The 576716-nt window shown below is 44.9% G+C and overlaps 1 protein-coding gene across 2 annotated transcripts; it reads left to right on the forward strand.

Annotated features, from left to right (window-relative positions):
* Window positions 1–4775: 4775 nt before the first annotated feature.
* On the forward strand, window positions 4776–416209 carry GPM6A (glycoprotein M6A). Of its 2 annotated transcripts, none has more exons than XM_073643811.1 (7): window positions 4776–5023; window positions 346195–346387; window positions 365916–366072; window positions 378155–378308; window positions 384164–384240; window positions 388135–388200; window positions 412515–416209. In XM_073643811.1, the coding sequence occupies exons 1-7, from the start codon at window positions 5020–5022 to the stop codon at window positions 412665–412667; spliced, it is 804 nt and encodes a 267-aa protein (XP_073499912.1). In that variant the 5' UTR covers window positions 4776–5019; the 3' UTR covers window positions 412668–416209. The 2 variants fall into 2 exon arrangements, with proteins under 2 accessions (XP_073499912.1, XP_073499902.1); XM_073643801.1 differs by lacking the exon at window positions 4776–5023 and adding an exon at window positions 192554–193133.
* The last annotated feature ends 160507 nt before the right edge of the window (window positions 416210–576716 follow it).

A 576716-nucleotide genomic window follows, 5' to 3' on the forward strand; every position in this document is an offset into this window, starting at 1 on the left:
TAAAAAAATATACACTTGGAGAGTAATATCATCATCTGCATGTAAATATTCCTTGACTCTAAGGGCTCGCTCACACTGTCGTATAACACGGCCGAATGCTATGTGATGTTTTATCGGATAGGACTCGGCCCTATGTTATACTATGGGACAGTGCAGATCTGCGATTATTGGCATGAGAAAATAATCTCATTCGATATTCGGACCATGTGCACCCATACAAGTCTATGGGTGCACGTAAAACATTAGACTGCACTCTGATGTCATCCAAGTGCAGTCCGATGAACACTCACAGAGACTATGGAGAAGATGGAGAAAGTAAGTTCTCCATCTTCTCCATATCTGTGCTGCGAGAGAATCGGATCACACTCAGTTGAAGCTCTGACAGAGTTTGAGCCGAGTGTCATTAGCATAATTGGCCCTATTCTCTTGCATGAGAGAATATATGGCTTAGTGAGTGGACCCTAAAACTGAATAGTAGTGACGGACAGGCACCTCACAAGCGGGATCCATGTAGCTCTCAGATGTCATGTAGGTAGGGCTTCATTCCATGGGGTAGGGCTTAATTTCAAGGTATATAAAAAAAATGGACTTCAAATAAAAATTAAATGAACACAAAAAGCACTAAATGAATTATTTTTTTCGTATTTATGTTTGCAGCCCCTTTAAAAACCCTTTGAGGACCAAGGCACATATATGTCCCATAGTTTTAAACTGGAAAAAAATTTGATTGAATAAAATTTAAGGTCCTCAAAGGTTTAAGTAGGTCATAAATTCATATGAATACTTGCTCATACAATTGCACATGTCAAAAGATGAAGAAGAACAGAATCAAAAATATGACATTAAGTGGAGCACTTACAGGTATTCAAGGTGAAAGAGACCAGCAAAGGCATCGTCTCGAATGACAGTAAATGAGCTAGAATTCAGCAAGCTGAAAATGAAGACAGCAGGTTAGAAGCGAACCAGACTTTATGGTGCTCAGAATTAGTCAAGCAGAATTTATTGACTGCTCTTGCAAAGCACTGAGACTCCCGCTGTGTATAGATGGCGCCGTGCGGCCTCCCGCTGTGTATAGATGGCTACGTGCGGCCTCCCGCTGTGTATAGATGGCACCGTATAGATGGCTACGTGCGGCCTCCTGCTGAGTATACGTGTATAGATGGCTACGTGCGGCCTCCTGCTGAGTATAGATGCCGCACAGCGCCCCCCCCCAGAGACAGCAGGAGGCCGCATAGTGCCATCTATACTCAGCGGGAGGCCGCACGTAGCCATCTATACACAGCGGGAGGCCGAACGGCGCCCCCCCAGAGATAGCAGGAGGCCGCACAGCGCCATCTATACTCAGCGGGAGGCCGCACGTAGCCATCTATATACAGCGGGAGGCCACACGGCGCCCCCCCCAGAGTCAGCAGGAGGCCGCACAGCACCATCTATACTCAGCGGGAGGCCGCACGTAGCCATCTATACACAGCGGGAGGCCGCACGGCGCCCCCTCCCAGAGACAGCAGGAGGCCGCACAGCGCCATCTATACTCAGCGGGAGGCCGCACATAGCCATCTATACACAGCGGGAGGCCGCACGGCGCCCCCCCCAGAGACAGCAGGAGGCCGCACAGCGCCATCTATACTCAGCGGGAGGCCGCACGTAGCCATCTATACACAGCGGGGAGCCGCACGGCGCCACCTCTACACAGCAGGGGGCCGCACGGCGCCATCAATACACGGCGGGGGGCTGCACGGCGCCATCTATACATAGCGGGGGGCCGCATGTAGCCATCTATACACAGCGGGGGGCCGCACGTAGCCATCTATACACAGCGGGGGGCCGCACGTAGCCATCTATACACAGCGGGGGACGCACGGCGCCCCCCCCAGATACAGCAGGAGGCTGCACGGCGCCAACTATACTCAGCAGGAGGCCGCACACAGTCACGCACACACACAAACATATACAGACATATACATACACGCATAAACACATTTGAAACACAAAAATACATATAAACAGACATGACACAATGATATCTGCCCACACACACATACAAACAGACATCACACAATGACATCTGCCCAGAGACACACAAACAGACATCACACAATGACATCTGCCTACACACACACACATACACACACACATACACACACAAACAGACATCACACAATGACATCTGCCTACACACACACACAAACAGACATCACACAATGACATCTGCCTACACACACACACACAGACTTCACACAATGACATCTGCCCACACACACACACACAAATAGACATCACACAATGACATCTGCCCACACACACACACACAAACAGACATCACACAATGACATCTGCCCACACACACACACACACAGACATACAAACAGACATCACACAATGACATCTGCCCACACACACACAAACAGACATCACACAATGACATCTGCCCACACACACACACACGCATACAAACAGACATCACACAATGACATCTGCCCACACACACACACACACACACACACACACACACACACAAACAGACATCACACAATGACATCTGCCCACACACACAGACATCACGCAATGACATCTGCCCACACACACACACACACACACACACAAACAGACATCACACAATGACATCTGCCCACATACACACACAAACAGACGTCACACAATGACATCTGCCCACACACACACACAAACAGACATCACACAATGACATCTGCCTACACACACACGCACAAACAGACTTCACACAATGACATCTGCCCACACACACACACACAAACAGACATCACACAATGACATCTGCCCACACACACACACACACAAACAGACATCACACAATGACATCTGCCCACACACACACACACACAAACAGACATCACACAATGACATCTGCCCACACACACACACACACACACACACAAACAGACATCACACAATGACATCTGCCTACACACACACACACAAACAGACATCACACAATGACATCTGCCCACACACACACACAGACATACACACACACAAACAGACATCACACAATGACATCTGCCCACACACACACACACACAAACAGACATCACACAATGACATCTACCCCCCCCACACACATACAAACAGACATCACACAATGACATCTGCCCACACACACACAAACAGACATCACACAATGACATCTGCCCACACACACACACACACACACACACACACATCACACAATGACATCTGCCCACACACACACACATACACACACACAAACATCACACAATGACATCTACCCCCCCACACACACAAACAGACATCACACAATGACATCTGCCTACACACACACACACAAACAGACATCACACAATGACATCTGCTTACACACACACACACACAGACATACACACACAAACAGACATCACACAATGACATCTGCCCACACACACACACACACACACACACATACATACACACACACATACATACACACATACATACACACACTCACCATCCCCCGGCTCGGCTCCTGTCCTCAGGCTCTTCGGTGCAACACTGCAGGCCGCATGCGCACTGCGTGACGTCACAGCTAGGAGACACGGCCGCGCACAGGGCCGTGTCTCCTAGCAGTGACGCGGCTGGGCCAGCACAGGGAAGTTAACTGCTGCAGTGCTGGCCCGGCCGATGAAGAAGTAGCGGCGGCCGCTGCTGGGGGAGCGGTACGGGGCCCCCCTCCCGGGCCCCCCCTCCTGCCACTGCTACCGGTATGTGCCGCGGCGGCCCGCACATATAATGAGGGCAATCCGGCAATAGACACCCCGCCCGGAGCCGCGGGCCCTCTGCAGGCTCGGGGCCCCGGGCGGTCGCCCGGATTGCCCTCATTATAATCCGCCTATGGATGCATGGACAGCCCTAGATGCACCAACTTTATTAGGAAGCATGTACCTAGTTTTGTGAATCTTACTCCATTAGGTTTCTGTTTAAGAAATGCTGGTATTCTTGGCCTAATTATACCAGCCGACAAATACTGATGGGAACAGAACAATCAACCTACATCTCCGGTGTACATGGAGTGATGTGCTGCAGATAACGATGATTTTTGTGCCAGAATAAACAATACAATCACCCGACGAATGAGCAGTTTGTTCGTTCATCAGGCGTATTTAGGCTGGACAATTATTGGCTTGTCTAAATGGATCATTAGTAATTTCTCCTTAGTTTCTCTTCTTAGTTCTTTCTGTAACTCCCATATACTGAATAAACAAAAATGGATTAATAGAAATCATCAATTAAGGATCACCAGACCACATGTCCCCATATATACAAGGGTCTTACATGGTTGATACAACAATTAGATGTTCTTTTCAATGCGAATGACACCTGTGTCTAGGAGTTAAGTTGTCAAGTTAGTGTACACTTTTCAGCTACATGCAAATGTGACATTATCCTCAATCACAAATGTATATAACAGTGAACTGGGTAGATTGTTACATGAATAAGATGCCGACTTTCTCTGTACATAGTGATTCCAGTATATTGTGCCAAGTACTGCTCATATAAAAGGGTGGTGGACCACTCCTGCACAGGGGCCCACCGGAGGATTCTCCAGTTCTCCTGTGGGCCAGTCTGAACACAAGTATATACAATTATAGAAACTGATTTCCATAAGCCTCGTTTCAGGATACCCCCCATTTTGACACCTACCATTTGGACCTTTTCTAGGGAACTAGTGTTGACTAGTTAAACTATCTGATCTAAAAACATTATGAAGACCCCCTCCCTCTGGATGTTTCAGGCTGACAAGCACTTCCTGGGAGGCTTCTCCTGGAAAAGAAACTGCATTTGACTCTTCTGTTCTTGTGAGCTCTGTTAGGGTAAGAAATCCACATCTCTTCTTACAAAAGGACACAGACTTCTCAAAGAAGGCTTGTAATTTGGAATAAATAGAGGACGTGCAGAATATTGAGGCAAATGAAAAACTGAATCGGAAATATTTCTACATCCCCAGACACTCCAGCTGTATCGCAGAACTGAGTGAGAAGCATCATAATGGGTGAGTAACTACAAAACATCATTGCAACTATATTTCCATCATTGCAACTGAATTCCCCTGCATAAGGGTAGTAATCTTATTGTTTTCTATTGTATGAAGATTCCTTACTAGTTTATTGCTTGAAAACTTACAGGATAACTACTATATATTGGTATTTCATCAGGGGAATATATTCTACCTGAACAGTTGCGAATGTAACATTATTTGAAGATGTGTTCTATACTTAAATCTATTATCCTACTGGGCATTGGTACAAAATTTCATAGCTGGCACTGGTAAGACAAGATATGATGATGATATGACATAATAAGACGTGATGAGAAGTAAATGGAGTGGTTGGCCATTGTCTTCTTATTTCAATATGCTCACTCCCTTTATGTGAAGTATATAAGTAATTTCAGTACAGTTACTTAAAGAAGTTTTGGCATTGGCTAACGAGTAATGGTAAGAGTACATATAGTGCTGTAGTAATTGAAACTCATAATTTGATCTCTGACACGTGATCTATGGAGCTACAAGGGGTTGGTGTTGTTTTGATGGTTTCAAAGGTTTTTCTCTGTTTCTGCTGCGATATGTGTTCAAGGATGGGGTACTAATGTGTTATATCCTTAATACTATTAAGAGTGAGGTTTGAAGTTTAAGCTCCATTTCCCCTTTTTCATGAAGGTGCATAATATTTAGGTAGTTGTCTGTAGGGATGTGGACTGTCTTAACCAGTTCCTGCCCCTGAAGACATATGTATAGTGTCATGCGGTTTTATATGTAATAGTGATATGCGTCTGAAGTAATGTATTTTGGGAATGTAGAGTGTATAAGTCATGTAATGTGTTAATGTATAATGTGAAGTAGTGTATAGTACAGGATAAGTATAGGATTAGCTTAAGATAGCATACGTACGGTGTATATAGTAAGTGGTTTAGCAACAGCATTGGAACAATCGGTTTAGTCTATAGGATAGGAAATAGTTAATGATAGAACTAACTCAGTGGGTGGGAACTGGTGTTAATAAAAATGGGGGAACTTCTGGCTGGTGTGTGGTTAGAGAAGTGCATTGTTAGTGTCAAGTTCAGGTGCAGTGGGCTGCTAGGGGCAACATGGGCCAATCATTCAAGGCAGTAGGAGGCCATTTTACGTTCCCTGATGGACATTCCTGTAACATCTGGAGCCTAGGGCTCGGGCCAGGTACCAAGGAGTGGGCCTGGTCTTCTGGCATCACAAGGTCGGTGGACGTGGAATTACATGGGGGGGCAGGTGGCCAGTTCTGGGTGTACTGCTACAGTGGACATGAGATCCCTCAGACTGATGGAGTCAGGTGGCTTAGGGATAGTCCAGAACGAACAAGTGGCAGGGCTGAAGAGGAGTTGTACTGAGGAGGAAGGAAACATGAATTGCTGTGCCCTATCAAACGTCACCACCTGATGAACTTGAACTTACTAGTAAATGTTTGCCTGTTAAGAACTTGGTGTCCCCTGAATTGTGTGCGGTGGCTCCTGAGGACAGAAGCCTGGAGGCAGCGGAAGCCGGCAGCCTACAAGTAATGCGCCCCACACCCGACAGCATACTGAGACTGGGACACCCCCTGTCTATAAAGTGCCAGAGCGTAACCGGACAGCAGCTCAGTCATGACTGCAGCTCTGTGCCACTTTACAAATACAAGGAATTTCAGTAAGAAAACAATAAGTTGCAATTGAAAAGATGATATGAACTTTCGCATTCAATCTTTTTTTCCTTGAAACTCTTAAAGACAGTTAGTTTTCGCCTCGAGAACCCAAAGAATTTTCAGTTTTTCTTCTTTGCATTCTGTGGATTATACAGTATTTTATTTTGGAAAAGGCCTTTTTTCCTCTTTTTTTGAAATTTATTATTAAATCCATATTTGCATATCAAGGAGGAGTAGGTAAGCCAGGACCCCTATTGTAATGATTGTAGCCGTAAACAAACAAAGTTATTGACAGTCCCATAGATTGGTTATAAATATATTAATTACAATTCTTAGTAATCATATTTATGTACTTTTTTCAAGTAGAATTCACAGCTGGTATCCCCTTTTTTAAAAATATTGTTATATTTACAGACTTAGCACCAGGTTCATCAAGACCAGAAACTTGTCGGTATTGATGAAGGGGCGTGATGGAATCAGACGCTCTCATGAATTAGATGAGCTATGGCGTCACACTCGATTGTGCCCCAGCTTCACCCATTTTGGCGGAACTTAGCAAAACTGGCATGAAAATGCCAAAAGTTGCAAATTACAAATATGGTACAGTGGTGGCTTTACATTATATTCAGTGGTGGCTTCATATTAATTTATAAAGTGGGCACAACGGCATAATTAGTTTAAAAGTGAGGATACACACAGTAGTGGCTGCATTTATATTCAGGGGGAACAATAGTGGCTTAATTTGTGGTTGAATGCGGGCACAGTGAGTAATATTGTATACATGGGGGCCACTCACATAACTTGAAGCAAATGCAAATTCTCTAACAGGGCCCCCTTTTATCGCAGATTTTTAATAGTGATGGTCTTTTCAACAGCTCCCTTATACACAGTATAATTCCCCCACAGCTCCCCTATACACAGTATGATGTCCTCACTTCTCCCTCAAAACACAGTATAATGACCCCCATAGTAGTCCTTACAATGTATAATGGCCCCCTCAGTAGTCCCCAAAATGTATAATGGCCCTCACATTATCTCCCACACTATGTAATGGCATCCACAGTAGCCTCCACAATGTAGGATGGACCCCTCAGTAGTCCCCACACAGTATGATGGCCCTAACATTATCTCACACACTGTATAATAGCCCCCACACTGTATGATGGCCCCCACACTAGTTTGCAAACTGTATAATGGTCTCCATATTCACTCCCACACTGTAAAATAGTCCTTACCCTGTATGATAGACCCTTCAGTAGTCCCCACACTTTGATGGCCCCCTCACAATAGCCTCCACACTGTATAATGGCCCTCAACAGTAGTTCCCACACTTTATGAAGGTCCCCACACTGTATGAGGGCCCACCACACCAGCCCGCAAACTATATAATGACTCCCACATTAGCTGTCACGCTGTATAATTGTGCCCACAGTAGACCTCAAACTGTATAATGGCCCCCACATTAGCTACCACACTATATAATGGCCCCTCACAGTAGTACCCGAACAGTATAATGGCCCCACATTTTGAGAGCCCCCACAATAGCCCCTACAATATATGAAGGGCCACCTCCCCCACTGTATGATGATCCAGTCACACCACAAGTTTTACTTAAAATAAAAAACATCATATACTCACCTAATTGAGGATCCTGACGAGTCTACCAGCAAAGCTCGGGCGCACGCACAAGATGTTAGAGGCCCAACGAGGCGTGATGACGTCACCACGCCTGTACTCTGATGTCCTGTGTGTGGGCGCCCGTGCTTCATCATAAAGAGATTCTGCATCATAAAGAGACGATTAATTAAAATAGCCTTAATAAAGGCTTTGCTGGAGTCACACACCACTTAATGAATTTTGCGCATCTTCACTGTGGTGTGCGGGAGAAGAATTTCTAGCGTAAGAAACATTAACAGTTTTAATTAATTTGACAGGCGGGTGAAGCTATGCCCCATCCTGCCTCCTCCCCTGCTCTGCCCATTTTGAGGGAGGTTGTTGAATTTAACATGAAAATACCAACATTTTCAAAATTTTTGTACAACTCTGCGTTGCAAAATAATTTTGTGATTTTTGAAAGTGTTTTATGCCAGAAAAATGACAAACTATGTGACTGCCTGAGTGTGACTGCAAAGTTTGCACTTCATAATGAGAGTTGTACCATCTCAATAAATAAAAAAATATTTTGTTCATTCATAAACTGTTGTGTCTGCAGCTCTGGGACTATTTTAGAAGGAGTGCTGCACACCTTTCATTCACAAAGTTCCCTTCAACTTAGATGTTCACATGTGTGTGTGTTACTGTATATTTGAAGCAATGACGATTAAAAGGGTGCACTTTGGAGATGTGTTCATCTTACAGAGTTTATGAAGAATTTATCAACTCCTATCTGAGCACTTGACTTCTCATACTTGCTAATGGCCTTTTCGTTTAGTGATAAATACTTAGTGATTTGTGCTAAGAGGAATTTTAGATTCTTTACAGGAGACGATGTATAGTTTTTATATTATTTAGTTCAGTTAATTTTCTTTTAATTGTACATTAGATTATTGATTTAAGTGCTTTGTATAGTTTTAGATAAGATGAATCATGAGTCATGACTATTGCCAAAATCAAATTGCAAAGTATTTATTTCATAATGGTATGGAATATTTTGTTGTTCTTTAATAATAAAACTTATGTTATGACATAATATGACAAACTCCTAATAACCAGTGAGGTGGCATGTGGAAATTGGTATGCCTGTGTCTTACGTGCTTCCATTTGAGAAATATTCAAAGACCATGATGGTAGAAGAGATGACTATATTATAGGGCTCATTCACACATCCAATTTTTCCATGTAGTAGAAAAACGGACTGATTGTTCTGATTAGACTTTGATCCAAGTGTGGTACGAGTGTCATCCATTTTTCTCGAACGTGGAGAAATAAAAAAAATAGTTACTCCACCTTCTCCATTCTGACAGTCCATGAAAATCAGACCACACTTGGATGTTATCTGAGCGTGGTCCGATTTTTTTCACGGATCCATTGACTTGCATTGCCAATGATCCAACCCTCGAATCAAAATCGGACATTTCTATGCGACTTCTCAGGTCGCCAAAAATCACGGACATGTGAATGACCCCATAGATAAACTATCACAGGTATGAGTGCTAACTGTGGAAAATACAGATAGCACTCATACGTGAAAATTGGACGTGTTGATGAACTCTTACTCTTTCATGATGCGCAGTATGCCTGATGATTGCAGTCCACTTGGTGGTTATAATACTTTTGTAGTTGCATGATACTCCGGGTAGTTGTTGATAGTAAAAAAAAAATTGAACATTGCAGAACTTGAATAGTCATCATAATTTTAAAAAACTTTACATAAATCAATATTACAAGGAAAAATAAGAAACTTTGTGCTATATCTTATCAGAGAAATCTTTTTCTTTTCCCACCTATGAGTCCATTCTTCCCCTCCATCTCCTAAACTAAAAATTTACTCTGAAAAAGAGCTAAAAAACATCTTCTTCAAAGCAAGATGTACTTCAAGCACAGTGAGATGTCAGGTTACACAGCTTATTATATTCTATGTAGAGGGATAGACACATTCAGCATAGTGAAAGACCAGACAAACCAGGCAAATCATGCTGCAGCTTTCAGCATATGTATTTTGCTTCAGTGCTGGATTCACAGCCATACTACTCAGTACTGTCTTATAAAGTTTTCCATGTTGTTATTTCTGTCTATATGCTTCAGAGAAAGCAGAGCAGGAATCTCTCTCTCTTTGTGTGCATGGAAGACATTATAGCAGCTAGTCTCCACCCACTAGGTCAGAGACAACTGAAAATCAAGGATAAAGCCTGCAAAGGGCAAAATGGGTGAAACATTTAGTATACAAAATATTTAATGGACAAAATAGTGTTATATTTTATGTACACACAGATGGCTTATTCTGATAATAACAGTTACCTGAAATAACAGTTACACTTTTATTGATGCCCAGGTACTGTCTGATATTTCACATTTCCATTGAGTGTTGGGCTGTGCACAAAGTTTCTGCCATCTCTCGCTCATTCTATCATCTTAGTGCGCCACTACGGATCAGTGCCCTAGCATTCTCTATCTGGACGTAGCTGGCAGGGTTGTATCTGTGATTTTGTATAACTCTGACCTTCTGGCTTGCCAATTTCTCACTATATTTCCCTTAAGATTGAGGCCTCACACATTCTACACTCACCCACAGTTAAATTCTTCCAAGGCTGATCAGATCATACAAATTTTGCTTCCCATAAGGCTAAAGTCTCATATGTCCCATGCCATCTTTGCTATGACTTTTCTGAAGATTGAAGTCTCTCATAGGTCACACATGCTCTACTTAGGGACTGAAGTTTCACACTATCTGCATCTCTGGACCAGTGGGTCTATGACACAACTTCAAGAACCACCTATACACTTTTTACTAAGGTACACTGTCACTTTTCTTGGCCTCTATGATGGACACGACTAATTATGTTGGCACTAAAACATTTATAAAGATATCCCTTTTCCTCTCCATTTGGCTCAGCACATTAGTACTAGAATCCTCACACATCAGCATCAAAATCTTCTAGAGCCGGCACTGATGCTACAGCTGAAAGCCAAGGAGCTAATATTTATATTGCCCAGCTACTCAACGTGCTGGACTTGGTGGCTTCAATGCATGTCATGTATAACTGAACCACTACAAATCTGAACGAAAGATACTCAGACAATATGGAGCAAAGCACAACACTGCATAACACAGTACAACACAACATGCACAACACACATACTGTACACAGCACATATACAAACAATGACAACACTACACAAATTTAGTTGTAAAACTCACTTGGTGAGGTGGATACACAAGGCTGTAATTCATGGTGAACAATGTGGCCTGAAGACTATGATACAGGAGCTGGATGGCACATGGAACTGCAAGGACTAATACAACTGGATAATCAGGATGGCTGATAGATAATCAAAATAGGAAGCACTAAATTCAGCAGAGTCTAATGTGTGGACTGCACTGGAACAGCAGAGTAAAAGATGTGGTAGCACCAGAAGAGCAGCAAAGTTGAAAGTGTGAACAACACGTGACAAAGCAGAGACTAGTTTCTAATCAGGTACCTTGTTGCAGCAAAGTTGAAAGTGTGACCAATACCTGAAGAAGCAGAGACTAGTTAGTTATAAGGTACATTGCAGCAACGTTGATAGTGCTAACAACCCCTGAAGAAGATAAGATTAGATAATCAGGTACCGTGTTGCAGAAAAATGGAAGGTGTGAACACTAGAAGTAATAGACATGAGTTTGTTATCAGGTATTTTGTTGCAGCAGATTTGTGAACAAAACCAGAAGTTCCATAACTAAGCTGGATGATAATAACTGGTTGTAGGCTTGGAAAGTTTGGCTTAACTCCAGACATTGTAGCAGAGTGCATACTACCTCAACACTCAGGCAGTGCATATACAACCTTAAAAGGTGTTGGATGATGACATCAGACGTGCTTGCTGAGGTAACATAGTCGACCTGCACAAACTGGCACAGAGGGAGCTGGCCATTGGAAAGGTGAGCAAAGCCCATTACTGGGGCTAGAACAGGTGAGTAACATGAGTCCCAAGATAATGTACACACATTTATTTCTGCCTCAATTAAAAAGTCCATCTGAAGAATTTCCCTTTGAAAGGCTCCTTGTTAAAATGGGTTATCACCTTGTAGAAATGTTTTTCCTATCAGTTCTCTTAGTCAACAAAAAATAAATTGCTCTTTACTTACCCTACCCAGGTCCAGCATCTAGTCTTGGTGACTGCTCCCTGTGACTGTTGTCATCATGTCAACAGCAATGCAGACAACTGAGCTCAAGATGGTATGAACAGCTCAGTGTTATGATAGTGTAGCAACTCACTTGGGAAAATAAGTAACACACTAAAAACTGCAACTGACCCTGCCGGTTCTTGTACAGACTAGAGATCCTGACCCTGCAGTCCCTTCTGGCTCCTGCGTGAGCTGAGATAGCCCTAACACCAGACTAGATGATGGCAACTCGGACCTATGCTGCCTGAAAGGCCATCAAGCACTTCATGTACCTCTTAAAGAACCAGAGGGCAGAGCAGAGTGCAAATTACCTACAGAAGGGAAAGTGTGCTGAAACAGAAGGAGATCCCAGAGTGAGAAAAACAAACAAGAAATACAAAATAAAGAATTAAGTACATACTGTTAGAGAATATGCTGCCAACTTCCTAAAAAGAAACAGAAGATAGGTGCAGCGTAAACATCATAAACAACAGAGAGATAAACCCTAGCTGGTCTTTCACTGACTGGCTTAAACTACAGCAGTATCGCTGGACATTAAAATGAGACTATCACCAGCAGGAAATACCAGCAGAGGGAAGATAAAAAGCCGCACCCAAAAAGTGATAGGGCAAACAAATGAGTAAATGAAAACACCTGTTATCCTTGCTTCAGTCTTTTTAGGGTAACAGAAACTAAACACCCAAAGAAAAGGTGCATCTGCTGTGGCTCGGCGGACAGAGAAGCTAACCACAAATCACAGGCTTAAGGTTGGAAGCCAGATACATGACAATACCACTGAGCTCATTAATTGGTTTCTATGACCGTGCAGAAGATGTTTCTGGAAACCTCCCTGGCATTTTGTAAACCTGAAGCATCTTTATTTACTGTTTTTGGTCGTTTCCTGAACACTTTTTCAACATATTTGACCACCAGCTCTTTTAAACATTTGTCCAGCACTTTTGGGCTAGCATTTTCCATACTTTTTAACTCTATTCAACGATAAAGAAACTGATAGCGTTTTTTTAAGCATAAACTGAGAAAATGCTCAAAAAAACAGCCAGATGTCTTTTCAGCCTTTCACTTCACTTGTATTTTAACGTATAGAGCGTCATCAGAATGCAAGACTCTAGAAGAATGGTCAGGTCACTTCATTTAACAACTTGGCAAAGTAGAGATTATCACAGTGTGAACTGCGGTCACGGTAAAGATGAGATCCGGAAAGTATAAGCAAGGCTTTTTATTCACATCAACTTGTGTTTTTTTTACCTTGACAAAGGGGCTGTTCTGTCTTCAAAATGTTTTGATGTGAATAAAAAAACTTGCTTATACTTTCTGGATCTCATCCTTTATGTGAGCTCAGCCAGCGCATCATTATAATCTCCACTTTACCAAACTGCTATCTGGACAATACTCCCATTTAGCCACAGGGCTGCAACTACGGCACATCAGGCTTCTACAGGTGTTGTGTCCTTACACAACCCTTTCATGTAAGCGCTACCATCACCCTCACCCACATTTTGTTCGTTGCGATACTACACTATCTGTGCGCATTTGTCCCATCCAGATCTTCCCTTCATTTAACAGTTTGGCATCTTTGGAAACCTGAAGCAATTAAAAGATGTTCAAAAGCCTGAACATGTTAATGTGTATGTTAAAAAGACATATCATTCATACATTTATTCTTTTGAGCATTTTGTTAGCATTCTTCATGTGGGTTTTTGTAGTGGACTCCAAACGCGCCTGAAAAAATGTTATGTGAACATACTCTAAAAGATCTGCAGCCTTGGCTACTACTGCAACTGATAAAAGTGATTTAATGGTATTTTCCAAGAATGTAATAAAATGACCCCATCATGTAATTTAAACAGCAGCCCATCCTAGTCACTTGATGGACGGATTGCAGTCTGAAGAAACACAGCATCTGAGACCTGTGTCTCAACTGACAGAGGAGCTATATCGTAAGTACAAATACAGGTGAGCGTCCAGAAAAGGCTATGATAGGAGAAGAAATAAATATTGAGCCGATGACAGATTCCCTTTAATATATGTAAAATGACAGCACCTTGTACATAATTGTCGCTGAGACAAAAACAATTACAGCTATGAATTTTATTCAAATAAATGCTGTCTTCTTAAAGTTATTATTAGGGAAATTGTTACAGTAAATGATAAAAGTTGCAAGATATCTCTGTCTGCATAGAAGCCTAGTCTGGTCATTGCACATGTAAAAGCTCTGTAACTTATTGCCACAAAATATGTTTGTGTGACAGATTAGAGGAAATCAGCACATCTAGCTGCCCTTAGTGCTTAAATATGTATCATGCCTGGTGAGTGGATATGCTTGTTTTAAATATTAAGAAGTACAAGGCAAAATGGATTGTATCTCATGCTAGTGGTCTCAGGAGTCTTCTGTCTCTGGTCCATTACTTTGGTAACCATCTTGTTACTGCAAAGACTTAGATTTGAAATCAACATTGTTAGATGAATATTATAACCTTTGCAGATACATGTTATCCTTTATGTGTGGAGAATTGACCAACATTACAGTATACACAAATGCCAGTGACCAAATAATTTATAAGTAGCCAAGAAAAGTTACATTCTTACCACATATTGCTTCCATTTCATACAGTAATTTTATATTAATCAACTTGTTTTTTATAAAAATATTTTATATTATATTGTTGGATATGCCAATTACCACCAGCCAGGGGTAGATTAAGGGTACTCTATGCCATGGAATGTCCAAAAATTATGGGCACTGGTCTTTTGATTAGGTCATGTGATTTTGTCACATGAATGGAGTGTCTGTTATGTGAAAGGTTACGTGATAAACACACAGGTGCTATGGTGCACATCTAAAAGACATTGTAACATAGGGAAAAATGCGTAATGCGAAATTATTTGTTTGCATTGTCCAATCTATAACATTTCATTCAGAAATAGTATATATATAATCCTATTCATCAGACTCCAAAATTAATACATGGCAGACCTTAAACAAATTCAAGCTATACAGGGGCATTAATTACTGTATATAATAAGGGAGGACAATGTGTATTTGTGGAGACATGGGGGTTAGTGGGTGCTCTCGTCCGCTGGCCAGAGGCCGCATGGACCAGGGCTCATCCCACTGAATGTCCGCTCTCCTTTCCCGTGGGCATAATACTACTCAGAAAACACAGGGTGAGGGGAAAACAGCAATACATTATGGAACCATCAACAGACAAAAAACATATAGAACAGTCCCAGCAAATACCCAAGATGGTGCAAATAACAGTGTCTCACTCTTCTGCTGGCTCCCCAGGATTAGAGCAGCTGCAACTTCGGGGCTTCCAGGGCTGACTACCCCCACCAGTGGCACCCCACTTTTGGCGAGCACTCACAGAGAGGAGGTAACGACAAGCTTAGCAAGCTGACAGTCCATTGAGGTATGTGACCAGGTGACTGGAGGGTCCAAACTTGGCTTCTCTGAATGTCTCCATGGGGCCAGGTGACTGGAGGGTCCTAATCTGGCTTTGCAAAATATCTCCAAAGGGCCAGGTGACCAGAGGGTCCAAACCTGGCTTCCCCAAATGTCTCCATTGGTTCAGTGATGGTCAATAAAAAAACCTACAAGAAGCAAAATGAACAAAAACCCTGCTATAAATAAATAAAAGCAAGTGCATTTAAATAAAATAGGGTTCTTAGTAACACTGTTTTTGATCCAAAATAGTATATAAGCCATCCCACCATCGACAAGGTTTGAACGGGTTCACCTTGTCGATGGTGGGATGGCTTATATACTATTTTGATCAAAAACAGTGTTACTAAGAACCCTATTTTATTTTACTTGCACTTGCTTTTTATTTATTTACAGCAGGGTTTTTGTTCATTTTGCTTCTTGTAGGTTTTTCTGATTCATGGCCATTGTGAAACATGCATTTATGTGCTGCATGTATTCCAACTTAAAACAAGCTCAAATTTTGTGTTTTTTCTTTGTATTTTTTGCATTCTGTGCAAACCTGGGTATGGCCTCCCTTCCTAGAGCTGGATAATACATTTAAAGCTTCCCTAGCCTGGTGTTCACAGTTTGGGACTTGGTCCTTTGTCTGCCCTTATTCACACATTGAGGTCAACTTTGACACATGGTAAGGTTTTTAATATTAGACAGTGTAGGACCGTCCCGAACGGGTTCACCTTGTCGATGGTGGGATGGCTTATATACTATTTTTGATCAAAAACAGTTTATTTTATTTAAATGCACTTGCTTTTTATTTATTTACAGCAAGGCTTTTGTTCATTTTGCTTCTTGTAGGTTTTTCTGATTCATGGCCATTTTGAAACGTGCATTTATGTGCTGCATGTATACCAACTTAAACCAAGCTCAAATTTGTGTTCTTTCAGTGATGGTCAATGTAGCACCTCTGTATTCTTCCAAGTAGGGTCGTGGTCCCTTAGGCTGGCATCCTGAAGAATGTCAAGTCTGTGTCCTTCTTGACGGAGCCATAGTATCCTGGCTGTTGTTTTGTAGAGTCTCACTGGAAACAGAGCCAGATCTCCATTTTATAGTTCACAGCTCCTATTCAGGCATTTTCCACAGGATTGGAGGAAGGTGACAAGGACTCATCTCTTATTGTTTGAGTATTTAATCAATCAACATAGTTTGTCCTTCACTATTTTGCAGGTCAACAAGCTACAAGGACTTATAAAATGGGTAATCAACATTTTACAAGACAGTTATTTCCCATCATCACTCTGCAGGTCTTACAGTGTATAAACATAATAATAATAATAATAATAATAACACATCATTAAAGGGGTTGTCTGCTCGTTTACTAAAAGTCTGCACTCACACTGTCACAATTGTCCGGTGTCGGCAGCGAGAGTGGGCGGTCAAGTGACTGCCTGGATGTGATTTGCATATTTTCAGCCAAATTTCTGACAAGATGTATGCAGCCCCTCACATAACAAATAAATTGAGCAAAGTATGCAAATCGTACACGGGACAGTTTTCTCTCGCCGCCAACACTGGAGAATCCTGGCAAGATGGAGTGTGCATACTGTGAGGATTCTGATGTCTGCAGTCACATAGAGTGACTGCAGACCTTATAAAAAGACTGAACCACTCTTTAACCCCTTTACCCCTGAGGGTGGTTTGCACGTTAATGACCAGGCCAATTTTAACAATTCTGACCACTGTCACTTTGTGAGGTAACTCTGGAAAGCTTCAAGGGATCCCCCTGATTCTGAGATTGTTTTTTCGTGACATATTGTACCTCATGATTGTGGTAAAATTTCTTCGATATCACTTGCTTTTATTTGTGAAAAAAACAGAAATTTGGTGAAAATTTTGAAAATTTTTCAGTTTTCAAAATTTGAATTTTTATGCCCTTAAATCAGAGAGATATGTCATGCAAAATAGTTAATAAATAACATTTCCCACATGTTTACTTTACATCAGCACAATTTTGGAACCAAATTTTTTTTTTGTTAGGGAGCTATAAGGGTTAAAAGTTGACCAGCGATTTCTCATTTTTCCAACAAAATTTACAAAACCATTTTTTTAGGGACCACATCACATTTGAAGTCACTTTCAGAGGTCTTTATGACAGAAAATACCAAAAAGTGACACCATTCTAAAAACTGCACCCCTCAAGGTGCTCAAAACCACATTCAAGAACTTTATTAACCCTTCAGGTGCTTCACAGGAATTTTTGGAATGTGGAAGAAAAAAATGAACATTTAACTTTTTTCACAAAAATGTTAATTAGACCCAATTTTTTTTATTTTCGCAGGGATAACAAGAAAAAATGGACCCCAAAATTTGTTGTGCAATTTCCCCTGGGCACGCAGATACCCCATATGTGGGGAAGAAACACTGTTTGGGCGCACGGCAGAGCTTGGAAGGGAAGGAGCGCCATTTGACTTTTTGATTGTAAAATTTGCTTGAATAATTAGCGGGCGCCATGTTGCGTTTGGAGAGCCCCTGTGTGCCTAAACATTGGAGCTCCCCCACAAGTGACCCCATTTTGGAAACTTGACCCCCCAAGGCGCCTATCTAGATGTGTAGTGAGCACTTGGAACCCCCAGGTGCTTCACAAATTGATTCGTAAAAATGAAAAAGTGGAAAAAAAAACAGTTTTTTATTTTTACGGATTCATTTGTAAAGCACCTGGGGATTCCAAGTGCTCACTATGCATCTAGATAGGTGCCTTGGGGGGTCTAGTTTCCAAAATGGGGTCACTTGTGGGGGAGCTCCAATGTTTAGGCACACAGGGGCTCTCCAAACGCGACATGGTGTCCCCTAAAAAATTGAATGGAAAATCGGCTCAAATTGTTAGCGGACACCATGTTGCGTTTTGAGAGCCCCTGTGTGCCTAAACATTGGAGCTCCCCCACAGGTGACCCCATTTTTGAAACTAGACCCCCCAAGGCACCTATCTAGATGCATAGTGAGCACTTGGAACCCTGAGGTGCTTCACAAATTACTCCGTAAAAATAAAAGTGTTTTTTTTTCTACTTTTTCATTTTTACGAATCAATTTGTGAAATATCTGGGGGTTCCAAGTGCTCACTATGCATCTAGATAGGTGCCTTGGGGGGTCTAGTTTCCAAAATGGGGTCACTTGTGGGGAAACTCCAATGTTTAGGCACACAGGGGCTCTCCAAACGCGACATGGTGTCCGCTAACAAATTGAATGGAAAATCGGCTCAAATTGTTAGCGGACACCATGTTGCGTTTTGAGAGCCCCTGTGTGCCTAAACATTGGAGCTCCCCCTCAAGTGACCCCATTTTGGAAACTAGACCCCCCAAGGCACCTATCTAGATGCATAGTGAGCACTTGGAACCCTGAGGTGCTTCACAAATTACTCCGTAAAAATAAAAGTGTTTTTTTTTCTACTTTTTCATTTTTACGAATCAATTTGTGAAATATCTGGGGGTTCCAAGTGCTCACTATGCATCTAGATAGGTGCCTTGGGGGGTCTAGTTTCCAAAATGGGGTCACTTGTGGGGAACCTCCAATGTTAAGGCACACAGGGGCTCTCCAAACGCGACATGGTGTCCGCTAACAAATTGAATGGAAAATCAGCTCAAATTGTTAGCGGACACCATGTTGCATTTGGAGAACCCCTGTGTGCCTAAACATTGGAGCTCCTCCACAAGTGACCCCATTTTGGAAACTAGACCCCCCAAGGCACCTATCTAGATGCATAGTGAGCACTTGGAACCCCCAGGTGCTTCACAAATTAATCCGTAAAAATAAAAAAGTGTTTTTTTTTCTACTTTTTCATTTTTACGAATCAATTTGTGAAGCACAAGGTGGTTTCAAGTGCTCACTACGCATCTAGATAGGTGCCTTGGGGGGGGTCTAGTTTCTAAAATGGGGTCACTTGTGGGGGAGCTCCAATGTTTAGGCACTCAGGGGCTCTCCAAATGCGACATGGTGTCCGCTAACAAATTGAATGGAAAATCGGCTCAAATTGTTAGCGGACACCATGTTGCGTTTGGAGATCCCCTGTGTGCCTAAACATTGGAGCTCCCCCACAAGTCACTCCATTTTGGAAACTAGACCCCCCCAAGACACCTATCTAGATGCATAGTGAGCCCTTGGAACCCCCAGGTGCTTCACAAATTGATTCGTAAAAATGAAAAAGTGGAAAAAAAACCCACTTTTTTATTTTTACGGATTAATTTGTGAAGCACCTGGGGGTTCCAAGTGCTCACTATGCATCTAGGTAGGTGCCTTGGGGGGTCTAGTTTCCAAAATGGGGTCACTTGTGGGGGAGCTCCAATGTTTAGGCACACAGGGGCTCTCCAAACGCGACATGGTACCAATTTGTTAGCGGACACCATGTCGCGTTTGGAGAGCCCCTGTGTGCTTAAACATTGGAGCTCCCCCACAAGTGACCCCATTTTGGAAACTAGACCCCTCAGGGAACTTATCTAGATGTGTGGTGAGCACTTTGAACCCCAAAGTGTTTTGCAAAGGTTTATGACGTAGAGCCTTGAAAAAAAAAATCATTTTTTTTCCACAAAAACGCTCTTTTAGCCACAATATTTTTATTTTCACGAGGGTACTAGTAGAAATTGGACCCCAAAAGTTGTTGTGCAATTTCTCCTGAGTACGCTGATTCCCCATGTGTTGGATTAAACTACTGTTTGGGTGCATGTCAGGGCTCGGAAGGGAAGGAGTGACGCTTTGGAATGCAGACTTTGATGGAATGGTCTGCGGGCGTCATGTCACGTTCTCAGAGTCCCTGATGTGCCTAAACAGTAGAAATGCCCAACAAGTGCCCCTTTTTGGAACGGATACCTGATTTGTCAATTTTATAATGTAGTGTTATACGCCAGTTGTGTAGGACAACCTGACAAACACTACACAACTGAAGTATGACAACCTGACGAACACTACGTCAGCTGTGTAGTGTTCGTCAGGTTGTCATACATCAGAAATTAATTCAATAGTCCATGGAAGTATGGTACCTTTTGAAGCAGTCTTTCATGCAGAGGCCAGGTTTGTCGGGGCAGGTGTCACATTGGTAAATGGTGTCCTTGCGTATTCCCCTTTGGTAACACACTCGGCACTTCTTTTGTGACTTACCTTTTTTTCCTCTGTGAGGGATCTGCCCTGGGAAATGCTGGCCCGGTACAATTCGAGGTCCTTCAGTTCCAGAAGTAGTGGGGCCCGCTCCGCCACCACTGCCAAATATCAGAGCCTTGATAACTGTCTCCTGAAAGTGAAGATGCGACACAGAAGTCTGGCCTGCACATTTTGACAGAAGGAAAGCGTTGTGCATTGCCATCTGAACAATGTGCACGGCCAGCTTCTTATACCATACCTTGGCCTTTCTCCAAGCACTGTACGGCTGGAGGACTTGATCGGAGAGATCAACTGCCCCCATGTACTTGTTGTACCCCACTACACAGTCTGGTTTGGCGACCTGTGTAATGGAACCTCTTACAGTGCTGAGGGTGCTGCCATCACCATGTATGGTGGTCAAGAGAAGGACATCCCTCTTGTCCTTGTACTTGACCACCAACAGGTGGTCGCTACATTGGGCTCTGCTCTCAACCCTTCTGAGCAGCTGCCCAATTAGCGTCTTTGGGAGGCCTTTCTGATTTTTGCAGACAGTACCGCAAGCTGCGGTATGTCGCGCAGAGAGGGACTTGAAGAGCGGGATACTTGTATAAAAGTTATCCACGTACAGGTGATAACCTTTATCCAGCAGTGGGTGCACCAAGTCCCACACAATTTTCCCACTCACTCCCAGAACAGGGGGGCATTCAGTGGGTTCAATCCGGGAGTCCTTCCCTTCATAAACTCTAAACTCTAAAAAGATATGTTAATAAGCCACTGTACACCCATTTATCAACCCCTTAGTGACCACCAATATGTCTTTTTAATGACCTGCGATAAAAGAGACTAGTATCCCCCGACAGGTGACAATCCTGTAACTTTCACCTGTACACTATAGCTTACAACTTGCTGCATCAGCCACGATCAGTGTTTGCTCCAATCTTGGCTGTTTAACACCTTAGATGCTGCTGTAAATAGTGACTACAGAATATAAATAGTTAATAGAGTGTGGGGGCTTCCTCTTTAACCCCAGTGGCACCCTGAGATCTTGATTGTGTGGTCTTGACGGTTGCAATGGCAATTCATGGCCAAATCCTTAGAGTCAGCCGGCTATAGAGGCCTGTTCAGAAGTTATCAAAATTTAGGTGGTAAAAATAAAGTTTTTCATTCCTGTCATGCCACTTTGCATTAATTCCTGAACTAAACTACTTCCTCCACCCACACCCACTACATGGTTCCACCCTCCAGCTAGGGACCAGGGACTGTGCTCTCCCTTAGGAGCAATCTCGCCCTGACCTCTGAAGTGGAGTGTATTGGATGCAAGTGTGTGGGTCTCGGGCAGTACTCCATCCTTACCTGAGAGTGGGATATCACACCTCTGGGTGAGATGCAGTACCTCTGTGGCGACTGAACCCGCAGGGGTGCCACACTATAGACTCATACCTACATCTATACCACTACAGACTGATACCTACATTACTGTATACTACTATAGGCTCATACCTACATCTATACCACTGTAGGCTCATACATACAGTACCTCTATCCCACTACAGACAGATACCTACATCTATACCACTTTAGGCTCATAATACCTTCATCTATACCACTATAGGTACATACCTACATCTATACCACAACAGATTGATACCTACATTTATATCACAAATTCAAAGAAGCTTTATTGGCAGGACCAAATAAACATTAGTTTTGTCAAAGCATGTGTACAGTAGGGAATAGGGGCATGGACTGTGGGGATGATGGGCAGGGACTGTAGGAATGGGGGCTAAGGAAGTCCATGGCATATCATAGTTGTCTTTCTCACAGCCTATGGCATGCGCTCACATATTGTGCTGCTTTCTCCACTGCGTTCTCTTCTTCCCCCAGCAGAATATATATGTTTTCTCTTCCTCCTTCATGGAGCTGAAATTCAGGAAGAAATCAGAGAGTGTCCTGAAGGGAGTGTCCCTCACTGAGGAGTATTTGGTGCAGTGTAGCAGAATCTGGGTCTCATCCTCCAGAGCCTCCAGGTCACAGTCTGTCCTCCCTGGGCTTGTAGCTTTGTCTATGCCAGCCAAACGTGATGGCCAGATTGTGGGCACTGAGTCTATACTGGCTCAGGATCTGGTGGTCTCCAGGGCCCGGGAGTTTCTCCAGTTATGGAGCCAGTCTGTAATCTCTCTGTAGACTCCTGTACATGGTTAGTTTCTATGAGATGTTGATATCATTCCTCCAGTCACTGACGTATCTCTCTTAGCCCTCATCTACCATATTCCTGATTCTGGCTTTTGTCAGGCAGCTGTGGTTGATGTTTCGGTCAGATTGGGTTTATTATATATTTTATTTATTATGCATTGCTTATATAGCGCTATCATGTTCCGCAGCGCTTTATATACATTATTATTATTGATGTCCCCAATGGGGCTCACAATCTAAATTCCCTATCAGTATGTCTTTGGAAAGTGGGAGGAAACCGGAGAACCCAGACGAAACCCACACAAACTTCTTACAGATGTTGTTCTTGGTGGGATTTGAACCCAGAACTCCAGCGCTGCGAGGCTGCAGTGCTAACCACTATATTTACCTACGTTTGGGCGAGTTGCTCCAGGAGTCCTGGTTTGTTTGGCCTCCTTACATGTAGCAGGGCTTTATGATGATGGAAGCTTGTACTGCTACTTATGTAGGTGAGCCTGGAAGGACAGCATCCTCTTCAGGACTGCTAGGTGCAGTGGGAATCTGCCCAGCTCAGCCTGACAGGCACTGTTAGTTGTGCTCTGATGGACCTGGAGAAGGTGCTTACAGAATTCCAGATGGAATATTTCTGTTGGGCTGGAATCCCACGTTGGCCAGTATGGGTATGTGTGAGTACCCCAGACTTTGCTGTCATATAGGAGAATTAGAGCGATGATGGCATTGAATATTTTTAGCCAGACCCTCACCTGTGCCTTCAGATGGCAGTTTCCTACGGATGGCATAGAAGGTTTTGCAGGGCTTTCCTTCAGGGTCTCTATGGCTTGTTTGAGGCTCCCTGGCTGGAGAATTTCCAGGCCCAGGTAGGTGTATTTGTCCGTTCCTGTAAGAGCGCAGTTGTTTAGCACAAATGAAGGGTGCTGGTCCAATCTTGTCTTTCTCTTCTGGAACACCGTGATGTTGCTTTTGTTTGGGTTGATGGGTAGTGCCCATGTGGAGTTGAATTTCTCTAAGATTTTCAGGTTGTTTTGGAGACCTTTCTCAGTTGGTGACAGCAGCAGTAGGTCATCTGCATACATCAAGAATTTCACCTGGGCGTCATGGATTGTGACACCTGGTACTGCCGAGGATTCCAGAGCAGTGGCCAGCTCATTTATGTAGATGTTGAAGAGCATTGCAGGCTGCAGCCCTGTCTGTACCACTACCCCCTGATACCTACAGTGACGAGCAAAAGGGTAACAATGTTTTGATCTTTTGACTTTCAGGCTCCATATCTCACCATCCACTACTGCTTTGAATGTTCATCTCATACATAAATTTGACTTGCAACTATTTAGCATATGATTAGTTATGCAGATTCTTGTCATGTTACTGCATTGTTACTGTTTTGCTCCTAAAAATCTCAATTTAAATTTTTTATTATTATGTTAGTATTTGATAAATCCAATTTTGGCTTTCAACATTGCCTGAATCCTTCTGGGTATGCTCTCGATTAGATTCAAACATGTCTCGACCGATATCTGATCCCAGGTCTCTTTTACATGTTCCCAAAGTTGGTGCAACTGGTCGACACACTTGGGTATGTATACAGTTTTTTCTTCAACTCTACCCACAAGTGTTCAATTGGGTTGAGGTCTGGGGACTGTGGGGGCCAATCCAGCACCTCTACTTCATTGTCATTGAACCATTTGTTCACCAATCTTGACTTATGCTTTGGGTCGTTGTCCTGCTGGAACACTATGTCGTCCTTTTCATACCCATAGTACTCGCGTGTACAGTGTAATTTGTCTTGTAGGATACTCACTTATAGCTCAGCATTGAGACCACCATCGATCCTGGTCAAGTATCCAACGCCTTTGGCTGTGAAACAACCCCATATCATCAGGCTTCCTTCACCAAACTTGACAGTTCCTTCAATTTCTCCATCCGTTAGCCCCTTTTTCCCTTGTTTCTTCCAGAACCATTTGCACCCATCAGAGCCTAGTCTATTGACTTTTGTCTCATCGCTCCATATCACCCGTTTCCAATCTTCTACTGTTCACTTTTCGTACTTTTTTGCAAATTCGAGCAGACACTTCTTATGGCGATATTGAAATCAAACTTTCTTCACCTTTGTTCAGGCCACCATTCCAGACTTATGTAACATGCATTACACTGTGTTTGCATAGATGTCTGTGATCTCACTATTACTAGTGATGAGCGAGCATGCTCGCCACTGCTCGGTACTCGCCTGAGCATCTCAGTATTCGAGATGCTCGGAGCTCGCCGAGTACTTGCTCGATGCTCGGGCGGGAGCTCGGGTCCCCGTCCTGCATGTTTGGCGCTCTTTAGAGCGCCAATCATGCAGGGGTTGTCTGCCACTCACTGTAATGCTACAGCCATGGTGGTTGTGGCATTACAGTGATTGCCCAAATCGATGGGAACAGTGCATTCAGTGAAACATGAAAAGCCGGCAATTCAGCAGCGGCAGACACCAGTACCCGACAATTTAGAACAGAAAGAATAGAGCATCACACATAGATTAGATAGATAGAAACATGTCAGTCACATATATAATAAGTACAGTGACAGTGTTGGTTACTGTACTTGTCATTTAGTGTTAAAATAAAGGATTTATTAAAAAGAAATTGTTTGAAGCCTGGGAAGGGGGTAATACCCACGGAGCTTCCCAGGCTACTAATATCAGTCCCCAGCTGAATACCTAGCCTTTACTGGCTATTAAAATGGGGGACCCCCCAAAAAAATGACGTGGGGTCCCCCTATTTTAATAGCTAGCAAAGGCTAGGCACACAGCTGGGGGCTGATATCAATACCCCAGGAAGGGTGCCATGAATATTGGCCCCCTCCCAGGCTAGAAACATCAGCCCTCAGCCGTCCTAGAAATGGCGCATCCATAGGATATGCCAATTCTGGCACTTAGCCTCGCTCTTCCCACTGCCCTATAGCGGTGGCAGTGGGGTAATAGGGCTGGGGTTGATGTCAGCTTATAATGCTAGCTGACATCAAGCCCAGGTTAGTAATGGGGAGGCGTCTATAAGACGCCCCCATTACTAACCCCATAGTGAAAGTTAAAAAAAACACCAACACCCAGAATAAAGTCCTTTAATTGAAATAAACACACATTCCTTTAATGTTCTAAATTAAACTCTACTTACTGTATCGCCCAATCCAGCTAAAGCCAATGTCTTCTGCAATAAAATTAAAATAATAAACCAACCTCATCCTTACCTTTCCATGGTTCCCAGGACGGCTTCAGCTCTGCTACATTGACATGACAGGCTGGATCGCAGCAGAACGCTGCCATCCAGCTTGCCATGCCGCAGACACTGAGAAGCTCCTCAGTGTCTCGCTGTGACGGCATCCAGATGAGCCGAGTTCATGTCCAATGAACTCAGCTCACCTCATGCCCGTCACTGACAGCGTGGGAGAATTCTCCTGCTCATGTGGTGCCGGCAAATGACGTCACCGCTTGAGCAGGAGAATTCTCCCACGCTGGGATGGCATTGAGATGGCAGGCTGGATGGTAGCAGAACACTGCGATCCAGCTTGCCATCCTTCAGAGACACTATCTAATCTGTGTGATGCTCTATTCTTTCTGTTCTAAATTGTCGGGTACCGGTGTATGCCGCTGATGAATTGCCGGCCGGCTTTTTTAGAGAGACGGGTGCATGAAAATCGGAGGGCACTAGTGTGTTCCAAGTGCCCTGCTATGTTTTTCATGCACCCTCCTATATACCCTGCCTGCCTGTCTGCCTATATATTCTGCCTGCCTGACGTTTAATTGAGCACTGTTCCCATCAATTTGGGCAATTTTTGACCTTCTGCAGACCACCGGGGGGACTGGCAGAAACACGCTCGAGTTTCCCATAGATTTACATTGGGCTTGTTGCTCGGGTCGAGCACCCGAGTATTCCAATGTGCTCGACCCGAGCTTCGAGCACCCGAGCATTTTAGTGCTCGCTCATCACTAACTATTACGAAACATACGAGTCACCTCTTCTGCCGTGTTTGTCGCACCAGAACTAATAGAACTTATGATGAGCCCACTTGTTGACTCCAATATTTTACCTGGACGTCCACCTCTTGGCTTTTGAATGGATGGACAGACTTCATTTGGTATTCTCCCAACTGTCATGGCACTCACATGATGCAGTTTGGCAATTTTCTTGACCGAGAGACCGCTATTGATGAGCTGGATGATGCTATTTCTCTTTTCTTGGGAAATCTTCTTCATGGCTGCTCCTCGATTCAAGCCAGTGACCTTTCCCTAGCGAATCAACCTAACAACACACTGAGCTATAAGGGAATGTGAGAACAGGTTGTATTTTGTAGTATTTTTGTAGCAAAACAGTAACGATGCAGTGACATGACAAGAATATGCCTAACTAATAAGTTAAATAGTTGTAAGTCAAATTTATGTATGAGATAACCAAGATGATTGTCTATAAAGTGATGGTAGTCTCACGTTAAAAGCAGTAGTGGATGGTGATATACGGAGCCTGAAAGTCAAAAGTTTAAAACATTGTTACCCTTTTGCTCTTCACTGTATATTTATTATAAGGATAAACTACATATAGTACAGCAGATGATGCAATTCAAAAAGATATTCACTCCTATTTCAACAAAGCATCTAGGTGGCTGTAAGGACAACACTGCAGAGGAAAAACTAGCTTGCAGCCATGCTCCTGCCATTTCTAGGTCATGCCCCTTCCTCTGTACAATCTCCACCTTTCCCTATCCTCAAATTTTTTTTGGTGCTCTCCAAGAGCACGATTACATGTAGCTTTCTCCCACCTTTCATTACCTCATTTCTGCCTTTAAGACTCAATAGCACATCTTTATGCCATGACCTTAGTGCCTAAGCAGGACCCATGACACCTCTTTCAAACTTGTAGAAACCAACATGATATATGGCATGTGATGGTTTTGGGGGTCCTAGCAGATTCGCATTCTCTGAAATTATTTGCTTCAGATCAACAAATTAAAGTGCTCAGACAAGGAGTGGATCAGAATGGGGCTTGTGACCCTCTCTCAGTGCTTAATGTGGCTCTCCAAATAAAAAAAAGTTGGGAATCAGTGCTGTAATACATGGACAGGATGAATTATTCTGAGTGGGAGTAGGTATTATTGAGTGTTCTCTTACACGGAGAGGGCATCCTGAGTGGGGGGCCCTCTCCGATGCCCATAATGCTCTACTAGGGCATATTAACAGAGGTTGTCCTAAAGAATTAATCCCTTTTCATTTTCCCAGGTCAATTCGTCACCTTTAGCCTCTGGTCTCATGGCTCTGTTCCATCATGTGTTAGCTGCTCCTGACGGACGGCCATATATTGTGCTATTCTGACCGCTAAAGAAAAATGTATGCAAAGCGTATTTTTGTTTCTTGATTAAGAAACCTTAACAATGAAGTCATAAAATAATGCCGCAGGATGGAGAGACCCAGACTATTGTGTGTGTGATGTTTTATTTTCCATGGAAGAAAGGAAAAGGTGGAGGCAGAACACAGGTTAATAAGAGGAGTAGTTCTTGCTTATCCTGGCTGTCTTCCTTTACACCCTTTCTATTATGCTTGGTTTCCATAGTTACTGGTTTATTCATGATGCTCTGAACCTCTTCTAATTATACACTGGCATAAAATTAATACTTCAATTCTTGATTCAAAAACAACTTGCTGCACGGTGTTTGTCATCGCATTGTGACACATCTTGGAGACGAATACTGTCACATACTGTATCTCGGCTTCACATGTGCCATTGTATAAATTATTATCTTACAGATTTAGGAGGCAGCATGTTACACTACATGTTTTTCAAGTGTTCATCTGCATGATACCGGCTGATTCCATTGTACTGTTCATAACAAAGTACAATAAACCTTCAAATTCATTCAGGAGCTTAGAGAAAATCCCTATTGTAAAAGCTATGATCCGACGTATTTAGAGATGTTCAGCATCTTAATATCTATGCGATGCTTGGTAGATAATTAGCCCATGTACAACACAATCATGTGCTTTCTTAGCTTGTCTGTAGATGGTTTTGGTATATTTACTGTACATAGATCCTAGAATTTTGGTAAAAAACTACTATAGATAGTAATACTTATTCCCTGCTGCTGCACTCAGATATTAATTGTATGGAGATTATGATCACTCACATCGGTCCCTATCTTCAATGGGGCTAACAATCCAGTTACCTTTCTTGAATAGTATAGACCTCATTTTAAAAGACATCTGTCACCACAAAATTACTGTTCAAACCAAGCACAGGCACTAGGTGCACCCTTGACATGACCAATCAATTCTGCGCAACGTTCCACCAAATTCTTTTGCATCTATCTCCACCCTCCTCTTTCTTGATTGACAAATCTGGCTTTACCATCTGATGTCTCATGGCACAAGGCTTTAGCCTCTTATGCCCAGGCAAGTTATATGAAGGTGGGGGTCCTGGCTGGGTCTGGATTTGTGTTGTATGGGTGCTACGCCTTTGCGGGCCGCATGTAACCGATGACTTGGGTTGGCCAGGACCAGGTGTTTGACAGTTCAGTAAGAGAGACGACCAGTCAAACATAAACGTTTTACTCGGGAGGGATTATATATAGAAGATATCTGGCACATACAGCACAGACCAAAAGTTTGGAACACCTTCTCATTTAAAGATTTTTCTGTATTTTCATGACTTTGAAAATGGTACATTCACACTGAAGGCATCAAAACTATGAGTTAACACATGTGGAATTATATACTTAACAAAAATGTGTGAAACAACTGAAAATATGTCTTATATTCTAGGTTCTTCAAAGTAGCCACCTTTTGCTTTGATGACTGCTTTGCACACTCTTGGCATTCTCTTGATGAGCTTCAAGAGGTTGTCACCAGAAATGATCTTCCAACAATCTTGAAGGAGTTCCCAGAGATGCTTAGCACTTGTTGGCCCTTTTGCCTTCACTCTGCGGTCCAGCTCACCCCAAACCATCTCGATTGGGTTCATGTCTGGTGACTGTGGAGGCCAGGTCATCTGGCGTAACAGCCCATCACTCTCCTTCTTGGTCAAATAGCCCTTACACAGCCTGGAGGTGTGTTTGGGGTCATTGTCCTGTGTTTGGGGCCATGGTCCAACTAAACGCAAACCGGATGGAATAGCATGCCGCTGCAAGATGCTGTGGTAGCCATGCTGGTTCAGTATGCCTTCAATTTTGAATAAATCCCCAACAGTGTCACCAGCAATGCACCCCCACACCATCACACCTCCTCCTCCATGCTTCACGGTGGGAACCAGGCATGTAGAGTTCATCCGTTCACCTTTTCTGCGTCGCACAAAGACACGGTGGTTGGAAACAAAGATCTCAAATTTGGACTCATCAGACCAAAGCACAGATTTCCACTGGTCTAATGTCCATTCCTTGTGTTCTTTAGCCCAAACAAGTCTCTTCTGCTTGTTGGCTGTCCTTAGCAGTGGTTTCCTAGCAGCTATTTTACCATGAAGGCCTTCTGCACAAAGTCTCCTCTTAACAGTTGTTGTAGAGATGTGTCTGCTGTTAGAACTCTGTGTTGCATTGACCTGGTCTCTAATCTGAGCTGCTGTTAACCTGCAATTTCTGAGGCTGGTGACTTGGATAAAGTTATCCACAGAAGCAGAGGTGACTCTTGGTCTTCCTTTCCTGGGGCGGTCCTCATGTGAGCCAGTTTCTTTGTAGCGCTTGATGGTTTTTGCAACTGCACTTGGGGACACATTCAAAGTTTGCCCAATTTTTCAGACTGACTGACCTTCATTTTTTAAAGTAATGATGGCCACTCGTTTTTCTTTACTTAGCTGCTTTTTTCTTGCCATAATACAAATTCTAACAGTCTATTCAGTAGGACTATCAGCTGTGTATCCACCTGACTTCTGCACAACACAACTGATGGTCCCAACCCCATTTATAAGGCAAGAAATCCCACTTATTAAACCTGACAGGGCACACCCGTGACGTGAAAACCATTTCCGGTGACTACCTCTTGAAGCTCATCAAGAGAATGCCAAGAGTGTGCAAAGCAGTCATCAAAGCAAAAGGTGGCTACTTTGAAGAACCTAGAATATAAGACATATTTTCAGTTGTTTCACACTTTTTTGTTAAGTATATAATTCCACATGTGTTAGTTCATTTGTTTTGATGCCTTCAGTGTGAATGTACAATTTTCAAAGTCATGAAAATACAGAAAAATCTTTAAATGAGAAGGTGTGTCCAAACTTTTGGTCTGTACTGTATCTTGATGAACGTTTCCTTTACATCACGGAGCATTTTTCCACGTACAATATCAATTCTTTCCCCTTTTCTCTCTTATCTTCTATCTTCAGCGTTCCAATACACTTCACCACAACTCAGCTCATTACTACAGTCCAGTTGGTAAAAGTTGTATTCTGAACTTCATGTCTTCTCTCCCCTCTAGGGAACTATATTGCCAGTACTTATCTTCTCTGTCTCTGACACTCTGGAACTCCCGCCCGGGACACTCTCTTCATCTTATGTACTCTGTCCTGTGTAGGCTCGTTACCTCTGCCATTCTGACCCAGGACCCGCCTCCAATCGATCACGCTCTTGTTTTGGTCACTTCTCTCTCATTCTCTCCACTAGGATCTTGCTATCTTCAGGCTCTGTCTCCCCCCTCTTTAGGGACACCCACGTCATGTGATACTGCTCACATTAGACCTTGGGTCTTTTCTCTATGCGTACTGGGTCCTTTTCTAACATTCTGACAGGAACTGTGTCTATCGCTTCTGTCTACCCCCTGCCACTCTTGGCTAGTCTCAAACATGAACTCTCGCTTTCCCTACTGGCATGCAGCACACAAATTAACATTTACATTGCACAACTTCACAATATACTTGTTCTTCAAGGGGGAACATTGCACAATATGTCCATCTACTTATACAGAGATAGATGGAAAACAAGTAGTTGAGAAGGTGTACTGAATTGCTCAGGCATGCAAAGGGTGAACCGATCACCTGTGCTTAGTTTGAACCGCCATTTTGTACTTGACAGACTTTCTTTATACTCAATCAACGCAGAATGACTGTTCAAAGCAAGTACAGGCGCTAGATGAATTATTCCGTGGCTAAACAATTAACTACACCTTCCCACCTGCTTGTTTTCCTCCTATCTCCACCTCCTCCCCCTTTTCTTTGATTGACAGCTCTTGCTTCATAGAACCAGAAAAGGGCAGAGATACAAGCAGGTTGGAAGGTGTAGTCAAATGTTTTTCCATGTCATGATACACTGAAAGCCTGAACAGTCATTTGCTTTGAACAGTCATTCTGTGCTGACAGGGTCCCTTTAGAAAGCCACTTGACATATCAATATGTTTTAGGAATATAGAAATAAAATAGAAAATCCACAGAAAACCCATGAAAACACTTTGGAGTATACCCAAACTCTATGCAGCTGTTGCTATTGGTTGGACTCAAACCCAAAACTACAGTGCTTCAAGGCAACAATGCTATCCTAGCATATCCCTGTGGTTTCCAGCGATGTTCTTATCTTCTTCTGAACCACTATTCAGACCGGCCAGTTCACACAATGGCTCTGATTAATCAAGACCAGTGTTCTTCACACCAGTCTTGAAGAGGAGATGTGGTGGAGTCAGAGGCGCCTGATTCATTAAGAGGTGTTTGCCTATTAATGATCCTGACGTGTCTTAAAAATGGCATGCACCACAGTGCATCATGCAACATAGCTTACTCCAGTCAGTGGCTGGAGTAAGATTTGTGGTATAACATAAGCCACAACTCAAAATTAATTTGACCAATGGGGGTTAACAAGACTCATGCAGCTCCGCGCATTTTGGCAGAACTGGATGAAGCTGAGAAAACACCAAAAATCACAACATTTTTTCACAAACTCGCATTGCGCAAAAATTGTACAACTTTTCAAAATGTTTTAGTCTACATTTCTGGTGCGAACAGTTTGATTAATCAGGGACAATGTTTTCTGTGTTGACCTTAATCACTTTCTTAATGTAATCTTTTCAGAGTCTCTATATGAATGTCAAAGACTTACTGTCACAGGGATGCCGCGACAGAGAGGGGCCAGAAGATTATGGAGTCTAGTTACACAAACCCCTGCACTCATTCAATCTGCTTCACCTTCCTTTTAGCAGTGCAGGTCTTCCTTGCTCTATTATGGCAAGTGTTAATCAGTTCTGTCTATCTCCTGGAGCTCTTCGTCCTGAAATGTTTTGTGTTGACCACACCTCTCAGGTATATATGCTCACCTCTTGCACTAGGGAATTGCTGGTGATAGTTTACAACTTCCTGGTTTAGTGTTGAAGGAGTAGTCTGAATTAGTAGCAGTTGGTTGGTGTTGTTTCAGGAGATATCTGCGTGGATTTGGTATTGTGTGTTATCCTAATCCGCTACCCATTTGGTTTGTCGCTCCTACTGTTCCCTTGATTTCCACTCAGTTGTTTTGTGAGTGTATTTGTATTATTGTATTTTTTTTTTATCCCCGTCTATTTCCCCTGTCTGTCAGGTTTGTGTTATCCAATATACTTCTGTACCATACCTCTCTGTGTGGCGGAGGAAATAGATCAGCAGGCATATAGGAGCATGGCAAGGTACGAGACCCCAGGATCTCCACCATCAGGGGTAATCTGGGGTGCAGGGATAGCCTAGGGTCCTCTAAGCTTGAGGGCTAGGAAAGGAGCCTATTGCCCCGGGAAATTCTGCTACAGTATCGTGACAAAAAACGACTACTGGTCCACACTGTAGACACTGTGCGAGATGGCTAAGGTGAATAGCTGCCATGTGGTATAAAAGGCGACCAGATCGGAGCCAAGAACCAGAAAAGATGGAGATCGATAATTGTTTAAACCCATGCACAAAACATTACCTACTGTACATATTGTTAAAGGAGTAGTGAATACCATTTTTACTTTAAAGAGGTTGTCCACTACTATTTAAAATGCCCCCAATGTATTTAAACTGTGGAGAGCTGCAGCCGGCTCTAGCATCCGCTGATGTCACGTCAAGTCGGGCGTGACCCAGTGACACGCTCCCCGCTGATTGAAGGGTTGTGGGCGGGGTTTCCCAGTGCGTTACAGCCCAGCATCCACCGTGTGATTTCTCTCTCCTGCATTCATTGGGAAAGCGCGTGGTGGATGCTGGTCTGTGATGAGCGGGGAAACCCACCCACAGCCCATCAATCAGCGGGGAGCGTGTCACTGAGTCACGCCTGGCTGCAGCCGGAACTTGACGAAACATCAGCAGATGTCAGAGCCAGCTGCAATCGGGGGGGTCACGTGATGCCTGTGAGCGGTCAGTGAGCGATAGCGGCGCTCACAGTCAATAAAGACCCCACAAGGTATTTACAAAAAAACTTCTCTCCACAGTTTAAACACATTGGAGACATTTTAAATAGTAGTGGACAACCTCTTTAAGTGCACCTCTAAAAGTCAGTGTTTTATATTCAGCTCTACTAGCAATATTTTGCAGTATTGAACAGTGGTGATCCTAGTACAACATTACTGACCCATGACATATATTTTGTCTTTGTCAGGGGCGTAACTACAATAGGTGCAGGGATTGCAATCTCAACCTGAACCTTGGAGCCTTGGGTGCCCCAAAAGTCCCTTTGCCTATATAAAATGACCAATGCTATTAAAGACTTGCAATAATTTGGGGCCCCGTTGGAGCTTTTGCATTGGGGCCCATGAGCTTCAAGTTACGCCACTGGTCCTCGTTAATAATTTAAAGGAAATGTGTCATTAGAAAATGGCTAGGTAAGGCCATACCACCACAGGACACAGTTCATAGAAGTTATTTACTTTTATTTTTTAGTCTGTTTTGGACATAAAATGTTTAACCACTAAAGAAAAGTTATTGAAAGTTTAGAGCTAGAGTATTATCCAGCTCTCTCAAAAAATAGAAGAAATCAATATCTTAAGTTCAAGATCTGCTTAACATTTCTCACATGTGTGATCTGAACAGCAGAACCTTTCCCTATAAAGGGTAGGACCTTATTTGGCACTTTTAAATGTGAAAACAATGTAATGCTATTATTCCGATATATTTCCCACGGTGTACGAAGACATTGTATGTTGCTGCTAGCATTGCCCATAGTACAAATTGTTCACAAACACAACCAGTTAATCATGGCCATTTAAAAAAAGAAGGCCCTGATTAATCAAGACCAGCGTTGTTTAAGCTGGTCTTGAGTAGGTGTGCTGGAGTCAGACGCTCCTGATTCATGAAAAAGCGTATGCATCAGACCAGTGATGTGCACCTCTGTGTGCACCTTGCCACGAATCCTACTCCAGTCCCTGCTGGAGTAATAATTGTGGCATATCGAAAGCCACCACTCGTCATGAATTTGATGAGCAGCAGTCACGACGCCCCTGTTCCACCTAAGCTCCACCCACTTTGTCAAAGTTGGGCGAAAATGGTATGAGAATGACAAAATTATGAGGCTTTTCAAAGCTTTTTATGATTCTGGCATAAAGACTTTGATTAATTGGACAAATTGTGAAGCGGTTATTCAGGGTTATAAAAATGCTTTAGTCTGATATTGTATATATGTATACTGAAGTGAATGGAGCTGTACTGCAATACTAGACACAGGCTATAACAGGGATGCCAATAAATTACTGCCCAAAAGTTGAAATGTTAACCCCAGATGCCTGGGCCTGGCAAATAGAGAAACAACAACCAACCACAAATGATCATTTGAAAATGAATAAAGGCATCATGTTACAAAGCCTCAATTACTAGAACCATAATTCACTTAAACTGATAAAGAGACCAATTACAGTGGCAATCAAAATTATTTAAACCCCCTCTTGAATTAAGTTTATTAGCAAAATTTACAAACCTTCTGCTGTTTGTTCTTTTTTTGAATTGAATGATTTATTACAATCTACATAATTGAAGACAACTAATATAACATGTAGTTTCTCCAAATTCAACACACAATGCAACTTTTAATGACTACTGCAGTCTCAGAGAATTATTTAAAGAAGACCTGTCACTTGCCCAAAATATTGAGTCAAATACCTCCTAAAAAAACTGAGCTCCTCTGATTCTGGCGCTTTTTCACGTTTTGTGTTGCCTCAGTACATTGCAGAGATATTCATCTTTGTTTCTGCTGCAGCACAGTATGTGAAATCTCTGTTTTGTAGTGCACCTGGTCTTTTTTTATAGTTTTTTCTGTGTGTGCGCACTCTCAGATCTCTTTCCCAGAGGCCATTAATCACAAAGCATAAATTTCAAAAACAGAGCTCCATGAGAAACAATTGTGAATATCACAAAACAGAAAAAGTGGTAGTAACAGGGGGATCGCAAAGATTTCTATAAGGTATTTAAATCAATTTTTTGGAGCAAGTGACAGGTCCTCTTTAACTTCGTCATGACAAGAGTCCTTAGTACTTAGTAGTTGGCTCTTCTATTTTACTAAAAACATGAAGCAAAGCCAGACACCAACTATGTGGGGCTCATCCTGTATATAAGAGACAACGTGGGGGCCCATGCTATATTTAAAAGGCTATGTGGGGCTCATGCTGTTTATGGGAGGCTATGTGGGAGTTTAGCTGTATATGGGATGCTATGTAGGGCTAATACTGTACATAAAAGACTATGTGGGGGCTCATGCTGTATATAAGAGACTATGTGGGGCTCATGTTGTATATGGGAGACTATTTGGGGGCTCATACTGTATATAGAAGACTTTGTGGGCTTATACTGTATATAGAAGGCTATGAGAGGCTCATACTGTATATATGAGGCTATGTGGGACTCATACTATAAATAGGAATTTCTGTGGGGCTCACACTGTATATGGGAAGCTATGTGGAGCTCATGTTGCATATAGGAGGCTATGTGAGGGTTCAAACTGTATATGGGAGGCTATGCGGGGGCTCACTCTGTATATAGGGTGGCTTGGTGGGACTCATGTTGCATATATGAGGCTATGTGGGGCTCATGCTGTATATGGGAGGCTGTGTGGGGCTTCATGCTGTATGTCAGAGGCTATGTTGGGCTCATACTGTATATAGGGGACAGTGTGTGGGCTCAGAAGGTATATAAGAGGACTGTGCAGTATATTGGGAGCTGAGGTGGCCATCATACAGTATATAGGGAGTTGTGGAGACATCATACTGTATGTAGTGCGCTGTAGGGGCATTATACTGTTTATAGGTAGCTGTTGGGGCTAACATACTGAAGGGGGTACCGGTCCGGTTTCAACATGATGCGTATGCTGTGACTCTGAGCCCTTACTGAGTTTTCTTGGCCCTGAAACCCTTCTTCCGAAAAGGAATGAGTGGAGTGTACTGTGTGGTGGAGTTTGTTCTTTACTCACTGTTGTTTCAGGAGTCTTTGTTACCTCCCCGTCCTTTGGACCAGTACTGGCTGCAAACAAGACAGGAGACCTGGGGTCCAGGTTAACAGGTTTGTCTTTACTGTGCAATTCTTTTACACATGGCTGCAGCATACAGATTAAAACATAGTCTCTTGTTAGTGATGTTTCCTTGGTTATGTGCCTTTTCAGTGTTTGTCCCCGTTGTGTCCTGAGACCCATCATCCTCCACTTTCTCTGCAACCTGGCCAGCTTCTGTCTCATCAGGGAGACAGACGTATGCTTCTCAGTAAGTCTTCCAGACCTTAGGCCCAAGACTGTCCCGGTATCCAGATGGAGCATTAAATGTATCCTCATTCTATTAGAAACTTGCGCTGATAGAACACTTTCCTCTCTGCTGCATCTGCTTTCTGAAACCTGTTTCCCTGCCTGTTCAGCTTTCCTTCTCCTACTCCACACTCTTTTACAGGACTTCCACCTGCCCTGTGTATTGGAAGTCATGGACTCCACACCCTGACTCTCTCTGCCTGCAACCCAGAAAATAGTTTTCTATAAACTCCTCTAACCCCTCCCAAACTGTGGGCTAATCCTAGTGTTAACTCTCTAGTGTCCTATGTAGTGTAAGGAAAACTATGTCCCTATCTGCTGTATGGTTCCCCTAGTGGACAGACCCCTCGCATTCCCAGGGACGACCTTAGGCAAAACCTATAGGAGAACCGGCATACAACAGCGGCCATAGGGATTAAATTATGGAACACAACTTGCAACACATTTAACCCCTATGTTACCACGGCGTCTTCTTCAGCCCACCGTCCTCCTTCAATACTGTATATAGGGGATTGTGGGACCCCTATGCTGTTTGCCAGTTTGATCAGTCATCACATGATTGCTCATATACCAGTTGCATATTTCTGGTCATATACTGACCAACTTCAATTCCTGCTTTCTTAATGCCTTAAGATAAACATTCAGAGAAGCAGGAAGATTATATTGTCGGCATGTGACTACAAGTATGCAAATCACATATGAGCAATCACATAATAACTGTTTGAACCGGAAGCAGAGCCTAATTCTAACACTGTGTATCTTATGGCAATACTGTAAAATACAGTGCCTGACAAAAATTAGCCCTGGTCCAAAGCACCCCTTTAATGATAATGCATTGGTTTTGTATACATGACAGATGGGCCCTCAGAATAAAGGCCTCTGGTGGGCCCAATGTTCCCCAGCTTGACACTGTTTTGCAGAGTAAATGATGGCAGTGCCGGCACCAAGACCATGACAGTCATCATCAGTACACGACAGCCCCATTGAATATAATGGGTTCCTTTGGGTTTCCGTCATTTTCAATAGAATCTGTGACAGAGCCTCCAATGACGATGTTAAGAAGCCTTACCAAAGGGCATTGTCATCAGTAAAAAAAAAAAGAGACAATATATCTGAAGGCACGCCATCTGGTCTGAGAATCATGGGTAAATGTAAGGGGTATGATATGATTTCTATACTTATGAATACAGACAATTATACTAATGCAGTCTATGGACTGTGTTCACAAATCCGCACCTGCCATATATTTACTGAATCCATTGAAATCTCAACAGTATTATGGCATAAATATAAACTGATCCCTTGCTGAAAACCACCATGTACAACAGAAGCTATTTTCTGTGTGTTCTCATCATCTTGGCTCTGTGATGTTTTTCGGAGCCTGCCCACTCACAGAATAAATTGCTAGGCTGAGGAAATGCAGGAAAGATACTGCGGCTTTCATGTACTGTACAGCCAGACAAGTCAGGGAAGATGCTTTCCTTCCAAATAAATATTATAACTGGCAACGGTCTCCGTTCTGTCACACATCGCTTATAACGTTAAATTATTCTAAAATAATCGGAGAAAAAAATATATCTTCCTTTCAACATATATAATGTAGTGGAATTAGTATTGGGCTATAGAAATAGTCAAGGGCGAAGAAAACAATATGTATTCAAAAGGCAGTAATGCGGTCTCATTCTCATGTGTAGATGACAGTGTCAGAAACCACATGGCAGATTTATCTATCTACATATCTATTATCCCTTTAGCTAATTATCCATTATTTATATATCTTTCTTCAAATAATTCTTCCTTTCTTCCTGGTTCTATTACGTTGAGTGACTTCTTATCTTTACATAACATAATATGTACAGTATATGTAACCTACAGATATCACATTTTTGGTCGTTTAAGCAGGGGTTGTCCTTTAAATGGAACCTGTCACGTGAAAAAACACTATTAACCTGCAGATATGAATGGGACTAATCTGCAGGTTAGTAGCGTTCTGAACCTGCCCGGCGCCTGTACTTAGAGCCCCCTGCAGTGTTCAGTTTCCAGTCATATGGGGCGGCGTCGGTGCGGTGTCAATCACCGCTGTGTGCATTACTGGTTTTCTCCCGGCTCTAAGTGGCGGCGCCGGGCAGGTTCAGAAAGCAATTAACCTGCAGATTAACCCCATATCTGCAGGTTAATAGTGTTTTTTCATATGACAGGTTCCCTTTAAGAGAGCCTGACAGCTGGCACATACTGCCCGATCTGTGGGCAGCATGTATCAGACATTGGCTGTATAAACTCAGGTATATTTGTGTAAGCAGATACGCAGATGCAACAGCGCAGAAGATGAAGATGCAGTGGCAACTTGAACCAAGTGATTATTTATTTGCAACAAACAATTTAGATGAACAGAAATGAAATGTCTAAAGGTTTAGTGATTTACCAGAAATGTTGAACTAGTTCACAATACTGGGGGTTATTATTCTAGGTATATAAACAGTATCTTTGTTTCACAACACAGTTTTCAATCACAAAGTTAACTAATATAGCAAACAATATTTCTACTGGTGGCTTAGTCCGTGGTATGTCAAAGTCCATGTGGTAGTCATCACCGTTGTTGCCTAAACAATAAGTCTATCATGGTAGTCACTGTAACAGGCCTCAACAGGAGTCAGCTACGGACAAATCAATTCACCGCATGGTTCCGGCAGCCTCTATCTCCTAGAGCGCAGCCCAGGCCCTCTCCGTATTGTTGCCTAGGTCTCCAGGTTTCAGTCCACCGGGTTGTCGGAATCTTCAGCCTCTCACGCAATTGTCTGTATCACTTTAACTGCACACTGGATTATGTGTTTCCCTTTAAGAAGGCTTCCTGCACTTCCCGTTCACATGACCGTCCGTACCTTTAAGAAGACCTTCTGCCTTTATCCAGTCACAAGATCATCCGTTCCTTTAAGTAGACTTCCTTCCTGTAACCAGTCTTCTTTTAATGTGGACCAGAGAACTCGTCCTGCTGTTCTCAACTCTCTTGGATATGGCTGTAAGCCAGTTCAGCTAGCATTATATAAGGAGATGGACATACCGCCCACGTTCCCCCTTGAAGAGCATGTGTATTATTGTATTGTGTAATGTGAACTGTGACATGCGTTAATAGTGTGGTTATTGTGTTCTGCCTGACAGTAGGTAGAGATAGAGTTACCGAGATGGTAGTTAGCGTGAACCGGAGTAAAAAAAAAAAGGGAAACAAACAGGAGGATAGAGTGATCAAACGGAGACGGGTCCTCGGAGAGGACGCCAAGCAGTACGGCCCAGAGTTTATAACTCCGAGAGTAACTGGCCTAGACGGAACAGAGTACGTGAGACTAAGAGAGTGTCCCGGGTGGGAGTTCCATAGCATCAGTGACAGAAAAGTTAAGTACCGGCCATACTGGTAACATTGTTCCCTTGAGGGGAAAGAAGACATGGAACTGCGGGTTGAGAATAGGACTATGGACTGTAGTACTGAGCTCGCAGCTTTAACGAATCTATGCTGCTTCCTGCATATGACACAAGTCACATCATCGCCGGGAACAGAAGAGCCAACATGGGTGGAACGGCACTGATGTTGGAGGTGTTTATTCACTGTTTTTATTTTAATTGGAGTCTGGATTTAATAAAGCTGGGGTTGTCCAGTAGTGCAAAACACCTTTAATACTGCCTTCATTTAAGAAACACAGTTATCTGACATGGGGTAGACATGCCATTAGTGCAAACTGTGCAGCCACATGGGGGAACAAGTGGTAAGGGGCCACTTCTACCTCCGAAACTACAAGTAGTTTTTGTCAGACACATTATTGTTACTGCAAAGGGCCCATACACAGTTCTTGCTCAAGGGCCCTTTTCTGTCTCCGACAGCTCTTGTATCTGACAACCATATGGTTTGGAAAAGTATCATTTATATTGAAATTGTCTTCTTTGGACAATTCCTGCTTGAGAACAGGTCTGACCTCTGGGATTCCCATTGAACTTGAAGATACTGTTTCAGCACTGTGTCCCATTCTCAGTTTTTACTTTGCACAGGGTTATTTTCGGCCACCAGCTACAGTAAGGCCACAACTATTACTAAATACTATTGCCAGATGTAGTTTCCAGCACAGCTAATGACCAGGAGTTCGGCTTTGCATGAAAAAGAGTTACATGGGCACAGCGCAGAAGCAGCCTCATTGCTTCTTTATTTTTAAGGTTAGTGGAGGTCCCAAAAGCTAGGTCATTAAGTGATGGCTATCACTTACTGAAATACCTATTTAACTCAGAATTCCAAAATTGGCAATTGGAAATGGCTTTTCTATGCCAGCCAGCCCACATGATAACTGGTTGTTACAGCAATAGCTGCACTGAAACACTTCCTATTATGTGGTATATAATCCACATTGATGAAAAATCTATACCTCATAATATATGAAATGTTACCAGGAAACTGTATTAGGTACCCGTAAGTTTCTATTAAATTGCTAATGTTACTTTTCTGCTTCTATTTGAGGAAATGTCTATATTTTCATAAGAAATACAGTAGTGCTCAAAATAATAGCAGTGTGTTCATAAACATGAGTTAAGTACAAAATCTTTATACTAGTCTTTATTTCCATGCATTGGGAACATTTCACACTGCTTTCTAATTCAAAACATGAAGAGAAATGTATATAATTATAACCCCTTTCCGACGAGGTCAGTAATAGTACGTAGCCGTGCCCTGGGAGTTATGGACCAGCTACGTACTATTACGCAAGTGGAAATCGCGCCCGCACAAAAGTGGTGCGGCGGGGCGATCGCTGCCGGGTTTCAGCTGATTGTCACAGCTGACACCCGGTGCTATGTGCAGAGAGCGATCCTACACCGCCGGTGTTCAGGCAGCTTAGAATAGGCATGCACACCGGAGTTCACTTCAGTACCTTTACTGGTGGTGTTTCAGGCACGATCCAGGGCACTGTAGGGTGAAGGGTGCATATCAGGACTCTGCCCAGTGAGCGGGTGTGGAGCCTCCTGTTTCTTGCCTTTTCCTGATAAGTTTATGACCTGCCTGGAGTTAGGCCTAACATGGTCTCTGTCTTGCACCTGCTGACCTGGTGGTAGGGCCTTTTGTTGGAGATCACACTCCCCGGTCTCTTGGGCCTTCGTGACTCCTGACCCTGGTATAACAGTCAGCTTTTGGTGTTCCTGGGACATATAGTTCGCCAGGGGTTCCGGTTGCTTCTGCTGGGCCTAATGAATCCCTGCAAACGCGGACCCGGTGTCCGGTAAATGGTCTTGGGGTGAGCTGGCTAAGCTCCTCTGCCCCCTATGTAGCTCGCTTACTCCACTCGCCTTCGGCCACGCTCGGGGCCCTCACTAACTAGGCTTCACACGGGCAGTAGGCCTCGCTACTCTTCACCGCTCTTTTGGCGTCGGCACGCCTTAGGCTCACTAACTGAGCTCACTGAGTCTGAACTGACCTGACAACCTCTCTGGCTTCAGCAGACTGACCGACTGCCTAGCTCCACCTTCCCTATTTATATCCCTAGCAGGCTCCCTCTGGTGGTCTGAGGTGGAAGGTGGAAGTGTGTGAATGCTATGAGGGCCTCTTGTGGAGGAATCCGTCCATGCACCCCTCTGGGATCTGTGGCACCAATGCGCAGCAGGGCGCCACATTCCCCCCTAGCAAAGCTCAGTACTCCCGGACTGAAGTAATTTTTATAACAATAACAATAACTCTTCCCTTTATGGGAGGCACTTTGCTTGAATGTTACATATAAAACATTATAAATAATAAATAGATATGTGCAATATAATAAGCAACCTCAGAGTTCAAGTCTCTTCCGGTGAGGTCCCCTAACAGGGTGTCCATCTCACAGGTTAAAGTACTTGGTAGCTTGAGGGACCTGTCCAAAGCAAACCCTCCACGTAGGCCCTGGGGTGGCTGCAGGGCATGGCGATCCTGAGTTGGACCTTCGCTTGTGCCACACCAGACAGGTTTTTGTTCTGAGGTCACCTAAAGGGGCACTCCAAGGAGTGCAATTATTTACAGCAACAGTTTTTAGGCTGCACATAGTCCTCAGCCACAAAGTTCTTTATGTACCCTGATGGGTAACTAGAGGCAACCAGAAAAGTGTCCATTTCACTTAGATTGTCCACTATAAGGCAAAACACAAATTAATAAATACATATACATGAAAATACACAAAATAATACCCCAGGGGCAACTACTTACACCTTCAGAGTCTCCTTCTCTATTCTCTGTATCTGACAGGGGTCTGACCTCGTGTGCTGCGTAGTACGGGAGTGTGGATGGTATCTGTGTCTGCACTGTCTGCTACCCTGTCAGTTCTACGTGTGGGTAGATTGTAAAACTGCCTTAACCGCTCTATGGGACTGGCAAGTGTACCATTGGCTGGGCCTTCTTGCTCTGCTCCAACCGGGGATCCTTCTTCCGGGGATTCTTCTTGAGCAGGCTCTTCTGAAGCACTTACAGGTTCTACTTGCTGTGGATTGTCTTCTGGCTGTTGAAAGAAGTGGATCACAGGTATTATTACTGCTCCTCCTAGTTGAGGCCAATCTGCCAGGAAATCTCCTAAGTCAGTATGGAGTACTGCTTCTTAAGGCTCCTCCGGTATGGTGAGAGGCACTTCTTCTTGGGGCTTTAGCAGGTCTGGACACAACTTCAGATGGTCTCTAGATACCGTTGCAGACGTTCTTCCTCTGTCTCTACTAATTAGGCAGGTCTTCCTATTATCGAATCTTGAATTTAACACAGTGTAGGGTTCTCTCTCTCACAAGTTTGTGGTTTCTCCTTTTCCTCTTTAACACCACTTCTCCTGGTGTGAAGGGTTTTGCGGGCGCACTTTTATTGTAGTGGGCTTCCTGCTTGTCCCTTACCCAAGTGAGACTGTCTTCGACACAGGCCTGTACTCTTCTGTACTGCTCCTGTCTGGTCGTGTCCCAGTCCTCAGTGGACATATCTGCTTCTGGTTCTACTACACCAAGCTCCAGGTCCATGGGCAACTTCCCGGGTCTGGCTCACATGAGATATGCTGGAGAACAATTGGTGGAACTCACAGGTATGTGGTTGTACAGATCTACCAGGTCAGGGAGTAGGTCTGGCCACTGATTTCTCTCCTCTAGTGGTAAGGTCTTCAGCAGGTCGATGACGATGTTATTCATCTTTTCACAGAGACCGTTGGTTCGGGGGTGGTACGGTGTAGTCTGGATCTTTTTACACCCGTACAGATGGCAGAACTCCTTGAACAGTTCAGCTTCAAAGGCTGGGCCTTGATCCGTCAGCACCTGCTCCGGGTACCCATGGGGCCTGCAGAAGTATGCCTGAAACGTCTTTGCCGCAGTTTCTGTCGTCAGGTCCTTGACGGGGGCGACCACCAGGAATCGGGAGTAGTGATCCACCATGGTCAGGGCATAGGAATATCCTGACCTGCTGGGTGACAGCTTGACATGATCCAGGGCCACGATCTCCAAATGTCGAGTTGTCTTAATGGGTTGCAGGAGTGCCTTCTTGCTGCTGTAGTCTTTTCTTCGGAGGCTACAGGGTCCACAATTCCGGCACCACCTCTCAATGGAACTGCACATTCCTACCCAATAAAACCGACACTTCAGCAGGGTTTCTAGATTCTTCCAGCCAAAGTGCCCCGCCTGATTGTGGTAGGCTTCCAACACCATCTGGATGTCTGTCTTGGGCACCACTATCTGCCATACCATCTCATGGGTTTTGGGGTTGACGTACCTCCGGCACAGCTTCTCTCTATAGATGAACAGCCGGCTCTTCTCATTCCACAGCTGCTTGGCTTGTAGAGACGCGTCCTTCTCCAGGGAGGAACCTTCTTGGGTTATCAGCTCTTTGATACGGCTGACAACCGGGTCGCTGACCTGGGACCTCCTTCCAGCTGTGGTGAGGCAGGGGGTTTAACGTCTTACCGCGATGCCTACTGGAGGCTCGTTGCTCGTGGATCATTCCATTCCGATGAAAGGCAGGTAGTTCAATCTCCTCCAGGTCATCCACTTCTTCTTCAGTGTCCGACTGGTGAGGCATCCTGGACAGGGCATCGGCGTTGGCGTTCTTGCGGCCCGCCCGGTACTTAATAGTGAATTGGTAGTTTGACAGCCGAGCCATCCATCATTGCTCCATGGCTCCTAACTTGGCTGTTTCTAGATGAGTCAAGGGGTTGTTATCAGTGAAGGCAGTGAATTTACTGGAGGCTAGGTAGTGCTTGAACCGCTTGGTGATGGCCCAGACCAGGCCCAGGAACTCCAACTTGAAGCTGCTATAGTTCTCTGGGTTCCTCTCGGTCGGGTGGAGCTTCCTGCTTGCATAGGCGATCACCTTTTCTCGGCCATTCTGCTTCTTACTTAGTACAGCTCCTTTTCCTTCGTTGCTGGCATCAGTGTACAGCAGGAACGGTTGGCTGTAGTCAGGGTAGGCTAGGATCTCTTCGCCGGTCAGGATCCCCTTCATCACCTCAAAGGATTCAGCTTGCTCCTTACCCCACTGGAACGGGGGGTTTCTGCCTCTCCCGGACTGTCCTACCAGGAGATCTTGCAAAGGCGCCACTTTCTTGGTATAGTCCTTCACAAACCTCCGGTAATACCCGACAAGTCCCAGGAACTGACGTACCTCCTTGAGGCTCTTCAGCTCCGGCCATTTTTGGATGGCAGTGACCTTCTCCGGTGTAACGGGTCTGGGAGGCGGAACCTCTGAGCTACTATTCAAGGGGGCGGTCCTTGTAAGGGAGCGGGTGGCGACCAGGGAAGACGGGCAGGCAGTCACAGCAGGTGACCGGGACAGTCTCTGAGTGAACGGGCTGGAGGTCACGGCAAGTGACCGGGGCAGTCTCTGGATGAACGGGCAGGAGGTCACGGCAAGTGACCGGGGCAGTCTCTGGATGAACGGGCAGGAGATCACGGCAAGTGACCGGGGCAGTCTCTGGATGAACGGGCAGGAGGTCACGGCAAGTGACCGGGGCAGTGTCTGGGTAAAGGGTAGCTACGACCTGTGATGGCAGAGCCTCCAGGTAGGCTAGCAGGCAGATGGTAGATGTGAGCTCCCAGGTGAGCAAGCGAGAGTCTCTGGAATGGCAGGTGGTCACAGCACGTGACGGCGGAGCCTCCAGGTAGGCTAGCAGGCAGGTAACAGGTGTGCGCTCCCAGGTGAGCGGGCAGGAGTCTCTGGAATGGCAGGTGGTCACAGCACGTGACGGCGGAGCCTCCAGGTAGGCTAGCAGGCAGGTAACAGGTGTGCGCTCCCAGGTGAGCGGGCAGGAGTCTCTGGAATGGCAGGTGGTCACAGCACGTGACGGCGGAGCCTCCAGGTAGGCTAGCAGGCAGGTAGCAGATGTGCGCTCCCAGGTGAGCGGGCAAGCTGGTCCATAGACAGACTGACAGGAGTTGGAGGGCAGACCGTCGGACCTCAGGCTAGCAGGCAGGTAGCAGAGGAGCGCTCCCAGGTGAGCGGGCAAGCTGGTCCTTAGACAGACTGACAGGAATCGGTAGGCAGACCGTCGGACCTCAGGCTAGCAGGCAGGTAAGCAGAATATCAGGCAGGAATCAGACAGCAAACTGGCAGGAATCTGGCAGGTAACTGGCAACGGGACCTGAGGGCTGAAGCAGAGTAGTGAACAGTGCAACAACATTGCTCGGGCACCTCCATTTGGGAGGAGGTGCCTTATATATGGTGAAGTCCTCCGGCCATTGGCCGGGGACTCCTTAGGACGGCGCGCGCAGCCCCTTTAAGAGGGAGGGAGCGCGTGCGCGCGCGCCCTAAGCACAGTGGCCGGGAAGGAGCGCGCGCTGCCAGCAGAGCGGGAGGAGGACGCCGGGCTCGGAGCAGAGGGGTGAGGGGAACAGCGTCCCTGCCTAGTAGAGGGCAGGGACGCCGGCGCTACAGTACCCCCCCCTTTAGGCCCCCCCTTTTTAAGGCCAGAGAGAAATTTAGCTAGGATGAGAGGGGCATGGATGTTCTCCCGGGGTTTCCACGTTCTCTCTTCAGGACCAAACCCCTTCCAATCTACTAGAAAAAAGGTCTTCCCTCTTACCCTTTTGGTGGCCAGAATGTTCTCTACCTCAAATTCATTTTCAGCGGAAACCGGAGCAGGAGGCGTACCTGTAGACTTGGAAAAAGAGTTAAGTACCACAGGTTTGAGGAGAGATACATGGAAGGAGTTAGGGATCCGCAAGTTGGCCGGGAGTTTCAATTTATAGGCCACCGGGTTGATCTGACTGATGACCTCCAGAGGACCGATGAACCGAGGCCCTAACTTATAGGAAGGAATCTTGAGCCGGACATACTTGGACGAGAGCCAGACCTTATCCCCTGGACGGAATTGAGGAGGATCCAGACGTTTTTTGTCAGCATGTCTTTTCATACGCTCGGATGACAGAAGGAGTGCGGATCGGGTACTCTCCCATATGGAGGAAAATTTGTTAACAAGAGATTCCGCAGCCGGATTGTCCACCGAGGTGGAGACGGGAAATGGGATCCGAGGATGCTGACCGAAGACAACAAAAAACGGGGATTTGGAGGAAGATTCGCTCTCGTGATTGTTGTAAGAAAATTCGGCCCATGGCAGGAGATCCACCCAGTCTGAATGGTGGGCATTAACGAAGTGCCGGAGGTAACTGGTCAGGTTCTGATTGATCCTCTCCACTTGACCATTAGACTGTGGGTGGTAAGCGGAGGAGAAGTCCAGGGTGACGTCTAGCAGTTTACAAGTGGCTCTCCAGAAGCGTGAGGTGAACTGTACCCCACGATCCGACACGATGTGGAGGGGCAGGCCATGAAGACGGAAGATGTGGCGGATAAAGTCTTTAGCCAGCTCGGGTGCAGACGGGAGGCCTGGCAGGGGAACGAAATAAGCCATCTTGGAAAAGCGGTCAGCGACCACCCAAATGACCGTACAACCGGCAGAGACGGGGAGATCAGTTATAAAGTCCATTGCTATATGCTGCCAGGGGGCAGCAGGTACTGGGAGCGGAAGGAGGCGACCGGCTGGCAGATGTCTCGGAACCTTGTTGTGGGCGCAGGACACACAGGCAGAAACAAAGTCTATTATGTCCTTGTGCAGGGTAGGCCACCAGTAGTGCCGGGTAATAAGCTGGAGGGTCTTTTTCTGACCGGCGTGGCCAGCTAGTTTAGACGAGTGACCCCAGTGTAGGATCTTCTCCCGATCAGGTACTGATACGAACGTCTTACCAGGAGGGAGACGATTTAGACTCACGGGAGCCACCTGCATTACTCTGGCGGGATCGATGATGTGTTTCGGTTCCTCCTCGAGATCAGACACCAGAAAGGATCGGGACAAGGCGTCCGCCTTGATGTTTTTGTCAGCCGGGCGGAAATGAAGAATAAAATCAAAGCGAGCAAAAAACAAGGACCACCGAGCTTGGCGCGGGTTAAGTCTCTGGGCATGCTGGAGGTAAGCCAAGTTCTTGTGGTCAGTGTAAATTATTACCGGGTGAAGAGCCCCTTCGAGCAGGTAACGCCACTCCTCCAATGCCAGCTTGATGGCCAATAACTCTCGATCTCCTATGGAATAGTTGCGCTCAGAAGAGGAGAAGAGTTTGGAGAAGAAGCCACAAGTTACCATTCTCCCGGAAGATGATTTTTGGGTAAGTACCGCTCCGGCTCCAGAGGAGGAGGCGTCAACCTCCAGGAAGAACTGCTTGTTGCCATCTGGGCGATGCAGCACCGGGGCGGAAGAGAAGGCCTGTTTTAAGGAAAGAAAGGCCTCCTCTGCTTCGGGTGGCCACTCTCTGGGATTAGTGCCCTTACGGGTGAGTGCGGAAATTGGGGCAGTCCGGGAAGAGAAGTGCGGTATGAAGAGGCGGTAGTAGTTGGCGAAGCCCAGGAACTGCTGAATGGCCTTCAACCCCTCCGGTCGGGGCCATTTCTCGATGGCAGACAGTTTCTCTGGATCCATTCGAAGGCCGGTCTGAGAAATAATGTAGCCCAAAAACGGAAGCGAGGTCTGCTCAAAGAGGCACTTCTCATATTTAGCGAAGAGGTGATTCTGCCTGCGCCTGAGCAGGACCTGACGAACGTCTCTCCGGTGAGTCTGGAGATCCAGAGAGAAGACCAAGATGTCGTCCAGGTACACAACTACGCAGGAGTAGAGAAGATCCCGGAAGATGTCATTGACCAACTCTTGAAAGACGGCAGGAGCGTTACAGAGACCAAAGGGCATTACCAGATATTCATAGTGGCCGTTCCGGGTGTTGAATGCAGTCTTCCATTCATCCCCTTGACGGATACGGACCAGGTTGTACGCCCCACGGAGGTCCAGTTTGGTGAAGATTCTAGCCCCCCTCAGACGTTCAAATAATTCTGGAATGAGCGGAAGGGGGTACTTATTCTTCACCGTGATCTGGTTAAGGCCTCTATAGTCTATACAGAGACAGAGAGAGCCGTCCTTCTTTTTTACGAAAAAGAAGCCTGCTCCCGCCGGGGAGGTAGATTTCCGGATGAATCCCCTGGCCAAATTTTCCTCAATATATTCGGACATCGACCGGGTCTCAGCAGCGGACAATGGGTAAATACGCCCACGGGGAGGCGTAGTACCGGGTAACAGGTCGATAGGACAGTCGTATGGTCTATGAGGGGGTAATGTCTCTGCCTCCTTTTTATTAAAGACATCAGCAAATGACCAATAGGGAATCGGAAGTCCAGGTAGATTAGTTGGGGTAGGAGAAGGACGGGCGGGATGAACAGGAACCAAACAAGTCTTATGACAGTCCTGTCCCCAGCGAAGGACTTCTCCGGTCTGCCAGTCAAGCACGGGTGCATGTCTCTGGAGCCAAGGTAGACCTAGTAAGAGGGCGTGAGAGAGTCCAGGCAGAACATGAAAAGAGATGCTCTCAGAATGCAGCATTCCCACCTGCAGAGTTACGGATTCGGTGATGAGTTGGATGGGACGTGGTAAGAGGCCCCCATCCACAGCAGCGACAGATAATGGTATAGCCAGAGGTTTGGTGGGAATGCGGTATTTTTCTACCAGGGCCTGTGAAATAAGATTCCCGGCCGCTCCAGAGTCAAGTTGGGCTAGTTCGAAATAACGATTCTCCCCGCAGATAATTGAGACTGACAGCAGCAGAGATGGAGAGGATTTATTCTTGTCTAGGTCGACCTCTCTGAGCGAACCTAGACACAGGCGTTTCCCGACCTCTCCGGGCAGGTACGGATCCGGTGCTCCTTACTGCCACAGTAGAAGCAGCTCCCCTCAGCACGGCGTAAGTCCTGACGGGTTTTGACCATCTTGGTCTGGTCGACCTGCATAGGCTCAGGAGAGTGTACCTGGGGAGAAACGGAGGGAGTGACGGATTTCTGAAAAGTAGGAGCTAGACGTGGAAACCTCCTCTCACGGGTGACTTCTTTGGCACGCTCCTGGAACCGTAGGTCAATCCGGGTGGCAAGAGTTATTAGGTCATCGAGAGTGGTAGGAATGTCTCGACCGGCAAGTTCATCTTTGATACGGCCGGACAGACCCTCCCAGAAGACAGATACCAGAGCGTCGTTATCCCAGGCCAGCTCCGAGGCAAGGGTACGGAACCGTATGGCATATTGGCCCACGGTGAGACTTCCCTGACGGAGGCGTAGCAGAGATGATGCGGATGAGGTCTTCCGTCCAGGTTCGTCGAAGACTTTCCGGAAAGCCGTGAGAAAGGCAGGCAAGTCGGACACCAGGGGGTCTCCTCTCTCCCATAGAGGATTTAGCCAGGCCAGGGCCTCCCCGGTGAGATGGGACATGATGAAGGCAATTTTGGCCCGGTCGGAGTTAAACTGGTGGGACAGGAGTTCAAAGTGCAGGGTGCACTGATTTATAAAGCCCCGAGCCTGAGCGGAGTCGCCTCCGAAGCGAGGAGGTGCAGAAAGCCGGGGTCCGGGGTAGGATACCATAGTATTGGTGGGCAGCGGAGCTGCCGGATTGCGAGTCATGGCTCTGGCGGTGGTTGCTGGTGGAGCAGTCAGAGTGTCCAGGCGAGTATTGACATTCCGCAGGTGACCCAGGATGGACTCCTGTTGGGACCTCTGACGGGACAGTTCATGACACAGGTCCGAGAGTGAGGGAGCTTGGGTGCCACCGGGTTCCATGGCCCGAGCAAACTGTAACGGGTCTGGGAGGCGGAACCTCTGAGCTACTATACAAGGGGGCGGTCCTTGTAAGGGAGCGGGTGGCGACCAGGGAATACGGGCAGGCAGTCACAGCAGGTGACCGGGACAGTCTCTGAGTGAACGGGCTGGAGGTCACGGCAAGTGACCGGGGCAGTCTCTGGATGAATGGGCAGGAGGTCACGGCAAGTGACCGGGGCAGTCTCTGGATGAACGGGCAGGAGATCACGGCAAGTGACCGGGGCAGTCTCTGGATGAACGGGCAGGAGGTCACGGCAAGTGACCGGGGCAGTCTCTGGGTAAAGGGTAGGTACGACCTGTGATGGCAGAGCCTCCAGGTAGGCTAGCAGGCAGATGGTAGATGTGAGCTCCCAGGTGAGCAAGCGAGAGTCTCTGGAATGGCAGGTGGTCACAGCACGGGACGGCGGAGCCTCCAGGTAGGCTAGCAGGCAGGTAACAGGTGTGCGCTCCCAGGTGAGCGGGCAGGAGTCTCTGGAATGGCAGGTGGTCACAGCACGTGACGGCGGAGCCTCCAGGTAGGCTAGCAGGCAGGTAACAGGTGTGCGCTCCCAGGTGAGCGGGCAGGAGTCTCTGGAATGGCAGGTGGTCACAGCACGTGACGGCGGAGCCTCCAGGTAGGCTAGCAGGCAGGTAGCAGATGTGCGCTCCCAGGTGAGCGGGCAAGCTGGTCCATAGACAGACTGACAGGAGTTGGAGGGCAGACCGTCGGACCTCAGGCTAGCAGGCAGGTAGCAGAGGAGCGCTCCCAGGTGAGCGGGCAAGCTGGTCCTTAGACAGACTGACAGGAATCGGTAGGCAGACCGTCGGACCTCAGGCTAGCAGGCAGGTAAGCAGAATATCAGGCAGGAATCAGACAGCAAACTGGCAGGAATCTGGCAGGTAACTGGCAACGGGACCTGAGGGCTGAAGCAGAGTAGTGAACAGTGCAACAACATTGCTCGGGCACCTCCATTTGGGAGGAGGTGCCTTATATATGGTGAAGTCCTCCGGCCATTGGCCGGGGACTCCTTAGGACGGCGCGCGCGGCCCCTTTAAGAGGGAGGGAGCGCACGCACGCGCGCCCTAAGCACAGTGGCCGGGAAGGAGCGCGCGCTGCCAGCAGAGCGGGAGGAGGACGCCGGGCTCGGAGCAGAGGGGTGAGGGGAACAGCGTCCCTGCCTAGTAGAGGGCAGGGACGCCGGCGCTACATCCGGGTCTAGTGCTACTCCCTCTGGACTAACGATGTGCCCCAGGTACTGTACCTTTCGCTTGAGCAGGTGGCACTTTGAGGGCTTCAGCTTCATCCCATACTGGGACAGCGAGTCAAATACCTCTGCCAGGTGCTTAAAGTGGTCCTCATACGTTTTGGAGTACACTATCACGTTGTCCAGGTATAGTAGTACAGTCTCGAAGTTGCGGTGTCCCAGGCAGCACTCCATCAATCTCTGGAACGTTCCGGGGGCGTTGCAGATTCCAAACGGCATACTATTGAACTCGCAGAGTCCCATCGGGGTGGTGAAGGCCGTCTTCTCCCGATCCTCCTCAGCAACAGCTACTTGCCAGTACCCACTAGTGAGGTCAAGGGTGGAGAAGTAATTTGCAGACTTTAAGGCAGCCAGGGATTCCTCTATACGTGTTAAGGGTATGCATTTTTATGTGTAATGCGATTTACTTGTCTGTAATCTACACACATTCTCATGCTTCTGTCCTTTTTCCTGACTAGAACTAGGGGAGCTGCCCAGGGACTACAACTATCCCTTACTACCCCTGCCTTCTTCATGTTGTGCAACATCTCCTTCGCCTTCTGGTAGTGTGTTGGTGGTATAGGCCTGTAATGTTCTTTGATGGGTGGATGGTCACCTGTGGGGAAATGGTGTTGAACCCCCTTAATCCTCCCAAAGTCAAGTGGGTGCTTACTGAATACCTGTGCGTATTCCTGAACCACCCGGTGTACACCCTGCTTCTGATGGGCAGGAGTGGCGTCTGTCCCAACATGGAGCTGTTAACACCAATCCTCCACCTGGGTTGCCGGGTCATTATCTTCTACTTCGTCTGGTGAGGTTAAGGACTCCGCCGTGTGTATGGAGTTGTTATTTACTATGTACAGTTTGGCAACAGTGGCGTAGCGTGGTAATCTAACCTCGTCCTCCCCATAGTTTAGGAGGCGTACGGGCACCCTCCCATTGCGTACATCCACTACCTCTCTGGCAGTCAAGAGTGTAGGTCTATGCTCCGAGCTAAGGGGCTCTACTACCGCCTGATAGCTCCGTCCTTTGAGACCTATTGCTGCTCTACACCAAATCAGCATTTCACTCATCGGCGGAATCACAATGGGTACCGAGTCTGTCACCCGTACATTACCAATTTCACCGCCTGTTAGCTTTACCTGTTGCTGGTACATAAGGGCTCGGATCTCTTTCTGGTGCGCCCTTCTCTGCCCTGGTCTGCCAGTGTCAGCTATCTGTTGGAGCAAGACCAACACTTCTCCCAAACAGTTACTAACAATATTTGTGCCAAGTACCATATACAAGTCTGTATCATCAGGATTAGTCTCTACTACAATTAGTCCCTGGTCCTTCAGTTCCACTCTTCCCACCTTTACTGCCACATCCTTAACCCTGACTAGGTTAAGGGGGAGGCCGTTGGAGGCATACACAGAAATATTTGGATCTGGTGGGTGAAGTTCGTCTATGGACCAGAACCTTTTGTAGAGGACATCAGGCATGATGGTTACCTGAGATCCTGTGTCCAGCAGGGCAGGTGTCGCGATGCCGTCCAGCACGATGGATAGGAAAGGTCTTCCTCCCACGAACCTGCGGTACCAGTTTGATGGGCCTGAGGGGTCTACTCCTGGGTGTCGGCCCTCGGCCCCAGGGTTTGCTCGTTTAAAGGACAGCTCCGGACGGCGTGACCTGTCTTGTGGCAGCGGTGGCAGACAGGGTCTTTCGGTGGGCGGCGTTAGTCAATGGTCCTCCCAGGGGGTGGCGTTGTCCTCCTCCTCCTTCTCATCCAGGGCTGTCGGCTAGCAGGATCCTTCCTTCCTCCTCGGGCTCCGTCCGCACCTGCAGAGCACTCAGTACAGTGGTTAGGGTTTTGCTCAACTGATGCACTTCAGAGCGCAGGCTGTTCAGCTCACTAGGGGACGTTACTGGAACCTTGGCTTCAGCAGCCACCGAGGAAAAGGTGGACGCTGCAGGCACTGGGGTGGCCCCACCCTGGTAACATTGGATAGCAGTTGTTTCCAGGGACTGCAGTCTTTTTATAGCCATGTCCTTAAGGGTGTCAAAGGTGGCATCTGGATGATCCAGGGACCACCAATGCACAGTCCTGCTCTCCTCTTGAGACCTAAGCCCCCGGATAAACTGTTCCTTCAGCATTTTATTTTCATTATCGATGCTGGTTGGACTAACCTGTTTCAGAGCTCGCAGGGCCCCTTGTAAACACCAGGCATAGTCCCGAACACTGTCCTCCGGTTGCTGAGAGTAGTTGTAGAACCTCATCCGGAGGTCTGCCTCAGTACGATTCTCAAAGACAGTCTGTAACTTTTTAAAGATTGCAGACACTGACTCCGGGTCTGCGGCTGACCAGGTTTCTACTTCTCGCTCCGCAGCACCAGTCAATTGTTCCAATACAACAGCGGCTCTTTGCTTGCCTGTCATAGAGTACATGTCCAGTATACCGCATATTTTCCTTTTGAATCCAGACAGGGTATCTGGTTTGCCGCTGTACTGGGGGAGCCAACTTCGCTCCAGGGATGTACGGTAGGGCCATGGGTATGACAGAGGTTACAAGCCAGGCTGGTGGAGCGGCTGCTTCGGCCTGCTCGGCGCCGAGCGCGGGTTGATTATCAGGGCGGTTAACTGGTACTCCGGCGTTGTGCTGTTTGTTGGACATTCTGGCGCCCCCCTAGCAAACCATGGCCTACCTTCTTTTCTTTTCTTCCGGTAGGCCGCAGCTCCGCAGGTGACGGTCTTCCTTCAGGACCTTGCGTTGCTTGCGTCCTACGTCAGAGCGTTCACCAGGGCTCCTTCCAGGACCTGGCGCTTCCTGGTTTGACATCGAGGAGTGGGGCGTGTCCAGGGCTTCAGCAGGTATGCCTCTCAGTTTCCCGTGGTTACGCCCTTCTTCCCGCTCGGCAGCACAACAATGGCGGCGATCTTCGCCACAGTTAAATACACAGTTTTTGATTAAAGGCGCATAGTACCCGGTGCCAACAGGCACAACACTCCGTCGTTGCAGCAGGCACGGAATCCTGTTCGTGATGCCAGAAAAGATGCCAGGGGATGGGGATGACTCGGCGCCCGGGCCTTGCTGTTAGTTTTGGGGGATTTCGCGGTGGCTGGCTCCCGGGCCCGTACCCTGGAGTCACTCTTAAAGGAAGGAATGGGGGGAAAAGTTGTATGGGATAGGGGAATGTTCGTGACTCCACCCGTGGAGTCTGGTGAGGATCACCAGCGCTGCGACAGTCCTCTGAGGCCGGTGTTCAGGCAGCTTAGTTGGTGCGGCTCCCCACAGGTGGAGCGGGGCCTCAGGGCAGCGTAGGAGAAGGGATGCAGGACAGAGGGGACCCAGCCGGGTCAGAGGAAGGATAGAAGAATAGGAACGCACACCGGACTTCACTTCAGTACCTTTACTGGTGGTGTTTCAGGCACGATCCAGGGCACTGTAGGGTGAAGGGTGCATATCAGGACTCTCCCCAGTGAGCGGGTGTGGGGCCTCCTGTTTCTTGCCTTTTCCTGATAAGTTTATGACCTGCCTAGAGCTAGGCCTAACTTGGTCTCTGTCTTTCACCTGCTGACCTGGTGGTAGGGCCTTCTGTTGGAGATCACACTCCCCGATCTCTTGGGCCTCCGTGACTCCTGACCCTGGTATAACAGTCAGCTTTTGGTGTTCCTGGGACATAATAGTTCGCCAGGGGTTCCGGTTGTTTCTGCTGGGCCTAAGGAATCCCTGCAGACGCGGACCCGGTGTCCGGTAAATGGTCTTGGGGTGAGCTGGCTAAGCTCCTCTGCCCCCTATGTAGCTCGCTTACTCCACTCGCCTTCGGCCACGCTCAGGGCCCTCACTAGGCTTCACAAGGACAGTAGGCCTCGCTACTCTTCACCGCTCTTTTGGCGTCGGCACGCCTTAGGCTCACTAACTGAGCTCACTGAGTCTGAACTGACCTGACAACCTCTCTGGCTGCAGCAGACTGACCGACTGCCTAGCTCCACCTTCCCTATTTATATCCCTACCGGGCTCCCTCTGGTGGTCTGAGGTGGAAGGTGGAGGTGTGTGAATGCTATGAGGGCCTCTTGTGGAGGAATCCATCCATGCACCCCTCTGGGATCTGTGGCACCAATGCGCAGCAGGGCGCCACATCACAAAAAAACAATCTCAGAATCAGTGGGATCCGTTGAAGCGTTCCAGAGGTATTACCTCATAAAATGACAGTGGTCAGATATGTAAAAATTGGCCCCGTCATTAACATGCAAACCACCCTCGGGGATAAAGGGGTTAAACTACCTTACAGAAAATAACAAAAAAATGAACATTGGGCAGTTCTAAAAAATAGCAGTGTCTGCAATTGTCTTTACAAAGTCACAATATGTACTCTTTTTTGAGGATTTAGCATTCCTTTGAATAACTAACCTAGTATTTAGTTGTATACCCACAGTTTTTTAGAACTGCTTAAGGATGCTTTGACTACATCCCACAATTTTTTGGTATTTTTGGCTTTGATTCAGAAACGGCATTTTTGATGTCATCCCACAAGTGTTCTATCGGATTAAGGCCCGGGGATTTGGCTGGCCACTCCATAACCTCAATTTTATTAGACTGGAACCAAAATTGTGCTTGTTTACTGGTGTGTTTAGGGTTGTTGTTTTGTTGAAACACCCATTTCAAGGGCACATCTTCTTCAGCATATCCTTTTCAAGTATTTTAATATATGGAAACTGATCCATGATCCCTGGTATGCGGTAAGTAGGTCCGGCACCACAGTAAGAGAAACATGCCCATATCATGATGCTTGCACCACCATGCTTCACTGTCTTGAGAGTGTACTGTGGCTTGAATGCAGAATTTGGGGGTCATCTGACAAACTTTCTGCTGCCCATGGACCCAAAAGAACAATTTTACTTTCATCAGTCCACAACATATTTCTCCATTTCTCTTTAGGCCTGTTGATGTGTTCTTTGGCAAATTGTATCCGCTTCAGTCCATGTCTTTTTTTTTTTTTTTTTTTAAAAGTGGGACTTTGCGGGGACTTCTTGCTAAGAGATTAACTTCACACAGACGTCTTCTAACTGTCACAGACTCACAGGTAACTTGAGACTGTCTTTGATCATCGGCTGAGCATTTGCCATTCTGGCTATTCTTCAATCCATTAGAATGGTAATCTTCCATTTTCTTCCACGTCTCTCTGGGTTTGCTTTCCATTTTAAAGCATTGGAGATCATTTCAGCTGAACAGACTATCATTGTCTGCACTTCTTTATAACTTTTACCCTCTCCAATCAACTTTTTAGCCAAAGTATGCTGTTCTTCTGAACGATGTTTCAAATGACCCATATTTCTCAGGCTTTCAAGGAGAAATGCATGTACAACATGTGCTGCCTTCACCCTTAAATAAGGGCCACCTGATTCACACCTGTTTCTTCACAGAATGATTGACCTCACTAATTGATCTCCACACTGCTATTATTTTGAACACATCCCCTTTCAATTAATTACTCAAATACACAGACTCAAAAACATGCAGATCATGAATGCTGAGTCTGTTGGTTTTCTTAGAATCTATGGCACCAACTGGTAAATTGTTTGACATGTGCTAATATAATTTATACCAAAAACAGTGATTAATCTGGTTAGTCATATTGGACTGCTATTATTTTGAACACTGCTGTAATTCAGTTGTACAGGATATTTTGAGGGGCGATTTTTTTATATGCTTGTCTTCTCTCAGCATATACAGTACACAACAGAGACTTTTATAATGCGAAATACAGTTTTTACAATATGATGTATCACTTAATTTTGGATGCAGCAGTTGTGATTGAGTCATAGTTTACTCTGCTGCAGATTTAGCAGAGCTCAGTCGTTAAGCCCTGTATAACCACACCCTCACCACTGATTAGCAGGTTTTTGTGTATACTGTATAGTGACAGAAAGTTGCTAATCAGTGCCGTGGACGTGGTTGGACTAGAATGCACGAGGCCAGTTGTCCTGTAGTGATAATTTCCTGCTGATAAAACACTGATTGTATTGAATCAGCAAAACACAGCTGGGTCTCTGCTCCTACATTATGGTGCTATAAGATTACAGAGCAAAAACCTGGTGACCGATTCCCTTTAGTTGTAATGTTCTTTGATATGTCTCCAATGTATATGATATTTTTGCAAGAGATCGATTTACTTGTTTTACTACTAAATGGGAAATATTTACTCATTATGTATTAATAGAATTAATTAGAATAGGGACAATCTTTTCAAAGTAACAGTAAGCATTAAAACCCTGATTTATCAAGCTGTCTTCACCAGTTTTCTGATTTAAAACTACTTGAAATGATCAGGTGAGAAGTAGTCCAGCATCCAAAGGACTCCATAAAATCATTTCTTTATTAGTCCAAGTTAAAACAATTCATGTTAGATGTCACAACATCATAGGGGGATAGACTAATAAAGAAATGATTTTATGGAGTCCTTTGGATGCTGGATTAATTCTCACCTGATTACTAATTACCTGCGGCACTGTTGGCTTTCCGAGCACCGGATTTCACAGTGGTTGAGCTGACTTTTTTCTCTTTTTTACTTTAAGGCTGAGTGCACACGATGCGGTTTTAATGCATTTCCGTGGCGACTTTTCCGCCATGGAAACGCATTAAAACCGCTTGGTAATAGGTCTGCCATGTATAACAATGATAATCCGCATGTGCTGTGCACAGGATGCGGAAATTTCCGCTCCGGATTATCATTGCGGCAAAAAGCGCAGCATAACCAATTCAGGAGCAATTCCACAGAAAATTTGAGCCCATTGACTTGCACTGAATCGCAGCAAACCCGCATGTATAATATTTATACATGCGGATTTGCTGCATTTCAATGAAAATCAATAGGCGCAAAATCGCGCTTGAATCATGCTGCGGTTGGCACCCAGGTCGGGAGAGGAGACTGCTACTCCTCTCAGCCGACTGCTGCTCTCACTGATAACAGCGAGAGCAGCATGGATGGGAGGAGCAGCAGTCTCCTCTTCCCAGCCCCCTGTAGTTAAAAAAAGAATAAAAAAGTTAAAAGAAAAGAAAAAACCTTTATACTCACCTGTCCGGCGGCCCCCGATGTCCTCCTGGTCCCCGGCAGCAATCCTCTCTCGCCGGCGGCCAGCGGTACACTGCAGGGTGCAGGCTCCTGCCCCGCAGTGTACTGCCAGGACCTTCGGTGACATCACTGATTACCTGATGGTCACATGACCATCAGCTGATCGGTGACATCAGCGATCACCTGATGGTCACGCGACCATCAGGTGATCAGTGACGTCATCGGTCAGCTGATGGTTGCGTGACCATCAGCTGATCAGTGCCAGCAGCAATCAGCTGATGGCCACGAGACCATCAGCTGATTGCTGACGCCGGTAATCAGCTGAGCTGTCTCATGACCGATCAGCTGATGCTCACCGTGGGGACATTCACAAGAATGTTCCCACGGTCTCTAGCTCACCTTCAGCTGATGAACCCCAGTGACCTCCTGCAGCATGTATACTGACAGGGGGTGATTTTACACCCCTGTCTGTATACAGTGCTGTATTCTATAGCATTGACATCAGTGATGGCTGTAGAAGTGACCCAGATCATCGTGGGACACTAGTTGGCAGTACGTGGACTGCGTCGTTGACGGCGAACAGGTGAGAAATATTGTTGTTTGTTTCTTTACGTTTTTTTCAGGAGATCGAGGGCTTCACAGAGGCGTGTAATAAAAAAAATTGTAGAACCGTGTGTGTTTTATGTCATTAAAATATTTTATTCTGGCCGTGTCTTTTATTGAAGAAGCGGCGACCATTTTACCACGCGGCTATTAATAGGAGCGTCTTATAGACGCCCCCATTACTAACCTGGGCTTCACGTCAGCCAGCAATACAAGGCTGACGTGAACCCCAACCCCATTACCCCACTCGCCACCGCTACAGGGCAGTGGGAAGAGCGAAGCTAAGTGCCAGATTTGGCGCATCTTATGGATGCGCCATTTCTGGGACTGCTGAGGGGTGATATTAATAGCCGTGGAGGGGGCTAGTATTCCTGGCCCCTTCCATGGCTATTAATATCAGCCCGCAGCTGTCTAGTTTAGCTTTTGCTGGTTAGATTTTTTAGGATTTTTCTGGGGTCCCCCTGTAATCTAGCCAGTAAAGGCTAAACAAACAGCTGTGGGCTGATATTAATAGCTATGGAACATTGTTGGCTAATGGCCCCTTCCACGGTTACTAATATCAGCCCCCAGCTGGTTATAAAAATGATGCGGGAGCCCACTCCATTTTTTTTTTTATTTTAGTCTCCGTGCCCATAATTCAGACATAGCAGCACTTTGTACGCAAATTTTTGCTGTGTCCAAAATGTTGCATTCTATTGAACGCACGTATATCCACATGTGTTCACTGAACCATGTGGATTTACCGCATTCTATACATTCTAGTTGTCAAATTTCTGTTGCAGAGACTAGCGACTCCGCAAGAGAAATTGACATGCTGCGATCCTGAAAGACGTGCCGCATGTCAGTGTCCATGGGTGGTTCGCAGCCTCTGATGCACGCATAGCGGACATGGGATTTCTAGAGATCCCATCCACTATGCTTTAACATCTGGATGCTGCGGGTTTGACGCTGTATATACACGCAGCGTCAAACCTGCAGCGGCTCCTGATCGTGGCCACGTACCCAAACTCACCCGCAGTGTATCAATTTCTGTAGCGGACATGCTAGTCTCCGCTGCAGATTTTGACCGATTGAAGTGTCATTATATGCGGTGGATTCACATGTACTGACAACAAAAGTGCGGCATTAGAACACCGCGTTTTGGATGCAACAGAAATACGTTGTGCAGCATCTGAAACAACGGATACTGGAAGCCTGTGCTAGTGTGGCACCCCAGGGGTCTGGTTACCACAGAAATAGAAATATTACGTCTGAGAGCAAGTGGGAGGTTTCCTGGTTAGGAGCCCTTAAGCATGCAACACCTCCTGCCCAGACCTGGGAGGGGAGGAATCTGCCCTTATAAACTGGTTCTGGGGTGGGGTTAGACAGAACAAGCAGACACAGGGTAAGAAACAGCAGGAGCTCTGTAGGAGCAGGAGCTGAGAGCCAGGGGCTGGAGCTAAGCAGAGCTCGCCCTGGCAGAAGAATCTAAGTACCGGACACCGGAGTCCGAGGCTGTAAGGATCTCTAAGTCCAACAGCAGAAACCAGCCGGCAGGGGATTTCAGGTCCTCTGGCCATAGAAGCCCGGAGGCTCAGTCACAAGCAAGGGACCAGCACCGCCATCGAGGAGCGGAGGCTAACAGAAGGCCCCAAGTCACCAGCTATACGGGTGAGCACTACATGGTACACTCAGAGACGTGGGCTACTATCACCCGCTTATAGCAAGGTACCCAGGAAGAGTGCAGACAGACGGGGAGGCCTACAACTCCACCTGGCCACGGGAGCTCCCGCTTGCTCACAGACTGACCAGTCCTCTTATGCTAGCCAGTACTCCCGGGAGGGTCTGCCTTATTATCATCAGTAAAGACCCTGAACTGCACTGCAAAGACTCTGAGTCGTTCCTGTTGCGCTCGAGCACCATCACTCCCATCATCCACACTCATTGCCCTGAGGCTATACTCCTCCCGGGAGTGGGGAGTCATCCCATTCTCTGCTGCGCATACAACACCAGCCTCAGCGGTCTGCCTCGCAGCGTCGGTACACCCTGACCGCAATCCACGGGTGGCGTAGTCGGACAATTAACCTAAAACCTATAAAGGACTGCCACTGGTTTGACCACCCTGAGCCACGGGACCGGGCCGCCGCCACGGAGACTACAACCCCCAGAGACCCGGCTCCGGGTAACCCACACGAGTGTAAACTGGGCACGGGGGCGCGTCACTAGCATTTCTTCTGTGGTGTTGCCATCAGTGTGTCAAGAGTGGGAGAAGAGGGTTGCATTGACAATCCAACACAATGGGCAGCACTTTGAACACATTTTATAAGTGGTCATAAACTTGTAAAAAACTCATGAATGAATAAAGTTACGTTAAAACCAAGCACATCATTGTTTTTCTTATGAAATTCTCAATAAGTTTGATGTGTGACATGACCCTCTTCCCATTGAAAAAAATAAAGTTGGATCCAAAATGGCTGACTTCAAAATGGCCACCATGGTCACCACCCATCTGGAAAAGTTTTCCTCCTCCCATATACTAATGTGCCACAAGCAGGAAGTTGATATCACCAACCATTCCCATTTAATTTAGGTGTATCCATATAAATGGCCCACCGTGTATGTCAGAAGCTCACTCATCATTTGATGAGGTCGGTGCAGGGTACAATTTCTGCACTAACCCATCCTGAGGCAAGTGAGCTGCCCGTCATGGTCTGTATTTATCTTTATGGATAATGTGTATAACGATTATCCATAAATATTTTAAATATTCAGAGACCACTATAAACATTGGGATGGTCCACAAATGACTAGTGATGAGCGAGCATGCTCGCTACTGCTCGGTGCTCACCCGAGCATCTCACTGTTTGAGATGCTCAGAGCTCACCGAGTATTTCCGGGTTGCTCGAGCGGGAACTCAGGTCCCCTCCCTGCATGTTTGGCGCTCTTTAGAGAGCCAATGAACATGCAGGGATTGCCTGCCATGCACTGTAATTGCGCAGCCATGTTGGTTGTGGGCATTACAGTGATTGGCTGGCCGCACAGCGTCATCAGGTCTATATCAGACCTGGCGCCGCCATGCTCGTCACAGTCACTCTGGATCAGACAGTGTAGGGAGAGCTGCTGCTGAGCTAGGGGGAGATTTGATTGTGTATTAGGTAGTGTAGGGAGAAAAACCGTACATTACACATATCCATCTTAACAAACAGTCCTTCTGAGGACTAATCAATCTGCAGAGATATCAGGCAGGGAGGGTGTATAGGCAGGCAGTGTATATAGCAGACTGCAGTACATATAGCACAAGAGGCTCCATTCCAATTCTGCATTCTGCTGCTGTTAGATATTTCTATACAAAGGCCCAGGTCTCAGGGGCCAGGAATACTTTTCTTTGGATCTTAATCCTCATTATTTGCTTAAAAAGCAATCCAGAGAACACCGTTTTTTCAGCGCCATTTGCTTGTTGGCACTGCAGAATACAGCCAGGTCCTTTCCATATTAGAGTGCTAGAAATCCAGCTATTTAAAACTCTGTTTTCTCCATCACACGGATCACATATATGTTGTCAGAAAATACTGCCATTTCTGGCCTCCATTAAAAATTTCCTTTAGTGTGTCAGTGAAGCAATTCACCGCAGTTTTCTGTTCAAACTACTTACCTACAGGCCAGGTATTTAAAACTCTGTTTTCTCCGTCACACGGATCACATATACGTTGTCAGAAAATACTGCCATTTCTGGCGTCCATTAAAAATTTCCTTTAGTGTGTCAGTGAAGCAATTCACCGCAGTTTGCTGTTCAAACTAGTTACCTACAGGTCAGGTATTTAAAACTCTGTTTTCTCCATCACATGGATCACATATAAGTTCGCTCCAAACGCAGTCATTTGTAGTGAGCGTGGAAGATACTGTCCTCCATTTAAAATGGGCAAGGCACGTGGCAAGGGACGGGGAACTGGACAAGGCCGTGGGCAAGCCGAAATTGTGCAGCAACAAACACCCACATCTTCTCGCCTGACCTTCCTGTCCCAATTTCTAGGGGACCGCAGCACACCACTATTGAACCCAGAGCAGTGTCAAAAGGTTGTTGGTTGGATAGCGGATAATGCTTCCAGTCACTTAGCCACCACCACCACCACCCTGTCTTCCACCTGGTCAAGTCTCAGTAGCCGTGAGCCTGCACCGCATATTCCTCACCCTGATCCTCCTGCCTCCCACCATGCCGAGTACCCAGAGACAACTGATCCCACACTTGGACACTCTGAAGAGCTGTTCACTTTTCCATTTATAGATTCGGGCCTCTGGCCCGGTCCATTTGAAGCGGGGCAAGAGGAGATCGCGTGTAGCGATGCCCAAATATTTGAGCAGCCACGGTCACACGAAGGCGACGGTGGGAAAGTGTCACAAGAGGTGGACGATGATGACACACAGTTGAAAGAAAGTCAGGAGGAGGACCAGGGTGCGGAAGTGGAAGACAAGGTGGTGGATGATATAGTAACTGACCCAACCTGGCAGGAGGACATGCAGAGCGAGGACAGCAGCACACAGGGGGAGGGAGGCAGAGTACCCCAACAGGCAGGAAGAAGCAGTGTGGTGGCCGCAGACAGAAGGCAGGCAACCGTTCCCCGTAACACCAACATGAAGGAAGTTGCCAGTACAACTGTTAGGTCTTCCCGAGTGTGGTTGTTTTTTAAAGACTCTGCCGATAACCCCAAAAAGGCCATTTGTACCACCTGCCAGGACAGCATCAGCAGGGGTGGCAAAACGACCAGCCTGACCACCACCAGCATGATCAGGCACATGGCAGCAAAGCACCCGACTTTGTGGGCCGAACCACAGGGTCCAGGAACAGTGTCTGCGGGTGGCACCATTGCTTCTTCCGCTGTTGTGCATGCAAGCCAATCCCCTGTCCATGGTGCATGCGAAGATGCCTCCTGCCCTGCATCTGTCATTGCATACTCTCAAGTAACAGCATCAGGAAACACGTCCATGTCCTTGTCCCAGCGCAGCGTTCAGTTGTTCATACCCCTGTCCTTGGAACGCAAGCACAAATATGCAGCCAACGCCCCACAGGGCACACTACTAAATTCTCACATTTCACGACTGCTTGTGCTCGAAATGTTGCCTTTTAGGCTCGTGGAGACAGAAGCATTCCGCAACCTGATGGCGGCAGCCATCCCTCAGTGCTCGGTCCCCAGCCGTCACTATTTCTGTGTTCCGTCCCTGCATTACACAAACACGTGTCCGAAAACATTAGCCGGGCTCTCAACAATGCAGGTACCGGTAAAGTCCACCTAACCACGGACACGTGGACAAGTGCTTGTGGGCAGGGACGGTACATCTCGCTGACGGCAAACTGGGTTAACATAGTGGAAGCCGGGACCCAGTCGGACCTTGGGACGGAGCACGTCCTCCCAACGCCAAGAATTGCAGGCCCTAGGTCAATCAGGGTTGCCCCCACGGTCTACATCTCCTGCACCTCAGCCTCCTCCTCCTCTTCAGCCTCCATCTCCGAAATGACCACATCAGTCACAAGCTGGAAGCACTGCAGCACTGCCTCGGCCAAGCGGCAACAGGCTGTGCTGAAGCTAATATGCTTAGGTGAAAAAACGCACAATGCTGAAGAGTTGTGGACAGCTCTGAAAGAGCAGGCAGATCTGTGGCTCACACCTCTGAACCTACAGCCAGGCATGGTCGTGTGTGACAATGGCCGGAACCTGGTGGCAGCTCTGAGGCGAGGCGAGCTCACACACGTACCATGCCTGGCCCATGTGCTTTACCTCGTGGTTCAGCGGTTTCTCAAATCCTACTCGGAGCTGCCGGATCTGCTTGTTAAAGTACGCCGCATGTGTGCCCATTTTAGAAAGTCAGCTACAGCGTTCACTGCCCTTGCAGTGTTTCAGCAGCGTTTGCAGCTTCCGGCTCACAGACTGGTGTGTGATGTCCCCATGTGTTGGAACTCTACACTGCAGATGTTGGTAAGGATTTGTGAGCAGAAGAGGGCAGTTGTTGAGTACCAGCATCAACAAGGCCGTCAGTATTCAGTTCAGACTCCACACATAAGACCTCAGGAGTGGACATGGATGTCAGACATATGTACCATCCTCCAAAACTTTGAGGACTCCACCAAGATGGTGAGCGGCGATGACGCCATAATTAGCGTCACCATCCAGCTTCTCTGTCTTCTGAAACGCTCTCTGCTCACAATCAAAGAGGATGCTTTGCAGGCGGAGCACGATGAGATGGAGCAAGAAACCATACAGGGTGATTGTTATGTTCTGCTACCAGAGCTAAGGAAAGAGAGGAGATCTGTCCCTACGATAGAACTCAGCTTTATCCCTACGATGTAACAGGGGACCTGATCCTGCGATCAGACCTGCTAAAGTCCTAAGCTAGTCTGTACGGAGACCTATAGATGTGGGGAAGGAATCCCTACAAGTACTAAGGACTGGGAGGAAAATGGGACACCTCCTAACAGAAATAGTAGCAGACAGACAAACAAACAAAATATATAGAACACTGAGGTCCGTAGACCAAGCAAACTAACAGAGTTAGATACAGAGCACAGGCTAGCTAGAAAGTAGTTATACAATGAAGTCCAGCAAAGCCAGAAGGGCGGAGCAGGATTAAATAGGCCAACAAGGTCATGTGACCAGCAAAGGAAAAAACCTAAGAGCAAGGTTCTAACAGTACCCCCCCTTCTAAGAGGATCCTCCGGATCCCCTAGGAGCAGGCTTATCAGGAAATCTCCTGTGAAACGCTCTGATAAGTCTGGACGCGGAAACATCATCTGACCTCACCCAAGAGTTATCCTCGGGTCCGAAACCTTTCCAGGCCACAAGATACTGCAAACTACCTCTATACCGTCTAGAGTTAAGGATGCGAGAAATTTCATATTCCCCGTCCTCCACCACCGGAGGAACAGAGGCAGAGGCGTCACCATCCGACACAACAGTTTTTTTTAACAGAGAGACATGAAATACCGGATTAATTCTCCAGGAGGTAGGAACCTCCAACCTAACAGCAGATTGGTTGACAACCTGAAGCACCTTAAAGGGCCCTACAAACTTGGGACCCAATTTCTTAGAAGGAATCCTCAACCGCAGATTCCTAGAGGACAACCAAACCATGTCACCAACAGCGAACAAAACCTCCAAAGGACAAAGCAACCCCGCAGCAGGAGTATGTGAGGACTTAGATCTAGCACATATAGTACATTGACGCACCCACTTAATGACTTCCTTCTGCCATCCAGGCCACCAAAAACTGCGACCCACCAGTCTCTTGGTCTCAGAGATTCCGGGATGACCTGCCAACCGAGATTCGTGACACTCAACAAACAAATCTCTCCTAAAGGTCCCAGGCACAAACAACCTCCCATGAGGAGTGTTAGATGGGGCATTCTCCTGTGCTTTAAGAATCTCATCTTCCAAAACAGAGTCCAAAGCAGCTATCACAACACCTTCTTGTAAAATGTTCTCCTCTTTCTCAGCACCGACTATGGGAGAAAAACTGCGAGACAAGGCATCCGCCTTAACATTCTTAGTACCAGGGATGTAAGTAACGGAGAAATTAAACCGCGAGAAAAACAGTGCCCACCTAGCCTGACGGGCATTCAGGCGCTTGGCAGCATCAAGATATATCAGATTTTTATGATCCGTAAGAACCTGAACGGGAAATTCCGCACCTTCCAAGAAGTGGCGCCAGTGTTCAAATGCGAGTTTAATAGCCAATAATTCCCGATTACCAATATCGTAATTCAGTTCAGTCTCCGAAATTTTTTTTTGAAAAAAAGGCACAGGGATGTAATCCATCCCCGTTATCCTGAGACAATATTGCGCCAACCCCCACAGAGGAAGCATCAACCTCAACCAAAAACGGCTTAGTCACATCAGGCTGCATAAGGATGGGAGCAGAGGTGAACCTCTCCTTGAGATACACAAAAGCTTCAATGGCCTCAGAAGACCACTGAACCGCATCAGCACCTTTCCTGGTGAGATCGGTCAGAGGTTTGACAATACTAGAAAAATTTTTTAGGAATTTTCTGTAATAATTGGCGAAACCTAAAAACCTCTGTATCGATTTCAAACCAATAGGCCTAGGCCATTCCTGCACAGCTTGAACTTTAACCGGGTCCATCTCAAAACCTTCGCTGGAGATAATGTAACCTAAAAAACTAATTCTCTGTACAGCGAACTCACATTTCTCCAGCTTAGCAAAAAGCGAATTGTCCATTAACAACTGTAATACCTCACGTACGCTCCGCCAATGAGACTCCAGATCCGGCGAATAAATCAAAATGTCATCCAAATACACAACCACATTTTTGCCGATCAAAGGTCTAAGGATGTCATTAATAAGATTCTGAAAAAATGCAGGAGCATTAGTAAGACCAAAAGGCATAACCAGATTCTCAAAATGACCCACAGGAGTGTTAAAAGCAGTCTTCCATTCGTCACCCTCCTTCATGCCCAACAGATTGTAAGCCCCCTTAAGGTCAATTTTAGAGAACCACTTGGCTCCCATTAACTGGTTAAACAGATCAGGAATCAATGGCAGTGGGTAAGGATTGCGTACAGTAATTTTGTTAATCTCACGAAAATCCAGACAAGGACGTAAACCGCCGTCCTTTTTTTTTACAAAAAAAAATCCAACCGCCACAGGAGACTTAGAGGGCCTAATGTGACCGGCGGCCAAACTTGTCTGTATGTATTCCTCCAAAGCCTTTTTCTCAGGAATAGTAAGGTTAAATAAACGACTTTTAGGAAGAGTCGCTCCAGGGACAAATTCAATAGAACAATCATAGTCTCTATGGGGAGGCAAAACCTGCGATTCCTTCTCAGAAAAAACTCTCCAAAAATTCTGAATAGGAACAGGCAATTCTCCCCTATCCAAAGCTGCAATACGCCCGTTACAACACTTGTCATAACATTTATGGCTCCAGGATTTAATTTCACTGGTAGACCAATCCAGTACAGGATTGTGAAATTTTAACCAGGGCAATCCCAATATTACTGGAGAAGGCAAGTTATTCAAAACTACCAAATCCAATTTCTCATGGTGAACACCATTAATAGTGAGAGGAAATTCACAGACCTTGAGAGTAATATTCTTCAAAGGGGAACCATCCACAGAAACCACAGCAATGGGGGATGATAAAGGTTCGGGTTTTAAATTGAGTCTTTCCAAGAATCCCCCATCAATTACATTCAGAGTAGACCCACAATCAACAAACACCCGAAATTCCATTAATTTTTCCTGAGCAATCGTGGAAGCAGCTAAAAATACACCCTTGGAATTTAAACAGGCAATACGGGCATGACTGACCATTTTTTTTTCTTTCTTCATACGAAGCTCACAGCCTTTAATCAAATGACCAGATTTTCCGCAATAGAAACACAAGCCTTCAGAAAATCTACGGTCTTTTTCTTGAGAGCGAGGTGCCACCGATCCAATCTCCATCGGTTCACCACTGTTAGTACACACATTCTCATAACCAGAAACTGACATAGCAGAGGATTTGCTCTCATTAACCCTTGCACGCAGTCTCCTATCCACCCGTATAGCTAATTGCATAGCCTGTTGCAAATCTTCAGGTGTAGGATAAGCAATTAGCAGGTCTTTAACCCTTTCATTGAGCCCAGCAAGAAATAGACTTTTCAGAGCAGAATCGTTCCACCCTGTTTGAGTAGACCAACGACGGAAATGAGTACAATATTTTTCCACATTACCTGATCCCTGTTTCAAACGTCTCAACTCAGTCTCAGTTGATGCGACACGGTCAGGATCATCATATAATAGTCCCAAAGCAGAAAAAAAAACTATCCACTGATCTGAAGCATGTATCACTAGGTTGCAAAGAAAAGGCCCACTCCTGAGGCTCTTTGCGCAAAAGTGACATTATGAACCCTATGCGCTGGGATTCATCCCCAGAGGACTTGGGTCTCAAACGAAAATACAATAAGCAAGCATTTTTAAATGAAAAAAATTCTCGGTGTTCACCAAAAAATAAATCCGGCAAACATACCTTAGGCTCCAAGAAATGTGCTCCAGGACAGTTACTCACGTGCTGACGGAGCTCGGCCACCTCCAGAGAGAGTCCCTGCAGGCGTTTAGCCAAATCCAGAACCGACACCATGATGGAACAGAAAAATCTTTCCTTAGAGAATTTGCAGGCTGGACTTACTGTTATGTTCTGCTACCAGAGCTAAGGAAAGAGAGGAGATCTGTCCCTACGATAGAACTCAGCTTTATCCCTACGATGTAACAGGGGACCTGATCCTGCGATCAGACCTGCTAAAGTCCTAAGCTAGTCTGTACGGAGACCTATAGATGTGGGGAAGGAATCCCTACAAGTACTAAGGACTGGGAGGAAAATGGGACACCTCCTAACAGAAATAGTAGCAGACAGACAAACAAACAAAATATATAGAACACTGAGGTCCGTAGACCAAGCAAACTAACAGAGTTAGATACAGAGCACAGGCTAGCTAGAAAGTAGTTATACAATGAAGTCCAGCAAAGCCAGAAGGGCGGAGCAGGATTAAATAGGCCAACAAGGTCATGTGACCAGCAAAGGAAAAAACCTAAGAGCAAGGTTCTAACAGTGATTACACACAGCCAAGCCTCATCTCATACCAATGTGGATTGGGTGACAATGAGGAAGAGGAGGAGGAAGGACAGGAGCTAGTTTCATGCACTATAGACGGTACTACCAGCACAGCTGTCATACCGTCTGTTCAGCGTGGATGGCCAGAAGACAGAGAGGAGGAGGAGGAGGAGGAGAGCATGGTCAGTCATCCTCTTGGTGAGGACATGGAAGTCTTGCCTGTTAGTAGTCTGGCACGCATGGCTGAGTTTATGTTACGCTGCCTTTCCCATGACCCTCACGTTCTCAAAATTTTGGGTGACAGTCATTACTAGTTGGTGACACTTCTAGGCCCACGCTACAAGGAGAACTTTATATCTCTTATTCCTGAGGCGGACAGGTGTACAAAAATGAGGCAGTACCAGAAGGCCCTTGTTGCGGAACTATTAAAAAAATTCCCATCTGAAAACGCTGGCGGCAGAGGGGACACTTCGTTGGACAACCAAGGAGTACAGGCGAGAGAGACACAACTTCAATCCAGCAGAGACAGGGGAATACTGTCAAAGTTCTGGGAGAGTTTTCTCAGACCCTCCCATCGCACAGGCCCTGAGGCGCGGGGTACTCTCACAAGGAGTACAAAGTTTGGGAAGATGCTGAGGGAGTACTTTGCCGACCGTACCAACGTCCTCCGTGATTCCTCTGTGCCTTTTAATTATTGGGTATCCAAGCTGAATACGTGGAATGAACTGGCTCTCTATGCCTTGGAGGTCCTGGCCTGCCCTGCCGCCAGCGTTTTATCAGAGCAGGTTTTTAGTGTCGCTGGTGGAATTATAACTGATAAGCACATCCGCCTGTCAACTGAAAATGCTGACAGGCTGACTCTTATAAAAATGAACAAGGGCTGGATTGGGCCAGACTTCTCAATACCACCGAATGATAGCGGCGTAACATAAACTCAAATCCCGTGTCTTTTCTTGGGAGGTGTATTCCCATGCACCTTTTCACACCCACACATGGGTATACGCTTCCTGATTTTGGCTATTTGCTCTTGTTCTCCTCCTTCTCCTCATCCTCCACCACCATATCACCAGGGTGAACTTGGTCTGTGATGCAACACCCACATAATTTTTTTAAAGGGTGTTTATGATGCCAGTAAAAAATGTTTTTTATACAGTATGTTCATGTATACCCCTCAGGGGTAAATGTTTGTCAGCCCATACACTTAGTGCATGGGCATAACAAGTATAGGAGGCCCGCTCCTTTCTAATGGGAATATTTTTTTATGAGGCCCTCCTCCACGTCTCTTCCAAGGGTCATTGAAGTGCCTCCAAATTTTTGGCAGCCCTTGCATTCACTGCATAGGCCAACACTATGGAAGACTCTCTCCTTTCTAATGGAATTTGTCGTTACTGTGGCCCTGCTCTATGTGTCTTTAAATTCTTAGTGGGGTTTTTCCTAAAATTAGTCAGCCGTTGGACTCACTGCATACCCTATAACTGTATAGCAGACCCTCTCCTTTCTAATGGGAACATGTCGTACCTTGTTACTGTGGCCCTGCTCTATGTGTCTTTAAATTCTTAGTGGGGTTTTTCCTAAAATTGGTCAGCCGTTGGACTCACTGCATACCCTATAACTGTATAGCAGTCTCTCTCCTTTCTAATGGGAACATGTCGTACCTTGTTACTGTGGCCCTGCTCTGTGTGTCTTTAAATTCTTAGTGGGGTTTTTCCTAAAATTGGTCAGCCGTTGGACTCACTGCATACCCTATAACTGTATAGCATACTCTCTCCTTTCTAATGGGAACATGTCGCACCTTGTTACTGTGGCCCTGCTCTGTGTGTCTTTAAATTCTTAGTGGGGTTTTTCCTAAAATTGGTCAGCCGTTGGAATCACTGCATACCCTATAACTGTATAGCAGACCCTCTCCTTTCTAATGGGAACATGTCGTAGCTTGTTACTGTGGTCCTGCTCTGTGTGTCTTTAAATTCTTAGTGGGGTTTTTCCTAAAACTGGTCAGCCGTTGGACTCATTGCATACCCTATAACTGTATAGCAGATTCTCTCTATTCTAATGGGAACATGTCATAACTTGTTACTGTGGCCCTGCTCTGTGTGTCTTTAATTTCTTTGTGGGGTTTTTCCTAAAATTGGTCAGCCGTTGGACTCACTGCATACCCTATAACTGTATAGCAGACCCTCTCCTTTCTAATGAGAACATGTCGTACCTTGTTACTGTGGCCCTGCTCTATGTGTCTTTAAATTCTTAGTGGGGTTTTTCCCAAATTTTGGCAGCCCTTGCAGTCACAGCATGGGCATTACTACTATAGGAGACCAGTTCCTTTATAATGGGAACATTTTTTTTTTTACTGAGACCCTCCTCTATGTCTCTTCAAAGGGGTATTGGGTTGCGTCCAAATTTTTGGCAGCCCTTGTAGTCACTGGATACGCAATAACAGTATAGGAGACCCACTTGTTAATAATGGGAACAACAAAGCATAGCTGGCTGATGGCTCTCTAACAATAGCTAGGGCCAACTGCTGGCCTTTTAAGAATAGTAAGGGTCGTCTGATGTCCCTATAAAAATAGGCTTTATGACTTTCAGAGTCCCTCCATCATTATATAAATCAGGATGTGTCTGATGATGTGTCACACACCACATTGCCAAATAAGGTTGTAAAATGTTAAAATTACATTTCCCGGTGAATGCATTTGTCTTAAAAAATAACGTAAAAAACCCAAAAACAATAGGATCTTTCTTTAGTATAAAAAACAGCGTCACCAATTTAATCTCAATGCAATCACACTGTTCAGCTCATGCACCTCCTCCTTCATCTCCGAAATGACCACATCAGTCACAAGCTGACAGCACTGCAGCACTGCCTTGGCCAAGCGGCAACAGGCTGTGCTGAAGATAACATGCTTAATTGACAAACCGCCCAGCGCTGCAGAGTTGTTGAAAGCTGTAACAGCAGCCTGATCTGTGACTCTCACCTCTGAACATACAGCCAGGCATGGTCGTGTGTGACAATGGGCGGAACCTGGTGACGGAGAAATGACTGCAGGGGTAGATACGGTTTCCGTCTAGGCCAGTCCTTTCACCGAGCTAAAGAATATGGCTGTGGTGAAATACAACTCCCACTGAGAAGCTGTTTCAGATTGAAAAACATTGTGCCCACCAGAGGATTTGATTCTGAGGGCTAACCTTTCTCCCCCGCTCAAGAGCCCCATAGCAGCTGCAAAGTTAGCGCTATCATGAACTCTCCTGAGGTAGAAGCCAAGGCACACCAGAGGATTCTCTGGTGGGACCGTCCAACCCTGCCGAGAAGCAGTCCTGGCTAAGAAAAGTCTGTGGGAAGGTTTCCGGACACTCTATGGCTGCTTTTTTACTGAGGAGGAAACACGCAAACACGGGGAGAACATACAAAGTCCTTGCAGATGTTGTCCTTGCTGGGATTTGAACCCAGGATACCAGCGCTGCAAGGCTTCAGAGCTAACCACTGATCCAATGTGCTGCCGTTCACCCTCTAATATCTAACAGGCTGGAGAAACTTGCACCTACTGCCACTCTATCTTCAGCTCCTTCGTGAGAAAATGTATTTGGGCAGCCACTCAGTCTACCAAATAAAATTCCTGAGAAGGAAATTGGGGATGGCTTCGCTACTGGTACTGGGGCAGTGCTAATAACATGGCGTTGTACCATAGTTTGCTGGAAATATTCCAGGCTGGTAGGAGGCAAGCAAATTCCCACAGAAAAGTACCAGCAGTAATGTTCAGGCCACATTTCAAGTGCAAGCAGTTTTAGCGGACTTCCTGGGAGAAATGACACGCAGGGTAGATACGGTTTCTCTCTATGCCAGTCCTTTCACTGAGCTAAATACAACTCTCAGCAAAAAAATTGTGGACTGGCTCCGTACCGTCCCTGGCCACATTCACCTGTCCACATGTTTGTGGTTAGGCGGTCCTTCCAGGTAAGTGCACTGGGGAGGGCACGGGTAATGTTGTGGTTCCCATGCTTGTGGAAGGCAGAGACGATACCGGAAAAATAATGGCGGCTGGGGACCGAGTATGGATACCCGGTCGCCGCCGCCATAAGATTGTGGACAGCTTCCGCTTCCACGAGCCTAAAAGGCCATATTTCAAGTGCAAAGAGCTGCCCAGAAATCTGGCAGTTTAGTGTTGCGGCCTGTGGGTGGGTGGGTGACTGTCTGCATACTTGCACTTGCATTCCAAGTAACAGAAAACTAAGCAGATGGTGGCCTCTATCATTGACATGGCCTCACCTCGTCACTATGAACTCTCCTGAAGGAGAAGCCAGGGCCCGTCGGAGAAGTCTCCGGTTCTCTGGTGGGCCCATCCAACCCTGCCGAAATGCAGCCCTGGCTAAGAAAAGTGTGGGGGAAGGTTCCCGGACACTCTATGGCTGCTTTTTTAATGTAGATCGGCCATGCTTATGCATGGTATTTCTCAAAACGCATTACAGATCAGGCCATTGTCCAACTCTGTATTCAAGAAATTAAATGCGCAAAGAAAGATGTGTGTGTGTCAAAGCACCACCGACAAGTGCGAGTTGATGTTGGACGAGCTGCCATTGCTTCTGCAACAAGCTCAATTACATGACTTCCTGGGAGAAATGACACGCAGGGTAGATACGGTTTCCCTCTATGCCAGTCCTTTCACCAAGCTAAATACAACTCTCAGCAAAAAAAGTTGTGGACTGGCTCCGTACCGTCCCTGGCCACATTCACCTGTCCACGTGTTTGTGGTTAGGCGGTCCTTCCCAGTCAGTGCACTCAGGAGGGCATGGGTAATTTTGTGGACCCGTGCTTGTGGAAGGCGGAGACGATACCGGGAAAAATAATGGCGGCTGGGGACCGAGTATGGATACCCGGTCGCTGCCGGCATCAGGTTGTGAAAAGCTTCCCCCTCCACGAGCTTAAAAGGCCATATTTCAAGTGCAAAGAGCTGCCCCGAAATCTGGCAGTTTAGTGTTGCGGCCCGTGGGTGGGTGACTGGCTGCATACTTGCACTTGCATTCCAAGGAATGGGGTAGGGACAACTGAACGCTGCAGTGGGACAAGGACACGGACGGTGATTGTTGCAAGTCTGCAACGAAGGGTGCATGACGGGAGGCATCTTCACATGCGCCAAGGATCACTTATGATGGGAACACTTTTAGGCAGTGACCTGGGAGTCAGAGATGCTTCCAGAGGTCTTTTTCATGCTGTTCCCATGTCTTTTCAGCACTGTATGCATGTATATAGGAGACCCACTTGTTAATAATGGGAACAACAAAGCATAGCCGGCTGATGGCTCTCTAACAATAGCTAGGGCCAACTGCTGGCCTTTTAAGAATAGTAAGGGCCGTCTGATGTCACTATAAAAATAGGAATTGATGACTTTCAGAGACCCTCCATCATAAAGAAAACAGGATGTGTCTGATGATGTGTAACACACCACATGGCCGGATAAGGTTGTAAAATGTTAAAATAACATTTCCTGGTGAATGCATTTGTCTTGGTTGAAAGCAATGCAAAAGTGCAAAAACGCATCAAAAACGCTACGTGTGAACATAGCCCAAGGTGTGGAGGAGTATTTTGTTTTTGGTTATTTATTTTGCCTTATATACAAGTCATTACCCTGGAAAGGATGTTCCTTAACATATTTCCCAGGAAAATCCATTTTGGTTTCGTTTTTGTATGTTTTATTGTGAGTCCGTAAAAGGGGCGTAATACTCTGACCACGTTGTTGACAGCAGTGACCTGGGAGTAAGAAATGCTTCCAGGGGTCTTCCCCATGCTGTTCCCATGTCATTTAGCACTGTTTTCATTGATTTGGGCAATTTTTAGGCCCTCTGCAGACCGCCGGGGGGAGCCGCCTGAAAAATGCTCGAGTTTCCCATAGATTTACATGGGGCTTGTTGCTCGGGTCGAGCACCTGAGTATTCCAATTTGCTCGACCCGAGCAACGAGTACCCGAGCATTTTAGTGCTTGCTCATCACTACAAATGACCCTTCAGTGCTATTTGTAAATGTCTGCAGCTGCTTATAACCTGTACTGCTGTTGAAGGGAGGAGGACTGCTGTCTTCCCATAAAGATGACAAGGACTTTTTTTGATCGTTGCTGCATTTCTGGTCCCTATATATGGTACATAGCACTTACTGACTACCATGTGTACAAAAATGTTAAGAACTAGAGGTACTGGGTCTTAGCACAACGAGAACAGCTATATAGCATGGGTCGTGATGCTACATTTTGCTTATGTGGCTATAAATTAAATGCACTAAAATATTCATGTAAAAATAAACATGTGAGAAATAAAAAGAAAACAAAGAAAAAACACTTCCAGCACAAAACAGAGTTAGCCGTGATGACCCAAAACTATATATTTCCCATATAAAAAATAATGTCACGGAAAAGGATATCTGCGCGGGCTTTAATAACGCCAAATGTAATGTTAAGAAAACGAGAAGGACTTCATAATAGAGATGCAAATTGCCTCTTCAGAAAGCAAGTGGACTTCAACTCTAGTGCCACCTATAGGAAGTAGCAATCCTAAAAGTCAATATAACAGAGAAAGATGATTAAAAGAGTTGCAGATCCATATAACATTACATTCAGCAGATAAATTTGGGTAGTCCTAGATTGCTTTGTCATTTGGCATAAGATTTGTCACCACTCAACCGCATAGAGTCTTGTTGCCTGATGCCTTTTACAAAACTCAGGCAAGGATTATTCTAACCATCGTGACATAATACATTCTGACATTTTATGAACTGCCAAATAAAAGATGCACTACAATACTGACCAATGGGATTACTATATTCTCTAGTTGCAGGACTTGGATTTTTCTTGGAGTTTTATGTTGGCCATACTAAGAAATTGAGCAAACAATCACTACAATAACCACCATAGAAAACTTACCTTTCATAACAGGAACTAAATGTTGTTATGGTCAGTAAAAAGATAATAAGCAGCTGAATACCTAAAGAACAAGGCTTAGTAAACTACAGATCATAAGAGTGTAAGAGATTACCAAAAAGGCTAAAAAAGACCAAAAGGAAATTTTGTTACTAGCAATTTATTGGTGCCTAAGACATATTAAAGTTTATAGCCATTTTAGTTTCCATAAAGAAAAACGCCAAAGAATTTGTATTATTCCCTAGAACTGTATAAATGTGTATGTAATGTAATGTAAGTGCAAGAAAATACTTACCAATTACCATCTCCCCCCGTTTCCAGCGCCGATCTGTTCTACTTCTGACTCAGGTGACTTAATTTCCGAGTCGCCATATCACACTGGAGTTTGTGTGTCAACTGGACATTGCTTTTACAATATAAGACTATGAGTCCTCGTTCTGACGCTTCATAGACTTGCAATGGAAAAGGGAGTTCCAACTTTTTGGATCACACTGAAGTTTATTTGTGAACTGGAATTGAAGTCACGTGAGTCAAAGGACTAGAGGGGTGCTGGAAACTTGGGAAGACAGCGATCAGCGAGTATTTTATTGCCCTTACACATTTAGGTTTAGGGAATAATAAAAATTCTTGGAAGTGCTTCCTTCAAGGGAACCTGTCACTAGGTTCTACCCTTTCTAAACTAAAAGCACCACCTTTAAGTCCTCTTACTCATCCAGCAAATTGTGTATAAGCCCTCGCTCCCTCACAGTTCTGTTAAAATACCTGTTCTGTTGAGTGCCACAGGTCTCCTCTCGTTCCACAATCACCGGCCCTCCTGTCATGATGGGCAGAGATGACGTCTCCTACATCATCCACCTAGCGAGTATTCAGCTCCTTCAGGAAGGCAGAGTGAAGTGCACTTGCACTTGATATGAGAAGGGAAAACACTCTACACTGTCAGTGTCTCACATAAGCCACAATGGAGAAAGCAAAATCCCCGGTCTTTTAATTTCTAGACTCCAAACGGGAGAGAAGAGGACCTCTATTCTTCCGATAGGTGGGAGTCCTAAAATATTTATGTTGTGATGTTTATTATGTTCATTGCGGTCCATGGGATTGGGTCAATCTGACAATGTGGCTCTCAGTCCAAAAAAGGTTATGCGCCTCTGTTTTAGAAGTATATAAATATTACTGAAAGGGTTGGGTTCCCCCACTTGGCACCTTACCTCCTCTATTAGCCAGAGAAGATACTGTATACAGCTATGGCAATGATCACCAATATTATTATGTCTTGTTTCAATATTTTCAAAATTTACTTAGTATTTATGTGGAACCACAGTCCCCAAGAGCTCATCCATTTACTGCCTAGTTACCATCCACAAAAACAGGCTACAACAGTGTATGGATGAGGCGGGAGCGGACATAGCTAGAAGGCCCCTATGCAAGAACAATATGTGGGTGGGCACTTTGTAGTCCTATAACTTGTCATAATGTACAATTCCACCTGCTTTAGAGGAAGACCTAGGCCCCCTTACCTCTTGGGCTCGCGCTTGGTTGCATAAATGGTATCTCTGCCCCTGGGATGAACCATGAACCCACGTGAATATCTGTAACTAAGTCTACAAGCCAGTCTGTGTCTGAGGTCAAATTTTGGGGATTAACTAAATATTTACATACAATTATCAGAATGTAGTACACATTTGGTGCTTTTCTCACTAAAATATTGAAGTGTAATATATACATGTAGTCATGTTAGATTTTCCATGGCCAGGACATGAATGTCCATCATGAACATCGATAGCGAGGCATCTGAAGCATTGAAGATGTCCCTCTTCGGCATTGATCTCCTTTCTATACATTTCTGTACGGTTGTTGTTGTGGTCTAGTCTTTAAGAGCAGCATTGTCAGCAAGCGCTATTGAAATCTACAGGCTCTCGAAACATAGCATCTGTTGTCATGGAAATGTAGATTTGCTGCTTTTCCTTTGCTTTTTATAGGTTCTCTATCTTTTAAGCTAGATTTGAACAGTCATCCTTCTGTTTTAAGACCATCAATCCTTTCTTTCAAAGCCTTTTGTTCTATTGCTATGCCCAAAAGGATTTCCTAATAACATGAAAGGAGAGAGAGCAAAGGTGTTTTATACGGGCAGAGCTTTTTCTCCTTATTTTTGTTATGTCAGTCGTTGCCTAAGGCTAAAGAAAAACGAGACTATGCCCAGAAGGATTCTCTATTAACTTACAGTACGTAGGAGCATGCATATTTTTGCATGGGCAGTAGAAATTGTCTGTGATGTGAAATTTTGCCTGAGGCTTTGGGAAAAATCGACAGTGTAAAGGACAAAATGAAAGAAATATTAAAATACTTAAAAAAAATTCACCTTGCCATTTTGTACATTATAAAAAAAAAATAATATGTAATTTTATCAGACGCAAGATAATTAGACTCAAACGAGATTGTGGCATGAGAATAGCAGAGGCAGACTGATCTGTGAAGGAAGATATCAGAAAAAGTGTAATATGTGGTTAGACATGTAGATCAGAGGCTGAGACATACAACTGAGGGCCCTGTGTATGAAGAGTATGATGGCCCCTTATTCTTCAGTGTCTGACGAGGGGTTATGCACACATGCTGTAGAGAGTTGGATGATGATGGAAGATGATGGGTTGCCACTCTATTCTTAACGTTTATGGACAGCTACTCAAACAATCACAGACAACTTGTTTATGGACGCATTAGATGACCATAACAGATCATTAAGATTATTAGTGAAACAGGTCTGCAGACAATAAATCCTATATGAAGACATCAGCTGCCTTCACTGTGAACTATAAAAAGCTGGTAAATACAGTCATAAAAATCTGGACAAGTCTCTCCAGCTTCCAAAAAAATCCCGGACACAAATTGTTTTACGGACAAGGAAAAAAGTGCCCTATTTTTATAGACTGTCCAGGAATTTCTGGACGGTTGGCAACCCTGGACAGTAATCAGCCCTCAAAGGCTTACAATCTACAAGGTGTGAGGCAGTGACGGGAATCATATGCGAGACCCGGTATGTTTCTCCTAGAATGTGCACAGAGGCATATTAAACCCGCTGGAGTGCATTGCAGTCACAGAGATACAGTGTATTGTGAAAGTATTTGGCCCCCTTGAACTTTTCTACCTTTTGCCACATTTCTGGCTTCAAACATAAAGATATAAAATTCTAATTTTTGGGGGAAGAATCAACAACAAGTGGGACACAATCGTGAAGTGGAACGAAATTTATTGGATATTTTAAACTTTTTTAACAAATTAAAAACTGAAAAGTGGGGGTGCAATATTATTCGGCCCCTTTAGTTTCAGTGCAGCAAACTCACTCCAGAAGATTAGTGAGGATCTCTGAATGATCTAATGTTGTCCTAAATGACTGGTAATGATAAATAGAATCCACCTGTGTGTAATCAAGTCTCCGTATAAATGCATCTGCTCTGTGATAGTCTCAGGGTTCTGTTTCAAGTGCAGAGAGCATCATGAAGACCAAGGAACACACCAGGCAGGTCCGACATACTGTTGTGGCAAAGTTTAAAGCCGGATTTGGATACAAAAAGATTTCCCAAGTTTTAAACATCTCAAGGCGCACTGTGCAAGCAATCATATTGAAATGGAAGGAGTATCAGACCCGGCCGTCCCTCTAAACTTTCATCTCGAACAAGGAGAAGACTAATCAGAGATACAGCCAAAGGGCCCATGATCACTCTGGATGAACTTCAGAAATCTACAGCTGAGGTGGGAGAGTCTGTCCATAGGACAACAATCAGTCATACACTGCACAAATCTGGCATTTATGGAAGAGTGGCAAGAACAAAGCCATTTCTCAAAGATATCCATAAAAAGTCTCGTTTGAAGCTTGCCACAAGCCACCTTGGAGACACACCAAACATGTGGAATAAGGTGCTCTGGTCAGATAAAACCAAAATCGAACTTTTTGACCACAATGCAAAACGATATGTTTGGCGTAAAAGCAACACAGATCATCACCCTCAAAACACCATCCCCACTGTCAAACATGGTGGTGGCAGCATCATGGTTTGGGCCTGCTTTTCTCCAGCAGGGACAGGGAAGATGGTTAAAATTGATGGGAAGATGGACGGAGCCAAATACAGGACCATTCTGGAAGAAAACCTGTTGGAGTCTGCAAAAGACCTGATACTGGGACGGAGATTTATCTTCCAACAAGACAATGATCCCAAACAAAGTAAAATCTACAATGGAATGGTTCAAAAATAAACGTATCCAGGTGTTAGAATGGCCAAGTCAAAGTCCAGACCTGAATCCAATCGAGAATCTGTGGAAAGAGCTGAAAACTGCTGTTCAAACACCCTCCATCCAACCTCAGTGAGCTGGAGATGTTTTGCAAGGAAGAATGGGCAAGAATTTCAGCCTCTCGATGTGCAAAACTGATAGAGACATACCCCAAGCGCCTTGCAGCTGTAATCGCAGCAAAAGGTGGCGCTACGAAGTATTAACTCAAGGGGGCCGAATAATAATGCATGCCCCATTTTTCAGTTTTTAATTTGTTAAAAAAGTTTAAAATATCCAATAAATTTCGTTCCGCTTCACGATTGTGTCCCACTTGTTGTTGATTCTTCCCAAAAAAATTAGAATTTTATATCTTTATGTTTGAAGCCAGAAATGTGGCAAAAGGTAGAAAAGTTCAAGGGGGCCAAATACCTTCATATTGCACTGTAGCTGTGATTGCAGTGCAGAATAAAAGTAAGTTTGAACTTGGTCAAACTAGTCGTCCAAGGCAGATTTGGTAAAACCCGGCATGGGCTTTTATTCTTGGAGTGGACTACAGGAATGGCAGAGGGGCGGTCCACTCCCTCCAGCCCAGGTCTTACAGGTGGCTCATGGCCACAGATTCCTGCTTAAAACCTGCAGCAAACGTTTGGGTGTGTCAGTGTTTTATTTACAAGCTGCATAGCAGGTGGCTCTGCAACACTGGCCTGTGTAAAGCTGAACACAGAGCCAAGGGAAGCAAAACTCCTGGCGCACCTCAGCACGACACGGTGGTGCTGTCGCCCTTGGTAATGGGTTGGAAAAGGATTGTGTTATTACCCGGCTGCAATCCGGAGGATATCGTTTACCTTTACTTTGTGAGTTTTTGCTGAATAAAGCCGTTTAAGTTGGACTTTCCTTGGGTCACTGCCTCATAACTGCACAGTGTGAACACCGCAGCACTACAGTATGGTGGAGAATGTGGGCAGTATGAACTGAGGCATACCCAAAAGCCAGCTGCATGTCTGTTATTAGGCCTGCCACCTTGCAGCCTAGGCCCACAGACAAAATGGAGGAGTTACTAAAGCAGTTGGTACTCACCCAGCAGCAGCAGCTGCAATTTCAGCGGCAACAGAAGGAGCAGCACCAGAATATCCAGCGGCAACAGCAGGAGCAGCAACAGCAGCACCAGAATCTCCAGTGGCAACAGCAGCACAATCAGCAGCAGCAGCTACTGTACCAGCAACAGCAAAAGACTAATGAACTGATTCTGCAACAGATTGCAGCCCTGCGAGAAACGGCCCCAACGCCTATCCCGATCCGACGTGAGGCTCGGGACAAAGTAGGAGCAGCGTTGAAGAAGATGGGTCCTGAGGACGACATGGAAGCCTTCCTCACAGTTTTCAAACGCACAGCGGAGCGGGAGTGCCTCCTGACCGATCAGTGGGCTGAAGTGGTGGCTCCGTTTCTGATGGGCCACGCTCAGAAGGCCTACTTTGACCTCAGTTGGGAGGATGCCCAGGACTACGATAAGCTGAAAGGTGAGATCCTTGCCTGACTGGGGGTTAATACTTATATACGAGCCTAACGCGTGTACCAGTGGTCCTTTGTGGAGTCCTGACCCGCTAGGTCTCAGGCATATGACTTGTTACAGTTGGTCAAAAAGTGGCTCCAGCCTGAGACCTTGAGCCCAGCCCAAATGGTAGAGAGGGTGGTGGTGGACTGGCTGGTGTGAACTCTGCCAGCACCCATACAGCGTTGGGTGGGGCAAGGGGACCCCGGTAATCTCGACCAGGTGGTTAGCCTGATTGAGTGGTATACAGCCACCCAGGACTTTGTACGGGACTCTGCCCCAATGTGAATGACACGCTGGCCCCTGCAAGCCCCGGAGCCTGGGAAAGGGTCACGTCCCTCTGTCGGGGACAGTAAGAACCAAGCCCACACTGAGGGGGTACCCCGGAGTGAGGGTGGCAGGAGACCAGTTTCCCCTAAATCGGTCTCAAGGACTGGTGGTGCCACCGTTCTTAGGTGCTGGCAATGCCAAGGGCCAGGCCATCTGGCTGCCAACTGCCCCCTGACTGCTGAACCCATGGACCGCAGGTCGTCTATGTATGCTCGGACCAACTACGCCGTGGACCACGTCGGTACAATGGGTGAACCCCATCTGTGCCAGGTGCGTGTCAATGGACATCGAGCTGAGGCTCTCTTGGACTCAGGGAGCCTAGTGACCCTCGTCCATGGGTCATTGATCTCTGGGTTGGAACCTACTGGAGGGAAGGTGGGGGTCATATGAATTCATGGCGAACTCCGCGAGTATCCGACGGCAGAGGTTACCTTTTCCACTCTGTGCGGAGAGGTTAAACATGAGGTCAGAGTGGTAAAGACTCTTCCTTACGGGACTGTGATGGGAAGAGATTTGCCTCTGTTTTGGTCCTTGTGGGAGAGTAAAATTAACCCTCCTAGAATAAAAGTGTGCCCGGGTGCGGAACCCAAAGATCCCGAGTCAGGGATATCTGCTGTAGGAGTCGCCAACCTAAGGACAGAGTGAAACCCTGATAGGTACCCCCTAGAGGTATTAGCAGGAGAGGTCGAGGAGACCCCATCGATCCCAGAGCTGGAAGTGTCCTGGGGAGCGTTTGGGACAGCTCAGCTACAGGATCCTACCCTTACCCGGGCATGGAATAGGGTAATAGAGGTAAATGGGGTGGCTCAGCAACCAGGTGCAGAAACAGTTTTTCCACGCATGGCGGTTAACCAAGATTTACTCTATAGGGTTGACGAGGACGAGGTCGTGGAACAACTAGTAGTGCCTCAGTCATATCGTCAGGTGGTACTTGAGATGGCCCACACACACCTGCTGGGGAGGAATCTAGGGGTTAAAAAGACACAAGAGCGCATCTTGCAGCAGTTCTTTTGGCCTGGGATTTACACGGACGTACAGAGGTATTGTGAGTTGTGCCCAGAATGTCAGCTGACCACACCCACCGCAAGCTTCCGTACCTCTGCCAGTTATAGAGGTGCCTTTTGAACGGATTGCGATGGATTTGGTGGGACCCATTGTAAAATCCGCCCGTGGCCACCAACACATACTGGTAGTCATTGATTATGCCACCCGTTACCCAGAGGCCATTCCACTACACCACACCTCGGCTAAACTTATTTCACGGGAGCTGTTTGCCATGTTCTGTTGCCTTGGGCTGCCTAAGGAGATCCTTACAAATCAGGGGACTCCTTTTATGTCCAAGGTGACGAAGGAACTGTGTAACCTGCTGAAAATAAAACAGTTGCGCACGTCGGTGTACCATCCACAGACCGACTGGCTAGTCCAGCGATTTAATAAAACCCTCAAGTCCATGCTAAAAAAAGTGTTTTCCAAGGATGGGAGGGATTGGGACATGTTACTGCCCTATTTAAGGTTTGCCATTCATGAGATACCACAAACATCCACGGGGTTCTCACCCTTTGAGCTACTGTACGGCAGGCATCCTAGGGGGTTGCTGGACGTAGCCAAAGAGACGTAGGAACAGGAGCCAACTCCACATAACAGTGTAATTGAGCATGTCGCAAATATGCAGGATCGGATCGCGGCGGTTCATTCCTATAGTAAAAGAGCATCTAATGAATGCCCAGGCAGCGCAGAGTCGCATGTATAATAAAAGGGCCACAGTCAGGTCCTTTAAAGAAGGGGATCGGGGGTTAGTATTAGTGCCCACTGCAGAGAGTAAGCTGTTGGCCAAATGGCAAGGGCCATATGAAGTCCGGGAATAGGTGGGGGAGGCAAATTATAGAATATACCAGCTCGGAAGAGAAAACCCGAACAGTTATACCACATCTATTTGCTTAAAGCCTGGAAAGACCGGGAATGTATGGTTACGGAGGCAACTCCGGTCGTATCATCTGTGGACCCTCTGACACCGGCCCAGGAGGAGGCCGGAGGAGAAGTAAAAATAAGGGACGCTCTCACTAAACATCAGCGGCGGGAGGCTCGGAAATGAATGCAGCAGAATGGGGACGTATTCTCCGAACTGCCAGGCCGTACTTCTGTCATCCAACATGACATTGTCACCGAGCCTCGGGTGAGGGTGCGAATTAAACTGTACCATGTTCCCGAAGCCCGGAGGCAAGCCATTCCAACAGAAGTAAAACAAATGCTCAAACTAGGGGTAATCGAGGAATCCAGGAGTGAGTGGGCTAGCCCCATTGTGCTGATTCCGAAGCCGGACTGATCATTACGGTTTTGTAACGACTTCCGAAAATTGAATGAGGTGTCAAAATTTGACCTTTATCCAATGCCACGGGTGGACGAGTTGATTGAGAGACTGGGGCAGGCCCAGTATTTCACCACGCCCGATCTGACCAAGGGTTACTGGGGTACGTGATTGGCCGTGGGGTTATCAAACCCCAAATAAACAAGATCGAGGCCATTCAAACCTGGCCCAAGCCGGTGAGTACTAAACAAGTGAGAGCATTCCTCGGCATCGTTGGGTACTACCGACGATTTATACCCAACTTTGCTGGGAGAGCGGTGGCCCTGACTGATCTGATAAAAGGTAATTAGTCGGTAATGGTTCGGTGGAATCCGCAAGCACAGGAAGCGTTCCAGTGCATGAAGCTGGTGTTGTGTGGACAGCCGGTCCTCATTAGCCCCTACTTCAAGAAAATCTTCATCGTGCAAACTGATGCCTCAGAGGTAGGCCTAGGTGCGGTACTGTCGCAAGAGGTGAACGGAGAAGAACATCCGGTCACCTACTTTGAGCAGGAAACTTACCCAGGCAGAGAAAAATTATAGCGTAGTGGAGAAGGAGTGCTTGGCAATTAAGTGGGCCTTGGAGTCCCTACGCTATTATTTGCTCGGGCGACAGTTTCGCTTAGTTACGGACCATTCGCCCCTCGTTTGGATGAGAAACGCAAAGGAGAGGAATGCTCGGGTCACCAGATGGTTCCTGTCCCTACAAAATTTTAGTTTTTCGGTGGAACATCGGGCTGGGAAGTTGCAGAGAAATGCAGATGCCCTGTCACGGGTAACCCTGTATGGTGACAAGTGTTCAACCCCACAAGTTTGAACAGAGGGGGGGATATGTGATGGGAATCATATGCGAGGGACTGTATGTTTCTCCTAGAATGTGCATAGAGGCATATTAAACCCGCTGGAGTGCATTGCAGTCACAGAGATAGCTGTGATTGAAGTACAGAATAAAAGTAAGTTTGAACTTGGTCAAACTAGTTGTCCAAGGCAGATTTGGTAAAACTCGGCATGGGCTTTTATTCTTGGAGTGGACTACAGGAAAGGCAGTGGGGCGGTCCACTCCCTCCAGCTCGGCTCTTACAGGTGGGTCATGGCCACAGGTTCATGTTTAAAACCTGCAGCAAACGTTTGGATGTGTCAGTGTTTTTTCTACAAGCTGCAGAGCAGCTCTGCAACACTGGCCTGTGTGAAGCGGAACACAGAGCCAAGGGAAGCAAAACTCCTGACACACCTCAGCGCGACACGGCAGTGCCATCGCCCTCGGTAACGGGTTGGAAAAGGACTGTGTTATGACCCGGCTGCAATCCGGAGGATTTCGTTTACCTTTACTTTGTGAGTTTTTGCTGAATAAAGCCGTTTAAGTTGGACTTTCCTTGGGTCACTGCCTCATAACTGCACAGTGTGAACACCGCCGCACTACAAAGGGTAAGGGGGAAGAAAACAGTAGGTAGAAGCTGCTAGCATGGCCATGTAATGGCAGCAGGGCTGCTGGATGTTGCAAAGTACTAATCTAATTAGTAAATGGCTTATAGGGGATGTGTGAAATCTGAGAGATGGCGAGAGTAGCAGAAAAGGGGAGAACAAAAGAAAGGTATTAGGAGAACCAGAGATTATGCATGGTGAGGCATTAGGAACCGGTTGTGGATAGCCGTATAGGTCTTAGGTAATGTTTTGAATTTAATTCTCTGGGGAGTCAGTGAAGCTATTGGCAGGGGGAAGCAGAAGAGGAGTGAAGGAGGGGAAAGGGAATTTATGCCTGAAGCGGTAAGGTAAGGGAGGATTGGCGGGAAGTAATAGTTTTATATAGGAGGCCATGAAGAAGAATATTACTAGGTGGGAAATGACAAGGGCACGTGATAGGATTTTTGTTGTCTCAAAGTTGAGGTAAGAATGTTTCAATTAATATCGTTCAGCTGGAGGTGGCAGGACATGGTAAGGGGTTTGGATTTAAACAAACGGTGGCAGTGTGCGTAGAACATACATGTGCGTAAGTTTGCTGCTGTTACTCATCTCGCACAGTTTCAGCTCAATATCCCAGTGAGCCTTGATGGTGTTGGGTTGCTAAGACAACCTGGCAGACTTCTATGTCTTGCCTGCTTTATGCAGTTCATACCCTGTCCTGGATTGATCCTATTGTTCCTGGTTTTGCCATGTGATTGAGCAGTGTCCTTGGCTTCTTCCTTCTTGTGCTTGGGATTGTTTTGGTGACTGGCAATCTGTCATCAGAAAATGAACCATTGCTAAAATCAGGTTTTTGTATTACATCTATTTACGAAATATAAAAAATGGCAATGGTTTTATTTTTCAGAACATGAGTTTCATTAAAAAAAACTAAATTAGTAATCTTGCAATGCAATGCTCACACTGGCCACTGGGGCATTTTGAGAATACTTCGTGTCCTTACAGAAATAGTTTACAGCGGTTTTCTTATCAGAAACAGGATTAAAATTACAGGTAACACCTCTATACACAACTGATAACACAAGATTCACCATTCTCAGTAGATGCTGCTCCCCTTCCATTCACAATAACTTTCCACATGCTCATTACATGGGTCCGAGTCTGTTCATCGCAGCTACTGTACGTGTGGATTTCCTGTAACAACAGGGAGTTAGAGTCTATAAAAGCCCCAGTGGCCAGAGTGAGAATAGAAAAAATTCACATTTTTATTTTTAATAATGATTGCGATATAAGAAAGCATTGCCAAAAACTTGAAAAAATGCATTTAACAAAAAAAATGAAGTTTTAATCATGGTGTAATCTCTATTTAATGGCTCTTTCGGAATCACCAGGGCCGAACTTCTTTATCTGCACACATTTTTGGTGATGACAGATTCCCTTGGAATACTGCACTGTACTTTCATGAAACTCTGAAATATGAATGTGTACTGTTTGTGCAACAGCATAAATTTATGCACGAAGATATTGCAGTTGGAGGAGACTCAGTTGCTAATTTAGTGTTCAGATACACAGTGCCTAAACTGTAAATACAGCCCTGTCTCAGTATACACATGTATACAAATATAAGAGGCATATTATTATTATGTAATGTTTTTTTCTCTGGGATTCATGTGGTAATTTCGACACTGGAGTCGAAGAGTCCCTAGAAATATTGTGGTACATAGTGTGGCTAGTTTCACATCACTCACTGGTATATATTATGGAGAGTCACTTACTAGACTTAAAGGGGTTGTCCACTACTAGGACAACCCCTTCCTAAACTAAAGGTTCAGCCCCGATAAAATAAAAAAACCTATACTCACCTCCTGTGCCGACTCTGTTCCAGTGGTGTCAGTGTGGTGCCCCTGCGGGTTCAGTCACCACGGAGGTACTGAATCTCACCCAGAGGTGTGGTATCCCACTCTCAGGTAAGGATGGAGTACTGCCCGGGAGCCACACACTTGCATCCATTACACTCCACTTCAAAGGGAAGGGCGAGATTGCTCCTAAGGGAGAGCACAGTCCCTGGTCCCTAGCTGGAGGGTGGAACCATGTAGTGGGTGTCGGTGGAGGAAGGAGTTTATGGGAGCGCTTCAGAAGTGGTATAAAAAGGGATGGAACCATCTAGAAGGGGTCCAGTCAGAGAAGCCAGTGAGAGGAGAAGTAGTGGGAGCAGGAGCTCCGCAGGAGCTCTGCTCAGGAGGAGCGGGCATGAGCGAGATAGGCCCAGGAGGTGAGACTGACTGAAGAGAGGAGAGGAGCAGGAAGGAAGGCTCCAAGAAGGAAAAAGGGGATCCTAGGGGTATGGGAAGTGCTGGAGGCCACCCGTACGCCCGAATCTACCAGGACGTGGAGGGATCAAGCCGCAGAGGGGACTGGTCCCTAACTAGTGGGAAATGCAATATTCAGCTAGAAACTGGAGGCTTCTACATTTCCAAGGTGTAGTTGCCACAGCGGCAATTATTCGCCAAAAAGGTAGCCACACAGGATCCAGGGAACTCCAGGTTGCCCGCCAAGATCGGAGGTTACCGGCTTGGGACACTGTTTGCGAGGCGAAGGGCAGGAGGGTGAGAGCCAGTGCAGGAAGATGACTAAGAAAGGCACACAGAAAGGGGTCCAGTTAAGTGTTCTTGAATTACCTGAGGGATTGCTGAACCCCTCCCGTGGTGAATGCAGGACGACGTGGGTGATTATAATCTGCAGTTGTAACCAGGAGCAACGTGATAATCGTGAGTAAACCCTGAAGACTGCACCCCACTGTCTCTGTGAATTATTGCTGCGCCATCATCCCCTGCACCACACTGCACAACAACATCTACCTCATCTATAATCACCACAGCAATGCCCTGGAGCTTAGCTCTACCTGTGGAGAGCTGAACCAACTCTGCTGCATTACCAACAGCTCCAGAGGACCTGCTCCGCAGCGGCGGCTCCATATAGCCGCATAACACAGGTGGCGTCACGAACATTAAACCTAAAAACTATAATCTTTTTCTTTAAAACCCCTTTTATTTACCGCCCTCGGTCACGGACCGGGTCACTGCCACTGTGACATCTCCTCTAGCAACAACCGGCCCGACACCGAGTACCCCACGGCCCAGGGAGCGCGTCATCAGCACTCACGGTCCCAGGGCTATGATGTGGTGGAATGATATGTGATGCCCAGCGCCCAATCAGCGCTGGCGTCACTGTCCTCGTCTTCGCACGAACTGAACATTAAGAGGAAGTCAGGGCTGCAGCTGATCCCGGACTTCCTCTTCATGTTCAGTTTTTCCGAAGGCGGGGAAAGTGATGCCAGCGCCGATTGGGCGCCAGGCTCTTGTGTCATTCCACCGCATCACAGCCCCGGGAACGCGAGTACTGACACCGATGGAAAGGAGACGGCATGGGAGGTGAGTATAGGTTTTTTTATTTTATCGGGGCCGAATCTTTAGTTTAAGAAGGGGTTGTCCTTTAATAAATGATTAAGTCCATTGCCAGGTGGCTTGAAAGTGGATACAGTTTTCCATTCATGGTGATTTAGCGCCATGCACGCACACAGAAACACACACACATACACACACACATATTGTATAGACAGTACATCAGTACATCCATGGTACTGGAGGCAGTTCTGGTGGAGGGATTAACAAATCTTACATCCAGTTCTCAGTGGCCTAGAGTTGTATAACTATAATTCACTAGATGGTTGCCCGATTCTGACGCATCGGGTATTCTAGAATATGTATGCGGCGGACCAGGCGCAATCAGCAGAGCGGTGTTTAAATTTGGCGCCAAAATCGCTAATTGGTCGCGGCCGGCAGTCGCGACCAATCAGCAGAGCGGTGTTTAAATTTGGTGCCAATATCGCTGATTGGTCGTGGCCGACAGAAGGACAGACAGACGGGATAAGACGATTATATATATTAGATATTGACTTGCTTTTATTGTTTAATTGTTTTATTGACTAGTTAGTAACTAGTGCACTATTTTTTCTGAACAGTAACCACTAAGTTTCATTCTGGAATCTTCACTACTTCATTCATTTTGAGATGCCTTGGCATGCTATGCAGTTTGAAGTGTGATCCTTTCTTTAGATTTTTCTCTTGTGAATGTGTCCCAACAGTTCATGCTGGATGTGAGCTCTGTGTGCCCAGGGTGCCATTATCTTTACCACCTTTAATGTATTGGCACAGTATTGTAACATACCTGGCGGCGTCCTTGCATAGTGGTCCATCTCCCACTGTGCAAGAGCGCGCATTTGATCTCCAGTCCAGTCTGCTAGCCTGGCTTCCCTCCATGCTGTCTGCTTGCCTCTGTGTCTGCTGCTTAAGGGCAGCGCCCGATCACTTCCTGCTTTTTGTACCTGCTGCAGGCACACCCCTTGTGCGTCCTCAGCCTATTGCTGTCTGTCATCTGGTATTTAACCCAGCTGCTCCAATGAATCCCTGCCTGAGCATTGTGTTCTGTCAGTTGGCCTCTGGTCACTGATATGCCAGGTCCCGTTTATGTTTCCTGCCTTCGGTATCAGTTCCCGTGTCTGAACTGTGTCCTGTCTGTATTATCTTCTAGCCTGTTGTCTTCTGCCTATCCTGGAGGCTGTATTTCCAGGCCTGTGTGAACTCGCTCCTGCCTGTTCGTTCCGCCTTCTAGGGGCAGCATACCTAGACCCGCTCCTGTATCTTGCTGCTGTGTCTGTTCTTGTCTGAATACTCTCCTAGACTGTTTTGTTTTTCTCTATGTCCGTACCATCCCTTTTTCTGCAGAGTCTGAACTCGTACCTAACTCCTGCTCGTTGTCACTGTACTTCCGTTTGTGAGTTTGTGGTCCACTCGCTACTTCTCTGCAAGTACCCTGTGGGTATCTGGTTCTGCCTTTCCCTTCCTGTCTGTTCCGTGTGAACTGAGCCCTGTCCCCTCCGCTCTGCCTTGCTTGCCGCTTCGGCAGTTCTTGCTTGCTCAGCCCTGTCCACCGCGTCTGCGGTTTCGCTTTGCTCAGCCCTGTCCACCGCGTCTGCGGTTTCGCTTTGCTCGGCCCTGTCCACCACGTCTGCGGTTTCGCTTTGCTCGGCCCTGTCCACCGTGTCTGCGGTTTCGCTTTGCTCGGCCCTGTCCACCGCGTCTGCGGTTTCGCTTTGCTCAGCCCTGCCCACCGCATCTGCGGTTTCGCTTTGCTCAACCCTGTCCACCGCGTCTGCGGTTTCGCTTTGCTCGGCCCTGTCCACCACGTCTGCGGTTTCGCTTTGCTCGGCCCTGTCCACCGTGTCTGCGGTTTCGCTTTGCTCGGCCCTGTCCACCGCGTCTGCGGTTTCGCTTTGCTCGGCCCTGTCCACGGCGTCTGCGGTTTCGCTTTGCTCGGCCCTGTCCACCGCGTCTGCGGTTTCGCTTTGCTCGGCCCTGTCCACCGCGTCTGCGGTTTCGCTTTGCTCGGCCCTGTCCACCGCGTTTGCGGTTTCGCTTTGCTCGGCCCTGTCTACCGCGTCTGCGGTTTCGCTTTGCTCATCCCTGTCCACCGCGTCTGCGGTTTCGCTTTGCTCGGCCCTGTCTACCGCGTCTGCGGTTTCGCTTTGCTCATCCCTGTCCACCGCATCTGCGGTTTCGCTTTGCTCGGCCCTGTCCACCGCGTCTGCGGTTTCGCTTTGCTCGGCCCTGTCCACCGCGTCTGCGGTTTCGCTTTGCTCGGCCCTGTCCACCGCGTCTGCGGTTTCGCTTTGCTCGGCCCTGTCCACCGCGTCTGCGGTTTCGCTTTGCTCGGCCCTGTCCACCGCGTCTGTGGTTTCGCTTTGCTCGGCCCTGTCCACCGCGTCTGCGGTTTCGCTTTGCTTGGCCCTGTCTACCGCGTCTGCGGTTTCGCTTTGCTCATCCCTGTCCACCGCATCTGCGGTTTCGCTTTGCTCGGCCCTGTCCACCGCGTCTGCGGTTTCGCTTTGCTCATCCCTGTCCACCGCATCTGCGGTTTCGCTTTGCTCGGCCCTGTCCACCGCGTCTGCGGTTTCGCTTTGCTCGGCCCTGTCCACCGCGTCTGCGGTTTCGCTTTGCTCGGCCCTGTCCACCGCGTCTGCGGTTTCGCTTTGCTCTGCCCTGTCCACCGCGTCTGCGGTTTCGCTTTGCTCGGCCCTGTCGACCGCGTCTGCGGTTTCGCTTTGCTCGGCCCTGTCCACCGCGTCTGCGGTTTCGCTTTGCTCGGCCCTGTCCACCGCGTCTGCGGTTTCGCTTTGCTCGGCCCTGTCTACCGCGTCTGCGGTTTCGCTTTGCTCATCCCTGTCCACCGCGTCTGCGGTTTCGCTTTGCTCGGCCCTGTCCACCGCGTCTGCGGTTTCGCTTTGCTCGGCCCTGTCCACCGCGTCTGCGGTTTCGCTTTGCTCGGCCCTGTCCACCGCGTCTGCGGTTTCGCTTTGCTCGGCCCTGTCCACCGCGTCTGCGGTTTCGCTTTGCTCGGCCCTGTCCACCGCGTCTGCGGTTTCGCTTTGCTCGGCCCTGTCCACCGCGTCTGCGGTTTTGCTTTGCTCGGCCCTGTCCACCGCGTCTGCGGTTTCGCTTTGCTCTGCCCTGTCCACCGCGTCTGCGGTTTCGCTTTGCTCGGCCCTGTCCACCGCGTCTGCGGTTTCGCTTTGCTCGGCCCTGTCCACCGCGTCTGCGGTTTCGCTTTGCTCGGCCCTGTCCACCGCGTCTGCGGTTTCGCTTTGCTCGGCCCTGTCCACCGCGTCTGCGGTTTCGCTTTGCTCGGCCCTGTCCACCGCGTCTGCGGTTTCGCTTTGCTCGGCCCTGTCCACCGCGTCTGCGGTTTCGCTTTGCTCTGCCCTGTCCACCGCGTCTGCGGTTTCGCTTTGCTCGGCCCTGTCCACCGCGTCTGCGGTTTCGCTTTGCTCGGCCCTGTCCACCGCGTCTGCGGTTTCGCTTTGCTCGGCCCTGTCCACCGCGTCTGCGGTTTCGCTTTGCTCGGCCCTGTCCACCGCGTCTGCGGTTTCGCTTTGCTCGGCCCTGTCCACCGCGTCTGCGGTTTCGCTTTGCTCGGCCCTGTCCACCGCGTCTGCGGTTTCGCTTTGCTCGGCCCTGTCCACCGCGTCTGCGGTTTCGCTTTGCTCGGCCCTGTCCACCGCGTCTGCGGTTTCGCTTTGCTCTGCCCTGTCCACCGCGTCTGCGGTTTCGCTTTGCTCGGCCCTGTCGACCGCGTCTGCGGTTTCGCTTTGCTCGGCCCTGTCCACCGCGTCTGCGGTTTCGCTTTGCTCGGCCCTGTCCACCGCGTCTGCGGTTTCGCTTTGCTCGGCCCTGTCTACCGCGTCTGCGGTTTCGCTTTGCTCATCCCTGTCCACCGCATCTGCGGTTTCGCTTTGCTCGGCCCTGTCCACCGCGTCTGCGGTTTCGCTTTGCTCGGCCCTGTCCACCGCGTCTGCGGTTTCGCTTTGCTCGGCCCTGTCCACCGCGTCTGCGGTTTCGCTTTGCTCGGCCCTGTCCACCGCGTCTGCGGTTTCGCTTTGCTCGGCCCTGTCCACCGCGTCTGCGGTTTCGCTTTGCTCGGCCCTGTCCACCGCGTCTGCGGTTTCGCTTTGCTCGGCCCTGTCCACCGCGTCTGCGGTTTCGCTTTGCTCGGCCCTGTCCACCGCGTCTGCGGTTTCGCTTTGCTCTGCCCTGTCCACCGCGTCTGCGGTTTCGCTTTGCTCGGCCCTGTCCACCGCGTCTGCGGTTTCGCTTTGCTCGGCCCTGTCCACCGCATCTGCGGTTTCGCTTTGCTCGGCCCTGTCCACCGCGTCTGCGGTTTCGCTTTGCTCGGCCCTGTCCACCGCGTCTGCGGTTTCGCTTTGCTCGGCCCTGTCCACCGCGTCTGCGGTTTCGCTTTGCTCGGCCCTGTCCACCGCGTCTGCGGTTTCGCTTTGCTCGGCCCTGTCCACCGCGTCTGCGGTTTCGCTTTGCTCGGCCCTGTCCACCGCGTCTGCGGTTTCGCTTTGCTCTGCCCTGTCCACCGCGTCTGCGGTTTCGCTTTGCTCTGCCCTGTCCACCGCGTCTGCGGTTTCGCTTTGCTCTGCCCTGTCCACCGCGTCTGCGGTTTCGCTTTGCTCTGGCCTGTTCACCGCGTCTGCGGTTTCGCTTTGCTCAGCCCTGTCCACCGCGTCTGCGGTTTCGCTTTGCTCAGCCCTGTCCACCGCGTCTGCGGTTTCGCTTTGCTCGGCCCTGTCCACCGCGTCTGCGGTTTCGCTTTGCTCAGCCCTGTCCACCGCGTCTGCGGTTTCGCTTTGCTCAGCCCTGTCCACCGCGTCTGCGGTTTCGCTTTGCTCAGCCCTGTCCACCACGTCTGCTTTTTCGCTTTGCTCAGCCCTGTCCACCGCGTCTGCGGTTTCGCTTTGCTCAGCCCTGTCCACCGCGTCTGCGGTTTCGCTTTGCTCAGCTTTGTCTAACGCGTCTGTGGTTTCGCTCTGCTCAGCCTTGTCTACCGCGTCTGCGGTTCTTTTCTGCTCAGCCTTGTCTACCGCGTCTGCGGTTCTGCTCTGCTCTGCCTTGTCTACCGCGTCTGCGGTTCTGCTCTGCTCGGCCTTGACTACCGCACCTGCGGTTTCGCTTTACTCTGTTTGTTTACCGCATCTGCGGCTCCGAATTTGTCTCCCAGTCTGTACTGGACCCTACCCAGCCTGCGCTCTAGTCTGCCTGTTCCTGTATTCCCCGGTGTGGGTCAACAGCCGTGTCCGGAGTCTGACCTGGAGTAGACCCTGGTCCCTCTGCTCGATTCCTCCCTGGTGCACTGGCGTCGTATGCCGTCGTGCGACCTTGGTCGGATCGGGCAGATACTTAGTTACGCCCCTCCAGGCACTCTCCGGTTCATGGCACAGTGGAATCACTACATAAACACGCACACGCCAGTCAGTCCGGGCGTGTGCATTACAAGTATTAATTCTGACATGATTCCCTCTTCGTGTACTTTCCTACTTATTTGCACCCTCCCTTAGAACATAGATGATTTCTCCACTCTCCTACACTCTGATCTTCCACGTTCTCCACCTCCCTCCCTGCTGCTATCTTTAAGGCTACTGTTACATGAGCATATAAAAAATTGTTCAGAGTTTCATCCAGAAAAGTTGGATGATTTTTTTGTCACTTGTCCGTGTGCAATTTGTATACAATCTGTTTTTTCTCAGCAGCTATTAATCATTTACTAGGCCATTTAAAGTTTCCTGTGTTACAGAATTACAATGCACCTCCAAAAATTGGATGCTATAGTGTGGCTCCGTATGGCATCCGATTAATTTATTTACACACCCATAGACCTGAATGGATGAGTCTCATCAGATTTACGGAAGAAACTAGTGCATGCTGCAATTATTTTCACACGCAGATTCAGTCAGTGAAAAAAATCGGTCATCTGCACATTGAATAACATTGATACGCTTTTTTTAACGGACAGCACTCGGACCAAAAATATGGTGGTGTGAACACTAAGCGATGGGAAGGGCAGAGCAGTTGTAGCCTGGAGCAGAGATTATACAGGTTTGTTTTAGAATTTGCAGAGCAGCTACCTAGGTAAATGACTCTGCAGCAGAGCAATTGCAGGATTTTTCTTTAATAATGAGTATTTAATTGTTAAATTTTGCGTGTATTAATCAAATTAACAATTTTAAAAAAAATCGACACAACGGTGTGCACAAGTTTTAAGGGCTGATGTTTGTCCATGATATTAAGGTGGTCTAATATTAATTTCCTAGCGGACCAGTGATTATTATATACCTGTATCAGGACTGTTATAAACATCTCCTCTGTCCACAGGAAATGAAAATGATCAGCAAAAATGTATTTTCTTTGTTGGCACTGATCTATTCTGCAGAGAGAGGTGCCAAACCAAAAGTGCGGCAGCTGTCAGATGGTAGTAACTCTACTCTCTGCATATAAAAGTCAGCACTGTTGTCGAAACAGAATCACTTACGAGATGTAAAGACTGTATTAGCAACACTTACACAATGGTTTATGACCTAGGACCCCACCTATCCATGGATTGGGCTAATTATTCAGAGAGCCAGCCTTATGTGCATACTGTATACCCATTGAAATGGATGAGAATGCCAACGTGTCATTACTAGGACCTGTTTAATGTCAGTGGGGGACCAACAATCAGATCCTCATCAATCTGACTTTCTGGGCAAGTCTAATTAACATGCCTTGTTATAAGTGTTATTTAAAAAAAATGTCTTTGGATGAAATAAAGCCTAATTTATGTAATGCTGTTCAGGCTGAAGATATTAAATCATACAGTGCAATGTGAATTATCTATGATGAGTAAAGAATATTACATTACAAAAAAGGCAAGGAATGGGTTATGCTTCTGAGCATCGATTTGCCAAGGAAAAACACATTTGCCTGGCTTGAAAGCAGTATTGAAAAACAATTATGAGAAAGTTAATGAAACTGTAAGCTTTATTTTACATTATTATATGACCATTTAGTTAAGAGACAGGAACAATAGCCCATCAAAACAGAACAAAAGACAGACAGGGAAGTCAAGGGAAGAGAACAGAACAAAACTGCTGTTTGACACAAGGTTTATGAAGTTAATTTGCACACTGATTACTAAATGACTTTCTGCATGTCTTCATTTCTGTGCTTTAATAACTTCTCTATAGATAATGGTAAAAAAACTAATGGTATCCTGGAAGCAGCTGGATGATAAAGGATCTAGACCATTACAGTTCATTGACTTTAATAAAACTATTTCTCTGATTTTGTTTCATTGCAAGTCACATCAGAAAATTACATTTAGGGGATCTAAATGTTCTTAGAGATAGGGTGTAAGGCTGCCATCGTTGGATACAATGGTCCTTGGACCATCACTGGGGGATTACAGTAGCTTTATGTAACTCAGACCATGACGACCTTAGCAAGTTGGGGCATCACATATTAACATGCGCACGGCATCCACTGCTATATTGATGTCATACTGTAGTATACATGCTTATACTATATTCTGTATGGATGTATTAAATTTACTGCAGGAAAAATTCAATCATCCGTCACATGGAAAAGGAAACAATTCTGATGCATTTCGAGCACGGTATGTGCAACGATTAAGAACACATACCATGCTTGAAACGCATCAAAATTGTTTCCTTTTCCATGTGCTGGATGGTTTTAATTTTTCTTAAAAATAAAAGGTGTTTTTATATATTTTTCTATCCACATGAGCATGGCGGATTTCATCCATTTTTTCCTGCTGTGAGCGATGCCGTCGAATCCATGCACCCGCCTCCTAGGTGAGCTGACTGCTCCACTTGCTTTATTAAATTTACTACCATGAAACTTCTTCAAGTAAATATTGCATATAACAACAGATTGCAAAAAGCAAGAACTTTAGTTATTCTTGAATATTTTATGATCAATCTTTAGATTTTGGCTTTACTTAACCTAATATATTAGAGCAAATCATCATGACTAATTGCCTTTAAAGAGGACCTATCACCTGTCTTGGGTGGCCCTTTTTTATTCAGGAAAACATTGTTAAGCTGCAGGTGACTCATTTTGCCAAATAACATTAACTAGAATAAATGTTCAGATGTGCCCAAAATGCCACCCTAAAGTGTGGCAAAAGTTGGGTCCAATCTTCCCGGATGTCAGTTTCTTGGATGCAGAATGGAATCCCAAAACCCTCGGTGGCCCCTCACTTGCAAAGCAAGAGATCTCGCAATAACATGTGATTGCACACATGAATGGATAAAAGGGTCTTGGGCAGTTTGATTTAGGCATATATCCTTAAAGAAGCACTACTCCCATTAAAATTTTTATTCTCTCAATATATTGCAGTCATCATATTATAATGCACTGTGTACTTACAATTGCTCACTTTGCCTTTCTACCCAGCTAATGCTTCTCTTTTTTTCTTCTCTATGTAGAAAAAGAAATTACCTTGTCCCTGCAGAAATCATTCCCATCTTCAACTCCTGACCCAACTGCTCCATCCCTCCCATTGACTTTTGCAGTAACCTATGGGTCATACAGGCAAAATTGTCCTTCTGTTTCTACATAGAGCTTAGAAGGATTCAGCTAGTCAGTTTTTAATCACGTGATGTCATAGACCTAATGGAAAAGAGGAGAATTAGCTGGGCAGAAAGGCAAAATGAGCAATTGTAAGTACACAATGCTATATAATATGATGATTACAATATATTAAGAGGATACAAATTTTGATGAGAACGCTTCTTTAAAGGTGTTATCCAGAATTATACAAAATTGGCCCATAAGAAGGTAAGAAATATAGATTGATTAAGAACTTAACAAATGTTTACCACCTGAATCATACAATTTCTTAAAGCCATTGCTCCAGTGCAGTGCTTCGAGCCGGTTGTGCAGGTTTATATCGCATCTATCAGTTACAAAGAACAAACTATTTCCATCAGGTTCAAAACAGCTCCATTAAAATGTGTTTCGATCATACTTTGGAGGAAAGGAGGTTCCAGTGATCAGTGGGGGTCCCATCTACTAGACCCCCAGTAAACCAGTTAAAAAGGAGTCTGTCAGCTCCAAAATAATTGGGTAGCAAAGTAAGCACAGATTCTTGCACTAAGAGAAGACACAAACACACACACGAAAAAAAATTATAGGAAAACAAAGCATAGAATAGAAGCACTTCCAAAAACTATTACAAATATATAGTGGAGATGGGAAAAGATCCAAAAATGTTGCTCCCGTATAAAATGTGGTCTTCCCCATATGCTATGCCACTGATGATTTCATATTTTTCAGTATTCACCCCTTAAGGTGACAAGAAGGGTGCAGTACTGATGTCAGTGCCATTTGGTCAGGTCATGAGAGATCATTTCCAGATGTATATTTTGAGCAAGATGAATCATTTCAGAATTACTTCTTGTAATATACAAGATATTCCTATATGAAACCCCATATTCGCCCAAATAAAGTAGAACTCCTTAATGCATAATACTGTACATTGTACTTTCTATCATATATATTTTAGTAATAGACGACATTTACAAAAATTCAATTATACCCTTGAAAATTTTTCAATAGTTTCTATAACCTGAGCCAGCAAAATCACATCGTACACAACGTACATGGTTGTTGTACACAGTCTGTTCCCATTAGCAGTTATAATAATTTTGTTTTTCCTTCACATTCTTAGAATTTCAATGTCCAAAAAATAAGACAATATAAGATCATATCGCTATCTTTTGGCTGTTATAGCATTACTAGATGGAGGTCCGATACTATCGCATCGGGAGGGCGGTAATGTCATGATGGCGGCAGGCTTTGCAGCATTGAGAATCTCTCCCCCCCATGTGCTCACCCACCTTTCCACTCTCTCTTTCCCCCATCTGCTGACTTCTCCTGTCTGTGCTCTCTTCTTTGACCTGTCTACCCCAATGTGCTATCCCCCTTGTCTGCTATCTCTCTCCTTCCTGTGCTGTCCCGTTTGAGCTGTCTCCCCCATGTGCTCTGTCTCTCTCCCCACTGTGCGCTTTCTCTCTACCCCATCTGCTGTCTTCTCCTCTCATGTGATCTCTTCTTTGACCTTTGTACCCCATGTGCTCTCCCCCTTGTCTGCTCTCTCTCTCCACCCCTGTACTGTCTTCTTCCCTCATGTGTTCTCTCGTTTGAGCTGTCTCCCCGCACAGTAAATCAGATCGCCGTCATCTTTGTGCAGGCAGATAGCGGCGGTCACATTAAAACTGCGCATGCGCTTCTCCTGTACAAAGATGGCGGCGGTCAGTGAATCATTCGCGTGTGCGACGTGTTCGCGACGGTGTTCCGCTGATGGAACCACGCAAGAGGCAGGTACCACCAGTGGTTTCCATATTGAGAAACCCATCACTTGGGTGTCCCAATATGGTGGTCGACGAACTTCCGCCACTTGGAATTCTGGGATCCGGACACATCTGGACGGAACAGGATATGAAGACATTACAAGGTAAGTATATTATAGATGAGGACTAATCATGTTTTGTACATATACTCTACTATATATACTTTAGGTCCCAATTCCTCAAAGCATTTAAGCCAGAATTCTGGGTAAAAAGCTTTGAAAAGTCACAAAATTTTGCTAGGCTGTGCTAAAAATTTGCATCTTAAAGGGCTCTCACGCCATTTTTGCCCTCCTTTGACAAAGTGGGCTGAGCTGAGTCGGGATGGGGTCGAAGCATCCTCCACTTGTTAAAGGAGTTTTCCCATGAACAAAGTACACTTTAATAAACAAATCTTGGAATAATAATAAGTTCCACAATTGGATGTGTTAAATAAAATGTTCCTGTGCTGAGATAATCTTATAAATGTGCCCCTGCTGTGTACTATGTAATGTCTGTGTCTGACCGTACAGGAACATGGTCTGATCATACCACAGCTCTTGGACGGGAGATAAAGAAAAAGAGTATACAGACAGCACAACATGGGGTCGCAGCTGATTCTTTCTGTGAGGTCAAACATTTCCCTGCCTGTTTAAAAATTTGTTTTACCTCACAGAAAGAATCAGCTGCCATCCCATGTTGTAATGTCTGTATACACTTTTGCTTCCTCCCTTGTCCAGGAGCTGTATACCTACATGGTCAGACTCAGCCATTACACAGCACACAGCAGGGGCACATTTATAAGATTATCTCAGCACAGCAACATTTTTTTTAACACATCCAATTGTGGAACTTATTTTTATTCAAATATCTATTGATTAAAATGTACTTTGTTCGTGGGAAAACCTCTTTAAATTCATGATGAGTGGCAGCGTTCCTTACACCACAAATCTTATTCTAGTCCCACGTAGGTACACGCCACTTGTCAGACTCGCCTCTTAATGAGGTGCGCCTCTTAATAAATCAGGAGTATCCGACTCCAGCACTCCTCCTCATCAAGACTGGCGTAGAAATTGTTATGATGAGTCAGGGCCAAAGTCTTTTTTACAAGTGCCAAGTGCATCCTAGTTTGTGATCCAAAGCTCTGAAGATCTGATTCTACACATTAAGATATCTAGTCACCTGATAGAGCTGTGTAACTCTGATTCAGAACCGACTATGCCCTCATTTCTTCATTGGCTTGTTAGAAGTTTTCCCTAATTAGACAGAACTGTTATATAACTATCACTTCAAGGTCTGCTTCTCTGCTGGCATGACAGCTTGCATTCCTTCCTTTCATCAGCAAGTTTCTCCAAACTGCTTGTCTATCTCTTATTTATATTGATACTAGGCATCTGAATGTGTATCCCTTTTTTATTCTTCTTATGCTTTACGAATATACACTACATTTTGAAGAACATATTTCTGCTAATCTACTGATTTAGGCAGCATGGTAGTGGATTTTAATTATACTTTATTATACCTTTATCATTGTGGAGCAACAGCCACTAACAACATTTCAGGAATAGAACACTTCATATGTAAGTCTTCTTATAGTAGGCTTTTTACATGTCACTCCGACATAAGCGGTAGACATCAGAAGAACGTACATTAGTTATCTGAGTTAATGTGTCTGCATATTATCAATAGTGCAACTTTGTAAACCATAAAACTAACTTTCTATACATGTGTTAGAAAGGCTATGTGCCCACGATGCAGAAATGCTCAGGATTTTTTCCTGAGCGTTTCTGCATCTCCCTGGCAGAAAAAAAACGCATGCGGATTGTACATGCGTTTTCCAGCCAGGGACAAGCGGATGTGAAGCGTTCTTCCCTTGCATTTCCGCATGCGGGTTGACAAGCGCTTTCCAAGCGATTTTAGCATCACTTGGAAAGTGCTTGACAACTTGGTCACACTATATAAATCCATGCAAACAGCATGGATTTATATAGTGTGACCGAAAGAATGGTAAAAAATAAAAAAATAAATCTATACTTACCTTCCAATGGCCCGCGCTGTCTTGCTTCACCGTCCCGGCTGCCGGCAGCGGTGGATTGAAGGACCTGCCGACGTCAGCGTCGCGTGACCCGTCACATGACTCTGACGTCAGCGCAGGTCCTTCATTCCATCGCGAAGTGCCGTGAAGCAAGGAGGAGCGCACTGCGGGCCGCCAGAAGGTAAGTATATATTTATTTTTTATTTTATTCTTTTTTTACAGCTTTTTTAATGGTATCTGGGTGTGGATGAGACTCTCCTCTCCTCTACACCCGGGTACCATCCACACATTAGAACCCGCCAATTACGCAAGTACAGATGCAGTCTTGTGGAATTGGAGCGTTCTAATGCAAGTCAATGGCGGCGAAAACGCAGCACTTCCGCAAAATAATTGGTAGTGCTGAGTTTTTTTCCGCAATGATAATCCGTAGCAGAAATTTTCGCAGCATGTGCACAGCACATGCGGATTATCATTGGGGACCATGGCAGGCCTTCTACCATGCGTTTTTTAAGCGTTTCTGCAGTGTTTTGCTGCTGCGGAAATGCTTAAAAAACGCATTGTGTGCACACAGCCTAAGACAAGTTATTAGTTTGCATAACTTTAAGCTTAGGCTAAAATGCAAAGTCTATAACAGTGACCTTCTATATCTCATTTACATAACTGGAGTCTTCTTATGCATCAGAGCTACCCTTGGGTTCCCTCATGCTCCAAGTCCTAGGTGCGAATGTTATTTCTACACAATCTAATGTTTACGCCATGATATTCCCAACTAAAGTGATAAATAGATTGTCATGTTCCTCAATCCCCTTTTAATTTAGGTTTGATGAAACAGCAATGTCCTTGTAAAATAGCGGTCCATGGTCGCCCAGACAGTCTAAATAGGGCTGTCACAAACAGGCTTTGAGCTTTACTCAGACTATCAGGCACCAGGGGAATCCTTGCCTTCACAATGTAACACCTGTACAGAGATGTGGATTTACAATAGACCAGAAGTATGGACCAGATTAAAAAGTACTTATAACTGGCAGAGGAACACAGAAATTTAGCTTAAATATTCAGCAGCCCTGCCCAGAGCTCACAGCAGGGAACCAACATTAAACAAGCTGAGAATTAAAGGGGTGGTCTACTACAGTCTTTATGGTGCACATCGATTTAAACCATGGATATAAGTACTTTTTTAAATACACTCTTTTTTCATATTTGCCTGTGAGCTATGGAACACCGCCCACAGCCCAGTCACAATATGGGGAGAGGCCGCAGTCTGCATGAGTCTGGGTCATGCCTTTGTGATGCAACCTCAGCTTCCAGAGTCCGGAAGTTGAAGCGACACCATTGGCTATTAGCGGCGGCTGCAGTCGGGGGTCACCTGATCGGCACTGAGCGAGCAGAGATAGCGCCACTCAAAGGCAAATATGAAAAAAGAATGTATTTTTAAAAATACTTATTTCAAGGGTTTAAATCAATGTGTACAATAAAGATTGTAGTGGACCACCTTTAACACACAAGCCCCCTGTCTGGAAGACCCAACAAGTCCCAGAAAATTACACAGGCTTGCCAATTTTTGTTTTGCGTCACCCAATATTAAGACATGGCGCCACTTGGCTACAGAAGTAAAAACAGAGAAGGCACTTGAACTCACATTTATTTTACAGTACTTCTTACAAATGGCCTCTGGACCCTTAGGACGAAGCATATCAGTGGAAGACCAATATAATCTCCTGATAAGATTGTCACCATTGTGATTATTAGCCAACACCCAAGATCTTTGGTCTGATCCATAGCTTTTCCAATGTCTAAGGTAATAGATGGACCCCCCCTACAATCGAGGAATGAAGATTTTTTATTAACCTCTATACTGCCTCTAACCAACTTGGGAGAATGATGATTAACAACATGCACAAGTGAATAGGATTTGTGAAAAACATTGAAAGTCCAGAATGAGGGAGGAAGTTTTAAACAAAAGACTACTGGATTGACAGCCTCAGTTATCTCATATGGACCAATGATACTAGATTAATGGAGCGGACCTTGAGTTTGATATTTCAGGTAGGGAGCTAAACCTTGTTCCCAATAGCAAAGCTTGATCCATTTGTACCTCTTATTAGCAAATGAAGTCTGTCTACCCTTTGCCCTTGTAAGTAGAGTTGAGAGGATCATTTAAAATTCAAATTTACCAGCCTCGCTAAATATAAAAAAAAATGTAGTGATTAATTCATTTGCCACGAATCACAAAACTGAAAAGCTACTAATTGACCATAAAATCCTTGTATAATATTTTGAGTTCTCCTAGGAGTGAATTTTGAGTTCTTTAATGCAAACACGGCCTTATTAACATCCATGAAACCTCAACCTGTCTGCTGTATGCCTGCTGTCGCTAATATATCCTCTCTCTATCTGAAACTAAATCTCTCCAAAACTGAACTTCTCATATTTCTTCCCTCTACTAACTTACCTATACCCGATATCATAATTTCCTTCGGTGGTTTGACCATAAGTCCTAAGCAGAACGCTCACTGTCTTGCTGTCATATTTGACACGGAACTTTCCTTTATTTGGTATATTCACTCACTCAATTCACCTGCACCTTAGAAAAATCTTCGAGATCCAACTTTTTCTCATTGAAACGGCAAAAACTCTTACTGTTATGCTCATTCATTCTCGTCTGAACTACTGTAACTCTTTACTGTCACGTCTCCCTTTTACTAAAATCTCTCCTCTACAATTCATCCTGAATGTAGCAGTAAGGTATGTATTTCTGTCCAGCTGTTACACCGATGCCTTTGCCCTGTGCCAGTCATTGCACTGGTTACTCATCTGCTACAGAGTACAATATAAACTTATCACTCCCACCTACAGAGCGCTCCACAGTTCTGTACCACCAAACAACCCCTTCCTCATCTCTGTCTATCACACTACCTGTGCTTTAAAAACACATCTCTTTAAACAGGCCTATTACATCACTTCACTAATCTAACTCTTGTCTGTTCCCGCTTACTACATTTTCCTCAGAATCTGGTCTCTCCTATTTATCTGTCTCCACAATCTCCATGCACCCAAAAGCACTTATTGACTGTACTTAGACAAAAACTGGCTGAAAATTGTTTCATGCAGCTTTATTTTACCCTATTTATTATAATGATGGCTGGACAATACATGGCAAGTACTTTTTACCTAATGTGTTCCCCTTATTTCCTTATAGATTGTAAACTTGCGAGTAGGCCCCTCACTCTTCCTGTAGGTGTTGAATGTCTTACTCTGTAATGTCTTTATTGTTGTCATGACACAGTTGTCAGGTGACCAGGGGCTCCTACCCTGTCCCTAACACTAGGGGGCACCCTAGCTTGCCCTATTCCCTGGGATACCTCTGAGGGTGAGGATGCCGGGGCCTCCACCCTCGCCCTAACTCCTGCGTAAGCCCTCCATCTGTTCACTCTCCCCACCCAGAGAAGGGGGCACTACTGTTCACCGTAGTACTCCACCCGACAAACAGGGTTACACAGACAGGGGTAAACAGAAAACTCCAGACACACAAAATATTCATTCACATATAACAGAGGAAAGCACCGGGGTGTGAAGGTAGGGGAATGAACCAAAAATGGAGAAGGATAAGGAATTTCCATGAGTACAAACCAGACAAAAGTGACAAATAATTCCTTCAACTCTCCTTCTCATAAGAATTACTCTCCCTCCGTTAGCCATCCAGCAAAAGCTAGCTCTGACAAGGATTAGTATCAGAACCCAGATTATAAAGGGAAAAGGAGTGGCTAACCGAGCTCAGCTGTGAGCACAGGGAATTCCAACATGACCGCTTAACCCCTGTTCTGCCATAGGAAATAAAAACACATTTAAAATGACGGAGAAGTGCTTCTTCTCGGAGCTGGAGAAGGAGCCAACTGATGCTGAGGTCTTCTGGCTCCAAACTGTCACAGTAACCCATGACAATTGTCTGTACATGTCTCTGCTTAACGGAACTGCGGAATATGTTGGCACTATATAAATAAAATTACAATTATTAACCTATCTGGCTAAAGTAAAATAGAGAGCAACAAACCAGTGGTTAACAGAAGCAGTATTTGGGTGGCAGGTACACACCTAATTTTGGACTGTTACTACAAAGAAGTGTTTCTTTCTGAATTATGAAGATTTTTCTTTTAGCTTAAAAGAAAAAAATAACAAAAATATTACAGCTTGCCCATCTCACAATGCAGAAAGCACATTTTCTGTGAAACACAAGCCTTGGTTTCAGGATTTAGGTTTAGTTGAAAAATTAGCACTGAGGAGTTTAATATTAATCTCCTTCATTGCAGTGTGTGAAGAATAAGAAAAGCTATTAACCCCTTTACAGCCCATGACGTATTAATACGCGTCAGAGCCCTGGGCTTTAAGAGCCTGACCCGTATTAGTACGTCATCGCGATCGCGCGCGCACACAGGCTGTGTGGGCGCGATCGCCGACGGGTGTCAGCTGATTATCACAGCTGACACCCGGTACTATGTGCAGGGAGTGGTCCCGCACCACTCCCGGCACATTAACCCCCGCAATGCTGTGATCTAAGTCGATCGCAGCATTGCGGTGGCAAGGGGAGGTGATCGGTATACTCACCTCCTCTTCTGGCCTCCAGCGCTGTCTGCCGCGGCTTCCCGGGTGTTGCCATGACGACCCGATGTCGTCATGACAACATCCGGGTCACCAGGCAGCAGGAACATTGTTTGGTCATGCGCAGTGCACGACCAAACAATGCTCTCACTGTGCAGCGCTGACTGCCTGCATAGCACAGGGATGGTGCTCCATCCCTATGTTGTGCAGGCGATCAGAATAAAAAAAGTTAAAGTCCCAGAGTGGGACAAAGTAAAAAAGTGTAAAAACTCTCAGAAAGTTAAAAAAAAAAAAAAAAAAAATTGTAAAAATATAAAAAAAAAACTAAAAAAAATAATCCACCAAAAATAAAAATATAATGTACCCATCAATAAATATTATGAAAAAAAAAGCAAACATACAATAAAAGTACACATATTTGGTATCGCCGCGTCCGGAACAACCTGACCTATAAAACTGTCCCACTAGTTAACCCCTTCACTGAACACGGTAAAAAAAAATAATAAAAAACGAAGCAAAAAACAATGCTTTATCACCATACCACCAAACAAAAAATGGAATAACACGCGATCAAAAAGACGAATATAAATAAAAATGGTACATCTGAAAATGTCATCTTGTCCCGCAAAAAACAAGCTGCCATACAGTTCCATCATCCGAAAAATAAAAAAGTTATAGCTCTCAGAATAAAGCGATGCAAAAAAATAATTTTTTCTATAAAATAGCTTTTATTGTATCAAAGCGCCAAAACATAGAAAAACAATATAAATGTGGTACCGCTGTAAACATACTGACCCGAAGAATAAAGCTCCCTTATCAATTTTACCACACGTGGAACAGAATAAAAAAAAAAAAATTCCTGAATTGGTTTTTGTTTATTCTGAATCCCAAAAATCGGAATAGAAACCGATCAAAAAATGTCACGTGACTGAAAAAGGCACCAATAAAAACGTCAACTCATCCCGCAAAAAACAAGCCATCACATGACTCTGTCTGCCAAAATATGGAAAAATTATAGCTCTCAAAATATGGCGATGCAAAAACTAGATTTTACAAAAAATGCGTCTTTTAGTGTGTGACAGCTGTCAATCATAAAAACCCCATATGATTCTGGTATCGCTGTAATCGCACTGACCCGAAGAATAAAGTCATCTAATCACTTATACCGCACGAGGAACGGCGTAAAAAATAAACTCTCGGGTTAGGGTTGTACTAGGGTTAGGGTTGTGCTAGGGTTAGGGTTGGGCTAGGGTTAGGGCTGGGGTTGGGGTTAGGGTTGTGATGGGGTTGGGATTTTTTTCAAAAGTAATAAAAAAAAGATGACGATATGGCGACTAGTGTTGAGCGCAAGTGCTCACTACTTGAGCTTGCATCGGGTGCTCTGGTATGCATTGAGTATCGTGGGTATTTGAGTAACATGCTCGAGTCTCCGCCCCATATGCTTCGCGGCCAAAAAACTTTGCGGGGATTGTCTGCCATGCACGAGCGATCCCCGCATGTATTTTTTTGGGTGTCTAATAACCATGAAACATGTGGGGCAGGGACTTGAGCATGTCACTCGAGCACATGCAGTACATGGTGTATACCTGAGTACCCGATGCAAACTCAAGTAGCGAGCACTTGCGCTCAAGACTAATGACAACTTATTCAATATGATGACCTAATGTTATCAAATACTGTGTCGTACCTCTGGGCTCAAAATGTTCACTATACCCCTTGATAAAATCCTTGAGGGGTCTAGTTTCCAAAATGGGGTCACTTGTGGGGGAGCTCCAATGTTTAGACACACAGGGGCTCTCCAAACGTGACATGGTTCCAATTTGCTAGCGGACACCATGTCGCGTTTGGAGAGCCCCTGTGTGCCTAAACATTGGAGCTCCCCCACAAGTGACCCCATTTTGGAAACTAGACCCCCAACGGCACCTATCTAGATGCATAGTGAGCACTTGGAACCCCCAGGTGCTTCACAAATTAATCCGTAAAAATAAAAAAGTGTTTTTTTTTCCACTTTTTCATTTTTACAAATCAATTTGTGAAGCACCTGGGGGTTCCAAGTGCTCACTATGCATCTAGATAGGTGCCTTGGGGTGTCTAGTTTCTAAAATGGGGTCACTTGTGGGGGAGCTCCAATGTTTAGGCACACAGGGGCTCTCCAAACGCAACATGGTGTCCGCTATCAATTTGAGCCGATTTTCCATTCAATTTGTTAGCGGACACCATGTTGCGTTTGGAGAGCCCCTGTGTGCCTGAACATTGGAGCTCCCCCACAAGTGATGCCATTTTGGAAACTAGACCCCCAAAGGCACCTATCTAGATGCATAGTGAGCACTTGGAACCCCCAGGTGCTTCACAAATTAATCCGTAAAAATAAAAAAGTGTTTTTTTTTCCACTTTTTCATTTTTACAAATCAATTTGTGAAGCACCTGGGGGTTCCAAGTGCTCACTATGCATCTAGATAGGTGCCTTGGGGTGTCTAGTTTCTAAAATGGGGTCACTTGTGGGGGAGCTCCAATGTTTAGGCACACAGGGGCTCTCCAAACGCAACATGGTGTCCGCTATCAATTTGAGCCGATTTTCCATTCAATTTGTTAGCGGACACCATGTTGCGTTTGGAGAGCCCCTGTGTGCCTGAACATTGGAGCTCCCCCACAAGTGATGCCATTTTGGAAACTAGACCCCCAAAGGCACCTATCTAGATGCATAGTGAGCACTTGGAACCCCCAGGTGCTTCACAAATTGATTCATAAAAATGAAAAAGTGGAAAAAAAAATACTTTTTCATTTTTACGGATTAATTTGTGAAGCACCTGGGGGTTCAAAATGCTCACCACCCATCTATATAAGTTCCCAGGGGGGTCTAGTTTCCAAAATGGGGTCACTTGTGGGGGGTTTCCACTGTTTAGGCACATCAGGGGCTCTCCAATCGCAACATGGCGTCCGCTAATTATTCAAGCAAATTTTACAATCGAAAATTCAAATGGTGCTCCTTACCTTCCGAGCCCTGCCGTGAGCCCAAACAGTGGTTTTTCCCCACATATGGGGTATCTGCGTGCCCAGGGGAAATTGCACAACAAATTTTGGGGTCCATTTTTTCCTGTTACTCCTGCTAAAATAAAAAAATTGGGTCTAAAGTAACATTTTTGTGAAAAAAGTTAAATGTTCATTTTTTTCTTCCACATTCCAAAAATTCCTGTGAAGCACCTGAAGAGTTAATAAAGTTAATAAAGTTCTTGAATGAGGTTTTGAGCACCTCGAGGGGTGCAGTTTTTATAATGGTGTCACTTTTGGGTATTTTCTGTCATAAAGACCTCTCAAAGTGACTTCAAATGTGATGTGGTCCCTAGAAAAATGGTTTTGTAAATTTTGTTGGAAAAATGAGAAATCGCTGGTCAACTTTTAACCCTTATAGCTCCATAACAAAAAAAAAATTCTCCCAAAATTGTGCTGATGTAAAGTAGACATGTGGGAAATGTTATTTATTAACTATTTTGTGTGACATATCTCACTGATTTAAGGGCATCAAAATTCAAATTTTGAAAATTGCAAAATTTTCAAAATTTTCGCCAAATTTCCATTTTTTTCACAAATAAACGCAAGTGATATCGAAGAATACCACAATCATGAAGTACAATATGTCACGAAAAAACATTCTCAGAATCAGGGGGATCCGTTGAAGCGTTCCAGAGTAATTACCTCATAAAGTGACAGTGGTCAGAATTTAAAAAATTGGCCTGGTCATTAACGTGCAAACCACCTTGGGTTGTAAAGGGGTTAAAGTGCTGTTACTGTGGTATATCACACATCAATCAAATTACAGTCACATTGGGTGACTATATACCTGTAATGCGACAGAGACTCCCAATATATCCCTTGAATCTTTGGATTTTTATTAACAAACAGACTATTACTCCCATTTTCAATGTAATTCAGCACTGAAGTAGTACACTACAAATCAGATTAGGCTTTTTTCTATCCCCAAGTGGAATAAGTTATGAGTAGTGATGAGAGGAACGCCTAAGAAACCGACATTCCTCACAAGTATTAAAGCTGTCAAACAGTGGCAAATCATGGACACAGATAGACTGAAACATAACACCTGAGTACGCTGAAGATACTCGGTGTTCATCCGAGCATGCTCGCCAAAAGGGTTAACAACATACTTGCTCATCACTAGTTATGAGCTCTGACCCCCTGTCCCTTACGTTAGAAAAGCCTTAATTGGCAATGCTTGTTTGAGAATCATCTTTTATGCTCACTCTAATAGTCCACATTGATTGGCTGTGCTAAACTATGTAATGTGACAGCTGCAGAACATCATGAAAGTTGCACCTGATGTCATTAGCCCACTCTCTAAGTCTTGAATAGTTTGTAAAATTACGCCAAGCATTTTTTTTTTGTGATTCATGTAAAGTGAATTACAGAGTGTTCAAATTCGCAGGGACCTGTGAATTTCAGGAAACTCATATCAAAGTTGATCGTCCATGGATCAAGCCATTCATCCTTACATCTTTACTTTTACTGTGACCTCAGATTTACCAGCCTCAAGCCATCAAATTCAAAAGTTTAAAAGAACCAAAGTGAAAATGATCCAGAGATTACAGAAAAACAAAGAGGTCTTATTGGCTTCTTGATATTGATTATTTATGGCAAGCTCAGCTAACAGCAGGTGTTCTAGCCAGTCCAACTGAAGTTATTGTTCGAGTGTATTGTTGGCACATTCCGTCTGACCATTGGTCTCTGGGTGATAGGCTTATGAAAACAACAATTCTGTATTGATCTCATTACACAAAGCCCTTCAGGATTTAGAAACAAACTGGAGCTCCTTCATCGGAAAAAAATATTTTCTGGCATCCCATGTAGATACGCAATGTGTTTAATAAATAACTTATGGTTTGAGAGTTAGCAAACCCAAACAAAGGAACAAAATGACATTTTTTACTTGGGTCGTGATGGATATATTTAGCAGTCTTCCCCTCTGAGAATGGAAGGTCAATAATGAAGTCCATGGACAGATAAGTCAAAGACTTTTAAGGGTGGGTAAGGTTTGGAGGACTCTGGTGAGATGGGTTTGGTGTGTTTTGGTTCTGGCAAAGATTTTACAAGCAAAGATATATTGCCAACAATCTCAAACCATGGTTGGCCACCAAAAATTCCTGGTTATTAGTCGGATAATTTTTTTTAATCCCAGGGTGACCTTCAAAGACAGAATCATGGGACTCCTTGAGTACTCATAGATGAAACTGGTCATGAGCAAATCATTTTTCTGAATGAGAATTGTCAGGGGTTAACTGTTCAGATCTACAGATTTCCTCAACCAGTTCCAGAGAAACAGAGGACAAAACGATACCCTCAGCAAGAATGAGGAACTTGTTCAGACTTCATTTTTTGAGACAGGACAGAAATTTCTGTAGAGTGCATCAACTTTAACGTTTTTAGTAACCGGTTTAAATGTCACCACATAATCAAACCTAGAGAAAAATAAAGTCTATCTAGCATGTCTAAGGCTTAGCGGATTCTGGATAAGTAAGATTCTTCCTGATAACTATGATGTTTCTCACCTTCTAGGAATTGGTGCTATTCCTTGAATGCTCATTTGATTGTTAATAATTCACGCTTACCGATATCATAAATCATCTTGACAGAAAAACAAATTATGAAAAGAAGGTACATGGGCAGGGTTATGTGAGATTTAGTGTACAGAGGTGATAACCACTCCTTATCGAACCTCTGAGGCATGTACTACAAAAAGACACTGTACATGAAGTCAGATGACAAATGTTCATTTACCTGAGTGAAGTCTTGAACTGCTTCATATTTCCTAGTAATCAAATCAGCCCTTTTCTTAGTTGAATCAGTAAATAGTTTCACAATTTTGGTATTTTTAAAATAAATAGACAACCATGTAAAGCCCACTTGTATACCAGAATGTGTCATCATCAAAATTTAGAAAAACAGCTGGGGCATTGCTTAGCATGATCGGCATCACAAGATACTCATAGTGACCCTCAGTTTTAATAAATGCTGTCTTCCACTTCTGCTCTTCACTGAAATGAGTCAAGTTATACACCCCCTGAGATAAAGTTTGGTGAACCAACAGGTTCCCAACAGCTAATTAAAGAGATCAGGGATGAGTGGCAGAGGACTGCTTCTGTACAATAATTTTGTTAAATCCCCTGTAGTCAATACATAGTCTGAGATCACCATCTTTTTTTACCGACAAAAAAGAAACCACTCCCAACTGGTTAAATGGAGGGTCTGATGAATCCTTTCTGCAGACTGCTATATTTTTTATATATTTTTTAATTCTCTGACATTCTGGACTGCAAATATTATATATTTTACCATTGTGGAGAATAGATACCAGATAAATGGAACATTTAGAAGCTATGTGAGGGAGTAATTTTTTACATTCAGACATAGAAGAAATATCAGCAAAACTTCCAAATATTTCAGGTAAACCCACGTGTAAGGGTTTTGACAAATTTACAGAAAAAGACATACATTTATTCTGACAATCTGGGTTCCAGTGTACAATATAGCCTCTGGGGCCAGTCAATAACCAGGTTAAGTTTTACATAACCAAGGCATGTATTATCAAAAGCAGGGTCTTTCATAGGAAAGCATAATTTTAGCAAGGATATACCAAATTATTTTGCTACTTTGATATCAACAAAATTGTCTGTGGAACAGTAACCAAGATATGCAGCATGGGATACCATAAAACTTAACATTTAATAAGATGCAATAAAAATACTCAAAAAACACAAGTAATTAATATAAAAGCATTTCAAACTTATAACACATAAAGAAAATGCCCACAATGATAACAGTGCAGGTATTAAAATTGAGAAGATCTCACCCGTGTCTTTGGAGATCGCCCATAGAGGATCACACTGGAGGAAGAGGAAGGGAAAATCTGTCCCTATTATCGCCTGTCGTGCCCCATGTGAAGGACTACATTTATTTGGGAGAAAATTGAAGCGGCATAAATTCTTTGCTCAGCAGGACGGCAGAGTCTGCACAGACCTTAACATTGATCCTGATTTACTTCCCGACATCAGACTTTACACAAATCTGGGTGCTCCCCTCCCCGACTGGCCTGGGCCCATTTACAACTTTAAAAAATCAGAGTACAAAGATGCCGCCCACCACAAGAAACCCCTCAGCCATTGACGTTTTCATCAATGTAGTCACTAGAGAGATTTTGCAAATGCACATGAAAAATACCAAATATAATCTCTCTAAAGAACAGATGTTTGCACTATGTAGACTAGAGAAAGATCAGTCTATTACCATCAAACCCTCAGACAAAGGGGGGAACATTGTTGTTATGAATACTGATGATTACAGAGATATGTGCCTCACTACACTGCTCAAAAAAATAAAGGGAACACTTAAACAACACAATGTAACTCCAAGTCAATAACACTTCTGTGAAATCAAACTGTCCAGTTATGAAGCAACACTGATTGTGACTCAATTTCTCCTGCTGTTGTGCAAATGGAACAGACAACTGGTAGAAATGATAGTCAATTAGCAAGATACCCCCTATAAAGGAGTGGTTCTGCAGGTGGTGACCACAGACCATTTCTCTGTTCCCATCCTTTTTGGCTGTTGTTTTGGTCACTTTTTCATTTTGCCATTGCTCTCATACCTAGAGGTACAGTAGCATGAGACGGTGTCTACAGTACAACCCACAGAAGTTGCTCAGGTAGTGCAGTTCATCCAAGGGTGGCACATCAGTGCGAGCTGTGGCAAGAAGGGTAGCTGTGTCTGTCAGCTCAGTGTCTAGAGCATGGAGCAGATACCAGAGGATGTGGAGGGAGCCATAGGAGGGCAACAACCCAGCAGCAGGACCGTTACCTCCTCCTTTGTGCAAGGAGGAACAGGAGGAGAACTGCCAGAGCCCTGCAAAATGACCTCCAGCAGGCCACAAATGTGCATGTGTCTGCACAAACAGTTAGAAACCGACTCCATGAGGGTGGTATGAGGGACCGACGTCCACAGATGGGGGTTGTGCTCACAGCCCAACACCGTGCAGGAGGACGCTTGGCATTTGCCACAGAACACCAGGATTGGCAAAGTCCCCACTGGGGCCCTGTGCTCTTCACAGATAAAAGTAGGTTCACACTGAGCACATGTGACAGACGTGACAGAGTCTGGAGACGCCGTGGAGAGCGATCTGCTGCCTGCAACATCCTTCAGCATAACCGGTTTGGCAGTGGGTCAGTAATGGTGTGGGGTGGCATTTCTTTGGAGGGCCGCACAGTCCTCCATGTGCTCGCCAGAGGTAGCCTGACTGCCATTAGGTACCGAGATGAGATTCTCAGACCCCTTGTGAGACCATATGCTGGTGCGGTTGGCCCTGGGTTCCTCCTAATGCAGGAAAATGCCAGACCTCATGTGACTGGAGTGTGTCAGCAGTTCCTGCAAGATGAAGGCATTGAAGCTATGGACTGGCCAGCTCGTTCCCCAGACCTGAATCCGATTGAGCACATCTGGGACATCATGTCTCGCTCCATCCACCAACGTCACGTTGCACCACAGACTGTCCAGGAGTTGGCGGATGCTTTAATTTAGGTCTGGGAGGAGATCCCACAGGAGACCATCCGCAACCTCATCAGGAGCATGCCCAGGCATTGTAGGGAGGACATACAGGCATGTGGAGGCCACACACAATACTGAGCCTCATTTTGACTTGTTTTAACAACATTACATCAAAGTTGGATCAGCCTGTAGTGTGTTTTTCCACTTTAATTTTGGGGGTGACTCCAAATCCAGGCCTCCATTGGTTAATACATTTGATTTCCATTGATGATTTTTGTGTAATTTTGTTGTCAGCACATTCAACTTTGTACAGAACAAAGTTCAATGAGAATATTTCATTCATTCAGGTCTAGGATGTGTTATTTGAGTGTTCCCTTTATTTTTTTGAGCAGTGTATATTAAAGGGCAGATGTACATATACAGTTAGGTCCATATATATTTGGACAGAGACTACATTTTTCTAATTTTGGTTCTAGACATTACCACAATGAATTTTAAACAAAACAATTCAGATGCAGTTGAAGTTCAGACTTTCAGCTTTCATTTGAGGGTATCCACATTAAAATCGGATGAAGGGTTTAGGAGTTTCAGCTTCTTAACATGTGCCACTCTTTTTTTAAAGGGACCAAAAGTAATTGGACAATTGACTCCAAGGCTATTTCATGGACAGGTGTGGGCAATCCCTTTGTTATGTCATTCTCAATTAAGCAGATAAAAGGCCTGGAGTTGATTTGAGGTGTGGTGCTTGCATTTGGAAGGTTTTGCTGTGAAGTAAACATGTGGTCAAAGGAGCTCTCCATGCAGGTGAAACAAGCCATCCTTAAGCTGCAAAAACAGAAAAAACCCATCCGAGAAATTGCTACAATATTAGGAGTGGCAAAATCTATAGTTTGGTACATCCTGAGAAAGAAAGAAAGCACTGGTGAACTCATCAATGCAAAAAGACCTGGGCGCCCATGGAAGACAACGGTGGTGGATGATCGCAGAATAATCTCCATGGTGAAGAGAAACCCCTTCACAACAGCCAACCAAGTGAACAACACTCTCCAGGAGGTAGGCGTATCAATATCCAAATCTACCATAAAGAGAAGACTGCATGAAAGTAAATACAGAGGGTTCACTGCACAGTGCAAGCCACTCATAAGCATCAAGAATAAAAAGGCTAGACTGGACTTTGCTAAAAAACATCTAAAAAAGCCAGCACAGTTCTGGAAGAACATTCTTTGGACAGATGAAACCAAGATCAACCTCTACCAGAATGATGGAAAGTTAAAAGTATGGCAAAGGCGTGGTACAGCTCATGATCCAAAGCATACTACATCATCTTTAAAACACGGCGGAGGCAGTGTGATGGCTTGGGCCTGCATGGCTGCCAGTGGCACTGGGTCACTAGTGTTTATTGATGATGTAACACAGGACAGAAGCAGCCGAATGAATTCTGATGTATTCAGAGCCATACTGTGTGCTCAGATCCAGCCAAATGCAGCCAAACTGATTGGTCGTCGTTTCATACTACAGATGGACAATGACCCAAAACATAAAGCCAAAGCAACCCAGGAGTTTATTAAAGCAAAGAAGTGGAATATTCTTGAATGGCCAAGTCAGTCACCTGATCTCAACCCAATTGAGCATGCATTTCACTTGTTAAAGACTAAACTTCAGACAGAAAGGCCCACAAACAAACAGCAACTGAAAACCACCACAGTGAAGGCCTGGCAGAGCATCAAAAAGGAGGAAACACAGCGTCTGGTGATGTCCATGAGTTCAAGACTTCAGGCAGACATTGCCAACAAAGGGTTTTCAACCAAGTACTAGAAATGAACATTTTATTTACAATTACTTAATCTGTCCAATTACTTTTGGTCCCTTTAAAAACAGGGTGGCACATGTTAAGGAGCTGAAACTCCTAAACCCTTCATCCAATTTTAATGTGGATACCCTCAAATGAAAGCTGAAAGTCTGATTTTCAACTGCATCTGAATTGTTTTGTTTAAAATTCATTGTGCTAATGTGTAGAACCAAAATTAGAAAAATGTTGTCTCTGTCCAAATATATATGAACCTAACTGTACCATCCCAACAACTCGACTACATTATTACTTGATAAACTGACCTCCCTCTTGACTGAAGCTCGCATTTCTGGATTAATTGGGGTCAATAAATTTGACTTCATGATCCCCAAATTTCCAGTCATGGCAATCTTTTATGCCTTACCAAAGTTACATAAGGGCCACTCGCTGGTCAAGGGTAGACCCATAGTGTCAGGCATCGAGTCCCTTTGTCACCAAGCTGGTTCATACCTTGATCAGATCCTAAGACCTTTTGTCATATCGCTTCCATCATACATTAGAGGTACAATGGACCTACTGAAACGACTAGAAGATGAAGATGTCTGGTTAACCAGCATTGATGTGGAGGCATTGTACTCTTCTATGTCACATGACAAAGGTCTTGAGGTGATTAAATATTTCCTAGATTCTAGGGGCTGCCAACACAGGGCACACAATAGATTAGTGTTGAAACGTCTAAGGTTTGTACAGACAAGCAATTTTTTTTCCTTTTTAATGGGGACATCTACCACCAGCTCAGGGGCACCGCTATGGACAGCCCCTGTGCGCCAAGCTGTGCCTGGGCTGGCGGGAAGATACCTGTGTCTTTACAGACCAGGAAGGAGCATGTCGGAGAATATTGACCCATGGGTAAGGTATATTGACGATATCCTGACCCTATGGAAAGGATTAAAGGACAGTTTTCTCGGCTTTGTCAAGGGCCTTAACAATCATCCCATTGGTCTCTGATTCACATGTGAGATCAATAGAGATAAATTGCCTTTTCTCAACCTCATGATTGACAAAGCGGTTGGATACCTGCGAACAACCATCTACCGCAAGCCGAGTTCCACCAATGCCCTCTTGAGATGGGACATCCACCATCCAGCCCCACTCAAGAGAGTCATCCCTTAAGTACTTACGATTAACGTGCAACTGCTCAGACAAAAGAGATTTTATACAGCAAGCTGATCAGTTACAACGACGATTCAGGGAGAACGGATACTCAGACTATGTCCTCCCACAAGTATACCATCAATGAATTGAAACAGGAGAGGGGACAATTGCTCACTCTGAAATTACACACAGAGATGAAGGACAACATTACACGCTTTATCACAACATTTGACAATGGAACTTCAGAAATTAAAAGTATTCTGTTGAAACATTGTGATATTCTCCGTATGGACAATGACATCCGGGAAATGGTGGGCAGCATTCCCTCAATAACCTATCGGAGGAATAGAACAATTGGGAATAGAGTGGTTCACAGCCACTTTACCACTTCCTCTTCTGGTGGAACCTGGCTTCCAGTAAAACCAAATGGCTTCCATAGATGTCATGGTTGCATTGAATGTCCACACATTGGGATTAGCAAGGTACTGTAGCCATGTCACTCAAACATTTCACTATCAAGGGGTTCATTAATTGTAGGACTAAAGGCATTGTGTACAAAGTCACCTGTACGTGTAGCAAGGAGTACATCGGCAAGACGAGGCAGAAATTCAGGTAAAATGTGGGGGGACAGATAGGGGATATTAACAATGAGCGGGACACATCTATTGCCAAACATGTTAATGCTATACATGGTGGGGACACTTCAGTTTTAAAATTCATAGGCATTGACCTAATCAGACCCTTTAAGAGGGATGGCAATATAGACAAAATACTACTCCAAAGAGAGTTGAAATGGATATATAGACTTAGAACATATAGTCCCTTATGTTTGAATGAACAGTTGAACTTCAGCTGTTTCTTATGAGTTTTGTATCTCCTTGTTCCCTTCCTCCGATCCCCCACCTCCTTCCATTACCCTCCTTTCCTCTCGTTAATTTTTTATTTTTTATTCATCCTTTCTATCTCAACCTCTAGTAATCCGCCCCAAATGTCTATCTATGTAATTTGATGCTGGACAGTAACTAGGGCTGTTTGTACAGCTCCATTCCAGCAGTTTCATTCGTAACTTAGCTATGTCTTACCTCCATTGTGACGCTTACATAAGAGACCTGTCCAGTCATGCATGAATCTATATGCTCAAATCACTGGTCTTTTCTTTAGACTGATTCTCTATTTGGGGTTACTTTGCTTTGGATTTACCATTATGCCTCCCATTTGTCATAGCAGCCATATTTTGCAGAGTGCTATACACCCTGTAAATAAATTGTACTTATGACATATACTTTCTTTCCCTACCTTTAACAGGCTTCTATTGCCCTATAAGCTCCTGCATGACACTGTGACTGCTGTCAAACTGAGCATTTAGAGGTGATTCATACATTTTGGGCCAGTTATATTGTAATGAGGATCTGACCATGGAAGCCCTTATTTAGAGCTGCCAGGCAACCACAGGTTTTGCATTACCTACTCCCAACTATCAAGTTCTAGCGGTGCCATGGCCCTCACTTTATAACCCCTGTGTACTTATACATGGACCTTGGGTTGAGTCCTCGGAGTAGCTGCTGGCTGATTAAGAAATCTGGCAGGAAAGTCAGGTAGCTTAGTCACAACCAGGATGTACAGACAAGGGGCAAAAGTGTAATTCAGAAATCAGAAAATGGGCCAAGGTCTGAAACAGGACAAAACACTACAACTACCAGAGCAAATCACAGAGTTATGGATTAGATTAAGAAGTACTTCTAACTGGCAAGTGGAAATAGAGATTCAGGAGTTTATATAGAGAGCAGCCTCACCTAGTGCTCACATCAGGGAACCAACACTAAACAACCTAGGAATTAACCATCAAGTTAACTGACTGTATGGCACCAGTGAGTTACATAGACCTCCCACATTGTTGACCTGTGTTGCTCACAATGAAGCCATAGTGCTGTCTGGTGACAGAAGTAGAAAAAGAGGAGGCAAGCACTGACATGGTTGGTACAATCCTATATTCAGTTAAGGGCAAATCTAAATTTTTGCCTTCATACTCTAATAATGCAAATTGTAGTTAAATGCAGAGAACTCCTCTAATCATAGAGTGAGGCTGGGAGGAAGGCTATAAACAAAGTAAATGTTAGGACTTGCAAAAACAATATCACTTATAAAGTGACTGTTATCCAAGGTTGGATTACTTTACATTTGAATCAGGGAATCTTTGCATGGGTTACAGCTCGGGCATGATAATAAGATCCAGCCATAGGTCTTGCAGAAGACATCTACTGTTTATCTGATATAAGCTATAGAGCAGGTCACAAGCTGCTGGGGTCAAATAGCTTTTTAAGGTTATTCTACAAATAAATAATCTATTAATAATTCCCATAGATAAAATGATTCATAATATGATTATTGTAATGCAGGTGTCAGAATGCAACGCGCAGAGTCACAAAATGAGGGCAGTCAAATAGCTATAAATAACAATTTATATATGTATATATATTAAACAAAGATGGCAGGGATAGCAACAGGGGTTAGTAATGAGAACAATATCACAATAGCAATAACAATTGCAATAACACACAATACATCACAATAGCAATAAAATCCTTCTCTAAAATACTGTATATAGCCCAAATATGGGATTAATCACTGAAGTCCATTGGCTCTGCAAATGGCCCTAGCGGGGGTCTCCGGTTATTCCCGCTAGGCCTTTAAGTCTTTTTCTGACAAAGTCAATTAGATCCCGTTTGGCTTGTTCCACCTCACCCGTCCCCCTCCCAACCTGATACCCTAAACCCGATTGTTCCCGGTACCGTGAGGGAGCGGTTGAAGTGACAGCCCTCTTCAGTGATGACACTCATCGGCTTTTGCTGAAGTGATCTCTCCGGCACAACTCGTTTCTATCCTCTCTTTGTCCTGTCAATCGGGGCGGTTTACCATGTCGTGGGTAGGAGGGTCTTGTACATTTCCTTAATGTCATATCCAAGTCCCGGTCCTCTTCTGTAGCCGTGACACCCGAGGGACCTCTGCGCTGAATCCCGAGCTCGTTCACCGGCAGCCACCCGTCTTGCCTTATGGGTCTCTCACCCCGGTCTCTCTCGCTGGTTCCTTCAGCGCGTCCAGCCTGCGTTACGTCTCTCCCTGTGTCTGGCGCCGAAATCACCTCAGGCACTGCGCGCTCGACCGTTACATTTTGAAATCCTCTGCTGGATGTCACCTGACCAGGTCCAGCGTGCAAACTTGAAATGCTCACCAGATGGTGCTCTTTCTCCTTATTACATACATCTCGCATTGATTCTCTGAAAGACTTTTCTCCTATTCCAATATCATTGATATAAAGTGCAATACTTTAATCTCACTCATGATAGTTGTAATTTTCTGTCATTCCCATCTTTCTTTGTATGCTTAAAAGGGTTAAACAAAAGAAATTTACTAGATCTGTTTTCATAGCAATAACGCTGATCTTGCAAAGGAGAACACTCCGTTTAGAAAATGGCATAGTCGTTACAGCACTTAATCTTGTTGCGTTCTGCAACTAATAACTAAGGAATAGGAGGGAAAAGCTGTCCCTGCACTGAGAGTCCGCTTGAACCCTACGCTGGGGTGGGTGCCCTATTCCTTGTGAATAGCCTCACCGACAATCCTGCACTGAACTCAAACGAAGACCTGAAGGAAGGGGAAAGGGTGTCCCTAAAAGATCTTAGGACTGGGAGCAAAAACAGGTGACCTCCTTAAAGAGAAGTTAGTTGCAGAAATGAAGATAAAAGGAAACAAAACTGGTGGAACAAGAAGTCCCAGGATATCAATTGTCCTAAGCACAAAGAACTAACAAGGCAACTTAGCCAGAGCACAAGCGAAACAACACTGATGTCCAGCGAGGAATGAGAGACAGGTGCTGAGTAATAAAGAGTGAGGAGATCACGTGACCAAGACACCCAGCACCAGAGGAAAAGACTAGAAGCCAGCAAACCACAAAAAGATGGCCGAAAAGTAAAACAACATAGATTCTAACAAATCTCCCAGCACTGATCATGGTTTCTAGGTCAGAAGCAGATTTTACAAGGTACCAGCCACTCCCACCTACCTCCCCTGGTAATCTCAGATGGGAGCAGTTAAATGTGCAGTCTCAGGTTACAAAAATGTTGAAATCTCCTATCTTAAGAAAATCTCCCTTCCCTGGAGGTCCCAGGCGGAAAATATCAACATCACATTTCCTATCAGGATTATAGCTTTCTATACATATGTGACATGGCATATAATTTATCAACCTGGCCGATATTAATTCTGAGCTTATGCGCAGGCTGCACAGCAATGCAAGTGAATGTATTGCATTCGGCACTGTGCCACAATGCCTAAAATATATCTCCCATATTTATAGAACCTACATCTGTCACAAAAAAAAATCAATATTCATATCTGGTACATGGCTGCGCAAAGTCTGGGACATTGCCCTGGACAGAGAAGTATCATCACACCAGCCTGTTTCATATTCGTACAGAGCACGTCAAAAGGATTTGGCTTCATTACAGACCCTCTACCCAGCGGGGGCTCATTGAGCAAATGGGAAAAAGATTGTGAGCCCTTCTTTCCATGGCCCTGATTCACAATTCATAGCAAAGTCATGCTCCTATGGTTGACATGAGGGCAACACAGACCAAGATAATTTCCAGACCTCACCACACAGACAAAAATTGGAAATTTATACTAAAATTAAAATATATTTTTATTTATTTATTTTTTGTCTCAAATACAAAATCGCAATAAGTACAAAATGAGTTGAGTGAATTACTAAAGTGCAAATTGCTAAAATCATCAAATGAAATGTCCATCAGAAGGTCTATAACAACTTACATGAGAACTTCCTCCTCTGAAGGGCCTAACCAGGAACTGTAGTAACTGGTGCCTCACTAGTGAGGCCAGCCCCACTGTTTGAGAATCACTCCTTTAGAGGTCACTGGTGACCCATCAGCCTTTTCTTATTAGTATATCAGAAAATAATAGACCTCAGAGTATAATTGAAAAGCTTACACCAGAAAAAGTAAACTCTACCTATTAAAAACAAATATAAAAAACAGCCAAAGTGCATATCAGGCTGGACCTTAAATCTTGTAACACTTATCAAAGCTGGAACAAGGAAGGACAAAACGCAGGCTGAGGAGGATCACACAACAGATGTATTCTACGAAAGCTTGCTTTTGATGTCTCACCTTATGGCCACGGCCCCACTATCAGTATTTGGTCAGTATTTTTTCTCAGGAGTGGGAGCCAACCCTGCACATCTGTCTTCATCCAGAGTCTGCCCAGGTAAGATGTGCCAAATTTATTAAAAGGCATGCGCCTCTTAATGGATTTGGAGAATCTGTTGACAGCCTATGATCTGATCATGGACTGTAGTAAATTTTTGCTAAAATGTGAGCCATTTTTTTGCAGCACAAATTATAGTAAGTCCATCAGCCCACTCTTGGCTTCTTCCACTCTGTTAAGCCTCAGCCACTTTTTCAAAAAGTTGGTGACGCTGTGATGTAAATGGCAATAAATTTTGTGCCGCTACATGTTGCTTAAAAAATTTTGATTTTTTTAAAGCCAGTTTTTGTTGTAGTGCTTGATGTATTCCCCCCATAGCATCTTTGGGTCTTGAGGAAGCAAACCCTTCAAGATACGGGAAAACTAGCTGTTGCCTGAAATTTCATGGAATATGGATAACACAAAAATAATATTATATCTATATTTTTTATGGTAAAAAAATATTAACTTGACATTAAATCTAATTATTTCATGGATACATAGCTTTGGGCATATTCAAGTTCAGTGACCCAGGTGTTATTTTGTGTTTGAAAAGGACAAGTCTAGGGATGAGTTCACCTAAGCCTTTTAGAGCAGACTTTCTCTGACCTATAACATCAATCTGTAATTTGTACGTCGCGCTTCTTTTGCCTAGTTTTAAAGGTGATGTTTACTAAAAATTTTACCTGGAAAATAGCTGTTTAGAAATCCATTTCATATGGTATCCATCAATATATTTTCTAAATAGTCCAGTTTGGACATACTGGAGTTATGTGAAGAAAACTATGAGGACAATAGGCAACCAACGTAAATGCTAATGACGTACTGTAGTAGTGCAAACTGTTTTGTCTCGCACAGGGCCTAAGGGGTAATGGATGCATGAGACAGGGATTCCTTTTACTTTTTACTGCTCTAACAGGTCTTGCACTAGGATACTTTTTTCTGGAGTCTTCCTTTAATACATTTTTTTCTTTGTACATATTAGTGACAAGAACTACAATTTAAAAGATATCTATAAACATGTACAGTGCTGGCCAAAAGTATTGGCACCCCTGCAATTCTGTCAGATAATACTCAGTTTCTTCCTGAAAATGATTGCAATCACAAATTCTTTGATATTATTCTCTTCATTTAATTTGCTTGCAAGGAAAAAACACAAAAGAGAATGAAGCAAAAATCAAATCATTGATCATTTCACACAAAACTCCAAAAAAGTGCCGGACAAAAGTATTGGCACCCTCAGCCTAATACTTGGTTGCACAACCTTTAGCCAAAATAACTGCGAACAACCGCTTCCGGTAACCATCAATGAGTTTCTTACAATGCTCTGCTGGAATTGTAGACCATTCTTCTTAGGCAAACTGCTCCAGGTCCCTGATATTTGAAGGGTGCCTTCTCCAAACAGCCATTTTGAGATCTCTCCACAGGTGTTCTATGGGATTCAGGTCTGGACTCATTGCTGGCCACCTTAGAAGTCTCCAGTGCTTTCTCTAAAACCATTTTATAGTGCTTTTGGAAGTGTGTTTTGGGTCATTGTCCTGCTGGAAGACCCATGACCTCTGAGGGAGACCCAGCTTTCTCACACTGGGCCCTACATTATGCTGCAAAATTTGTTGGTAGTCTTAAGACTTCATAATGCCATGCACACGGTCAAGCAGTCCAGTGCCAGAGGCAGCAAAGCAACCCCAAAACATCAGGGAACCTCCGCCATGTTTGACTGTAGGGACCGTGTTCTTTTCTTTGAATGCCTCTTTTTTTTTCCTGTACACTCTATGTTGATGCTTTTTCCCAGAAAGCTCTACTTTTGTCTCATCTGACCAGAGAACATTCTTCCAAAACGTTTTAGGCTTTCTCAACTAAGTTTTGGCAAACTCCAGCCTGGCTTTTTTATGTCTCGGGGTAAGAAGTGGGGTCTTCCTGGGTATCCTACCATACAGTGCCTTTTCATTCAGACGCCGACGGATTGTACGGGTTGACACTATTGTACCCTCGGACTGCAGGGCAGCTTGAACTTGTTTGGATGTTAGTCGAGGTTCTTTATCCACCATCCGCACAATCTTGCGTTGAAATCTCTCATCAATTTTTCTTTTCCGTCCACATCTAGGGAGGTTAGCCACAGTGCCATGGGCTTTAAACTTCTTGATGACACTGCGCACGGAAGACACAGGAACATTCAGGTCTTTGGAGATGGACTTGTAGCCTTGAGATTGCTCATGCTTCCTCACAATTTGGTTTCTCAAGTCCTCAGACAGTTCTTTGGTCTTCTTTCTTTTCTCCATGCTCAATGTGGTACACACAAGGACACAGGACAGAGGTTGAGTCAACTTTAATCCTTGTTAACTGGCTGCAAGTGTGATTTAGTTATTGCCAACACCTGTTAGGTGCCACAGGTAAGTTACAGGTGCTGTTAATTACACGAATTAGAGAAGTATCACATGATTTTTCAAACAGTGCCATACTTTTGTCCACCCCCTTTTTTAGGTTTGGTGTGGAATTATATCCAATTTGGCTTTAGGACAATTCTTTTTGTGCTTTTTCATTGAAGACAAATTCAATGAAGAGAATAATACCAAAGAATTTGTGATTGCAATCATTTTCAGGAAGAAACTGAGTATTATCTCTTACAGAATTGCAGGGGTGCCAATACTTTTGGCCAGCACTGTATATAGAGTCATGGCCAAAAGTGTTTGCACCCTTGAAATTGTTCCAGAAAATGAAGTATTTCTCCCAGAAAATTATTGCAATTACACATATTTTGTTATACACATGTTTATTTCCTTTGCGAGTATTGGAACAACACAAAAAAAAATGAAAAAAAGGCAAATCGGACATAATTTCACATAAAACCCCCAAAATGGTCCTGACAAAATCGTTGGCACACTCAACTTAATGTTTGGCTGCACACCCTTTGGAATAAATGGCTGCAATCAATCACTATCTATAACCATCAACAAGCTTCTAACACCTCTCAACTGGAATGTTGGACTACTTGAGTTGATGGAGTTGCTAAAGTGCAAATTGCTAAACAATCAAAAGAAATGAGCCATTGAAAGGACTGTGATCACTTAGATAGGAACTTCTTCCTCTGCTGCGCCTCACTAATAAGTGTAGTAACTGGTGCCTCACTAGTGAGGCCAGCTTTGTGGTTTGAGAAGCACTGGTTTAGAGGTCACTGGTGACTAGTGTTGAGCGATACCTTCTGATATCGGGAAATATCGGATCGGATTGGATCGGACCGATACCGAAAAAGTATCAGATATCGCCGATTCCGATACCGGAAACCAATGCAAGTCAATGGGACAGAAATATTGGAATGAAAATAAACCCTTTCTTTCCTTGTAGGTTAATTCTACATGAAGGAAAACAACTAAGAATAATGTAGAATGTATTGGGAGAGGTGGGGGAGACAATAAAGGCATAGAGGTTTAGCCCAATCAAATGGAATAGCAGGAATTAATATTTTTTTTAAGACGTTCTGAGTTACGGAAATATTGACTATGTTAAGTATTTTTATATTTTGTCAGATATTTATGTTTCACTACTTCCATGCTCTTCACCTTCTTTTTTACTTCTCCCACACTTTCTCCTTCATCATCCTCAGCATCTTTTTCATCCACTTCTTCTTCACCTTCTTCATCTTCTTCTTCTTCACCTTCTTCGTATTATTCTTTTTTTTTACATTCTTCATATTCTACTTCTTCATCTTCTTCATATTCTTCTTCTTCATCATATTCTTATTTGTGACAGGCATTCCTGTAGTTGTTATCTATAAAAGGTTGGACATTACACTTTTCGTTCTGCCCGTCACAAAAGATTTACAACAGGATTTGTCCGCGTTCAGTTTGGCCTGCAGCAGCAGGTCTTTTCCGGGGCACCACGAGGAGGAACGGACTCACCCCCATACACTGCTTAGTCATCTTCTGCTTATAATTTAGATATTATCTTTTGCTCTGATTTTTAGTCTTATGCTTAATGTTCTTCTGCTTTTTGTTCTGCAGCTTCTTGTATTTCTGCTTCTTGGTTTTCTGTCTCTTGTTCTTCTGTATCTTGGTGCTTGTCTTCTCTTCTTTGTCCTCTTGGTCAACTTCTTCAGGGTCATCTTCTTGGTCTTCTTCGGGGTGGTCTTCAGGGTCGTCGTCTTCGGGGGTCCTCGTCTTCGGGGTCCTCGTCTTCTTCGGGTTGGTCTTCTGGGTCCTCGTCTTTGGGGTCCTCGTCTTCTTCGGGGTGGTCTTCAGGGTCCTCGTCTTCTTCGGGGTGGTCTTCAGGGTCCTCGTCTTCTTCAGGGTGGTCTTCATGGTCCTCGTCTCCTTCGGGGTGGTCTTCAGGGTCCTCGTCTTCAGGGTCGTCGTCTTAGGGGTCCTCGTCTTCTTAGGGTTGGTCTTCAGGGTCCTCGTCTTCAGGGTCCTCGTCAGGGAGATCCAGAGTGATTACCAAGAACCATTTCAAAAAGCTTGAACTTGGAAATGTAGCAGAAGGTACAAGAAAGCTGAGGAACTACCGAGGACCAGTTGACGGTAGTGGAACCCGGATGGGTAGCAGAAGGTACAAGAGCCAATGGAACTGCCGAAGACCAGCTGACGGTACTGGAACTCGGTTACTAAGCAGGAGGTACCTGTGCCAGAAAGCACTACCAAGGACCAGCAGACGTTGGTGGAACTTGGATACCGAGAAGGAGGCACCTAATCCAAAGGCACTGCCGAGAACCAGCTGACGGTACTGGAACCCGGATGGGTAGCAGAAGGTACCCATGTAAAAAAATGTTCAAGGCCGCGAGCCGGCCGCAGTTACCAAAACCCACAGTCCTACAGGGGGTGCTTGTCCTATTGGCACTATGGAACCAGCCTTCATTGCCAGATCCCGCAGCCCACATAGGAGTCACCTAAACTGCAGGCACCATAGAGTCGGCTAACCCGACCGCAACACGACAGGACAACGCATTGGAGGCAAAGTGACGTTGACACTACCCGGAAACAGCTGGCGTGCTGGAACCAGGCTGGGCAGGAGGGAGTACCCGTGCCAAAGTCACTGCCAAGAACCAGCTGACGATACTGGAACCCGGATGGGTAGTAGAAGGTACAAGAGCAAATGGAACTACCGAGGACCAGCTGACGGTACTGGAACCCGGATGGGTAGCAGAAGGTACAAGAGCCAATGGAACTGCCGAAGACCAGCTGACGGTACTGGAACTCGGTTACTAAGCAGGAGGTACCTGTGCCAGAAAGCACTACCAAGGACCAGCAGACGTTGGTGGAACTTGGATACCGAGAAGGAGGCACCTAATCCAAAGGCACTGCCGAGAACCAGCTGACGGTACTGGAACCCGGATGGGTAGCAGAAGGTACCCATGTAAAAAAAAGTTCAAGGCCGCGAGCCGGCCGCAGTTACCAAAACCCACAGTCCTACAGGGGGTGCTTGTCCTATTGGCACTATGGAACCAGCCTTCATTGCCAGATCCCGCAGCCCACATAGGAGTCACCTAAACTGCAGGCACCATAGAGTCGGCTAACCCGACCGCAACACGACAGGACAACGCATTAGAGGCAAAGTGACGTTGACACTACCCGGAAACAGCTGGCGTGCTGGAACCAGGCTGGGAAGGAGGGAGTACCCGTGCCAAAGTCGCTTCCGAGAACCAGCTGACGGTACTGGAACCCGGATGGGTAATAGAAGGTACAAGAGCAAATGGAACTACCGAGGACCAGCTGACGGTACTGGAACCCGGATGGGTAGCAGAAGGTACAAGAGCCAATGGAACTGCCGAAGACCAGCTGACGGTACTGGAACTCGGTTACTAAGCAGGAGGTACCTGTGCCAGAAAGCACTACCAAGGACCAGCAGACGTTGGTGCAACTTGGATACCGAGAAGGAGGCACCTAATCCAAAGGCACTGCCGAGAACTAGCTGACGGTACTGGAACCCGGATGGGTAGCAGAAGGTACCCATGTAAAAAAAAGTTCAAGGCCGCGAGCCGGCCGCAGTTACCAAAACCCACAGTCCTACAGGGGGTGCTTGTCCTATTGGCACTATGGAACCAGCCTTCATTGCCAGATCCCACAGCCCACATAGGAGTCACCTAAACTGCAGGCACCATAGAGTCGGCTAACCCGACCGCAACACGACAGGACAACGCATTGGAGGCAAAGTGACGTTGACACTACCCGGAAACAGCTGGCGTGCTGGAACCAGGCTGGGAAGGAGGGAGTACCCGTGCCAAAGTCGCTTCCGAGAACCAGCTGACGGTACTGGAACCCGGATGGGTAATAGAAGGTACAAGAGCAAATGGAACTACCGAGGACCAGCTGACGGTACTGGAACCCGGATGGGTAGCAGAAGGTACAAGAGCCAATGGAACTGCCGAAGACCAGCTGACGGTACTGGAACTCGGTTACTAAGCAGGAGGTACCTGTGCCAGAAAGCACTACCAAGGACCAGCAGACGTTGGTGGAACTTGGATACCGAGAAGGAGGCACCTAATCCAAAGGCACTGCCGAGAACTAGCTGACGGTACTGGAACCCGGATGGGTAGCAGAAGGTACCCATGTAAAAAAAAGTTCAAGGCCGCGAGCCGGCCGCAGTTACCAAAACCCACAGTCCTACAGGGGGTGCTTGTCCTATTGGCACTATGGAACCAGCCTTCATTGCCATATCCCGCAGCCCACATAGGAGTCACCTAAACTGTAGGCACCATAGAGTCGGCTAACCCGACCGCAACACGACAGGACAACGCATTGGAGGCAAAGTGACGTTGACACTACCCGGAAACAGCTGGCGTGCTGGAACCAGGCTGGGCAGGAGGGAGTACCCATGCCAAAGTCACTGCCGAGAACCAGCTGACGGTACTGGAACCCGGATGGGTAGTAGAAGGTACAAGAGCAAATGGAACTACCGAGGACCAACTGACGGTACTGGAACCCGGATGGGTAGCAGAAGGTACAAGAGCCAATGGAACTGCCGAAGACCAGCTGACGGTACTGGAACTCGGTTACTAAGCAGGAGGTACCTGTGCCAGAAAGCACTACCAAGGACCAGCAGACGTTGGTGGAACTTGGATACCGAGAAGGAGGCACCTAATCCAAAGGCACTGCCGAGAACCAGCTGACGGTACTGGAACCCGGATGGGTAGCAGAAGGTACCCATGTAAAAAAAAAGTTCAAGGCCGCGAGCCGGCCGCAGTTACCAAAACCCACAGTCCTACAGAGGGTGCTTGTCCTATTGGCACTATGGAACCAGCCTTCATTGCCAGATCCCGCAGCCCACATAGGAGTCACCTAAACTGCAGGCACCATAGAGTCGGCTAACCCGACCGCAACACGACAGGACAACGCATTGGAGGCAAAGTGACGTTGACACTACCCGGAAACAGCTGGCGTGCTGGAACCAGGCTGGGCAGGAGGGAGTACCCGTGCCAAAGACACTGCCGAGAACCAGCTGATGGTACTGGAACCCGGATGGGTAGTAGAAGGTACAAGAGCAAATGGAACTACCGAGAACCAGCTGGCGGTGCTGGAACCCAGGGTAAATACTAAAAACAGAGTGGAGCCAGAGGTGTAATTGGAGCAAGTTTTAAATCAGTAGTACAGTGGATGTGGACAAAGCAGGAGACTTTGCCGGACACACAGCAGGGGAACAGCTGACGTTACAGAACCCCAATAACACTGGAGCAAGCGTTGACTGTGCAGACGGCACTTCTGAGCAGCAACTAGCGGTATTGGAGCCCAGGGTAAATACTAAAAACAGAGGAGCCAGAGGTGTATTTGGAGGAGGTTTTAAATCAGTAGTACAGTGGATGTGGACAAAGCAGAAGAAATTGCCGTCCGCACAGCAGGGGAACAGCTGACGTTACCGAACCCCAATAACACGGCAGCAAGTGTTGACTGAGCAGACGGCACTTCCGAGCGCCAACTGGCGGTGTTGGAGCTCAGGGATAATACTGAAAACAGAGGAGCCAGAGGTGTATTTGGAGGAGGTTTTAAATCAGTAGTACAGTGGATGTGGACAGAGCAGGAGAAATTGCCGTCCGCACAGCAGGGGAACAGCTGACGTTACTGAACCCCAATAACACGGCAGCAAGTGTTGACTGTGCAGACGGCACTTCCGAGCGCCAACTGGCGGTGTTGGAGCTCAGGGATAATACTGAAAACAGAGGAGCCAGAGGTGTAATTGGAGCAACTTTAAAATCTGTAGTAGTGAGAATGTGGACAGAGCAGGAGAAATTGCCGTCCGCACAGCAGGGGAACAGCTGACGTTACTGAACCCCAATGACACGGCAGCAAGTGTTGACTGTGCAGACGGCACTTCCGAGCGCCAACTGGCGGTGTTGGAGCTCAGGGATAATACTGAAAACAGAGGAGCCAGAGGTGTAATTGGAGCAACTTTAAAATCTGTAGTAGTTAGAATGTGGACAGAGCAGGAGAAATTGCCGTCCGCACAGCAGGGGAACAGCTGACGTTACTGAACCCCAATGACACGGCAGCAAGTGTTGACTGTGCAAACGGCACTTCCGAGCGCCAACTGGCGGTGTTGGAGCTCAGGGATAATACAGAAAACAGAGGAGCCAGAGGTGTAATTGGAGCAACTTTAAAATCTGTAGTAGTGGGAATGTGGACAGAGCAGGAGAAATTGCCATCCGCACAGCAGGGGAACAGCTGACGTTACTGAACCCCAATAACATGGCAGCAAGTGTTGACTGTGCAGACGGCACTTCCAAGCGCCAACTGGCGGTGTTGGAGCTCAGGGATAATACTGAAAACAGAGGAGCCAGAGGTGTAATTGGAGCAACTTTAAAATCTGTAGTAGTTAGAATGTGGACAGAGCAGGAGAAATTGCCGTCCGCACAGCAGGGGAACAGCTGACGTTACTGAACCCCAATGACACGGCAGCAAGTGTTGACTGTGCAAACGGCACTTCCGAGCGCCAACTGGCGGTGTTGGAGCTCAGGGATAATACAGAAAACAGAGGAGCCAGAGGTGTAATTGGAGCAACTTTAAAATCTGTAGTAGTGGGAATGTGGACAGAGCAGGAGAAATTGCCATCCGCACAGCAGGGGAACAGCTGACGTTACTGAACCCCAATAACATGGCAGCAAGTGTTGACTGTGCAGACGGCACTTCCAAGCGCCAACTGGCGGTGTTGGAGCTCAGGGATAATACTGAAAACAGAGGAGCCAGAGGTGTATTTGGAGGAGGTTTTAAATCAGTAGTACAGTAGATGTGGACAGAGCAGGAGAAATTGCCGTCCGCACAGCAGGGGAACAGCTGACGTTACTGAACACGGCAGCAAGTGTTGACTGTGCAGACGGCACTTCCGAGCGCCAACTGGCGGTGTTGGAGCTCAGGGATAATACTGAAAACAGAGGAGCCAGAGGTGTAATTGGAGCAACTTTAAAATCTGTAGTAGTGAGAATGTGGACAGAGCAGGAGAAATTGCCGTCCGCACAGCAGGGGAACAGCTGACGTTACTGAACCCCAATAACATGGCAGCAAGTATTGACTGTGCAGATGGCACTTCCGAGCGCCAACTGGCGGTGTTGGAGCTCAGGGATAATACTGAAAACAGAGGAGCCAGAGGTGTATTTGGAGGAGGTTTTAAATCAGTAGTACAGTGGATGTGGACAGAGCAGGAGAAATTGCCGTCCGCACAGCAGGGAAACAGCTGACGTTACTGAACCCCAATAACACGGCAGCAAGTGTTGACTGTGCAGACGGCACTTCCGAGCGCCAACTGGTGGTGTTGGAGCTCAGGGATAATACTGAAAACAGAGGAGCCAGAGGTGTAATTGGAGCAACTTTAAAATCTGTAGTAGTGAGAATGTGAACAGAGCAGGAGAAATTGCCGTCCGCACAGCAGGGGAACAGCTGACGTTACTGAACCCCAATAACACTGCAGCAAGTGTTGACTGTGCAGACGGCACTTCCGAGCGCCAACTGGCGGTGTTGGAGCTCAGGGATAATACTGAAAACAGAGGAGCCAGAGGTGTAATTGGAGCAACTTTAAAATCTGTAGTAGTGAGAATGTGGACAGAGCAGGAGAAATTGCCATCCGCACAGCAGGGGAACAGCTGACGTTACTGAACCCCAATAACACGGCAGCAAGTGTTGACTGTGCAGACGGCACTTCCGAGCGCCAACTGGCGGTGTTGGAGCTCAGGGATAATACTGAAAACAGAGGAGCCAGAGGTGTAATTGGAGCAACTTTAAAATCTGTAGTAGTGAGAATGTGGACAGAGCAGGAGAAATTGCCGTCCGCACAGCCGGGGAACAGCTGACGTTACTGAACCCCAATGACACGGCAGCAAGTGTTGACTGTGCAGACGGCACTTCCGAGCGCCAACTGGTGGTGTTGGAGCTCAGGGATTACAGTTCAGGTGGTAGAAACATGAACAGAACAGGAGACCTGGATACTGTTGCCAACCAATTATTTATTCTGGAAGAGGACTGGAAAATTCATGAGAGACCCAGGCCTTGTTCATTTTGAGAAAAGTAAGCCGGTCAACGTTATCGGAGGATAGTCGCATGCGACGGTCTGGTAGTACACCACCTGCGGCACTAAAGACGCGTTCCGATAATACACTAGCAGCAGGGCATGCTAGCACCTCCAATGCATACTGACTAAGCTCTGGCCATGTATCCAGCTTACAGACCCAAAACTTGAAGGGAGAAGAGCCGTCTGGGAGTACACTAAGAGGGCAAGACATGTAGTCTGTCACCATCTGACGGAAAAGTTGCCTCCTGCTGACTGGAGCCGTCTGTGATGGTGTAGACATTTGTGGCGGCGGGGACACAAAACTTTGCCACATTTCGGCCATACTGGTCTTGCCTTGTGCTGAGGCGCTGCTTCTGCTCCCTCTTTGTGCAGAGCTTCCTCCACTGCCTCGACGCACTGAGCTGCTTTGTAAAGCACTAGCAGCACTGCTCTAGGTTGGAATGGAGAACATGATGGAATGCACCAGTGAGTCTTGGTACTCTCGCATTTTACGCTCCCGGTTCAACGGTGTTATGAGGCTTTGTAAGTTGTCCCGGTAGCGAGGATATAGGAGGGTGGACACCCAATAATCAGCCGTGTTGAGAATGTGGGCGATGCGGCGGTCGTTTCTCAGGCACTGCAGCATGAAATCAACCATGTGCTGCAGACTGCCAACTGGCCAAGAAACGCTGTCCCCTGCTTGAGGCGTGATCTCTGCCTGCTCTGCATCACCCCACCCTCGCTCTAGATACTGACTACTAGAGCATTGTGTACCTCCCTCCTCTGGACAGATGTCTTCCTCATCCATTGACTCCTCCTCATCCTCCTCACAAAGTGTCCCCTGACTAGGCCTTTGTGAGGAACCACGTTGCGCAGACTGTAGAGAAGCAGATGGCATTTGTGACTCCTCATCCTCCACCTCTTCCAAAACCTCGTCCCTTAGTGCTTGCAGTGTTTTTTCAAGCAGGCAGATAAGGGGGATAGTCATGCTGACTAGTGCATCATCTGCACTCGCCATCCGCGTGGAATAATCGAAGGCACGCAAAACGTGGCAAATGTCCTTCATAGAGGCCCACTCAGTGGTGGTGAAGTGTGAACAGCGCGCACTGCGACTTGTTTGCGCCTGCTGCAGCTGGTACTCCATTACTGCTGCCTGCTGCTCACACAACCTCTCCAACATATGTAACGTTGAATTCCACCTGGTGGGTAGGTCACATATGATGCGATGTTCCGGAAGACATAATCGGCGCTGCAGAGCTGCAATGCGTGATCTTGCATTGCTGGAACGCCGCAAGTGAGCGCACTCTATGCGGACCTTGTGAAGCAGTGCATCAAGATCCGGATAGTCCCTCAAAAAACTCTGCACGACCAAGTTGAGCACATGTGCCAGACATGGGATGTGAGTGAGGTTGCCTAGGCCCAGAGATGCCACCAGATTTCCGCCATTGTCACACACTACCATGCCTGGCTGGAGATTCGCTGGCACAAACCACACGTCGCTCTGCTGCTTGATAGCATTCCAGAGCTCCTGCGCTGTGTGGCTTCGATTCCCCAAAGAAATGAAGACTTAGGCAAGAAAGTGAAAGAATTGGGAGCGCAGGTGGTCTTCTCATCCATCCTCCCAGTGGATGGCCATGGAACAATGAGGTGGAATAAGATTCTACAGGTGAACAACTGGCTACGTCGATGGTGCCGTCAACAAGGATTTGGACTTCTGGATCACGGAATGAATTACCTATACGATGGACTACTTGCTAGAGATGGGGTGCACCTTACGAAGACTGGAAAACATGTATTTGGAAGTCGCCTTGCTACACTCATCAGGAGAGCTTTAAACTAGAACAATGTGGGAAGGGAAGCAAAAGGCCAGAAAAAGCCATACAGCTGACAAATACTATTGAGATCTCTGCTACTGGAAGTGGAAAGAAAGAACAAAGACAAAAAAATCTAAATAAAAATATGGGAGGAAGAGAAACCAATCACAAACTAAAATGTTTTTATACAAATGCACAAAGCATGGGCAACAAACAAGGAGAATTGGAACTACTAATGCAGGAAAAGGAATATGATGTCATTGGAATCACTGAAACTTGGTGGGACGATACACATGATTGGAATAAAAGGCTAAAAGGATACAACTTATTTGCAAGAAACAGAATTGATAAACGAGGAGGAGGTGTCGCATTGTATGTTAGAAAAGCGTATATCTGCACAGAGATTGATGCTTCAGAGACTGGGAGTTCTGTGGAAACTGTTTGGGTAAGAATACAAGGAGAGAACAACGTAAAGGACACCATTGTAGGCATTTACTACAGGCCACCTGGGCAAGCTGAAGATATGGATGAGCTCTTTATGTATCAAATGACCAAGTTCTCCAAAAAATATGACGTAGTGGTCATGGGAGATTTCAACTATCCAGACATTTGTTGGGAATCTCTCTCAAGTAAAACTAACAGGTCAAGCAAATTCTTATCCTCTCTTGCTGACAACTTTATCTTCCAAAAGGTAGGGGAGAAAACAAGGGGATCTGCTACTTTGGATCTAATCCTTATAAACAGGGAGGAAATGGTTGAGGAGGTAAAGGTGGCTGGGACCCTAGGAGGCAGCGATCATGCTATTATAGAATTTTGGATAACTAGAGGAGGAAGACATGTGAAGACTCAAACTTCAAGGTTAGATTTTAGAAAGGCAGATTTTAAGAGACTCAGAAAGAGAATAGTAGGGATCCAATGGCTGGATGTCCTTAAGGACAAAAATGTCCAGGAAGGATGGGAAATTTTTAAAAATGAGATTCTCAAAGCACAATCGTTAACAATCCCGAAAAGTAGGAAGAATGGGAAGCATTTAAGGAAACCAGGATGGATGAACACAGAACTTAAACACATGCTAAAAAGAAAGAAAGAAATGTTATTAAATGGAAAGAGGGAGGCATATCTAAAGAAGATTATAATGCAGTCTGCAGATCCTGCAGGGCACGTATCAGGTTAGCTAAAGCTGACAATGAATTAAGGCTTGCAAGAGATGTCAAAAGCAATAAAAAAGGATTTTGGGGGTATGTCAAAAGTAAAAGAAAAGTCAAAGATGCTATAGGATTTTTACAGGATGAAAATGGAGAAATGGTAAGAGAGGATGTTGAGAAGGCCGAACTTTTTAATTCCTATTTTGCATCTGTTTTCTCTCAGAAAGAAAATGTAACATCAACTGATTTTCACTGTCCTTTTAAAGGAATAGAAGAATCCAAGTTATCTGTAAACAGAAAGATTGTGAGGGAATATTTAGCTAACATAAATGAGTTCAAGTCTCCAGGTCCAGATGAATTACACCCCAGAGTACTGAAGGAGATCGTAGAAGAAATTTTAGAACCACTCTCCATAATCTTTGAAAATTCTTGGAGAACAGGAGAAGTCCCAGAAGACTGGAGAAGAGCAAATGTTGTTCCTATCTTCAAAAAGGGGAAGAAGGTGGACCCAGGGAACTATAGGCCGGTGAGTCTGACTTCTATACCAGGAAAGATCTTTGAACAAATTATTAAACATCATGTATGTAAGTACCTGGATAAGAATGAAGTGATTAACCAGAGTCAGCATGGGTTTGTAACTAACAAGTCATGTCAGACTAACTTAATTTCCTTCTATGACAGAATCACTGACTGGGTGGATCAGGGAAATGCTGTAGATATAGTATATCTTGACTTCAGCAAAGCATTTGACAAAGTATCTCACACCATCCTTATTGAAAAAATGACCAAGTATGTAATGGACCAGGCAACTGTTAGGTGGATTCATAACTGGCTTAGTGATCGGACTCAAAGGGTGGTTGTAAATGGCTTCACATCCAGCTGGATGAATGTCTCAAGTGGGATACCACAGGGCTCTGTCCTGGGACCTGTATTGTTCAACATCTTCATCAATGATTTAGATGAAGGAATTGAGGGTAAACTGATTAAATTTGCTGATGACACAAAGCTAGGAGGGATAGCTAATACTAGAGAAGAGAGAGAGAGGATTCAAAAAGACCTAAATAAACTGGAGCAGTGGGCAGCAACCAACAGAATGGTATTTAACAGGGAAAAATGCAAAGTACTACATCTGGGCAATAAAAATGAAAAAAGCATATACAGAATGGGAGGAATAGAGCTAAGCAACAGTACATGTGAAAAAGACTTAGGTATACTAATAGATCATAGACTGAACATGAGTCAACAGTGTGATGCAGCAGCAAAAAAGGCAAATACAATTCTGGGATGTATTAACAGAAGCATACAGTCTAGATCACGTGAAGTCATTATCGGTCTTTACACCTCTTTGGTCAGACCTCATCTGGAATACTGTGTACAGTTTTGGGCACCACATTTTAAAAAAGACATAGACAAACTGGAACAAGTTCAGAGAAGAGCGACCAGAATGGTGACTGGTCTGCAAACCATGTCCTATGAGGAACGGTTGCAGGATTTGGGAATGGTTAGCTTGCAAAAAAGAAGACTGAGAGGAGACTTAATAGCTGTCTACAAATATGTCAAGGGCTGTCACATTGTAGAAGGATCATCTTTATTCTCATTTGCACAGGGAAAGACTAGAAGCAATGGGATGAAACTAAATGGGAGGAGACACAGATTAGATATTAGAAAAAACTTTTTGACAGTTAGGGTGATTAATGAGTGGAACAGGCTGCCACGAGACGTGGTGAGTTCCCCTTCAATGGACGTCTTCAAACAGAGGCTGGACAGACATCTGTCTGAGATGATTTAGTGAATCCTGCTTTGAGCAGGGGGTTGGACCAGATGACCCAGGAGGTCCCTTCCAACTCTTCCATTCTATGATTCTATGATTCTATGATTCTATGAAATTAATTTTAATACGGCCTGTTGACGTTTGGCCACGGCTGTGCTCATATTGGTCACCATAACAGGTAACCGTTCACGGGTCGATGTGGAGGTAGACCGTGACGGCTCCTGCAGCGCTGATTCAGAGGAACTGGAGTATGAGGAGGAGTCAATGTGTACAGACTGGATTCCCGCAATCCTTGGAGTTGGCAGAACACGTACAGCGCCACTCTCAAGATCTGTACCCGGCTCCACAACATTTACCCAATGGGCAGTGAGGGAAAGGTATCGTCCCTGTCCATGCTTACTGGTCCACGCATCGGTGGTCAGGTGGACCTTGCTACTGACGGCATTTTGTAGCGCATGTTTAATTTTTCCCTCCACATGATGTTGCAGGGCAGGGACGGCTTGCCTGCTGAAATAAAAGCGGCTGGGCACATTGTATTGTGGGACTGCCAATGCCATAAAGTTACGGAATGTGTCAGTCTCCACCAGCCTGAATGATAGCATTTCAAGGGCCAGTAGTTTAGCAATGCCAGCATTCAGAGCCTGTGCTCGGGGGTGGTTTGCCGAGTATGGGCGCCTTTTCTCCCATGCCTGTGCTAACGATGGCTGTAGACTGGCCTGGGAGTGTGAGGATGACTGGGAAAGTGGTGCTGTGGGTGGAATTACACTGTGTCTTTGTACAACAGTGCCAGAGATTCTTCCATGGCGATCCTGTGAGGAAGCCGAACCAGCTGTGTGTGAGCTGGAGGAAGAGGCTACAACACGAGCTGAAGAGGTGGTAGGTGGCGTTGTAGGTTGGCCTAGGTCTTCAGTGTGTTTTTGTAACTCCACCAAGTGCTTGGTCCGCACATGTTTCCACATATTTGTGGTATTGAGGTTGCTGACACTTTTCCCTCTTTTCACCTTCTGATTACACAGCTTGCATTTGACAAAGCAAATGTCATCTGCAACTGTGTCAAAAAAGGACCAGGCACTGCAAGTCTTGGGAGCGCCCGCTTTGGATTTTGGAAGAGCCATGCTCCTAATGGGTGCCGAAGTGGAGGCTACAGGCAACCAAGTCTGCCCCCTTCCTCTCCCCCCTTTTTGGGCTGTTAGGGGAATCTCTTCCTCAGAGCTGCTCCCACCACCTTCCTGTCCCTCACGCCATGATGGGTCAAGGACCTCATCATCTACACCACCCTCTTCAAACAACTGCTTCTCCTGGGTAGTCTCGACAGCACAGTACGCACCAGAAAGTGGCACCTGAGTCTCATCATCAGATGCGTACTGAGGTGTGCTGCTGACCATAGGCACTGGCCCACCCGCCTCTTCAGATTCAGAGAGACAAAACGGTTGCGCATCACTGCATACTACCTCTTCTTCAAATTCTCGAATTCTGCTTGGCTGGCCCCCTCTTTCCAAGCCAAGAGATTCAGAGAACAGAAGTAGAGATGGCTCCTGTCCAGGGCTCTCTGACTGCCTGGGCAATTTGGCAGGTGGTGAAGAGACAGATGGGTGCTCTTCAGTGCTCAGGACCTGAGAGGATCTGGAACTAATTGAAGTCGATGCGTTAGCTGCCATCCATCCGACAACGGCTTCAATTTGGTCCTCGCGCAGCAGTGGGGTACGGCTAGCTCCTACAAAGCTGCGCATAAAGGACTGTTCCCTGGTTAAACTGGGGGATGCTGAGTCACTGGTGCCCGCAGCAGGCACAGAATCCCCACGTCCTCTCCCTGCAGGCACAGAATCCTCACGTCCTCTCCCTGCAGAAACTCCACGCCCACGCCCACGCCCACGACCACATGCCTTACTCCCTGCCTTCTTCATCTTGGTAGACTGATAAAGATAGGCAGAAAAGTACTAAGGGCTTAGTGTGCTTATTCCTGAACAGCTGCTAACAGGTATAAGAAACACTAATTTTATAAAGTGTGGACTAGACTTTAATATGAGCTAATGTGGCCTACACAACTGTAAAGTGGAGTGTTTGGTGAACTTTATTTAGGTTTTTTTTGTCACAAAAAGACACTGGATGTGCCTAAAGATGTAATAACGATAGTATCACAAACTTTTTGTAGCTATTACAATGTAGGAAGGTAACCTACAATGCAATAGATGAGGCTACAAAAATAGGCTAATACTAATCTGGCTGGGGCTGCAGGGCCCAATGCTGCAGAAAGGCTCCTCTAACTACTCCTATATAGTGTGTTTGGAACCAATTTAGCTGAATACGGATGGAACCACCACACTAATAGGAGAAATCAGGAAAAATTATGAATTGGCAAAAAAGGACAATGTATGAGGCAGTGACACACACTGAGTGCACTACAACCAGATGTGGTTGAAGCACACACTACAGGGTGAGCTGCACTCACACACCAGACCTTGCAGACAGCGGTGAACAGTACAGATGCAGAGCACTGTGCACTAGCGCTGCAAGACCAAAAAAATTTCTCTCTCTACTCCTATATAGTGTGTTTGGAACCAATTTAGCTGAATACGGATGGAACCACCACATTAATAGGAGATATCAGGAAAAATTATGAATTGGCAAAAAAGGACAATGTATGAGACAGTGACACACACTGAGTCCACTACAACCAGACGTGGTTGAAACACACACTACAGGGTGAGCTGCACTCACACACCAGACCTTGCAGACAGCGGTGAACAGTACAGATGCAGAGCACTGTGCACTAGCGCTGCAAGACCAAAAAAATTTCTCTATCTACTCCTATATAGTGTGTTTGGAACCAATTTAGCTGAATACGGATGGAACCACCACACTAATAGGAGATATCAGGAAAAATTATGAATTGGCAAAAAAGGACAATGTATGAGGCAGTGACACACACTGAGTGCACTACAACCAGACGTGGTTGAAGCACACACTACAGGGTGAGCTGCACTCACACACCAGACCTTGCAGACAGCGGTGAACAGTACAGATGCAGAGCACTGTGCACTAGCGCTGCAAGACCAAAAAAATTTCTCTATCTACTCCTATATAGTGTGTTTGGAACCAATTTAGCTGAATACGGATGGAACCACCACACTAATAGGAGATATCAGGAAAAATTATGAATTGGCAAAAAAGGACAATGTATGAGGCAGTGACACACACTGAGTGCACTATAACCAAACGTGGCTGAAGCACACACTACAGGGTGAGCTGCACTCACACACAGAGACCTTGCAGAAAGCGGTGAACAGCACAGAAAACTGTGCACTAGCGCTGCAAGGCACAGCGATTTATAAAGTAGCTTGGGTAAAGCAGAATAGACCAAATAGGTAGCTAAAACTGTCCCTCAGAACAACAGCATCCTATCCCTAACTGAATTCACAGCAGAGTGAGCTCAAAATGGCGGCGGCGGCTTTTATAGTGCATCATGACATCATTTCAGCAGCCAATCACAGCCATGCCATTAGTTAAGATGCCTACATGCCTAACAGGATGTGCCCACACTTCTTAGGATCCTCATTGGCTGAATAAAATGAAAATGGCTCATTGCATTATGGGAACTTCCGATTCCGGTATACGATATTGCAAAAGTATCGGAATTAAGTATCGGAATTCCGATACCGCGAATATCGGCCGATACCCGATATTTCAGTATCGGAATGCTCAACACTACTGGTGACCCATCAGTCTTATAATTATATCAGATAATAATAGATAGACCTCAGAGAGTAGAATCCAAAAGCTTACAGATACACAGTATATCTATATATTTACTTTTTTTAATGGGACATTGTAATATCTACTAGGGAGCGTCATTAGACACCTAGAGCAATTGAAAAAAAAACTGTCACCAGGTCAAACATGACCCTCTTGTTTTAATTTCATTCCCGCTGCTCCATTACGTATTCCTTTTTCAAATTATATGATTCTAGAGATATGGGTCTTTTTATTTAGATTAGTAAAAAACTATGAAATTTATATTCTTGCCAAAAGGGACGGTGCTCACAGGATTATCTGGGGGCCTGGGTTTAGGCTGCTTCACATGATTACTCTGTGTAATGCCCCCTTTGTAAAGACCATAGAAATTAGCATTCAATATGCATCAAATAAAAAATACCTGTTTTTCTGGAACTGTATTGCGGATTCAATTAACCACTTCCCGACCGCCCACTGTATATAAACGTTGGCGCTGCCTGGGCTCTGTGCAGCACCGACGTTTATAAACGGTCGGTGGTCCCACAGCACTCAGGACCCCCAGGGTCCTGCGAGCCCTGCGGGTGCGGTGCAGAGCGACAGCTCTGACAGGGGACATCATCGGGACCTGATTGGATCAGGTCCCAATGATGTTAACCCTTTGCTATCTTCTAGATGCCGCGATCTATAGCGATCGCGGCATTTAGAAGATAGTGAGAGGAGAGGGGGTCGTCCACTTACCTCTCCGACGGCCCCCCTTGTGTCTGAGAGACCGCCTCCGGGTCTGCCATGTACGGTGTCCTGCTAGGCTCAGCCTGCAGCTGAGTCTAGCAGGAGATAATGACAGTTTTACACTGTCAGCAGAGCTCTCATGCAATGCAATACATGTCTATTGCATTGCATGAGAACAGTGATTAGAAAAATAAAAATTACTGTCTCATACAGGGACTAAGTAAAAATGTAAAAAAAAAAAAGTCTAAAAAATGTTTTCAAACTGTTAAAAAAAAAATCAAAAAATAAATAAAAATAAATAAAATATTAAACCAATAAATCAGTATATTTATGCAAAAACAAAAAAAGTCCACATATTTGGTATCGCTGTGTCCGAAACAACCCGATCTATAAAACTGTCATACTAATTAACTCCTTCTGTGCACACCGTAAAAAAATAAAATAAAAATCGGAGCAAAAAACTATGCTTTTTCATCATATCGCCAAACAAAAAGTGGAATAAAATGCGATCAAAAAGCCAAATGGAAATAAAAATGGTACCGCTGAAAACGTCATCTTGTTCCGCAAAAAAAAAGCCGCCATACAGCTCCATCAGCCGAAAAATAAAAAAGTTAGAGCTCTCAGAATAAAGCGATGCAAAAAAATTATTTTTTCTAGAAAATAGTTTTATTGTATAAAAGCGCCAAAACATAAAAAAAGATATAAGTGTAGTATCGCTGTAAATGTACTGACCCGAAGAATAACGCTGCATTATCAATTTTACCACACGCAGAATAGCATAAAAAAAAAACCTCAAAAAACAATTCCTAAATTGTTGGTTTTTGTTCATTTTACCTCCCAAAAAACGGAATAGAAAGCGATCAAAAAATGTCACGTACCCAAAATTGGTGCCAATAAAAATGTCAACTCGTCCTGCAAAAAACAAGCCCTCACATGACTCTGTCGGCCGAAATATGGAAAAATTATAGCTCTCAAAATATGGCGATGCAAAAACTAGATTTTGCAAAAAAAATGGTTTTATAGTCTGTGACAGCTGTCAATCATAAAAACCCGATATGAATCTGGTATAGCTGTAATCGCACCAACCCGAAGAACACGAGGAACGGCGTAAAAAATAAATAAAACCAATTCTTCACCTGCTGCTGATTTGTTTATTATGTCTCCCAAAGATCGCAGTAAGGCTCTGATCACATTTATCCTGTGCTCTGCGCTGAGCACTTACACCGGGGTTTCCATGTAAATCTCTGAAATACGTGATTCAGACGGAACCCATGACGGAAGATTCCCTGTAATGAGGCAGATATACGCACTGTGGATGCCGTCAGTCCTGTGATCCCACAGTGTCAGTTTTTTTAGGCATACATAAAAGTGCGGTTGGCCACAATTTTGTGCACTTCTGAAAAAAAGGATCCCGCTAAACAGAGGCCAGATGGAGTCCAGAGTAACTCTGCTGCCTCATTATAGTAAATGGATCACGCAGGGGTTTCATCTGAATTACATCACTTGGAAATTTAGATGGAAACCCCGATGTAAGTGATCAGCCTAGAGCGCCGGATAAATGTTATGTAAAATGTTCCCAATAAAAGCTTCAACTCAGTCCTCAAAAAAAGCTAGTCCCCACTCAGGTCCGTTATCTGTTAAAAATATAAGGGACTTCCAAGTTACTGGTAGCAGAAAGGGTCTGGAAAATCAAAATGGCCCTTGCCCCCAAAAGAAATTCAGAAAATTTTGTGCTCCCAAATCCAAATGCCTCCCTCCCTTCTGAGCCCCACAATGTGCCTAAACTACATTTAGGGTCCACATGTTTGGCATTCCTGTAGCGATGAGAGCTTGCCTAATTTACACGTGCATGTCTCCAGAAGCATGAGCTGGGCACAACGTACTGGTCACTTCAGCAGCAGTTTGAAATTTTCACTCAGCAACATCCACTGCTGCTTGTTTCTGGAAAAGACCCATGGAGTCAAAATCGTCACTACACCTGTAGGTAAATTCCCAAACGGGTATAATTTCCAAAATGGGGTCACTTGAGGGGGGATTCTGCTCTTCTAGCACTTAGGGGCTGTGTATATGGAGTCCGCAAACTATTCTACAATAATTTGTTCTCCAAGAGCCAAATAGCGCTCCGTCCCTCCCGGATCTCGCCGTATGGCTAAGCAGTACGATACATCCACATATGGGGTATTGCCACGTTTAGAAGAAATTGTGTGACACATTTCGGCACCATTTTTACCCATTGCCCTGTATGAAAATGTAAAATATGAGGGTAAAACATTTTTTTTGTGGTAAAAATATAAATTATGTTTTCTTCACTGCCTAATGGTATAAATTTAAAAATTAAAAAATACTCACTACTTCCCTAGATGAATTCCTTGAGAGGTGTAGTTTACAAAATGGGGTCACTTGTGGGGGTTTTTGCTGTTTCGGCATGTCACCGACTCTTCAAATTTACCAACACTTTTTTTGGAGGGCACCACCTTATTTGGTGGGGATCTACATGCAGTGTGCCCTAAAACACTGTTTATCAAAGAAGAAAAGAAAAGAGGGACACTATGTTTGCAGTGATCACCCAAATTTCTCCAGATTTGTTATAAATATATATATAAATTTTTATTTTAGATCCACAATTGCTGAAAACACACAAAACTACCTAAAACACAAGTAAAAAGCTCAGTGGCATGCGTCCCACTGAGTAAATACCCATTCACTGTACATTTCCTCTCAATTTATAAATAACATGATATTATATACCCAAGGGTTGTCTCTGATGGTCAACGCATAATAATCGCTATACAACTTTCACAAAAATGTATAGGGTTAACATTTATTGCACTTCCTCCTATTACAATACACAATCTCTATTGCACACACCCTCAATACAATGAAAATAAGTATTATTTGTTTAGACCTCTTGTTATTTCTTGTGGTCTCTTACAATCATTGCTATTTGACAAAAATGTTAAGGATCAACCCCTATCACATATATCCTCAGTTCAATACCTTATTTGTTTAGACCACTTAACTTTATATTAACCTGAGATCCCCTGGGCCTGTCTGACATCTATTACCCAGACCTCCAGTCTGCCCTCATCAGTATCTAGAGAGGAAAAGCCTTAGCTTGCTGCATAGGGGCTAGTTACCCATTTGATGCCAAGTAAAGAGTCCAGTGAATGGGCTATTCTTGCCCAACGCGTGTCGCCACCCGTGGTGGCTTCATCAGGGGCTATGAGCTCATTTTCAGCACTCTGTGATATATATGCCCTAAATTAAGGAGTAAAATAATTACCTTAGAAACAGCTGTGCTCCCGGCTGTGAGCGCCGCGCTCTCATACCGGAAATGCGAACCCTGCACCGGAAGTGCTGCACAAAATCCCCCAGCCTTCGGCTGTGTCCGGAGGCCGCGCCTGCAGGTATACGTCACTCTGTTTTCGGCTGTCAGACCTACACATGTTCTATGGGAAGCTTGTGTGCTTACTCTCTCCATGACAACAGACCACTCCCCAGGTGGTATTCAAACACATGCTATGTTTTCCCCCGCCCATGACTCAGAGCTGTGGCTCCGTTTTCAGTATACAGCTCTGCCATGCCTGGACAGCAGACACCCGTCTCTGAGTTCCAGCCCAAACACCTCCCCCACCATTTTGCATCACTTATGTGGGAATTATAACAGTGCACTATATAATATCTTATCTTTGTTATAAGCCGAGAGGAAGACAACCGTTATATCATATATCTGGTCTAAGACCTACATTCATCCTATCTATCTGTCATTGACCATCAGAAACATGTTCATTTAATCACAGATTTTATATTACTTCATTATTATACTGACATGATAATTTATATGGTAAAAAAAGTGGATTCATTGATCCATGCGGCTAAGTTTAATAACATCATAAATAAAAAAGAAATGGATTTTCTTATCACATTGCACCCAACAATTCCAACATTTTATTTGGTACCTAAGATACACAAATCAATAGTAGAGCCACCAGGGAGACCCATAGTCTCAGGAATGGGAGGGCTCTTTGAAAGCCCATGTATATATCTGGACTATTATCTACAGCCATTGGCAACTGCTTTAAAATCCTATGTCAGAGATTCCACTCACCTTATTCAACAACTGAAGGGTTACATCATCTCGGAGGACACCATATTGGTGTCTTTAGATGTGGAATCCCTGTATACCAGTATTTCACATAACTTGGGAATAAAAGCAGTTATGTACTTCCTGGATCAACATACAACGGGAGACCGTAAACATGACTCCTTCATTCTGGAATTACTGCATTTTGTCTTGGACAAAAATTACTTTGTCTTCGACAGAAAATTTTATGGACAGATAGCAGGGACGGCGATGGGGGCACAGTATGCTAATCTATACCTAGGATGGTGGGAAGAATTGTGGGTGTACAAACATCAGGCCTTCAAAAAGTCAGTATCTATGTGGTTCAGATTCATAGACGACGTCTTTTTCCTTTGGAAGGGGTCACAAAGAGATTGTGAAACCTTCATTGGGGATTTAAATAAGAATGAGTTAAATATTAAACTAACCTACAGTCTTTCAACAACAGAAATTGACTATCTAGACCTTAAACTATTTAGAACTGAAAATAAGATTGACACCACTCTATACAGGAAAACAACTGCGACTAACAACCTGTTACATTTTAGCGGCTTCCACCCAACACACCTACACCGAGGAATCCCAAAAGGACAATTCCTCCATTTGAGAAGAAACTGCACTATAACGGAGGAATTCAAACGGCAGTCAGAAGACCTAACAAAATGATTCATCAAGAGAGGCTATCCTCAAGGTATAATCTCCAATGCATATCAAGACGTGAAAGGTAGGAATCGAGATGAACTAATACAAACTAAATCACAGAAAACCAGTAGACCATTAAGTATAATTACCACATTCAACAACCAGTGGCAGGACATCCGAGAAATTCTAACAAAAAATTGGGGAATATTATTGAGTGAACCAAAACTAACTAGACATCCAGGGACAGTCCCAAGTATGGTGGCCCGTAGAGCAAAAAATCTCAAAGACAGTCTATGTCGGAGTCATTATATGCGCCCCAAAATTAGAACTATGGGGGGAGAAAAACTGGCTGGTACCTATCCATGTGGTGGGTGTAAGATCTGCCAGTATGTGGTAGCCAGAAAAGAAGTAACGCTCCCAATGGAACCATATCGGATACAATCAAAATCCTATTTTAATTGCAGGTCACAAAATGTGGTGTATGCTATTATTTGCAAATGCCTGAAGATATATACTGGACAGACAACACAAGAACTGAGGAAGAGGGTTCAGCAGCATCTTTCAAATATATCAACTGCAAAGCGTGACCGTGACAAGAACAAAGCAATTACAACAGTGGCCGCACATTTTCTGGAGTTCCATGGAGGAAAAGCGTCGGGCCTACAGGTAATGGGATTAGAAAAGGTGCGGATGAATATCAGAGGAGGCAACATAACAAATGCACTCCTGAGATGTGAATCGAAGTGGATATATAATTTGCATAGTTTAGCTCCCCATGGACTGAATGGAGAATTACAATTTACGTGTTTTTACAAACAGTTATGAAGTCATCTTCTCCAAACTTATTGATATCTCCTTTACCATAGGGGACGGACCCAATGGAGTTCCTCATATTAAAAACTGGACAACGGCTGAAATAAGCTTTACTGAAGATGGAAATGTGGACATGATTTGCACCAACGAAGAAAATATGGCCATACAGAAACAACAGGAGCTATATGAAAATTTGAGTGTACTATTGAACCCCAGGAACTAATGGAAGAACAAAATGTAATATCATGATTATGGGGGACATTGAATCAGGGTCTACACAATCTGGAAGAAAAAGAAAAAATTCACTCTCTAAAAATTAGACTGAAGAACTCACCATTTGGGAGGGGAGACCGGAGGGGTGGATCTGTCGAGATGGAGTGACATGTCGGGTGGTGACCTGGAGGGTTGGTTGGAGCACCAAAAAAAAACCTGGTCTAAAAATTGGACAATAGAATATGGAGCCGCTCTATTTACAATAGAGGGTTACAAATTGAAATTTTGAATTATCAACAAAAAACTAGGAAGGAAGAAAAAAAAAAAAAAATTTTTAGCCATAAGAATTTTTTTTTTTTTTACCATATAAATTATCATGTCAGTATAATAATGAAGTAATATAAAATCCGTGATTAAATTAACATGTCTCTGATGGTCAATGACAGATAGATAGGATGAATGTAGGTCTTAGACCTGATATATGATAAAACGGTTGTCTTCCTCTCGGATTATAACAAAGATAAGATATTATATGGTGCACTGTTAGAATTCCCACCTAAGTGATGCAAAATGGTGGGGGAGGTGTTTGGGCTGGAACTCAGAGACAGGTGTCTGCTGTCCAGGCATGGCTGAGCTGTATACTGAAAATGAAGCCACAGCTCTGAGTCATGGGCGGGGGAAAACATAGCATGTGTTTGAATACCACCTGGAGAGTGGTCTGTTGTGATGGAGAGAGTAAGCACACAAGCTTCCCATAGAACATGTGTAGGTCTGACAGCCGAAAACAGAGTGACATATACCAGCAGGCGCGGCCTCCGGACATAGCCGAAGGCTGGGGGATTAGGTGCAGCACTTCCGGTGCAGGGTTCGCATTTCCGGTATGAGAGCGCGGCGCTCACAGCCGGGAGCACAGCTGTTTCTAAGGTAATTATTTTACTCCTTAATTTAGGGCATATATATCACAGAGTGCTGAAAATGAGCTCATAGCCCCTGATGAAGCCACCACGGGTGGCGACACGCGTTGGGCAAGAATAGCCCATTCACTGGACTCTTTACTTGGTTTCAAATGGGTAACTAGCCCCTATGCAGCAAGCTAAGGCTTTTCCTCTCTAGATACTGATGAGGGCAGACTGGAGGCCTGGGTAATAGATGTCAGACAGGCCCAGGGGATCTCAGGTTAATATATAGTTAAGTGGTCTAAACAAATAAGGTATTGAACTGAGGATATATGTGTTGATCCTTAACATTATTGTCAAATAGCAATGATTGTAAGAGACCACAAGAGGTCTAAACAAATAATACTTATTTTCATTGTATTGAGGGTGTGTGCAATAGAGATTGTGTATTGTAATAGGGGGAAGTGCAATAAATGTTAACCCTATACATTTTTGTGAATGTTGTATAGCGATTATTATATGTTGACCATCAGAGACAACCCTTGGGTATATAATATCATGTTATTTATAAATTGAGAGGAAATGTACAGTGAATGGGTATTTACTCAGTGGGACGCATGCCACTGAGCTTTTTACTTGTGTTTTAGGTTGTTTTGGGTGTTTTCAGCAATTGTGGATCTAAAATAAAAATTTATATATATATTTATAACAAATCTGGAGAAATTTGGGTGATCACTGCGAACAGTGTCCCTCTTTTCTTTTCTTCTTTGATAAACGACTCTTCAAATGTGACATGGTGTCTGTAACCTATCCCAGCCAACATAGCGCTCCTTTTTCTTCCGAACCCTGCTGTACACCAAAACAGTGGTTCTCCCCACATATGGGGTATCGGCGTACTCAGGAGAGATTGCACAACAAATTTCATCATGCAATTTCTCCTGTTACCCTTATGATAATGCAAAATTAGGGGATGAAAAACATTTTTGTGGTAAAAATGTGAACATTTTATTTTTACGGCTCAATATTATAAACTTCTATGAAGCACCTGTGGGTGCAAGGTGCTCACCACACATCTTGATAAGTTCCATAAGGAGTCTAGTTTCCAAAATGGTGTCAATTGTGGGGGGTTTCCACTGTTTAGGCACATCAGGGGCTCCCCAAATGCGACATGGTGTTCGTTAATTATTCAAGCAAATTTTACATTCAAAAAGTCAAATGGTGCTCCTTCCCTTCCGAACCCTGCAATGCGCCCAAACAGTGGTTTTCCCCAACATATTGGGTATCGGCATACTCAGAAGGAATTGCACAACAAATTTCATGGTGCAATTTCTCCTGTTACCCTTATGATAATGCAAAATTAAGGGATGAAAAACGTTTTTGTGGGAAAAATTTGAAAATTTTATTTTTACGGCTCAATATTATAAACTTCCGTGAAGCACCTGTGGGTGCAAGGTGCTCACCACACATCTAGATAAGTTCCCTAAGGGGTCTAGTTTCCAAAATGGTGTCACTTGGGGGGGGTTTCCACTGTTTAGGCACATCAGGGTCTCCCCAAATGCAACATGGCGTCTGCTAATTATTCGAACAAATTTTACATTCAAAAAGTCTAATGGTGCTCCTTCCCTTCTGAGTTCTGCCGTGCGCCCAAACAGTGGTTTTGCCTCACATATGGAGTATCAGCATGCTCAGGAGAAATTGCACTACAAATTGTGCAGTCTATTTTTTCCTGTTACCCTTGTAAAAATAAAAAAAAATGTGTCTAAAGTAACATTTTTGTGAAAAAAAAGTTAAATGTTCATTGTTTTCTTCCACATTCCAAAAATTCCCATGAAGTACCTGAAGAGTTAATAAACTTCTTGAATGTGGTTTTGAGCACCTTGAGGGGAGCAGTTTTTAGAATGGTGTCACTTTTGGGTATTTTGTGTCATAAAGGCCCCTGAAAGTCACTTCAAATAAGATGTGGTCCCTAAAAAAATGTTTTCGAAAATTTTGTTGGAAAAATGAAAAATCGCTGGTCAACTTTTAACCCTTATAGCTTCCTAACAAAAAAAAATGTTGGTTCCAAAATAGTGCTGATGGAAAGTAGACATGTGAGAAATGTTATTTATTAACTATTTTGTGTGACATATCTCTCTGATTTAAGGGCATGGAAATTCAAAGTTTGAAAATTGCAAAATTTTCGCCAAATTTCCGATTTTTTCATAACTAAGTGATATTGAAGAAATTTTACCGCTATCCTGAAGTACAAGATGTCACAAAAAAAACATTCTCAGAATCATGGGGATCCGTTGAAGCGTTTCAGAGCTATTACCTCATAAAGTGACAGTGGTCAGAATTGAAAAAATGGGCCTGGTCACAAAGGCGAAAACAGCCTCTGGCGCGAAGTGGTTAAGAGAAAAACGAAAAAGTCAGGGGAACAGTGGGAATAAAATAAGATAAAAAACTGGTCACTTTTGACTTCATGACAGTTCCTCCCAGGAACGCTTTAACAACCAAAGTGCTGCACAACTGTATAAATCACCAATTAGTAATTCAAATAGTAACATAAATCTCTTTTATCTATGTTTTACATATGTTTTCTGACCACTTGTTTCTCCCATCCGTAGCTGGTTGAGGGCAGTGGCAGCCCCACACCACATGATAATCTTCAAACTGTAGCTTTCAGAAATTGCTCAATAGTTTCCCTATCCCAAGAAACAAACATGAAGACAAGATTTATATGAAGGTTTTTACTGATGCAAAATGAGGGCAGAGATGGAAGTATAAACCTGAAAATAAGGATTTTTCATTTTAGCTATAATGCCCTAGCATCAGTCATTTAGTGCCAAGGTTCTTGTGCGAATGGAGGATTACAATGGAGATGAATAAAAATACAACATAATATAAAAGGAATACTGAGCATTTGTTCTGTCCTTATTGAGAAATGAGCGCTCCTGTGATGTCTGGGAAAATTATTAAAAACATTAGAACAAAGCAGAGAATTCTGTATTTATATGTTGGGTCTGGGGAAAGAGGCAAAGCTCTGGAGTATACCCAATTCACAAGAATATTCAATAAAAGAATGAAAAGAATCTGAAATAAATGCCACAAAAAAGTCCTCTTAAGGGAAACATCCAGCCATTGCACGTTATTACAGGTACCCTAGGTATACTAGTGTGGATCTTGATGGATTAGGGAACCTGTCACTTGATTCATGCTGCCCAAACCATGGGCAAAATAAGTCAGAGCCTGGCTGCACTGTTACAGCCAGATATATTTTTCTTTCAAATGTTCCAACATATCAAAGAAAAGGCAATTTGAACATCTGGCTTGCTATCATAGCCATAGAAGAAACTAGTCAGACTCCACCTTTGACTGGATTTTTCCAGCGCCAATAATGGTGATTAACAGGTTTCTCCCATAGTGAAAAACCCTTTCAATCTTCTTCAGCCGGGCAAGGCAAAGCCAGCCAAGGGTGGAGGCGGACTAGTCTCGTCTATGGCTATGGTCCCTGAACAGGTTATCTAATTATATTTTTTCAGAGAAAAGTATACCGGGCTACAATCATGGAGGCTCCACCAGGCTCTGATTCTTGCAGCTTGCAGTTTCGGCAGAATGAATCAGCTGACAGGGTGCCTTTAACTATACATATTCACCTCAATGGGAGGAACTTACTCATCAAAGCTACCTTTGTGAAAATGAAAAATTTGGGGCTAAAGCAACATTTTTGTGAGAAAAATGTAATTTTTTTTATTTTCACATCACAATGTTATCAAATTTTGTGAAGCACCTGTGACTTCAAGGTGCTTACCACACCTCTAAATAAATTCCTTGAGGGGTGTAGTTTCAAAAATGGGGTCACTTGTGGGGAGTTTCCACTGTTTAGCCACAGGGGCTCTGTAAACGCGACATGGAGTCCACTGTCTGTTGCAGCCAATTTTGCTCTTCAAAAGTCAAATAATGCTCTTTCTCTTCTGAGCCCTGGTGTATGCCCTAACAGTAGTTTTCCACCACATATGGGGTATTGGTGTACTTAGGAGAAATGGCACAACAAATTTTGATGTCCATTTTCTTCTGGTACTTGTAAAAATGAAAAATTTGGGGCTAAAGGAACATTTTTGTGGGAAAAATGTACTTTTTCATTTTCACGGCTCAACGTTATCAAATTCTGTGAAGCACATGTGGGTTCAAGGTGCTCACCACACCTTTACATAAATTCCTTTAGGGGTGTAGTTTCCAAAATGGGGTCACTTCAAAAGTCAAATGGCGCTCCTTCTTATGCCCAAACAGTCCATTTTCTTCTGGTATTTGTAAAAATGAAAAATTTGGGGCTAAAGGAATATTTTTGTTGGAAAATTTTATATTTTTATTTTTTCCTTCCACATTGCTTTAATTCCTGTGAAGCACTTAAAGGATTAAAAAACTGGGATACGTTGAAGTGTTTCAGAGTTACTACTTCATAAAGTGACACTTGTCAGAACTGGAAAATTTTGCCTGGTCAGGAACGTGAAAACAGGCTTTGGGATGAAGAGGTTAAGTCCAGTTATCAGTTTTGAGTGCCCCATATATTTATGATCTGGCTGATAACCGGTGGATCTTATGAATGGAAGCTTTAGGTCTAGGCTGGTATTCAATCCAAAAATGCTGCATTGGGTTCCAAATCTGGGTCTTACTGTCAGGCAGCCGGGAAGGCGGTGATCTTACTGAGAGGGTCCTAGCACCTTGGGTACCGGTGGATGTGTGGGCATATCTCCGGTTGACAAGGAAGCTGGGCTCTCTTGTGTCTCTGCACTCAAGCGTGCCCCTCGTACTTCCGGGTATACTCTGGCTCCCCAGTGGGTTGCCTCGACACTATCTGGTTGCAAAGGGTGAGTTGTCACCTTCGAGGGTTTGAGCCAGCACGGGGCCTCGCCTTGCCTTGTACTCCATTCCAGGGAATCTGCCTCAGGGTGTGGTGTGATTGGAAGGCAGGACGCCTTCTCTCCCAGCGCTGACACTATTCAGAGGTCCTGGGACGCCGACTGGACATCACCTCACGAGAAGTGTGCTGTCTTCCAGGTTCCCAAATCAAAGATGTGTATGATAGGGTATTAAGACTCTTCAGCGCTACAGATGACTACCCATGCCTACTAATACACATAGGAACAAATGACACAGCCAAAAAAAATGGAAATTATATGCAGAGAATTTGAAGACCTAGGCCTGAAAGTGAAGGAACTGCGAGCACAGGTCTTCTTCTCATCCATCTTCATAGTGCATGAACATGGACCAAGGAGAATGAACAGGATTCTACAGGTGAACAACTGGCTGCGTCAATGGTGCCGTGAGCAACGTTTTGGGTTTCTTGGCCACGGAGTGAATGAGAATGAGTATGATGGACTCCTTGCTAGAGATCGGTTGCATCGTATGAAAATAGGAAAACACATATTTGGTAGGCGCCTTGCTACACTCATCAGGAGAGCTTTAAACTAGAGCAAAATGGGATGGGAAATATAACGGCCAAGAAAAAATATGCAGCTAATGAATTATTTTGAGAACCCTGCTATTAGATGTGGAAATAAAGAACAAAGACAAATCTCCTGGTCCAGATGAATTACATCCTAGGGTACTGAAAGAGAGAGCAAAGTAAATTGCAGAATCTCTAGCCAGAATCTTTGAAAAATCCTGGAGAACAGGAGAAGTCCCAGAAGATTAGAGAAGGGCAATTGTTGTCTTCAAAAAAGGAAAGAAGATGGAGCCAGGAAATTACAGGCCAGTGAGCCTTACTTCTATACCAGGAAATATCTTTGAACAAATTATTAAACAGCATGTATGCAAGTACTTGGATAAGAATATAGTAATTAACCAGAGCCAGCATGGGTTTGTAGCAAACAAGTCATGCCAGACTAATCTAATTTCCTTATATGATGGAATCACTAACTGGGTGAATCTGGGAAATGCAGTAGATGTAGTATATCTTGACTTCAGCAAAGCATTTGATATACTATCCTTTTTGAAAAAATGACCAAGTATTGACAAAGCTATGGTTAGGTGGATTCATAACTGGCTCAGTGATCGTACTCAAAGAGTGTGTTAGGATTCGTGGTTCTGTGCTCCCAACTTGGAATGGAGCAGGTCTGGTGCTATGCTACTTTGGTCGCAGGTGCCGCCATCGTCCTGACCCTGGAGGCGGAGTCACTACGTGTGCACGGAGACTGTACCAATCTTATGGAGCATTGCACTCTGGTGTTTTAGGATGTGTGAGGATGCGGGACGCCGTGTCTCTCACCGATTTCTCCGGTTGCCAGGCAACGCAGGACGCAGCGGTGTCTGGCACTATTCAGTGGTGGGATGTTGTCCATTCTGTCGTTCAAACGGGAAGGGAGTGGCTGTCTGGGGATGATTATTAGGCGGGCTATTTCCTATTTAATCCTGCTCCCTGCTCAGTCATTTGCTGTTTATTGCAGTTCCTTGGTGGTAAGTGGTGCTACATTAGTGTTGCTATTTTTTCTAGGGTTTTCTCATTTTCTCTTCTGGTTACACTTCCTGGGGTTCTTGCAGAGGTACTCACCTGGTTCTTGACTAGGCACAAACCGCGTCTCCAGATGCCAGCTGTGGGCCTAGGAAGGATTCTGCCAAAGTCCCCCTTCCATTTTCTGGGAGCTGGGTAAAGAGCATTCTGGCCCTCAAGGGCTCACCTACAGTGCATTGTGAAAGTATTTGGCCCCCTTGAACTTTTCTACCTTTTGCCACATTTCTGGCTTCAAACAAAGATATAAAATTCAAATTTTTTTGGGAAGAATCAACAACAATTGGGACACAATCATGAAGTGGAACGAAATTAATTGGATATTTTAAACTTTTTTAACAAATTAAAAGCTGAAAAGTGGGGTGTGCAATATTATTCGGCCCCTTTACTTTCAGTGCAGCAAACTCACTCCAGAATTTCAGTGAGGATCTCTGAATGATCCAATGTTGTCCTAAATGACTGGTAAGGATAAATAGAATCCACCTGTGTGTAATCAAGTCTCCGTATAAATGCACCTGCTCTGTGATAGTCTCAGGGTTCTGAGAAATGCACCTTTTGCTGTGATTACAGCTGCAAGTCGCTTGGGGTATGTCTCTATCAGTTTTGCACATTGAGAGATGGAAATTCTTGCCCATTCTTCCTTGCAAAACAGCTGGAGCTCATTGAGGTTGGATGGAAGGCGTTTGTGAACAGCAGTTTTCAGCTTTTTCCACAGATTCTCGATTGGATTCAGGTATGGACTTTGACTTGGCCATTCTAACCCCTGGATACGTTTATTTTTGAACTGCTCCATTTTAGATTTTGCTTTATGTTTGGGATCATTGTCTTGTTGGAAGATAAATCTCCGTCCCAGTGTTACAACTCTCCTGTTAGTTTTTTTTTAGTTTGCTGGTCACATGACCATTTTGCCTATTTAATCCGGCTCCGCCCTCCTGGCTTTGCTGGACTTCATTTGCATTTACTACTGTTGAGCTAGCTTGTTGCTCTATTGCCATTCTCTGTTAGTTTTGCTAGGTCTTCTGACCTCTATGCTTTTTGTTGTGTGTTTGTCTTTGACTGCTACTATTTCTGCTAGGAGGTGTCCAACTTGTCCCAGTCCCTAGATCTTGTAGGGATCCCTCCCCCACATCTATAGGTCTGCGTTCAGACTAGCCGAGGACTTTAGCGGGTCTGATCGCAGGATCAGGTTCCCCGTTACATCGTAGGGATCTAGTTTAGTTCTATTGTAGGGACAGATCTCCTGCCTTTCCTTAGTCTCTGTAGCAGATCATAACAGTAAGTCCAGCCATAAAAAAAAAATAAATAAAAAGGAAAGGATTTTCTCTGGGGAAAGACCTCCAGTTTTCCATCATGATCTCGGTGCAAGATTTGGCTCAACGCTTGCAGGGACTCTCTCTGGAGGTGACCAAGCTCCAACAACACGTGAGTAGCTGTTCTGGAGCGCATTTTGTGGAACCAAAGGTACGTCTGCCTGATCTATTTTTTGGCGAACAACAAGATTTTTTTTCTTTTAAAAATGCTTGTCTATTATATTTTCGTTTGAGACCCGGATCCTCTGGTGATGAATCACAGCGCATAGGGTTCATAATGTCACTTTTGCGCAAAGATCTTCAGGGATGGGCCTTCTCTCTCCAACCTAGTGATCCGTGCTTTAGATCAGTGGATAGTTTTTTTTCTGCTTTGGGTTTGTTGTATGATGATCCTGATCGTGTCTCATCTGCTGAGTCTGAATTGAGACGTTTGAGGCAGGGATCAGGTAATGTGGAAAAATATTGTTCTCACTTCCGTCGGTGGTCTGCCCAGGTAGGGTGGAACGATTCAGCTTTGAAAAGCTTGTTTCTGGCGGGGCTAGGTGAAAGGGTTAAGGATTTACTGATTGCTTATCCCACACCTGGAAACTTGCAGGAGGCAATGCAATTAGCTATACGGGTGGACAGGAGACTGCGTGCAAGGGTTAATGAGAGCAAATCCTCTGCTATGTCTGCTTCGAGTCCTGAGAGGTTCAGTGCTGACAATGGTGAGCCGATGGAAATTGGGGCGATGACACCCCGCTCTCAGGAAAAAGACCGCCGACTTTCTGAAGGCTTGTGTTTCTATTGCGGAAGCTCTGGTCATTTTATTAAGAGCTGTGTGCTTCGTAAGAAGAAAGAAAAAAAAATGGTCAGTCATGCTCGTATTGCCTGTTTAAATTCTAAGGGGGTATTCCTATCTGCCACTACTGCTGCTCAGGATGAATTAATTGAATTTTGGGTATTTGTGGATTGTGGATCTACTCTGAATGTGATTGATGGGGGATTCTTGGAAAAACTTAGATTAGAACCTAAAACTTTGTCATCCCCTATTGCTGTGGTTTCTGTCGATGGCTCTCCCTTGAAGAGTGTTACTCACAAGGTCTGTGAATTTCCCCTCACTATTAATGGTATTCACCAAGAAAAGTTGGATTTGGTGGTATTGGATAATTTGCCTTCTCCAGTAATATTGGGGTTACCCTGGTTAAAATTGCACAGTCCTGTACTGGATTGGTCTACCAATGAAATTAAGTCCTGGAGCCCTAAGTGTTATGACAAGTGTTGTAACGGACGCATTGCTGCTGTGGATAGAGGGGAATTGCCTGTACCTATTCAGGATTTTTGGAGAGTTTTTTCTGAGGAGGAGTCGCAGGTTTTGCCTCCCCATAGAGACTATGATTGTACCATTGAATTTGTCCCTGGAGCGACTCTTCCTAAGAGTCATTTATTTAATCTTACTATTCCTGAGAGAAAGGCTTTGGAGGAGTACATACAGACAAGCTTGGCCGCTGGTCACATTAGGCCTTCCAAGTCTCCTGTGGCTGTTGGTTTTTTTTTTGTGAAAAAAAAAGATGGCGGTTTACGTCCTTGTCTGGACTTTCGTGAGATTAATAAAATTATTGTACGCAATCCTTACCCACTGCCATTGATTCCCGATTTATTTAACCAGTTAGTGGGGGCCAAGTGGTTCTCTAAAATTGATCTCCGGGGGGCATACAATTTATTGCGCATGAAGGAGGGTGATGAATGGAAGACTGCTTTTAACACTCCTGTGGGTCATTTTGAGAATCTGGTTATGCCTTTTGGTCTCACCAATGCTCCAGCATTTTTTCAGAATCTTATTAATGATATCCTTAGACCTTTAATCGGCAAAGATGTGGTGGTGTATTTGGATGACATTTTGATTTATTCGCCGGATCTGGAGTCTCATTGGCGGAGCGTACGTGAGGTATTACAGTTATTAATGGACAATTCGCTTTTTGCTAAGCTGGAGAAATGTGAGTTCGCTGTACAGAGAATTAGTTTTTTGGGCTACATTATCTCCAGTGAAGGTTTTGAGATGGACCCGGTTAAAGTTCAAGCTGTGCAGGAATGGCCTAGGCCTTTTGGTTTGAAATCGATACAGAGGTTTTTGGGTTTCGCCAATTATTACAGAAAATTCATAAAAAAATTTTCTATTATTGTCAAACCGCTGACCGATCTCACCAGGAAAGGTGCTAATGCGGTTCAGTGGACTTCTGAGGCCATTGAAGCTTTTGTGTTTTTAAAGGAGAGGTTCACCTCTGCTCCCATCCTTTTGCAGCCTGATGTGACTAAGCCGTTTTTTGTTGAGGTTGATGCTTCTTCGGTGGGGGTTGGTGCGGTGTTGTCTCAGGAATACAAGGATGGAGTACATCCCTGTGCCTTTTTTTCAAAAAAAATTTCCGAGACTGAACTTAATTACGATATTGGTAATCGGGAATTGCTGGCGATTAAACTCGCATTTGAACACTGGCGTCATCTCTTGGAAGGTGCTGAATTTCCCGTTCAGGTTTTCACTGATCATAAAAATCTGATCTATCTTGATGCTGCCAAGCGCTTGAATGCCCGTCAGGCTAGGTGGGCACTTTTTTTCTCGCGGTTTAATTTTTCCGTTACTTACATCCCGGGTACCAAGAATGTTAAAGCGGATGCTTTGTCTCGCAGCTTTTCTCCCATGGTCGGTGTTGAGGAGGAAGAGGAGACCATTTTACAAGAAGGTGTTGTTATTGCTGCTTTGGACTCCGTTTTGGAGGATGAGATTCTTAAAGCACAGGAGAATGCCCCATCTAACACTCCCCATGGGAGGTTGTTTGTGCCTAGGACCTTTAGGAGAGATTTGTTTGTTGAGTGTCATGAGTCTCGGTTGGCAGGTCATCCAGGAATTTCTGAGACCAAGAGACTTGTGGGTCGCAGTTTTTGGTGGCCTGGATGGCAGAAGGAAGTCATTAAGTGGGTGCGCCAATGTACTGTGTGTGCTAGATCCAAGTCTTCGCATGCTCCTGCTGCGGGGTTGCTTTGCCCTCTGGAGGTTCCTAGTGCACCTTGGACACATCTGGCTATGGACTTTATTACTGACCTTCCTCCCTCTGAAGGTTTCACGGTCATCTGGGTGGTCGTGGACCGTTTTAGCAAGATGTGTCACTTGGTTCCCTTCATCAAACTACCTTGCGCTAAGACACTCGCCAAGGCCTTTGTCAAGGAAATTGTCAGACTACATGGTGTTCCTACTGACATTGTTTCTGATAGGGGACCTCAGTTCGTGGCTCGTTTTTGGCGTGCCTTTTGTGACAGGTTGGGAGTTCATTTGTCGTTTTCATCCGGATATCATCCTGAGTCTAATGGCCAGACAGAAAGGAAGAACCAGGATGTTGAGCAGTTCTTGCGTTGTTTTGTGGCAGACAATCAAGAGGGGTGGTCTGAGTTTCTGCCACTTGCTGAATTTGCTCTTAACAACCATACATCCTCTTCTGCTGGGTGTTCGCCTTTTTTTTGTTGCTCTGGGAGACATCCGTCTTTTGGGTCATTCTCCAAATTGGTTTCGGCTGTGCCTGAGGAGGAGAGTTTTTCCGGTGATTTGAAGAGAGTTTGGACGGATGTGCGTGGTAATCTTCAGGAGGCTAAAAAAAAATCTAAGAGGTACTTTGATAGGAAACGGCAAGAGGTTTTGTTTGCTGTTGGTGACATGGTTTGGTTGTCCTCTAAGAATCTGCGATTGAGGATTCCTTCTAAAAAATTGGGTCCCAAGTTCGTAGGGCCCTTTAAGGTACTTCAGATAGTTAACCAATCTGCTGTTAGGCTGGAGGTTCCTACGTCCTGGAGGATTAATCTGGTGTTTCATGTTTCTCTGTTGAAAAAAGCTGATGTGTCGGATGGTGACGCCTCTGCCACTGTTCCTCCGGTGGTGGAGGACGGGGAATATGAAATTTCCCGCATCCTAAATTCTAGATGGTATAGAGGGAGTTTGCAGTATCTCGTCGCTTGGAAGGGTTTCGGACCTGAGGATAACTCATGGGTGAGGGCGGATGATGTTTCTGCCCCCAGACTTGTCCGAGCGTTTCACAGGAGGTTTCCTGGTAAGCCTGGGCCTAGGGGATCTGGAGGATCCTCTTAGAAGAGGGGGTACTGTTACAACTCTCCTGTTAGTTTTTTTTTAGTTTGCTGGTCACATGACCATTTTGCCTATTTAATCCGGCTCCGCCCTCCTGGCTTTGCTGGACTTCATTTGCATTTACTACTGTTGAGCTAGCTTGTTGCTCTATTGCCGTTCTCTGTTAGTTTTGCTAGGTCTTCTGACCTCTATGCTTTTTGTTGTGTGTTTGTCTTTGACTGCTACTATTTCTGCTAGGAGGTGTCCAACTTGTCCCAGTCCCTAGATCTTGTAGGGATCCCTCCCCCACATCTATAGGTCTGCGTTCAGACTAGCCGAGGACTTTAGCGGGTCTGATCGCAGGATCAGGTTCCCCGTTACATCGTAGGGATCTAGTTTAGTTCTATTGTAGGGACAGATCTCCTGCCTTTCTTTAGTCTCTGTAGCAGATCATAACACCCAGTCTCAGGTCTTTTGCAGACTACAACAGGTTTCATTGTCTTGTTGGAAGATAAATCTCCGTCCCAGTCTCAGGTCTTTTGCAGACTACAACAGGTTTTCTTCCAGAATGGTCCTGTATTTGGCTCTGTCCATCTTACCATCAATTTTAACCATCTTCCCTGTCCCTGCTGAAGAAAAGCAGGTCCAAACCATGATGCTGCCACCACCATGTTTGACAGTGGGGATGGTGTTTTAAGGGTGATGAGCTGTGTTGCTTTTAAGCCAAACATATAATTTTGCATTGTGGCCAAAAAGTTTGATTTTGGTTTCATCTGACCAGAGCACCTTATTCCACATTTTTGGTGTGTCTCCCAGGTGGCTTGTGGCAAATTTCAATCGAGACTTTTTATGGATATCTTTGAGAAATGGCTTTCTTCTTGCCACTCTTCCGTAAAGGCCAGATTTGTGCAGTGTACGACTGATTGTTGTCCTATGGACAGACTCTCCCACCTCAGCTGTAGATCTCTGCAGATCATCCAGAGTGATCATGGGCCTTTTGGCTGCATCTCTGATCAGTCTTCTCCTTGTTCGAGATGAAAGTTTAGAGGGACGGCCGGGTCTTGGTAGATTTGCAGTGGTCTGATACTCCTTCCATTTCAATATGATCGCTAGCACAGTGCGCCTTGAGATGTTTAAAACTTGGGAAATCTTTTTGTATCCAAATCCGGCTTTAAACTTTGCCACAACAGTATCTCGGACCTGCCTGGTGTGTTCCTTGGTCTTCATGATGATCTCTGCACTTGAAACAGAACCCTGAGACTATCACAGAGCAGGTGCATTTATACGGAGACTTGATTACACACAGGTGGATTCTATTTATTATTACCAGTCATTTAGGAAAACATTGGATCATTCAGAGATCCTCACTGAACTTCTTTAGTGAGTTTGCTGCACTGAAAGTAAAGGGGCCGAATAATATTGCACACCCCACTTTTCAGTTTCTAATTTGTTAAAAAAGTTTAAAATATCCAATAAATTTCGTTCCACTTCACGATTGTGTCCCACTTGTAGTTGATTCTTCCCCAAAAAATTAGATTTTTATATCTTTATGTTTGAAGCCAGAAATGTGGCAAAAGGTAGAAAAGTTCAAGGGGGCCAAATACTTTCACAATGCACTGTAGCTGGGCAGCTTGTGTCAAGTGTGTCTGTGGCTGCATGTTTGCTGGTTTGGTGCCAGTCTTACTGGGTCCCTCTACAAAGTGCATAACAGAATAAGCAGCCATATATATTTATATTTTTTAAAAACATGGATCCGGTCAAGAAGCTTAATGACCAGATGCAGAGTCTTCTGGAAACGTACCAGGATTTGGCGGGCACTGTGAACCAGCACAGCCAGACCTTAGCTCATGGGGTCCCCCCAACACAGGCAAGTTCTAACTCCAGTCCTGCAGCGAGGGTCATTCCCATAGAACCTAAGGTGCCCTTGCCTGATTTTTTGGGAGGAGATCAGAAACAATTTAATAATTTTAATCAGGGGTGCAAATTATAATTCCAACTTCGCCCTGTTTCCTCTGGGAATGAAGGTACTCGGGTGGGTCTTATTTCCCTTCTTAGAGGGGATCCCCAGTCTTGGGCATTTTCATTACCCTCAGGTTCACCCATACTCTCATCAGTGGAAGAGTTTTTTTAAGGCTATGGGGCAGATTTATGATGAACCAGACCGGGTGGCTTTAGCTGAATCCCATCTTAAGGCATTGTGTCAGCGGGACCTCACTGAGGAGGACTACTGCTCCCAGTTTCGTAGGTGGGCAATAGAGACTGGGTGGAACGATACTGCTCTTCATAGTACTTTCCTGTCTGGGCTTAATGAACTGTAATGCAGCGGCTTGCGGCATTACTGTAATGGTCCAGGGTGTGTTCTGGCTGACCATGTACCTCTCCCTCAGGTGACTGATCACATGACTGTGACATCATCACAGGTCCTGTGCACACAGAAGGACTGATCACATGACTATGACATCATCACAGGTCCTGTGTGCACTGAAGGATATATAAATCCTGGTGCTTTTGAAACAGTGTGTGAAAGGCATGAGGCCTGTTCCCTGTGTGTGGGACACCATTAGCCTGGAGAGGCTAGAGAGAGAGGCCTAGTGAGGCCTGGTGAAGCCTGGTGAAGCCTGAAAGGCAGAGGCTGGATCCCTGTGTGTGTGGGGGGATCCCAGTAGCCTTGGAAGGCAAGAGGCTTGGAAGGCAAGAGTCCTGGAAAGCAGAGGCTGGATGTTATGTGTGTAAACATACCAGTAGCCTTGGAAGGTACGAGGCCTGGAGACCACGTTTGGTGAGCCTTAAAGCCACAGCAGTGGCAGAACCGAGCTGAGAGAAGCAGCTAAAACCCGGCAAAGTTAAAAACGCTGCTTGAGGTGGACATTGATATTGTTACCTTGCTGAAGGCTGTATCTGGTGCCAAGTGGACATATCTGTCATTGGAAAGGCTCTGGGACATTATATGTGTAATATGTCGGCAAGCCACTGAGATGGACTATGTTATGAGCGGTTTATGATAAGTAATAAACTGCTGGATTGTGAAATACCGGAAAGACGTTGCATGTGTGCTTTAATTGACCCAGTGAAGTGAGTGCCCCTCAGCATGATGAATAGCAGTGCCTTGCATGTGGTTGGAGAATGCGGGCAACTGCAGTCTGGTTGCTAGGGGCAACTACAGCCTGGTTGCTGGGGGCAACTGTAGCCTGGTTGCTAGGGGCAACTGCAGCCTGGTTGCTAGGGGTAACAGCACAGGACGACGATTGTGGATGCAAGCATCTTGCTGTGGCTCAGCGGGGTCACAAAGATTAAAGCATCTTGCTGTAACTCGGCGGGGTTACAAAAATTGTCGTCGCACTCAAACCTGGTATGCTGTGGCTCGGCAGGGTCACAAAAATTAAAGCATCTTGCTGTAACTCGGCGGGGTTACGAAAATTGTTGTCGCACTCAAACCTGGTTTGCTGTGGCTCGGCGGGGTCACGAAGATTAAAGCATCTGGCTGTAACTCGGCGGCGTTCCGAAAATTGTCCTCGCACTCAAACCTGGTTTGCTGTGGCTCGGTGGGGCCACTAAAATTTTCCGGGGAGAGCGGTGTGAAGTGTCTAGTGTGAACAGTGTACCGCGATGGCTGTGAACGGAGCAACTAATGAGACTGAAGCTATTGAGTGATTAAAGTGCCAGCTAAAACTGCAGCAGGTATTTGAGAAACGTCTACAGGACATGGTGCAGGAACGGCAGGAGCTGTTGGCACCATATAGAATGGCGGCAGCGGACCATTCCTTGAGTTCTCCTGTGGTGCCGGTACTATCTCAGAGTGCCCCGGGAGGTAGTAAGATATGTTGTGAACTGGGTCCTAAGACTATTGCTGTTTTTTTTTGTAAGTGTTTTTTATTCCGAGTGTGGATCCTCCTTCAGAAGCAGAAGAGGAGGTGACGTTGCCAGTAGCAACTTCCGGTACAGTACTGAGACAGAAGGATCAGGATCCGACAGCCCTGAAAGAGGAGGTGGCCAATCCTGACCAAGAGCTGGAGTCTGTCAGGCAGCAGTATCAGAGGGACGTGCAGCAACTAAGGGAAAACCTGGAGAACGGGTCCCCAGACCAGCTGAGCCTGGAGTCTGAACGGCAGAAAATAAACCAGGTTGTAAGGAACTTGCAGCGAGAACTGGAAGAAAGCAGCAAGGAAATCAACAAATGGAAAGAAATGTTCCAGAGAAATAAAGAGGAGGTTCTCAATTGGAGCTTGACAAAGCGGAGTGTGAAGATGAGTTGTGCGAGGTGAAAGATCGCTTCTCCCTGGTACGGTTAGAGCTGAGGCACGTGAAGCAAAAGCTGGATGAGGGTCTACACCATAGGGATAGGGAGCTGTCTGCCCTAAAAGAGGCGCTGCAGGATGAAGTTTCTGGACGTGATCAAAACCTAGAACGACTGCGCGAACAGTTCAACCAGGAGCTGTGTGAATCCAAGGAGTGTGGTGAACTCAGTAAGGAACTGCAACAAATTAAGAGAGACTATGAGGATCTCCTCAAGGTTAAGGAAAAACTAGAGGAGGATAAGGCTGATGCAGAGCACATGCGCCAAGTGGTTGAGACCACTCTGCAGGACACCCGTGATGAAAATGATGATCTCCGCAGAAAGACCCTAGGTCTGGAAGCTCAGGTGAGGTGAATGAGCTGCAGACGTTCTGTGATAATCTCCAGAGGGCAGAGACGTGCCTTAAGGATAGAATCGGCAAGATGGAAGCTGAGCGGAAAAAGATGGAGGAGTCTATCGGAGAAGCCACAGACCAGGGCCAGGAGTTGGCCACTGGAGATGGGAGGTATGAAACAAATACCTCCTCGAATAATACGAGCTCGGATGATTCGGTGGATGTAAGAGCCGAGATCAAGGAGCTCAAGGAGTCGCTACAAGCCCATTTGAAGCAAGAGAAGATTGAGAGACTGGCTGTTGAGAGCCGAGTAGGCGCATTGGAGACAGAGAGGTCTGAGAGAACTCTACTGTTAAAGGAGCGGTTGCAGCAGGAAGAGCTTCAGAGATGGGCTGCTGACAGGCGAGTAGCTGATCTAGAGGAAGAAGTTTTCGAGCTCAAAGGTCGCCTGGCAAAGTATCACTCAGTGAACGAGGCCTCCTTGGAGAAGGAAAAGGGCAAACAAGTTGCACTTACTCCTTTATACCATGAGAAGGTGGACCTGAGGAGAGCTAAGAGAGTGTTAACAGAAGATAAGTATGAAATGGAAGTGGTCAAGACGAAAATTCTTGAATTTGTAGCTGTGAGTCAGCTCAGGGGATGCATACAGGGTGAAGAAGCTGAAAGTCAGTTGCCCCTGAAACCTGAGCCAGATGATCGTTTGGAGACCACTGGTGAGACAGAAACCTCTCGGTACAAGTGCCTCATAGATGTACCCGAGGATTTGAGAGAAGAATGCACCAGTGAGTCCACCAGTGAGTCGGTGCATGAAGAGTTTAAGAAGGCCGTGGGAGCCTGTAAGGTGTACTCGACCTCAGAAGCTAAACAACTGGTGGTTATGTCCACAACCTAAGTCACAGTGAAGAGGGTGGCTATCCTAAGTGACATGCTCTGGCGATGTATTCGCACAAAGCGGTTTGTCCGGTTGAAGACGGAACAAGCCATTAGACAACTGGAGCTTATGAGAAAAGCTCAAAGTCTGCGTGAAGAGGTCATCCGGGTGCCTCAGGCTCTGGTAAGAAAGCTCATTGGGAGAAATGGCCGAACCATGCAAATGATGGTAAAGAAGTCTGGTGTGATGAAAGTAAGCAGTCCACGTGATCGTCAGGACTGGATACCAGATGAAGACGGCATGGTGTCATTCTCCGCTGTAGGAACGGAAGAAAGTCTTGCATATATACGCATGCTGATGGAGTACCGAGTGACCTACCTGCGAGAGTTGGAACAGTTGAATCTCGCCAGACTGCGAATGGAAAGGCAGCATCGCCTGAGCAGCAGAAGGTGGCAGCCGTCTAGAAATTGTGAGACCAGACAGAGAAAGGGCCCCCTAAATAACAGAACAGCTACATCTGAAGTTAGAGACCTTTCAAGATGTCCTGAGAGTACTGGGCGTGGGTTTAGAGGTAGTGAGACCTCCAGTAACTCAGGTCTGAGAGGCCCATACAAACGACCCAATAGCGTATGGGACAGTACGGAGTCGAACCGGACCTTAGATACAAGGGCATGTGAGTCACACTGCTGTATTGACCGCTGGGAGCGGGGGAGGTCTGACAAGGTTACGACTGACAGCTGGGAGTGGGGGAGGTCTGACAAGGTTACGACCCGGAAATGTGACTTGACGAAGTCAGTGACAATGACAGATGGTAGGTGCCTAAGGAATGGGCTAATGTCGATGACTAATGTTCAAGGGGCTGAGCAGCGCAATTGTCAAGTACATGGTCTCTGTGTGAACTGTGGGTTATAATGTGATTGTGTATATTATGTGTTCAACTCCACAAGTTTTAACGGAGGGGGGGGATATGTAATGCAGCGGCTTGCGGCATTATTGTAATGGTCCAGGGTGTGTTCTGGCTGACCATGTACCTCTCCCTCAGGTGACTGATAACATGACTGTGACATCATCACAGGTCCTGTGCAAACAGAAGGACTGATCACATGACTGTGAAATCATCACAGGTCCTGTGTGCACTGAAGATATATAAATCCTGGTGCTTTTGAAACAGTGTGTGAAAGGCGTGAGGCCTGTTCCCTGTGTGTGGGACACCATTAGCCTGGAGAGGCAAGAGAGGGAGGCCTAGTGAGGCCTGGTGAAGCCTGGTGAAGCCTGAAAGGCAAAGGCTGGATCCCTGTATGTGTGTAGGGGATCCCAGTAGCCTTGGAAGGCAAGAGGCTTGGAAGGCAAGAGTTCTGGAAAGCAGAGGCTGGATGTTATATGTGTAAACGTACCAGTAGCCTTGGAAGGTACGAGGCTTGAAGACCACGTTTGGTGAGCCTTAAAGCCACAGCAGTGGCAGAACTGAGCTGAGAGAAGCAGCTAAAACCCGGCAAAGGTAAAAACGCTGCTTGATGTGGACATTGATATTGTTACCTTGCTGAAGGCTGTATCTGGTGCCAAGTGGACATATCTGTCACTGGAAAGGCTCTGGGACATTATATGTGTAATATGTCGGCGAGCCACTGAGATGGACTATGTTATGAGCGGTTTATGATAAGTAATAAACTGCAGGATTGTGAAATACCGGAAAGACGTTGCATGTGTGCTTTAATTGACCCAGTGAAGCGAGTGCCCCTCAGCATGATGAATAGCACTGCCTTACAGAACATATTAAAGATATGCTAGTGTACCACTCTCCTCCCTGGTCGTTGGAGATCGCCATGACTTTAGCGACTTGATCAGAGAAAGACGTGAGAGATGTCGAGGAAAATTGTCTCTTGGGTGGAGTTCATCCATCCCCTCTGCCAGTCCTGAGGTTGAGGGAGAACCCATGCAGCTTAGTGGAGTTGGTACCTCTCGGGAGTCAAGGCAACAAAGATGGCATTGGTGACAGTGTCTTTTGTGTGGTTCCTTGCTCCATCTGGTTTGTGAATGTCCACGTCTCTAGCCGGCGGGAAACAACCGCGCCTAGCTGGGTTTGGGGATCCCCAGTTAGGCTCTTAGGTACCCCTAGCACAGAAATTACTTTCACCTATTGTTATCACATTTAGCAGAAAGAGTGTGGAGAGTTATGCTTTTGTTGATTGCAGGGATTTTAAATGCTGCCGTGGCCAAGGAGTTGGAGGTTCCTCTAATCTACTTGGATGCTTCTGTAACATTATCTTCTCTTCATAATTCTCCCCATGCCCAGAGTATTGGGTATCGCAACACCAAACTAGTATCTATCACGACAGGATGTCTGCATAAGGAGAGGCATGCTTTTTTATTTTACAGGATCTTCCTACTGCTGTGGTGTTAGGTCTCCCTTGGCTTCACACCCATAACCCTATTATTGACTGGCAAAGGGAGGATATTGTTACGTGATCCTCCAACTGCTAATCATTTTGCATTAACAAGCCTTCTAAGGTAGCAGGTTCCACCTCCCAGGTCCCTGTTGTATGCGAAAGAATTCCCACAGGTGTTCTCCAAAGAGTCCTCCCAGAAATGACCTCCATACCTAACTTATGACTATTCCATCCAGGTATTTGACAGGGCAAAGTTACCTAAGGGCAGAATTTTTAACCTGTCAGAACTCGAGAGACAAGCCATGAGAGAATATATTCGGGAAAATTTGAAAAATGGGTTTATTCACCCTTGTAAATCTCCGGTTGGAGCAGGGTTCTTTTTTGTGGCCAAAAAGGATGGCGGGTTGATTCCGTGTATTGACTATTGTGAGCTCAATCGCATAATAGTACGTAATCAGTACCCTCTCCCTCTCATCCCTGACCTCTTTAACCAACTGGTGGACGCAAGTTGGTTTACTAAGCTGGACCTCCTGGGGGCTTACAATCTTGTTGGCAATCAAGGAGGGGGGTGAGTGGAAAGCAGCTTTCAATACCCCCGAGGGTCATTATGTGTATTGTGTCATGCCCTTTGGACTCTAACACTCCAGCTGTGTTTCAGACACTTGTAAATTATATTTTCCATGATCTTTTGGGTATTTGTGTCATAGTTTACAACGATCATATTCTCATCTTTTCCAGAGACCTGGCTGCGCATAGGGCCCATGTGCGCACCATCCTGAGAAGATTGGAGGATCATTTTCTTTATGTAAAAAAAAAAGTGTTTTCGAAGTGCAGGAGTTGGGGTTCCTGGGACTCATTCTCTCCCCCACAGGGTTTCAGATGGACCCCGAAAAGTTGGGTTTTTGCGTCGATCATGATATTTCACACTTTCTAAATCCAATAACCACTTTCTTTGTGTTGGCACTAACCAGAAAAATGGGGGGTTATTTACAAATTTCTTTAAAACGAACTGTGGATATATCTAGTTACCTCTATTGGGTTTTTTGCAGATTGAGCATACAGGGACTTTTACTGTATTCATACAATAAATGATATGTCCATGTTGATCGTGGTTGTTGATGTGTGTTTGATGGTCCCCATGACCTTTTATGCATCCTTACGGGTTGTGCTTGCCTGACAACAGAATGACAAATACTTACTGGACACGGATCAGACTCAGAGTGACTTTGGGTAGTGGATGTGTTCCAATCCTCTTTTTACGTTTATCCTCCTGAGGATACGCAGGGGTGGTACTTTTGTATACACTCCTGTGTGTCTCATCTATGATATGTGACTACTGTCATGGTATATCCCCACCCTGACAGAGCTGGGCTCTTATCGTTGTATCTTCCATCTGACTTCGCCAGCATTCGTTCTGCAGCCAACACTGTGGGTGTACCTCATCAAGCTACGCATGCGCCAACATATGGAGACTGGATGGGTATGTGGGCGTGGGTCACCCTAGCAACACATGACGCATATTATGCAGGTTGCACATGATGTATCTATGCCGAGGGGAGTGCTTCCGGTTCAGTAACATACACTTCCGCTCCGCGATGTCTGGGGCTCCGGCGTCTTTTGGAATGCAGCTGTTTCTTGGGTAAATCATTAATTATTTAGGCTTTATATACTGGCACATGGAATGGGATCATACATGCCCCTGATGAAGCCACCGTGCGTGGCGACACGCGTTGGGAATTGAGGTCCCAGCTCCACCTTCCAGAGCTCAGGCTGTCTGAATTAAGTATACTCGTCTAGGGTCATGTTGCGGATCTAGATTGCCATATTTGCAGTGAGCAGTTTTTTCTGCCTTAAACTGTCGGGGTGATCAACTTTGTGGGGGTGTTCTGTGTTGATATATCACTTCCTTATTCTATTTATAGTTCTACCATATCACTGGCCAGACACCCTGCATATGGGGAGTAAACACTTTTATCAGCTTATTGATAATCATTGTTTGCACTTTGGTTATTCAAACTAAGTGTACAATATATAATTTTTTTTTCTTTTTTTGGGTGTGTGCAATGTAGGACCTGTGCAATATTGACCACTACAGATATCTTACACAGCCTGTGCGGTTTGACTTAATTGTGTGCTTTATTTGCATTCTAGTCTATTACATGATAGGAAGGTTTTTGGAGTAGTTGGCTCCTCACCAAGTGGTTCATTCCACTATCTTTTAATGGTGTTTTAACTTGTTGGTATGTCCTTCATTTGTGTCTGATGATATTTAAATAAAATTATCTGATGTATCTTACATGCAGGATATTTATTATTATTCTTCATTTATTATCTCGGTGATCACTGCTTAGATGCACGTTTTCTTTTTGTTTGATGTTTAATGATACTTTTTAGCGTGCAGCAGGTAGATCCCGATCATTAGATGGTGCCCTCCTAAAGAGGTTGTTTACGTACATATTTTGGAAGTGGTCCTTTCTTGGTCCACATATATTCCAAATTTCTGGAGTGTTGGCACATCTGGCTTTTGTCTATTATGGATCTTTCAGCTAGGGAAACAGCTTGGAGCAATCGGGCATTTTTTGAAACAGGAATGCGACAGGGAACTGAGGGAGTGACTAGTGAGTCAGATTTCAAATTGTTAACCAAAGATTTAACAAATTTACTTAAATCATTAACTAAAGTTTGGTGGAATGTGAGGAGTTTGGAGGAGTATAAGAGGCTGGGGCTGGTGCCCCGGGGTCTCCGGGTACAGATTTTTCCGGCTTGGGAAACTGATGATGCTTTCCAAAAAACCTGGGAGATGGGCCTATTAAAATGTTCTACCATTTTAATTGACATGTTAATAGAGCACGATCAGGTGCTACTTACCAAGCTCAAGGAGGATATAAGGGGGCGAGAGAATAAGTTGAAGGAATTTGACAATGATACATTGGTGGCACCCTTTAAGGAGCGCCTCAAGGTGTCCATTGACCAATTTGAAAAAGACATTATAAATGGAAAGAAACATAAGTTTCACAGAGATAAAATGGACTTCGACAATGGAAGGACCTTTAAGTGGAGCCATAGGGGTAACAAACAACGGGGCACAGTGGAGACCAGACCTCCGATGGATGCGAATACACGATGCGAATCCTCCTCTAGTGATTTTTTATCATCAGGCCCAAGCGACACAGAAGGGGCCGTCGAAGAACAAGAGACCACCCCGGTGGTAAAAGGAAAGAGGAACAGGGGGTACAGAGTCTGGTCCCCGTCATACAAGCGGGAAACCCGCAACAGAAGACGCTAGACTCAGACATAAATGGCCCTTTTGAAAACCAGGATGGTAATTTACAAATTATTAATTTGTCAACTTATATACTTTCTGAGGTTGAGAGGTCAGTTTTAACAAGGGGTCTGTCTTTTTCTCCTATGAACACCTTGAACAGGTTTGAACTAGTCAAGGATGTATATTTATTTTGTCGACAACTGACTTTCAAACTTTTGTATCATCAGCCATCGCTTATCGATGCCCTACCATCGGAGGAAAGACAAACTTTTCAGGACCTCCTAGATCTGTTACAGGAGAACGAGGAACCTCGACCACGTCAAAGATTTACAGGTAGACTCCCCTCACAGGCCACACCATCTTTTTCCATGTTTCCAGTGGTGCAAATCTTCTTTGACAACATGTGCAAGGATATTCGAAATCTAAAAAATGACCCACACAGGAACAACAATTTGAGTAACGCAGAGAGACAGGCACTTACCAAACTGACATCCAATAAGGAGTTTCTGGTTCGGGAAGCGGATAAGGGTGGCAATATCGTGTTATGGCCCAATGCATTATACATCAAAGAGGCCAACCGACAATTATCTAACACCTCTTGCTACCACGTGCTACCATCAGACCCGACTCGGGTTTTCAAAGACAAATTGGATACTTTGATCAAGAGAGCTGGACATAATAATATCTTAAATAAAAAGGAGATGGACTTTCCCACCACCTTATGTCCTGTAGTGCCTACCCTGTATCTGTTGCCTAAAGTGCATAAATCTTTGATTGAACCACCAGGCAGACCCATTGTGTCGGGTATCGGTGGGCTCTTTGAACGTCCTTGTATTTATTTAGACCATTTTTTACAGCCATTGGCCTCATCCCTGAAGTCCTATGTCAGGGATTCTTCCCACCTTATTCAATTTCTTAATGAATTGGTCATCGATGATAATACCATCATGGTCTAACTGGATGTAGAATCTCTCTATACCAGTATTGCACATGACCTGGGTATTAGAGCAGTCATGTATTTCTTAGATCAACGTTCTACGGGTGATCGTAAACACGACTCATTTATTTTGGACCTGCTACATTTTGTCTTAGACAAAAACTATTTTGTTTTCGATAGAAAATTCTATCGACAGGTGGCTGGCACCGCTATGGGTGTGAGATGTGCGCCCTCCTATGCAAATTTGTATTTGGGATGGTGGGAGGAAACTGTAGTATACGAACATGAGGCCTTTAATAACAAAGTCCTCACATGGCTAAGATACATCGACGATGTATTTCTGCTATGGTCGGGCACTCAAATTGAATGTGAGGCTTTTATTAATGACCTGAATAATAATGCATTTAACATTAAACTAACGTCAAATCTCTCCAATGTGGAGATAGATTACTTGGACTTGAAGTTGATTAAGACAGGTAATCAGATCTGTACTACTCTTTTCAGAAAAGCTACCGCCACAAACAATCTGCTGCATTACTCAAGCTTCCACCCACTGCACCTACGGAATGGGATACCGAAGGGGCCATTTCTTCGGGTTCGAAGGAATTGTACCACTGTGGAGGAATTCCAGCAACAGTCCAAGGACCTCTCACGGCGTTTTCTAAAGAGGGGCTACCCACGACGAGTCATCTCGGGCGCATTCCAGGATGCAAGAGGTAGGAATCGTAACGATTTACTATGGACACGAGGGGCAAGACCGGCCAGACCTTTGAGCCTAATCACCACCTTCAACAATCAGTGGTCGGACATTCGTAATGTGTTCACAAAGAATTGGGGAATTCTCTTGAATGAGCCAAAACTGATCAAACATATCTCAATGACCCCTAGGTTGGTAGCCCGCAGAGCAAGGAATTTAAAAGATAAACTGTGTCAGGCTGTGTGCCCACGTAGCGTTTTTCAAGCGTATATGCTGCGGAATTTCCGCAGCGTAAACGCTTGAAAAACGCATGTAGATCCGCACCCCATGGTCCCCAATGGCATTCCGCAATGTCAATGCCCATGCTGCGGATTTTTCCGCAGCGTATATGCTGCAGTCAAAAATCCGCAGCATGTTCATTAATTTTGCGGAAGCGCTGCGGAATCAATGTGCGGATGGTACCCAAGTCTGGAGGAGAGGAGACTCTCCTCCAGACCTGGGTACCAAAGAACCTGTAAAAAAAAGAATAAAATAAAGTTTATACTTATCTCCTGATGTTTTCCCTCCGTCGCGCTGTTGTCTGAAGGACCTGCCACGTCATTGAGTCATGTGACCCACCACATGACTCAATGACGTCACCGCAGGTCCTGCACACAGCAGCGTGAGCCGCTCAAGCCTCCGGACGGGGCAGAGAATGCATCAGAAGGTGAGTATAAAGTTTATTTTTTTATTTTTTACCATTCTGAACAAGTTGTCAAGCACTTTTCCAAGTGATGCTTGGAGAAGTGCTTGATAACCCGCATGCGGAAATGCATGCAAAGACGCCTCACAAACGCTTCTACCTGGCGGGAAAACCGCATGTAATATCCGCATGCGATTTTCCCGCCAGGGAGAAGCGTAAAAAATATGCTTCAGGTCCGCAACGTGGGCACATAGCCTCAGAGTCATTTTACATGTCCCTCCACCAGACTGGACAGAGGGGGTAGAGTCTTTGGTACCTATCCTTGTGGGGGATGTAACATTTGTCAATATACAGTTGCACAAGATGGTATAACACTTCCCATTTTCCCCTATCAGATCCGATCAAAGACCTACTTTAACTGTCGATCACGAAACCTGGTATACGCCTTGATTTGCGGTTGCCCAAAGATATATGTCAGACAGACATCGCAAGAACTCAGGAAAAGAATCCAACAACACATCTCCAACATCTCCACGGCTAGGAGGGACCGTGACAGGGACAAAACAATAATGTCCGTGGTGACACATTTCTTGGATGTCCATAACGGCCGACAATCTGGACTCCAGGTACTGGGTTTGGAACAGATAAAAACCAATATAAGGGGAGGTGATTGCACAAATGCTCTTTTGAGGTGCGAATCTAAATGGATCTTCGATCTACAGAGCTTGATGCCTGGAGGTTTAAATGGCGAACTTCTATTCACAGGCTTTTATAAACAGTTGTGAGCCCGCCTGGTCTATATTCTCACCCCCTGCATTTTCTTACCCTCTCTCCTGCAGGATTTCTGTTGCAAGAAGCATGCACCAGTTCCATTGTACCAAAAATTCGATTCCACTCATGGTGCATTTTTCTTGAAGTCGATTGAAGATGGACTAAGTGAGTTTGATCCCCTGAAGACATCCTTGATGTACGGACTAATGGACCCGTTGATGGTGAAAGGGAAGACACTCACTGGTTGCGGGACACATAGCTTCCTTGTGATCAAGGGGAGAGAGGGAGGGAGGAGGTGAGAGGAGAAATCGGGGAATCAAGCTCTATCACCTCTACCCCTCCTATCGCCATTTATTCATCTTTCGTTTTTGACTGTGGACTGGAACCATGATTTGGCTGGCATAATTGGTTGGTCTGGGCCCTCGTTGTTCCCGTGACTTCGGAAGAACCGGAGGGACGGATAGGACTATTATGATTCACTTGTGGTCTTTTCAGCACAGCAATCTTTCTGGAACCTGCTACATGGGCACAGTCATCGTGCACCTAATGGGACAGTTTGTTCATTTATATATATCATTTTCCTTTATTATTTTTCCTACTGTTCGCCTTCTGGGGTTTTTCCCAGTTTGTATCTGTGGTGGTCAATAGTGATGATATTGCATGGGGCGCACACACAGCAGCTACTGATTACCTTGTTGGGCAATGGAAAATACTTACCTGCCAAGCCCCCCCTTTTGTGAGATGCCCCCTCTTGTTAGTTTTTCTCTCCATTATATATGGAGGGCATTAAATGAATAACTAAAAAATATATTCATGTCCATTCATGACATGAATTGATCTGTTTGCGTTATCTTGCGGCTGGGTAGTGCCATTAGTGTCTTGGTTGGGTTTTTGCGTCGATCGTGATATTTCACACTTTCTATATCCAATAACCACTTTCTTTGTGTTGGCACTAACCAGAAAAATGGGGGGTTATTTACAAATTTCTTTAAAACGAACTGTGGATATATCTAGTTACCTCTATTGGGTTTTTTGCAGATTGAGCATACAGGGACTTTTACTGTATTCATACAATAAATGATATGTCCATGTTGATCGTGGTTGTTGATGTGTGTTTGATGGTCCCCATGACCTTTTATGCATCCTTACGGGTTGTGCTTGCCTGACAACAGAATGACAAATACTTACTGGACACGGATCAGACTCAGAGTGACTTTGGGTAGTGGATGTGTTCCAATCCTCTTTTTACGTTTATCCTCCTGAGGATACACAGGGGTGGTACTTTTGTATACACTCCTGTGTGTCTCATCTATGATATGTGACTACTGTCATGGTATATCCCCACCCTGACAGAGCTGGGCTCTTATCGTTGTATCTTCCATCTGACTTCGCCAGCATTCGTTCTGCGGCCAACACTGTGGGTGTACCTCATCAAGCTACGCATGCGCCAACATATGGAGACTGGATGGGTATGTGGGCGTGGGTCACCCTAGCAACACATGACGCATATTATGCAGGTTGTACATGATGCATCTATGCCGAGGGGAGTGCTTCCGGTTCAGTAACATACACTTCCGCTCCGCGATGTCTGGGGCTCCGGCGTCTTTTGGAATGCAGCTGTTTCTTGGGTAAATCATTAATTATTTAGGCTTTATATACTGGCACATGGAATGGGATCATACATGCCCCTGATGAAGCCACCGTGCGTGGCGACACGCGTTGGGAATTGAGGTCCCAGCTCCACCTTCCAGAGCACAGGCTGTCTGAATTAAGTATACTCGTCTAGGGTCATGTTGCGGATCTAGATTGCCATATTTGCAGTGAGCAGTTTTTTCTGCCTTAAACTGTCGGGGTGATCAACTTTGTGGGGGTGTTCTGTGTTGATATATCACTTCCTTATTCTATTTATAGTTCTACCATATCACTGGCCAGACACCCTGCATATGGGGAGTAAACACTTTTATCAGCTTATTGATAATCATTGTTTGCACTTTGGTTATTCAAACTAAGTGTACAATATATAACTTTTTTTTTCTTTTTTTTTTCTTTTTTTGGGTGTGTGCAATGTAGGACCTGTGCAATATTGACCACTACAGATATCTTACACAGCCTGTGCGGTTTGACTTAATTGTGTGCTTCATTTGCATTCTAGTCTATTACATGATAGGAAGGTTTTTGGAGTAGTTGGCTCCTCATCAAGTGGTTCATTCCACTATCTTTTAATGGTGTTTTAACTTGTTGGTATGTCCTTCATTTGTGTCTGATGATATTTAAATAAAATTATCTGATGTATCTTACATGCAGGATATTTATTATTATTCTTCATTTATTATCTCGGTGATCACTGCTTAGATGCACGTTTTCTTTTTGTTTGATGTTTAATGATACTTTTTTGCGTGCAGCAGGTAGATCCCGATCATTAGATGGTGCCCTCCTAAAGAGGTTGTTATGGACCCCGAAAAGGTGAGGGCGGTGTTGGAGTGGCCACAACCGGTTAACCTCAAAGGAGTGCAGCATTTTTTGGGGTTTGAAAATTATTAAGGTTTATTAAGGGTTTTTCCAAAGTGGTGAAACCCCTCGCCGATTTTGCCCATAGGGGGGCAGACGTGCTTAAGAGGCTATTAAGGCGTTTAATATGCTTAAGAAGGTCTTTTCCTCTGCTCCAGTTTAGTCCAGCCTGATGTCAATAAGCCTTTTATGGTGGAAGTGGATGTCTCTGAGGTAGTGATGGTAGCGGTGCTCTCTCAGGATTCCACCACTCTAACGCATTTGAGGCTTTGTGCATTTTTTCTCATAAATTCTCTCCTCCAGAGCTCAATTATGACATCGGCAATCTTGAACTTAGTGCCATAAAGTTAGCTCTGGAAGAGTGGAGGCATCTTCTTGAGGGAGCTAAGTACTCATTCACTGTGCTTACTGACCACAAGAATCAGGTTTTTTTTTTAGAGAATGCTAAGAGACTGAACTTGAGACAAGCCTTGTTTTTTTTACCAGATTCAAATTTTTCGATCTTTTACCTCCCTGGGACCAAGAATGTTTGGGCAGATGCCCTCTCTGAGTCTTTGTCCTTCTGAGTCTGAAATTACGAACCATGATTTCATTCTTCCCAAGGGCATTGTAGTCTCTTCTGTCAATTTATCTTGGGAGGTAGTTAAGGCTCAGGGGATGGCTCCGTCCAGCACTCCTCATGATAAATTATTCGTTCTGGTGCATTTATGGTTGGGGTTACTTGGGCATTAAGGGGACTTGTTACCTGTTGAGCAGAAAGTATTGGTGGCCGTCCCTGGATAAGGATGTTGAAGCTTATGTTAAGGCATGCGAGATCTGTGCCAGGAACAAGGTGCCCCGCATTGCCCCGGCAGGGAAACTTCTCCCTTTGCCTATTCCTGTACTTCCTTGGTCCCACACATCCATAGACTTCATTACGGATCTCCCTGACTCCAAGGGTATGACTACGGTGTGGGTTATTGTGGACTGATTTTCTAAACAATGCCATTTGGTTTCTTTGGCTCAGTTGCCCAGTGCGCATGACTTGGTAGATTTGTTCCTTGTTCAGGTGGTAAGATTACATGGGGTTTCTAAGAATATTGTCTCCGATCGTGGGTCCCAGTTTATCTCCAGATTATGGAGGACTTTCTGTAAACAATTCGAGTCAGAACTCTCATTTTCATCTGAATTCCCTCCACAAACTAATGGGCGAATGAGCGAACCAACCATTGTCTTGAGTCCTATCTAAGATGTTTTTGCTCCCACACTCAGCATGATTGGGGATCATACTTAGCTTTGGCAGAATTCGCCCTAAATAATAGACACCATGAGGCCTTGGGAATGTCTCCCTTCTTCTGTAATCTAGGATTCCATCATAGGTCTCCATGTTTTAATGTACTTCCAACGGTCTCTACTACTATCCACCGCCTCTGGAAGGTTTGAGGGTAAGCCCCTATCCATCTCAATAATGCAGGGGAGAGCATGAAAAGGCAGGCTGATAAGCACTGTTAGCAAGGTTGCAAACTCAGAGTAGGGGACATAGTTTGGGTGTCTACTAAGAATCTGAAGATTAAGGTACCATCTCCTAAGCTCGCACCCAGGTTTTTAGGACCATTTCCCATTATCGAGATTGTCAATAAGGTGGATTTTCGGGTAGGTCTGACTTCCTCTATGTTGGTTCCCAATGTTTTTCACAAGACATTAGTCAAGAAGGTGGTTACCCCGCTTGTGACCCAGGATCCTCCTCCTCTTATTCTGGTAGATAATACTGAGGAATTTGAGATAAAAAGTATTGTGGACTCTCGTAGAGTTCGGAACTCCATTCAGTATTTGAATCATTGGAAGGAGTATGGTCCTGAAGAGAGTTCCTGGGTCTCAAGAGGTAATATACATGCCAATCGTCTCATCGCTGAGTTCCTTAAGAGGTTTCCATACAAGGTGGGTGGTGAGAACCCAGAGGTCTCTCCTAGTGAAGGGGATACTGTTAGGAATTGTGGTTCTGTGCTCCCACCTGGAATTGGAGCAGTTCTGGTGCTACACTACTCCGTTCGCAGGTACCTCCATTGTCCTGACCCTGGAGGTGGAGGCACTGGTCCTGGGAAGGGCTCTGCCAAAGTCCCCCTTCCATTTACTGGGAGCTGGGTGAAGAGTATTCCCGGCCCTCAAGGGATCACCTAGTTGGGCAGCTTGTGCCAAGTGCACCTGTGGCTGCGCCTTTATTGGTTTGGTGCCAGTGTTGCTGGGTCCCTCTGCAAAGCGCATAACAGAGTGGTAATAAAAAGGTTGCACATCCAATTGGAAGAGTGTTTCAAGTGGGGTACCACAAGGCTCTGTCCTGGCCCCAGGGTTGTTCAATATTTTTATAAATGATCTAGATATGGTAACTGAAGGTAAACTAATCAAATTTTCAGATGACGCAAAACTAGGAGGGATTGCTAACACTAGAGAAGACAGAGAAAGGATTAAGAAGGATCTAGATAAGCTTGAACAAAGGGCAGCAACTAATAGAATGGTATTTAACAGGGAGAAATGCAAGATTCTACATCTGGGCAAGAAAAATGAAAATTATATTTACAGAATGGGAGGAATAGAACTAAGCAACAGCACGTGTGAAAAAGACTTGGATATACTACTAGATCACAGACTGCACATGAGTCAACAGTGTGATGCTGCAACAAAAAAGGCAAACACAGTTTTGGAATGTATTAAGAGAAGCATAGAATCTAGATTATGTGACGTAATTATCCCACTCTATGTTACGGGTCCGGGGGGTGGAACCTCTGTGCTACGGTGCAAGGAGGGACCCAGAGGGGCGTAACTATGTATCAACCCGGACCGACCCTGGTCGTACGGCGGCTAATGACTCCGTGACCAGGAAGGGACCGAGCCGAGGGACCAGGTGCTACTCTGGGGACGACCTTGAAAGGGAGCAGGTGACTCCCACGGTACAGATGGCAGGGACTGACCGGAATAGCAGGTAGGCACAGCAGGCAGGCTGGCGAGCGGAAGCCTCCAGGTAGGCTATCAGGTAGACACGGCAAGTGATGGCAGGAGTCTCTAGGTGGGCTGCAGGTGGTCACGGCAAGTGACGGCAGGAGTCTCTAGGTGGTCACGGCAAGTGACGGCAGGAGTCTCTAGGTGGTCACGGCAAGTGATGGCAGGTAACTGGCAGGTCACAGGCAAATGCTCCCAGGTGAGCGGGCTGGCAGGCACGGCAGGTAACAGGCAGGCAACAGGCAAATGCTCCCAGGTGAGCGGGCTGGCAGGCACGGCAAGTAACAGGCAGGCAACAGGCAAGTGCTCCCAGGTGAGCGGGCTGGCAGGCATGGCAGGTAACAGGCAGGTAACAGGCAGGTAACAGGCTGGCCGGCAAGACTGGAAGTCAGGCTAGCAGCGGGACCTGAGGGCTGAAGCAGAGGTCAGAAACACTGTGCAACACAACATTGCTCGGGCACCTCCATTTTGGAGGAGGTGCCTTATATATGGGAGGACCCTCGGCTATTGGCCGGGGACTCCTTAGGACGGCACGCACGGCCCCTTTAAGACGGAGGAAGCGCACGCGCCCTAAGCACAGTGCCCGGGAAGCTGCGTGCGCCGGCAGCAGGAAGAGGAGCGCTGGTGAACGCAGAGAGGGGGGCGCGGGGAGCGAGGAGGTGAGTGGGACGGCGTCTCTGCCTGGCAGAGGGCAGAGACGCCGATGCTACACTCTACTCCTCTTTGGTCAGGCCCCATCTAGAATACTGTGCCCAGTTCTGGGTACCACATTTTAAAAAGACATTGAAAAACTGGAGCAAATTCAGAGAAGCTAAGAGGATGATGAGTGGACTGCAAAAGAAGTCCTACGAGGAACAGTTAAAGGATCTGGGAATGTTTAGCTTGCAAATAAAAAGACTAAGAGGAGACTTAATAGCTGTGTACAAATAAATTAAGGGATGTCACAGTGTATAGGGATCATTTTTATTCTCATATGTACATGGAAACACGAGAAGCAATGGGATGAAACTGAAAGGGAGAACATACAGATTAGATATTTGAAAAACTTTTTGACAGTGAGGGTGATCAATAAGTGGAACAGTCTTCTATGAGTGGTTGTGACTTTTCCTTCAATGGAAGCCTTCAAAGGCTGGACAAACATCTCTCTGAGATTGTTTAGTGAATCCTGCATTAAGCAGGTGGTTGTACACGATGACCCTGGAGGTCCCTTCCAACTCTTACATTCTATAATTCTACATTCAAGCCTTGTCTTTTAATCCTCATTTTACACAGATCAGATTGAAACCGGACCTGGCCTACCTTCTTAAGGTGACCTCCAAGTTTCATGGGAGACAGGAAATTGTGCTCCCTTCTTTCTGTGTCAATCCTGGGAATTCAAAGGAAGAACAATACCATACTTTGGATGTCAGGAGAAGTCTTTTAAAATATATCTCTGCCACAGCAACCTGATGTCAGTTGTTTTTTTATTTCCTTTCAGGGTCCTAAAAAGTTTCTTTAATCCATCTTGCTAGTGTGCTTTTAGAGGCTTTAAGAGGTTATCAAGTTAGCTTATTCCACAAGTAATAGATAGGGCAGTTCCCGGAGACTCGAAGGCTCATTTTATTAGGGCTATTTCAACCTCCTGGACAGAGAAAGCAGATGTTTCCAAAAAGAAATTATGTAAGGCAGCGACGTGGTCCTTTCCTTGCACCTTCCATAGGACTATAGGCTGGATTTGGGGTCTTCTGCTTATAATAATAATAATAATAATAATCTTTATTTATATAGTGCCAACATATTCCGCAGCGCTTAACAATTCACAGGTTCATGTACAACAGTCATAAGTAACATAGCTAAAGATAATACAATAATTACAGCAAAAATAATGACGACCCTGCTCCTAAGAGCTTACAATCTACATTGAGGTGGGGGTGACACAAAGTACAATGGCTTATTTACAAGGATGGTCCAGCCATCTTGAGGAGATGAGGGATAGATAAAGGCTGCATGAGCTTATCACCAGCCAGTATCTGTAGTGCTTTTTGGTTAGGTGGAGACTTATGTTTGGAGAAATAAGGAATGGGCTATAAGAATATAAAAGGACTTTGATTAGGGAACGTGATAGGCCACCCTAAACAGATGTGTTTTTAGGGAGCGCCTAAAACTGTGTAAGTTGTGGTTCATCCTAATTTCTTGGGGTAGAGCATTCCAAAGAATAGGTGCAGCTCGGGAGAAGTCTTGAAGCCGGGAGTGGGAGGTACGGATTAGTGCGGATGTTAGTCGAAAGTCGCTTGCAGAGCGTAGAAAATGGGTAGGCCGATAAACAGAGATGAGGGAAGAGATGTAGGAGGGTGCCACACTGTGGAGAGCTTTGTGGGTGAGAACAAGCAATTTAAATCGGATCCTATAATTCATGGGCAGCCAGTGCAATGACTGGCACAGAGCGGAAGCGTCTGAGTAACGATTAGCCAGATAGATGACCCTGGCTGCAGCATTAAGGATGGACTGGAGGGGGGAAAGTCGAGTGAGGGGGAGGCCAATTAAGAGAGAGTTACAGTAGTCAAGGCGGGAGTGGATCAGGGCAACAGTGAGGGTTTTTGGTGTTTCCAAGGTGAGAAAGGGATTCTAGAGATGTTCTTCAGGTGCAAGCGACAAGAGCGGGCAAGAGATTGTATGTGGAAGGTGAAGGAGAGATTGGTGTCAAACACAACGCCCAGGCAACGCGCCTGCTTGCTCGGCCTTATTGTGGTGCCACACACGGAGAGAGAGATGTCAGATTTAGAGAGGTGAGTAGACGGCGGGAACAGAAGAAGTTCAGTTTTTGAGAGGTTGAGTTTCAGATAGAGAGCGGACATGATTTTAGAAACTGCGGCCAGACAGTCACTGGTGTTCTGTAGTACAGCGGGGGTAAGGTCAGGGGATCAGGTGTATAGTTGTGTGTCATCAGCATAAAGATGATACTGCAAACCCAATTTGCTGATTGTCTGTCCAACTGGGGCTGTGTAGAGAGAGAAGAGAAGAGGGCCAAGGACTGAACCCTGAGGAAACCCAATAGTGAGAGGAAGAGGGGAAGAAGTGGAGCCAGCGAACGATACACTGAAAGAGCGGTCAGATAGGTAGGAGGAGAACCAGGAGAGAGCAGTGTCCTTTATGCCGATTGAGTGAAGCATAGAGAGTAGGAGGTGGTGGTCAACGGTGTCAAAGGCTGCAGAGAGGTCAAGAAGAATGAGCAAAGAGTGGTCACCATTACGTTTTGCTGTCAGAAGGTCATTGGTTACTTTGATGAGTGCAGTTTCTGTAGAATGTAGAGGGCGGAAGCCGGACTGTGATGGGTCTAGAAGAGAGTGAGTGGAGAGGTAACTGGTAAGGCGGGAGTAGACCAGGCTCTCCAAGAGTTTAGAGATGAAGGGAAGATTGGAGACTGGTCTGTAGTTGTTTGTGCAGGAAGGGTCAAGAGAGGGCTTTTTAAATAATGGAGTGATGATGGAGTGTTTGAAGGAGGAGGGGAAGATACCAGAAGAGAGGGAGAGGTTGAAGATTTTAGTTAGGTGAGTAGTGACGACTGAAGAAAGAGACTGGAGTAGATGTGAGGGGATGGGGTCAGTGGTGCATGTGGTGGGATGAGAAGAAAAGAGGAGCCTGGAGACTTCGTCTTCTGTGACTGGGTCAAATGTGGAGAGGGATCCAGAGGGGATGTGGGGGGGATGGGAGTCACGGCACTTTGTGGCTGGGAGCTGATTTCCTGACGGATGGTGTCTATTTTCTCTGTGAAGTAGGAGGCCAGGTCCTCAGCACAAATGTCCGTGGTGGGGGCCTGCGCTTTAGGACTGAGGAGGGAGTGAAAGGTATCGAAGAGTTTTTTGGGGTTGTTGGATAGTGAGGAGATCAGGGTGGTGAAGTAGGTCTGTTTGGCAAGGTGAAGGGCAGAGTTATATGTTTTTAACATAAATTTGTAGTGGATAAAGTTTTCTGGTGTCCGAGTTTTCCTCCATAGCCGTTCGGCACTTCTAGAGCATCGATGGAGAAATCGGGTTTGCGGTGTGAGCCAGGGCTGTTTTACTCTGTGTTTAGAGGTTCTGAGGGTGAGGGGCGCTAATTGGTCAGCGTGCTTCTGAGAGTGTCATTGTAGAGTGTAGAGAGTAGAGTGTAGAGTGTAGAGAGTTCTACAAGCTGTTGTCCTGACCTAAGATTAAAGTTTTTCTGTAAATCTCTCTGTGGGTGATAGGAAAAGGCAGAATTACTTACTGGTAATGGGATTTTCTAGAACTCATGACAGCACCCTCCAGTCAATGGGTGGTCATTTTCTTTCCTTTATGGTTATGGATTCATGTAGTGTTTAATGTAAAAAGGGAAAAAATGGGAGGGGCTAAAAATGTGTGTTGTTCATTGATGTTGTATATAACTATTAAGGGGTGTAATTCTATTTTTTTTCCACTATAATGTTACTTTATCCTCAATTTTTGTATTCTTACAAGGACTCATATGATAATATGGACCCCACAATTTATTCTGCAATTTCTACTTAAAGCAATACCTAATATGTGGTTGTTTACTACTGTTTGGGCACACAGGGAAGGAGCACTACTTGACTTTTTGAAACTCATTTTGTTTGAATACATTGTGGTCACCAATAACGGAGCCCCTGAGGTGACAAGAGCAGCAAATAATTTCCACAGGTGACCCCATTTTGGAAACTTCACTGCTCAAGGAATTCATGTAGGGGTGTAGTGAGTATTTTGAACATATACAGTGGGTACGGAAAGTATTCAGACCCGTTTAAATTTTTCACTCTTTGTTTCATTGCAGCCATTTGGTAAATTCTAAAAAGTTCATTTTTTCTCTCATTAAAGTACACTCTGCATTCCATCTTGACTGAAAAAACAGAAATGTAGAAATTTTTGCAAATTTATTAAAAAAGAAAAACTGAAATATCACATGGTCATAAGTATTCAGACCCTTTGCTCAGTATTGAGTAGAAGCATCCTTTTGAGCTAGTACAGCCATGAGTCTTCTTGGGAATGATGCAACAAGTTTTTCACACCTGGATTTGGGGATCCTCTGCCATTCTTCCTTGCAGATCCTCTCCAGTTCCGTCAGGTTGGATGGTGAATGTTGGTGGACAGCCATTTTCAGGTCTCTCCAGAGATGCTCAATTGGGTTTAGGTCAGGGCTCTGGCTGGGCCAGTCAAGAATGGTCACAGAGTTGTTCTGAAGCCACTCCTTTGTTATTTTAGTTGTGTGCTTAGGGTCATTGTCTTGTTGGAAGGTGAACCTTCTGCCAAGTCTGAAGTCCAGAGCACTCTGGAAGAGGTTTTCATCCAGGATATCTCTGTACTTGGCCGCATTCATGTTTCCTTCAATTGCAACCAGTCGTCCAGTACCTGGAGCTGAAAAACACCCCCATAGCATGATGCTGCCACCACCATATTTCACTGTTGGGATTGTATTGGGCAGGTGATGAGCAGTGCCTGGTTTTCTCCCCACATACCGCTTAGAATTATCACCAAAGAGTTCTATCTTTGTCTCATCAGACCAGAGAATGAATTTCTCATAGTCTGGGAGTCCTTCATGTGTTTTTGAGCAAACCCTATGCGGGCTTTCATATGTCTTGCACTGAGAAGAGGTTTCCGTCAGGCCACTCTGCCATAATGGCCTCACTGGTGGAGGGCTGCAGTGATAGTTGACTTTGTGGAACTTTCTCCCATCTCCCTACTGCATCTCTGGAGTTCAGCCACAGTGATATTGGGGTTCTTCTTTATCTCTCTCACCAAGTTTCTTCTCCCACGATTGCTCAGTTTGGCTGGATGGCCAGGTCTAGGAAGACTTCTGGTGGTCCCAAACTTTTTCCATTTAAGGATTATGCAGGCCACTGTGCTCTTAGGAACCTTGAGTAATGCAGAAATTCTTTTGTAACCTTGGCCAGATCCGTGCTTTGCCAGATCCGTGTTCCTTGGGCAGTTCCTTTGAGCTCATGATTCTTATTTGGTCTGACATGCACTGTGAGCTGTGAGGTTTTATATAGATAGGTGTGTGCCTTTCCAAATCAAGTCCTATCAGTTTAATTAAACACAGCTGGACTCCAATGAAGGAGTAGAACCATCTCAAGGAGGATCACAAGGAAATGGACAGCATGTGACTTAAATATCAGTGTCTGAGGAAAGGGTCTGAATAGTTATGACCATGTGATATTTCAGTTTTTCTTTTTTAATGCATTTGCAAATATTTCGACATTTGTTTTTTTTCAGTCAAGACGGGGTGCAGAGTGTACTTTAATGAGAAAAAAATGAACTTTTTAGAATTTAACAAATGGCTGCAATGAAACAAATAGTGAAAATTTTAAAGGGGTCTGAATACTTTCCGTAACCACTGTATATGCCTCAAAGAATTTTATAACATTGGGTCATGAAAAATGTATACATTTTTACCACTAAAATGTTATATTCGCTGCAATTTTTTCATTTTCACAAGGGGCAATTTCTCTCACGGTAATGCCCCATACGTCATCATCATAGACTACTGTTTGGCCACACAGCAGAGTTCAGAAGGAAGGAGCACCATTTAACTTTTGGAATACACATTTCACTGGGATAGTTTGAAGGTGCCATTTGCAGACTTTGTAAGGTGCCAGAACAGAAAAAAAAGTAAAACCTACTTTGAAAACTAGACCCCTTGATTTCACTGGATTTTATTTGGGGAGGAGTCATGTCACCTTTGAAGAACCTGTGTTCTACCCGTAATATGGAAAAACACTTTTTTTCCCATTAATAGATGACGAACCTGATTGGGGGCTTGCTTTTTGATGGATGAGTTAACGATCTTACTGATAGCATTCTGGGGTACATAACATTTTTTGATCACTTTAACGCTGGATTCACATTTATCCTGTGTTCTACATTGAGCACTTATGTCAGATTTTATGTTTAAATCGCCAAAAAATGAGATTCAGACAGAATTCCCGACTGAACGATTCACTATGATGAGTGAGAAGGAGACACTTTGGACTCCATTTGATCTCTGTTCTGGCAGTGTTCCCCGTTAAGCGGACACACAACTGTGGTCGACCACACTTTTGTGAACTAAAAAGAGTCTAAAAAAGATAGACCCTGCCGGAACAGAGGATAGACAGAGCCTAAGGTTACTCCAACTGCCTCATTATAGTGGATGATTCTGTCTGAGGTTTTGTCTAAATTGCGTTGTTTTGGGGATTTAGATGGAAACCTCGAGTTGAGTGCTTAATATAGATCATGGGAATAAATGTGAACTGAGTCTTAGGACATGTTCCCTTGTAGTGCAAATACTGCAATTTTTCCTGTGCAGAAAATATTCTGCATTTAATTTTCCAAGCAAAATAGATATAATTTCATAAAAACTCCTACCCACTGTGTGTTTAAAGATGACACTAAACTGTGCATCTTTTTTAAGTTCTTTTCTGTATTAGCTTATATGATTAGCTTGAAAAAATGCATGTAAAAAGCGCAAGTCTATTTTCACATGCATATTTAATGCTTTTAAGTATTGTAAAGTGAATTAAAAAACACTGATCCATATCTGCACCAAAAACGTATCAAATAAAGAGCAAAAGGCGTCAAAAACACAATAATCAGAGCAGTATTTGCGTATTTTGGTGCGGACACCTGCTGAAAACATGTGGATAAATAGCCTGTTCACACTATGGACCTTGAATGTGTTTCAAAATTGATTGCTGATCTCATGTGCTGCACTGTTTTTGTACTGCAGTGCATGATATCTGTTAGTTTCACACTGCTAGAACATGCTTATGGCAGGGCCTAACAGGCCACCGTACATAAAGACTATCACTTGGCCTTGGGTTGCCATTTTAACTATCAAGAGCCCTCTCCCTCTATTAACCATCTAGTTGCTGCCATTGCAATTGAAAGCGGCATCAAGGGGGTTAAATGGCTAAGTGTTAAAACCTATCATGACGCTGCAGGGTTTCAACTGATTCAGCTGACACCCGCAGCATTTTTGCTTGTCGGGGGATTGATACTCACTTAATCCTCAGTGCCTCAGTGTCGTTGAGGATTAAGGCCCCTTTAATGACCAGTGTAAAAAGGCGTATTGGTGGGTGTTAAGGGGTTAAAAAGTTATATTTTAACATGAAGAGCTTTGTCTCTTTTCCTTTCTCCTTTTTCATAGATCAGTTTTGTCTGAGGAGATTTTGCTCAGATCAATGGACCTTTATACACATCAATGTCTATTCCATGAGACCAATATCAATGTAAACAGCAAGTAAACCTGAACATGTAAAGCTTCCTAGTATTTTTTGGGGAGGTTTTTTGTTCCCCAAATGTACGTTCAGCAATAGTGATCTCCTCTCCTGAGGGGGTGCAGCAATATCACCATATGGTAGAAGGGCTGGTGGTGTATATGAATACATATGGTCCTGACTACCAGGGAGAGGAAGATGGGGGCTCCTGAACTAACCAAGATCTCTGTGAGACGCCTCCCAGGATTCTTCTCAACTATAAAGGAAAAAACATTTTTTAAATATTTTCCACTGCAGCAATAAATAAGAACAAACAGAATACTACTGGTTCACATGACAGCTGTGTGGACCCCGTTCCATCCAGTCTTAATTAATTCATCACGGACCTCTCCTAATATGCTGATGGCGGAATTGTCTTAGGAAATGGTTTGTAAAACCTCGGGAATCTCTGTTGCTTTTGTGCTCCAATGTGACCAGATCCCGAATAATGCGTCTCGTGAAGGCAATATTCAGGATTTTCTATCTGCCTCCCATGTACATAATGGAAGGAGTTCAGTGTGAAATACTGTACCATCAAGGATGCTCGTTTTTTCTTTCTTACGTGCGAAAAACAAGCAGAAGTGTTGTCAGGCATTATACCGCCACCTGAGAAATGTTCTAGATTGCCCGAGACGTGCAAATGAAAAGCTTGTCACTCAGACACAGACACGCTGCAGTTCAGACTGCAGATTGTGATTTGCATTACAAATCAGACTGCCGAGCTTCCAAAATCTCCCTCAAAATGGCACTGCCACTATATATCCTTCCCTGTGGTGTATAGACAAAGGAATCCGTCCTTTCACCCCCAATGTGCCTGTATGTATGAAATAAGTGTGCCAGCCTAGATTTCTATCCCCGTGACATCACGTTTGTGTTGCACACCTATTAATTCTTTCTCCCATCTCTGTGCATTGCAAACCGAGGACTGGAAATAGCATCGTGATCAATAAAAGCAACACATAGAACCAGCAAAGCATGTCATTTGTAATGGGTCTAATTGGGAGAGCGGCCCCTACTGCAGCAGACAGAGCCCACAGACATTTGGGCTTTTCCACTTTTGCCAGCATGTAGGGGGTATTTGCAGTTGGTGGTCTGTTTTCTGTGCGAGCTACGCCCCTTCATCTGTTCTCACTGCAGCCTGTTCCCAATTTCAGGCTCAGAATACAACCCCTTAGCTTCTAGGCTGTATTGTATGTGCAATTGTAGCTGGAGACAGGAAAACCGAGCTTCCCCTATAGAAGTGAATGAGAGGCGGCTGCAGTACCTGCTTGTGCTGGTGTACAATGGGAAGCTTTGAGCAGAGAAATTGATAATCTTCATGGAAGAGTAATTTGAATGAAATTCCACTTGACAGGCTGTCTCCAAGCAAGAGGCAGGCAGTGAGGGAGTGTGTGCAGCACACAGGGCGCGCTCAGCTGCTGTAGGTGCACAACCACATATACACTGTAGCTACATCTCATTACAGCTCTTCATTAGTTCCTTTCCAGCAAGAGAGAGAGGTGGACATGGAGGAAAACATGGAAGAAGGACAGACACAGAAAGGTAACGTGTTTATGTGATTACTGCATATCCTCTTGCCTTGGATTAGCAAAACCCTCTTATTCTTTTTTTTTTTTCTGCAATGTGTATGTTCTAGGCGCAAACATACACGGCTATGCAGCGAAGGCTACGGAGACGGCTGGGAACCTGTTCCCATCTGAAGAACACTAATCTTCATTTTTTTTTTTTTCTTAGCCTTTCACGCTTGCCTTGCTGGGAAAAATTAGGACCTCAGAGTGAACTGTGCAACAGACACTGACAATATGTATAGTTAGCCTGGGCTCACAAAGAAGTCAATGTAGCCATTAATTCCATGATTCAATGGAGCACAAGAATTGGGAGAAAGATTTCCATAGAGCTAGGGGGGTGAACATGATTAGTCCCTGTTCTTCGCCATTGTTAGAATAGATGTGGCACTGTACATGTTTGCCTATTGTGTGTTACTATACCGTAAAACTGCGTTATTCCATTACTGTCGTATCGCCGTCCTGTACGTTTGTTTACTGCTGTGAGCAACAATCCGAGGCACGAGATCCGGTTCTGCAGAATTGGCGTTATTGTCTAATAATCTGCTTTGCAGATTTTATTTTTGCCTTTAAATGATTATATTTAGTAGCTGTTGGGGAATTATGCAAACTGGTCAGTGGGTTTGTATTTGCCACATCTTTCATCTGTGTTGTTGCACTTCTCTCATTAGACCTGACCTACTTACGCTAAATGAATCCAGTTTTTTTTTATGCTGACTTGGTTTTTCCATATCTTTGTGCATGAAATTAGAAAGATTCTTTCTTAGGATAACCTGTTTCCAGCAGGTGTTTTGCAATATGTGTAGATTTCTTTCATCTGATTTTAGCACGGTTATGATAAAAAACCAAGGCGATTATTATTTTGGAAAATAATCAATGCTTTCTAATTTAAAAAAAAAAATGCATTAGGAAGATTCTTAATAAAAAAAAACAAATAAAAAAAAAAAACCCAGAAAAAAACATACAGACACCATGATGCTCCAGGAAAAGCAATCGTGTTTTTTGGTGGCCATGTTGACGTATTGTTTACTTGTTATTATATGTAAGATTTCCAAATCCCATGGTATAATTTAATATGTCATCAATGATCCCAACATGTCACGATCAACACGGTGGCTTTGATATATCTGTTGCTGTTTTTCTCTATTTATGTAACACGGTGTTGATTGTGTATTGTGCATTACCTTTTTTGTACCTATAGCAATATACTGTCAATAGGAATGTTTTACCTTTTTTACCATTTGAGTCTATTTTCCTCATTTGCTAAATGTAAGCTTGTAGAACGGATAACATTAAGGCTTTGTCTTCTACACTTATGATATCCTCCATTGCCTAAAATGCAAAGAACGAAGATTTACAGATCTTGTGATTTCTACAACACTGACATCCTGTGGTAGCTGTGCAATTGTGAAGACTCAATGAAGTTTATGATAGACACTGATTGTTCACAATTTAATGCCTCCGGTCTCCGATCTGTCACTAGTTCCTAGTCAGTGCATCTTGGTTGAACCCACATAAGAGGGCATAAGGCCTGCTGCGGGTAGGTGATGACCCCACATTAATAAAGAGATGAACTTATTATTCTGCATCATCTCTGTTATTCATGGTGCTGACTCGTGCTATTATTTAGCAATTGCCCATCCTGTTATTACATTACTGACCAATGTTGGCACTTTTCAGTCCATTAATACCAGATTTTTTTTACATATCTAACAAATAAGTTTGGTGAATCTAATTTATTAAATGAGAATTTTCAATTTAGAACTATTTGTAGCATTATCATAATGAAAAAAATGTGTCTTTGTCAGTGGAACATATTAGACAGTGCTAAATCAAAAGTTGAATAGTATTCTGTAATACGAATATATAATTCATGTTCTTAGATTTCTTATCCTGACAAAAAAAAATTACTACCTTTAGTAGATAGTTGTATATCTAAATTTTTGGATTACTTTCCAGAATAGCTTGCCATGGGTGTGTACATGATAGATAACATTATTTTTTGCAATATATGACTTGTATCCTGCATTTTAGGCAGTGTTCCTTTCTGTAGTCTTTATTACTAATTATATATTTTCCCTAGTCTCCACCCACTCTAGAGCGGATGTTATCTGCCATGATGTCTCCATACAAGTCACACATAGGGGAGCAGGATCTAATCTTCTCTGTCTGTAGCATACCATTAGACGCAGAATGCAGGACATTATACAGCAGTACTGGCCAGTGTAGCTGTGAATCCAGCTCTCGGTTGATCTAAACACTTACTAGAAAGCAGCAGCACCATCTTTGTGTGTCTCTGTCTCTCTCTATTGACTTTTAAGGTGAGCAGCTGGAATCTGATCTCACTGTACAGACTTTTGTGTATGGAAATAGGGAGGGAGAGATGCAGAAGTGGCTTTTAAGTGGGGAAGTGTGCATTTTTTTACATCAAGAAATTCTTTACAAAGTCTCCAATCTTTGCTTGTACTATTCATTTATGAAGAAACTATAATGTTACGCTTTAAGCAGATGTCTAGCATAAAATCGATATGCAAGTCATAAACAATGCTGGCCTTTTTCAATTTTTTTTTTTTTTAGTTCTAGCTGTTTAGTAGCTTTTTAGTTACATTGAGAACACCGCTATGATACTTTTTGTGATTACCTCTTAGCTGCTAAAGCCTAATTACACTGCAGCATTTCACGCAGCACAGTGGCTCAGTGGTTAGCACTGCAGCCTTGCAGTCCTGGGGTCCTGGGTTCAAATCCCACCAAGGACAACGTCTGCAAGGAGTTTGTATGTTCTCCCCATGTTTGTGTGGGTTTCCTCTGGGTTCTCCAGTTTCCTCTCACAATCCAAAGATATACTGATAGGGAATTTAGATTGTGAGCCCCAATGGAGACAGTGCTGATATTGTCTGAATTGTAATGCGCTGAGGAATATGTTGGCGCTATATAAATACAAAGATTATTATTATACACAAGAACATTTTTTTATTCTTTTCTTTCATCTTTATACTTCATAAAATATAAGATAGTGCAGGTAACTCTTATCAGGCGTGTTATTGCCAAATTATCAACTCCATTCCTGCCCATCCTTATATCATATGACCTGCTTGCTGACTACCTGAATACTATGGTATCTTCTGTATTGACCAAAAGAAGTCCCTCTGTGCATTTATATGAGACTCTAATAGTAATGTATAGAACGACCGATTGGCTAACTACTAAAAAAATGTGTATGCTAAATATATAATTTTATACTAATGGAGCTTATGGGTGACAAATGAAGCTCAAGAATATGCTCTGCGGCCATCCAGTAAAAATATAATACACAAAATGTATACATTCTTTTTAATACAGAAGCCTATGGGTGGAGAATGACTGAAGAATGACATCTGTTCAGGCATCTGTTGGACTTTTTTCCCCCATGTTTCATGTTTTTTTATATTCATGCACCAAACATCTTGGGATATGTAAGGTTAAGAAAGGACAGATATGTACTGCTGTATAATTCCACCATTGGTTAAAATATATGTGTCCATCAATCTAACATATATGATTTAGTATTAAGGAAAAGAATTGCTCCAAGTATCCTTCATAGAATTTCTTTATGTTGAAAAAAAGCTAATCTTTCAATTGCTGACATTTATCTGTTCACGTAATTGAGTGAATGTCGTGTTTTTGCAGCAAAAGATGCACAGCGGGACCTTGAGATTTGCTGCCTATTAGCAGCAAGAGGTAATGGTTGTCTACCTGTACATTTCTTTTATAGGGGAACTTAGCTCTATAGGAAACCACTAATCTTATTTTACATAAAAGATTCACTGAGTTGTTGAAACCTCCACCTGTGAAAAAAAGAGAATTGGGAGGAATTTCTCAGTACCCATCAATGGACTTACAATTCCCCGAAAAGGACATCAAATTCACAAAATATCACTGAAAAAGAGGCAATACTTACCAATACATGGTTAGCATACCAGTACTACATGATTCAAACAGGCCACAATGGTATATATTGGAGGTAGCGCAGGTGCAAAATACTGATGAACAACCACTCACCCACCTATCATCCATGGGGGAGGAGTGGGTGGATGCTCAGTATTATAGATGCACATGGCGTGTGTAAGGTGCCAGTCACACAGGCCATTGCTCACGCCAATACTATTAGATCAGGTGGGCTGTCCAGCATATGTAAAAAAAACTCCTCAAAAAGGCCAAATACCCTATTTGCCTCCACTAACAGTACCGAACCTGGCTTCATCCTACCTGTATGACAAATACATGAGGTATTAGTTGCTATTTTGTCCAAAATGTACAAGCTTGCACCCCTCATCAAGGATCCTCAATGTCTTGAGAGTCCTTATGCTAAAATGAAAAGCAATTCACTGATAGGACAGTGAAGGACTTGTATCTGTTCTGCCCTACATCATGATTGGTCGGAATCAGGTTGTGACGTTGTTGTGAAAGAGCCGGGACATTGGTAAATGCCAAAACCACATCGGTCTGGCAGGGCCGGCAAGGATGACGCAAGTGTCTTCTGAGAGAGGTGAATGGACAATAAGAGAATGTCTGACAGGGCTTACAGCATGGCAGGATTGGGTTGTCTTTCAATGTTCGGGTTAGAGTACGCCAAAGACTGCTACATTCAAATTCAGGACAGACGGAATCGGTGGTGGGCAGCCAACCCTCTATAAACCCATAGTGATAATGCATGTCTCAGTTTGCTGGGGTCTACATGTGTGGTGGGGACTCAGGAACTGATCCCACTTCACAGCTTGCATATGCCAGCTGTTGCACACAGCTTATATGTCTCTAAAGCTACAACCCCACTATCAATATTTGGTCCATATTTTTCCTCAGTATTTGTAAGCCAAAACCAGGAGTGGGTGATAAATGCAAAATCGGTGCACTTGTTTCTATTCTACCTTTTCTCTGATTGTTCCTCACCTGGTTTTGGCTTACAAATACTGAGGAAAAATACTGACCGAATACTGATAGTGGGGCCATCGCCTAAGAGCAGCAAATGGAGCTTGCACCAATTGCTCCTGTTTAACTAGTTAGATACTCTCAATCTCTTATAGCGAAATTTTAATAGCCAGACAAAATGAAGGAGCGCCAGCCAACATGTAATGGAAGTTATGTGTCGATGATTTACCATGGCAGCTGGGGGCCTGCTAAAAGCCCACATGGCTGCCATCTTGGTACTCTTTTGAAGCATAGCCACCAGGTATGCCAACTGGATTTCTTTCTTTTTTTTATGAACAGCGTATTAAAAAAAATCATGGAATGCCAACATTTTTTAATGGACACATTGTAAAACTAGAATAAGTCATTAAGATTAAGTGAAATTTCTACAGTCCATAATTCTGATAATGGAGACATTAGCTGCATTCACTGTGAACTATAACATTATGATAATTACAGTCATAATAATCTGTACAAGTTTCTCCAGTTTCAAAAATATCATAAGCACACACAACTTATTTACTGTCCAGGAATTTCTGGATGGTTGGCAACCTTGCTAGCCATAGGCTGTGTGATGGATGGCTGAAGATTAGCATCTGCTGAGGCATCTGTTGGACTTTTTTTTTCGTATTTCATATTTTTACATGTTTCTCGCACCAAACATTTTGGTATATGTCCGGTTAAGAAAGGACACATACTGTATGTACTTATGCCCTGGATTGATAGGTCTCTGCCTATACGCTGCATTTAAAGTATGTTTTTCTCCTGGTTGAGTTCATACAGCCAGTGGCTGATACATACTGTCCACAAAAACACCACAAAGAGAAAAAAAAAACTCAAAACACCAGAATTACATTTTTTTTTCAGCCACCACACCTCACAAAAAATGTCTAATTAATCTAGATGTCGTAGCTCCCCCAAATTGGTATGAATCAGCTTGCCTCACAAAAAAAAACCCACAGCTCCATCAATGGTAAAATAAAAACATTACTGCTCTCAGAAAATGGCGACACAAACCATATTTGTTTTTTGAATTTTTTTTTCACTTAAGTAAAAAAAAAACTATGGTAGTTTGGCATCAACAAAATCTTACCGATTTGGAAAATTATATTTTAAGGTCATTTTTATTTAACAGTGAACGCCTTAGAACAAAACCCAAATTTACATGAGTGGAATTGCATTTTATTCGTCTTTTTTTTTTCTTGTTTTTCTGTAAATTTTGTGGTGTAATTCAAAACTACCTCTCATTCTAGAAAAAAAATCTTCCCATAGCTATGTTGGTGGGAAAAAAAAAATTGTGGTTCTTGGAAAAAGTTGAAAAAAAGAAAGGGCAAAAACTAAAAATCACCCGACTCTAAAGAGGCTACGGTGTGTCTGAGCCAGGAAAATGAACGACTTGCTGAGAAGAATAAAGTCAGTTTACCTAGTTTAACATCACGTGGCTCCATGCTTGTTCAGCTCAGAATTTGTAGAACTTTTAATATCGTAAAAATAACAAACCAAAAACAGTTCTTTTGTCACCCAGATGCAGACAGCTCCATCACACTTGGCAGGAGATGCTCCAGCAGACACGCCTGATGTAGGTTAGGTACATCGTTTATGGAAGCCACGTCCAGAAGGACCACCACTATTTTATCTGCAATCTGTTTTTATAAGGCTTGTTCACACAAGCGTATGAAAAAAATTGTTCAAATTTCATCCAGGAAACTTGACCAATTATTTTTTTTTCTGATTTGTCATCCATATCCAGTCTGTACATATATAAGTTGTATATAGATTGTATTTATATCAGCAATTATGAAAAATTTACAATACTAAATACAGTTTCCTATAGTACAGAATTGCAATTTATCCATACAAATGGGATGCTATTGGGCTGCTCTGTATGGAATCTGATTTTTTTTATGTACAGATTCGGCCTGCAAAAAAAAATTCCATTCTGCACTGCCCAGTTGAGTAACATTGGTCTCAGTGCTGTCTGTTTTTTCATGGACAGAACTTGGACTGAAAATATGATTGTGTGAACTAGGCCTTAAAGTGACACCTAGCATTCCTTACACTTTGAAAATGTTAATTTTAGCCTTCATTGTACTGACCTTCTGATATCCCATCATGTATTAGGATTATCAGAATAAACAGAATTACAGGCTCTGCCCAAATCAGATAGTATTGCTATGCATTAATACAATATAAAATCACATAACTTATAAAGTATCAATTCTGTTAAATGGTCACTGTCATTTCAACAAACTTTGCATAAATCAATAGTACAGGCGAATAGAAGAAACATTTTAACATCCAGTAGCTGTCTAGCGAAATCAGCTTCTTTCTCCATTTATGAGCCTCTTCTTCGCTTCAGCCCTGCCTCTCAAACGCATTATCTGAAGTGAAAAAAGTGCTCAAATCCACTTTGGCTAAAGCAAGATAGACTGCCAGAAAAGTGAGGTGTCAGCTTATAAAGCATATTGACGTCTATAAAGAAGGATGGGTATGAGACATGAGGAGCTGTCAGCACAGTGAGAAACCAGGCAGACACAGGCAGTGCTGTGCTGTAGCTTTTAGAAAATGTATATTACTTCAGTGCTGGATTCGCAGCCACACAGGTCAGTACTGCTGTATAATGTTTTCCATCCCAGTGACATAGAAAATGACTGCATCTCCTTGTGAAAATAACCCTAAAAAGTTAAGTTGTAGAAGAAAATATATAGGTGAGCAGAAAAAGAAAAACTGTCCTTATAGCCCAAAGAAATCATCCATTACTTACATCACATTAATCTGAGATAATTTAATAAACTAAACTTAAACACTGATGGTTTTTGCTGTAAGTAGATATAGGAGTCTACCTGTTTTATGGGTTTGACCAAACCTGACATGTTTTTTAGCTGTCCGTAAAACTGATTCAAGTGAATCTGGCAGCAGGATTTACTTGTGGGAGATATATTTAGGAATGCATTATCGGACTTCCAACTAAATGCTACATGCGTGTTTTTAAAAATGATGCTAATGGGACTCTGTACTTGGTTTCAACAATCATTCTGCACCGACAGATGCTCGGTGCACCCTTGGTGTGGCCAAACATTTAAGTGCACATTCTCACCCACGTGATTTCTTTCTATCGCTTCCTCCTCTTCTTTAATTGACAGCACTGGCTAGATAGAGCCAGAGAAGAGCAGAGAAAGATGGAAAACAAGTACCGTATATACTCGAGTATAAGCCGACTTTTCAGCCCATTTTTTAGGCTGAAAAAGCCCCCCTCAGCTTATACTCAGGTATATACTAGAGTATATACATAGTCCCGTGGTGGATAGTGGAGGGGGGGTTGCGGCGGAGGAGCGGGGGCAGTAGCCGCTGCAGCTACCACATGTGCCGCTGCTAAAGGGAAATTAATATTCACCCTTCTCCACACCCATGGGAGTAGAGAGGGGTGAATATTCATTTCTTTAATAGCGTGCGCACAGTGTCAGCAGCACCACAGCGGCTCAGTGATCCTCTGTGCCCGCTACTAAAGAGAATGCATATTCATCTTCCTCCACGCCCATAGGCGTAGAGAAGGGTGAGTATGCATTCTCTTTAGTAGCGGGCACACAAGACAGCTGAGCCGCAGCGAGAGCTGCGGCGCTGCTGACACTGTGCGCACGCCATTAAAGAACAGAGATATTCACTCTTCTCCACGCACATAGTCATGGCGTGGAGAGGAATGAATATCCCCGCAGCTCACCTCGGCGTCTGAAAGCACATGGCAGTGACGTCATGCGCTGCTCAGATACGGAGGCGAGCTGCTGCTGGCAGAACAGGAGCAGCGCTGGAACAGAGGAGATGAAGGGGAGCATGAATGTTTATTTTTTTTTAATGTGTGCAGTGATGGGGGGCCATGCAAACCAGGATAGGGGTGCCATACATACCAGGATTGGGATGAGGGGACCATGCATACCAGGATTCGGTCTTTGGGGGCCATGTATATCAGGATTGGGGATGAGGGGGTCATGCATACCAGGATTGGGGATGAGGGGTGCCATACATACCAGGATTGGGGTTGAGTGGTGCCATGCATACCAGGATTGGGTCTGAGGGGGACATGCATACCAGGATTGGGGATGAGGGGTGCCATACATACCAGGATTGGGATGAGGAGACCATGCATACCAGGATTCGGTCTTTGGGGGCCATCTATATCAGGATTGGGGATGAGGGGGCCATGCATACCAGGATTGGGGATGAGGGGTGCCATACATACCAGGATTGGGGTTGAGGGGTGCCATGCATACCAGGATTGGGTCTGAGGGGGACATGCATACCAGGATTGGGGATGAGGGGTGCCATACATACCAGGATTGGGAATGAGGGGTGCCATTCAAACCAGGATTGGGGATGAGGGGGCCATGCATATCAGGTTTCGGAATGAGGGGGCTATACATATCAGGATTGGTGGATAAGGGGATCATGCATACCGGGATTGGAGATGAGGGGTGCCATACATACCAGGATTGGGGGTGAGGGGTGCCATGCATACCAGGATTGGGGGTGAGGGGTGCCATGCATACCAGGATTGGGGGTGAGGGGTGCCATGCATACCAGGATTGGGGGTGAGGGGTGCCATGCATACCAGGATTGGGGGTGAGGGGTGCCATGCATACCAGGATTGGGGGTGAGGGGTGCCATGCATACCAGGATTGGGGATGAGGGGGACATGCATACCAGGATTGGGGATGAGGGGTGCCATACATAACAAGATTGAGGATGAAGGGACCATGCAAACCAGGATTGGGGATGAGGGGGCCATGCATACCAGGATTGGTGATGAGTGGGCAATACTTGCCAGGATGGGGAAATTTACCAGTAGCTGCTGCATTTCCCATCCTAGGCTTATACTCGAGTCAATAAGTTTTCCCAGTTTTTTTCTGGTAAAATTTGGTGCCTTGGCTTATATTTGGATCGGCTAATACTCGAGTATATATGGTAGGTGGGAAGGTGTACTTAAATATCTAGCCATGTCATGGTGCACGAGTGCCTCTACTTGGTTTGAACAGCCATTCTGTGCTGACCGATTCCCTTTAAATCTTCCAACTCTCCCTGCCTTCAGGTAGCGGAATAGACTGGGACAGCTGTCAGTCATTGCACTCTGTACTAGGATCATGCCTATAGCAACGTGGTTGACATCCCAGCGTGTGCAGGGAGATCAGAGAGGAAGAGAAGAGGGTAAAGAAAAAATGTAGACGATCAGCTCACCTATCCTAGATGCAGGTGTGCACGGATCCAAATTCCAAAGGAAACAGTCCATATGACAAAGTCAGTTGATCCAGCACTTCAAGTAAAACATGTATTTTTATTTAGGGAAAAATCCATCATTAAAGGTATATAATTCCATAACAAATCCACATAAATATATGGATGAGTATATTATCTGAGGAAACAGTTCCAAGAGAGATGCATTCAGAGTATCGGTTAACACGTTTCAAAGTGATACTTCTTATTCATAACCTACCTAACCCAAGAGAAGAGGGTGCAATCCCAGTACGCGGTAGCCATTATTGGTAGCGACCCCTGACTAGTCCACAACTTGCAGGCAGAGAGAACAGGGAAGATTTTAACATTGTTTACACACACACACATGTAGCATTTGGGTATAACACAGAAATAATTAAAATTGGTATTAGCAAGTTAATAAAGAGGTCCTAATATCTTCTAGGCATAAATTTTGCTGTCAGGTTCCCTTTAGTGGACGTGCATGCTCCTTTGGCTTGAACAATATGCCTTAAAAGGGTGTTCCAGTCTGATGCATTTATCACCACCAGTCCTTTGGATTGGTGATAAATTCTAGATAGTCATTGGTCCCAGTGTGACATATAGAATAGTGGTCCCCCTTTAACCTCAGCAGGAAGACCATTCCTAGGAGTAATTTAAACAGGGCACTAATTAATCCCGTGACTTGCCGCTCCATTCAAAGTCTGAAGAAATCAGTCCAGCTTGAGTGCTACTGTTAGTGCTATACACTTTGAATAGACTACTATTCAAATACTATTCAAATTACATAATTGTGCCAGGAGATATAACATTTCATCAAAAGTGTCAATTTAACTGCGTAGTTGTATACAAGTGCACAAAATCATTATTTTTCCCTTTTTTGAATAAAAACAAAAGTTTTGCTCATCTTCTTAATATGACAGTTTCAGCAGTTCATTGTTATTACATTGTTTTTGTTTAGTATATCCAAGGCTTTGTCGGAAGAAGCTTCGCATGAATTTCATGTTCCTTAGAGATCCTGAATCAAGTACTTACTAATTTTAAAATGCCTTTTACTTCCCAAATATTTCCAAAATGTATTACTATGTATTTGAAATTACTACTTCAATGAGGAATTGACACTCTACATAACACTGGTACACAAACAATCCCCTTTAATAAGGGATGAGGGCCACTAAGGTATATAGAGGAGTAATAAGTTCTATTTTATCCCTACATAAGCTTCAATATACAGTAGTACCTGCCTGTCGGCGGAGGTTGACACCCTAATTTATCAATAACAATGGCGACCCCGCTCATCGACGGCTGTCCCTCAGTAACCCTTTTAATTTGCCTAATAATATAATAGAGTGACCTAGGAAAATATAGTTTTATAGTTTCAAAAATTTTGTGTTCTCCAACACCTAACCATCTATTATGAGAATGTCAAACAACCAAAGTGACAATGTGCAAACAAAAAGTGACTATGTGCAAGTAAAATATATCCTCCCATCAAAAGATGAATGGAGGGATTGTATGGAGGGATAAAATAGAACTTATTACTCCTCTATATGTCTTAGTGAGCCTCATCCCTTATTAAAGGGGATTGCTTGTGTATCAGTCTTATGTAGAGTGTCAATTTCTTCGATCTTGGTGTGGTCTGTGGAGCATCCTTAATTACATTTTAACGCATATCTAATAAGCAGTACAGATTTTAAGGGACTTTTTGTTATATTAATTAATAAAGCAACCATCTATTCAAAACAAAACTGTCCATCGCTATCTTAGACTGTTATGGATTGCACTTTTAGGAAGTCTAAACATTTTTTATCCTTCATTGCTCTTTAAAGGGGTTGTCCACTACTTGGACAACCTCTTCTCAATCCCTATGTTTCCCCTTTGGAAAATAATAACACATATACTCCGGTGCCGGCACCGTTTGAGCGGTGTTGGCATTGGCTTACCCTGGGATAATATGACATTATGTCACGTGATCCCTGTAGCCAATCAACGTTGGCTTCAATTTACACCCCTTTTGGATGAATCGCATATATCCGGAGGAAGTGTCTTCCCTCCTCTCTTCACCCTTCTCGTCCTCTCTTCCCCCTCTCATCCTCTCTCCCCTCTCGTTCTTTCCCCCCTTATTCTCTCTTCCACCTCTCATCCTCTCTTCCCCCTCTAGTCCTCACTCCCGCTCATCCTCTCTTGCTTCCCCTCGCTCTCTCTTTTCCTCTCCCTCGCTTCCCCTCTCTATTCATTCTTCTCTCTCTCTTCCTCCCCCTCTCTCTTCCTCTAAATTAATCTAGTTTTTGGATGAAAATGTTTGCATATATCTAGTTCAGGTTCAGTTTACTTGTTCTATAAGAGCTACTAAGTAATGTCTTTTGGCAGTCTTTGGCAGAATATCACAAGTTGCACATACATTATCTCTAGTCTGATGTCATTATATACTTGAGTTTATGTTTTGATCTTTAAAGCAGTTTCCTTATAAATGAGAATTGCTCTTGGGTCCTCTCATATGCTCTTAACGCCTGATAGTCTCCAAGTTTCAACAATACCTAAGGACAGGTACTGTGAAGTTTATTTCAAAAGAGCTTTAGCTTATTTTTCTTCTTTTTTTCTTTTAGAATAGTGTCTAAACATTTCTAAACTCTTCTTTACTTTTAAATGCGTTTTCATAAGTTTTCGCCTCTGTACATAAGTTTTCGCCTCTGTACGTTCTATCTTTAATTTGCAGTTCACTCTTCATCTGCAATGATTTCCAGACTGCTGGAATACTCTGCCCTCCGCCTTTTCCTTATCGGCTCACCTGCTGTGCTCCTGTGACCCCAGCTCTTTCCTCTTGCTGAGCTTGCTGCATTTCTTCTGCCATTGATTCCCACTATTTTGGAGAGCCAGGACTGCCAATACCCCCTGTCTGAGGAATAAACTTCTAGTAGTGGCCGATTGTGCTATGGTGTTACTTGGAAGTTTGCCATCCTTTATCATCCCTGTTTGTATCTAGTCCTTGATTGTCTGTCGCCTGCCCTGGCTTTCTGATTGACAACTGTATTGAACAAACTCTCCCAATCCCAACTCCAGCTTGTCTGGCTATGCTTTACACAGTGTCAGACTGAAGAACATTGGCCCCACCAGAGGACTTGATTCTGAGGGCCCACCTTTCATGTATACAAAACCAATGCATTATCATTAAAGTGTTTTTTCAGACCTAGACTAACTTTTTAGCAGGCACTGTATCAAGTGGTGTAGCTAGTAAGATACACAATGTTAGGATTTGAACAATCACGTGATTGTTCAAATATTGTTGAAATCCAGATGGTGGAGCCAGGTTCTCCCCCACTCAAGAGCCCCATGGCAGCTGCAAGGTTTACACTATAAATTCTCCTGAAGGAGAAGCCAGGGCCCACCGGAGGATTTTCCGGTTCTCTGGTGGGACAGTCCAACCCTGGCTTTACGGATCCCATCTTTGCCTCACTTGTCCGATAACAACAGTCAGCCATTGCTAATATCAACTACACAACGGATTTCCACGCCTTAGTAATAATATAATACAAGTGAAGGGAAGCACCCCATTCCCATTGTTCTTAATAGTGGTAATCTTATTTATCACCTTGTAGAACATAGGTTGCCTGAAGATCAGGCCAATCCACTTTCTCATATGATGGTGTATCTCTTATACATATACTATATGCATTGTATCATCATGTTGTTATGTGATAACTTTACTCCTCCATCATGCTCTAAGTGTCTGTTAAAATGAATTTTAGGTTGTACATTATGGTTTTGGAAAGATTTATAGTATCTACATAGTGATGGTCTCTCGGGTAACAGTGGCTAATAAGCTGTGCATTATTGTACATTGTGTATAACATTCATTAATTGATGATGTGGATCTCTCTCAGGATTTGGCATCGTATTGTACAAATTACATTTATTAGCGTGACGGCTATTACAGACCAGTTGCTGAGCAGTGATGATGACGACCTGGGCTATAGATTTTCATTCTGTGTCTCACCGGCAGCGACAACAGCGCAATGTCAATTGCTGCCAAACAATTAATTATATTCCAGTAGATAAAGGCCTGACATTTTCTTTATAGAAATAATAGCTCTGCTGCCTAACAACTCAATGTGAATCATATGACACTTCATCAGAACAAAGCATTAGCATAAAGAGGTGCCACTAAGCACATTTCTTTTTGGAAATTTCAGAATAATGTATTAAATTTCTGTCTCATTTTAGTTAATCAAAATAATTGGTAGAAGCAAATTTCTTTCCCAGTGTTAAAGGGGTTGTTCAGTCTTCAGATTAAAGTCTTCAGTCATTCTATGTGACTGCAGACTTCTGAATCCTGACAGTGTGTGGTGTGCACACTGTCAGGATTAACAGTATTGCAGGTGAGCTGTTCAATCACAAGACTGTAAGGATACAACTTGCATTCATCATGAAGTGCTTGACTTCTCTTACTTCACTAGCATTGAGAACAATCAGGAACATCAACGTCTGGTTGAAATTTGACCGGCAATACTGGAGAGTCCTGACATTGTGCAAACCACTCGCTGTCGGGCTTATGAAGTTTGCCGTCAGACAGATAGTGACTACAGACTTATCAGAAGACCAGACAACCCTTTTAAGAATCCTATTTTTTATCACAACCAGTTATTAGGAAATGTTGAATGGTAGATAATTACAATTTACAATTAACTATACAATTACACAATTGTAAACTTTGGTATCTTTCATATATTAGGTTTTTTTTCACATTTTGTTTATTTTTCCCAGGGCTGGAACTGACTATAAAGAGTCCCTGTGTGGACAGCATATGGGCTCCTATCTTTGCAATAGCTCATTAAATCAGAGAGGTGCTAGTCATTAAGCAACTTCTTCATGGCTCTACAAAAAATCCTTCACTGATCATTAATGAGCATTAGTAGCATCAATGCCTCGATGCAATTTAATTGGAAATAGACCCATTATAATTACAACAATGGGCCCCTTTACCTCTTGGGCCCCTATGAGGCTGCATAGGTTATAGTTGCATTATGGTATATCTGCTCCTTATTCTTACTGGGCTGAGATAAATTTCTTACAATGTGCATGGTTCAGTGACCTAAAATAAGTAAAATCTAATAAAATAGTAGATTATAAAGACTGCATAGGCAATATTAGACATAGACTGGGGTTCACGTGGGCCTACACAGGAGGATACCTGGAGAGATGCTGTGTCGGTACCGATTTCTTACTTTACAGCCACCTGTTTTCTTGCAGTATGTGTCTCCTCGCCTTCAGCTTAGCCAGGCGAAGCCAGGGAGTGTAGACATATGATAATGAGCCTATCACCAGCTGTCTTTCAGAAAATACTGAATACATTAAATAAACAGAATACATTAACTATAATTGTGTATGAGCTTCATATTTAATGCAGCCTCCAAGTAACTTCAACATTTGTTTGGCACTATAGTTTTGGGGGTAAAATCTAGTGGCTTGGAGCTATTTATCTGTGGTTGTCACTTATTGTTTGTTTGTGTTCATTAATAAAACATAGATATAAAACTTCCGATCTATCTGGCAGGTACATATCAGACAGCGGATAACACACTTCAATAACTTATAGTATTTCATTATTTAAAGCTATTCTCCAGCTTTTCCACCCAGGTCCATAGACTGGTCAATGTCAACCTCTTCACACAACCTGTGTGGTTATAATGAGAACATGAATTGGGGTTGATGTAGACACCTACATTCTAAATAATGGTGGCATTTCAATTTTTTTCTGAAATCTTCCTTAAATTGAAGAGTTACGATAGAACTGGGAATAATATTGAAGTCCCCAACATATCTATGTCCAAAAGAAGAATGTAACTGCGTAGCATAGACAAGAAGATTTTCATTAGCTTGGGCAATAGATTATGCTCAGCTATGTAAATTTTGGCTTTATTATAAAACATATGCTTGCCATAACAAGCATCATTTTTAAAATTAACCATATATATTTAGAATGTTTATTATAATAAAATGGAGTCATCTCCAACTTGGGGTTATTCAGTTTAGAAGAATTAGAACGTGTGAGCTAACAGAGAAATGTTCATGTTGAAGAGCGTCATCTCTTGGGCAGAGAGGAGTGCTTACAAGAAGCATGTCTCACCAGTCGTGTCCAACACTGCACACAATGGGGCTGAGTCATGAAGACTGATATTCTGCATGCCGCCAGCCTTAATAAGGTCTCACTGCAGCATGATGTGCCAGTTAATGAATTTGGAGCATCTTATCAGTGGCTTGTGCCTTGCCAGAAATGGTACTCCAGTCAGAGACTGGAGTAGCATTCTTGGTATAAGAAAAGGCAGTACTTTTCTGGAACTTGACGGGCGCATAGTCATGCCATATCCCTTCATGGCTTCTATCCAGTTTCACCCATTTTGGCAAAGTTGGTTCAACCTGGCATGAAAATACAGTGTCCATAGCTAGTGTTTTAGGTGACGATTAGTAAATTTCTCTTAGTTTATCAACTGTCTTTTGATCTTTACACATCTTCACAATGATAATATAGGTCCGAGTCATGAAAGTCACAATATTTTTAGGGATCAATTGGAAAGGCAAGAAAAATGGAGCAATTTTTTATGCATCTGAACAGCAGTAACAGCTGGCTCAGCATAAGATCTCCATGAATAGCAATTAGCAATTAGTGAATTAAAAGGTGTAAAGACTGAATTATTAATATTCACACACATTACTTTTTAAGATGAACAATGCCTGAATGATATAGTAGGCATACGTTAATAATTGTCCTTTCATATTTATACTGTAAGGCTATGGCTATAGTAACAAATATAACACATGCATAGTGTATTTAACAATAGTAATGCTGATCCGGACAGATAGTTATACAGTTGATATATTTAGATTAATTAATGGGGCCTATGTGACATTAAAGCCCCCTATGTTCAATAGGTAACTGTTCATCTGACAGCCATCTCTCGAACCCTTCACACATGGGAACGCTCATCCGAATGTTCCTGAGTTCTCTAGTCTCCTTTGGCAGCAGTTTACCTCCTGGATAACAAAAGGATATGTCGAGGGAGAGTTGGGTAGCCGCCGTACACACGGATATCGGCAGGATAGGCCGATCGTCTAGTGTGTGATGGCAAATGGTATAGCTTGTATACATTGTATGGAGCCACAATATGTTTCACCATCTAGGAGTCCTTAATCCATTCGTATCTCCATAGGTCAGTCTGACATGTTTTATTGAATGCCATATTATGAAGAATATCTCCTTCAGGGAAACATGGCAGGGGACCTTAACTCATTGACCTAGTGTTATGGCTGTATAGGTCCTTGTGCAACAATAAACCTAAGACGTGTTTGCACAGATCTGATGTCCAAGTGCTGAGAAAACTGGATGGAATTAACCTGGGGTAGTGTATAGAGGCACACAAACAACAATAAATTAATGCCAGTTTTGGGAGAATAGCAGCATTTACACCAGGGTAAAAAAAAATACATATTTATGGCAAGTGACAAGATCTCTTTAATTCATATGCAAATTAAACTGAAAATGGATATCAAGCAGTCCAAGCGCAGTAACACGTGACCGATGCACTTACAGCCTAATTTACGTATGACTTAATTGCTAGATTTCAGACATATATACATACATATCACTAGTTCCATTAGTAAAATCCACCTGACAGATATCCTTTAATACAATGCCGCACAGAGCCACCATAAATACAGACACAAAGGGCCTGATTCATCTGTTTTTTTTGGCATAAACCACTTGAAATGCGCCTCTTAATAAAATGGGTGCGTTATAATCCAGTAGTGACTTCATTAAGACTGCCATGCAAAATGCACAGCCTTAACTAATTGTGTCTATAGTGTCTTAGATTCTGTAGTATAGACGCATAGGGGCTCCCTATGCCATCCTACAGACTTCATGAGTTCTTAAAGTGTAGCCTGCAGCAATATTATCACTGTACACTATAAAGCAGTCTGCAGCACTATTGTCACTGTACACTTATAGTGCAGCCTGCAGCACTATTGTCACTGTACACTATAAAACAGCGTGCAGCACTATTCTCACTGTACACTTATAGTGCAGCCTGCAGCACTATTGTCACTGTACACTATAAAGCAGCCTGCAGCACTATTGTCACTGTACACTATAAAACAGCGTGCAGCACTATTCTCACTGTACACTTATAGTGCAGCCTGCAGCACTATTATCACTGTACACTATAAAGCAGCCTGCAGCACTATTGTCACTGTACACTTATAGTGCAGCCTGCAGCACTATTGTCACTGTACACTATAAAGCAGCCAGCAGCACTATTGTCACTGTACACTATAAAGCAGCCTGCAGCACTATCACTGTACACTATAAAGCAGCCTGCAGCACTATTCTCACTGTACACTTATAGTGCAGCCTGCAGCACTATTATCACCGTACACTATAAAGCAGCCTGCAGCACTATTGTCACTGTACACTTATAGGGCAGCCTGCAGCACTATTGTCACTGTACACTATAAAGCAGCCAGCAGCACTATTGTCACTGTACACTATAAAGCAGCCTGCAGCACTATTCTCACTGTACACTTATAGTGCAGCCTGCAGCACTATTCTCACTGTACACTTATAGTGCAGCCTGCAGCACTATTATCACCGTACACTATAAAGCAGCCTGCAGCACTATTGTCACTGTACACTTATAGGGCAGCCTGCAGCACTATTGTCACTGTACACTATAAAGCAGCCAGCAGCACTATTGTCACTGTACACTATAAAGCAGCCTGCAGCACTATTCTCACTGTACACTTATAGTGCAGCCTGCAGCACTATTATCACCGTACACTATAAAACAGCGTGCAGCACTATTCTCACTGTACACTTATAGTGCAGCCTGCAGCACTATTGTCACTGTACACTATAAAGCAGCCTGCAGCACTATTGTCACTGTACAATATAAAGCAGCTTGCAGCACTATTGTCACTGTACACTATAAAGCAGCTAGCAGCACTATTGTCACTGTACACTATAAAGCAGCCTGCAGCACAATTGTCACTGTACAATATAAAGCAGCTTGCAGCACTATTGTCACTGTACACTATAAAGCAGCTAGCAGCACTATTGTCACTGTACACTATAAAGCAGCGTGCAGCACTATTCTCACTGTACACTTATAGTGCAGCCTGCAGCACTATTATCACTGTACACTATAAAGCAGCCTGCAGCACTATTGTCACTGTACACTTATAGGGCAGCCTGCAGCACTATTGTCACTGTACACTATAAAGCAGCCTGCAGCACTATTGTCACTGTACACTATAAAGCAGCCTGCAGCACTATCACTGTACACTATAAAGCAGCCTGCAGCACTATTCTCACTGTACACTTATAGTGCAGCCTGCAGCACTATTATCACTGTACACTATAAAACAGCGTGCAGCACTATTCTCACACCCACCCACAAAGATGGCCACACACTGGACCTCATCTTCACCCGCCTCTGTTCCCTATCTAACCTCTCTAACTCACCACTCCCTCTCTCTGACCATAACCTCCTCACATTCTCTACCCTCCCCTCTCCGGGTGCACAATCCCCACTCCACAAACTCACACACCCTCGCAGAAATCTCAAACACCTTGACCTACACTCTCTCTCTGAATCCCTCCTTCCTCTCACAGACATAAATTCCTTGCACGATGCAGACGTTGCTGCTGCTTCATATAACACCACAATAGCTGCAGCTCTAGACTCGATCGCCCCTCTCACACACACCACACCTCGCACATTCAACAGGCAACCCTGGCACACTAAACTTACCAAAGAACTGCGCCGGGCCTCCAGGGTTGCGGAGCGGAGATGGAAAAGGTCTCACTCCATCGAGCACTTCATCGCATTCAAGCAATCCCTCACTAATTTCAAGTCCGCACTCACTACAGCAAAACAAACCTACTTCTCATCTCTCATATCCTCCCTATCTCACAACCCTAAACAGCTATTTAACACTTTCAACTCTCTCCTTCGTCCCCCAGCACCTCCTCCCTCTTCTCTCATCTCAGCCGACGACTTTGCCTCATTCTTCAAACAGAAGATTGACACCATCAGACAAAACTTTGGCCTAAAGTCCACACAACCCCTCCTCATATCTACTCAACCATCCTCCTCCAAACCCCACTTCTCCACCATTACAGAAGGTCAAGTCTCCTCTTTACTCTCCAAATCACACCTCACCACCTGCGAACTTGACCCAATCCCATCCCACCTCATCACTAACCTCACCTCAGTCTTCATCCCAACCCTAACCCACCTCTTCAATCTATCACTAACAACCGGAGTCTTCCCCTCATGTTTCAAACATGCCGCAATCACACCCATCCTCAAAAAGCCCTCCCTTGACCCTTCCTCTCTGACCAGCTACCGCCCCATATCACTTCTCCCCTTTGCCTCAAAACTTCTAGAACAACATGTCCACCTTGAACTGTCCTCCCACCTCTCCTCCTGCTCCCTCTTCGACCGTCTACAATCTGGCTTCCGACCGCATCACTCGACTGAAACTGCCCTGACCAAAGTCACCAACGACCTACTAAATGCCAAATCCAAGCGACACTACTCCATCCTCCTCCTTCTGGACCTGTCATCTGCCTTTGACACAGTGGACCATTCCCTCTTACTCCAGATTCTCTCATCTCTTGGCATCACGGACTTGGCTCTATCTTGGATCTCCTCATACTTAACAGACAGGACATTCAGCGTCTCCCACTCACGCACCACCTCCTCATCTCGCCCCCTATCTGTCGGTGTCCCCCAAGGTTCAGTTCTAGGACCCCTGCTCTTCTCCATCTACACCTTCGGCCTGGGACAGCTCATAGAGTCTCACGGCTTTCAGTATCACCTCTATGCTGACGACACACAGATCTACCTCTCTGGACCCGATATCTCCTCCCTACTAACCAGAATCCCACAATGTCTGTCCGCCATCTCATCCTTCTTCTCCGACAGGTTTCTAAAACTTAACATGGATAAAACAGAGTTCATCATCTTTCCACCCTCTCATTCACATCCCCCATCCGACCTATCCATCAACGTCAATGGCTGTTCACTCTCCCCAGTCCCACAAGCTCGCTGCCTTGGGGTAACCCTGGACTCTGATCTCTCCTTCAAGCCACATATTCAAGCCCTTTCCACCTCCTGCCGACTCCAACTCAAAAACATCTCCCGGATCCGTGCATTCCTCAGCAAAGACTCTGCAAAAACACTAGTGCATGCCCTCATCATATCCCGCCTCGACTACTGCAACCTCCTGCTCCGTGGCATCCCTTCCAACACTCTTGCACCTCTCCAATCTATCCTAAACTCTGCTGCTCGACTAATCCACCTGTCCCCCCGCTATTCCCCGGCCTCTCCTCTCTGTCAATCCCTTCACTGGCTCCCTATTGCCCAGAGAATTCAGTTCAAAACTCTAACCCTGGCATACAAAGCCATCCATAACCTGTCTCCTCCATACATCTGTGACCTAGTCTCCCGGTACTTACCTGCACGCAACCTCCGATCCTCACAAGATCTCCTGCTCTACTCCCCTCTTATCTCCTCCTCCCACACTCGTATACAAGATTTCTCCCGTGCTTCCCCCCTACTCTGGAACTCTCTACCCCAACATATCAGACTCTCGCCGACCGTGGAAACCTTCAAAAGGAACCTGAAGACCCACCTCTTCCGACAAGCCTACAACCTGCAGTAAACACCACTGCACGACCAGCTCTACCCTCACCTACTGTATCCTCACCCATCCCTCGTAGACTGTGAGCCCTCGCGGGCAGGGTCCTCGCTCCTCCTGTACCAGTCGCTGACTCGTTTTGTTAAGATTATGTAAATGCTTTTGTTATGTATATCCCTATCACATGTAAAGCGCCATGGAATAAATGGCGCTATAATAATAAATAATAATAATAATAATAATAAAGCAGCCTGCAGCACTATTCTCACTGTACACTTATAGTGCAGCCTGCAGCACTATTATCACTGTACACTATAAAACAGCGTGCAGCACTATTCTCACTGTACACTTATAGTGCAGCCTGCAGCACTATTATCACTGTACACTATAAAGCAGCCTGCAGCACTATTGTCACTGTACACTATAAAGCAGCCTGCAGCACTATTCTCACTGTACACTTATAGTGCAGCCTGCAGCACTATTATCACTGTACACTATAAAACAGCGTGCAGCACTATTCTCACTGTACACTTATAGCGCAGCCTGCAGCACTATTATCACTGTACACTATAAAGCAGGCTGCAGCACTATTGTCACTGTACACTATAAAGCAGCCTGCAGCACTATTGTCACTGTACACTATAAAGCAGCTTGCAGCACTATTGTCACTGTACACTATAAAGCAGCTTGCAGCACTATTGGCACTGTACACTTATAGTGCAGCCTGCAGCACCCATTACTACTGTAGTGAAAAAAAGGAAATTTGATAGAAATCTGATTCATGCATTACAAATCAGTGGGATGTGTCTGGATGTGTTGGGATATGTGAACAATGGAAGTTGTGATGAACAGTGCCTTAGAAACACTGATAAAGCTAAATCTATATATGTATTAACATTGTTTAAAGGTGGAGCATTGTTTCATCACTTTTACAGAATGAGAACTTGGATTTGGTGATTATAGAGTTTACTATAAGGTTATTACACATAACAAATAAATAAAAATGATGATATCTATCCGAGCAAATTGTATGGATTGCCTAGTATGCCTACGTTCTGTCCACTAGAATGTACTACCGCAATATCTCTGCGAGTACGTGACCCATCATTTAATAGTGTTCAGCATTTTTTCTTTTTCCTACACTTTTTAATTATGGTTCACAGCTCTCATTTTCATACTTGATGCCTCTTATTCTTTAGTGTCGAGTGCTGCCTGCTGCTATATTCTTTTAATTATTTTTGGATGTCTTTGCCAAAATTCGAGCTCTTTTCAGTGCCAAAGTATTCATTAGTCTGATAATACTGAGAATAATCATTTTCAGTGACATTCTTTACTGCGGTCATATATGTCCTAGTAAGTCTGATAGCATATAATACAAGAAAGTTCTAAAAGGATATGTACTGTGGCCTTCTTCCCAGTGCTTCCACTCTACTTAAAGAGGACCTGTCACTTGTCATAAATATGTAATTTATAATTTGATATAAATGCTGCTGTTCTCCGGAATCTGGCATTGCTTTTTTTTTTTGTTTCTGTGCTTCTCCTTTCCTGAGATATCACCTTCTCTTCCCTGTATATCTAGCAATTTTAGCCAACAGGGCATAGTCTTCAGGTAGATTCCGGTAGACCAGACACGGGAATCTGTCTGCTCTTACATTATGGTGCCTCAGATTACATTTCAGAAAGCTGCTTAGACCCTGATTACAGTGATGTTTCACTTTCTAGGCTGTGTTTTGATATTTCAATACATTCAGTGTTTTATCAGCAAGAGATCACTACATGACAACTGGCCTCACGCATCTTAGGCTAACCCCACCCCCTGCACTGATTAGCAGCTCTCTGTCACTACACAACTGAGCTCTGCTAGATTTGCAGCAGAGAAAACTGTGATTCTATCACAACTGCTGTACCCAGTAAGCTAAGTGATACATCGCTTGAATCAGGGTCTCTGCTGGTTTTTGCTATGTAATCTGAGAGCTGCATGAGGTAGAGACAAACAGATTCCCTTTAAGAACCATTCTCACTTTGCTAAAAAAGGCTAGGATTAGATATGAGGTGGAGGGGGCCCGTATCTCAGCAATAGAGAGGTGCAAGAACAAGAAAAAAAAAGCATCATCACCAGATTCCGGAGAATAGCAGCAATTATAACAGGTACAAATTAAATCTAAAGCAAATGACAGGTCCTCTTTCAGACTGCAAATAAGGTGAAACACTAGGTGTGAGATATTACACTTTAAAGTTACTTGTTCGAAAACAGTTCTCAAGGCTAAATACTATTGAGGACACATGCGCATGGCCGCATTATAGATCTACTGTAATGGAATCTGTCAGCAGGATCTCACAACCCAAACTATCTATTGGTGAACAGAGCAGAGGAGCTACAGTATATGATAGAGCTATATGCACAAAGTGCCTCCTCCTGCCTGACTGACAGTCTTTATGTTGTGTGACTTCAGTTTAGCAGAAAGAGGTGGTGCTGGCCAGGAAATAGAGCTGGAGTGACAGAGGCTTTAGATCTACCATAGTATTTCAGCTTCATTTGCATATCCATTCAAATGCTGGCCATGTAACATTATTTCAGGACTTGTCTTTGAAAGACATTTCTTTGCGCATATAGTTTAAGATGTGACATCCTGCTGACAGATTCCCTTTAATGCACAGCCTATAGAAATATTTGTCACTTTAGTTTTGAAATGTTATACGGAAGGATCCATGAACAGAAAATCATGGTATGTTTTATTGGATTTCTGTATTACAGAAGCATTATATGACACATAGTCGCCATAGTCCAGCATGTCCCTGACTCCTATATGTATATATGGAGTCTCTGTGCCAGTGTGGCCTGATTTTAAAGTCAGCAAGAAAAGAAAGAAATAGGGAACAAAATGAATGTTTCCTGGGTCACGTATAGGAGACTGGTGAGGATTGGATATAATTTAGTCTCCTTTTAAGAGAACGGTCGTTGGATGGTGGACATAATAGCATGCCAAAGACCAAAGCTGACAGCAAGCAGATTGCAGCAGTAACCAGACCCTGGCTTAGAGGTCCTTACAAGGAATGTAATGCCCCTTGCACTCCGGTAGGTCATGTTCACATTGTGAATGTTTCCTATAATAACATAGTTATATTAGGGATTTACCTATCAATTACCTAATAAGTATTATGTAGCTCTAAACTGAAGGACCACTCACATTTTTAGGAAAGACGCAAAGTAACAGTGTGATTGTGAAATCTCTGACTTCACTGCGAGACAGTTGTTTGTTATAAGGACAATCTGTTCCAGCTATGATCTTTTCTACAAAAACACAGTAACATCTGTGTGTTATATTTTTAGATCTTTAAGATGGCCAGAAAAAAAAACATGCCTTTTGTTAGTCGTAATTCACGAATCCATGGAAATGTAACTGAAAACATTCTGACTACAGAAGAAGACGTCTGCCAAATCTGAAACAAATGAAACGTACTGTAAGCCGGGGATCGCTCAGTACCAGGACACATTCAACCGAAGAGTCTTTTCGTACCTTTACACAACCTTACATCACAAAAGAGAAATAATTAGTGATATCACAATATAATATGTTGATAATGAACTATCAGAGTCCTCGGAAAGGGTTATCGCATCCAGTGATGTCATAGTATAGAAATAATGAAAACTGTGATATTACATGGGTGATGGCAGCGGTGCAATAACAGAAAAGGAATTTCAGGCTCCGTTCCCATGAGGAGTATTTGGTGAATTTTTTATGTTGAAGATTTTCTGCACTTATTAGCTAAATTAGATTACTTGCATGTTTTTACATCTGTTTTTATCCTGTTTTTGATATGTCCTGTTTTTTATATAAAGCTGCTTAGTTTCTAATTATTCCTGGCATTTGGCTTTAACAACATTTTGATACAGCCATGTGCAGATTACATGCATTTTTGATGCATTTCTGCACTGTAAATGCACTAAAAATAAATGTGTTTATTACCTGCGGACTTTCTGCTTCCAATGCAAGTCTATGGAGAAAGCACACACATAAAACTCAGTGCACCCACCAATGATATTGACATGTTGTGAATTTCAAACACAGGCGAATTTCGAACAGATCAATATACTCTGCATAAAAAAAACACTGATGAAACCACTTTGCTGAAAACTCACCAAAAACGCGTTGCGAGGACTTAACCTTAGTCACACAGCGATATCACAGTGTAGGGAAGGCGCACACCGTAATGCCACAGTGCATGAATAATAAAGCGTTGTGAGTTCATAGAACAGGACATTGCACGTATATACAGTGCCTACAAGTAGTATTCAACCCCCTGCAGATTTAGCTGGTTGACACATGCGGAATTAACTTGGCATTGTGACATTTGTACTGTAGATCAGCCTGGAAGTGGGAAATGCACTGCAGCAAATTTTTTTTTTTTTTTTTTTTAAAACGTTAAAAGTTAATTCAGAGTGTCATTTATTATTCAACCCCTCAACCCACAAGAATTCTGTTTGGTCCCCCTAAAGTATTAAGAAGTAGTTCAGGCACCAAGAATAATGAGCTTCACATGTGTGGATTAAAGATCTCTTTTGCCAGCCTTTTCTGACTATTCAAGACCCTCCCCAAACTTGTGAACAGCACTCAGACATGGTCAACATGGGAAAGACAAAGGAGCATTCCAAGGCCATCCAAGACAAAATCGTGGAGGGTCACAAGGCTGGCAAGGGGTACAAAACCCTTTCCAAGGAGTTGGGCCTACCTGTCTCCACTGTTGGGAGCATCATCCGTAAGTGGAAGGCTTATGTAACTACTGTTAGCCTTCCACGGCCTGGACAGCCTTTGAAAGTGTCCTCCCGTGCCGAGGCCAGGCTTGTCCGAAGAGTCAAGGCTAACCCAAGGACAACAAGGAAGGAGCTCCGGGAAGATCTCATGGCAGTGGGGACATTGGTTTCAGTCAATACCATAAGTAACGTACTCCACCGCAATGGTCTCCTTTCCAGACGAGCCCGTAAGGTACCTTTACTTTCAAAGCGTCATGTCAAGGCTCGTCTACAGTTTGCTCATGATCACTTGGAGGACTCTGAGACAGACTGGTTCAAGGTTCTATGGTCTGATGAGACCAAGATCGAGATCTTTGGTGCCAACCACACACGTGACGTTTGGAGACTGGATGGCACTGCATACGACCCCAAGAATACCATCCCTACAGTCAAGCATGGTGGTGGCAGCATCATGCTGTGGGGCTGTTTCTCTGCCAAGGGGCCTGGCCATCTGGTCCGCATCCATGGGAAGATGGATAGCACGGCCTACCTGGAGATTTTGGCCAAGAACCTCCGCTCCTTCATCAAGGATCTTAAGATGGGTCGTAATTTCATCTTCCAACAAGACAACGACCCAAAGCACACAGCCAAGAAAACCAAGGCCTGGTTCAAGAGGGAAAAAGTCAAGGTGTTGGAGTGGCCTAGTCAGTCTCCTGACCTTAACCCAATTGAAAACTTGTGGAAGGAGCTCAAGAATAAAGTCCACATGAGACACCCAAAGAACCTAGATAACTTGGAGAAGATCTGCATGGAGGAGTGGGCCAAGATAACTCCACAGACCTGTGCCGGCCTGATCAGGTCTTATAAAAGACGATTATTAGCTGTAATTGCAAACAAGGGTTATTCCACAAAATATTAAACATAGGGGTTGAATAATAATTGACCCACACTTTTATGTTTAAAAATTAATAAAATTCAACTGAGCAACATAACTTTTTGGTTTGTAAGATTTATGCTTCTGTTCATAAAACCTACTCTCGTTTGCAGTTTGAAGGCTCTAACTTATTTGCATCTTATCAAACCAGCTAAATCTGCAGGGGGTTGAATACTACTTGTAGGCACTGTATACAAATAATAAAAAATACAAAAAAGATCGTCACAGTGTATTACAATACATGCATGTGATAGAGATTAGCACGTTTATTCGAGTTAAATTGAATTCTCCATGAATTTTACAAAAATCTGTTTTCTCCAGAGAACTTTTTTAAAATGTGTATTTCTTAATAGTGTGGTTTGAGAGGGTCTTCTAAAAATCCCATGTACAACTTAGCAGGATTTCCTGCAGTATTAAGACTGATCAATGGTTGGAAAAACCTAAATGTGTAATCTTACCCCCCCCTTGTGTATTGTAGGAAAACCAGGTAGGACTGGGTTAATTCCCAGCACTGCAGGTCTTAATTAGATGTGCCTGGCTTGCTATGTCTGGAGGGCCAGGCTGGGTGTTCACTTGTCTTGTCAGTCAGCTGGGTAGCTGAGAAGTCTGTGGTGTTGGTGAGGAAAAAAAAGACTGTTTAATGAGTCTGATAGGTGTTGGAGCTGGTGAGTAACCAGCTAATGTGAAGCACACTGAACTTGGTGTGGAACCTGACTGCTGTTGGGAGAGACTCTGGCATTGTTTAACCTGCTGTAAGAGAAGGACTGAATTCTGAATGGGTGAGCCCGCTCTGGTAGTCATTACCTGCTGGTGCATGAATTGTTTATTTGTTGTGTACCTTTGTGCCCAGAAGAGGCTGTTTTGTTCTGAATCCTTTGGAGTTTTATGAAAACAGGCCTGGCTTGTCACTCGCCACAAGGAGAAACGTTACCCCTTAGATCCCAGTCTGAAGCTGCTCACTTAGCCAAATCACATCTCATGCTTTGCAGTAACGATGGGCAATAATCCGTCTGCAAATTGAGATTCTGGTTTGGCTTTTATCCTAAGTCATATGGCAAAGCTCATTAAAGAGTCAATAGTGACTTTTAGGATTGCTGCTACCAATAGGTGGCACTCTAGTTCTAGTCTTCTTCCTTTCTGAAGAGACAATTTGCATATGAAGGCAATAAAACTGTACATGTTTGGAACAGACCACATTGCCTGTGTGAACGCTGCCTACTGCTGAGTGTGAATCTCTACAGTATAGGTAATGAGATTGCCGAGTCGATTATTGATTAGGGACTGTGTGCCCTGTGTCCGCTCCTACAGCTGCTGAGGTAGCGCTGTCTGACTGTCAGTGTGCTATACAGTAGGCATAGGCGGTGATTGAAACGTGCTACATTTGTGGAATGTTAAAACAGGTTGGAGTTTGATTGTGAAGATGGTTGCCATGGATACTAATTAGCTGTTTGTGCCAATCTATGCAAATGTCAAACTGTGGTTAAGAAGAAAATCAAAGCAATTAGTGTCATTTTTTTTCTGCGAGTTCAGGGTTGGAAAAAAATCAGTGAAAGCTTTAGTTCGTCATAAGCTATTCTTTACTAAATTAGAACATGTAAATCATAAGCGCTCTAGTAACATGCAAACTTAATGAAGGATAAGACATTCTACAGACTAAGGGTGCATGCACATGTGACAGGTCTATGGCGTGTGTACAGCAGTCCAAGGAGCCTTAGTGCTGAGCTGTAGAACCTGCATGCTCTTCTCTACAGGCTCCAACTCTCTATGGTACAATAGAAGCCTCATCGACTATCTCAGGCAGCTTCATTTAATGGTTTGCAAGCATGTATGCACGACTAGTAGCTCTACTGAATCTTATGCTCATCAGGAAGAAGGTGGTCGCTTGAGATTAACCCCTTGACGACATATGAAGTATATTGGCGTCAAATGTCGTGTCCCTGATTTTGATGCAGACTCACACACTGAGCCTGCATCTTTGACTTAATCAGCCATCATGTGTCTTTGACAGCCATGGGCGGAGCTGTGTGTTCGCCCGTGGCTGTTAACCAGTTAAATCTCTGACTGTGGGCTTTAACACTCGCCGACAGGGGTGCTCGGTATTCCACTCTCCCACCGACGCGCCCGTGACGTGATCGCAGGGCGTCAATGGGTTGTCATGACAGTTGGGATCTGCTTATGAACCCTGTGCTTGTTATTGCGATACTCCTGTGAACGCTGGCCTGTGGCTGGCATTCGTAGGAGATCGTGATCTTCTATACATAGCAGTCCTGAAGCACTGCTATGTATAGCACAAGTGATTGGATGATCACAGCTTCAAGTCTCCTAAGGGGATTATTAAATAGCGTAAAAAAAAAGTTTTTAAAAATATGAAGAAAAAAAAACACAAATTCAAAATCACTTCTTTTTGCCCCATTGAAAATAAAGCAAAAAATCTTTTAAAAATACACATTTGGTATTGCTGCTTTCAGAAATGTCAGATCTATCAAAATATATAGTAAATTAATCTGATCGTAAACGGTGTAACAAGAAAAAAAATCAAAACCCCAGAATGAATTTTTTTTGGGCCTCCACAACATTGCAATAAATTGCTATAAAAGGTGATCAAAACATAAGCCCTCACGCAGCCCCAGATCCCAAAAAATGAAAACGTTACGGGTCTCAGAAAATGGCGACAAAAGCAAAACATTTCTATCATACAAATGTCCAAATTTTTTTTCACCACTTGAATTAAAATAAACTACATGTTTGATACTGATCTGGAGAATCATATTGCCAAGTCAGTTTTACCATATAGTGAACATGGTAAATAAACCTCTTCACCCCCTCCCCCCCACAAAAAAAAATGTGGAATTACATTTTTTTTGCAATTCCACCGTACTTGGATTTTTTTTTCCTGCTTTCCAATACGCTATATGGTAATATCAATGGTATTGTCCCACAAAAAGCAAGTCCCCAAACGGCCATATTGACCAAAATATAAAATAGTTGTAGCTATTGGAAGAAGAGGAGGAAAAAACGAAAGCGAAAAAACGGAAAATGGCACGGGGGTGAAGGAGTTAATGAGGTGGCAGCATCCATGTACAGCTATACAGCGCTAATGAATCCTGAGGGCAACAAGACGGATAAGGGGCTCGGGAAGTAAAGTTTTATTCTGGGCTTGTTTGATCCTTAGTATGTTTAAACTGTTTACTTTTAACTCTTTACTCCAGAGCACACAGCTTACAGGGATCAGGGCCCGGGACCCCCATTCTAGTCATAAATGGGGTTCACAGCTATCAGGAATTTATGTAATAGTTTTCAGAATTGAAACATTTTGCTTTTATTGTGGGTCAGATAACAATAATGCCAATATAAGGACATGCTCACTTCCTCCAGGTTTATTTGCTAAAAGGTATGGATTTGACTCTGCATTTCTGTATAAACCCATTTGATGCATACTGATGTAATGGGCAGGTTGCAGCTGTAGCATTGGCGATGCCCCTCAGCAAACTGCATGCTGCCGCTTAACATGGTAGGCCAGGACCAGATGAGGTAGATGTGAGTGAGGGAGACCAGAGTCCATAGATAAACTTTTCTTTACTGAACAACTTGATGAGAAGTATATGCATCGGATAGCAGGCACAACACTTTAAGAATACTTCTTCTGTACAGTTGTACAGTCTAGGGGCAGTAACTTCACGGTTACCTGTGGCAGTGCATTGCTTCTATCACGTTACATAAGTCCAGCAAACCATTATGCGAACCTCCATATTCCCCTGTGAGGATGTGTCGAAGTGTGTCGTTATGACCCCCCCACAGCTAATCTCAACTTCCAGTTGATTTGTGAGGACCTCATACAGACTAAGGTGTGTCGCTATGTGATTCCTCACTAATATTCTCAAAGTCCATTAGAAGAGGGCCACACGCTCCTTGCTGTGCCACTGCATCATCAGCACCCTCTAGGAGACTTTGGGGCCATCTTCTTCTCTATGACCATCAGGCCTGGATACACTCTAGATTATTATCTATTACAGATAATGCTTGCTTTAGACCCACTTGCCTGAGATAAGGAAACCTTCTTCTGCTTAGTCCTTATTTATTCCTCCTTGTGAGACAAATCTTTTTGCCACTTAGTCCTTGTTTTCTTCAGAACATTCTATCCAACAAATCCCTTCTTCGCACATAAACACTTTCAATACAGGATTGCTAACATTAGGACCATAGGTCCTTTTCCTTTCCAGCACTCTTCCCTTTCTGCCTAACAACAGGAACTAAGTTCCTTTTGCCCAATTAACTCCTCCCACCATGGGCTTGCCTCAATAGTTAACCCTATCTGTAGCTACCAAACATGCTGAAAGCCACAACATAGATAACAGAGCATTCAAAACAAGGCAATGCATTATATAACCATAAGATCTTCAAGGTAGAGTGTCGGCAGCTTCCACTTCTTTACACTGATGTAAAGTGTAAGCTTGTTTTGTTGTTCTTATTTTGATGTACAATGCAAAATTATATTGTGTTACAGTGTTAGCCAGAAAAATCAATATAAATACTTTTATGCCCCAAAATGACAAAAGTATTCTCGGCTTGATACCTTTATTGGCTAACCAAAATAAATATATATTTGCGAGATTTCAGAGCACGGGGGTCCTTCTTCAGGCGGTATTACAAATGAATTGATAAGACAAAGGCACAACATTTAAGAGATATTAGAGCAGGACATTTGTTCATGAGGTGTAAGAGGTGATGTCTCCTAATGTTGTGACTTGTCTTAACAATTCATTTGTAATCATGCCTAAAAGAAGGAGGCCCTGTGCTCTGAAAGCTCGCAAATATATATTTTTTCTGGTTAGGCAATAAAGGTATCACTCTGAGAATGCTTTTGTCATTTTTGGGCATACAGTTATATGAAAAAGTTTGGGCACCCCTATTAATCTTAAGCTTAATGTTTTATAAAAATTGCTGTTTTTGCAACAGCTATTTCAGTTTGATATATGAAATAACTGTTGGACACAGTAATGTTTCTGCCTTGAAATGAGGTTTATTGTACTAACAGAAAATGTGCAATCTGCATTCAAACAAAATTTGACAGGTGCATAAGTATGGGCACCTCACCAGAAAAGTGACATTAATATTTAGTAGATCCTCCTTTTGCAAAAATAACAGCCTCTAGTCGCTTCCTGTAGCTTTTAATGATTTCCTGGATCCTGGATGAAGGTATTTTTGACCATTCCTCTTTACAAAACAATTCCAGTTCAGTTAAGTTTGATGGTCGCCGAGTATGGACAGCCCTCTTCAAATGATCCCACAGATGTTCAATGATATTCAGGTCTGGGGACTGGGATGGCCATTCCAGAACATTGTAATTGTTCCTCTGCATGAATGCCTGAGTAGATTTGGAGCTGTGTTTTGGATCATTGTCTTGCTGAAAGATCCATCCCCTGTGTAACTTCAACTTTGTCACTGATTCTTGAACATTATTGTCAAGAATCTGCTGATACTGAGTGGAATCCATGCGTCCCTCAACTTTAACAAGATTCCCGGTGCCGGCATTGGCCACACAGCCCCAAAGCATGATGGAACCTCCACCAAATTTTACTGTGGGTAGCAAGTGTTTTTCTTGGAATGCTGTGTTTTTTTGCCGCCATGCATAACGCCTTTTTGTATGACCAAACAACTCAATCTTGGTTTCATCAGTCCACAAGACCTTCTTCCAAAAAGAAATTGGCTTCTCCAAATGTGCTTTTGCATACCTCAGCTGACTCTGTTTGTGGCGTGCTTGCAGAAACGGCTTCTTTCGCATCACTCTCCCATACAGCTTCTCCTTGTGCAAAGTGTGTTGTATAGTTGACCGATGCACAGTGACACCATCTGCAGCAAGTTGATGCTGCAGCTCTCTGGAGGTGGTCTGAGGATTGTCCTTGACTGATCTCACCATTCTTCTTCTCTGCTTTTCTGATGTTTTTCTTGGCCTGCCACTTCTGGCCTTAACAAGAACTGTCCCTTTGTTCTTCCATTTCCTTACTATGTTCCTCATAGTGGAAACTGACAGGTTAAATCTCTGAGACAGCTTTTTGTATCCTTCCCCTGAACAACTATGTTGAATAATCTTTGTTTTCAGATCATTTGACAGTTGTTTTGAGGAGCCCATGATGCCACTCTTCAGAGGAGATTCAAACAGGAGAACAACTTGCAAGTGGCCACTTTAAGTAGCTTTTCTCATGATTGCATACACCTGGCTATGAAGTTTAAAGCTCAATGAGGTTACAAAACCAAAAAAAGTGCTTTAGTAAGTCAGTAAAAAGTAGGTAGGGATATTTAAAACAAGAAAATGCTAAGGGTGCCCATACTTATGCACCTGTCAAATTTTGTTTGAATGCAGATTGCACATTTTCTGTTAGTACAATAAACCTCATTTCAAGGCAGAAACATTATTGTGTTCAACAGTTAATACATATATCAAACTGAAATAGCTGTTGCAAAAACACAAATTTTTATAAAACGTTAAGCTTAAGATTAATAGGGGTGCCAAAACTTTTTCATATAACTGTAAAAAGTATTTACATCGGTTCTTCTTATTTATATGTCAGCCTTCGCAGTAACTGGGGTTTCAACAAATTTTGCACAAGTCAGTATTACAAGCAATTATAGAAACATTTGTAATATCTTAGAGTGATATGCAGTGTTCTTCTTTTATAAACTGCGTTTCCTCCCTTTCATCCTGTACTCCGAAATAAAGCTAAAATTCAAGAGATTGCCTGCTCACTGAGGAATCAGATTCCAGCCGCGCCTAATTTAGTGTTTGGAGAAGGGTAGGAGTGTGAGTGTGAGTGTGAGTGTGTGTGTGTGTGTGGGGGGGGTCAGAGTTGGACAGAGAGAGAGAGAGGCTGAGACACTGGTCTGCCGTTTTCTAGTAAGTGTTACATTTCACCCAGTGTACCACCCAATAATGTATCAACCAAAAATAAAATAAATCATGAAATAAGAATAAATACACACGTGTAAGCTTCCAGCATTTCCTTATTTGGTCCACTAATAACTGCATCAGAAACGTAATATCCCAAAATAGTGACAATGAAGCTGCGTCTGGGGAAAACATCACCAATATTTATCAGGCCATCAAGCTGTGAGTGGAAACAGGATCAGCAGTTCCTTTATGCCACTGATAAAATAAATACGCATTTCATTTCAGCGATTGTCCCAGGGAGCAGAAAGACAAGCTGAGCACACCATTTGCTTGCTTGCTGATGTGGGATAATCTTTAGAATTAAATATGCAATCTTATATTTCAATAGGAAATGAAAATTAATAGTTTTGCACTTTTCTAGATCCACGTTTATTAATGCTCATTCAAACTTTCCCAAGATGCAGCCTATGAAAAAGCTGTGCTCCTCATAATGCCAAAATAGATAATTCACTGCTGCCACTTTTTAAACTATTTAGTATTTATCTCTGGGAGATGGATTCAAAAAAACAAATATATATATTTTTTACGTTTATGTTGTCCTATGAAGTTGAAGGGTTAACCGGCAAATACAAGATAATCAATGGTGGACAGATTGCTGTGTCCACACCAATCGGCCGAATGGGAAACTTTTATTCCCGACAGAGCACTTTTATTCTTGTTAAAATCGCCTGTCCATTCATTCTATATGGGGCTGCTGGAAAAAGCAGAGCACATTTATAGGGAAGTAATGGAGAAGCAGTCAAACATGTACACTGCTGCTCCATTCACATTTATAATGGGGATGAAAGTGCCCATTTTGCTGATCATTGCGGGTCCCAGTGGTCGGACCTCCACCGAACAATCAGGTATTACCCATCAATTAGTAAGGTGATAACTTGCTTTCATTGGAGAACCCCTTTAATGGCATCTTAATGGATATAACTTTAGGTGTCATGTACCTGGTTGGTAGAGCTGTGTTTATGTTGCCTTTATGGTTTACAACTCCATCCTACAAAACAACGAGTACTTTGCAGGCCGCCATTTGGTGCCATATTTCAGAGGCGTATATCCCGTAGAAGCAATGTTTTTAGAGGAGTATACTTCTGCAATATGTCATCCAATTGAGCACAATTTAGAATGCATAGTTTGCTTCTATATGAAATAGTGGAACTTGTACAGGGTGATGTCAAGGGCGGACATATCATTGGAGCAATCTGTGCCGCCATACAGGGGCCCAAGAGGTAAGGCGGCCTGCTCCAAAGCATCTTCTGTCCTAGAAAGAACTATTGGATGGTATAGGGCCCATATACTGTTCTTGCACAGGGACCCTGTAATACAAACATGTAGATGGGCCTTTTGCACATTGTTTTATTTTTATGCTGTTTTCTTTCAATGCCATGCCCTGTTTTCTAGCCACATAGAGAATAGTTTGAGGTTTGGGAGTTAGTATCCAGTATGTTTTTTTAGACTGCTTTATACTGAAGGCATAACATGTATATAGAGTGCTGATGTAAATTCAAAGAGTAACCATTGTTTTCGTTTTATTACATAAATCAATAGTACACATGAAAATAAGCAACTTTGCACACAGAAATCTGTTTCTTTCTCTGCCAGGACTGAACATTAATTTTTAAAATTCTCAATTCACGTGTAAAATCTGAGTTCAGTGAAGATAGATTGTTACATTACTGAGAAAGAGATGGAAGTTGGTGGCTCCAAAGTTCTATCTTGAGGGGAGAGGAGGAGGAGGCAGGGTACAGAGGCAGAGCTCCTCCTCTTCTCTCCTGTCATCTACATAGAATCTTATCAGCACCAACTGTCATCTCCTACTTCAGTAATGGGAAGGTCCGTCTTCACTGAATACAGATTTTACCCATGAACTGAGAATTTTGATTATGATTGATCAGTTCTGGAGGAGAAAAAAAAAAGATTTCTCTGATAAGATACATTACGAAGTTTTATCATTTTTACATGTACTATTTATAGAATAAAAATTAAAACGATGGCTACTCTTTAATTCATCAGTCCATAAGCGGTGTTTTTTTTTTTTCTTTTACCATGCCTGCATTTACAGTCCAGTGTGCTAGGGAATTGCAAGTAAATTATGCCAGAGCCGATATGTCACTCGCCACAAGGAGAAACGTTACCCCTTCGACCTCAGTCCAGAGCCTCTCATCTAGCCAAATCAGTTCTCATGCTTTGCACTGACGAGGGCCAACAGCCTGAAACACCGTGTCTGCAAATTGAGATTCTGATTTGGCTATTATCCTAAGTCATATTGCAAGACTCGTTAAAGGGTGTATTGTGACTTGTAGGATTTCTTCTACCAGTAGGTGGCGCTGTAGAGTTCAAGTCCTCTTTCTCTCTGAAAATGCAATTTGCAAAGTAAATAAATAGTAATCCTGCAAGTCAGATGTGGAGTCTTTACAGAATACTGCAATAGCACATTCAAAACCCCCTTTGAAATACCATATCTCACATACCTAGGAAAAGAATTCACCATATCCATTGAAATCAGCTCCAAAATGTCTGCATGTCAGTTATGTGGATTGTACTGAGAATCTGATTTCATCTATTGGGTGAAATCTGAAAACAAATCTACAATAAATGTAATAGATGAATGCTGAAGATTCCAAACCAGCAATATTCCTACAATACACTGTAGCTCTCTCTCTTTTGCATATCAATGTGGTGCTTGAAAACCCTGTTACTGTGTACTGTACTCTGTTGTGCATACATTACTGTACATGAGGATCCATTTCCATAATATTGGTTTCTTATAGATTAGTTGCCTATTCAATTTCCTAATTGTGGCTGCACACACATTATACATATATACACACATATATATGTACACGCACATTATATACGTATACACACACATGTACATTATATATACACACACACATATAATATTCATTATATACATTACTTATGCTTTTAGGCCTGCATGTTGCGATCATAATCTGGTTTTAGCTTAGATGTATATAGCCATGCCTATAAAGAATAACAAGCCTGAATTGTACGAGAAGATCCAGGGATCAGGAGATCATTTTTGCATTTGCAAAGATTTCATTTTCAGTATCTTGATATTTTTTTCATTTAGACGTAATCCTAATAATGTGTTAGTCTCTATTGTCCCTGTGAATTTGTTGACGGACGGTAATTGGGTCACTGCATTGAAATGCCTACTATAAGCTCAGAGTTCTCCTTCCTTGTTGGCATGACAACCATGGTGGTCGATTAAACATGCGCAGACCGGGCCGGAGCCTTGAGTTAACAAGTGCTTCTGACAGAGAGGCAAAAAAAAGAACAATGGCACACGCAAATAACTGAATATAAACTATAAAGAAAATGCAGCCACATTGGAGATGAATAGGCACATGAGAACTAAACTCATCTGAGCAGTAATTGTCAAAATGGAAATACAATGGATATTTAGTGTCTATGTATTGAGAGATGGAATCCGTCAGAAATGAGAAAAGCTCCGACACCGGGCAGCGTAGATGTGAGCGAGGCTGAGGGAAGCTGTTGTGTACAATGTCAGCACCTCTTTGTCCTAAGCACCTGCACTAAGCGAGGGCCTTTCTCCTCCTAGACATTGTAATCTTTCCATAATTAGGAATGATTGTCTCTGGAGGATTAGTGACTGTTGTGCCTGAAGTCTGACAGATGGACAGGCGAATGGATTCTGTATCGCACAAGTGTTTTCTGTAGACAAAAGGGGCATTGCTAGAAAGACTCACGGATTTTTATTTCACACTGTAAACGATTAGGTAAAATCCTAAATTTAGTGCATAGCTCTGCAACATGTGTGAATGACGGCACTAGTAATATGCAGTAGAAAACTGATATATAATCATACATATACCATCTTGCGTTTGTATGAAACCCAACAGAATGATTTAGTCAAATATTTCCATTGATCAGATTACATGCAGCACATGATGCCTCCATCTACATGACAAGGGTAATTGTGAGCAGAAGAAGATGAACATTAATAACTAAAGAACCTTGAAAAATTGTTCCCAACCCATTACCTATATAACAAAATACAATACACCATATTGGATTTTAAATGGCCACAGCAACTGTTTATTAACAAATTAGTAAAAAAATAGTAAACAATCCAAAAAAGAGGGGTGGTACTCAAAGCTCTAAAAACCTTATGAAAACAATTCCCATAAGCCCACCTTGGCCCCCAGGTCATAATTTACCTCTAGACGCAATGCACCAGCTCAGAGGCACGTAAAATAACCTGGCCATTGAACATAACCATGAGCCGTAGGCCCGTGAAATCCCTCCCTCGGGCTTTTAAAGCCCCTTTACCACTCAATTCCACTAGGGGGGGTACAGAACCACCGTTCCGCCATTATCCAGCTCCACCAACTTTGAGGACCTCTCCCCATGCCATGCAGCTATGACGAATAAATAATGAACATTCACCAAACATTAAATAACATAGAATATACCCCGACTAACTAAACCATCCAGTTAACTCCTCCGAATTGACAATAGACAAATCTCAAAGGGAGGGTGGGTGGGAGATTTGATCCCAGTCGATTGCCACATAAAATAGTGGTCAGTTGGCACATGACCAGGATATTTATAAGGTCACCTCCTACCCCAGCTCCCTCCTCCCCTTTCTTAACCCATAACCCTCCTCCTTAACCCATTAACCCCCAACTATGCCCTGTAAACCCTGGCTCATCCTAATTCCCACCCTAGCCCTGTCATGACGGCCTTCTTGTACGGCATCTTCTTTAAGGCCTCATTCAGACATCCGTTTCTCATGTACTTGTTCTATCCCTGTTTTTCAGTGAAAGAATATGTACCCGTTATAATCTATGTAGCTGTTCACATGTCCATGTTTAATTGCAGAACTTGTGTGAAACATGTTCATTTTTGATCGAAGATACTGATTAAAATTACCCATACAAGTCTGTGAAAGTCATGAACATCACATGGATGGCCTCACTGTGCAGTCCGTGTGCTGTCCATGATTAACACTGTAATGGATAGTAGAAGCTTAGCAATGTATTTATTTTTCATATGTGAAAATCACTGATGAAACACTGATTGTAAAAAATTACACACTGACCAAACACTGATGAAATGTGAACTGATTTTTGCATATGTGAAAAATCACTGATGCCAGTTTTAGCATGTTAAACTGGTAACACCCAGTTACTGCAGCCACTATTGCCTGAGATTTGTCTCTGGGGGCATGTACTTCTTCCTCTACACGAGGTTAACCAATCATAACGGGTAAAATCATGCAGGGGAGAAAAGAACACGCCCTTCACTCCTCACTGATCTCTGCAGCTACTTTCAAGACATACAGCAGAGCGGAGTCATTACAAACACTTCTAGATCTCCTCTCACGGCAGTCAATGTGGTGGGGAGGGTGAGAGCTGACAGCTCTATGGCATGTCAGTCTCCTCTAGGGGAAGAAGTACCCTCCCCCAGAGACAAATCTCTGTTAACACCCAGCTGAACTTTAAATAAAAAATCCCTGCAAGAGAGAGGAGTAATTAAAAAATAAAAAGGGTCGCAGGCAGACCAACAGCAAACAATATACATTGAGTGATATATACTAGATCAATTAGTGCGCATAGTCTGCCATGGTTCTGAGCAACTTACACAGCATTTCATTGGTTGTTCATTTAATCAGACATACCATGCTGAGTATGGTTTGTCAGAATATTCACTGGAGCTCGAGTCTTAAAAAGTTTGACCACTACTGGACAACCCCAATTTGATCAATTCAGGACCCCATGTAAAATAATAACATTGTATATTTACCTCCTGCAGTGGCGCCGCTCCAGCAATGTCGGCACCACTTTCCCAGTGATGGAATGAGATTGTTGTGTCACATGCTCTCTGAAGCGTGAATGGCTTCTCTTTAGCTGCCACCTTTACTATTTCATCAGAGGGGATGTCCGCCCTTGACGGAATATTGATGAGCTCCAGCCTGCGCATGACACAACAATATCATATCACCGCCGGGAACAGCAACACCGACATAGCTGGAATGGTGCCACTGAAGGGGGCAAGTACACACTGTTTTTATTTTACATCGGTTCCTGAATTGATTCAGCTGGGGTTGCATAGTAGTGGACAACCCTATTAGGGGGTTATTCATATTTTTATGGCTGAAACATACACATTAACAAAGCTTTGAAAAAGAAAAAGTTATTTGGTGTGTATTTGATGTTTTGTGTGAAGTGTTGTTTTTTTTTTTGCTTTGATATATTCAGTAGTCAAATTTACAGCATTTTTTTCAAGCAGAAACACCTCAAGAATTCTTTTGCTTCATTTTCTTTGTGGGAGAAAAATAGCAACAATTTCCAACTAAACTCAAAAGAAAATGTATAAACGTATAATATTATTTTTATTATTATGTTATTTCCAGGCTGCCCGGGTTCCTGTACATACAAAAATAGGGTTTAATATAGCAATCAGTTAACAATTCATAAGATGCAAAAGTATAACACAAATAGCCACAATCAATAGTCTAAAGTGTTTTTTTTATGAGGATTTTAGAGCAGAATCTGCTCCAAAATACGTCATAATCTCTGTGGGCGTGATGCATTCATTTACGGAAAGTAGCTCTGGAGTAAGATGCACCGAATTCATTAAGAATCACACTACTAAAATAAATCAGGCACATCTTACAATTGTGCACCTCTAGCAGAAACGTTACTCCAGCCAAGAGCCAGCATAAATCTCTGACATCATTTATGCTACCAAAGTGGTGTAAATGTACTGAATTTGCCGGGCGGATTTAGCCACACCTTGTCCTACCCCAGTTTCGCTCCCTTTGGCAGAGCTGGTCGAGAATGGCTTAAAAATGACAAAAAATCCTACATTTTTGCTCAGCTTCCAATTATATCAAAATTGTGTGATATCTCCAGGTGTTTTATGCCAGAATTCTAATAAAAACACCTTTATGAATCAGGCCTTGTGTGAACATACCTGTAGACTTTTTCACACACAGACTGACCAATCAGACTTGCTTGAAATTTAAAGTAAAAATGACACTATGAGAAGGATATATACACACGGTGTCTTATTTTCACAGAATCCGCCTAAAAAAATGCTCCATAAAATGAATATAGAACACAGCAATGACAAAACGACATTGCTGTGCACGTTTCATTTTACGTCACTTGTTTTAACCTGTTTAGGGTTCGGAAACCTTAAAGCGGTTAAAAGAGGTGGCATGCTCATTCATTGGGTGGCTTCCCAGCAGCCCAGAAACACAGAGTTAAAGCCGCTGCAAGAACAAAGATCCCTCATGAAAATGACTGCCGAGGGCTTTGCAATGTTTTATTAGATAGCACTCGGCCCAATGTTATACTATGGGGCAGCGTAGATCTGCAATTTTTTTTTCATGCAGATTCGACATGAGCTAAAAATCGCAACATGCTGCGTGTGGCTCCAATATTCGGACCATGCACACCCATATGAGTCTATGGGTTTGTGTGAAACATCGGACTGCACCCCGATGTCATCCGACCGCAGTCCGCTATATAGTGGGGTGAAAAAGTGTTTGCCCCCTTCCTGATTTATTATTCTTTTGCATGTTTGTCACACTTAAATGTTTCAGATCACAAAACAAATTTATATATTAGACAAAGATAACACAAGTAACACAAAATTCAGTTTTTAAATGAAAGTCTTTATTATTAAGGGAAAAAGAAATCCAAACCTACAGGGCCCTGTGTGAAAAAGTGATTGGCCCCTGAACCTAATAAGTGGTTGGGCCACTCTTAAGCGTCTGCGATAACTAGCAATGAGTTTTTCACAACGTTCTGGAGGAATTTTGGCCAATCATTTTGGCAAAATTGTTGTAATTCTGCCACATTGAAGGGTTTCCGAGCATGAACCGCCTTTTTAAGGTCATGCCACAGAATCTCAATCGGATTAAGATCAGGACTTTGACTAGGCCACTCCAAAGTCTTAATTTTGTTTTTCTTAAGCCATTCAGAGGTGAACTTGCTGGTGTGTTTATGGATCATTGTCCTCCTGCATAACCCAAGTGTGCTTCAGCTTGAGGTCAAGACATTTTACCTGGGAAAACACGTCAGCTGCGCCTGCATCTTAAATGATGCCATTTGCACATACCCTAAAAAAGAACACGAAATATTTACCTGAATAGCATTATATTTTGAATGAAAACTAATTGCATCCACAAAATGGTGATATTCACTTTAACTCCAGTGATAAATGACCTCTGTCTATGTTGCTTTGTGCTAGAGTGACATAGGCAAGGTCCTGTTTTACATTAATGTGCCTGGGACTTGTGCCTTCCAGACAGTGAATCTATGTCTTACTGTAGAGTGCTGATTATTAGTTGTAGGGGCCACTGCCTATTTAAACCCACAACGGTTTACTTCAAGCTGCCAGTTAGAGATTAAAGAAGACCTCTCCTCAGTTTAGAGGCTTATGAAGACAACCGTATTTTCGGTCCCTGTGTGATCTGGCAAAATATCAGACTGCACTCGGCCCAATGTTATTGTATGAGATTGTCCAAGCAAAAAAAAAATCGGACATGTCACTGAGTCTGTCCGAGGAAAAAAATTGCAGCATGCCCTATTTGCATCCGAAAACGAGATCACACTCTGCCATGCAAGTCAGTGAGTCCGATTTTCACAGACTGACAGAATGGAGAAGATGGGGACATTTTTTTTTGCTTCTTCTTATCCGACAAAATTGGATCACAGTATGATCAATCTCTGATTGGAGCGTGACAGACCGGAGCGTGACAGACCGGAGCGTGACAGACCGGAGCGTGACAGACCGGAGCGCGATAGACCGGAGCGCGATCGATCAGGGTGTGATCAGCATAATCGGTCCTAAAGAAAATACAGTCGTGTGACCCTAGCCATAGCATGTTAAACTATCTACATCATCGAATAGTGGCTGCAGAGATGAATAAAACTTAGTTTTTATTTTTTAATTTCTCTTCTCTGTTGCAGAGATATTAGTTTGTAAAGTTTAGATTCTAATTTATGATAAGCCCAACAAGGCGTTACCAAAGATTTTGCTATGGGTGTGTGTGTTTTTTACCCTACATGACTTTGACCAAACATAAGTAGGATGTGTTAAGCAGGGGAAATAATGAACATGCCCTCAGAAGGACATAAGAAAGTTATTTTTCCTGTGACACATGTAATGACAGACAGCCCTCCTCTCCTCTGTGATCTCTTCAGCTACTATGTAGAGTTCAGCAGAGTGTTCAGTCATTACAAACACCTTCAGCTTTCATCTCAAGGCAGTCAATATGGGGGGAGAGGGGTACAGTCTTTGCTTATAATTGGTCAACTTCATGGAGGAGAAAAAGTACGCGCCCCACATAAGAATCTCTAGTAATGCCAACTTGGAATAATCTTATATTAGAATCTAAACTTCACAAGCTAATCTCTCCTCAAAGAGATGTGAAAGAATTGAGTGTTTTATTCAGCTCTGCAGCCCTTATTCCAGTATGTGGATGTGGCCAGCTGAACAAACTAAAACTGGTAAAAGGACTTCTTTAAACCTGACCCTAGTTCAGTCCTTGCACCTCTGCTTCCTTTATCCTTCAGGTTATATTCTGTTCTTAATTTTGGCTTGTAATTCTGACTATCCAACTATCTCACTATTCTGTCCCTGACTTTGACTTCCTGGTTTATACCCAGCATTATGACAATTCTCTGCCAGCCCTCTCCACCGGCCACTGCCACTTTGTAGATGCATTTGTCCAGATCCCTAGACTGCCACTTTGTAGATGCATTTGTCCAGATCCCTAGATAGGGATATAGGAATTAAATGGTGAAGGTAAGGTTTCCCCTTGGACAGTGGCTTGTGCTAAGCCTATATGTGGAAGCCAAATTAAGAGCTCTCATATGTCCACAGAAGGGTGAAAATCCACAGAAAAAAAGTTTGCATGCTGTTTACTTATAATTGTGGTAAACTAGCTTTTCTGTCGGATTGGACCAAACAGGCTTAGTGTTCACTCAAGAGGCATCAATATGCTTTGGAAGGACAAGACCCTTTCATTGGTTTACCACTTGTCCTTCATTGGGATGTACTTACCACTGCATACAAGATACAGCCACGAGACGTCCTCTTTTAGAGAGGCTCAGACACAGTTGTCCACCCATCACAATCGGTCCTTGTCAAAGTCACTCATCCTTACATTTTTTTTCCTCCTTTTAACATGTCAGCTTAACAGGTGCCTTTGTGACAAGATAACCCATGTTATTCACCTTACATACAGTTTTAATATTCTTTTGACAACCATCCAAACGACTCCTGGTGTACATGATGAAACATTGAATGACTATCACAAATTATGTTTTTAGACTTTTGTTTTATGTTTGGAGATCCGAGCAATTATCTGAATCACTATAATTATGTATTGGCTCCATTTAGCCGCTGCCAGTCTCATGGCTTCCTAGTTTTAACTTCATTTAATTATATGGATTACTTTTAGTGCATCCATTGTTTGCCAATCCATGTGTTACAAGTCTGATTAAATACATGGATATGTCAAATATGTGGATCTGTTCTGTCTCTTATGATTTCCTACTTGAGGGCATAGGATAGAGGGAGCTAACCTTGAGGATACGTATATTTCTATGAATTCATTCAGTATTAATATGTAAAAAGCTGTTACCGTATGGCTTCATATAGGGTATCTGTGAGTCCTGCTCTCCTGCCCACACAGCCTGACTGACAGCTTTCCTTGCATGACCATGTGTGCAAGAAGAGCTGTCAATTAGCTGTGTGTAGGCGGAGGAAGCAGGACTTCTCTCCACAAGTTCTTTCAGCAAAAGCGTTGACAATAGTGAATTAAATAATAGATAAATATATATTCCCAAGCTCAGCATCATGCCTTCTTTCCATATATCAGAATACCTGACAGATCGGCTGTAAAGAGCAATTCTACCTATAATGTTTGTGTACCTGGATGCAATCATTAATCATTCACGATTTAATACCTGTGCATTGCTTTTTAATCCCCCCCCCCCAAGAACCATAACTTTTGTTTTATTTTATATTTTAATATACCCATGGCTTAGCACTGGCTTAGCACAGGGCTTATTTTTTGTGGAATGAGTTGTTTTTTGAATTACACCATTGATTTTATGAGATAATCTGCTAAAATACAAACATTTCCAAGTGCAGTGAAATTGAGAACTGCCCCCATTTCATCCCATTGCTTCTAGTCTTTCCTTATGCAAATGAGAATAAAGATGATCCTTCTACAATGTGATAGCCCTTGACTTATTTGTAGACAGCTATTAAGTCTCCTCTCAGTCTTCTTTTTTGCAAGCTAAACATTCCCAAATCCTGTAACCGTTCCTCATAGGACATGGTTTGCAGACCGGTCACCATTCTGGTCACTCTTCTCTGAACTTGCTCCAGTTTGTCGATGTCTTTTTTAAAATGTGGTGCCCAAAACTGGACACAGTATTCCAGATGAGGTCTGACCAAAGAGGAGTAAAGTCCGATAATGACTTCACGTGATCTAGACTGTATGCTTCTGTTAATACATCCCAGAATTGTATTTGCCTTTTTTGCTGCTGCATCACAATGTTGACTCATGTTCAATCTATGATCTATTAGTATACCTAAGTCTTTTTCACATGTACTGTTGCTTAGCTCTATTCCTCCCATTCTGTATATGCTTTTTTCATTTTTATTGCCCGGATGTAGTACTTTGCATTTTTCCCTGTTAAAAAACATTCTGTTGGTTACAGCCCACTGCTCCAGTTTATTTAGGTCTTTTTGAAGCCTCTCTATCTTTTCTCTAGTGTTAGCTTTCCCTCCTAGCTTTGTGTCATCAGCAAATTTAATCAGTTTACCCTCAATTCCTTCATCTAAATCATTGATAAAGATGTTGAACAATACAGGTCCCAGGACAGAGACCTGTGGTACCCCACTTGAGACATTCATCCAACTGGATGTGAAGCCATTTATGACCACTCTTTGAGTCCGATCACTAAGCCAGTTATGAATTCACCTAACAGTTGCCTTGTCCATTGCATACTTGGTCATTTTTTCAATAAGGATGATGTGAGATACTTTGTTAAATGCTTTGCTGAAGTCAAGATATACTATATCTACAGCATTTCCCTGATCCACCCAGTCAGTGATTCTGTCATAGAAGGAAATTAAGTTAGTCTGACATGACTTGTTAGTTACAAACCCATGCTGACTCTGGTTAATCACTTCATTCTTATCCAGGTACTTACATACATGTTGTTTAATAATGTGTTCAAAGATCTTTCCTGGTATAGAAGTTAGACTCACCGGCCTATAGTTTCCTGGGTCCACCTTCTTCCCCTTTTTGAAGATAGGAACAGCATTTGCTCTTCTCCAGTCTTCTGGGACTTCTCCTGTTCTCCAAGAATTTTCAAAGATTATGGAGAGTGGTTCTAAAAATTTTTCTACAATCTCCTTCAGTACTCTTGGGTGTAATTCATCTGGACCTGGAGACTTGAACTCATTTATGTTAGCTAAATATTCCCTCACAATCTTTCTGTTTACAGATAACCTGGATTCTTCTATTCCTTTAATAGGACAGTGAAGATCAGTTGATGTTACATTTTCTTTCTGAGAGAAAACTGATGCAAAATAGGAATTAAAAAGTGCGGCCTTCTCAACATCCTTTCTTACCATTTCACCATTTTCATCCTGTAAAAATCCTATAGCATCTTTGACTTTTCTTTTACTTTTGACATACCCCCAAAATCCTTTTTTATTGCTTTTGACATCTCTTGCAAGGCTTAATTCATTGTCAGCTTTAGCTAACCAGATACGTGCTGTGCAGGTTCTGCAGACTGCATTATAATCTTCTTTAGATATGCCTCCCTCTTTCCATTTGATAAACATTTTTCTTTCTTTCTTATTAGCATGTGTTTAAGTTCTGTGTTCATCCATCCTGGTTTCCTTAAATGCTTCCCATTCTTCCTACTTTTCGGGATTGTTAACGATTGTGCTTTGAGAATCTCATTTTTAAAAATTTCCCATCCTTCCTGGACATTTTTGTACATTAATTTTAACATTTTAATTTTTACATTAGGGGACGGGAGTGTGATTTAGGCTATGTGCCCACGATGCAGAAATGAAGCAGAAAATTTCTGCAGCATTTCTGCATCTCCCTGGCAGAAAAAACGCATGCAGATTGTGCATGCGTTTTTCCTGCAGAATACATGCAGATCCACATGCGGATTCACATGCGTTTCCGCATGCAGATTGACAAGCGCTTTCCAGGCGATAGCATCACTTGGAAAGTGCTTGACAACTAGGTCACACTGTATAAATCCATGCAAACAGCATGGATTTATACAGTGTGAACCGTAAAAATAAAATAAAGCTATACTCACCCCCGATGCCCCGGCGTGGCTGCAGCGCTGCTTCCTGGCTGGTTCCTGGCTGCCGGCATATCGCGAGACAGAGCGGTGAAGGGCCTGCGGTCACATGACTGTGACATCACCGAAGGTCCTTCAGCGATGCCGGCATGCAGAGAAGCCTTCGGAAAGGTGAGTATAAACTTTATTTATTATTTTATTCTTTTTTTTACAGGTACAATGGTACCCAGGTCTGGATGAGAGTCTCCTCTCCTCCAGAACTGGGTACCATTTGCACATAGAGATGCATAGAATTCGCTTGTAGAAATGTACAGACGCGCATTCTATGCGTCTCAATGCAAGTCAATGGCGGCCATTCCGCTGCGCTTCCGCAAAATTAAATGACATGCTGCGGATTTTTGTACGCAGCATAAACGCTGCGGAAAAATCCGCAGCATGTGCATAGAACATGCGGAATCCCCTTGGGGACCATGGAGTGCGGATTACCTAGCGTTTCACAAGCGTTTACGCTGCGGAAATTCCGCAGCATAAACGCTTGAAAAACGCTACGTGGGCTCCCAGCCTTAAACTTACACTTCTCAACATTGAAATTGGAACATCAAGAAGGAAAGGTCATGGAGTTCTGGAAATCACAGGATCGATACACATGTTAATGATATGCAAATGATGAAAAAGAAATGGAAAGCACATTTTCAAAACCTATTAATTTATTTAGTATCAAGTATGAGTGCCACATGCAGAAATACATACACGTACACGACTTGACAGCGATCAATGAGGTTATTAATGATTGTCTGTGGAATGTTCTGCCTTGCAGAATGGGCATGCAAATCATCAAGATCCACTGCTGGCAGCTTCCTTGGCAATATCCAACCAATGACATCCCAGATGTGCTTGATGGGAGACAAGTCCAGAGACACCTCAGGCCATGGTAATATGTTAAGGCCACACAAGCTTCTCACAGTAGCATGAGCAACATGCATCGTGGTGACCCACTGAAAAACAGTTCCTGGGACACTTTGAAGAAATGGCGGTGCAAGCTGCAGATCTTGCTGATTTGCACACCCAACTGTATTCAGCGCAGTCAACCATTAATAATCTGACTGATAGCATGTATAAGTACACATATTTCTGCTCATACTCAATACTTAATAAATCGATACTTTGAAAGATACTTTGATTATTTTATTTCCATTTTTTCACCATTTGAATAGTATATCACTAACATGTGTATTGATTTAGTGATTTCCATAACGCCACAACTTTTCCTTCTAGGTGTTGCAATAACCATACTGAGCATATTTTTGTTTATTTTTGGGGACTTGGACCTGCGATTGCCTTGCTAAAGTACTCAATGAAAAAAAGTGCAATACAAACAGTTTATACATAAGTGAGGCAGTATCAAAAGAATATAAAAGAAGCTGTAACACTATGCAATAATAAGGTGCCATGTGCACAGTCACAAAGTCACATCCTGTGACGATACTTGTGGGGCCCATATGATTGTATTGATTTGAGCCAGTTCACCCAAGTGTCTATGCACATGGCACTTTATTGCATAGTTACTGCTTCTTTTGATGCTGCATTATTTATATGTTATCAATGTGTGTGTATTGCACTATTTTCATTATTAAATAGTATTTGCAATCACTTTAGGGATAGTGGTGCCTGCTCCATTGGGATATTGTGTGTATTTTTTTTTACACATGTACAGGCCTTTGGAATAAAAAAAGTGTATTCCCAGACAACCTTTTAAGTAGAAATAAAATTAAGCAAACTACACGTTAAGAATGTGATTCAAAATGCTTTATATATGCTTCCAATTTTGGATGATCCTCGACCTGTGACAGGAGATCTTACATTTGCTTGAGAGAAGAGTGAACTGTAATGCTGATGATGATGCAGTGTGAATTTACAAACCATCATTTCTCTTAGTCAATGAAGCCATATTTTCTAGTCTAAAAACCTTTTTTATTTACGGTAACTTATTTGGTAAAATATGGACATTTAAATAAGATCCTGAAGAGCACTCACTTTTGGATGGGGTTTATACAAGCACCATCACCATTTTTTTTTTAGACTGGAATATGCCTGAATTTTTTGGAGTTGTTGACATACAGTACCATTGGTGATCATATTAATCATGACTGGGACCCCTAACCCCTACCATCTGCATATGATGCCCATGATATCACCCATAGCCTGCTATGGGCCCATACTGTACCCATCTGTTTTTTGATAGCACATTGAATTTTTTTGTGGTGCCTATATATTATTTATTACATTACAGGGTCATATCTCTGTTCTTTGTTCTGCTTCCTTTTTATAATTACTGAGTTGTCCAGTATAATTATTTTTATTATTTTAGGTCCATAACTGAGATGACCGTTTTCTGGGATATGTCCACTATTTCTTTTGCACTTACTTATTTACTACTTATTTGTTCTTAACAGTAGATAAAAAGACATGGACCACCCATCCAAATATTATACATTGATCTACTGTGGCTAACAAAATTATCAGCACTAAACCTTCGACCTGTCCAGTCCCCTTCTTTGCTCTTATTTAGTAATTCTTTCTTATTTCTTCACTATGAACTCTGTCTCCTGGAGCAGGAGACGCTTCTTTTGTATTGATTGTTGGAAAGGCTTGGTTCCCTGAGCAGATGACATGAATTGGTGACTTAGTTATGGTAGGCAGCAAATACCTGAGTTATTCATGGTTAAATATTCCTAAATGTAAGGCTGTTAAAGGGAATCTGTCAGCCGGTTTTTGCTACCTGTGAGAGACGCCCGATGTAGGCAAAGAGACCCTGAATCCAATGATGTATCACCTAATTTACTGGGTGCATCGGTTCTGACACAATCATAATTCTTAGATTTAGCAATGCAGCAAAGCTGAGAAAGCTTCCCCTGTCCACACCAGGCTCTCTGTGTACAAATTCTATAGACAGTGAGCTGCTTATCACAGGAGGGAGCGGAGTCAGACTAGCAAGGAAATGCTGTAGTCCCGGCAATGATAATCACAAAGTAATAAAACTTTCAGAATAATTAAAACAGCACATAGCTACATGTGACACATGGTTGAAATCTGTGTTTTATCCCCTACTTCATGCCGTCCTCAGATTACATAGCAAAAACCTGCTGTCAGATTCCCTTTAAACACATCTGATGTCTCAAATCACTCTGTTTTCCTGAATGATCTTTTAACCTGATTTATGACCAAATCAAACCAAACATAGGTCTGAGAATAGATTGGCTTTAGGAACTTTTATTCATTGTGAATGTTGCATTATTAAAGGGAATAGGTCACCAAGTTTTTGCTATTTAATCTGAGAGCAGCATTATGTAGAGACAAAGACTGTGATTCCAATAGTGTGTCACTTACTGGGCTGCTTGTTGGACTTTGAATAAAATTAGTGTTTTACAAGCAGGGGATTATTACTAAAGGACTATTTGCCTCATGCCATGGAGTCCTCTTCCACTGTGTAACCCCACCCCCACCACTGATTAACAGCTTTTTGCTTATGCACAGTATACACAGAAAGCTGCCAATCAGTGGTGTGGGCAGTGTTATACAGAATGCAGAACTGGTAGATTTTCAGTAGAGAAAACAATGATTTTTATCAAAATGACATCAAGCAGACTAATAAATAATACATAGCTGAAATCCGGGTCTCTGCCTCTACATCATGCTGCCCTCACAGGAGGTAGCAAAAACCTAGAGACAGATTCTCGTTAAAGGGTTATTCTCATCTGTAATACTATAGCATATTACTGGGATGATGAGGCTTAGACCTGTGAACACTGGTGTACTTACATGGACCACTACACCAACCACATCAGGTCTAAAATATGTATTTACTAATGTATTCAGTTTGTAGTGTGAAATCTGGTTACAGATCTGCCACTTTACCTCTTCTTACATCATCCTTAATGCAAAGGCAGAGCCTAGGATACAGATATGGCTTTCAAGTTTGAATCCATTATGGGGTTGTTTTTAAAGCTGAAAGTAGATAGTTTCAATGTTTCCAATAACTCCAGAATATGCTGTCCAGTGTGTGAACATGAGCCATAACACTGTTTCTGCCCCTCTAACTTGTCTCCTGCATTTTCATCAGATTTCTTTTTTGTAGTCTATTTCTAATTTTCAGTGCTGACTATGTAGCAAATAAGCAGCAGCCGCCTGGGGGAGACTATGCAGCTGCACTGAGCAGTGTAGATGTGAATCCAACATTGGGATGAGGTAAAACACTTACTAGAAACCAGCAGAGTGTGTGCATCTTTCTGCCCCTCTTTCTCTCATTGCTCCTCTCTCCCCTTACATACCACTTCAAATCTCCATAGACTTTATTCGACAGATAAAAGTTTATCCTTCAGTGAGCTGTCGGTCCATCGTGTTTTTGGCAAGATGATTTTAGCTGTATATCTGAGTGAATGTCGAGTTCTGGAGGCAAAGTGAGAAGTAGTGTCTCATAAGTGGAGAAAGGAACAGATTTCTCTGAGAAAACATATTATACGGTTTTCTTACATTCACTCTATAGATTTATGCACAATTTGTTGTGCCGGCAGTGATCATTTAATTTTATTTTTAATAGTAGATGATATTATAGCCCTACTGCATGTTCCTTCAGTGAACAAATTCGCTCAGAAATAAAGTATGTCTTTGTAATTTCTCGCCTTTGTTTTGTGCAGAAAATATACCTAAGAATTAATGTTGCATCGACTCAGAGTAGAAGCCAACTAATTACAGACCTAAATTAAAGAAACGAATCAACAAGCTTTAAAGCATGGCTGAGGGCATGTGTTTCTTTTTTTAACATAATCAAGAGAACTTTTCAACAGGGGGACATTTTTTTTTATTATTCTCAAGGCCTTCATTTTGCTCTGCTACCAATAATACTTGGCCATCTGTATAGAAAAGTACTGCATTGGATATGAGCATTAAAGGCAGTTGTCTACTTCAAAAGCTGTTTAGATGTGATACTCACTAATATATGGTACTTTTATTTCCAAAGAAATCATAATATATTATTAGTATGTTCTATATAATTATAACAGACGTTTGTTATTTAAAGGGGTTGTCCAGTATTAGGCTACAAGTCTGCAGTCAATCTAATGTATGTAACTGCAGACTTGTTAATCCTCACATTGTGCACACTAAACGCCATGAGGCTTCACTGCTGCCTGCGGCGGGCGCATGACGGCATACATGCGGTCATGTGCAGACTAGACATAAGAGGTCTCAGTCAATGCCAGTGTATTCAGTGAGACTGGACACGTCTTGTCAGAATGTGACTGAAGTATTCAAATCGCATACTTGTGGCTACATGACCGCCCACTCCTGGCAAAATTACATATATTTTAGACTATATAAATTAATCTTTTAATAATTAAAATGTCTCATTTTTTTATGCAACGTGGGCCTCAATTTTCAAAGTTGACCAGCAGAGAGTTAGCTTTTTTGCTTATTGTAACCAGAGTACAAATTTTAACTTTTTTAGACCTGTGTAATTTAAAAAGTCAAAAACTCTGATTGGTTATTAAAGGGGTTGTCCAGTACTATTGATAATGCCCCAATGTATTTTTTGGTGAAAAGAAGTGTCTTTGTAAATACCTTGTGCTGCTGTATAGCTTGTCCTTGTATAGCTGGCCGCTCACAGGCATCATGTGATCTCCGGCTGATGTGATGTCAAGTGAGGCATGACATTAGTGACGCGGTCCCCGTGGTGGCTACTGGGTTGTGGGCGGGGTTACCCCGCGTGTCACACGCTGCATCCACCGCGCGCTTTCCCAATGAATGGGGAGAGGGAGAGCTCGCGGTGGATGCTGGGTGTGACACGTGGAGTTACCCTGCCCACAGCCCATCACTCACCATGGAACGCGGAAGAGGGACTCTCGGCTGCATCCAGAACTTGACGTGACATCAGCGGATGTCAGAGCCGGCTGCAGCCGGGGTCACGTGATGCCTGTGATAGCGCCGCACACAGGCAAGAACAGCAGGACAAGGTATTTACAAAGAAACTTAATTTCACCAAAAAAATACATTGGGGAATCATCAATAGTACTGGACAACCCCTTTGAATGTCCTCGGTTGTAATGCACACATTGTAACAGATCCCATCCCCTCCATCTTCTATGCTCGTGTCATCTTATAAGCTACCGAAATTTGTAACCCCAGTGAATATATACGGTATGTCCCAAAAGGAGACACACTGGAAGGTAAAAAACCGAAAGGAAGAAAGTGCTAGGATGGAAATAATCATTCCAATATATTTACCACCTTGCAATTTTCCGTTTTCTGTACTTTCGTTTTTTGCTCCCCTTCTTCCCAGAGACATAACTACTTTATTTTTCCGACAATATAGCTGTATGAGGGCTTGTTTTTTGCAAGACGAGTTGTACTTTTGAATGACACCATTGAGTTTACCATAAAGTGTACTTGAAAATGGGAAAAAAATTCCAACTGTGGTGAAATTGCAAAAAAAAGTTCCACAATTTTTTTTTAAATTTATTTACCATGTTCATTAAATGCTAAAACTGACTTAGCAATATGATTTCCCAGGTCAATATGAGCATGCAGATACCAAACATGTATAGGTTGTTTTTTATTTAAATGGTGAAAAAAAGTCTGAAATTTGTAAGAAAAGAAAAAATTTTTGCTTATGTCGCCATTTTCAGAGACCTGTAGCGTCTCCATTTTTTGGGATCTGGGATCGGTTGATGGTTTATTTTTTGCGCGTTGAGCCAATGTTTGATTGATACCATTTTGGAGTAGATATGATCTTCTGATCGCCTTTTATTGTAATGTTGCGGCGGCCAAAAAAACGTAATTCTGGCTTTTTGATTTTTTTTCTTGTTATGCCGTTTACCGATTGGATTAATTTACTTTATATTTTGATAGATCGGATATTTCTGAATGCAGCGATACCAAATATGTGTATTTTATTTTGAATGGGGCAAAAGGTGGGTGATTTGAACTTGTGTTTTTACATTTTTTGTATATTTTTTAAACTTTTTTTTTTCCACTTTTTACTGACTTCAATAGTCCCATTAGGAGACTTGAAGCTGCGATCATCTGATCACCTGGGCTATAAATAACAGTGCTTTCGCACTGTTGTGTAACAGAAATCACGATCTCTTATGAACGCCGGCCACGGGCCAGCGTTCATAGGAGATTCACAATGACAGGCACAGGGGTCTTCTGCAGACCTCCAGCTGTCATGACAACCCATCGGCGCACCGCAATCACGTGACACGGGTACCGATGGGCGGGACTTGTGGTGCGCTTCCGGCTGGCGCATAGTAGTGGACAAACCCTTTAAATGCCGCTGTCAGTGATTGATAACAGCATTTAACTGGTTAACAGCTGTGGGTGGATTGTGGATCCGCCCGCAGACGTTAGAGGCACATGACTGCTGATCAGATCAGCTATCATGTGCAGGGAAAGATGCGGGCTCAACGTCAGAGCCCGCATCAAAGGCAGGGACACGACCTTGGACATACCTAAAATGGGTTAACACATCATAACGTTTATTAAATACAATACATAATAACATTAGATGCAAGTAATCCCTGCAATACAGACAAAATTCATTAAAATTGGTGGGTGAGCAATTGTGGGAAACCCCGGAAGATATAGAACACCGTCAATCAATGGTATAACATACAGCTGTGGCAAAATTTTTTCTTACTCCTGTCTCCTACAGTGTATATAACCTCCTTAAAAATAACGCTCATACATTTCACAATTTTTCTTGCCAATGCTAATTTTTCTATAAACTTTTCAATCTGTTGACGTGGATGTATATAAAGTGGATAAAACACCATGGTTTTGATACAGGGAGCACTCTGCAAAACATGCTGCTAGAAATTAGGATCTAAAGAGTACCTGTCCTTTTTCACAGAATCTGTAGAAAAACAGGGTTTGGCAGCCATCTCCCCCCTCAATAAGGTAAAATTGCTTTTGGTGCACATAGCAGTCTAATGTGAGGCACTGGGGTCATCAGTAGACCCTCAGTTGTAATAACAACCCATCGGCGCCTTGTGATCACATGAGAGGGACGCCGATGGGTGGGATGAATGATGTGTTTCCGGTCGGGGCGTGTTAAATCCTGCTGTCAGTGATTGACAGCTGGATTTAACTGGTTAACAGAGATGCTCCATCCCCGACTGTTAGAGGCACTTGACGGCTGATTAAATCAGCCATCAAGTGGGGGAAAAGATGTGGTCTTGGGTGTGCGAGCCCACATCAAAGGCAGGGACACTACCTTTGACATACATACACGTCAAAAGGTAGTGAAGGGGTTAAACTATGTTTACGAAAAAAACACAAAAATTTGCCTGGTCAGGGACGGAGGTAAATGGCCACGTCTGGAACTGCTTAAAGAGTTACCCATGTGAGAGTCTCACAGAGCATCCTGCATTCGGGAACAAAATTATAAAGAGCGAAAAAAAAACACCAAACTTTATTTTTAAATCCAACCAAGAAAACCACACTGCCTGTAGTAGAATTTTTTTTGCAGAAAAACAAAAAGCAAAAACTAAAAAAAAATAATTATATAAAGACACCATAGTTCTCAGCCATTTATGAAGGGACAAAGGTGTTTGTGAGGTGGTGTTACATGTTGCAGACGTATCATGTGGGGCCATTCAGAAAACAGTGAAAGCTGAGCTGGGCGATAGACAATAGACAATCCTCCTAAATACTGCGAGGAGACAGAGGTTGGAGCTGGGCTGATCCCTGCAGTTCTATGAAATAAGCCACCGAGAGCAAAAGGGACTTTCGATTTATGTAAATTCCATCCAGCAAAGGTTGTGAATGCACAGCTCAGCTTGATGGTTGCCTTTCTATCACCTCGAGGCATGTCAAACATACAGGTCAAAGATCAAGAATCAACAAATATCCCATAAATGGGACAATGCTGATGTGTTTATTATGTTCTGTGAAAGTCAGGTGTTCTGTACTATGACCACGATTATAGCGCTCACAAGGGTCATCACTAAGACAATGGAAAAACTAAAAAATATACAGCATAACGGATTCTTCTTTATGTGTCCAAAGAAATCAGCCATATCCCTCCTCTCTTGATTCTACATTCCTATGGCTGATGGTTGAGGTGGCCGTACTTTTGGAACACTTATTGGCCTGTGTATTTTTACAGATAATTTTCCAAATCATGGCATTCTTACTTTCTTTATACTTTGCACAGTGTCCCAACTTTGAAAGCTGAACTGTATATATATTTACATACGATATATCTTGTGTATAATATATATATATATATATATATATATATATATATATATATATATATATATATATACACATACACATACAGGTGCATCTCACTAAATTAGAATATCAAAAAGTTAATTTATTTCAGTTCAATACAAAAAGTGAAACTCATGTTATACAGTATAGAGTCGTTACAAACAGAGTGATCTATTTCAAGTGTTTATTTCTGTTACTGTTGATGATTATAGCTTACAGCCAATGAAGACACAAAAGTCATTTTATCAGTAAATTAGAATAATTAACAAAAAACACCTGCAAAGGCTTCCTAAGTGTTTAAAAAGGTTCCTTAGTCTGTTTCAGTAGGCTCCACAATCATGGGGAAGACTGCTGACTTGACAGATGTCCAGAAGGCAGTGATTGACACGCTCTACAAGGTCCCAGAGTTCTAATTTTCATTTGGAAATCAAGGTCCCATAGTCTGGAGGATGAGTGGAGAGGCACACAATCCAAGCTGCTTGAGGACTACTGTGAAGTTTCCACAATCAGTGATGTCATCTGCTGGCGTATGTCCACTGTGTTTAATCAAGACCAAAGTCAGCACAGCCGTCTACCAGGAAATTTTAGAGCACTTCATGATTCCCTCTGCTGACAAACTATTTGGAGATGGAAATTTCATTCTCCAGCAGGACTTGGCACCTGTCCACACTGCCAAAAGTACCAATGCCTGGTTTACAAACAACAGCATCACTGTGCTTGATTGGTCAGAAAACTCGCCTGACCTTAACCCCATAGAGAATCTATGAGGTATTGTCAAGAGGAGGATGAGAGACACCAGACCCAACAATGCAGACGAGCTGAAGACTGCTATCAAAGCAACCTGGGCTTCCATAACACCTCAGCAGTGCCACAGGCTGATCGCCTCCATGCCACGCCACATTGATGCAGTAATTGATGCAAAATGAGCCCCGACCAAGTATTGAGTGCATTTACTGAACATACATTTCAGTAGGCCAACATTTCAGAGTTTAAAAACATTTTTCAAGCTGTTGTTATAAAGTATTCTAATTTACTGAGATAATGACTTTTGTGTTTTCATTGGCTGTAAGCCATAATCATCAACATTAACAGAAATAAACACTTGAAATAGATCACTCTGTTTGTAATGACTATCATATTTATATATATATATATATATATATATATATATATATATATATATATATATATATATACAGTACAGACCAAAAGTTTGGACACACCTTCTCATTTAAAGATTTTTCTGTATTTTCTTGACTATGACATTGACACTGAAGGCATCAAAACTATGAATTAACACATGTGGAATTATATACTTAACAAAAAAGTGTGAAACAACTGAAAATATGTCTTATATTCTAGGTTCTTCAAAGTAGCCACCTTTTGCTTTGATGACTGCTTTGCACACTCTTCACATTCTCTTGATGAGCTTCAAGAGGCAGTCACCAGAAATGGTCTTCCAACAATCTTGAAGGAGGTCCCAGAGATGCTTAGCACTTGTTGGCCCTTTTGCCTTCACTTTGCGGTCCAGCTCGCCCCAAACCATCTCGATTGGGTTCAGGTCTGGTGACTGTGGAGGCCAGGTCATCTGGCGTAGCACCCCATCACTCTCTTTCTTGGTCAAATAGCCCTTACACAGTCTGGAGATGTGTTTGGGGTCATTGTTCTGTTGAAAAATAAATGATGGTCCAACTAAACGCAAACCGGATGGAATAGCATGTCGCTGCAAGATGCTGTGGTAGCCATTCTGGTTCAGAATGCCTTCAATTTTGAATAAATCCCCAACAGTGTCACCAGCAAAGCACCCCCACACCATCACGCCTCCTCCTCCATGCTTCATGGTGGGAACCAGGCATGTAGAGTCCATCCGTTCACCTTTTCTGCATCGCACAAAGACACGGTGGTTGGAACCAAAGATCTCAAATTTGGACTCAACAGACCAAAGCACAGATTTCCACTGGTGTAATGTCCATTCCTTGTGTTCTTTAGCCCAAACAAGTCTCTTCTGCTTGTTGCCTGTCCTTATCAGTGGTCTCCTAGCAGCTATTTTACCATGAAGGCCTGCTGCACAAAGTCTCCTCTTAACAGTTGTTGAAGAGATGTGTGTGCTGCTAGAACTCTGTGTGGCATTGACCTGGTCTCTAATCTGAGCTGCTGTTAACCTGCGATTTCTGAGCCTGGTGACTCGGATAAACTTATTCTCAGAAGCAGAGGTGACTCTTGGTCTTCCTTTCCTGGGGCGGTCCTCATGTGAGCCAGTTTCTTTGTAGAACTTGATGGTTTTTGCAACTGCACTTGGGGACACTTTCAAAGTTTTCCCAATTTTTCGGACTGACTGACCTTCATTTGTTAAAGTAATGATGGCCACTCGTTTTTCTTTACTTAGCTGCTTTTTTCTTGCCATAATACAAATTCTAACAGTCTATTCAGTACGACTATCAGCTGTATATCCACCAGACTTCTGCACAACACAACTGAAGGTCCCAACCCCATTTATAAGGCAAGAAATCCCACTTAATAAACCTGACAGGGCACACCTGTGAAGTGAAGACCATTTCCGGTGACTACCTCTTGAAGCTCATCAAGAGAATGCCAAGGGTGTGCAAAGCAGTCATCAAAGCAAAAGGTGGCTACTTTGAAGAACCTAGAATATAAGACATATTTTCAGTTGTTTCACACTTTTTTGTTAAGTATATAATTCCACATGTGTTAATTCATAGTTTTGATGCCTTCAGTGTCAATGTACAATTTTCATAGTCATGAAAATACCGAAAAATCTTTAAATGAGAAGGTGTGTCCAAACTTTTGGTCTGTACTGTGTGTATATATATATATATATATATATATACCCACATATGGTTTAGAGCATTTTTTTCAATTACAGTAAATAATCTTGCTCTTTGGTAAGCAATTACCTTACTTCAGTGACTGCATGAACTTTTTGTGTCTGGCTGAAACTGTTAATTATGTTACAATGCACAATGAAAACCCTTACTACTAACCCATTATTACTAATGAAACCAATTTAGCCTAATACTAATTCTATTGTAGTGAGCTGTTAATTATAGCTCTATGATATGAAGTACTATGGTAATCCGGGGAACACAATGCAGTGCTCCCTGGATTATCTATAAAGAACCTGCAGCCAGAATGGATGGAGCATACATCTGGAATGTTTTGTTTTATATTTGGATTTGTGATTTCTGAAACAGACAAAGCTTACTGGAATTTTGGATTGACTAGTTCAGGAATAAATTAGGAATTCATGAAAACACAACTGGAACAGTAAAATACAGAGCAGATTTATGCCCCAGTCTCCAAACCAATACCAAGAATGAAAAGTCATGGAGTAATGAAAATCAAATGATCTATGACAATGCCAGGCTGCATGTTGCTGGTGCTACTGTGAGCAGCCTTCATGGCAAAAATGTGCTTCCATGGCTAGCAATGTCTCTGGACTTGTCTCTTCTCGAGCACATCTGGGACGTCATTGGTTGATAATTGCAAAGGGAGCTGCCAGCAGCAGATCTTGATGATTTGCATGTTCAAGTGCAGTTAGCATAGCAGAATATTTCTCACAAATCATTAATAATGTTATTGCCAAGGCGAGTAAGGGCGAGTATTTCTTCAGTTCACAAATGTTTTCCTTAGTAAACAGACCATGTAAAATTATATAGTTGGGTCAAGGAGTGCTGAGGTGCGTAATGCATAAGTCACCAATGTTCTGCTGACTCAATAACTCCAAAGATTCAAACCTCTTTTGACGGTAACATAAGCACAAAAAATGTGCTTTGGGAACTTCATGACATGGGTGTCCATGGTTGGGCAGCTGCATGCAAGCCTTACATCACCAAGAACAATGCCAAATGTCGGACCAAGTGGTGTAAAGCAAGCGGACACTAGACTCTGGATCAGTGGAAGTGTTTTCTATGGAATGAAAAATTGTGAATTTTCAATTTGCAGTCTAATGGTCTAGACCCTATGAAACACCTTTGGGATTATCTATAACTGAAATTGCGAGTCAGGTCCTCTCACAAAACATCGATGTCTGACCTCATGAATGGTCTTTTGGATGAATGAGCAAAGATTTCAACAGAGACCTTCCAAAATCTGGTAAAAAGCTCTCCCAGAAGAGTGGAAGCCTTCAAAGCAGCAAAGTGGGGACCAACTCCACATTAATGTCCAAGGATTTAGAATTCGAGGCCATAAAAATTCCTGTAGTGTAATGTTTAGGTGTCCCAATATTTTTCCATATTTCTTTGATGAAATATTTCAGATCTGTTATTTTTGAGCTAAGAAAACCCTTTAAATATTTAAAGAATATGCCATAATCTTATGATCCATATGGATCTGACCCCCAATTCTAAGAAGACCACCATTCTGAAAATAATTTAAATTGGCAGCTTAGCACTGTCTCCCCTTCTAATTTTTCCAATTGCCCAGTTAGGCTGGGAACTGTAGTCAGCCCCTGGACCGCCCTGCAATTTCCTACACAGTCAAGTGGTGTTGTTCATTGCAAATGAAGGCAGCTCCAAGTCGGCGAGGGTCCTTGAGTTCAGATACCACTTAAAATAAAGTAATGACTTATCTTAGCGATATGCCATTGCTTTATGGCAATACCCTATTTGTTCTAAGAATACAATGCTGCTGATTTCCATTATTTCCAATTACCTTTACAGTATGTGCAGTCTTCCAATGCTATTAAAGGTTAGATGGAGAATATTAGGTCAGTGGTAAAATAAAATGACAATCTCTCAGTCTGATGGTTTCTGTTCATATATTGCATGGGTGTCCATTCACCTGAATGGCTGCTGTTTATTACTACATTTCCCTGGCAAAAGTCACAACAGGGAAAATGCATTTGTCATAATCATCCTCTGATAGCTGTTTGTTGGGGTCTTTTGGAAGCTGATCAGGTGATTATGGCTGCCAAATTAAAGGGGTTGCTTATCATGAATCAACCCATTTAGGAACAAAAATAAAAATGATAACGTTGAGTTATTTAATTGCACTAAAAGGGAACCTGTCACTGTTTTTTTCGCTTATAAACTGCTCTCATCACCTTTGAAGATCATAAGAATGAGGATCCTGCAACTCCTTTATATCCTCAGAAAAAATGTTTTTTATTTGTCCTGCGCTGTATGTGTATTGCGCTATCCGAGAGAGAGTCTCGCAGGCGAGAGACTTCAGGCACCATGTGGATGACGGAGAGACGTCACCCACTTACCTACAGTTAAAAGAGGCGGTGTTTAAAGGGACAGAGGCGGCGCCGATCACAATTTGGAAACACCCATCAGACCGGACTGCATAATTTACCTTCAGAGTGAGACAAGTATAAAACCCTTTTTCTGAGGATATAAAAGGGTTGCGGGATCATCATTCTTATGATGTTAAAGGGGTTGTCCGGTCAAAAGTGATAAGTCTGCAGTCACTCTGTGTGACTGCAGACTTATCAATCCCTCCAGGGCAGGCACTGTGCGCTGCGGGGATTCGCCGGTATGAGACCTGGTAACGGTAGGTATGTATGTGTTATACATACCCCTGTTTAGTGGGTGCGGCCTCACTCTCCATACACTTGTATTGAGCAAGGCCACGCCTTCTAGTCCGACGCGCCCATTGGCGGTCCGCGTCACTACGCGGGCCATGGCCTCGCTCTGTTTAAGTGAATGGAGCAAGGCAGCGCTGAATGGCCCAGGTTATGTATAACTTATACATACCCTCCGGTCCCGGGTCTCATACCAGCAAATCCCAGCAGGCAACAGTGCGGGGGATTCATAAGTCTGCAGTCACACAGAGTGACTGCAGACTTATCTGTTTTGACCGGTCGACCTCTTTAAAGGTGATGGGCATAGTTTATAAGTGAAAAAACTGATGACCGGTTCCCTTTAAGTTATGAGCATCCTATCATAATACCATATCCATGCATCTAAATGTTTTTACTAACCATATACAAAATGTAATTCATGCAGAAAAATATACATTATTAAGATACTACTACACAGTATCTTCCTGAGCCTAGAAAACATAGAAATTGTGCATTTAGTGTTATTCTTAATAATTTACATATTTAAATTAACTTTACTCATTTATTTTAAACCTTCATTACTTGTTTTTTCTTATTATTTTCATGTCTTTTTTAGCCTTGACCTCTTTGTGAATGGATTTGAATTTGGTTTGGATCAATCTCTTCTATTAATATTGATACTAACATTTCTTCTTGTAATTCACAATTTATTCTATTCTTTAAGGTTGAGATACAGATGTAGAAAACATTAATGGACTTGTCATCTTTCAATAAACTTTTGATCATAGGCTCAGTGATTTAAAAAAGCGAACCGACCACACTTAACCACTCCAGGTCCAGTGCCGTGTTATCTCTGCTGTTCTGGCCTCTGCCGATGTATGAGCTGAGCCGCTGAGTTTGACTGCATCATGATAATAACACCTAGAGATCATTACACAACCACTAATAAATGTAAAAAGTTAATTTTTATTGAATATAATTAAAAATGGTTAAAAAGGGAAAAGAAAGAATCCAAACATATGGAAAACCAAAAGGGGGGTGAGATACAGTAAACAAATCAATCGGTACCTAGTATCTGCTGTTACTGCAAAAAATAAGCAGACATGAACTCTACATTATAGAGCAAATAAAGTTACAGTGCACATATAAGAAACAATCATAACAGAACAATATAAATATATAACAAATAGAATAATGAAATCCATAAACCCATCAATGGGGTAGATAAAGATGATACAACAATTGTCAGTCTATACGATCCACCAGAAAATTGCTTAGATAATAAGGACAATATAGGGCTAATAAGCAGGAGAATAGAGTGGCAATGAAAGAGGGATCAGTGCCCCCATCAATACTGCTGAGATGGTAGAAGAGTACATAATGAACTCAGGTAAGTCAAATGATGTGAGTCATAAAAGAGCGTATGTAGCATAAGACGAATTAAGTCACCACAAATGACTAGTAGCAACACCAGAATAAAAGAAAAATACATACCGCTGAATGAAAAAAGCTCCCCCCGCTGGGAATATACAACGCGCGTTTCGCCACAACTGGCTTTGACGAGGACTAATGAAGGCAATACTGTGTAAGGCACAGTATTACAGTCTCTTCAGTAGCACAATTCAGCATAGATTAGATGCCTTAGCAGCACACTTCTATGCATACACAACCACAGGCTTTTCCTTCAAAAGGACACAATAGTACACAGCATTCTTTATCCTGCATGGAGATGGAGGGGGGGAGTGTTTGATGAGGGAGATGATCCCTGTGACACAATTCCTTCCAGTCTTTATCTTCCTGCCCGATAATACTTTGCACTGTTAGTTCAGGGAGTTTATCTGATTTGTGTTTAGTTTCTCTCCTGATCTGAATCCTGTTCAATTGCCTTCTGTCAGATACATATAACACACTACCTTTCTCTTCGGCTTCAGACAGACTACAATAACAAGTTCCCCACAATCCCCCTGGGGCTCTGCTAAAAGACTCCCTGTCTCCTGTGACTGTGTTAACCCCTCTAGTTGCTGGATGCTTCTGAAGCAACAGCACTAATTCTGCATGTCACACACAGTTTTGTGTTGTTATTTTTGTTTTTTTATAAATTGAGCCTATGGGAAAAAGTTCTCTGAAATGGGGCAACCGCTTTGCCAGGTTATCCCTGTAGAACATTTCTGACACCTTGCTGTCCCAATATTCAGATAGATTGAGTATGCTGCTTTGTTAAACTTATCACTTCAAAATTAGCAAAGAGGCAGCCCCGATATTTTATTCACTTCATTTACATCAATGATTGTATTCATATTAGAGATAACTATAGCAACGTTCACTCAGTAAAATACAGAAAAAACAAAACAATGGATAAGAATTGCCTACATTACAATTTGCCTTAGGTGAGGTCTAGCTTAGTTTATGCTTCGTATCAGTCCTATTTCCATTTTACAAAACGTATCAATTCAAAACATATTTCCACTTATTTTAGGGTTTTGTTTTTATTAGGAGAGATTGTAAAGGTGCCCTAATAATATAAAATAGGTGGTTCACTGGCTCAAAATGTATGCTTTATTTAGAAATCGTGCAAATCAAATTTGCAGGACCTGGTCCAGCAACCACTTCGCTAATCCATGGCTGTCATATGGGATCCCTGTGAACTGCCTTCCTACCTGCCAGCATCCATGGATCATCTTCTGATTAGCCTTCCCGGCACAACATCATATGGTCATCACGCTGTAACGATAACATCACGCCAGGCCAGTTAATGAAAAGAGGAGCTGGGGATGCTCCATGTAAGAGGCGGTTCACAGAGCTACTGTCCAATCACCACAGATTGCTGACATGGCCGACAGACTGGCTGCTGCAAATACATACACACCATCTCTAGTTCCATTGTATATGAAATGGGATTTAATTGCACTTACTATTATACTTTATATTATTGTGCCCGGATGTCCCGGTCATAATGGGAACTGGCTGGCTGACTTAATTCAGTAGGCTGTGAGAGAAGGAGACTGACCTGAATATTCAATTGAGCCAAACATCTGGCTTCCTTCATCATGTTCAGAAAAAAGGGGAGCAAGTTCTTTCCTGTGTTTAGCAATGTGGTCGCGATGACAAGAGTGCACTTGTGCTGGGACATCGGGACACATTTGAAAAATAAAGCATAGTACAATTCAATCATATTTCATACACTATGAAAAATAATTTTGGTCAGCGGTACAAAATTAAAATATCATCCAATTTTGTCTAATAATCCACTGCTATGATGCTCTACGAATTTTAATTTGTGTTAAACTGCCCTCAGTTGACAGTTTAGTGCATCAAATCTTAAAACAGGGCATGCAGTTCTCTATCTGAAGTCATCTACGCTATGCCAGAATGCCAAGTTGTCATGGTGTTTCTGCTCTTATCACGGCCATATATTCTTGATTGACATATGACTGGGCTTCTTAAGGCACTCTTGGCCAATCTGAAATCCTGTCTATAGGCAGTATACAAGGAGCCTTGCCACCAAATTGCTAAGACCAGTGGATCCCAGTGCATGTGCAATGCACAGATAAGTGGATGGCACAAGGTTGCCTTTCGGTTTATATAACAATGATGTCAAAAGCGTGTCAGATTGCAAATCAGGGTGATACAGATGAAATAAGAGTATAGACATCCACAGTCTTCAGCCCTTCAGTACCACATTCAATTAAGAGATTTACTGAAAGTTAATAATACACTCCTTAACAATGCTCATATTTGAGACATCATTGGTAGGCAATTGCAAAGGGAGCTGCCAGCAGCAGATCTTGATGATTTGTGTACCCAAGTGCATTCAGTATAGCAGAACATAAATTTTGTTTCCATTTTTTTAATAATTTGCATTTAATTAACATGTTGTCTAGCAATCCTGTGATTTCTATAATTCCACAACTTTTCCATCTTGGTGTTGCAATTATAAAGTTGAGGAGTGTAATAGTTAAGTGGAACCAGTCAGGTCTCTTAACAGCCCAAACAGCCACTATAATAGTATATATACAGATGTATTGATTCTAATGAAATGTTGAATGTAACGTATTAATGCTGCAATTTCTCAAGAACGTAGTTCTATTCCACAGTATTGCATATGTCAATGAAGCAGGGCTAGTGTGGTGAGGTGATTGTGCCCCCTGACTAGTCCTCAGATCTTCTAATCACGCCTCCATTGGTGTGATTGACAGTCAGCATACAATGCTCATTATGGAAGGACTGTTAGGCAGGGAGGTGTAATTAGAAGATCTAAGGAATGATTAGTCGGTAGTTTTGTGGGGTGGGGGTTTCCTTTAAGAAATCTACAGCCATACAACATACATGACAGACGCATACAGAACTGGAATCTAACTATAGGTAGAATAAAAGCCCCCCCCCCATATCTTACTGTCTGAAATCTGTAAACTTTCTACCAAAACCTGAATAGTGCAGCACTTGGACTCTTGTTGCTAAGTTATGTAAAATTATGATGTCTTTTTATCTCACTATGTTCTTAAAGGGAATCTGTTATCAGAATTTTGCTACCCCATCTGTAGCAGCATGATGTATAGGGGCAGTGACCCTGATTCCAGTGATGTGTCACTTACTGAGCTGCTTGCTTTCATTTTGGTGAAATCACTGTTTTATCTGTTGCAAATCTAACAGTTCTATGAATGCTGAGCCCTGTATAACCCTGCCCACACCACTGATTGATTCTGCCCATGTGCAGTGTTCACAGAAAGCTGCTAATCAGTGGTGTGGGCGGGGCTAACTACAGGTTTACTAGTTCTCTAATGATAATCTCTTGCTGATAAGTCAAAACTACAGCAAGCAGCCCAGTAAGTGATACATCAGTGGAGTCAGGGTCTCTATCTCTACATCATGCTGCTCTTAGATAAGGTGGCAAAAACCTGGTGACAGATTCCCTTTAATATTAATATTATGTGATAAGATCCTTCTAATGTTGCTGTGAATGTATTTGATATTCTGCTTCTGAAATCTAATTGGAACCCACCATCTTTCTATTAGTATTGGCAGTTTTATTACTTTCTTTTGCTATTCTCTACTTGTTTATTGTACATATTATTGTGATTAATGTGCATGCCGCTTCTTAGATGCACAGCTATGACTTAATAAGGAAGGCTTTATGTCGTTACTTACGCTTCATATATATTATGTTTTTTTCATTAATGGGACCCTTTAAGCGTCACTTTCTCATTGCCGGATACAAGGAATGTCTATACTATGCCGCCTTTTCTTTGTCAAATTGCAAGTCTGGGACTTGTGAGCGATGTGATTCTGTTACCATGGCAACGCCGAATTACCTCTATATTTAGAGCTTTGAAGAAACGACGAGATTGAAAGTTTATTTTCATAGATCTGTGTGAGAACCCTGCAATCTCTGAAATATTCATGAAAATGAATTCTAAAACAGGGCTCTCCATCACATGAATATAGGCCTCATGTGGGAGTATTAAAATGTCTTGTACATGGAAAACACTTCATATTAATAAATGTGGCCAATATCCTTTTATTTTACTTTGTGCCTCCCAGGATTTCTCACTTAGTTGTGTTAATTTATAGAATATATGGTGATTTTTTAAAAGCAATCTATTGTACATAGTATTCAATATAGTACGTAATATAGATTTTAGTTTTTTGATGCCCGGCATTCAGCGCCCTGTAATGCCCAATACTAGGTAATCCAGAGGTTTTTTTTTTTCCGACTGTTCCTGTAAAATAGTTGTCTCACAAACAACATTGATCACCCATCTACAAGATAAATGTATGATCACATGCAGTCTACTTGCTGAGACCCCCACCGATCCAGAGAATGGGAGGAGGTAGGATAAAATCCCATGCGTTATGGGAGCAGCACTGAGCATGTGCAGCTACAGCTATAGACCGTGAAAGGACATGTGATTGCACATGCTCACTACCAAGTCATTCAATAGTGGTATTTTGGACTCTAATTTTTAGGATTTGTTGGGGTCCCAGCTGTCAGACTCCCAGTCATCATACGTTGATCACCTGTCCTGTGGATAGTTGATATACAGTTATATGAAAAAGTTTGGGCACTCCTATTAATCTTAAGCTTAATGTTTTATAAAAATTGGTGTTTTTGCAACAGCTATTTCAGTTTGATATATGTAATAACTGTTGGACACAGTAACGTTTCTGCCTTGAAATGAGGTTTATTGTACTAACAGAAAATGAGCAATCTGCAGTCAAACAAAATTTGACAGGTGCATAAGTATGGGCACCCTTATCATTTTCTTGTTTTAAATACTCCTACCTACTTTTTACTGACTTACTAAAGCACTTTTTTTGGTTTTGTAACCTTATTGAGCTTTGAACTTCATAGCCAGGTGTATGAAATCATGAGAAAAGCTACTTAAAGTGGCCACTTGCAAGTTGTTCTCCTGTTTGAATCTCCTCTGAAGAGTGGCATCATGGGCTCCTCAAAACAACTGTCAAATGATCTGAAAACAAAGATTATTCAACATAGTTGTTCAGGGGAAGGATATAAAAAGCTGTCTCAGAGATTTAACCTGTCAGTTTCCACTGTGAGGAACATAGTAAGGAAATGGAAGAACACAGGGACAGTTCTTGTTAAGGCCAGAAGTGGCAGGCCAAGAAAAACATCAGAAAGGCAGAGAAGAAGAATGGTGAGATCAGTCAAGGACAATCCTCAGACCACCTCCAGAGAGCTGCAGCATCAACTTGCTGCAGATGGTGTCACTGTGCATCGGTCAACTAAACAACGCACTTTGCACAAGGAGAAGCTGTATGGGAGAGTGATGCTAAAGAAGCCGTTTCTGCAAGCACGCCACAAACAGAGTCGGCTGAGGTATGCAAAAGCACATTTGGAGAAGCCAATTTCTTTTTGGAAGAAGGTCCTGTGGACTGATGAAACCAAGATTGAGTTGTTTGGTCATACAAAAAGGCGTTATGCATGGCGGCAAAAAAAGACAGCATTCCAAGAAAAACACTTGCTACCCACAGTAAAATTTGGTGGAGGTTCCATCATGCTTTGGGGCTGTGTGGCCAATGCCGGCACCGGGAATCTTGTTAAAGTTGAGGGACGCATGGATTCCACTCAGTATCAGCAGATTCTTGACAATAATGTTCAAGAATCAGTGATAAAGTTGAAGTTACACAGGGGATGGATCTTTCAGCAAGTCAATGATCCAAAACACCGCTCCAAATCTACTCAGGCATTCATGCAGAGGAACAATTACAATGTTCTGGAATGGCCATCCCAGTCCCCAGACCTGAATATCATTGAACATCTGTGGGATCATTTGAAGAGGGCTGTCCATGCTCGGCGACCATCAAACTTAACTGAACTGGAATTGTTTTGTAAAGAGGAATGGTCAAAAATACCTTCATCCAGGAAATCATTAAAAGCTACAGGAAGTGACTAGAGGCTGTTATTTTTGCAAAAAGAGGATCTACTAAATATTAATGTCACTTTTCTGGTGAGGTGCCCATACTTATGCACCTGTCAAATTTTGTTTGAATGCAGATTGCACATTTTCTGTTAGTACAATAAACCTCATTTCAAGGCAGAAACATTACTGTGTCCAACAGTTATTACATATATCAAACTGAAATAGCTGTTGCAAAAACACCAATTTTTATAAAACATTAAGCTTAAGATTAAAAGGGGTGCCCAAACTTTTTCATATAACTGTATATTGTTTATGGGATCCATACTATTTATTTTGAGATCATGGGACTTCTCCGTGCCTTTGCTCTCCACTCCTGCTCTCAGACAGTGGAAAATGTGAACTCTGTAATTATAGCAGAGATCTTGGATTACCAGTAGTTGAAGATCCTTCTGATGGGGCGTGAAAGGTCCATGCACTGGTGGACACAGATCAAGAAGGGCTCCTGTGCAAGAACAATATATGGGCCCTTTACAGTCCAATAGAGCCTCATAATGCACAATTTCACCCGCTTTGGAGGTGGCAGTGGCCCCCTTACCTCTTGGATCCCTGTGCGGCTGCTCAGTTTGCACCAATGATATGTCTGCCCCTGTGTCCCATGTGAAACAGCTCTGCAGGCTAATGTTTGGGAGACCAGATGGCAAAAAAGGTAATCAAGTGTATCAAAAAAATGTATAACTTGGCAATGTCTAAAAGATAGTTCAATTAAAAAATGTTTAGTTAATCTTTAAAAGGGTTGTTCATTTATAAAGGGGTTGTCCCTGTAGTGAAGTAGCCCCCTTTGTGAGATAAAAATAACAGATATTCACTCCCTGCACTGGCACCAGTCCAGTGATGATGGGTCTGCTGGGGTTTGCTGACGTTATGATATGGGAGCTCAGCAGCTGCTATTGGGATGCTGCACTCTCATTACTTCTGTCTGTCCGAAAGTTGTCTGAGTAGAGTGAGAGCTGCAGGACTCATACAGTGTAACAATGTCACAAGATCCCTGGCATGGAAAACAAAAGCAGTTGGAGTGCCAATGGTGAAGATACCCGAGGAAGATATCTTCTGCTATCGAAACGCATCGTGGCGTTAGAGAGCATATTAAACAATAAAAGGTTTGTGTGTTATAACCTTAATCCCCTGTCTAGTTGTTCTAGAGCTTCCCTAACACCGCACAATTCTTTTTTTCATGAGATCCCTGGCAGACCCAGCACAGGCATCATTGAAACAGTGCTCATGCAGGCAGTATCTGTTATTTTTATTTTACAAGGTGGACTACTTTATTAATAGCGTTTTTTTCTGGTGATCGGTTCCCTTTAAAAAGAGAGTTGTCCATGTAGAGGACAACTCCCTTTTAAGCCTCTGTTCAGACTCTTGTTTATCAAATAATAATAATGTGATTATGATGGATCAGTGTTGCAAAGGATCAAAACCCACAATGATGAACCTCATTGACGTTAATAGTTTCAACATCCATTCTAGTATTGATGGCACAAAAACAGCTGTGTCTGTAGCTCAGGGGCTCTCAATTCGCTCCATAAGCAAATAGACTACATACAAGTGCTTATCACTAAATTAGAATAGAGCACAATGACTGCCTTCTGGACATCTGTCGAGCCAGCAGTCATCCTCATGATTGTGGAACCTACTGAAACAGACTATGGGACCTTTTCAAATGCATCAGAAGCCTTAGCAGGTGTTTTTTGTTAATTATTCTAATTTACTGAGATAATGACTTGTGTTTTCATTGGCTGTAAGCCATAATCATCAACATTAACAGAAGTAAACACTTGAAATAGATCACTGTTTGTAATGACTATATAATATGAGTTTCACCTTTTGTATTGAACAACTGAAATAAATTAACTTTTTGATATTCCAATTTAGTGAGATGCACTTGTATATGGATTACTTTGTAATCTAGAAGATGCAAACTATCAATCCAAGCTCTTAGAAACGTTGATATTGCACATTCTTAAAAAACTTTTTGGAAAGTTCAGTTCCAGAAATATTCTTCCTGTTAGACGTCATTGTTTGCAGCTATAACCTGTCTATGAACACATTTTGGCACCCATTACCCGCACACCGGGGATCTCTTAACTACACATATGTTGCTTGTGCAGAAAGTAGTGTGAGCTAAGAAGTCTATTAGTAGAATCATTATTTTACAACCCTGGTAACCTCATGAGAGGATGAATGTGTGTACTTGTAGCAGTGATTGAATGCCGTGCGCGCTATTGTCAGGTGCAGCTTGGTCTATGCCAACACTGTGGTGCCCTTTTTAGTTCTAGTCTATAAGCAATCTGTACACCAGTTGTAGACATTACATAAAATAGCTATAATTGCAATTGAGATTTTCCTTTCTACATGGCTCCATGTGTAATGAGAGGATTAGTCATAATTGTATAAAAGCTCATTATTAAAAAATATGTTCGAAATGGAACTTTTGTTTCATTAATTTAGTTTATAATAGAGGTGAAATTATACACTACAGTGTATCATGCCAAATTTGTGCTACAATGAGAAACTGGATGCAATATACAAATGCTACTCTGTGTGATATTGATCCATGGAGCCGGCTTCCAGCAGAGGTGGTTTAGGAAATTCAATTGTAGACAGTGCAAGAGTGGATTACATTGATGCTCTGTGGGAAAGAAAAAAACCTCTCTCGTCTCTAATAAAATCTGGTCTGAAAGATGCAGAATAAAAACATCTACAGGTTTTCTAGTATTAAAATTCTAAATATTACCCTTCTCATTTGCTACATGGAGATCCTCTTAACAGCTTAGCTGATGCCCCTGGGTCACCCCAAGCATGTATGAGTGTTAATATCCAGCTTGTGTCACTAAATCATGCATTGATTCTTCAATAAAAGAACTAACTTACCAGAATTTCATATTATTTGTTAGAATTACCGCATAACGACAATTTATTAATTGTAAGCCTGTTTGACATGAGCGTAGTAAGGGCACATTTTTGCAACGTATTGTGATTTCAAGCCCCGGTACGGCTGACGGTCTAACAGTGGTTTGATGCTCTAGATTTGTCGTTGGGCCAAGATTTTAAGCCATAATATGTATTACACTTGTGCGAAACAATCCTTAAAGTGAGCTTGTCATCAGATCTATCTCTAAGAAAAAATATGTTAAATACTCTTTCAAAATCTTGAGTGTCGTCTTACAGTGACATACTGTATCCTTATTCCTTAGTATGGCAGATAGGATAATACTGGGGGAAAAAAAAAAAGCGCAATAGGGTATTACTCAATTTAATGTGATAATCATTGGTGGTTCCTCTAACCTGGTGGGGGTGTGAGAGACACAACTCTGTAAGGTTATCAAATACGGTTACAGCTGCTGCAGCCCCTCTGGTTGGTAGATCCAACGTAGTAATCTTGACGTAATTCGAAGAGCTTTGTGGTTCTCATAAAGAAGTTTTAATACTTTGAAACGTATCGAGATTAAACAGTACTGACAAATATCTTTGATCCGGACTCCTCTTATCACTTTCTATTATGGCAGAGAGCTTTCAGAGTAGAGTAGATAAATAACCTGGCACTCAACGGACTCATGAATGTTTTTTATGAATTTTTTAATGACAAAGTAGTGCAACAAGCAAGACGTTTCGGTCACATAAGATCTTCAGCAGTGTACTACAAAGATGACAAAAGAAATGACAATAAATATCACGTGGAATATTATACATGGGATATAATATTAACCAAAACAAACAAAAATAGACCAGGTTGTCATGGGTAATTGACATGTGAAAGTACAACATGGGAAAAGGATGGGAAGGAGGATTAGGGTTAGATAGTAGAGGTATATGGGCAAGGGAGATGAGACCTACCAGTAAATGAAAGTGGGTATGTATACGGCAGAAGCCAGGTAGGTATTGTCAGCTGTTGAGAAGAAAATAGGAGTGTGAGCTCCTTGGAAAGTGTCAGTAGCATAGGGTGGAATGAGCCATAGGAGAAGCATTACCTGTGGAGAGAGGAGTCAGGACCCGGTGTCCACCATTTGTCCAAGGTACTCTGATGTCAGTGGAGACATGTGTGGTCTTAAATAGGGTGTGGAGGGGAATGATGGAAGGGTGGAGGGTCAATGCTAGGCCAATCATAGGTGGCAGTGTGGTGGGTAAGCGCGAATTTCCTCCAGGCGCAGGACCTGCGTACCGGAAGTAGCGTCACATGACGCTTGCGAGGTCCTGGAAGGGCATCGCCGGTCATGTGACCGGAAGCGACGCGTGTAATGCGTTCCACTCTAGGATCTATGCGTTCCACACAGTGCTGGGAGCGCTATGATAAGGATACAGATGCAGAATAGGGAAAGATGGACCCAGAAGAGAGTACAGGAGGGATGGGGATCAGGAATGGGAGTGCCATTTAGGACGGTATCTAAAAAATAAGAAAACAAGTGTAAGTTTCTTAAATACATAAAGTCAGCAATAACCATTTGTATGAATAATTACATTTATAAAGCACATATAAGATAAGGAGTATATACAATTCATATTAGGTTGACGTGGTTAGACCAATATAAGAGAGAGCATGTATGCATGTGAATATGAGAACCTATAGGAAAAAATTTGAATATTCAAATAAAGGAGCTGAGATCGTATTCTTTATTCAAACCTTTGGGGGATAAAGATTGCAACTCGTGAATCCAGAATGCCTCCCTATATTTGAGTAGACGAATGCGGTCGCCCCCTCCTCTTGGTGGGGGGACTTGTTCAATTACTTGAAATTTGAGTTGTGAGACCGAGTGTCCAGCTGACACAAAATGTGATGGAACAGGTAGGAGGAGATTTTTGCAGCGAATCGTGGATTTATGTTTCGAGATTCTGTCTTTGACGCATTGGGTAGTCTCACCAACATAAATCAGGCCACAGGAACATTTGATAACATAAACCACATAGGAAGAGTTGCAAGTGGAATAATCCTTGATTTTATATTGTTTCCGCGATTGTGGATGGTAGAGTGTGTCCCCTCGGATTATATTATTACACTGATGACATTGAAGACATGGGAATGTCCCGGTTTTGGGTGTAGATAAAAATCTCTGGCGGGTTCTGATATTAGTGGTGCCAATGTCAGCATGTACGAGTCGGTCACGAATATTAGAAGCTCTTTTGAAGCATGGTAAGAAAGGGGTTTTAAATTCTGGGACTGTTGGATAGGCCGTGTGGAGTATGTTCCAGTGTTGTCTAATTTTTCTATGAAGTATCGAGACCATGGGATGGTAAGTATGGACAAATGGAATGCGGTTGTTGGAAGTACGGGGTGTCTGGGTGGTGGGTTCCAAGGCTCGGGACAGCGCGTCGGACGGGTAACCTCTATCCAGAAATTTTTGCTATAGATGCAGCATTTAAAGCATCTGAGTTGGTCACACAATATAAATCCATGCCGGTTGCATGGATTTATATTGTGTGACCAACTTGTCAAGCACTTTCCAAGTGATGCTGAAAATCGCTTGGAAAAGCGCTTGAAAAAACACATGCGAAAACGCATGTAAAATCGCTTCTCCCTGTCATGTTAATCTGCATGTGTTTTTTCTGCCAGGGAGAGGCAAAAACGCTCTGCATCAAAATCTGCATTGTGGGCACTTACCCTTAGTTTGTTCATTGGGCTGTTCACAAGGGACAGTCCAGACCAGCGTTATCGCAGTATCATAAATTATAGGGGCTACAAGAGCAGTGTGGTTTCCTGAGGCAGTATTCTCGAATAAAGGGGGAGAGGAGCTAGGGTACAATAGATAATGATCACCCTGAGAGCTGATTTATATGCTGCCCTCATCACTGTTCCTGCTCTACACATTAGACTGGCGGTGGTAACAATGCTGTCGGCAGAGCAAGTGCTTTGAATCAAGGAATATGTAGTTTTCAACATGGGACCATAAGTACTGCATCACAGCAAACCGGGCATGAGTCAGTGGCTTTTGGGAATCAAGAGGTGGCCTAAAAGAGCCTAAAAAATGCATATGGGTGGCTATGTAGGAACATTAGTAAATGGTCCCTATGTTTATTTCCTCTCATATGAAAGTCCTGGAGATTTTCATGAAGTAACAGGAGATCAAAATATAAAACTGTTCTCAAATACATATATTTAGGAAGTCTTGTCTAATTTATTGAAAAAAAAGATCTGGCTGTTTAAGAAACGGAGACTAAAGTTGGGGCCTTCACTGTCTCATTTCCAAAGCTGTGTGAGAATTTCTGCTCCAATCTAGGGAACACTACTGGATGTTTGTAGCAGGGGCGGACATACCATTGCTGCAACCTGTGCAGCTGCACAAGGGCCCAGGAGATAAGGGGTCCCACACCCACCTCGAAAACAGGTGGAATTGTGCATAATGAGCAGCTAGTGGACTGCAAAAGGCCCATATGTTGTACTTGTGTAATGAAGGTGCCGGAATGCAACCACAAGGCGAAAGCAGTCAGAGATTAACCACTTTATATGTATAACAACTATTCTACAAAGGGGGTTAGTAGCAAGGGTAATAAACAGCAACTTGGAATAACAATGAGAAATATTTCAGTGAATAACAGTACAGTTCTTTGCAGCAGTGTGATGTCCCCATCGTGGGAGACACCACGCGAGTTCTCTTTCTCTTTATATGGCCCTAGCGGGGGTCACCGGTTCTTCCCGCTAGGTTGCAAATCTCTTTCAGATAAAGTCTATCAGATCCCGTTTAGCCTTCCACGCACCAAACGGCCCCCACCCAACCTGAGATCCTAATCCCAACTGTCCCATGTACTGTAGGTGAGAGTTTTCAGTGACTGCTCTGTTCACTTGCGCGGTTCCTCCGCTGCTGCTGATGAGTCTTTCCTGTCGCGGTCCTCTCTCAGCTCTTCTCGGCTTGACCGTCGATGGTAGTCTCTCACGCTTGAGGGAAGGAGGTCTAGACCTCGGCTCTTGACAGGAATCGTCGGATCCCGGGAACTTACTCAGTGTGGGGCGCAGGTCAAGACTGACCAACATGTGCAGGGCTCAGGGGGGCTTCTGTGAGGAGTGCAGAGTCTTTGAGGCGATGTCCAACTCTGGTGCAGTGCAGTCCTCCGGCTGGGGCGTGTCGCACTGGGCTCTGCTGTCCCTCTGGAGCACGTCTGCTCCACTCTACAGCTTGGCGCCAAAAGCCCCTGCAATCTAGCACACACGGCCTTTATACCCAGGAAACTGGGTCACATGATCAGGTCCAGCATACAAAAGTCTCACTCCCTGCAAATCTGCCAGCAACATTTAGTTCCTGCTAGCACAATTCTGTGTTTACTTTCATTTTCAGTTTGTTCCAGCAGAGGGTGGTGTTTGCTTAAAGTTACTTAGTCTCTCTTGTACATCTCTCTACACTTGCACAGGGGCCCTCTTCTGTCTGTGTCTGGCATTGGTTTGTAGCATATAAAAACATGGGAGATGTGTGCTGCTGTCTTATTTCATGTTACATGTGTAGTTATGCAAGAAGAGGATGAATTATTGTGCAATATGCAGGGGGAGGAGGAGGAAAAGGATAGAAGATGCAACATTGGTAAATCATATCACAACCTTCTTCTCAGTGTGCTGTGGCTGTCTGTGAGAGACTCAGATGAACAAGTAACCATAACCTTCTCTTGAAGATTAACCATTTGCAAGCAGCTATGTCCTCTTTTAGTTGACTAATATGTTACAAGAATGTCCTCCTCTTGCAGATTTTACAAGTGGTTGTATAGTCTTCCTTTTTTGGGCTTCATAATATACATGGACAGCTCATTGCATGATTGATAAATTACAATACTCAAGAGTCTTGTCCCACCATGTGGACCTATTCGTTGCTCTTGAGGACAAGTTATAAATCAACACTGAAGAGCAGCTCTGCTGGAATTAAGAACCCTGGGGCTTTTGGGTTGACGTAGCAATGCTTTTTATTAGCCATATTTTATTGGGTGCTCTTGACACCATAGTATTTGGCACCTAAAAAAGATAGATTTTTTTAAAGATTTCTCCTTTTGTTGTGCCTGCAAAATCATAGTCCTGGGATGAAAATTCACTGGTCCACCTCCCTGAAACAGTGGCTTCAATTAGTGAATTCATGTGTCTCCCATTACAAAATCTTGCATATGAATAACAAATCCCCCTAGAAGTTAGATAAGATTTGGTTAGACTAGGTCTCCAAGAGAACTATGGCCGTGGGTACAGTGATATAGAGTACAGAGATACTGTATATAATAGAAGGGACACCAATATATATGTCTACGCTATGAAGGCTGTAGGACAGGTTTGAGGGTTATTTGGATTGTTAAGTAATATTGCTACACAAAGTTACACAAATTACTCATGGACTCAGTTCAGATTTAGCATCAGTTTTTATTTTAATACATCTTCGCTGTATAAGAAACTCTGATGAGGATATTTTAGCAATGTATGCACAGCTTCAAATGTGGAATATTGTACTTTTCTTTGTATTGTATTAATTTTTTTTTTTTTACATTTTCTAATCTTGTTAATCTAAAAAAAAACAAAATCAAACTCCTAGTGGGAGGTGTGGTAAATAACCACATATCTTGTGCTTCACTGACTTTTGGGTTGTAATATTGAATTCATTCACCCAGTTTGTGATTATTCTTTGATGAACGCACGAGTAAAATAGGTACATTGACTTTTCCTCTATATTCTGTAGATTAGTAACTCAACAAAATGAGAAAACTGGCCAGATAAGAGCATGAAACTCCCTTTACCATTCAGATGCTGTGTAAAATCAGCTCACTTCATGTTTTTCCCTAAACGAGAGGGCCTCTTTAAGCCACATTTGCTGATTTCAGTCCATTAACCAGCACCAATCTGACTCGCCCCCTGGGCCAGTGCTGTAGTGCGGCGCGCGTGCGCGCGGGGGATACCCGGAGCCGGATCCAATGGGGGTAGTAGTCTTCGTGTGGCGGTGACCGGGAGTAATGATCTACGATTGTGAGGGCGTAGACATACCCAGATCTGCTTGGAGCCAGTTTCACATGGTCCAGGGCTACCAGTTCCAGTGGCTGTCGGGTGATGATGGGCTGCAAGGGAGTCTTCTGGCTGGCACGGTCCTTCCTTCTTAGGTGGCACGGTCCACAGTCTCTGCACCACCTCTCGATGGCTCCTCTCATGCCTACCCAGTAGAACCGTTCACGCAACAAGAACTCCAGCTTCTTCCACCCGAAATGTCCTGCTCCGTTGTGGTACGCCTCCAGAATCATAGCCGCGTCTCGTCTGGGGACCACTACCTGCCAGGTCAACTCATGTGTTCGAGAGTTAACCATTCTCCGGCACAACTTCTCCCTGTAGAGGAACAGCCTACTTTTCTCCTTCCACAGTTGCTTAGTCTCCTCTGGGGCGTCTGGGTCCAGACTGGCATCGGCTTGGGTCAGCATTTCCTTCACCAGACGGACTGCGGGATCACTGTCTTGCGTCTCCGCCCAGTTGTAGTGGGGCAAGGGATTGAACGTCACGGAGAGCCTGTCCTTCACACGGTGGGAATACAGGGTAATCCCATGACGGTGGAACGCAGGGAGCTCAACTTCTTCCAGATCTTCTGGATCTTCCCCTACATCCGGTAAGTTCGGCATTCTAGACAGGGCATCCGCGTTGGCATTTGAGCGTCCTGCCCGGTATTTGATGGTGAATTCAAAGTTGGACAGGCGGGCCATCCATCTCTGTTCCAGAGCACCGAGCCTTGCAGTGTCCAGGTGTGTCAACGGGTTGTTATCCGTGTACACAATGAATTTGGAGGAGGCAAGGTAATGCTTGAAACGTTCGGTCACTGCCCACACTACTGCCAGGAACTCCAGCTTGAATGAGCTATAATTCTCAGGGTTCCTCTCGGTGGGTCGTAGCTTTCGGCTAGCGTAAGCGATTACCCGTTCTTTTCCTTGCTGGATCTGGGACAGCACGGCTCCTAGCCCGATGTTACTTGCGTCCGTGTGGAGGATAAAGGGCTGGCTGTAGTCTGGATATGCCAGGATTTCTTCCCCCGTGAGGGCCATCTTCAGCTGGCAAAAGGACTCCTCTTCCAGCTTTTCCCACCTGAAGGGCGGCTTCTGGTTTTTGGCTTTTCGAGATTGACCTATCAGGAGGTCCTGCATAGGGGCTGCCATTTTGGTGAAACCGGGAATGAATCTTCGGTAGTAGCCTACCAACCCGAGGAACTGCCGCACTTCCTTTATGCTGGAGGGTCTTGGCCAGTCCTTAATCACGGTGATCTTATCAGGGTCAGGAGCCACTCCGTCAGCACTCACCACGTGTCCCAGGTATTGCACCTTTGGTTTCAGGAGGTGACACTTGGAGGGTTTCACCTTTAGGCCGTAGTTTGCCAGAGCTTCGAACACTTCTGCCAGGTGTTTCAGGTGGTCCTCGTAGGTCTTGGAATAGACGATGACATCGTCCAGGTATAACAGGACCGTCTCGAAGTTCCGGTGTCCCAGACAGCATTCCATCAACCGTTGGAAGGTTGCAGAGCCCGAACGGCATGCAGTTAAATTCGCTGAGACCCATCGGGGTGGTGAATGCGGTCTTCTCCCGGTCTGCCTCTGCTACAGGAACCTGCCAGTACCCGCTAGTGAGATCCAAAGTAGAGAAGAAGTTAGCAGATTTTAATGCAGCTAAGGACTCTTCTATCCTTGGTAACGGGTACGCATCTTTGTGTGTGATACGGTTGACCTTCCTGTAGTCGACACACACATGCTCATAGTGTTGTCCTTCTTTTTCACTAAGACTAGTGGAACTGCCCAGGGGCTACAGCTGTCCCTGATTACCCCAGCCTCCTTCATGTCTCTAAGCATCCCCTTGGCGTGTTGGTAGTGTGCAGGGGGTACGGGTCGGTATCTCTCCTTTATGGGAGGATGGTCTCCCGTGGGGATGTGATGTACCCCCTTTACTCGCCCGAAGTCTAACGGGTGTTTACTAAACACTCTCTCGTACTCCTGAACCACCCGATAGACTCCTTGTTTCTGGTGTGAGGGAGTGGAGTCAGTACCCAGATGTAGTTGCTGACACCAGTCCTCCACTGGTTACTTAGAGCCGTTACCTTCCTCTGGTTGAGATGGAGGCAAGGGTTCCACGGCCTGTACAGAATTCTGGTTTATGGTGAACAATTTAGCTAGCGTGGCATACCGGGGCAGGTGTACTTCTCTCTCACCGATATTTATGATGCGAACGGGCACCCTCCCATGGCGTACATCGACCACCCCCCGTGCTGTCAAAATGGTGGGCCTACTGTCTGAGTAGACGGGTTCTACCATTGCTTGGTAGTCTCTACCTCTTAGACCAATAGCTGCCCGGCACCAAATTATCATCTCAGTTTTTGGGGGCATGGCAATAGGGAACGGGTCACACATTCTCACGCTACCTATCTCACCACCAGATAGTTCCACCTGTTGCCGCTTCATCAGTGCCCGGATCTCTTTTTGGAGCACACGCTGCTGGCCGGAACTGGCGTTCTTGGCAACCTGCTGTAAAATGAGAATCACCTCTGCAAGACAATTTTCAATTACATTGGTTCCCAGGGTGATTCTAGGGTGACTCTCATGACGGTCTATGTCCACTATAATCAGTCCTTGTGCCGCCAGTTCGACTTTACCGATTTTAATGGTCACCTCCTTGAATCCCACCTGCGGCACGGGCTGACCATTGCTGGCGATGATACTCAGGTCGTCGTCTGGGTAGCGGGTTATGTCCGAATCATTCCAGTACTGCTTGAAGAGCACGTACGGGATGGTGGTGACCTGTGACCCAGTGTCTAGTAGGGCACTCATAGGAATGCCATCCAGTACCACAGGCAAGATTGGACGTCCCCCTACGTATTTATCATGCCAGTTTGATGGGCCTGATGGTCTTATGCCTGGGGGTTGGCCCTCTACCCCAGGTTGTGCCCGTTTAAATGACAGTACCTTGCCACATGTCCGGGTTGATTGCAGCAGCGGCAGATGGGTCGTCCGTCCTCGTTGTATCTGTCGCTGGGTCTTCCTCTGGCCGGTGGGGTCCTCCTTGGTCGGCGCCACGGGATGTCCTCCGGTCCGGATGCCAGCTCGATCTTCCCTGCAGTAGAAACCTGTAAAGACTGCACAGTTCGGGTTAGCGCGGCAACGCTTTTAGTTAGCTCTTGGACCTGATGGTGCAGGTCTGTAGCCGGGTCACTGTTTAAAGCCTGCGCATCAGCTCCCACAGGCCCTGCAGACAAGGGCGCCGTCTCCTGGTGATAAGTGATAGCAGGGCGCCTGTGGGTCACAGCGCCACCTGGTGCCGGTTCTCGGCGCACCCGGATGGCTCTGTCCTTGAACTGTGCAAAGTCCAGGTTAGGGTCCTGTAAGGCCATTGCCCGCAACTGGGTTCGGTGGGCATTGCACAGTAGACCCTCAATGAATTGTTCAGTCAACAGCTTATCTTCATTTCCCACGCTGTCAGGGTCTGCCTGCTTAATGGCTCCCAGGGCCTCTTGTAGGTTTAGAACATAGTCTCTTATATTCTCATGTGCCCGTTGTTTGCACCCATAAAATCTTAGTTTTATTTCGGCTGAGGTGCGGGTGTCAAATGTGTCTTTCAGCCGGGTTAGTATGTCTCTGACAGTCCTCTTCCTCCCAGGTGGCCAGGACTTTACCTCCCTTTGGGCTGCCCCGATTAATTGGGCCACCAGGATGCTCACTTTTTGCGCCTCCGTGAGGGGATACACCTGGAAGAGGCTATCCAGCCTTTCTCTGAAGTCATTTAGGGTATGTGACTCCCCTGAGTACTGGGGTAGCCAGGCTGCCCCCGGGATATAGGGCATGGTGAAAGGCATGACCGCAGCAGCGGTGGCGCTGGCGGCGGCTGTGGCGGTGAAGCTCTCCTCCGTATCCGACATCCTCCTCCCCCCTAGTGGACCGTGGCCTACCTTGCGATGATCCTCTTCCGTAGGCCGCGGCTCCGCAGTGGATCGTCAGGGTTGAGGACCTTCCGTCGCGCTCCTGTGACGTCGGCATCTGCTGGGCTCCTTCCAGGACCTTACACAACGTCCGGACGTGAGGCGGGGCTTCAGTTCTCGCGGGCTTTCGGAGTCCACGCCCCTCTTCTTCCCGCGCGGCGCCCTCAAGATGGCGTCCAATGGCGGGAAAACTCCACGGATGGCGGGAAGAAGGCAGAAGATGGCGTCGTATGGCGGGAATCGGCTCCAGATGGCGGGAAACGACTCCGGACGGCGGGAAACTTCACCACAGGTAAATATAAAAGTCTCTTTTTTTTCAGGCACGCAGTACCCGGTGGTTGCGGGCACGTAATCCTGCCGACTACGCCAAAGTTGACTCGCCCCCTGGGCCAGTGCTGTAGTGCGGCGCGCGTGCGCGCGGGGGATACCCGGAGCCGGATCCGATGGGGGTAGTAGTCTTCGTGTGGCGGTGACCCGGTCCGCGCCCAGGGTGGTCAAACTAAGTGGCGGTTATTGGTATGATGGTATTAGTGTCCGACTACGCCACCCGTTGAATGCGGTTATGAAACCGCCGCTGCAGGGCAGACCGCTGAGGCCGGTGGTATAGGTGTGCAGCAATGTTGATATAACTCCCAACGGGAGAGGTATGGCCTCAGGGCAGCGGATGTGGATGATGTTGGGAGTGATGGTGTGGATGTCCCAGCACTAACGGTGCGACAAGGAAGCACGGAAACGCGAGGGTACAGTTCAGGGCCTTTACTGATGGTACAAGGCAAATTCCCCCGGGAGTACTGGCTAGTAGTTGGGGCCTGGTTAGTCTGCGAGTAAGCCGGAGTTCCCCTGGCCAGGTGGAGTTGTAGGCCTTCCCGTTAGTCTGTACCCTTCCTGGCTACCCTGCTTTCGGCGGTAACAAGTAGCCCACGTCCCTGGGTATACCGTGTGGTGCTCACCCGTATGGCTGGTGACCTGGGGCCTCCTGTTAGCCTCCGCTCCGGGATGGCGGTGCTGGTCCCTTCGTTGTGACTGAGCCTCCGGGCTTTTATGGCCAGAGGACCTGGAATCCCCTGCCGGATGGATTCTGCTGCTGGGTATATCTTAGTCCCCACAGCCTCGGACTCCTGTGTCCGGTTTTAGTACCTTCTCCCAGGGCGAGCTCTGCACAGCTCCAGCCCCTGGCGCTTCTCCTTGGCTCCTACAGAGCTCCTGATGTCTATCTGTCCCTGTTTCTGCGTGTCTAGACCAGACTCCGTCTCTGTCTGGAACTCCTCTCTCTAACCCTGCCTCAGCCCCAGTTTATGTAGGGGAAGTTCTTCCCCTCCCAGGACTGGGCAGGACGTGTGGTATGCTTAGGATTCCTGCCCAGGAGACCTCCCACCTGCTCACAGACGTAATACTGCTATTACTGTGGAAACCAGACCCCTGGGGTGCCACAAATCAACTATATAAAAGTCTTCATGTCTCATTTAAAGGGAATCTGTCACTCAGTTCATTCTGCCTAAACCACGGACAGTATGAATTAGAACTTGGCTGCATAATTGTAGTCAGATATGTTTTACTCCGAATTGCTCCGGCGTTTCAGAGAAAACATGGCTAGAAGAGCCGGCCAGCGATTAAAGAGACCTGACTAGTCCAGTGTCATCCCCAGCTGGATTCTGTCTGCTCTGCTTTAGCTGGCTGACAGGTCTGTCCCATGTGTGTATATAGGCAAAGACCTGTCAATCAACCAGAGCAGTGTGGAGAGAAGAGAAAAAAAACATACCTGTCTGTAATCGTGGAGCCAGGCTTGATTAATGCTTCCTGTGGTGTGGGCAGATTGATAGGTTCCCTTTAATGGCTTCTCGCAGGAGAACACACACAGTACATTAACGATCGATAATATGATTGTTCTGTTCCCATACAGCAGGCATACTGTCAGCAGCACATCCCTTGTTGAAACGGGCCAATGTGCTGTCAAAACGATTATAAAAGTTAACGTACAAATGATCCTAGGAGCTTTAGGCAGTCAATGTATTATAATGTAATGCTGCATTGAGACCAGGAGCAGACACTGAACTTCAAAGGGCCCATATGCTGTCCCTGCACAGGGCTCTCTTCAGTCTATGTCTCATTGTAATGCACAATTGCACCTGTTTGGAGGTAGGAGTGGGCCTCATTACCTCTTGGGCCCCTGTGCGCTGCACATGGTGCACCATTGGTTTGTCCACCCCTGACTGGGACATCAGATGAAGCTACCAATATGTCTAATAGCTACATCTGGGGTTACCAACTTATTGCTGGTGGGTAGGGAATATTGGTTAAAGTAGTTGTCTGTGAAGTAACCCCTTTAATTTTCACATAGTACATTCTTGAAATATCCAATTGAAATGAGATCTTCAGGCCAATCAAGTGGGTGCAATAGCGCCTATTGGCTTTATTTGGGGAGAGAATAAAATAAAATTTCTTTCTAAAATAATTAGATTCCATGAAATGCAATAGTTAAAGTGTACTAAAATATAGTTCACATTTCTGATAATAGTCCAATTTAAGTGGTAGGACAACAATACTTCAAGCTGTGTATGATTTTTAAAGAGAAACTATAGTTGTAAGTAACTTCAGAATAAGCGTTCCAGTGTGTGGACATGAGGAATTTCACTACTCTTGCCAATTATATGCCTTGTGTCCTGTAACGTCACCAGTTTGGTCCTTCTTGTTCCCCAGATGTCAGTGGGCTCCTGAAGATTGACAGTTTGGACTAGTGGCATGGTTATGCCGCTAGACCAAACTGTCCACTCTCCAATCCTGCAGGACCACTAGACCGGGTCAGATTGTGCACTCCGCTCCGGCGTTCCAGCAAGCTTTAACACAGTTAAAAAGAGCTTGTAAGCACCGTGCATGCTCTGCCATGTTGCTATACTGCAGCAGTAGCCAATAACCTAGTTGACAAGCATTAAAAAATACAATTAGTAATTCTTCCATTCTTGAGAACAAAGAGGAGTTTTAGTAAAATTAAAATTGCAAAGTTGCTCATTTGTACAAACATTTTGCCATTTTAACCATTAAGAATATCTAGACAAGCCCTTTAATTTGTAGCTGAGTGAGATGGTGGGAGGAAACTAGCTGCTATGAACTCTCCCTTACACAGCACAACACAGGGATTTCGCTTTTTGTTCCATAGTTGGATGGACATCTACATTGATCTGTATAATTTATTCCCTTTCCATCCCTTTCTTCCTCGCTCCTGACCCCCCCCTTTTGTAAAATAGGCAATGAGGTGTAGCCCGACTCCTTACTGAACACTTGACTCTTTAGTAAACACTCCTCACTTGTTTTGAGCAGGATGGAGTTTGGCATTTTTTTTTTTTACACTGGTTAAGGGGGAGCACAAGAGGAAGAAGTATCGGATAAGCAAAGAAAAAAGCTCATTTCTCCAACAAAGTTTATTAAAACGTTTCTTATATTCAGTGAGAGTTTATAGAAATTTTAGTTCCTGTTTAACTTAGTGATTTTTTTTTTGTCTGAAACATTCTCATTACAGACAATGGTGGCATACCACTAGGCTATGCATCCAATGTGTAATCTGCAATGGTCTAACTTATGACCCCCTCTGATCCTTAGACGCTACCATAAAGTCAATGTTTTGTGCATATTCTTGCCGTGGTCTTTTTCAGGTTTGCTGGAGAGTTAAAAGAGCAGGAGTAAATACCAATGCAAAAGTAATTCTCTAGGACTAAATATTCACCTGAGGACAACCCAATTTCAGTAAAATACTTGTGTGCCAGGATAGGATACCCAGTTTTTCTAGAAAACTTTGCAGTGCTTGCTTATTAGTTGGCTTAAAGGGAATATGTCAGCAGGTTTTTGCTATGTAATCTGAAGACAGCACGAGGTAGGGGGATAAAACACAGATTTCAGCGATGCCTCTATTATCAAGCTCCCGTTTTGTTTGCTTACAATGATTGTTTTATCACCAGGAGCTTATCACTGCTGTGACTTGCTGTTCCTGTCAGCCCTGGTCTGACACCCCCCCTACTTTGATAGGCAGCTCACTGTCTATGGACATTGTATATACAGAACCTGGTGTGGGCGGGGTTAGCTTTCTCAGCTCTGCTTCATGCTAAATCTAAAAGCTCTGATCGTTTACTGGGTTCAGCCGTTCTGACACAAAGTGATACATCGCTGGAATCAGCTTCTCTTTGCCTACATCAGACTGCTCTAAGAGCAGGTAGCAAATCCTTGTGACAGTTTCCTTTTAAATGCAAAAGAAATTCCAGCATTGCCATTTAGTTTTCCTAATATTACTGTGTTGCTTTTCACTTCAGAAAAATTGATTTTGTTTGACACGTTTTTGTATTGCACTGGACAGTTTACTTTCGTGTGAAATCAATTTAAGCCGTTTTGACTGGTATTTTTGATGCTGTGGGGGGTTTGATTTGTAGACGCATTTAATGGATAGAAGTGGGTGTAGAAGCAGAACAAATACTGATTCACATACATAATAGCTAATAAAAATAGAACTTAAAACATGAATTGGTTCTCGCTGAATGTTCTTTTCTGAGAAATAATCATTTAAATATAAAATTAATTGTAGAGATATTGTATCTATTAAATTTGTACTAGCAGCAAACATCCAATGGATGCTCTAATGCAAGGGGCATCTGTTAAATGTAGATCGGAACCACAAGGAAGACTTAATTGCGGCAGTAAATGCTGAGCCTACCGTAGATCTGAAAACATTACAGTAGATCTGAAAATCAGCATCTTATATTAAGAGATGCAGCTGAAAAAAACTATGATGAGCTGAAGATAGGATTAATGAGAAGGGCAAAGATGTCCTAAGGGACTCTGTACTCTCCTTGTGTTTAAGACATCATTTTTGTTTGAGTTCAGCTGGTGCAGTCAATTACAGATTTAGTAAAGTCTAATGAGGATTTTGCTTTCCAGTTTTAAAGGGAACCACAAAATAGTTTTAGTTGATTGAAAGCTATTATTCAGTCTGCGGGCCGTCCTGTGGATGACTCAATTCCTTTTTACTTTTGACCCTTTCCATTTCATGGGCAGGGATTCCTGTAGCTGAGGGCTCGGGACTTCTCTGTGATCTACCCGTAGTAAAACACACAAAAAAGAAGGGCTCAAAAAAGAAAGGCTCATTCTGCAGCCAGTGGTCTCGCAGCCAGACAGGAATCCAAACTGAGAAATACAGTATATTTATATAGAATTCTCTAATAGAATCACGGGAAAAGTACTCGTAATTCTCTTTCACAGCAGTTCTGTCACCATATCACAATACACACCGCATACATTAATAAATACATCCCATGGACCAGATGAGGTTAGTGTATTTACTAAGTTCCATGTCATGTCAGAATGGCTGTATAATCCTTTTTAGAGTTTCCGAATATTAAAATGAGCATTTTATGAGCTCAAGCTATACTCATTTTACTATCAGGAATATATATTAATATTGACAAAGACTTTCATAGTAAGTATACCGGCCTCATCATGTCTTACAGATCTAGTTAATAAATGCAGTTGTGATTTGAAATGTGGTGACAGATGTGCTTTAAAAGGAGTTATCCACCTTGAGAACCTCGCTGATTTTATATTGATGGCCTTTTCTATGGCTAGTCTATAACTTTTAAAGATGTGTAAGACATAAAAGAAAACCGTTATAAACAATGCAAGACTTAAATGAAATAAACAGAGGAATTCGGTCAGCAAAAATACTTACAGCGCTTAATGGAAGATGCAAAAGTATTTACTTCTCTTAGGCCATGGCCCCACTATCAGTATCTGGTCAGTATTCGGTCAGTATTTTTTCTCTGGAGTGGGAGCCCAAACCAGGCGTGGGTGATAAATGCAGAATTGGTGACTTGTTTCTATTATACCTTTTCTCTGATTGTTCCTCACCTGGTTTTGGCTTCCACTCCTGAGAAAAAAAAAATACTGACCAAATATTGATAGTGGGGCTGTGGCCTCATTGTACTGTTTTAGTAGAGTCATTGATTAGACAAAGTTATTCTGTTGCTGTGTGGATTCTGAATAATACTTTGAAAGTATGTTACAAAAATCCGGTGCTCTTTAATAAGAAAAGCAATCCATGTAATCAAATGATGTTTTGGTCAACCAACAAGATCTTCTTCAGACGGATTGAACTACGGACACTGAAGCAGTGACAGGGTGTGATGCCCAGGTAGTATGAACACACTTTTTTTTGCATTATATAGCGTGCTGGATTGTTCTTACATACTTGTTCATGGTATCCTATGTAGCGCCAAATTCCCCTACAAAGTGACATATAGAGTGGATACAGAAAGTATTCCGACTCCTTTAAATTTTTCACTCTGTTTCATTGCAGCCATTTGGTAAATTCTAAAAAGTTCATTTTTTTCTCACCAATGTACACGCTGCACCCCACCTTGCCTGAAAAATTTTTCTACATCTTTTTTTCAAATTTATTAAATAAGAAAATCTGAAATATCACATGGTCATAAGTATTCAGACCTTTTGCTCAGACACTCATTGAAGTCACATGGTGTCCATTTCCTTGTGATCCTCCTTGAGATAGTTCTACTCCTTCATTGGCGTCCAGCTGTGGTTAATTAAACTGATAGGACTTGATATGGAAAGGCACACACCTGTCTATAGAAGACCTCACAGCTCACAGTGCATGTCAGACCAAATGAGAATCATCAGCTCAAAGGAACTGCCCAAGGAGCTCAGAGACAGAATTGTGGCAAGGCACAGATCTGGCCAAGGTTACAAAAGAATTTCTGCATTACTCAAGGTTCCTAAGAGCACAGTGGCCTCCATAATCCTTAAATGGAAGAAGTTTGGGACCACCAGAAGGCTTCCTAGACCTGGAAGTCCAGCCAAACTGAGCAATCAAGGGAGAAGAGCCTTGTTGTGAGAGGTAAAGAAGAGCCCCAAGATCACTGTGGCTGAGCTCCAGAGATGCAGTAGGGAAATGGGAGAAAGTTCCACAAAGTCAACTATCACTGCAGCTCTCCACCAGTCAGGCCTTTATGGCAGAGTCGCCCGACTGAAGCCTCTCCTCAGTGCAAAACATATGAAAGCCCACATAGAGTTTGCTCAAAAACACACGAAGGACTCCCAGACTATGAGAAATAAGATTCTCTGGTCTGATGAAACGAAGATAGAACTTTTTGGTGATAATTCTAAGTGGTATGTGTGGAGAAAACCAGGCACTGCTCATAACCAGCCCAATACAATCCCAACAGTGAAACATGGTGGTGGCAGCATAACGCTATGGGGGTGTTTTTCAGCTGCAGGGAGAGGACGACTGGTTTCAATTGAAGGAAACATGAATGCGGCCAAGTACAGAGATATCCTGGATGAAAACCTCTTCCAGAGTGCTCTGGACCTCAGACTTGGCCGATGGTTCACCTTCCAACAAGACAATGACCCTAAGCACACAGCTTAAACAAAGGAGTGGCTTCAAAACAAATCTGTGACCATTCTTGACTGGCCCAGCCAGAGCCCTGCCTTAAACGCAATTGAGCATCTCTGGAGAGACCTGAAAATCGCTGATCACCATCCAACCTGAAGGAACTGGAGAGGATCTGCAAGGAAGAATGGCAGAGGATTCCCAAATCCTGGTGTGAAAAACTTGTTGCATCATTCCCAAGACGACTCATGTCTGTACTAGCTTAAAAGGGTGCTTCTACTCAATACTAATAAAAGGGTCTGAATACTTATGACCATGTGATATCAGTTTTTCTTTATTAAATTAACAAAAAAATTCTACATTTCTGTTTTTTTTCAGTCAAGATGGGGTGCAGAATGTACTTTAATGAGAAAAAAAATGAACTTTAGAATTTACCAAATGGCTGCAATGAAACAAAAAGAGTAAAACATTTAAAGGGGTGTGAATACTTTCCATACCCACTGCATCCCAGCTTACTCTTGGCTGATCGGTTCTATGAGTTCTCCCTGCCCCGCTTCCATTGACTGACTGATCTCTTCCAAAGTACACATAGGGAGAGACAACTGAGGCAGGGAGAAGCTGGCTAGAGATCAAATAGGACTAGTCTGCTTAGACACGTAGTCCACAACCGGCTTTTCAAAGTATGTTTATGCTGAAACCCTATAGCATTTCAGAGTAGAACATACCTGGCCACAATCATTCAGCCAATGTTGGGTTTATGCTGCCCGTGGTTAGGGCAGCAGGAATCTGATGACAGGTTCCCTTTAAATGCCCATACACCTCTCCTATCTAGTGCTGTAGGCAGTTTTTTTTTTAAAAATCTTACAAGTATGCAGTCAGCAGTTGCTTGAATTAATTGATATGTTACAGATAAAAAAAAACAGCAAAAAAAAACTAATGGTTTTAGTTTAGAACAATGTCAAAACCATTTCATTACCCCTTAGGGAAAACCCAAGTCTACGTAGACAAACTATTCTTTTATTTAGCTTTAGTAGATGAAACTTTTCCTTAGCACAGATCTAAGTACCCTTCACACAACTAGTCCTATACAACATGAAGTATCTGGGTTATCAGGACCCAATGTATCCTCATTGCTTCTCTTTTTATTGCTTCGTGTTAGACAGGCAAACAAAAGACAGTCTATTTGGCAACCTGGAAGGATTTCTGCTCTAATGTATCCCGCAAACATATTATGCTGCTCTCTAATTAGTATGGAAATTGTTCTTTCAAAGTCTTTTTTTCATTCAAAATATTTTATATTACAGATACAATTGTATTCACAGCATGACTCTCTAAAATAGTTTTTTTCTTTATGCGAACAAATAAGATTTTCCCCTATCCAACAGAGATAGCAAATTCAGTAAGGAGATGATAAATTAAATACAGGCATATGTTCATTCCTATAGAGGATTTCAGACGTTTGTAACATTATGGCTATGACTCAACGAAGACCAGTATGAATGTGTGTCATTTTAACCCACATGCTGAACCTTCTTTAATTCTTATAAAATGTATTGAATATTAATAAGCACTCCTCCCATCAAAATGGTTATCCTCTTAATATATTGCAGTCATCATATTATATAGCACTGTGTACTTACAATCACTCGTTTTGCCCTTCTATCCAGTTCATTCTTCTCTTTTCCATTAAGTCTATGACATCACGTGATTAAAAACTAAGTGGCTGAACCCTTCTAAACTCTATGTAGAAACAGGAAGTCTCATTTCCCTGCATGAGTCATCATTGGAACTACAATTCTAAGTCTTCGAAAAGTCTCTGGCAGGGGGTAAGAACTGACAGCTGGGTCAGTAATTGAAGAGGGAATGTTGTCTATATTAGAGACTTCTTGTTACTAGATAGCGCTTAGAAGGATTCAGCTAGTCAGTTTTGAATCACGTGAGGTCATAGACCTAATGGAAAAGAGGAGAATTAACTGGGTAGAAAGGCAAGGTTTTGTACGGATGAATTGCAATTCTTACAGGAAACTGTAAATGATCTTGGAAATTATGAATAGCTGCAGCTGGTAAAAATTGTTAAAGTTTTCATGATGAAACTGGCCCATGGGCTCATTCAGACGCAAGTGATATTCCTTGTATGCAAAAATTGGTCCAAGGTTGATCAGAGTTTTTGATCCGTGTCATCAGTTTGGTCGGTGTCAGTTTTTATCCTCGGAGGTTGATAAGAGTTTCAGTTTTTCTCAGATGAAAAAAAAACAAGCAACTGATTGATTAATAAACCTCCAACAGCCTATGAAAAATGGGCAGCACACAGGCTTCATCTGAACGGTATAACCAATAAAGAACTGTTCGAACATAAATACATTAAATGTGATAGAATTTTATTCAAGACACCAAAGGACAAATTGAAAAAAAACAAAGACAGACCTAATATAGACAACATGAATATTTACAAAAGAGGGGCAGATCAGTTAGTACAGCGTGATAGTTTCAAAGAACAAATCCAGCACATTTATGATAAAAGATATAATATACAAAATATATAAAGTGCAGTGCTGAATGGTGGCCGATGTTTTTCATGGACCCATAGACTTCGTCTATTTTGATTTGAAACTCGGATCAATATAGGACAAGGGTGCAAACAGTTCGGTCCGAGGAAAAAAAAAAAGGAAATGTGAACAACCCTAGACTATTCATGAAAAACATGGATAGCCCATCATATTTGAAAAACCGATGTCTGAATGAGCCCTTATACTGTGAGGCAAAGCGAACCCAATTGTCAATAAATCATTGGTCATTGTAGCACACTTCTTTTATAGCACCATGTAAGCCACTGATGGACAGACTTTTTAGCCAGTGCAATTTATTTAACTTTACTAAAGCTTTTACCCTAAAATTCATTTTAAATAAGCAATACAGAAAAGTTTATTCTTGCAATAAACATTACATTCTATTACATCACTTTTGTTAACGGTCATGTATTGATTTGGAAAACCCAATATAATTTCTGGAAACCTAATAAGGGGTCATCAGCATTCAGAGAATCTTTACCCCCAGATCCGATAAACATATGATCCTCCAGGCATAAACTCTGCTGCATTTGTAGGTGCAGCTTTTATTATTTAAGTGGGCGTTTGTACAAAAATAATCTATGGCCATATGTTTAGAGAACATTAACCCTTTGCATATTTTATTATGCGTCTTCTCTATAGCATGCATACTCAACACAGGTCCAGAAGACGCAGCAGTGTAAAAAGGGTTTCATAAAACTCTACTAGGCAGAACCAGTATTAGTTATCATGATTGGGTCTAGGTATTCTAATCAACTAAGGCAGTATTTCCCAAATCCAGTCCCCCCCCCCCCGCCCCCCAATAGATCGTATTTTCAGGATTTCCTTAGTATTACACAGGTGGGAGAACGTGTGCCAATTTCTGATATCTTAATAATTCCGTCACTTGTTCAATACGAAGGAAACCCTGAAAACATGACGTGTTGGGGGCCGTGAGGACTGGAGTATGGGAAACACTGGTCTAAGGTGTATAGAAGAGGATTTTATCAGTTTATATTAGCACTTTGTGCTAAAAGGACCTGGCACCTCTCCTAACATGTCTTAGTAAATCATTGCGTTCCCCTAATATAACCATTCGGGAGCACCTTTCCTCATAACTCTGCTGTGTGCGGAGCCTCGATTATTTCTACTACAACATTATGTAAAAACTGACAAGTGTTACCAGTCAGGGGCATGTCTCGACATAGCCAGACACTACACTTTGGCCAATCAGTGCAGACTGCATCAGAGACACACCCCTTTGAAAAGAATGGTAACGCCCAATTGTCAGTTTATTCATACGTTTCAGGAAGAATAATAGAGGAATGGCACAACAGAGTTATAAGGAAAGCTCCAGAATTGTTACTTCATTGTGAATGGCAGTATTTCCTAAACCAGGCAGACCAGGAGAGCCAACACATCCTCTTGAAAGTGATGTCCAGTTTAGTAAACTCAGCCGGAGACTGTGTGCGACTGTGAGAATGCGTCCAAAAGGCTATTCCTTGTGATCTCTCCCTTATGTGTGCGTGTAGGGAGAGACCTTTCACTTTGCACAGTGGGGCAGGGAATGTGATGCTAGGTCCTGCCTCTTGGAACAGCCATTCGAGATGCATCGTCCTCAGCCAGGTTGCGGTGCTCCCCAATCGACACTGCAAGCGCAGGATTTTTCAAAGCCTATTTGAGTTCTGTAGGCACAACCCCGGGATCATCATTCAAATTGTGAGGGCGGCGACAAGCGTGACTGAATGAAATGAAGTGACTCGCCCCCAGGGCCGTGGGGTACTCTTTAGGAGTTATCACGGTGGCTGGCCCAGGGCGGTCAGTGCACAAAGGGGGTATCACTAATTAGTAAAAAGTTCAGCGAGTTCGTGACGCCACCTGTGGTGTCTGGTGAGGATCACCAGCGCTGCAACAGTCCTCTGAGGCAGATGTCAGGGCAGCTAAAGATGGTACGGCTCCCCGAAGGCGGAGCGGGCCTCAGGGCAGTGTAAAATAGATGAATGGTGCACTGGGTGTTGTAGTGCGGGGGAGGAAGAATGGCGCCGGTGAAGAAACAGAGGCAGTTCGATGCAGTCGTCCAAGATTTTACTTACAGTTCTTAGGCAATTCACAAGTGCACTTTACAGGTGAAGGCCTCCCTCGTCGCGCCGCGTTCACAGGACAGGGGTTCAATCCTTCTTCAAGCAGCTTAGGAATGCCTGGTGGAACCCCACTTTCTTGTGTTCCTACTTTGACCGCCTTCACACTTGGTCCTTCTCTCCGCTGCCCACTCTCAATCCCACTCGGGTATGCTGAAGTCCTTCCTGTACTTCGGATCCGGGACCAACCTGACCCCCTGGAGATTAGAACGAAGCAACCGATCCCTCCTGACCCCTGGCAGGAGCGGGGCGTATGGGTGCCGTCCTGCAAGCGCCGTACCCCCTGGGATCCTTTCCTTAGAACGGAGCCTACTCCCTGCTCCCCTCCTGGGCCTCAGTCCTAGGCCCTTTGTAGTGGAGCAGAGCTCCTAAAGAGCCTCTGCTCCCTGACTGCTCTCCAACTACTAGTCTCTCTGTTCTAAAAATGGCTTCCCTTTTATATCTACTGTATAAGTGCTTCCTGTAACTGCTTCCTTCACCCACACCCACTATTGGTTCCCCCTACCTTTGGGTATCCCCCCCAACTCCAGCCAGGGCCAGGGCTCAGCAGAAAACTACATTGCATCTTGCCCCTCCTGCTGGCCTGGAGCAGTGTGATGTTGGCTGCGGGTGTTTTGGGGTTCCGTGCAGCACTCCCTCCTTACCTGAGTGAAGGGAGACACCACACCTCTGAGTGAGGTGCAGTACCTCTGTGGCGACTGAACCCTCAGGGGTGCCACAGAAGCACACCCCTATGACTATATAGTTGTATTGTACCTGCAGGTTTAAAGTGCTTTTTGCCCATGATTAGACCGAGGTTTTTAATGAAAAAAAAAAACAGTTTGTGATGCACATTGTATCACTAATAGTGTTGAGCGAGCACTAAAATGCTCAGGTGCTCCAAGCTCGGGCCGAGCTCGCCATGATACTCGGGTGCTCGACCCGAGCAACGAGCCCAATGTTAGTCTATGGGAGACCCGAGCATTTTTGCGGCGGCACCCCCGGCAGTCTTTTAAAAGCCTAACAAGTGCCCAAAACGATAGTGACAGTGCTCAAATGACATGGGGACAGGACAGCATGGGGATTGCCCCAGGAAGCATTTCTGACCCCCAGGTCACTGTTGTCAACAACGTGGTCAGAGGTATTAAGCCATTTTTACAGGCTCATAATAAAACATTCAAAAACAAAAGCGAAACTTTTTTCCTGTGAAATATGTTAAGGAACTTCTTTTCCAGGGCAAAGACTTGTGTATAAGGTAAAATAAATAACCAAAAACAAAAATACTCCTCCACACCTTGGGCTATGTTCACAAGTAGCATTTTTTATGCGTTTTTGCACTTTTGTATTGCTTTCAACTGTGACAAATGCATTCACCGGGAAATGTCATTTTAACATTTTACAACCTTATCTGGCCATGTGCTGTGTGACACATGCATACAGTGCTGAAAAGACATGGGGACAGCATGGGGAACACCCCTGGAAGCATCTCTGACTCCCAGGTCACTGCCTAAAAGTGTGCCCATCAGAAGTGATCCTTCCTGCATCAGAAGATGCAGACTTGCAACTATCCCCGTGCAAGTCCTTGTCCCAGGGCAGAGTTCAATTGTACCTCCCCTATTCCTTGCAATGCATGCGCAAATATGCAGCCAACCACCCACACACCCGCAGGCTGCAATACCATACTGCTAGCTTGCACTTGAAATGGGGCCTTTTAGTTTTGAGGAGGCCGAAGCTGGCCACTACTTCACGGCTGCTTTGGCAGCGAGGTATCTATACTCAGTCCCCAGCCACCCGGCGTCCACACTCGGTCCCCAGCCACCCCGCGGCCGGGTGTCCACACACGGTCCCCAGCCGCATGGGGGCGGCCGGGTGTCCATAAACGGTCCCCAGCCGCCCCGATTTCTCCGCGGAACATCCCCACAGACTTTTCTTAGCCCGGCCTACTTTAGAGCAGCATTGGACGAGCCCACCAGAGAACCAGACTCCTCTGGTGGGCCCTGGCTTCTCCATCAGGGCAGTTGAGAGTGCCAAGGTGAGGAGCATGATGATGATGATAGAAGTTAGCATCTGCTTTGTTTTATTGGAATGCAAGCTTAAGTGTGCAACCTGCCACCCACCCCCAGGCTGCAATACCATACTGCTAGCTTGCTTGCACTTGAAATTGGGCCTTTTAGGCATGTGGAGGCAGACTCGGGCCACCATGTCATGGCTGCGTTGGTGGCCCTTTTATCCATACTCGGTCCCCAGCCGCCAGGGGGCGGCCGGGTGTCCATACACGGTCCCCAGCCGCCCCGATTTCTCCTGTTACCGACCCACACACTTTTCTTAGACTGGCCTGCTTTAGGGCAGCATTGGACGAGCCCACCAGAGAACCAGACTCCTCCGGTGGGCCCTGGCTTCTCCATCAGGGGAGTTGAGAGTGCCAAGGTGAGGAGTATGATGATGATAGAAGTTAGCATCTGCTTTGTTTTCTTGGAATGCAAGCACATGTATGTAGTAGCGGCTAGGCCTTAGGTGGTCAGCATTTTGGCGCATATCCTACCTCCTACGAGGATTGCTGGATGTTTTCCTGCTACTATCCCAGTTCTATGACTCCTGTTAAAACAAAGCTTCAGGTGATAAATGATGGATGAGGTGGTGGCAAAGGAGAAAGAGCAGGAGGAACAGGGACCATTCACATCAATATCAGGCCAGTCAACCACACATGTCTTGTAGGATATGTTTCTGTAACAAAAGGAGCGGTTCTGCTACACAGTTATAGGGCATACAGTGAGTGCAATGCCTACCAAACATTTCGAGGCACTCCAATGCCCCTTGGAAGTGACATGGAGGTCAGAGGGCCTTAACTAAACGTTTTTTTTCATTTATAGCAACTGGGTCTCCTGTACACTGTTGGCCTAAGCAGTGAATGGAAGGCTTTCCAAAAATTATGAGGAACTGCAATGCCCCTTGAAACAGACGGGGATTACAGCGTACTAAAAACCTTCTGCCCATTATTGGGGAGTGAGTCTCCGTTAGTTTTCGCCTTTGCATTGAAAAGCAAAAGCTGACTAAAATTAGGAGGAAATGCAATGCCCGTTGGAAGAGTCGTGGAGGTCACAGTAGCTTAACAAGACGGTTTTACTGCCCCTTGAAAAAGTGGTGGAGGTCACAGTAGCTTAACAAGACTCTTTTAATGCCCCTTGGAAGAGACATGGAGGTTGCAGTAGCTTAACAAGACGGTTTTAATGCCCCTCAGAAGAGACGTGGAGGTCAGAGTGGTATAACAACACGCTTTTAATGACCCTTAGAAGAGACGTGGAGGTCAGAGTGGTATAACAACACGCTTTTAATGACCCTTAGAAGAGACGTGGAGGTCAGAGTGGTATAACAAGACGCTTTTAATGCCCCTCAGAAAAGACGTGGAGGTCACAGTAGCTTAAAAAGACGCTTTTAATGCCACTCAGAAGAGACGTGAAGGTCAGAGTGGTATAACAAGACGCTTTTAATGCCCCTCAGAAGAGACGTGGATGTCAGAGTAGTATAACAAGACGCTTTTAATGCCCCTCAGAAGAGACGTGGAGGTCAGAGTGGTATAACAACACGCTTTTAATGCCCCTCAGAAGAGACGTGTAGGTCAGAGTGGTATAACAAGACTGTTTTAATGCCCCTCAGAAGAGACGTGGAGGTCAGAGTGGTATAACAACACGCTTTTAATGCCCCTCAGAAGAGACGTGGAGGTCGTAGTAGCTTACTTAACAAGACGCTTTTAATGCCCCTCAGCAGAGACGTGGAGGTCGCAGTAGCTTAACAAGATGCTTTTAATGCCCCTCAGAAGAGACGTGTAGGTCAGAGTGGTATAACAAGACGGTTTTAATGCCCCTCAGAAGAGACGTGGAGGCAGCAGTAGCTTAACAAGACGCTTTTAATGCCCCTTGGAAGAGACGTGGAGGTCGCAGTAGCTTAACAAGACGCTTTTAGTGCCCCTTACAAGAGCCATACAGTACAGCATCTTAAAAATATTATTCCCATTATTGGGGAGTGGGTCTCCCACAGTCTTTGCTTATCCGTTCCAAGCAAAAGCTGACAAAAATAAGGACGGAGGAACTTTCAATAATGGCAACACGGACCACGGTCACCCTGGTGGTATAGTGGTGGTGGAGGCTGAGGATAAGGAGAAGAATATAAAACAGCCGAAATGAGGAATCGTATACCCATGTGTGGGTGTGAAGCGGTGCATGTGAATACACCGCCCGAAATAACACAGTGGATTTGACTTTATGTTACTCTGCTGTCATTTGGTGGTGATGAGAAGTCTGGCCCAATCCAGCCCTTGTTCATTTTGATAAGGGTCAGCTTGTCAGCATTGTCAGTTGACAGGCGAGTGCGCTTATCAGTTATAATTCCCCCAGCGGCACTAAAAACACACTCCGATAACACGCTAGCGGCAGGGCAGGCCAGGACCTCCAAGACGTACAGAGCGAGTTCATTCCAAGTGTCCAGCTTGGATACCCAATAATTAAAAGGCACAGAGGAATCACGGAGGACGCTCTTACGGTCGGCAAGGTACTCCCTCACCATCTTTTGAAAGTTTCCACTCCTTGTGAGAGTACCCCACGCCTCAGGGCCTGTAAGCTGGGCGGGTCTCAGAAAGCTGTCCCAGAACGTTGACAGTGTTCCCCTGCCTCTGCTGGATTGGAGTTGCCTCTCTCTCGCTTGTACGCCTTGGTTGGTCAACGAACTGTGACCTCTGCCACTAGCCTGTTCATATGGGAACTTTTTTAACAGTTCTGCAGCAAGGGCCTTCTGGTACTGCCCCATTTTTGTAGACCTCTCCACCTCAGGAATAAGAGAGTGAAAGTTCTTCTTGTAGCGGGGGTCTAAAAGTGTCACCAACCAGTAATGACTGTCACCCAACATTTTGTCAACGCGAGGGTCACGGTTAAGGCAGCGTAACATAAAGTCAGTCATGCATGCCAGACTGGTAACGGGCAAGACATCCGTGTCCTCACCAAGATGACAACTGACCATGCTCTCCTCCTCCTCCTCCCCCCTGTCCTCTGGCCACCCACGCTGAACCGACGGTATGACAGATGTACAGGTACTACCGTCTACAGCGCATGACACAAGCTCCTGTTCTTCCTCCTCCTCCTTCTCTCCCTCATTGTCCCCCAATGCACGTTGGGATGAGATGAGGCTGGGCTGTGTGTAATCGACCGCTACGGCTTCTTGATCCATCTCATCATACTCTGGCTGCAATGCCTCCTCTTTAATTCTCTGCAGAGAGCATTGCAAAAGACAGACAAGTGGAATGCTGACGCTAATGACGGCATCATCGCCACTCACCATCTGGGTGGACTCCTCAAAGTTTGTCAAGATGGTACATATGTCAGACATCCAGGTCCACTCCTGAGGTCTTATGTGTGGAGTCTGACCTGAATATCGACTGCCTTGTTGCAGCTGGTACTCCACAACTGCTCTCTTCTGCTCACAAATCCTTTGCAACATGTGGAGTGTAGAGTTCCAACGTGTGGGGACATCACACACCAGTCGGTGTGACGGAAGCTGCAAACGCTGCTGCAACACAGCAAGGGCGGCGGAAGCTGTAGCCGACTTGCGAAACTGAGCTGACAGGCGGCGTACTTTGACGAGCAGATCTGGCAACTCGGGGTACGATTTAAGAAACCGCTGAACCACGAGGTTAAGCATATGAGCCAGGCATGGTACGTGTGTGATCTCGCCTCAGAGCTGCCACCAGGTTACGGCCATTGTCACACACGACCATGCCTGGATGTAGGTTCAGCGGTCTCAGCCACAGATCTGCCTGCTCTTTCACAGCTGTCCACAACTCACAAGCAGTGTGAGGTTTCTCACCTAAGCTTATGAGTTTCAGCACAGCCTGTTGCCGCTTGGCGGAGGCAGTACTGCAGTGCTTCCAGCTTGTAACTGATGTGGTGATATCTGAGATGGAGGCTGAACATGAGGAGGAGGAGGAGGAGGATGATGCGCAGGAGCTGTACACTGTGGGGGCAACTCTGACTGACATAGGGCCCGCAATCCTCGGTGTGGGGAGGATGTGTTCCGTCCCAAGGTCCGACTGGGTCCCGGCTTCCACTATGTTTACCCAGAGTGCCGTCAGGGAGATGTACCGTCCCTGGCCATAAGCACTTGTCCACGTGTCCGTTGTCAGGTGGACTCTCCCAGTAACTGCGTTGTTGAGGGCACGGCAGATGTTTTGGGACACGTGCTTGTGTAGTGCGGGGATGGCACACCGGGCAAAATAGTGTCGGCTGGGGACCGAGTACCGAGGGATGGCCACCGCCATAAAGTTGCGGAAGAATTCCGTCTCCACCAGCCTCAAAAGCAGCATTTCCAACGCAAGCAGTCGTGAAATGTGCGAATTTAGGACTGTGACCTGTGGGGCGTTAGCTGCGAATTTCCGCTTTCGTTCAAAGGTCTGGGATATGGACAATTGAACACTGCGGTGGGACGTGGACGTTGATGCTGTTTCTTGAGAAACTGCCATAACAAGTGAAGACTGAGAGGAGGGGGCATCTTTGCATGCAGTATGGACAGGGGATTGCCTTGCACACACAACAGGGGGTTCTATTGCACGCACAACAGCGGAAGAAGCAGTGGTGACACCCGCTGACACTGGTCGTGGACCCTGGGGTTCGCCCCACAAAGTCAGGTGCTTTGCTGCCATGTGCCTGATCATGCTGGTTGTGGTCAGGCTGGTAGTTTTGTCACCCCTGCTGATGCTGGCATGGCAGGTGGTACAAATGGCCTTTTGGGGGTTATCAGCAGAGTCTTTAAAAAAATTCCAGACTCTGGAAGACCTACCGCTTGTACTGGCAACGTCCCTCGTGTTGGTGTTACGGGGAACTGTTGCCCGCCTTCTGTCTGCGGCCACCACACTGCTTCTTCCTGCCTGTTGGGGTACTCTGCCTCCCTCCCCCTATGTGCTGCTGACCTCACTCTGCATGTCCTCCTTCCACGTTGGGTCAGTTACTAGATCATCCACCACCTGCTCCTCTTCCACTTGCGCACCACGATCCTCCTCCTCACTTTCTGGCAATTGTGTCTCGTCATCGTCCACATCTTGTGACAAATTGCCAGCGTCGACTTTCTGTGGCCGTGGCTGTTCAAATATTTGTGCATCGCTACATGGGATCTCCTCTTCCACCACTTCAAGCGGAGCAGGCGAGGGGCACAAATCTGGAAATGGACCAGTGAACAGCTCTTCAGAGTGTCCAAGTGTGGGATCAGTTGCTGTCTGACGACACTCGGCATGGTGGGAGGAAGGAGCATCAGGGTGAGGAGGAGTATGCGGTCGAGACTCACGGCTACTAAGAGTCGACCGTGTGGAAGATAGGGCGGAGGTGGTGGTGCCCAGGTAACTGGAAGTATTATCTGCTATCCAATTAATAACCTGTTCACACTGTTCAGTTCGCAATACTGGTGTTGTTCTGTGCTTCCCTAGTAATTTGGTCAAGAAGTGGGAGCGAGAAGATGTGGCTGTTGGTTGTGGCACATTTTCACCTTGGCCACGGCCAAGTCCTCTGCACGCACCATCACCAGAACGTCCTCTTCCACGTCCCTTGCCACGCGCCTTGCCCATTGTAAAGAAAGTAAAATAGCTTACACTCGCACTATCAATGGAAAAAGGGTAATGAAAAGGAGATTAGAACCGTGGAAGAGAAAAACCACAGTTCTATTTCTCTGGCCTTCACCCGACTCTTTTAGACAATCTGAACAATCAGAGAGAAAATATTACTGTTTTTCTTTACGGAAAAAATACCAAAAGCTGAATAATAGAGATTTTTTACCGTGGAACAGCAAAACCACAGTTATAATTTACTGGTATATACCAGACTTTTTTAAATATATATATATTTGCGGCTGAACAGTGAGCGACACACTCAAACTTTTTTTTAGATACAAAAGGCACAAAACTGGATTTCACCCGTGGAACTGCAAAACCACACTTCTGTTTCTGTGGCCTATACCAGACTCTTTTCAACAGATATATTTGTGTCTGAAAAATCAGAGACACACTTTTTTTTTTTGGGGGGGGGGAGGGGGACACCAATAGGTTAATAAGACGGGTATTTGTACAGTGTGAAGGAGGGAAAAAAAATAGAGGATTTAGATGAAAAAAAAGGATTTTTCCTGGCCCCCGAGACCTAGAGCTAAGTCCAGCAATTTCAGAAACAGGAGCACACAGGACTGTAATGCAGCGTTTGCTGGTATAACCCCACTGCGTCTCCTATACAGCCTGCCTGCCTGATATCTGGGATGGATATTAGTCCTGAGAAGGACTGTTTGTTTGATCTGGCAGCCTTTACAGACCCTACACTAACTATATTGCAGGATAAATCTCTCCCTAGTTCAGCAGCGCTGTCCCTACATTGTCTAATCCGGAGCGACTGTGTCCAAGATGGCGGCGCCCGGTTTTAAATACTCAAGGTGACGCTGTGCGGCCAGCCAATCACTGTAATGCCCACAAACAACATGGCTGCGGCATTACAGTGACTGGCTGGCAATCCCTGCATGTTCATTGGCTGTGTAAAGAGCGCCAAACATGCAGGGCGGAGACCCGAGCTCCCGCCCGAGTAACCCGGAAATGCTCGGTGCTCGCCGAACATCCCGAGTAGCGTGATGCTCGGGCGAGTAACAGGCAGTGTCGAGCATGCTCACTCAACACTAATCAGTAACAATGCACTGGGGACAGTTTACATGCTAAAAAAGGACAGGACAGGCTCCTTTTTAAAAAAAAAAAAAAAAAAAAGCACAGAGGGCACAAGATTTCTGTAAAGTTCCATCCACTTAGCTGAAACTGTAAGACGCTGCATTTTTTTCCATAGCGAAAAAACGCAGCTTCAAAAACTCACCGTTGGATCTTAATCTAAGACATCATGCGACTGAACTGCAAATTTGTTGCTAAGGTGTCATGGCTCTGTTTGGGGAATAGACCCGGTGACCTGTTGCTTCGTGATTGCTTCTTCTGTCTGTTGAGCTATTGCTCTTCTCCTTCCCTGTCTAAATGCTGACAGTTTCAAGGAACAGTCTTTCTATAATCTTCTAAATGATGCTAAGTCACAGGGCACAAAATATATACAGTGGGTACGGAAAGTATTCAGACACATTTAAAATTTTCACTCTTTGTTTCATTGCAGCCATTTGGTAAATTCTAAAAAGTTCATTTTTTTTTCCTCATTAACCCCTTAAGGACCCTGGGATTTTCCATTTTTGTTTTTTGCTCCCCTTGTTCCCAGAGCTATAGCGGTTTTATTTTTTGGTCAATATCGCCATGTGAGGGCTTATTTTTTGCATGACGAATTGTACCTTAGAACGACATTACTGGTTTTACCATATAGTGTACGGGAAAACCGGAAAAAAAAATCAAGTGCGGTGAAATTGCAAAAAAACTGCAATACCACATTTTTCTTTTAAATTTTTTTTTACCACGTTCACTGAATGCTGAAACTGACCTGCCATTATTATTCTCCAGGTCATTAGGAGTTCTTAGACACCAAACATGTATTGGTTCATTTTTATTTAAGTGGTGAAAAAAAATCCCAAATTTGCTAAATAAAAAAAAAAGCGCCATTTTCCAAGACCCGTAGCGTTTCCATTTTTCAGGGATCTGGGGCTGGGTGAGGGCTTATTTTTCGCACACCGAGCTGAAGTTTTTATTTATACCATTTTGGGGTAGATCCGATGTTTTGATTGCCCGTTATTGCATTTTATTGCAATGTTGCGGCGACCAAAAATTGTAATTCTGGCGTTTAAAATTTTTTTCTCGTTACGCAGTTTACCGATCGGATTAATTCCTTTTGTTATATTGATAGATCGGGAGATTCTGAACGTGGCGATACCAAATGTGTGTGTATGTGGTTTTTTTTTTTATTTTTTTTATTTTGAATGGGGCGAAAGGGGGGTGATTTAAACTTTATTTAAAAAAAAAAATAAATAAATAAAAAATTTATATATATATATATATATATTTACACTTTTTCCTTGCTTCTATAGTCTCCATAGGAGACTAGAAGCAGCAACTGTCCCATCACCTCTGCTACATAGAGGTGATGAGCAGATCACCTATGTAGCAAAAATGCTCCTGTGCTATGAGCGCATAACACTTAGAATTATCACCAAAAAGCTCTCTCCATCTCAGACCAGAGAATCTTATTTCTCATAGTCTGGGAGTCCTTCATGTGTTTTTGAGCAAACGCTGTGGGCTTTCATATATCTTGCACTGAGGAGAGGCTTCCGTCGGGCCAGTCTATCATAAAGGCCCGACTGGTGGAGGGCTGCAGTGATAGGAGAAAGTTCCACAAAGTCAACTATCTCCCTACTGCATCTCTGGAGCTCAGCCACAGTGATCTTGGGGTTCTTCTTCATCTCTCTCACCAAGGCTCTTCTCCCACGATCGCTCAGTTTGACTGGACGGCCAGGTCTAGGAAGACCTCTAGTGGTCCCAAACTACTTCCATTTAAGGATTATGGAGGCCACTGTGCTCTTATGAACCTTAAGTAATGCAGAAATTGTTTTGTAACCTTGGCCAGATCTGTGCCTTGCCACAATTCTGTCTCTGAGCTCCTTGGGCAGTTCCTTGAGCTAATTCATTTGGTCTGACATGCACTGTGAGCCGTGAGGTCTTCTATAGACAGGTGTGTGCCTTTCCAAATCAAGTCCTATCAGTTTAAACACATCTGGACTCCAATGAAGGAGTAGAACCATCTCAAGGAGGATCACAAGGAAATTGACAGCATGCGAGTTAAATATGAGTGTCTGAGCAAATATCTGAATACTTCTGACCATGTGATATTTCAGCTTTTCTTTTTAATAAATTGGCAAAAATTTCTACGATTTTTTTTTTTTTTTCAGTCAAGATGGGGTGCAGAGTGTACTTTAATGAGAAAAAAATGAACTTTTTAGAATTTACCAAATGGCTGCAATGAAACAAACACATATATGGCTCGTGGGAGACTGGTGCAAGGAGGTTATTTTATTTGGATGTGTCTCATTTTGATGTTTTTCATTGTGGTTTAAAAAATCTATTACATAACAAAGGCTTATTTACTCATTTATACTTAGTTATGTCTGTCTCAGGTGACACTTTGCCGCATTATTTTATTAACCCCTTCAAGAACTTTGACGTACCCATATGTCATGGTCGTATAGGTGTTCCCATCTGTTGTCGTAGGGATAATTTAAAGCGCTCATTCGGGGCACAGAAGCTGTGCCAGAGCGATTGCAACTGGGAGCTTGGATTAAATTATAGCCGAGACCATGCTGCCACTGCCAGGAGAGGTGCCAGGAGCTGGTCTAAGAGGCTTCGGTCAGTGCAGCACCAGCCGGCATAATGCATTGCGGGTGATTGCAATGCATTATATCAGCAATCAGAATAAAAGTGTAAAGTCCCATAGAGGGACTAAGTAACAAAATAGAAAAAAATAGTTAAAAAAAATTATAAAAATATTAACAAAAACTCACAAAATAAAGATAAAAAATATATATATTAGACCAATAAATACACATATTTATGTAAAAAACAAACAAGAAAGAAAACCTATTTGGTATCACCACATATGGAACGACCGACCTATAAAACAGTCACAATAGTTAACACCTTCAGTGTGTAGACCGTGTACCGAGGAGGTCTCTCTCAGAATACAGCAGGCCGAGGACAAAGGATACTGGCAGACAATTTGTTGGGGGTAACACCTTTTTACTAAGAACAGGAACTGGGTTGCCCCGGCAATACAAGAAAGGAACACAAAAACTTCACACACACCTAGCTCAAGACAGCCAGGACCCCTGCACTGCACAACCGACAGGACCAAGATGTACTAACAGAAGAACTATAATTTGCGTACCCAGTGGTTGAGCCTAGTGCGGTAACCGCGTGTTACCCAGAACAATGATTTAATCAGATGGGTGCACAAGACGGTCCGTGCAATGGTGCAGTGCAACAGTTAACAAACTTAATTTTCTACGTTTACAATACTGTTACAACCCCAAAATATCATTGGTCTAGAGGAGATCTGCATGGGGGAATGGGCCAACATACCAGCAACAGTGTGTGCCAACCTTGTGAAGACTTACAGAAAACGTTTGACCTCTGTCATTGCCAACAAAGGATATTATTATTATTATTATTTATTATTATAGCGCCATTTATTCCATGGCGCTTTACATGTGATAGGGATATACATAACAAAAGCATTTACATAATCTTAACAAGACGAGTCAGCGACTGGTACAGGAGGAGCGAGGACCCTGCCCGCGAGGGCTCACATTCTAGAAGGGATTGGTGAGGATACAGTAGGTGAGGGTAGAGCTGGTCGTGCAGTGGTGTTTACTGCAGGTTGTAGGCTTGTCGGAAGAGGTAGGTCTTCAGGTTCCTTTTGAAAGTTTCCACGGTCGGCGAGAGTCTGATTTGTTGGGGTAGAGAGTTCCAGAGTAGGGGGGAAGCACGGGAGAAATCTTGTATACGATTGTGGGAGGAGGAGATAAGAGGGGAGTAGAGAAGGAGATCTTGTGAGGATCGAAGGTTGCGTGCAGGTAAGTACCGGGAGACTAGGTCACAGATGTATGGGGGAGACAGGTTGTGGATGGCTTTGTATGCCATGGCTAGGGTTTTGAACTGAATTCTCTGGGCAATGGGGAGCCAGTGAAGGGATTGACAGAGAGGAGAGGTCGGGGAATAGCGGGGGGACAGGTGGATTAGTCGAGCAGCAGCATTTAGGATAGAATGGAGAGGCACAAGAGTGTTGGAAGGGAGGCCACGGAGCAGGATGTTGCAGTAGTCGAGGCGGGATATGATGAGGGCATGCACTAGTGTTTTTGCAGAGTCTTTGCTGAGGAATGCACGGATCCGGGAGATGTTTTTGAGTTGGAGTCGACAGGGGGTGGAAAGGGCTTGGATATGTGGCTTGAAGGAGAGATCAGAGTCCAGGGTTACTCCAAGGCAGCGAGCTTGTGGGACTGGGGAGAGTGAACAGCCATTGACGTTGATGGATAGGTCGGATGGGGGATGTGATTGAGAGGGTGGAAAGATGATGAACTCTGTTTTATCCATGTTGAGTTTTAGAAATCTGTCGGAGAAGAAGGATGAGATGGCGGACAGACATTGTGGGATTCTGGTTAGTAGGGAGGAGATATCGGGTCCAGAGAGGTAGATCTGTGTGTCGTCAGCATAGAGGTGATACTGAAAACCGTGAGACTCTATGAGTTGTCCCAGGCCAAAGGTGTAGATGGAGAAGAGCAGAGGTCCTAGAACTGAACCTTGGGGGACACCGACAGATAGGGGGCGAGATGAGGAGGTGGTGCGTGAGTGGGAGACGCTGAATGTCCTGTCTGTTAAGTATGAGGAGATCCAAGATAGAGCCAAGTCCGTGATGCCAAGAGATGAGAGAATCTGGAGTAAGAGGGAATGGTCCACTGTGTCGAAGGCAGATGACAGGTCCAGAAGGAGGAGGATGGAGTAGTGTTGCTTGGATTTGGCATTTAGTAGGGCGTTGGTGACTTTGGTCAGGGCAGTTTCAGTCGAGTGATGCGGTCGGAAGCCAGATTGCAGGCGGTCGAAGAGGGAGCAGGAGGAGAAGTGGGAGGACAGTTCAAGGTGGACATGCTGTTCTAGAAGTTTTGAGGCAAAGGGGAGGAGTGATATGGGGCGGTAGCTAGTCAGAGAGGAAGGGTCAAGGGAGGGCTTTTTGAGGATGGGTGTGATTGCGGCATGTTTGAAACATGAAGGGAAGACTCCGGTTGTTAGTGACAGATTGAAGAGGTGGGTTAGGGTTGGGATGAAGACTGTGGTAAGGTTAGTGATGAGGTGGGATGGGATTGGGTCAAGTTCGCAGGTGGTGAGGTGTGATTTGGACAGTAAAGAGGAGACTTGACCTTCTGTAATGGTGGAGAAGTGGGGTTTGGAGGAGGAGGGTTGAGTAGATATGAGGAGGGGTTGTGTGGACTTTAGGCAAAAGTTTTGTCTGATGGTGTCAATCTTCTGTTTGAAGAATGAGGCAAAGTCGTCGGCTGAGATGAGAGAAGAGGGAGGAGGTGCTGGGGGACGAAGGAGAGAGTTGAAAGTGTTAAATAGCTGTTTAGGGTTGTGAGATAGGGAGGATATGAGAGATGAGAAGTAGGTTTGTTTTGCTGTAGTGAGTGCGGACTTGAAATTAGTGAGGGATTGCTTGAATGCGATGAAGTGCTCGATGGAGTGAGACCTTTTCCATCTCCGCTCTGCAACCCTGGAGGCCCGGAGCAGTTCTTTGGTAAGTTTAGTGTGCCAGGGTTGCCTGTTGAATGTGCGAGGTGTGGCGTGTGTGAGAGGGGCGATCGAGTCTAGAGCTGAAGCTATTGTGGTGTTATGTGAGGCAGCAACAACGTCTGCATCATGTAAGGAATTTATGTCTGTGAGAGGAAGGAGGGATTCAGAGAGAGAGTGTAGGTCAAGGTGTTTGAGATTTCTGTGAGGGTGTGTGAGTTTGTGGAGTGGGGATTGTGCACCCGGAGAGGAGAGGGTAGAGAATGTGAGGAGGTTATGGTCAGAGAGAGGGAGTGGTGAGTTAGAGACGTTAGATAGGGAACAGAGGCGGGTGAAGATGAGGTCCAGTGTGTGGCCATCTTTGTGGGTAGGTGTGGAAGACCATTGAGTGAGTCCAAAGGAGGAAGTGAGGGATAGGAGCTTAGAGACAGACGAGTGGGAAGTGTCAATGGGGATGTTGAAGTCACCCATTATGATAGTGGGGATGTCAGTGGAAAGGAAGTGAAGCAGCCAGGTGGTGAAATGGTCTAAGAAGGTGGTGGCTTGCCCTGGGGGTCGGTAAACGACGGCCAGTTGGAGGTTGGAGGGGGAATAGATGCGCACACAGTGCACCTCAAAAGAGGGGAGTGTAACGGAGGGTGACAGTGGGCTTTGGGTGAAAGCGCAGAGTTCTGATAGGAGGAAACCTATGCCTCCACCATGTTTGCCATTGGGGCGGGGGGGGGTGGGAAAGGTGGAATCCGCCATATGAAAGGGCAGCTGGGGAGGCTGTGTCAGAGGGGGTGAGCCATGTTTCGGTGATGGTGAGGAAGGAGAGTTTGTTTGTAATGAAAAGATCGTGGATGAAGGAAAGTTTGTTGGAGACAGAGCGAACGTTCCATAGAGCTCCTGTTAGTATAGCTGAGGAGGTGGGTATTAGTTGGATGGGTATGAGGTTGCGACAGTTTGAGGAAGGTCGTGGATAGGAGGTAGAAGTAACTGTGGGGATATGGCGAGGAGGACCAGGATTTGGAGAGATATCTCCAGCAGTGAGGAGGAGCAGAGAAAGTGTTAGCAGGTGGGAGCAGGAGAGAGCATGAGGTGGCTGTCTGTGTTTGGAGATCCAGGATTGAATGTTGAGGAATAATTTGGAGGAGGAGGTGAGGTGAATTGGGAGGATAGAGGGAGAGATGAAGAGTTTCTTACTAGGTGTAGGGATTTGAGGGGTTATTAGAAAGTGGAGGACTATAGAGGAAAAAGTGGAGCTAACAGAAACATAGTTAAAAGAGAGTGAGTGGTTAAAGTGTGGGTTACCTGACTCCTGCCCTGACTAACTGCTGATATATAACGAAGTATTGAGATGAACTTTTGTAACTGACCAAATACTTATTTTCCATAAAAATTTGAAAAAAAAATTCCAAATCAGACAATGTGATTTTCAGGATTTGTGTTCTCATTTTGTCTCTCATTGTTGAGGTCTACCTATGATGTCAATTACAGGCCTCTCATCTTTTTAAGTGGGAGAACTTGCACAATTGGTTTCTGACTAAATAATTATATACAGTGGGGAAAAAAGTATGTGAATCACCTGAGGGTTAAAAATACTCACTACACCCCTAGATTAATTCCTCAAGAAGTGTAGTTTCCAAATTGGGGTCACTTGTTGGTCTTTCTACTGTTTTGGCATGTCAGGGGCTCTTCAAATGGGACATGGCATCTGCAATCTATTCCAGCCAAAATTGTCCTCCAGGATGTAATTGGCACGATTTCCCTTCCGAGCCCTGACGTGTGCTTAAACAGTATTTTTCCACCACATATAGGCTATCCATGTACTCAGGAGAAATCGCACAACATATTTTTGGATCAATTTTCTCCTCTTACTCTTGTGAAATGGAAAAATCTGCGGCTAAAGCAAAATTTTAAGAAGCACCTGTGGGTTCAAAGTGCTCACCACACCTCTAGATATGATCCCTGGTGTAGTTTCCAAAATGGGGTCACTTATGAGGGATTTCCACTGGTTAGGCATATCAGGAGCTCTGCAAATGCGACATGGCATCTGCTATCTATTCCAGCCAATTTTGCTCTCCTAAAGTCAAATGGTGCTTCTTCCCTTCTTAGCCCTGCCGTGAGCCCAAACAGTTTTCCACCACATATGGGGTATCAGCGTACTCAGGAGAAATTGCACAACAAGTTTTGGGGTCCATTTTCTCCTATTACCCTTGTCAAAAAAAAATTGGGGCTAAAAATCATTTTTGTGGAAAAAGTTAGAAGTTTAACGTAGAGCCGTTAAAATAAAAAAATCTGTGAAGCACCTGGGGGTTCAAGGTTCTCACCACACATCTAGATAAGTTCCAACTGGGGTCCAGTTTCCAAAATTAATTATAATATAATAACCAGCATGGATTCATAAAAAATAGGTCATGTCTAACATGTTGGGTTTCTATGAGGAGGTAAATGCAAATCTGGATGTTGGAAATGCGGCTGATGTGATTTATCTGGAGTTTGCAAAGGCATTTGATACTGTACTACATAACAGCCTTATACTGAAGCTACAGAAGCAAGGACTTGGGGGAACTATATGTAGATGGGTAAGGAATTGGCTAAATGACAGGAAACAGAGCTGGGCATAGGGATTTTAGTAATATGATTATTAGAATCATAAGAGTAATACAAAATATAAAACGAATTTAAAAAATTATCAACTGGTTCATTTTTAATTGTAATAGGGCAGCAATAATAAAAATGGTAATAATAATAAATTTGTGAGGCCTAGTCCTAGTAAGTTAGCGTAGTGTTAGTGTAGGGAGAACAATTGGGGGAGAAAGGTGAACTTGATGGATCTAGGTCTTTATTCAACCTACGTAACTATGTACGGTAGTGTTCAAAATAGCAGTGTGTTCAAAAACATGAGTTAAAAGGGGTATTCCCATTGCCAAGATCCTATCCCAATATGTATTATTATTATTATTATTATCAAATACCTATAATTAGAAATATAGTATAGTATTTTTGACTCGCTTTGTCTCTTTCCTCATGTGCAGGCATTGCAGGACCTTAGGTATCAATGGTTACATCCACTGATAAAGTGACAGCTAGTTAGCTAGCTGCTAGTGGTCGTAACCGTGGATACCCAAGGTCCTGTATTGCCTGCACATGAGGTAAATGGCATAGCGAATCAAAAATTCTATACTACATTTCTAATTGGAGATATTGGCTAATAATATTATTACTACACCTACTACATATTGGGATAGGATCTTGGAGATGGGAGTATCCCTTTTGGCACAAAATCTTTACACTAGTTTTTATTTCCAAGCATTGGGAACATTACACAGTTTTCTAATTCAAAACATGAAGAGAAATGTATATAATTTTTAACTACTTTACAGAAAGTTACAAAAAATGAACATTGGGCTGTTCTAAAAAAAAATAAAGTGTCTGCATTTGTCTTTACAAACTCACAATAATGTACTTTATGTTGCATAGAGTCAACCAACTTCTGGCATCTGTCAACGGTTATTCCAGCCCAGGATGCTTTGACTACATCCCATAATTTTTTTGGCATTTGTTGGCTTTGCCTCAGAAATGGCATTTTTGAGGTAACTCCACAAGTATTCTATTGGATTAACCACTTCGCGCCAGAGCCTGTTTTTGCCTTCGTGACCGGGCCAATTTTTTCAATTCTGACCACTGTCACTTTATGAAGTAATTACTCTGGAACGCTTCAACGTATTCCCCTGATTCTGAGACTGTTTTTTCATGACATATTGTACTTCATGATAGTGGTAAAATTTCTTCCATATAACTTGCGTTTATTTGTGAAAAAATCGGAAATTTGGCGAAAATTTAGAAAATTTTGCAATTTTCAAACTTTGAATTTTCATGCCCTTAAATCAGAGAGATATGTCACACAAAATAGTTAATAAATAACATTTCCCACATGTCTACTTTACATCAGCACAATTTTGGAACCAAAATTTTTTTTTGTTAGGGAGCTATAAGGGTTAAAAGTTGACCAGCGATTTCTCATTTTTCCAACAAAATTTACAAAAACATTTTTTTAGGGACCACATCATATTTGAAGTCACTTTGAGGGGTCTTTATGACAGAAAATACCCAAAAGTGACACCATTCTAAAAACTGCACCCCTCAAGGTGCTCAAAACCACATTCAAGAACTTTATTAACCCTTCAGGTGCTTCACAGGAATTTTTGGAATGTGGAAAAAAAAAATTAACATTTAACTTTTTTCACAAAAATGTTACTTTAGACCCAATTTTTTTTATTTTCACAGGGGTAACAGGAAAAAATGGACCCCAAATTTTTTTGTGCAATTTCTCTTGAGCGTGCTGATACCCCATATGTGAGGGAAAACCACTGTTTGGGCGCACTGCAGGGTTCGGAAGGGAAGGAGCGCCATTAGACTTTTTGAATGTAAAATTTGTCTGAATAATTAGCAGACGCCATGTTGCGTTTGGAGAGCTCCTGATGTGCCTAAACAGTGGAAACCCCCCACAAGTGACACCATTTTGGAAACTAGACCCCTTAGGGAACTTATCTAGATGTGTGGTGAGCACCTTGAACCCCAAGGTGCTTCACAGAAGTTTATAATATTGAGCTGTAAAAATAAAATTTTCACATTTTTCCCACAAAACCGTTTTTCATCCCTTAATTTTGCATTATCATAAGGGTAATAGGATAAATTGCACCATGAAATTTGTTGTGCAATTTCTCCTGAACACGCTGATACCCCATATGTGGAGGCAAATTACTGTTTGGGCGCATGGCAGGGTTTGAAAGGGAAGGAGCGCCATTTGACTTTTTGAATGTAAAATTTGTTTGAATAATTAGCAGACGCCATGTCGCATTTGGGGAGCCCCTAATGTGACTAAACAGTGGAAACCCCCCACAAGTGCCACCATTTTGGAAACTAGACCCCTTAGGGAACTTATCTAGATGTGTGGTGAGCACCTCGCACCCCCAGCTGCTTCACAGAAGTTTATAATATTGAGCCGTGAAAATAAAATTTTCACATTTTTCCCACAAAAAATCTTTTTCATTCTCTAATTTGGTATTATCATAAGGGTAACAGGATAAATTGCACCATGAAGTTTGTTGTGCAATTTCTCCTGAACACGCCGATACCCCATATGTGAGGGAAAACCACTGTTTGGGCGCACGGCAGGGTTTGAAAGGGAAGGAGCGCCATTTGACTTTTTGAATGTAAAATTTGTTTGAATAATTAGCGGACGCCATGTCACATTTGTGGAGCCCCTAATGTGTCTAAACAGCGGAAACCCCCCACAAGTGCCACCATTTTGGAAACTAGACCCCTTAGGGAACTTATCTAGATGTGTGGTGAGCACCTTGCACCCCCAGCTGCTTCACAGAAGTTTATAATATTGAGCCGTGAAAATAAAATTTTCACATTTTTCCCATAAAAAATGTTTTTCATCCCCTAATTTTGCATTATCATAAGGATAACCGGAGAAATTGCACCATGAAATTTGTTGTACAATTTCTCCTGAGTACGCCGATACCCCATATGTGGGGGAAAACCACTGCTTTGGTGTACGGCAGGGTTCGGAAGAGAAAGGAGCGCTATGTTGGCTGGGATAGGCAGCAGACACCATGTCACATTTGAAGAGTCGCTGACATGCCAAAACAGCAGAAACCTCCACAAATGACCCCATTTTGTAAACTACACCTCTCAAGGAATTCATCTAGGGAAGTAGTGAGTATTTTTTAATTTTTAAATTTATACCATTGGGCAGTGAAAAAATCATAATTATATTTTTACCACAAAAAAATGTTTTACCCTCAGATTTTACATTTTCACACAGGGCAATGGGTAAAAATGGTGCCGAAATGTGTCACACAATTTCTTCTAAAAGTGTCAATACCCCATATGTGGCTGTATCGTACCGCTTAGCCATACGGTGAGATCTGGGGGGGACGGAGTGCTATTTGACAATTGGAGAACAAATTATTGTAGAATAGGCATTTGGATTTGGGAGCACAAAATTTTCTGAATTTCTTTTGGGGGGCAAAGGTCATTTTGCTTTTCCAGAGCCTTTCTGCTACCAGTAACTTGGAAGTCCCTTATATTTTTAACAGATGACGGACCTGAGTGGGGACTAGCTTTTTTTGAGGACTGAGTTGAAGCCTTTATTGGGAACATTTTACGTAACATTTATCCGGCGCTCTAGGCTGAGCACTTACATCGGGGTTTCCATCTAAATTTCCAAGTGATGTAATTCAGATGAAACCCCTGCAGGATCCATTCACTGTAATGAGGCAGCAGAGTTACTCTGGACACCGTCTGGCCTCTGTGTAGCGGTGTCCTTTTTTTCAGAAGTGCACAAAACTGTGGCCAACCGCACTTTTATGCACGCCTAAAACAAATGACACCGTGGGATCCCAGGCTAGACGGCGTCCACAGTGGCCTATATCTGTCTCATTACAGGGAATCTTCCGTCATGGGTTCCGGCTGAATCATGTATTTCAGAGATTTACACGGAAACTCTGGTGTAAGTGCTCAGCGCAGAGCACAGGATAAATGTGGGCAGAGCCTTACTGGGATCTTTGGGGACATAATAAACAAATCAGTAGCAGGTGAAGAATTGGTTTTATTTATTTTTTACGCCGTTCCTAGTGTGATATAACTGATTAGATTACTTTATTCTTCGGGTCGGTGTGATTACAGAGATACCAGATTGATATCGGGTTTTTATGACTGACAGCTGTCACACACTAAAAGACGCTTTTTTTGCAAAATCTAGTTTTTGCATCACCATATTTTGAGAGCTATAATTTTTCCATATTTCGGCCGACAGAGTCATGTGACGGCTTGTTTTTTGCGGGACGAGTTGACATTTTTATTGGTACCATTTTTGGGGACGTGACATTTTTTGATCGCTTTCTATTCCGTTTTTTGGGAGGTAAAATTAACAAAAACAAACAATTCAGGAATTGTTTTTTGAGTTTTTTTTTTATGCCGTTCTGCGTGTGGTAAAAGTGATCAGGCAGCGTTATTCTTCGGGTCAGTACGTTTACAGCGATACTACACTTACTGTATTTTTTTTATGTTTTGGCGCTTTTACACAATAAAACTATTTTATAGAAAAAAATATTTTTTTTGCATTGCTTTATTCTGAGCGCTATAACTTTTTTATTTTTCGGCTGATGGAGCTGTATGGTGGCTTTTTTTTTGCGTAACAAGATGACGTTTTCAGTGGTACCATTTTTATTTCTATTTTGTTTTTTGATCGCATTTTTTTCCACTTTTTGTTTGGCAATATGATGAAAAAGCATATTTTTTTGCTCCGTTTTTTATTTATTTTTATTACGGTGTGCACAGAAGGAGTTAATTAGTGTGACAGTTTTATAGCTCGGGTTGTTTCGGACGCGGCGATACCAAATATGTGTACTTTTTTTGGTTTTGTAAAAATATACGGATTTATTGGTTTAATATTTTATTTATTTATTTTTATTTATTTTGTGATTTTTTTTATTAATAGTTTAAAAACTTTTTTTTTACTTTTTTTCACATTTTTTCTTAGTCCCTGTATGGGACATTAATTTTTATTTTTCTGATCTCTGATCTCATGTAATGTAATAGACATATATTACATTACATGAGATCTTCCCTGACTGTTTCAGTCAGAGTCTCCTGTCTGGCTACAGCTGCAGCTGAGCCAGACAGGACACCATATATGGCAGAGCTGGAGGCGGTCATGTGACCTCCAGCTGCCATAGCAACCCCAGGTCCTGGAAGGACTCGGAGGTCTTCGGAGAGGTAAGTTGACGACCCCCTCTCCTCCTGCTGTCTCCTATATGCCGCGATCACTATAGATCACAGCATATAGAAGACAGCTAAGGGTTAACATCACTGGGACCTGATCTAATCAGGTCCCGATGATGTTCCCTGTCAGAGCTAACGCTCTGCACCGGAATCGCAGCGCTTGCAGGACCCTGGGGGTCCTGAGCACTGCGAGACCACCCACCGTTTTTAAACGTCGGCGCTGCACAGAGCCCGGCAAGCGCCGACGTTTATCTACAGTGGGCGGTCGGGAACCGGTTAAGGTCCGGGGATTGGGCTGGACACTCCATAACCTCAATTTTGTTGCACTGGAACCAAGGTTTTGCTCATTTACTGGTGTGTTTAGGGTCATTGTCTTGTTGAAACACCCATTTCAAGGGCATATCCTCTTCAAGCATTTTAAAATATGCTAACTGGTCCATGATGCCTGGTATGTGGTAAATAGGTCCGGCACCACAGTAAGAGAAACATGCCCATACCATGATGCTTGCACCACCATGCTTCACTGTCTTCAGAGTGTACTGTGGCTTCAATGCAGAGTTTGGGGGTCGTCAGACTAGCTGTGTGCGGCCCTTTGACCCCAAAAAAAGCAATTTTACTTTCATCAGGGACTTCTTGCTAAGAGATTAGCTTCACAAAGGCGTCTTCTGTCACAGTACTCACAGGTAACTTGAGGCCGTCTCTGATCATCCTGCAGCTGATCAGTGGCTGAGCCTTTGCCATGCTGGCTATTCTTCGATCCATTTGAATGGTAGTCTTCCGTCTTTTCCCACGTGTCTCTGGTTTTGCTTTTACTTTCCATTTTAAAGCATTGGAGATCATTTTAGCTGAACTGCCTATCATTGTCTGCACTTCTTTATAAGTTTTACCCTCTCCAATCAACTTTTAAACCAAACGACCCATATTTCTCAGGCTTTCAAGGAGAAATGCATGTACAACATGTGCTGGCTTCACTCAAATAAGGACCACCTGATTCACACCTGTTTCTTCACAGAATGATTGACCTCACTAATTGAACTCCACACTGCTATTATTTTGAACACACCCCCTTTCAATTATTCAAATACAGACTCAAAAACATGCAGATCATGAATGCTGAGTCTGTTGGTTTTCTTACAATCTACTGCACCAACTGGTAAATGGTTTGACATGTGGTAATATAATTTACACCAAAAAGAGCGATTAATCTGGTTAGTCATACTGGACTGCTACTATTTTGAACACTACTGTAACTATTTAACTGTCATGTTTACCTGTGAAGCCAAGCTACAGACCGTGAGTTTTATTAAATGCTGCAATATTGTAGAATAGTTGTATATAGTACAAGTTTTCAAATTATTACAGATTCATGCTCTTTATATGGCCTAAAAAATAAACACATTTAAAAATTAAAAAACATTAAAATTTGAATCATCAGTATTCGAAAAGTAAAAAATATAAAATAATTTTATATAGCTGTGTCCATAAATGTCTGATCTCCCAAAATATAAAATAGTTTAACCCATATGGGTTGTTTAACCTGTATTGAAAAATGAAATGTTAAACTTGCCTTTTTTTGGTCACTGCACCTCCCACAAAAAATGCAATAAAAAGCGTTCAACAAGTATTTTGTAACTCAAATGGTATCAAAGACACCAGCTTGCCTCACAAATAAGCCTTTGACCAAAAAAAAGTAAAAAAAAGTCAAAGGTTTCTAAAAATGGCAGCAGAAATGGCATTTTTTATTTTTAAAAAGTTAAAATTTTAAGGCAAAAAAAAAAAAGAAGAAAGGTGTCTTTCAATACTACAGTTTTTCCTACAATTAAGTCCTCCTGATACATCTATGTTGATGGAAAAAAAAAATAAATAAAAATAAGTTATGGCTCTTTGTAAAGGGGGGGGGAATTTTTTTTTTTTTTTTTTTTTTAAAAACACAAGTTTAAATAGTTTACATCCAATTGTTCTCTCTGTGGTCTTCGCTCTGAAAGAAATCCACAGCTTAGTTAAAAGCCTAAAAGCTAGAAGTGAATGTACTTACAATGGTTCAAGTAAATTTTCTGAGCAGTTAAAGTATATGGTACATCAGGGGCGTACACAAATCATGGGGCCCCATAGCAGAAGTACTAATTGGACCCACCTCGCAAAAAAAAAGAAAATATTCGAGGGGAGTAGGTGGGATCACCTCATAAGACTAGTCAGAGAAAGGGGTATCTCTCAACTTTTAAATAAAGAGAGAGGGACATGTTAATTCTTAAGTGCTGCAATACATTACCCATATTGAAGCCCCTTAATGTTCTCACTCACTACGATAACCCATGATCTCAAAGTATGATACCAACAAAAATGTCCCCCAAACACAGTATGATACCCCCACACACATAGTATGAAACCTCCACTGTGCCCCCAACACAGTGATTTCCCAAACTTCCTGCGCACATTGAGGCCCCCAAAGTCCCACAACACAGTTTGATGGCACCCACACGACCCTCCACACAGTGTAATTGCCTACACATAGCCCTCCATACTGTATAACGGCCCCCACACAGCTGCACCCACAATCCTCCACACACAGTATAATGGCCCTCACGCAGTTTTATCACCCCACATACAGTTCATACAGTTGATGGCCCCCAAAGATCCCCACACTGTATCATAGTCCTATATCCCCTTACACACAGTATGATGGCCCCACAGTATATCCCTGTAGCAATACCAGGTAGGCTAAGGTTACATTCTAGCTCTGCAGGGTTTGATTAGTGCACCTGGATGGCCCTGTATATGCACAGTCTAGGTGTTCATCTGAGTCAGTTAGCGCAGGTAAGCTGACCAGACTGGATGTGTCTTGAAGCTGAAAAGGGACAAGCCAGAATCCCTCTCTGAGAAGAGTCTTCACAGGCCATGTGCAGAGAACTGCAAGTGTCAGTGGTTGCTATGGACAATAGCTGTTTGCTTGACTGAGCTGGGATTAGCTCAGCTGTGTGAGTAGCCAGGGTCTATTATGTTTAGTTAGCACCTGGACAAGGCTAGGGATTTAAGTTTAAGAGTTTGTTTTGGTGGTGTGCAACCTGTGGAAAGCAATAAAAACTGCACGTTTGGCTCAAAACAGCATTGCCTGTGTGAACGTTACCCAAGGCCTGATGCCTAACACCTACCAGAGAGAGTGAAACTCTACATCCCCCATACACAGTGACAGCCCCATACTCATTGATAATATAGTAATAAATAAAATAAGCTCTCCCCACTTCCCCGCTGCTCAGGTCTTTGCTGTCTGTGTTCTGAAGCTCACTACAATCGCGCCTGTTATGCGGAAGTCATCGTGCCCACTACTCTGAGATGTCAGAGCTCAGAGGTACAGGGAGCATGTAAGAACAGGGAACTGGCAGCTCCCTGCTCCATCTTTGCCTTCAACTGTATCTGCTTCCAGGATGCAGATACCATTACATGTGTGATACTGGGCTGATGGAGGGTCTGTACTAGCATGGTCTGTTCCTTTTAGCGGTACACACATGGTGCATAATAAATAGTGATGTTCACCAGCTCCTCTAGAACTGCAGCGATAATCCGATATGGCATCCAGCGGCATCTTCTAATTGCAATTGTACAATCAGCAGAATGGTCATAATTATAGGATCTATATGAAGAAAATTACATTTGTGCAGGGTTATTTTTCCCCATGTGATAAAAGTGCTATAAGTACCAACTTCTAGTTATTGTCTTATTCATTCAGTGTAATTACAGTTCTGTTAAACGAAATGTAATCTGTTGTCTACAGCTGAGAATCCATCATTTGTTCTGAATGACAATGATTTGCAAATAATGCTTTTTAGGTCTCGTCAGAAGTTGCCTTGAGTAGGCATCAGCAATCATCTATATATCAGGGCAGTTTAATTTCTACACATAGGAAACCATTTTGGACAGTTATACAATAATGTATAGCATGCTAATAATTTGCCAACAAATTTGAGATTTCCCCGATGGTTCTACTCCTACCCCGAGGGCACCTGTCATGTCAAAAAATGCTATTAACCAGCAGATATGGGCTAAATTTGCAGGCTAATAGGGTTGTAAAGATGCCCGGCTGCTACACTGAAAGCCCGGCTGCCGGGAGGGAATCAACTTTAATCCACCTTGTAGCCTGCAGCTTTCAGTCATAGGCGAGGCCGGCTGGGCTGAAATCATGCCCCAGCAGTGACAGAAAGGAAGCTCAAAAGTGCATCAGTGTAGTGCTGGCTGTCAGTGCGAGGGCCTGGTTACAGCCGCCACTCACTATGTATTGAGTCGTGACTGAAGCCGAGCCTCCATGACTGAAAGCTGGAGGCTGCTGGGAGGAATAAAGTTTATTTCCTCCCAGCAGTTGGGCTGTCTGTGCAGCGGCCGCACAACTTTAGAAATCTATTAAACCTACAGTACAGACCAAAAGTTTGGACACACCTTCTCATTTAAAGATTTTTTCAGTATTTTCATGCTTATGAAAATTGTACATTCACACGGAAGGCATCAAAACTGTGAATTAACACATGTGGAGTTATATAGTTAACAAAAAAGTGTGAAACAACTGAAAATATGTCTTATATTCTAGGTTCTTCAAAGTAGCCACCTTTTGCTTTGATGACTGCTTTGCACACTCTTGGTATTCTCTTGATGAGCTTCAAGAGGTAGTCACCGGAAATAGTTTTCACTTCACAGGTGTGCCCTGTCAGGTTTAATAAGTGGGATTTCTTGCCTTATAAATGGGTTTGGGACCATCAGTTGTGTTGTGCAGAAGTCTGGTGGATACACAGCTGATAGTCATACTGAATAGACTGTTAGAATTTGTATTATGGCAAGAAAAAAGCAGCTAAGTAAAGAAAAACGAGTGGCCATCCTTACTTTAAGAAATGAAGGTCAGTCAGTGCGAAAAATTGGGAAAACTTTCAAAGTGTCCCCAAGTGTAGTTGCAAAAACCATCAAGTGCTACAAAGATACTGGCACACATGAGGACCGCCCCAGGAAAGAAGACCAAGAGTCACCTCTGCTTCTGAGGATAAGTTTATCCGAGTCACTAGCTTCAGAAATCGCAGGTTAACAGCAGCTCAGATTAGAGACCAGGTCAATGCCACACAGAGTTCTAGCAGCAGACACATCTCTACAACAACTGTTAAGAGGAGACTTTGTGCAGCAGGCCTTCATGGTAAAATAGCTGCTAGGAAACCACTGCTAAGGACAGGCAACAAGCAGAAGAGACTTGTTTGGGCTAAAGAACACAAGTAATGAACATTAGACCAGTGGAAATCTGTGTTTTGGTCTGATGAGTGCAAATTTGAAATCTTTGGTTCCAACCACTGTGTCTTTGTGCGACACAGAAAAGGTGAACGGATGGACTCTACATGCCTGGTTCCCACCGTGAAGCATGGAGGAGGAGGAGGTGTGATGGTGTGGGGGTGCTTTGCTGGTGACACTGTTGGGGATTTATTCAAAATTGAAGGCATCTTGCAGCGGCATGCTATTCCATCCGGTTTGTGTTTAGTTGGACCATCATTTATTTTTCAACAGGACAATGACCCCAAACACACCTCCAGGCTGTGTAAGGGCTATTTGACCAAGAAGGAGAGTGATGGGGTGCTACGCCAGATGACCGGGCCTCCACAGTCACCAGACCTGAACCCAATCGAGAAGGTTTGGGGTGAGCTGGACGCAGACTGAAGGCAAAAGGGCCAACAAGTGCTAAGCATCTCTGGGAACTCCTTCAAGATTGTTGGAAGACCATTTCCGGTGACTACCTCTTGAAGCTCATCAAGAGAATGCCAAGAGTGTGCAAAGCAGTCATCAAAGCAAAAGGTGGCTACTTTGAAGAACCTAGAATATAAGACATATTTTCAGTTGTTTCACACTTTTTTCTTAAGTATATAATTCCACATGTGTTAATTCATAGTTTTGATGCCTTCAGTGTGAATGTACAATTTTCATAGTCATGAAAATACAGAAAAATCTTTAAATGAGAAGGTGTGTCCAAACTTTTGGTCTGTACTGTATATCTGCAGGTTAATAGCATTTTGGGACCCGACAGGCTCCCTGGAATTCTAGAATTGTTGTGTAACAGTATTTTATGTAAAGTAACTGCAAACCAGAGTCATATTGCTTCAAATGTAATGCATCAACAACAGATCTACTGGATATGGCTGGTATGGCCTATGACTAATCATGTACCATGCAAACATCCAGTACATAGCTGCAGTCATGGACATTTGCTTTGGGAGCAAACACTGTTCATATGTTAGAATGCCAATGACCATAAAGGCTTAATTTATAGAATCTTGTAGAAACATTGTAATTAGGACACATCACCAAATTATTGCATCAAAATGATAAAATATTTTATAAAACATTGGGAGAATTGATCAAAGTATTTAAACACTTTTTTTTGGTTTACGAGAGTCACAAACCTTTGTGCATTGTAGTAACATTTTACTTTTTTAGCTCTTCCCTTCTTTCTTGAAATGGGGTGCAGTTTTACAGGAGAGGGCAAGGCCAGAAAAAGTCAAACACAATTGGATATAAATTTTTGAAGGACTCTTTACCAAAAAGCTGCCATAGATTTCTGCTTGTGGTGCAAGGATAGCCTAAACATGTTCCAAACATCCAATTGAATTTTTAATCAAGACTGACACATGGAACACCAGTTTTGATAAATTCTCCCTGTGTGTTATGTGTTGGAGTATACTTGTCTAATCGTAAACTAATCAGTGAAAACACCGTTAATCTTGTGTGGGGTCATCCATAGTATAGCAATTCAATTTTGGTTCCGGTGTCTCTAAAGACTTTAATAGCATCTGTCCACACATCTGTAGCTGTCCATTAAAACAAAGATGTCTGAATACAACTAATCAGTATGGTTCAACAGGGCTACAAAATATCAATCATGTGACCAGCAAAAATGTACCTTTATTATAAAAACAGCCTTAAAAGGGGAATTCTCATGTTCATAAAGGGTTAAAATTGCGGAGTGTTCGAAAAAAACCCACAATTTTGCAATTTACTACTTAGTAAAAATCCTCTCCTCTCTCAACAACTCAGCTTTACAGCTCATTGCCAGAAGTGGCCTCTGCAGTAACCAGTTTACAATGCAAGGAGCATGCACTTGCAAGCTCTTCTGTAGCACAGCATTAGGAAACAATATGCTCGGGCCAACGGCTCAGTCATGCCTATGGCATCAGAGCATCCTGAAGTGGACCTGGGCTCTGACAAAATAATGGAGCCCACAGACAGCAGGAAACCTCTTATCTAAAGTTGACCTTGGAGCCAATCACTTGCAGCTAGTGTATTTTGCAGTGGGTTACTTCATGAATAACTATGTTCTGTTTGCAGTTCCTACAGGGTCTAAGGGGGTAAAAACATTTATATTATATATATTGCATGAGTGTTGGATTTAATTGGACTATTTAGTGCTCCAGGATAACATTTCTATGTAGATTTGACTTTTTTATTGGGGTTGGGGGGAGGTTGTGGGGGGAGAGGGGGCAGTCTATGTCTTATAAATTTTTTTGCAAATTCAGGTCTTCACCATTTTCAGCAGATACTTTCTTTTATATCCGTCCCTAAAGCACAACAGTAACATTTTTATAATCACTTTCTCTCCATCTCCAGCACAGTGGCTTGTAACTCCTTCAGAAATGTCATAGGTCGCCCTGTGGCTTTCTCAGTTGTGCAAAATTCTTTCAATTATTAATGATTGACTGGTGCTTTTCCACAGTCACTGAGGTGTTTGTAGTGTTCCTCAAGTTTTTTTTTAAAATTAAAAAAACTGTTCTTTATAAAATATATACATATATACAGTACAGACCAAAAGTTTGGACACACCTTCTCACTTAAAGATTTTTCTGTATTTTCATGACTATGAAAATTGTACATTCACACTGAAGGCATCAAAACTATGAATTAACACATGTGGAATTATATAGTTAACAAAATAGTGTGAAACAACTGAAAATATGTCTTATATTCTAGGTTCTTCAAAGTAGCCACCTTTTGCTTTGATGACTGCTTTGCACACTCTTGTCATTCTCTTGATGAGCTTCAAGAGGTAGTCACCGGAAATGGTCTTCCAACAATCTTGAAGGAGTTCAAACTTTTGGTCTGGACTGTATACAGTGCTGGCCAAAAGTATTGGCACCCCTGCAATTCTGTTAGATAATACTCAGTTTCTTCCTGAAAATGATTGCAATCACAAATTCTTTGGTATTATTATGTTAATTTAATTGGCTTGCAAAGAAAAAACACAAAAGAGAATGAAGCAAAAATCAAATCATTGATCATTTCACACAAAACTCCAAAAATGGGCCAGACAAAAGTATTGGCACCCTCAGCCTAATACTTGGTTGCACAACCTTTAGCCAAAATAACTGCGAACAACCGCTTCCGGTAACCATCAATGAGTTTCTTACAATGCTCTTCTGGAATTGTAGACCATTCTTCTTTGGCAAACTGTTCAAGGTCCCTGATATTTGAAGGGTGCCTTCTCCAAACTGCCATTTTGAGATCTCTCCACAGGTGTTCTATGGGATTCAGGTCTGGACTCATTGCTGGCCACCTTAGAAGTCTCCAGTGCTTTCTCTAAAACCATTTTATAGTGCTTTTGGAAGTGTTTTGGGTCATTGTCCTGCTGGAAGACCCATGACCTCTGAGGGAGACCCAGCTTTCTCACACTGGGTCCTACATTATGCTGCAAAATTTGTTGGTAGTCTTCAGACTTCATAATGCCATGCACACGGTCAAGCAGTCCAGTGCCAGAGGCAGCAAAGCAACCCCAAAACATCAGGGAACCTCCGCCATGTTTGACTGTAGGGACCGTGTTCTTTTCTTTGAATGCCTCTTTTTTTTTTTCCTGTACACTCTATGTTGATGCTTTTTCCCAAAAAGCTTGACTTTTGTCTCATCTGACCAGAGAACATTCTTCCAAAATGTTTTAGGCTTTCTCAGGTAAGTTTTGGCAAACTCCAGCCTGGCTTTTTTATGTCTCGGGGTAAGAAGTGGGGTCTTCCTGGGTATCCTACCATACAGTCCCTTTTCATTCAGACGCCGACGGATAGTACGGGTTGACACTGTTGTACCCTCGGACTGCAGGGCAGCTTGAACTTGTTTGGATGTTAGTCGAGGTTCTTTATCCACCATCCGCACAATCTTGCGTTGAAATCTCTCGTCAATTTTTCTTTTCCGTCCACATCTAGGGAGGTTAGCCACAGTGCCATGGGCTTTAAACTTCTTGATGACTCTGCGCACGGAAGACACAGGAACATTCAGGTCTTTGGAGATGGACTTGTAGCCTTGAGATTGCTCATGCTTCCTCACAATTTGGTTTCTCAAGTTCTCAGACAGTTCTTTGGTCTTCTTTCTTTTCTCCATGCTCAATGTGGTACACACAAGGACACAGGACAGAGGTTGAGTCAACTTTAATCCATGTTAACTGGCTGCAAGTGTGATTTAGTTATTGCCAACACCTGTTAGGTGCCACAGGTAAGTTACAGGTGCTATTAATCACACGAATTAGAGAAGCATCACATGATTTTTCAAACAGTGCCATACTTTTGTCCACCCCCTTTTTTAGGTTTGGTGTGGAATTATATCCAATTTGGCTTTAGGACAATTCTTTTTGTGTTTTTTCATTGAAGACAAATTAAATGAAGAGAATAATACCAAAGAATTTGTGATTGCAATCATTTTCAGGAAGAAACTGAGTATTATCTGACAGAATTGCAGGGGTGCCAATACTTTTGGCCAGCACTGTATATATATATACACACACACACACACACACACACACACACACACACACACACACACACACACACACACACTATATATAATTATTAAGATCAGTTAAAACTGGATTCTCAGCAGTACATGTTTACACAGGACGATCTGCTGCCAAGAATGATGACATTTAAGAAAGCTAAAAAAAAAATCATTTCACCTAAAGAACAAATGATTTGCTTGTGCATCATGTGATTGACAGCCTGTTTGATAAATCGAGAACTGATAATAAACAGCAATAAATCTAATGGGCCAAACCGACCTAGAATACACCAAAATTAACAAAGGCAAAAAACAACTAAAAGACCCAAAGTTGAAAAATTGCCAAAACTTTAATGAAATACATATTCAAAAATACATACAGTAATAATAAAAGCAAGACACACCACAGATGAAAAAAGTGGTGGGGTGCCTGGACCCATAATGTTTGTAAGCTGACAACTATGTCATTCAGATAGCTAACATAAGCATATAATTAATAATCAATACAAAACACGGTATTCAATATCTCGAGCAACAGAGAAGAAATATACATACTTATCACAGAGAATAATAACAATCCATAAATATATGCATTAGTAATAAGCAGATAGCCTCTGTTGGTCCAATATCCCAGTACAGTCACATATAAATATCGATGCCCAAAGGGACTATAAAAAAGACTGAGATATAACCATAGTTACCAATGAGCTCAGGTCAGAGGTCCAGGCACCCACCACGCACCAGACGCGCGTTTCGCACAAGAAATGCTTCATCCAGGGGTGATGGGATGCTGGAATGGGTAGATATATATAGGGATACCTGGCCAATGCCGTTCCAATTAGTTATCATATGCACCTGCGTCGTAATAATCAACCACTATCTAACCTGTGATTACCGTTGCCATGAGTACCTGTGTGCTGTTTCACTACCGCAGAGGAGCGTTGTCTCCGTACCGTACATCGTGCCCCGGAACTTCCGGGTTCAAGCGTAGTTGAGAGAAAGTTCTTTTTGCTGGTTTTATTTTATTTTTATCCTACTTTTATTGTCCCCTTTTTATGTTGTATGTTGTTGTTTTCCTTGGGGTTTTGGGATTCCTAGGCCTTTCTGCGATTGATATCGTATGCCGGCTGTTTGATTGATTCATGTGCATCTCATGTGCATCTTTGTGCTGTTTTTGCTATGGTGTGTAGTCACATGACTAAATGATGTCATGGCAGGTCCTTTTACACAACCGCGAGACACCGGGGAGACCGGACGCATCAGATAAGGAGACCCGCATGCGGAAATGCATGAGAAGAACGCTTCACTTCTGCATGTCCCTGGCAGGAAAAACGCATGTACAATCCGCATGTACAATCTGCATGCGTTTTTTCTGCCAGGGAGATGCAGAAACGCTCAGGAAAAATCCTGAGCTTTTCTGCATCGTAGGCACATAGCCTTAGTCTGATTTACCAGTAGAGGACGTGACCACTTAAAGGGAATCTGTCAGCAGGTTTTCCCAATATAAACTAAAGCCAGCAGATTTTACTCATCTTGTACTACAGTCCAGCAATCAATAAATAAGCCCCCAACTCTCCCGGCATATTAAGAAAAGACTTAATTCTTCACCACTATATGGTAATTGGTTTGGATTGATTCAATCAGCGTTGCTTGTCTTTGCCGGCGACTCGTTTATCACTGCAGTTGCATCCTCTTGCCTTAAACGATGTAAATCTTGTGCCTATACATTTGAAGCACAGGCCTCTTTGCTCTGCTACTACCAGCACATGCTCATTACAGGTCTCTGCACTGCCCTCAATTGCACAGGCGCAAGATTTGCCGCACTGTGCGGATTACGTATGACACCTCATCTACCTCATTCAGGGTAGTGTACCAAGCCAGCTTACAGCCCATTACTGACACCCATACTAATTCAATCAGATGGGCTGCCCATCACTATGTTAGCGCATCCCACAAGGACATACTACAGCACCTGGGTACATCTGGCAAAGATGAAAAGATACATGAAGTATTAATATTTTATTATTAACACAGAAGAAAAGGGCAGAAATGTTTACCTGCCCAGGTCTCAGAACTAATGCAGCAAACACATATAATAAAGATGACGGCAAAACAGTTACAAAATACTGATGAGACAACAACTCACAACCTACCAGTTCATGGAGAGGGCGATTGCTTTATATTAGGATTGCACATAAACGCTTGCATAGGGCGCTGTTCACACACAGGTGGTGCACAGCATCTGGCTTACAGTGACACCCATACTATTAGAATAGGTGGGCAGCCCAGCACTATCTAAGTGCACCCCATGAGGAAAGACACCTCAGTTTACAAGACTAACATTTATGGGCCTGGCTGCACCCTAAATATAGAAGCAAAAAAAATTTTAATATATACAGTATATGAGGTATTGGTCGCCATTTTGGCCAAAATACGAAAGCTCGCAATCGGCGTCAAGGGTCCTCATACTTGCAAATTTCTACACTAAAATTAAAATCAAAGCCACAGTAAGAGGAATTGGAATTCCCCCCAAAAATTCAAGTGTTAATATTTGATTTTTTGGGGGAAATTCTAATTCCTCTTACTGTGGCTTTGATTTTAATATTCATATTTTATCCAAAATTTCTAAACTTGCTGTTCAGTTGTTACCATTAGTCTATAAGAGCTTTAGTCCCCTCAAACACTACACGCGTTACAACAGGCTGCCATCAGGGAAAACAAAGGGCTCATTTGCTATCAAATCAAAGTATATCCAATGACAGGATAATGTTTTTGATTTTTTTCGCGGGGGGGTGTGTGAAAGGGGGCAGAATGCATTTTTTAATGTTGTGTATTAAAAAAGTTTAAGAGTATGGGACGTGATTGATATCTGTAAATTCCAAAGATTACCCTTGTAAGTTTTTGTAGTAATACAGTACTCTTATATCAGGGAACCCACTCGCTATTATTTTGATGGATTTCTTTTGCATTTTTATTATACTTACAGTAATACATTTTACTGAAAGTTTAACAAAAAAAGACGTTGAAATTATCTGTTAAAAAAACGCAAATGTCACATATGAGTAATGCTTACAAGGAACCGGTCATCAGATTTGGGCTTGTGCTTCGGGCAGCATTAATCTGACATTGGCTGTGCATTGTTTGCAGTCAGATAGGTCTTTCATTGGCTGTGTTTCAGACAAAAAATACTTTGAAAAACAGGTTGAGCACTGTGCATCTTGGACTTGGATGACTGGTCAGAGGCAGGATCCCAGGGACCCCCACCCCGCCCCAATCTCTGTGACTGACCTGTCTACCCCCTTTGTGAGACCGGTCAGTCATCTGAGGCGAGGTAGGGTAAAGTTGCCTGGGTGGCTGCCCCGGACTAGTCATTAGTCATCCAAGGCTAGCTTTCAAAGTACGCTTTCTGTGAAACTCTGCAGCATTTCAGAGTGCAGCATACCTGTTTTGCAGCTGTAATGAATATTGATAACATTGTAGGGCTTTGTTCCACATTAACATTTAAGAGTCAGTGTAAATGAGCCCAATTATAACCAATGTGAGCCTGTGATTTCCCATAATAAAAATAAAAGCACAGAAAAGTCCATTGGGGTGAATCTTCCTTATACTCTGTTGTAGCAATAGCAGGTTAATGGCTGAAAACATAGAAAAATGCCTGAACTCTCCATGCTTTTTTTTTTTAAATCTAAAAGGGCTTAAAAATGTATTATTCTAGCTGCATCTAGCCACCACTGGAGGGAGCTAGGAGCATACTGTTCATACAGAATGTATTAAGTTCTTTAGCCCCCTCTAGTGATGGATTCTGACAACCATGGGGATATCACTTACATAACAAATGTAGATCTCTAACTGCTGTAAAAGGTCTATTAAGAAATGTATCAACATGCAACATTGTAACTGAAACATATGATAAATTGTCAAATCAGATTTATGATGCATTTGCCAATTTTATCGGATTTGGCTATGTTTCTTTTTTTACAGAAATGGTAGACAAATATTTACCCCTCATTTCTGCAAGAAAAGAAAGTGGCTTAACCCCCCCAATAAAACAAGATCCTCATATACTTGTTACATGGTGCAATCAGATAAGTTGAATAGGTAGAAAAGCAAATATTTCCTGGTAATAATGGTTGTGCTTGTTTTTATTGATAATATTCATTATTCTCAAGACCGAGAATCAATAGTGCACATTACATCAATCAGATTACAGTAATATATCCCCCCTCGCTCATTTCCGCCGAGGGATTGTAGAAGTGAATCTGTGTTTATATTGTATGTATGTTTACGTATTGAACGACACATTTGTATTGATCGGATAACCACCTCAAGGAACTTTTTGAAAACTCTTTACATATAAAGTCTTAAGCCAAAGGCGGCACATTGTGTAAAAACGTCCAGTGTTCACTGCCTCTTTAATAAAGGCTTTCACATGTCAATTTCAGTTCTCCATTAGAACCATTTACAACTTGTGCACTTTTAGCATTTTAGATTTCTGCGTTGGTTTACCAAAAAAGTCCATTATGGTTGGTCTAGCAAAACACTTTGCCATGTGAACGTCACCTTATACTTGGTAAAAAAAAAAAAAAAGCATATTTTAAGTTTTTATTCTACTAAAAAATAGCCATCATCTCTCTCCCGCTTTTCGCTTTTATAAAACCAAGCACAGAACATACAGTAATTTAGAAAATTTGTCTTTAAAGTACCACGCCATTATATTTTTTCATTTCAGAGCTGGATTGATGCCACTAACAACTTCCCTGCCCTTAGTATTATATTTACCAGCCACTGTCTTCAGCTCTTCCTGGTGCCATTACGATCCCGCGCCGCCATCTTGTGACCATGACTTCTGACAGACCGGAAGTCAGACTTACTTTAAGAGCTTGTGACCGTTACTTCTATGAGGGCTTTGTTCTGGCTCTCAGACTTACATTGAGTTGTGACTTTCGGGTCACCCATCAAACCCTGGAGCAAATCGGTAGGTCACAAACTGCTGGAGTTCGACCGGAGCAGCGCCGATAACAGATGAAGCTGACAACTGTTAAGGGGACTTGGATTAGTATCACCACTCAAAGCCGTGAAATAAAAAAAACAAACAAACAAAAAAAAAAAAACACACAACACACACTCACGCTGGATTGGTCCTTTAAAGCACCACTCCAGCATTTTTTTTTATTTCACCACTGGAGTGGTTCTGCCCCCTGTCTGATACGCTCCTTCCAGCATTTTCATATGGCGAAAAGTGACCTGCCCGCAGCTCCAGTGTGTCATTGAGCGCGCCGGAAGTCACTTTACAATACAAGTCTATGAGAGCCTAGTTCCGGCCTCATTCTGTCTCAGACTTGCATTGAGAGCTTGGGACGTAGCTTCTGACTTCCAGCCAGTCAGAAGTTACTGTCACAAGATGGCGTCGCAGGACCGGCACGGTGTAGAAAAATTGGGAAGACGCCAGCGGGTGAGTATATGACCGAGGGAGGGGCCTACATTTAACGTGCCACTCCAGCGGTGAAAAAAAGAAAAATGCTGGCGTGGTGCTATAAGATTTTACGTCTCTCTATTGACCCTTATCCTGGCCTAGTTAAAACGATCAGCATTGGACAACCTGCTCTCAAAATTAGCTAGCCATAGTACACCCCAAATAGAGCTCGCAGTGCACCCTATAGGCGACAAAAACAGTGACCATCAAGAATGATACTCACTGAGTTTTCAAAGGTCTCATTCAATATGTCCACTAGACTTCTTAGCCAGAGGGCCTCCTAAAGTTATCAGCCTCTATACCTCACAGTGAAACCTCAGCCAACTCAGTATCTCCAGTTTGGCCAAACTGGTTGTTAAAATCACTGCTGGTCCATCCTATAGGGGAGAAGCTCTGCCCCCGATCTGGTTTTCTGTCTCTCCATTCCTGCCCACATGGCGCACCCATCAGACAGCAGCCATAGACTGTGTGTAAGTCTGTATTCTCAGAGTGTCTTTTGAGCCTGACCCCATTACACAGGATGATATGGTGTTGGATAGGACTGCAGGTAACATCTGCATCTTTACTTGTGCTCAGAGACTTAGTGTTATATGTGGGGTTACATAGGACTGCAGGTAAAGGCTCCAATACACGTTAGATTAGCATCGACTGAACCCACCAATATCAATGGGTTTGGCTAACAGTCTAATGCATATGACGAACCTCGACTCTCCCCCCGACAGATAATCTCAGGGGAGGTTAAGATGGTCCAGTTTTGGACTGCATTTTGTTGTCTGACAGATAAGTTGCCGCCATAGGAGTCTGGCAGCTACTTTCTCATAGAGAACACAGATGTGTGTGGAAGAGTTAAGCTAGACAGTTACAAGAAAAGACAACTATCTAAAGTGTAGGGGAAGCTTAACATCTATCACATTACTGGTGCTCAAAGTGTCATCACTGTGTTACCCATACAAGTCTATGGGTCATTGAAAGGTAAAATCCAAGTGTTGTCAATTTGTAACATTGTGAAGAATAGGAGAAGCTTTGCAATTTTTTTTTCCTTGTACAGGAGAAAATAAGTGCCACACTAACCAAACACTGATGAAAATCTGATCCAATGCAAAAAAATTCTCTTCATATAGACATTTAATTGAGGCTTTAGGCCATGTTCTCAGTTTGCTTAAAATGCTTCCCCCCCCCCCCCACTTCATTTTTTCCACACTACAATTGGCGATGGCTATCGGTTCTGATTTTTGCATTTTTGTGGAGTTTTTACATGCTTTTTAGGTGCACATTTTTTGAAGCAGCATTTTTGTTAATGCATTTGTTAGTATTTGGTAAATGTTACACGCACGTCGCTAGGTTCAGATAGGGGCGAGACAGGTTACATGAATTCTTTGGAATCCTGGGGGAACTGTTACTCAGGGCGACCATAGACCATGTGCTGCAGCTTCTCTCAGACACACAGGGGTATTGACCGCAGTGCAAGTTAAGTCTTATGAGCAACAGGCTCCAGTGACAAACAGTACAGTTTCCTTAGCAACACAGCAGTTGACAGTCTACCAAGTAGTACAGGTCAGCACAGTTCTAATGCAAAGGGCACATTAATGAACACTGTATTCTTTATAGCACAGTGAGATGAAGGAGGGGGGAGGGTTTGCTGAGGGAGATGATCCCTGGTGACACCATTTCTTCCAGTCCTTATCTTTCTGCCTGACAATACTCTGCACTGCTAGTTCAGGAACTCTACCTGACCTGTGCTTAGCTTCACTCCTGACTTGAATCCTTATCACTTGCAGGGGCACTTCTGTCAGAAGCAGAACACACACACCACCTTTTTCAGCTCCAGCCAGACTGTAAACCACTTCCCAACAATCCCATTGGGGATCTGCTAAATACTCCCTGTCTCCTGTGACTGTATTAACCCCTCTAGTTGCTGGATGCTTCTGGAGCACAACACTTCCTGTCTCCTGCGCTTGTGTTACTTCTAATTGTTGCTGAATGCTTTTAAAGCAACAGCACTACTTCTGCATGTCACACTCTGCAACAGCACTACTTCTGCATGTCACACTCTGCAACAGCACTACTTCTGCATGTCACAAACACTGGGTTTTTGCACTTTAAAATGCAACTGTGCTTTTACATGCACTTTTTGATACCACACAGAAGCCTAAAGGAAAAAAACCTACCCCAAATCAAACAGTTCAACAGAGTCTTTAAAGGGAATCTGTCACTAGGTTTTTGCTCCCCCATCTCAGAGCATAAGCTAGGAAAAGAGACTCCGATTCCAGTGACGTATCACTTAGTTTACTGGGTGCAGCAGTTATGACAGCCAGAGTTTTTAGATGCAGCATGTAGCAGAGCTGAGTGAGCTAACCCCGTCCACACCACAGCTCTCTATGTACATTGTCTAATCAGTTGCTCATCAGAGGAGGGGGCTAGTCGTACTAGCAGTTGCGCGAGACCTAGTCACAGCAGTGATAATGTCCTGGTGATAAAACCTTCAATGTAAGAAAACACAGCCTGATAAGTGACACATTGCTGAATTCAATATTTTAACCCCTAAAAACCTGCTGACAGATCCCCTTTAATCCTACATGGACATGAAATTTCATAAAAATCACATCCTCCTTACTTGAACAGCTGATTTTCTGCCAAGAAAAGGGCAGGAATGATGCTTTGTGGGAAAACGGCGTAAGTTTTCCATTTTTATAGACTGTCCAGGAATTTGGGAACATTTGGCAACTTAGCTTATTTAATACCAATGGTCTAGGATTAAGATTTCTGATGGATGCTTATTCCTGTGTACTGTGGAAGGAAACAAGAACCTGGGGATACAGCAATTATCTGTTACCATGGTAACACAACACTTAGGCTGTGTGCTCACGATGCGTTTTTTAAGCGTTTCCGCAGCGGCAAAACGCTGCAGAAACGCTTAAAAAATCCATGGAAGAAGGCCTGCCATGTCCCCCAATGATAATCCGCATGTGCTGTGCACATGCTGCGGAAATTTCCGCTGCGGATTATCATTACGGAAAAAAACGCAGCACTACCAATTATTTTGCGGAATTGCTTTGTTTTCGCCGCCATTGACTTGCATTAGAACGCATGTATTTCGCTTCACTAGATAAGCATGATGCGCCCCCTGGGCCGTGTGTGCACGTGTGTGGGTTACCCGGAGCCAGGTCTCTGGGGGTTGTAGTCTCCGTGGCGGTGACCCGGTCCGTGGCTCAGGGTGGTCAGACCAGTGGCCGTCTTTTATAGGGTTTTTATGATTTAATGTCCGACTACGCCACCCGTGGATTGCGGTCAGGGTGTACCGCCGCTGCGAGGCAGACCGCTGAGGCTGGTGTGGTGTGCGCAGCAGAGGATGGGACAACTCCCCACGGAAGCAGTATAGCCTCAGAGCAGTGAGTGTGGATGGTGGGGGTGGTGGTGCACGGGCGAAGCAGGAATGACTCAGTCTTTGCAGTGCAGTTCAGGGTCTTTACTGATGATGATAAGGCAGACTCTCCCGGGAGTACTGGCTAGCATAAGGGGCCTGGTCAGTCTATGAACAAACAGGAGTTCCCCTGGCCAGGTGGAGTTGTAGGCCTCCCCGTCTGTCTGCACTCTTCCTGGCTACCTTGCTGTAAACGAGTGGAAGTAGCCCACGTCCCTGAGTATACCATGTGGTGCTCACCCATATGGCTGGTGACTTGGACCCTCTGGTAGCTTCCGCTCCTCGATGGCGGTACCGGTCCCTTGTGTGTGACTGAGCCTCCGGGCTTCCTATGGCCAGAGGACCTGAAATCCCCTGCCGGCTGGTTTCTGCTGCTGGATATACAAGTCCTCACAGCCTCGAACTCCTGTGTCCGGTCGTAGTGTCTTCAGCCAGGACGAGCAATATCTGCTTCCAGTCCCTGGCACTCAGCTCCTGCTCCTACAGAGCTCCTAGCTGTTGCTCTCCCTGTGTCTGGAACTTTACTCCAGGCTCTAACTCAACTAACCCCGCCCCAGATCCAGTTAATACAGGGCAGGTTCCTCCCCTATCTGGTCTGGGACAGGTGGTGTTGCATGTTCAAGGGCTCCTGACCAGGGAACCTCCCACTTGCTCTCAGACGTGATATTTATATCACTGTGGCAACCAGACCCCTGGGGTGCCACAAGCACATGTGGAATACATGCGTTCAATGTGCGGATGGTACCCAGGCCTAGAGAAGAGGAGACTCTCCTCCGGACCCGGGTACCATAGAAACTGTAAAAATAAAAAAAAAAGAATAAAATAAAAAATAAATGTTATACTTACCTTCTGACGGCCCGCGGTGCGCTCGTCCTCCCTTGCCGGCAGATCGCGATGGACTGGAGGACCTGCGCTGATGTCATAGTCATGTGACGGGTCACGCGATGCTGACGTCGGCAGGTCCTTCAGTCTACCGCGATCTGCCGGCAGCCAGGACGGAGCGAAGCAAGACTGCGAGGGCCATTGGAAGGCAAGTATAGATTTTTTTCTTATTTTTTACCATTCTTTCGGTCACACTATATATATCCATGCCGGTTGCATGGATTTATATAGTGTGACCAAGTTGTCCAGCACTTTCCAAGTGATGCTAAAATCGCTTGGAAAGCGCTTGACAACCCGCATGCGGAAATGCATGTGAAGAACGCTTCACATCCGCATGTCCCTGGCAGGAAAACGCATGTACAATTCGCATGCGTTTTTTCTGCCAGGGAGATGCAGAAACGCTCAGGAAAAAATCCTGAGCATTTAAACAGTGTGGGCACATAGCCTAAAAGCTCAGTTACACCCACTGCTAACTGCTGAAGAACATCACATCTCCGAACATTCATAATACAATGTGATGCCCATAGATCATGGACTTAGTGCTGGGCCCCCACTTGCTGCTGCCCCAATGAAGTGTAAATGTCATTATTGTGTTATGGAAATGTCTAGGAGAAAAGTCCGCACAGCCAAATAGCAGGAGGGCACACAAGCACACATAATAAAATAGCCAGTGATGAAGAATGCGACTAATTAACCTGCCCACTGCTGGCCGTGCCCAGTAGTACACTGCAAGGATCAGCATTGTTGCTTTATCAATAGTGTTTCCATGGCTGTGAGCTGCACACAAGACAGATCACCAATACCAACCATTGCAAGACTGAGAAAGCAAAAGCCCCTACACACTATTTTCCAGTGGTTTTAAATGCATGTAAAGACCCATGAATTTCAGTTGCGTTGTACATTTGTTACTTGCCTTCACACAGAGCTTTACTGTTTTTCACTGTTTTTGTTGCAGTTTTTAGCAGGATTTTTTATGTGAACACTAGTCAGATATTAAAGTTTATAGCACTTTTTTTTTTAAGTTTGATATGTCTATGTGGCACCCCAGGGGTCTGGTTTCCCACAGTAATGTAATGTTATGTCTGAGAGCAGGTGGGAGGTCCTTTGGTCAGGGATCCTGTGCATGCCACACCTCCTGCCCAGTCTTGGGAGGGGAAGAACTTCCCCTATATAAACCCGGGGCTGAGGCAGGGTTAGGAGTCAAGGAGAGTAGAGACAAGAAACAGTCATAGGAAGAAACAGCAGAAGCTCAGTGGGAGCAATACTACTACGAGTCAGGGGCTGGCAGCTGCAGAGCTCGCCCTGACTGAGAAGCTTTCTTACCGGACCCGGCGTCCGAGGCTGTGGGGACTAACTCTTACCCAGCAGCAGAAGCCGACCGGCAGGGGATTTCAGGTCCTCAGGCCCAGAAACCCGAAGGCAAGGTCACACGCGTGGGACCAGCACCGCCATCGTGGAGCGGAAGCCATTAGAAGGCCCCGAGTCACCGGCCATACGGGTGAGCACCACACGGCACACTCAGGGACGTGGGCTACTTATATCCGCTTCTAGCAAGGTAGCCAGAAGAGTACAGTCAGTTTGGGAGGCCTACAACTCCGCCTGGCCAGGGGAGATCCCATCTGCTCAAGGACTGACCAGGCCCCGTTCGCTAGCAAGTACTCCGGGAGGGTCTATCGTTGTTACCAGTAAAGACCCTGAATTACACCGCACCGTCTCTGAGTGGTTCCTGCTACCCCCATCTTCCACGTCGGCTGCCCTGAGGCCATACCCCTCCCGTTGGGGGTTATACTATCACGCTGCACAATTCTACACCGGCCTCAGCGGCCTGCCCTGCAGCGGCAGCTCCATAGCTGCAAATCAACGGGTGGCGTAGTCGACACTCAAATAACACCTATCAAGACTGCCACACACTGAGTTTGACTCCCTGGGCACGGACCGGGTCCCCGCCACTCGGAGACTACAACCCTCATCTGATCCGGTTCCGGGTAAGCCCCCGTGCGTGAGACGCTGCGCGACACAGCAGGCCCAGGGGCGCGTCATCTACGTACATTGCAATTTTGTCCCTGATATTTTGGGGGCTTTTTTCCCTCTAAAGTGCCTGCTCTGGGTATGACATTTATTACTTAAAATTTTCAGGCAATTACAATACAGAAGCCAAAGGGAAAAAAGTGTTTTAAAAAATAAAAAATGCAACCAAACACTTTCAATTTTTTTTTTTTTTTTAATACAAGCGTTTTAAAATCTATGTTGGGACGCCAGTGAGTTACTCGTAGGCAGTTAGTGGATGATGCAGTAGAGAGCGGAAAATGAGCAGGACTTACAGCTGGATGACTAGCGTGGTCCTGAGCGAGGCTGTGAGAGGGACAAGCACGACTTTAAGCGGGGCGATGAGCTAGGCTTTGCGGAGGATGACGCAGAGCAGAGAGTCGGGAGATGTGAAAAGAAATCTGAAACTGTCTGAAACAGGGCCCCCAGGGAATATCACAGGTGTAGGAGGGGGGCTGGATTCTGAGCTGATGTACACAGTTCAGCATCCATGGCATAGCTGGAGGCTCCTGCTAAAGCCCAGCTACACATTCAGCAACCTCTATTCTGAGCTGGAAAAATTAAGAAAGGAGGTGCCCTATACCAGATTGACAGGAGTATGCAAGGCTCAAAAAAGCCCAAACCCTCCAGGAGCCCAAGAGATCACACTGGAGGATGAGGAACCAGAGGAAGGGATTCTAATAAGAAAAGTGAGATCTTCCAGGATGCTTCCTGACATTGGGTCAGGCCCGGACACTGAGTGGTGGTCGAGAGTACGTGCCCCTATCATCTGCTCCCCGGAGGAATGTGTACCCCAGGGAATATCACAGGTGTAGGAGGGGGGCTGGATTCTGAGCTGATGTACACAGTTCAGCATCAATGGCATAGCTGGAGGCTCCTGCTAAAGCCCAGCTACACATTCAACAATCTCTACCTTGAGCTGGACAAATTAAGAAAGGAGGTGCCCTATACCAGATCGACAGGAGTACGTAAGGCTCAAAAAAGCCCAAACCCTCCAGGAGCCCAAGAGATCACACTGGAGGGAGGATGAGGAACCAGAGGAAGGGATTCTAATAAGAAAAGTGAGGTCATTCAGGATGCCTCCTGACATTGGGTCAGGACCGGATACTGAGCGGTGGTCGAGAGTACGTGCCCCTATCATCTTCTCCCCAGGGTAATGTGTACCCCAAAGGAATATCAGAACAGAGGAAGGGCCAGATGCTGAGCTGATGTTCACAGCTCAGCATCCACGGTGTAGCCGGAGGTTCCTGCTAAAGCCCAGCTACACATTCAACAATCTCTACCTTGAGCTGGACAAATTAAGAAAGGAGGTGCCCTATACCAGATCGACAGGAGTACGTAAGGCTCAAAAAAGCCCAAACCCTCCAGGAGCCCAAGAGATCACACTGGAGGGAGGATGAGGAACCAGAGGAAGGGAATCTAATAAGAAAAGTGAGCTCTTCCAGGGTGTCTCCTGACATTGGGTCAGGGTCCGACACTGACTTGTGGACCAGAGCATGTGTCCCCATCATGTCCTCGCTGATGGAAAGTTTTGAAAACAAAGCTATTTTCCAGAGTTGAGGATGAACATATTCTATGGGATGATATATTACAAACTATTACCACAAATGGACCATTGGTTGCAAAAAAAAACCAAACAAAAAAAAAAAACTGTTGATGAGTGCCAGATCAGGATGGATGATCAGATTTTAATCACTTAAAGAGGACCGGTCACTTACTGAAAAAAGCAACAAGTCAAGATATCTAATAATATATAATAAGTTTTTATTTTTATAGCGCCAACATATTCCGCAGCACTTTACAAATTTTTAGGGGGGACATATACAGACAATACAGAATAAGCATATCTCATATCGAAAGGAGTGAGGGCCCTGCTCGGGAGCTTACAGTCTATGAGGAAGTGGGGGAGACACAAAAGGTAAAAAGTACATATATTGTATAATGCAGCCTTGATATACTGAATAGGATAAATAATAATACATGGTCTGGTTGCCAGCCAGTATGTGTACAGTCCTGACAGAGGCTATTATGTGCATGGTTGGTATGAGCCCGAAGTTGAATTAGATTTTAATATGGGGGAAAACTGGGACGGACAGAGTAAGTAGATATCTCTGCAATAGAGTGATGCAGTGCAAAATGGAAAAGTTTTATTATGGGAGCTCAGGAATTTTTACAAGCTATTTAACTCATTTTTTAAGAAAGTGACAAATCCTCTTTAAAATATGATGCAAACTAGTGTTAGTAAAGACCAGTATAACAGCAGTGACTTACGAGTTGGTGGAGGAGCAGTTTTTGGTTAAACTAGTTTTCATGGCTCCTGCTCCGGCCCAGAAACACATATTTAGGGTCACCGCATCTGATAATTTAGCGCCGCAGCCACTTCAGTTTGTCCCTATACTGCAGAGCTCCTAGCCAGCAGATAAACAGCCTGCCCTGTTAATTTTCCAACTTTGGCCATGGCTTATCTTCCTGAGAATAAAAGTTGGTACAACCCCATAGACATCAGATAGTTGACCGATTCTGTGGAAAGCAGCAAATTACGGTACGCTAATTTATAATGGCAGACTTTAGAGTTGAGATGAATTAGCAGACACTAATACAGTAAAACTAATAATGTCATGTTATTATCTGGTCAAAATACAGAAGATGAAATAAGTGTGATGATATCAATTTGTGCCCACCCTACACCATCTGGCACTGTGAATGTTTTGTGCTACCCTGAGCGACAGAGCTCTGCAGCTGCTGCATTTGGCTTGGGATTGAGTTTTGGATAAATGTAGATTCTAGTAATATGAAATCATTTCCTAGGTGAGCGCATGCTGCGCATTGTTGTTAACTGTTGATTGCAGTAATGGAAGCAGTTATATTTGATGGATAATAAATGCACTTTCATATCGGAGTAATGGAAGCTGTTATCTGATGACTTTTCTCGGGTGTCATTTAATTTGTACTCATTATAAGGTCTCTAAATCTACAACAGTGCAAGGAAGACCTCCTAAGATTCCTTAGTTTCCGGACTACAACCAACAATTACTATCAGCTGTTATTAATTTTTGCTAATTTTCCAAATACATGTTTAAGGGTATGTGCACACGATGCAGAAATGAAGCAGAAAATTTCTGCATCATTTCTGCATCTCCCTGGCAGAAAAAACGCATGCAGATTGTGCATGCGTTTTTCCTGCGGAATACATGCGGATTCACATGCGTTTCCACATGCGTTTCCGCATGTGGACTGACAAGCACTTTCCAGGCGATTTTTGCATCACCTGGAAAGTGCTTGACAACTAGGTCACACTATATAAATCCATGCAACCAGCATGGATTTATATAGTGTGACCCGAGAGAATGGTAAAAATAAAAAATAAATGTATACTTTACTTTCTGATGGCCCGCGCTGTCCTGCTCACTCCGTTCTCCCGGCTGCCGGCAACTTTGAATTGAAAGACCTGGCGACGTCAGCGTCACGTGACCCGTCACATGACTCTGACGTCAGCGCAGGTCCTTCAACTCACTGCAAGTGCCGGGAACCAAGCAGGAGCGCTACGCGGGCCGACAGATGGTAAGTATATATATATTTTTTATTTTATTCTTGTTTTACAGCTTTTTTAATGGTACCTGGGTGTGGATGAGACTCTCCTCTCCTCCACACCCGGGTACCATCCGCACATTAGAACGCACCAATTACGCAAGCACAGATGCAGTCTTGCGGAATTGGCGCGTTCTAATGCAAGTCAATGGCGGCAAAAACGCCACGTTAACGCAAAAATTGACATGCTGCGGATTTTTGAGCGCAGCATTTACGCTGCGGAAAAATCCGCATCATGGGCACAGCACATGCGGATTTCAATTGGGGAACATTGCTGCCCTTCTACCATGCGTTTTTAATGCGTTTCCGCGGCGTTTCCGCAACTGCAAAAACGCCGCGGAAACGCATTAAATACGCATCGTGTGAACTCAGCCTTAAAGTGTAAAATCTTTTACGGTGTTTCATTTTGCAGGAATTTTTAATGTTATGATTTCCGTGATTATAATAATTTGCCTTATAAATTCTCTTTAATTCGTCAAGATTACATTTACAGTATTCCCAATATTTGCATGCTTAATTGTAGGACACTTAAAGGGGTTTTCCCACAAACAAAAGTTGATTTTAATCAATAGATCTCGATAAATCTAGATAGAGTATACAGACATTATAGCAAGAGATCACAAATTATTATTTCTTTGAAGTAAAACACTTTAAAAACAGGCAGGGAAATGTTTTACCTCACAAAAAGAATCAGCTGTGATCCCATACTGTAATGTCTGTATACTCTGTACGCTTCCCCCCTGCCCAGGAGCTGTGGTATGAGCAGACCATGTTCCTGTACGGTCAGACACAACCATTACACAGTACACAGCAGGGGCACATTTATAAGATTATCTCAGCACAGGAACATTTTATTTAAACACATCCAATTGTGGAACTTATTATTATTCAAAGATCTATTAATTAAAATGAACTTGTGTTCGTGAGACAACCCCTTAAAAGTCCTACCACCAATCTGAGTGTGACCATTAGTAACATTCTAGGTGTGCCCACTATCATGCCAATAAGACCAACCTACTATGACCCCTTTCATTGAACAATCCTGCTATAAAAAGGGATGGCTGTGGGGTATGATGAACATAATAGAGATTAACTAAAATGGGATGTCCAGCTGGGCCTCCCATTTTATTTTAAGGTTTTATAACCTGGGACAGAAGGACCTTAAACTTTGTTCCCCATTCCACACACGTCCCATTACGTTTGTATAATAAGTTGCCAAAAATGGCAGGCAAGCATGTACAAAATGTAGGATCCTGTCCCAGACTACTTTCATGGATCTGTATGCCAAAACGAGTAGCAGAGACTGTTACACAATTTTTATTAGCTTTTAGGAGGTACTCACAGGCGGGTTGGTTCACAATGGCTACCCTACCATACTTAAATTCATGTTTCAGTCGGACTGCTGTATGATTAACAAGTATAACCTGCAGAGGTGCATTCAGCAGTGGTGGGTACTCATGTCGTAGCCTATCCAGTAATGCTTGCTGACATTATTTGACCTGTTGCATTTATCTTGCATGACCGACAAACTTCCCCTTCCTTGGGACATATGGTAGGGTGAATATTCTCTCCTAGTTAAAATTAGTCCATCACACTTATGGCTGTCACTCTTTCAGATCAGAGAGTCATAACTGGACCTCCTCTTGGTCTTTGCTTGTGTAGGCATTTCAACTCAAAAGGCAGGAGCCTCTACATGGTTCTCTGGCTCAAAAAATACTGTTAGCATGGTAAAATCCTCCCCTTCAAAAAGGGCACCTACAAAACCCGCTGTTGGCAGTGTTCTCCTCTGTCAGTCTGGTCATGTTCAGCCTCCAGTCAACTACAGTGTTGCTGACTCAATACCTAGAACACTCCTAGTTTACACAAATCATCATAAGGCTATGTGCACACGATGCAGAAATGAAGCAGAAAATTTCTGCATCATTTCTGCATCTCCCTGGCAGAAAAAACGCATGCAGATTGTGCATGCGTTTTTCCTGCAGAATACATGCGGATCCACATGCAGATTCACATGCGTTTCCGCATGCAGATTCACAAGCGCTTTCCAGGCGATGTTAGCATCACCTGGAAAGTGCTTGATAACTAGGTCACACTATATAAATCCATGCAAACAGCATGGATTTATACAGTGTGAACCGAGAGAGTGTATATACTTACCTCCGATGGCCCGCGCTGTCCTGCTCAATCTGTTCTCCCTCGCCGGCAACTTTGAATTGAAAGACCTGCCGACGTCAGCGTCACGTGACCCGTCACATGACTCTGACGTCACCGCAGGTCCTACAACTCACTGCAAGTGCCGGGAACCAAGCGGGAGCGCTGCGCGGGCCGACAGAAGGTAAGAATACATTTATTTTTTATTTTATTCTTCTTTTACAGGTTTTTTAATGGTACCTGGGTGTGGATGAGACTCTCCTCTCCTCCACACCCGGGTACCATCCGCACATTAGAACGCACCAATTACGCAAGTACAAATGCTGTCTTGCGGAATTGGCGCGTTCTAATGCAAGTCAATGGCGGCGAAATCGCCGCGTTTCCGCAAAATTAATTGACATGCTGCGGATTTTTGACCGCAGCGTTAACGCTGCGGAAAAATCCGCATCATGGGCACAGCACATGCGGATTTCCATTGGGGAACATTGCTTCCCTTCTACCATGCGTTTTTCATGCGTTTCCGCGGCGTTTACGCAACTGCAAAAACGCCGCGGAAACGCATGAAATACGCATCGTGTGAACACAGCCTAAGGCCTAAGGCTGTGTTCACACGATGCGTATTTCATGCGTTTCCGCGGCGTTTTTGCAGTTGCGTAAACGCCGCGGAAACGCATGAAAAACGCATGGTAGAAGGGAAGCAATGTTCCCCAATGGAAATCCGCATGTGCTGTGCCCATGATGCGGATTTTTCCGCAGCGTTAACGCTGCGGTCAAAAATCCGCAGCATGTCAATTAATTTTGCGGAAACGCGGCGATTTCGCCGCCATTGACTTGCATTAGAACGCGCCAATTCCGCAAGACAGCATTTGTACTTGCGTAATTGGTGCGTTCTAATGTGCGGATGGTACCCGGGTGTGGAGGAGAGGAGAGTCTCATCCACACCCAGGTACCATTAAAAAACCTGTAAAAGAAGAATAAAATAAAAAATAAATGTATTCTTACCTTCTGTCGGCCCGCGCAGCGCTCCCGCTTGGTTCCCGGCACTTGCAGTGAGTTGTAGGACCTGCGGTGACGTCAGAGTCATGTGACGGGTCACGTGACGCTGACGTCGGCAGGTCTTTCAATTCAAAGTTGCCGGCGAGGGAGAACAGATTGAGCAGGACAGCGCGGGCCATCGGAGGTAAGTATATACACTCTCTCGGTTCACACTGTATAAATCCATGCTGTTTGCATGGATTTATATAGTGTGACCTAGTTATCAAGCACTTTCCAGGTGATGCTAACATCGCCTGGAAAGCGCTTGTGAATCTGCATGCGGAAACGCATGTGAATCTGCATGTGGATCCGCATGTATTCTGCAGGAAAAACGCATGCACAATCTGCATGCGTTTTTTCTGCCAGGGAGATGCAGAAATGATGCAGAAATTTTCTGCTTCATTTCTGCATCGTGTGCACATAGCCTAACAATGCACAATAAAAAGCTACCGCTTTCTACACTTAGACAAGGGTCTCACTCCACATTTGATAAGAATACAGTTTATTTCAAGAAAGGAAGTTCTCATCAGTTTTCCCAACCAAATGGCAAAATGCATGGAACCCCCAGAGCATATAGCCCTTTTCCAAAGCCCTATAACCGTTGCATCGTTCTTGACTCAATATAATAAACTGAGCACTAAATATGCTCTAAATCCATACTATACTTACAGTTGAGATTTAGACCCCAGGTAATAAACGGCTGCGGCAGTGGGTGAATTAATTTAAAGATAGCTTTTAAATAGCTGAGGCATGCTCTATTTATATGTATATATTCCTGAAATACTCCTTTATCCACACTTAAGGCTTCCAAACTGGCTATAAAAAATCCAATAAAATAACTGATTAAATAATGCTTATACGATTTTAATTTTCAGAGCTCTCATCAACCGCTCCAGCAGGGTCTGTGTCACTTTAGCAACAATGGTCTAGTAAAAATGATTGAAATTATTAATATCAATGGGATTTGTTAGTGTCCACTTGGATCTGTAGGGAGCCTTGATGTTCATAGGAACATATTGTGTCTATTAAAATTATTCACTCCTTGCCTATGGACTGAAATGAATGTAACAGAATGTTATTTTGGACTCGTGCCCATGCTGGATATGCAGCACCATGGATTGCTTCGTGAAGATCAGTAACTCTTACGTTTTAAATCTTTGGGTCTATAAATGGAAATTGACTGTGGTATTGATTTCATCGGAATATGTCCTTAGAGAAAACAATCTGTTTAAATCAATTTTTTTTATGTCAAACATATTTGGAATTTCAAGTGATTTTTTTTTAATCCTAAAATGTAGCAGATTTTACTCTGGTTCCTGAGCCACATTATACTGACACTTCTTGCTCTGTACAGATGACTTTTAAGCTGTCATCTCATTATCAACACAGACAGTTTACAAAATGATGGAATACATCTACATAGAAAAGTGCAGGTTTACATCACTCGGAAATGATACAGAGTGCCCAGTGCACAAATTGCAAAGCATGCCTAGATAACTTTCCAGTAGTTGATGCAAAAATCGACACACCCCACATTAAAACTACTAGTGTGATTCAGTGGCAAGTATGTCTCCTGATCTGAACCCAATCGAACACTTATGGGAAATTGTGAAGAGACAAATTGAGCATCACTCTCCATCCATCATCCAGGCTCCAAAAGAGGAAGTTCTTTAACCCCTTTACAGCCCATGACGTATTAATAAGCATCAGTGCCCTGGGCTTTAAGAGCCTGACCCGTATTAGTACATCATCGCGATCGCGCGCGCACACAGGCTGTGCGGGCGCGACACCCGGTACTATGTGCAGGGAGCGGTCCCGCACCGCTCCCAGCACATTAATCCCCGCAATGCTGTGATCGAAGTCGATCGCAGCATTGCGGTGGCAAGGGGAGGTGATCGGTATACTCACCTCCTCTTCCGGCCTCCAGCGCTGTCTGCCGCGGCTTCCTGGGTGTTGCCATGACGACCCGATGTGGTCATGACAACATCCGGGTCACCAGACAGCAGTAAGATTGTTTGGACATGCGCAGTGCATCTCCAAACTATCTTCTCCCAGTCCAGCGCTGACTGCCTGCATGGCACAGGGATGTGCTGCATTCCTGTGCCATGCAGGCGATCAGAATAAAAAAGTGAAAGTCCCATAGTGGGACAAAGTAAAAAAGTAAAAAAACTCCCAGAAAGTGAAAAAAAAATAAAATAAATAAATTGTAAAAATATTTAAAAAAAAAATAAAAATAATCCACTAAAAATAAAAATATAATGTACCCATCAATAAATATTAAGAAAAAAAACCAAACAAACAATAAAAGTACACATATTTGGTATCGCCGCGTCCGTAACGACCTGGCCTATAAAACTGTTCCACTAGTTAACCCCTTCAGTGAACACGGTAAAAAAAAAACAACAAAAAAACAAAGCAAAATACAATGCTTTATCATCATAGTGCCAAACAAAAAGTGGAATAACACGCGATCAAAAAGACGAATATAAATAAAAATGGTATAGCTGAAAACGTCATCTCGTCCCGCAAAAAACAAGCCACCATACAGCTCCATCGTCCGAAAAATCAAAAAGTTACAGCTCTCAGAATAAAGCGATGCAAAAAAATAATTTTTTCTATAAAATAGCTTTTATTGTGTAAAAGCGCCAAAACATAAAAAACTATATAAATGTGGTACCTCTGTAAACGTACTGACCCGAAGAATAAAGCTACCTTATCAATTTTACCACACCTGGAGCAGAATAAAAAAATGTAAAAAAACACAATTCCTGAATTGTTGGTTTTTGTTTATTCTGCCTCCCAAAAGCTGAAATAGAAAGCGATCAAAAAATTGTCACATGCCTGAAAATGGCACCAATAAAAACGTCAACTCATCCCGCAAAAAACAAGCCGTCACATGACTCTGTCGGCCAAAATATGGCAATGCAAAAACTAGATTTTACAAAATATGTGTCTTTTAGTGTGTGACAGCTGTCGATCATAAAAACCCGATATGATTCTGGTATCGCTGTAATCGCACGGACCCGAAGAATAAAGTCGTCTAATCACTTATACCGCACGAGGAACGGCGTAAAAAATAAACGCTAGGGCTGGTGTTGGGGTTGTGCTAATGTTAGGGTTGGGGTTGATTTTTTTTTCAAAAGTAAAAAAAAAAAAAGATGACGATATGGCAACTAGTGTTGAATGCAAGTGCTCGCTACTTGAGTTTGCATCGGGTGCTCGGGTATGCACTGAGTATCGCGGGTGCTCGAGTCTCCGCACCATATGCTTCGCGGCCAGAAAAACCTCGCGGGGATTGCCTGCCATGCACGAGCGATCCCCGCAAGTTTTTTTGGGGTGTCTAATAACCGTGAAACATGCGGGCGGGGACTCGAGCATTTCACTTGAGCACCCGTGATACATGGTGCATACCTGAGTACCCGATGCAAACTCAAGTAGCGAGCACTTGCGCTCAAGAGTAATGACAACTTATTCAATATGATAACCTAATGTTATCAAATTCTGTGTCGTACCTCTGAGTTCAAAATGTTCACTATACCCCTTAATAAAATCCTTGAGGGGTATAGTTTCCAAAATGGGGTCACTTGTGGGGGAGCTCCACTGTTTAGGCACATCAGGGGCTCTCCAAACGCGACATGGTGTCCGCTAACAAATTGAATGGAAAATCGGCTCAAATTGTTAGCGGACACCATGTCGCGTTTGGAGAGCCCCTGTGTGCCTAAACATTGGAACTCCCCCACAAGTGACCCCATTTTGGAAACTAGACCACCCAAGGCACCTATCTAGATGCATAGTGAGCACTTGGAACCCCCAGGTGCTTCACAAATTGATTCGTAAAAGTTAAACTGTTTTTTTTTCCACTTTTTCATTTTTACGAATCAATTTGTGAAGCACCTAGGGGTTCCAAGTTCTCACTATGCATCTAGATAGGTGCCTTGGGGGTCTAGTTTCCAAAATGGGGTCACTTGTGGGGGGTTTCCACTGTTTAGGCACATCAGGGGCTCTCCAAACGCAACATGGCGTCCGCTAATTATTCAAGCAAATTTTACAATCAAAAAGTCAAATGGCGCTCCTTTCCTTCCAAGCCCTGCCGTGCGCCCAAACAGTGGTTTTTCCCCACATATGGGGTATCTGCGTGCCCAGGGGAAATTGCACAACAAATTTTGGGGTCCATTTTTTCCTGTTACCCCTGCGAAAATAAAATTTGGGTCTAAAGTAACATTTTTGTGAAAAAGTTAATGTTCATTTTTTTTCTTCCACATTCCAAAAATTCCTGTGAAGCACCTGAAGGGTTAATAAACTTTGTGAATGTGGTTTTGAGCACCTTAAGGGGTGCAGTTTTTAGAATGGTGTCACTTTTGGGTATTTTCTGTCATAAAGGCCTCTCAAAATGACTTCAAATGTGATGTGGTCCCTAAAAAAATGGTTTTGTAAATTTTGTTGGAAAAATGAGAAATCGCTGGTCAACTTTTAACCCTTATAGCTCCCTAACAAAAAAAAATTTTGGTTCCAAAATTGTGCTGATGTAAAGTAGACATGTGGGAAATGTTATTTATTAACTCTTTTATGTGACATATCTCTCTGATTTAAGGGCATAAAAATTCAAATTTTGAAAATTGCTAAATTTTCAAAATTTTCGCCAAATTTCCGTTTTTTTTCACAAATAAACGCAAGTGATATCGAAGAAATTTTACCACAATCATGAAGTACAATATGTCACGAAAAAACATTCTCAGAATCAGGGGGATCCGTTGAAGCGTTCCAGAGCAATTACCTCATAAAGTTATAGTGGTCAGAATTGTAAAAATTGGCCTGGTCATTAACGTGCAAACCACCCTCGGGGGTAAAGGGGTTAAGAATGGAAAAAGATAGATGTTGCAATATGTCACCAACTGTTTCATTCCATGCTTACAAGACTTTGTGCTGTCCTTAAAAATCATACCGATCATACAAAATATTAGATGTAGTAGTTTTTGATGTGGGGCGGGTCTTAATTTTTTCATCAGCAAATTTTATTAAGAGCGCAGTCAGACGGCCGTATAACACGGACGACGATCTCATAGCTCGGACTGGCCGTCGGCTCTTCTCATCCGAGCGTGACAGGTTGTGTTTCTATGCAGCGGCCACACTCTGGTCGGGAGAGCAGACTGCCAGTCCGACTATTGCGCTGCGATAATCGTCCATGTTACACAGCCATCTGACTGTGCCCTAAGACTGAATATTCTGTAATGACAGTTAAAAAAATGTTCTCTGGAACTTAGTCTTGTCAAAAATTTGCAAATTCTTCCCGTGTACAGTGATATATTGATTACTATATTAGCTTTCAAATGAAATGTACTCATGTATGCTGAGCATTGTGTATAAATATAATATACACTGCTCAAAAAAATAAAGGGAACACAAACAACAGAATATAACTCCCAGTAAATCAAACTTCTGTGAAATCAAACAGTCAACTTAGGAAGCAACACTGATTGACAATCAATTTCACATGTTTCACATGCTGTTGTGCAAATGGAATAGACAATAGAAAGAAATTATTGGCAATTATCAAGACACCCTCAATAAAGGAGTGGTTCTGCAGGTGGGGACCACAGACCAAATCTCAGTACCAATGCTTTCTGGCTGATGTTTTGGTCACTTTTGAATGTTGGTTGTGCTTTCCCACTCGTGGTAGCATCAGACGGACTCTACAACCCACAGAAGTTGCTCAGGTAGTGCAGCTCATCCAGGATGGCACATCAAAGCGAGCTCTGGCAAGAAGGTTTGCTGTGTCTGTCAGCATAGTGTCCAGAGGCTGGAGGCGCTACCAGGAGACAGGCCAGTACACCAAGAGACGTGGAGGGGGCCGAAGGAGGGCAACAACCCAGCAGCAGGACTGCTACCTCTGCCTTTGTGCAAGGAGGAACACTGCCAGAGCCCTGCAAATGACCTCCCGCAGGCCACAAGTTTGCATGTGTCTGCACAAACTGTTAAAAACCGACTCCATGAGGGTGGTATAAGGGCCAGACGTCCACAGATGGGGGTTGTGCTCACAGCCCAACAGTGCAGGACGCTTGGCATTTGCCACAGAACACCAGGATTGGCAAAGTCGCCACTGGCGCCCTGTGCTCTTCACAGATGAAAGCAGGTTCACACTGAGTACATGTGACAGAGTCTGGAGACACCGTGGAGCGCAATCTGCTGCCTGAAACATCCTTAAGCATGACCGGTTTGGCAGTGGGTCAGTAATTGTGCGGGGTGGCATTTCTTTGGAGGGCTGCACAACCTTCTATGTCCTCGCCAGAGGTAGCCTGACTGCCATTAGGTACCGAGATAAGATCCTCAGACCCCTCGTGAGACCATATGCTGGTGCGGTTGGCCCTGGGTTCCTCCTAATGCAGGACAATGCCAGACCAAGTGGCTGGAGTGTGTCAGCTGTTCCTGCAAGATGAAGGCATTAAAGCTATGGACTGGCCTGCCCATTCCCCAGACCTGAATCCGATTGAACACATCTGGGACATCATGTCTCGCTCCATCCACCAACGCCACGTTGCACCACAGACTGTCCAGGAGTTGGCAGATGCTTTAGTCCAGGTCTGGGAGGAGATCCCACAGGAGACCATCTGAAACCTCATCAGGAGCATGCCCAGGCGTTGTAGGGAGGTCATACAGGCACGTGGAGGCCACACACAATACTGAGCCTCATTTTGACTTGTTTTAAGGACATTACATCAAAGTTAGATCAGCCTGTAGTGTGTTTTTCCACTTTAATTTTGGGGGCGACTCCAAATCCAGGCCTCCATTGGTTAATAAATTTGATTTACATTGATGATTTTTGTGTGATTTTGTGGTCAGCACATTCAACTTTGTACAGAACAAAGTAGTCAATGAGAATATTTCATTCATTCAGATCTAGGATGTGTTATTTGAGAGTTCCCTTTATTTTTTTGAGCAGTGTATATGTTTGTTTGTGTATACAATAAGGGGTTGTCCACTACTAGGACATCCCCCTTCTTGATCAAAATGTTTGGGCGCCGGAGTCACGTGTCACAACAACTACATGGGAGTCCCGGGAGAGAGTGTCGACACCACGGGAACTGCGTCAGCACAGTAGTTATTAACAGTAGTTAGTGGTCGTAACCATGGATACCTAAGCTACTACAATGCCTGCAAATAGGGGGAAGCGACATAGCGAATCAGAAGAAATATACTACATTTCTAATTGAAAGTATTTGCTAATATTTTTATTACACCTACTACATATTGTGATAGGATCTTGGAGATAGGAATACCCCTTTAAGGGTTTGAATTTCAAGGCTTACAATTACTAGTAGCTGGCTTTAGCGTTCCAGTCCTTATTCTCTCTGAAGAGACTATTTGCATAGGAAATGGTAAGAAATTCATAGGGGGTTCTCTGCAATTATTTATTGGAAAAAAATAAAAGAGGCCATTATTGCTTGAGCTGTCAGCGCCCACCCCAGAATATAGCATATTATTTCATTTTATAGTGCTTTGAAGATAGAGAATTGTCAATGATGACTGAAAATAAATATATGTATAAACATTCAATAGACATTTCCTTCTTTGTTATTTACACTTGTATATATGTATATTCTCATTAACGTCATTTTCACCTTGTATCTTTGTTTTGTTTGAAGGTTGCTTCGAATGCTGCATAAAATGCCTAGGGGGTATTCCGTATGCATCATTGATCGCTACCATCTTGCTCTATGCCGGGGTTGCACTGTTCTGTGGCTGTGGTCACGAGGCTTTATCAGGCACTGTCAACATTCTGCAATCCTACTTTGAAATGGCAAGAACTGCCGGGGATACACTTGACGTCTTTACCATGTGAGTCATAGTATCAAAATATAACAAATGTATAAAGACTTCTAATAAATGCATGCAATGTCTAAGTAACAGATGAATGTTTTCTGGAGCCATGATTGATTGTACATATGTTTCTTCTGTTATTACCTTCCGGTGATATGTATTTACTTGTACAGATACTATCTGCATTGCTTAGCATTACACAGTATCTGAAAGCAGAAGATAAATGAAACATTGCTATAATATTGAGCATGAATGAGATTAAGATCAGAAAAATTGGCTGTTTTTTTTGCCAGAAACCTGTGGCCTTCTTATGTTTGACAATGCAGCTTTTTACCATTCTGTTGTAGACAGGACTGCCCGGACAGTTTTTGAGCTAAAAAAAATAAAAAAAAATGTTTTCTTCTAATTTTATGCAAACCACTTTAAAAACCTATTTACACAGTTTTTAAGGGAATTACACAAGATATACCCCTTTAAGAAACTCATTGTAAGGTCATCCAATCAGGGGCTTCATCTGACATAAAAGGGGTTGTCCGATCCAAACCGATAAGTCTGTAATCACTTTGTGGGACTGCAGACTTAATTCCCCCAGCGCACGCACTGAGAAAGCAGCGAATCCTCGCAGTGCAGAGCCAGGACCGGAGGGCATGTGTGAGTTATACATACCCCCGGGCAGTGGACGCAGTCTCACTTCCATACAGTTGTATGGAGTGAGGCCGCGTCCGCTAGTCATCCATGCCCACTGGACGTCCACCTCACTAGATGGGGCATGGCCTCGCGCAATAATAAAAAAAAAAATAAAATTGTATGGAGCTAAGCCATGCCCACTAGACGGGCTCTGGCTGGGAGTATGTATAACGCATACATACTCTCCAATTCGGGATCAGAAACCAGCGAATCCCCGCAGTGCACAGTGCTTGTGCTGGGGGGATTCATAAGTCTGCAATCACACAGAGACTTATAGATTTGGACTAGACAACCCCTTTAATCTAATGAGTATGGTTACCATTAGGTCAGGTGCAGATGAGAGTATATTCTCTCATCCGAGAGAATCACACTCTGCACACTCTGATCAGTGTTATCATAGTGTGATCCGATTCACAAAGAGGATGGAGAAAACAATTTCTTTATCTTCTCCATTTTTTCAGTGCATGGAAATCGGACTGCATTCAGATGTCATCCGAGTGCAGTCTAAGGTTTCCATGCATCAATTGACTTGCATGGATGAGTGCAATCCGAATATCGGATAAAACTTGGGAATGCAGTGATTTTTTTTTCCCTTGGACAATCTGTTCAAGGGGGAAAAAAAAAATTAAAGAAAAAAAAAAAATCAGACATGTGCGCAGCACATTGGGCAGAGTGTGATCCGATATTTTGTTGGATCGCACTCGGACCGATAATATGGTCATCTACACCTGTCCTAAGTGTGTTTGAGAGATTTAGTAGTTAAGCAGATTGATACATAGCTAAAGGGGTTTTTAAATGTTTGAAAGAAAAAACAAAACAAAATTCTAATCACTTGCACGCATGTTACACGCTCTAACAAATATATGAACGGCTATGGGACTTAGTAGAATGGGTTCTGCTTCTGACCCCGCTCCAAAGGGCAAATTACAGCTATATTTTATAGCCGACATCTGCCTCTAAAAGCAACGATTGGTGCGTCCACTGATCTGTTATTAACCTTTTAAATGTGTTAAGCACTCCTCCCATTAAAATTTGTATCCTCTTAATATATTGCAGTCGTCATATTATATAGCACTGTGTACTTACAATTGCTCATTATGCCCTTCTCCCTAGAGAAAGAAAAGAAAACTTTTGCTATGTAGAAACAGGAGGTCTCTTGTTCCAGAATTTATCCTTCCCCTCTTCAACTAATGACCCAGATGCTCTGCTCCCCTCCCATGTCAGGGACTTTTGCAGTGACTCATGACTTGTGCAGAAAAAAAATGACCTCCTGTTTCTTCATAGAGCTTAGGACTCAGCTAGTCCGTTTTTAATCACGTGATGTCATAGACCTAATGGAAAAAAAGAGCATTAGCTGAGTAAAAAGGCAAAAGGATCAATTATAAGTGCCATATAATATGATGACTGCAATATAATAAGAGGATAACAATTTTGATGGGAGTTCTGCTTTAATTCGGGATTCTTTTGCTTCTTCCGTCCCCCAGTGCAACGCGGTTGCAGGGACAGGATTGGTTGCTATGAAATCCAGGCAACGTCTGAACGCCCCCGTGCCTGTCATGTAATCTTTCCTGTGATGTCCAACCTGTGGTTGGGCATCATAGGAGACTATCATTTTCACTATATACAGCAATTCTGCAGTATTGCTGTATATAGTGTAGTACATGCAATAAAATCATTGAAGTTTTCAAGTTCCCTAAGGGAACTAAAAGTAAAAAAAAAAAAAAAAAAAAAATTATTTTAAAGTTTTAAAGTATAGATGAAATTAAAAAAAAAAAATAAATAAAAAAAAACCTGACATCCCCTTTTGCCAAATTAATACAAAAATGGAAAAAAATTATACATATTTAGTATCACTCCATCCATAATAGTCAGATCTGTCAAAATATAAAATAAAGCCAATCAGTAAAAGCTGCATAAAAAGGGAAATACAAATGCAGAATACAATACATAAATGGGAAATACAAATACAGAATTATGTTTTTTTTTGGTGACCTCAGAAAAAATACAATAAGAGGCGATCCAAATATAGCATGTGCTCTAAAATGCTATTAATTAAAATATCACCTCACCACACAAAAACAAATGCCATTGAGGATATAAAAATTTTACACGTCTCGAAAAAAAGCAACAAATCTGTTTTGTTTTTTTTAATGCCAATAAAGTAGTAAAAATATTTGAAATCTCCATAACCGTATTGTCCTGGAGAATCGAGTTTCTAAGTAATTTCTACTGTACAATTAATAAAAAAATAAACCCCCCAAAACTATGGCGGAATGGTTTTATTTCACCGCACTTGGAATTTTTTCTTGCAGTTTTCTCTTACTCCGGTAAAATTAAAACCCAAAAACAACTAACTCTCATACTCCTAGGTCAGTGCAAAAATAAAAATGTTATGGCCATTTGAAAAAGGAGAGGAAAAAATGAAAAAAAAAAAAAAAATTGGCTGCATCCTTTCGTGCAGGTACTCCCTATCACACCCTTATACTGTGTGCACCAATGGGTTAAGCACGTCTGGTTTTTGATAAAACATTTTCTAGCAGGTATTAGGTCCAGTATATCACCATTTAATCTAGCCTAAAGTAGTGACTTGTGGCACAATAATAAGCCCCAATGCGTTAGTCATTGCCGATTCCATCGACAGTGAAGTGCTTCGGATACTATCTACACTAGATTCTGATCGGTTTACAAGATCTTGACGCTTTCATTGTCATGTGATCGCTGGATAAATCTCTGAATTTGGACTGTGTTGGTAAAATATCTAAAAAGTTGCATATTTCTGGAACAAAGCTCTTTGTAATCTTAGTTTCATTTGTACAGAGACTGCCCTTACATTATTCTGCTCTTAGACTAAGCATTGTGGCACAGACCCAGGTTCCAACACTATGTCCCTTACTAGGCTTTTTGAAGTAGTTTTGATAAAGTGATGATTTATCTTCTGCAGCTCTGCTAGTCCTCTCTGTGATAATCTCTTGTTACGTAGTCCTCAATATTCATGAGGTCTAGCAATCTCCACGTCCATTATTAATTGTCAGCTGTCTGTGAATATGTGAAAGTTTAAAGCTGTCAATCAGTGGTGCGGGCAGGGTTAGAGTGGGCTCATCACTGAGAGGACTAGCAGAGCTGCAGCAAATAAAATGGATTATCACAACTACAGCAAAGAGCCTAGTAAGCAATACAGCACTGAAATTGTGGTCTTCATCACCAGGTTTATGCTTCACATAATAAGGACAGATTCTCTAACTTGTACCTGAAGGATGAGAACAGTATAAAGAAAGAAAGGAAGTGTTTATGATCTGAAAACAAACTTCATAGTTTTTGTTGCTAAGGTTAAAAAAAAAAATATATATACAGTACAGACCAAAAGTTTGGACACACCTTCTCATTTAAAGAAATTTCTTCATTTTCATTACTAAGAAAATTGTACATTCACACTGAAGGCATCAAAACTATGAATTAACACATGTGGAATTATATAGTTAACAAAAATGTGTGAAACAACTGAAAATATGTCTTATATTCTAGGTTCTTCAAAGTAGCCACCTTTTGCTTTGATGACTGCTTTGCACACTCTTGGCATTCTCTTGATGAGCTTCAAGAGGTTGTCACCGGAAATGGTCTTCCAACAATCTTGAAGGAGTTCCCAGAGATACTTAGCACTTGTTGGCCCTTTTGCCTTCACTCTGCGATCCAGCTCACCCCAAACCATCTCGATTGGGTTCAGGTCTGGTGACTGTGGAGGCCAGGTCATCTGGCGTAGCACCCCATCACTCTCCTTCTTGGTCAAATAGCCCTTACACAGCCTGGAGGTGTGTTTGAGGTCATTGTCCTGTTGAAAAATAAATGATGGTCCAACTAAACGCAAACCGGATGGAATAGCATGCCACTGCAAGATGCTGTGGTAGCCATGCTGGTTCAGTATGCCTTCAATTTTGAATAAATCTCCAACAGTGTCACCAGCAAAGCACCCCCACACCATCACACCTCCTCCTCCATGCTTCACGGTGGGAACCAGGCATGTAGAGTCCATCCATTCAACTTTTCTGCATCGCACAAAGACACGGTGCTTGGAACCAAAGATCTCAAATTTGGACTCATCAGACCAAAGCACAGATTTCCACTGGTCGAATGTCCATTCCTTGTGTTCTTTAGCCCAAACAAGTCTCTTCTGCTTGTTGCCTGCCCTTAGCAGTGGTTTCCTAGCAGCTACTTTACCATGAAGGCCTGCTGCACAAAGTCTCCTCTTAACAGTTGTTGAAGAGATGTGTCTGCTGCTAGAACTCTGTGTGGCATTGACCTGGTCTCTAATCTGAGCTGCTGTTAACCTGCGATTTCTGAGGCTGGTGACTCGGATAAACTTATCCTCAGAAGCAGAGGCGACTCTTGGTCTTCCTTTCCTTGGGTGGTCCTCATGTGATCCAGTTTCTTTGTAGCGCTTGATGGTTTTTGCAACTGCACTTGGGGACACTTTCAAAGTTTGCCCAATTTTTCAGACTGACTGACCTTCATTTCTTAAAGTAATGATGGCCACTCTTTTTTCTTTACTTAGCTGCTTTTTTCTTGCCATAATACAAATACTAACAGTCTATTCAGTAGGACTATCAGCTGTGTATCCACCTGACTTCTGCACAACACAACTGATGGTCCCAACCCCATTTATAAAGGCAAGAAATCCCACTTATTAAACCTGATAGGGCACACTTGTGAAGTGAAAACCATTTCCAGTGACTACCTCTAGAAGCTCATCAAGAGAATGCCAAGAGTGTGCAAAGCAGTCATCAAAGCAAAAGGTGGCTACTTTGAAGAACCTAGAATATAAGACATATGTTCAGTTGTTTCACACTTTTTTGTTAAGTATATAATTCCACATGTGTTAATTCACAGTTTTGATGCCTTCAGTGTGAATGTACAATTTTCATAGTCATGAAAATACAGAAAAATCTTTAAATGAGAAGGTGTGTCCAAACGTTTGGTCTGTACTGTATATCAAATCACAAGTCCATCAAGTTTACCTTATAATCTTAGCTGTCATCTGTAAAATATGGTAGAAGCAGTGTAATGGCATGGGGCGTGTGTGGCTGTCAATGGAACTGGGTCACTGGTGTTTACTGATGAAGTGACTAAATAGAAGTAGCAGGGTGGATTTTCATGTACAGAGGTAAAGTAATAGGCTTTTCTTGAATGGTTGAGTCAGCCACCTGACCGCAAACTGACTGAGCATGCTTGTCACATGCCGAAGACAACACTGAAGGCAGAAAGACCTACAAACAAACACCTTAAATTAGAAGCAGAAAACTCTGTAGTTGGTGATTCCAATGGGCTCCAAACATCATGATATCATTGACTACAGAGCCTTTTTTTTTTTTTTTAAATAATTCTTATATGAAGATATTTTGTCCAATTACTTTTGTGCCTGTAAAAATTAAAAGATTATGTAAAAAAGACTAATTCTTAAATATTAATTTAAGGGGGTTTGGAAAAGATTTTTCATTAAAGATGAAAGTCTACACCTCAATCACTTCATGTACAATGCAGAAAAATCTAAACTGGATTCAATAAGTGGATCATGAACAAGCCTAATGCCACACAGGGTGCGAAAGGGAACCTCTTCCTGACTAATGCAAGCTATCGACTTGTTTGCGCTGGTCCTAGTTTCAGCATCGTTAGATTTCTGGAAGCAGAAGCTGCTGGAATCCACCAACAAAAGTAAAATAACGTGGTTGCATAAGTAGGAACACCCTCTTATAATTGGGGATGTTCATAACTAGCCAATCACATTTACACATGTTAAATAGTAGTCAATACACAGCTGCCATAATTTAAAGTGATTCTGATTAACCCCATATAAAGATAAGCTGTTCTAGTAGGATTTTCATGACATTTTCTTAGTTGCATTTTACTGCAAAAGCCATGGTCCGTAAACGGCTTACAACACAGCAAAAGTATCTCATTGTTGAAAGTTAACAGTCAGGAGAAAGTTACAAAAAAATCCAAGGCATTAAATATATCATGAAACATTGTAAAGATTATCATCAAGAAGTGGCTTAAATTTGGCACAACAGTGATGTTATCTAAAACTGGATGTCCCTAACAAATGGATAAAAAGAAAGTTTAGTTCGGGAGGCTACCAAGAGGCTTATAGGAACATTAAAAGGAGCTGCAGGAATTTGTGGCAAGTACTGGTTGTATACTACAAGTGACAACTATCTCTTGTATTCTTCATATGTCTGGCCTGTGAGGTAGGGTGGCAAGATGTAAGTATTTTCTTACAGAGAAAAACATTCAAGCCTGGCTATGTTTTGCCAAAACCTACATCAAATTTGCCAAAAGCATGTGGGAAAACGTGTTATGGTCTGATAAAGACAAGGATTGAACTGTTTGCACCAAACATATTTTGGAATTATAGCCAAAGACAACACAGTGCATTACTAAAAGAACACCAATCTCCTAGGGAAGCATGATGAAGGCTGCATTATGGTTTAGGGCTATTTTTCAGCAAATGGAACTGGGACTAAAACTATGCATATTAATATTCACTTTTTATGATAAAATGGCTGTTTACATGTCCTGCAGTCCTTTTGCTTTGATCCCAAGCACCTGGTTTCCTCATCATTGAAACCAACCCCATGTATCTTTGCTTCAGATCAAACATAGGGTAAAAAAAATTATATTGCACATCTCCCAACATTTGAATTCCTATTTATGGGATATTTTTAAACCCTGTTGCCTATTTATCCACTTTGTGATATATTTGCAACATATTCATCTATTTAAGGTACAGGGACCTTTTTTTGGATGTTTGTAAGGTATACAATTGTGTCCCTTTTAAAATCAATAGACTGAATTTACAATTGTTTTCTAAGGCAGGCAGCAAATCTAGTAAATTAGAAATGTTCATAAATGCATCAGCAAAAAAGCACACATTTGTACAAAACAGATACAATGGCACTAATTGTTAATTACGTCTTCTAGTAATGTGTTCTAAAATCTTAATGTAAAGTAAAGCTGGCAGTTGCATTAAATATTTCTCCAATAAGTGCAATAATATTTTTCTTTCCACTTACATAAATTAGGACACTCCCAAGAGGTTATACAGTATGTTGAGATTAAGGGAATGGATGCTTTAGTGTTTTCACTTAAAATGTACCATATGCATTGCTAACACTCCTGAGACAAGCGGTGAAAATCCATTCTTCCTTTTGGAGTCGTAAATATGAATATGTAGGACAGATCAGAGTAGAGGCAGACCATGAAAGCAAGAGAATAATTGTTTAACAAAAAAAATAAGAAGTGACAGTAACCATAACATTTTTCCCAGAATTTTCTCTGTAAAAAAAAATAAAAAAAGTTTTCTATAAGCTACAATAAAAATGTCCCGTAGTCTACATAAGAGGAGTCAAACTTGCCCAATAGTCCTTGTTGATTATGATGTATTTTTCGCTGGTTGCATGCCCTGCATTATTGCAGCTGCCCTTCTGATCCCATGTGGCTCCAGTGCCTCTTGTATTTCTTCTATGGCTGATATTCACTGAAAAAAAGCCACACAAAACCTACACTTGTGAGAATAAGGCTGTGTTCACACGATGCGTATTTCATGCGTTTCCGCGGCGTTTTTGCAGTTGCGTAAACGCCGCGGAAACGCATGAAAAACGCATGGTAGAAGGGAAGCAATGTTCCCCAATGGAAATCCGCATGTGCTGTGCCCATGATGCGGATTTTTCCGCAGCGTTAACGCTGCGGTCAAAAATCCGCAGCATGTCAATTAATTTTGCGGAAACGCGGCGATTTCGCCGCCATTGACTTGCATTAGAACGCGCCAATTCCGCAAGACAGCATCTGTACTTGCGTAATTGGTGCGTTCTAATGTGCGGATGGTACCCGGGTGTGGAGGAGAGGAGAGTCTCATCCACACCCAGGTACCATTAAAAAAGCTGTAAAAAGAAGAATAAAATAAAAAATAATGTATTCTTACCTTCTGTCGGCCCGCGCAGCGCTCCCGCTTGGTTCCCGGCACTTTGCAGTGAGTTGTAGGACCTGCGGTGACGTCAGAGTCATGTGACGGGTCACGTGACGCTGACGTCGGCAGGTCTTTCAATTCAAAGTTGCCGGCAGCCGGGAGAACAGATTGAGCAGGACAGCGCGGGCCATCGGAGGTAAGTATATACACTCTCTCGGTTCACACTGTATAAATCCATGCTGTTTGCATGGATTTATATAGTGTGACCTAGTTATCAAGCACTTTCCAGGTGATGCTAACATCGCCTGGAAAGCGCTTGTCAATCTGCATGCGGAAACGCATGTGAATCTGCATGTGGATCCGCATGTATTCTGCAGGAAAAACGCATGCACAATCTGCATGCGTTTTTTCTGCCAGGGAGATGCAGAAATGATGCAGAAATTTTCTGCTTCATTTCTGCATCGTGTGCACATACCCTAAGTGGTATTTATGTTACGATCAGGGACTAAACATTGTTGTTCTGACCAGTACAATTCTGCTTCATTGTCAGAGTACCAGAAAGAACTAAAGAGTAACAGAAAAAATACATGCTGGGCATTGCAAATGTATGATATTGTTCATTACAAAATAATAGCATCTTTTCTTAGGACTGGCATTTTGCTGTTCCTCTGTTAATCCTCTTAGAAATAAACAGACAACTGTGCTTATCCGTTCCCTTTGTCAAAAGGGTATGTCGCCTTTTTCAGTGAATAGCCATTTCCACTGTTTCAAAAGTCTGTTCAACTCAAGATCTCTGGAGTTGTAGCTGCCTTGGCATCTATGGAGTCCATTCCTTGTACCGAGAATGTCTTTTAGAGTGTTCAGCACTCTCTCTTCCTGGATTTGGATCCATTGGACTGTCAGTTTACAGCTGTTGCTCTCGCTGGTCGGATAAAGGTTGAGGATTACGTCTTAACATATGAGCACCTTGCTTTATATGCAACTGTTGGAACGCTTGTTTATTGTGGCCACTTCTCCGGCACTGCCTGTAGATAGGCCTCCCTTGAAAGTTGAACTGGTCTGCTGGCCGTCTGCCTGGGTTGTCATAGCCACTTTCTCTGGAGCCATAGCGCCATCTGTGGACTCAGAAGTCTTCAGGTTGCCGCTTTAAATCTTTTAGCTCCTCACACACCACTGTCAGTCTCTTGGTGAGTTCTACCACTTGTTCACACAGGTCACCTGCACCATCATGGGTTTGAACTTGAACACAATTGGTAAGTTTCTTTGAGGCCAGTTGGTGGCGCTATTTCAGGTTTAGGGGAAACACTCATTTGATTCTTAGGCTGGTCACATGGGCTACTGCAAGCAGGAATCTGCTTATATTTCCAGGACTCTAATGGCCATCTCCTTGAAATCTAAGAATGAGCCGTTTGGTTTTTGTAGCGATAGTATTCTCAGTTGTGTTTTGGTAAACTCTGTTCTTGCTCTCTCTACAAACTGGTTCCTTAGGGCGATATCTGCATTCATCACTTCATGAGGGTCCACCTGATGTATGGCATGCAGCGCTTCTTGCAGGCTAAGAGCAAAGTCTCTGGCAGAAAACAGCAGCTTGATGAGTCACTCAAAGAATTGCATTTTTAATTCTGGGACAGTTCTGGTATCAAAAGTGGCACTCAGTCTCTCAAAGATTTGTTCAACAGTTCTTTTCTCAGTATGGGGCCAGGACTTCACCTCCCTTAGAGCTGCTACACTCAATTGCCCAATTAATATCTCCACCTTCTGGACAGTGGATAAAGTCTAAACATAGCCTGCATCTTTTCTCTAAAGTCTTAGTTCATGGGCATCCCCTTTATAGCTTGGGAGCCATGGTGCTCCAAAATAATAGGGCATAGTTAGAGGCTGTGTGTGGGCCATGCTATAAGCACCACTATTGCTGGACAGATCACACTCTTTATCCACAGACATTTTGTACAGTCTATTACACTCAGATGCCGGTACAGTTTGCTTACCCTCTTCCAGGGGTGCTGTGCCTTTTACTTCCAGCTATGTGTATGATCTGGTTCTAGATTACTGCAGGGATCTTTCCCTTTATTTGTTGTGCTGTGCTGCAATTGGCTGAAGTACGGTGAAGAAGGCGGGACTTCACTCTGGTGCTGTGCTTGTCCTCACTGCGGCCATTAGCATATGTACAGTTCATTAAGCTCTGCAGTCACAATGGCTGGGGTTTCTAGTGCACCTTTTATTTAGTAGGATCCTGTCCATGACACCAAAAGATAGATACTGTAATGTCAGTGATGCACTACCCTGTCATAGATCACACTGTGTGGGGTGCTAGTGTTATCACTTCACTAAGGCACGAAGAAAAGTAAAAGAAAAGGTAGTTTGTGACGCCAAGGTGCACTGTATTAACTTCTGTTTCCTGGTGTGATGATATGTTGTGCACCAGATAGTCCAGAAAACAGACGGATGGGCTATTGATAAACTTTCCTTCTTGCAAACAAACACCGGTAAATCCAGATGATTCAGCAGGGTTTCTATGTCAATGCAGCAAGCACAGTTACTTTCCAGTATGATAATGCAGATACATAAATGGTGCAGTGACTTCTGAGGCCTAGCTTCTGCTTATCTGTACAGTCCTTATCACACAGCTGACTGCAGCTGGACTGTGGTCTCTCATACACCAGAGATCTGAGCTTCCAGACCTGCTCCTTTGCTTATCACAGGCAAGACCAGACGCCACACCATGTCTCCTCCTCTCTCAGCATGCAGCCCTAAGCTCAGGACCTTGGCATGTCATCTAACCATGTGACCTTATTGCCATATATGGAAAGCAGGCTAATTCATTAACTCTTGGTAATCTGATATTGTGTTCTGCTAAGTACATCACTATCTGCATATATAAACATTCTGTACTTTATCTGGAAAGGGAAATATAAACATTGTGCAAACAATGAGGAAGCTGCTGTCTCTGCTACATCTTAAAGGGGCATACACATACAACTTTGGGGCATTACATATTCACAGTCTGTTGCTGTCAGCACCAAAATGCATAGTGTCAAAATGTCTAGGAACATGTACCCATCTGGCAGCACAGTTATTCTTTTTCAAATAAATTAACAGGAACAGCACAGCAAAGTGCTAAAAGAAATAATTCCGATGATATAATATTGGAAAATACAATAATTTGCTAAAACAAAACAGGAGAGTGTCACGCAAGGTGTAGGAAAGACTAAGTGCAACACGAAGGGAAGAGGGGAAGGGAGCCCAGACACTAAGGAAAGGGGGAGTGGAGACCTCCTAGGCTGATCTAATATCACCCTGTCTCCACTAACGTCCCTATATTGGTTCCTCACCAATCGCCGCACAGGAACCTAAACCCTGTATTTCTCTAGAGCTTGGCCCTGGATAGGGAAGGGGGGGGGATGAGCACTAGTCAGTCCCCACTAACAAGTAAAGACAACAAGGGAGACAGACACGGGGGAAAGTAACTTAGCTTGAGCCGACTTCAGAGATATTACACCACACGTCCTCCTAGCACCAGAGAGGAAGTAAGCAGACAGCAATAGCTCCAAGCCTTCACAAGGGAACATGTAAATATCACCAGCACCTCCCTGTATCAAACAAAGTATTGAATTAGCAGGATGAAGGTTGCCTCTGGGTCCTAGAGTGAGACAGATCTAAGAAGGCATCTGTAATGCCAAACGAAGAGCTCTTCTGTAACCAACTGCAGAGGGACTGTGTCACATCTGACACACCCATGACAGAGATGCTATGGCTTTTTTAACCCATTCCTGACATAAGATGTAATAGTACTGTCATATTGGGTCACCTCATATGGAACAGGCTCAGGAGCTGGTAGATGTCGGCTGTAATAAATAGCTGGCATCCGCTTGTAGAACTAGAGCATTTGCACTCCGATCGCTGCAGTTTAGCCACTTAAAGATTGACGGAGGCATTTATTTAAACGGCATGATTGCTGATGTGTGCGGTTAGCAGCTTTCAACAGCGGCCTGAGACATGATTGTGGGGAACTAGTGGTTTATTATGGCAGCCAAGGGCCTTCAGCAGTCATCTTGGCCCTCTTATGAAGCCCAACGTATGTATGGACTTGAGAGAACATCTTTTTCACTGTATGAAGCAATACTGTGGTATTAAAGTATATAGTACAAGACATCAGATGATTGCTGGTGCAAGTTCCCAAAGGCAACTAAAAAATAAAGTAAAAATGAAAAGAAAAAATATCTTTAAAAATGGAAAAAAAAATAAATATGAAAGTTTAAATCATTCCCTTATCCCTCAATAAAAATAAAGAAATAAAAAACAAAACATTTAGTATTGCCGCATCCGTAAAAAAAAGTACCATCTATCGAAATATAAAATTAATGAACCCGATTGGTAAACGGTGTAATAAGCAAACAAAATGCCAGAAATGCTTTTTTTTATTGCTGCAACCCCGTAAAAAAAAAAATTTGATAAGTAATTGAAACATTGTATCTACCCCAGAATTGTGTCAATAAAAATGTCAGTTCACTACACTAAAAAGAAGCAGTCACAAAACTCCATCGATTGAAAAATTAAAATGTTATGGGTGTCATGGTAAAAGGCGATTACTACCACAATTTTTTTTTTTTTACCTCTTAAGTGAATAATACACATTTTATTTTAAAAATTATAAAAAAAAATGTATTTTTTTTTTATTTCAAATTATTCACTCCCCCCCATTAAATAAAAAAATAAGCATGTGATATTGCTACGTCCATTATCCAGTCTATTAAAATATTGAGTTAATTATCCTGTAAAGAGAAAGAAAATTAAGCACCAGAAACATGTTTTTTCAGTCATCACACCTTTAAACAACAAAAAAAAAATTGTGAAGTGATGAATGTCATATGGACTCTAAAATGGTATCAATGAGAACATAGGCTCAATACCCAAGAATCATGCCCTCCACGAAAAAAATGAAAAAACTTTATTATTGGTCTCAAAAAATTGGATAAATAAAAAAAAAAAAAAAAAAAAAAGGTTTAACTCTTTTTACCACTTACAAAAAAATATATGCAATTTCGTGACAGCGTGGCAAATCAGGGATGTTCATGGGCAGAGCAGATTTGTCGTCGCGAACAAGCCAGAACCCTGGACACAAACCCGAATTTGAAATGCCGAACAAATTTGCGCAACACTACTCATAACATGCACAGAATTTGACACAAATGGGTTTGAATGGCTACTAAAAGTAACATCCTCACCTGTGACCTGTTTGCTTGTAATCAGTTTGTGTGCATAAAAGCTGAGTGAGTTTCTGGGATCCAGACAGACTGGATTGTGAGTCATGGGGAAAGCAAAAGACTTGTCAAGGGATCTACGGGAAAAGGTAGTTGAACTGTATAACACAGGAAATGGATACAAATAAAATATCTAAGGAATTGATAATGCCAGTCAGCAGAATTCAAACTGTGATTAACAAATAGAAAATCAGGGGCTCTGTAAAAACCAAACCAAAACTTCTGGAACAAGGTAATTTGGAGTGATGAGACCAAAATTTTACTTTTTGGCTACAACCATAAACGTTCCATTTGGAGAGAGATCAACAAGGCCTACGATGAAAGAATCACCAATCCTACTGTAAAACACGGAGGTGGATCGCTGATGTTTTGGGGATGTGTGAGCTACAAAAGGCACAGGAAACTTGGTAAAAGTTAAAGGAAAGATGAATGCAGCATGTTATCAGCAAATACTGGAGGCAAATTTGCACTCATCAGCCCGGAAACTGTGCATGGGACGTACTTGGACGTTCCAACATGACAACGATCCAAAACACAAGGCCAAGTTGACCTGTCATTGACTACAGCAGACCAAAGTGAAGGTTCTGGAGTGGCCATCTCAGTCTCCTGACCTCAATATCAATGAGTCACTCTGGAGAGATCTCAAGCAAGCAGTTCTTGCTAGACAGCCCAGGAATTTACAGGAACTGGAGGCTTTTTGCCAAGAATAATGGGCAGCTTTACCATCTGAGAAATTAAAGAACCTCATCCACAACTACCACAAAAGACTTCAAGCTGTCATTGATGTTAGAGGGTGCAATACACAGTATTAAGAACTGGGGTATTTGAACTTTTGATCAGTGTCATATGGATGTTTTTGGTTGTCATTAAGATTTAAAAAGAGAAAACACAGTAGTTTGACAATAAATGGCTTCACCCAACCAATAACCAAGAGTGGAGAAAGTTTTTTCGTTATTCATATTCTCTGAAACAAGGCCAAGAAAGGAAACAAACATACATATATATACACAAATTATTTATTTATGTGTAATAAATATAATTATATATATATATATTTATATATATATTATATATATATATATATATATATATATATATATATATATATATATATATACACACATATACACACATACACATACAAAGAAATGAAACCATAGATGTCCATAAGTTATGTTATGTAATAATGAGAAATGACCCAGGAAAAAAAGTATTGAACTCATGAACAATAAGGTGCAAAAAGCCATGGAAAATAATGACCCCAGCTGAAATCCATCAGCAATTAGAAAGCAATCCTGCCACTTAGTGAAAAATATCAGCTGGTTCAAATTGATGGCTTATAAAACAAAATCTCATGATGCTTAAAAGAAGTGAGCTGTCTCAAGACCTTTGCAACCTTATTGTTGCAAAACATACAAATGCCATTTGTTTCAGAAGGATTTCTAAAAGTACTGAAGGCTGCAATGAGCACTGTTGGGGCCATAATCCAGAAGTGGAAAGAACATAATTTCACCATAAACTGGCCATGACTAGGTGCCCCCTGCTAGATTTCAGACAGAGGAGTGAAAAGAATTATTAGAAGGGTTGTCCTGGAGCTACAGAAAGAACTGGAATCAACAGGTAAAATAGTTTCAAAGAAAACTAAGTAAAGCACTCAACCTTCACGGCCTGTATGCACGCTCACCATGCAAGACTATTGCGGAACAAAGAAGATACAAGTGCGTTTAAAATTTGATCAGACTACAGTACAGACCAAAGGTTTGGACACACCTTCTCATTTAAAGATTTTTCTGTATTTTCATGACTTTGAAAATTGTACATTCACACTGAAGGCATCAAAACTATGAATTAACACACATGGAATTATATACTTAACAAAAAAGTGTGAAACAACTGAAAATGTGTCTTATATTCTAGGTTCTTCAAAGTAGCCACCTTTTGCTTTGATGACTGCATTGCACACTCTTGGCATTCTCTTGATGAGCTTCAAGAGGTAGTCTCCGGAAATGGTTTTCACTTCACAGGTGTGCCCTGTCAGGTTTAATAAGTGGGATTTCTTGCCTTATAAATGGGGTTGGGACCATCAGTTGTGTTGTGCAGAAGTCTGGTGGATACACAGCTGATAGTCCTACTGAATAGACTGTTAGAATTTGTATTATGGCAAGAAAAGAGCAGCTAAGTAAAGAAAAACGAATGGCCATCATTACTTTAAGAAATGAAGGTCAGTCAGTCCAAAAAATTGGAAAAACTTTGAAAGTGTCCCCAAGTGCAGTTGCAAAAACCATCAAGCTCTTCAAAGAAACTGGCTCACATGAGGACCGCCCCAGGAAAGGAAGACCAAGAGTCACCTCTGCTTCTGAGAATAAGTTTATCCGATTCACCAGCCTCAGAAATTGCGGGTTAACAGCAGCTCAGATTAGAGACCAGGTCAATGCCATACAGAGTTCTAGCAGCAGACACATCTCTTCAACAACTGTTAAGAGGAGACTTTGTGCAGCAGGCCTTTATGGTAAAATAGCTGCTAGGAAACCACTGCTAAGGACAGGCAACAAGCAGAAGAGACTTGTTTGGGATAAAGAACACAAGGAATGGACATTAGACCAGTGGAAATCTGTGCTTTGGTCTGATGAGTCCAAATTTGAGATCTTTGGTTCCAACCACTGTGTCTTTGTGCGATGCAGAAAAGGTGAACGGATGGACTCTACATGCCTTGTTCCCACCATGAAGCATGGAGGAGGAGGTGTGATGGTGTGGGTGTGCTTTGCTGGTGACACTGCTGGGGATTTATTCAAAATTGAAGGCATACTGAAGCAGCATGGCTACCATAGCATCTTGCAGCGGCATGCTATTCCATCCGGTTTGCGTTTAGTTGGACCATCATTTATTTTTCAACAGGACAATGACCCCAAACACACCTCCAGGCTGTGTAAGGGCTATTTGACCAAGAAGGAGAGTGATTGGGTGCTACGCCAGATGACCTGGCCTCCACAGTCACCAGACCTGAACCCAATCGAGATGGTTTGGGGTGAGCTGGACCGCAGAGTGAAGGCAAAAGAGCCAACAAGTGCTAAGCATCTCTGGGAACGCCTTCAAGATTGTTGGAAGACCATTTCCGGTGACTACCTTTTGAAGCTCATCAAGAGAATGCCAAGAGTGTGCAAAGCAGTCATCAAAGCAAAAGATGGCTACTTTGAAGAACCTATAATATAAGACATATTTTCAGTTGTTTCACACTTTTTTGTTAAGTATATAATTCCACAGGTGTTAATTCATAGTTTTATTGCCTTCAGTGTGAATGTACAATTTTCATAGTCATGAAAATACAGAAAAATCTTTAAATGAGAAGGTGTGTCCAAACTTTTGGTCTGTACTGTATATTCTCCCAGTATTTCGCAGGCATGTCTCCATGTTGTTGGTCAGCTGAGACTAAAATTTAACTCTTTGAATGTCGTAATACACACCATGTTTGCCAAAAGGCACTGCATATCACCCCCATAAAAACCTTATCAACAGTGAAGTTTGGAGGTGTGAATATCATAGTATAGGGCTGTTTTTCAGCATATGGCACTTGCAAACTTTGTATATTTGTCCATTTATCCTTCAATTATATGAAGGAATTCTTGAGAAAAATCTGCCACCATCTACCAGGATGATTTCCCTGTGTCATTTCTCATTACACATAATTTATGAATATCTATGCCTTGATTTCTTTGGATGGGTTGTTACAGACATCTCATGGCAATTTCATTTCAATAGCACCTTTAGAGATATATTCTCTTAGAAAATTGGTGACGCGTTAAATACTTATTTCACCTGCTGTATATATAATTTTTTTTCTTAGTTCTTGGAAAATTAATGTATTAATATGACAGCTGTTTTCCTTGTTTACCCCTTCTGACACTTTTGGTCCTGTCACACATAATTTTCATCCTCTAAAATACCTTGTCATGTTATGATAATGTACATAACATGCAGATCAAGTAACTGGTTTCAGGTACAGTCTAGAAAGAGGCCACAATCACATTCTGAGTTGCACATAGAGATGTATTTTATCTTTGCGAACCTCAAATAAAAGTTCTTTTAGAAGATACTAGGCAGTGAATTCTAAAGATTGGCACTAATGTAAACAATGGTATGCAACACCAGAGCAAAGTTTTAGGAACTTTTACCTACTTTATCTTGAGCTTGTGTCTTTTGCTCATCTGTAGATTGAGGAGGTTAGAAAACTTACAGTATAGACAAGTACATCTGTCTTTGCCGGTCATGGCCCACTTACATGAGCCCACCACCGCTCTTAAAGAACTTTTGATCTGCTGTATACTAGCTGATTAGCGGTCGCTTACTCACCTGTTTAGACAGGCTGATGAACGTTCTATGCACAAAGAACAATGGTTAATAAGATCATTCTTTACAGAGTATCATGTTATCGACAGCATATCATTTGCTTGTATGGGGCGATTCGCTGCTGCAAATGATGATTTTTTTAAGCCTGCTTAAAAATAAATAATCATCTCATGAACAAGTGGTTTGCTAGTTTGAAGATGGACCACTTTGTCTAATACATGTGATGGGCACAAGGGATTTGGTTTTCAGTAGTTGTACTATGCTAGAGAGAAGACCTTACATGATAGAGAGAAAGTAGTTGAACTATATGTGTGATATGAAATAATTAATGCAGGTATGTAGCAAAGGTTTTTGGGGCCACCTTCCAAATTTCAGCGTCAAGAAAACATGAGAAAGTAGATTGACGGACTGTCGGAATACGTTATGCCTCTTCTCATGCATGGTCACACCACAAAGATCACGTTGCATGGGGCCTAAAAAACAGATGAGGCACCAGGGATTGTAACAGGTAGGAGGTGATTCACAGGGCTTTCATACTGTGGCCATTGACCACTAATGTAGCTATTGGACCAGGTTCCTACAAATAGATTCACATCTCTGATGTAAAGACTTCATAAAATTTATGTAATGATCTAAAATACCTGAAAAAGTACAATTCTTCATCCTTTACAGTCTCTTTTCAAGTGGCCTTCAACGCTTAATACCAATTTGTTTTTTCTTCTTTTGTATTATTGGACTATGTAGTATAATAAGTAATTACGTCCTGTATATACTGTTCAGCTTAAAGCGCCACTCATGTCTCTTTTGTTAATTTTTTTTCAAATTTCATTACTGGAGTGGTGCCACTAATGCAAGTTCCCCTGCCCCTGGTAGTAATATACTCACCAGTCGCCATCTGTTCTGTACTGTGGTCGATGTCCAACAGTTGGTGACTTCCCGGATCGCTCCTGTGTTTGCTAGAGCGATCTGGAAGTCACAGCTCAATGTAAGTCTATGAGAACCAGAATGAGGCTCTCAGACTTTCATTGAGCGCTTGTGACCGTTACCTCTGACTTCCGGTCAGTCAGACGTTGCAGTCACAAGGTGGCAGAGTGGGACCATAGTGGCGCCGGGAAGAGTTGAAGATGGCGATTGGCAAGTAAAATAGTAGGGGCAGGCAAATTAGATTAGTGGCACCATATCAGCGCAGATAAGAAAAAAAATGCTGGACTGGTGCCTTGTCTATGCAATTAAGATAAATGCATTTTTTTTATAAATTAATATTTCAACTAGTTTTAAAGACTTTCTTTGTTCTCCTTAGGATTGATATCTTCAAGTATGTCATCTATGGAATAGCAGCTGCCTTCTTTGTCTATGGCATTTTGCTGATGGTAGAAGGATTCTTTACAACTGGTGCCATTAAAGATCTCTATGGAGATTTCAAAATCACAACCTGCGGTAGATGTGTGAGCGCATGGGTATGTTCTTTACATGTAAAATTTCTGTACCATTTCATTTTAAAGTACTAAAAATATTTTAAAAAATATTTATACTACTAAGAACTCTCCAGTCTGGTCATAATTAATGCACCACTCCAGTGTTTTTTTATTGCAGCGCTGAAGTGGTGCTTTAAATCTAAATCCCCTGCCCCCTTTTTGGCGTCTTCATCTGTTATCACCGCTGCTCCTGTCGGTCTCCCGGAGATTGTGACCTGCCAGCTGCTCCAGTGTTTCAAGGAGAGCCGGAGATCATAACTCCTTGTTCTGGCTCTCTCAGACTTGCATGGAGTACTAGTGACGTAGCTTCAGACCTCCAGCTAGTCAGAAGCTGAGCTCAAAAGTTGGTGCCTCGGGACTGAAGCAGCACTGAAAAGCCCATTATCCTCCATGGGGAGGGGAGGGATTAGGAGGACTGAGGAACAAAGAAGGGAACAGATGGACAGAGGCAAACAGAAAAACATTGTGCAGAGCTTTGTAACAAGTGTTACCTCACATCAGAGCTTGCTTCAGATCAGCACAGCTCAGCTCTGCTGCATAAGGTCATCTATGTTGCTGCAGCTCATCTCTGAGCTAAAAAGTGAATGAAGAGCATGAACTCTCCTCTCTATGCTCTTCTGTTTATGGGAGAAATCACTGCAGCTCATCTCCTCCCCCCAAGCTTCCAGTGGCTTGAAAATTGCAGATCCAACAAGCTGAGGGGAAAACTGGTGAGAATGCAGAATATAAGTCACATAATGGCCAGAAATGATGTTATTCCTCATGTACATACACAAAACTGAATAGTTACTTGAAAGCACAGTTACCCTTTAGCTTAAAGAGAACCTGTCATTATGATTTTCTATCCCAAACTAATGTATGTAGAGGCGCTTTAATGCTGAGTAAATCCTTATCTGTGTCGTAGAAATCAGTTTTGGGGTTTTATAAAGAGTCATAGCTGAAATTGTATGCTAATGAGTTACATGTGCAGTGGGCGGGCCCTTCACCTACAGGTCTCCTTCCTCTCTCCCCATCCTCCACCTATTGCCGGATTCTTTTCTCTAGGTCACATGTTCCAGTGACCTGTCAGTCACAGACAGGAGGCAGACAGCGGGAGAGGAAGGAGACCTGTAGGTGCAGGGCTCACCCACTACACTTGCAACTTATTGGCACACTATGGATTTTTCTAAAACAGCAAAATGGATTGCTACATGAAATTTAAGGATTTAATCAGCATTAAAGATTCTCTTTAAAACCTTGATATAGTATTGTGTTTTCAAGTGATAATCCTGCAACCATCATGGATCTCTCCAATGCTTAGTATGGCATGGACAGTTCTGTATAACCTCTGAGATGTACAGAGTTGTTGTACAGCACCCATAGACTTCTAGGCGACTCCATATGCCTCCAGTTTCATATAGAAACGTAAAGGTTTTTTTCGGTCATATTCTGTATGATTGTTACAGAGAGTTATTCCTCTGTTGAAGTTCTGCTTTAAAACACTGGTAGCTGCTACAGTGCTCGCAGCTTCCAGGGAATTAGCCTATATAAATTAACATTTTCATACTAGACTGGACTTTCCCTTGAAGATGATAAAATTGCTGTTTTTTTTTTTTAAAGACAATTTGCTATTGATAGTTAGCCAATTTTTGCTCCTTACGTAGAAGATTTAAAGGGAACCTGTCATTAAATCATGCTGCCTGAATCAGGGACAGCAGGAATCAAAGCTGGCTGTAGGTTGCACTCTTTCTTTGAAATGCTGTAGTGATTCAGTGAAATTGGCAAAAGGACAAAAGGAGAGACTTTAGCCAGGGGCTACACCATTCTAGCAGATTCTCCCTGCCCCACTACAGTTGATTGACAGGTCTCTCCCTATATAAACACGTGAGAGACCTGTCAACCAACTGGAGTGAGGCGTGGAAAAGCTGTCCAGGGGGTGCATCACTCTAGTCAAGTCTCTCCCTATGGTCCCCAGATTTTCAAATTATTTTTTGCCAAAACTGGCTGAAATTGCACAGCCGGGGTTCAGGCAGGACAATTGTACTGACACGGTCCATCTAAGCACTAAATAAATTCTACAGTACTCAGTCTTCTGTGGGGCACAGACAAGAGATAATAGTGTCCTTTTGGCATGTAGTATTTTTGTTTAAAGTAGGTTTCTACTTAAAAAAAAAAAAATGGATCAGTGGAATAGATATATAGCTGTCTATTGGTATAGAATTGGCATCTAGCATGTACATAATGTAAAAGCTATGTACACCAGATGGCACAGTTTGTTTTTTAATGGTATTTGCTTCCCAAATGGCAATCTTCAGAAACATCTTACTATTTTCCTACTGTAAAATTTGTACCAAAAAAATGTAGAGATTGTTGTGCTATTGGTCTGATAGGCGCACTGCATCTGTCTGCTGGCTGATCAGGGCTGACACTACACGCTCCTCTCCACTACCACCCCCTCCCAATACAGTACAATCACAGGTCTCATAGCTGGTGTCCCCAAGTATAGTGGCAGTCACAGTGCACCCCAATATAGCAAACAGTGTCTCCACATACATGTCAACATCCACAATGTCTCAAGATAGCAACAGTGACCCCATGTATAGTTACAGAACCCAGCATATTTCACATCCTAGTCCCTGGATGAATGTTGTCTGAGTAGAAGGCATTACTAGTTGTCGTGCTGCCCCCTGCTGGTTGTACTTGGTATATGTGCTCTATGTAATAAATATGAGCTCATCTAAAGTATTTCATAAATCTGATCTTATATTGCCTGGTTGGAGGGCGCAATGCCAAGATCCTGATATAAAGTGCCTCGCTCACCATCTGACTTAGAGGGGACATTGTTGTCAATTTCAAAACTCCGTCTCGTGTAGTCACTAGATTACAGAATAAATGTCACATACAGACAGGAATCTTTATATCGAGACAGCAGAGAACACACAGCAGAGTCTGCAGGTGAAGGAAGAAGAGATCGCCCATGTAGCCAGTATCCTTGTATAGAGTAGCACAGGGAGTGATGATACTGGGGCCGTATTATAAAATTCTCAAAGCACAAAACTGTTGTGAACTGCATTAAAGGGAGGGTTTTTCAAATTAATGAATAAAGATTGCAACTTAATACATAGGTGGAATGTCAGCAGGTTTTTGCCATGTAATCTGAGTGCAGCACGAACACAACTGATTAGCAGCTTTCTGTCAATGAACAGTGTACAGTGCACTGAAGGCGGCCAATCTGTGGTGTGGGTGGATTCAGACCACTGCTAAATCTGCAGCAGAGAAAACTGAATTTTATCATAACTGCTGCACCCAATAAGCCAAGTGAATCTAGTTCTGTGCCCCAAATTGTGCTGGTAGCAAAAACCTGGTGACAGATTCCCTTTAGATGATCACTATCATTTCACCACACTTTACATAATTCAATTGTTTTATATTTTATCTGATCAGTGAAATATGCGTATTTCTCCATTTATGATCCACTTTTTCTCCACCCTGCCTCCTGAATATATTCACTTTGAAAAAAATAAAACTGCTCAAATTCATATTGGTCAACAAGACAAACTTACTGAGGGGACAAATTACAGCTGCCTATCAAAGTGTATGGAGAGGGGAGGAGGAGGGAGCAGAGTAAAAACCATCGGCTACATGCTAATAAGTGTTTTCCTTCACCACAGAGCTGGATTTACAGATACACTGTTCAGTACTGCTGTATAAGGTCCTTCATGCTGCTGCAGCAGCTTCTGAACATGTGCTACAGAAGCGAGAGCAGGAATCCCGTGTATGTGTGTATGCATGCATGTGTCATAACTACTAAGCCTCTACCAACTAGGTTAGAGACAACTGAATATTAAAAATGGATACTATAGAATGGAAAACTGGTGAAAATGCAGGATACAAGACTAAATTGCCGGAAATCACGTTACTCCTCATGTACACACTCCACGGCTTATTCTGAAAAGTTATTTGAAACAGCCATGCTTTAAGTTAACCACTGCCATGTAAGAATCAAGTTTGTTCATTTTCTAGGGTGTCCATAACTTTTAAATGCTTTAAAAAAATATATACAGTACAGACCAAAAGTTTGGACACACCTAATTTAAAGATTTTTCTGTATTTTCTTGACTATGAAAATTGTACATTCACACTGAAGGCATCAAAACTATGAATTAACACATGTGGAATTATATACTTAACAAAAAAGTGTGAAACAACTGAAAATATGTCTTATATTCTAGGTTCTTCAAAGTAGCCACCTTTTGCTTTGATGACTGCTTTGCACACTCTTGGCATTCTCTTGATGAGCTTCAAGAGGTAGTCACCGGAAATGGTCTTCCAACAATCTTGAAGGAGTTCCCAGAGATGCTTAGCACTTGTTGGCCCTTTTGCCTTCACTCTGCGGTCCAGCTCACCCCAAACCATCTCGATTAGGTTCAGGTCTGATGACTGTGGAGGCCAGTTCATCTGGCGTAGCACCCCATCACTCTCCTTCTTGGTCAAATAGCCCTTACACAGCCTGGAGGTGCGTTTGGGGTCATTGTCCTGTTGAAAAATAAATGATGGTCCAACTAAACGCAAACCGGATGGAATAGCAAGATGCTGTGGAAGCCATGCTAGGTCAGTATGCCTTCAATTTTGAATAAATCCCCAACAGTGTCACCAGCAAAGCACCCCCACACCATCACACCTCCTCCTCCATGCTTCACGGTGGGAACCAGACATGTAGAGTCCATCCGTTCACCTTTTCTGCGTCACACAAAGACACAGTGGTTGGAACCAAAGATCTAAAATTTGGACTCATCAGACCAAAGCACAGATTTCCACTGGTCTAATGTTCATTCCTTGTGTTCTTTAGCCCAAACAAGTCTCTTTTGCTTGTTGCCTGTCCTTAGCAGTGGTTTCCTAGCAGCTATTTTACCATGAAGGCCTGCTGCACAAAGTCTCCTCTTAACAGTTGTTGAAGAGATGTGTCTGCTGCTATAACTCTGTGTGGCATTGACCTGGTCTCTAATCTGAGCTGCTGTTAACCTGTGATTTTTGAGGCTGGTGACTCGGATAAACTTATCCTCAGAAGCAGAGGTGACTCTTGGTCTTCCTTTCCTGGGGCGGTCGTCATGTGAGCCAGTTTCTTTGTAGCACTTGATGGTTTTTGCAACTGCACTTGGGGACACTTTCAAAGTTTGCCCAATTTTTCGGACTGACTGACCTTCATTTCTTAAAGTAATGATGGCCACTCGTTTTTCTTTACTTAGCTGCTTTTTTCTTGCCATAATACAAATTCTAACAGTCTATTCAGTAGGACTATCAGCTGTGTATCCACCAGACTTCTGCACAACACAACTGATGGTCCCAACCCCATTTATAAGGCAAGAAATCCCACTTATTAAACCTGACAGGGCACACCTGTGAAGTGAAAACCATTTCCGGTGACTACCTCTTGAAGCTCATCAAGAGAATGCCAAGAGTGTGCAAAGCAGTCATCAAAGCAAAAGGTGGCTACTTTGAAGAACCTAGAATATAAGACATATTTTCAGTTGTTTCACACTTTTTTGTTAAGTATATAATTCCACATGTGTTAATTCATCGTTTTGATGCCTTCAGTGTGAATGTACAATTTTCATAGTCATGAAAATACAGAAAAATCTTTAAATGAGAAGGTGTGTCCAAACTTTTGGTCTGTACTGTATATATACTTTATTTACACAATTCAATCTAGAATTGTTTTGGATCAAAGTCTCAGCTAAAGCAATATAAACGTTACAATGTGTCACTTCTATACAATTTTGTATACTTCATATTTGTCTGTAAATGAGCAGTGTTGTGATTTTCCGGCATAAATGTTTTGTGAACGTTATTGTTTACATCATAGTTTTTTTTCTGGTGTAGAGATAAGCAGCTCATAGGAGTTAATGTGAATGAAGAATTCTTCACTAATAAAAGTGTGAAAGGTTTTTATTAGCGCTGCAGTAATCGGTACCAAGCACTGTCAGCCGATAGGCAGCAGATTCTAATTAGCAGGAGGACAGATGGAACACAGGAAATAACCCTTATAGAATCCATTTGGCTTCTATACGCAGTGTGATAATACATGATTTGTGCATCAGCCTGCAAACTAGAGATATAGTCCGCAACAGATTTCTAAAAATGACCTGCATCTTCTGACTGTCCAGTTGGACTGGTAAATGAGCACCATGAACAGAGCTTAGATCTAGTACAATGAAAGGGTTGGTAGGTGGATTCTTCTTCATCCATCACTAGTGACAAAAAAAAAGAGGAACTTTATGGATGCAAGGTTTAGGAATGAATTGGTCTGGTTTTACTATAGAATCTTTGAGGATTCCTAGTGGCATAGTAGAGTTATTTTCTAACTATAGGCAGTGATCTATTCCATAAAATGCTCTCTTACAACAGAATCATTCAGTGTTCTATTGAACATATAACATTCTATTGTTCTTTATTTTTTTACTATACTATTTTTTTTATATATTTTCAGAATTGTTTTTCACTTCCATCGCCTACTCCCATTGAAAAATCTCTTTGCCCTACACATGGGTAAATTGTTTTTCCAAGATCACAATATTTACTACTCATTTTGAGGGTTGGCTTTCAATAAGATCTGCAGGCTTGTGACTTTGGCCTTCCCACTAGTGTTGAGGGAGTATGTTCTGTTAACCCTTTCGCCGAGTAACCTCGGGCCGAGCTCCGAGTTTTTACAGCTGCTCGGTGTTATGTTTGAATCACTCCCGTGTGCATGATTTGTGACTGTTTGACAGCTTTATTACATGTGAGGAATGTCTATTTCTTACACATTCCTCACATGTAATAAAGCTGTCAAACAGTTGCAAATCATGCACACGGGAGTGATTCAAACACATCACCGAGCAGCTATAAATACTCGGAGCTCGGCCCGAGCATACTCGGACAGAACATACTCGCTCAACACTACTTCCCACTGATCAGCTGTTCCTTCAGACTGCTGATTTATATTGGCTCAAAGAGTAACGATCCCACCCATGTCATATGGATGACCTGTCAAAAAGATAGCCATCAATATGATCTGAGAAAACGTAATACATGAGCATAACTGCACACTCGCGTTGGGAATACAGGGGAATTGTGACTGCGTTCACAATTTGGTTGTCTGTCACATAAAGTGACTGCTGAAATTTGTCTCGAGATCAAAAAACTCATTTAAATATCATATCTGGCACTTTCTAATCGTAATAAGATGGCTATGCCAACTCCACCACATTCTGTATGTAAAGCAAAAGAGTGAACTTTAGAAAATAGGAAATTCAAGTCTTGCATACATCAGAAGTTCATGTAAAAAATTTTTTTTTAAATTTAGATATGTCACATACAAATCTATAATAGATTAGATGGTGGCCCGATTCTAACGCATGGGGTATTCTAGAATATGTATGGGGCTGTCCGGGCGCGACTAATCAGCGAAGCAGTGTTTAAATGGGTTGTGCACTACTTTAAATTAACCCCCCAATGTATCCCCCCGGGGCCCCTAATGAATTCTGTAATTACTTCATGTTGTCAATACTGCTTGTGACAACATCGCTGACCACGCACAGCCAGCACATAATTCCCCTGGCTGAAGCCGGCTCTTGCTTCCGCTTACATCATGATTATTTGCGGCTGCAGCCAGGGTCTCCTGTTCCGCGTACCATGGTGAATGACGGGCTGTGGGCGGGGTTATCCCCCATCGTGTCACACCCAGCATCCACCGCGCATTCTGTCAATGAATGCTAGCGCCGGTCATCTCCCGGCTTCATCGCCGCTGACCTCCGTGCGGCAGATGAGCCGCTAACGGCCGCCATTTTGTTCTGAAATCCCGCGTCACTGATTGGCCGCGGCCGGACCAATCAGCGACGCGGGATTTCCTGGACGGACAGACAGATGGGATAAGCCGATTATATAGTAGATAGTTACCGGTAGGGAAGAGAATGGCTAACATTTTACTCCCCCACGTCACAATGATAGGAATCTTAACACGTGAGAAGCTGCTTTATGAAAACGTCACGGGGGAGAGGGTGTGTTCATTGATGACTTTTCTTTAGCTGTATAGAGTGACAAAAGTCAAAAGTGTATTTTTAGGTAGAGAAAAAAAACAAACAAAAAACAACAACTACAGGTGAACATTCCATCAGCTTCCAAGCACTTGTCAGTGAGTGTTTTATTAGACCTACGGCCAGGAAGTTGTGATTATACTTTTAGTGGAATAGGGTCCGTTTTCATTTTGCCACCCCCCCCCCCCTTTTACAAAACGAAGGCAAAAAAAAAAAAATAACTTCAAGAAAAACCCTATCTAAATTGACACATTACAGGCAAAGGTTTTAAAGTTAAAACATGACATTTAGCATTGTGTCTACATTTAACAGTGAAATGTTATAAATGTCTTCTTGAGATAGCAAGTTAGCCTATAAAGGGATCTTGAAAAGTTATTAGTGGGACACTATCCCTTTAAAAGAAAACAAAACACCATACTGTATATATTACTATAATCTGCCCACTGCTCCAGTGCTGCCCCTCCAATAGTCTCTGCCACAATGAAATCGATGTTCTCAGCCACCTGACTCTCCAGGCACTTTGTGGCCTCAAATGTCAGATCACCTGTGGTCGGGATGTCATCTCTTACAATCTGGCAGAAACCATTGATGCCGAAGCGCTAGAGCATGAGGCAGTGGTAAGTATGGCTTTTTTTCTTTTATAGAGATTGCTTACCAATGGTAATCTTAATAATCCAGCAGAAAATCCTTAGAAGCCTAACTTTGTCTCAATGGGCATTAAATTGCTATTAACAGCAATGTATTTAAAAATATGTCTTCCCATTGGTAACTTTACAGAAGTACTTCTAGTAAAAATTGTATTCACTAGTCCCATATCAATGAGTATGTAGCTTAGTGTGGATGTATTTAATCTCTTACCAATCACCCTCTTTCGATTCTAATCCTCTTTTGTTCTACGCAAGTGTGAAGATGACTAACCAAGTCTTTTATATGGACTGCAAGTAGCTATGCAATAGCAAGAGTGCCAGTCCCAGTGCTAGTTTTAGGATTACATTGGAAAAGCAAATACAGGTGCACACAGGAGGTTGAGTGTGATCTGGCAGATCTCCTGCACAATAGGGTTTAAACCTTGCAATTGCAAAGTATAACTGTACTTTTCCCAAATTTTACCAACAAAATATTCATATAGCACATAATATGTAACCAGGTTAGGAACATAAGAGTAAAAAATTATCCCTACATGTGAAAAAAAATGGGAAACTAAGGTGGAGGACTCCTATTAACTGTTAGAACAAAAAAACAACAACACACAAACGCACACACACTTGGAGTAGCCACAAACCACCAAAGGAATTTTAAAAGGATTTTTATTAAGACATATTAAAATTTTGCATTACATGTATATTGTTACCTAATAAGGAGGTAAGAACATGGAGGACTGTCAATAGGCAGCGAAACCCATAAGAGAGGCATTAATTACATTACTCAGGTGCAAAGATAACATATATAAAAAAATATAAATTATATAATTCATGAAAAATATGACCATGAATTATTTCTATGTATTATTTACCACTGCACCTGAGTCTAATGTAATTTATGCCTCCCCTATGGGTGTCACGGTCCATGGACAGTCCTCCATGTTCTTTCCTACTTATTGGAGTACAATATACAGTGCCTACAAGTAGTATTCAACCCCCTGCAGATTTAGCTGGTTTGATAAGATGCAAATAAGTTAGAGCCTTCAAACTGCAAACGAGAGTAGGTTTTATGAACAGAAGCATAAATCTTACAAACCAAAAAGTTATGTTGCTCAGTTGAATTTTATTAAATTTTAAACATAAAAGTGTGGGTCAATTATTATACAACCCCTATGTTTAATATTTTGTGGAATAACCCTCGTTTGCAATTACAGCTAATAATCGTCTTTTATAAGACCTGATCAGGCCGGCACAGGTCTGTGGAGTTATCTTGGCCCACTCCTCCATGCAGATCTTCTCCAAGTTATCTAGGTTCTTTGGGTGTCTCATGTGGACTTTATTCTTGAGCTCCTTCCACAAGTTTTCAATTGGGTTAAAGGTCAGGAGACTGACTAGGCCACTCCAACACCTTGACTTTTTCCCTCTTGAACCAGGCCTTGGTTTTCTTGGCTGTGTGCTTTGGGTCGTTGTCTTGTTGGAAGATGAAATTACGACCCATCTTAAGATCCTTGATGTAGGAGCGGAGGTTCTTGGCCAAAATCTCCAGGTAGGCCGTGCTATCCATCTTCCCATGGATGCGGACCAGATGGCCAGGCCCCTTGGCAGAGAAACAGCCCCACAGCATGATGCTGCCACCACCATGCTTGACTGTAGGGATGGTATTCTTGGGGTCGTATGCAGTGCCATCCAGTCTCCAAACGTCACGTGTGTGGTTAGCACCAAAGATCTCGATCTTGGTCTCACCAGACCATAGAACCTTGAACCAGTCTGTCTCAGAGTCCTCCAAGTGATCATGAGCAAACTGTAGACGAGCCTTGACATGACGCTTTGAAAGTAAAGGTACCTTACTGGCTCGTCTGGAACGGAGACCACTGCGGTGGAGTACGTTACTTATGGTATTGACTGAAACCAATGTCCCCACTGCCATGAGATCTTCCCGGAGCTCCTTCCTTGTTGTCCTTGGGTTAGCTTTGACTCTTCGGACAAGCCTGGCCTCGGCACGGGAGGACACTTTTAAAGGCTGTCCTGGCCGTGGAAGGCTAACAGTAGTTCCATAAGCCTTCCACTTACGGATGATGCTCCCAACAGTGGAAACAGGTAGGCCCAACTCCTTGGAAAGGGTTTTGTACCCCTTGCCAGCCTTGTGACCCTCCACGATCTTGTCTCTGATGGCCTTGGAATGCTCCTTTGTCTTTCCCATGTTGACCATGTCTGAGTGCTGTTCACAAGTTTGGGGAGGGTCTTAAATAGTCAGAAAAGGCTGGCAAAAGAGATCTTTAATCCACACATGTGAAGCTCATTATTCTTGGTGCCTGAACTACTTCTTAATACTTTTGGGGGACCAAACAGAATTCTTGTGGTTTGAGGGGTTGAATAATAAATGACACTCTGAATTAACTTTTAACGTTTTTAAAAAAACAAACAAAAACAAAATTTGCTGCAGTGCATTTCCCACTTCCAGGCGGATCTACAGTACAATTGTCACAATGCCAAGTTAATTCCGCATGGGTCAACCAGCTAAATCTGCAGGGGGTTGAATACTACTTGTAGGCAGTGTTTTTTCATTCTAACAATTTTAACTAATTTTGCATAAATCAATATCACATATGAATATAAGAAACTTTGGAATATATCTTATTAGAAAATAATGTGCTTTCTCCACTAATGAGCCACTTTTTCCCCCTAACATCTCTCTCCTAAACTAGTCATTCAATATAAAAAAAAAAACAAAACATCTTGCCCAAAACAAGATGGGCTGCCAGTACAGTGGGGTGCCATGTCACACGACATTAAAATCTATGGAGAGGGTATGGGGGAGGAGAACATAGCTTCTAGCTAGGTAATCCCACTACTGTATTCACAGCCACGCAGCTCAGTACTGCTGTACAATTTTATTCTGTTACCTCTGTCTGTGCTACCAAAGGGAAATGAGCAGGAATGCCTCCGAGTTATATGATGTCTCCCATACACTAAACACAGTCTCCCCCCACCAGCTCAGAGTCAATAGCAAATTACAGATAGAGCCTGCAGAGGGGGAAATTGGTGAAAAATTCAGAATATAAGAGACTGTATAATTCCCAGAACATGTTGTTGTTCCTCAAACACCCATGCCAGCTTACTCTGAAAGAATAGTTCCCCTTTAACCACATCCACACTAAACTACAAACATATTGTAAGTGATTAGGGAATAACATTTTCACCAAAGTGCTTTTTAATAACAGTGGAAAACCCCTTTTATTGCATATTGGCTTAATTTCCCAGTCATGAGGATACTATAACATTGTCATTTACAATACTAAAAACACAAGCCTAATATAATGAAATGGCATTTTATATATGTGAGCTCTAATAATGTGTTTGCTTATTTTTTAGTTTATTATGCTGACATACCTCTTCATGCTAGCCTGGCTTGGTGTCACAGCATTCACCTCCCTACCAGTCTACATGTACTTCAATATTTGGACCGTTTGCCGAAATGCTACATTAGTCAATGAAGCTAACTTTTGTTTGGATCTTCGCCAATTTGGTATGTCATGATTAGATTTTATTACAATACATTTGTATAATATACAACACTGGTCATGTTATAAGTGAAATTTAAAAATAGAGCATGAAAGGGATGGAAAATGGGATTCATGTGTAACCTTAAAGGGGATTGTCCAGTTCTCTAATAAAAGTCTCCAGTCACTATGTGATCACAAACTTCTGAATCCTTACAGTGTGCGCACTGCACACTGTTAGGATTCTCCGGTATTGCCGGCAAGAGGAGGTGGTGGCTTTGCATACATGCAGTCATGGGATGACTATATGTACTCGGTCTCACTCAATATAAGGGAGTTGAGTGAGGCCAAGCTTGTCTAGTCGCAATGTGACTGAAAGTGTTCAAATTGGTAACAAGAGTATCCTGACAGTGTGCAGGATTCAGAAGTCTGCAGTTTTTTTTTTTGTTTGTTTTTTTTTTTAAGAAGACTGGACAAACCCTTTAGGCTGTGTGCCCACGTAGCGTTTTTCAAGCGTATATGCTGCGGAATTTCCGCAGCGTAAACGCTTGAAAAACGCATGTATATCCGCACCCCATGGTCCCCAATGGCATTCCGCAATGTCAATGCCCATGCTGCGGATTTTTCCGCAGCGTATATGCTGCGGTCAAAAATCCGCAGCATGTTCATTAATTTTGCGGAAGCGCAGCGGAATCAATGTGCGGATGGTACCCAAGTCTGGATGAGAGGAGACTCTCATCCAGACCTGGGTACCAAAGAACCTGTAAAAAAAAGAATAAAATAAAGTTTATACTTATCTTCTGATGTTTTCCCTCCGTCGCGCTGTTGTCTGAAGGACCTGCCACGTCATTGAGTCATGTGACCCACCACATGACTCAATGACGTCACCGCAGGTCCTGCACACAACAGCGTGAGCCGCTCAAGACTCCGGACGGGGCAGAGAATGCATCGGAAGGTGAGTATAAAGTTTATTTTTTTATTTTTTACCATTCTGAACAAGTTGTCAAGCACTTTTCCAAGTGATGCTTGGAGAAGTGCTTGATAACCCGCATGCGGAAATGCATGCAAAGACGCCTCACAAACGCTTCAACCTGGCGGGAAAACCGCATGTAATATCTGCATGCGATTTTCCCGCCAGGGAGAAGCGTAAAAAATATGCTTCAGGTCCGCAACGTGGGCACATAGCCTAAAGGATATGTTCAGATTAGCTCTTACCGGTTCTCTGTTGTCTGCATCTTGAGGGCAAGAATAAACTACAGTGCTGTCCACACTCTACTATTATATTGCATGAGCACCTAGCATTTTATTACATTTGTATTTTATTCTCGGTTTATGTTTTATACTTTGTATATTGGCTCATAATAATCTATCCCATTTAATTGCATTGCTGCAGTAGGATCATTAGTGTATTTTGCACAGAGAGACATTGTTGCTATTAGTTTTGCAGCTGCTTTCTTCTATGCTATTACTTCCATGTATTTTATTTATTTTTAAATCATTTTAAAATATATTACAGAAATATGTTAATTCTCTCGCTGCCAAGCAATGATGGGGCAGGGTTATGTAGAGCTCATCAATATGGAGCACTACATGGCAGCAGGTTTACTAGTACTCTAGTCATGACCTCCTGCTGATAACAGTGATTTTATAAAATCTGCATCAAGCAGCCCAGTAAGTGACACATCGTTGGAATCAGTATCTCCGTCTCTACGTTATGTTGCTCTCTGAATCAGTGGCAAGAAACTGGTGATGTATTACCTTCAAATGACACACCAATGGCAGAAATTAGTGTAAGCCTCAGATTTCTGCTGCAGATCCTCTTGTGAAATACATGTAGGCAAATCCTTAACATGTGAACATAGTATAATGATTTATTGGCAGATTTGTTTTTGAAATGTCTGCAACTAAAAACATGTTCCATACATCTGGTGCGACTTCTGCAACTTGTGCATAGATTTATACAAACCTAATGTAGAAATTTCTGCAGCAAGTCTGCTGTTTGTTAATACACTCAATGGCATAGGAAAAAAAATAGATTATGAGCATACTAAACCTACAGCAACATCTACTGATTTTATGAAATGCTGATACTTTTTACATTTGTGTGCTAAAAACAGGCACCAGATTATCAGATTTTCCAGATTACCACCTGAACGATTAAATATTAATAAAGGAACAAAAACAGATGATCCAACTTCTGCAAGCAAAGCCCACAAAACTCATCCTCATGAATAAAACAGATTAAATGTGTTAATTTGTTGGAATATCTCATTATCCACAATCTGAAAAAAAATCTTAAATAATAAATGAATTCTTAGTATTTTGTAACCACAAAATCACCAAGAATCCAGAATTGTTCCTGCAGAGCAGATCTAATGACAGATTATAGTCCTCCCCGTTTTTCTTTAATATGTCTTTTTCAATAGTTGGGTCACAGCTGAGCTTTGTCTTCCTGGCGCTCCAGTCCAGCGTCCCCTGATAAGGGCAGGAGCATATTTCTTTTCTCTGGTGTTTCGGTGCAGTTGCCTTTGTTGATTTAGTTTTAAGGTCAGGAGTTCCCGTGAACATTATTATAACTCTTTGTTCATTTCAGATTTAGACGGATTTTATTACTAACCGATGATTACACATACTTGTAGGAGATATATTTTTATAGCGAGGCAAGCTGCACCCCAGTATATCACAGCAGAGCAGGGTCAAAGCTTTACACTTGTCACAGGCATCATTGTAGAATAACTAGTCTGTTTTATATATTACTATACATATATATTGTTCCATCTGATTGGATTATACTTACATTTTAAAGGGATCCTCCCAGCAGGTTTTTAGATTCCAAACTAACGTCATCTATATAGAGTCCCTCTAATGTAAATCAGCCGCAAGTGCAAGGAGTTGGCCCTACACCAGGTCTCTGACCGCTCTCCCTCTGCACTGCTGGCCTCCTGTAAGTAACTGACAGGTCACTCCATTCTTATCTGCTCCCCTGCACTAGATCTCGCGCAAGCACCATCATAAAAGGGAGTAACACAAGTGCAGATTAATAGTTCATCTCACAATGACATCAGGCTCTTACTGGGCATACATAGTAGAATTCTGTGTGCTTTAAAACAAGAGAACGAACACCCACTAATGGTCCCATTGTCAATTCAAAGATTCAACCAGGGGACCTTTTGTCAGTGTTGGACTGAAAAGAATACTTTGAGCATCAAGGAGCACTGAAGGAGATACACAATAGATTCAATTAAATTTGGCAGACACCAGTAAAAATACTTCGGTTACGTGCCTGGTGTGCCAAGCTCTAATAATCCCACTGAGACAGAAGTTCCTTGGACCCATCAGATGAAATAATTCTAAGTGCTCTTGTTCTACATAGAACATGTGCATTTCAAATGGATTGTAGGTTATTTTATGGTGGCTACACAAATAGCAAAGTTTTGTCCTCTTCAAATTAATTTTTCAACAGCCCTTTGTCTACTGGTACTCTGGTGGGCTAGCCCAACCATGTTTGGCATCCAACACAAGAGAGCAGTATTTTCCTAAGGCATTAATATTTTGTTAAAACATGCAGGATAGTACAAAAATCTCAGCTGTGCTGCCCCTCCCCCCACACTGACTGCTGTGATCTTATCTGAAAGAGGTTAGTCATCTGTGATAGATAAAATATGTTGTAAACCATTCAGCTTCAGATGTATAGATTTATAGACTTCCGTTGTTAAAGCCCATAGTTTATTGGTACGATTAAAACATGAAGATAGTTTTCTAACGCAAATTGTAACTCATTTCAAACGATGGAGCATTCCTAGTCTTGGATATTAGCTATGCTAATCAAATGTATCAATTAGACTCCCCCTTAAACGTTCATCTTATACAAATGAGTCTGCTTACTGGGCCTTGTTGACAACTGAGATGTGCCAAGATGGCACACTACAGTCTTCTGGTCTGGAGTCTGATACATATTGCCACTAAATAAACCCTTCCATGTTGGCATTTTATCCTTTTGTTTTAATGCCTCCTGTCAGGGACGGCACCGGCAGGATCACACAATATCCCACCGCTGCCACCAATTTGTCAGGGAATCCTATCCACACACAGTCAGGACGACACCGGGGAGATCACACAATCTCACAGCGCCGTCACGCTGTCCGTATTTCATCCGGAGTCGCGAGCACGCGATCCAGACTACTCTCTACGTAGGTATCGGTAAGCGACCAGTGAGCGTATGGCTCAACACCCTGGGTTCCACAGCCTGGAATCCGTGTTTAACGCCCTCCGTACGGTCACTGTCAGCTTTATGATAGCCCAATTATTAATACTCTGCCACCACCGGCCGAGTTTTAAATATAATACAGGCCTGGCCGGACGCCTGCGTTTTGATAGCGTATATGGCTTCGGGGGAGGGAACGATTACAGAACAAAAGAAACCGAACTATTAAATTTTATATTTAATCCAAAAGGGAGGCAGTGTTTAGGAAAAATATATACAAGGATGTTACAAAGGGGACATTAAAATACATAAGCAGATACATAAAATAAAACAGGATAAAAAGTGAAACTTACACTATAAGGTTCGCTGCGACGACTCAATATAGGTGGAGGAGGGGCTCCCCGGTTGGAATATGCTGTTCTTGAACAGGACCCGTTGCTTATAATTCTTATTCCCCCCTGGCAATGAGTGCTCCTGTCTTCTCCATAGATTCTTTTAAACCTAAGGGAGATCTGGCCACACGCCCCTTGTGGTGACATCATGTGGGCCGGTCTCCAGCCTGTACATTTTTATTAGAAACACTAACTTCTGCGATAACTCATCGCCCGTTGATCGCAGAAGCTTGCAGACTACGCCATTTTTTTCCTTATGATTTTATCTTTATTTTGATATCACACATCCCATAGCTGCAGTCTGCCATTCTGGTGTTTTTGCGCTGCAGCTCCCTGATTTTGGTTACAGCCCTGGAAAAGTACCTACACATTCCTGGGCTGATTTGGTCACTACCCATTTGGGTCTCGTTATTGCCAGACGTATGGAACTTATAATATCTCATAATTCATATCGGAGTCATCATGTCCGCAAATTCCCCTTTGAAGCTCGGGAAGCAGCTTCAACAGTTACACGCAAATCAGTGCAAGCCTGCATTTTAATTACCTCCTGCGTCTTTCAGGGACAAGATGCTTACTTCCTAATGTAAGTTATAACACTCCTTCGCTGGTCGTATTTGCATAAACTATTTACCAGGCGTGGGTTAATTGGGGCTTTTGTGCTGAGCAGAAGGGGAATAAGGGAGGGGGGTGATCATCTATGTCAGGCAGATATGGGAGAACATTTTCCTGATATTAATATTTTCCTGACACCTCCCTTTTCATAATTTAAACAAGTGCTTCCGTCAAAGTTTTAACCTCTTAATAAATTGCAATTATTATATAACACTGTGTAGTTACAATTGGAAATTTCGCCTTTCTACCCAGTAAATTATTCTCTTTTCGACGTAGAAAAAGGAAGTCTCTTTTCCCTGCATTTATCATTACCCTCTTCAACTCTTGACGTAGATGCTTCCCCCCCCCCCCCCTTCCGACTTTGCATTGATGGCTCATGCAGGGAAAATTTACAACTGTACTCGGGGGTGTAGGTCAAAGCTGCATAGAAGGAGTCAGCTAGTAAGTTTTTAATCACTTGATGTGATAGACCAAATGGAAGAGAGAAGAAAAGGCAAAATGAGCAATTGTAAGTACACAGTGCTATATAATATGATGATTGTAATATATTAAGAGGATAAAAACTTTGGTGGGAGGAGGCGTGCTTCTGTTGTGTTTTTTAATAAAATCAGAAAATGCAAAGTTCCTTCATACAATTGAGCTCATTTACCTTTTTTTTTTTTTTTTTTTAAAGGTATTGTTACTATTGGTGAGGAGAAAAAATTGTGTACCCCATCTGAAACCTTCCTGAGGATGTGTGAATCTACTGATGTGAGTAATACAATGCTACTTGCATACATTTTACACTTTATTATTTTCTTACCAAGGCTGTTATGCTTAATAATAGTCAACAGTACTAAACCACAGCTCTGTGTGCAAAAACAGACTTGATAAAGTGAGGAAAGTAAAACAATAGGATTCAAGTAAGTACTCAATATTTGCTATAGACGATCTTCTATGCTTGAAATATTAACATCTTCAAAAATGTTAAAAATCTGCCAATTACTGTAATCATGCAGTATCTCAATAGCCCATAAATTGTAGTAATAAGATTGCTTTCCAGAATCTTAAATGGCAACTCTGATCTATCAAAACTTTCAATGTTTCTTTAACTTATAGGGCTTCAATTCTGGCCAACCCCTTCTTAAATGCTAAAATTCTCTAGATAAAATAAAGCAACAACACACTCTCACCTCACAGACCAGTGCCATTCCGGCGATGTTACTGTTGTTTCTCCAACCTTGAAAGTGCCATCTGACAGCAATGTCAAAGCTGAAGCCGATCAGCAGCCACTGATTGGCTGCAGTTGTCACATGACTGACTCAGTAGCCACTGATCCACTGCATTCTTTATGGATCCACCTGAAGGAAGTGTCACTCTATAATCATGTATCTGACAATTTCATGTGACCTTGGAGATACAGCGCAAACATCGATGAAACAGCACTAATCCAGGAGGTGTTTTTTTTTTTTCTGGCACTTCAGCATTTAACCCCTTCGCAACCCTGTGACTTTCCATTTTTGCATTTTTTGTTTTTTGCTCCCCTTGTTCCCAGAGCCATAGCTTTTTTATGTTTTAGTCAATATGGCTGTGTGAGGGCTTATTTTTTGCGGGACGAGTTGTACTTTTGAACGACATTACTGGTTTTACCATATCGTGTACGGGAAAAAAATTCCAAGTGCGGTGAAATTGCAAAAAAAGTGCAATACCACAGATTTTTTATTTTATATTTTTTTTATTTTTTTTACCACGTTCACTGAATGCTTAAACTGACCTGCCATTATTATTCTCCAGGTCACTAGGAGTTCGTAGACAAACATGTATAGGTTCTTTTTTATTTAAGTGGTGAAAAAAAAGGCGCCATTTTCCAAGACCCGTAGCGTCTCCATTTTTCGGGATCTGGGGCCGGGTGAGGGCTTATTTTTTGTGTGCCGAGCTGAAGTTTTTATGGATACCATTTTGGGGTAGATCCGATGTTTTGATTGCCCGTTATTGCATTTTATTGCAATGTTGCGGCGACCAAAAAACGTAATTATGGGGCTTAGAATTTCTCGTTACGCAGTTTACCGATCGGATTAATTTATTTTTTTTTTATATTGATAGATCGGGCGATTCTGAACGCGGCGATACCAAATGTGTATATGGGTTGTTTTTTTATTATTTTATTTTGAATGGGGCGAAAGGGGGGTGATTTAACCCCTTAAGCCCCGGAGCATTTTTCGTTTTTGCATTTTCGTTTTTGCTCCCCTTGTTCCCAGAGCCATAGCGTTTTTATTTTTTGGTCAATATGGCCATGTAAGGGCTTATTTTTTGTGGGACGAGTTGTACTTTTCAACGCCATTACTAGTTTTATCATATCCTGTACGGGAAAACGGGAAAAAAATTCCAAGTGCGGTAAAATTGCAAAAAAAGTGCAATACCACAGTTGTTTTTTATTTATTTTTTTTACCATGTTCACTGAATGCTAAAACTGACCTGCCCTTCTTATTCTACAGGTCATTACGAGTTCATAGACACCAAACATGTATAGGTTCTTTGATATTTAAGTAATGAAAAAAAATTCCAAAATTTGGTAAAAAAAAAAATAAAAAAATAGCGCCATTTTCTAAGACCCGTAGCGTCTCCATTTTTCGTGATCTGGGGCTGGTTGATGGCTTATTTTTTGTGTGCCAGGCTGACGTTTTTATTGATAACATTTGGGGTAGATCCGATGTTTTGATCGCCCGTTATTGCATTTTATTGCAATTTTGCGGCGACCAAAAAACGTAATTCTGGCGTTTAGAATTTTTTTCTCGCTACGCCGTTTACCGATCGGAATAATTCTTTTTTTATATTGATAGATCGGGCGATTCTGAACGCGGCGATACCAAATATGTGTATGTGGTTTTTTTTTTATATATTTTATTTTGAATGGGGCGAAAGGGGGGTGATTTAAACTTTTATATTTTTTTATTTTTTTTTATATTTTTAAAAACTTTTTTTTTTTTACTTTTTGCATGCTTCTATAGTCTCCATAGGAGACTAGAAGCAGCAACTATCCGATCGCCTCTGCTACATACAGGGGATGAGCAGGTCCCCTGCATGCAGCAGAAATGGTCCTGTGCTATGAGCGCCGACCACTAGGTGGCGCTCATAGCGACAAGATCATGACAACCACAGGCGTCTGCTGCAGACCCTGGGTGGTCATGCACGCCCATCGGCGACCTGCGATCACGTGACGGGGTCGCCGGTGGGCGGGGCTTATGACGCGCTACCCGGAAGCGCGCGTTAAATGCTGCTGTCGGAGATTGACAGCAGCATTTAACTGGTTAACAGCCGCGGGTGGATTGCGATTCCACCCGCGGCTGTTGCGGGCACATGTCAGCTGTAAGAATCAGCTGACATGTGCTCCGTTCAGTGAGGGCTCAGCGCAGCAGCCCTCACTGAACGGGGGGTACGCAAATATGCGTACTAATACGTCCCCGGTAAGTAAGGGGTTAAACTTATATTTTTTAATTTTAATATTTTTAAAAACTTTTTTTCCACTTTTTGCTTGCTTCTATAGTCTCCATAGGAGACTAGAAGCAGCACTTGTCTGATCGCCTCTGCTACATAGAGGTGATCAGCAGATCACCTCTATGTAGCAGAAATGCTCCTGTGCTATGATTGCCGGCCACTAGGTGGCGCTCATAGTGATCAGCTCATGACAACCACTGGAGTCTGCTGCAGACCCAGGATTGTCATGCCCACGCATCGGTGACCCGCGATGACATGACGGGGTCACCAATGGGCGGGATAAGTGCCGCGCTTCCGGCGCGGCAATGTTAAATGCTGCTGTCAGAGATGGACAGCGGCATTTAACATGTTAACAGCCGTGGGTTGATCGCAATTCCACCCGCGGCTGTTGCGGGCACATGTCAGCTGTAAGAATCAGCTGACATGTGCCCGGTTCAGTACGGGCTCAGCGCCAGAGCCAGAACAGCCTGGTGCGAACTAATAGGTCCCAGGCTGTAAAGGGGTTAAGAAGGGGGATTTCCAATGGGTGGACAACCTATATAATTACATGACAAATTAAAAAAGACCACTGAACAAAGTAAACTTGATATATGGATATTTTTCATCATATCAGTCATTGTAGCTACATTTTGCCTCAATTATTTAACTGAATTGGGTTTATTACTAGTAATTTGAGAGCAATATGATAAATCATGCAATACTCACACTCACATGAGTTAGTACGTAGAAGAAACTTGTCAGAAAAAACAAAAATAAAAAAAACAATGACTTGAGGGTAGAAGAATACTGCTTATACTGTTGATACATTGAACTTTATAATAAATCAGTATACAGTAAGCTCTCTCTAGTGGTGACTGCAGGTATTCAGTATTTCAGCATTTAGAATTTTGTTCCTATAGATCACTTGAAGCTCTTTGTCAGTAAAGTATAGCTATAAGCCTGTAACCGATATAAAGATACTTAGAAACTAAATAGCACAAATGTTTAGTCCTTCGTTCAGTGCAAACCTTAGTGTTTAAAGGTGGACAGTCCATTTAAAGTGTGTCTGTGACACTATTATATGTGTGAATACTCTTGTTATAAAGTCATGTCACTATTATATTTGCAGAACATTGGATAAGAAAAGTGTGTGCAAATCTATTTCTAATGTTTTATTTTGTCTCTTTATAGCTTAACATGACTTTCCATCTCTTTATTGTTGCTTTGGCTGGAGCTGGAGCTGCAGTTATTGCTATGGTAAGCTATTGATTTATGAAATGTATACTAAATCCAGTTGTATACTTTTAATTGTGGTAAATTACTAGTGATGAGCGAACGTGCTCGCCACTGCTCAGTACTCGCCTGAGCATCTCACAGCTTAAGATGCTCGGAGCTCTGCGACTATTTCCTGGTTTCTCGGACTGGAGCTCAGGTCTCCTCCCTGCATGTTTGGCGCTCTTTAGAGAGCCAACGAACATGCAGGGATTGTCTGCCACATACTAATACCGTAGCCATGTTGGTTGCGGCCTTACAGTGATTGGCTGGCCGCACAGCATCATCAGGTGTATACAAGACCAGGCGCCGCCATGCTCATCACAGTCTACCCCGGAATCAGACAGAGTAGAGAGGTGCTGCTGCATAAGGGAGAGATTTGTTTGTTTATAGTTAGTATAGGTATTCCACAACATATCTATAATATCCATCTGAACTAATTCCTTCTGAGGACTAATCCAGCTCCATATAGTCAGTGGTGATAGCAGGAATTAGGCAGGCAGGCAGTGTATGTGGTAGACTGCAGTGTATACAGCACAAGAGGCTCCATTCCAGTTCTGTCTGCTTCTGTTACAGATATTTCTACAAATAGTCCCAGGTATCAGGGGTCCAGGGATAATTATTTTTTTGATTTTAATCCTGATTTGGTTAAAAAACAATCCAGAGAACAGTTTTTCTGTTGCATTTGCTTGTTGCCACAGCAGAATGCAGCCAGATTCTTTTCATATTACAGCAATAAAAATGCATAAATTTGTAGTGAACATGGAAAATATTGGCCTCCATGTAAATATTGTTGTAGTGTGTCAGTGAAGTTATTGACACCAGGTCGCTGTGAAAAATAGTAACCAACAGGCCAGCTATTTAAAACGGTGGTTTTCCGTCACACGTATCACATATCACTGCGGTTCAAATCCAGCCATTTGTAGTGAATGTGTAAAATATTGTCCTCCATTTAAAATGGGCAAGGCATGTGGCAAGGGACGAGAAAGTGGACGTGATGGTGAATGCCGAGGGCGAGGACGAGGGCAAGCTGAAATTGTGCCACAACAAACTCCCACATCTTCTCGCTCGACCTTCCTGTCCCAATTAACAGGGGACCGCAGAACACCACTATTGAACACCGAACAGTGTGAAAAGGTTATTGGTTGGATAGCAGATAATGCTTCCAGTCACTTAGCCACCACCACCCTGTTTTCCACACGGTCAAGTCTCAGTAGCCGTGAGTCTGGACTGTACACTCCCTGACCGAAGTTATGTCGCTTATCCATGTTATGTAAATAAAAGCGTATAACCTGACGTTAAATTCATCCGTTGGTTTTATAAATTACTCTTTTGAAAGCTGAAACCCTCCCAAATTTGTTTTAGGTTAAGAATATAAATTGGCATCAATGCTGAAATATTGATCATTTAATGAACACAGAATGGTCAGATTTTGGAAAGACAAAAGTTTTGTCGCCTGGTGATATAATGCACCCAATTCCTAGTTTACATCCTCACCAGTGCTCCGTAAATGATCGGTTAATTAGTGGGTGTGTATAAAAAGAAACCCAGCACCCCAGACCTCCACTTTAACTGCAACTTGAGCTCTGACAACATGCCAAAAATCCACCCTGCGACCAAAGCCTTGATTATCAAGAGGCTGAAGACCAGATCCACTGCAGAGGTGGCTGGCACCTTTAATGTGTCTCAGCGCCAAGTACAAAGAATTAAAAAAAGATTTGAAGAGACTGGAGATGTGTTTGACAAGCCCAGGTCCAGCAGACCCAGCAAGACAACTGCTCAGGAGGAACGTTTGTTGGTTAGAAGACCCAAAGCAAGCCCCTCTCCCACTGCAGCGGAGCTCCAACAGGCCTGGTCACCTCAAGTCCCTGTGTCAACTAGAACAGTTTGTAGGATTCTGTCTCGAAATGGCCTCCATGGTCGAATCAGTGCCCAGAAGCCAACACTAAACAAAAGGCAAATAAAGCATTTGCAAAGTCCCTCAGCCTGCTAAACAGATGGACGCTGAAAAAGTGGCAGAAGGTGGATTTCTCGGATGAATCTTCAGTAGAATTACACCACAGCCGCTGCAAATACTGCAGGAGACCTACTGGAGCCCGTATGGATCCAAAATACACCCAGAAAACAGTTACATTTAGTGGTGGAAAGATCATGGTCTGGGCTTACATTCAGTATGGGGGTGTGCGAAACATTTGCAAGGTGGAAGGCAATATCAATAGCCTAAAATATCAAGAAGTATTAGCTACCTCTTACATTCCAAATCATAAAAAGGGGTCAAATTCTGCAGCAGGATGGTGCTCCATCTCATACATCCATCTCTACAGCAAAGTTCCTCCAGGCAAAAAAGATCAAGATGCTCAAGGACTGTCCAGCCCTGTCACCAGACATAATCATCATTCAGCATGTTTGGGGTAGGATGAAAGAGGAAGCTTGGAAGGCAAAACCAAAGAATCTAGATGAACTCTCGGAGGCATGTAAGCCGGCATTCTCTGCTATTCCTGATGACTTCATTGATAAATTGTATGAATCATTGTTGAACCGCATGGATGCAGTCCTTCAAGCTCATGGAAGTCACACAAAATATTAAATATGACTCTAATAATAGCACAACTTCATTCACCAATGTTATGCAACATATATTTGTATTTTAAGATAATTATTTGTTTGAATATCACATTACTTTCTGTGGGCGACAAAGCTTTTGTCTTGCCAAAATCTGACCATTCTGTGTTCATGAAATGATCAATATTTCAGCATTGATGCCAAATTATTTTCTTAACCCAAACCAAATTTTGGGAGGGTTTCAGCTTTCAAAAGAGTAATTTATAAAATCAATGGATAAATTTAACGTCCGGTTATAAGCTTTTATTTACATAACATGGATAAGCGACATAACTTCTGTCAGGGACTGTATATTCTTCACCCTGATCCTCTTTCCTCCCACCATGCTGAGTGCCTGGAGACAACTGATCCCACACTTGGACACTCCAAAGAGCTGTTCACTTTTACATTTATAGATTCGGGCCTTTCATCCACTTGAAGCGGGGTAAGAGGAGATCGCATGTAGCGATGCCCAAATATTTGAGCAGCCACGGTCACACGAAGGAGACAGTGGGAAACTGTTACAAGAGGTGGATGATGAGACAAATGCCAGAAAGTCAGGAGGAGGACCAGAGTGCGGAAGTGGAAGATGAGGTGGTGGACGATGAAGTCACTGACCCAACATGGCAAGGTGACATGCAGAGCAAGGACAGCAGCACACAAGGGGAGGGGAGGCGTAGCACCACAACAGGCAAGAACAAGCAGTGTGGTAGCCGCAGATAGAAGGCGGGCAACTGTTCCCCCTAACTTCAACACGAAGGAAGTTGCCACTACAACTGTTAGGTCTTCCCAAGTCTGGTTGTTTTTTAAAGACACTGCAGATTACCCCAAAGAGGCCATTTGCATCATCTGCCAGGCCAGCATCAGAAGAGTTAGCAACAATAGCAGGCTGACCACCACCACCATGATCAGGCACATGGCAGCAGTGCACCCGACTAAGTGGGCCAAACCCCAGGGTCCAGCAATAGTGTCTGCAGGTGACACCACTGCTTGATCCGCTGTTGTGCGTGCACGCCAATCACCTGTCCATGGTGCATGCTAAGATGCCTCCCGCCCTGCACCAGTCATTGAAGTAGCATCAGCAAGCACGTCCTTGTCCCAGCGTTTAGTTGTCCCTACCCCAGTCCTTGGAATGCAAGCGCAAATGCGCAGCTAATGCTCCGCAGGCTACACTACTTAATTCACACATTTTGTGAATGCTTGCGCTCGAAATGTTGCCTTTTAGGCTCGTGGAGATGGAAGCTTTCCGCAACCTGATGGTGGTGGGCGTCCCTCGGTACTCTGTCCCCAGCCGCCACCATTTCTCAGTGTACCCGTCCCCGCATTACACAAGCACGTGTCCCACAACATTAGCTGTGCCCTCAACAACGCAGTTACTGGGAAAGTCCACCTAACCACGGACACGTGGACAAGTGCTTGTGAGCAAGGACGGTACATCTCGCTGACGGCACAACATACTGGAAGCCGGAACCCAGTCGGACCTTGGGACAGAAAAAGTCTTCCCGATGCTGAGGTTTGCGAGCCCTGGGTCAATCAGGGTTGCCCCCACATTCTACAGCTCCTGCACCTCCTCTTCAGCATCCATCTCCGAAATGACCACATCAGTCGCAAGCTGGAAGCACTGCAGCACTGCCTCGGCCAAGCGGCATCAGGCTGTGCTGACGCTAATATGCTTAGGGGACAAACCACACAACGCTGAAGAGTTGTGGACAGCTCTGAAAGAGCAGGCAGATCTGTGGCTCACACCGCTGAACCTACAGCCACGCATGGTCATGTGTGACAATGGCTGGAACCTGGTGGCGGCTCGAAGGCGAGTACACACACATGTACCATGCCTGGACTATGTGCTTAACCTCGTGGTTCAGCAGTTTCTCAAAACCTACCCGGATCTGTCGGATCTTTTTGTCTAAGTACGCCACCTGTGTGCCCATTTTAGAATGTCAGCTACAGCTTCCGCCGCTCTTGCCGTGCTTCAGCAGCCTTTGCAGCTTCCAGCTCACTGACTGGTGTGTGATGTCCCCACGCATTGCAACTCTACATTGCAGATGTTGGGAAGGATTTGGGAGCAGAAGAGGGCAGTTGTTGAGTACCAGCATCAACAAGTCTGTTGGTATTCAGGTCAGACTCCACACATAAGACCTCAGGAGTGGACATGGATGTCAGACATCTGTACCATCCTCCAAAGCTTTGAGGACTCCACCAAGATGGTGAGCAGCGATGGCGCCATAATTAGCATCACCATTCCGCTTCTCTGTCTTCTGAAACGCTCTCTGCTCTCAATTAAAGAGGATGCACTGCAGGCAGAGCATGATGAGATATAGCAAGGAACCATACAGAGTGATTACACACAGCCCAGCCTCATCTCATCCCAATGTGGATTGGGTGAGGGAGAGGAAGAGGGTGAGGAAGTGGAAGAGGGTGAGGAAGTGGAAGAGGGTGAGGAAGAGGGTACTACCTGCATAACTGCCATACCATCTGTTCAGCGGGGATGGCCTGAGGACAGGGAGGAGGAGGAAGAGGATGAGTGGTCAGTCGTACTCTTGGTGAGGACACGGAAGTCTTGCCTCTTTGCAGTCTGGCACATATGACTGAGTTTATGGTACGCTGCCTTTCCCGTGACCCTCACGTTGACCAAATTTTGGGTGACCATCATTACTGGTTGATGACGCTTCTAGACCTACGCTACAGGGATAACTCTCGTATTCCTTTGCAAGACAGGCCTAATAAAATGGGGCAGTACAAGAAGGCCCTTGTTGAGGAATTAGTGAAAAAATTCCCATTTGAAAACGCTGGCGGCAGAGGTCACAGTTCGCTGGACAACCAAGGAGTACAGGCGAGAGAGCCACACATGCAGTCCAGCAGAGGCAGGGGAACACTGTCAAAGTTCTGGGACAGTTTTCTCAGACCCTCCCATCGCACAGGCCCTGAGGCAGGGAGGTACTCCCACAAGGAGTGCAAAGTTTTGGAAGATGGTGAGGGAATACCTTGCTGACCGTACCAATGTCCTCCGTGATTCCTCTGTGCCTTATAATTATTGGGTATCCAAGCTGGACACGTGGCATGAACTGGCTCTCTACGCCTTGGAGGTCCTCCCCTGCCCTGCCACTAGCGTTTTGTCAGAGCGGGTTTTTAGTTCCGCCGGTGGAATTATAACCAATCGGCACATTCGCCTTTCAACTGAAAATGCTGTAGAGCTGACTCTTATAAAAATGAACAAGAGCTGGATTGGGCCAGACTTCTCAACACCACTGAATGACAGCAGCACAAACTCAAATAGTGTTTTTTTTTTTGTTTTTTTTGTTTGTTTTTTTTAGGAGGTCTAAATCTATTCCCATGCACCTCTGTCTTCACATTCCGACATGGGTATACGCTTCCTGATTTTGTCCATTTGCTCTTGCCCTCCTCCTTCTCCGCATCCTCATCCTCCATATGTACCATATAAACATATCTACGTCTCTTGCAAGGGGCATTGGAGTTTCCTCCAAATTTTTGGCAGCCGTTGCTTCACTGCATAGGCAAACAGTATGGGAGACCCACTTCCTAATAATGGGAACAACAAAGCACAGCAGGCTGATGGCTCTAACAATAGAGAGGGCCACCTGATGACCCTATAAAAATAGGCTTTGTGACTTTCAGAGTCCCTCCATCATAAATGAAACAAGAGGTGTCTGATGTGTCACACACCACATGGTCAGATAAGGTTGTTAAATGTTAAAATGACATTTACCAGTGAATGCATTTGTCTTGGTTGAAAGCAATGCAAAAACGCATCAAAAACGCTACGTGTGAAGATAGCCCAAGGTGTGGAGGAGCATTTTTGTTTTTATATATTTATTTTGCCTTATATACAAGGATGTTCTTTAACATATATTTCCCAGGAAAATCCATTTTGGTTTCATTTTTGTATGTTTTATTGTGAGTCCATAAAAGTGGCATAATACATCTGACAACGTTGACAGCAGTGACCTGGGTGTCAGATGCTTACATGGGTCTTCCCCATGCTGTTCCCATGTCATTTGAGCACTGTTCCCATCGATTTGGGCAACTTAGTCCCTCTGCAGACCGCCGGGGGGAGCCGCTGGAAAAATGCTTGAGTTTCCCATAGACTTACAGTGGTGGCCAAAAGTATTGGCACCCCTGCAATTCTGCCAGATAATACTCAGTTTCTTCCTGAAAATGATTGCAATCACAAATTCTTTGGTATTATCTTCATTTAATTTGTCTTCAATGAAAAAACACAAAAGAGAATGAAGCAAAAATCAAATCATTGATCATTTCACACAAAACTCCAAAAATGGGCCAGACAAAAGTATTGGCACCCTCCGCCTAATACTTGGTTGCACAACCTTTAGCCAAAATAACTGCGAACAACCGCTTCCGGTAACCATCAATGAGTCTCTTACAATGCTCTGCTGGAATTGTAGACCATTCTTCTTTGGCAAACTGCTCCAGGTCCCTGATATTTGAAGGGTGCCTTCTCCAAACTGCCATTTTGAGATCTCACCACAGGTGTTCTATGGGATTCAGGTCTGGACTCATTGCTGGCCACCTTAGAAGTCTCCAGTGCTTTCTCTCAAACCATTTTATAGTGCTTTTGGAAGTGTGTTTTGGGTCATTGTCCTGCTGCAAGACCCATGACCTCTGAGGGAGACCCAGCTTTCTGACAGCAGGAGCCTCCAGGTAGGCTATCAGGTAACAGGCAGGTAACAGGCGAGTGCTCCCAGGTGAGCGGGCGAGCAGGCACGGCAGGTAGCAGGCAGGTAACTGGCAGGTGCTTCCTGGTAAGTAGGCGGACTTGCCCATAGACAGACTGGCGGGTAGAACGGAAGGCAGACTGTTGGGCTGGAGAGTAGTCAGGCTGGCAGACTGGACCTGAGGGCTGAAGCAGAGGTAAGTATGCTGTGCATCAGCTTTTGCTCGGGCACCTCCATTTTGGAGGAGGTGCCTTATATATGGGAGGACCCTCGGCTATTGGCCGGGGACTCCTTAGGATGGCGCGCGCGGCCCCTTTAACCCTAGAACGCATACCTGGGGCCTCGCAAGCCCGCCCTGTTAATGGTTTTCTATTTTCTGCAAGATTACTTTAGTTAGAATTTTGAAACTCTAGTTATTCCTCAGGTATATAGTAGCTTGTCATTTTTGTTTGAGTTATTCCATGTTATTTGCACACGGGCTTAAAAGGCCCCAGGTATGTGAAAATGTAGATTTTTATGATCATGCGTTCTAGGGTTAAGACAGAGGGAGCACGCGCGCGCCCTAAGCACAGTGCCCGGGATGCTGCGCGCGCCGGCAGCAGCAGGAAGAGGAGCGCAGGAGGATGCCGCGCTGGGAGGTGAGAGGGACGGCGTCTCTGCCTGGCAGGGGGCAGAGACGCCGATGCTACAGTACCCCCCCCCCTTTACGCCCCCTCTTTTTTGGCCAGAAAGACATTTTTCAAGGAGAAGCGGGGCATGGATGTTCTCCCTGGGTACCCAAGTTCTCTCCTCTGGGCCAAACCCCTTCCAATCCACCAGAAAAAAAGTTTTTCCTCTTACCCTTTTGGTAGCCATAATATTCTCTACCTCAAAAACGTCCTCAGCAGAAACCGGAGCAGGGGAAGAACCTGGATTATTCGAAAAAGAATTAAAGACAACAGGTTTGAGGAGAGATACATGGAAGGAGTAGGGAATCCGTAAGGTGGCTGGGAGTTTTAACTTGTAGGCCACTGGATGGACAAATGGACCGATGAACCGAGGACCCAACTTGTAGGAGGGTATTTTGAGCCGAACATGTTTGGAGGAGAGCCAAACCTGGTCTCCGGGACGGAATTGAGGCGGATCCAGACGTCTCTTGTCAGCATGTCTCTTCATCCGCTCGGAGGACTGAAGAATTGCGGACCTAGTATTCTCCCAAATGGTGGAAAATTCGCTGACCAGAGACTCCGCGGCAGGGTTGTCCGCTCCACTTGACCATTGGACTGTGGATGATAAGCGGAGGAGAAATCCAGGGTGACATCCAGCAGCTTACACGTAGCTCGCCAGAAACGTGAGGTGAACTGAACCCCTCGATTCGACACGATGTGGAGGGGTAGGCCATGGAGACGGAAGATGTGGAGGAAGTAGTCCTTAGCTAGCACTGATGCAGATGGGAGACCAGGCAGAGGGATGAAGTGGGCCATTTTAGAAAAGCGATCGGCGACCACCCAAATGACTGTACAACCGGCAGAGACAGGGAGATCTCTAATAAAGTCCATAGCAATGTGTTGCCATGGAGCATCAGGTACGGGAAGAGGCAGGAGATGACCGGCTGGTAGATGTCTGGGAACTTTGTCGCGGGCACAGGACGAACAGGCTGAGACTAAGTCTACCACATCCTTGAGCAGGGTAGGCCACCAGTAATGCCGGGCGATGAGCTGGAAGGTCTTCTTTTGACCTGCATGGCCAGCTAGTTTAGATGAATGACCCCAGCGAAGAACCTTCTCTTGATCCGGTACTGCTACCAACGTCTTACGGAGTGGAAGACGATTCAGATCCAAGGGGGCCACATTCATCACTTTGGAGGGGTCGATGATGTGCATAGGCTCCTCCTCTTGATCGGAGGACAGGAAGGATCGGGACAAGGGGTCGGCTTTGACATTCTTGTCCGCCGGGCGGAAGTGTAGGACGAAGTCGAAGCGGGCGAAAATCAAAGACCACCGGGCCTGGCGCGGGTTGAGTCTTTGGGCATTCTGGAGATATGCCAGGTTTTTGTGATCCGTATAGATGATCACCGGGTATAGAGCCCCTTCAAGCAGATAACGCCACTATTCCAGCGCCAATTTAACGGCTAACAGTTCTCGGTCTCCTATAGAGTAGTTGCGCTCAGATGAGGAGAAGAGTTTGGAGAAGAAGCCGCAGGTTACCTTTCTCCCGGAGGAAGACTTTTGGGTGAGCACCGCTCCGGCTCCGGAGGAGGAAGCATCAACCTCCAGGTAGAACTGTTTGTTGCTATCCAGACGGTGCAGCACTGGGGCAGAGGAGAAGGCTTGCTTTAAGGAAAGGACGGCCTCCTCAGCTTCGGGGGACCATTCCTTGGGATTTGCTCCCTTACGGGTGAGCGCAGATATGGGGGCAGTCCGAGAAGAGATGTGCGGGATGAAGAGACGATAGTAGTTGGCGAAGCCCAGGAATCGCTGAATCGCCTTCAACCCCTCCGGACGGGGCCACTTTAGGACAGCAGAGAGCTTCTCAGGATCCATTCGTAGGCCTGTCTGAGAGATAACATAGCCCAGGAATGGAAGAGAGGTCTGCTCGAAGAGGCACTTCTCATATTTTGCATAGAGGTGATTCTGCCTGAGCCCAAGCAGGACCTGACGATCATCTCGCCGGTGTGTGGGAAGATCCGGAGAGAAGACCAAGATATCGTCCAGGTATACCACCATGCAGGAGTAAAGAAGATCACAGAAGATGTCGTTGACCAATTCTTGGAAGACAGCGGGAGCATTGCAGAGACCGAAGGGCATCACACAGTACTCATAGTGACCATCCCGGGTATTGAATGCCGTCTTCCACTCATCTCCTTGATGGATACAGACCAGGTTATACGCTCCACGAAGATCCAGCTTGGAAAAGATCCTGGCGCCCTTAAGGCGATCAAACAACTTGGAGATGAGCAGCAGAGGATATTTGTTTTTTCAATACAGGGGCGTAGCGAACCATCCTTCTTCTTGACAAAGAAGAATCCGGCTCCAGTCGGGGAGGTAGATTTCTGGATGAATCCCCTAGCCAGATTCTCCTCAAAGTACTCAGACATGGCTCGGGTTTCGGCCGCCGACAACGGGTAAATACACCCACGGGGTGGAGTGGCGCCAGGTACCAGGTCGATCGGGCAATCATATGGCCTATGGGGTGGCAGAGTCTCTGCTTCCTTTTTACCAAAGACATCCGCGTAGGACCAGTAAGGAGCCGGTAGACCGGGTAAATTAGCTGGGGTAGGTCGTGGACGAGTCAGGCGAACCGGAATCAGGCAGGTCCTATGGCAGTCCTGCCCCCACCGGAGTACTTCACCGGATTGCCAGTTCAGCACGGGTTCATGTGTCTGGAGCCAGGGTAGACCTAGCAATAGGGAGTGAGAGTCCGGACAGCACATGGAAGGAGATTTTCTACGAGTGCAGCATTCCCACCTGCAGGGTTAGGGGCTCAGTGATGAGCAGGATGGTCACCGGAAGGAGTCCTCCATCCACGGAGGCAACTGACAATGGTTCAGCCAGAGGTTTGGTGGGAATCCGGTATCTCTCTACCAGGGACTGGGAAATGAGGTTTCCAGCAGCTCCAGAATCCAGATGAGCAATTTCAAGGAGACTGTTCTCTTCCCAGGAGATAGAGACAAAGTCAGGGATGGAGAGGGCTTACTTTTGCCTAGGACGACCTCTCTGAGTAGTCCTAGACACTGAAGTTTCCCGGTCTCTCCGGGCAGGAACGGATCAGGTGCTCTTTACTGCCACAATAGAAACAACTCCCCTCGGCTCGACGTGACTCTTGGTGAGATTTGACCATCTTGGTCTGGTCGATCTGCTTGGGTTCGGGCGAGTGCGCCCGGGGAGTGACTAGTTGAGAGGCAGGTCTCTGGAAAGTAGGAGCGAGGCGGGGGAACTTTCTCTCCCGAGTGGTCTCTTTGGTGCGTTCTTGGAACCGGATGTCAATCCGGGTAGCGAGTGACACCAGGTCATCCAGGGTGGTAGGAATGTCCCGACCGGCTTGCTCATCCTTAATCCGACCGGAAAGACCCTCCCAGAAGATGGACACCAGAGCCTCGTTATCTCAGGCAAGCTCAGAAGCGAGGGTACGGAACCGTATGGCACATTGGCCCATGGTGAGACTCCCTTGGCGGAGACGTAGCAGAGAGGAGGCTGAAGAGGATTTTCGTCCTGGCTCATCGAAGACTCTCCGGAAAGCCGCGAGGAAAGACGATAGGTTGGACACCAGGGGGTCCCCTCTCTCCCACAGGGGATTTAGCCATGCCAGTGCTTCCCCAGTGAGATAGGACATGATGAATGCCACCTTAGCCCGATCGGAGATGAATTGATGTGCCAAGAGTTCAAAGTGCAGGGTGCGCTGGTTTATGAAACCCCGAGCTAGAGCGGGGTCGCCTCCAAAACGAGGAGGTGCAGAAAGCCGGGGGCCTGGGTTGGATGCCGTGGTGTTGTTGGGCAGCGACGCTGCCGGAGCGGGTGTTGCTCAACTAGGGGCGGACACAGGTGGTACGGACAGCGTGTCCAGGCGAGTATTGACAGACCGCAGGTAGTTCAGGATGGTTTCCTGTTGGGATCTCTGACGAGAAACCTCCTGGTACAGGTCAGCAAGCGAAGGAGCCTGGGGGCCACCGGGTTCCATGGCCCTAGAAAACGGTTACGGATCCGGGTGGTGGAACCTCTGTGCCACGGTGCAAGGAGGGACCCAGAGGGGCGTGACTAAGTATAAACTCAGACCGACCCTGGTCGTACGGCGGCTAACGACTCCGTGACCAGGGAGGGACCAAGCAGAGGGACCAGGTGCTACTCTGGGGACGACCTTGTAAGAGCAGGTGGCTCCCATGGCTCAGCAGACTGGGACTGACCGGTATAGCAGATGGACACAACAGGCAGGCAGAAGTCTCTGGATAGATGACAGGTGGTCACGGCACGTGACGGCAGAGCAGGTTGAAGTCTCTAGGTAACAGACAGGTGGTCACAGCCTACCTGGAGGCTCCTGCTGTCACTGGCCATCAGGTAACAGGCAGGTAACAGGCGAGTGCTCCCAGGTGAGCGGGCTAGCGGGCACGGCAGGTAGCAGGCAGGTAACTGGCAGGTGCTTCCTGGTAAGCAGACGGACTTGCCCATAGACAGACTGGCGGGTAGAACGGAACGCAGACTGTCGGGCTGGAGAGTAGTCAGGCTGGCAACTGGACCTGAGGGCTGAAGCAGAGGTAAGTATGCTGTGCATCAACTTTTGCTCGGGCACCTCCATTTTGGGAGAGGTGCCTTATATATGGGAGGACCCTCGGCTATTGGCCGGGGGACTCCTTAGGACGGCGCGTGCGGCCCCTTTAAGAGAGAGTGAGCGCGCGCCCTAAGCACAGTGCCCGGGAAGCTGCGCGCGCCGGCATCAGCAGGAAGAGGAGCACAGGAGGACGCCGCATGGGGAGCAGGGAGGTGAGAGGGACGGCGTCTCTGCCTGCCAGGGGGCAGAGACGCCGATGCTACATTAACTTACTATAGATATTTGCTTAGTTCTTCTGGTCCCCTGTAGCGCCCTGTATCCCTAACTGCCTAGTAATTTGTTTCTGAGGTGTGGCCCAAGCTGTCCAAAAAAAAGAATCTATCCAATAAAGGAGAGAGTTGCAGAGCCAGACTTCTGCTCTTTCCTGCCCTTCTCTCCAGCACCATTGCTCTGCCTTTTCCAGTGTTAGCACTGCCACAATTAAAGGCCACCAGAACCAGATAAAGCTGAGCAGCTAGTACAATGGTGTGGCAATTAGCGTGGCAGAGAAAACCATCTCAGGAGGGAGGCACATGGAGTTTTAGAATCAGGAAGACAAGACAGCGAGTGTCCTTACATTTTCTTTTTCCTTGAGGCCAGAGTACAAGTCATTTATTTATTTTTCATAAGTCAATAGTACATGTGAAAATGAGAAACTTCATAATTATTTCTCAGCAGAGAAGTCTGTTTATTTCTCCTCCTGGACTTATCATTCACACTCAAAATTCTCAATTCATTGATAAAATCTCTTGAGTGAATACAGATGTTCCCATTACTGAGATAGGAGATGGCAGTTGGTTCTATGGAACTTGCTACAGAATGTCCATCTCTTTAGCTCCTCCCACCTCCTCTCTCTCTCCATAGAATTTCAAAAACACCAACTGTCTCCTCTCTCAGTAACGAGAGTCTCTTCACTAAAAAAAGGATTTTACAGATTTTACCTAAGAATTTAGAGTCCAGCAGGAGAAATGAGAATTTCTCTGAGATACAGTATTACAAAGTTGCTTATTTTCAGGTGTGCTATTCATTTAGAGTAACCATTGCTTTAATTGTTTCAAAAATTAAGTATGAGGGTAAAAAACTAAATATCAGGGTGTTTCTCAATTAATAGGGCATAAGAAAAATGATGGCACAAGTGGTACACTGAAAGAATCTCAAGACTGGACCCCCTCAGGGATTTAACTTGTATCACACGTATGAAATCAAATTAATACATGCTAGAATAGCAAACCACTGGCTTGTTTCTTATTTGGTAGAGGGAGAAATCAATTCTGACTCTTGATGTGTAGCTCTGTATTTCTATTAAATTATAAATGCAGATGCTATTCTTTTGAATATTATGTGCATTTCAATTGGCCCAATAACTTGTAGAAAGGCCACATTGGTTAATGCTAGCAATGTGGCCTGAGGATGTGCACAGCAAGGATTAAAGGAAATCTGTCAGCAGAATTTTATACTCCAAACTATATGTGCATGTAGCTCTTTCAAAGACAAGTCCAGCAATACCTTTAGGGATCACTTACACAAGCGTATAACACGGCCAAGTGCTATCTGATGAGTTATTGGATAGCACTCAAACCAATGTTATCCTTTAGGGCAGCGCAGACTAGCACTTTTTTTCTCATGCAGATTTGGTATGAGAAAAAAAAAATATCTCAGTGCTGCAAGTGCATCTGATAATCGGACCATGCGGACCTATGCAAAAGTCTGTGGGTGCGTGGAAAATCAGACTGCACTCGGATGTGATCCCAGTGAAGTAGGATTTACGCAGACAGATAATGGAGAAGAGGGAGAAATTAAGTTTTCCATCTTTCCACACCTGTGCTGCGATTTTCTCATGCGAGAGAATTGGATCACAGTAAACTGACACATGGCTCAAGCTCTGAGAGTTTGAGCAAAGTGTCATTAGCATAATCGGCCCTATTCGCTCGCATGAGAGAACATATGGCTGTGTCCACAGCATTACATGACCAGTCCGTTACTGAGAAATGAATTGATATGCAACTGAGTCTTTAGAGCTGGAGTGACGGAGGCTCCAGATCTATTCTCTATGCAGCACCACCTCCTCCTGCTTGACCGAGAGCCTCTAGGCTAAAGTGACTTCAGGTAAAATAAATGTAAACATTTTACTGGGTTTGTCTATGAAAGATCTATATGTGCATATTAAAAGTTTGGGATGTGAAATCCTGCTGACAGGTTCCCTCTAAAGGGAACCTGTCATGTCCTAGCTACTATCTACACTGCCCCCATTGCTTTGTTAGTGATGCAATATGCATCACGAACAAGCTTTTTTCATTAAAATTGGTGGTAAACGTAGTATAATGATTTTAGAACATTTATGTACTTCTATCCTACCTGCTCGTTTTCAGTCATAGGGGTGTGATTCTGCTATTCAGTCAGGGTCGGGCGCCGCATTCAGTAACGGCTGGCGCCACCCACGTATTTCAATAGTGCTCCCGTCAAGCGATGATATTATTGGGGCGCTTGCTCATTTCTGCATGTCCAGTCAGTGTTTCTGAAAAAATAGGCAAAAATTGCAATAATTTGACTACTACATGCATCAACCGACACATGAATGATCAACATGCATTACTCTCGAAATCTCACTGTGCTAAAATGAGGACTAGCGGGCCTTGCCAACCACCGGCCACCCCATCAACTGCATCTGATGCTTCTTCCTCCTCTGTTCATTCGCACACAGGTCTCTAGCTGCAGAACCTTCCCTTTTTTACCTGCTCCAATCGGGTGAGTGAGAGCCTGTCAGCTGTTATGGAAGTGGACATGCCTGCTGTTTTGTTTTCACCGAGCATGCCATATCTTTCTCAATCCAATATAACATCTCCTCCTGCACCTCACTCACAGTCCAGCAGTTTGGCGTGTTCACCCTACTCCACCCTCTCAGCACAGCAGCCAGCCCTCGGTCCGGCAGTTGGCATGTAAAAGATTGTTCCATCTTACACATTACAAAGCTAAGAGGTTGAACTCCACCATCTCCAATCTGTGGCCACGGAAATGCTGTCCGTCTTTCTGCCTGGTGGATACAGATTGTTTCCGAAAGCTAATGGCCGTCGCAGTCCACCAGTACCCGTTGCTCAGTCGCCATTACTTCTTTAAGAAACCTGTGCCTGCGCTACACCAGCATGTTGCAGACATCATCCGTTCCTTGTAAAAAAAATCTGTCTGCCAGGGTCCATTTCACCACTGACACCTGGACGAGCAAGCATGGCCAGGGGTGTTGCATCTCGCTGACTGGGCACTGGGTGACTCTGGTTGCTGTGGGGCCAGCAGGGAAGGGTCTGCTCCACAAGTCTTGGAATCCCCAAGGCTTGCGGGACAAACCTCTGTATGTAACACTTCCTCCACTGCTTGTGCCTCTTCCCCTACCTCTAGGGCCTCCAACTGCACCTTCAACCTGTGCGTTAATGAGACACGCGTTCCAACAGTGCAGAGAGAATCCCCCACCTCCGTACTGCGCAGTTAGAGCTCACCACAATCAGGCAGTGTTAAAATTAATATGCCTTGGAGGTCGCAGTCATACAGCTCAAGAGTTGTGGACAGTTATTCAGGTAGAGTTTGAGCAATGGCTGTCTCCATTGAACCTGGAGTCAGGGAAGGTCATGTGCGATAACAATGTGGACCTGGTGGTGTCCCTACACCAGGGTAACCTCACACACGTGCCTTGCATGGCTCATGTCCTCAACCTTGTGGTCCAGCAATTTCTCCGCCACCATCCCAGCCTGGATTCGATGCTGCAGAAAGCATGGTCGCGGAGTGCTCACTTCCGCCGTTTGCACCCTTAGGGTCATCGACTTGCATCGCTACAGAGGTCTTTGGCAATACTGTTTCACCGGTTGATGTGCGATGTGCCGACATGGTGGAATTCCAATCTGCATATGTTGCAGCAGTGACGAGCCCTGACATAATATATCATGTAGTATAGCTTGGGCCAACGCAGTACGGACGTGGTAAAAATCACTCTTGCGGAGTGGACACATATGAAGGACATCTGCACCGTTTCAAAATGGCTACTAAGATGCTTAGCGCTGATGATGCAGTCATCAGCATCACTATTCCAGCCATCTACATGCTAGAGCACACTTTGAATTGTCTGCGGGAGGAGGTGGTGGAAGAGGAGGAAGCAGAGGAGGATGCGGAAGGGATAACAATATCTCTAAATTCCAGACAGTCATCGCACAGGCAGTTGTCAAAGGAGGGTGTATTACAGCAATGAAAGGGGGGCTCATGGTACCAGACAAACTGTAAGTGAAGGTGCAGGAGCTGAGGAACAAATGGAGGAGGATGAGGAGGATGAAGTGATGGGAGATCAACAGTTAGAGGGGATGATTATGGTCTTCATCTCCTGTTGTCCATGGTTGGAGAGAGGGGACAGAGGAAGCAAGCTTCAGTGTTATCCCACCACCAACACACAAAGGGCTTGAATCTCATGGAAGAGCGAGACACATGAGCACCTTCTTGCTGCACTATCTGCAACATGATCCCCGTATTGTTAAGAATTGAAATAGTGCGGAATACTGGGTTGCCACTCTGTTAGATGCATGGTACAAGAGTAAATTTTGCCATATGCTTCCCGCCTTGGAAAGGGACACACGCATGCTGGAGTATTGAAACACGCTTGTACACAACCTTAAGAGTGGTTTTCCCCAAGACAGCAGCGAGGCACACACTGTGCATCGCAGTTGAAGACTTCAAACCCCGATAACGTCAACTTGTCAATGCAAAAACATTAGCAGCAGCAGCCATTTTTGTGAGTCCTTTCACTCATTTTTTAGACCAGCCTGTGCATCAGCACAACAGCGTACAAGTCTGACACGTAGTGAACGACTGGAGAGGATGGTGCAGGAGTATCTCGAGCTCAATATCAATGCCATCAGGGAGGGTTTAGACCCTTTTGCATTCTGGTCTTCAAAAATAGAAGAGCCTCAGCTTGCCTCTCACTCTTTGGAGGATTTATCCCGGCAGCCAGCGTTCTCAGAACACGTCTTCAGCGCTGCTGGTGGTGTCCTGATGGATAAGTGCATCCGACTGTCCCCTGAAAGTGCAGACAGCTTAACTTTCATCAAGATGAACAAGTCATGGATCTCCAAGGACTTTTGAACCCCCATTCACAGACTGTGCAGACTTGGTGATTGTGTAGTTTTAGTGTGCTGCATTGATCTTGCATTATTGCAGTCTGACATCTTTGTTGTGGCTTCTGTGTCTGCTGTTGGAGTCTCCACATTTCAAAAAATTATTGGTAACATCAAGTTGGGTCTCCCTCATGTTTGTTGCCTGTAGCAGTAGCGCTCGCAGACAAACAGACCTGCACTAACTTTCAGTTAACTTCCTGTGTTGCTATCCTTAAGTTTTTCTTCCAATAGTAGTTTATGAAACTGATGATTGTGCAACTTGAGTGTGGCTGAGCAGAAAAGAAGTTTGAGCTGTTGAATGAGGTATTCAGGCTCCCAGCACAACAGGCCTACACCGGTCCCTGAGCCACCTAGTCTTACTTTGAACTTAAATTCAAAGCTGTAAATGCTGGCCCAGACCCTGATACCTCATGCATGGCCCATGACTGACAGCTGCTGTGCCATTATAAAGTTTGTAATGTGGGTTAATTGATGCCACTTTTCCTCGTGTCTGCCCCTAATTTGAGCTTTTTTAGAAGCATTTGGGCCCCCTTGAAGGTGTTTAGCCATTTGGTTTTGCCTCCCATTCAATCCAGTGGGGTTCAGATATGTTCAGCGAACTGAATCAGAAATTCGTCCAGCTGAATCGAATCGAGCCTTGAAAGGTTTGCTGATCTCTAGTCACCATAAAGGAAGCATGCAGCTGGTATTTGTCCTGACATACATTAGGACATGTATCCACATTCAAATTTTGGAACTAGTCAAAATATTTTTAAATTTGTCACATGCACAGAGTGAAAACTTAAGCGTAAGTTTTTTAGAGACCACATCACATTTAACGTGACTTTGAGGGGCATTTGACAGAAAATATCCAAAAGGGACACCATTCTAAAAACTGCACCCCTCAAGGTGCTCAAAACCACATTCAAGAAGTTTATTAACCCTTCAGGTGCTTCACAGGAATTTTTGGAATGTGGAAGAAAAAAAATTAACATTTAACTTTTTCACAAAAATGTTACTTTAGACCCAAATTTTATTTTCGCAGGGGTAACAGGAAAAAATGGACCCCAAAATTTGTTGTGTAATTTCCCCTGAGGACGCAGATACCCCATATGTGAGGAAAAAAAACACTGTTTGGGCGCACGGCAGTGCTCGGAAGGGAAGGAGCGCCATTTGACATTTGTGCAATTTCTCCTCAGTAAGCTGATACCCCATATGTGGGGGAAAACCACGGGTTGGGCGAACGGCAGGGTTCGGAAGGAAAGGAGCGCCATTTGACTTTGAATGTAAAATTTGCTTGAATAATTAGCGGACGCCATGTTGCATTTGGAGAGTCCCTGATGTGCCTAAATAGTGGAAACCACCCTCCCTCCCCCCAGTGACTCCATTTTGGAAACTACACCCCTCCAGGATTTTATCAAGGGGTATACTGAACATTTTGAACCCAGAGGTACGACAGAATTTGATAACATTAGGTCATCATATTGAATAAGTTGTCATTAGTCTTGAGTGCAAGTGCTCGCTATTTGAGTTTACATCGGGTACTCGGGTATGCACCAAGTATCGCAGGTGCTCAAGTGACATGCTCGAGTCCACGGCCCGCATGTTTCACGGTTATTAGACACCCAGAAAAAAAACACATGCGGGGTTCGCTCGTGCATGGCAGGCAATCCCCGCAAGGTTCTTTTGGCTGTATAACAGCTGCAAAACATTTGGGGCAGAGACTCGAGCACTCGCTATACTCTCTGCATACCCGAGCACCCGAGGCTCTCAAGTAGCGAGCACTTGCACGCAACATTAGTCGCCATAATTTTTTTTTTTCTCTTTACTTCTGAAAAAATCCCAGCCCTAACCCCAACGTTTATTTTTTACGCCGTTCCTTATGCAGTATAAGTGATTAGGACGTCTTTATTCTTTGGGTCGGTGCAATTACAGCGACGCCAGATTCATATCGTTTTTTTTTATGATTGACAGCTGTCACACACTAAAAGACGCATTTTTTTGCCAAGACTAGTTTTTGCGTCGCCATATTTGAGGGCTATAATTTTTCCATATCTCGGCCGACAGTCATGTAAGGACTTGTTTTTTGCAGGACAAGTTGACGTTTTTATTGGTACCATTTTCGGACACGTGACATTTAGTGATCGCTTTCTATTATGATTTTTAGAAGGCAGAACAAAAAAAAAACAAAAAAAAAAATTCAGGAATTGTTTTTTTTTTTCATGTTCCGCGTGTGGCAAGTATGATAAGGCAGTTTATTCTTCGGGTCAGTAAGTTTACAGCGGTACCGCATTGATATTTTTTTATGTTTTGGCGCTTTTACACAATAAAAGCTATTTTATAGAAAAAAAGAATTGTTTTTGCATCGCTTTATTCTGAGAGCTATAACTATTTTTGGCTGTTGGAGCTGTATGGCGGCTTGTTTTTTACGGGACAAGATGACGTTTTCAGCGGTACCATTTTTATCTACATTTGTCTTTTTGATCGCGTTTTATTCCATTTTTTGTTTGGCCTTATTAAACAGTTTTAGGTTTTATTTTTTATTTTTACAGTGTTCACTAAAGGGGTTAGCTAGCGGGACAGTTTTATAGGTTAGGTCATTCTGGTGATACTAAATGGGTACTTTTATTGTTTTGTTTTTCTCCAGAAGATTTATGGATACAATATATTTTTATTTTTATTTATTTATTTATTTATTTATTTTTTTCCACTCTGACATTTTTATGACTTTTATACTTTGTCCCACTGTGGAACTTTCACTTTTTGCAGCCTGATCGGCTGTATAGCATAGAGAGCAGCAGCTCCATATGCCATGCAGTCTGTCAGCGCTGCACAGGGAGAAGTTTCTTTGGTCGCGCACTGTGCATGACCAAAGCAACTTCCTGCCTCCTAGTGACCCGGATGTTGTCATGACGACATCGGGTCACCATGGCAACATCCGGGACCGGACTCAGACGCCGCTGGACGGCGGCAGAGAAGGCAAGTATAGCGCTCACCTCCTCTTGCCACCGGAATGCTGCGGTGTGGGACCGCTCCCTGCACATTATTACAGCTGACACTCGGTGGCGATCTCACCCGCACCGCTTGTGTGCGGGCGAAATCACCAAGGTGTATTAAATGCGTATCAGGCCCAGGGCACAGATACGTATTAATACGCCCTGGGCCAGAAAGGGGTTAACTGTGATCAGTCAAAGGCAACAAGTCCGTGATGTAACAGACACATGAGGCCCAGAGTGTCCATAATGTTATCTTTAAAGAGGATTTGCCACCAGGTCCAAGGTGGCCAGTGTTTGTTGTTCTTTTATAAATTTTGCTCTCCTTGCTATTTAAAGGAAACCTGTCATGTCCTTTGTAGTATCTAAACTGCCCCCATTGCTTTGTTAGTGATGCAATGTGCATCACTAACACGCTTTTTTCATTAAAATAGTCAGTGTAATCGAGTTTAGACACAGGGGTGTGATTCATTGCATTTAATCACGGATGTCGTTGCCCACCCCATTTCATTTGAACTCTGTTCCTGGGCTTGCGCTGACATCATTCCTATCGGAGGTTAAATCCCACGCTTGAGCAGTGTGTCATGGCCAGCAGCACTATTGCTTTGTCGATCTGGGAGCCGCGCATGCGCTGTGACAAGCCGCTCCGGCCGCACACAGTGAAGCTGGGAACTACACACAGCTTCACTGCGCATGCGTGGGAGCCGCTCGACAATGCACAAGCACTGCTGGCCAATACACACTGCGCAAGATCGGCTGGCCATGACACACTGTGCAAGCGCGGGATTTAAACTCAGATACTAGTGACGTCAGCGCAAGCCCAGGAACAGAATTTAAGTGGCGTGGGCAGCAACAACCCTGACTAAATGCAATTAAACGACCAGGTAAGCTAACTATATAAAAGTGTTTTTTACACATGATTAGACCGCCGATTTCAATGAAAATAGTGTGTTAGTGATGCACATTGCATCACTAACAATGCAATGGTCGCAGTTTAGATCCTACAAAAGGACAGGACAGGTTCCCTTTAATTTTTTTTGTTAATATAACTTATTCCAAAAGGCTGTGGCTCACAGGATAATAATGCAGAGCAGCCATCACCACTAATTTTTATTGTCATTGTTATGTAAAAGGGCCCATATCTCTGACACAGTATGGCAGATTTAAAAAAATATATATATTGAACACTTGATAGAGCAGCAGAAATAAAAGCGAAAAACCTGTCCATTTTTTGAAATGGTCCTCTAACTTCAGAAGTTAGCTATAATTTATGACAAATAATTGTTATGAACCTTAGATCAATTTAAAAAATTGGTTAATAAAATCTAAATAATTATTTATAAGTAGAATGATGTCATGTTACATGTGATGTTGTAACAATGTAGACCAATTATTGAGCATTAAGCCACAAATTCTTCTTTAAATCTGTGTGGCCTTGTGAAGCAGGATGACTAATCAGATCCAGTCCTCTGCAGCGTCTCTACCACATAGTGAGCCTACCTATTATGTTTCTATGGTAATGGAGCTGGAAGATGGATCAGACTCCTGTGCTGTGAATGCATTGCACATATTTAGACATGATGTTACATCTCCTTCAATACTAGTGATGGAAGCTAAGGTTGGCATCATCCTGCCATGTTGTCAAACAATTGACTGTCCAATCAGGCCAATACAGTGTTCATCTGATCTGTTAAAGGTTCAAGATTTTTTGTTGCACAAAAATAAAATAAGTATTTTTTGTAGTCCACACCAGTGGTGTATCACGAAGAATAGCAGCAGACGATGCGACTGCTTTGGGATCCGTTTGTCTAAGGGGCCCAGTGCTAGCACCGGCATCAGGGCCCACCGCCAGAACTTCAAGTGTTTCGCATCCTGGATGCAGATACAATTGAAAGCAATGACGGAAGATGGGACAGACAGCTGACGCCCCCATGTTCATTTTACCTTATCTTCTCCATACAGTACAAACCACCATGAGAATTTCAATACAAGTTTTGTATCTGTAGAATGTAACGCACAAACATCAATAGCATCTAGGCAGTTGACTGAAAGAGAGGGCATCTCCGTGATGTGATAGAGGTGCGACAGTGACGGGTCACGAGCAAAAAGCCGGCTCCCGGCCATGAACAAAGGGAGAGCCACTAAAGTTTTTGTGGTGAGCACCTTGGACCCCCAGGTACTTCACAGAAGTTTAACACGTAGAGCCGTGAACATAAAAAAAAAACATTTTTGCTTCAAAAATATTTAGCCCAAAATTTTGCATTTTCACTAGAGTAACAGGAGAAATTGCACAACAATTTTGAAGTCCATTTTCTCCTAAGTACACAGATACCCATATGTGGGGGAAAACTACTGTTTGGGCGCACAGCAGGGCTCAGAAAGGAAAGGGTGACTTTTGGAAAGCAGACTGGAATGGAATGGTCTGCGGGTGTCATGTCACGTTTGAAGAGCCCCTGATGTGCCTAAACAGTGGAAAACCCCCACTAGCGACCCTGTTTTGGAAACTAGACCCCTCAAGGAATTTATCTAGATGTGTGGCAAGCACACCTTGAACCCACAGGCGCTTCACAGAATTTTACAAAGATCGTAACGTTTTTTGAAGAGAAAAAAAAAAAAAAAAAAAACACAACACAAAAACAAGTAAGGGACGTACAACCTCTTAAGAGTTTGCAATTTTACCAATTTTATAAGCAACTGTGTAATTTACCCCTTATTAAAAGCTTGTCTGTTCAAGAACGGAGGGAGTTTTAATTCAATAGTTTACTACTCATTCCCTAGGATTCCAATGCCAGCCACCATTTCATTCTATCAGAAGTCCTGCCTTCATGGGCCACTTATTACCCCCAGATCATGTTTTTAGGATTTCCTTGGAATTGCACAAGTGAGAGAACCTGGGACAACTTTTGTTGCCTCATTAATAATTCTATCAGTTGCTCAATACAAAGGAAATCCAGAAAACAAGACGTGTTAGGGTTATGAGGATGGGAGTTTGAGAAAAACTGCTTTAAAACTTGAAAGCCTTGCTCACAGCATTGGAGAGTGCACAATTTGGACCAGTGGCTCAACCATGCAGCAGGCCCAGACTGCCAATCTTAAGTGCACTGCCTCCTAGCAAGAAAGAAACCAGGAGGCAGAGGAGCAGTGCGTTCCTGAAATAAAATAACCCTTTAAACCATTATAACCCTGTGATGTATTTAAATGAAAAAGTCTTGTTTTAGAATGGAGTGTACAACTTACTTATTATAAGTATCTGGTAAATTATTTCTTTTGCATAGAGGCAAGATTAAGGCTTAGGAATATCTATATTTTTTGCATTAATTAATGGTTACAATTCTACTAAATGAATTCATTTGAGTTGATAAATTAGCCTTTTACTGAAACCTAAGGCACCCTAGTTACACATATAAAGACTAAGCACAACCAGCTTTCTGACATTCACCTCTGATTAACGCTTGTTAAGACCATTTATGACAATTATGGCATTTTAAGAACTACTGTATGTATAACTTAGAAATGTAATAATGGTTTCCAGAAATGTCTCTCCTTAATTGACTATGTAATGTTCCGCGCTTTTTGTCTTCACTTTCCCTCTGTCTCTCCTCAAGGTCCACTACCTGATGGTGCTATCTGCCAACTGGGCCTATGTGAAAGATGCATGCCGAATGCAGAAATATGAGGACATCAAATCCAAGGAAGAACAGGAATTGCATGACATCCACTCAACCCGCTCTAAAGAGCGACTTAATGCTTACACATAAAACTAACCTCCCACACATTTGTAACATTTCAGTTCTTTGTTGTTTCAACTAACAGCCTCCCTTCCATTGTAAAATGAAAATGAAGTGCTTTTTCCTAAAGATAGGTTAATGCCACCTATCTACATAACCTTGATTGACCAGCACTTGGCATCTTCACAGTGGTCTGTGTGACAATGTCATATAATATGGAACACCCTTATAGTCTTTCCTAAATTGTCATAAAGGTGACTGGTTTTAGATAAAGAAAATTAACTGTTAAATAAAAGATGTTTGTTTCCTTTTTTAACCACTTTATATGTGTTTTGCATAAAACATTTTGCATTGTTTCCTATGTTTTTAAGAGAAAGCTTTTTATACTTTTTAGTTTTGAGTTTCAAAAACTACTTTTACCTACAGGTAAACGTCAAAAGGGATCGTTGTACAGAAAGCATGTACTATAATATGCTTACTGCTCTAAGTTCTAAACCATGCATGGACTGTTCAGGCTTCTTAGCAGTGTTTTGGTCCTATGAGTAGTCATAGATGTAATTTCTGTTTGGCAGGTTTAGAGATGCTTCTTTATTGGTGTTATGTATCAGTATTAATGTATGCTATTAGAACCTCAGTTTTCAAGTTCTGGCAATTACAGTGACAGTCATCTGTATAACGTGTGAGCATGCATATTGTGAGGATAGTGCATGGGCACGTCCCATATAAATGACATCTTATGCCCAGTTTTAATCAATCATGTAAGTGGTGTTTAACCAACAGATAATCTATGGCTGATATCCATATGTAGGCATCTAGCTAGTATTTAACACTTGCTTTTTATATATTTGTTGTAAAATAAATTTCATGCTATCAACTGAAATCAATGTTTTCTCACATATTTCATGAAATTGTCAAAAATGTGAAATAATTCCTGGGTATACCGAATTCTAACTCTTATTAGCTATGGACCTCTATATGTAGTTCTACTTTGAGATCATTCCAGCAAACCAATGTACTGTATAGGTTTTTCAGTGAAACTCTGCATAGGGTTTTCATATAACAGTGTTACTGGACCAAATTTGTTGTTTCCATCTGTTCTGCCCCTTGGAATGCTCTGGGAATGCTGTGAAGTGTCTTTATAACATTCAGGCAAGAATTTTGTCAATGGTGACGCAAAATCTTGTATTGTTTTGTGCACTTTATTGAATTGTGTGACCGTTCAGTGTTAGTGCATTGCTTATTTTGATAGCTCTTGGGGTTAATTCACCATTTTTTTTTCTTATGTTCCATTTTTTTCTTTACTTTATGCTTGCATTGACAATTTTTTAGTATTTTGCACTTCTAGTAATGGAGTAGCTGTTGGTGGAAAAATTTAGTAAGTGACAATCTTGGACTATGGGGTGTTGCATTGTACACATGAACTTTTATCCCTATACATGTAAGTGACCATGTAGATGCTCTTGCTATGATTTGTATTGAAATGGTCATAAAAACAGAAATGTGTTTTAACATATACACTTGTGGTATTTAGCAGTGTGTGAACTATTCATCATTCTGCACAAGAAAACAATCAGCTTTGTTGCAGTGTCTCTCTTGGACTTGACCACTTTAGCTTCACTTTACACAATGGGATAATGCATGCTAATAAGAAAATCTGTTTCCTAGTTGTTTTAGCACTTAGCTCTCGGCTTAGTTCTAGCTTTTTTTCTTCTAATTCAAAGACTAATATTGAAATAAATGCCCGATTGTGAATTGTTATCTTCAACCAATAAAATGACGAAATAAATAAATGTAGCCATGTTAATTAGACAACCTGCCTTTATTTTACAAACCTAGAAGAAGCAACGTAGAGTTTCCTTCATAAAGTCCAAGATCTTGAAAATATTGATTGTATGAAAGTTGAGACGATAAGTGCATAGGAGAGACAATCGCTTTATATACTTGACTAAAATGCATCAGAATAGAGACAAATCATTTGATTAGAAAATCAGTACCAATATTAAATGATCATCAAAAGAACAAGTTTCTCAGTATCCCCATGACCAATCCATTAAGTTTTATGGATTGCAAACACCATAGAGAGCCAAATATAGATAAACCTTATCTGATCGCTTTATATATACACACCAAAGTCAAAATCCTGCAAAGTTATGCACTGCAGATCCCCAAATGTATTTATTGTGCTTCCCTAAAGTGAAGACAATAGTTTTGTTGACTGATTACTGTACGATGGTTCCAGTTGGGTGGTTATGGCTTGGCCAGCTCATGCCGATTTCCAGAATCTGAAAGCTGAGTAGGAGAAAACCTTATGTGATCGCTTTATAAGTATTCCAAAGTCAGAATGCCACAAATCAAGAGAGCCCCGAACAACCTATACATTGTACTTCCCTGCAGTAAAGACAATTTTGTTGACCGATTTCTAGCTATGATTGTGGTGGTTAGAGTTGCGCATTTAGGGTTACATTAATTGAGTGTCATAATTGTTGTCCGCTATATGCTTATATTAAATTATAGAAGCAACAATTCTTATTGGAATACAAAAAAAAAAAAAATAATTGTCTACAGATTATCCTCTAAGTAATGTAAATGGATCAACCTTTGGTTTGTAGAGAAACTACCATTCAGCTGACAACTCAGTTAGAACTGAAATATCAGTTTTTTGACTGGTTTTTAACTTCTCACTCATGCGTAAGTTTTTCCTCACATTGAGCTGTCATAGCGGTTCTGAATTCTATCCCATCATTCCAGCAGCAGCATATGAGGATTCTGTAAAGCATGTGTAAAGTAGGTAGGAGTAGTTGGAATAAAGGAGAGGCCACACATTTCAATCGAAAGTTTAGAAATATTTTTTTTCTTAAAGATAAAATGTAGAATTCAAATTTGGTAAAAATGAACAGAAATGAATGAAAAAAAAAAAGATTTTTTTAGTTTATTATGAATTCATCCTTTGGGTTATGATTTCAAGTAACACAATTTTTCATTTTACACAGGAAATGCGGCAAGTTGTGTGTGTTTTAACCTGTTTATAAACCACAAAAAAGAGAATGACTTGTATGGAATCATTTAACAATTGTATTAATTTTCCCCAAGAAGACATTTTTATCTAATATTGCTTATTCATGATGGGGATTTTTGTAAAGAAATTTGCATAATGCTAGTATAGTTACTCGTTGCATGCTTGAACATCTAGTAGTGATAGTTAGCTAGACTTTTTTTTTTTTTTTTTTTTAACTATGCCAGTCAACAGTTCTCAAATTTGTGCAGTATTAAGAATCTTTTCAAAAAATATTCTTCTAAACCTCTTCTAAATTCTATATTGTAGTGTTTCAGTTTTGTGTCTCAGTTTGTGATTTTTAAACAAATGTCCTATGGATCAGTGTAATAATGTTGATGCTTTTTGGCTTTCCTCTGGTATTAGAGTTTGTATTTTCACAAAGAATGCTTTGTAGCCGGCATTATGATTAATCTGTTTTGTACATAAATGTGCCAACAGCTTCATGGTGGCGTTTTTGAAATGTAGAACAAAGTGCTTGCAAAATGTAATAAACACACTTGTGTACTTTGTGTATTTACTGGTAGTCACTGCTTGTTTCTTCTACACAATGACACAATTGGAGATGTCAATCAATGTCATGTTCGTATTTAAACGATATACGTGGTATAATTAATTGTGACTCGTGGTAAATTTAGAATTGAAACAACATGTTGACATATGTTTCTGGTGTCAAGCTGAATTTCTGCTCTAATAAGATCTATTTTCCCACATAAAAATGTATAAAATACTTGGTGTTAGTTAAATGAGGATTTCTAGGTAAACATTACAACTTTTTGATAACTGTTTAGGTGTTTAAATTCCTCTCTAAAAAAAAGTTGAAAATTTAAAATTCTATAAACACAGTTAGCTAAAACATCCGGATACTCATGCACAAAGTAAACACTTCTTTATAACACTATCAGAATGGCACAACTGCTTTGACTCCATCATTCTTTAGAGAAAGGTGGCATCCACTAAGAAATCACTGTTTGAGTCTCTGTAGTTAATGGTTGAAAGGTTATGGTCAGCACTATGGATGGATGGAGATTAGAGATGATCAAATCAATTTGCAGAGTATCAATTTTGCATCAAATTTTATTAAGTTTGCAATTCGATTTGTCAGTCACCAAAAAATTGCCCCATGTAATTTCATACTTTGCCATATATTGCATCATAGGGTACTTAGTGGACACCATTTTGATCAAATAAGCATAAAAGCCATCCCACCACAACAATGTGTACTTAATCAGGCTGGTCCTATCGCTACCATTACCCTCTCTAACTTTATCTACCCTAAACGAAACACTTAAAGATCAGATTGACATTACAAAAAAGGTTTCTTTTGAACCAGATTTTGCATTAAGAGAACTTCTTTTACAAAATACAATTGAACGTTTTCAGTTCCACCTGAAAGGAAACACTACATCAGGGATTTACAGGAGTTCAAAGAGTATAAGGCGTATCTTTACCACAACAGCATAACAGTAAAATATACCAAAACAGATCCATCTTCCAGACACTGAGATCTCTGATGCAGAGGGATGAACAAGAACCCAATGGGGCAGGCAGAGGAGCAGGGGAAGAGGACTAGTGAGAACAATTGATAGACAGCTCAAGAAACACTTTTTTTTTTGGAACAGACCTACTCCTTAAGAAGTCTGTTCAATCCAACAACCTTTCACAGTCCTCTAGAGTGTCACACAGGCCATAAACCTTTCCTCCTGACAACTAAATGAAGCTGAAATTTGTTTTAAATAAAAGGCCTATCTTTTGTCACCACAACAGATTTTAATGCGTTTGAGTGTATAAAGGAACTCCATCTGTTCGCATGGAGGTTAAAGTGGTGAAAACACGTTATACGAGAAGACTTTATAACCTTGCAGATGATAACCCCAACGACAGGGGCGTGGGAAAGCCAATACACAAGTTTGTAAAATAAGAGTTCTAGAATGCCTCCAATAAAGATGGACTTGTCCTCTATTAACTTTTTCATAATTTTTTTTAAGGAGTTGGAGGTTCGAGAACATTCAGATCACTAGAAGACAATCTAATGAAATCTGAAATGCAATGTCTGTCCAAAGGTTTAATGGTGACCTGGTGGTCATGTTCAATAATTCACAAAGGAGGTAACGTGGTTGTCATGAATACTACTGATCATCGAAAGTGCTGTACTCTTCTCAGTGATAGGGAAGGCTACCAGAAATTCTCTTCCAATCCCACAATGATGTTTTTGAATGAGTTGAAACCCCTACTGACAGAGAGCCTAACATTGGTGTTACAGATAAAAATATTTGTTTGACTTCCTGTTACCATGGCATTGCATTATGTTAATTTTTTACTGCTTACCAAAAATCCACAAGAGTGTTAACCCACGTAAAAGGTAGACCTGAGTCCAATTACCTACCTCAGAAAAAGTAGGATTCAGGAATATATAGGGACAACATTTTAAAGACCTTTTCCAACATCTCTAAACTCATACTATGGACCTACTCGGAAAGTCAGAACCTGTCAATACTTGCCAGCATAGATGTGGAAGTGCTCTACTCATCAATTCAAAATGAGAAAGACCTAGAGGCCATGGAATTTTTTTTTTTTTGAGGATGCCAATTCCAAAGACACTAAAATTTGTGCTAATAAATCTACAATTCTGCTTCACAAAAATGGTTCCTCTTTGACAGGAAGTACTTCCACCAGCTCAGGGGCACAGCATTGGGAAGCCCCTGTGCTCTTATGCCAATCTGCTCCTGGGCTAAAAACTGAAGTTTTTGGTGATGAGCCCAACCTCAGCTGTGAAAAGATCATTTTACGGGCTCGATACATAGAGGACATCTTTTGGGATTTGAAAAAGCAATTTGACACAAATCAATTCATTTCACAAAACTGGTGATCTTCAATGATTTATGCCTCCATTTCACATTTGAAATGAACTAAGAAGATCATTTCTTGATGTTCTGATTCATAAAAGCAAAGGAGGGAGTGCTTACAACACTGATCTACAGGAAACCTATGGCTACTATCTCATTACTTAGATGGGAAAGGAGCCATCCCATTCCTTTGAAGAGCATCCCGAAGGGTCAGTACTTGTGGGTTCAAAGAAATTGCGCTGATAGCTCCCTAGCTTGTCATCTAAAAAGGTAAGGAGATGTATTGAGAGAGACAATATCCAAAAGATATCCTAGAGGGGGTCTATAGAGAGACAGCAGTAAGCAACAGAACTTGACTGCTTACTATCACCTCAAAAAAAGACAGGATGACAAAGTTCCGATTCAATACGACCTTTACAAGTGGAGCTCAGGAGGCAAGAGCTATACTAGAAAAAACATTGCTTCATTCTGCAAATGGATAAAGACATTGGGGACTCTGGCCCCTCTTCCCCAGATCACAAAAAAAGGGAGGGTCACTCAAAGATTGATTGATGCATTGTGATTTCACCCCTGCTGAGTCTAGCACTTGATTATCTTCCAATACAAGAATGTTTTAAAAGCAGCTGGTGTGTAGCATGTACCATATTTTTCTTATTATAAGATGCACATCCCCCCCCAAAAAAAAGTTATTTTTTTGGGGGGGGGGGCGCATCTTATAATCCGAGTTGAGGGGTGGAGCGCTGTCCCAGGGTTGCTGCTGCCGGAAGCCTCTGGCGGAGGAAGGAATCGGGAGATGGCTGCGGGCCCCATGCTGGCAGGATGAGGTGTTTGGTGGCGTGGGGGCTCCACCGACATTTTGTGAAAGCCTGAGCCCTGCACCTTCCATACTCTTTTGTGCGGTGGACTCCAGGAAAGATAGCCACCGGAGGCGGTGCATGCTCAGATTGACATCGGGAGCTGAGATCTCGGGAGACAGCTTTGACAAAATGTCGGTGGAGCCCACGCACACTTCATCCTACCAGCGTGGAGTCCGCAGCCATCTCCCGACTTATGCCTCCAAACACCCCGTCCTGGCTCCGAATCATCTCCTGCATCCGCCAGCAGCAGCCCTGCAACCTGGGATCCCGCTCCATCAATGCAGTCGCCGCTAGGTAAGCCAAGTATAAAACGCACCGGATTATTAAAAAAGAAAGTTTTCCTATTTGTCCCCAATATTTGGTTTGCATCTTATAAACCCATGTGTCTTCTAATCTGCAAAATACAGTAATTAATTTACAACAGGTAAAACTTTCAAAAGCAAGGTAATGGAAGAGTTTTTTGTTTTTTTTTAACATGAGATCATTCATCAGTTGGCAAACAAAAGGCGTAATTTACAAGGCCACATGCTGTTGTGGCCTAGAATACATTGGTAAGACTAAACGGAAGTGCAGGAGAAGGATAGGGAAACACGTACGTGATATTGCTAACAAAACAGAGACCCCAATAGGCAGTCACAAATACAGTACATGGAGGATGTATTTTATCAAATTCATGGAGATAGAGCAAGTTGACAGACCATGCGGGGGGGGGGGGGTGAGAACTGGGATAAGATATTATGTATTTTTCATAAAAAAAACAAACAAAAAAAAACAAAAAAACCACACAACACTACAGCATCTGGCTTAAAACGAACAACTGACCTTTAGCAGCTATCTTAAGGAGCAGGGTTTCTTCAAAAAAGGGCGAGATGACATGGAGTGGGGGTGACATTGTGCAGGTTTTGCAGGGTGCCAACTAGTGATGAGCGAACATGATCGCCACTACTCTGTACTCACTTGGGCATTACGGTGCTCGACAAGCTCGGCGAGTATTTCCAGGTTACTCGGGCGGGAATATACATACATCTGAACTAACAGTCCTTCTGAGGACTAATGCAGCAGCATATTTTCAGTGGTGAAGGTGATAGCAGGAGTCAGACAGGCAGGGTACATGACAGACTCCAGTGCATGAAACAGCACAAGAGGGTTCATTGCACGTTAAACTTCTGACTAATTCTGCTGTGGCAAATATTTGTAGACAGCCTCAGATATCAGGGGCCAGTGCTTAAAAAAAAAAAAAAAAAAAAATTATCTTAATCCTGATTATTTGTTTAAAGAGCAATATAGAGTACACCATTTTAGTGCTCCATTTGCTTGTTAGAACTGCAGAATACAGCCAGATCTGTCCCATATTACTGCAATAAATATCCAGAAAATACATGGAAAATATTGGCGTCCATTTCCTTTCTGTTGCAGTGTGACGGTCAAGCTATTCACACAAGGTCACTGTGAAGACTAGTATTAGTAAAGTACAGGCCTGCTTTTTAAAACTGTGATTCTCTCAGGCATATCGCATATAACTGCGTTCCAAAATCAGCCATTTCTAGTGAACGTGGAAAATATTGTCCTCCATTTAAAGTGGGCAAGGTGCATGGCAAGGGACGGGGAAGTGGACGTGATGGTGCATGTAGAGGCCGAGGCCGTGGGCAAGTTGAAATTGTGCAACAAAAAACACCCACATCTCGTCGCTCGACCTTCCTGTCCCAATTACTAGGGGGCTTCAGAACACCACTATTGAACACAAGGCAGTGTGAAAAAGGTTATTGGTTGGATAGCAGATAATGCTTCCAGTCACTTAGCCACCACCGCCACCACCCGGTCTTCCACACAGTCAGGTCTCAGTAGCCGTGAGTCTGGACTGCATATTCCTCACCTTGATCTTCCTTCCTCCCACCAAGCCGATTGCCAGGACACAACTGAGTGTCCAAGTGTGGGATCAGAAGAGCCGTTCACTTACATTTGTAGATTCGGGCCAACTTCAAGTGAGTCAAGAGGAGAATGGCGAGTGTAGCGATGCCTAAATATTTGAGCAGCCATGATCACATGAAGGCAACAATGGGAAAGCGCAATTACTGTCGCAAGAGGTGGATGATGAGACAATTGCCAGAAAGTCATGAGGAGGACCAGGGTGCGGAAGATGAGGTGGTGGATGATATAGTAACTGACCCAATCTGGCAGGGGAACATGCAGAGCGAGGACAGCAGCACACAGGGGGAGGGAGACGTAGCACAACAGGCAGGAAGAAGCAGTGTGGTGGCCGCAGACACGGCGGGAAGACGTTCCTCGTAATGCTAACATGACGGAAGTTGCCAGTACAACTATTAGGTCTTCCAGAGTCTGGTTATTTTTTTAAAGATTTTGCAGATAACCCCCAAAAGGCCATTTGCACCACCTGCCAGGCCAGCATCAGCAGGGTTAGCAAAACTAGCAGCCTGACCACCACCAGTATGATCAGGCACATGGTAGAAAAGCACCCGAATAAGTGGGCCAAACCCCAGGGTCCAGAAACAGTGTCTGCGGTGACACCACTGCTTCTTCCGCTGTTGTGCGTGCACACCAATCCCCTGTCCATGGAACATGCGAAGATGCCTCCCGACCTGCACCTGTCGTTGAACACTCAACTAGCACCATCAGCATGCACGTCCTTGTCCCAGCGCAGCGTTAAGTTGTCCCTACCCCAGTCCTTGGAACGCAAGTGCAAATACGCAGCCAATGCCCCACAGGACACACTACTAAAGTCACACATTGTGAACGCTTGTGCTCATAATGTTACCTTTTAAGCTCATTAAGACAGAAGCTTTACGCAACCTGACGGCAGTAGCCATCCCTTGGTACTCTGTCCCCAGCTGCCACCATTTCTCCCGGTGTGCCGTCCCCGCATTACACGAGCACGTGTCCCACAACATTAGCCGTGCCATCAACAACGCAGTTACTGGGAAAGTCCACCTAATCATGGACACGTGGACAAGTGCTTGTGAGTGAGATGCACCGTCCCTGCCAACGGCACACTGGGTTCATATAGTGGATGCCAGGACCCAGTCGGGCCTTGGGATGGAACACGTCCTCCCGACGTGGAGGATTGCGGGCCCTGGGTGAATCAGGGTTGCCCCCACATTCTATAGGTCCTACACCTCCTTTTCAGCTTCCATCATGACCACATTAGTCACAAGCTGGAAGCACTGCCTCGGCCAAGCAGCAACAGGCTGTGCTAAAGCCAATATGCTTAGGTGACAAACCACACAATGTTGAAGAGTTGTGGACAGCTCTGAAAGAGCAGGCAGATCTGTGGCTCACACCATTGAACCTACAGTCTGGCATGGTCGTGTGTGACAAACGCTGGAACCTGGTGGCAGCGCTGAGGCGAGCTCACACACGCACCATGCCTGGCCCATGTGCTTAACCTCGCAGTTCAGCGGTTTCTCAAAACCTACCCGGATCTGCTAGTTAAAGTATGCCGCATTTGTGCCCATTTTATAAAGTCAGCTACAGCTTCCGCTGCCCTTGTTGTGCTCCGGTGCGTTTGCAGCTTCCAGCTCACCAATTGGTATGCAATGTCCCCCACACTTTGGAACTCTACATTGCAGATGTTGGGAAGGATTTGGGAGCAGAAGAGGGCAGTTGTTGAGTACCAGCATCAACAAGGCCATTGGTATTCAGTTCAGACTCCACACATAAGACCTCAGGAGTGGACATGGATGTCAGACATATGTACCATCCTCCAAAACTTTGAGGACTCCACCAAGATGGCGAGCGGCGATGACGCCATAATTAGCGTCACCATCTCTGTCTTCTGAAACGCCCTCTGCTCACAATTAGAGATTAGAGAGATATAACTTGAAGATGAAGGGGAGGACAAGGAGGAGGACGAGGAGAGCATGGTCAGTCGTCCTCTTGGTGAGGACATGGAAGTCTTGCCCCTTTACAATCTGGCACACATGAGAGTTTGTTACGCTGCCTTTCCCGTGACCCTCGCGTTGTCCAAATCGTGGGTGCCAGTCATTACTGGTTGGTGATGCTTCTAGACCCACATTACAGGGAGAACTTTCTATCTTATTCTCTTGCAGTACAGGCCTAATAAAATGATGCAGTACGAGAAGGCCCTTGTTGCGGAATTATTTAAATAATTCCCATCTGAAAATGCTGGCGGCAAAGGGCACACTTTGTTGGACAACCAAGGAGTACAGGCGAGAGAGACAACTTCAATCCAGCAGAGGCAGGGGAACACTGTCAAAGTTCTGGGACAGTTTTCTCAGACCCTCCCATCGCACAGGCCCTGAGGCGAGGGGTACTCCCATAAGGAGTGAAAAGTATCGGAAGATTGTGAGAGAGTACCTTGCCGACCTCTCCAACGGCCTCAGTGATTCCTCTGTGCCTTTTAATTATTGGGTATCCAAGCTGAACACGTGGCATTAACTGGCTCTCTACACCTTGGAGGTCCTGGCCTGCCCTGCCGCTAGCATTTTGTCAGATCGGGTTTTAAATGCCACCGGTGGAATTATAAACTGGTAAGCGCATCCGCCAGTCAACTGAAAATTCTGACAGGCTGACTCTTATTAAAATGAACAAGGGCTGGATTGGGCCAGACTTCTCAACACCACCGAATGATAGCAGCGTAACAAACTCCAATCCAGTGTCTTTTTTTGGGAGGTCTAACTATTCCCATGCACCTGTCTTCACACCCAGACATGCGTCGTCCTCCTCCTCCTCCTCCACCACCATATGTACCATATCAACATATCTACGTCTCTTGCAAGGGGCATTGGAGTTCCTCCAAATTTTTGGCATCCGTTGCGTCACTGCATAGGCAAACAGTATGGGAGACCCACTCGTTAATAATGGGAACACCACAGCATAGCCGGCTGATGGCTCTCTAACAATAGGCTTTGTGACTTTGAGTCCCTCCATCATAAATGAAACAGGATATGTTTGATGTGTCACACACCACATGGCCAGATAAGGATGTAAAATGTTAAAATGACATTTCCCGGTGAATGCATTGGTCTAAAAAAAAAAATAAATAAATAACGTAAAAAAAATATAAATACAGTAGGATCTTTGTTTAGTATAAAAACCAGACTCACCAATGTAACCTCAATGTAATCATATTGCTCAGCTCCTGCACCACCACCTCCATCTCCGAAATGACAACATCAGTCATGAAAGCTGAAAGCACTGCAGCACTGCCTTGGCCAAGCGGCAACAGACTGAGCTGAAGATAACATGCTTAATGCGTAGGTGACAAACCGTCCAGCGCTGCATTGTTGTTGAAAGCTGTAACACAGCAGTCTGATCTGTAGCTCTCACAGCTGAACATACAGCCAGGCATGGTCGTGTGTGACAATGGGTGGAACTTGGTGACGGAGAAATGATACGGTTTCCCTCTATGCCAGTCCTTTCACCTAGCTAAAAAATATGGCTGTGATGAAATACAACTCCCACTGAGAAGCAGTTTCAAAACTGAAAAACATCGGGCCCAACCAGCAGATTTGATTGGGGGCTCACCTTTCTCCCTCGCTCAAGAGCCCCATAGTTGCTGCAAAGTTTGCGCTATCTTGAACTCTCTTGATGTAGAAGCCAGGGCACACCAGAGGATTCTCTGGTGGGACCGTCCAACCCTGCAGAGAAGCAGTCCTGGCTAAGAAAAGTTTGTGGGAAGGTTCCCAGACACTCTATGGCTGCTTTTTTACAGAGGTGGAAACCCACGCAAACACGGGGAGAACATACAAAATCCTTGCAGATGTTGTCCTTACTGGGATTTGAACCCAGGATCACAGCGCTGCAAGGCTTCAGTGCTAACCACTGATCCAATGTGCTGCCGTTCACCCTCTGATATCTAACAGGCTTGAGAAACGTGCACCTACTGCCACTCTAGTTTCTCACAAAGGCGATGAAGATACACTGAGTGGCTGCCCAAATACATTGTACCAAATAGAATTCCTGAGAAGGAAATTGGGGATTGCTTCGCTACTTGTACTGGGGGCAGTGCCAATACCATGGTGTCTTACCATAGTTCACTGGAAATATTACAGGCTGGTAGGAGGCAAGCAGATTCCCACAGAAAAGTACCAGCAGTAATGTTCAGGGACCCTTGCTTGTGGAAGGCGGAGACGATACAAAGTATGGACACCCGGCCGCCGCCATGAGGATGTGAAAAGCTTCCGCCTTCACAAGCCTAAAAGGCCACATTTCAAGTGCAAGCAGCTGCCCAGAAATCTGGCAGTTTACTATTGATGCCTGTGGGTTATGACTGGCTGGCTGCATACTTGCAATTGCATTCCAAGTAACAGAAAACTAAGCAGATGGTGGCCTCTATCATCATCATGGCCTCACCTCAGCACTATGAACTCTCCTGAAGGAGAAGCCAGGGCCCTCCGGAGGAGTCTCCGGTTCTCTGGTGGGCCCGTCCAACCCTGCCGAGAAGCAGCCCATGCTAAGAAGTGTGTGTGGGAAGGTTCCCAGACACTATGGCTGCATTTTTAATGTGGACTGGACATGCTTATGCATGTTATTTCTGAAACCGCATTGCAGATCAGGCCATTGCCCAACTCTTCCCTTTGAGAAAGAGTGCAGCTGGCACACAAATTGTGTGTAGGGGCGCAGCACTTTCTGCCTCCACATCCCGGGCCAGACTCTCCCTGCTACTATAGGTAAGGATCACTCCTACTGAACCTTGTGGTAAAGTTGGGTGCAATTACTATCCTGGGAATACAGGGCAAAAATTTATTAAATATTCATGCTTGTACCCTTTTACCTGCCCCATGTTTATAAAATTTTTTAGTGATTACCATTTAATTATATTGATTCGGATTTTTGGTCTGTACCTGGGATTTTTAACATTACCATGTAGTCTCTCCTGTCCACTTTTTTCTGGTTTTAAACTGTATTTAATAAAGCTGATATTTTTAAACTACTCCTGTTGTTCCTCCTGTCAACATACATTGCTCAACTCTGTAGTCATGAAATTAAAGGACAAAGCAAGATGTTTGTGTGTCGAAGCACCACTGGCAAGTGCGAGCTGATGTTGGACGGGCTGTCATTGCTTATACGACAAGCTGCAAAAGAGGGCTTCCTGGGAGAAATGACAGCTGGAGTATATACGGTTTCTCAAGTCCTTTCACCGAGCAAAAAAAATATGGCTGTGGTGAAATACAACTCTCACCGACGAGCTGTGGACTGGCTCCGTACAGTCCCTGGCCACATTCACTTGTCCACGTGTTTGTGGTTAAGGGGTCCTTCCCAGTAAGTGCACTGGGGAGGGCACGGGTAATGTTCTGGGACCCATGCTTGTGGAAGGCGGAGACTATACCGGGAGAAATAGTGATGGCTGGGGACAGAGTATGAACACCCGGCCGCTGCAAAGGTTGTGGAGAGCTTCCGCCTCCACGAGCCTAAAAGGCCACATTTCAAGTGCAAGCAGCTGTCAAAAATTTGGCAGTATAGTATTGCAGACTGTGGGCGGGTGGGTGGCTGCATACTTGCGCTTGCATTCCAGTGAATGGGGTAGGGACAACTGAATGCTGCGCTGGGACAAGGACGTGGACTGTGGTTGTTGCAAGTCTGCAATGACAGGTGCATGGCGGGAGGCATCTTCGCAAGTGCCAAGGATCACTTATGATGGGCACACCTTTAGGCAGTGACCTGGGAGTCAGAAATGCTTCCAGAGGTCTTCCTCATGCTGTTCCCATGTCTTTTCAGCACTGTATGCATGTGTCACACAGCACATGGGCAGATAAGGTTGTAAAATGTTAAAATGACATTTCCCAGTGAATGCATTTGTCTTGGTTGAAATCAATGCAAAAGTGCAAAAACGCATCAAAAACGCTACGTGTGAACATAGCCCAAGTTGTGGAGGAGTATTTTTGTTTTTGGTTATTTATTTTACCTTATATAAAAGTCATTACTCTGGAAAGTATGTTCCTTAACATATTTCCCAGGAAAATACATTTTGGTTTAGTTTTTGCATGTTATAATTGTGAGTCCGTAAAAGCGGCCTCTGACAACATTGTTGACAACAGTTACCTGGGCATCCGAAATGCTTCCAGGGGGTCTTCCCCATGCTGATCCCATGTCATTTGAGCACTGTTCCCATCGATTTCGGCAATTTTTAGGCCCTCTGCAGACCACCGGGGTAGTCGCCTGAAAAATGCTCGAGTTTCCCATAGACTTACATTGGGCTCGTTACTCGGTCCGAGCACTCGAGCATTCCAATTTGCTCGACCCAAACAACGAGTACCTAAGCATTTTAGTGCTCGCTCATCACTAATTGGCACCATTGATGATCAAACTGGGAAGATCATTAATGCCCTGAGACGACACTAGGGAATTCTAAGTGCTTATTCAGACATTTCTGATCTTATTACTCCCGTATCATTTGTCAGTTTTAGGAGAGGTAGGTCCATACGGGACTATGTAGTCCATAGTAATTATACTCCCCCCTAGACCAATAGGAACATAGCTGGATTGGAGGGTGATGAGAACTTTCAAATGTGGATCCTGTAGTTTGTCGCTATATTAATCTTTCTTCAGTGTGGTCACGGCACGGGAAGGGTCTACAAGACTAGAGATTTTGCAAATTGTAGAACATCAGGAGTTGTAAACCTATGCACTTGCTCAATGCATTATGTAGGCAAAAGAAAGACAGCTATGGTTCAGGATAAGAACATATTGGGGACATAAATCATGAGATGGATACCCAATTGGAGCGCCATGCGGTTCAAAAGCATCAAAATGACAAGAAATTACGTTTAGGGTAATTGAATTAATACTCCAACCAATGAGATTAGGTGATTGGGATAAAAAAAAAAAAAAAATTAGTCAGAGAAGTTATGGATCTTTTGGTTAGAATCTAGTCCAGGAGGTCTTAAATAAAACTAGTGAAACAAAGTTGCTTGTTAAATAATATTCATTATGTATTTGCCCACTCTGACAGACTACTGTACCTGGACATGTAGATAGAAAAAATCCTGTAGAAATTAAGATACTGTACAGTTTTGTACCACCATGTTTGCTTTTTTCTCTTTAGTCTTATTGATTGACCATTAGATGAGCAATCGATACATGGTAAACAAGTGGCCTTTAAATGCTTTCTACATTGATTTAGCCTCACACTGTATATATTGCAGTTTTGTTAAAACTTCAGAGGAATTAGAATGCTTTAAGGTTGGTGTAAAAATATTCAAGATTTAGTATCAAAACCATATAGTTACCAATTAGCTACAGCTTTTTTTTTCTTTTTTTTTTAAATTAAAATGAAGAGAAAACTTAGGCCCTGATTCACCATGGGGTTTGTGTCAGAATTCTGGCTTAATCCCTCAGTGACAGAGCCTATTTTAACCTCAATGACCAAGTCTCATTTTTCAAGTCTTTATGTGGAAATAACTTTGGAATGCTTCTACATATTCCGGTGAAGTTTGTTTTGTTTTTTTTTCGTTACACATTGAACTTTATATTAGACGAAAATTTAGGCGGATACGTTTTTTTTTGTGAAAATATCTGAAGTTTTACGAAAATTTAGAAAAATTAGCGATTATCCAACTGTCAATGCTTATATCCTTAACCCCAAAAACGGAAAAACCCAAGTGGTAAAAGGGTTTTCGTTTCTTGCCCCTTCTTCCCAGAGCCATACATTTTTTTATTTTTCGGACAATATGGCCATGTGAGGGCTTTTTTTTTTTTTTTTTTTTTTTTAAATGAGTTGCACTTTTGAACACTGTTGGTTTTATCATATACTGGAAAACAGGAATGAAAATTCCAAAATAAGTGCAATTCCACCCCCCCCCCTTCTCTTCTTCCCCCTCTTCACACCATGTTCACTAAATGATTAAAAAAAGAAAAAAAAAAAAAAACACCACACACCATTTTCTGAGACCTATAGCATCTCCATTTTTCATGATCTGGGGCTGGGTGAGGGCTTACTTTTTGTGCTCTGAGCGGACATTTTCATTGATACCATGTTGGGGTGGATGTGATGTTTTGATTGCCCGTTATTGTATTTTAATGTTATGTTGTGGCGACCCAAAAACAAAAACAAAAACGTAATTCTGCAGTTTTGATTTTTTCTCATTACAGTTAATCCAATCTGTAAATTCTTTTTTATATATTGATAGATCGGGCGATACCAAATGTGTGTGTATTTGATTTTTTTCGTTTTATTTTTAATGGGGCGAAAGGGGGGGGGGGCATTTGAACTTCTATTAAGATATTTTTAAAAACTTTAATTTAATTTAAACTTTACACTTGCTTTAATAGTCTCCATGGGAGATAAGAAGCTGCGATCTTCTGATCGCCTGTGTTACACATAGCAGGGTTTCAGCCCTGCTATGTGTAACAAAAGTGCTCATCTACTATGAATGCCGACCGCTGATAGGCTATGATAACCACAAGGGTCTCCTACAGACCCCATGTTGTCATGCCAACCCATCTGTGACCCGCGATCATGTGATGGCGGGTCTTATGACGCGCTTCCAGCACGTGCATGTTAAATGCTGATGTCAGAGTTTGACAGCGGCTTTTAACATGTTAACAGCCGTTGGTGGATCGCGATTCTACCAGCGGCTGTTAGGGGCACATGACAGCTGATCAGCTGACATGTCCCTGGAAAGGTGCGGGCTCCAGCGAAGAGAGGGGGATGTAACTTTGAACATACTCATATCCAAGGTCGTAAAGGGGTTAAACCAAATATTTAAGAACTATTTTTATATGGTTTAACTGACATTTCCCATATGTCAGCATCACTTTTCAAACCTCCTGTTATTTTGTTACGATGTTAAAATTTAGCATCAACTGTCACATTTTTGTAAAAAGAAATTTACAAATTCAATTTTTTTTAACGGACCTATTCAGTTTTAAAGGGACTTTAAATGACCATTTTAAAAACTGCACCCCTCAAATTATTCTAAACTGCTGTTAGGAAATGTGTAAACCCTTCAGATGCTACACAGGAATTAAGGCAAAGTGGATTGACAATATGAAAAATTAAAGCAATATTTTATTGAAAAAAATTTATCCGCAAATTTTTTTATTTTCACAAGGTGTAAAAGGAGAAAATGGATCTTTGTATAATTTAATTTCTCCAGAATTCTGCAATATCCTATATGTGGTCAAAAATAGCTTTTTGAACACACTGATGGGCTCAGAAGGGAAGAAGCGACATTTGGCATGTGGAATGTAAATTTGGCTGGAATAGACTACAGATACCATGTCTCATTTCCAGAGCTCCTGAGATACCAAAACAGCAGAAACTCCCACAAGAGACCCCATTTTAGAAACTAGACCAATCAAAGAAATCATCTAGGGGATGAGCACTTTGAACCCATAGGTGTGTCACAGAACTTTAAAATGTGGATGTGAAAAGGAAAATTATGTTTTTCTCTTTCCCCATGACGGCACCACGGAGAGAGGGGATCCGCCCTTCAAGGACAGGAAACCTACAGATAAAAAGGGCGGCACCTCTCTCCCGCATCAGTTGGTTTCCTGTCCTTTACAGGGACCTACGGATGAAAAATCCTGAAGAAGAAGATATTACTTACCAGGCCCGACCAGTCCGACTCAGGCAGCGGAGGTTCCCTGCCTCGGCTGGTGCGGTGTCCTGAAGCGCCACAGCTGGGGTCAGCGGGCCTCCAGGGTGGCAGGGAGACGCGAAGCTAAGCCGCGGTCTCCTGTGGCGTCGGTCCCAGGCGGTAAGTATAGGGGGTCCGGGGCTCGGGTTGGAGTAGGCCTGAGCCCTGAGCCCTGGGCCCAGGATACCTGGGCCTTGTGCAGCGCGCGCCCCGCATGCTTGCCGGATAGGATTCGGCGTTTGGGCGGGTGCGCGCGCGCTGACGCTCACCCACGCGCGCCCAGAAGTGATGCGGCCGCAGATCCCTATGGGAGCGGCGCGTTCAAACACGCGCACGGGAAAGGCCTAACATGTAGGACACAGCGGTGCCCTGGCCAGAGGGGGGCGCTCCCCGCATCGGTGTTGGAGGGGGAGGGGGCGGTCCCATGCATAGCTTAAATAGCCAGGGAAGCAATGGGAAAATGCTTCCTGGCATACGTTGAGATCAGCAGTATGAGTGACCAGGAGCCCCAGGAGGTGCAGCCCCTGCGCCCCCACTCACCATCTCCATCACCATCGCCTCAGAGGAAACGCACGAAAGGACCCTCCAGCAGCCCTCCTCGTCAACATACTCAAGGTGACGGAGGAAGCGGTCGGTCTGGCAGGTCTTCTCAGCGTGGCAAAGATTCCAGCACGGCATCAGCCTCGGCGAAAGACCCAGCTACCAGAGCAGGTTCTTCTTCGAATGCGGTATTCTCTCTCTCTTTCGTCTGGGCGGTAAGTGATCTTCGTGAAAGTTCACTTGTAACTTGGGCCCTCCCCCCTCCCTTTTTTCTTCTAAGGGAAGGAAGAGCACGGGGAAGTTTAAACATAGGGCCTGCGCACTTTGCGCAGCGGATCTACCCACCACATGGCAAAAGAGACTATGTAGCTCATGCATCGAGCAAACCATCTGTGAGGCCCTAAGTTTGCTACCGAGCTCAGATCCCTGATAAAATCGCAAGTCGAAGATACCTTTAAATACCTCCAAAAGGGGGGGGGGGGAGAAGCATAAAAAAACTAGGTACCTTTCCCCGGTATCAGAGTCTAGTAAATCAGATGAGGAAGTTGCGGTATCTGAATCATCCTGTTCATCTGCTTCCTCATCTTCAGAGGATGGGGGTCGTAACTGTTTCCCTATAGACGGAACAGATAGCTTAATCAAAGCAGTTAGGTCCACCATGGGGTTTGTAGACCCTCACCCCAAAAAGTCCATCCAAGAGATAATGTTCAGTGGCTTAGGTCAGAAAAGAAAGAGATCCTTCCCTCTTAATGATTAGGTACACGATCTGATTAAGAGCGAATGGAAGAAGCCAGAGAGGAAAGGGTTGTTGGCCCCGAAAAGGAAATACCCCTTTGAGGACCCTGTATGCTCTTTCTGGAATAAAGCGCCAAAAATTGACGTGGCGATAGCCAAAGCCTCTAAAAAATATTCCCTGCCGTTTGAAGTCATGGGGGTACTCAAAGACCCTATGGACAAAAAAGCAGACTCCTTTCTGAAAGGAGCCTGAGAAGCGGCAGGGGGGGGGGGTTAAAACCTGCAGTGGCAGCCACTTGCACAGCCAGATCCTTGATGGTTTGGCTGGACCAGCTGGAATCTCAGCTAAAAGACAAGGCTTCAAGGGAGGATATTATAGGGGCCATCCCTGTGATGAAAGGCGCAGCGGCTTTTCTGGCAGACGCCTCAGCCGACTCCATCAGACTGGCAGACAGAGCACGGAGTTTTTCAAATGCAGCTAGGCGGGCCCTATGGCTCAAATGCTGGCCAGGCGACCTCCAAACAAAATCCAAACTGTGCTCCATCCCGTGTGAAGGGGAATTTTTGTTCGGATCTACCCTGGATGACATCCTAGATAAAGCCGGGGATGACAAAAAAACGATTTCCGGTCCTCTCTGGTTCATCATTCAGGAAGGGTTTTCGGAGCAAAAAATTCATGCGAAGGAGGCCCCCCAAAGATCAGGATAGGTGGGAAGATAGGAGACAGAGGAAGGCCAAGGGGTTTATGTTCAACAGGCCCCTTAGTGACAACAAGAAGCCCGCCCAATGAAACGCAGCCCCAGGTGGGGGGGGGGGGGACTGCTCCATTTCCTCCCAGCCTGGGAAAAGATTTCAAATGTGGGCTGGATTTTGGGCCTGATAAAATCTGGGCTAAAACTCCAGTTCCTCTCCACTCCTCGAGGAAATTTCACAGTAACCCCCGTAAGGTCCTCAGTGGTAGAGCAGTTGACTCTAGAACAGGAAGTCCTAGACCTAGTGGACAGAGCAGTCCTGCAGGAGGTCCCAGCTCAGGAGGCAGGCGAGGGTTTTTACTCCCCCCTATTCCTCAGGAGAAAACCGGACGGTACACTCAGGACTATCGTGAACCTGAAGAAATTGAACAAGTTCTTGAATATACAACCTTTCAAGATGGAATCAATAAAAACTTGTGTGAAATTACTGTTTCCAGGCTGTTTCATGATTGTCTTAGACCTAAAAGATGCCTACTATCATGTCCCCATTCACAGAGACTACCAGAAATTCCTGAGGGTAGCAATACCAATAAGGGGCACAATCAGACACTTTCAGTATGCGGCTCTTCCCTTCTGGTTAGCAATAGCACCAAGAGTCTTCACGAAAGTGGTGTCGGAAGTCATGGCTCATCTGAGGGAGAGGAACATCCTGATAGTCCCATACCTAGACGATCTACTGGTTATAGGCAACTCGTTCAGCCACTGCAAAGACCAGCTAGCAGTAGTCATGGATTCTTTGACGAGTTTGGGATGGCTTCTAAATCTAAAAAAATCCAGATTGGATCCAGTTCAGCTACAGGAATACTTAGGTATCCTGTTAGATTCAAGGAGTCAGGAATGCAGTCTTCCGGAAGGGAAAGTCCAAAATATGATAGCCCGTGTGTCCTATGTGGAAAAGCATCTGGTTATGACACTGAGGGGAGCAATGTCCCTCCTAGGTTCTATGACTGCCTGCATCCCGGGTGTCCGCTGGGCACAGTTGCACACCAGGGTCTTACAATGGGAGATCTTGGGGGCGGAAAAATCTCTAAGAGGGCACTTAGAAGGTCGACTGACCTTATCCTCAAAAACTTTACTTTCCCTAACATGGTGGACAAAGGAAGAAAATCTAGGCAGGGGCGTCCCATGGACAATATCGGCACCCCAGATTCTGACGACAGATGCAAGCCCCAGGGGGTGGGGGGCTCATCTAGACGACCGAGTGGCTCAGGGGGTCTGGGCAAAAGGGGTGGAAGGTTCTTCCTCCAACATGAAAGAACTTCTGGCGGTGAAGTATGGCCTCTTGGAATTTCTAAACGTGTTAAAAGGTCACCACGTGAGAGTGTTCTCGGACAACCGGGTAGTGATGGCATATCTAAATCACCAGGCAGGTACCCGGTCCATCTCCCTTGTTCAGGCGTCAAGCTCCATCCTCCACATAGCAGAGAGAAATTTAGAGTCCTTATCAGCTCTGCACATAAAAGGGTCAATGAACGTCACGGCGGACTTCCTAAGGCGGACCCAGTTGAGACAGGGCGAATGGGAGCTGAACCAGCTAGTGTTCAAAAAGATCACGAGGGCTTGGGGAATCCCATGCATAGACCTATTCGCCAACTGGTAAAACAAAAAGGTGGACACGTTTTGCTCGATCGACCCCAGGGGGAATCCAGTAGCACTAGATGCTTTTTTGATTCCATGGGACCACCAGTTAGTATATGCCTTTCCTCAGATTGCTCTCATTCTGGCAGTTCTGAGGAAGATTAGGGAAGACGAGGCGAATGTGATCCTGATCGCGCCCTTCTGGCCAAGAAGGCCTTGGTTTTCCTGGCTGAGGATCATGTCCGTCTCCGACCCCTGGGTCCTTCCGGAAGTTCCGGACCTGCTGTCTCCGGGTCCAGTACTCCACCCGCAGGTAACAAACCTGCACTTGACAGCTTGGAATTTGAGAGGTCACTCTTGAGGGATAAAGGGTTTTCCCCCAATCTAATCTCTACCTTGCTGCAGAGTAGGAAACCTGTAACTACTAGGCTTTACGGGAAAACTTGGAAGAAATTCCTTTCCTTTGCAGGTACGGATATAGTAGGGGAGGTGTCACGCTGTCTCTGTATACTGGAGGTAGGGGGCCTAAGCTGACCCTAAGCTGGGGCCCTGACTAGTCCCTCAACCTGGAGGTACTGTTAAAGGTACAGAGGTCCAGGCCGCCAGCGTAACCCCTACCCCCTGAGGATCCCTGCACCTAAGTAATCTAGTCCTGAGAAGGACCCCGATCACAACAAAAGGGGACAAATAATAATATGCCCACACACAGTACTTAGACGAACGAGACAGTACAAGGGAAAAACCAAAACCACCTTGCATACAACAATTACACAACTACAACAGAGGGAACACCAACGGGAAAGGAGATAAATGATAAAGCGAGGAAGGGAAAAAACACTCCAAATACACTTATATCAGAAACTCCAAACACCACGATCCGCTCTGTTAGTCTGAATGAAATGCTTTCACCGACACTTCCCAAACAGACCAGCAGGCATTTGAAGGAGTCTCACTACAGCAGTATTGATTGCAGCTGGGCGAGGCTGGACCTCGTCTAGCACAGAGAGAGAGAGAATTAACTCCCTCACTGCCGAAAAACACAAAGCACCAACAAGTCAGCTGCGAGAAGTCAGGCTGTGTACTCGTGACGATCTTCGTGGCGACACACCCGTGACAGTACCCCCCCTTCTACGAGGGGCCTCCGGACCCTCAGGGCCAGGTTTATCCGGGTGAGTCGTGTGGAAGGCCCGAACTAATCGGTCTGCGTTAATATCCGACGCAGGAACCCACATCCTCTCCTCAGGACCATACCCTTTCCAATGAACCAGGTACTGAAGGGACCGGCGATTAAAGCGTGAATCGATGACCCTCGATACCTGGAACTCCAAGTTACCATTGACCACCACTGGAGGGGGAGGTAAAGGTGACGGTACCACCGGCGCCACATACCTCTTAAGCAACGATCTGTGGAACACGTTGTGAATTTTAAACGTAGGGGGGAGGTCAAGACGGAATGCCACCGGATTAATAATAGAACTGATTCTGTACGGCCCGATGAACCTGGGACCCAGTTTCCAGGAGGGAACCTTAAGTTTAATATTCCTAGTAGACAACCATACCCGATCGTTCACACTTAGGTCCGGACCAGACACTCTCCTCCTATCAGCCATACGTTTGTATCGGTTCCCCATAGTATTCAGATTCTTCAGCACCCCTCTCCATACTGAAGCGAGTGATGAGGAAAATCGTTCCTCCTCAGGAACCCCCGAAGAGCCCCCCTTACTGAAAGTACAAAACTGGGGGTGAAAACCATATGCCCCAAAAAACGGGGACTTACCAGTGGACTCGCTCCGCCTATTATTAAGAGCAAACTCTGCCAGAGGTAAGAAAGAAGCCCAGTCCTCCTGGTTCTCTGACACAAAACACCGGAGATATGTCTCCAAGCTCTGGTTCATACGTTCCGTCTGACCATTGGTCTGAGGATGAAAAGCCGATGAGAATGACAAATGCATCCCCCGCCGTGCACAAAACGCCTTCCAGAACTTGGACACAAACTGAGACCCCCGATCAGACACCACCTCGGAGGGTACCCCGTGAAGCCTCACAATCTCCCCAATGAACACCTGCGCAAGAGTTTTAGCATTAGGGAGAGCCGGAAGAGCGATAAAATGTGCCATCTTGCTGAACCTGTCCACTACAACGAGTATGACCGTTTTACCCGAAGACGGAGGTAGGTCCGTAATAAAGTCCATAGACAGATGAGTCCAAGGACGCTCCGGGATCTTCAAAGGTAAGAGGGCCCCAGACAGACGGGTATGTGAGGTCTTAGAGCGCGCACAAACCCCACAGGACGCGACAAAAGTTACCACCTCCTTATGTAAGTTAGGCCACCAAAACCGACGCGAGAGGAGATCCACAGTTGCTTTACTCCCCGGGTGTCCTGCAAAAACTGAGTTATGGTGTGCCTCGATCACCTTTTGTCGCAACTGATCTGGAACAAACAGTCTCCCCGGAGGTCCAACAGGGGCGTCCCCCTGAGCCTCCAATACCTTCTCCTCCAGCTCAGAGCATACTGCCGAAACCACCACCCCCTCCTGAAGGATAGGAATCGGGTCGTCCGTATTCCCGGCCCCAGGGAAACTACGAGATAAGGCATCCGCCTTTACATTTTTTGACCCAGGACGATATGTAATGACAAAATTAAACCTGGTAAAAAACAATGACCACCTAGCTTGTCTGGGATTCAGACGTTTCGCGGACTCCAGATATAGCAGGTTCTTGTGATCGGTGATGACGGTGACCGGATGGACTGCCCCCTCCAAAAAATGGCGCCACTCCTCAAAAGCTAACTTAATGGCCAAGAGTTCCCTATTGCCGACATCGTAATTCCTCTCAGCGGACGACAATTTTTTAGAGAAAAAGGCGCACGGATGCCACTTACCAGGGGACGAACCCTGTGACAATACTGCTCCCACCCCTACCTCGGAAGCGTCTACCTCTACAATGAATGGCTGTGACGCATCAGGTTGAATGAGTATGGGTGCCGAGGCAAAACATTTTTTCAAGGAGGAGAATGCTTGACAAGCCTTGTCAGACCACCTAGAAAAATCTGTCCCCTTTTTAGTCATGTCTGTGAGAGGCTTAACCATGGACGAGAAATTACGAATGAACTTCCGGTAATAATTAGCAAACCCCAGGAAACGTTGTAGTGCCTTAAGATTCTCTGGCCGATCCCACTCAAGAACTGCCCGCACTTTCCCAGGGTCCATACGAAAACCGGACGCTGAAACCAGGAAGCCTAAAAACTGGAGTTCCTGTACGGCGAACACACACTTTTCCCATTTGGCATACAGTTTATTATCCCGCAAGATCTGTAACACCTGCCTAACGTGCTCCTGATGAGACACCAGATCCGGCGAGTAAATTAAGATATCATCCAGATATATGACAACAAACTGTCCCACCAGGCGGCGAAAAATGTCATTAACAAAGTGTTGGAACACCGCCGGGGCATTAGTCAGACCGAATGGCATGACAAGGTTCTCATAATGCCCCTCCGGAGTGTTAAACGCAGTCTTCCACTCATCCCCCTCTTTCATCCTAATCAGATTGTACGCCCCCCTGAGATCCAACTTAGAGAACCATTTGGCGCCCACGATCTGATTAAAGAGATCGGGAATAAGTGGGAGCGGATACGGATCTCGGACCGTAATCCGATTAAGTTCACGGAAATCCAGGCAAGGGCGTAGGCCTCCATCTTTCTTCTTAACAAAGAAGAACCCCGCAGCCACCGGTGAAGATGAAGGTCTAATATGCCCCTTAGCCAGACTTTCTGAAATATAATCCTTCATGGCCTGCCTCTCAGGACCAGAAAGGTTATACAACCTAGCTTTAGGTAGCTTGGCCTCAGGGAGCAGTTTTACAGAACAGTCATACTCGCGATGAGGAGGTAGTTCCTGACACCCTTTCTCCGAGAATACATCCTCAAAGTCCGCCAGAAATGGAGGTAAGACCCAAGGAGTAACCGCACCGATGACCGTGTTCATGCAGTTTTTATTACAGAATTTACTCCATTGGCTTATCTCTCTGGTTTGCCAATTAATAACCGGGTTATGCTTAGCTAACCAAGGAAGGCCCAACACTATAGGAGTGGGAAGACCCTCCAACACGTAGCAAGACAACAGTTCTTTATGTATCGCCCCCACTTGAAGTTTTACGTCATGCACAGCTTGCAAAAAACTTCCCTGACCGAGAGGCCTGGCATCGATCGAGAATATGGGGATGGGTTTAGCCAACTCACTCAATCGCATACCTTGAACCCGGGCAAACCGAGCATCAACCAGATTAGCCCCGGCCCCACTATCCAGAAGAACAGATATCCTCTCAGTTCTCGTACCCACCACCACCTCCGCCGGTACGAGAAACTGAGACGAACCTAGGGACGAAATACCTACTCCCAGATTGCCGTCCACCACACAACCTGGGATCAACAGTTTTCCGACGACTCTTCACTCTGCAAGGGACGGGATGGACACCCCCCAATAAAATGTCCCTTTCTCCCGCAGAAGAAACACCTTCCTGTCTTATGGCGCACCACCGGTCCCCTCCCCCGAAATGATGTCCCTCCTAATTGCATAGGCTCCTCTGGACTGACCAGGGGAACCACCATATGAGGGGACCTTGTAGGAGGTGGAGTCATCACAGGGGGTAGAGTTATCCCGCACCTCTCCCGAAGCCGTCTGTCAACGCGAATAGCAAGGGCCATAGCGGCTTCCAGTGACGCGGGAGAGTCATACTGTGCCAACACATCCTGTAATTTGTCGGATAAACCATGACAAAACTGGCTCCTAAGAGCCGGGTCATTCCACTGGGTGTCCGTGGCCCACCTACGGAACTCCGAACAGAATTCCTCCGCCGGACGATCTCCCTGCTGGATCCTACGTAACTTAGACTCAGCAAGGGAGATCCGATCTGGGTCATCATATACGAGTCCCAGAGCAGCGAAAAACCTATCCACTGACTGGAGAGCCGGGGAGCCCGGGGGAAGAGAGAACGCCCAAGATTGTGGGTCCCCTTGTAGGAGCGAGATGACAATTCCCACCCTTTGTTCTTCACTCCCCGATGACCGAGGCCGCAGCCGAAAGTACAACTTGCATGCCTCCCGGAAAACAAAAAACTTGTCCCGCCCCCCAGTGAACCTGTCAGGGAGAGCTACTTTAGGTTCTGGTCCGGCTTGCTCCTGAGGATGCAAAACCTTGGACCTAACGTCCGCCAGCTCCATGGACAAACTCTGCAACTGCCGAGCTAGACCGGCTACTGGATCCATGGTAGCTGGAGAAAAACTAAGTGGGTCGGTGAAAATGTCACGCTGTCTCTGTATACTGGAGGTAGGGGGCCTAAGCTGACCCTAAGCTGGGGCCCTGACTAGTCCCTCAACCTGGAGGTACTGTTAAAGGTACAGAGGTCCAGGCCGCCAGCGTAACCCCTACCCCCTGAGGATCCCTGCACCTAAGTAATCTAGTCCTGAGAAGGACCCCGATCACAACAAAAGGGGACAAGTAATAATATGCCCACACACAGTACTTAGACGAATGAGACAGTACAAGGGAAAAACCAAAACCACCTTGCATACAACAATTACACAACTACAACAGAGGGAACACCAACGGGAAAGGAGATAAATGATAAAGCGAGGAAGGGAAAAAACACTCCAAATACACTTATCTCAGAAACTCCAAACACCACGATCCGCTCTGTTAGTCTGAATGAAATGCTTTCACCGACACTTCCCAAACAGACCAGCAGGCATTTGAAGGAGTCTCACTACAGCAGTATTGATTGCAGCTGGGCGAGGCTGGACCTCGTCTAGCACAGAGAGAGAGAGAATTAACTCCCTCACTGCCGAAAAACACAAAGCACCAACAAGTCAGCTGCGAGAAGTCAGGCTGTGTACTCGTGACGATCTTCGTGGCGACACACCCGTGACAGGAGGCCCCCGTGGTTACCATCCTGGAGTTCCTTCAGAGGGGGTTGGAGCTGGGGTTGGCCACGAGCACGCTGAAGGTTCAGGTGGCAGCTCTGGGAGCCCTGTATAACTGCAACCTGGCAAGGGATAGATGGGTCTCCAGGTTCATCAGGGCATCTCATAGATCCAGGCCTATCCCCTCCCGGAAGGCTCCTCCGTGGGATTTAAATCTTGTTCTTTCAGCCCTGACCAGAGGCCCCTTTGAACCACTAGGGGAAGCGTCCCTTAAAATCTTGTCCCTTAAGACGTCCCTTCTGGTAGCCCTCACCTCGGCTCGCCTCATTAGTGACATCTAAGCATTATCCGCGGGACCCCCCTTTACGCAGATTCTAGACGACAGAGTGACGCTTAGGACCGACCCAGCGTACCTTCCTAAGGTGGGATTCTTTTTTCACAGGTCACAGGAGGTCACCCTCCCTTCCTTCTGCGCAGCCCCAAAAAACAAGGGGGAAGAGGCCCTTCACACCTTGGACGTCAGGAGGTGCATTATGCAATATTTAGAGGCCACACGGGAGTGTAGGAAGGACAGGGCTCTTTTTGTGTGATTCCAGGGATCTCAGAAGGGACAGAAAGCTTCCAAGGGAACCCTGGCGAGGTGGATAAGGGAAGCCATTTCCCTGGCTTATTCCTCAAGCGGGGAAACAGCGCCAGTGGGCCTAAGGGCTCACTCGACGAGGGCAGTGGCAGCCTCCTGGGCGGAGAAGGCCGGAGCTTCAATCGAACAGATATGTAGAGCGGCGACCTGGTCTTCTCCCTCCACGTTCTTTAAACACTACCGGCTGGATCTAACATCGTCTTCAGATCTTACCTTTGGCAGAAGGGTTCTGGAAGCGATGGTCCTTCCCTAATCTTCACTGCTCTGCAATCTCTCCGTGGTGCTGTCATGGGGAAAGAGAAAGAGTAGTTACTTACCGGTAACGAAATTTATCGGAACCCATGACGGCACCAGTACATTCCCTCCCCCTTTTTTTCTTACACATGGGTGTGCACAATCGTTACTACCTGTTTGTTTAGTCACAGGGTGTGTCTGAAAAAAAATACATATATAATATATATAAATAAAAATGCCATATTTGGTTTTACTAACCTGGCGGTCCTCTCGGTGCTCTGTAAACCAACTGATGTGGGAGAGAGGCGCGGCCCTTTTTATCTGTAGGTTTCCTGTCCTTGAAGGGCGGATCCCCTCTCTACGTGGTGCCGTCATGGGTTCCGAGAAATTTCGTTAACGGTAAGTAACTACTCTTTTTCTGCTAAAATGTTGTTTTAACCAATTAAGGAATTAATTTAAGGGTGTAGTGAGTATTTTAACCCACAGAATTTTATCCGCTTGAAGATAAAATTCAAATCTTTATTCCATCAAATTCCATTCATTAGCAAAAACATAAATCTAATGAACGGAGAATAGATCCGAAAACACAGCTGCTGCAGAAAGCACGGGACAAAAAAAAACAGACAGGTCAATCTAATTGAGGGAAGAAAACACCAGGCAGCGCAGTCACCGCAAGCGAAGTAAGAAGGCTGTGTGCAAGACCCACTTTTAAGGATATATAGATTTAATATACAAGCATGGTGTCTTTTGTAATTCATACTTTTGGGTTGTTTGGGGTCTAAACGGACAATTCAAAAGCCATCCCTTAGAAATAGCTTCTTCTGCCAATCTCCTCATCTTGTCAGTGGATTGACCTAGTCAATGCCAAAAAAACAAAAACAAAACACACAACTGTCTAGACTGCCATTATATACATGCATCAATAAAATGTTTGGTTGCACAAGAGTAGGTTCTGTTATTATTGTTAATGTTTCGAATACGTTCTGCTATTCTTTGCTTTAATTTACGGCTGGTACAGCCAATGTACTTGCTCTGATGAGGTCTCTTTTCACCAAGAAAGTACAAATATCAAAACGTAGGCTTTATTTGAAGGGAATGTGTCACCCCCCCTGGGCGATATTAGGCCTCTATGGCCATACAGGGTATAGAAAAGTAAATCTACAGGGTGGGCCATTTATATGGATACACCTAAATTAAATGGGAATAGTTGGTGATATCAACTTCCTGTTTGTGGCACATTAGTATATGGGAGGGGGAAAACTTTTCCAGATGGGTGGTGACCATGGCGGCCATTTTGAAGTCAGCCATTTTGGATCCAACTTTATTCTTTTCAATGGGAAGAGGGTCATGTCACACATCAAACCTATTGAGAATTTCATAAGAAAAATAATGGTGTGCTTGGTTTTAACGTAGCTTTATTCTTTCATGAGTTTTTTTTTTACAAGTTTATGACCACTTATAAAATGTGTTCAAAGTGCTGCCCATTGTGTTGGATTGTCAATGCAACCCTCTTCTCCCACTCTTGACACACTGATAGCAACACTGCAGAAGAAATGCTAGCACAGACTTCCAGTATCCATTGTTTCAGATGCTGCACATCTCGTATCTTCACAGCATAGACAATTGCCTTCAGATGACCCCAAAAAGGAAAAAGTCTAAGGGGGTCAGATCGGGAGACCTTGGTGACCATTCAACTGGCCCACGACGACCAATCCACTTTCCAGGAAACGGTTCATGTAGGAATGCTCGGACCTGACACCCATAATGTGGTGGTACACCATCTTGTTGGAAAAAATCAGGGCACGTGCCATCTTCAGTGCATAAAGAGGGCAACACATCATCATGTAGCAATTTCAGATATCCAGTGGCATTGAGGTTCCCATTGATGAAGAATGGCCCCACTATCTTTGTACCCCATATACCACACCATCAAGATACGAGATGTGCAGCATCTGAAACAACAGATACTGGAAGCCTGTGCTAGCATTTCTTCTACGGTGTTGCTATCAGTGTGTCAAGAGTGGGAGAAGAGGGTTACATTGACAATCCAATACAATGGGCAGCACTTTGAACACATTTTATAAGTGGTCATAAACTTGTAAAAAACTCATGAAAGAATAAAGTTACGTTAAAACCAAGCACACCATTGTTTTTCTTATGAAATTCTCAATAGGTTTGATGCGTACAGCGCCGCAGCCTTGTATTGCCAAAGCAACGGTGAGTCACTGAGGCTCCGTTGTCAGTTTGTGGTGGGCCACTGGGGAGGCACCAGGTGTTGCAGAAGGGCCAGCTGGGGTGTGTAGCCTCACTGGCAGCAGATAATGATGAAGTGGGTCGCTGGACCCTTTAACAATTTAAAAAGCGGGAGGTGGCATTTGTGGATGGTATAGACCCCCACCACCCCTGGGGCACTCTTGTAGAGGGGGTGTCTGGGTGCAGGTTTTGGAGTGCTCGTGATGTTTGCGCAATCTCAAGAAGCCAGATACACAGGTGAACATGAAAACATAACAATTTTACTGACTGAGGTAACAGGGTACAGTCTCTTTTACAGGCAAAGTTCACAGTATATTGTGCACATGAACGTTATGGTTTTCTCCTCATGAGACAAGCATTGTTATTGTCCAGGGTGGCGGAAGCAGAGTTCTCTTCACTTAGTATGGGAAATGCTATGCGCAGTCCAGGAAATATTACACTGATGGAGGGACCTTCACAGATTAGTGTGTTTCCACAGAGAGCCAAAGTGTGGATGTAATCACAGTTTTTATCCCACCGTTCCCTCTTGCAGGGGGTAGGTTTAAACAAAGTTGGTGGCGTGGCAGCCACGTGGATCTGGTCCTGGCTAGAAGCGATCGGGATAACCAGAGAGCAGGAGAGTCCATGTACAGCTTTCTCTCTGACTAGAAGACACTTCACTCTTTTTGTGAAGGAGATTATGTGAGGAAAAATGTCCCCTCATCGTAGACTGGCATTGAAAACACTTCTCTGAGAGAGTCATGTCTCTTCAATCTTCCTGAGGCAGCAGGGACCACCCACAACTGGTTTGTACCAGCGTTCAGTCAGTGAGAGCCTTGAGCTGGGAGACTCCTCCCAGCCATTGCTATGGCCACCACTTGTTGTGAGGAGAATAATCGTTACTTCATATACACACATTGGCCAGAGAATGGCAGGAAAGTACAATTTACAATGCAATGTATTATATCACCTAACTCCGTACACACAACAGAACAAATCTAATACAACACTACAACAGTCTCATTCAGCAGCAGTAGAATGGGTACTGGGATGTCACAAGTACGCAGCCTAATTGGGCCAGAGGGAAAAAGTGCGCTTCATGGGAGCGGCGCTTTGTGCATGCGCGGGAGGGGAGGTAAGTCACGTCACAGGGCCCTTTGACGTGCAGGGGGATATGGTAATTTAGCACAGAGGCGGCGATTTAGGGGGAGTAGTAAGCAGATAGGGAAGGGGGGTCTATACCATCCACAAGTGCTACCTCCCACTTTTTAAATTGTTGTGGACACGAGGGAAGCGTTGGAGGGGTCCAGCGACCCACTTCAGCTACCGTGACATTATCTGCTGCTAGTGAGGCTACACACCCCAGCTGGCCTTTCTGCAACACCTGGTGCCTCCTCAGTGGCCCACCACAAACTGCCAGCGGAGTGGAAGTCTGTGACTCACCATCGCTTGCACAATACAAGGCTGTACGCAGCCAAACGGGGCTAGAGCGAAACCGCGCGCCCTGTGACGGGCAGGAAAGGGGGGGGGGGAATATGGTAATTTAGAACAGAGGCGGTGATTTAGGGGAATAGTAAGCAGACAGGAGGGGTTTGCTTGGCGTCCCCCACGCCTCTAAAAAATAGACTTTATAAAACCAGATTTCTCTGCAATCAGACCTCTGCTATGGGCCATACAGGTAAGTATAGATTTACTTTTCTATCACCTGTATGCCCATATTTAGAGGTCTGATAGCACCCAGGGGGTGCTACATTCCCTTTAAGTGGTTATAATCATAAAATCATTAAATTCTTATATATTAAATCTATTTACCGGTTATCCACATTTGTTTGGTTTGTAGGAGTCTTGAACTCAGCCTTCCTGCTCTGCTTGCACTGACCGCACTGCCTGGTGTTTTTTCCCTCAAATTAGCTTGACGGGTCTGTTTTATCCCGAGCATTCTGTAGCAGCTCCGTTATCAGATCTCAGTTCATTCTATTTATGTTTTTGCTCATGAATTTACATTCTTTGTATATATTTACATGTGCAATGTTTTTATATGTTATTTATAGTTATATTGTGATTAATATTTTATCCTGTATAGTGCACATTAGACCTTTGTTTATTTTTTTATGCTAACTGCTTGTAATTAGTTATAGGTCACTCAGCTTGTAACCTTTATATAGCATTTCCTGTGCCATTCTGTTGTATTCTACGACTAAGGGCTTCGACCAGAAATGCGTCAAAAGGAACAAGATTTAAAAACGTGGGCCATGGATATTCTTAATTTTAACTTGATGGAATAAAGATTTGAATTTTATCTTCATGTGTACAGACGAGTGAACCTTTCAATATTTGGTTCATTTCAGCTCGGCGAACTTCCCTATGTGCGCCTAATAATTTGATGAACAGTTCGACGAACATATTGAACCCTATTGGATTCGATAGGAGGCAAAACCAAACACATACACAACACCTTCAAACGGGCCCAAAAGCTGCCAAAACAAAACACATTTGGGGTAAACACCAGGAAAAGTGGCATCAAATGACCCACAGTACAAATTTAACAATGGCACAGCAGCAGTCAGCCATGGGCCATACACGATATATCAGGGTCTGGACCAGTATTTATATCTTTGAATTGAACTTCAAATTAAGACTAGGTGGGTGAGGGATTGGTGTAGGCGTGTGGTGCTGGGAGCCCTGATACCACATGCAACAGCTCAAGCTGCTTTTCTGCTCAGCCACACTCAGATGGCAGAAAAATCTGTTTCATAGAGAATTATTGTTACAAAAATGTAAGGATAGTAAAGTAATAGCCTGCTGTTCTGGGAGTCCTACTGCATCAGGCAACACACATGAAGGAGATACAACCACGAGTCCTCACATTTCCAAAAATTAGGGGCAGACACCAAAGTGGCATCAATTTCAACAAAGTAGAAAAATAGTATACCCAGCAGATGGAGACCCAATCAGGAGTCTCCACATTTAGAAACATAGCTAACATCTGCAGCAGCAACAGCAGGCACAGATATCAAAGACTGCAATTATGCGAGATCAATGCAGCACACTAAGGACTACAGCCTCGCCTAGTCTGCGATTGAGGTGCAAAAGTCCTTGGCGATCCATGACTTGCTCATCTTGATGAAAGTTAGGCGCTCTAGACTTTCAGGGGATAGCCGGCTGCGCTTGTCAGTCAGGACACCACCAGCAGCGCTGAAGACCCGTTCTGAGAGAACGCTGGCTGCCGGGCATGATGGAACCTCCAAGGCGTGATAGGCAAGCTTAGGCCCTGACATTTTGGTCTTCAAAAATTGATAAGGCTCCAAAACCTTCCCTGATGGTATTGAGAGATATTGAGCTCTAGATACTCCTGCACCATCCTCTCCAGTCATTCACCATGTGTCAGACTTGTACTCTGTTGTGCTGGTGCACAAGATGGTGTAAAAAAATGTGTGAAAGGACTCATAGAAATTGCTTCTGTCACTTACACTGCTGCTAATGTTTTTGCTTTTACGAATTGACATTCCAGAGGTTGGAAGTCTATAACATGGATCTAACAGAGTGGCAACCCAGTAGTCAGCACTATTTCATATTCTAAGTACATGGGGATCATGTTGCAGCAAGAAGGCGCTCATGAGTCAGGCTCTCCCATTCATTCCAAGCCCATGGTGTGTTGGTGGCTGGGTAACTCTGATGTTTGTTTCCTCTGTCCCCTTCCACCAACCACGAACATTAGAGAGGGGATGATTATCCTTCATCTCCTGACTGTTGCTCGTCCATCACCTCTTCCTCCTTCATTTGTTCCTCGGCTCCTGCACCTTCACTAACAGGTTTGTCTGGTATCACCAGCCCCCTTCGATCACTGTAATCCACTCTCCCTTGGCACCCACCTGTGTGACAACAGTCTGGAACTTTGAGACATTGTTACCCCTTCCGCATCCTCCCCTTCCTCTGGGACCACCACCTTCTCCCACAGGCTATTCAACGTCTGCCCCAGCATGTAGAAGACTGGAATAGTGATGCAGATGATGGCATAGTCAGTGCTAACCATCTCCATAGCCATTTCAAAACTGTGCCGAGGTCCCTAGTCTGTACCGACTTCGCCAACTATATTTACACCACGTCTGTACTGCATTAGCCCAGGCCATACGACATGAGATACTGCATCAGGGCTTATTGCTGCTGCCACAGTCCCTGAAACATGTGCAGAGTGGAATTCCACCGTGTCGGCACATCACATATCAACCTGTTAACTGGCAGGGACAAAGAGCTCTGTATTGATGCAAGTTGATGATCCCCAGGGCTGCGAACAGCAGAAGTGAGCACACAGCTTCTGCGTTTTCTGCTGCGACGCATCCAGGCCGTGACTGTAGCAGAAAAATTGCTGTACTACCAGGTTGAGGACGTGAGACATGCAAGGCACGTATGTGAGCTTGCCCTGGCGTAGGGCCGCCACCAGTAGAGATGCGAAAATATTTCAATGTTCAAATAAATTGGCAAATATTGAAAAATCCGAACCGAACATTCAAACATATCAAAACCCCATAGGATTCAATGGGAGGCAACACCAAATGCATACACAACACTTTCAAACGGGCCCAAAAGCTGCCAAAACCGAACAAATTTGGGGCAGACACCAGGAAAGTGGTATCAATTGACCCACAGAACAAGTAGTATAATTATTATAGCACCATTTATTCCATGGCGTTTTACATATGAAAAGGGGTCACCGGCTGGTACAAGAGGAGAGAGGACCCTGCCCGAGAGGGCACGTAAAACAAACAAAATCTACAAGGGATGGGTGAAGATACAGTGAGTCAGGGTACATATGGTCATGCAGCAGTATGGTGGAGCGAGGGTTACTGCAGATTGTACGCTTATCAGAAGAAGTCGGTCTTCAGCTTCCTTTTGAAGGTTTCCACGGTAGGCGAGAGTCTGATATGTTGGGGTGAAGAGTTCCATAGTAGGGAAGGTGCACGGGATAAATCTTGTATGCAATTGTGGCAAGAAAAGATAAGGGGGAAGTAGAGAATAAGATCTTGTATGGATGGGAGGTTGCGCGCAGGTAAGTACAGGGAGACTAGGTCACAGATGTATGGAGGAGATAACTTTGGCATACCAAGCCATCCAAAACTATGCTTTTCAACTGGAGTCTCTGGGAGCCAGAGCAGGAATTGACCGGGAAGAAGCGGGGTGACAGGTGGATTAGTCGGCCAGCACAGTTTAGGATAGATTGGAAGGGTGCGAGAGTGCTAGAAGGGAGGCCACAGCTGGAACTTGCAGTAGTCAAGGCGGGAGAGGAGGAGGCAATGCACTGGTGTTTTTGTAGATTCATGGCTGAGGAATTTGCGGATCCCGAAGCTATTTTGGAGTTGGAGTCGGCAGCAAATATAAAGGACTTGGATCTAACATTTGAAGGACAGATCAGAGTCAAGCTTGTGGGACTGGGGAAAGTGGGCAGCCATTCATTTTGATGGATAGGTCAGTTGGGGGGAATGAATGAGATGTTGGAAAGATGAAGTCAGTGTTATCCATATTAAGCGTTACAAATTTAGCAGAGAAGAAAGATGAAATAGCGGACACATTGTGGGATTCTGGTTAGTAAGGAGGTGATATCAGGTCCAGAGAGGTATATCTGTGTGTCATCAGCATAGAGGTGATACTGAAAGCCGCAAGACCATGAGCTGTCCCAGGTCAAAAAGGTGTAGATGGAGAATAGCAAGGGTCCTAGAACTGCACCTTGGGGGGACACTGACACATAGTGGATGAGGTGGTCTGTGAGTGGGAGACCCTGAATGTCCGGGTCAGCTAGGTATGAAGAGATCCAAGATAGGGCCAAGTCTGATGACGAGACAGCGGTACGCTTTGTAGATGAGGGCCAAAAAGAACATGTGCTCCAGTAGATGACAAGCGCTGCATCAAGTGGCCTCTGCTTCTCTTCCTCCACATTAACATCACACACACACACACACACACACACACACACACACACACACACAGTACAGTCCTCAGAGGTGGCACCCCAATTACCCTTGTTTTCACCCACGTCACAACTCACCAACCACCCAACTGACTGTGGGGGAACCACAGATGGGAGAGTCTGCAGAGCTGTTCACACATTCTATTCTGGGGCATCAGAGGTGTGATCCAAAGTTTCACAGACTCAAGAAGGGGAAAGCATGTGCAGCGATGGCCAAAATTTTTTTAAGTTGATCCTGAGCCGGAAGAAGTAGGGTCCGAGCAAAATCCAAACCCTCGTCACCAGACGTTAACCCCTGAGGTAGAGGTGATCCTGATGAGACTCAGATACTTGTGGCGCACATGGATTGTACTGGACTGTCAGGGCAGGAAGAGGAGGTGTGTGACTCAGGGCAAGGAGTGGTAGAACAGAGGATGAGGAGTTTGTAGATCCCACTTGGTGTGAACCTAGAGCATGCAGCTGTGTAGCTCAGCAGAGGAGGTGGAGGAAGAGGAAGACGAGGAGGTTACGTTGCGGCTTCCGGCACAGACAGTTATGCAACCACGGCAAGCACTGCATCCTCAGCCTCAACTCTGGCAGTGGCCAGCAGCGTTCACAGGTCTTTAGTTGCCTAGCCTGGGTCTCAAGACCTCAAAAAACTACTACTACTGTTTAACAAAGTTGGCAAATAACGTGAGTGGAGTAAAAAAGATGCAATAATTTGACTACTACATGCATGAACTGGAACATGCGAACAACGTGCGTTACTCTGGGAATCTCACTGTGCTAAAATGCAGACTAGTGAGTCTCACAAACCACTGGCTGCCCCATCAACCGCATCCTCTACTTCTTTCTCCATCACCATGGCAAGTGTTCTCATACAAGTCTCCGGCCGCAGAACCTCCAGTTGTTTAACCTCTAAAGTCAGGGGGAGTGAGAGCATGTCAGCTGTTATGGAAGTAGACATGCCTGCTGCCGTTTTTTTTTTTTTAATCATCATCTCAGACACAGAGCACACCCCATCTTTCTCAATCCACTGTAACATCTCCGTCTGCACCTCTCTCTCACAGTCCAGCAGCTTGTCGTGCTCACCCTACTCCACCCTCTCTCCTCCCACAGTTGTGGTCACGTAAAAGATTGGAGATGGTGAAGTTCAAGCTCTTTGTTTCCTCCTACACATGCCAAAGCAATCTATTGACCACTGAAATGCCGCTTTTCCACTGGTGGATACAGATGGCTTCCAAAAGCTGATGGCCGTCGCAGTCCCCCAGTCATCATTACTTCTCTAAGAAAGCTGTGCCTGCACTACACCAGCATGTTGCAGACAACATCACCCGTTCCTTGAAAAAAAATCTAGGTCTGACAGGGTGCATTTCACCACTGACACCTGGATAAGCAAGCATGGCCAGGAGCATTACATCTCGCTGACTGGGCACTGGGTGACTGACTGTAGGGGCAGGTGGGAAATGGGCTGCTCCACAAGTCTTGGACCCCCCCAAGACTTGCAGGGCGGTTGGGGATGGAGAACTAAACAGCTAAGGTTGGAGAATGAAACAAATACACATCAGAACATGGAGAACTAAACTAATAGAAAACAGGGGTTTGGAAAACTAACCTACTAAACATCTAGGGTTGGAGAACTAAAGCACTACACACCAGGGGATGGAGAAATAAACCACTAGACACCAAGGTGTCACTAGACAGCAAGTGTTGGAATCCCCAAGGCTTGCGGGACAAACCTCTATCTAAAACTTCCTCCAGTGCTTCTGCCTCCTCCACCTGTGCCCTCAACCTCTGCCTTAATGAGACACATTCACCACCGTACTGCGCAGCCAGGACTCACCGCAATCAGGCAGTGTTTCAATTAATATGCCTTGGATATCGCAGTCAAACTGATCAAGAGTTGTGAACAGCTATCCATGCAGAATTTGAGCAATGACTGTCTCCACTGAACATGGAGCAATGGAAGGCCATGTGCGATAATGGTGCAAGCCTGGTGGCGGCTCTACGCCGGGGCAACCTCATGCATGTGTCTTGCATGGCTCGCATCCTCAACCTGATGGTACAGCAATTTCTCTGCCACTATCCCGGCCTGGATGCACGGCTGCAGAAACAATTGTCTCTGCGTGCTCACTTAAAAACTATAACAAAACAGGATCTTTGGTATGAAAACCAGACTTATATTAGCAAACTCTTAATCCTTGCAAGCTTCAACGCAATGTTCACAAGGTAGACAGCAGCGGTGGTCGGTCTCCTAGACAATGAGCTAACTCAATCATGATGATCGAGGCCATCATCTCCTTAACGTGCTAGTACTTTTCTGTGGGAATGAGCTATAGTCTCCAACCATCCAGGAATATCCAGTGAATGGGATGCCATGATTTGGTATTAGCACCCAGTACCAGAAGCAAAGCCATCCACAATTTTCATATTTCAGGAATTTTATTTGGTAGACTGGCTGCCCAAACATTAGTTTCTCACAAAAGGAGCTGAAGACATTGAGTGGCAGTAGGTGCAAGTTTATCCAGCATGACCGTTTTGTTAGATATCAGAGGGAGAACAGAATTGGGCTTTGCCAAGGTGCCAGATTGCTCTTATATGTCTTATAGATTGTTGGAGCCAGTCCACAGTAAAAAAGAAGTCCATGTCCAGGAACAGTCACACAGACTTCTTAGCCAGGGCTACATCTCTGTGAGAGTTGCATTTCATCACAGCCATATGTGGCACCCCAGGGGTCTGGTTTTCCACAGTAATGTAATGTTATGTCTGAGAGCAGGTGGGAGGTCCTTTGGTCAGGGATCCTGTGCATGCCACACCTCCTGCCCAGTCTTGGGAGGGGAAGAACTTCCCCTGTATAAACCCTGGGCTGAGGCAGGGTTAGTCAGTCAAGGAGAGTAGAGACAGAGAAGCAGCATAGGAAGAAACAGCAGAAGCTCAGTGGGAGCAATATTACTACGAGTCAGGGGCTGGCAGCTGCAGAGCTCGCCCTGACTGAGAAGCTTTCTTACCGGACCCGGCGTCTGAGGCTGTGGGGACTAACTCTTACCCAGCAGCAGAAGCCGACCGGCAGGGGATTTCAGGTCCTCAGGCCCAGAAACCCGAAGGCACGGTCACACGCGTGGGACCAGCACCGCCATCGTGGAGCGGAAGCCATTAGAAGGCCCCGAGTCACCGGCCATACGGGTGAGCACCACACGGTACACTCAGGGACGTGGGCTACTTATATCCGCTTCTAGCAAGGTAGCCAGAAGAGTACAGTCAGTTTGGGAGGCCTACAACTCCGCCTGGCCAGGGGAGATCCCATCTGCTCAAGGACTGACCAGGCCCCGTTCACTAGCAAGTACTCCGGGAGGGTCTATCGTTGTTACCAGTAAAGACCCTGAATTACACCGCACCGTCTCTGAGTGGTTCCTGCTACCCCCATCATCCACATCTGCTGCCCTGAGGCCATACCCCTCCCGTTGGGGGTTATACCATCTACGCTGCACCATCCATCCACCGGCCTCAGCGGACTGTCCTGCAGCGGCAGCTCCATAGCTGCATTCAACGGGTGGCGTAGTCGTCCTGCATCTACCGCTGTTACATCGCCGCTCAGTTTGACTCCCTGGGCACGGACCGGGTCACCGCCACGAGACTACAACCCTCAAGAGATCCGGCTCCGGGTAAGCTCCCGCGTGCGCAACGCAGCGCGACACAGGCCCAGGGGCGCGTCAACTTTGGCGTAGTCGGCAGGATTTCGTGCCCGCAACCACCGGGTACTGCGTGCCTGAAAAAGAGACTTTTCAAACTTACCTGTGGTGAAGATTCCCGCCATCCGGCGCCATCTTCAGCCTTCCTCCCGCCATCGGTGAAGTTTCCCGCCATCCGGCGCCATCTTCTGCCTTCTTCCCGCCATCCGTGGAGTTTTCCCGCCATTGGACGCCATCTTGAGGACGCCGCGCGGGAAGAAGAGGGGCGTGGACTCCGAAAGCGCGCGAGAACTGAAGCCCCGCCTCACGTCCGGACGTTGCGTAAGGTCCTGGAAGGAGCCCAGCAGACGCCGACGTCACAGGAGCGCGACGGAAGGTCCTCAACCCTGACGATCCACTGCGGAGCCGCGGCCTACGGAACAGGATCATCGCAAGGTAGGCCACGGTCCACTAGGGGGGAGGAAGATGTCGGATACGGAGGAGAGCTTCACTGCCTCAACCCCCGCCAGCGCTACCGCTGCTGCAGTTATGCCCTTCACCATGCCCTATATCTCGGGAGCAGCTTGGCTACCCCAGTACTCAGGGGAGTCACATACCCTGCATGACTTTAGAGAAAAGCTGGATAGCCTCTTCCAGGTGTACCCCCTCACAGAAGAGCAAAAAGTGAGCATCCTGGTGGCCCAACTAACCGGGGCAGCCAAAAGGGAAGTAAAATCCTGGCCACCTGGGAGGAAGACTGTCGCAGGGATACTAACCCGGCTGAAGGACACCTTTGATACCCGCACCTCAGCCGAGATTAAGCTTAGATTCTACGGGTGCAAGCAGCGAGCGCATGAGAGTATAAGGGACTATGCACTAAACCTACAAGAGGCCCTGAGGGCCATTAAGCAGACCGACCCTGATGGAGTGGGAAACGAGGACAGGCTGTTGACCGAACAGTTTATAGAGGGACTGTATTGTAATACCCACCGAACCCAGTTGCGGGCAATGGCCTTACAGGATCCCCATCTGGGCTTTGCACAGTTCAAGGACAGAGCCATCCGGGTGCTCCGAGAACCGGCACCGGGTGGCGTTGTGACCCACAAGCGCCCTGCTATCACTTACCACCAGGAGGCGGCGCCCTTGTCGGCAGGGCCTGTGGGAGCTGATGCGCAGGCTTTGGACAATGACCCGGCTCCAGACCTACACCATCAGGTCCAAGAGCTAGCTAAGAGCGTTGCTGCGCTAACCCGAACTGTGCAGTCTTTACAGGCTTCCACCCCAGGGAAGATCCAGCTGGCATCTGGACCGGAGGACATCCCGTGGCGTCGACCAAGGAGGACCCCACCGGCCAGAGGAAGACCCAGTGACCGATACAGCGAGGACGGACGACCCATCTGCCGCCGCTGCAATCAACCTGGACATATGGCAAGGTACTGTTCTTTAAACGGGCACAACCTGGGGTAGAGGGCCAACCCCCAGGAAAAAGATCACCAGGCCCATCGAACTGGCGCGACAGATATGTGGGAGGACGTCCAGTCTTGCCTGTGGTACTGGATGGCATTCCCATGAGTGCCCTACTGGACACCGGGTCACAGGTCACCACCATCCCGTACGTGCTCTTTAAGCAGTACTGGAATGACTCGGATATTACCCGCTACCCTGACGACGACTTGAGTATCATCGCCAGCAATGGCCAGCCCGTGCCACAGATCGGATTTAAAGAGGTGACCATCAAAATCGGTAGAGTCGAACTGGCAGCACAGGGACTGATCATTGTAGATATTGACAAACATGAGAGTCACCCAAAAATAACTCTAGGAACTAATGTAATTGAAAATTGTCTTGCAGAGGTGATTTTCCTTTTACAGCAGGTTGCCAAGAACGCCAGCTCCGGCGAGCAGCGGGTGCTCCAGAAAGAGATCCGGGCACTGATGCGACGGCAACAGGTGGAACTCTCCGGCGGTGAGATTGGTAGCGTAAGAATGTGTGACCCTTTTCCTATTGCCATGCCCCCAAAAAGTGAAATGATGATTTGGTGCCGGGCAGCTATTGGTCTGAGAGGTAGAGATTACCAGGCAATGGTAGAACCAGTTTACTCGGACAGTAGGCCCACCATTTTGACAGCACGGGGGGTGGTTGATGTACGCCATGGGAGGGTGCCCATTCGCATAATAAATATCGGGGAGAGGGAAGTGTACCTGCCCCGGTATGCCACGCTAGCCAAATTATATACCATTAACCAAAATTCTATACAATCTGTGGAACCCTTGCCTCCATCTCACCCGGAGGAAGGTAACGGCTCTAAGAAAAACATGGAGGACTGGTGTCAGCAACTACATCTGGGTACTGACTCCACTCCCGCACACCAGAAACAAGGAGTCTATCGGGTGGTTCAGGAGTACGAGAGAGTGTTCAGTAAACACCCGTTAGACTTCGGGCGAGTCAAGGGGGTAGAACACCACATCCCCACGGGAGACCATCCTCCTATAAAAGAGAGGTATCGACCCGTACCCCCTGCCCACTACCAACACGCCAAGGGGATGCTTAGAGACATGAAGGAGGCTGGGGTGATCAGGGATAGCTGTAGCCCCTGGGCAGCTCCACTAGTCTTAGTCCGAAAGAAAGACAACACCATGAGGATGTGTGTAGATTACCGGAAAATCAATCGTATCACACACAAGGATGCGTACCCCTTACCAAGGATAGAGGAGTCATTGGCTGCTTTAAGATCTGCTAACTTCTTCTCTACCTTGGATCTCACTAGCGGGTACTGGCAGGTTCCTGTAGCAGAGGCGGACCGGGAGAAGACTGCATTCACCACCCCGATGGGACTTAGCGAGTTCACCTGCATGCCGTTCGGACTCTGCAACGCACCGGGAACCTTCCAACGACTAATGGAGTGTTGTCTGGGCCACAGAAACTTCGAGACGGTCCTGTTGTACCTAGACGATGTCATCGTATATTCCAAGACGTATGAGGACCACCTGAAACACCTGGCGGAAGTGTTCGAAGCTCTGGCAAGTTACGGCCTAAAGGTGAAACCCTCCAAGTGTCATCTCCTGAAACCAAAGGTGCAGTACCTGGGACACGTGGTGAGCGCTGACGGAGTGGCTCCCGACTCTGATAAGATCACCGCAATTAAGGAATGGCCAAGCCCCTCCAGCATAAAAGAAGTGCGGCAGTTCCTCGGGTTGGTAGGCTACTACCGAAGGTTTATTCCCGGTTTCACCAAAAAGGCAGCACCTATGCAGGACCTCCTGATAGGCCAGTCCCGGAAGGCCAAGAACCAGAAGCCGCCCTTCAAATGGGAGGAGCTGGAAGAAGAGTCCTTCCGCCAGCTGAAGATGGCCCTCACGGGGGACGAAATCCTGGCGTACCCGGATTATAGCCAGCCCTTTATCCTCTACACCGACGCCAGTAACATCGGGCTAGGAGCCGTACTGTCCCAGATCCAGCAGGGGAAGGAACGAGTAATCGCCTACGCCAGCCGAAAACTGCGACCCACCGAAAGGAACCCCGAGAATTACAGCTCATTTAAGTTAGAGTTCCTGGCCGTAGTATGGGCAGTCACCGAGCGCTTTAAGCATTACCTCGCTTCTTCCCGGTTCACCGTGTACACGGATAACAACCCGTTGACACACCTGGACACGGCAAGACTCGGTGCCCTGGAGCAGAGGTGGATGGCCCGTCTGTCCAACTACGAGTTCACAATCAAATACCGGGCAGGACGCTCCAATACCAACGCGGACGCCCTGTCCAGGATGCCCAACCTGCCGGACGGAGGAGAAGATCCGGAGGGACTGGAAGAAGTTGAACTCCCTGCGTTCCACCGTCATGGGACTATCCAGTATTCCCACCGGGTAAGGAGTAAGCAGGCTGCTACGTTGAACCCCTTACCCCACTACAACTGGGCGGAAACGCAAGACAGCGACCCTGCCGTCCGACTGGTGAAGGAGATGCTGACTCGGCCGGAGGCTCGCCTTGAACCAGACGCTCCGGAGGAAGCCAAACAACTATGGGCAGAGAAGAGTCGACTGTTCCTTTACAAAGGGAAGTTGTGCCGCAGAATGGTTAACTCCCGGACGCATGAATTACTCTGGCAAGTAGTGGTGCCACGAAGAGACGCAGCCATGGTGATGGAGGCATACCACGACGGAGCTGGACACTTCGGGTGGAAGAAGCTGGAGTTCCTGCTGCGCGAGCGGTTCCACTGGGTAGGCATGAGGGGAACCATCGAGAAGTGGTGCAGAGACTGTGGCCCGTGCAACCTGAGAAGGAAGGACCGTGCCAGCCAGAAGACTCCCCTGCAGTCCATCGTCACCCGGCAACCGATGGAACTGGTAGCCTTGGATCATGTAAAACTGACCCCAAGCAGAAGTGGCTACGTCTACGCGTTAACCATCGTGGATCATTACTCCCGGTTTCTGGTTGTCGTCCCCGTCAAGGACTTAACGGCTCAAACAGCAGCTAGAGCCTTCCAGCAGCACTTTTGCCGTCCACACGGGTACCCGGACCAAGTGCTGACGGACCAGGGACCTGCCTTTGAAGCGGAGGTCTTCCAGGAATTCTGCAATCTGTATGGCTGCCGGAAGATAAGGACGACACCCTACCATCCGCAAACTAATGGACTTTGTGAGAAAATGAACCAGGTGGTAATGGATCTTCTAAAAACGTTGCCCCTGGAAGAACGCAGTCTGTGGCCTGAGAAGTTGCCCGATCTGGTGGACCTATACAACCACATCCCGGTAGGTTCCACCAACTGTACCCCGGCTTACCTAATGAGGGCAAGACCTGGTAAGTTACCTGTTGACCTGGAAATGGGAGTCCTGACACCCGAGGACACTTCACCAGAAACAGACTGGGACACAGAGAGGCAGCAGCAGTATCGGAGAGTACAGGAGAGCGTGGAGCGAAGTCTCTGTCAGGCTAGGGAAAGACAAGAGAAAACTTACAACCAGTATGCTCCCGCTGTTCCCCTGGTACCCGGAGAGCAGGTCTTGAAGAGGAAGAGACGGCTCCACAAGTTGGACGACCAGTGGGAGAAGGACCCGTACACCGTACTGCCCTCAAGCCACGAGAACCCGAAGGTTTGTACCATCAGTAAAGACGGAGGGGAAACCACAGCCATTGTATCCCGGGACCACCTGAAGAAGTGTCCCGAACAACTGAGGAACCCTGAAGAGGAACAAGAAGACCATCGACCCGTAGAGGAAATGGAAGATATGGTTAGTACTGTGCTCGGGGACTTCCCTCGGTCTTGGACTCAAGTCAATGGTGCAGTTGTGGTACCCGTACTCACCTTCCTCCAACCAGCATCCCAAGCACCTACGGAGCAACAGGTAGAGCTGGAAGAACAGCCGGTCCAGGAGGCAGAAGATTCCACACAAGCAGAACAGGAGGATCAACCCTCTGCTTATAGTGAGCCTGCCGTACCCCTAGTGAGACAAAGAGCCGGTAGACAGCTGCCCAGTTTACCCTTGACAGCTCCTACACCCTGTAGTTCAGGGCCAGACAGTCAGCTCCGTAGGTCCACTAGGGCCACTAGAGGCCAGTTACCCGCACGCTGGAGGATTTGAAGTGTATAAATTGTTTTATTTATGTTTATCTGTGTATTGTTGCTTGTGTATAATTTTGTGTTTCCAGTTATTTTTAGGAATCCTTGGTGGATCTACCGGGAATCCTTGTACAATTAGTTGGAGCGTAACCCAGGATGGACTAGAGACTGTTAAGGACTCGGGGTAGGACAGACCCCTACCTGGTTACGTCTCCCTGTTTTGGTGAAATGGACACCTTGCTTTTCTTCAAAGACTGCACCCGGTTACGGACATGCCGTGACCACCTTTATGTGTTTCTTCTTATTGTACTGTTATTGTTGTTATATCTTGTTATGTTTTTCTAAAATATGTTTAGTCCCGGAGTACTAAATTTCACTAGGGGGGAATGTGGCACCCCAGGGGTCTGGTTTTCCACAGTAATGTAATGTTATGTCTGAGAGCAGGTGGGAGGTCCTTTGGTCAGGGATCCTGTGCATGCCACACCTCCTGCCCAGTCTTGGGAGGGGAAGAACTTCCCCTGTATAAACCCTGGGCTGAGGCAGGGTTAGTCAGTCAAGGAGAGTAGAGACAGAGAAGCAGCACAGGAAGAAACAGCAGAAGCTCAGTGGGAGCAATATTACTACGAGTCAGGGGCTGGCAGCTGCAGAGCTCGCCCTGACTGAGAAGCTTTCTTACCGGACCCGGCGTCCGAGGCTGTGGGGACTAACTCTTACCCAGCAGCAGAAGCCGACCGGCAGGGGATTTCAGGTCCTCAGGCCCAGAAACCCGAAGGCACGGTCACACGCGTGGGACCAGCACCGCCATCGTGGAGCGGAAGCCATTAGAAGGCCCCGAGTCACCGGCCATACGGGTGAGCACCACACGGTACACTCAGGGACGTGGGCTACTTATATCCGCTTCTAGCAAGGTAGCCAGAAGAGTACAGTCAGTTTGGGAGGCCTACAACTCCGCCTGGCCAGGGGAGATCCCATCTGCTCAAGGACTGACCAGGCCCCGTTCACTAGCAAGTACTCCGGGAGGGTCTATCGTTGTTACCAGTAAAGACCCTGAATTACACCGCACCGTCTCTGAGTGGTTCCTGCTACCCCCATCATCCACATCTGCTGCCCTGAGGCCATACCCCTCCCGTTGGGGGTTATACCATCTACGCTGCACCATCCATCCACCGGCCTCAGCGGACTGTCCTGCAGCGGCAGCTCCATAGCTGCATTCAACGGGTGGCGTAGTCGTCCTGCATCTACCGCTGTTACATCGCCGCTCAGTTTGACTCCCTGGGCACGGACCGGGTCACCGCCACGAGACTACAACCCTCAAGAGATCCGGCTCCGGGTAAGCTCCCGCGTGCGCAACGCAGCGCGACACAGGCCCAGGGGCGCGTCACATATTCTTTAGGTTGGTGAAAGGACTGGCAGAGGGAAACTGTATCTACACCAGCAGTCATTTCTCCCAGGAAGTCCTCTAATGCAGCTTGTTCAATAAGCAATGGCAGCCCGTCCATCATTAGCTCACACTTCTTGGTGTTTCGACACACAGATCTTTACACCTTGAATTTCATGACTACAGAGTTGGGCAAAGGCCTGAATTGGAATGCGTTTTGAGAAATACGCATAAGCAAAGCCATGGTTTAGGCCACTGAAGGTCTTTAAGTGAAAAGCATAGCAGACTGAAAGAGGGGTATGAAGACTTCCAAGACAGCCAAGACTTCCCTGTCCTCACCAAGTGGACGATTGTCCATGTAATCCTCCTCCTCCTCATTATCACCCAATCCACATTGAGATGAGATTAGGCTGGGCTGTGTAACATCACCCTGTATAGTTCCTTGCTCCACCTGCAATGCCTCCTCTAACTGAGCACCGAGCGTTTCAGTAGACAGAAGCGGGATGGTGATGCCAATTATGGAGTCATCAGCGCTCACCATCTTTGTGTAGTCATCACAAATCCTTCCCAACATCTGCAACATTGATTTCCTATGTGTGGCGACATTACACACCACTCGGTGAGCTGGCAGCTGCAAACACTGCTGAAGCACTGCCAGGGTGGCAGAAGCTGTTGCTGACTTTCTGAAATTGGCACACACATGGCGTACTTTCACAAGCAGATCTGGGTAGATTTTGAGAAACCACAGAACCACTAAGTTGAGCACATTTAGTGCTCACTCATTACTAATGTATACCCCTGTATGGAGAAAAATATCAGCACCAAAGAATTAAAAGATGAAATGTAGCCTGCTTTATATACCATGGTAGTAAGAAAACCAGTTTAGATTTTATCATGTGTACCTCTATGTGGAGAACAATATCAGCACCCAAAAATTTTAAACTGACATCTGGCCTGCTGTGTGACGTTACTTAAAAAAAAAAAAAAAAAAAAAATTAATAATAATAATAATAATAATAATAATAATAATAATAATATCTAGCTATCTATCTTCTTTTTTTATTGCGGATGAGGCCTGTATATCATAGAATATATGCGCCAAACAATTTCAAACTGAGATCTCCACTGATGCATCACGTTAGTCACAGAAAAAATATTTTTGTTTACTCTTCCATACAGCTTAATTTAACTGCCACAAAAAGACAAGGTGGGCTATGGCAAGCATCATGTTAGTCCCAGAAAAAAAAAATAGGATTTTAAAAAGGTGTACTTGTGCATGGAGTACAATAGAAGCAGTGCACAACAGACTTCTATGAAATGTGCCCTGCTGTCTTTTTCTAGATCTCACAAATGGCACAAGAAAAATAAATAATCTGGAAGGTCGATTTCACAGCCATATAGGACACTAGCCATCTAAACTATCTGACCTAGAAGCAACCACCTAGCTAAAATCTCAAATGAATCCAGGAGCAGCATCATGAGTAGTCTCTCTGACCTGCTATCACAAAATGGCGCTAAAACATGTCCGCTCTTTATACTGAGAGGGACATGTGATTTCAGCAGCCAATGGCGCAAGCTCTTGTGTCTGGACATTGTGTGCAATTTGCGGCTAGACAAAATTAGAAAAAAAAAAGTGATTACAAGCACGCCGCTCCTCTGAGCTCTCCCCACGCCCTTCACCTCAAACACGTCCCCCACCGCTCATCATACACCACCACTATCCTAGCCAAAGTGCTAAAAATACTTTAATGGCAACACAATCATTTCCCATGCTTTTACCGAATTTAACAGATTTTTGCTCGCGTTTCTGGTCACGAATCTGAATGTGCCATATTCTTGCCGAATTTGAAATTGGCGATTGTTTTGGAAAATATTTGTTCATCTCTAGCTATAAGTTAAAGTCTTTTCTCGTGCCATTTTGGGGTAAACACTTTATCATTGCTTTTTATTCAGATCTCTCAATGCAGAATGAACAAAAACAAGTAATTAAAGTTATTATTTACGGTAGTCAGTGTTGCCGGAGCCAGATTCGGGGAACGTGGACTGTGTCAGAGCTTCATGGGATCATTTTTGCTAATAAATTGGTGAAGTGTGTGTGTGTGTGTGTGTGTGTGTGTGTGTGTGTGTGTGTGTGTGTGTGTGTGTGTGTGTGTGTGTGTGTGTTCATCAACCCCAACTACCATTACTCAAATTGCCAACCCAGTGCAATTGGAAAGAGCTGGGCAAAGCACCAGAGTTGGTGAATCTAATGTGGGGCAGCTGCAGGCTTGTATTTTTAGCCTAGGAAGGGCCCAATAACCAGGGATCTTGCCAGCCTGATAATATAAGCCCGCAGCTGTCTGCTTTACCTTGGCTGGTTAACAAAAATAGCTGGGATTTATTAAAATGTATTTAATAGGTTAAATAAGACTAAAGACTAGTGATGAGCGAGCACTAAAATGCTCGGGTGCTCGAAGCTCGGGTCGAGCACATTTGTATACTCGGGTGCTCGACCCGAGCCCAATGTAAGTCTATGGGAAACTTGAGCATTTTTCTGGTGGTTCCCCCCGGCGGTCTGCAGAAGGTCAAAAATTACCCAAATCAATGGGAACAGTGCTCAATTAAACGTCAGGCCGAATATATAGGCTGACCGGCAGGGTATATAGGAGGGTGCATGAAAAACATAGCAGGGAACTTGGAACACACTAGTGCCCTCCAATTTTCATGCACCCGTCTCTGTAAAAAAGCCGGCCCGCAATTCATCAGCAGCATTCACCGGTACCCAACAATTTAGAACAGAAAGAATAGAGCATCACACATAGATTACATAGATATTATATATGTGACTGACATGTTTCTAAGTACAGTGATAGTGTTGATTACTGTACTTGTCATTTAGTGTTAAAATAAAGGATTTATTAAAAAAAATAAATAAATTGGCGTGGGATTCCCCATAATTTTAGTCTCTAGCGGAGGTTAAGCAGACGGCTGGGGCAGATGTTTGAAGCCTGGGAAGGGGGTAATACCCACGGAGCTTCCCAGGCTACTAATATCAGCCCCCAGCTGAATACCTAGCCTTTACTAGCTATTAAAATGGGGGACCCAAAAAAAAAAGAAAGACGTGGGGTCCCCCGTATTTTAATAGCTAGCAAAGGCTAGGCAGACAGCTAGGGGCTGATATTTATAGCCCAGGAAGGGTGCCATGAATATTAGCCCCCTCCCAGGCTAGAAACACCAGCCGTCAGCCACCCCAGAAATGGCGCACTAGAATTTCTAGTAAAGTATGTAAAAAAAAAAACAAAAAAAAAAAAAACACATGGCGGTCACGTCTAATATTGGCGTGACCCCATGAATTTCGGGCTTAGGGCCAGCTGATAATACCAAGCTGGCCCTAACCCCTTTATTACCCAGTGAGCCACCGTACCAGGGCCCTGGATGAGTTGGGTACAGCGCCAGAAGATGGCGCTTCTATGAACGCGCCATTTTCTGGGGTGGCTGCAGACTGCAATTTGCAGCGGGGGGTTGGGGGGCAGAAAGCTTGGGCCTCCCTGTGCTGCGGATTCCAGCCCCCAGCTGCCTAGTTGTACCTGGCTGGACACAAAAATAGGGCGACGCCCCACGTCAATTTTTTTAAAATTATTTCATGAAATAATAAAAAAAAAAGGGCTTCCCTGTAATTTTGTTTCCAGCCAGGTACAAATAGGCATCTGGGGGTTGGGGGCAGCCCATTCCTGCCTGCTGTACCTGGCTGGACACAAAAATATGACGAAGGCCATGTTAATAAAGATGCAGTCCCTAAATATTTTTATATTATTTAATTAATTTTTCCCAAAAATTTTGACGTGGGCTTCGCCATATTTTTGTATGACAGCCAGGTACAGCAGGCAGGAACGGGCTGCCCCCAACGACCAGCCACCAGCCACCTATTTGTACCTGGCCGGACACAACAATATAGGGAAGCCCTTTTTTTTTTTTTTTAATTATTTAATGAAACAATTTAAAAAAAAAATACGTGGGGCTTCGCCCTATTTTTGTGTCCAGCCAGGTACAACTAGGCAGCTGGGGGGCTAGAATCCACAGCGCAGGGAGGCCCAAGCTTTCGGGCCCCCCTCCCGCGCAAATTGCAGTCCGCAGCCACCCCAGAAAATGGCGCGTTCATAGAAGTGCTATCTTCTGGCGCTGTATCCAACTCATCCAGGGCCCTGGTGCGGTGGCTCACTGGGTAATAAAGGGGTTAGGGCCAGCTTGGTATTATCAGCTGGCCCTAAGCCCGAAATTCATGGGGTCACGCCAATATTAGACATGACCGCCATGAATTTCTAGTAAAGTATTTAAAAAAAAACACAACACCAAGAATAAAGTCCTTTAATTGAAATAAATACACATTCCTTTAATATTCTAAAATTAAACTATACTTACCGTCACGCCCATTCCAGCTGAAGCGAATGTCTTCTGCAATAAAAGTTAAATAATAAACCAACCTTATCCTTACCTTTCCATGTTTCCCAGGACAGCTTCAGCTCTGCTACATCGAGATGACAGGCTGGACCGCAGCAGAATGCTGCCATCCAGCTTGCCATGCGGCAGACACTGAGAAGCTTCACAGTGAAGCTCCTCAGTGTCTCGCTATGATGGCATCCAGATGAGCCGAGTTCATGTCCAATGAACTCAGCTCACCTCATGCACGTCACTGACAGCGTGGGAGAGTTCTCCTGCGCTCTGCAGTGTCTATGAAGGATGGCATACTGGATGGCAGCGCTCAGCTGCCATCCAGCCTGTCATCTCAATGCCATCCCAGCGTGGGAGAATTCTCCTGCGCTCACCGCATGCGCTGAAGAATTCTCCCACGCTGTCAGTGACGTGCATGAGGTGAGCTGAGTTCATTGGACATGAACTCGGCTCATCTGGATGCAGTCATAGCGAGACACTGAAGAGCTTCACTGAGAAGCTTCTCAGTGTCTGCGGCATGGCAAGCTGGATGGCAGCGTTCTGCTGCGGTCCAGCCTGTCATCTCGATGCAGCAGAGCTGAAGCTGTCCTGGGAACCATGGAAAGGTAAGGATGAGTTTGGTTTATTATTTTATTTTTATTGCAGGAGATCGTTGGCTTCAGCTGGAATGGGCGTGACGGTAAGTAGAGTTTAATTTAGAACATTAAAGAATTGTGTGCTTATTTCAATTAAAGGACTTTATTCTGGGTGTTTGTGTTTTTTTGTAACTTTGACTATGGGGTTAGTAATGGGGGTGTCTTATAGATGCCTCTCTATTACTAACCTGGGCTTGATGTCAGCTGGCATTATAAGCTGACATCAACCCCAACCCTATTACCCCACTGCCACCGCTACAGGGCAGTGGGAAGAGTGAGGCTAAGTGCCAGAATTGGCACATCCTATGGATGCGCCATTTCTGGGGCGGCTGACGGCTGGTGTTTCTAGCCTGGGAGGGGGTCAATATTCATGCCACCCTTCCTGGGCTATTAATATCAGCCCCAAGCTGTCCGCCTAGTGTTTGCTAGCTATTAAAATACGGGGGGACCCCACGTCATTTTTTTTGGGGGTTCCCCATTTTAATAGCTAGTAAAGGCTAGGTATTCAGCTGGGGGCTGATATTAGTAGCCTGGGAAGCTCCGTGGGTATTACCCCCTACCCAGGCTTCAAACATCTGCCCCAGCCGTCTGCTTAACCTCCGCTAGAGACTAAAATTACGGGGACCCCCACGCCAATTTTTTTTTTAATAAATCCTTTATTTTAACACTAAATGACAAGTACAGTAATCAACACTATCACTGTACTTAATATATATGTGACTGACTTGTTTCTATCTAATCTATGTGTGATGCTCTATTCTTTCTGTTCTAAATTGTCGGGTACCAGTGTATGCCGCTGCTGAATTGCCGGCTTTTCATGTTTCACTGTGAGCACTGTTCCCATCGATTTGGGCAATCACTGTAATGCCACAACCACCATGGTTGTGGCATTACAGTGAGTTGCAGACAATCCCTGCATGATTGGTGCTCTAAATAGCACCAGACATGCAGGACGGGGACCAGAGCTCCCGCCCGAGCATCGCGCAAGTACTCGGCGAGCTCCGAGCATCTTGAGTACCGAGATGCTCGGGCGAGTACCGAGCAGTGGCGAGCATGCTCGCTCATCACTACTAAAGACCCTTTAGTGCCACACAAAAGGCACAAAAGGGTGCAAGTTTATTATATGTAGGTTGGCTTGTGACATTAAATATCTATATACATCTTTGTTCCGCATTAGCCAGTAGATAGAAAAATAAGATTTGAGAGTCCTCAGTGGTGGATATCCTTTAATGGCTAACTGAAAAGATGGTAACAAATTGCAAACTTTTGAGACTACTCAGGTCCTTTCATAAGACATAGAATAAGAAAATCTGAAGTGTCACATATTAATGCCAAAGATCATATAGGAATAATGCAACAGATCAGACAAGTGCCGTGAAGCAGAAATGTCAGTGTGGGATGGGGAGTGTCCTCTTGTGAATAAATGTGATTCTTTAGATTTTTTGTTATTCTAGGCCTGATGAAGACACCTGAGCAGTCTCAAAAGCTTGCAATTTGTTACCATCTTTTCAGTTAGCCATTAAAAAAGGTATCAACCACTGCGAACTCTCAAATCTTATTTTACAGGACCTTAGCTATTTATTCTGAGGATTTGGGCTGTGAATTTACTGTACTTGGCTGATGAAATTTCAGACTTCCTTTGAGATGTGTGCGTAAAAGTCGGGCGACATACGAATGTTTCATGTGCCATCTAGTTTTTCTCTCGCACCGAAAGACTTGCATTGGCGAGTCTCGATCGATATACACAGTCAATCGCAGCATGTTGTGATTTTTTCCCTCAGTCCAATTAAAAAGGAGGAAAAACTCACAGATGAGCACTGACTCATTTAATAACATTGGTCAGACTGCAATGTGATGTTTTCTCGCATTGCACTCGTCCTATTTATACGCAAGTGGGAGCGAGGTCTTAGTGTAGTAGTCAGTATATGTGAGGTGAAGTACTTTGCTGACATCTGGTGGACTGCTTGTGTTTGCCAACCTCACAGCAAAATTATTTTTATATAAAATTGTATTTACAGTTAAGGATAAAAACACAGGAGTCAAATTAGTTTGCAGATCTGCGACCTCATCAACAGCCACTGATGGTGTAAAGGACACCAGACAGTTGCCAGTGAGTGCATGGGGGGGCACGGGGATGTTTTCTGATTTGAGCTTTGTTTAAGTGCATTAAAAAGGTCATTATTGTAATGGTTATCAGTAGGGGAATGATAAAGTGTGGCAGACCTGAGGGGCAACCTGCTGTGGAGGCCATCATTCTGTGAGGGAAGGGTGAGGATATCATGGTTTGATGGTGGGAACATTCTACTGTGTGGGAGAAATCAGTGTATGCTAGAGACTGACTATTATACTGTATGGGAATTATACAGTGTAGAGACAATGACAAAAATAAAAACATCACAATAATAAAATACAATACAGCGAGCTGCCCTTGTGTGAATACACTTAAAAGCAGCTACAAAAATTATAAAACTGACAAAAAATGGGCATCAAAGTGGGCAAAAAGCCAATTCTTCCTGGTTTGAATAATTCACTGGTGTTTTTCATGGGTTAAATTACTTTGGGCAACTGATTTCATACCACCAGTAGATAGTGATGCCCCGCATCAAGTTCAGGTCACTTCAGCCTGGCCCAAAGGGGACGTGGGCATATAGGCAATACTCAAACATTTGAATAAGTAACTAGTGTCTTAAAAAGAAAAAAAAAACAATTTCTTTGGTCTTTTGATATAAAATCTTCCAACTTATAGATTTCCTTTATCAACAGTAGTTCACTTCCGGCTGGCCTAAATGTCTGTCATTAATTTGTAATCACAAAGGGAAAGCAGCTAGCCATTCTTTTCTGAATTGTATCTTTTTTTAAAGGACTTTAATTCTATTACTAAATAATTTATATGTGATGCATTTACTCTATGATTCATTAGATCTATTCACGCTCACATTCATGGATACTTTTGAATAGCTCACCCACCAATTGTCGTTGTCTGCATCTGCATTTCGGTCCTGCTGTGATTACATTGTATGATTATTTTAAACAATTGTTTCAATAAAAATATTTTAAAATAGTCTTATACTTTGTTCCTGGCATTTTGTGGTCCTCTTTTTTTTCATAGTTATGTATGTGCCCTATGAGGATGCTAATTCAATTTAAATATAAAACAAATATTCTGGCCTAGGCTGCGTGCACACGATGCGTTTTTCATGCGTTTATGCTGCGGAATTTACGCAGCGGAAACGCATCAAAAACGCATGGTAATCCGCACCCCATGGTCCCCAATGGCATTCCGCAATGTCAATGCCCATGCTGCGGATTTTTCCACAGCGTTTCTGCAGAGCTCATAAATCCGCAGCATGTTCATTAATTTTGCAGAAGCGCAGCGGAAGCGCCGCCATTGACTTGCATTGAGACGCATAGAATCCGTGTCTGTACATTTGTACAAGCGGATTATATGCGGTTCAATGTGTGGATGGTACCCAGGTCTGGAGGAGAGAAGACTCTCATCCAGACCTGGGTACCATTGTACCTGTAAAAAAAAAGAATAAAATAATAAATAAAGTTTATATTCACCTGTCCGGCGGCCCCTGCAGCGCTTCTCCTTCCAGGACCTGAGATGACGTCGCGGGCTGTCTCGCGAGATGCCGGCAAGCCAGGAAGGAACCAGGAAGGAGCGCGACGGCACATGCGGCGGCATCGGAGGTAAGTATAGCTTTTATTTTTTTATTTTTACGTTCACACTGTATAAATCCATGCTGTTTGCATGGATTTATACAGTGTGACCTAGTTGTCAAGCACTTTCCAAGTGATGCTATCGCCTGGAAAGTGCTTGTCAGTCCGCATGCGGAAACACATGCGTTAACAGTGATAGTGGAGTGAAGCATGGTTCTAGCCATCACCTATGCCTGAGCCGCTGCTTTAACGGGCAGAGTTCAAGGTGACGAAATTTTAGATCTGTTTAAAATATTATATATATATATATATATATATATATATATATATATATATATATATATATATATATATATATATATATATATATACACATACACTCAGAGCCAAATAGGGCTCTATATAAAGCTGTAGCTTCATTACTCATTCAAGTCCAGCCACCAGTTTGGAGCCAGTCCATCTTCGTTCACACTTAAGATCGATGTAACCTGCACTAGGAGTTTTTTTGTATGTTTAAGGGGCATTGTGCACACTTGGGAACAGAACATGTCAACTTGGAGTACAAGGAATCTAGATAGAAAACTGGTATTTGTTTGTAAAGCTGTTGTCCGGATGAGAGATATAAAATAAATTTTAAAATCAATATTTCATCAACGTACAGAATTGCTGGATATTACACCTGCAGAAAGGGATTAGCCTGTAATGAAGTATGGATAATAAAGATGGACAGCTGTGTGTGGAGATTACAAATTGGGACCAACCATGGACAGTACATATCTGAAAGTTACAAATATAACCCTCAGCTAGGTTTCTCTTAAGGTCAATAAAATTATGTATTCTAAAGAGCCAACTTGTTATGGTGTAATCCTGCAGCTGCAGGTCGTGTGCTGAATGTCATATACTCCTTGGTATCTAGAGAGGGGGCACCATTTCTCTGTTTTGCATCATTCCTAGTACTGTATAAAAGTGTAAACTGTTAGAACTCTCCTGTTAGTTTTTTTTTAGTTTGCTGGTCACATGACCATTTTTGCCTATTTAATCCGGCTCCGCCCTCCTGGTCTTGCTGGACTTCATTGTATTTTCTACTCTTGAGCTAGCTTGGTGCTCTGTTGCCGTTCTCTGTTAGTTTTGCTAGGTCTTCTGAACTCTATGTTTTTTGTTGTGTGTTTGTCTTTGACTGCTACTATTTCTGCTAGGAGGTGTCCAACTTATCCCAGTCCCTAGTTCTTGTAGGGATCCCTCCCTCACATCTATAGGTCTTCGTTCAGACTAGCCGAGGACTTTAGCGGGTCTGATCGCAGGATCAGGTTCCCCGTTACATCGTAGGGATCTAGTTTAGTTCTATTGTAGGGACAGTTCTCCTGTCTTTCCTTAGTCCCTGTAGCAGATCATAACAGTAAGCCCTAAAAGAAAAAAAAAAAAAAAAAAAATTTCTCTAAGGAAAGACCTCCAGTTTTCCATCATGGTCTCGGTTCAAGATTTGGCTCAACGCTTGCAGGGACTCTCTCTGGAGGTGGCCAAGCTCCAACAACACGTGAGTAGCTGTTCTGGAGCACATTTTGTGGAACCAAAGGTACGTCTGCCTGATTTATTTTTTGGCGAACAACAAGATTTTTTTTCTTTTAAAAATGCTTGTTTATTGTATTTTCGTTTGAGACCCGGATCCTCTGGTGATGAATCACAGCGCATAGGGTTCATAATGTCACTTTTGCGCAAAGATCCTCAGGGATGGGCCTTCTCTCTCCAACCTAGTGATCCGTGCTTTAGATCAGTGGATAGTTTTTTTTCTGCTTTGGGTTTGTTGTATGATGATCCTGATCGTGTCTCATCTGGTGAGTCTGAATTGAGACGTTTGAGGCAGGGATCAGGTAATGTGGAAAAATATTGTTCTCACTTCGGTCGGTGGTCTGCCCAGGTGGGGTGGAACGATTCAGCTTTGAAAAGCTTGTTTCTTGCAGGGCTAGGTGAAAGGGTTAAGGATTTACTGATTGCTTATCCCACACCTGGAAACTTGCAGGAGGCTATGCAATTAGCTATACGGGTGGACAGGAGACTGCGTGCAAGGGTTAATGAGAGCAAATCCTCTGCTATGTCAGCTCCAAGTCTTGAGAGGGTCTGTGCTGACAATGGAGAGCCGATGGAGATTGGGGCGATGCCACCCCGCTCTCAGGAAAAAGATCGCAGGCTTTCTGAAGGCTTGTGCTTCTATTGCGGAAATTCTGGTCATTTTATTAAGAACTGTGTGCTTCGTTTGAAGAAAGAAAAAAAAAATGGTCAGTTATGCCCATATTGCCTGTTTAAATTCTAAGGGAGTATTCCTATCTGCCACTACTGCTGCTCAGGATGAATTAATTGAATTTAGGGTATTTGTGGATTGTGGTTCTACTCTGAATGTGATTGATGGGGGATTCTTGGAAAAACTTAGATTAGAACCTAAAACTTTGTCATCCCCTATTGCTGTGGTTTCTGTTGATGGCTCTCCCTTGAAGAGTGTTACTCATAAGGTCTGTGAATTTCCCCTCACTATTAATGGTATTCACCAAGAAAATTTGGATTTGGTGGTATTGGATAATTTGCCTTCTCCAGTAATATTGGGGTTACCCTGGTTAAAATTGCACAATCCTGTACTGGATTGGTCTACCAATGAAATTAAGTCCTGGAGCCCTAAGTGTTATGACAAGTGTTGTAACGGACGTATTGCTGCTGTGGATAAAGGGGAATTGCCTGTACCTATTCATAATTTTTGGAGAGTTTTTTCTGAGGAGGAGTCACAAATTTTGCCTCCCCATAGAGACTATGATTGTACCATTGAATTTGTCCCTGGAGCGAGTCTTCCTAAAAGTCGTTTATTTAATCTCACTATTCCTGAGAGAAAGGCTTTGGAGGAATACATACAGACCAGCTTGGCCGCCGGTCACATTAGGCCTTCCAAGTCTCCTGTGGCTGTTGGATTTTTTTTTGTAAAAAAAAAAAGATGGCGGTTTACGTCCTTGTCTGGACTTTCGTGAGATTAATAAAATTACTGTACGCAATCCTTACCCACTGCCATTGATTCCTGATTTATTTAACCAGTTAGTGGGGGCCAAGTGGTTCTCTAAAATTGATCTCCGGGGGGCATACAATTTGTTGCGCATGAAGGAGGGTGATGTATGGAAGACTGCTTTTAACACTCCTGTGGGTCATTTTGAGAATCTGGTTATGCCTTTTGGTCTTACCAATGCTCCAGCATTTTTTCAGAATCTTATTAATGACATCCTTAGACCTTTAATCGGCAAAAATGTGGTTGTGTATTTGGATGACATTCTGATTTATTCGCCTGATCTGGAGTCTCATTGGCGGAGCGTACGTGAGGTATTACAGTTATTAATGGACAATTCGCTTTTTGCTAAGCTGGAGAAATGCGAGTTCGCTGTACAGAGAATTAGTTTTTTGGGCTACATTATCTCCAGTGAAGGTTTTGAGATGGACCCGGTTAAAGTTCAAGCTGTGCAGGAATGGCCTAGGCCTATTGGTTTGAAATCGATACAGAGGTTTTTGGGTTTCGCCAATTATTACAGAAAATTCATAAAAAATTTTTCTATTATTGTCAAACCGCTGACCGATCTCACCAGGAAAGGTGCTAATGCGGTTCAGTGGACTTCTGAGGCCATTGAAGCTTTTGTGTTTCTAAAGGAGAGGTTCACCTCTGCTCCCATCCTTATGCAGCCTGATGTGACTAAGCCGTTTTTGGTTGAGGTTGATGCTTCTTCGGTGGGGGTCGGTGCGGTGTTGTCTCAGGAAAACAAGGATGGAGTACATCCCTGTGCCTTTTTTTCAAAAAAATTTTCTGAGACTGAACTTAATTACGATATTGGTAATCGGGAATTGCTGGCGATTAAACTCGCATTTGAACACTGGCGTCACCTCTTGGAAGGTGCTGAATTTCCCATTCAGGTTTTCACTGATCATAAAAATCTGATCTATCTTGATGCTGCCAAGCGCTTGAATGCCCGTCAGGCTAGGTGGGCACTTTTTTTCTCGCAGTTTAATTTTTCCGTTAGTTACATCCCGGGTACCAAGAATGTTAAAGCGGATGCTTTGTCTCGCAGCTTTTCTCCCATGGTCGGTGTTGAGGAGGAAGAGGAGACCATTTTACAAGAAGGTGTTGTGATTGCTGCTTTGGACTCCGTTTTGGAGGATGAGATTCTTAAAGCTCAAGAGAATGCCCCATCTAACACTCCCCATGGGAGGTTGTTTGTGCCTAGGACCTTTAGGAGAGATTTGTTTGTTGAGTGTCATGAGTCTCGGTTGGCAGGTCATCCAGGAATTTCTGAGACCAAGAGACTTGTGGGTCGCAGTTTTTGGTGGCCTGGATGGCAGAAGGAAGTCATTAAGTGGGTGCGCCAATGTACTGTGTGTGCTAGATCCAAGTCTTCGCATGCTCCTGCTGCGGGGTTGCTTTGCCCTCTGGAGGTTCCTAGTGCACCTTGGACACATCTGGCTATGCACTTTATTACTGACCTTCCCCCCTCTGAAGGTTTCACGGTCATCTGGGTGGTCGTGGACCGTTTTAGCAAGATGTGTCACTTGGTTCCCTTCATCAAACTGCCTTGCGCTAAGACACTCGCTAAGGCCTTTGTCAAGGAAATTGTCAGACTACATGGTGTTCCTACTGACATTGTTTCTGATAGGGGACCTCAGTTCGTGGCTCGTTTTTGTCCAACTTATCCCAGTCCCTAGTTCTTGTAGGGATCCCTCCCTCACATCTATAGGTCTTCGTTCAGACTAGCCGAGGACTTTAGCGGGTCTGATCGCAGGATCAGGTTCCCCGTTACATCGTAGGGATCTAGTTTAGTTCTATTGCAGGGACAGTTCTCCTGTCTTTCCTTAGTCCCTGTAGCAGATCATAACATAAACATTAGTGCTGCTTTCATCGGTTCATGTGACAGCTGCTGAAAGCACCACTCCAGCGTGTTTTATTTTCAGCACTAGAGTGGTGCTAATGTAAGTTTCCTAACCCCGGTCTTCTTCTCACCCTCCGGCATCTTAGCGCCATTCCAGTCCTGCAGCTCGATCTTGCAGCTGCAACTTATGACTGACTGGAAGTCAGAAGTTGTGTTACAAGTTCTTAATGTAAGTCTAAGGGTGCCAGAACAAGGCTCCCAGGCTTGTATTGAGTTGTGACCTCTAGCTTGCCCAGCAAACACTGAAATGATCCAGCAGGTCATAAACTGCCATAGACCGACGAGAGTGGTGGTGATTGAAAGGTGAAGACCGTGGAAGGAGAGTATAAGGCTACGTTCACACGTTCAGTATTTTACATCAGTATTTGTAAGCCAAAACCAGGAGTGGAACAATCAGAGGAAAAGTATGATAGATACATAAGTGGTGACGTGTTTTTATCACCACTCCTGGTTTTGGCTCCCAAATACTGATGTAAAATACAGACCAGATACTGAAAGTGTGATCATGGCCTAAGTAGGGTCAGGAGTAGTGTTGAGCATTCCGATACTGAAATATCGGGTATCGACCGATATTCGCTGTATCGGAGTTCCGATACTTTTACAATATCGAATACCGGAATCGGAAGTTCACATAATGCCTGCGCTCTGCAGTGTCTCTGAAGGATGACAAGCTGGATGGCAGCGGTCAGCTGCCATCCAGCCTGTCATCAGAATGCCATCCCAGCGTGGGAGAATTCTCCTGCTCAAGCGCTGACATTACATTATCTCCCTTACATTACAATTAAATGGAATAGCAGGAATTAATATTTTTTTAAGACGTTAATGCCACAGCCATGGTGGTTGTGGCATTACAGTGGTTGCCCAAATCAATGGAAACAGTGCTCACAGTGAAACATGAAAAGCCGGCAATTCATCAGCTGCATATACCGGTACCCGACAATTTAGAACAGAAAGAATAAAGCATCACACATAGATTAGATAGATAGATAGAAACATGTCAGTCACATTTATAAGAAGTACAGTGATAGTGTTGATTACTGTACTTGTCATTTAGTGTTAAAATAAAGGATTTATTAAAAAAAAAATTGGCACGGGGTTCCCGTAATTTTAGTCTCTAGCGGAGGTTAAGCAGACGGCTGGGGCAGATGTTTGAAGCCTGGGAAGGGGGTAATACCCACGGAGCTTCCCAGGCTACTAATATCAGCCCCCAGCTGAATAGCTAGCCTTTACTAGCTATTAAAATGGGGGACCCCCAAAAAAATGACGTGGGGTCCCCCTTATTTTAATAGCTAGCAAAGGCTAGGCAGACAGCTGGGGGCTGATATTAATAGCCCAGGAAGGGTGCCATAGTAACATAGTAACATAGTTTGTAAAGCCGAATAAAGACTTGCGTCCATCAAGTTCGACCTGTTAGTTCTGTAATTGCTAAAGTTGATCCAGAGGAGGGCAAAAACCCCAAATGATTTGGCCAATCTTCACCTGAAGAAAAATTCCCTCCCGACTCTGAAACCAGCAGTCAGAATAAATCCCTGTATCAACCTACTATTTTATTTTATTTTTAAGTATATGCTGAAATCTGCCTGGTATCTAGAAATGCATCCAGTCCCCACTTGAACTGGGGTAGTGAATCCGACATTACCGTCTCCTCACTCAGTGAATTCCATATTCTCACTGCTCTTACCGTAAAGAACCCCTTCCTATGCTGGTGCTGAAACCTTTTCTCTTCCAGTCTTAGTGAGTGCCCTCTTGTTACCATAATATCCCTCCTTTTGAACAAATCCCGGGCAAGATCTCTATACTGTCCCCTAACATATTTGTACACATTTATTATGTCCCCCCTCAACCTTCTCTTTTCCAGGCTGAATAGTTCTAGTTTTGCCAACCTCTCTGGGTATTGCAGTCCCTCCATTCCCTTTATTAATTTTGTTGCCCTCCTTTGTACCTTTTCAAGCTCATTTATATCCTTTCTATATATTGGGGCCCATAACTGAGCACAGTATTCCAAGTGTGGTCTGACCAGTGCTTTGTACAGTGGAAGAACAATGTTCTCATCCTTTGCAGCTATACCTCTTCTGATACATCCCATTACCCTGTTTGCCCTTACAGCAGCGGCCTGACTTTGGGCACTCCAATTTAGTTTGCTATCAATCAAGATGCCCAAGTCCTTCTCCATCTCTGAATTCCCCAATGATTTCCCATTCAGTGAGTACTGGTGACTTCCATTTTTCCTTCCCATATGTATGACCTTACATTTCTCCTCGTTAAACCTCATTTGCCATTTAATGCTCCACCTACCCAGCTTATCCAAATCCCTCTGTAGGTCTGCACTGTCCTCTTTTGTATTACAAAGTTATGTAAAACAATTGTCATCTGCAAATATTGATATTTTACTATTTATCCCGTTGACTATGTCGTTAATAAAGATATTAAATAACATTGGGCCTAGTACAGACCCCTGTGGTACCCCACTAGTGACGCTTACCCAATCTGAGTATATTCCATTTATAACCACCCTCTGCCTTCTATCCTTTAGCCAGTTAGCTACCCACTTGCAGACATTTTCCCCCAGCCCCATCATTCTCATTTTTTATAGCAACCTATTATGTGGCACGCTATCGAACGCTTTTGAGAAGTCGAGATACACGACATCCACTGGTTCCCCCTGATCTACTCGAGAGCTAACCTCCTCGTAGAAGTCAATCAGGTTTGTTTGGCAGGAGCGATTCCTCATGAATCCATGTTGGTTTGGGATTAAAAGATTATTAGCATCAAGATGCTCCGTAATTGCCTCTTTAATGAAGCTTTCAAAAATTTTGCCCACAGCGGACGTCAGACTCACCGGCCGATAGTTTCCGGTGTTACTTTTTGCTCCCTTTTTGAATATTGGCACTACATTCGCCTGTCGCCAATCAAGTGGTACAGACCCAGTCTCAACAGAGTCCTTAAATATAAGATATAACGGTCTGTCTATCACATTACTTAGTTCCCTTAGTACCCGTGGGTGTATGCCATCAGGTCCTGGTGATTTGTTTATTTTAAGGTTACTGAGGCGTTTCTGTACCCCAGCTTGGGTTAGATTTGTCATACTTAGTGGAGGATTAAGTTTGTCACTTCTCATTTCTCCTGTTAGTTCGATTTCCTTTGTGAAAGTTGTCGAAAAAAAATTATTTAATAGATTAGCTTTATCCTCATCTTTCTCTATGATTTTGCCTTCCTCACTTTTTATCGGTCCAATATTATCCGATTTAATCCTTTTACTATTTATATACGTAAAGAACAGTTTGGGATTTGATCTACTTTCCCTAGCAATACGTCTCTCTGTTTCCTCCTTCGCTATTTTTATTTGTTTTTTACAGGTTCTCGTTTTTTCCTTGTAACACATTAGTGCCTCCTTACTGTTTTCCTGTTTTAATCTCTTGAATGCCTCTTTTTTGCTATTTAACGCCCCTTTTACGTTCTTGTTCAACCAAATTGGTTTCCTCTTATTTCTGGCCCTTTTATTCCCATACGGTATATACCTCTTGCACTGAGTATTCAGAATTCTTTTGAAGGTTTCCCATTTACTATTCGTATTCCTTTGATTAAGAACTTTGTCCCAGTCAATAAGTTGAAGGCTTTCTTTCAGCTGATCAAACTTCGCCCTCCTAAAGTTTAATGTTTTTGTTGTTCCCTTATTGATAACCCTACTGAAGGGCATTTTGAAGTCGATAATATTATGGTCGCTATTACCTAGGTGCCCCCCTATCTGTACCTCAGTTATTCTATCAGGCCTATTAGTCAATATTAAGTCCAACACGGCCTTCCCTCTCGTTGGTTCCTGCACTAGTTGGGAGAGATAATTATCCTTAATATTTGTCAAGCCATGAATATTGGCCCCCTCCCAGGCTAGAAACACCAGCCATCAGCCGCCCCAGAGATGGCGCATCCAAAGGATGCGCCAATTCTGGCACTTAGCCTCGCTCTTCCCACTGCCCTGTAGCGGTGGCAGTGGGGTAATAGGGTTGGGGTTGATGTCAGCTTATAATGCCAGCTGACATCAAGCCCAGGTTAGTAATGGAGAGGCGTCTATAAGACACCCCCATTACTAACCCCATAGTCAAAGTTAAAAAAAAACCACAAACACCCAGAATAAAGTCCTTTAATTGAAATAAACACACAATTCTTTATTGTTCTAAAATTAAACCATACCTACCGTCATGCCCATTCCAGCTGAAGCCAACGATCTCCTGCAATAAAAGTAAAATGATAAAGCAACATCATCCTTACCTTTCCATGGTTCCCAGGATGGCTTCAGCTCTGCTACATTCACATGACAGGCTGGATGGCAGCAGAATGCTGCCATCCAGCCTGTCATGCCGCAGACACTGAGAAGCACAGGCTTGCTTGCGCTCCTCAGTGTCAGGCTGTGATGGCATCCAGATGAGCCGACAATGAACTCAGCTCACCTTATGCACGTCACTGACAGCGTGGGAGAATTCTCCTGCGCATGCGGTGAGCATGAGAGACTCGGCTCATCTGGATGCAGTCACAGCCTGACACTGCGGAGCTCAAGCATGCCTGCGCTTCTCAGTGTCTACCTGCGGCATGACAGGCTGGATGGCAGCGTTCTGCTGCGGTCCAGCCTGTCATCTAGATGTAGCAGAGCTGGAGCTGTCCTGGGAACCATCGAAAGATAAGGATGATGTTGGTTTATTATTTTTCTTTTATTGCAGGAGATTGTTGGCTTCAGCTGGAATGGGCATGACGGTAGGTATGGTTTAATTTTAGAATATTAAAGGAATGTGTATTTATTTCAATTAAAGGACTTTATTCTGGGTGTTGTGTTTTTTTTTAAATACTTTACTAGAAATTCATGGCTGTCATGTCTAATATTGGCGTGACCCCATGAGTTTCGGGCTCAGGGCCAGCTGATAATACCAAGCTGGCCCTAACCCCTTTATTACCCAGTGAGCCACCGCACCAGGGCCCTGGATGAGTTGGGTACAGCGCCAGAAGATGGCGCTTCTATGAACGCGCCATTTTCCGGGGTGGCTGCGGACTGCAATTTGCAGCGGGGGGGGCCCAGAAAGCTTGGGTCTCCCTGCGCTGCAGATTCCAGCCCCCAGCTGCCTAGTTGTACCTGGCTGGACACAAAAATAGGGCGAAGCCCCACATATTTTTTTTTTTTTTAAATTATTTCAAGAAATTCATGAAATAATTAAGAAAAAAAGGGCTTCCCTATATTGTTGTGTCCAACCAGGTACAAATAGGCAGCTGGTGGTTGGGGGCAGCCCGTTCCTGCCTGCTGTACCTGGCTGGACACAAATATAGTGCGAAGCCCCACATCAATTTTTTAAAATTATTTCAGGAAATTCATGAAATAATTAAAAAAAAATGTGGGGGCTTCGCCCTATTTTTGTGTCCAGCCAGGTACAACTAGGCAGCTGGGGGCTGGAATCTGCAGCGCAGGGAGGCCCAAGCTTTCTGGGTCCCCCCCGCTGCAAATTGCAGTGAGCAGCCACCCCGGAAAATGGCGCGTTCATAGAAGCGCCATCTTCTGGCGCTGTACCCAACTCATCCAGGGCCCTGGTGCGGTGGCTCACTGGGTAATAAAGGGGTTAGGGCCAGCTTGGTATTATCAGCTGACCCTAAGCCCGAAATTCATGGGGTCACGCCAATATTAGACATGACCACCATGAATTTCTAGTAAAGTATTTAAAAAAAAACACAACACCCAGAATAAAGTCCTTTAATTGAAATAAACACATAATTCTTTATTGTTCTAAATTAAACCATACCTACCGTCACACCCATTCCAGCTGAAGCCAACGATCTCCTGCAATAAAAGAAAAAATAATAAACCAACATCATCCTTACCTTTCGATGGTTCCCAGGACAGCTCCAGCTCTGCTACATCGAGATGACAGGCTGGACCGCAGCAGAAAGTTGCCATCCAGCCTGTCATCCCGCAGACACTGAGAATCACAGGCATGCTTGCGCTCCTCAGTGTCAGGCTGTGACGGCATCCAGATGAGCCGAGTCTCTCACGCTCACGGCAAGCGCAGGAGAATTCTCCCACGCTGTCAGTGACGTGCATGAGGTGAGCCGAGTTCATTGTCGGCTCATCTGGATGCAGTCACAGCCAGACACTGAGGAGCGCAAGCAAGCCTGCGCTTCTCAGTGTCTGCGGGATGACAGGCTGAATGGCAGCTTTCTGCTGCGGTCCAGTCTGTCATCTCGATGTAGCAGAGCTGGAGCTGTCCTGGGAACCATGGAAAGGTAAGGATGATGTTGCTTTATTATTTTTCTTTTATTGCAGGAGATCGTTGGCTTCAGCTGGAATGGGCGTGATGGTAAGTATGGTTTAATTTAGAACAATAAAGAATTGTGTGTTTATTTCAATTAAGTACACAAAAAGAAAAAGTGGGCACTGCTGGGGAATAATAATCACAAATAGAAAGGGGTGCTACAGTAACCTGATGTAAAGACACAAAATTATTCGTTAGAAAAAGACTCAGGATATATAACTATGCACACCCAATGTTGGAAAAGTGAAAAAAATCTTTATTACATGATTACATTTAGACAACAAAAGAAATTTTTTTTAAAAGCATTTAAAACAGACAAAAACATGTGCAATCTTCATATGGGGGAATTCATGATAATATGCATAAAAATAGCAATAAACCCCACTATGTTTTGTGCCACAGGTATATTTTACATCACTTATATAACATTCGATTAATGTAGACCTACTAAGCAACCCTGGCTATAAATAGCACAGCACAACCAGTCAAAATATGTTTTTATGACAAAGCAAACCCCCCTAAATAATATAAGTGAATTAAGGAATGAGTAGGAGAGATGGTCTATTGGCAATGGGGGCCCATATTTTAGAGGTATTGGCCAGATTGTGTCACCAAAGTCATATATGACGTGGCACAATTGATCCACATATAAATAACAAGCCAGGCATTCCTGAGTGGTCAAGTCAAGAAAATAAGTAAATAAAAAATATATGGAAGAATAATTACCTGCTGGCACCAGAGACCCTACGCGTTACGCTGCTCAGACGCAGCTTCGTCAGGGGTATGTTGTCTAAGAGCACATGTGTGTGTTATATAGTTGATCCCAAATGGTGTGACTAGTTTCCGGTGAGTGTTTGTCTCCCTATGGTTTGTAGACAGGCCTGTTCTCATTTAGGGGGGTTTGCTTTGTCATAAACACATATTTTGACTGGTTGTGCCGTGCTATTTATAGCCAGGGTTGCTTAGTAGGTCTACATTAATCGAATGTTATATAAGTGATGTAAAATATACCTGTGGCACATAACATAGTGGGGTTTATTGCTATTTTTATGCATATTATCATGAATTCCCCCATATGAAGATTGCACATGTTTTTGTCTGTTTTAAATGCTTTTAAAAAAATTTTCTTTTGTTGTCTAAATGTAATCATGTAATAAAGATTTTTTTCACTTTTCCAACATTGGGTGTGCATAGTTATATATCCTGAGTCTTTTTCTTCCGAATAATTTTATTTCAATTAAAGGACTTTATTCTGGGTGTTTGTGTTTTTTTGTAACTTTGACTATGGGGTTAGTAATGGGGGTGTCTTATAGATGCCTCTCTATTACTAACCTGGGCTTGAAGTCAGCTGGCATTATAAGCTGACATCAACCCCAACCCTATTACCCCCTGCCACCGCACCAGGGCAGCGTGGAAGAGCGAGGCTAAGTGCCAGAATTGGCGCATCCTATGGATGTGCCATTTCTGGGGCGGCTGACGGCTGGTGTTTCTAGCCTGGGAGGGGGCCAATATTCATGCCACCCTTCCTGGGCTATTAATATCAGCCCCCAGCTGTCTGCCTAGCCTTTGCTAGCTATTAAAATAGGGGGGACCCCACGTCATTTTTTTGCGGGGTCCCCCATTTTAATAGCTAGTAAAGGCTAGGTATTCAGCTGGGGGCTGATATTAGTAGCCTGGGAAGCTCCGTGGGTATTACCCCCTTCCCAGGCTTCAAACATCTTCCCCAGCTGTCTGCTTAACCTCCGCTAGAGACTAAAATTACGGGGAACCCCACGTCAATTTTTTTTTTTTTTAATAAATCCTTTATTTTAACACTAAAAGGACAAGTACAGTAACCAACTCTGTCACTGTACTTATTATATATGTGACTGACATGTTTCTATCTATCTAATCTATGTGTGAAGCTCTATCTTTCTGTTCTAAATTGTCGGGTACCGTTGCTGAATTGCCGGCTGGCTTTTTTAAAGAGACGGTGCATGAAAACACTATTATTTTTTTAAATAAATCCTTTATTTTAACACTAAATGACAAGTACAGTAACCAACACTGTCACTGTACTTATTATATATGTGACTGACATGTTTCTATCTATCTAATCTATGTGTGAAGCTCTATTCTTTCTGTTCTAAATTGTCGGGTACCGGTATATGCCGCTGCTGAATTGCCTTCTTTTCATGTTTCACTGTGAGCACTGTTCCCATCGATTTGGGCAACCACCTCCCCCAATACATTCTACATTATTGTTAGTTGTTTTCCTTCATGTAGAATTAACCTACAAGGAAAGAAAGGGTTTATTTTCATTCCGATATTTGTGTCCTATTGACTTGCATTGGTTTCCGGTGTCGGAATCGGCGATATCCGATACTTTTTGGGTATCGGCCCGATCCAATCCGATCCGATATTTCCTGATATCGGAAGGTATCGCTCAACACTAGTCAGGAGCCTTTGTTTAGAAGCAATAAAATTAAAACAAAACGCTGGAGTGGTGCTTTAACAAACCCAACAGGATTCTGATTATCACAGTACAGTGGGCCTATGTCTGGAATTAGGGGATGCCAAGGTAACTCCAGGCTTGTACAAAACCAACCATCATTGGAATTTCACAAATGACCAGGTATAGTAGAAACTAGAAGCAAAAAAATAGGAATTATTCCTATCATTAATTATGTTTCCAGGAGTCCATCTTAACAGCATGACAGGAGTTAAGTCCTCTGTTCCTCTAGGGACAGGAAATACATGAGAGGTTAAAAGGCCCCCCCCCTCCCTCCTCATCACACCCTCAGTGTTTGTACTAATCATTTAAACCAGGATGTATGCAACTCTATTTTATTATATACATATACCAATGTTACATTCACATTAGTGTCAAGAGCAGGGGCGGGAAATATGGTGCCGTTATGATGGACTCCTGGAAACGTAATTAACGGTAGGAATAATTCCTATTTTACCAGTACGTCCATCATAACGGCATGACAGGAGACGTACCAAATCAAAAAATGGAACATTTAGGGCGGGACTACTGCCTGAAGGACTTTACGGCCATAGGCTAATTGTTGACTGGACAATACATCTAATTTATAATGTTTACTAAATGTGGATATATTGGACCAGGTTGCTGCCTGGCAAATTTGGCCCACTGATGCTCCCGCTTTCTCCGCCCAAGAAGCGGAGATTGCCCGAGTGGAATGAGCTTTAAGGGAAATTGGTGGATCCTTCCCCTCGGATTCATATGCGAGGGCAATAGTCCTTGTTAACCACCTTGCAAGGGTCGGCTTAGAAGCTTTTTTGCCTTTATTCACAAGAATTGTAGAAACAGGTTTGAGTCCTTCCTCCAGGGGGCTGTGACTTCTATATACCGAATAACTGTCCTCCTGACATCCCAAGTATGGAAGGATTTTTCCTTTTCATTTTTGGGAAACTGGCAGAAAGATGGCAGTATTATTTCTTGATTCAGGTTAGTACTGGACACCACCTTAGGATGAAAGGAGGGATCCAGGTTAAGAACCAATCTGTCCTCCAGGATCTTGAGATATGGGTCCAGAACTGAGAGAGCCTGGATCTCACCTACCCGCTTCGCTGTGGTAACTGCCACAAGAAAGGCTGATTTCATAGAAAGCAGGTCTACTGATGTTTCTTCCAGGGGTTCAAAGGGAGATTTACATAAAGCTCTCAACACAAGGTTCAGATCCCACACTGGTACTAGACTTCTTATTGTAGGTCTTAAACGAGAAGCTGCTTTTATGAACCTTTATATCCATGGGTAGTCTATCAGGGAGTAGTCCAAGAAAGTACTTAGGGCCGAGATATGAACCTTTAATGTATTTGGTCTCAGACCCTTATCAAATCCCTGTTGTAGGAAATCCAGTATCTTTGGATTATTGGGTCACGAAGAATTTCCCACAGACTCTCCTACAAAGCTACAGAACTGTCTTCAGATTCTAGAATAGATGGCTGACGTTACTGGTTTCCTACAGGCTTGGAGAGTTGTAATCACTCAATGAGAAAGGCCCTTAGAGGCTAGAATCCGCCTCTCAGGTGCCATGCTGTCAGCTGGAGGAATTGGATGTTCGGATGTAACAAGGGACCCTGCGATAGAAGATCTTCTCTGGCTGGGAGCCTGAATGGGAGATCCACCGACATCCGGTGTAGCAGAGGAAACCAGCTATTTTTGGGCCAGTAAGGCGCTATCAGGATAAGAGCTCCCCTCTCCTGTTGGATTTTCCTTAGTACTCTTGAGATGAGAGGGACTGGAGGAAAGGCGTACACCATTTTTGTTCCCCATGATTGAGAAAGGGCATCTATTCCTTCTGGGCTGTCGGCCGGGTTCAAGGAGAAAAAGCGCTGCAGCTTCCCGTTTTTCCTGGTTGCGAACAGGTCTATGGATAGGGGTGCCCCACTGTTGAATGATTTGATGAAAAACATCTGGATTTACTTCCCAGTCTGAGGGCCCAACTCTTGCTCTGCTGAGAAAATCTGCTACCACGTTTTCGGATCCCCTTAGATGAATAGCAGATATTGAAAGAACATTTCTCTCTGCCCAGTGGAAAATTTTTTGCCGCCAAGGATCGCAACCATTTTCCTCTTGGACCTCCTTGTCGACGAAGAAGCGAGACGATCGTGCTGTTGTCTGAGAAAACTTTTACGTGGTTTCCTGAGCAAATGTTGACATCTTTGAAGAGATTCCCAGACTGCCATAAGCTCCCTGAAATTTGACGACCTGAGTTGTATCTCCTTGGGCCACATCCCTTGTAGATATCTGTTTCCTATGCTTGCTCCCCAGCCCTTTTGGCTGGCATCTGTATGGATCTGGATTGAAGGAAGGATCCAGTCTACTGCATTTTCTAAGTGCGAGGGGTCTGTCCACCAGGAAAGTTTTTTAGCTCCCTTGACAGTCTCATTTTTTTGTCTAATCCTGACCGTTGTCTGTTCCAAACTGACAGGATCGACTTCTGCAACGGTCTTGAACGGGCCTGTGGCCATTTTACGCTGGGGATGCATGAAGTCATCAAGCCTAAGATCCACATGGCGTATCTGATTGAGGTAGTTTTTCGCTTCTCGAAGTTGTAAAATTTCCTGTTTTATTTTTTCCCACTTCTCCTGAGGCAAGGAGGACTTTTGAAGACTGGAATCTAAAAGTACTCCTAAGAATACCTTTGTGGTACTTGGTTGGAGGCTTGACTTCTCCCAGTTGATGTTCCACCCCAAATATTCCAGGGTTTTGATCGTGTGATCTAGTTGACTGAGAAGAAGAGACTGACTCCGCCACCAACAGTATATCGTCCAGGTAAGGGATGATTACAATCCCCTGTGTTCTTAAGAAGGCCGCTACTTCTGTCATAACCTTTGTAAATGTTCGGGGGGGCCGAGGATAGGCCGAATGGTAGGCAAGTGAACTGAAAGTGGTGCACTGTGTCCTCCTGCTCTAGAGCAAACATTAGGTATTGCTGGTGACTTGGGTGAATTGGAACATGGTAATATGCATCCTTGATATTTAGGGTGCACATTACCGATCCCTTCTCTATCAATGGAATACTGGATTTTATAGTCTCCATTTTGAACCTTTTGTATTCCACCCACTGGTTTAAGGGCTTGAGGTTTATAATCGTACGGCGTTTGCCTGAGGGTTTTAATACCGAGAAGAGGGAGGAATAATGGCCTAAACCCTTCTCTGAAGGGGGAACCTGTTTTACTACGCGTAGGGATTGAAGGACTTATATATCCTGCCATAAACTTTTGAGATCTACGGGGGAGCGAGGACGAGTGATTTGGAAATGACGAGGGGGAGTATGGGAAAAGTCTATCTTGTAACCTTCCCCTACCTAATGAACGCAGGATCCATTGATTTTTTGTAATGGACGCCCACTTGTCCCGAAAGAAGAGAAGCCTGCCCCCTACCCCAATGGCGTCATGGTCTAGCTGGGGCCCCAGAGGAGAACTGATCTGCTCTGTCCTTTCCTCCCTTCCTGTAAGACCATCTCCCTGTCTTACCCTTACCCCTGTAACCTCGTTTGGGGGAGCGACGGGTTCCACGAAAGGGCAGGAATCTTTTAAACCTATACTCGGGAAACCCTTTTTTCCTGTCGGATACTCTCTCTAGGATCTCGTCCAACACTGGACCAAAGACCCGAGCACCCGAAAAGGGAATTGAGCACAGTTTATTCTTTGAGTGGCTATCCCCTGACCACGTTTTTAGCCATATTGCCCGTCTAGCGGTATTAGATAGTACACTACATCTAGCTGCGAATCTGACCGATTCGGCCGAGGCATCAGCCATGAATTGCGTTGCTAGCTTTAACATGGGAAGAGAGTCTGATAGCATTTCTACAGGGGAGTCGGACCTAATTTGATCTGACAGCTCGTCCAACCAAAGGCACATGGATCTTGTCACTGAAGTGGCAGAGATATTTGATTTAATTATGGCTGCTGAGGCTTCCCAACTCCTCGAGCATGCTCTCTGCCTTCCAATCCGTTGCGTCCTTGAGGCAAGATGAATCTTCAAAGGGGATGGATGTTTTTTTTAGCCACTTTTGCTATTGGGACAACTACTTTAGGGATTTCCTCCCAAAGTTTGATGTCCTCCGGACTGAAAGGAAGACGGGATTTAAAGTCTTTTGGCACAATGAGTGTTTTCTCCACTTCTTCCCATTCCTACATAATCATTGATTTTAAATGCTCATTTACAGGGAACACTATTTCTCTGAGTTCTCAGACCAGTGAACATTTCATCTTGTCTGGAATGGGAGACCTGAGTGTCCTCAAAGTTCATAGTATGCCTAACGGACTTCAATAGTTCATCCGTATGTTCTGTAGAGAAGATATATTTCTCTCTCTCGTGAGGGTAACTGAGAGAAGCGATCCTCATCCTCTTCTAGACTGTGCTCTGATGCTGAGTAAATATTCTCCTTCCTCAGACACCTCTTCCATCTCCCACCTTGGTCTTTTCTGGCGAGGAGAGGGTTGAACTATTTGGGGTGACGGCTGTGTGTGGGAAGGCATGAGGCTCGAGACTGTACTCTGGATCTCCTCACGGATCATAGATCTTATATCAGTCAAAAAGGAAGCCCCCCCCCCCACAGCCGCTTTTTATATGAGTCCTGAAGCTTCGTGTTACAGTCTACACATAGTCTTGATTTTTTGGAAGAAGATCCAGACCTCTTGGTTCCCCTATCCTAATCCATAAATAAAAAAAGGACACAAGAGATTTACTATAAAAGACCTGTCCTAGATTATTCTAATTTTACCAAGACAAGGGCCTAAGGCTGTATTCACACTGCCCAGGGACTCTGAAGGGGCTTCTGACTGTGTAGGATTGGATTCCATGGTGTCAGAGTGTGTGTGGCTGAGGTGTACCCTTTTATAGGGTCTTACCTGATCCAGGTTGGTAGCCACGCCCCCAACGATAACTGCCATTCTTAATGTGCCCTGGAGGCTCACCACCGCCTCCGGGCACCTGTGCCTTCTGGGCGCCGGAAGCCCCACCTCCCGGCGCCGGAAGGAGAAGCCCATGTAGCGTGCGTTCCACCCTGGAATGCACGCTGGCCAAAGCGGATGTCCGCTTTCCTGACTCCGCCTCCCAGACGGAAATCTCGGCTCCCATACACAGCGCTCCTCCGTGGAGCGCACGCCGGCCCATCAGAACAACGCTGGCGGGTCAGTGCAACACTCAGTGCCTACTGTCCGGGGGATACAGCGGCAAGCGACGGTTTTCGGGCTGAGGGACCCCCGCTGAGGGAGCCTCTGGACCGAAGGAAGGGGGGGGGGGGGGGGGGAGTTCTCAGACCCCCTCCGATCCCCCTGGCTCTGAGGTGACTTCTGTCTTCAGAGAACCTCTCCATAGTGTCCTGTCCTACAAGGGACTGGAAAAACACTGAGGGTGTGATTGGGGGGGGAGGGCTCTTAACCTCTCATGTGTTTCCTGTCCCTAGAGGAACAGAGGACTTAACTCCTGTCGTGCCGTTATGATGGACATACTGGTAGAGTGCAATTAGGGTCTTATCTGAGAACAGTTATGCAAATAAAGGATATGCTAACCTGATAACGGTGTGACAATCATGACTACACAAAAACAGCTGCTGCAGATCCACGGGTCTTCTGACCAGGAAAGAGGAAAAAACTAAATAAAGGAGCCAAATGTGGTTTATCCACGCTGCTGGTAGGCAATGAAGATCCAAATGGAAGTATAAAGGAATTTTTTTATTTCAGGTTCTTTAGTCAATGGGTTTCAAAGTCATTCCAGACTGCTTCCTCAGGACACAAACCGTATAAAGGTTTGATATACGGTTTGTGTCCTGAGGAAGAAGTCTGGAATGACGTTGAGACGCATTGAACCTGAAATAAAAAAATTGCTTTATACTTCCATTTGGATCTTCATTGCCTACCAGCAGCGCGGATAAACCACATTTGGCTCCTTTTATATATTTTCACAAATGATCAGGTGACACTGTTTCTATATGCAGTAGAACCTTTTATTCTCCCTGGTGAAATTTCTCTTGAATACCTACCTAGTGGCACTCTATAATCTTACACTTTTACCATGTCTAGTGCTCAACTGAGTTAAGTGTTGTCCAGGTTTATCACAAATCTGCAGTCATTCTATGTGACTTCAGATTTGTGAAACCTCCCCTTGCATGCTCGGAGGATTCTCCGATGCAGACAGCGAGACAGGTCATGTGACCGCAAGTATGCGATATGCATACTCCAGCCACATTCTGACTAGCTGTGCATGGTCTTGCTCAATTCACACGACCAGTTGGAATGTGGCTGGAATTGCATAATTGTAGTTACATTATCACTCAGACTCGCCGTCAGCACTGGAGAATCCTGATGGACAGTCACTCTAGTCGCATGCCCGTCCAGGTTTTTCATGAAAGTGTGCAAACCCTTTAATGCAAGATTAGGATGAGATTAATACAAGAAAGCAGTTCCCTTTTGGACTTCTACTTGCCACAAGATGTCGCCCTTTCCCTGCATTCAAATGTGATTTTTTTAAACAAACTCAATGCACAAACCTTAATATTAAGTCATACACATGTAGAGTATAGTACATATGTCCCAGTATATATTATGCACTGAGATGTTAAAACAGGTTTAATTTTCCTGGTGATCATTTTATGTTCATTGGATATGCTGTAAAGCATCAATCACTAAAGCACAATAACCTGTGGCAGGAGTGTTCCACTGGGACAGGGTTTGTATTGATATCCTACTACTATGATGCATTTCTGATTGTTTTGCTATCATCACTGACCATTTCATGTGCTGGGTTTATTTTATATACTGTTTAGTGTCTGATAAGAGGGGGGTTTGTCACTTACATTATAGGCTGGTTATTTGTGAGCTTTACCCTCTGGTCTTCATAGTCTCCTACCCTAGTGCTTATGAATGCACATGTTACCTGGTGGTCAGTAGCAGTTTACAATAAAATGTATTGATGATATTTATTCTATGCAACACTTGTGTTTTCCTTTGATTCTCCCAATGTTATATGTTGTTTGTTACAGTACCATTTAAAAATAAAGATGAGACGTGTTTTTTTGGTGTAGTACATATGTAAATATATCCTCTTTCATATACACAAACATATACTATTCACTGAGAGACTATTGGGCCCCCTTCACATGTCCATGCTTCCAGTACATGTGGCATCTGTGAAGAAAAAAAAAAAAAAAACGGATATCACACGTACCCATTATAATCTATGGTGATATCTACATGTTATTACACGGACCATGCATCTGTGCAAAACACAAGAAGACATGTCCTTTTTTTCTCCCCAATTGACAGCATGGAGGAGAAGGGTCAATACAAGTCTATGGGCCCGTGAAAAACACGTACAGCACATGGATGGCATCCGTGATCCAAAGCACTGATACCAGTAACATTTCTTTCACGTACTTGTTTTATACGAACGTTTGAAGGCCTAAAGCAGGTTTGATTTTAGCGATGATTGTATGTGCCTTGTATATGCAGTAGAGTTGCATATTCCCAAATCGTCAAAACAGTAAAGCACAATCCAGTTCCCCACACAACTAGATTTACAGGGCAGCAGTTTTACATTGCTGCTGTATAGGGGTTATTTCACACGTCAGATACACTACAAGTTTTCAACCTGAATTTTCTGAGCTGAAAGTCTGTTTCTCATTAGAATATCTATAAAGTGAATGAGATCTCAAATTGCGTCAATGATTGTGATCTGCAGTAGATATGACCTCATATGCTAATAAAACATGAGTTAGACCAAGCTGTGGTATTGAAGAATAGGTATGATTATCCAACAGAAACATCAAAATTCAAGTTATGCACTAAAAATAAACTTATACTGCAGATTTTCAATGAATTTGACTCTTCAGAGTGGAATCCACATTTAAAATCATTTTCTGCTTAGTTTACATCTGGATATACCCCAACAGCCTCACTGACTTTGACTTACATAGTTCAAAACCAAAGTGATTCATATTAGTACTTGCATACATCCTTCTCAGGTTGGCCATTACCAAACCACACACAGCAATAACTGTTCGTGCATCGGGGCGGGCCTGTGGGTAGGGTCTTCATCTCTGCCATGGTCCCTCATCTACTTCTGTTGTAAAGCATCTTCATCCTGTTTAAAATTCCGCACTAGCGCCGTCGTAGCCACGGGCAGCGCTTGCACAGATAAATCTGGTTGAAAGCTTTAGTAAAATGGCACCGGTGTCAGCTCATATGCACATTAACCTCCCGGCAGGCTTCAGACAAATGGCGCCAGCGCAATGACGATCTGAGATCTCAACCTGCGCATGTGCCGCCACTGGCACCATTTTACTGATGCCTGCAACCACACCAATCTGCGCAAGCGCTGCTTGTGGGTCTGATGGTGCAAAATTTTAAACAGTATGAAGATACTTACAGAGGCATCTGAGGGGCCGTGGCAGAGATAAAATCCCTACAGGCGCGCCCCTTTGCACAAACAGCTTATTGCACCAAAACAGATCTTGGTCCCTTACTTTCTCTGCCCTGTTGTGTCTATATAATTTCAACCCCATTGAGTACATTAACATAACCCTGGGTATATGTGTTCCATCTTGAGTATACATTTACACTTTACCCTTTGGAGTAAATACTACCGCTCTATATTACTGTCTGACCAGAAACTGTTTTTCCTTTTAATGATAATAAAATTATGACTTTTTAACTGGATGAGATGGTAGTATTGGTAACAAAGTTAGGTCACAGTTGCCCTCCTTTGCCACCGAGAAGCAGATTAGTGTCAAGAAAGCGGAAGGCATAATGGAATATATGTAACATTACTTGTCTCAGTCACAACAGGATGTTACCTCTAACAGCAACAATGTCAGTTTAATTCAGTGTTCTGTACAGTCCACTGCCAAAACACCTAATTTTTTCATAGCGGACTTTCAATTACATCAGTGACACCTCTATCCTTTCACCCCCTTAGTTTCATAACTGACTAAGGAAGATATTCTACAAGATCAACTCGTTCCAGTTGATTTATTGGATGAGATGGAGTCAACCTTTATACTCCAATCATATGGGGGAGATGGGAGGACACGATTCCAATACTTAGCTTTGTTGCTGTAGGAGCATTGGCAGTGGTATTGGCAGTCAGGGCAAATTTAGGAGATGGGAATCAGGCTTAAGGGCCAGGAACTCAGGATATTTCCCACACTGACAACTGAGCTTAGTCATGGATAATGCTACTGATGAATAAAAAGCAGATTGGGGCGCTGAGGTGATGTCATTAGAGTGGAAGGGTGGTGGAGTAGGTATTGAAAAGCAGAGCCAATGTACATCCAACAGATCTTTGAGGGTAAGATCTGTTTATTCGGCCATAAGCTCAGGAGTAGGTGAGGTTAGAACCGATATTGATGTAGGAGACCCGACGAAAAGGCCCCGGGGGTGGCTGTGGTGCCCGCATCTCAGGTGGTGATTTTTTTTTTCCACATTGCATGAGGACCGGTAAATTGCATTGTGCAGGCTCTGCTGTTTTAAAATAAGCCATGTATATCATGGCACACATCGAATAGGAACTGCGGCTCTCTCAGCAATGATGAAATGGCATCACCGGCTCAAATGGCACTCCATCGACAGCAATAATCATGGCCAGAGAGTTTACATGTACTTTATGGCCCATGGGGGGGGGGAGAGGGGGTGGGTCACACTGGTGACTCGCACAGATGCCAAGAACAATCCTACTCACTGTGGTTACCACTCTGCTCTCCCCTGTCGCAGTCTGTCTAACTGAGCTGCCTCTTATAGTATTTCCAACACTGCTGCAACCTCCTGCTGCTAGTAAGTCTCCACCTGACTGTAGGGAGGTGTAGCTACTTTCTGCAGGTATTTAACCCCATCATGTCCTGTGAAGAGAGATCCTCTTGGCTATTCCTAAGCAGCAGGGGGTTTGTTAGCCAGCTCCTTCCATCAGTCCTCGCCTAATCTAAGGTTCTGGTTCAGTTTCTAAAATTCCTGTAAGGTGCTTTTTTGTATTGCCTCTCCTGTTTTCTGCCCCAGCTTGCCTCCCAGTTTTTCCTGACTTCTCTGCTCCTGACCTCAGCTAGGAAAATTGAACCAGTGCTGCCTGCCCTGACCTCAGATTGTCGGATCATGTCTTCGCCTCCATCCACCTGTGCCTCATACCTGTGTCTCTGACCCTCCAGTCAGTAGCATTTGGTGTGAATTCTCCATATAGAATTTTGCATTAGATTGTGCCCAATCCTGTGCAGGGGCTCAAAGGGCAAAAAAACAAAAAATATATAAATATATAATATATCTTCAATTACGCCAAATATTTTTGCCTCAGCTTCTTCCTCATTTTTAGTGAAATTTTTTTGTGAGGAATCAACTGTGGTGAATTTGACCACTAGGACCCTGACAGTGATTATTTTTGTCTTAACTCTAGACCAAGCAAGCATTGAATTCAGTAAATTACGACTGGTGCAATTTATGATAGCAAGATGTGACAAAAGTACTTGTTTTGCCGATTCTTCTGAAAGCTGAAATCTGCAATGGGGACAGATCAATTATTTTTCTTAAAACTTGACTATACAAGTAGAAAATGCATCAAATTTACAACAGTGGTGCAATCTGTAATAGTTTTGGGCAACACATTCCTCTTTATTTTTTGGATTGCTTACTTTAGACTAAAATTTAGAGCAATTTGGAACATTTTTTGCATACTGAATAAATGCTCACTTTTTTACAATTTACTAAAACAGATATAGTACAAGGCTTGCACACCAGTTTTTGAAACTAATTATCCAAAATTCTAGCTTATGAAGATGAAAAAAATCAAGTTTGTGTCACTACTTCATGCTTCTCAGAGCAGCCAAAAATAGGTGGCAGGTTTCCTTTAAAGGAGTTGTCCACTACTAGTCAACGGTTTATTAAAAGAAGTGAAAATTAAAAAAAAAAAAAAAAAAAGCTCACTTTGCAGATTGGCACAGCTTGTACTCCGTTCTTTCACTGGTCTGTTGACATCAACATTTGTTGGGAAAGTCACTTGAGTGCTGCAGCCAATCATTTGTCTTCATGTAACCCCCTTGCTGGATCTTGATACCAGCAGGAACACAATGTCAAATTCTGAGGAGCGGCAATGGTTTGGAGGAAATTATGAATTATTTTTAACCTTCACGTGACCATTAATGATGGGTTTTCCAGTAGTGGACATCCTTTTTATGCTGCATATGTATTACATCTGTCAGAAGCCACAGGCTCAAAAAGGCTACCTCGGACAGACTTGGCACAAGCCACTCAGTCTGGCAGATACCAGAGGAACCCTGGCCTTCACCCTTTAACCCCTATACAGGGATCTGGTCTTACAACGGGGTCCACTGGATTGCTTCCACAGAAGGGCTGCTGTCCGGAGGAGCGAACCAGGACAAGAAAATGGTCTGGTATCCAGGTAGTTAATATAGGATCAAAATCATAAAAACAGGAGATTAGTCACTAAATTAGCTGAGGTCAATGTCAAGTACATCCACTGGGAATATAGCAAGGCACACAAGTTCACAGAAGCTAGTCAGATTATAACTGGCAGTAGGAAGCGGGATTTCAGGATCTTAAATAGCAGTCTGGAGCAAACATTAAATCTCACTGCCCGGATGGAGCTATAAGTCCCAGAGGACACAGAACTAGAGCTGTTGCCCAGCATTGCCTGCAACAGGAGTGTGGTGAAGTCCAGCGACAGAAATAGAGATTGGAAGGGCAGGCAGTAGGTATAGTTGTCACATTACCCCACCAAACTTAGTAGGGGACATTGGACTCTTCGGGCTAGACTTAACCGGAAAGGATAGATTGAATCTTTTTAATCAGGCTGTCGGCATTGATATTACTAACAGTCACCCACGATCTTCCCTTTGGCCCATAAATTATTCAATAAATGAGATGCTAAAGAGATCCTCTCAACCTGAGGTACGAATGATCCTTGACTCATTTACGACTGCCCCTGACCAGGATTACTGACAGGGTGAACAGGCAAACAGTAGATCTTAGGCAGGAATTTATTTATTTATCTCACATAGCGCCAATTATTCCACAGCACTTTACAGACATTATGGGGCTCACAATCTAAATTTCCCATCAGTATGTCTTTGGAATGTGGGAGGAAACCCACACAAACACGGGGAGAACATACAAACGCCTTGCAGATTTGAACTCAGGACCCCAGTGCTGCAGTGCTAACCACCGAGCCACTATGCTGCCCCGGAACATACAAGGAAATTTTAAAGAGAAGGCTACAGATGAGCCTTAATTATTCCAACCTCAGGGGGTGTCTAAATCGGAAGTTGAAAGGAACCAAAACAAGGGCAATATCAAAGCTTGCAGAAGAACGGAGTTAACAGATTTTTGATATTGATTGTTTATAGCGAGTTTCAGCTAAAGGCAGGTATTCCACCAAGTCAGACTAAACGTCAGACATAAAACTGAAGAAATTGTTCAAGAGTGAGTTCAGTCTTTCAAATTGGTCTCCATGTGGTAGGCAAATTAAAAGGACAATTCTATTTTGATCTTTTCACAGAATGCCCTCAAGAATCTGGAAACAAACCGAGTTACTCAAATTGGAAAGAACATTTTCTGGAATTCCATGTAGACGCACAATGTTTTTAATAAACCAGTTAATGTTTGAGTTAGGCAATCCAGACAAAAGGTACAAAATATCACCGTTTGTTAAATCTGTCCATTGTCCACAACTACCAAAATAAGTCTTCTCTGAGGGCGAGAGGTCAGTAATGATATCCATGGAGAGGTGGGGGGGGGGGTCTAAGGACTTTTTGGAGTGGAAAATGTCTGAAACATTTGGCTTGGGCACAAACTAACAAATGAATAAATACTCATTAATTTCAGGTCTAAATATCACAACAAAATCTAATCTTGAAAAGAACAAACCCCATCTACCTGGCATAGGGTTGAGTCATTTAGCTGACTAAGGCCTCATTTACAAGCCTGTATTTAAACACTTATATGAAATTCTAACAGTCTATTCAGTAGGACTATCAGCTGTGTATCCACCTGACTTCTGCACAACACAACTGATGGTCCCAACCCCATTTATAAGGCAAGAAATCCCACTTATTAAACCTGACAGGGCACACCTGTGAAGTGAAAACCATTTCCGGTGACTACCTCTTGAAGCTCATCAAGAGAATGCCAAGAGTGCGCAAAGCAGTCATCAAAGCAAAAGGTGGCTACTTTGAAGACCCTAGAATATAAGACATATTTTCAGTTGTTTCACACTTTTTTGTTAAGTATATAATTCCACATGTGTTAATTCATAGTTTTGATGCCTTCAGTGTGAATGCACAATTTTCATAGTCATGAATATACAGAAAAATCTTTAAATGAGGTGTGTCCAAACTTTTGGTCTGTACTGTATATCAGGGTGAACCAATATGGGAGCGGATGAAACTCATTCTTTTAATTCAATGATGGCACAGATTGCCTTGGACTTCTAATTAACCATGTTTGATCCCTTCTTAGTCAAGTCAGTCAGATGTTCGGCAATCTTGGAAAATGTTTTAATAAATTTACGATAATTTGCAAACCCAAGAAAAATTATGAAAGGCTTCCAGGGACTTGGGTTGTAGACACTGTGAATGAACCTCTAAGATCCAAGCAAGAAACCTCCAGGGGGACAAGATATATCCCAGGAAGTTTACATTTTTCAAGTTTAGAGAATTGCTTGAGTGTTTGTAGTACAGTACGAATATGTTGGATGTGGTCCTTAATATTAGATGAATAAACCAAGATGTCATCCTAATAGACAACTACATTTTGACCACTTACATCTCTGAATATGTCATTAACAACAATATGAAAAACAGCTGGTGCGTTACTTAGCAAAAAAGCATCACAGGATACTCATAGTGACCCTCAGGTGTGTTAAATGCTATCTTCCATTCATCTCCTTCTCTTATACCGAGAAGATTATATACACTCCTGAGATCAAAGTTCAGTGAACCAACGTGCTCTACAAAGCTGGTTATAGATTCTGATTCTTTACATTGATTTTATTAAAAGGTTTTGACCGGTCAAAAGTGATAAGTCTGCAGTCACTCTGTATGACTTTAGACTTATGAATCCCCCAGCGCAGGCACTGTGCGCAGCAGGGATTCGCTGGTTTCAGACCCAGTAACGGAGAGTATGTATTAATTATACATACCCCCGGCCAGTCTGCGCCACCTTGCACTTGTATTGACTGCGTGAGTACAGAGTGACTAAGACATCACTTTTGACCGGACAACCCCTTTCTGATTGTCAATACATGGTTTTATATCACCATCAAAAAAAAAAACCAACAACCTAGCACCTCCGTGGCCAGTCTGAAACCCTTTTTCCAGACTGTCTGCTATATAATTTTTTCATGGCCTGACAATATGGAGCAGAAAAATATAAAAATTACAGATTTTTTTCTGGTCCAAAAATTTTTATGCTCCATATTGTCAGGCAATGAAAAAGTTATATAGCAGACAGTCTGGAAAAAGGGATTATATACATATATATATATATATATATATATATATATACACACACACACACACACACACTTGGAAAGACAGGAATTTGGTACCAGGTCAATGGGACAATTAAGCCCTCTGTGGGGGTAATTTTTCCGATTCAGACACAGAAAACACATCAACGTTTTTAAATACTTCTGGTAAAGCACTGGACAAAATTTTAGACAAATTCACAGATAAAAGACATACATTTGATCTGAAACATAGGATTCCAGTGCACAATATCACTGATGCCCATCAAACGGGTTATGTTTTCATGGCCAAAAAAGACATTATGTTCAAAGATGTAAAAGGTCCGACAAACTGGGACACCTCCTTAGTGACGTAGTTCACCACACATTGGCTAAGCGGTCAATAGCAGTGCTTTTATAGGAAAACAATTTTAGTAAGGGTAAACCAAAATCTTATGCCACTTAGGCATCTACAAAGCTAGTGGCAGAACCAAAATCAATAAAGGCCTTAACACACAGGTGTTTCTAGATCAGATAAACAGGAAGCAATCATTTTGTAGAATCATAGGGAAATACCTGTGCACTTAGCTGGGCATCCTAGGACCCAGCTAGGCATTGGAATTTTTCTTTTAGTGGCTCTCTTGCATCTCATGTCCAGATTCTCCACAGTTACAATTAAGAGTGAGTTTTTGTAGCCTTATCCCTTGTTGTTGACGGGAGTTATCCAAATCTGCATGGGCTCCTCAGTAAGGGTAATAGGTACACAAGTCTTCGGTGGAGGTGCAGAGACAGCTGCAGGGTGTTCCGCTCTGTGTTTGCACAAACGCCTGCCCATATGGATTGATGGGAACATGACTAAGGGAGGCAGGAGATGGGAACTGTACTAACATATCCTAGATTTTGTCTGAAAGTCCAGAACAAAAACCAATGGTCAAGTGTCTGACCATTCCAACGCGAGTCAGAGGTCCAGTGCCGAAACTCCATACAGTACTTTTCTATTGAAGGAAGGCAGTCAATTTACTTTTTGGGAAAGGTACTTAGTCAGGGTCATCATACAGGAGCCCCAAGGCCACAAACACACGTTCAGTATTTGGGGAGTTTGTTTTTTTTAAACCAGGAATGGGTAAAAAAAAATAAATAAATAAAAATACAGAAGTGGTGACGTGTTTCTAATATACTTTTCCTCTGATTGTTCACCTCCTGGTTTTGGCTTATAAATACTGAGGTAAAAAAATCACCAAATACTGAACGTGTGTACGTGGCCTTAGGCTTCAAGAAAGAAGTCAACTGTGGAGAGTTCTGTCAGGGTGAAGAGAAAAGGCCCAAGCCTGGGGGAGGGGGTTCACTCTGCAGCAGGAAAGTGTTAAATCCCGTACTCTGGCTCTCGGAACCAGATGAATGTGGGCAGGCGACAGCCGCCTGTAAAAGGAAAACAACCTCTATGGTCACCTGAAAAAAAATCGGTCAGGAAGGTTAACCTTGGCTTCAGGAAAAAAAAAAAAAAAAGTGTAGGTGGTGCAGGAGTTTGGGCCTCAGCAGTTTGATGATCTGATCTTACAACAGGCTCCACTGAATTGCTTCCATGGAAGAGTTGCAGCTAGGAGGAGCAAAAGAATGGTCTGGTAGCCAGGTCAGAACCAGGAGGTTGGTATAGGAACAAAGTCATAAAGGAGGATAGTTAATAAATCAACCACCGTCAAAGCCAGGAATGTTCCCTGAGACTATAGCAACATTCACAGAAGCTAGTCAGATTAGAACTGGCCATGGACAGGAAGATTTCTGGAGCTGAAACAGCTGGCAGCCCCACCCAGTTCACACAGCAGGGGGCAAATGCTGACAGACGTTAACTCTCAATCTCCCATCCTGGACAGAACTACAAGTGCCAGCGGATACAAAATGAGAGCGCAGCACCGCCCTGCAACAGAACCAGAGACAGGAAGGGTAAGCACCGACACAAATGTCACAATATGCTTTTCAATATACATATTTTACAATGTAAAGAAAACAAGAATGCAATGATTTGTAAATCTCATAGTTATATTTCAGTCACAACAGAACATAGAACGCATATAAAAAGTTTACAGTAAAATATTTTTCCAGTTCACTTGAGGGAACAAAATCTAATTTAAAAATTGATAGCAGCAAAAAAAAAAAGTTGAAACAGGGCCATGTCTACCATTGTGCAGCATCCAGACTATAAACGCCTGAGAAGTGAGGAGACCAACTGCTAGAGTTTTGGGAGAGACTGAGGTTCTGGTATGAAATCCCACCATGGACAAGGGGTTTGTATGTTCTCCCTGTTTTTTTCCCCACACACTCCCTGTGCTTGTTTCCCTCACTCCAAAAACATATTGATAGGGAATGTTAAGACCCTGACCTTCAGGAGGGGAATGCATGGCATTATTATACATTGTTTTCCTCTCCTGAAAGGGTTAATGTGGCTGGAATGGTTTCCCGCCATGCTGGGGATTGGTTCAGGTAGCCAGCCTGTCAGTGAGGTGTCGCAGGGGGAAGACTACTTCTTCCCTATGCTACAGCTGCTGATAGGGTCCTAATATTTATTAAACATTGGTGGTGCAGAGTATTAAAGATGGCAGCGCCTGAGGAGAGTGTCAGTCCTCAGACGCTGCTCATCTAGTGCTGCTGCCCCGCCCACCCTACATATATGTTTATATTCATCACGGCCTTGGGGTTAGTCGTTCAGGAGACTGAATGGACACCAGGTTGGTAAGGTAAATGGGTTTGAGCTTATGGCTAAGCTGCGGTGTTATAAGAGTTTTATTAACCCCTTAATAACATCTGACGTACTAATACGCGTCTGTGCCCTGGGACTTAAGAGCCAGACCCGTATTAGTACGTCATGGCGATCGCGCGCGCACACAGGCTGTGCGGGCGCGATCGCCGCCGGGTGTCAGCTGATTGTCACAGCTGACACCCGGTACTATGTGCAGGGAGCGGTCCTGCACCGCTCCCAGCACATTAACCCCCACGATGCTGCGATCGAAGTCGATCGAAGTCGATCGCGGCATTGCGGGGGCAAGGGGAGGTGATCGGCGATACTCACCTCCTCTTCCGGCTTCCAGCGCAGTCTGCAAAGGCTTCCCGGGTGTTGCCATGACGACCCGATGTCGTCATGACAACATCCGGGTCACCAGAGAGCAGGAAGATTGCTTGGACATGCGCAGTGCATCTCCAAGCAATCTTCACACTGTGCACTTCTGACAGCCTTCATGGCATAGGGATGGTGCTCCATTCCTGTGCCATGCAGGCGATCAGAAAAAAAAAAGTGAAAGTCCCAGAGTGGGACAAAGTAATAAAGTGTATAAACTGTGTGAAAATGGAAAAAAAAAAAAAAATGTGCAAAAATATTATAAAAAAATAAAAAAAATAATACACCAAAAATAAAAATATAATGTACCCATCAATAAATATTATTATAAAAAAAATAAAAAAAAAACAATAAAAGTACACATATTTGGTATCGCCGCGTCCGGAACAACCTGACCTATAAAACTGTCCCACTAGTTAACCCCTTCAGTGAACACGGTAAAAAAAAAAAAAAAAAAAAAACGAAACAAAAAACAATGCTTTATCACCATACCGCCAAACAAAAAGTGGAATAACACGCGATCAAAAAGACGCATATAAATAAAAATGATACCGCTGAAAACGTCATCTCGTCCCGCAAAAAACAAGCCGCCATACAGCTCCATCAGCCGAAAAATAAAAAAGTTATAGCTCTCAGAATAAAGCGATACTAAAAAATATTTTTTTCTATAAAATAGCTTTTATTGTGTATAAGCGCCAAAACATAGAAAAATTATACAAATGTGGTACCGCTGTAAACGTACTGACCCGAAGAATAAAGCTACCTCATCAATTTTACCACACGCGGAACAGAATAAAAAAAAAAAAAAAAAACAATTCCTGAATTGTTGGTTTTTGTTTATTCTGCCTCCCAAAAATCGGAATAGAAAGCGATCAAAAAATGTCACGTGCCTGAAAATGGCACCAATAACAACGTCAAGTCATCCCGCAAAAAACGAGCCGTCACATGACTGTCTGCCAAAATCCGGAAAAATTATAGCTCTCAAAATATGGCGATGCAAAAACTAGATTTTACAAAAAATGCGTCTTTTAGTGTGTGACAGCTGTCAGTCATAAAAACCCCATATGATTCTGGCATTGCTGTAATCACACCGACCCGAAGAATAAAGTCGTCTAATCACTTATACCGCACAAGGAACGGCGTCAAAAATAAACTCTTGGGTTAGGATTGGGCTAGGGTTAGGGCTGGGTTTGGGGCTAGGGTTATGCTGGGGCTAGGGTTGTGCTGGGGCTAGGGTTGTGCTAGAGTTAGGGCTGGGGTTGGGATTTTTTTCAAAAGTAAGAAAAAAAGATGACGATATGGCGACTAGTGTTGAGAGCAAGTGCTCGCTACTTGAGTTTGCATCGGGTGCTCTGGTATGCATTGAGTATCGTGGGTATTTGAGTGACATGCTCGAGTCTCTGCCCCATATGCTTCGCAGCCAAAAAACTTTACGGGGATTGCCTGCCATGCACGAGCGATCCCCGCATGTTTTTTTTTGGGTGTCTAATAACCGTGAAACATGCGGAGCAGGGACTCGAGCATGTCACTCGAGCACACGCTGTACATGGTGCATACCTGAGTACCCGATGCAAACTCAAGTAGCGAGCACTTGCGCTCAGGAATAATGACAACTTATTCAATATGATGACCTAATGTAAACAAATTCTGTGCCGTACCTCTGGGTTCAAAATGTTCACTATACACCTTAATAAAATCCTTGAGGGGTATAGTTTCCAAAATGGGGACACTTGTGGGGGAGCTCCACTGTTTAGGCACATCACGGGCTCTCCAAACGCGACATGGTGTCCACTAACAAATTGAATGGAAAATCGGCTCAAATTGTTAGCGGACGCCATGTTGCGTTTGGAGAGCCCCTGTGTGCCCAAACATTGGAGCTCCCCCACAAGTGACCCCATTTTGGAAACTAGACCCCGCAAGGCACCTATCTAGATGCATAGTGAGCACTTGGAATCCCTAGGTGCTTCACAAATTGATTCGTAAAAATGAAAAAGTGAAAAAAAAAACACTTTTTCATTTTTATGAATCAATTTGTGAAGCACCTGGGGTTCCAAGTGCTCACTATGAATCTAGATAGGTGCCTTGGGGGGTCTAGTTTCCAAAATGGGGTCACTTGTGGGGGAGCTCCAATGTTTGGGCACGCAGGGACTCTCTAAATGCAACATGGTATCCGCTAACAAATTGAATGGAAAATCGGCTCAAATTGTTAGCGGACACCACATTGCGTTTAGAGAGCCCCTCTGTGCCCAAACTTTGGAGCTCCCCCACAAGTGACCCCATTTTGGAAACTAGACCCCCCAAGGCACCTTTCTAGATGCATAGTGAGCACTTGGAACCCCCAGGTGCTTCACAAATTGATTCATAAAAATGAAAAAGTGTTTTTTTTTTCACTTTTTCATTATTACGAATCAATTTGTGAAGCACCTGGGGGTTCCAAGTGCTCACTATGCATCTAGAAAGGTGCCTTGGGGGGTCTAGTTTCCAAAATGGGGTCACTTGTGGGGGAGCTCAAAAGTTTGGGCACAGAGGGGCTCTCCAAACGCAATGTGGTGTCCACTAACAATTTGAGCCGATTTTCCATTCAATTTGTTAGCGGATACCATGTTGCATTTAGAGAGTCCCTGTGTGCCCAAACATTGGAGCTCCCCCACAAGTGACCCCATTTTGGAAACTAGACTCCCCAAGGCACCTATCTAGATGCATAGTGAGCACTTGGAACCCCAGGTGCTTCACAAATTGATTCATAAAAATGAAAAAGTGTTTTTTTTTTCACTTTTTCATTATTACGAATCAATTTGTGAAGCACCTGGGGGTTCCAAGTGCTCACTATGCATCTAGAAAGGTGCCTTAGGGGGTCTAGTTTCCAAAATGGGGTCACTTGTGGGGGAGCTCAAAAGTTTGGGCACAGAGGGGCTCTCCAAACGCAATGTGGTATCCGCTAACAATTTGAGCCGATTTTCCATTAAATTTGTTAGCGGATACCATGTTGCATTTAGAGAGTCCCTGTGTGCCCAAACATTGGAGCTCCCCCACAAGTGACCCCATTTTGGAAACTAGACCCCCCAAGGCACCTATCTAGATGCATAGTGAGCACTTGGAACCCCAGGTGCTTCACAAATTGATTCATAAAAATGAAAAAGTGTTTTTTTTTTCACTTTTTCATTATTACGAATCAATTTGTGAAGCACCTGGGGGTTCCAAGTGCTCACTATGCATCTAGAAAGGTGCCTTAGGGGGTCTAGTTTCCAAAATGGGGTCACTTGTGGGGGAGCTCAAAAGTTTGGGCACAGAGGGGCTCTCCAAACGCAATGTGGTATCCGCTAACAATTTGAGCCGATTTTCCATTCAATTTGTTAGCGGATACCATGTTGCATTTAGAGAGTCCCTGTGTGCCCAAACATTGGAGCTCCCCCACAAGTGACCCCATTTTGGAAACTAGACCCCCCAAGGCACCTATCTAGATGCATAGTGAGCAGTTGGAACCCCCAGGTGCTTCACAAATTGATTCGAAACAATGAAAAAGTGTTTTTTTTTTCACTTTTTCATTTTTACGAATCAATTTGTGAAGCACCTGGGGGTTGCAACTGCTCACTATGCATCTAGATAGGTGCCTTGGGCGGTCTAGTTTCCAAAATGGGGTCACTTGTGGGGGAGCTCCAATGTTTGGGCACACAGGGGCTCTCTAAACGCAACATGGTGTCCGCTAATTATTCAAGCAAATTTTACAATCAAAAAGTCAAATGGCGCTCCTTCCCTTCCGAGCCCTACAGTGCGCCAAAACAGTGTTTTTTCCCCAAATATTGGGTATCTGCGTGCCCAGGGGAAATTGCACAACAAATTTTGCGGTCCATTTTTTCTTGTTACCCCTGTGAAAATAAAAAAAATTGGGTCTAAAGTAACATTTTTGTGAAAAAAGTTAAATGTTCATTTTTTTTCTTCCACATTCAAAAAATTCCTATGAAGCACCTGAAGGGTTAATAAAGTTCTTGAATGTGGTTTTGAGCACCTTGAGGGGTGCAGTTTTTACAATGGTGTCACTTTTGGGTATTTTCTGTCATAAAGACCTCTCAAAGTGACTTCAAATGTGATGTGGTCCCTAAAAAAATGGTTTTGTAAATTTTGTTGGAAAAATGAGAAATCGCTGGTCAACTTTTAACCCTTATAGCTCCCTAACAAAAAAAATTTTGGTTCCAAAATTGTGCTGATGTAAAGTAGATATGTGGGAAATGTTATTTATTAACTCTTTTGTGTGACATATCGCTCTGATTTCAGGGCTTAAAAATTCAAATTTTGAAAATTGCAAAATTTTCAAAATTTTCGGCAAATTTCCGTTTTTTTCACAAATAAACGCAAGTGATATCGAAGAAATTTTTCCACAATCATGAAGTACAATATGTCACGAAAAAACATTCTCAGAATCAGGGGGATCCGTTGAAGCGTTCCAGAGTAATTACCTCATAAAGTGACAGTGGTCAGAATTGTAAAAATTGGCCCGGTCATTAACGTGCAAACCACCCGCGGGGCTTAAGGGGTTAAAGTTATGTTTTTTTAAGTATAAGAATTTTTAATAAAGGCCGTGGCCATAAATTTTTCCAGCCAAATCTGCGTATGTCATGTTTATTGAGTGTGGTAAATAATAGGTTTTTTGAAAGTAGGTTAATATGCAGTATAATGCCATTTAGGTTGTGATTCCCAATGGGGGGACAAAAGTCTGTAAAGCACTGTGGAATTAATGGTGCTATATGGGCACATGGGCATACCCACCATGGGGCAGGGGTGGCAACTGCCCCCCCCCCTAGAAGCAGGCACACAAGCCGCACACCAGGGCCGGCGTCAGAAACCGGCGCACCCGGGCAAATGCCGGGGTCCTGAGCAGGCGGGGGGGCCCTCACCATCAGCGCCCGCTCCCCCCCGCTTACTCAGGGCCCCGGCACCCGGCACAATGCTTACCCGTCCCCTTGTCTCCGCAGCAGCTCCTGCATCCTCAGCGGCTGCTGCACTGTAACGTCTCAGGTCAGAGGGCGCGGTGACGTCATGAGGCCGGCGACACTGGAGTCCGGAGCAGCGGCAGCAGGTGAGATGTGAGGTGAGTATTTGATTTTTTTTTTTTTTATTATATGGAGGCCTGTGGCAATATAAGGGAGAGGGGTGAGGTGGGGGTGTGTGACATCCTACATGGGGCATTATAAGGGGGGGGGTGTGACATCCTGCATGAGGCATTATAAGGGAGGGGGGTGTGTGACATCCTGCATGGGGCATTATAAGGGAGGGGAGGTGTGACATCCTGCAGGGGGCATTATAAGGGAGGAGGGGTGACATCCTGCATGGGGCATTATAAGGAAGGGGGGGTGTCATCCTGCATGGGGCATTATATGGGGGGAAACCGCCTGCATGGGGCATTATGTGGGGGCAACAGCCTGCGTGGGGCATTATGTGGGGGGAACAGCCTGCATGAGGCATTATGTGTGGGGAACAGCCTGCATGGAGCGTTATATGGGGGCCAGTATTCTGTATGGAGTGTTATATGGGGGCCAATATTCTGTATGGAGCGTTATATGGGGGCCAGTATTCTGTATGGAGTGTTATATGGGGGCCAGTATTCTGTATGGAGCGTGATATGGGGGCCAGTATCCTGCATGGAGCGTTATATGGGGGCCAGTATCCTGCATGGAGCATTATATGGGGGCCAGTATCCTGTATGGAGTGTTATATGGGGGCCAGTATTCCGTATGGAGCGTTATATGGGGGCCAGTATCCTGTATGGAGTGTTATATGGGGGCCAGTATCCTGTATGGAGTGTTATATGGGGGCCAGTATCCTGTATGGAGTGTTATATGGGGGCCAGTATTCCATATGGAGCGTTATATGGTGGCCAGTATTCTATATGGAGCATTTTATGGGGGCCAGTATTCTGTATGGAGCATTATATGGAGGCCAGTATTCTGTATGGAGCATTATATGGGGGCCAGTATCCTGTATGGAGTGTTATATGGGAGCCAGTATTCTGTATGGAGCGTTATATGGGGGCCAGTATTCTGTATGGAGCGTTATATGGGGGCCAGTATTCTGTATGTAGCGTTATATGGGGGCCAGTATCCTGCATGAAGCGTTATATGGGGGCCAGTATCCTGCCTGGAGCGTTATATGGGGGCCAGTATCCTGCCTGGAGCATTTTATGGGGGCCAGTATCCTGTATGGAGCATTATATGGGGATCAGTATCCTGTATGGGACATTTTATGGCGGCCAGTATACTGTGTGGAGGGATTCGCCAGTTTCTGAGCTATTGTGGAATTTACAATAGATATCACTCATGTAATGTAAGAAGTGAAATCTTTGCATTGTACTATATATATATTTCTCTTCGGTATCTGTGACCATGGCTTGCCCCCCCAAGTTTTGATCCTGGGTACGCCCATGTATGGGCACATCAGTATTTGTAAACCAAAATCAGAGGAAAAGTATAATAGAAACACGTCACCACTTCTGTATTTATCACCCACTCCTGGTTTTGGCTTACAAATGCTGAGTTAAAATACGGACCAGATACTGACCATGTGAACTTGGCTTAATGCTCAGCAATGATTGTACTTTTCAGTATGTGTAAGCTGTGCATGCTGTAAGCACTTAAACAACGCCGTAGCATCAGACATACATTTTTGAACAGTGGGCTGATAAGCTGGATGGTCCCGCTCCTGAGTTCATACTACACAGCGTCTGTGGTTTCCATAAACAATTTAAGTCTATGATTTATCTGACCACAGAACAGCTTTCTACTTTGCTTCAGTGCATATTAAACGAGATTTGTCCCAGAAAAGACATGCGTGTTTCCAGATTGTGTTGCTACTGTATATGGCTTCTTCTTTGCATGATAGAGCTTTAACTTGCATTTGTGGATTGCACGGCAAACTGTGTTCGCAGACAGTGATTTCTGGAAGTATTCCTGAGCCAATGCAGTCATTGCTGTAGGTTATGTGCATCAAGTATTGACTATAGGCCTTGTCCCTTGGGAACATGGATTTCTTCAGAATATCTGAATCATTGAAAATAATATGTACTGTAGATGGTGGGATATTTAAAGCCATTGCGATTTTACATTGAGGAATATTTTTCTGAAATTGTTCTTCAATGTTTACATGCAGTTGTTCAGATTGGTGAATCTCTCACCATTTTTGTTTGTGAGAGACTGCCTTTTTGTATACAGTCATGTGTCTTAGTTGAAAATTAATCCTCCGGCTGTTTTTCATTAGTACCACTTACTTTTTAAACCTTTTGTTAACCCTGTCCCAAATTTTTGAGATTTGTTGCTGGCCTTAATTTTTAAACAAGTTTTCTTTGGGTTTTACACTGTGCCTTAACCTTTTTTATTGTGGTTATTTATATATAACATAGTGAATTTTCCAATGCTTTAGGTATTTTAGGGAGAATATATATATATACACACTGCTCAAAAAAATTAAGGGAACACTCAAATAACACATCCCAGATCTGAATGAATGAAATATTCTCATTGAATACTTTGTTCTGTACAAAGTTGAATGTGCTGACAACAAAATCACACAAAAATCATCAATTGAAATCAAATTTATTAACCAATGGAGGCCTGGATTTGGAATCACCCCCAAAATTAAAGTGGAAAAACACACTACAGGCTGATCCAACTTTGATGTAATGTCCTTAAAACAAGTCAAAATGAGGCTCAGTATTGTGTGTGGCCTCCACATGCCTGTATGACCTTCCTACAATGCCTGGGCATGCTCCTGATGAGGTTGCGGATGGTCTCCTGTGGGATCTCCTCCCTGGAGACTAAAGCATTCGCCAACACCTTGACAGTCTGTGGTGCAACGTGACGTTGGTGGATGGAGCGAGACATAATGACCCAGATGTGCTCAATCGGATTCAGGTCTGGGGAATGGGCGGGCCAGTCCATAGCTTCAATGCCTTCATCTTGCAGGAACTGCTGACACACTCCAGCCACATGAGGTCTGGCATTGTCCTGCATTAGGAGGAACCCAGGGCCAACCGCACCAGCATATGGTCTCACAAGAGGTCTGAGGATCTCATCTCTGTACCTAATGGCAGTCAGGCTACCTCTGACGAGCACATGGAGGGCTGTGCGGCCCTCCAAAGAAATGCCACCCCACACCATTACTGACCCACTGTCAAATCGGTCATGCTGAAGGAAGTTGCAGACAGCAGATCGCTCTCCACGGCGTCTCCAGACTCTGTGACGTCTGTCACATGTGCTCAGTGTGAACTTGCTTTCGTCTGTGAAGAGCACAGGGAGCCAGTGGCGACTTTGCCAATCCTGGTGTTCTGTGGCAAATGCCAAGCATCCTGCACGGTGTTGGGCTGTGAGCACAACCCCCATCTGTGGATGTCCGGCCCTCATACCACCCTCATGGAGTCGGTTTCTAACCGTTTGTGCAGACACATGCACATTTGTGGCCTGCTGGAGGTCATTTTTCAGGGCTCTGGCAGTGCTCCTCCCTTTCCTCCTTGCACAAAGGCAGAGGTAGCGGTCCTGCTGCTGGGTTGTTGCCCTCCTACGGCCCCTTCCGCGTCTCCTGGTGTACTGGCTTGTCTCCTGGTAGTGCCTCTGACGCACCCCTGGGCCTGTGTCGCGCAGCGTTGCGCACGCGGGAGCTTACCCGGAGCCGGATCTGTTGAGGGTTGTAGTCTCGTGGCGGTGACCCGGTCCGTGCCCAGGGAGTCAGACTAAGTGGCGCTGTATTAGCGGTAGATGTTGGACGACTACGCCACCCGTTGAATGCAGCTATGGAGCTGCCGCTGCAGGGCAGACCGCTGAGGCCGGTGGTAGGATTGTGCAGCGTGATAGTATCACCCCCAACGGGAGGGGTATGGCCTCAGGGCAGCCGACGTGGATGATGGGGTAGCAGGAATCACTCAGAGACGATGCGGTGTAATTCAGGGTCTTTACTGGTGATAAAGATAGACCCTCCCGGAGTACTGGCTAGCGATCGGGGCCTGGTCAGTCCTTGAGCAGATGGGATCTCCCCTGGCCAGGCGGAGTTGTAGGCCTCCCAAACTGACTGTACTCTTCTGGCTACCTTGCTAGAGGCGGGTATAAGTAGCCCACGTCCCTGAGTGTACCGTGTGGTGCTCACCCGTATGGCCGGTGACTAGGGGCCTTCTAGTGGCGTCCGCTCCACGACGGCGGTGCTGGTCCCACGCGTGTGACCGTGCCTTCGGGTTTCTTGGCCAGAGGACCTGAAATCCCCTGCCGGGCGGTTTCTGCTGCTGGGTAAAGATTAGTCCCCACAGCCTCGGACTCCGGGTCCGGTGATAGCTTCTCAGTCAGGGCGAGCTCTGCAGCTGCCAGCCCCTGACTCCTTATAGCACTGCTCCCACAGAGCTCCTGATGTTCTTTTCCTATACCTGCTTCTCTTCTCTGTCTCTACTTCTTCTCTACTCACTAACCCTGCCTCAGCCCTAGGTTTATATCGGGGAAGTTCTTCCCCTCCCAGGACTGGGCAGGAGGTGTGGCATGCACAGGATCCCTGACCAAGAGACCTCCCACCTGCTCTCAGACATAACATTGCTGTTACTGTGGAAACCAGACCCCTGGGGTGCCACACCTCCATCCTCTGGACACTACGCTGACAGACACAGCAAACCTTCTTGCCACAGCTCACATTGATGTGCCATCCTGGATGAACTGCACTACCTGAGCACCTTCTGTGGGTTGTAGAGTCCGTCTCATGCTACCACAAGTGTGAAAGCACAACCAACATTCAAAAGTGACCAAAACATCAGCCAGAAAGCATTGGTACTGAGATGTGGTCTGTGATCCCCACCTGCAGAAACACTCCTTTATTGAGTGTGTCTTGATAATTTCCAATAATTTCCATCTATTGTCTATTCCATTTGCACAACAGCATGTGAAATTGATTGTCAATCTGTGTTGCTTCCTAAGTGGACAGTTTGATTTCACAGAAGTTTGATTTACTTGGAGTTATATTCTGTTGTTTAAGTGTTCCCTTTATTTTTTTTGAGCAATGTATGTGTATATATATATATATATATATATATATGCTATTGAACCCATTCTACACCCGGGTGGCGAGCATTTTTATTGGTATATGGTCTCCCATGCTGGTATGTGCTGCCCCCATCCTGTCCCCACCATCCAATCCCGGTATGCGTGGCTCCCCTCATCCCCGATCCCGGTATGCGTGGTTCCCCTCATCCCCAATCCCGGTATGCGTGGCACCCCTCACCCCCAATCCCGGTATGCGTGGCTCCCCTCATCCTCAATCCTGGTATACGTGGCACCCCTCATCCCTATCCTGGTGTGTATGGTATCCCTCATCCTGGTAAGCATGGCACCCTATCCCTCACTCCTAATCCCGGTATGCGTGGCACCCCTCACCCCTAAATCCTGGAATGCGTGGCACCCCTCACCCCACATTCCCGGTATGTGTGGCCTCCTCAACCCCCCAATCCTGGTATGTGTGGCCTCCTCAACCCCCCAATCCTGGTATGTGTGGCCTCCTCAATCCCCCATTCCTGGTATGTGTGGCCTCCTCAATCCCCCATTCCTGGTATGTGTGGCCTCCTCAATCCAAGTATCCTGGTATGTGTGGCTTCCTCATCCCCCATTCCTGGTATGTGTGGCCTCCTCAATCCCCCATTCCTGGTATGTGTGGTCTCCTCAATCCAAGTATCCTGGTATGTGTGGCTTCCTCATCCCCCATTCCTGGTATGTGTGGCCTCCTCAATCCCCCATTCCTGGTATGTGTGGCCTCCTCAATCCAAGTATCCTGGTATGTGTGGCTTCCTCATCCCCCCAATCACTGCACACATAAAACAATAAACACTTATACTCACCTTCCTTCCTCACCTCTGCTCCAGCGCTGAGTCCTGTCTGCAGCAGCTCAGGTCGGCATCTGAGCTGCGCGCGCTGTAATAAGCTGAGGTGAGCTGCTGCCGGCACATTCACTCCTCTCCACGCTGGGACTATGGGCGTGGAGAAGCGTGAATATGCTTTCTCTTTAGCGTCAGCCACTGACAGCAGGAGCCGGGGCTCAGCGCTCCTCCGTGTCCGCTACTAAAGAGAATGAATATTCCGTCTTCTCCACGCCCATGGGAGTGGAGAAGAGGGAATATTCATGTCCCTTTAGCAGCGGGCACACGTGATGTGCTCCGCTCCTCCACTGCCGCAACCCGCTCCTCTGCCGCCGCAACCTCCTACTCACCTATCCTCCTCGTTCCCATGCTGCTTGGGGCCCTCACGGGCCCCCTCCGGCCACGGGCCCCATAGCAGTGGCGTGGTCTGCCGCCATTGGCGGTACGCCACTGTCTTACCTGTAACGGCTGGATGCGGTCTTCTGTCTGGAGCCAGACTGCACGTCATGCACGCGCAGTCTATCGAGGCTTCGGACAGAGACCCGCATCTCCCGTTATATTATAGATATCACAGGAGTTATCGGATACCCTACCATCAAAATATCAAACAAATCATCATCAATAATATCACCAGTTATTTGCATCATGTAGACATCGACTAACTGCCTGTCAGTCTCATCCCTGTACTGCAATGTGTCCATGACGATGACACCACCACCCTTGTCAGCTGACTTGATGGTGATATTGCCGTCATTGGTGAGGGAATACAAGGTTTCCATTTTGGCCTTTCTTTGTTTATTATTTTTACTACATTTTTTGAGACCTTATGTTGTCCAGAGCAACTATATCTGAAGAGCAGCTTTCATACGTAGACACATATAGCACAGATCATTGTATGCAGAATAGGTGTAGTATTTAAAAACAGTTAAACTTTATCTAGTTGTAACATCTGATTTGAGGTGGTTATCCCCCATTTATTCCATTTGTGAGGGTTGTTGCCCCATTAATTTTGATACACTAGTTAAGTTACTGCTTTTGACATAGCGCTGTAATAACTTACTTTCCTTGAATACAATAATATTGCATGTTCTTGTGCACACTTATTGCACTCGGTCCATATAGTTGGTTTGAGCCCCTCATTTCATTTGATAGTGTGTGGATAAGCACGTTTAATTTATTATATCCTCCCAATACAAGAGTCCCTTCGAAATAAATAAAAATATAATATCCTGATAACCATCGTTATTCTTATATTGGTTTAATACATATTACAATTTTCCTTTTATAAAAGTTCTAGATGGAGGCCCGATGCTATCGCATCTGTGGCACCCCAGGAGTCTGGTTGCCACAGTGGCATTGCCTCCCTCACAAAGGGGTGATGCCATGCCCGGAAGCAAGGAGGGGTCCCCTAATCAGGTTTTGCTAGCATGCAACACTTTCCTGGCTCCAGACCAGCAAGGGGAGCTCCTCCCCTTAGCAACTGGGATCTAGAGGCGGGGTTAGTTAGTGTGAGGAGAGCAGACAGGAGTTGAAGTCAGGACGTCGACGAGGAAGGACCTAGGGAGTGGAGCTGCACGGCAGTTCACCTCAGAGGAACGCACAGAAGAACCAGACACCAGAGTCCGAGGTTGTGGGGCACCGAAGGCCCAGCAGCAGAAACCGGAGGGCAGAAAACTGCAGGTCTCCTGGCCCCATCAGACGCCCCGAGGCTCAGCAGCACGATATGGAACAGCACCACCACGTGGGAGCGACACTCCAGGAAGGCCCGAGCTGCCTGCCATACGGGTGAGAACAAAGACGTTTTACGCTGGGACGAGGGCCGCAGCATAGCTATACGCAGCAGGGCCAAAGAGGTAGCGCAAAGGGAAGGCCTGCAACTCCACCTGGCTAGGTGGATCCCCCAACTTGCTTCCAGGCCGCCCGGACCTCTACTACCAGCTAGTACCCGTGCCCCGGTCTGCCTAACCACCGCAAGTAAAGATAAGAGGAAACAGTCATTAAGTTGTGGACTGATTATTAGCTGCGCCATCACCCCCTGCACTACACAGCAACATCTTTAACATCTACACTGCCCTGGAGCTAAGCTCTACCTGTGGAGAGCTAAACCAACTCTGCTGCACTGACATCAGCTCCAGAGGACCTGCTCCGCAGCAGCGGCTCTCTCTTGCCGCATACCACAGGTGGCGTCACAAACTCTATACAAGAACTATAAATCCCCTGTAAATATCCCCTTTTTACTGACCGCCCTGGGTCAAGGACCGGGTCACCGCCACTGTGACATCATCCCTAGCAACGACCGGCCCGGCACCGAGTACCCCACGGCCCAGGGGGGTGCATCACATTGGGAGGGAAATAATGTCACAATGGCGGCAGGCTTTGCAGCGTTGAGAATTCCCCCCCCCCCCCATGTGCTCACCCACCTTTCCCCCATGTGCTGACTTCTCCCGTCTGTGCTCTCTTCTTTGACCTGTCTACCCAATGTGCTATCCCCCTTGTCTGCTGTCTCTCTCCTTCCTGGGCTGTGTTCTCCCCTGATGTGCTGTCCCGTGTGAGCTGTCTCCCCCCTGTGCGCTTTCTCTCTCCCCCATCTGCTGTGATCTCTTCTTTGACCTGTGTACCCCATGTGCTCTCCCCCTTGTGTGCTCTCTCTCTCTCCACCCCTGTGCTGTCTTCTTCCCTCATGTGTTCTCTCGTTTGAGCTGTCTCCCCGCGCAGTAAATCAGACCGCTTCCATGTTTGTGCAGGCAGATAGCGGCGGTCACATTAAAACTGTGCATGCGCTCCTCCTGTACAAAGACGGCGGCGGTCAGTGAATAATTCGGCTGATCCCGGTAGTGGCGTGTGCAGCGTGTACGGCGTGTTCGCGATGGTGTTCCGCTGGTGGTAGCTCTGTGTGTGTATTTGGCGCATACAGCGTATACAGTGTGTGTGTGTGTGTGTGTTGCGTACGGCGTATACAGTGTGTGTGTGTGTGTGTGTGTGTACAGTGTATACAGTGTGTGTGTGGTGCGTACGGCGTATACAGTGTGTGTTGAGTACGGTGCATACAGTGTGTGTGTGTGGTGCATACGGCGTATATAGTGTGTATGTGTGGTGCTTATGGCATATACAGTGTGTGTGTGTGGTGCGTACGGCGCATACAGTGTGTGTGTACGGCGTTTACCGTGTGTGTGTGTGGTGCATACGGTGCATATAGTGTGTGTGTGGTGCGTACGGCGTATACAGTGTGTGTGTGGGGCGTGTGTGTGGTGCGAACAGCGCATACAGTGTGTGTGGTGCGTACGGCGCATAGTGTGTGTGTGTGTGTGTGTTGCATAGGGCGTATATAGTGTGTGTGTGTGTTGCGTACGGCGTATACAATGTGTGTGTGGTACGTATGGCGTATACAGTGTGTGTGTGATGCGTTCGGCTTATACAGTGTGTATGTGTCTGGTGCGTGTTTGTGGTGCATAAGGCTCATACAGTGTGTGTGTGTGTGTGTGTTGCATACGGCGTATACAGTGTGTGGTGCATACGGCGTATACAGTGTGTGTGTGTGTGTGTGTGTGGTGCGTATGGCGTATACAGTGTGTGTGTTGTGCATATGGCGTATACAGTGTGTGGTGCGTACGGCGTATACAGTGTGTGTGTGGTGCGTACGGCGTATACAGTGTGTGTTGCATATGGCGTATACAGTGTGTGTGTGCATACTGAGTATACAGTGTGTGTACAGCATATACAGTGTGTGTGTGTGTGTGTGTGGTGCGTACGGCGTATACAGTTTGTCTGTGGTGCGTACGGAGTATACAGTGTGTGTGGTGAGTACGGCATATACAGTGTGTGTGTGTCGTGCGTACGGCGTATACAGTGTGTGTCGTGTATACAGCGTATACAGTGTGTGTGTGTGGTGCACACGGCGTATCCAGTGTGTGTGGTGCGTACGGTGAATACAGTGTGTGTGTGTGTCGTGCGTATGGCGTATACAGTGTGTGTGTGTGTGTGTGTGTGTGTGTGGTGCGACGGTGTTCCTCTGATGGTACCGCGCAAGAGGCTGGTACCACCAGCAGTTTCCATATTGAGACATCACTTGGGTGTCCCAATATGGCGGTCGGCGAACTTCCGCTGCTTGGAATTCTGGGATCTGGACACATTTGGACGGAACAGGATGTGAAAACATTACAAGGTAGTATATATTAGATACTTGGTAGTGCTTTGTTTCTTTGTATATACACGGTGTGCAGAATTATTAGGCAAGTTGTATTTTAGAGGATTATTTTTATTATTGATCAACAACTATGTTCTCAATTAACCCAAAAGACTCATAAATATTCAAGCTTAATATTTTTGGAAGTTGGAGTGTTTTTTTTTTACATTTCGCTATCTTAGGAGGATATCTGTTTGTGCAGGTAACTATTACTGTGTAGAATTATTAGGCAACTTAATAAAAAACAAATATAATCCCATCTCACTTGTTTATTTTCACCAGGTAAACCAATATCAGTGCACAAAATTTAGAAATAAACATTTCTGACATGCAAAAACAAAACCCCAAAAAATTAGTGATCAATATAGCCACCTTTCTTTATGATGACACTCAACAGCCTTCCATCCATATATTCTGTCAGTTGCTTGATATGTTTTCTAATCAACATTGCGTGCAGCAGCCACCACAGCCTCCCAGACACTGTTCCGAGAGGTGTACTGTTTTCCCTCCCTGTAGATCTCACATTTTATGATGGACCACATGTCCTCTATGGGGTTCAGATCAGGTGAACAATGGGGCCATGTCATTATTTTTTCTTCTTTTAGACCTTTACTGGCCAGCCACGCTGTGGAGTAGTTGGACGCATATGATGGAGCATTGTCCTGCATGAAAATCATGTTTTTCTTGAACGATACTGACTTCTTCCTATACCACTGCTTGAAGAAGTTGTCTTCCAGAAACTGGCAGTAGGTCTGGGAGTTGAGCTTCACTCCATCCTCAACCCGAAAAGGTCCCACAAGTTCATCTCTGATGATACCAGCCCATACCAGTACCCCACCTCCACCTTGCTGGCGTCTGAGTCAGAGTGGAGCTCTCTGCCCTTTACTAATCCAGCCTCTGGCCCATCCATCTGGCCCATCAAGAGTCAGTCTCATTTCATCAGTCCATAAAACCTTTGAAGAATCAGTCTTAAGATATTTCTTGGCCCATTCTTGACGTTTTATTTTATGTTTCTTGTTCAAAGGTGGTCATTTTTCAGCCTTCCTTACCTTGGCCATGTCCCTGAGTATAGCACACCTTGTGCTTTTTGATACTCCAGTAACGTTGCAGCCCTGACATATGGCAAAACTGGTGGCGAATGGCATCTTGGCAGCTTCACGCTTGATTTTCCTCAATTCATGGGCAGTTATTTTGTGCCTTTTTTGGCCAACACGCTTCTTGCGACCCTGTTGGCTATTTGCCATGAAACGCTTGATTGTTCGGTGATCACGCTTCAAAAGTTTGGAAATTTCAAGACTGCGGCATCCTTCTGCAAGACATCTCACAATTTTGAACTTTTCAGAGCCAGTCAAATCTCTCTTCTGACCCATTTTGCCAAAGAAAAGGAATTTGCATAATAATTAAGTACACCTTATATAGGGTGTTGATGTCATTAGACAACACCCCTCCTCATTACAGAGATGCACATCACCAGATTTACTTAATTGGTAGTTGGCTCTCAAGCCTATCCAGCTTGGAGTAGGATAACATGTATAAAAAGTATCATGTGATCAAAATACTCATTTGCCTAATAATTCTGCACACAGTGTATAATCCTTTGTGTGTATTGTTACCTCTTCCCAAAAAACGTAGTAAAGATAACTTGAAGAAAAGCATGTTTGCAGTATGTGAACACAGAGTTTGGCGTCCTCCATGGGTTTTTTTGGTGGCCGTGCTGATTATATTTAATGGGGTGAGACATTGTTCAGTATATTTTATCTCACCTGTGTACTTGTTTAAAACTTACACTTTGTAAAACAATTTATGTCCTGCTATATAACATGCACTCTGTAACTATGCACTATGTACTCTGTCACTATGGTTGATGAACTGATGGTTGTAGTTTGTGAATTTGATATTGAATAGCTATGTTTAGGTTATGTTTGATATATGCAAATGTAGTAATGATTGACAGCCATATTTAAGGACCTTAATTGCACAGTTTTTTTCACTTTAGAAATCCTTAATGTTAGCGCCAAAACAATGCATACCTTGAGCATGGAATATATGTATAGTTTTATTGAAGGACGTGTTGCCTCCATTTTTGGTACTTGTATTTTTTGTGGATTGGATGGGCTTGTAACTGACCTCTCGTATGTCTGAGATATGTAGCACGGAGGTCATGCTGAGGGCCTCATTGGGGGGATGTAATTTGCTGGAGACGTCAGGGCCAGGTGTCGAGTAAGGCGAGGGAAAGAATAAGTGTACATCGACGGGAAGAAGGGGAAGGGTGCCCAACAACTAGGGAAAGGGGAGTGGAGACCTCTATGCAGCTCTAATATCACCCTTCCGACACTATCGTCCCTATATTGGTTCTGCACCAATCGCCGAGCAGAAACCTAAGCCCTGAATGTCCCTAGAGCTAGGTCCTTAGTGGGAAGGGACGGGGTGAGCACTAGTCAGGCCCCACTACAAACTAAAGACAACAAGGTAAACAAACAAAGGGGATACACTTAGCTTGAGCAGACACCAGAGAGATAATGCCAACTGTCCTCCAAGGGCACCAAAGACGAGACTAGCCAACTGCCAGTACTTCAAGTCTGCATAGAGGTACATAGAACTATCACCGGCGATTCTCTGGAGAAACTGAGAGTATTTAAATACCAAGCAAGGGTGTGGCAATCAGCAGCAGAAGGTGGAGGTCGCTGCTGGGTCCTAAAGGAAGAAGTATATAACTATACTACAGAGATGAGAGGATCAAGGAGTCTGCAATGCCAAGCGCAGTGACCTTCTACAGCTGGCTCCAGAGTGACTGTCTGTCACACCTAACACACCCGTGACACCAGGTCATATAGCTGCCCATTGTCCCTTGACCATCGAATAAATGCACTGTAGCATTCTATGCATATCCAGCTTGCAGTGTGGACTGTCCACACGGCGAGGGGCCCCAAATTTGTTCTGTAAAAGTGAATGGTCTGCCTCTCCAGTTCATCCCTCGGAAGAATGTGGGCTCCCGCTGCATTCACTGGGGTGCAAAAGACTATCCGGTGGCCAGAGTGGTCATTGAATGGCCCGAGGTACTGAGTCCCATGAGGTCTCGTGGTCCAGGATTTATTGCACCCTATTATCATAGGCTGGGACTTTGTGTTGTTTTGGAACTTGTGGGGAAGAGGCAGAGACCTCAATTGCTCGGGTATGAAACGGATTGGCCCTAAAAAAGTCTCACCAACCCTAGAGTTTGACGGGTTTCCCTTCTATTTAATGGGAGAAGAGGAGAAGGTAGAATCTCCTGAGGCAGACATTCCTGAGATAGGGGTGACCACAGAAAATTTTGGGTTCACCCAACATAGGGACCTAATTCTAAAATAAGCGTTCAACAAGGTGTGATGATACAGCTTATAATCTTAATTAGCCAGACATCTAGATTTGTTAGGCCAAGAGAAATACACTATTGTATTTGTGTGACTTGTAAATGTATGTGTATTTCTATGGCTGGTGAAGAAGGACAGACTAGTATTTGTATAACCCTGATTGTTGTCTCCTCTGGTTCTGAAAACAATGATGTTTGTTAATATGCTAATTGCATATTATACGAAAGTCAGCTAGATATTTGATTTAAAGAGCTCACCTTCTATGCCGGCTGTGTGGGTTGATTGAATGCTCAAACAATGAGACCTGAGCCCTGTGGAATATTTACCCTCCCTAATTCTTTCCCTCTGGATATGTACTTACTACTTAAAATAACAAATGTGAACTATTTAAGGAAGATATGCCTCTGTAGCATGCAGATTGGAAACAGAGGATTGAAAGAAACTTAACAAGGAGAATCAAAGAACAGACTCTCTCAGACCATCAGCTTGGTAGTATGGCTTTGACCTAAGAGACACAGATTTGGATTCTACATGATTCCAGCCTAAGGTTATATAGCCCTGACTGGAAGGATACGGATCTGCAACATTGACCTTCAGAGAGCCCATAGATACATTTGGAGAGACCAGGTTGGGATGATGAAGTCTCCTGGCCCCATGGATATGTTGTTTGGGGTTGCCAGGTGGGACCATCTGGTTGCCTGGAACCAATGGAGACATTCAGAGAAGCCAGATTGGGACCAGACAGTCATCTAGCCCCCTGAAAACTCTCGGAGAGGCCAGGGTGGGACCCTTGGGTCTCCTGGCCTTGTACCTCAAAGGACTGCTAGGTTCCTAAGCTTGCCGCTGCCCTCTCTCTGTGGGGACCTGTCAGAAGCAGGGGGCCACTGGTTGAGGTAGTTGGCCCTGAAAGTCCCAAAGTCGCAGCTGTTCTATCCCAGGCTTGCCAGCGGAAGGGTGAGGACTGTGTAATGTTATACAATCTTGGGTATTAACTAGGACTGTTCTATCTGTTTATTGCCTGTTTTGTGGTTCAATAAAGTATTGCCACACTGTTTTACCCTTACCTTGTGTTGTCTGAGAAGTATAACTCCCATGGAAAACCCAATATCTTCACACAAGGTAACCATTATAAACGGCAAAACGCAGGAGTCAAGGGCTGACACCAGGTTTCCCTAATTCATGTTGAGTAGGGATTTATTGCACCGGGTTACTAAGGTGAGGGAGGAGATAGTGGAGAAATTGTTGTTACCAGGACCCTATAGACAAAGGGTGTTGGACAGGACCCATTTACATGTCTTGGTTGGGCATTTCCGGGTGGACAAAACTCAAGAACGGGTCATGCAGAGGTTCTATTGGCCCAGATATCACCAGGAAATCTTAAGGTTTTGCAAGTCCTGTCCAACCTGCCAGTTAACCTCTACCACCTCTCCCTTCCAAAATCCTGTTGTGTTGCTTCCCATCAAGGCAAGGCAACAGAGGGATTCCGTTGAAGCTCCATGTTGTCTGGACAAGCCAGAAGAGGACACTGAGGATGTGACAGTGGCAGAGACACTCTCACCAACCCAGAAACAACAGTGCCTAGAAGTGCTTCAGTGCAACCAAGACCTGTTTCACAGTTGCCAGGGGGTACGCAGGTTGATGAACATGAAATCCTGATGGAACCACATGTGCAGGTGAACCAAAAGCCATATAGAATTCCCGAAGCCCGATGCAAGCTAACTTAGAAGAGGGTGAGGAGAATGTTGAGCCTGAGTGTCATCGAGGAGTCAAAGAGCTTCGGGTTCAGCCCCTCTGCCCTTGTGCAGAAGCCTGGTGAAAAGAGGAGTTTATGCAATGACTACAGGAAACTAAAAGAGGTGGTTAAATTTTATGCGTATCATATTCCCCGCGTCGATGAACTCATAGAGAAGCTAGAGTCAGCCAGATACATCACCACCCTGGACCTAACGAAAGGTTATTGGCAAATCCTCTCTCAAAGTGCAAAGGAGAAGACAATGTCTTCTACATTTGACGGTTGCTTCTGGTATACCAGAGGCCGTTCGGGCTGCAAGGAGCCCCAGCTACCTTCCAGAGGGCCATGAACCATATCTTTGTGCCTCACAAAATGTACGCCTCAGCTTACCTCGACTATGTTGTGATATTCAGCCCGGATTGGGGAAGTCATCTGCAGAAGGTCCAGGATGTGCTGGATGCGCTGAGGAAGGGGGTTACCATAAATCCAAAGAAGTGTGCCACAGAGAAAGAGAAGGTGAAAATACTTGGGCTACATAGTCAGAAGAGGCAAAGTAAAGCCGCATGTGAATAAGGTGGAGGCAATCCAAAATTGGCCAAAAATGGTCTCCAAGAAACAGGTTCAGGCATTTCTGAGAATGGTGGGATACTATCAGCGGTTCATCCTGAATTTTGCCATGATAGTCTCATCCCTGACTAACCTTCTTAAGGGCACGAAGATGTCAATGACCATTTAAATGGTCTCTTGAAGCATGGCGTTCTAAGAGTTTAAACTCAGGGCTACAGGACTTCAACTGGGAAGCTGCACAGTAACGCTGATGCCCTGTCTAGAATTCCCTGTTTGGTGACTGAAGGTGCCAAAACCCCTGGCTTTGGGCAGAGGGGGGTGATATGTGACAAAGTCACGGGCAAAGTACTGGTGGGTAGATATGTAGCACTGAGGATGTTAGTAGAGATGAGCGTTGTTCTACTCGAACTGTTCGCCAATCTCAAATTCGAGCTGTTTTGGGCGGTGTTCGAGCCGTTCGGCGAACACGAACAATTTGAGAAAAATTCGGCTGTTCGAGGTTATGTTCGATAACTGTTCGTGCACCAAAATCATAACTGGATTTTTTCTCAGTAATGATGAAAATTAATGTTAATACGCAGTTTGAGTGTACAGCGGGGTGGGGGGAGGGGCAGGGGATGGATCTCTGCAGGAACAATGAAGATCTCCATTTTTTTTTCTCTTTCCCGCATTTGCAGTGGGGAGGTGCAATCTGTCAGCCTATCAGCAGCGCACACACGGAGCGAAGTGCTTTTTTTCACACAAGCAAGGGCATGTGTCATTGGCAGTGTATGTCACATGTCCTTGCCCTATAAGACCAAGCCATTTTCCCCGTCGCCACCATTTTCTCACTGCTGCAGCTGCGTGTTAGACGGCACCGCTGTTGCTGTGTGCGCTATACCTTGTTAATTTCAAGCCAATTTTCGCACAAATCTACAGGTAGCTTGGGAGTAGGGAATAGTTGTGATTGCAGTCCTTTTAAGGACTAGGTTACAGCATTTCCTACGACTTTTATCAGGCAGGTCTGTGCTCTTAAATAGATAGATTGTGGGAGTAAAGACTAATTGTAATTGGAGTCCTTTTCAGGACTAGGTTACATCAGTTCCTATCAGTTTTTGCCAGGCAGGTCTGTGCAAGTTTTTTTCACAGCATTTGGCTGAATCTAGCAAAGCTAATCGTTTTTGGCCTATTGCAGAGTGTGTTAGTCAGTGGAGTAGCCTATCTGTGTTGCAAGATATACCACCTGTGTATAGAATACCAATTTTTTTACTGCACCTAGTGAAGTAAAATCTTTTGGGCATAGCATCATTCTATTAGTCCATCTATACTGACCTCCATCAGGTTGCAAATTGAATATAATTTTTTTCTGCATCTAGCTCTGAAAAAATATTGGGCTTCTAGCTGTGTGTGGGACTTGTTCTATTAATCCATCTATACAGACCTCCATCAGGTTGCAAACTGAATATATTTTTTTCTGCATCTACCTCTGAAAAAATATTGGGCTTCTAGCTGTGTGTGGGACTTGTTCTATTAATCCATCTATACAGACCTCCATCAGGTTGCAAACTGAATATATTTTTTTCTGCATCTACCTCTGAAAAAATATTGGGCTTCTAGCTGTGTGTGGGACTTGTTCTATTAATCCATCTATACAGACCTCCATCAGGTTGCAAACTGTATATATTTTTTTCTGCATCTACCTCTGAAAAAATATAGGGCTTCTAGCTGTGTGTGGGACTTGTTGTATTAATCCATCTATACAGACCTCCATCAGGTTGCAAACTGAATATATTTTTTTCTGCATCTACCTCTGAAAAAATATTGGGCTTCTAGCTGTGTGTGGGACTTGTTGTATTAGTCCATCTATACTGACCTCCATCAGGTTGCAAACTGAATATATTTTTTTCTGCATCTACCTCTGAAATAATATTGGGCTTCTAGCTGTGTGTGGGACTTGTTGTATTAGTCCATCTATACTGACCTCCATCAGGTTGCAAACTGAATATATTTTTTTCTGCATCTACCTCTGAAAAAATATTGGGCTTCTAGCTGTGTGTGGGACTTGTTCTATTAATCCATCTATACAGACCTCCATCAGGTTGCAAACTGAATATATTTTTTTCTGCATCTAGCTCTGAAAAAATATTGGGCTTCTAGCTGTGTGTGGGACTTGTTCTATTAATCCATCTATACAGACCTCCATCAGGTTGCAAACTGAATATATTTTTTTCTGCATCTACCTCTGAAAAAATATTGGGCTTCTAGCTGTGTGTGGGACTTGTTGTATTAGTCCATCTATACTGACCTCCATCAGGTTGCAAACTGAATATATTTTTTTCTGCATCTACCTCTGAAAAAATATTGGGCTTCTAGCTGTGTGTGAGACTTGTTCTATTAATCCATCTATACAGACCTCCATCAGGTTGCAAATTGAATATAATTTTTTTCTGCATCTAACCCAGCCAGTAGTTTTGGCCTAATACCACAGTTTGGCCACTCAGCTCTGCTCGGTTCCCATCCATTGTTTTTTTGTGCAAACTCCAGAGTTGTGAATTAGTTAACCACCAAAATGAGTGGAAAAAGGCCTGCTGCTGGTGGAAAGGGGAATAGGCGTGTTGGGAAGGGGAAAAAAGGTTGTGTCCGTGGGGTAGGTGTTAAAGCAACAGTAACATCTGCAGAAGAAAGACCATCTTCCAGCCAAACTAAAATGTCTACTTCTTTTAGCGGACAATGTGATAAGATCCCTTTCTTACGGCCACGCCAATCGCTACAAATTCCAGATGAGGCACAAAAACAGCAGGTGCTTCAATGGATATCAAGTGCTCCTTTAAGTGGGCTCTCCTCCACATCAACTTCAACATCACAAATACTCCAGTCCTCAAAGGTGTCACCCCAATCGCACTTGCTTCCTCACAGCTCCCAAATCTCCAGTTGCCCGTCTGAGTATGAGGTAGAACAGATGGTTGAGTCTGCAGAGCTGTTTACTAATACTATAGCCTGGGAATCAGGTCGACTCCAGCGCTTCTGTGAATCCAGACGAGGAAATGATCTGCACTGATGCCCAGAATCTTTATGAGTCGGATCCAGGACCAGACGCAGAAGGTTCTGACCATAATGTAGACCCTCATTCCCAAACTGTAACTCCTGTTGGTGGAGACAATGAGGAAGACGATGATAAGACTCAAATACCTGATTGGAGCGACAACTTTAGTTTTTTGTCAGGGCAGGAACAGGTTGGCTCTGAGGACGACGGGTGTGATAACGCACAGGGTGATGATGATGAGGTTGGAGATCCCACTTACTGTCAACCCACAGTCAGCCAAGAGATGAGGTCAGCAGAGGAGGTGGAGGAAGATGCTAGTGACGACGAGGTCAGGTTGCGCCTTCCTGGACAGAGACGTAGTACTGGAAGCATGTCAACAACTGCATCCTCAAACACAACTCTGCCTCTCACCACAAGTCGTGGTGGCTCTTCAGGTCGCATGGGTGCTAAGCCTTGCATAGCCTGGGCATTTTTTCAGATCGATAAAGATGACCCAACTCGTGTTATCTGTAACATTTGTCAGCAAAGGCTAAGTAGAGGCCAAAAAATACATAGTTTGAGTACTTCATGCATGAACCGGCACATGGACATGAAGCATAAGTTGCAGTGGGAAGCTCAGTGTGCTACAATGCGGCCTAGCCGGCCGAGCCAACCACCGTCTGCCATATCTTGTGCATCCGCGGCCTCTTCATCCTCTGTGACTGGGGGGACAGCAGTCACACCTGTTTTGGGGCGCAGACCTGCCACCTCTTTACCCGCAACAGCCAGCGTGATTGGCAGGTCATCATTTTCTTTGGAGGTGGTAACACCAGCTGGTGTTGAGCGCTGTCCGACATCGATAGCACCACCTTTGGATCAAGGCAACCTAACATGTCCGCCTGCATCTTCCTCACAGACCGGCAGTTTGCTGGGGACACCCTTATCAACCCCGTCTAAGGACAATAGCCAGCCCTCGGTCCCTCAGATGTGGACAAGTAAAAGACCATTTCCTCCTAGCCATGAGAAAGCTAAGAGGTTGAATTTCACCATCTGCAAGCTCTTGGCTACAGAAATGCTGCCTTTCCGCCTGGTGGACACAGAGGATTTTCGAGACCTTATGTCCGTCGCAGTGCCCCAGTACCAGATGCCCAGTTGGCACTACTTCTCAAAGAAAGGTGTGCCTGCGCTCCACCAGCATGTCGCACACAACATCACCGCTTCTTTGAGAAACTCTGTGTGTGACAGGGTGCATTTCACCACAGACACTTGGACGAGTAGGCATGGACAGGGGCGTTACATGTCGCTGACTGGGCACTGGGTAACTATGGTGACAGCAGGACAAGGGGCTGCTGTCCAAGTCTTGCCGTCCCCACGAGTTGTGCGTCAATCCTCTTTATGTCAAAGTTCCTCCACTGCTTCTGCCTCCTCAACCTCCTCTCGGTCTTCCACCTGCACCCAAAGCCTGTCTGGTCATGCCACAAGCTTTCTAACTGCGCAGAAGGGATCCTGCACACCTCCTTACTATGCTGGCAGTAGGGCTCAACGTCATCAGGCGGTTTTTACATTGAAATGTCTGGGAAATGTGAGTCACACAGCTGAGGAGTTGTGGTCAGCTCTGGAGAACCAATTTCATGAATGGTTGTCTCCACTGGACCTGAAACCAGGGAAGGCCGTGTGCGACAATGCTGCAAACCTGGGTGCGGCCCTTCGCCGGGGCAATGTCACACACGTGCCTTGTATGGCTCACGTGTTGAACCTGGTTGTCCAGCAATTTTTAGCCCACTATCCCAGACTAGATGGCCTTCTGCAGAGGGCACGGTCGCTGTGTGCTCACTTCCGCCGTTCGCATCCCGCAGCTCAGCGACTTACATCTCTACAGAAGTCGTTGGGCCTGCCACTTCACCGGCTAAAATGCGATGTGCCTACCCGGTGGAATTCAACTCTGCACATGTTGCAGCGACTGTGGCAGCACCGACAAGCCCTGGTGCAATACGTTCTGACGTATAGCCTGGGCCAACGAGATTCAGAGGTGGGGCAAATCACGCTGGAGGAGTGGTCTCAGATCAGGGACCTATGCACCCTTCTGCACAGTTTTGAAATGGCGACGAAGATGTTTAGTGCTGACGATGCCATTATCAGCATGACTATTCCGGTGATTTACATGCTGGAGCACATGTTAAACAGAATTCGGAGTCAGGTGGTGGCACAAGAGGAGGTGGAGGAAGTAGAGGAGGAGGAGTTGTATGCGGAAGGGCTAACATCTGCAAGGTCCAGACGGTCGGCAGCACCAAGGCGGCAGGCATGTGAGGGTGGGGGAGATGGTTTTACCAGGGCGCATGGTAGCAGCCAAACTAGTGAGGAAGGTGCAGGAGCCCAGGAAGAAGTGGAGGACGAACTGATGGAAGACTCATCAGATGAGGGAGACCTTGATCACATTTCTGTTGTGCGAGGTTGGGGGGAGAGGACAGAGGAAGGAAGCATGATTGTTACCTCGCCACCAACACAACAGGGACTTGGTGCTCCTGGATGCGCAACACACATGAGTGCCTTCTTGCTGCACTACCTGCAACATGACCCTCGAATTGTGAGAATTAGAAATAATCCTGACTACTGGGTTGCCACACTGTTAGATCCCCGGTACAAAAGTAAATTTGCAGAAATTATTCCTGCCATAGAAAGGGATGCACGCATGCAGGAGTATCAGCAGAGACTGTTGCAGAATCTTACATGTGCTTTTCCACAAAATACCAGTGGTTCACGTAGTGAATCTTACAGTTCTACCTTGCCAACCGTGGTCTGTATGGAGTTGTTCAATAAAGGGCCCAAAATTAAGATAACATAGATGGGAGAGGTCTCTATGAATAGGAATTCCTAAGTATTTGATACCCTGTGAGGGCCAGGCAAAGGGAAAGTTGGACTGGATGGAATCCTATATGGATTTGGGGAGGGAGACATCGAGGGCCTCAGACTTCGCTGCATTGATTTTAAAATTTGACCATGTAACAAAGTGATCTATTTCAGCCATAACAGCATGGATGGATATATGTGATTGAGTGATATATACTAGGACATCATCAGCAAATAGAGAGCACTTGTACTCGGTGCCTCCCACCTCAATCCACCTAATATTGGGGTTATGGCGAATTGATGAGAGCAGGTGCTCCGTCACTAGGATGTATAAGAGAGGGGACAGAGGACATCCCTGCCTTGTCCCATTGGTGATTGTGAAAGGTGATGAAAATGTTCTGATGCACCCCCTGGGCCTTGGGACACCCGGAGCCGGACCCTTTTTGGTGGATGCTGGTGGTTGTAGTCTTCGTGGCGGCGACCCGGTTCCGTGGCTCAGGGTGGTCAAACCAGTGGCGGAACTATTTATGTGGTTTTGATGTTTAAATGTCCGACTACGCCACCCGTGGATTGCGGTCAGAGTGAACCGCCACTGCAGGGCAGACCGCTGAGGCTGGTGTTGTGGGTGCAGCAGAGCGTAGCATAACTCCCCACGGGAGGAGTATAGCCTCAGGGCAGTGTATGCGGAGGATGGGGGTGATGGTGCAGGGCAGCAGCAGTAATGACACGGAGTCAGTGATGCAGTCCAGGGCCTTTACTCACAGTTCTTATTATCCAGACCACGTCTGCAGGTAACGGCTGCCCACGTCGTACTGTGCTCACCAGGTGAGGGGCTCAGACAACTCCCAGATAACTTTGGAGCGCTTCACAGGACCCCCTTTGTGTGTCCTTTGTCTGGCCTTTCTTACCAACCCTTCTGTCCGGCTGCCTCGGGCCTCCTCTTGGTAAACTTGGCGCCAGTTTCCCTGACCCTATGTGGTGCCTTCCTAGCGGGTGTAGCGAGGGGCTGCGCCACATAAAATGTCACAGTCTCCGGTTTCTAGCTGAGGGTCGTTTCCTGCCTCCACTAGTTTCGGGGACCGGTCTCCCCCTTTGGACTGACCCCTCCACACATGTGGATTCGGGCGTGAGGTGGCGACTCGCCAGTCCGCACCCCTGGGATCCCTTCATTCCTCGTTCCTGGAGCCTTCTCCGCTCCTCTTCCTTCCTTCTCCCTCTTCCAGTCCTGGGCCTCTGTTACTAGGCCCGCCTCCGGAGAAGAGCTCATGCAGAGCCCCTGCTCCCTGACACTTCTGCTCAGACTTCTCTGCACTGAACTAAGATGGTGCCCACCTTTTATACTCCCTTCTCAATGCACCCAGGAACTGCTTCCTCCCTGCTCCTGCACTACAGGGTTCCCCTTCCTCAGTGTTCCCTCCCCCCACTCCAGCCAGGGACAGGGACTGTCGTGCCCATCTCAGAGGCATATTGGTCGCCCTGCCCCACGGCAATGTGGTGTAATGCATGCAGGTGTCGGGTCCTGATTCACACTCCATCCTTGCCTGAGAGTGAGATATCACACCTCTGGGTGAGGTGCAATACCTCGGTAGCAACCGAGCCCTCAGGGTGCTACAGTTCCATTTATCTTCAGCCTAGGTGACGTATTGTGATACAGGGCCGTGATTTTGGCTATAAAAGGGTCCCCTAGACCCCTACCCCAAGCTTTTTAAGAGAATCATATATGGCGTGCCAGGAGACTCTATGGAATGCTTTCTCAGCATCCAACGCGAGTATCTAATTACAAATTTTTAACTGCATCTAGCCCAGGAAATACTTTGTGCCTAGTAGCAGTGTCTGCTAGTCAGCGGATTATCCCGGCTGTTAAGCAAGCTACACCACCTGTAGTTTAGACACTTAATTTTTTCAAAGGAAATGCTTCGGGACCATGGGATACTCAGTGAAGAGCATCAGGAGGCACCCCAAGGCATAGGGGCTGGGACTGGCAGTAGGATGCCTTGCGGTGGACAGCCGAGCTCGATCCTTATAAAAGCTTTTTAACTGCAGCAGCTTTAGTGGACGCTACTGGAGCTGGAATTACGCGGCTGCTGGCATGAGACTTGCCCTCCAATAGATCCTTGTAAATGGATTTAAAGTGTATTCATTCAAATTAGAGAGACAATTTAAATTAAAAAGCTTAGAGCTGCCTCCACCACAGGGGGGCTCGCTCGACCCACCAGCGGACAGGCACCAGTATTGGGAGAGGGGGGCTGGCCATCAGGGTTCACCGCGGCTCTGGCACAAACCCGGCGACACGGAGGTGGCACGGACAGGAGCGGACTGGCCGTGTCGGCTTCTCACTTTTTGGATTTTAGAAGGGCATGACATGCCTATATCTGTGTCTCCCCCTCCTTTTACTCCTCCACCTCTTTTATTTTCGCATGACTATATGTACTTGTCACTTTTCCATGTGTTAGTTATGTCTTCTGAGCAGTTTGTCAGCTTTTGGACACCTTTGAAGGTGTTTTCTATGTGTTTTTGTTTGCCTGCCATTGGTTTTAACGGTGTTCGAAGGTGTTCGACGAACAGTTCGGCGAACACACGGGTGTTCGACGAACCGAACCGAACTCGAACACTACGGGGATGGCTCAACACTAGATGTTAGCTTCAGTAATATAAACCTAGGAAAATGCTCCAGCACACTAAGTGCTGAGAGGGGTTAATCAGCCATGTTTAGTGCTAGGTTGATTGAACAGCTGTAGAGTGGGAGGAGTCCAGACGATGAATATCTAGCCTTTCAGAGTATTCAGTGTTGGGTGGGCCTGGAGGTGTGTAATGCACACGCCCGAACTGACTGGCGTGTGCGTGTATATGTAGTGATTCCACTGGACCGTACCGGAGAGTGAATGCCTGGAGGGCGTAACTAAGTTTCCACCCGATCCAACCAAGGTCGCACGACGGCATACAACGCCAGTGCACCAAGGAGGAACCGAGCAGATGGACCAGGGGCTACTCCAGGTCAGACCCCGGATACGGCTGTTGACCCACACCGGGGAATACAGGAACAGGCAGGTTAGGCTGGCACACAGACGGGTGGCTGCTGGCAAGCACGACTGGTATGCAAACAGGGAGGTACTGACAGGTACGGCCGGTATGCAGGCAGGTGGATGCTGGTAAGCACGACTGGTATGCAGGCAGGGAGGTACTGGCAGGTACGACAGGTTGGAGCACAGAGTGGATAGGTCCCAGTACAGACTGGGACTCAGGAACGGAACCGCAGATGTGGTGGACAAACACAGCAGAGTGAGGCCGCCCGGAGTGGCGAGCAAGAGCAGAGCAAGACGAGACCGCCTGGAGCGGTGAGCGAGAGTAGAGCAGGACGAGGCCGCCTGGAGCGGTGAGCAAGGCTGAGCAGGCAAGAACCGCCGGAGCGGTGAACAAGGCAGAGCAGGCAGAAACCGCCGAAGCGGCGAGCAAGGCAGGGCAGAGGTGACAGGGCTCTGTTCACACGGAACAGACAGGAAGGGAAACGCAGAACCGGATACCCACAGGGTACTTGCAGTGAAGTAGCGAGTGGACCACAAACTCACAAACGGAAGTACAGTGACAACGAGCAGGAGTTAGGTGCGAGTTCAGACTCTGCAGAAAAAGGGAAGATATGGGCGTAGAGAGAGACTGGAAACAGGCTGGAAAATAGTTAGGGCAGGAACAGACACAGACAACAGATCTAGGTATGCGGCCCCTAGAGGGCAGAAGGAACAGGCTAAGAGCGTGTTCACATGGGCCTGGAAATACAGTCTCCAGGAAAGGAAGAAAGACAGCTGGCTAGAGTACACAGACAGGACACAGTTCAGACACGGGAACTGATACCGCAAGGCAGGAAACATAGACAGGACCTGGCACATCAGTGACTAGAAGCCAACTGACAGAACAAGATGCTCAGGCAAGGATTCCAAGGAGGAGCTGGTTTAAATACCAGGTGACAGACAGCAATAAGCTGATGATGCATTAGGGGTGTGTCTGCAGCAGCTACAAGAAACAGGAAGTTTGGCGGGCGACGCCCTAAGCAACCAGAGCAGAGCAAAGCAAACAGTATGGAAAGAAGCCAGAGTGGCAGTGTGAACTGGAAATCAAGTGCGCGCTCTTGCACAGTGGGAGATGGACCACTATGCAAGGACGCCGCCAGGTATGTTACAGTACCCCCCCTTACGCCCCCTCTTCTTCAGGCCTGCCAGAATCTTCTGCAGGGAGTTTGAGGGACAATCCTTCTCTTCAAGGAGATTACTTCTACTGTCCACAGGAAGAGACAAAACTGGTCTCATCTGAGTAGCTAGGATGCTACCTCCTATCCAGCCATCCTCAGCAACAGACGAAACGGGTGGAGTACCAGGAACAGCACACAAGGAAGTCTCTCTCCACTTATTATCAGGTAGCACCCCAGAGGGTTCAGGAGACAACTGGAAGTCCTCCACCGGGTTGGAGGGGTGCAGAGACTCGGGGGTAACCTCTGCTTCGGGGTACATCTGTCAAGCTCACAGGATGAAATGGGCGAGGTATCAGGTACAAGGTGTAGAAAAGTCACTGTCCCTTTATCTGGTGGTACCCCGGAGGATTCAGGAAACAACTGGATGTCCTCCGCCATGTCGGAAGAGTGCAGAGACTCGGGGGTAACCTCTACTTCGGAGTACACTAGGTCGGACTCACTGGACGAAGCGGCCGAGGTATCAGGTACAGAGTATAGGAAAGTCTCTGTCCATTCGCTACCAGGTAGCACCCCGAAGGGTTCAGGAGACAACTGGAGGTCCTCCGCCTGGTCGGAGGGGTGTAGAGACTCGGGGGTAACCTCTGCTTCGGAGTGCACTAGGTCGGACTCACTGGACGAAGCGGGCGAGGTATCAGGTGCAGAGTATAGGAAAGTCTCTGTCCATTCGCTACTAGGTAGCACCCCGAAGGGTTCAGGAGACAACTGGAGGTCCTCCGCCTGGTCGGAGGGGTGTAGAGACTCGGGGATAACCTCTGCTTCGGAGTAGACTAGGTCGGACTCACTGGACGAAGCGGGCGAGGTATCAGGTACCGGGTGTAGGGAAGTCTCTCTCCATTTGTCATTAAGTGGTATCCCGGAGGATTCAGGAGGCAACAGGGGGTCCTCCACCAGGTTGTAGAGGTGCACTGACTCGGAGGTAATCACTGCTTCGGAGTACCCTTGGACAGGTGACGCGCCCTGGGCCTATGTGATGTGGCGTTGCGCACGCAGGGACTACCCGGAGCCGGATCTGATAGGGGTAGTAGTCTCGTGGCGGTGACCCGGTCCGTGCCCAGGGAGTCAGACTAAGTGGCAGTATATTAGCAGTAGATGTAGGACGACTATGCCACCCGTTGAATGCAGCTATGGAGCTGCCGCTGCAGGGCGGACCGCTGAGGCCGGTGGAAGGATGGTGCAGCGTGGATGGTATAACCCCCAACGGGAGGGGTATGGCCTCAGGGCAGCCGACGTGGATGATGGGGGTAGCAGGAATCACTCAGACGATGCGGTGTAGTTCAGGGTCTTTCATGGTGACAAAGATAGACCCTCCCGGAGTACTGGCTAGCGGTCGGGGCCTGGTCAGTCATTGAGCTGATGGGATCCCCCTTGGCCAGGCGGAGTTGTAGGCCTCCCCAACTAATTGTACTCTTCTGGCTACCTTGCTAGAGGCGGGTAAAGGTAGCCCACGTCCCTGAGTGTACCGTGTGGTGCTCACCCGTATGGCCGGTGACTCGGGGCCTTCTAGTAGCTTCCGCTCCACGACGGCGGTGCTGGTCCCACTCTTGTGACCGAGCCTTCGGGTTTCTGGGCCAGAGAACCTGAAATCCCCTGCCGGTCGGTTTCTGCTGCTGGGTAGGAGTTAGTCCCCACAGCCTCGGACTCCGGGTCCGGTAAGAAATCTTCAATCAGGGCGAGCTCTACAGCTTCCAGCCCTGACCTCCTCTTAGCACGACTCTCACAGAGCTCCTGATCTTTCTTTCCTATTACTGCTTCTCTTCTTCTCTCTACTCTTCTGACTAACCCTGCCTCAGCCCCAGGTTTATATAGGGGAAGTCCTTCCCCTCCCAGGACTGGGCAGGAGGTGTGGCATGCATAGGATTCCTGACCAAGAGACCTCCCACCTGCTCTCAGACATAACATTGCTGTTACTGTGGAAACCAGACCCCTGGGGTGCCACATTCCCCCCTAGTGAAATTTAGTACTCCGGGACTAAACATATTTTTAGAAAAACATAACCAATACAAACAGAAACGGTACAATAATAAAAAAAAAAAACATATTAGAATGGTCACGGGCTGACCATTGCTGGCGATGATACTCAAGTCGTCGTCAGGGTAGCGGGTTATATCCGAGTCATTCCAGTACTGCTTGAAGAGCACGTACGGGATGGTGGTGACCTGTGACCCAGTGTCCAGTAGGGCACTCATAGGAATGCCATCCAGTACCACAGGCAAGACTGGACGTCCTCCCACATATTTGTCACGCCAGTTTGATGGGCCTGATGATCTTTTTCCTAGGGGTTGGCCCTCTACCCTAGGTTGTGCCAGTTTAAAGGACAGTACCTTGCCATATGTCCGGGTTGATTGCAGCGGCGGCAGATAGGTTGTCCGTCCTCGTTGTATCGGTCGCTGGGTCTTCCTCTGGCCGGTGGGGTCCTCCTTGGTCGGCGCCACGGGATGTCCTCCGGTCCGGATGCCAGCTGGATCTTCCCTGGAGTAGAAACCTGTAAAGACTGCACAGTTCGGGTTAGCGCAGCAACGCTTTTAGCTAGCTCTTGGACCTGATGGTGCAGGTCGGGAGCCGGGTCATTGTTCAAAGCCTGCCCATCAGCTCCCACAGGCCCTGCCGACAAGGGCGCCGCCTCCTGGTGGTAAGTGGTAGTGGGGCGTCTGTGGGTCACAACGCCACCTGGTGCCGGTTCTCGGAGCACCCGGATGGCTCTGTCCTTGAACTGTGCAAATCCCAGATGAGGGTCCTGTAAGGCCATTGCCTGCAACTGGGTTCGGTGGGCATTGCAATATAAACCCTCTATAAATTGTTCAGTCAACAGCCGGTCCTCGTCTCCCACGCCGTCAGGGTCAGTCTGCTTAATGGCTCTCAGGGCCTCTTGTAGGTTTAGTGCATAGTCCCTTATACTCTCTTGTGCTCGCTGCTTGCACCCGTAGAATCTAAGCTTGATCTCGGCTGAGGTGCGGGTATCAAAGGTGTCCTTCAGCCGGGTTAGTATCCCTGCGACAGTCCTCCCCCCAGGTGGCCAGGACTTTACCTCCCTTTGGGCTGCCCCAGTTAATTGGGCCACCAGGATGCTCACTTTTTGCTCTTCTGTGAGGGGGTACACCTGGACGAGGCGATCCAGCTTTTCTCTAAAGTCATGCAGAGTATGTGACTCCCCTGAGTACTGGGGTAGCCAGGCCGCTCCCGGGATATAGGGCATGGTGAAAGGCATGACTGCAGCAGCGGTGGCGCTGGCGGGGGTTGAGGCAGTGAAGCTCTCCTCCGTATCCGACATCTTCCTCCCCCCTAGTGGACCGTGGCCTACCTTGCGATGATCCTCTTCCGTAGGCCGCGGCTCCGCAGTGGATCGTCAGGGTTGAGGACCTTCCGTCGCGCTCCTGTGACGTCAGCGTCTGCTGGGCTCCTTCCAGGACCTTACGCAACGTCTGGACGTGAGGCGGAGCTTCAGTTCTCGCGCGCTTTCGGAGTCCACGCCCCTCTTCTTCCCGCGCGGCGTCTTCAAGATGGCGTCCAACGGCGGGAAAACTCCACGGATGGCGGGAAGAAGGCAAAAGATGGCGCCGGATGGCGGGAATCTTCACGGATGGCGGGAAGAAGGCTGAAGATGGCGCCGGATGGCGGGAATCTTCACCACTGGTAAGTTTGAACAGTCTTTTTCAGGCACGCAGTACCCGGTGGTTGCGGGCACGAAATCCTGCCGACTACGCCAAAAGTTGACGCGCCCTGGGCCTATGTGATGTAGCGTTGCGCACGCAGGAACTACCCAGAGCCGGATCTGATAGGGGTAGTAGTCTCGTGGCGGTGACCCGGTCCGTGCCCAGGGAGTCAGACTAAGTGGCGGTATATTAGCAGTAGATGTAGGACGACTACGCCACCCGTTGAATGCAGCTATGGAGCTGCCGCTGCAGGGCAGACCGCTGAGGCCGGTGGAAGGATGGTGCAGCGTGGATGTTATAACCCCCAACGGGAGGGGTATGGCCTCAGGGCAGCCGACGTGGATGATGGGGGTAGCAGGAATCACTCAGAGACGATGCGGTGTAGTTCAGGGTCTTTACTGGTGACAAAGATAGACCCTCCCGGAGTACTGGCTAGCGGTCGGGGCCTGGTCAGTCCTTGAGCTGATGGGATCCCCCTTGGCCAGGCGGAGTTGTAGGCCTCCCCAACTAATTGTACTCTTCTGGCTACCTTGCTAGAGGCGGGTAAAGGTAGCCCACGTCCCTGAGTGTACCGTGTGGTGCTCACCCGTATGGCCGGTGACTCGGGGCCTTCTAGTAGCTTCCGCTCCACGACGGCGGTGCTGGTCCCACTCTTGTGACCGAGCCTTCGGGTTTCTGGGCCAGAGAACCTGAAATCCCCTGCCGGTCGGTTTCTGCTGCTGGGTAGGAGTTAGTCCCCACAGCCTCGGACTCCGGGTCCGGTAAGAAATCTTCAATCAGGGCGAGCTCTACAGCTTCCAGCCCTGACCTCCTCTTAGCACGACTCTCACAGAGCTCCTGATCTTTCTTTCCTATTACTGCTTCTCTTCTTCTCTCTACTCTTCTGACTAACCCTGCCTCAGCCCCAGGTTTATATAGGGGAAGTCCTTCCCCTCCCAGGACTGGGCAGGAGGTGTGGCATGCATAGGATTCCTGACCAAGAGACCTCCCACCTGCTCTCAGACATAACATTGCTGTTACTGTGGAAACCAGACCCCTGGGGTGCCACACAGACTCACCGGGTAAAGTGGGTGAAGTATCAGATACCGGGTGCAGGAAGTCCTCCTGTGTGGATTCTGGGTGGGCAGCAGTCTCTTCGGGCAGGAGGACTAGTGCGCTACCCACACGCATTACCCGTCGGGGCTGCTCCGGGATACTGGGAAGTGAAGCTTCAGCAGGGACTTCAAGGTTGGGGTCAGGAGGTCTTTGGGAGGACAGACCCTGGCGTGACGGCTTGCCTCTACGCCTAGCACGTCTGGACTGCCTCTTGAGGTTGGGAGAAGTATTCCGGAGAGCGTAGTCATCCTGTGTGGATTCTGGGTGGGCAGTAGTCTCTTCGGGCAGGAGGACTAGTGCGCTACCCACATGCATTACCCATCGGGGCTGCTCTGGGATATTGGGAAGTGAAGCTTCAGCAGGGGCTTCCGGGTTAGGGTCATCGAAGACCATTAGAAAGGCCACCAGGAAGGCCTGCAGGTCTAGGACGATAGGATCCTGTGCGTCCCATAGGGGGGTGATCCATTTCAAGGCATCACCTGCTAGATAAGACATCATGAATCCCACCTTAACCCGATCGGTGGGAAAATAAAGAGGGTAGAACTTGAAGTGTAGCATGCATTGCTCCACAAATGCATGACTCTGTCTTGGATCCCCATAGTAACGTGGCGGATCCGCAGGAACGGGTGCAGAAAGCTCCATCTGGACGTGTGCGTAATTCGCCTGGAATTCAGCTAGTAGCAAAAAAAAATAAATTTCTTCTAGATGCACGTATTCGCTGGAAAACGTCTCAGAGAGCGAAGGCCGTGGGGCTCAACGGGAACCATGGCCTGAGCATGCTGTAATGCACACGCCCGGACTGACTGGCGTGTGCGTGTATATGTAGTGATTCCACTGGACCGTACCGGAGAGTGAATGCCTGGAGGGGCATAACTAAGTATCCACCCGATCCGACCAAGGTTGCACGACGGCATACGATGCCAGTGCACCAAGGAGGAACAGAGCAGAGGGACCAGGGGCTACTCCAGGTCAGACCCCGGACACGGCTGTTGACCCACACTGGGGAATACAGAAACAGGCAGGTTAGGCTGGCACACAGACGGGTGGCTGCTGGCAAGCACGACTGGTATGCAAACAGGGAGGTACTGACAGGTACGGCCGGTATGCAGGCAGGTGGATGCTGGTAAGCACGACTGGTATGCAGGCAGGGAGGTACTGGCAGGTACGACAGGTTGAAGCACAGAGTGGATAGGTCCCAGTACAGACTGGGACTCAGGAACAGAACCGCAGATGCGGTGGACAAACACAGCAGAGTGAGGCCGCCCGGAGTGGCGAGCAAGACTAGACTGCCGGAGCAGTGAGCAAGAGTCAGAGCAGAGCGAGGCTGCCGGAGCAGTGAGCACAGGGTCAGAGCAGAGCGAGGCTGCCGGAGCAGTGAGCACAGGGTCAGAGCAGAGCGAGGCTGCCAGAGCAGTGAGCAAAGGGTCAGAGCAGAGCGAGGCTGCCAGAGCAGTGAGCAAAGGGTCAGAGCAAAGCGAGGCTACTGGAGCAGTGAGCAAAGGGTCAGAGCAGAGCGAGACTGCCGGAGCAGTGAGCAAAGGGTCAGAGCAGAGCGAGACTGTCAGAGCAGTGAGCAAAGCGTCAGAGCAGAGCGAGACTGCTGGAGCAGTGAGCAAAGGGTCAGAGCAGAGCAAGACTGCTGGAGCAGTGAGCAAAGGGTCAGAGCAGAGCAAGACTGCTGGAGCAGTGAGCAAAGGGTCAGAGCAGAGCGAGACTGGCGGAGCAGTGAGCAAAGGGTCAGAGCAGAGCGAGACCGTCTGGAGCGGTGAGCAAAGGCAGAGCAGGCAAGAGCCGCCGGAGTGGTGAGCAAGGCAGAGCAGGCAAGAGCCGCCGGAGCGGTGAGCAAGGCAGAACAGGCAAGAACCGCGGGAGCCGTGAACAAGGCAGAGCAGGCAGAAACCGCCGGAGCGGCGAGCAAGGCAGGGCAGAGGGGACAGGGCTCTGTTCACACGGAACAGACAGGAAGGGAATGGCAGAACCGGATACCCACAGGGTACTTGCAGTGAAGTAGCGAGTGGACCACAAATTCACAAACGGAAGTACAGTGACAACGAGCAGGAGTTAGGTACGAGTTCAGACTCTGCAGAAAAAGGGAAAATATGGGCGTAGAGAGAGACGGGAAACAGGCTGGAAGATAGTTAGGGCAGGAACAGACACTCGGAAAAGACACAGACAACAGATCTAGGTATGCGGCCCCTAGAGGGCAGAAGGAACAGGCTAAGAGCGTGTTCACATGTGCCTGGAAATACAGCCTCCCGGAAAGGAAGAAAGACAGCTGGCTAGAGTACACAGACAGGACACAGTTCAGACACAGGAACTGATACCGCAAGGCAGGAAACAGACAGGACCTGGCAGTGACTAGAAGCCAACTGACCGAACAATATGCTCAGGCAAGGATTCCAAGGAGGAGCTGGTTTAAATACCAGGTGACAGACAGCAATAGGCTGATGACGCATTAGGGGTGTGTCTGCAGCAGCTACAAGAAACAGGAAGTTCGTCGGGCGACGACCTAAGCAACCAGAGCAGAGCAAAGCAAACAGTATGGAAAGAAGCCAGAGTGGCAGTCTGGATTGGAAATCAAGTGCGCGCTCTTGCACAGTGGGAGATGGACCACTATGCAAGGACGCCGCCAGGTATGTTACAAGGTGCAAGCTCTGAAACTGTTTTCATGTTAAGAAAAGCTAAACCTTTTGTTGTTTGTTCCTGAAGAGGGAGGATTCCCCTAGCAACAAGGACTGCGCCATAAGTTATGTTTGTTGTTTTCCCGTTAGGCCGGGAACGCTTTGTTTGTATTGCTAACATTCAACTGGTTTATGCAGTACTTTTAATAAACCAGTGTGTATATGTGTGTATTGTAAGGTAGAGGTATTGATCATGTTGGGGGGCACTCGCTTCACCGGGTCAATTAAAGCACACAAGCCACGTTTTCCAGTAAACTAAAGTCCAGCAGTTTATAACACGTCTTAAACTGCTTATAACACAGTCCATCTCAGTGGCTCGCAGGCATGTTACACATGTAATGTCCTAGAGCCTTTCCAGTGACAGATATGCCCGCTTGGCTTTAGATACAGACTTCAGCAAGGTACAACATCAATGTCCATATAAAGAACCATTTTTACCTTTGCTGTGTCTTAGCTGCTTCTCTCAGCTCTGTTCTGCCACAGCTGTGGCTTTAAGGCTTCCCAGACGTGGTCTCCAAGCCACGTGCCTTCCAGGGCTACTGCGTCCCAAACACAGGGATTTAGCCTCTTGCCTCACCAGGCCTCTCCAGGCCTCTCTCTTCCAGCCTCTCCAAGCTAATGTTGTCCCACAGACAGGGATCAGGCATCATGTCTTTCACACTTGTTTCAAAACTACCAGGGTTTATATATCAGTCAGTGCACATAGGACCTGTGATGATGTCACAGTCATGTGATCAGTCACCTGAGGGGAGGTACATGGTCAGCTAGAACACACCCCCTGGACATTTTAGCAATGCAACAAGGCGCTGCATTACATATCCCCCCTCTGTTCAACCTTGTGGGGTTGAACACATAATATACACAATCACATTATAACCCACGGTTCACACAGAGACCATGTACTTGACAATTGGGCTGCTCATCCACTGGAACATTAGCCCGTTCCTTAGGAACCTACCGTCTGTCATTGTCACTAACTTCGTCAAGTCACATTTCCGGGTCGTAACCTTGTCAGACCTCCCTCGCTGCCAGCGGTCAGTCACAACCTTGTCAGACCTCCCCTGCTCCTAGCGGTCAATACAGCAATGTGACTCACATGCCCTTGTATCTAAGGTCCGGTCCGACTCCGTACAGTCTCGTACTCTATTGGGTCGTTTGTATGGGCCTCTCAGACCTAAGTTAATGGAGGTCTCACTACCTCTAAACCCACGCCCACTATCCTCAGGACATCTTGGAAGGTCTCTAACTCCTACTGTAGCTGTTCTATTATTTGAAGGGCCCTTTCTCTGTCTGGTCTCACAATTTCTAGATGGCTGCCATCTTCTGCTGCTCAGGCGATGCTGTCTTTCCACTCGCAGTCTGGCGAGATTCAACTGTTCTACCTCTCGCAGGTAGGTCATTCGGTACTCCATCAGCATGCGTATATATGCGAGACTTTTTTCCGTTCCTACAGCGGAGAATGACACCATGCCGTCTTCATCTGGTATCCAGTCCTGTTGATCACGTGGACTGCTTAGTTTCATCACCCCAGACTTCTCTACCATCATCTGTATGGCTCGGCCATTTCTCCCAATGAGCTTTCTCACCAGAACATGAGGCACCCGGATGACCTCTTCCCCCAGACTGAGCTTTTCTCATAAGCTCCAGTTGTCTAACGGCTTGTTCCGTCTTCAACCGGAGAAACCGCTTCGTGCGAATACATCGCCAGTGCATGTCACTTAGGATCGTCACCCTCTTCACTGTGACTTCGGTCGTGGACAGGACCACCAGCTGTTTAGCTTCTGAGGTGGAGTACACCTTACAGGCTCCCACAGCCTTCTTAAACTGTTCATGCACGGACTCACTAGTGCATTCTTTTCTCAAATCCTCGGGTACATCTATGAGGCATTTGTACCGAGACGTTTCTGTCTCACCAGTGGTTTCCAGATGATCAACCAGCTCAGGCTTCAGGGACAATTGACTTTCAGCTTCTTCACCCTGTATGCTTCCCCTGAGCTGACTCACAGCTACAACTTCAAGAATTTTCGTCTTGACCACTTTCATCTCATATTTATCTTCTATTGACACACTGTTAGCTCTCCTCAGGTCCACCTTCTCATGGTATAAGGGAGTGAGTGCAACTTTTTTTCCCTTTTCCTTCTCCAAGGAGGCCTCGTTCACTGAGTGATACTCTGCCAGGCGACCTTTGAGCTCGAAAACTTCGTCCTCTAGCTCAGCTACTCACCTCTCAGCAGCCCATCTCTGAAGCTCTTCCTGCTTCAACTGCTTCTTTAACAGTAGAGTTCTCTCAGACCTCTCTGTCTCCAATGCGCCCACTCGGCTCTCAACAGCCAGTCTCTCAAACTTCTCTTGCTTCAAATGGGCTTGTAGCATCTCCTTGAGCTCCTTGATCTCGGCTCTAACATCCACCGAATCATCCAAGCTCGCCTTATTCAAGGAGGTATTTGCTTCATACCTCCCATCTCCAGTGGCCAACTCCTGGCCCTGGTCTGTGGTTTCTCTGACAGACTCCTCCATCTTTTTCTGCTCAGCTTCCATCTTGCTGATTCTTTCCTTAAGGCACGTCTCTGCCCTCTGGAGATTATCACAGAACATCTGCAGCTCCTTCACCTGAGCTTTCAGACCTAGGGTCTTCCTGCGGAGATCATCATTTACATCACGGGTGTCCTGCAGAGTGGTCTCAATAACTTGGCGCCTGTGCTCTGCATCCGCCTTATCATCCTCTAGTTTTTCCTTAACCTTGAGGAGATCCTCATAGTCTCTCAGTTTGTTGCAGTTCCCTATTAAACTTATCATGCCTCATTTCTGCCTCTTTCAGGGTGGATAGGTCCTGGTCTCGCTGGTACAGAGAGTCCACCAGCCGCTCCTTCTCCTGCATTAGAGGCTTTACTTGGTCCTGGAATTTCTGCAGCTCCCCTTTTAAGGCAGATAGCTCCCTATGCCTCTGGAGTAGACCCTCATCCAGCATTTGCTTCTCCTGCATCAGCTCTAACTATCAGGGAGAAATGATCTTTCATCTCACAGAGCTCATCTTCAGACTTCGCTTTGTCAAACTGTAACCGAACAACCTCCTCTTGGGTTCTGCAGAGGTCCTCATAAATTTTCTGGAACATCTCCTTCCATTTGTTGATTTCCTCGCTGCTTTCCTCCAGTTTTTGCTGCCCATCACTCTGACACTGCTGCCTGATAGCCCTGAAAGAGGAGGTGGCCAGTCATGACCAAAAGCTGGAGCCTGTCAGATCCTGATCCTTCTGTCTCAGTACTGTACCAGAGGTTGCTACTGGCAACGTCACCTCCTCTTCTGCCTCTAAAGGAGGATCCACACTTGGAACAAAGGCACACAGCAATACACTTTCTTTATTTTCACTTTCAGCGAAGACTACAGGAGCAACCTTTTTGTGGCCCTTACGACGTCGATGACGAGAGGGGGACTTTCTCCCCTCATCTAGCCCCTCCTGACTGAACTCTCTTTCTACTTTCTTAGCGTCACCGTCAGTGGTGGGGTCTGTGTCACTCCCCATGGTGTCATGGACCAGCAAGTCACCTCCCACCTTGACGTCAACCCCTTCTAGTGGAGCTAGTGTCATTTTTAGGCTGTACCAACCCACAATCAGTAACAAATTTTGGTTTTCTATACTCCACGCTCCTTTAAAAATCCGCCCCCTTTTTAGACTCCACCCCCTTTTGGACAAACACACCTAAAGGGGGTACTTTAACAAAAAAAACCCGCAACAGTCTTAGGACCAGTTCCCAACAGCTCTTACTATCTCCTGGGCACTCTGGGATAGTACCGGCGCCACAGAACTCAAGGAATGGTCCGCTGCCACCATTCTGTAAGGTGCCAACAGCTCCTGCCGTTCCTGCACTAAGTCCTGTTGTCGTTTCTCAAATACCTGCTGTTGTTTCTCAAATACCTGCTGCAAGTCCTGTGGTCGTTTCTCAAATACCTGCTGTTTTTCAAATACCTGCTGCAGGCACTTTAATCGCTCAACAGCTTCAGTCTCATTTGCTGCTCCCTTCACAGCCATCTTTATCAGCTCCTGCATTTCTTCAGGATACTCTATTTTGTTGAAGAGCATTTGCAGCCGGTCATTTAACCCCTTCTCCATTTCGTCTGGGGATACTGCTCACACCGCTCTCCCCAGAAAAATTTTCGTGGCCCCACCAAGCCACAGCAAACCAGGTTTGAGTGCGACGACAATTTTCGTAACCCCGCCAAGTTACAGCCAGATGCTTTAATCTTCGTGACCCCACCGAGCCACAGCAAGATGCTTGCATCCACGTTCGTCGTCCTGTGCCATTACCCCGAGCAACCAGGCTGTAGTTGCCCACATTCTCTAACCAATTGTAAGGTAGCGGTATTGATCATGTTGGGGGGCACTCACTTCACCGGGTCAATTAAAGCACACAAGCCACGTTTTCCAGTAAACTAAAGTCCAGCAGTTTATAACACGTCTTAAACTGCTTATAACACAGTCCATCTCAGTGGCTCACAGGCATGTTACACATGTAATGTCCTAGAGCCTTTCCAGTGACAGATATGCCCGCTTGGCTTTAGATACAGACTTCAGCAAGGTACAACATCAATGTCCATATAAAGAACCATTTTTACCTTTGCAGTGTCTTAGCTGCTTCTCTCCGCTCTGTTCTGCCACAGCTGTGGCTTTAAGGCTTCCCAGCCGTGGTCTCCAAGCCACGTGCCTTCCAGGGCTACTGCGTCCCAAACACAGGGATTTAGCCTCTTGCCTCACCAGGCCTCTCTCTTCCAGCCTCACCAGGCTAATGGTGTCCCACACACAGGGATCAGGCCGCATGCCTTTCACACCTGTTTCAAAACTACCAGGGTTTATATATCAGTCTGTGCACATAGGACCTGTGATGATGTCACAGTCATGTGATCAGTCACCTGAGGGGAGGTACATGGTCAGCTAGAACACACCCCCTGGACATTTTAGCAATGCAGCAAGGCGCTGCATTACAATATGTATGTATATACAGTACAGACCAAAAGTTTGGACACACCTTCTCATTTAAAGATTTTTCTTTATTTTCGTGACTATGAAAATTGTACATTCACACTGAAGGCATCAAAACTATGAATTAACACATGTGGAATTATATACCTAACAAAAAAGTGTGAAACAACTGAAAATATGTATTATATTCTAGGTTCTTCAAAGTAGCCACCTTTTGCTTTGATGACTGCTTTGCACACTCTTGGCATTCTCTTGATGAGCTTCAAGAGGTAGTCACCGGAAATGGTCTTCCAACAATCTTGAAGGAGTTCCCAGAGATGCTTCGCACTTGTTGGCCCTTTTGCCTTCACTCTGCGGTCCAGCTCACCCCAAATCATCTCGATTGGGTTCAGGTCTGGTGACTGTGGAGGCCAGGTCATCTGGCGTAGCACCCCATCACTCTCCTTCTTGGTCAAATAGCCCTTACACGGCCTGGAGGTGTGTTTGGGGTCATTGTCCTGTTGAAAAATAAATGATGGTCCAACTAAACGCAAGCCGGATGGAATAGTATGCCGCTGCAAGATGCTGTGGTAGCCATGCTGGTTCAGTATGCCTTCAATTTTGAATAAATCCCCAATAGTGTCACCAGCAAAGCACCCCCACACCATCACACCTCCTCCTCCATGCTTCACGGTGGGAACCAGGCATGTAGAGTCCATCCGTTCACCTTTTCTGCGTTGCACAAAGACACGGTGGTTGGAACCAAAGATCTCAAATTTGGACTCCTCAGACCATAGCACAGATTTCCACTTGTCTAATGTCCATTCCTTGTGTTCTTTAGCCCAAACAAGTCTCTTCTGCTTGTTGCCTGTCCTTAGCAGTGGTTTCCTAGCAGCTATTTTCCCATGAAGGCCTGCTGCACAGTCTCCTCTTAACAGTTGTTGTAGAGACGTGTCTGCTGCTAGAACTCTGTGTGGCATTGACCTGGTCTCTAATCTGAGCTGCTGTTAACCTGCGATTTCTGAGGCTGGTGACTCAGATAAACTTATCCTCGGAAGCAGAGGTGACTCTTGGTCTTCCTTTCCTGGGGCGGTCCTCCTGTGAGCCAGTTTCTTTGTAGCACTTGATGGTTTTCCCAATTTTTCGGACTGGTTAACCTTCGTTTCTTAAAGTAATGCTGGCCACTCGTTTTTCTTTACTTAGCTGCTTTTTTCTTGCCATAATACAAATTCTAACAGTCTATTCAGTAGGACTATCAGCTGTGTATCCACCTGACTTCTGCACAACACAACTGATGGTCCAACCCCATTTATAAGGCAAGAAATCTCTCTTACTAAACCTGACAGGGCACACCTGTGAAGTGAAAACCATTTCAGGTGACTACCTCTTGAAGCTCATCAAGAGAATGCCAAGAGTGTGCAAAGCAGTCATCAAAGCAAAAGGTGGCTACTTTGAAGAACCTAGAATATAAGACATATTTTCAGTTGTTTCATACTTTTTTGTTAGGTATATAATTCCACATGTGTTAATTCATAGTTTTGATGCCTTCAGTGTGAATGTACGATTTTCATAGTCATGGAAATACATTAACATCTTTAAATGAGAAGGTGTGTCCAAACTTTTGGTCTGTACTGTATATATATATACACACGCACACATACAGTACATATATATTACTGTATTATATTATATTGTGGGATTTCTACTCACTTGGGTGCGTCGGTAGATAAAACAGGAAGCGTTTCCATTTAAAAGTCCATTCTGGTTTATTGCGGTGTCATAAACCAGCCATTAGCAGAGAAACTAAACAGCCTTCAGTTCAGGAAAACAAAGTAAACAGTTCTATAGGCAAAGTCTCTCCAGTGCAAGTCCTGGCCACACTGCCTGGATAGCATCCAGTACACCGGCTCAGTTTGCAGATACCACACAGAAGGACCTCTTTCTCCTCACACAGAGACCATGTATCAAGCAACGGACTCCATTTTACCTTGCTAACCACATCCAGAGGTGGGGTATGTGGGTTGCCAGACCCTCCCATCTCTCTGGCTACCCGTAAAACTTGGGCCCAGATGCACCAAACAATCCTCTTAGTGCTTACGTGCACTAGAGCAACATTCCAGGATTACATCACAGACAGCCATCTCTGTGATACATACCTCCCATCAACTATGTGTCCATTAGCTACCTTACTTACCCTCCCCTCTGCCTAAAGCCATGGGGCTTGGCACCTTCTACTGCTAAACAAGGGGATTCTCGAGAGGGCATCGGCATTACCATGTATCTTCCCAGCTCTATGTTCTACATGAAACTTGAAATCCTTTAGGGCTAAAAACCAGCGTGTGACCCTAAAATTTTTTCCCTTTTTTCTCCTCATCCATCCGAGTGGGACATGGTCGGAAACCAATTTAAACTTCTGTCCTAATAGTACCATAACGTGTTTACCGCGCACTTTATAGCCAAGCATTCCTTTTCTACAATGGAATAATTCATTTCACATGCGTATAAGCTTCCTACTTAGTAGTGATGGGCGAGCACTAAAATGCTCGGGTGCTCGATGCTCGGATCGAAAGTCACAATATCTATTTTTATAGGGCCATCAGGCGGCCTTCACTATTCTTAAAGGGCCAGCAGTCGGCCCTCGCTATTCTTAGAAAGCCATCAGCCAGCTATGCTTTGTTGTTCCCATTACTAAAGAGTGGGTCTCCAATACTGTTATTGCGTATGCAGTGAGTGGCAGGTCTGCCTAAAATTTGGACGCACCCAAATACCCCTTTGAAAATTTAGTTGCACTCCAATGCCCCTTGGAAGAGACGTAGAGGGCCTCCTGAAAAAATGTTCCCATTATTAGGAAGTGGGTCTCCCATAGTGTTGGCCTATGCAGTGAATGCAAGGGCTGCCAAAAATTGGGAGACACTCCAATGCACCTTGGAAAAGACATGGAGGAGGGCCTCATAAAAAAAAAAAAAAATGTTCCCATTAGAAAGGAGCGGGTCTCCTATACTTGAAATGCCCATGCACTAAGTGTATGGGCTGACAAACATTTACCCCTAGGGGGTATACATGAAAATACTGTATAATTTTTTTTTTTTACGGGCATCATAAACACCCTTTAAGAAAATTATGTGGGTGTTGCATCATGGACCACGGTCATCATGGTGATATGGTGGTGGAGGATGAGGATGAGGAGAAGGAGGCAGACAGGAGCAAATAGCCAAAATCAGAAAGCATATACCCATGTGTGGGAGTGAAAAGGTGCATGGGAATACACCTCCCAAAAAAGACACTGGATTTGAGTTTATGTTACGCTGCTATCATTGGGTGGTGTTGAGAAGTCTGGCCCAATCCAGCCCTTGTTCATTTTTATAAGAGTCAGCCTGTCAGCATTTTCAGTTGACAGGCGGAGGCGCTTATCAGTTATAATTCCACCAGCGGCACTAAAAACCCGCTCTGATAAAACGCTAGTGGCAGGGCAGGCCAGGACCTCCAAGGCGTAGAGAGCCAGTTCATTCCACGTCTCCACCTTGGATACCCAATAGTTGTAAGGCACAGAGGAATCACGAAGGACGTTGGTACGGTCAGCAAGGTACTCCCTCAGCATCTTCCCAAGCTTTGCACTCCTTGTGAGAGTACCCCGCACCTCAGGGCCTGTGCGATGGGAGGGGCTGAGAAAATTCTGCCAGAACTTTGACAGTGTTCCCCTGCCTCTGCTTGATTGGAATTGTGTCTCTCTCGCCTGTACTCCTTGGTTGTACAACGAACTATGACCTCTGCTGCCGGCATTTTTAGATGAGAATTTTTTTAATAGTTCCGCAACAAGGGCCTTCTGGTACTGCCCCATTTTTGTAGATTTGTCCGCCTCAGGAATAAGAGATATAAAGTTCTCCATGTAGCGTGGGTATAGAAGTGTCACCAACCAGTAATGACTGTCATCCAAAATTTTGAGAACGCGAGGGTCATGGGAAAGGCAACGTAACAAACTCAGCCATGCGTGCCAGACTGCTAAGAGGCAATACTTCCGTGTCCTCACCAAGAGGATGACTGACCATGTTCTGCTCCTCCTCCTCCACCTCCTCCTCCCTGTCCTCAGGCCGTCCACGCTGAACATACGGTATGAAAGCTGTGCAGGTAGTACCGTCTATAGCGCATGAAACTAGCTCCTGTTCTTCCTCCTCCTCTTCCTCATTGTCACCCAATCTACATTGGGATGAGATGAGGCTGGGCTGCGTGTAATCACCCTGTATGGTTCCTTGCTCCATCTCATTGTGCTCTGCCTGCAATGCATCCTCTTTGATTGTGAGCAGAGAGCATTTCAGAAGACAGAGAAGCGGGATGGTGATGCTAATTATGGCGTCATCGCTGCTCACCATCTTGGTGGAGTCCTCAAAGTTTTGGAGGATGGTACATATGTCTGACATCCATGTCCACTCCTGAGGTCTTATGTGTGGAGTCTGACCTGAATACCGACGGCCTTGTTGATGCAGGTAGTCAACAACTGCCCTCTTCTGCTCACAAATCATTCCCAACATCTGCAGTGTAGAGTTACAACGTGTGGGGACATCACACACCTGTCAGTGAGCCAGAAGCTGCAAACGCTGCTGAAGCACGGCAAGGGCAGCAGAAGCTGTAGCTGACTTTCTAAAATGGGCACACAGGCGGCGTACTTTGACAAGCAGATCCGACGGCTCCGTATAGGTTTTGAGAAACCGCTGAACCACTTGGTTAAGCAGATGGGCCAGGCATGTTACATGTGTGAGCCCGTCTCACCTCAGAGCCGCCACCAGGTTCTGGCCATTGTCACACACGACCATGCCTTGCTGTAGGTTCATCGGTGTCAGACACAGATATGCCTGCTCTTTCAGAGCTGTCCACAGCTCTTCAGCATTGTGCAGTTTGTCCCCTAAGCATATTAGCTTCAGCACAGCCTGTTGCCGCTTGGCTGAGGCAGTGCTGCAGTGCTTCCAGCTTGTGACTGATGTGGTCATTTCGGAGATGGAGGCTGAAGAGGAGGAGGAGGCTGAGGAGGATGAGGTGCAGGAGCTGTAGACATGTGGGGGCAACCCTGATTGACCTAGGGCCCGCAATCCTCGGCGTCGGGAGGATGTGGACCCAGTGTGCTGTCAGAGAGATGTACCATCCCTGAGCACAAGCACTTGTCCACGTGTCCATGGTTAGGTGGACTTTCCCAGTAACTGCATTGTTGAGGTAACAGCTAATGTTGTGGGACATGTGCTTGTGTAATGCAGGGACGGTACACCGGGGGAAATGGTGGCTGGGGACCGAGTACCGAGGGATGGCATCCGCCATCAGGTTGTGAAAAGCTTCTGTCTCCATGAGCCTAAAAGGCAACATTTCAAGCGCAAGCAGTTAAGAAATGTGGGAATTTAGTAGTGTGGCCTGTGGGGTATTGGCTGAGTATTTGCACCTGTGTTCCAAGGACTGGGGTATGGACTTGTTGGTGCTAGTTGAGAGTGTGCAACGACAGGTGCATGGCAGGAGGCATCTTCGCATGCACTATGGACAGGGGATTGGCTTGCACGCACAACAGCGGAAGAAGCAGTGGTATCACCCACTGACACTGTTCCTAGATCCTAGGGTTTGGCCCACAAAGTAGTGTGCTTTGCTGCCATGTGCCTGATCATGCTGGTAGTTTTGATACCCCTGCTTATGCTGGCCTGGCAGGTGGTGCAAATGGCCTTTTTGGGGTTATTAGCAGAGTCTTTAAAAAACAACCAGACTCGGGAAGACCTAACAGTTGTACTGGCAAGTTCCGTCGTGTTGGTGTTACGGGGAGCGGTTGCCCGCCTTCTGTCTGCGGCCACCACACTGCTTCTTCCTGCCTGTTGGGGTGCTCTGCCTCCCTCCCCCTGTGTGCTGTTGTCCTCGCTCTGCATTTCCTCCTGCCAGGTAGGGTCCGTTACTATATCATCCACCACCTCATCTTCCACTTCCGCACGCTGGTCGTCCTCCTGACTTTCTGGCAATTGTGTCTCATCATCGTCCACCTCTTGTGACACTTTCCCACCGTCGCCTTCGTATGACTGTGGCTGCTCAAATATTTGGGCACCGCTACATGCAATCTCCTCTTGGCCTGCTTCAAGCGGACCAGGCAAGAGGCCCGAATCTATAAATGGAAAAGTGAACAGCTCTTCGGAATGTCCAAATTTGGGATCAGTTGTCCCTGGGCACTCGGTATGGTGGCAAGAAGGAGGATCAGGGTGAGGAATATGCAGTCCAGACTCACGGCTACTGAGACTCGACCGTGTGGAAGACAGGGTGGTGGTGGTGGCTAAGTGACTGGAAGCATTATCTGCTATCAAACCAATAACCCTTTAACACTTCTCTGTGTTCAATAGTGGTGTTCTGCGGTCCCCTATTTATTGGGACAGGAAGGTCGAGCATGAAGATGTGGGTGATGGCTGTAGCACAATTTCAGCTTGCCCACGGCCTCGGCCTCTGCATGCACCATCACCTTCACCATCACGTCCAGTTCCCCGTTACGTGCCCTGCCCATTTTAAATGGAGGACAATCTCTTCCACGCTCACTACAGATGACTGAATTTGGAGCGAACTTATATGTGATCCTTGTGATGGACAAACAACAATTTTAAATAGCTGGCCTGCAGGTAACTATTTTTAACAGTGCCAAACTCGTGTCAATAAGTTCACTGACACACTGCAACAAAATTTCAATGGAGGCCAGAAATAGCAATATTTTCAGCGCCATTATATATGATCAGTTTAACGGACAAACCACAGTTTTAAATAGCTGGATTTTTAGTGCTGTAATATGGAAAGGACCTGGCTGTATTCTGCTGTGCCAACAAGCAAATGGAGCAGAAAAACGGTGTTCTCTTGATTGCTTTTTAAGCAAATAATCAGGATTACGATAATATATATATATATATATATATATATATATATATATATATATATATATATATATATATATATATATATATATTCCTGGCCCCTGATACCTGGGGCTATTTCTACCCAATATCTGTAAAAGCACCAGCAGACAGAACTGGAACTCTTTTTATTAGAAAAGTACAAAACAAACCATAAATAAATACTATACAAAGAATAAAATGCAAAACCCCAACGAAACACAAACAAAGCCCAAAATTATAATGTCCAGTAAACAAAAATGTCCTGTAATGTTCATAGAACATAAAATGTCCATTTACCAAAAACCACCCCAGCAAGGGAAGACTTTAACCTTCTTTTTTTTTTTTAAACCTAATTATCCCCTTCCAACATTCACTCACATTCATAACCATTCACACCTAACCCCCTAACATAAGGAAACTAAAAAACCTGGCCCATCGCCCAAAATAAGAGACAGGCCACCTGGCCAACAAAAAACCACCTATACACATGAAAAACCCTCACCCCTTTTTTTTAATTTTTTTTATTTTTATTTTTTTTATTTTTTCCCACCACCATTTTTAAACACCCAAGGTCCCACGATTGTCTGTGGCCTTAACACAACAAGGTCCCACTACAGTTTGTGGCCATTTCACACAAAAAGGTCCTTTTGCCTTTTTCGGCATCCCGCAGGACGTCCAATTTTCCACACAAAACCACCACAACCCCTCCCCCCTAAAGCCCCCCGCCCAACCTAAACTAACCCCCCCACACGCATCATAATACACATACCACTTAATATATATACATACAATAAACGATATACAACATAACAGTATAATACACAGCATAACATTCTATAGACAACATAACAAAACAATATATCAAGACAACATAACAATCTTATAACCAAAATCAGACCCAAGTTTGGTGCTTGCAAGCCCCATACTCCGTTTTCCAATATCTCAAAACAAAAAACTACACGTGAGGGTAACAGCCCACCACCAGGAACTGGAGACTACAGTCATGGCCAAAAGTATTGAGAATGAGACAAATAGTAATTTTTCCAAAGTTTACTGCTTCATTTTTTGTAATGGCAATTTGCATATACTCCTGAATGTCAAAGTGATCAGCGTAACAGCAATTACTGTACTTGCAAAGTCAATATTTGCCCAGAAAATGAACTTTAACCCCCAAAACACATTTCAACATCATTGCAGTCCTGCCTTAAAAGGAGCAGCTAACATCGTTTTAGTGATTGATCTATTAACACAGGTGTGGGTGTTGATGAGGACAGGGCTGGCGATCAATCAGTCATGATTAAGTAAGAATGACATCACTGGACACTTTAAAAGGAGGCTGGTTCTTGGTATCATTGTTTCTCTTCAGTTAACCATGGTTATCTCTAAAGAAACACGTGCAGCCATCATTGCACTGCACAAAAATGGCCTAACAGGGAAGAGTATCGCAGCTACAAAGATTGCACCTCAGTCAACAATCTATCGCATCATCAAGAACTTCAAGGAGAGAGCTTCCATTGTTGTCAAAAAGGCTCCAGGGCGCCCAAGAAAGACCAGCAAGCGCCAGGACCGTATCTTAAAACTGTTTCAGCTGCGGGATCGGACTACCAGCAGTGCCGAGCTGGCTCAGGAATGGCAGAAGGCTGGTGTGAGTGCTTCTGCACGCACTGTGAGGCGGAGACTCTTTGAGCAAGGGCTGGTTTCAAGGAGGGCAGCAAAGAAGCCAATTCTCTCCAGAAAAAACATCAGGGACTGACTGATATTCTGCAAAAGGTACAGGGAGTGGACTGCTGAGGACTGGGGCAAAGTCATTTTCTCTGATGAATCCCCTTTTCGATTGTTTGGGACATCTAGAAAACAGCTTATTCGGAGAAGAAGAGGTGAGCGCTACCACCAGTCTTGTATCATGCCAACTGTAAAGCATCCTGAAACCATTCATGTGTGGGGTTGCTTCTCAGCCAAGGGAATCGGTTCACTCACAGTCTTGCCTAAAAACACAGCCATGAATAAAGAATGGTACCAGAAGGTCCTCCAAGAGCAACTTCTCCCAACCATCCAAGAGCAGTTTGGCGCCCAACAATGCCTTTTCCAGCATGATGGAGCACCTTGCCATAAAGCAAAGGTGATAACTAAATGGCTCATGGAACAAAACAGAGATTTTGGGTCCATGGTCTGGAAACTCCCCAGATCTTAATCCCATTGAGAACTTGTGGTCAATCAAGAGACGGGTGGACACACAAAAACCAACAAATTCTGGCAAAATGCAAGCATTGATTATGCAAGAATGGACTGCTATCAGTCAGGATTTGGTCCAAAAGTTGATTGAGAGCATGCCAGGGAGAATTACAGAGGTCTTGAGGAAGAAGGGGCAACACTGCAAATATTGACTTGCTGCATTAACTCATTCTAACTGTCAATATAACCTATTGGTACTCATAATATGATTGCAATTATATTTCTGTATGTGATATAAACATCAGACAAACACTAATAAAAACCAGAGGCCAGCAGATCATGTGAAAATATAATTTTGGTGTCATTCTCAAAACTTTTGGCCATGACTGTACAGAGGCTCTCACCCTAATCTACTACACCACACCCTATCCCTCTCTCATAAAGAAAAAAGAAAAACTGTCTCTACCACCCTACCAATCTTTCCCTACCTGCCCCTCACTGTCCCTCACTACCAACCTAATACTAACTACCTGTCCCTAAAGACTGTCCCTATCTGCCCCTCCATGTCCCTCCACATCTATCTGACCCTACAAATAAAGATAAAAAGACTAAACTCACCCTATCACAAGCACACAGAACCTAACTCTCCCTAGGGCACATTAAATGAGAACCCGCTCCATAGAAGGGAAGCCCTCCCTGCACCCAGCCTCTCATACTCCAGCGAGCACACTTTTGCCAGGTCACCCAGGATGTTCCTAATCACCTCTTCCTGGGGGAGGACTTTCTGCTGGGTGCACACTAAACACCGTGCGTTCCACGTGTAGAACCTATTCACTAAACTAACTAAGAAAACAGTGCCCCGATCTCGGCCACCAAGGGACCTGAATGCCCCATAGGCCCATTCCGCATAGGAAAGGCCTGCCAGCCTAGGCCAGCCAATGGAAGCACCCACCCTACTGTAGACCTCTGTATTAAAGGGACACTGAAGCAGGAAGTGCTCCATGCTTTCAAGCATGCCGCCACACTCTTCACGGGGACAATCCCGGTCATCAGAGTTCCTGTACTTCAGGTTGCCCCTCACATACAGTCTCACATAGAAGCAGCGCCAAGCCAAGTCCCAAAACTTCAAGGGGATCCGCTTAGAGTTTAATAACCCGAGCCCCACCTCCAGATCCCGGCTTGGGCAATCCTTGAGGGCCAGGGGCTTCTGGAAGTGGGTCAACAGAACCCTATTGTCAAGTAACCTCCTTGACAAGGTCCTGATCTCCCACACTTCCAGACCCCACCGGCGGATCACCTTCACAACCAGGGTAGCATAAGCCGGAAGATGCCCATGAGGCGTGCGAAGGTCCTTCACCCGCCCTCCTGTCTCCCATTCCTGGAAGAAAGCCCGAAACCACCCCCTACACGAGAATACCCACGGAGGAGCCCTCTCTAACCAGAGGTTGGCGATGTTTGCCTTAAGAAAGGTGTTTACTAGAAACACCACTGGGTTGACCATACCCAACCCTCCTAGTCTCCTCGTGCGGTACGTGACCTCCCTCTTTATTAGGTTCAGCCTATTCCCCCATAATAGTTGGAAGAACAGGCTGTAGACCCGTGTCCAAAGAGGTTCTGGCAAGATGCAGACGCTGCCCAGGTATATTAATAAAGGGAGCAAATACCCCTTGGCCTGGTTAACCCTTTCCCACAGGGTCAAGGACCAACCCTTCCACTGATCCACCTTCTGGGCGGCAATCTTAAGTCTGCCCTCCCAGTTTTGCTGGGGATAGTCCCCCGGGCCGAAACTGATGCCTAAAATTTCAGCTGTGGCCTGAGGCTCTGGAAGGGTGTCCGGGAGATCAAAACTTGGATCTCCCCCTCCCAGCCAGAGACTCTCACACTTATCCCGGTTGATCATGGACCCAGATGCCACAGAGTAGCGCTCAACCTCAGACATGACCCAGTCTGCCTCCTCTCTCGAGGATACAAAGAGGGAAACGTCGTCGGCGTACGCCACTACCCTCAAGGTGGCCTCTGGCTCCGCCCGGTCCATCCCGACTCCCACCAACGGTCCGCGCTCCACTCTCCTTAAAAGGAGTCGATCGCGAACACGTATAACAGTGGGCTCAGAGGACAGCCCTGGCGGACACCAGACTTCACCTCAAAAGGGTGTCCGACCCAACCGTTTACGAGCGGAAAAGTCTAAGGACAGCAAGTACCCCTTCCAGTGACCTGCCCTGCTCTGCTCCACTGCCTCTCGGACACCGAGCACAGCACTAAAAGTACTGCGGCCTGGAACAGAGCAGTGCTGGGTCCAAACTTCAACAACCGATTAAAAAGCACCTTTGCCAGAACCTTTCGGTCCGTATTGAGAAGCGCTATGGGACGCCAATTCTCAATACGGGACGAGTCTTTACCCTTCGACAGAATAATCAAGGTGGACTTCCTCATTGAACTGGGCAGAATGTCCGAGGAGAGACATTCATTAAAAACCTCAGTCATGAGGGGGACCAAAGAGTCCCTAAAAGTCCTGTAAAACTCAGATGTTAAGCCATCCGGACCGGGTGATTTTTTGGGCCGGAGCCCATCAATGGCCCGTCTCACTTCCTCTTCCCTGATTGCTTCTGCTAAAACATGAAGAGAGGGGTCATCCCCTGGCTCAGCGATGGTTTCAGCCTGGAAAGCCGACATCTCATCCCGATCTGGATCCCTCCTTCCCAAGAGGTGCGAGTAGAAGGATCTGACCACCTCCAGGATCCCTGATTTGGATCTGTTCAGGGAACCCGTACTGTCGATCAGTCCTGTTACCATCTTGCAGCTCACTGACATCCTGCCGTTACTGTAGGGGTCGGGCGAGCGGTACCTCCCGAAATCCCTCTCAAAAACTAAGGATGTGTGCCTATCATACTGGCACCCCTTGAGCAAGGCCTTCACCCTGGAGATTTCCTCACGGTCCCCTCCAGTCGAGACGAGCTGCTCGAATTTCCTCCCCAGCTCCAGATACAGGCGGTACCTGTTCAGGCCTCTGAGGCTCGAGAGCTGACGAAAGAACTCCGCAACCCTTCTTTTGAAGATCTCCGACCACTCAGACTTACTGGTACAGAGACCCAAGAGAGGTACCTGGCTCTGAAGAAATTCCTCAAAGGATTGTCATACATCTGCTTCTTCCAACAGGGACGAATTCAGCTTCCACAGGCCTCTCCCTACCCGGGGAGTCCCTTTAACATTCAAGGAAAAGAAAATGAAACAGTAATCGGAGAATTCCACCTCAACAGCGGACACTGCAGAAGAGACGGCTTCCTCCTTTAAAAAAAACCCTATCTATCCTAGACCTACAACTACCCCTATGAAAGGTGAAACCCCCGTGACCTGGGGTGTGCTGGATGTGGACATCCACCAGGCGAGCTTCGTTTGCTATGCTATTAAGAGTATTAATATCAAAAGTCAGCCTTCGGTCTCCGGGGCCTCCCCTATCATGGGATCTAGTTATAGTATTAAAGTCCCCACCGAAGACCAGCTGCCGGCTGGTAAAAAGATAGGGCTTGATCTTCAGGAAGAGACATTTACGGTCCCACCTCGACTGTGGACCATAGATGTTAATGAGCCGGAGCTCCTGTCCCCTCATGAAGACGTCAAGGACCAAGCACCTCCCCATTTCTACCTCGATCACGCGTCTGCATTCCACCAAAGCGGCCTTAAAAAGGACCGCTACCCCGCTATATGGCTCGGCCGCAAGAGACCAGTATGAGGGCCCGCACCTCCACTCCCTCCTTGCTTTGTAAATGGCCCCCATGTCCGTTAGTCTGGTCTCCTGCAAAAATAAAATGTCAGCCTCAACTCGGTTGAAAAAATCAAAGGCCATAAATCTGGCTGTATCTGACTTTATACTGGCGACATTAATTGACGCCAGAGTCAACGGGGTAGGTTCCACCATCATGGGTGATTGAGTTAGACGGCCTTCTTTTTGACCGTACCCCCTGATTTTCTTCTCTCACCTTCAGAGGAGGAGCCAGACTCTCCCCTCCTCTTTAGTGACACCGAGGTGTCCATGGTTGTTGTCACCTCCTTCCCAGTACTGGGTTCCTCACCTCTGGACCCCGGGGCAGTCCCCCCCCCAGAGGAAAGCGAGCCCCCCGGAGGATGGACCCCGCCGCTCCCTGAAGGTACCTCAGATGTTACCGCCGGTCCCTCGCCTCCGACCTCCGACACAGCAGAGTCATCGAGGGCATAGAACCGGTTGGAGAGGGGGATCAGAGGGGAGCCGGTGAGCCCTTCCGTAGGCATCTTAGTGGCCGGGGGGGGGCTTTATATGTTTTTACCCCTTTTTTGTTCCTCCTCCTCCGACTCTTACTGGTCTTACCGTCACCTGATTTTTTAGGCTGCTCCACCACCTCCTCGTCCAGACTTTTATACTGGGAGGAATCATTAGAAGCAGCCACCTCCTCCCTCTCCATCCTCCTGATCTCCTCGTTCACCGCCTCCTCCCCCAGGGCCTCAGGGGCTCCGGCTGCCGCTTCTGGGGTGGGGACAGACATCACCCCATTCGCCTGAGGCTTATCCTGCCCCCTACCCCCACGACGCCTCACCTGTTGCCACTGGTGGGCAGATGAACTGGCCTCGCCTTCCTTCAATGGCCCCTCAGCTCCTCTCCCGCCCCCACCTCCAGCAGAGGATGCACCACTGGGGACCCCCCGTCGGCCATCCCCTGCCTGACCAGAGATGGCGTTAGAAACGGAGCGGGGGCAGCGGCTGTACAGGTGACCTAGGTCACCACACAGGTGACACCTAATGTCACCACAGGCCGCGGCAAGATGACCTACCCCGCCACACAAGGCACATTTCTGCACCTTGCAGCCTGCGCTGAAGTGGCGGGGATCACCGCACCTGTGGCAGACCTTCGGTTGCCCCTGGTAGAAGATCAGGATCCTGTCCCTCCCCAGAAATGCTGAGGAGGGGGATGTGGGTGACAGTACCGCCTGAGACCTTCAACCTCATCATGAAGGTCCAGCCCCCTGACCAAATGCCAAACTCTTCCCTGTTCTTCTTTGGGACGTCCGTGACCTCCCCATAGCGAGAAAGCCACGTCAAGATATCGACCCCAGAGAGTGACTCGTTACTTGTCAGAACGGTCACCCTCTTTACGCCATTTTGGCGAGACACCGCCTGCACGGCAAAATCTCGCCAGCCGGGCTCCCCCTTTACCAGTTCAAAATTCGACCAGAAAAGCTCTAGGCCCTCTGGTCGAACAAAACTGATGTCGAAGATGGGGGTACCAAAAGGATGGATCAGGGCAAAGATGTCAGTTGCCCTGAAGTTCATCTTCAGGAGGAGCTCCACGACCCTCGCTCTTGGCGGGCACGCTTCACTGCCCCTCCACCGAAGACGGACTACATTCCTCCTGGCCACCCCCTGCCCGGCTGTCGGGAGGGACCACGCTGTCTCCCCCTCCCTTTTATCTTGGAAGGCGGCCTGGCCGTGTCTATCCAGCCAAAAGGCCAGGTCCACCTCTCTTCCCTCTACCTGGATCATCCGTTCTCCCTTCTTGAGGGCCTCCAGGAAACGGCGCCGCAAGTCACCATCCCTGAGGTCCAGAGGTGAGGAAGCCCCCCGAGAAGACCCCGAGGCCCCGGCTACTACCCCCGCAAAACTCCGGGGACCAGCAGCTGGGGGGCAGATGGACCAGCCCCGTCCCCACTCCCCCCACTACCAACAGACATACCATTCTTACCCCCTGCCACAGACACACCAGCACTCGTATCCTCAACCACAGCCACATTCATACCCACGCCATCCCCATCCATGTCAACAGTCAACCCACTTGCCCCACTCTCACTCACATGCACACTGGGGTCACAGTTTTTCACTTTCTGCAGGCACTTTTTCCCAGCAGTTTTTTCACTGCTGCCACCTGCTGGCAGCACCTTCCCTGCCGGGGGGTTTTGGGAGCCAGTTGCTGCTGGGAGTTTTGCCGGCGCCCCTGCCCCAGATAAGCCCAAAGGGCACAGGGGACACCATCTCTGCTGTCTGTCGCAGCCGTGGCACTATTGCTCCCAGCAGCTTCCAGCGCTAAGCCCCGCCCCTTTTTGGGCGGAGCCACGCCCACTTTGGCGGGTTTTGGCTGCGTGGCCACGCCCCCCGCACCAGGCAGCACGGTGGGGGCCCCAGAGGCCACTCCCATCGATGCCGTGGGTGACAGGGAGACCAAGCCCCCCGCACCAGGCAGCACAGTGGGGGCCTCAGAGGCCACTCCCACCGGTGCCTTGGATGACAGGGAGGCTACGCCCCCCACACCAGGCAGCACAGTAGGGGCCCCAGAGGCCACTCCCACCGGTGCCGTGGGTGACAGGGAGGCCACGCCCCCCGAAGCCGGCCGCGCCGGGACCCCCGATGCCTACCCAGAACTGGGTCTACTCACAGGGGCCCCTGGACCAGCGGCACCAGCTCTCAGGGGCATAACACCCCCTACCGTCACACCTTTCACCACAAATAGCCTGGCCACCCCAGCTCCGGCGGCCGGCCCCAGGCTAGGCCACTCCCCCTCGGCACCCAGCGGCGGTGGAGCCCCCCGCGCTGACCCATTACTGGGCCCCTGCGCAGGGGCCCCCGACCTCGCCGCGGATTTTGCCAGGGGAGCAAGCCCCACCTTACGCTTATGAGCCGGCTCTGCCGGAGCCGCAGGCCCCGCGCCCTTCACCTTAACAGGTTTCTGGGTCCCTAAAAGTGATCCAGATTTTTTAGTGGATCCGTGTGTGAGGGACCCAGACACCCCAGCACACGCCGCCGGAGATGCGGCCCCGGCTGACGGTGCGCTGCCGGCAGCGCAGGAGGCAGCGGCAGATGTACACGCCACCCCCTGCACGCCAACAGGCGCACCAGGTGCCAGGCCAGACCCCCCTTTTACAGGGGCTCCAGCCCGAGCACCACCATAGGTGACACCCACCGTCGGGCCGCCCTCCGCGCCATGCTCCATATCAGACACCTCCGACCCACTGCCTCCATTACCACAAACAGAGGCAGCGCTCCGCGTGCCATGGCCTAGGTTCTCCCAGCTCCCTCGCTGTGGACCCACAACAGAGTCCAAGCCGGGGTGGGTGGCGGGTGCCGCACAACAGGACAGGGGGGCCCCAGAGAGGGGGACATACACGAACTTATGTGCAATAGATGTTTTCTTCTTTTTTTTTGCTTTTCTCTTTGTCCCTCTCCCGGGTGCCTCATCCTCGCAGATCTCATCCCCGAACGTAAGCTGACCAAAACGTACCGGGGACTCGATCTGCTGGATCTGCTGCATGATGAGGCAGCCCCCCTCACTGCTACTGCTCCCATCCTCCTCATCCTCCCCCTCGCTCCCGCTGCCCTCTGAAGGGCTAGAATCAGACGGGAGAGCCATCTGCTTAGGGGCTATCCCGCTATGCGATGCCTGGAGATCACTTACCAGGCCACCAGGCGGTGGGTAGGGTGCAATCTCCTCCACGCATACCTCTTCCTCCTCCTCCACCGCCTGGCCGGGGCCCTGCGACCCCTCCAGAGCCCCACCGGTCATGGCTCTGAACGGTCATCGTTCTGCAGCTTCTCACGAAAGGGTCCACTGCCCTCCAATATGGTGCCTCTGCGGTCCTCCAGCTCTTGTATGGTGCGCTTGATCTTCCGGACCGCGGCGGATAGCTCAGGCTTCTTGCTGCCAGAGGCCCTTTCGGACCTCTCCTGAGCTACCCTCAACTCCCCCCAGAGGGAACTTAGCTTTTTGGAGGTGTCCTCATACTCGCAGAGGTGCGCATGGACACGGGAGACATAGGTGACGGTTGCCTCCCTCGCCACCTTGGTACCCCAATCAGGGGGCACCGCTGCAGCACCTCTGCTGGCACTCGACCTACCTCCGGAGGGAGTAGCCGCCGCGGTCGTAGCCTCGGGGATCCTCCGGGTCTTCATGGTGGATCCCTTGCTGCCTTTGCCTGATATTGCAGCCTTAGCCGAGTTGGTGTTCCTCCCACCCCCCGCCGGCTTAGACCTGGAGGCCAGTCCCACTCTGAGCCTTCTTTCCTGGGAAGGGGGCAGACAAAAAGTCCCAGATGAAAAAGATTACCTCCCTTCCCAGGAGCTCTCTCCAAACACACACTCAGTCCTTGCTGCTCAATGCAGGCTCCACCTCCACCACTTCCTGATTGAAGGTGCAACAGGCTGAACTGGAACTCTTTTTATTAGAAAAGTATAAAACAAACCATAAAACACACTGCACAAAGAACAAATTGCAAAACACAAACAAGTCCAAATTATAATGTCCAGTATGAATTAAAAGGCAAAAATGTCCTGCAATGTTCATGGAACATAAAACGTCCATTTCCAAAAGTCCCCCCCAGCAAGGGAAGACCTTAAACCTTTTTTTCCAAAAATATCCCCTTCCAACATTCACTCCACATTCATACCTAAACCCCCAAAACAAAACAACAAACTGGCCCACTGCCAAAAACAAAGAAATAGGCCACCTGGCCGAAACAAAAACTAAGAAATAGGCCACCTGGCCGAAACAAAAACTTAATACACAGCAAACCTTTTTTTTTGTAGTTTTTTATATATATTTTTTTTTTGTTCCCACTCCCAACACCCAAGGTCCCACGATAGTCTGTGGCCTCATCACACCAGGGTCCCACTAAAGTTTGTGGCCCACAAAGATACCAGGTCCTTTTGCCTTTTTTCCCATCCATTTTAGGATGTCCAAACCACCAACCCATCCACCAAAACCCCTCCCCCCCTCCCCCCTGAAACCCCCCACCCAACCTACACTAAACCCCCCCCAAACACACATCATAATACACAGACATATAAAAAATAATATATGCAACTTTATAACACTACAATAAACCTAAAAAACTTAATCACATTACCATATACAACAACCATGAACCAAAATCAGACCCAAGTTCGGTGCTTGCAAGCCCTATATACGGGTTCCAATACCATAAAACTAAAAACTACACGTGAGGGTAACAGCCCACCACCGGGAACTGGAGACTACAGAGGCTCTCACCCTAATCTATCACACAGAATCCTATCCCTCTCTAATAAAGAAAAAGAAAAATCTGTCCCTACCACCCTACCAATCTTTCCCTACCTGTCCCTACCTGTCCCTCACTACCAACCTAATACTAACTACCTGTCCCTAAAGACTGTCCCTACGTGTCCCTCGCTGACCCTACACATCTATCTGACCCTACAAATAAATATAAAATATAGAAAGGGACTAAACTAACCCTATCACAGACACACATTCCCTAACTCTCCCTAGGGCACATTAAATGAGAACCCCCTCCATAGAAGGGAAGCCCTCCCTGCACCCAGCCTCTCATACTCCAGCGAGCGCACTTTTGCCAGGTCACCCAGGATGTTCCTAATCACCTTTTCCCATGGGAGGACTTTCTGCTGGGTGGACACTAAACACCGTGCGTTCTACGTGTAAAACCTAGTCACTAAGCTAACTAAGAAAACAGTGCCCCGATCTCGGCCACCAAGGGATCTGAATGCCCCATAGGCCCACTCCGCATAGGAAAGGCCTGCCAGCCTGGGCCAGCCAATGGAAGCACCCACCCTCTTGTAGACCTCTGTATTAAAAGGACACCGAAGCAGGAAGTGCTCCATGCTTTCAAGCATGCCTCCACACTCCTCGCGGGGACAATCCCGGTCATCAGAGTTCCTGTACTTCAGGTTGTCCCTCACATACAGTCTCCCATGGAAGCAGCGCCAAGCCAAGTCCCAAAACTTCAAGGGGATCCGCTTAGAGTTTAATAACCCGAGCCCCACTTCTAGATCCCGGCTTGGGCAATCCTTGAGGGCCAGGGGCTTCTGGGAGTGCGTCAACAGAACCCTATTGTCAAGTAACCTCCTTGACAAGGTCCTGATCTCCCACACTCCCAGACCCCACCGGCGGATCACCTCACAACCAGGGTAGCAAAAGCCAGAAGATGCCCATGAGGCGTGCGAAGGTCCTTCACCCGCCCTCCTGTCTCCCATTGCTGGAAGAAAGGCCGAAACCACCCCCTACAGGAGAATACCCACGGAGTAGCCCTCTCTAACCAGAGGTTGGCGATGTTTGCCTTAAGAAAGGTGTTTACTAGAAACACCACTGGGTTGACCATACCCAACCCTCCTAGTCTCCTCGTGCGGTACGTGACCTCCCTCTTTATTAGGTTCAGCCTATTCCCCCATAATAGTTGGAAGAACAGGCTGTAGACCCGTGTCCAAAGAGGTTCTGGCAAGATGCAGACGCTGCCCAGGTATATTAATAAAGGGAGCAAATACCCCTTGGCCAGGTTAACCCTTTCCCTCAGGGTCAAGGACCAACCCTTCCACTGATCCACCTTCTGGGCGGCAATCTTAAGTCTGCCCTCCCAGTTTTGCTGGGGATAGTCCCCCGGGCCGAAACTGATGCCTAAAATTTTTGCTGTGGCCTGAGGCCCTGGAAGGGTGTCCGGGAGATAAAAACTAGGATCTCCCCCTCCCAGCCAGAGACTCTCACACTTATCCCAGTTGATCATGGACCCAGATGCCACAGAGTAGCGCTCAACCTCAGACATGACCCAGTCTGCCTCCTCTCTCGAGGATACAAAAAGGGAAACGTCGTCGGCATACGCCACTACCCTCAAGGTGGTCTCTGGCTCCGCCCGGTCCATCCCGACTCCCACCAACGGTCCGCGTTTCACTCTCCTTAAAAAGGGGTCGATCGTGAACACGTATAACAGTGGGCTCAGAGGACAGCCCTGGCGGACACCAGACTTCACCTCAAAAGGGTGTCCGACCCAACCGTTCACAAGCGGAAAAGTCTCTGCCCCATTGTATAATACTCTCAACCAATCAACAAACCTCCCGGGCAGACCGTACCTCAGAAGGACGGACCAGAGGTACTCATGGTTAACCCGGTCAAAGGCCTTCGCCTGGTCTAAGGACAGCAAGTACCCCCTTCCAGTGACCTGCCCTGCTCTGCTCCACTGCCTCCCGGACACCGAGCACAGCACTAAAAGTACTGCGGCCTGGAACAGAGCAGTGCTGGACCCCTGAAAGGAGCCGGGGTGCAAACTTCACCAACCGATTGAAAAGCACCTTTGCCAGAACCTTTCGGTCCGTATTGAGAAGCGCTATGGGACGCCAATTCCCAATACGGGACGAGTCTTTACCCTTTGACAGAATAATCAGGGCGGACTTCCTCATTGAACCGGGCAGAAAGTCCGAGGAGAGACATTCATTAAAAACCTCAGTCATGAGGGGGACCAAAGAGTCCCTAAAAGTCCTGTAAAACTCGGATGTTAAGCCATCCGGACCGGGCGATTTTTTTGGGCCGGAGCCCATCAATGGCCCGTCTCACTTCCTCTTCCCTGATTGCTTCTGCCAAAACATGAAGAGAGGGGTCATCCCCTGGCTCAGGGATGGTTTCAGCCAGGAAAGCCGACATCTCATCCCGATCTGGAGCCCTCCTTCCCAAGAGGTGCGAGTAGAAGGATCTGACCACCTCCAGGATCCCTGATTTGGATCTGTTCAGGGAACCCGTACTGTCGATCAGTCCTGTTACCATCTTGCAACTCACTGACATTCTGCAGTTCCTGTAGGGGTCGGGCGAGCGGTACCTCCCGAAATCCCTCTCAAAAGCTAAGGATGTGTGCCTATCATACTGGCACCCCTTGAGCAAGGCCTTCACCCTGGAGATTTCCTCACGGTCCCCTCCAGTCGAGACGAGCTGCTCGAGTTTCCTCCCCAGCTCCTGATACAGGCGGTACCTGTTCAGGCCTCTGAGGCTCGAGGGCTGACGGAAGAACCCCGCAACCCTTCTTTTGAAGATCTCCCACCACTCAGACTTACTGCTACAGAGACCCAAGAGAGGTACCTGGCTCTGAAGAAATTCCTCAAAGGATTGTCTTACATCTGCTTCTTCCAAGAGGGACGAATTCAGCTTCCATAGGCCTCTCCCTATCCGGGGAGTCCCTGTAACATTCAAGGAAAATAAAATGAAACAGTGATCGGAGAATTCCACCTCAACAGCGGACACTGCAGAAGAGACGGCTTCCTCCTTTAAAAAAAACCTATCTATCCTAGACCTACAACTACCCCTATGAAAGGTGAAACCCCCGTGACCTGGGGTGTGCCGGATGTGGACATCCACCAGGCGAGCTTCGCTTGCTATGCTATTAAGAGTATTACTATCAAAATCTAGCCTTCGGTCTCCGGGGCTTCCCCTATCACGGGATCTAGTTATAGTATTAAAGTCCCCACCGAAGACCACCTGCCGGCTGGTAAAAAGATAGGGCTTGATCTTCAGGAAGAGACATTTACGGTCCCACTCTGACTGTGGACCATAGATGTTAATGAGCCGGAGCTCCTGTCCCCCCATGAAGACGTCAAGGACCAAGCACCTCCCCATTTCTACCTCGATCACCCGTCTGCATTCCACCAAAGCGGCCTTAAAAAGGACCGCTACCCCGCTATACGGCTCGATCGCAAGAGACCAGTATGAGGGCCCACACCTCCACTCCCTCCTTGCTTTATAAATGGCCCCCATGTCCGTTAGTCTGGTCTCCTGCAAAAATAAAATGTCAGCCTCAACTCGGTTGAAAAAATCAAAGGCCATAAATCTGGCCGTATCTGACTTTATACTGGCGACATTAATCGACGCCAGAGTCAACGGGGTAGGTTCCGCCATCATGGGTGATTGAGTTAGATGGCCTTCTTTTTGACCGTACCCCACGATTTTTTCCGCTCACCTTCAGAGGAGGAGCCAGACTCTCCCCTCCTCTTCAGTGACACCGAGGTGTCCATGGTTGTTGTCACCTCCTTCCCAGTACTGGGTTCCTCACCTCTGGACCCCGGGGCAGTCCCCCCCCCAGAGGAAAGTGAGCCCCCCGGAGGATGGACCCCGCCGCTCCACCTCAGATGTTACCGCCGGTCCCTCGCCCCCGACCTCCGACACAGCAGAGTCATCGAGGGCATGGAACCGGTTGGAGAGGGGGATCAGAGGGGAGCCGGTGAGCCCTTCCGTAGGCATCTTAGTGGCCAGGGGGGGGCTTTAGATGTTTCTGCCCCTTTTCGGTTCCTCCTCCTCCGACTCTTACTGGCCTTACTGTCACCTGATTTTTTAGGCTGCTCCACCACCTCCTCGTCCAGACTTTCATACTGGGAGGAATCATCAGAAGCAGCCACCTCCTCCCTCTCCATCCTCCTGATCTCCTCGTTCACCGCCTCCTCCCCCAGAGCCTCAGGGACTCCGGCTGCCGCTTCTGGGGTGGGGACAGACATCACTCCAGTTGCCTGAGGCTTATCCTGCCCCCTACCCCCACGGCGCCTCACCTGTTGCCACTGGTGGGCAGATGAACTGGCCTCGCCTTCCCTCACTGGCCCCTCAGCTCCTCTCCCGCCCCGATCTCCAGCTCCAGCAGAGGATGCACCACCGGGGACCCCCCCACGGCTCTCCCCTGCCTGACCAGAGAAGGTGTTAGAAACGGAGCGGGGGCAGCGGCTATACGGGTGACCTAGGTCACCACACAGATGACACCTAATGTCACCACAGGCCGCGGCAAGATGACCTACCCCGCCACACAAGGCACATTTCTTCACCTTGCAGCCCGCGCTAAAGTGACGGGGATCACCGCACCTGTGGCAGACCTTCGGTTGCCCCTGGTAGAAGATCAGGATCCTGTCCCTCCCCAGAAATGCTGAGGAAGGGATGTGGGTGACAGTACCGCCTGAGACCTTCAACCTCATCATGAAGGTCCAGCCCCCTGACCAAATACCAAACTCATCCCTGTTTTTCTTTGGGACGTCCGTGACCTCCCCATAGCGAGAAAGCCACGTCACGATGTCAATACCAGAGAGTGACTCGTTATTGGTTAGAACGGTCACTCTCTTTACTCCGTTCTGGCGAGACACCGCCTGCACGGCAACGTCTCGCCAGTCGGGCTCCCCCTTCACCAGTTCAAAATTCGACCAGAAAAGCTCTAGGCCCTCTGGCCGAACAAAGCTGATGTCGAAGATGGGGGTACCGAAAGGATGGATCAGGGCAAAGATGTCAGTCGCCCTGAAGTTCATCTTCAGGAGGAGCTCCACGACCCTTGCTCTTGGAGGGCACGCTTCACTGCCCCTCCACCGAAGACGGACTACATTCCTCCTGGCCACCCCCTGCCCTGCTGTCGGGAGGGACCACGCTGTCTCCCCCTCCCTTTTATCTTGGAAGGCGGCCAGGCCGTGTCTATCCAGCCAAAAGGCCAGGTCCACCTCTCTTCCCTCTACCTGGATCGTCCGTTCTCCTTTCTTGAGGGCCTCCAGGAAACGGCACCGCAAGTCACCATCCCTGAGGTCCAGAGGTGAGGAAGCTCCCCGACAAGACCCCGAGGCCCCGGCTACTACCCCCGCTAAACTCCGAGGACCAGCAGCCGGGGGGGCAGATGGACCAGCCCTGTCCCCACTCCCCCCACTACCAACAGACATACCATTCTTACCCCCTGCCACAGACACACCAGCACTCGTATCCTCAACCACAGCCACATTCATACCCACGCCATCCGCATCCATGTCAACAGTCACCCCACTCCCACTCACATGCACACTGGGGTCACAATTTTTCATTTTCTGCAAACGTTTTTTTCCTGCAGTTTTTTCACTGCTGCCACCTGCTGGCAGCACCTTCCCTGCCGGGGGGATTTGGGAGCCAGGTGCTGAGACTTTTGCCGGTGCCCCTGCCCCAGATAAGCCCACGAGCACAGGGGACACAGACAGGCAGGCACCACCTCTGCTGTCTGTTAAAGCTGTGGCACCACTGCTCCCAGCAGCTGCCAACACTAAGCCCCGCCCCTTTTCGGGCGGAGCCACGCCCACTTGGACGGGTTTTGCCTGCGAGGCCACGCCCCCCGCAACAGGCAGCACGGTGGGGGCCCCGGAGGCCACTCCCACCGGTGCCGTGGGTGACAGGGAGGCCACGCCCCCCGCACCAGGCAGCACAGTGGGGGCCCCAGAGGCCACTCCCTCCGGTGCCGTGGATAACGGAGGCCACGCCCCCCACACCAGGTAGCACAGTGGGGGCCCAAGAGGCCACTCCCACCGGTGCCGTGGATGGCAGGGAGGCCACGCCCCCCGCACCAGGCAGCACAGTGGGGGCCCCAGAGGCCACTCCCACCGGTGCAGTGGATAACAGGGAGGCCACGCCCCCCACACCAGGTAGCACAGTGGGGGCCCCAGAGGCCACTCCCACCGGTGCCGTGGATGGCAGGGAGGCCACGCTCCCCGCACCAGGCAGCATAGTGGGGGCCCCAGAGGCCACTCCCACCGGTGCCGTGGATGACAGGGAGGCCACGCCCCCCACACCAGGCAGCACAGTGGCGGCCCCACAGGCCACTCCCACCAATGCCTTTGGTGACAGGGAGGCCACACCCCCCGCACCAGGCAGCACGGTGGGGGCCCCAGAGGCCACTCCCACTGGTGCCGTTGACGGCTGGGAGGCCACGCCCCCCGAAGCCGACCGCGCCGGGACCCCATTAGCCGACCCGGAACCGGGCCTACTCACAGGGGCCCCTGGACCAGCGGCACCAGCTCTCAGGGGCATAGCACCCCCTACCGTCACACCCGTTGCCACAAAAAGCCTGGCCACCCCAGCTCCGGTGGCCGGCCCCAGGCTAGGCCACTCCCCCTCGGCACCCAGCGGCGGTGGAGCCCCCCGCGTTGACCCATTACTGGGCCCCTGCGCAGGGGGCCCCGACCTCGCCACGGATTTTGCCAGGGGAGCAAGCCCCACCTTATGCTTATGAGCCGGCTCTGCCGGAGCCGCAGGCCCCGCGCCCCTTATCTTAACAGGTTTCTGGGTCCCTAAAAGTGATCCAGATTTTTTAGTGTATCCGTGTGTGAGGGACCCAGACACCCCAGCCCACGCCGCCGGAGATGCGGCCCCGGCTGTCGGTGCACCGCCGGCAGCGCAGGAGGCAGCGGCAGATGTACACGCCGCCCCCCGCATGCCAGCAGGCGCACCATGTGCCAGGCCAGACCCCCCTTTTACAGGGGATCCAGCCCGAGCACCACCACTGATGACTCCCACCATCGGGCCGCCCTCCGCGCCATGCTCCATATCAGACACCTCAGACCCACTGCCTCCATTACCACAAACAGAGGCAGCGCTCTGCGTGCCATGGCCTATGTTCTCCCCGCTCCCTCGCTGTGGACCCACAACAGAGTCCAAGCCGGGGTGGGTGGCGGGTGCCGCACAACGGGACAGGGGGGCCCCAGAGAGGGGGACATACACGAACTTATGTGCAATAGATGTTTTCTTTTTTTTTTTGCTTTTCTCTTCGTCCCCCTCCCGGGTGCCTCATCCTCGCAGATCTCATCCCCGAACGTAAGCTGACCAAAACGTACCGGGGACTCGATCTGTTGGATCTGCTGCATGATAAGGCAGCCCCCTCACTGCTGCTACTCCCATCCTCCTCATCCTCCCCCTCGCTCCCGCTGCCCTCTGAAGGGCTAGAATCAGACGGGAGAGCCATCTGCTCAGGGACTATCCCGCTATGCGATGCCTGGAGATCACTTACCAGGCCACCAGGCGGTGGGTAGGGTGCGACCTCCTCCACGCATACCTCTTCTTCCTCCTCCTCCACCGCCTGGCCGGGGCCCTGCGACCCCTCCAGAGCCCCACCGGTCATGGCTCTGAACCGGTCATCATTCCGCAGCTTCTCCATGAAGGGTCCACTGCCTGCCAATTTGGTGCTCCTGCGGTACTCCAGGTCTTGTATGGCCTGCTTGATCTTCCGGACCGCGGCGGATATTCAGGCTTCTTGCTGCCAGAGGCCCTTTCGGACCACTCCTGAGCTACCCTCAACTCCCCCCAGAGGGAACTTAGCTTTTTGGAGGTGTCCTCATACTTGCAGAGGTGCGCATGGATACGGGAGGCATAGGTGACGGTTGCCTCCCTCGCCACCTTGGTACCCCAATCAGGGGGCACCGCTGCAGCACCTCTGCTGGCACTCGACCCACCTCCGGAGGGAGGAGCCGCCGCGGTTATAGCCTCGGGGGTCCTCCGGGTCCTCATGCCGGACCCCTTGCTGCCTCGGCCTGATGTTGAAGCCTTAGCCTGGTTGGTGTTCCTCCCATCCCCCGCCGGCTTAGACCGGGAGGTGGGAGTCGGGGGCCCAGCCCCGGAGGCCAGTCCCACTCTGAGCTTCCTTTCCTGGGAAGGGGGCAGACAGAAAGTCCCAGATGGAAAAGATTACCTCCCTTCCCAGGAGCTCTCTCCAAACACAGCACAAACAGCAGAGCACACGGCAGGCTCCACCTCCACCACTTCCTGAAAGAAGCAGACAGAACTGGAACTCTTTTTTATTATAAAATTACAAAAACACAGATACACAACACAAATACAAACATTATACAATAAGAAACAAAAGCCCCAGCAAAACACAGCCCCAAATCCCAAAAATTATGTAGAGTCCAATAAATTAACGTACGACACAGAAATGTCCACACAAAAATGTCTCTGTAGGAGACCCCCCAGCAAGGGAAGACCCTAACACACCCTCTTCCTGCCCTGAAGTATACTAGACCCCCAACACTCTTCCACTCACACCTGCACATTTACACCTAACCCCCTAAAAAGGAAAACTAAAAAACTGGCCCATTGCCCAAAATCAAAATATAGGCCACCTGGCCAAAACTTAACCCACTCTACAACACACATTTTTTTTTTTTTATAATTTTTTTTTTTTTTTAACACCCAAGGTCCCACGAAAGTCTGTGGCGTTATCAGTGCAAGGTAACCACGAAAGTTTGTGGCCTACACAAAAAGGTCCTTTTGCCTTTTCTGGCATCCCGCAGGACGTCCAAATTTCCACACAAAAACACCCCAACACCTGCCCCCCACCCAACCTAAACTAACCCCCCCACACGCACAATACACATACATAATTTATATACAGTACACAACACAACAGTAACAATAATACACAACATAATAACAATATAACAAAGACTAACCATATACCTACATGACATAACAACTTAACCATAAGACCACTAACCATGTACCAAAAGATCAGACCCAAGTTCAGTGCTTCCAAGCCCTATATTCACATTCTGATACTGTAAAACAAAAAACTACAAATGTGAGGGGAGCAGCCCACCACCAGGAAACTAGAGACTACCGAGGCTCTCACCCTAATCTAACACACAAACAGCCTGTCCCTCCCTATTAAAGAAAAAGAAAAACCTGTCCCTACCGCCCTACCAATCTTTCCCTACCTGTCCCTCTCTGACCCTCACTACCAACCTAATGCTAACTACCTATCCCTAAAGACTGTCCCTGTCTGTCCCTCCCTGACCCTACACATCTATCTGACCCTACAAATAAATATAAAATATAGAAAGGGACTAAACTAACCCTATCACAGACACACATTCCCTAACTCTCCCTAGGGCACATTAAATGAGAACCCCCTCCATAGAAGGGAAGCCCTCCCTGCACCCAGCCTCTCATACTCCAGCGAGCGCACTTTTGCCAGGTCACCCAGGATGTTCCTAATCATCTCTTCCCGTGGGAGGACTTTCTGTTGGGTGGACACTAAACACCGTGCGTTCCACGTGTAAAACCTAGTCACTAAGCTAACTAAGAAAACAGTGCCCCGATCTCGGCCACCAAGGGATCTGAATGCCCCATAGGCCCACTCCGCATAGGAAAGGCCTGCCAGCCTGGGCCAGCCAATGGAAGCACCCACCCTCTTGTAGACCTCTGTATTAAAAGGACACCGAAGCAGGAAGTGCTCCATGCTTTCAAGCATGCCTCCACACTCCTCGCGGGGACAATCCCGGTCATAAGAGTTCCTGTACTTCAGGTTGTCCCTCATATACAGTCTCCCATGGAAGCAGTGCCAAGCCAAGTCCCAAAACTTCAAGGGGATCCGCTTAGAGTTTAATAACCTGAGCCCCACCTCAAGATCCCGGCTTGGGCAATCCTTGAGGGCCAGGGGCTTCCGGAAGTGGGACAACAGAACCCTATTGTCAAGTAACCTCCTTGACCAGGTCCTGATCTCCCACACTCCCAGACCCCACCGGCGGATCACCTTCACAACCAGGGTAGCATAAGCCGGAAGATGCCCATGAGGCGTGCGAAGGTCCTTCACCGGCCCTCCTGTCTCCCATTCCTGGAAGAAAGGCCGAAACCACCCCCTACAGGAGAATACCCACGGAGGAGCCCTCTCTAACCAGAGGTTGGCGATGTTTGCCTTAAGAAAGGTGTTTACTAGAAACACCACTGGGTTGACCATACCCAACCCTCCTAGTCTCCTCGTGCGGTACGTGACCTCCCTCTTTATTAGGTTCAGCCTATTCCCCCATAATAGTTTGAAGAACAGGCTGTAGACCAGTGTCCAAAGAGGTTCTGGCAAGATGCAGACGCTGGCCAGGTATATTAATAAAGGGAGCAAATACCCCTTGGCCAGGTTAACCCTTTCCCTCAGGGTCAAGGACCAACCCATCCACTGATCCACCTTCTGGGCGGCAATCTTAAGTCTGCCCTCCCAGTTTTGCTGGGGATAGTCCCCCGGGCCGAAACTGATGCCTAAAATTTTTGCTGTGGCCTGAGGCCCTGGAAGGGTGTCCGGGAGATCAAAACTTGGATCTCCCCCTCCCAGCCAAAGACTCTCACACTTATCCCGGTTGATCATGGACCCAGATGCCTCAGAGTAGCGCTCAACCTCAGACATGACCCAGTCAGCCTCCTCTCTCGAGGATACTAAAAGGGAAACGTCATCGGCGTACACCACTACCCTCAAGGTGGCCTCTGGCTCCGCCCGGTCCATCCCGACTCCCACCAACGGTCCGCGCTCCACTCTCCTTAAAAAGGGGTCGATCGCGAACACGTATAACAGTGGGCTCAGAGGACAGCCCTGGCGGACACCAGACTTCACCTCAAAAGTGTGTCCGACCCAACCGTTCACGAGCGGAAAAGTCTCTGCCCCATTGTATAACACTCTCAACCAATCAACAAACCTCCCGGGCAGACCGTACCTCAGAAGGACGGACCAGAGGTACTCATGGTTAACCCGGTCAAAGGCCTTCGCCTGATCTAAGGACAGCAAGTACCCCTTCCAGTGACCTGCCCTGCTCTGCTCCACTGCCTCCCGGACACTGAGCACAGCACTAAAAGTACTGCGGCCTGGAACAGAGCAGTGCTGGGCCCCCGAAAGGAGCCGGGGTGCAAACTTCACCAACCGATTAAAAAGCACCTTTGCCAGAACCTTTCGGTCCGTATTGAGAAGCGCTATGGGACGCCAATTCTCAATACGGGACGAGTCTTTACCCTTCGACAGAATAATCAGGGCGGACTTCCTCATTGAACCGGGCAGAATGTCCGAGGAGAGACATTCATTTAAAACCTCAGTCATGAGGGGGACCAAAGAGTCCCTAAAAGTCCTGTAAAACTCGGATGTTAAGCCATCCGAACCGGGCGATTTTTTGGGCCGGAGCCCATCAATGGCCCGTCTCACTTCCTCTTCCCTGATTGCTTCTGCCAAAACATGAAGAGAGGGGTCATCCCCTGGCTCAGGGATGGTTTCAGCCAGGAAAGCCGACATCTCATCCCGATCTGGATCCCTCCTTTCCAAGAGGTGCGAGTAGAAGGATCTGACGACCTCCAGGATCCCTGATTTGGATCTGTTCAGGGAACCCGTACTGTCGATCAGTCCTGTTACCATCTTGCGACTCACTGACATCCTGCAGTTCCTGTAGGGGTCGGGCGAGCGGTACCTCCCGAAATCCCTCTCAAAAACTAAGGATGTGTGCCTATCATACTGGCACCCCTTGAGCAAGGCCTTCACCCTGGAGATTTCCTCACGGTCCCCTCCAGTCGAGACGAGCTGCTCGAGTTTCCTCCCCAGCTCCCGATACAGGCGGTACCTGTTCAGGCCTCTGAGGCTCGAGAGCTGACGGAAGAACCCCGCAACCCTTCTTTTGAAGATCTCCCACCACTCAGACTTACTGCTACAGAGACCCAAGAGAGGTACCTGGCTCTGAAGAAATTCCTCAAAGGATTGTCTCACATCTGCTCCTTCCAACAGGGACGAATTCAGCTTCCATAGGCCTCTCCCTATCCGGGGAGTCTCTGTAACATTCAAGGAAAAGAAAATGAAACAGTGATCGGAGAATTCCACCTCAACAGCGGACACTGCAGAAGAGACGGCTTCCTCCTTTAAAAAAAACCTATCTATCCTAGACCTACAACTACCCCTATGAAAGGTGAAACCCCCGTGACCTGGGGTGTGCCGGATGTGGACATCCACCAGGCGAGCTTCGCTTGCTATGCTATTAAGAGTATTACTATCAAAAGCCAGCCTTCGGTCTCTGGGGCCTCCCCTATCATGGGATCTAGTTATAGTATTAAAGTCCCCACCGAAGACCACCTGCCGTCTGGTAAAAAGATAGGGCTTGATCTTCAGGAAGAGACATTTACGGTCCCACTTTGACTGTGGACCATAGATGTTAATGAGCCGGAGCTCCTGTCCCCCCATGAAGACGTCAAGGACCAAGCACCTCCCCATTTCTACCTCGATCACCCGTCTGCATTCCACCGAAGCGGCCTTAAAAAGGACCGCTACCCCGCTATACGGCTCGGCCGCAAGAGACGAGTATGAGGGCCCGCACCTCCACTCCCTCCTTGCTTTGTAAATGGCCCCCATGTCCGTTTGTCTGGTCTCCTGCAAAAATAAAATGTCAGCCTCAACTCGGTTGAAAAAATCAAAGGCCATAAATCTGGCCGCATCTGACTTTATACTGGCGACATTAATCGACGCCAGAGTCAACGGGGTAGGTTCCGCCATCATGGGTGATTGAGTTAGACGGCCTTCTTTTTCACCGCACCCCTCGATTTACTTTTTTTACCCTCAGAGGAGGAGCCAGACTCTCCCCTCCTCTTTAGTGACACCGAGGTGTCCATAGCACCCGTCACCACCTTCCCAGTACCGGGTTCCTCACCCCTGGACCCCAGAGCAGTCCCCACCCCAGAGGAAAGTGAGCCCTCCGGAGGACGGACCCCGCCGCTCCCTGAAGGCACCTCAGATGTTACAGCCGGTCCCTCACCCCCGACCTCCGACACAGCAGAGTCATCGAGGGCATGGAACCGGTTGGAGAGGGGGATCAGAGGGGAGCCGGTGAGCCCTTCCGTAGGCACCTTAGTGGCCAGGGGGGGGGGGGCCTTAGATGTTTTTGCCCCCTTTCGGTTCCTCCTCCGACTCTTACTGGTCTTACTGTCACCTTTTGTTTTAGGCTGCTCCACCACCTCCTCGTCCAGACTTTCATACTGGGAGTAGTCATCAGAAGCAGCCACCTCCTCCCTCTCCATCCTCCTGATCTCCTCGTTCACCGCCTCCTCCCCCAGGGCCTCAGGGGCACCGGCTGCCGCTTCCGAGGAGGGTACAGACATCACCCCAGTCGCCTGGGGCTTATCCTGCCCCCTACCCCCACGGCGCCTCACCTGATGCCACTGGCGGGCAGATGTATTGACCACGCCTTCCTTCACTGGCCCCTCAGCCCCTCTCCCGCCCCCACCTCCAGCATCAGCAGAAGATGAACCGCCAGGGACTCCCCCATGGCTCATCCCTGCCTGACCAGAGATGGCTTTAGAAAAGGAGCGGGGGCAGCGGCTGTACGGGTGACCTAGGTCACCACACAGGTGACACCTAATATCACCACAGGCCGCGGCAAGATGACCTACCCCGCCACACAAGGCACATTTCTGTACCTTGCAGCCCGCGCTGAAGTGGCGGGGATCACCGCACCTGTGGCAGACCTTCGGCTGCCCCTGGTAAAAGATCAGGATCCTGTCCCTCCCCAGAAATGCTGAGGAGGGGATGTGGGTGACAGTACCGCCTGAGACCTTCAACCTCATCATGAAGGTCCAGCCCCCTGACCAAATGCCAAACTCGTCCCTGTTCTTTTTTGGGACGTCCGTGACCTCCCCATAGCGGGAAAGCCACGTCATAATATCGACCCCAGAGAGTGACTCGTTACTTGTCAAAACGGTCGCCCTCTTTACGCCATTTTGGCGAGACACCGCCTGCACGGCAAAGTCTCGCCAGCCGGGCTCCCCCTTCACCAGTTCAAAATTCGACCAGAAAAGCTCTAGGCCCTGCGGCCGAACAAAACTGATGTCGAAGATGGGGGTACCAAAAGGATGAATCAGGGCAAAGATGTCAGTCGCCCTGAAGCTCATCTTCAGGAGGAGCTCCACGACCCTCTATCTTGGCGGGCACGCTTCACTGCCCCTCCACCGAAGACGGACCACATTCCTCCTGGCCACCCCCTGCCCGGCTGTCGGGAGGGACCACACTGTCTCCCCCTCCCTTTTATCTTGGAAGGCGGCCAGGCCATGTCTATCCAGCCAAAAGGCCAAGTCTACCGCTCTTCCCTCTACTTCGATCGTCCGTTCTCCCTTTTTGAGGGCCTCGAGGAAACGGCGCCGCAAGTCACCATCCCTGAGGTCCAGAGGTGAGGAAGCCCGCCCTGAAGATCCCGAGCCCCCAGCTACTACCCCCGCAAAACTCCGGGGACCAGCAACCGGGGGGGCAGATGGACCAGCCCCACCCCCACTACCAACAGACACACCATTCTTACTCCCTTCCACAGACACCTCAACACTTGTATCTTCAATCACAGCCACATCCATACCCACGCTATCCCCATCCACGTCAACAGTCACACCCCTCGCCCCACTCTCACTCACATGCACACTGGGGTCACAGTTTTTTTTTTTCTGTAAACATTTTTTCCCTGCAGCAGCACTGCCGCCACCTGCTGGCAGCACCTTCCCTGCCGGGGGGTTTTGGGAACCTGGTGCTGCTGCCATTTTTGCCGGCGCCCCTGCCCCAGATAAGCCCGTGGGCACAGAGGACACCGACAGGCAGGCACCTCCTCCGTTGTCTGCCGCAGCCGTGGCACCACTGCTCCCAGCAGTAGCAGCTGCGGGCGCTAAGCCCCGCCCCTTTTTGGGTGGAGCCACGCCCACTTGAGTGGGGTTTGCCCGCGAGGCCACGCCCCCCACGCCAGGCAGCACGGTTTGGGCCCCAGAGGCCACTCCCACCGGTGCCGTGGGTGACAGGGAGACCAAGCCCACCGCACCAGGCAGCACAGTGGGGGCCTCAGAGGACACTCCCACCGGTGCCTTGGATGACAGGGAGGCCATGCCCCCCGCACCAGGCAGCACAGTGGGGGCCCCAGAGGCCACTCCCACCGGTGCCGTGGATGACAGGGAGGCCACACCCCCCACACCAGGCAGCACGGTGGGGGCCCCAGAGGCCACTCCCTCTGGTGCCATGGACGGCTGGGAGGCTACGCCCCCCGAAGCCGGCCACGCCG

Source organism: Phyllobates terribilis, unplaced genomic scaffold (assembly GCF_046119375.1).
Source record: "Phyllobates terribilis strain yellow unplaced genomic scaffold, ASM4611937v1 Scaffold_1__5_contigs__length_1240528914, whole genome shotgun sequence".
In the NCBI taxonomy this organism is placed as follows: Eukaryota; Metazoa; Chordata; class Amphibia; order Anura; family Dendrobatidae; genus Phyllobates; species Phyllobates terribilis.

Excerpts from the sequence above, each read along its gene's own strand:
- GPM6A (XM_073643801.1), top strand. The coding sequence starts at position 193,097 with ATGGAGGAAAACATGGAAGAAGGACAGACACAGAAAG. Across the intron at positions 193,134-346,194 it reads AGAAGGACAGACACAGAAAG|GTTGCTTCGAATGCTGCATA; the intron begins GTAACGTGTTTA and ends TTTTGTTTGAAG. Across the intron at positions 346,388-365,915 it reads ACACTTGACGTCTTTACCAT|GATTGATATCTTCAAGTATG; the intron begins GTGAGTCATAGT and ends TGTTCTCCTTAG.